The 409,552-nt window shown below is 46.4% G+C and overlaps 3 protein-coding genes across 4 annotated transcripts; 1 reads left to right on the top strand and 2 right to left on the bottom strand.

The window, feature by feature from the left end:
- Window positions 1-64,299: 64,299 nt before the first annotated feature.
- On the top strand, window positions 64,300-270,801 carry STAB2 (stabilin 2). Its single transcript, XM_062203017.1, has 68 exons — window positions 64,300-64,498; window positions 67,615-67,748; window positions 69,691-69,806; window positions 84,280-84,365; window positions 85,154-85,223; window positions 95,757-95,852; window positions 100,964-101,089; window positions 102,033-102,229; window positions 104,415-104,548; window positions 112,903-113,036; window positions 114,631-114,713; window positions 121,972-122,124; window positions 123,504-123,647; window positions 124,191-124,247; window positions 124,399-124,524; window positions 136,814-136,867; window positions 137,169-137,249; window positions 137,984-138,136; window positions 141,349-141,411; window positions 143,583-143,669; window positions 144,710-144,796; window positions 146,283-146,394; window positions 150,101-150,281; window positions 151,434-151,527; window positions 152,679-152,837; window positions 167,669-167,764; window positions 168,884-168,979; window positions 171,373-171,420; window positions 173,524-173,660; window positions 174,453-174,567; window positions 178,320-178,397; window positions 190,361-190,459; window positions 190,548-190,655; window positions 192,313-192,444; window positions 195,011-195,139; window positions 196,312-196,368; window positions 197,368-197,463; window positions 198,757-198,952; window positions 200,357-200,452; window positions 209,116-209,161; window positions 210,101-210,177; window positions 212,024-212,149; window positions 213,594-213,667; window positions 215,491-215,562; window positions 229,849-229,968; window positions 230,884-230,931; window positions 231,939-232,022; window positions 234,231-234,377; window positions 235,115-235,255; window positions 236,672-236,731; window positions 238,165-238,341; window positions 240,727-240,816; window positions 242,712-242,858; window positions 244,131-244,187; window positions 248,209-248,338; window positions 248,839-248,988; window positions 249,912-250,016; window positions 250,892-250,999; window positions 255,396-255,589; window positions 256,678-256,819; window positions 260,749-260,882; window positions 262,708-262,873; window positions 262,988-263,094; window positions 264,740-264,859; window positions 265,609-265,749; window positions 267,889-267,999; window positions 268,642-268,770; window positions 269,954-270,801. The coding sequence occupies exons 1-68, from the start codon at window positions 64,421-64,423 to the stop codon at window positions 270,179-270,181; spliced, it is 7,719 nt and encodes a 2,572-aa protein (XP_062059001.1). The 5' UTR covers window positions 64,300-64,420; the 3' UTR covers window positions 270,182-270,801.
- A 3,895-nt stretch (window positions 270,802-274,696) lies between these two features.
- On the bottom strand, window positions 274,697-335,638 carry NT5DC3 (5'-nucleotidase domain containing 3). 2 transcript variants are annotated; one of them, XR_009866968.1, is made up of 15 exons: window positions 335,437-335,638; window positions 307,169-307,353; window positions 300,062-300,136; window positions 299,351-299,406; window positions 297,366-297,456; window positions 296,179-296,316; window positions 293,071-293,131; window positions 292,576-292,678; window positions 292,329-292,430; window positions 290,388-290,469; window positions 289,318-289,404; window positions 288,162-288,302; window positions 282,937-283,001; window positions 276,888-280,654; window positions 274,697-275,155 (listed from the first exon to the last, which is right to left on the bottom strand). XR_009866968.1 is itself a non-coding variant. In XM_062203016.1 (14 exons), exons 1-14 carry the CDS (start codon window positions 335,636-335,638, stop codon window positions 280,402-280,404), a joined length of 1,641 nt encoding a protein of 546 aa, XP_062059000.1. In that variant the 3' UTR covers window positions 276,158-280,401. The 2 variants fall into 2 exon arrangements, 1 of the variants encoding a protein (XP_062059000.1); XM_062203016.1 differs by lacking the exon at window positions 274,697-275,155 and having other exon boundaries at window positions 276,158-280,654.
- Window positions 335,639-338,165: 2,527 nt separating this feature from the next.
- On the bottom strand, window positions 338,166-409,134 carry LOC133767985 (putative tetratricopeptide repeat protein 41). The gene is made up of 15 exons (XM_062202440.1): window positions 408,351-409,134; window positions 402,972-403,152; window positions 400,073-400,296; window positions 392,586-392,746; window positions 387,386-387,803; window positions 385,280-385,519; window positions 380,145-380,343; window positions 378,641-378,819; window positions 369,085-369,224; window positions 362,289-362,460; window positions 359,127-359,274; window positions 358,415-358,567; window positions 349,527-349,660; window positions 338,934-339,060; window positions 338,166-338,841 (listed from the first exon to the last, which is right to left on the bottom strand). Exons 1-15 carry the CDS (start codon window positions 409,132-409,134, stop codon window positions 338,166-338,168), a joined length of 3,936 nt encoding a protein of 1,311 aa, XP_062058424.1.
- Between the last annotated feature and the right edge of the window lie 418 nt (window positions 409,135-409,552).

Genomic DNA, 409,552 nt, shown 5'->3' with positions numbered 1-409,552 from the left:
GGTAGATATAAAATTGACATATAATAAAGGTTACACAATGTAAAGACATCCTTTACCCTTCAATTGGGGGTATAAAGTATTCCAAGGTAGCCCTTTCCTCACTCAACTCCTTTTCCCTTCTTCCTCCCAGCTCAACTCTCTTGTCCTCTAGAGGCATAGGTGAATGTATTCATTCACTCCCAAGAGCCAGTGACTTGCTAACACCTTTTGAAAAGTTACTACAAGTAGGAGCAGAACCAGGTGGAGACAAACATGTTCTTTGGCCTCCCCCATTGGCTAATACTACAACATCCCTACTAAAAGTAATGATTTGCTCTCCTCAAACTACTGCTCTTTAAATATTTAGATTTTTCACATTCTTATTTACACAAAAGCGTTAAACAGTTTTTTGCTGCTGTTTTCTCCTTGGAGAAGCTAGCAACAGTGTGACAGGAGTTAGGAGGACAACCCTCGTTTCACTCCTCTGCATTGGAAAGTTAAGCACTTGCTTCCAAGGTGCTATACTCAACTCAGTAAAGCATAAGCTCTGAAGCTAATCTAACCCAGTTTCTCAGCAGTTCAAGAATACTTGAGGCTGCTCCCTGGGAGTCTTGGTCCTTTCCTACAAAATTTATTTTCACTCCTATCATTATCAGACACCCCTGAGAAATTCTGGTAAGTTTGATTCTCTCCCTCTCATTGCATTTCTAGTGATATTCTGATTCCTTTTAAGAAATGCAGAGAAAATGGCACCTGTGACCTGTCTTTAAATGAGACTCCAGGTCTTTGAAAGGATTGCCCCTCTTTGGGTAGGAGGTAAAGCTGACCCTTCACAAGGCAGCAGACATCCAATGCTCTGTCTGCCTGGAACTCATCCCTCCTCCTCCTCCTCCTCCTCTTCCTCTTCCAGGAAGTAAGTTGCCAGAATTCCCTTGGAAAAAAAATCAGTGTTTGAGGCTCCAATGAGGGGTGTCCCCAGAGCTGTCAGAGAAGTTGTTTCAGAGAAGGAACAAGGAGAGTCAGGATGTTTGCATGAAACCTAAGGAAAAGGAACTCTCTTTCCATGGAGTTTGCCAACCTGGTTTAGAAAAATTAAGCTGTAGTTTTGTTTGGCCCTGTTTTCCCATCATATGGAAAAAAAATGGAGCCACAGGAACAGAAGAGAACCCAGAAAGAAAGAGACAGGTTCCTATGCATGACTTCATAGCTGATCTAGCTGTGTCTAAAGCCAGATGTGCCCCTGGATTTCAGTTTTTATGAACAAACCCTTCTTTGCTTAAGCCCAGCTGAGTTCGATTCTTTGGCCTTTGCAACTGACAAAGACCCAATTAAAGAAACCGGCCTCTAAGATTAGCCTTCCCTTCAACCAAAAAAAAAAAAACAAAAAGATGTCACCCTCAGATTAGGAAAGGAAATTTGTATGAGGATGAATTATAGTCCCTCCCTGTACATGGAGGACTATAATTTGAGAAGAATATTAAGCTGGGGAATCCAAACCAATTTGAAATAAATGTGTTCACAGAAGGATTTTCTAGTCTTTGACAAATATTTATTGAGTGGACCAGTCCACTTTGTGTAACTATAATGAAATATCTGAAGCTGGGTAAGTTATCTTTAAAAAGAGGTCAGTTTAACTCACAGTTTAGAATGCTGGTGGTCCATTCAACATGGCCCCACAGCTTATGAGAAGTCCCACACCCCCTGGTTGCATCACATAACAGATGGCATCATGGCAGGAGCTCATGCAAAAGAGAGCTCTCAAATGGTAAGATGGGGTGCCAGAATGATCAGGAGGAGTCAGGCTTATTCTTTTGTATCAACATTCTCACTTGAATTAACCAGAGTCCTATAAGACCTTCATCAACTCCCCAATAGCTCCCACTAGGCTTCATTGCTTAACATCTCCATACTGAGGGCCAGGTTCCCAACACATGAATCCTAGGGAGATGCCCTCAGACCATATTTCAACCACAGCATTGAGCAACAAATGCATGCCAGATAAAGTGTGCCTGGTACTAGGACACAGTCATGGGCAAGGGACCATGTGTGCCTCGTGATGCTCCCATTCCAGCAGAAGGAAGTAGAAAATAAGCAAATGTGCCCCCTTGCTGATTGGTGACCTGTGCTGAGTAGAATAAAGTAGGGAGGGGAGAATGGGTTAAGAGGAGAGGCTTCTAGGAAAAGGTGACGTTTAAGCAGAAGGCAGAAGAGAATGGGGGATGGAGTCATGCAGCTGTCAGAGGGACAGGTGTTCCTGGCAGAGGGAGGGGCTGATACAAAGCTCATGGTGGGTGGGCAGGAGCAGCAAGCAGACTAGTGTGATTGGGCCCCATGAGAAAGGAGTGGCAGGAGACAAAGTCAGACTTAGAGGGGAGGCCAGATCTTCCAAGGTTTCCTAGGCTTTTTAAGGGCTTTGACTTTTACACTGAGTGAGGGCACTCCTGGAGGTTTAGTTAAAAGAAAGGATATGATCTGGTTAAGTTTAAACTATTTTATAGAAAATAGTTTAATGGGTATAGGGCGAGAGGCAAGGACAGACACTGAGAGGTGCAGACCCTCAGCAATTCTATATGAGCTTTTTGATGTAAATACTATCAAAATCTCTAAATCTAAATAGTCAGAAATCGACTATATATTTTAAAAGGAAGAAGTGAGCATTGAAAAAACAATTCCCAAATATTCCCAAATATCTGCTGCAGAAAAGGAATTCAAAGCCATAGTACACAATCTATTATGGTAGCCCCTCACAGTTGTAATTCAGTGGTTCTGTATAATGGAGCATTTCACTCCTCCCCCCCACCTGCCACCAGGAGTTAGCAGTGTCTGGAGATCTTCCTGTTTCTCTGGAGTGGTAGAGGATGGGGATACGAGATTAACACTGGCATCCAGCAGGTAAGGGCCAGAGATGCTGATAAATATCCTATAATGCACAAGATAGCCCCCAATAGCAAAGAACTATCCAGCCCCAAATATCAATAGTGTTGAGATTGAAAAACACTACTCTAGACGAATATAAAGATTCATTGTTCCAAGATTTTGTATGAGTGACTTTAACTTGCTATAGATATGAAATCAGAGAAGAACAAATAGAGCTTGATTTTCTTCCTCTTTGGCTACTCATTCAAAAGTTAAAAATTATAGCTGCTATTTTGCATTTAAGGACAAATTATCAAGGGGAAAACATGAATAGTGGCCTATGTTCTCAAAGCAAAGCAAGACATTACTGTGAGGGGGGGAAGGGAAGTGACATAAGAATGTTCCTGAATTTGCAGTAGGAAGACTTTGACAAAAATGTTTTTAATATGAAAATGTCATTTGAGGAAAACAAAAGTACCTGGCACAAATGTTGCTTTGGGGAGGAAAGTGCGTTTTACAATCCAACCAGTTGTATAATTAAGTGATAATGAATGCAGAGCTGTGCTTTGTATTCCATTCCAGCACACTGGACTTGAATCTGAGCTTGAAAAGCTAAATCCCTCCATGCTCTGGCCTCTCATCAGTGAAGTGCAAATCAAGGCCTTTAACTGCAAGAGAAGGGGCAGTTCCACAAAAAGCAAACTACAAATATCATGTTTTCAAACTGCCTACTTCCTAATGGTATGTTGAATTGTATACTCAAGCTGCATCTAATAGAAATATTTCATTGGAACAAGGAAGTTAGCTACCATAGATGATGTTTTGTATGATAATCTATTTTTAAAAGAAAGTGATATTAATTTTCATTTTGTATGGAAAATAAGAATATCTTCTGGATTTTTCAATGGCAATTTCACTTAGAGAAATGCTAAATAGTATCTTCTATTGGTAAGCTAACTAATGTCATGTACAAAATGTGTGAGAGTATGGCTGTGTATTTTTAACTTAAGCCTTGGTTTAACAAAAGTTGGAGAAACTTGTGAAAAATGATTGCAACAAAAACCATAGGAGGGGGCCTACAAAAATCAAACTTACTAACTTAATGAGCTATTTAACATTTGCCATCATAATTAAAGCACATAATATAACCAACTTCTGGATAGCCAAACATTGAAAGAAGCCACCGTTACTTAGTGCTTTTTCACTTGATATTTAAAAACAAGAAAATAGAAAATTAAAATAAACAGAAATTTTTTTGTCTCTACACAAATTAATATTCTTTCAAAAAGACTAAAATAAAAATTTCACAAGCAAAAAACTTAGGAAGAAAACCTGATGGGGAGAGAAATAGACAATATAAAGCATTTCAACTTCAAATATCATATTATTATTCTATATGTCTGAAGGAAACATCTTAAATGTCTGAAGGAAAACAAGGATCTATAATTAGGTGGTAAACAAATGACAAAAGTGGGAAGTTTCATACCAATTGCAGCCTACCAGGTATAACAGAGAGCACAGGTGCTGGCATAGCCTTGACCACACATGCAGGCAGTGGGATAGCAAGGTCTCAGAAGAAAACCAAAAACCTCAGGGCTATTAAGGGAACCATAAGAAAGACTAGAATATGTATCCAACAAGGCTTCCCATACTGGGCTGTCCAATCAAGCCATTCCCCACACTGCGATGACGTGATAACAGAAGGAGGAGTTGGTGACACAGTAAGGCAGACCCAAGGGACCAACTGAATAGAATAAAACACCTGGAGAGAAGTTTTATCTTTTGTAAACATGTTCACATCCAAGCCTGTTGCTATGGTTTCAGCATGGTTTGTCTCCTCTAAAACTCCTGTTGTAGTTAAATCCCATTGTGAGATATTAAGAGAGTGGAAATTTAATCCAACTGTGGTGTTCAGAGGTGGTGCCTTCAGGACATGATTAGAATTAGATAAGGTCTTCAGTGTGGAGCCCCCATGACTGAACACTGGTGGGTTTATAAGGAGGAAGAGAGACACCAGAAGACATACATGTCTCTTGCCTCGTGGTGTCCTGTGCTGCTTCAGGACTCTGCCAGCAAGAATACCATCACCAGAAGCATCCTATATGGGCACTGGTTCAAGTCCCAGCTGCTCCACTTCTGATTCAGCTCTCTGCTATGGCCTGGGAAAGCAGTAGAAGATGGCCCAAGTGCTTGGGCCCCTGCACCTGCGTGGGAGACCCAGAAGAAGCTCTTGGCTCCTGGCTTTGGATCAACACAGCCTCCAGCTGTTGTGGCCATTTGGGGAGTAAACCAACAGATGGATGATCTCTCTCTCTCCCCCTCTGCCTCTCTGTAACTCTGCCCTTCAAATAGATAAATCTCTATAAAAAAAACTGCTCATGGATTTCAAAAAAATCTGCACCAAAAAATTGACCTTTTAATTTCATTTTCCAAGAACTTTTCAAGTGTTCTCCTATCACTTTTATTTAGATCCCTCATTTCAGGAGCCCTTATCTTTAAAAAAAAAAAAAAAACCTTTATATCTTTCTTCCCATCATTAGTATGGGGGGGGGGCTTATTTAAATAACTTGCTCAAGATCACACAGTTTTTAAAATTAACAATCTGGAGTTGAGCTCAAGTCCCTTCTGAGATCCAGACTCTGTGTCTCAGGCTATACTTAATACTGGGTCCCAAAGCATTTAACACCATGTACTAAGTGGTAATTTAATTCACTTCAACAGATATGTTTTTAAGACCTAGAATAGAATCACATTTCAGCAAACACTAAGAAATTGTGTAGGTCTGTTCCCTTATTCACAAAAGTGGGAAAGAATCATTTTTCAAAGAGTTTATGTGATGACATTTTTGAAATGGGAGCTCAAGTTTGGACTTCGACAAATAAATATCACACACACTAAATCTCAAGTCCACACATAAAAGAACGTAAAAACAGGGCCTTACGCTTTAGTGGAGTAACAGGCTGGTGGGCTGTGTGATTTCTGTGGGCCCAAGAAGCCCTCATCCCCTCAACCAGCACCAATCTGCTCACCACACTCACATCTGCTCACTGATGGCTGGAGTTCAAAAGTCAGAATCCAGCTGTGAGAAAGGACGCTACAGAGGTATGGATTTGAAATTATGATTATGGGGTTCAGTGTGGGACATTCGACCGTCTGGTGGTGGCAGGAGGTGGGCACCACGGAGCACTGACTGAAGGCCAAAAGGGGTGAGACAGCAGCTGCAGTCACTCAGGCACTTGTCAGAGCAACGAGCATGGAGGGTGAAGGGTGACTACAGAGGACATAATGACGTGTGAGAAATCTTCATGTGTGGCCTGCATGAGTCCCACAACCTCTGGGCAAAGGTGGTCCCAGGCAGGACTACCCAAGCGAAACCTCACTCTACTGGGTGGAGTATTGATCACTGGTCTGGGAAAGACTTTCTTTTTTGTTTATTTAAAGATTTATTTATTTGAAAGAGTTACAACGAAAGAGAGAGAAAGAGAGAGATCTCCCATCTGCTGGTTCACTCCCCAGATGGCCACAACAAAAAGGAACTGATCCAGTCCAAGGCCAGGAACAAGGAGTTTCCTCCAGGTCTCCTAAGTGGGTGGCAGGGGCCCAGGGTCTTGCGCCATCCTCTGCTGCTTTCCCAGGCACATCAGCAGGGAGCTGAATCAGAAGCAGAGCAGCCGGGTCTTGAACCTGTGCCCATATAGATGCCAGCAGCACCACCGCTGAGCAACAATAACAGCCACTGTGAGAGACTTTCTAACTGTACCCCCTGTTTTCCTAAATGTAGAATAATAAACACTCCTCCCAGAATAATTCTACTTCATAAAATCAAAAATAAAACTAAGAGTGGGCTTTTAACCTTGTGGTTAAGACTCCTTCATCCCACGTCAGAATGCCCAGGTTCAATTCCCAGTTCCACTTCTGATTCCAACTTCCTGCTAATAGGCACAACGGGAGGCAACAGTGGTGGCTTAAGTAATTGGATTCCTGCCACCCACATAGGAGGCCTGGATTGAGTTCATGGCTCCCAGCTTCAGCTTTGGCCCAGCTCTGGCCCAGGTCCAGTCACTGCAGGCATTTGGGAGTCAGCCAGTGGATGGGAACGCCTCCCTCTCCCCGTCCCCCATCCCCTCTCTACCCAGTCTGTGGTTTTCTGTTACAGCAGTAGAAAGCAGATTCAGACACCACTTCATCACTTGACTCAAACTTTTCCTTAACTCCCACTAACACGTAACAAAGCTTTTCCCTCTCACCAAACCCTAAAAGTTTAATATGCCCGAGTTTATCTTTAACAGCAGAGAATTGTGCTCAAAAGCCGTTGATGGAAACACCAGCCCTGGCCCTTGGTTCTCTTCCCCTTGGGCACCTTTTGTGTCCTTCCCGCCATGGGCGGGCCTCACTGTTCTGACTCAGTCCGTGCTGCAGCACCAGCTGTGCCCAGGCTTTATCTAACAACCTCCCGCTTCAGCTGCACCCGCGTCCGTCACGGCTCTCCAGCCAGCATACCAGTCATCTCAATGCAAGTGCAAGCCTGGAACGAAAGGAGAGCTAACACCCCCGGGACCACGCCTGGCCACTGCAAGATGGGAGCTGTGGACCCTCCCTTCCATGATCTTGGAGACAATTTTGAGGTGCAGTCTATGCAGCTATCCAGCAGTCTCCAGCAGGATTTTTTTTTCCATTGCCCTCCGGAGTAACCAGCTAATAATAATGCACCCTTGGACTGGCTTCTGCTCCTTCCATCTTGACACAGCTTCCCCAGACTTGCTGCTGGCAAACGAGTTCTCACCTCGGGCTCCATGAAGGGACAAGATTGCAGGGGCTTTGAAGAGCACGTGGGAAGCCAAACTTCCACTGTCCAGGCTGCTCTGCCAGCCTCAACAGGTCAGCAAGGATCCAAGGGGACATAGTGTCTAGCACACTCTTGTGGCTGGATAGGCGCAAACCTACAGCAGTCTCAGATAGGGGGGAAAAATCCCAGGGGTGTAAGATATCGGGCAGAAGGACCACCCATGTACAGAGAGGCTGTCTCCTACATCTCATGTAGAAGCTAAGATAAACGAGCCCTCTCTTTTAAAGATGCCCACCTCCAGCCAGAGTGCAATGCTCCTGACAGTGGCTCCCTGTGACCTGGAAGCCTGTGGGGTGACAGCAAGGGCCCACAGCCACTGATGTGAGCACCACTGCCACTCCTCCTCCTCCTCCTCCTCCTCTGGTTCACCATTTACATTGTCTCATCATTTACATTGGGCAACCTGTCTGTGTAGGTGCTGCCGCAATTCGTCAAATAGAAGCTCATTCTAAAATGTTACTGATGTTTTTACAGCTTTCGGCTATTAGGTATCTTCGCCATGACTCACACATTTCTTAGCTAGAAGAATGCCTGCAAATTATGCGGACATTACAAAAGGATGCTCATATTCCAAAAGCTTGACAATCCCTTTTTAAGTGATAGTAAAATAAAACAATAATTGCTTAATAGTAGCTTCTATACACGGAATGTCTACATTTTTTACCTTAAATTTCCCACCAGCCCTGTATAAAGGTATCAGGGTGGCGTAGTGTATAAAGCCATAGCCTGTGGCACTGGCATCCTATATGGTTGCTGGTTTGAGTTGTAGCTGCTCCACTTCAGATCCAGCCCACTGCTAACATGCCTGTGAAAGCAACGGAAGATGGCCCAAGTCCTTGGGCCCCTGCACCCACATGGGAGACCTGGAAGAAACTCCTGGCTCCTGGCTCCTGGCTCCTGGCTCCTGGCTCCTGGCTCCTGGCTTCGGATTGGCCCAGCTTTGGCTGCTGCAACCATTTGGGGAATGAACCACCAAATGGAAGACCTCTCTCTCTCTCTCTCTCTCTCTCTCTGTGTGTGTGTGTGTGTGTGTATGTAACTCTGCCTTTCAAATAAATAAATCTTTTTTAAAGACAGGTATTATTAGTCCCATTCTAAAGGTAAAAAAGCAGATTCATAATGCGAAGGGAGTTGACTCAGACCACAGAGATAATAAGGGATGGAGCTGAGGCCAGGGTCGTGGCCTGTGTGACTGTTTTTGGTCACTATCAGTCATTCATTGGCCAGGCATGTTTGGGGACGTGCCATATGCTATATATTAAAGGTGAAGCAGAGTCATTATCCAATCTCTGCTTGTAGAAAAATTTTTCCTCTTCCAATTTAATTCAATATTTCTTTCTGTTCAGCTTGAGCAGGTGGAAGTGGAAACAGAATCTGACCTTCTCCTTTTGTTTGTTTTTGCAGCCCCTAAAATGTGTTCTGCCCATCCTTTCCAAGGATATCTTGCTCTTTTGTTACCTGATTGTTCCCTGGCTGTAAGCTCATCTATAAAGAAAGATGAAAAGGGAGAAAAGGTCAATATTTCGAGCCCCTCCAATTCCTTTTTTTTTTTCAGGGCAGAGAGCTTCATCATGCAGAGAGGAGTCAGAGCAGCAAGGGTAGCATCCCATGGTTTCCAGCCACACTTTCCTTGAGGCAGAGGGGTATGGCAAGAAAGAAATGTGTAATCACATTTCCTTAGTGTGTCCTTTCTGTTCCCAAACCAGGGACACCTGCTACCCAAGCCTCATGCATCCACCTCCACTTGCACCAAGCACAGCGAACCCTGGGCAAGTCTTTCCTCTAAAATGCTACCAAATGTGGATGTTTGGACAGTAGTGAAGATGCTGCTTGAGACACCTACCCATCTCAGCGTGCCCGTGCGAGCCCTGACTCTGCTCCTGATTCCAGCTTCCTGCTGATGTATACCTTGGGGCGCAGCAGGTGATGGCTCAAGTAGTTGGGTCCTGCCACTCACATAGGAGACCAGGATGGAGTTCCTGGCTCCTGGCTTTGGCCTTATGCAGCGTTGGCTGTTGCAGATGTTTGAGGAGTGATCTAGAAGATGGGAAGTCTCTATTGGTCTCTCTTCCTTTTAAATAAATAAATAAAAATTAAAATGCCACTAGTGAACAAACCCAGCAATCGCAGGCAGCTGTTGGCCCTGTCACTTTTCAGAATGACTGTCAGCCCAGTGACACAGCGAGGCTGGACCAATCAACTTTGGTTTATTTGAAATGTGTAGTTCACTAAGTACATTTATCTGTCACAATGCCCTGGGCAATTCCCTGACAGGGCATCCCTTGATGAGCAGCTGAATGAACAGAAGTCATGTTCCCAGGCCCTTCAACATAGTGCAGAGCCTACGTGCCAAGACCGTTACGAGACACCTCCTGGAAATGGTTTCGGGCTCTCCGACAATGCCGTAGTAGCAAGGGCAGCTCAGCCTCACAGCACCTGTGTCTGGCTGTCAGCTGGGTTGTCTTCTCTGGGCTCCAAGGGAAGCTAAGTTACCCAACACCTGTGGCCTAGCAGCTGAATTAATTGATCTATTAAAGAAGTTCTTGAGTCCTAAAGAAGCCAGCCGGCAAATACCCTTGAACACAAAAATCCAGCTCCTCCAGAACTTATCTGAATGATGCAAGGGCTTGACAACAGCCTGTAGTTCTTTATAGATGAGTGAAGATGATGATGGTGAAGTAGATTAAGCTTGGCACTGCTCTGTGCACTTTACATACGTTAGTTCAGTGTGTCTCCAAAGCAACCCCATGAGATAAAATATTATGAGATAAATATTATCAATATTACTATGATAATTAAAATATTATCATGACCACTTTACCAATGAAGAAGCTGAAACTTCCAGTGGTCAACTAGTTTCATCTTCATGCAGCCTTCAGAGACTTCTCTTGGAACTGTGCTGCTTGCAATAAACCAGTCACCCTGGTGCAAAGCATTTAATGTTACACCCTTCAATCCTCAGCAAAGAATAATAGCAAAGCCATAGCAATATTCTTGTAACAACACTGCCAAGATGTCTTTGAGAAGAAATGATGTCCCGGTCCTGAGGCAGAATAAAGTATGACTTGCTTTTCTGAGCATGTTTAAGTTCTCTGATCCTCAAAATCAGAATCAAATTCTTACAATCAAGAACACAGTGGAGAAAGCCATGTGATTGGGGGAAATCTTCTGTTGTCACACGAGTTCTCTGATTTTAACTGATGGAATGCTTTTTTAAAAAATGGAAAACAGTGTAACTCAGGGATTTTGGATAAGTTTCATCACCCAGATGTCATTTCATTACAACCCTGAGAGAACGCTAGGTTCCATCTGCAGTAGTGGGAAAGAAGGGCTTAGAGAGGCGAGGTAATTTATTCAATGCTGTGAATTGTGGCTCCCAAAATTCAGAGTTGAGGCTCTAAGCTGCCAAAATGATTGCATTTAGACTAAGAAAATCATTAAGATTAAATGAGGTCACAGGGGCTCTGACTAAATAGGATATATGTCCTTCTAAGAAGGACATCAAAGAGCTCAATCCTCTCCTCTCTCTCTCTCTCTCTCTCTCTCCACATATACAGAAGAAAGACCATGTGAGGGGGTGGCATTGGTTGCAGTAAGCTGCAGCCTGCAAAGACAGCATCCCATATCAGAGCACCTGTCTGAATCCCAGCTGTTCCACTTCCCATCCAGCTCCCTAAGGTGCTTAGGAAAGCAGCAAAGAATGATCCAAATGCTTGGACTCCTACCATCCAGGTGGGAGAACCCGATGGAAGTCTAGGACCTTGGCTTCTGCCTGTACCATCCCCAGCTGCTGCAGCCATCTGGGGAGTAAACCAGCACTTGGAAGATATCTCCCCCAATAGGCCCCACCTTGCTGTCTTCCCCTTCAAATAAATAAATAAAGCTTTAAAAAGAGAGAAATCATATGAGGGAGAAGACAACAATCTACAAGCTAGGAAAAGAGTCTTTGCAGAAAGCCAACCTGTTGGCATCTCAATATGCATCTTATCACTTCCAGAATATTCCTGTTATTTAACTTGCTAGTCTATCATATCCTGCTAGGAGAGCCTGAACAGATCAGCACATCCAAGGACATACAGCTTTCAAAACCCAAACCCAGGTTTTCTCACTGTGTCAGGCTGTCTTGGTTTTCATTTTTGCTTTTAAAGATTTATTTATTTATTTATTTATTTTGAAAGTCAGAGAGAGGGAGAGCGAGAGAGAGAGTGAGATCTTCCATCTGCTGGTTCACTCTCCAGTGCACAAGGGCCAGTGCTGGGCCAGGCTGAAGCCAGGAGACTGGAACTCCATCTGGGTCAGCCAAGTGTGTGGCAAGGGCCCAAGCACTTGGGCCATCTTAAGCTGCTTTTCCTCGACCTAGCAGGAAGCTGTATCAGAAGTGGAGCAAGGACATGAACCAGTGCCCATATGGGATGCTGGCATTGCAGGCTGTGGCTTTACCTGATCTGTCACGGTGCTGACCCCCAGGCTGCCTGGTTTTTTACATCATTGGTTCCCATTGGACCACAGCCACATTCTGTTTTCCTTCTCAGAGAACCCAGCTCAAGTTCCAGCAGCCCACATAGGCTGGTCCTGTTCTTGTGAGTGACTAGTTGAATTCGGTATATGCTGCCGACTGTGCCTGAGAGGAGAGGCAAGTCCACTGAAGGTCTCTGAGGAATATTTCCTTGCCAAGAGACAGTCAGGAAGGAAGTGTCTCCCGTTTGCTGCAGGAGGTGAGCAGGCTACGCTAAGGATCACAGAATGGCAGGACCTTGCCGACATCACTGAGTTTCTACAAACACCTGTTGCAGTTGTCCTCTTTCGGACATCTTGTGGAGTAGCTAACGACTCCTTCCCTGTTCATGCCACTGCCAGGAGGGTCTTCTGCTCTGTGCTGCCGACGGCATCCAGCCCGAAAGACGCCCGGCCACACGCCAGCCATGCCGATGCCTTCTGAGGGATCATAAAGGCCCCCATGTCTCTCAAGAGGCCACAGCCTGAAATCCATTCATGACTACAAATTCACCCCTGCTCAAGGGAGACTGTGTGGCCCTGTGCCTTCCCAGTGTCAGAATTTGTTTACGCTCATCGGGGATCCAGCTTCTCGTGTTTGCTATTAACTGTCCCTACTTCTACTCACCCAACAAACATCACATCTGTTCTTTAACTTTTGAGTTTATTCAACAAAGGTCTGTCTCCGCTGAGTCCCAGGTGGGACCTTAGGATGAGTAAGACATAGCCTTCGCCTCACTAGTTGCTCAGAATTCTCACAATAGCAACTCAGACTTCTGAAGACAGCTCTCTTGCTTTCTGTCCCCAAACTGTCAGTCCCAAAGGACACAGACTTTTCATACACCTATTCTGCAACACTGGCTTATTACAGACGTACAAATTTCACCAAATGCATGAAGGTGGAAATAAATGAAATTTTTCACAAGTGCCACATACAGGACCACCTCTGTGTTCTGCTTATGGAAGTAGTCAGGAAGAAAAGACACAGGAAAGGGGGGGAAATGGAGAAAGCAAGAGATGAAATAAAACCAGTGCCAAGCACTGTCCTACAGCTTATAATTATTATTTGAGCTATGAACTGGCATTAAAGAGAAAAACTAACTAGTTTTCAGAGGAAAATTAAGTGCATTTATTTCCTTGTACCCAATACTACCACGGATGTTTTAACAGATTTTCTTGCGTTTAATCCTCTAAAAGCTGGAACAGGTATTGTTGGCCCATACATTAGACACAGCGAAAGTGAGGCCCAAAGAACTGTGGAAACCTATTCAAAGTCACACAGCCAGTAAGTAGTAGAGCTGAGAGTCACACTTTCACATCACCAAACCCACATTTCTTTCTACAATTCAAAATTGAGAGTTTGCATTTTAAAAAAATATGCCAATGCAAACCAAATTTCGTACTTTATATTTTGGATAATATTTTTTTTATACCATAGTCTTAAAAAATGCCCAACTTCCAAGTGCTCAAGCACTTCCATGCATCTGATCCATAATCTGGTGAAAATACAGGTTTCAACCTTTGTGTTCACTGGTCTCCCTCTTCTCTCCAACACTGCTAACAGCCACAGCTCTTGATTTCCAATGGAGCCTGTATGATTTCCTTTCATAAACAAGGATCTAACTCAAAGTAGATTTCCTCAGAATGCGACACCTGATATGGTAGGCTTTGTTTATCCATATAGACACGATCAAGGCTCAGCGTTGGAACCTCTCACAGCGCATTGCTTTTGCAGCTAATAACAGTTCATCAGGGCCTCAGCTCATCTCCCATTCTCAGGATACTCATTGCCACAGAAGCAGACCACTCTAAATAATGTCAACTTATAAACAGAAGGTACTGAATTAGCACGACAATCCACAGGTCTGGGCTGGCAGCAGGAGATAGACAGGGTGGGGGATTCGAGAATCTGAGCTCTGCAGACCATTGGGGATTCTCTGGAGTGTATTAGGGGGCACGCGCTCTGCTCTTCAGAACCCTGGCAGCTATGACAAATGCATTTGCACCCATCGTTTCAACCTGCAATTTGCAGACATTGAATTCCTTTTATGATGTGTGGTTACTTCAGTGATGAGACAAATGCAACCCCTCCCTTGGGGATTAAATTCTCATTATTTTTAAGATATATTTTATTTATTTGAAGGGCAAAGAATGGGAGAGAGAGAGAGCGAGAGCGAGAGAGAGAGAGAGAATGCTCTTCCAACTCCTGGTTCACTCCCCAGTTGGCCATAACAGCTAAGGCTGGATCGCATGGAAGCCAAGAGTCAAGAACTCATTGTAGGTGGCAGCTTAACCCCCAGCACCACAACACCAGCACCAAATTCCATCATTTTTAAACTTTTTCTTCCTTCTCTCCTTGTCCCCACTATGTACACATGCACTCAATTTTGTAAAGACAATTTCCAAAATTGTCCTAGACAGTTGGTCTTCTTCCTCCTACTTTATTAGATAGCTTTACTTCTCTGGCACTCACAAAAATCTCCCCAGGCCCCCAGAGAATGCACTTCTTCCAGTCACCCAGCACGTGTGATTAAAATGCCTGGACCTTAGGTTCTCAAAGTCCAAAGAAGTCTCTTGCGTGGGACCAGTTCCGCTGCATCGTTTTTGCAGAGGCTGCTCTGGGAGAAGGGGAGCTGTGCCGGGAATCAGCGGGCTCAGGAAGTGCTTGCAGCCTGCTCCTGGGAGCATCTCCTCCGGAATCCCACCCGTCAGCAGCACATGGAGCCCGCTGGCTTGTGAAGAGCGTCCCTCGGCCCGTTTGGTATTCTGCAGAGGCAGCAGCGTGTGTTGGGGGCCAAGGCGTGCCGGAGACTTTGGGGTCTGCCAGGCTTTCACTCCCTCCAGCTCGCCCCTGCCTCCCGGCAGGAGCTGACCCAGGCTTGGAAAAGGTTAACCAGCACACACAGCCATCATTTGTGGCGAGTGGGAAAGCCCCAGGTGCTGCCCAGCTTCCCTTTCTGAGGCATAAGGGGTGGGTTTCTTCTGTTGTTCAACGGTTGGCACAGGGTAAATGCTCAGCATGCTTCTGCTCCAGGAACTGGAAGAGCCCGTCTCCAGGCAAGTGTGCAGGAGGCAAAAAAAAAGCCATCAGAAACCCTCCTAGGTCTAAAATGGGGGAGGTGAAGGGGTAAAGGAGGTAGGGAAAAAAGTTGGGGCAGAATAACTTTTCAGCGTATGCTGAATACATGCGTTCACCTAGACCTAATCGGTTCAAATGCTCTATTTTCAGACCCCATCTGCTTATCTCAAGGAAAGTTTGGGGAAAGGCCCCAGTCCTATTGTGGGCCCATCATTTTGCAAATCTATTCCCGTCAGAGCTCTCATTATAACAGATGTCAGCAGAGGAATCAGCTGTCAGGGACCCGCCAACCATGACAAGGAGGGCCAGAGGCAACAAGCCGTGCAAACAAAACAGAAGCCCCCACTGCAAACGGAAACAGGAATGTTTGTCACAATATTTTCCCACATCACCCAACAGTTCCAGGGGACGCATTTTGAAAAGAAAGGGTGAAAAAAAATCACTGTAACAATAAAGAGGCAGAATCCATCAAGTTCACCTCCTCCAAGTTGAATGCTCTTGTAACCTAGTCCTGAAATCGTCTCTCTCGGCAGGGAAAACTCATACACGTTTATTCCCCAGCAGAGAGTCTCTCAGTCATGTTAAAAAATGATGTGCTTGCTAACTAGGCTGGGTGACAGTGTAAAGAGTTTAAGGCTTCTATTTTTGTCCCCTTCTTTCTTTGGATAAACCCTGCCACATCTTGGGTTGTGATGGACAAGAATCCTAAAGGTGGCACATTGTAGGAAGGAGAACACAATGCCTGGCCAGCTCTACCCTCTCAGCAGAATGGTCAGATCCGCCGTGAGCACCCCTTATAGCAGCAGGACACAATCAAGAACTGTTGCTCTTGCGAGCAGTTTGTCTACACTGGATTTTCTTTTCTTAAAAAAAAAAAAAAAGAGTTGGGGTTTGGAACTGAGGATGTGGCAATCCCTGGACTTTCTCTTGGCTCATAATGTTAGTGGTTTGAACAGCAAGTAGTTTTCATTAAATGCTAGGTAGAAGAATTTGAACAAGAAAGGTATTAAAAATTGGCATTTGTCGAAACACGGTGGAAATCTGAGAGGCTGACCTAAGTTCCCAGCCAGTGTCAAGGCCCATCAAGGATTTTGTTTCAAGACCAAAGATCCCCACCATCTCTGCAAGTGGGGGCTCTAGTTAGCCACATAGACTGTTAAGAAACCAATCCGTAAAAGAGTGTGCAGATTTTTTTTAAAAACTAAAACTAAGCTTTAAAACCTGTGTTACAAACAGTGTGTAGTTAAAATTTATACATAGCTCAAATTGTGATATCTATTGAGATTTTTTTTTCTGATTTTAACCTTTGTATATCGTAAGTGGACATTACACAACATAAATTTGAAATAACACATGGTATCCATAAACATATGGTTTTATGTGTCAGTTAAAAATTTTAGCTGTATTTTAAAAATTACTACACCAAGTGATCCAGGCAGACCCCAGCATTGTCAGCTACCTGTGAGGCATTAACAACTAGTCCCATAAACACACCTTTAAACAAGCATCCTTTTGTTGTCACATTCTGCCCTGAACTTCAGACACTCACTTAACTCCCATGACAACTCCAAGGAAGGCAGGCAAGTGTGAGTATCCCCATCTCCTAGTTGAGAAAACTGAGGATCTTGTCTGAAGTTTAAAACTGTGTCTTCCAACCCTCATTCTTAGTGCTTTTTCTTACACCTAATATATGGAAAGCTCCATCAATTTTCACATCTATCTGCATGCTAGAAATTTTTGTTGCCACAAAAATAAATGTAAGATAAGAACATTTGCTAAAGATGGGAAAACACGTAAAATGTAAAAAAGTCAGATGACAAAAGTGTGTATATTCAATCCAGATTGGTTTACAAATGAATTTGTGCACATGCCTTGATTAGAAATATGTACAAAAATATTAATTGTGATTGTCACTGAAGGGTGACAATTTTCCCTTTTCTTCACTCTTTAATCTGCATTTAAAGCATCTTATACAAGAAATTTGTAAAGTAGTATTGTACCTAGGGAAAAAAAATGTAGTTGATTGGTAGTGTGTATCACGAATAATGTTCTAAATTAAAGAAAATTTAATAAAAAAGGAAGATAGCGCTATTCCATTTGTTTAGTCCTCAGCTTCTGACACAATTACATAGGCATTTTTTTAACTCTCAGATCTATGCCTTCCATGGTCAAATCCCACATTGTCATCTGCATTGAATGATATGCTTATTAAATTATCATTAGTATGTGTGACATAATACAGAAAGACGAGGGCAAGCGCTGTAACCATTACAGTAATGTTAGGCTTGCCAGCCTTCTCTAGCAACAGGGGTTAGACACAGAGTCGAGTCTTCAAATAGGTCACATCAAACTACTCTTGCCCCAGAGGCAAGGTGAAGTGCGGATCACACAGACAACGGGGGACTGTGTTCTTGCTGGCATGACTGGAACCAACGCCAGTCACGCCCGAGTTCTGCCTCTACTGCAGGCCTTGACAGGACGTGATTGCTTTCAGGCTCACTCGACCAACAGAATGAGGTCCTGAGCACTTTCTGGCTGCATTTCATAACACGACTGATGCAAATGGATATTTAGCTGAGAATGTTAACTTTTCACAACAATGGTGGTTATGTCCTCTAACTCAGTAATTTCTATCCTTACAGAATACTATGGCAATGCCATTGCTGAAAACTATGAATTAGTTTTGGGGACCTTGATCCTTCCCAAATTGTCCCTTCCTATTTCCAGTGAGGAATTCACTCTGACAATATAAAGTTTAATATTTATAGTACCCCCAGAAAGTTTCGTGGCTAATCTGATTTTCCCTTGCTCAATGCCTTCAGCAACTACTCTGATCTCTGTTGTTGTTCTTTTTCCTTGTGCTTTTGGTCCTCGTGGGGTTTAGTTAAGAAACACTGCCTTTCTTGTCCCCATTTTCAAAACAAAAAAACAGTCGTCTGATGACCCTGGGCCAGGCATGCTCTAGGGAAGCAATGCACACGCTGTATTCAGGATATTTCATGTTTGTGAAGCTACCATTTGAAAGTAACATTTCTGATATGATGTTTACAGCATGTATTTTATGTTGAAATACATGAAATTTAGATTTTTAGAAGCTTTTAAAAAGGGTTCCAATATGAGCAATATGACTTTTGCTCATTCACTAGATGCTTGTCAAGCTACAAACCTGCAAATCATGGCAAATTTTAGGCTAATATTCTACTCCATCCATCTTGAAAATGATCATCTTCCAACACTGGCACTTTTATGAATAGGGAATTGCTGTGTGGAGTCGCTGTCTAGGTTGCAACACTAGCCCAGCACTTACTAACAGCATAGTCCAACAAGCCTTAACTTCTCTAAGCCTCAGTTTTCTCACCTGTGAAATGGAGACAGTATAGTACTTGCTTCATAGGGCCTTTGTGCAAATTAAGTAAAATATAGCAAGTGCTTCTTTTTTTTTTTTTTTTTTTTTTTTTTTATTTGACAGGTAGAGTTACAGACAGTGAGAGAGACAGAGAGAAAGGTCTTCCTTCCGTTGTTTCATTCCCCAAATGGCCGCCATGGCCAGAGCTATGCTGATCCGAAGCCAGGAGACAGGAGCTTCTTTCCTGGTCTCCCAAGTGGGTGCAGGCGCCCAAGCACTTGGGCCATCCTCCACTGCCTTCCCAGGCCACAGCAGAGAGCCGGACTGGAAGAGGAGCATCCGGGGCTAGAACCCAGCGCCCATATGGGATGCCGGCGCCGCAGGTGGAGGATTAACCTAGTGCGCCACAGCGCTGGCCCCTCAAGTGCTTCTAAGCATATAGTTTTCAACAAGTATAATTCATTAGTTTGATCAACAAAAATGTATTAAGAGCCTATTATCTCCAAAACACTAACCTTCATGGAACTTACCTTTTAGTAGGTAGAACTGTTGTAAAAGTTCTTTCATGCTATTTGAAATGTTTTTTTTTTTATACCAGAAATACCTGTCAGTCACCAACCTAGAGACAGTTTCAAATAAATTTCACAGACATGATTATAAGACTCTGTACAGCCTGGTTAGATGTCGTGAAAGACGGGAAAAGAAAGAGAATGTTGGAAATTCTCCTCATTGTCCTCTTCCTGCATTTATGCTCCAAAATAACTTGCCAAGCACAGCCCAAAGAATCGGTGACTTTAGGGGGAATTCCTAGCACTGCTTCCCACGGACTTCTCTGTCCTCAGATAGGAAGAGCTGCATGTGGAACATAATCGCAACCTCAGGTCACAAGTAGAATGAGGGAAATTGTTCAAGCATTCATTCTACAAGTATTTGCTGCACCTTTACCAAGCTCTAGTCACCATCCCAGTGAGAGCAATGGGAAGAGACAGCCTTGCATACACAATGTTCTCCACAATTGGAGAAAATGTCAAACAAGTAAGCATTCACAGTCGCCTGAAACAAGTGGTGTGACAATCTTCTACATCCTCCCAAATTTCTGCTTGTCTCCCAAGCAGGAACCCTAACTGCCCTTCTGGCTCAGGCTGTCTTTTTAAGAGGAAAACAGTCTTGGAACACAGAAATATTATTTCTTTTTTTTATTTAGTAAATATAAATTTCCAAAGTACAGTTTATGGATTACAATGGCTCCCCGCCCCCATAATTTCCCTCCCACTCGCACCCCTCCCATCTCCCGCTCCCTCTCCCATTCCATTCACATCAAGATTCATTTTCAATTCTCTTTATATACAGAAGATCGATTTAGTATATATTAAGTAAAGATTTCATCAGTTTGCACCCACACAGAAACACCAAGTGTAAAATACTGTTTCAGTACTAGTTATAGCATTACTTCACATTAGACAACACATTAAGGACAGATCCCACAAGAGAAGTAAGTACACAGTGACTCCTGTTGCTCACTTAACAATTTGACACTCCTGTTCATGGTGTCAGTAATCTCCCTAGGCTCTAGTCATGAGTTGACAGGGCTATGGAAGCCTTTTGAGTTCGCTGACTTTGATCTTATTCCGATAGGGTCATAGTCAAAGTGGAAGTTCTCTCCTCCCTTCAGAGAAAGGTACCTCCTTCTTTGATGGCCCCATTCTTTCCACTGGGATCTCACTCACAGAGATCTTTCATTTAGGTCTTCTTCTTCTTTTTCTTTTTCTTTTTCTTTTTTTTTTTTTTTTTTTGCCAGAGTGTCTTGGCTTTCCATGCCTAAAATACTCTCTTGGGCTCTTCAGCCAGATCCAAATGCCTTAAGGGCTGATTCTGAGGCCAGAGTGCTGTTTAGGACATCTGCCATTCTATGAGTCTGCTGGGTATCCCACTTCCCATGTTGGATCTTTCTCTCCCTTTTTGATTCTATCAGTTAGTATTAGCAGACACTAGTCTTGTTTGTGTGATCCCTTTGACTCTTAGACCTATCAGAGCCATCAATTGTGAACTGAAATTGATCACTTGGACTAGTGAGATGGCATTGGTACATGCAACCTTGATGGGATTGTATTGGAATCCCCTGGCACGACAGAAACATTATTTCTGTGCAGATGAGAGCACAAACTTGCTTACTGATCAGTATGGTAAAGACAACATCTCTTCCTGGGGTAAAGGTCAGGCGTCTTTACTTGCAACCCATTATAGAAGACTCAGGTTCTCTGGGCTCAGGACTCCTCTCTTGCAGTGTGATCTGCATGAGCAAATGTCATCTGTCCCTCACTATATCACCCTTCAGAAACCAATCTCAGTGAGCCAGTGTACAAAAACAAGGATACTCTAACAACTGATATTTCTTTTTTTTTTTAAGATTGATTGATTGATTGATTGATTGGCAAAGTAGCAGGATATAAAATCAATGCACAAAAATCAACAGCCTTTGTATACACAGGCAAGGCCACGGCTGAGGAAGAACTTCTAAGATCAATCCCATTCACAATAGCTACAAAAACAATCAAATACCTTGGAATAAACTTAACCAAGGACGTAAAAGATCTCTACGATGAAAACTACAAAACCTTAAAGAAAGAAATAGAAGAGGATACCAAAAAATGGAGAAATCTTCCATGCTCATGGATTGGAAGAATCAAGATCATCAAAATGTCTATTCTCCCAAAAGCAATTTATACATTCAATGCAATACCCATCAAGATACCGAAGACATTCTTCTCAGATCTGGAAAAAATGATGCTGAAATTCATATGGAGACACAGAAGACCTCGAATAGCCAAAGCAATCTTGTACAAGAAAAACAAAGCCGGAGGCATCACAATACCAGATTTCAGGACATACTACAGGGCAGTTGTTATCAAAACAGCATGGTACTGGTACAGAAACAGATGGATAGACCAATGGAACAGAATAGAAACACCAGAAATCAATGCAAACATCTACAGCCAACTTTTATTTGATCAAAGATCCAAAACTAATCCCTGGAATAAGGACAGCCTATTCAATAAATGGTGCTGGGAAAATTGGATTTCCACGTGCAGAAGCTTGGAGCAAGACCCCTACCTTTCACCTTACACAAAAATTCACTCAACATGGATTAAAGACTTAAATCTATGACCTGAAACCATCAAATTATTAGAGAGCATTGGAGAAACCCTGCAAGATATAGGTATAGGCAAAGACTTCTTGGAAAAGACCCCAGGAGCACAGGCAGTCAAAACCAAAATTAACATTTGGGATTGCATCAAATTGAGAAGTTTCTGTACTTCAAAAGAAATAGTCAGGAAAGTGAAGAGGCAACCGACAGAATGGGAAAAAATATCTGCAAACTATACTACAGATAAAGGGTTGATAACCAGAATCTACAAAGAAATCAAGAAAATCCACAACAACAGAACAAACAACCCACTTAAGAGATGGGCCAAGGACCTCAATAGACATTTTTCGAAAGAGGAAATCCATGGCCGGCGCCGCCGCTCAATAGGCTAATCCTCCGCCTTGCGGCGCCGGCACACCAGGTTCTAGTCCAGGTCGGGGCACCGATCCTGTCCCGGTTGCCCCTCTTCCAGGCCAGCTCTCTGCTGTGGCCAGGGAGTGCAGTGGAGGATGGCCCAAGAGCTTGGGCCCTGCACCCCATGGGAGACCAGGAGAAGCACCTGGCTCCTGCCATCAGATCAGCGCGGTGCGCCGGCCGCAGCACACCTACTGCGGCGGCCATGGGAGGGTGAACCAATGGCAAAAAGGAAGACCTTTCTCTCTGTCTCTCTCTCTCACTGTCCACTCTGCCTGTCAAAAAAAAAAAAAAAAAAAAAGAAAGAAAAGAAAAAAGAAAGAGGAAATCCAAATGGCCAACAGACACATGAAAAAATGTTCAAGATCACTAGCAATCAGAGAAATGCAAATCAAAACCACAATGAGGTTTCACCTCACCCCGGTGAGAATGGCTCACATTCAGAAATCTACCAACAATAGATGCTGGAGAGGATGTGGGGAAAAAGGGACACTAACCCACTGTTGGTAGGAATGCAAACTGGTTAAGTCACTATGGAAGTCAGTCTGGAGATTCCTCAGAAACCTGAACATAACCCTACCATACAACCCAGCCATCCCACTCCTTGGAATTTACCCAAAGGAAATTAATTTGGCTAATAAAAAAGCCATCTGCACATTAATGTTTATTGCAGCTCAATTCACAATAGCTAAGACCTGGAATCAACCCAAATGCCTATCAACAGTAGACTGGATAAAGAAATTATGGGACATGTACTCCATAGAATACTATACAGCAGTAAGGAACAATGAAACCTAGTCATTTGCAACAAGATGGAGCAATCTGGAAAACATCATGCTGAGTGAATTAAGCCAGTCCCAAAGAGACAAATATCATTTGTTTTCCCTGATCGGCGACAACTGAGCACCAAAGGGGAAACCTGTTGAAGTGAAATGGACACTATAAGAAACAATGAACTGATCAGCTCTTGTCCTGACTCTAGATGTACAATGTAATACTTTATCCTTTTTAGTATTTGTTGTTGTTGTTGTTGTTCTAGTACTAGTGGTTGAACTCTGTAATTAACACACAATTATTCTTAGGTGTTTAAATTTTAACTGAAAAGTGATCCCTGTTAAATTTAAGAGTGGAAAAAGAGAGGGAGGAGATGTACAATTTGGGACATGCTAAATCAGACTTGCCCCAAATGATGGAGTTAGAAATATGCCAGGGGATTCCAATATAATCCCATCAAGGTGACATGTACCAATGCCATCTCACTGGTCCAAGTGATCAATTTCAGTTCACAATTGATAGCTCTGATAGGTCTAAGAGTCAAAGGGATCACACAAACAAGACTAGTGTCTGCTAATACTATCTGATAGAATCAAAAAGGGAGAGAAAGATCCAACATGGGAAGTGGGATACCCAGCAGACTCATAGAATGGCAGACGTCCTAAACAACACTCTGGCCTCAGAATCAGCCCTTAAGGCATTTGGATCTGGCTGAAGAGCCCATGAGAGTATTGTAGGCATGGAAAGCCAAGATACCATGGGAAGAAGAAGAAGAAGAAGAAGAAGAAGAAGAAGAAGAAGAAGAAGAAGAAGAAGAAGAAGAAGAAGAAGAGGAGGAGGAGGAAGACCTAAATGAAAGATCTCTGTGAGTGAGATCCCAGTGGAAAGAATGGGGCCATCAAAGAAGGAGGTACCTTTCTCTGAAGGGAGGAGAGAACTTCCACTTTGACTATGACCCTATCGGAATAAGATCAAAGTCAGCGAACTCAAAAGGCTTCCATAGCCCTGTCAACTCATGACTAGAGCCTAGGGAGATTACTGACACCATGAACAGGAGTGTCAAATTGTTAAGTGAGCAACAGAAGTCACTGTGTACTTACATCCCATGTGGGATCTGTCCTTAATGTGTTGTCTAATGTGCAGTGATGCTATAACTAGTACTGAAACAGTATTTTTCCACTTTGTGTTTCTGCGTGGTTACAAACTGATGAGATCTTTACTAATTATATACTGAATCGATCTTCTGTATATAAAGATAATTGGAAATGAAAAAAAAAAAACCTGGGGTTAAATTGGAAATGGCATAGAAAATTAATTAATTTTTTAAAAAAAATATTATGTAGGATCTCTGTCTTTAATGTGCTGTACACTCTTATTTAATGCTATAACTAGTACTCCAACAGTATTTTTTTTCACTTTGTGTTGCTATATGGGGGCAAACTGTTGAAATCGTTACCTAATATATACTAAACTGATCTTCTGTATATAAAGAGAATTGAAAATGAATCATGATGTGATTGGAAGGGGAGTGGGAGCGGGAAATGGGAGGGTTGTGGGTTGGAGGGAAGTTTTGGGAGGGGGAAGCCATTGTAACCCATAAGCTGTACTTTGGAAATTTATATTCATTAAATAAAAATTTAATAAAAAAATTGATTGATTGATTGATTGATTGATTTGAAAGTCAGAGTTACAAGGCAGAGGGAAGAGAGAAAAGAGGATCTTTCATTCATTGGTTCACTCCCCAAATAGCCAAAACAACTGAAGTGGGGCCAGGCCAAAGCCAGGGACATGGAGCTTCTTCCAGGTCTTCCACATGGTTGCAGGGGCCCAAGCACTTGGGCCATCCTCCACTGCTTTCTCAGCCATAGTAGTGGGGAGCTGGATCAGAAGAGGAGCAGCCAGGACTCGAACTGGCGCCCATATGGGATGCTGACATGACAGGCAGAGGCTTAACCTGCTATGCCACAATGCCAGCTCCACAGATGCTATATCTATGCTAAGCTATATATCTATATAGCTATATATCTGTATCTATGATAAGCTTTCCTTTGAGTCTGACCCAGGGGTCTTGTGGCCTCTTCCAGAAAGTAAGAGACTGGGTCAGGCTAATATTTTAGAGTAATCTTCCCAAAGTAGGGATGGAGAAACCAAATCCTGATGGCTTGGTAGAGATTACATATCAAAAAGGAAGGAACTTTCCATCAAATAGTAAGAAAGACATGAGCCATAGTATGGTGGCAAGACTGGGCCTGATAGGCCCATTCATGGAGCTGTGAGTCATTGCAGGAGATCCATGTGAAGAGGGAGAACAAAAGAATGAGGCTGAGAGTATACCTCGTGCATCAGGATAAGGAGACGAGGCAGGAGAGAACCTTCAAGGGATTTTAAGCTGGACATAATATACCAGGTCTATCTGACAGAAAAATAAAAAGTGTTGCTTCTTGGAGATTGGATTAGAGGAAGGCAAAGCTGGAGGTCACAGCAACGGTTCAGGAATGAGATATTGGCGGTCTGAACCTTGAAACTAGCAGTGGGGCTGGAGAGAAGTGAATCCGAGACACAGGAAGGCGTTCTAAGCATCAGTAGGACTGGATGGCTGGACTGGGGTTGGGAAAGGTTATTTAGTTGTCAAGGCTGGAGTCCATGGTGACCCTCGGATTTCTTTTTTTTTTTTTTTCTTTTTTTTTTTTTTTTATTTTTTGGCAGGCAGAGTGGACAGTGAGAGAGAGAGACAGAGAGAAAGGTCTTCCTTTGCCGTTGGTTCACCCTCCAATGGCCGCCGCAGCTGGCGCGCTGATCCGATGGCAGGAGCCAGGTGCTTCTCCTGGTCTCCCATGGGGTGCAGGGCCCAAGTACTTGGGCCATCCTCCACTGCACTCCCAGGCCACAGCAGAGAGCTGGCCTGGAAGAGGGGCAACCGGGACAGAATCCGGTGCCCCAACCAGGACTAAAACCCGGCGTGCCGGCACCACAAGGCGGAGGATTAGCCTAGTGAGCTGCGGCGCTGCCGACCCTCGGATTTCTAATTTGAGTGACAGTAGATGATGGGACCATGCACTGAGAGAATCTCTGAGAGGACACAAAAACAAAGGTGACCTGGGGAGATGAAGTCCCATCTGCACATCTTGAGTTTGAGACGTGTGTGATTCTCCAAGTAGCAATGTCTGAGACACAGAGAGAAGAATGAGTGCCAATCTCAGAAAACACATCTGAGTGGAGATCTAGATTTAGGAACCTTTAACATGTGGGTGCCAATTGAATCAATGGCCGTAAATGAGAACAACCAGGGAAATACATAGAATGAAATAAACATAGCATAGGAGTGAAACCTTAGAGATCAACACTTGAAGATGAACTCAGGTAAGGTGCTCCCAGCCTCCACACGTCCAACACCAGAGAAAAAGCAAGGATGCTGCATGATCATGTCAACAAAACCCGCAGACCTTCACAGCCTGGCCTCTACCACTGCTGTGAGACACGAGGGCCATTCTCATCACGGTCTCCCTCCTTTGCTAATATACTTTCTGCAGGAAGGAACCGGGTGATTGCTCAACCTTTTAATGTCATCCCACTAAGTGGCACCTCATCAGTGAGATCTTCCTTTCTCATCCTTAGAATTCTCGTTGTTCCCATATGTTCTCTTCCGTCTTCCTGATTTTATTGTTTTCTGTAGTGTTCATCCCTGTCTAACACTCCATATGTTTTACTGTTTAATTTGTTGACTGTCTGCCTCTTTCTTCTAGGATGAAAACTACATGAGAACAGAATTTTGTCTTCTTTATTCACTGCTATTTCTCAAGTGTTTAGTATTGTGTCTGGCCCATAGTAGATGCTCTTTTAATATTCATTAAATGAACATGTGAACAAATGGACCTGAATAATATGGTATCTTTTACTGTTAGAAACACACAATTTTTATGTTTTTTATTTATTCTTGTTAGCACGGGCAGCCTCCACCTCCAGCACAGAAAGGAAGATATAGGATACTCTGGAAAATCTCTAAGGGTAGCTTCTTCAGAGGGATTGAGGAGTTGTTCCATTATCTGGAAAAATGATTGAAATAGGGATACTATCAGTTCTCAATGTTTACGAGAAAAAAAAAAACTAGTAATTCATACTGGATCCCTTGGAAGCAAAAGATAATAGTGATTTTGATTTTCATAGGTTGAAAGATACCAGAGCCAATTTTATGAATGTCCCTGGATCTGGCAAACATCAAGTTGATGGCCTGGAGAGTTAAGTCATCTCCAAACAATGAGCTGTGTTTTTTATTAAAAATTTATTTATTTATTTGAAAGGTAAAGTTACAGAGAGGCAGAAGCAGAGAAAGAGAGAGAGAGAGAGAGAGAGAGAGAGAGAGAGAGAGGTCTTCTAGCCACTGGCTCACTTCCCAGATGACCACAATGGTCGGAGCTGTGCTGATCCGAAGCCAGGAGCCAGGAGCTTCTTCCAGGTCTTCCCATGCAGGTACAGGGGCCCAAGGACCTGAGCCATCTTCCACTGCTTTCCCAGGCCATAGCAGAGAGCTGGATCAGAAGAGGAGAAGCCAGGACTTGAACTGGCGCTGGGATGCTGGCACTGCAGGCGGCGGCTTCACTCACTACACCACAGCGCTGGCCCCGAGCTGTGTTTTTTAAACACAGTTGTAATCCCTTGGCCATTCCTGAGGCTCGCCTTTATAGAATCACTGAGAGGCAGCTGTACAGAGGGCTGGACTACGGGAGAGCTACCACTTTGGAAGTCAAAGCCCACGGAAGCATCAGCCTCTTTCCCCTCTCAGCTCTGATGGACTGAGTTCATTCTTCCTGGAAGAATCAAAGCCGATTCATTATAACACCAGTCTCTAACAGGGACTACGTGGGGCTGCAAAAACCAGTGGAAATACTGGATTGAGCACATATCAATCTCCCCCAAATTAAATGTCGTTTGCTCTCAGAATAATTGGATAACATTAAGTTGGCAGCCTCAAAAAAAAAAAAAAAAAGATTAATTAGGTATGAAGGTTCTTAGTTGGAAAAGCTGGATTTGTGGCCACATTCCCACTGTAAGTTCATAGTGGGATTTATACTAGTTTTACACAGAAGCTAAATGAAGAGACAATGTAATAGACAGCAGTCAGCAGAACCAAATGTCCCATAAAAAATATCTTTAGGTTAATGTCATAAACACATCTAACAGACTAAACAGTAAGAGATCACAGGTAACTTTGGCCCAAGTTCACAGGGAGATTGTGAGGACAGAACCAAATGAAAACCAGTTAATGAGCCAGTGCTGTGGTATAGTGGGTGAAGCAATGCCTGAAGCACTGGCATCCTGTATGGTCGCCGGTTCGAGTCCCAGCTGCTCCACTTCCAATCTGGCTCTCTGCTATGGCCTGGGAAAGCAGTAGAAGATGGCCCAAGTCCTTGGGCCCCTGCACCTGCATGGGAGACCCAGAAGAAGCTCCTGGCTCCTGGCTATGGTTTGGCACAGCTCCAGCTGTTGCAGCCATCTGGGGAGTGAACCAGAGGATGGAAGACCTCTCCTTCTCTCTCTGTGTAACTCTGATTTCAAATAAATAAATAAATCTAAAAATAAATTTAAAGAAATAATAAGCATTGAGAATGTGGAGATGGACTGGGCAGGTATTCTTTCTAAAAAGAATTCTAGTGCAGAAGAGAACAGGGAGGATAAAGCCAACAATTAGAGGGGTAAACAGAATCCAGAAATGTTTTCTGAATTTAAAAGGCTTGACCAGTTTAAATTCTGGTGAGAAAGACCCGGTAGAGGTGAAAGGAGTGTTAGCAGGAACTGTTTTTGTTTTGTTTTGTTTTGTTTTAAGATTTATTTATTTATTTGAAAGGTGGAGTTACAGAGAGGCAGAGGCAGAGAGAGGGCTTCTGTCCGCTGGTTCACTTCCCAGGTGGCTCCAACAGCAGAAGCTGTGCTGATCTGAAGTCAGGAGCCAGGAGCTTCTTCTGGGTCTTCCACGCAGATGCAGGGGCCTAAGCACTCGGGCCATCCTCCACTGCTTTCCCAGGCCATAGCAGAGAGCCAGATTGGAAGTGGAGCAACCAGGCCTCAAACCAGTGCCCTTATGGGATGCCAGCACTGCAGGGGACAGCCTTACCCACTACGCCACAGCGCCGGGGCCCAGACACTGTTTATGCTTCTATTTTACTTTGCTTATTGACAAGCAGCATTCATCTCTAGCCCTTCAAGGTTTCCTTTATCACAGGGACTAGGAACTACATCTCCCAGAATCCTTTAGGAGAAATCCATTCAGATTCCATTTGGGCACTGGTAAGATACTGAAAACGAGGAAGACAAGCAGAAGCCATTGCTGACTACAGAACTGCAAAGGGCAGCCAATGGCAGGAGTGAAGTCTGTACAGCCTCCAGGCATCTTCCTGCAAACCACCCACTTCTGTGGTTCAGCAACTGAGATCACTGGTAGCAGCTTCCTGGGGCTGCTGAATATTCTGTTTCCTGAAACACAGTAGTGGCTTTTCTGGGCTTTTTTACTCCCACATCCAGTTCCTCTGTTATGGCTACAGCAGGACTTGTCCTCAACCCTCGTGCAAGATGTTTAAACTCTGATGTCTTGATGTTGGTGGTTGTTGGGTTAAGGGAGGAGATTTGATCTGCCAAGGGAAGCCAGGAGGTGGGGCTGGTGGGAAGTCTTTAGGTAACTGGGGGCATGACCTCAGAGGGTGGGTCTCCCAAGAGGTTGAAAGTTTTGATTATTTGAGTTCAAGATCAGCCTGGGCTTTGATTTTATGTATTTTGGGGGTATGTTGCTGGCAATTCACCTTTAGAGATTTTCGTATCTTTCTCATGAAATGAATCCATTCTCTTTACTAAGAAGTTCCCTTATTTCTTGTACAATTCTTGGCTTTAAATTTCAGAGTCGTTACTATTGTTACAACAGCTTCCACATGGGTATTATTTGCCTATTCTAGCACTCCCTGTCCTTTGATTGTTTAGTCTTTCTGTGTCCTAATGTTTTAAATTTGTCCCTTTTAAACAGCATATGATTATATTTTTTAAAAACCCAATCTGACAGCCTTTATACTTTAGCTGGAACACTTGCCATCTAATTTTCTGCAATGACAAATATATTTGGGGCTCCTTCTAGAAATTATTTTGTGCTTTCTACTTTTCCTTTTTTTTGGGGGGGGGGGCAGGCAGAGTTAGACAGTGAGAGAGAGAAAGAGAGAGAGAGAGAGTTATAGACAGTGAGAGAGAGACAACGGTCTTCCTTCTGTTGGTTCACTCCCCTAATGGCCACCACAGCCGGCGCTGTGCCAATCCGAAGCCAGGAACTGGGTACTTCCTCCTGGTCTCCCATGCTGGTGCAGGGACCCAAGCACTTGGACCATCCTCCACTGCCCTCCCAGGCCACAGCAGAGATCTGGACTGGAAGAGGAGCAGCTGGGACTATTACCCAGTGCCCCAACCTGGACTAGAACCCTGGGGTGCTGGTGCCGAAGGTGGAGGATTAGCCAAGTGAGCCGGCCAATTTTTCCGAATTTTTGTGTTTAACTTTTTTCTCTTTCTTTGCCTTCCTTTGAACTCAATAATTTTCCCTTTACTCCCCTTTACACCACATATTTAAGTAGTTACCGTCTAAAGTTAATCTGTATTTATCTTCTTCACATGCAAGGCAAAGGCTTAAGCCAATACAAGCCAATCATTCACTCCCAATCCCCATGCTATTGCTTTTTTTTTTTTTTTTTTTGACAGGCAGAGTGGACAGTAGAGAGAGAGACAGAGAGACAGGTCTTCCTTTTTGCCGTTGGTTCACCCTCCAATGGCCGCCGCGGTAGGCGCGCTGCAGCCGGCACACCGCGCTGATCCGAAGGCAGGAGCCAGGTGCTTCTCCTGGTCTCCCATGGGGTGCAGAGCCCAAGCACTTGGGCCATCCTCCACTGCACTCCCTGGCCACAGCAGAGAGCTGGCCTGGAAGAGGGGCAACCGGGACAGGATCGGTGCCCCGACCGGGACTAGAACCCGGTGTGCCGGCGCCGCAAGGCGGAGGATTAGCCCATTGAGCCGCGGCGCCGGCTCCATGCTATTGTTGTTCTGTGAATTTAAATCTTCTCTGGCTTATCATCATAAATGTTTTACATAATGGATGCTAATTTTAGATTTATACACATATTTACAACTTTTTTTTTTTTTTTACTAATCGTCTCCTCTTTCATCTGGCTATATCTTTATTCATTTTAGAATTCTTGAAATAAGAATTTATTGGTGGCAAAAGTTCTCAGTTATTGTTCTCCCTAAAAATTTTCCTTATTTTATTAATAATAATTCCTTATTTTACTTGATGATTAGAAACTTTTTGCAGGGTAACTCTAGGTTGGCAGTAATTCCTTTGTATATTCAAGAAGTGCTATCTTCCAGCTTTCATCATTGCTGTTCAGAAGTCAGTCCTATTCTAACGGCTTTTCTTTTTTAGTTAATTAGTCTATTTTTCTCTGGCTGCTTTTAAGATGTTCTTCTCTTTTGGGGTTCTAAATTTTGGCTATGGCATTTCTAGATTTGCATTTATTTTTATATACCTTGATTGAGATGAACTGGATTCCTAAATATGAGGAAAGATGCTTTTCATCTCTGTCATATCTCTTTATTCTTCTAAAATATCAAATATTAAACTACCTCAGCCTGTATGTTGTGCCTCTTAACCTTTCAGATGTTTATCATAACTTTATCTCTTTCTGCTCCATTCAAGATACTTTCTTTGGGGGCTAGCGCTGTGGTTAAGCCTCTGTCTGCAGTGTTGGCATCCCATATGGGAGCCGGTTCGTGTTCCAGCTGCTCTATATCCCATCCAGCTCCCTGCTAATGTGCCTGGGAAAAGTAGCAGAAGATGGCCCAAGTCCTTGGGCCCCTGCACCCACATGGGAGACCTGGAAGAAGCTCCTGGCTTCTGACTTCATCCTGGCCCAGCCTAGGCCATTGCAGCTGTTTAGGGAATAAACAAGTGGATGAAAGACCTCTCTCTGTCTCTCTTTTTGTCTCTCTTTGTCTGTCTCTCCTCCTTTTTCTGTATCTATCCCTTTTAAATAAATAAATAAATCTTTTTTTAAAAAGATGTTTTATTTGGGTCTACCTTTCAATTAAGCAGTTCTCCTTTTCACTACATCTAATCTACTATTAAAATCCATCCACTGAGCATTTTCTTTCTTTACTAAAATCAAGTTTCATGATAGGGTGTTTCCCTTGCTGCTTTCTACTTAGAGAGTTGGCAGTTTTAACTTAGGTTACCCCAGCATACTCAGCCTATGTGAGCCTTTGGGTCCTCAGCTACCTCTGAGATCTCCCTTTATACTTCCAGCTTTGCATGGGAACTAATTTTTCTCCTTTTCCAATCCCTAAGAGGCCATAAAAATAAAAACTCAACCTCCTGGGGGGCTTTAGCAAATGCCCTCAGTGTACCTTCAGTAATCTGTTACCTCTTTAGATTTTCTCCTTCCTACCAGTTATTAATGCATTTTAGAATTTGTTTTTTTATTCTGAACTTGAAGATTTCACTATAAGGGCAAGTCAGTATATTTTTATACTATTCTTCCAGAAATAATAAACAGGTTTGTTTTAAATTTGGAATATGAATAGACACCAACTCCAGCACCCATCCCAGGTTAATTATGAGCAATTAAAGAAGATGTTGGATATACATGAGGCATGAAAACAAGTTGCAAATAAATGTATGCAACACAACCCAATTTTTTCAAAAACAAATACAAAATCCTTTAAATGTATGTTTGTATGTGTATATGAGCTTAGAGAAATACATAATGGACTACAAACACAACTATTTGGTTACTTAAAATGACAAGACAGAGGGTGGGAGAAAATAAAGAGACTTAAAATTATCTAAGCAGGGAAAATATACAATATAATGCTCAATAAAACTTTCTTCTAAGTGTGAAAGCTTTTAATTAGTCTCTGGGTGCCAGTGCCGTGGCTCAACAGGCTAATCCTCTGCCTAGCGGCACCGGCACACCAGGTTCTAGTCCCGGTTGGGGTGCCGGATTCTGTCCTGGTTGCCCCTCTTCCAGGCCAGCTCTCTGCTGTGGCCAGGGAGTGCAGTGGAGGATGGCCCAAGTGCTTGGGCCCTGCACCCCATGGGAGACCAGGAGAAGCACCTGGCTCCTGCCTTCGGAACAGCGCCGAGCGCCGGCCGCAGCGCGCCAGCCGCGGCGGCCATTGGAGGGTGAACCAACGGCAAAAAGGAAGACCTTTCTCTCTGTCTCTCTCACTGTCCACTCTGCCTGTCAAAAAGTAAAAAAAAAAAAAAAAAAAATTAGTCTCTGGGCAAGGACTAAAGGGCAACAAACGAAAAGCAACAATGGTTCAGGTGTTATCTTGGCAGGAATAAAGCGGCTAAGCAGGTTTTTCATAGGTCCTTCAGGTTGCCACTAAGACAGCCCTGAATTACAAGGCCCACAGCACCTTCCTCTCCCTCCAGCCTTGGGACTGAGTCACTTCCTCTGCCTCACTCCACCCTCCCTCCGCATTCCAGACTGTCCACCAAGTCCACCTTGGCCTGCGTGTGACCTGGTCATTCTTTCCTCTGCTTCTGATTTGGCCATGAGCTTTGGTCCTAAAGGTTAGCATTAGGTTAACATGGTTAACATTAGTTAGCATTGGTGAACCTCTCCATGGCTCAGATTCTCCGTGTGAATAGGATCCCTCTAGTGCAGGACACAAGATGACTAATACTTGCGGGGCATCTTTTAAGTTTCAGACACTAAGTGGGTGCTTCCTGTGTGTTATTTTGTCTTCACAATAACATTGTGAATAGTGTTCAGGTGCTGAGAGTAAGTACCACGGAGGAATCTGATTAGTCAAAGAATTAAGGGAAGTCATCCTGAGGAAGTGATGGTGAAGCCAAGCATTAAGACATGGGTAGGAGTTAAATTAGTGACTGCAGATCCAAGGAATCAGGCACTCCACAAGTAATCAATGAATTTTTAAGTGATTAAGTAAATGATAGAGACTTTTTTTTAAAAAGGACAAGATAACAATTTGTACACAAAGAAGAGCCAATGTGGGGTCTCATTGAACTGAGTCATTGTCCAAAGGGTCCTGTCGTTGCTCCCTCTGGAAGGACCAAGGGCATATCTTCCCCGAGGGAATGGCAAGATCAATTCTATTTTGTATTTATCGCTATTTTTATGGTTGCTTTTAGATTTTATGTAATTTTGCTGCTTAGGATACGTAGAAGAAAAAATTTCCTAGGGATCTTGAGGGAAGTATGAGAATGGGAGAAAACAGAATCTCGGTCATTAGATGGTAAGGTGATACAAAAAGATGAGGTGTTTGAAAAGAGGTCATTAAAGGAGAAATGAAAGATTTTGAAGTTTGAAGGCATTACACTTAATAATTTATCATTTAAATTTTCTGTAAAGATAGAGTTCAGGACATGCTATCCAAAATAGAGCACTGTGGCATATCGGATATTTTATGCTAAGGAATTTGAGAAATGGTAGCTGCAGGAATAACTTTCTGACCTCCCCAGAGCAAGCCATAAAACCCTCTCCACACAGGGGAAAGGAGCATCCCTATATCCAAAGACACAGGGACACAGAGCAGGGTCTTGCACAGGCCTTGCTCGGGTCCCTGTGGTTTACTGCACTTAGCCCCTCCCTTCATCTATGATTTGCTTCCAGGACTCTCACACTTTATTAAACCTTCCACAACGTGCTCAGGCTTAACCCCTTCATGTCCATACAAAGGCACCAATGTCATGTTAAATGAATTTCTGTGCTTTTCTCTTTGTAGCCCGTAGGGGTCTTAGCCAAGAACTCATGGAGTAGGAGGACAAGATACTTTTCCTCTTCAACATGTCTAATGCACTAGCAACTAGTCACTTACAGCTATTTAAATTGAAACGAAATGATCTTAGAGAATAACTTCATCAATCTCACTGGCCATGTGTCTCTAGCAACCAGAGTACTGGACAGCTCAGGGGTAGACATTTCCATCACTGTAGAAAGTTCTGTTAGACTGAGCTGGGGACCATACCCCTCAGAAAAGCTACACACATACAGATCCCCATCCAGTCGGCAATGCAGACTGCATTTGTGTACATTTAAATGTCTGTGTGTTCTACCTACTTCAGTGGATATTTTACCAAACCTCTGCATGGAACCAACACCCCTGAGGGAAGAGAAAAACAGATGAAACATGGCTACTGCCTTTCAAAACATTTACCACTTTGAGAGGGAGAAAGATACACAAGCTACACCTTTCCTCGATTACGAGCTCTTCCGAGGCAGGAGTTGTAAAAGCCACCACGTTCCAAATTCTCCAGTGTTAGAATTGAGCTGAACGTTTCTGGAACTCTGGAGACAGTAAGTAAGATTTGCTTTCTGCAACAACATGCTCTCCAACAGAGGATCCAAGACTAGGATTGTGTTTAAAGGTCTTCCGCCCTGCCCCTTTTTGACTATGCAATGAAGTATATTAGTGTGACATCACATGGTACAATATGGCTCAAAGTTATGCAGGACAAAGCTAAATAAGCTTGTCTTGGCATAGTTCTTCATTTGTAAAATGAGTAAACTAGATTGCAAGATAATCCATTACAGTGCAGAAGAGATCTTGTTCAAATGGCTTATATGTATTTTTATCTGAAAATAGGAGGGGACAAAGGAGGATTTACTCATTCCAGTCAATACTGGGCCCTCTCCTGGGGCCTGCAGCTGGGCATCTGTGGTCACATTAGAAATGAGGCATCTCCATGGAACAGCAGAAGCTGTGGAGCCAGGTGTGGGGGTGGCCAGGGCCTTGCCCCAAAGGCATTGTGCTGTAACACAGGTATGGCCTCAGGAGGTGAGTGTGTTGTGTTAATTAGATACACAATTCTTTCAAAATGGACACGTGGCTTAAAAAATATGCCAAAGAAAGCATAGGCTGAAGATAATGCAAAAAACACAACTCTAAGTTTAACAACAAAAAACTGTCAATATTTTGCTCCATGGCCATCTAATAAGACCTGACAGGAAGAGAGCCCATAGATGGTGAGATGATTTAAGGAGTCATTTGAAATATGGAGTGGGTGGCAAGCATTTTCCCTGGCAGTGAAAACACCTCTTAACCATGAACCTTCACTGTAAGTACACATTCTGCCTTAAACTAGTGGCTTTTAATGGAACGAAAACATCACATATGACTTGTTTACTTTAGCTTCACATAATCCTTCAGTATTTCTATTTGGGGAATATTTTGTAATAGTAGATTAAGCGCAGCAGTGCTGATCACTGTATAGACTCAATACATAGATGCCATGGACTCCCACAGAGCTGCACAGTAACTTTGATGGGGATGTCTTGTGTTCCACTGCCATCTTGTGGTGAACACTGCTGGGAACAGGCCTGTGGGTACAATGGGAAGAATTGGTTTGGGCTAGTGAACCCTAAAGATCCAAGACCCCAAGGAACAGAATCTGAGTTCTCATATCACAGCACTTAACTGTCACCCCACCTGGAAACGTCAGTGCTGCGTACCTTTTTCAGGTAACCTTACCTCTTCGGATTTGGTGACTCCTCTGTAACTTGTGGGTGAGTTTCCAATTCTCGCAGAACTTCAAAATCACCCCCAGTTCTAAAACATCTGTGGTATTAATCAAGCGTCACCAATGGTACTTTGCCAGCTTCTAAAGTCTTTATTTTCATGTTTTACTCCATGAAGAGCTACATAGTTTCTCAATTATTTCTTCCTTCTCTGCTTCCATTGCCTTCTGTACACATCTGTCCCTAATAGTGCTTGTTAGGTTGGGAGGTCTTTCTGTAACTTTTTAACTTGGAACAGCTGCCCGCCCATTTGTGAACGTGTTCAGAGGGTCCCATATGCACATTTTAGCCGTCCCCAACGGCAGCATGTTACATAACTGGCACACGATCAAGTGCATTAGTGCCAGCTACGGGACCTACTCAGATTTCACCAGGGTTACATGCACTTACTGTAGGCAGCGGGTGGGTAGGTTATTTTTTGTGCTTTCCATTATTTTAGATTCCCTGGCTCTACCGTACCTGCAGAGCAATGGCTTTCCTTATATGTTGGTGAGAGAATGCACAGAGGAAGAGGGAAGGGAGAGAAGAGGGGAATACTGTAATTGAATAAAAGACATTTTAAAAGTAGTAATAAAACCAAATCAAATTTTCTAAGCATAGTAGATCCACGTTAAAACTCAACTTTTCACTCAGAATTTTAGTCATTTTTAAAATTATTACTGAAGAAATCATTCAATATACCAATCTTCAAGATAATCACACAAATGACATCCCTAGAAATGACAGAATTCCTGTTTTCAAGAGCTTTTCAGATGATCTGATGAGTCTCTCAAAAGCTTGTCCTCCTTTTCTTTGTACAGCCACTAAGCTTTTGTTAAAATTATTGTTAGTTTTTTAAAACTGTGCCTGAAAGTTCATAGTTGGAAATTTATGGTGCTTTGTTTTTATTTATATTTTCTTGACAATTAATGAAATTAGCTTTTTGTGTGTTTTTTAAAACAAATCACGTGGTATTATATTTATAAACTGTGTACTCTTTGCCCCATATTTCTGTTAGGGTGTTAGTCCTTCCTTATTAATGTTGCATTAATTTATATATTATGGATGGCAATCCTTACTATTTTTATTAATAGTTTTTTTCAATGTTTGCCCTTAATTGCATTTGTGGCAACATCTACCATTTTCTTAATATTTATTTTATTCTTAGAAATTCACTCTAGAACTGGTTAGACATTTTTGTTCGTTCTTACCACTTTTTTATATTTGATTTTCCACACCTAAGGTCTTATTTTTATTCTTGTATGAGACAAGTTTGATTCTTCCCCAAGAAATCCCTCTGCTCATGCCTTAATATCTTTCTTGTTTCCACCATTTCTTCTTTCTTCATCATAAATTAAGAACCTATGTCAAAGATTGCTTCTTGATTTCGATTCTAATACCATACATTTCAATTTCACAGTTCTGTATTTTAATGTCAAATGGGCAAGTATTTCTTTATTACTCTTCTTTCTCAGAATTTTCTATAGATATTCACAATTGTGTTCTTTCAGACACAAAGAGAAGAGTGAGGATAAATGTCTTAGCCTGGCTAGGGTGAAGAGTCTCACCATACGGAATTCAACCTACGCAGTACAAGTGAGCCCAACTGCCAACAACTATGCCTGTTTGCCTGGAGGTGTCCTCTGGTCATCAGAGCCTGCTCTGCCTGGGATGCGTGGCACAGGGAGCTGTCGTGTTTGCCCGGGATGGAGACGTATGTGCCCCTAGCACTCCCAGTCCTTGGCTGGGCCTCTCTGACCACTGTGTTCCCCAGTAGGACAGCAAGATGCTCAAAGATGGACACTGCCCCTGCTGTCTGCTGTCACCCCATCTCTATGGGTATTTCCGGGGATCGCCTCCCAGTAACCCACCCAATCCCTGTCTCCAGGTCTGCTTCTCATGGAACCTAAAGTAGGACAGAGTGCAAAAGTCCTAAGCTAGAAGCAGAGCCAAAAGCGTAACATTAAGCCTTGGTCTTCTGTAAGGATGCATTCTGAAATGCCTGCCACTTTCACTTCAATATTAGAAAATTATCTAAAGTCTTGACTTGGCTTTGCTTGACTTCCATCTCTGCCACACTTACTCCAATTATACGCACACTAACTAAGATGCAGAACACATCTCCTCTTCTCAACTTCAAGCCTACCCCTCCGTGAAGAGGTGAGTTCTAACAGCAAAATATGTTTTAGGTCAGTCTTCCACACTCCATCCCTCCTGTATCTCCCAGGGCATCACGTCACTGTCTCCTGTTAGCCTGGTCATCGCTTGCCAGAGCGTCACAGAGGCCAACTGACCAGTCCATCCTTGCTTCCACCCTGGACACTTCCCACCTACTCTCACACAGCAAGTCACTGCTTAAAAATATAAATCAGAGATGTTTTGCATACTGGATGAAACATCCTAATCCCACAAAAAAGGAGCAAGTTCTAGCTCCTGACTCCAGCAAATGCACACCCTGGGAGGCAGCAGGTGTTGGTTCTAGTGTTTGGGTCCCTGCCACCCATGTAGGAAACTTTGATTGAGTTCCTGGTTGTTGTCGGTACCTGGGGGTTGAACCAGGAGATGAGACCTCTCTCTCTCTCTCTGTCTGTCACCACTATATAATATATATATATAAAATATATATAAAACAGTTATGTGCATATATGTGTATATATAAATCAGTTAATTGTTGCTGTCTTCATGAAAACCTAGCTTTCCACCGCACAGAGAATGGAATCCCAACTCGCTTCATTGGCTACAAGAGTCCTCTCTTAAGTCCGTCAATCCTGATGCTTCAGGAATCTTGGTCTCATCTCTTTCCTAAAAGGGACCCAGTTTCTGGACTGGGAGATTGCACTTCCTTCTTCTCACATAACCTGCTTCAGTTCTGTGTCTGTGTGTGTGTGCACGCGTGTGTTGAGGGAGGGGGGTGGATTCTCCCTCATCTGTTAGATCTCTTTCTCAATTGGGTTCCCCCAATTTCCTCATTTAAAATTGTCCTCTCACACACCCCTACTACGTCATTTCCTACCTCTGTATTCTATGTATTCTAAGCTTTAATCATCTCTGGATTTTTTTTTTATTCATTGAAAATATACAATCAGCCCCTCTCGTCTCTATCATGGGCTAGGCTCAGGCACCCTGCCAGGTGTCCAGGTACACAGCAATCAAAAACAGTGCTCCACCTGCATCAGAGGTGGAGGCTGGGGTATTTAGTGAAAGGGATAGATATTAAGCTACTATTAACACCCAATTTTAAAGCTGACACTGTGCAAAGTGTTAGGTACAGAGTACAATAACAGCTCAAACCAGAAAAACTTGGCCTTGTTAGGAAAGGCATCTTAAAGGATGTGAAGAATGCACTGAGGGAGTGCACAGGGAAAGATTAACTCCATAGACCTGAGTGGTTCAAACCCTGTACATGGTGCAGGAAATGCCTATCCCCAGTACTGGTCCTGAAGATGGGCTCTGAGCCCTTGCAATGTTCTCTGAAAAGAGTATTTTTGTATGTCCAAGTCCTTAGGTCACATGGTACCTGTCTGACCACATCATTTATGCTGACAATAGGATGTGTGGTGAATGCCTGTCTTTGCTCAGTGGTGCTGAAGATTGAATAGCTGAGGGTGGTCATACAGGGGCCACATATGAGTGTGTTTCATTCGTCCCCACTTAAAACCATGGGCACTCATTCAGGTGAGGCTCCTGGTTGGCCACACTTTGCCTCTGTCATCCCACATTGTTGCTGGGAGCATGAAGGATGTGTCTGTCCGTGTGACTGCACTGTGAGAACACCTGGAACCTGCTCCTGGTTTCTCCTGGACTTTGCCCCTAGCGCCTTTCCCTTTTCTGATTTTAACCCGTATCCTTTCACTATAATAAACAGTCACCATTAAAATGTCAGCTTTTCTGAGTCCATTAGTTCTAGAAAATCAAGGAGTAGTCTTGGGAGACTCCTGATGCAGAACTAAAGCAAGTTCAAGGCAAAGGAAACAGCAGGCTCAAAAGCCCTACGAGAGCTGGCACTGTGGCATAGAAAGTTAAGCCTCCACCTGCAGTACCAGCATTCTTTACGGGCATTGGTTCGAATCCTGGCTGCTTCATTTCCAATCTAGCTCCTTGCTAATGCACCTGGGATAGCAGTAGAAGGGTACTTGGGCCCCTGCACCCATGTGAGAGGTCCAGATGAAACTTCTGGCTCTTGGCTTTGGCCTGGCCCAGCCCTGGGCATTGCGTCCACTTGGGGAGTGAACCAGCAGGTGGAAGACCTCTCCCCTCCCTCCCAACTCTGTAACTCTGCCTTAAAAATCAATCTTAAAAAAAAAAAAAAAACCTACACCCCTGAGTGAATACAATAGTGAGAGTGACTTAACAGAAGCTATCAAGTAAGAGTAGAAGAGCAAGCAGGCGTGTGATACAGGCATCCATACCCTCTTTTCTTCGATGAATGGAGGCTCTTTAAGGGTGGACACCAGTCATTCCCATTCACTGTGGCATCAGCAGCTTTTACCATGATGCTTGGAGCATTAAGGGTGCTTTTGAAGATAATTTGGTTCCCCAAACCCACGCAGAGAGTTAAACTCAAAATCATGTTGATTTAGGTTAATAGATTAATGTTAGTGGGTTAAGTTTAGACACTTGATCTAATTATAGCATCTAAGAAGTAGGCCTCGAGGAATGACTCTCTAACCTGCAAGCCAACATAAGCCTTCCTCCCCTCTAAGTTATTCCTCTCAGATATTTTAGTTGTGGTCATGAGAAGCTTTATTGAGGTCATGAGAATATTTATTAAATAAATGAATAATAAATGAACAAGTGAATAAATGAATGACTAATCTGGGTTTCATGTTACATCCTTATAAAAAATGAATTATTATTGATTATTGTTACCTATAATAGCCCTCAATGCCAAATATTTGTTTCCTCAGTATTGCTTGGATGGTATTAAGGCAGTCAAAACGTTAGGGAAAAAATACTCTAAAACATTTTAAATCCAAGTTTTCAGATAATATCCTGAATTTATTATAGTAACATATGGAAAAATGTACAATTATCTGCAAGATAAACTTTGAATTTGTGTAAATAATTTCATGCCATAACGTCTCAAACCCTGGAACTTGATTATTGGCTTTCCTGACATTATTGTCTCCATTTTATACAAACAATCTATAAGGTTAACTCCTTTGTCTAAAGTCACAAGCAAATTAGTGGCAGAACAGAGATTCACTTCTGGACTTCTAAAAGCTCTTGGAACAGAGCCATCTCCATCAGCGAAAAGCAACTTGGAGGAGGGGAAAGGACGTAAGAGTTGAAGCCAAGGGCCCTGGGGGCAAATCAAGCTTTGATGTTTACTCTCAGGGTCACAGGGGACACTCCATTGTCCTAGGTGAGTCTCATCTATTAAAGAGGGGTAATAAATTTATCCAAAAGTGCCATTCTTGGTTGGGATAATACACTTCTGGAGATCCCTGGATGATTTCCAGAGCTCCATGAAACTATAAGCACAATTCATGTTTAAGGTCATATGTACGTTTTATACTTTGCAAGGGTGTACAGCTTCATTAGATTTGTAAAGGGGCCTGTGAGCCCCAATGAAGAAACAGCCATTGTCTCTTACAATGGTCGGTCACCAACAGTACAGGGAGTGGTTGAGCACAGGCTCTAGAGGGTGGCTGCCTGGGCTGGAATCTGGCTGTTGGCAACTTACACCTGGAGTCTGTGGCTCCACAGTGTCATCTTTGCAATGGTGGTGAAGGAGAACATGTCTCATGGAGTCGCTGTGGAGGTTCCACAGATAGTGCCTGTAAGACACACAGCATATGGTACCAGTTCAATAAATGGAAGTGCCTGTCATTGTTCCCACAAGCCATCCAAAGGAGAAATCTGGGGGTCACTGTGAGTACCCTTTCCTCCTCACTTACAGCATTAAAATCACATTAAACATGGCTGATTTTCAACTTGAAATATTTCTTGTTTCATTCACTGTGTATTCATCTCAACGTCCATTGTTCTAGGTCAAACGCTACCCTTTCAGCAGATCGCTACTCGAATTCTCCCTCCGCCAGGGCAATGAGTAGGCACTAAATGCTAAGATGACTTGAGACCTTCAGACCTGACCTAAAGCATGGGTCCTCCCACTTGTTCCAGGAGCTCTTAAATGGCTGGAGCGAAGGTGCCTCCCGCCCTTTGTACTTAAACTACAGCAAACCCCAGCTTGATGGATTTTGTACACTGGGCTTCCTTCTAGCCGGAAGAAAGGATTTGTCATGGTCAGTTTGGGCTACTCTAGCAAACTATCATAGACTGGGTGACTTAAACAACAAACTTATTTCTCCCAGTTTTGGATGCTGGAAGTGGGAGATCAGGGTGCCAGGATCGTGGGACTCTGGTGAGAGCCCTCTGCCACCTTACAGATGGCCAGCTTCTCTATGTGCCCCCCCACCACCATCCCCATCCTCTAGCAGAAGGAGAATGAGCTAACTTCCTGGACTCTTTTCATAAAGGCACCAACCTCAATCATCAGGGCACCACCCTCAAAACCTAATCACTTCCCAAAGGCCTCACCCCCAAACCCCATCATCTTGGAATTAGAATTTCAACTGAAGAATTCGAGGGAGGTGGGGACATGCAGCCCATTGTCGGCTCCATTGCTTAAAGCAGTAATTTTAAGAAGCCAGACACACAACCGCATGCACACACTGTTTTGAAAAATGGCATACAAGGTCCTGGGCACCATAGTGAATGGACCTGGTTGCATCTTTGCTTGTCCCACTGGGCCTTGTTCACCCTGCTGTCTTTGTCACTGAGCAGGGTGATCTAGGACAGTACTTTTCAAGTCTTTTGATCTCAGAATCCTTCTCATTGCTAAACACTATTGCACTGGCTTTCTTTCCTATTACTGCTGAAACAAAGGCCCACAAATCTGTGCATTACACAAACTTATCTGGCAGTCCTTGCTCTCTATCCCAGATGGGTCAGCAAGTATTTTCCTTTGACAAACTCCAATAGTATAATAATTATGTAATATTATACTATGAAGGACAATCTCTGAGTCAAGCTTTGTAAAATCAATTTATTATTCTAAATTCTGCTTTTCTTTTCTTTTCTTTTTTTTTTTTTTTTTTGACAGGCAGAGTGGACAGTGAGAGAGAGAGACAGAGAGAAAGTTCTTCCTTTTTGCTATTGGTTCACCTTCCAATTGCCGCCGCGGCCGGCGTGCTGCAGCCGGCGCACCGCGCTGATCCAAAGCCAGGAGCCAGGTGCTTCTCCTGGTCTCCCACAGGGTGCAGTGCCCAAGCACTTAGGCCATCCTCCACTGCACTCCCAGGCCATAGCACAGAGCTGGCCTGGAAGAGGGGCATCTGGGACAGAATCCAGCGCCCCAACCGGGATTAGAACCCGGTGTGCCGGCGCCGCTAGGCAGAGGTTTAGCCTGTTGAGCCATGGCGCCGGCCTAAATTCTGCTTTTCATGAAGTTATAAATACACAGTTTAAATGTTCACCTTTTCTCCAGGGTCACGTGTCATTGAAACACAATTGCTGATGCAAGAGTGTCTGTTCCAAGTCAAGGCTGCCGAATTTCCTCCCTTTCTCACCCTTGCAGTCGGAGTCACCAAAATCTTACACTTCAGAGCTGCTGCTAACGTTATTTGATTCTCTGGCAATGGTTCCCAGGATGAACAGGTCATATGCCTGACGTTGGGTTAGTGAATGGGAGGCGCTGTCTCTTTACACCTTCATAGCAACACTTTGCCAAAGGAACTCTCATTCGCCTCAATCTACCAATGAAAGGTAGAGAAGTCATGTAACCCTCCAGCCCACGCAGTGGGAACTCGGGTTTTGCTAACTCTAGAGAACAGGAATCAGGAGCAGGCATGTCGAAGAGTAGTGAAGACACCACTTGGAACGCTCCCATCTCAGATCAGAGACCCTAGGTATGTGTCTGGTCCCGTGTGCTTCCAGCTTCCTGCTAACGTTCAGCATATGGTGGCTGTAGGCTTGGGTCCCTGCCACCATGGGGGAGACCCTAAATGGCTTCCAGGCTCCTGGCTTCTGCCTGGCCCAGCCCTGGCTGTTACACGCATTTGGGGGAATAAACCAGCAGATGAAAGATCTCTGTCCATCTTCCTCTATCTCTCCTATCTGTCTATTTAACTGCCTTTCAAATGGGAAAGAAAGAGAGAGAGAGAGAAAGGGAGAGAGAGAGAGAGAGAGAGAGAGAGGAAGGAAGGAAGGAAGGAAGGAAGGAAGGAAGGAAGGAAGGAAGGAAGAAAAAGGGAGAGAGAGGAAGGAAGAAAATTATTTTGAATGTACTACATTCTGTGTTTCAATAAAATATAGCACACACAAAATGAAGAAATTTATACTTCTGCTTAACAACCTGACATGAAAATTAAATGCATAAAAAGTTCAACTTTATATAAGGGCAATCTCTTTTGTGTTATGGATGAGGGGGAAACGATAACAACAAAAGATCTGAAACATGGCAAAGAAAAAAAAATCCTTCCTTGCAGTCTTATTTTGCAAAATGCATAAATTCTCCCAACGTTTGATGATTTATCTACAAGCTTTCTCCCCTACAACATTTTCACTTCTATTTAGCTCAGTGTTGGCTGCGGGAAAAGCGCAGCCTTGATTGGCTTCTCAGCTCACTCACTTGAAAACCATGCTGTCCTGGGAGTTGTCACTTCCCACCTGAGCCTCAGCATCCTCATTGGCACAGATGGAATCAGCTTGCCCATGTGGATGACTGTTGTGAAGACAGGAGGTAACGCACACCAGATCCCCAGCATGTACCACACATCTGATCCCTCTTTCCTCCCTTCTCCGTGGGGAAGATTTGCACAAATATTTTAGATATGGGAGGAGTGGATCCGTGAGAACAACTAACATCAAGAACATGACTCAGTAGCTTAAGCTGGGGCCAGCATTGTGGCATAGCTGGTTAAGCCACCTCCTGCAGCACCAGCATCCCAGTTCCAGTAGCTCCACTTCTGATCCAGCTCCCTGATAATGTGCCTAGGAAAGCAGCAGCAGATGGCCCAAGTGCTTGGTCCCCTGTACCCATATGAGAAACCCAAAGAAACTCCTGGCTCCTGGCTTCAGCCTGGCCCAGCCCTAGCCATTACAGCCTTTTAGGGAGTAAACCAGCAATGGGAGATTTTCCTCTCCTCTCTTTTCCTTCCATCTCTCCCTCTCACTCTCTGTGACTCTACCTTTCAAATAAATGAAATAAATATTTTTTTAAAAAAGTAGTTTAAGGGGCCAGCACTGTGGCATAGCAGGTAAGGCCGCCACCTGCATTGCCAACATCCCATATGGGTACTGATTTGAGTCCCGGCTGCTCCTCTTCCAATCCAGCTCTCTGCTGTGGCCTGGGAAAACAGTAGAAGATGGCCCAAGTCCTTGGGCCCCTGCACCTGTGTGGGGGACCTAGAAGAATCCCCTGGCTCTTGACTTTGGATTGGCCCAGCTCTGTCCACTGAGGCCGTTTGGGGAGTGAACCAGCAGATGGAAGACTAATATCTCTCTCTCTCTCTCTCTCTCTCTCTCTCTCTCTCTCTCTCTCTCCCTCTGCCTCTCTGTAGCTCTGCCTTTCTAAATAAATCTTTTTTTTTTTTAAAAAAAGGAGCTTAAGCAAAAAATCCATTTTAGTCTCAGTTAACTAAAAATGCAGGGTTCTATCTCATTAAAGCCTTTACCAGTAAGGTCCATTTGCTCCTCTCAGTCTCCTCACTCTACCTCTCCCCACACTATCCTCTTTCAGCCATGAGTTCTCTTTAGAGTAGCCTTGGGATTCCAAAACCAACCCCAGCAGCTCCAAGCCTGGTAGAATCCTGCCGCCCACAGCACCTACACTCAGAAGGGGAAAGGCAGAGGTAGGGTTAGTGGAAAAAACAACAAAATTCTCAGTCAAATTTAAATTCCATGTCTACAACAAATAGAGTTTTTCTGTTGTAAATATGACCCCAATATTGCATAGGACATACTTCTATGAAAAAATTATTTCACACTTATCCAAAATCCAACTTTAAATGGGTGTCCTGTATTTTTATTTGTTAAATCTCACCACTGTATCCAGAGAAAAATGATATCACTCTTAGCAGAAGGAAGGAGAATGCTTTTTGGACCACACCATGAAAGAATCAGGTCTGTGACAAAGGGAAGCTGGTTTTAGCTCTGTCCTACATCCCCACTTCAACCCTTGGGCCCACAGCCCTCGCCAGTCCACAGATCCTGCTAGATATAGGAAGATATGCCTTTTTTGCCACTCTCATTCTGATTTATGTGGAACAATATCTGAAACAGTATAGAATTCTTCTAAAGTCATTTGCAGGTAGTCAGAAAACTTTAGGGCCAGAAAGGAATTTAGAAGTTATTCCAATCAACCCTATGACTTATAAAAGTGCTAGAACTCAGTTAAGAAGACCAGTCTAAGATGACCCAGTTCTTTGAAACACGATTGGATCTCAAACTCAGATTTTCTAAAACCTAGCCACTGTCATTTCCACTATTCCTCGGATCCTCTTTGTTCCAGCATCCCGAGAAAAGCGTCATTTGGGCTGACTTCAGATTGAGTTGGGAGAGAACTCTCTTCCATTCCATGTCACATTACATGCACGCCCCCACCAGAAAGAGACCCTGTACCCACACAGCAATTGGCTTGCACGGAGGTCACGGATTTCCTCAAAGCAGGCTCATAGCCCATATACAAACCTTCTATGCAAGACCCAGGAGAATTCAGACCCAACACCCATGTTGAAAAGGGACCTCATCCGTGAGAGTACCGCACCTTTCCCACGGCGTCTGCCCTGCTCCAATTCAAAGAAAACTTGCTTTTGTTGACAGCAATTGAGCCAGCTGAGCAACTCTTTTGAGCCACAACACAAAAAGACAGGACAAGAGGCAGCTTTCAAGATAGAAGCTACCGATAGGACCACCCCTTTCCAGGCAGGCAGGGTGGCTGTCAGCTGTGTGGCACAGAGTAGCATTGCAGGCTGGGGCAACAGTGTGTGTGCCCTCTGCCCAGAGCCACCCCAGCTCAGGCTGATAATGTGTCCCGCAGGCGACATTCCTCCGCGGAGCAGCTGCCCGTGCGCTTTAACACGTCCCATTGTACTGTTGATTTACTGGGACCTCTTGGGCACTGTGTTTGTAAATGACCGTCATCATAACGCCAAAGCTCCAGACACACAAGTATCTTGTGGATCATGAAAAGAAAAGGACATTTTTATTTAAAACAAATATAATCCCAGTAAAACCCACACGCGTGTCTGGTGGATTTTATTAACTTTCCTCTAGTCCAAGCAAGTTATGATGGAAAAGAGCCTGAGCTTTGGAGACACAAGTCCTACTTCACACTTGCTAACTGGGACAAGTTATCAAACCATTTTAAGCTCCAATTTTCTCAGTTATAAAAAAAGATATAAAAATTGTACCTTTCTCAAAGGACTATCCGGATGGCTGCATAAGACAGTGAAAAGATGACCATTAGAATGGCATCTGGTACCTTGTAAGAGCTCAACAAAGATCCAGTGTTAGTTGTTTTACTGAAATATATGTGGCACAGCAGCCAGCATTGTGGTTTAGCTGGTAAAGTCGCCACCACTGATGCCAGCATCCCATATGGGCCCCAGTTCATCCAGCTCCCTGCTAATGGCCTGGGGAAAAGCAGAAGAAGATGGCCCAAGTGTTTGGCCCCTGCCTCCCATGTGGGAGACCTGGATGAATCTGCTGGCTCCTGGCTTCAGCCTGGCATAGCACTTGCCATTGAGATCAACAGATGGAAGATATTTCTTTCTCTCTGTCTGTCTGTCTCTCTGTCTCTGTCTCTGTCTCTGTCTCTCTCTCTCTCTCTCTCTCCCCCTCACTCTGTAACTCTGCCTTTCAAATAAATAAAATAAATCTTTAAAATGTTACATGTGTGTGTTTATGTATGTGTGTATACTGGACAACCTTAGCTCCAAACAACTGTAAACCTCTTTAACAGATTTTTATTCATTTCTCTACAAAGCCAGAGAAAAGTGAAAAGTGATTACAGTAGTAATTGGCATATGATAAATGACATATAATTGCCTGCTTTATTATTATTGTTGTTGATAGCATCATCATCTTGTAGTCATTATTATTGATCAAAAACCAAATTGTAACCTTTGGAACTTGAATTCAATTAGCCAGGTTTATCAACTAATGGATTTCTCTAATCAACTAATATTTCTCTAATATCAACTAATGGATTTTCCAAAATTTTAAAAGGGAAAGGAAGATGAAATCTTACAATGGGTAGAGATGGGCTATGGTTAGAATTAAGTTAGAGCAAGGATAGACAAATTAGCACCTGTAGCCTATTTTTGTAAATAAAATTTTATCGAAATAAACCCCACACATTTGTTCGCACATTGCTTATGGCTGCTTTCGCATTACAATGACAAAGATGAGTAATTGTCCAGGAGACTTACAACCTACAAAGCCAAAAATATTTACTTCCTGGCTGTTTACAGAGAAAGTTTCCAACCAAGAGACTAGAGAGAAGGAAATGGGCCAAAAATAGAATCTGGCACATAGTAGGTTGTCAGTAAATACTTATTGAAAAAAAATGAACAAATGAGTAGGCAGGAAGCAGCTGATTTATTGTTGGCCTTGACCTATCAAGTTCTTCATGAAGTCACGACCACTTCATATTGATGTCAGCTCCGTTATTGTCCTGTAGAATTGTTTGAGCCATTGTTGGGAATGAATAGGGTGTAAATATCACTTGTAAATCAGACCCAACGGCACTGCGTTGCTGCCAATCGCGCCAAGTGTTCCATGCTCAGCCCCATTCAAGCAGGAAACAGCGAGAGGAAGCTTGATAATTGCAGAAAACTTTATATTGAGATAATACAGAGACTAGAGAGCAATAGTCCAAGACTATTACATGGTGCGTTTGTCTTAAGTTAGAGCAAAGGAAATGGATGTATGTGATTCCCAATCCCACTTCCCTCCAGAAATAGAATAAGAAAAGTGTACTTCTGCATTCAGAGAGGCCGATCAATGAACACAGTCATTTTGAGAATTAAAATTCAGTAAAAAACTGGGGTTTAGATTTGGTTAAAGTGCGGGTTAGACTGCATTACTGGAACACAATTTGCTAAAACATCTGCTGAAGTCCCTCATCTAAATGTAAATTCCCAATCACACCCTCTCTAATGCGGGCTCTGGGTAGGCCCATGCTCCTCTTTGGTCTCTGAATGCATCAGCAGAACTCAACTTTCCCCAAGCAGACAGCCTTGCGCAAGACCAGATAAACGAGCAACTGGAGCAGGATCTGCAAAGAAGTGATAAGGTACTTGCCTCAGAAGACTCAGTAAGAAGGCTAACATCTGATGATGTCTTGGTGTGAGAGCTGGATTTAGACTTCTGGATCTACAGGTTGCCCTGATCGTTTATCTTTGATTGCCCAGCATCTGCTTTGTTTCCTTCTACAGAAACTGCCCCTGTCCCATTCTCAGTCAAGCGGTTTTTCTTAGGATCCCTGTCCACGATCCAGAATTTGATCCTAACTGGTTTCCATATAGCCCATCCTTCTTTCCACACTGGCAGGTCATTTTATAAAAGAAAGAAGAGAGAAAGGGAGGAAGGAGGGAAGGAAAAATCTGCAGGACTTAGATTTGTTCCTAGCTCCCATGGACGGCTCCCTAATTGGCGACCAACACAGCAATTCAGGGAACCAGGCGCTCTTTGGTTGATTCATCCTACGGGATGCATGGCTGTGGTCCCCAGGTCTCCCCAGGTGCCCCCTCTATTCCAGTCAAGCAGAGAGGAACAGAGGCATCAGAATCATGGCATTCTGCCCACATTTATCAACTTGGGTTGGGAAACGTATTCCAGCTGACAACACAGAAGAAAGAGAACCCTGACTTGGTAGATGGTGAGTCCTACATCTGCCGCGGTTGGGCTGTTAATTCTGTGAGTGCTGATGCTGTCTGAAGACAGGTTTGTTGAGAATTCTGGAGGAAGGATGCTCCCTTGCTCCACCGAGTGGGTGTGGGGAGGAAGAGCGCCTGAAATTCTAGGGGTCATTAGGCAGCCTGAGAATGGAACAGATGATCTGGAGGAAGCAGAGCTGAGACACGGATGCTGAGGGCGCTTTTGAATCATGAATCAAATCATGCCTGAAGCCAGGCTCATCTTTTGGACTTTTCGTTTGTGTAACCCAAGAAATTCTCTTTAGGTTGAAGCCAGTGACTTGGGTTTTCTCTCACTTGCCACTAAATGGATCAAGTTATTTGATGCTGTTTTTTTGGCCATTAGTAAACCCCACCCTCCCTCTGCCAGCTCTGTTGATGGCAAAGCAGCAGCAGCAAAGAGGTCGGAAGTTCAGAAGAACTGGCACTCTTGCCTCTGGGCACACTACATCTTTGTGTCTCCATTTCTTGACAGATAAATGAGAAATAGTAACTTCATCTATACCATGGCTTGCTGAATGTTCTTGAGATAATTCACGCCAGTGCTGGGAAGAGTGGGTGACAACGAACAGGACTGTGAGAGACTTGTCATTAGGATGATGGTGATACACCAGGCCTGCCTTCTTCCTTGGGCCACACTTCAGTCTATGAAGCCATCACTCTTTTCAGCTAACTGAATACCTATATTTATTGGCATGTATTGGGGCAGTGGAGCCAAACCACAAATTCTTTTACTATCCAAAACAGATCGGTTCATTCACCCTGGAAAAACTGAACTCATTGGACCCTAGTGATACCATACATGAGCAACCCTAGACTCACAGCTTCAACGAGCAAAAACCAGAAGCTGCATTTTCTATCATGACTGAACATCCCCTCTCTGAGAAGGTGGCAGGAGGGGAACCAAGAACAACATCCAAAACGCCGCTTTCATTCTGTAACATGTAACCAGCACAAACAGCTCCACAAGCCAGAGATAAATGTTTGTTTTAGTTTCTCAACTCACCTCTCAAGGCTCCATGAACCTTACTGGACATGGAGTCCAGCATCTTCTAAAAGATTCCACTCCACCTAACATCAGGAGAGTCTACATAGCCGAAGAGATAGCACAGTCCGAAAAGGGGTTCCAGATCTGTCTCAGGCTGGGAGAAAAATGGAGTTTGGGCACTGTCATTGTACCTTGCAGCCAGATAGGGGCGCTGTTCTGGACAGGATCTGCTGCTCGCTGCTCCTGCTTGCCACACCTGCTGTTGCTTCCAGCTGTTTTCTGAGGGAAGATGCCCTGAGTGCCAAGTGTTGCCCAGCTTTTCCTGTTGGTTCTTTCGGTTCACAACCTCCCCTGCCTTCCAGAACGTCCTCCAACCCCCAGCCCACCACATTCTCAGTGGTTCCTGAGTGATGCGCCTTTATTTTCTTTTTAAGTTATGTTTATTTATTTATTTTTAAGATTTATTTTATTTATTTGAAAGATTTACAGAGAGAGGTAGAGACGGGGGGGGGGGGGGAGGGTCTTCCACCCACTGGTTCAGTCTCCAGATGATCACAATGACCAGAGCTGCACCTATCCGAAGCCAGGAGCCAGGAGCTTCTTCCGGGTCTCTCGCATGGGTGCAGGGGCTCAAGGACTTGGGCCATCCTCCACTGCTTTCCCACGCCATAGCAGAGAGCTGGATTGGAAGTGGAGCAGCCAGGACTAGAACTGGCACCTGTATGGGATGCTGGTGCCACAGGCAGAGGATTAACCTACTGTTCCACAGCACTAGCCCCATGTTTATTAAGAAGCAAAGAAGTTTATCAGTATTTTGGAAGCACACATTTACTTATATTTTCTTTCTTTTTTAATTTTTTTCCAGTCTCTTTATTATCTCATTTAATTTGAAAGAAACATCATTTTTTTTAAAGATTTTTTTTATTTATTTGAGAGGTAGAGTTACAGATAGTGAGAGGGAGAGACAAAGAGGTCTTCCTTCCATTGGTCCACTCCCCAAATGGCCCCAATGGCCGGAGCTGCACCAATATGAAGCCAGGAGCCAGGAGCTTCTTCTGGGTCTCCCGCGCAGGTGCAGGGACCCAAGGATTTGGGCCATTCTCCACTGCTTTCCCAGGCCTTAGCAGAGAGCTGGGTCAGAAGAGGAGCAGCTGAGACTAGAACCAGCACCCATATGGGATGCCTGCCTACTGTGCCTTGGAGCCGGACCCAGAAACATCATTCTTACGCTTGCTCATTTGTAGGCATCATGTGCCTTTAGATGGGACACTGTGCTGTGTGATTCCAGGAGGCCCCTTTTTGCTGTAGAAAAAGGAAAACAAGCATCTAAAATCAGCTGTCAGTCCTTGATGACTCCCCTTGGCAGGAAGGGAAGGAGGGCAGGACACTGAGGCATTTACCGTTCATCTGCTGCACCCCTCATCTCGCCCACTCGGGGTTTCCAATTTTTCTTTTATGAGAATGTAGACGTTGCATTTTTCCTAAAGTCCCATTGATTGTCCTTTAGCCACAACACTGTGATGTCTGCAGACCACCAGCAGGTGGCTCACGTGCCTTTAAAAGCAAAGCCAGGATGCTGGATCTATTTTTAACTGTGGGTTTGTTTTCTTTCCTTTTTTCCACCTTATCTACTTCCCAAAGAATACAGCAAGCAATTTTTTTCATTATGCTTTTTAATAACTACTATGCATCAAAACTTAGATTATTATTAAGATATACACTGTACTAAAGAAAATGCTGAAATGTGTACATTTCTTAAGAGTAGGATTAAGTCGCCTGCTTTTCCAAAGAGCAGAGGTCGCCGTCCCATACGGCCTTATTCTCTGCCTTATTCTACCACTCTGTCTTCCTCCTTCGTTTTCTCATTCTTTCTACCTTCTTGATCCCTCATTTCTTTTTTATTTATTTATTTTTTTTGACAGGCAGAGTGGACAGTGAGAGAGAGAGACAGAGAGAAAGGTCTTCCTTTGCCGTTGGTTCACCCTCCAATGGCCTCCGCGGCTGGCGCGCTGATCCGAAGGCAGGAGCCAGGTGCTTCTCCTGGTCTCCCATGGGGTGCAGGGCCCAAGCACTTGGGCCATCCTCCACTGCACTCCCTGGCCACAGCAGAAAGCTGGCCTGGAAGAGGGGCAACCGGGACAGAATCCAGCGCCCCGACCGGGACTAGAACCCGGTGTGCCGGTGCCGCAAGGTGGAGGATTATCCTGTTGAGCCATGGCGCCGGCCTTGATCCCTCATTTCTTTCTTCCTCGATTGTTAGCCATCTTAAACTGAAATGTCTTAATCAATGTATTTACTCCATGAAACGTGGTTTTCTCTGTTCTTTAAGAGTCAGTTTTGGTGGAACATTCTTTGACATCAAAGACAAAAATACCAAATTTTAAAAAGTGTTAAGAGCTAAAACTACAAAACTCTTAGGGGAAAAAAAAAAAAAAGAGAAAGTTTTGGGACCCTGGATTTGGCAATGACTTTTTGGATATGAGGTCAAAAGTAAAGACAACATCAACAAAAAGACAAACTGGAATTCATCAAAGAAGAAACTAGAAACACTGCGGCGTCACGGGATGGATAAAGGTCTGCGTCTGTCCACAAGCAGAAAGCGTCCTGGCTGCACTGAGCGCCTCGCCGGCCCGTGGGCTGCAGAGCTGAGCCAGGTGGGCAGGGAGGAGGCAGAGGGGATGCTCAGCGCGACTTTGCCGACTTCACACTTTCGTCTCAAGCAGGACCTGCTGACTGGCTTCCCCCTGGAAAGGACAAACAGAAGTCACAGAAAGGGAAGCTTGCAGTGCGGAAAGAGGTCGGCGGCCAGAGGAAGAGGAGAGGGCCGCAGGGCAGGGAGGCACGTGTTTGCACACTTCCCCTGCGCCGCACAGCCGACTCGGCAAGGGCCAGGATCTGATGAGTGTGCAGGAAGCCCCACTGCCTCCCAGCTCCTAGCAGCGCCCGAGGGCCTTCGTTCATCCTCAGAGCCCACGCAGAGGGGCGGGCAGGGGCGCGGGGCCAACTGTAGGCGCCGGGCAGCCTGTATCCACGGGGCTCCTTGGGCTCCTTGGGCCTTCTGGGCAGGAGCCTTACAGGGAGGGAGGCAGCGCCTCGGCCCTGAAGACGCCAACGTCCCCACCATCACTCACTCTCTCCTGAGCCCTGTTAGCTGATTCCGACCATCACGGCCTTCCTAAAAAATTCAAGCCCTGAGAAACAGAGGATTAAACATTTGCCTCAAGCTTGTAAGATCCGGCGCTTGGAAGATGGAGTTGGGGCAGGTCTGGCTGCCTCCCTCCCCACGGGCATCCCAGATCCCCACGACACAGTGCAGCTTTGACCGGCTGCTTTCAGGTGCGCCTGGAAATTGAGAAGGGCCAAAGTCTTGGGCAACCCAGGGAACATAGCTAGGATAATCAGAAGCTAATTTACAATTAAAGAGAAAGAGTAGATAGTTAACAATAGAACATCACTATATCACTATAACGCCTAAAGTCTCACTGCCGAGAATCCCGGGGCAGCTCACTCAGGTCCCGGCTGGCAGGTCCCGGGCAGAGTGTTCTCTCCACAGGTGACATTCCAGAATCTTGCCCTCTCAAGCTCCCTTCCTATGCCAGTGCTTGGCATAGCAGGTTAAGCCCCTGCCTAGGGCACTGCTGGCATCACATATGGAAGCTGGCTGGATTCCCGGCTGCTCCTCTTCCAAGCCAGCTCCCTGCTTGCGGGCCTGGGAAAGCAGTGGAAGATGGCCCAAGTGTCTGGGCCCCTGTCACTCACGTAGGAGACCCAGATGAAGCTCCTGGCTCCTGGCTTCCCCCTGGCCCAGCCCTAGTTGTTGCAGCCATTTGGAGAGTGAACCAGTGGATGGAAGACTCTCTCTCTCTTTCTCTCTCTCTTTCTCTCTCTCTTTCTCTCTCTCTCCCCCCTTCCCTCTCTCCCTCTCTCTCTCCACCTCTGTCTCTCCCTCTCTATAACTCTTTCAAATAAATCAATAAATCATTACCAAAAAATTATTCTGAACCAAGGTGGCATTCATCCAAAAGTCCTTGTGTGACTAGGTAGAGTGTTTACTCTCCCAAGAACTGGGGGAACACACACACCCCTATCCGTTTCACATCTGGAGTGAAAACAAAGCTTGCTTTTCTCTGCAAGGTGAGCCAGGCCTACAGAAAGAAACAGTACCTGCAGCTCTAGGCAGTTGGATTTACAGCACAAACAAGGGCATGGAAGACCGTTATTTTAATATTAATCCTTCAGCAAGTTCAATTCTTGGCTACTCCGCTTCCAATCCAGCTCCCTGCTAATGCTCCTGGGAAAGCAATAAATGACCCAAGTCCTTGGGACCCTGCATCTACTTGGGAGACCCAGGTGGAGTTCCTGGCTCCTGGCTTCTGCGGCATCCAGCCCCAGCCATTGCAGCCATTGGGGAAGAGAAGCAGCTGATGAAAAATCGATCTCTCTCTCTCCCGCTCTCCCTCTTTCCCGCTCTCCCTCTTTCCCTCTCTCTGTCTCTCCCTCTCCCTATCTCTATCTTTCAAATACATAAATAATCTATTTTTTTTTAAGTTTAGACTATTTTCTTATGAGGGCTACACAGGCATACATGAGGGCGAAGCACATGAAGTTGTGAGTATGCATTCATTTCTCACCTCAAAGCGTGAGGACGTCTATGGTTCCTGACATCCACCTGCCTCTGCAGGACGGTGAGGTCATCTGGGCAAAACAGGGCCGTGGCAATAGATCATAGCTGAAACATCTCCTCATTGCCCTTTCTGCTCGCTAGAATGTTCTATATTGTCTTACATAGAGAAAGAAATTTTGAGGAATTGAAGCAGTTTCAGATCTTTCATCATTGAGTGCAAAGCTGAAAGGAACTTGGAGTGAGAGAAAACGCCTTAGGGTGAGAGGAGTGAAAAGAAGGCTTTGCAATCCTGTAAGCACTGGAGGGGCAGTGAGAACATAACGATAACATAAGAACCTCCTTACGTTATCAAGGTCAAGGTTGGTCAATAGTTTGGGGCAAGACTAGCGCCACAGCTTTTGTGTATGTTAAACCAACTGTCATTTCTGAACCAATATTCACCACTGGTGAAAAGGTGAGAGGAATGTTGTGGGTTAAAATAATTTCATTTGTAAGGAATAGAAAAATCTTTAACACAAGTTATAAGAATTTGTTTTCCCAGATATCAAAATAATAACCTAAAAGAATAAGAGGTTAAAAAAATTTTCCAATAAGTGAGGCTATTTTAAGATAACGCATTTGGGGGGAAGACATTATGCCAGAGCTGAGTGGCACCAAGAGCAGAAAAGACAGACAGATTTTTGCAAGTGGAATGGGGAATTCGAAGAAAAAAGAAGCACACATTTTAATAAATGCTTTTTCTGAAGATGGATTATCTAACCTGCTTACATATAGAACTTGGAAATGCTCACTTCAGTTAGTTATTATTTCTGCCATTTGTTGTGAGTGCCTATCCAATAGTAAGCCCTCTTCCAAGTATCTGAGATATGTCAGTTAACTAAGCAGACAAAAATCCCTTCCCTCAGTGAGCATAGATTCTATCTAGGCAGACAACAGACTATAAACACAATAAACAGATGCACGCATGGTAGCGTAGAAAGTGACAGGAGCCAAGGGGAAAAGAAAAAGACAAGGATATGCAGAAGCAGGAGTCCTGGGGGCAGGGGTCCGGTGTGCATACAGAGCATTCCAGCGGGTGTCATTGAAGGGTAGAATTGACCAAGGGCTTGACAGAAGTGAAGGAGTTGGTCAAATGACTGTGTATGGGAAGATTATTCCCGACCTTGGCAAGTAGGTAAAATAGAAGCATCCCTGGTGGCTGCATCCACCATCGTGTGCTCTGCAGAGCTGCTCCAGTTCCTGGTCTCAGAGCAGGGCTGAGTCCCTAAACAAAGGACAAGAAATCTGAGTGACCCAGTTTGTCTGTGTTGTGCTGTGCTGGGGTTGGCAAGACCAGCAGACTATGTAATAGGCCATGGGCAACTGGGGACCCAACACATTCAGTTCTGGTCCAAGTATGCCTGTGGTTGGGTGAAACTCCCCTGTACTTTTATCTTTGCTATTAGGATTTTTGTAGTCATGTCATGTATTAAATAAGCAGCATTTTAATGACTCGGTTAGATGGAGAACAGGTAATCCATTTATTATTTTAGCCTTCAGATAGAATGGTGACCTGCCATAACAGAGCACATGGCTAGAACAAGGCATCTACTACAAGTTCAGCAACATGCTAACTTATTAACCATGAATCAGTCACTCAATTCATTTAATATCTCCCGAATCAAGATAACGCTCCTCATCCACCCTATTTGCAAAACTGTAACAATGTTTATGTCCTCCAGGCCCAGCATAACACGTGATACCCCAGACATGTTTGTTGGATGAATACATGGGCACATAAAATTGATGGTGTGCTAACAACCAAGAAAAAAGCATCCTGTTGGAAATGACTTATGTCTACACAATCAAAGTAAAAGTGGACATCTGGGACAACTGCTAATATAAAGTTATTAGTTAGTTATATTTATATGTATATATATATGGCCAAATAAAATATCATTTAGATTTTTCACTTGAAGACATTTGTAAACAGAAGTTATTTCAAAATGTGATAGAAAACTGTAGACTACTCAGTTTTGGATCAATTCAGAAAAATATAGGATATTCTCACCCAAATAAGAAAGAGTGGAGGCAAAGAAAAAGAATACAATACTGGTCAGCCAATCAGCAGAGAGCAGGGAGGACAAAGGAAAAGGAAAGGAATGGGGAGATGAGAAGGGGGAGGGGAGGGAAGGGAAGAAAAAAGAAGAAGGTGAATTCCTTTTTTATAATTTCTATATTTGGAATGCAAATAACTGTTGGCTTGTTTCAGTGTTACAGTAAGATGTGAAGGAGAGCAGAAAAAGATTTTCACACTCTGGCCAACATGTGTCAGGTACCAAGAATTCTGCCCAATGAATATACAAAAAGAATGTCCAGCAGAATCTAACACCAAGCTATTTGGGTAAGAAAACTGGATTCCCTGGAAATGCATACTCAGCAAGAATTTCTCAAGGTTGGGCAGAAAAATCCATCTCTCCTCCTGGGGACTCTCTTCCGTACTCCCTGGAATGGTGAGGTGAGGTTTTGAAAGCCTCACCTTGGCCAGCATCTAAATTTTCTTTTTTTTTTTTTTCTTTGACAGGCAGAGTGGATAGTGAGAGAGAGACAGAGAGAAAGGTCTTCCTTTTTGCCGTTGGTTCACCCTCCAATGGCCGCTGCGGCCGGCACATCGTGCTGATCCGAAGCCAGGAGCCAGGTGCTTCTCCTGGTCTCCCATGCGGGCGCAGGGCCCAAGCACTCAGGCCATCCTCCCCTGCCTTCCCGGGCCATAGCAGAGAGCTGGCCTGGAAGAGGGGCAATCGGAATAGAATCCGGCGCCCCAACCGGGACTAGAACCCGGTGTGCCAGCGCCGCAAGGCAGAGGATTAGCCTGTTAAGCCATGGCGCCGGCCTGCATCTAAATTTTCTCATGGACCACATTAGTTGTAGAAGGGTAATGAGTATGAGTGGGAGGTATTTCCAAGTAGTTGCCCAGGATTTCTCCTAGTGAAAGTGTTCAGAGACTTACTATTGTAAAGCGCCACTTTGTTTGGAGAAAATTCTAGGAGCCGTTGGATCTGCTGAAGCTACGTGAAGCCACTGTTGACAGTTTTCTAGTTCCATACCAAGAACGCGTGGCTGCCATGCTGAGAGCTCTTTCTTCTCAGTGCAGCAAAAGCTGCCCGCAGAATGAAAAAATAAATACATTTTAATCAGAAAATTAATCTCAGATTTCCAATTTCTGAACCTTTTTCCCTTGTAAAACAAAAGATACAATTGATCCCCATGTGGACAGCGATGTTTGCTCTACTTCGTAAACATAAACCCTAACCGTGTGGGCCATCTCACAGAGTCCTGGAGGCTCTTGTTCAAGGTTAGTGGACGGCCTCAGCGTCCACCTCTGGTCCCACTCTGTCTGCATGCAAATCCCCACCACCACCACTCTCTAGTTTTGGGACCTCGAACAAGTTACTCTCGGTCTTCTCATCTGTAAAATGGGGATAGAAGGGACTGGGAACTGGAGTTGCAGCTAAGCCACTGCTTCAGACGCTACATCCTGTATCAGAGACCCTGGGTTCACGTGCTGACTCCACTCTCCACTTCAGCTTCCTGCAAATGCAGACTCTGGGAGGCAGCAGGTGATGGCTCAAGTACTTAGAGCCCTGCCATTCATGTAAGAGACCTGAACTAAGTTCCCGGATGCCAGCTTCAGTTTGGCCCAGCTCTGGCTGTTGCAGGCATTTGGGGAGCAAACCAGTGAAAGGAAGACCTCAATATCTCTTTCTCCACCCCCTCTCTAGTTCAAGTAAATAAATAAATGGGAATAATAGTAACACACATTTGGCTTATGGTGAATTGTCAATACATGAAATTTAGTAACAAATTTAAATACATAACTCTGCAATCAATATGCACATTCAATTAAGCTGATTCAAAAGGTTAAATGAATTAAAAATTAAAAGAAGGTCTGACACATAGTGAAAGCTTTGTGTGAATTTGCCGTGATGGGGGTCAGCATCGTGGCATAGCGGATTAAGCCATTGCCTATGACATCAGCTTCCCACTTTGGAGCATTGGTTCAAGTCCTGGCTGCTCTGTTTCTGATCCAACTCAGCCATTTGGAGACTTCTACTGGATGGAAGATTCTCTCTCTCAATCTCTCTCATATAACTCTGCCTCAAAAGTAAATAAAATAAATCTTAAAAAATGCAGGGATGACGATGAAGGTGATAAAGAGGAGGATTCCTCTTTCTTGGATACCACTGAATGCACACTTGAAATGTTTTTTATTACACAAAATGACCAGTGACTAAAAACTCAGTAACCATCAGGCCGTGGAGCAAGCAATCAGTAAGCATTAACCACCCAGACTCCCACAGCTACAGATGTTCAACATCAATGTGCTGGTGCCTTCCCCCAACCCTGCCCTACTTTCCTTTACCAATGTGGGAAAAGTCTCCGATGCCAATCAGGAAATTCCTCTGCTCACCCAAGAGGAAACTAAAACCCCTTGCACTGCTAAGGACAAATGGCAGGGGCACGTAAGGTGAGCGCTGATCCAGGAAGACCCTAGGAAGGAGCAGCGAGAGAGCAGGGGGCAGCTCGGGTCTTAAGGGACTGTAGACGGCACTGTGGGCATAACGGAAGGAGCCAGCTGCCTGTCAGATAGTGTGAGTTAAAAACTCCTGTCTCCAAACCACTTTGAATGATTACAGACATGACAATAATCTGCAAAAGGAAATGTGGACTTCAGGAAAGAAAGTGACATCCCACCCAGTAGAGGAGCCACAAGTCAACAGAACAGAGACAGCCCAGGACAGGGCAAATCCAGACCAGCCTTGGACCCACAGTGCACACAGGGTAGAGATCGTTGTAGCCATTGTCTGTTACATCTGCATGTCTTAACTATATAATCATGGTGGTTTAAGCAGCCACTCTGTGCCAAGTGGCTATTTCTTTGTCAATTGTAGATTATAAGGATTTGAAATAACTTGAATAATATTTGTTCATAGCAATAAAAAAAACCTAATAGAAGTAAAATTTATTAATACAACTATTCAATTTATGAAGAATGCCAAGTGAGTTGTGTTTATTTAAATGAATCTCATTGATAAAATCTCTGTGCAGGTCCTGGATTGCAGAGTCTTGTGGCCACTGGCAGGCTACCTTCCACTTCCTGGACACTGGAAAACAAAGCAGTCCATGTGCCAGGTCGAGGGCCGTCATCCCTGAGGGAAACCAATAGAACACCACGTTTGGAGGTTGCCAATGCAAACTTGCAAAGGAAGAAAGAAGCATCCCTTTGTCGCAGATGTTTGGGAAATACTGCCTTGAGCAAAGTTGAAGTGTTTGTTCCAGTTTGCTATGGTATTTTATTGTAGTTTACTGCAGAATTTTTTGGAACTTTTTTAAAGAAAATATTTATTTAAGAGAGAGAGAGACTCTTCCATCTGCTGGTTCATTCTCCCCAAATGGCCCCAACAACTGGGACTGGGACAGGCCAAAGCCAGGAGCCTGGAACGCCCATCAAGGTCTCCCACAAGGGTGGAAGAGTCCAAGTACTTAAGCCATCATCTGTTGCCTCCCAGGAGCATCAGCAGGGAGCTGCATCGGAAGCGGCACAGCCAGGTCTCAAACCGCTGCTCTGATAAGGGATGCTGGCATCACAGGCAGTAGCTCATCTCGGCACCACAATGCCAGCCCCTTCTCAGGAGTTTTAATCAGTAGATAAGCACAGTCAGTCTCTAAAATAGGGACATTAGAGGAGGGCTTCCCAAACTGTTGATAAAAGAATTCTTTCCCAGTCTTCCCTGCAACATCTCCCAGAACTAATGGTGTTTGTGGAACCCAATATGGCAAGTGCTGCTATGGGTTCACTTTATTATTTCACAGGCAGTCAAGCCCATTCCCATCTCCAGTATTCATCCACATCTCTCAGAGAGAAAAGAATGAGAAAGAGCATCTCATTTTTTTCCTGGTGTACTAGTTAGGTTACTCATCTGGTATCTGAGAGAAATTTAAAACCACAATGGTTTTACACAATAATAATTCATTGTTCTTCCATCACGTTACAACACAAATGGAATAACCCAGGAAGCTTTGGAAATTACTCCATCTATTCCCCACTCCAGAAGTGCTAATTTGGTTGTTCTGGAGCAGGGGCAGGCATTAAGAAGGTGTTTTAAGCCCCCGCCCAGGAATCTAATGCACAGCCAGGTGGAGAGCACCAAGCCCAAGGATTTTAAGGACTTCCTCACTGGGTATCTTCACACTCAGGCCTCTGGGTTCTCCTCCGAGGGGCCTTTTACATTGGGACAGTGTCTTAGGTCAATAGACAGACCTCAGACAGAAAGACCCCTGAACCCGAACAGCGCCTGTCACCCGTGAGCCTCCTGGCGACTTCCGTGTCGTGAGATGCTCCCTCTCGCACCTGTGCTATTGCAAAGCCCAGATCTTATCCTTCCTAGTTCCAAATCCAACACTTTTTTTACCATGAATTTCAACCAGACTGAAACACCACCTCCAATTTTTTATTGATTAAATATTTATTGTTCTTAGCAGTACAAGGTAGTGATAAACAGCACTGGCCTTGGAGCTGCCCAGTTTGAATACTGTATCTGTCACTCACTAGTTTGTGGTCCTGGATAAGTTTTTTTTTCAAAGATTTATTTATTTATTTGAAAGACAGACTTAGAGAGAAGAGAGAGAGAGAGAGAGAGAGAGAGAGAGAGAGAGAGAGAGAGAAAATCTTCCATCCACTGGTTCACTCCCCAAATGGCTGCAACAGCCAGAGCTGAGCCAATCCGAAGTTGGAAGACTGGAGCTTCTTCTGGGTCTCTCATGGGTGCAGAGGCCCAAGCACTTGGGCCATCTTCCGTTGACTTCCCAGGCCATTAGCAGGGAGCTGGATCAGAAGTGGAGCAGCCAGGACTTGAACCAGTGTCCATAAAGGATGCCGATGCCACTAAGGCACAGTGCTGGCCTCTTGGATAAGCCTCTTAACCTCTCTGCCTCAGTTTCCTCATCTGTAAATGAGGAAAACAGTCCTAGTTCACCAAATGTGAGTGTTAAACAGATGAATGCATGGAGAAATCTAGAATAGTGTCTAGTACACAGCTACTGTCCGACAAGTGTTAGCTATCACTGATGATTATCATTTTCCAAGTGCAGTTCTCTGCTCTAGGCTTCCAGGGGTACAGAGAAGATGAAGGCTGTGCCTCTCCCCTCAAGATATCCACAATTAGGCATGGGAGACAAATAGATGTCTTGTGACAAATATGACTGAGTTTTCACAGTATTCTATGCAAGCTTCTGGGGCCAGCACTGTGGCATAGCAAATAAAGCCACCGTCTGCGGTGCCGGCATTCCATATGGGTGCCAGTTCAACTTTGGCTGCTCCACTTCCGATCCAGCTCTCTGCTATGGCCTGGGAAAGCAGTAGAAGATGGGCAAGTGCTTAGGCCCCTGCACCCACGCCGGAGACCAGGAAGAAGCTCCTGGCTCCTGGCTTTGGATCGGCTCAGCTCTGGCCATTGCAGTCATCTGGACAGTGAATCAGCCAATGAAAGCTCGCTCTCTCTCTCTCTCTCTCTCTCTCTCTCTCTCCCCTCTCTCTGCCTCTGCCTTTCTGTAGCTCTGCCTTTCAAATAAATAAATAAATCTGTAAAAGTAAATAAATAAATATATGCAAGCTTCTGGGAGAGCCTTCAGGATCGGTGGAAGGACAAGCCAAGAAGGCTTCCTGGAAGAGTTGGCATTAGGTTTGGTCTTGAAGGGTAAGTAAGATTAGACCTCCAGGCTTTGCCATTTGCTGCTTGAGTGACATGGAAGAGAAGAAACTCCAACAATCCACGATTCAAAGGAGAATTCCTTTACAGTCGAATTTGCCACTATATAGCATAAAAGCACCACCTTCTTCTAAGGCAGGAGCCCAGGCGTTTTCCTTCAGTGCCTGGGACAATGCCTGCTCCAGGCTCTTCCACCAGCGCTGTCCAACAGCAAGCCTGGGCCTCTGCATTCTGACAGAAAGGCCTGTGCTAGGCCATGGTGACAGTGGGCAGTGGGCAGTGGGCAGTGGGCAGGACCCGCAGTGAGGTGCAGGGTGGTGACGAGGCAGTAACTGCCCTTGGGAGTTTCCCAAGGCACAAGAACTCCAGGTCGTGTCTCTGCCTCGGCCCCTTCAGGATATCCTGTCATTCAGCTAGGACATATAGACAGTGTAGAGGGGCCCATGTCACTGAGACCCCAGGATTTGACATTTTTCCTGTCTAGAGAGGCAGGTCTCACATATCCTCTGGCTCAATTCAGGAAGAGGAAAGGAAAGGATTTAAAAGCCAACACGGACATGAGAAGGAATTCACTGGGAGTTCATCAAACTACTATAAAATAGCCAGATTGTTCTCTGACAGGTGCCTGGCACAGAGGAGGAGAAAATATCCCCTCAGCATGCTCCAACACTTCATATTGGTTTTTCTTGGCTTGGTTGTACAAAATTTCTGCTCCCTGGCTGAAACCACAGGGCAGGTAAGATGGGACTTTTGCACTTTTTATTTACTTTTTGTTCATTTTCATGCTGTGTTTGAAAGTTTTTTTTTTTTCTTGCATTGTCATGGGAAAGGGAGCTAAGGAGAGAACCTGTGGGGAACAGATCCTAACGGTGCTGATCTTTCTGAAGGTGTGATAACCAAGTAGGCTGGGTTCCTGCCTGACACCTGCTAACATTCCTCCCCTCACTGTGGGTTTTGTCATCCTGTCTTCTGCCTGTCTTAGTCATCTCAACACTGGAAACGCCTACCATCCCACCTCTCAGACTGTAGGAAATACCAATACCTGTATTGAGATGGGAGGTGGAATTCCAGGGTGGATAAGATCCCTTGGAGAGGCTATCGGAAGGGTCAGAAATATCGACAGGACGGGCCAGAGAATCGTCCCGCCCACCTTCCACAGGGCTGCGGTCAAAGCCCCCAGCACAGTCCTGTCCATGTCTGCAGCCCATATCCCGTACATCACCACAGTGAGCCCTAGAGCAGGCTCATGCATGTTATCACTGCAAAGTGGAGGCAGGTATCGCAAGGACCAATCCAGGGTGATTTATTTAAAGCACTGTTCACAGTAGTGATTTCTGACCTAATAAGGACACTATTTTTTTACCTTCTTATTGCTATAAATAGAACCAATTTCATGTATTTCCTATATACAGTGTTTAAGAGCATAATGATACTTCCAACCCTTCCCTCCCTCCCTCCCTCCCACTCTTCCTGTTCCTTCTTTTCTTATTTTTCTTTTAATTTTTACAATGACATACTTTCAATTTACTTTATAACCACAAGCTCGACCCTCCACTAAATACGGAATTCAGCAAGTAGTAAGTAGAAGAACCACTGTTCCTCCAGAGTACAGGCAAGGCTATAAACAAGAATCAAAGCTCACACTGTCAATTTCACTCATTTTCATTACTTTATTTGGGACTCTGTATATTAGTTATCACAAAATAGTCTGGCCTGCCTCAGGCAAACCTTTATCAACACTAGCTTACACTCCAGTTGGCTGTACTCTGACAGTGCCTTTCATGGAAGCATAGGCGTATGGTATAATGGTTAACATTTCAGCTCCGAAGTGAGGGAAGGGTGCACTTGAACTGTGGCTCTCATTGCCTGTGTAACAAATATTTCTGAGGACCTGTCTCAGTGCTCCACAGACCACAAACTGTTCAACTCTGAACAAGTTACCTAACTCCTCTAATCTTCAGTTTCTCCCTAGACAAGTCTCCATGGATGGTGATGATTCCCGTGTCCATCCCCCGCGTCAGCATTAGATGCTTATGTCCATAAAGAAACAAGACCTTGACGGCTGTTGAAAGCTGAGTTTATTTTCAGAGGGGACTATGACATGCATTGCGTGAGAGTAGAATGAATCATTCCACTTGAAAATGGCAATGTAAAGGTCAAGGAGTTTCTTTAAAATGAGATATTGAATTTAGCCTACTAAGAAATAAAAAAGTGAAGTCATTCTATATCCAAATGGAATACTCTAATGTAAAGAAACACCTACATTTAAAAAAAATGTAAAGGTATCATAACTGTTAAAGGGGGTTCATTCAACCTGCATCTAAGTAATTTTTTATTACTCCAAAAGAACATTATAATACTACCTTGGTTCATGCTGATGGCCACGTGAAAGCTGACAGTAAAAACCGAGATTTCATTTTCCTGTATGCTAATCAGGTGCAAGGAAGGGAAAAAGCTAGTAAGAACCAGAAGATCAGTAACTTATAGTGTGACCTTGGGCAAGTCACTGCACCGTCTACCCCGTCACTGGCCCTCATGCAGTTTACTGCTCCCTAAAGTGAGGTTGATGATAACTGCCCTGTGTATCTCTACAGCAGTGATGATCAAATAAGATAATGATCTTGGAAGTGCACACACTAAATAAATAAATTGTTCTATAAATGTATGTTTTCTTCTCATGCAGATTTGACAAATCTCAAAGAACTTAGAAGTAGTGAGGACATTTCTACTGCACCAGACCCAGTGCTGGACCCATAAGAAGAACTGTAGAAAAAAGAACCACGGGGCATGGGCCTGTGTGCTTGGAGTGTTTAACGGAGAGCACAGAGTAAACAGGCTCCCTTGGGCCAGCCAGAGGAAGAAGAGAAGTTGAGGAAAGAGCAATGAGTGTGGTTGTGCGGGCGAGGTGATGAGAAGCAGGACCTTGAGGGGTTTGGGTTGGAAGGCTGAGGGGAGGAGGGGACGTTCCTAGAGGGGAAGCAGCAGGTAAAGCATGGAGGTGATGGAGAAGAGTTACAGGAACAGGCACCGCCGCCGGTGCCACCTCACAGTGTGCACCTTTCACATCACTGGGAGGGCTCTATAAGCTGGAGTGGTTGTGGATAGCTCCTGTTTCAGGAATTCCTTCAGGATCTTGCGCACTCAACAAGGGCCCAAGTGAGTCTGGATCGTTCATTTTAGTAGTTAATTCCTATATGTCTGTCTGATTACCCCAATTCTTCACTTAACAATAATTATTCACTGGATGTTACTATGCATCTACTGTGACTACTGTTCCAGGGGCTTGGGCTACACCAATGGATGGATTAGGAAAAGATCTCTGCTTCCATAGTGCCTACTTCCTAGTTGGATTGTCATCTAAATCTTGCAGATATCTTTGGAACAGGAATGCTGCAGCATTTAGCACAATTTTGTCCCCAGAACAGAAATTCCTGTGGAATCAATGCTGAAATAATATCCCTGACGCCTGTTAGTCTAAGACCATTTGACATCGAATAGCCTGTTTTATTAATTTCCCATGTGAAAGGGGGTATTTTGCAATGTATTTCAAGTCCCCCATTTGGATAAGTGTATGGAATGACGTCCCCTACCATGCAGGATTCTCAAATACGAAAAAGGGATGGTGAATGTGTGGCAGGAGCCACGCTCTTTCCCTCACCCACAGCTGTAGGGGACATCACTTGTTGTGCACAACACGCTTTCCAGATAAGTTTGCAAGTAGCAAGCCAGTCATACCCATTCAACCTCATTGCCATTCAACTGAGGTGAAGCACGTGGGGAAGACTCTCCAGGCCAGATATTTTGCAAGGCTGGCATCATGGAATTTGATATTCTTTTTCTATGTTTGCACAGGCAAAAAGATGTGATAAGAAATCTCTTCTAACAATTAGGACTGAGTGTCAATCCTGCCGGCTCAATGCTGAAGTCAAGTGCCCAGATGGTTACAGGAAGATTACCAATGACTCTGAAGGGGTTCGAGACTGCAGGTACTTATAAGAAAACACGTGCTCCAGCCTGGGGACTCAAGGAGCTGTGAATCCAAATTGCAACTTCCTATTGCAAAAACTGCAAAGCATGGCCGTGATTTTTCTCTTACCCTAAAACTACATTGAGCTCACACTTAGGTGACGTAGAACATTTGCACTTGAGGCTAAAGCACATGTTTTTATTGATTCACACTGTAATGCAGAGTTTATTAACCACATTGAACATGCATAAACACTCTCTCTCTCTGTTGCACTTATTTGGAAAATCTGGATTCCATCTGGAAAGGGTTCTAGCGGGAACATACCTAAAGCTTTGGGTCTGATAATCATTGTGGTAACTAGCTGTGGACCATGATACTAATTAGAACTCAAATATAAGGGACAAATAAATTATTGTATGGCTGAATTTTTGTCAGTGTTTCATTCTTGAAGACTTTTTATGACTCAAAACTCTTATTACTTAAGATGAATCCTAACAAGTAGTGACAAGTTATTTGTTCATAAGGCCACACAATATACTAAAACCAGAATTGTCATTTTTAATAGAAGTTTTCCAACACTGACTAATACAGTTAGCAAGCATACCAATAGTGGTCAGTGAACTATCAAAATGGGCCTACATTTAGGACTAGTTTCGTTTTCTTTATTCATTCACCCATCGGTGGATATTTAAGTTGATTTATTTTCTTGGTCCCTGTGAATAATGCTGCAATTTCAAGTCCTTTGGCTATATATCCAGGAGTAGGAGTGATGAACCATCCACTAGTGCTATTTTTAATTTTTTTGAAGAAACTACGCTGTTTCCATAGTAAATGCACTAATATTCATTCTCACCAATACTTTGTCCACTTCCCCACCATTTTTTGTTTTTGTTTGTTTTATTGCAGCTATCCTAGAAGGTATGAGGTGATGGAGTTTTAATTTGCCATTCCCAGATGACTAGCAGTGCTGGATAACATTTTCATATGCCTATTGGCCACTTGTATGTCTTCCACAATTAGTTCTCCCGAGATCAGATGAGATCGAATGCATTCAGGGTGGCACGGCCGTAGACCACAATTAGTTCTTGAAGAACTCAGTCCTTCAGCTTTCCCTTTGCCCCCTTTTGAAGGATGTCTTTGCTGGTTTTATCAATCTTTCAGAGAAAATATCAACTCTATCCCCAACTTGACTGCCTATCAAGCATGTGGTTCTGCTGTTAATCAGCATCATTTCAGGGACTGGTTTGGGAGAATAACCTTGAACTCACTGTCACACTGTTCTTAGCAAGAGCCCAGTTGAAGGGAATGAGAGTCATGGCAGTTTGTTCCTGATTCACGAACATCTAAAACTACATTAAGCCATGCCTGCAAAGATCCTTGTGAATAGCAAATACTGTTTGACTCCTATAGAACTGCTATTCCAGAACTGTACCTTAGCCAGTTCTGGAAAACGTTCTAAAGAACTCATCATGGCAGCTCCCAGAAATATATTGTGTTGAATGTTGCTCACTATATTACTCCACTTCTGCCACGGAAATTTCTACACCTACAGTATCTGTAATAAATATGCTAATCCTGAACAATATTTTATTTTATTTTAAATTCACAGATACCGTGCTTCATGAAACTCATGGTCTTTCTCTTCTTGCATTTACTGCTAGGACGCTCAGTGATAAGTCTGAGACACACCACTAGCAAGTGCCAAGATCTAACATCTGTATTTACTAACTTTGCTTCTGATATTACTTTAGATATTTTCCCCCATTTATCATTGTTCCCTGATTTTTTTCATCTATTTCTAAGAATTAAAAATATTTATAATTTAGTTTTATTCCACTTAGAAAGCCAAATGCATTCAATCCATATTTTTAAAATATGAGTAGATATAAAGACTTAAATAAAACTCTAGGGCAATCCTGCCATTCGAAATTAACTGCAGCATCCTCTCTTTACCCTCTAAGGTACACCTTCAAGGTCAGAACATACTCTCTGTCTCTCCCTGGGTGCCGCCATATTTGCCAGAAGGACTATCTCCAGCCTCAGTGCTGTCCAGGCCACTGGGGCCCAGACTGTATGGGTAAGTGGCATAGCACTGGGACTTTAATATTTGCTTCTTGATGCCCCATTCCTCAGAAAACTGAAATGATGGAAGTCCAGTAAAAGGAGAAATATAAGCATATTTTTCTAGAAATTTCTATTTCAGTCTTGAAATAACTTATTTCAATATTGATTTTTCCATATAGTCTGTAAATAATAGAACCCAAATTACACTTGCATGTACAATGTTATGTGTTTTATTTACTATAGAAAATGATTAAATGAATGCTAGCTTCCATTTACTCAACACTGCTGACATTACATACTAGAGAGATATTTGGCCTATGTTAGCTGATATGATTGTTTAAAAAAATCTTCAGGTTAAACAGTTTTATGTCCATTTTGCCTTTGATGAATTGGAGATTTGAGGATTATTCTTGCCAGGTTCCTTTTGGGATGAATGAGGAAAACTATCTCAAGTCCAGGGCTACCAGGCAATAAGCTTGCTCTTTTTCTACTCTGTTCCACTGCCTGGAGCAGACTTTATTGAGAGAGAGAGACAGACAGAGAGACAGAGAGAGAGAAGGAGAGCTCAAAAAGAATCAAAATATTTTTTGATTGGTAGGTCTTTTCAGTGAAGGCCTGGAGTATACTCTGTGTTCTGGAAAGATCAAGGCTTGGGATTTAGAAAAACCACCCCACAGTCAAACAGACCTCTGATAAAGAAAAACAATGACATTATTTGTCTGAGCCCTTTTTTTTTTTTTTTTTAATGATGGATAACCCATCAAACATGACTTCTGTGGGTTCCATGCCATTGCATTGTGCTGTGTGCAGGCGAGTGTAGCAAATCCTCAGCTATAATTAGAAGAGTCTGAAAGGGTTCTTGGAATGTTCTAGCTTTTTCTTCAACTAGGACTGGAGGCCAGGGAAGCAAAACAGGCAATAACTGAGGGCTGGACCTTATTTCTGCTATCCTCTGGTTGGGGAAAAGCAGGCTTCCCTTTATCTGCACCTTCCAAACACACTACATGTCGTGAAGGGCTTCCTTCCTTTGACTCGGGAAAAGATAAATGCTCTAGCTGGCCGTGTATTTCACCTCTCACAGTTGATGGTGATGACAAGCAAGACCTTGACTATCGCTTTACATTTCCGCAAGGATAAGGCCATCTGAGAGCTGCTGACACATGCCCGTCCTCCTCCTCAGTGAGGAAGCACGTTCCCAAGCCCCGGGGTGGCCTTGTTTCCTAGACAAGCATCACCTCTACTTCCTTTCTGATGCATGGGCAAATACATTCATCCTCAACACTCCCAGATCACGTGGAGAACTATTTTAATAGTATCTTACTCAAGTTAGGAACCAGCTCCAGGGTCATCACTGACAATTTGGAAAACACATATAGTGGGAAAAAAATTACTTGGCATCTTAAATTAAGAACAAGACATGAATTCTCACTTAAGGGGGAAAAACATCATCGTGACATAAGGAATGTATCTCTAGCCAGATTTAACCTGCCTCTCCCTAATTAAAATTTTGTACTGCTTTGTCAAATGTGCATATGGAAGTTTTTTCTCATCAGCACAGAAACATATTTTTAACTTTGGAATTTAACCATATTTGAACTGCCAACATTTTGTTTAAGATGAAGTCTCTTTTTTTGTGTGTGTGTAAATTTGAGCATCCCAGTTCTTTGTGGATTTGTGTAACAATCCAAGGTAATGGCAAACCAATGGATGCAAAGGGATTACCTTTAAATTCTCCTATGGTCAACAGAACCTGATTAGTTCAAAGAGAAATGATCTTGACTTTTTCTTAGATCAATGTCATCATATCACCTACTTTTTTTTGTATCATGTTATTTTCCTTTGTAGACTTATTTTTCTTTCCTATTGCATATTCTTTGCCATCTACTGCACAGGTTGCCAATAACAGACTATGTGGGTTTGAAACCTTTTTTTAGGCATTTTTTTTTTCTTTTTTGCCTTGAATGACAAATAATGCTGAGTTCACATGAAAACATATTTCACTTCAGTTTCCCAGACAGACCATTCCAACCAGAGCTATAAACAGAACGTCAGGAGTTGTTTCCCCCCAGCACTGTGCTCCAAGCTTTTAAACAGAGGTGGTGACATGGAATGGGCACCTCCAGAGCTCTTACAAGATAATGTCACGGGAGGTCCTTGGCCTCTTGCAGGCAGGAAGCGGATTATCTTCCTTGCAAGAAGCAGAGCAGCTGATGATTTGCTGACAGTGTAGAATTGTCCCACCTCCCGTGAGGAAAGTCAGAGGCAAGAGACCCCAGAGCAGCAGTGAGCAAAGGGAAATGCGACAATGACCTACCATGGCCTTATCAGTACTTGGGCCTCACAGCACATCAGAAATGTGCCGTTGTAGCAAATTCTATAAACTCCCCTTCAAGCCTGGTTGCTGCCAATGTCCACTTGACCATCGATTTTCTTAATCAGGGCCTGAGGTCAAAGAAAAGAGGAAGTAGAGGGGGGAAATGCACACTTTGGCTTTAAAATTTTTTAAAATTCAACAAGTCATGTCCATTAATCGCTAAAAAACATTCTGTGAGGGTTCTTCCAAAACTTTACAGAAGTGTATATGATGAAAAACTATACATACGCTAACAAATTTTTTCATACCAAGATAAATTTACCCTTTAACTTCTTTTCCACAAAGCTTTTAAAGAATCTTCATATCTAAGTCATAAATTGAGGACTCCTCACACCCCCACACTCCTGCTATCTTTTCCCCAAAGTTCCTTCCAGGATTGGCCGATTCACAAAGAAATCAACCATTTGTTGAGTACATAAAAGAAACATACCTGGAAGGCCAGGTGGGATACTGAGGTTTTAGGAGTTTTGCAGTTTGCCCAAGAGGCAGCAGAGGATAAGTGCAGAGCCTGGGTAGAAACAAGGGGTATCTCCCTGGGGAGCCCCAACTCTAACCCACTGCTACCCCCTGCTTCCCAAAGATCCAGTTGCATTGCAGGGCAAGCTGCTGGGAAGGCAGCCTGCTCCCAACTCCCAACCAGCTCTGCCCTGGAAAACTCCCTTCCTGGAGTCGATCCCTTGACACTGAGCTTCTTCTAGTTCCTGCTGCCACTGAGAAGATCACAGGCCTGGAAATCAGTTTGCCTGGCTTCCAGTCCCAGCTTGGCTCCATGCTGGGTCTGGGACCTACCCTCCCTGTGGGGTTGCCAGGTTTAGCAAAAAACAACATAGGGCAGCCAACTGAATTGGAATTTTGATTAACAAATAAATATTCATACAAATTTGGGACGTATTTATGGTACAAAAATCATTGTTTACCTGAAATTCCAAATTTAACTGATCATCCAGTATTTTAGCTGGTAAACTTATCCTGTGGCACCAGTTTCCTCATCTATAAAATGAAAATACTATGCCTACTTCCCAAAGACTGTGTGCAGAGGATCGAGTGTGTTCATACTTACAAAGGACTTGGCACGTGCCTGGCGTATTTGAACGTGCTAACGATCATTTCTGTCTTTCATGGTTCTCAGACCCCCAGCTGGCCTCCTTCTTTCCGGGATTACTCATTGATTTGATTTGCTGGTCTAAGGTACTGAGCTACTGTACTCGGGCTTAGTGGCTAAGGACTCCAATTACTGAGAGAGATGTGATGCAGTGCCGGTGTCTACCCTTACCAACCAACCATGTGACGTTGGGCAAGGTGCCCCCCTAGCTTCAGTTTTCTTCTCTTTAATCTGGGTGAAGATGATGATTTCGATGGCGATGATGATGATGCTGATGGTGAGGATGCCTTCCTCACACAGCTGCTGTGAGAATGAGACCATGCATATTACGTACTTAGCAAATTCTATCACTGAGCTGATGAGGCTTCTCTTCCTGGTTTGCCGGTGGCCACCTTCTCTCCTTGTCCTCCCATAGAAGGCCATGAGAGAAGAAAAGAGAAAGAAAGAGGGATAAGAGAGACAGAGGGTGAAAGAGGGGATAGAAGGAGAGGGAGCGAGAGAGACAATGCCTCCAGTCTCTCTTCTCATAAGGACATTAATGCTACCCTATGGCATCCTCTAACCCTAATTACCTTCAACAAAAGGTCTTACCTCCAAACACCATCACATTTGGGGTTAGGGCTTCAACACATGACATGATGTGGGGGAAGGGGTAGGCACAAACATCCAGGCCCTAACAACAAGTTCTCACCTTGGTCTTTAGCCCACTGAGTCCCAAGCCTCAGGGAGATAGGGATGGCATAGGATGAAGCACCTCCTATACAGAAAACCTCACTTCCCCTGCAGAATATTTGATGGTGTGGCTCAGGAAAATCCCCAGGAGGGAGTGATTTCCAACCAGCAAATGCCTTGGTCCTGAGCACAAGAAATTCCACCCTTTTTAGTGTATAATTATGCAAATTTTGACAAAGCCAAACAGTTGTGTGGCAACTACCACAATTAAGATGGACAATCGCTATACCATTCCCCCCCCCCAACAAATTCCTTTTGTTGTCAACCTCTCCCAACACCCAACTCTAGAAAACATTGATCTGTCTTCTGTGCCTAAACTCTTGCTTTTATGTCATATGTACTAGTCCATTTGGCATGATTATAACAAAATGCCCAGCTGGGTAACTTATAAAGAAAAGAGGTTCCTTTTAGCTCATGGATCTGTAGGCCCAAGGTTGAAGACCTCAGTCAGATGGTGGTCTTCTTAGTGGCAGAGTCCTGAAGTTGCACAGGACATCACGTGGCAGAGGAGGGGAGTATGTGTGTGTCTTCTGGTCTCTCATCTGCTTCTTACAAAGCCACAGGTGGTTCAATCGTGGGGGTTCCACACTGATCTTATTATCTAATTCTAATCACATCCCAAAGGCCTGGTCTCTAAATGCTATGGTCTTATCTTTTCCATTCTCTTCCCTCCCTCCCTTGACTGGGGAGTAAATGAACCATGGAGGGACACACTCAAACCATGTCTAAGCAGTAATGTAATTGGAGTCATGCAGTATATGACTTTGTGAGTGTGGATTCCTCCACTGACCGTAACACATCTGAGTCACTCATGCCATCACGTGTATCAGTAGGCCATTCATTTCTGATGCCTCGTGCTACCCCACTCTGTACTGGTCAGCAGTTTCTTTATTTCCTAACTGAAAGACATTGGGATTTGCTTCCTGTGTGTTACATGTGGAAATAAATTAAAATAAAGCTGTTAATGACATTCATGGGCAGGGCTTTGTGGGAACACAAGTTTCCATTTCACCTCGCGAAACATCTAAAAGTACTGGATTGTAAGGTGACTGTCTTTAACTCTAGGAGAAACGGCCAGTGTTTTCTGAAATCTACATCATTTTTCATTTCTGCCAACCTTGTATGGAAGTTCCAGTTGTTCAGCACCTCTGCTTATGATTGGTATAATCAGATTTCTTAAAGATAATCCTACTAGGTGTACAAAGTGGCCTTTCATTATAATCCATTTTCATTTGCTTCATGTCCTTATTTGTAATTCATGTAGCTCTTAGGATGCTTGTTTTCTTATTACCAGAGACCCCACCCCCATGCATGGCTTCAATTTCTACAGTTATCCACAGTCAATCTTCAGACAAAAACATTAAATGGAAAATTCCAGAAATAAAAACTGTAAGTTTGAAATTGTGCTCTGTTCTGAGTAGCATGATAAAATTTCACTCCTTCCAGCTCTATCCCACTAAGGCCATCAACATCTCATCATCCAATATGTCCCTGCTGCATACGCCGCCCACCGGTGGCCACTTGGTAGTCATCTTGGTTGTCAGATTGACGGTCTGGGTATCCCAGTGCTTGTGTTCAAGTGGCCCTGTTTTATTTAATAATAAGGATGTAACAAAGAGGGGCTGTAAAGTGCTTCCTTTAAGTGAAATGGTCAAGTTCTCAACTTAATCAGAAAAAAAATCATATGCCAAGATTGCTAAGATCTATGCTAAAACCACATCTTCTATGTGTGAAATTATGAAGAAGGAAAAAATATATATATGCTGGTTTTGCCATCACACCTCAAACTGCAAAAGTTACAGCCACGGTGTACGACAAATGCTTAGTTAAGACAGAAAAGGCATTAAAGGAGAGGGCTGGGTACTCCCCAGGGTTTCTAGTACCCACTGGGGATCTTGGATCACTCTCAGATAAGTGCGATGTATCATATTGAGTTTGGAGAGTTCTTTAAATATTTGAAACACAAGTGCTTTATTAGATATGTAGTTGGCAAATATTTCTCCATGGTTTGTATCTTGTCTTTCCAGTTTTTTAGTAATGTCTGTTGAAAAGAAAAAAATCAGGCTGGCGCCACAGCTCACTAGGCTAATCCTCCACCTGCGGTGCTGGCACCCTGGGTTCTAGTCCCAGTCGGGGCGCCGGATTCTGTCCCGGTTGCCCCTCTTCCAGGCCAGCTCTCTGCTGTGGTCCGGGAAGGTAGTGGAGGATGGCCCAGGTCCTTGGGCCCTGCGCCTGCATGGGAGACCAGGAGAAGCACCTGGCTCCTGGCCTCAGGTCAGCGTAGCGTGCCGACAGCAGCGGCCATCTGAGGGGTGAACCAACAGAAAGGAAGACCTCTCTCTCTCTCTCCCTCCACTGTCTAAATCTGTCTGTCAAAAAAAAAAAAAAGAAAAGAAAAAGAAAGAAAAGAAAAAATTCTTCTTAATTTTAATGAGATCAAAAGTATTAATTTCCCTTTATAGGTATTTCTTCCTGTATCTAAAAAACTTTGACTAACATAACATTACAAAGATTTTATTTTAGTGCCTATAGAAATTATGTCCATCATCCATTTCAAGTTAATTTATAATACTGTTTGCTGTGTGGATAAAAGTTCATTTCTTTTGATATAAATAATAATTCTAACAACATGTCTTCAAAAGACTACCACTCCCTATCAAATTACCTTTGGGCTGTTGTAGAAAAGTCAAAATTTCACAACTATTTTAGTTATTTTAATACATTTGCTTTTCCATATAAGTATAGAATTGATTGTTAATCCCTACCCAAAAAGAAATCTGCTAAGATTTTAATGATTTACATTGAATATGTAGATTAGTTTAGAGAGAATTGACATCTGAAAATATCAAGTCTTCAAGCCCACAATCCCAGTATAGCTGTCCATTTTCTGTCATTTTGCTCATAGATTTTAGCTTAGAAATTTTGCACACTTCTTGTTAGTTTACTTCCTAAGTTTTTATGGCCTTTGGTACTGTTTTTAGTGGCATTTAAAATTTCCAATTAATTGTTCATTGCTAGTTTATAAATATAATGTATTTTTATTTTTTTACCTTACTTAGTAAAATCATATATTAGTTCTATTAACCTTTTGGAGATTCTTTGGAATTTTCTTCATAACAATCATGTTGTCTAAGGATAAATACAATTTTATTTTTATTTTTCAGTCTACATGCATTCTACTTCTTTTTTTCTTACTTTGTTTCACTGACCATAATGTACTATCTATTTTGCATACTGTTAGATTTAAGTTGCTTAAAACTTTAAAAAATTTTCGTGTCCATTTTCATTAGACACGTTGGTCTGTAGTTTTTTTAATAGATGCTGGTCTATAGTTCTTGTCATATATTTGCCTGGTTTAGGAATCAGAGTAATAATGCTCTTCATACAAAATAAATATATGTTCTCTTCAACTTCATAGAAGAGTTTTTGTAAAATTGGTTCACTTTCTTCCTTAAGTGTGAGATACTATTTACTAATGAAATCATTTGGCATGGAGGGTCTAAACTTCAAATTTCCCTCCTTAGATACAAGGATAGTGAGATTATCAATTTCCACTTGAGTGAGCTTTAGTAGTTTCTGACTTTTCACCAATTTGTCCATTTCCTTGATACTTCCAAAACTGTTGGCATAAAGTTGTTTATAATATTCACTTACCATCTCTTTAATGTCTGTAAGATCTATATAATGTTCTTATCTCACGTTCCTGCTATTGGTGATTTGCAACTTCCATTTTTCTATCTTCCTGCCTGAAAATTTATGTTTCATTTCCTAGCATTTGGTTTCATCAATTTACTCTATTGCTTTGCTATTTTCTGTTTCATTGATAACTGCTCTTACCTGTATATTTCCTATCTTCTGCTTATATGGGGTATCATACGGTAGTCTTTTCCTAACTTATTTATCTTAACATGTAAATCTAGGTCATGTTTTGAGAACTTTCTTCCTTCCTGATGTAATTGACACTTGGTACAATAAATTTCCCTCTAAGCAATGCTTTAACTGTATCTCACAACGTTGATGTGTTGTACTTTCGTTTTCATTCAGTTCTATTGATTACCATTAGTATATCTTTTGCTCTGTTTCATCTTTAATATCTTTACATTTTTATGTTTAAAGTTGATATCTCTTTTTTATTTTTTTAACTTTTATTTAACAAATATAAATTTCCAAAGTACAGCTTATGGATTACAGTGGTTTTTCCGCCCCATAACTTCCCTCCCACCTGCAACCCTCCCATCTCCCGCTCCCTATCCCATTCCATTCACATCAAGATTCATTTTCAATTCTCTTTATATACAGAAGATCATTTTAGTATATATTAAGTAAAGATTTCAACAGTTTGCACCCACACAGAAACACAAAGTATAAAATACTGTTTGAGTACTAGTTATAGTATTAATTCAAAATGTACAGTACATTAAAGACAGAGGTCCTACATGAGGACTAAGTGCACAGTGACTCCTGTTGCTGACTTAACAAATTGACACTCTTGTTTATGGCGTTAGTAATCACCCTAGGCTCTTGTCATGAGTTGCCAAGGCTATGGAAGCTGTTTACATTCGCTGACTCCAATCTTAGTTAGACAAGGTCATAGTCAAAGTGGAAGTTCTCTCCTCCCTTCAGAGAAAGGTACCTCCTTCTTTGATGGTCCGTTCTTTCCACTGGGATCTCACTCACAGAGATCTTTCATTTAGTTTTTTTATTTTTTTTTAATTTTTTTTTTTGGCCTGAGTGTCTTGGCTTTCCATGCCTAAAATATAAAGTTGATATCTCATAGGCAGCATATAATTCATTTTTGCCTTTTTATATAATATGAAAGCCAATGCCTTTGAATTAAGGTGCTTAGACCATTTATATTTAATGTGCTGCATTTACACTACCATCTTGCTTTATGTTTTCTGTTTGTCCCATCTGGTCTTTTTCCTTTTTTCCCACTGTATTTGTCTTTTATTGGGTTAGTTATTTTACATGATAGCAATTTTATTTCTTTTTTTGACTTATTAGAGACACATTTTGGTTTCAGTGATTTTTTTTAAAAGAATTTTCTTTCAGATTTATAGAACACATTTAATTATATCTCCTTTCTGTTTTCAAAAATGATTTATTCATTTATTTGAAAGGCAGAGTTATTGAGAGGCAAAGGCAGAGAAAGAGAGAGAGGTTTTCCATCTGCTGATTCACTCCCCAAATGGCCACAACAGCTGGAACTGGCTGGAACTGGGCCAATCTAAAGCCAGAGGCCTGAATCTTCTTCCGGGTCTCCCACATGGGTGCAGGGGCCCAAGCACTTGGGCCATCTTCTGCTTTCTCAGGCACATTAGCAGGGAGCTGGATCAGAAGTGGAGCAGCCAGGACAGGAACTGGTGCCCCTATGAGATGCTGGCAGTGCAGGCGGCAGCTTTACCTGCTATGCCACGTCACCAGTCCACATTGACTTTCAAGTGATGGGTACTACTCTATGCACAAGAAATTTCCAACAGTATACTTCCATTTCTACCATTCCTGCTTGGCATTATTATGGTTTGCATTTTACTCCTATATGAGTGTAGGTCAAATGTTTATGGAAAAATGAAGTATAAAAATCTGTTTTGTGCAAAAAAATTGAAATGCACACATACTTTTCTCATAATAAGCATTTTCCATGAAATTTTTAAAGACTCTTTTATGTGTTAAGAGTCCCACAATATATAATCAATGTTGATTTAAACAACCAGAAATCCTTAAATGATTTAAAGTTTTGGGCACTTATTTCACATTTAACCACAAAAAGACCATGTCCAGTATTCTTCACTCCTTTATATAGATCCAGCTTTAAATCTGATATCATATTCTTTCTTCCTAACCAATTTCCTTTAACATTTCTTATAGTGCAGTTCAGCTAGTGGTGAGTTCTTTCAGCTTTCGTATGATGGGGAAAGTTTTTTATCTTGCCTTTGTTGTTGAAAGACATTCTTAGTGGACATGGAATTTTAGATTGACAACTTTTCTGTTTTGGTATCTGGGAGATATTGTTCCACAGCCTTCTAGTTTGTGCTATTTCTAACACAGGAGCTGCTGTCATGGTCTTTCTTCCTGTCAACATAACGTGTCTCCTCTTGGCTGCTTTTGAGATTTTTTTTTCTTTTTCACCAAGTTTAAGGAATTTCACTATAATATGTAGTTTTATTTTTTAAAAAAGATTAATTTTATTTATTTGAAAGACAGAGCCACAGAGAGAGGTAGAGACAGAGAGAGAGGTCTTCCATTAGCTGGTTCACTCCCCAGACGGCCGCAATGGCCGTAGCTGAGCCGATCCAAAGCCAGGAGCCAGGAACTTCCTCCAGGTCCCCCACGCAGGTGCAGGGGCACAAGGACCCGGGCCATCCTCCACTGCTATCCGAGGCCACAACAGAGAGCTGGATTGGAAGAGGAACAGCTGGCACTAGAACCGGCGCCCATATGAGATGCCGGCGCTGAAGGCCAGGGCATTAACCCACTGCACCACAGCACCAGCCCCAATATGTAGTTTTCTTCATGATATTTTTTTTTTTGACAGGCAGAGTGGACAGTGAGAGAGAGACAGGGAGAAAGGTCTTCCTTTTGCCGTTGGTTCACCCTCCAATGGCCGCCGCGGTAGCGCGCTGCGGCCGGCGCACCGCGCTGTTCCGATGGCAGGAGCCAGGTGCTTCTCCTGGTCTCCCATGGGGTGCAGGGCCCAAGCACTTGGGCCATCCTCCACTGCACTCCCCGGCCACAGCAGAGAGCTGGCCTGGAAGAGGGTTCTTTGTGTTCTTGGAACTATGGATTTACAGTTTTCATCAAATTTGGAAAATTTCAGCCATCATTTTGTCAAACACATTTTCTCCCTTCTCCCCTTTCAGGCTCCCACTGCACATACATTAAGGTTCTTTGTCCCTGATACTCCTGATACTCTGCTTCTTATGTCTGTTTTTTTCCTCTCTGTTTCATTTTGTATTACCTCCATTCCCTGTCTTTAAGTTGAACAATCTTTTCTCAGTACTTAAGCTGCTGTAATTCATTTTTTAATTACAAACATCAACTTTGAGCAATAGTAATGAGACATTTCCAATCTCCATACATCAAGGGATGCAGTGTCTCCTATGAGGGAGATTGGAAAGTCTCTCTCCCTCAGTGTTGGCCACAAACATGAGCACCACAAGACACCCGCTGGGGTCCATCTGCAGGCTCCACCCAACCATTCCCACTTCACTCCAGCAGGGGTCACCAAACTTCGCTGATCGGCATTTCCAGGCAGAAAGTCTAAATACAGGGACTGATTTATTGACATTTTAAGTTCTTCAGCAGAGTGAAAGGTGACAGGATAGACAACCCTCAGACACATGAGCATAGGTCTTTGCTAATTAGGGGTCTCAGTTGGACCTCCACAGAGTGAGAACTCTGGGCACTGTGAGAATCCAGTGAAGAGGAGAGTGAGGTTTATTTGGAGAATTCCCTTTTGTTCTTAAACAATTTCACATGGAAAAAAAAAGAAAGAGGGAGAAATCCATAACGTGGAAACCCTATGGGCATCTCTCATTGCACTGCAGATCATTATTAGGTGAGAAGGTATTTTATTATAATAATCAGAAGTATTATCTTTTTGAGGGAATATTCCATTATTGAGCCTCTACTTTGTTCAGAACCTTTGGTGCATTAGATGTACAACCTCTGCTAGTACTAGGAGTAGGGGAGGAAAGAGGAAAATGGAAAGATAAATTGATTTTGGTGCCAAGAAAAAAAGATCTTGAAACCTATATGTATGAGAAGTCTTCAAAACTTCATGGAAATCCACTTTATGGATTTCAAAGATTTTTGCACCAAAATAAGCATATTTTTTAATTCTCATTTTCTTCGAAATCTTTTAAACTGATACATAAAAATGGTATGTATTTGTGAGTCACCATGTGATTTTTTGCTTATTTTTTTAAGACTTAATTATTTGAAAGTCAGAGAGAAAGAGAGCTCTTCCATCTTCTGGTTTACTCTCCAAATGGCCACACCGGCCATGGCTGGGCCAGACTGAAGCCAGGAGCCTAGAATTCCCTCCACTTCTCCCATGGTGGGTGACAGGGACACAAGCACTTGGGCCATCTTCCACAGACACATTAGCAGGGAGCGGTATCAGAAGCAGAGCATACAGTACGTTATCATTACCTATAGTTCCTCTGCGGAACTTCTTTCTCCTTTCTAACTCAAATTTTGTTAACTATCAATCAACCTTTGTCCATGCCTCCTCCTCCTCCCTGCTCGCCCCAGCCTCTGGCGACCCCCAGTAGGCTCCGGGCGTCTATGAGATCAGCTGTTTCAGATTCCCGGTGATTCAGAACAGCTGGTCCAGGGACTCGCCCTTAGAGGAACACCTGCCTAGACTCTTAAAAAGGACGCCAAGGCACGCACTCCAGAGCGGGGTTAGCGGAGCTCCGCGGCTCCTCTGTAGCCTAGAATACGGTCGTTCTCAGTAGGTGAGTCTGTCCCACAGTCTGCTGCGTGGAATGGGCGCCCAGAGGGTGGCGGCGTCACCTCCGCCCCCAGGCGGGACTGGGGAAAATGTCTTCCGTGGGGGCTGCGCGGAAGGCAGGTGGGAGAGGAAGGGGAGCCGGCAGTGGAACCTGAGCGAGGCAGACGGATTCAGCCTGCAGCCGCGAAGGGACCGCCGACTGCTAAGTCGGAGGGCGCCCGAAGGCAAGGTGGGTGTCTCCCGGGAGCCCCCAGCCCAGCCAGCTCCGGGGAGAGCCACAGGGACTAAGAGCAGGAACCAGGGGGAGAGTTGGCACTTCTCTCTATTCCCAGCACGGCCCAGGGCTGGCCCTGGTTCCCTAAATACCATCTCAGCCCAAGAAGGCCTAATTTAAAAAAATACAGCCGGTGGGGGAAGAACTATTTGCTAATGCACGGTTTATTATTAAAAAAAAAATAAAAAAATAAAAATAAAAAAGTCTCTTAGCACCCGTGGCTCGGCACTGGGGCCTCAAGGGCTTCGACTGGCTTTCCGATGAGCTTCCAGGTCTTACCTGGCCTCGGCTTCATTAAATTCTTTCCCTTCCTCTTCATTCGCCACACCTGCTGCTCTCCCTCAAACTAAGCCCAAAATCTGTAACAAGGCCGGTCCCTAGTGACCCTGGCTGCTGCTCTGTATTGAGACAGGATCTAAATCAGCTGGGCCGTTCAGGCTTGGGTTGTTTTTGGCAAATGTTGGTAGCATCCAGTAGGGGGAGTAGTGAGAGCTTAGCCCTTCCTCTGACCACCCTCATCGCACTTTGTAAACCAGTTCTCTGGCTGTTAGTCTATGGCTCCCTCCGCCCTGAGCTAGCTGGACCATGGGAGCAGGGACTGGTCTGCGTGTTCACCCTCACACACCTGAACTTTACACGGTGCCTGGTTCTACCAGGTGGCAAATAATTTATTCCCCGTTATATGCCACTCCTGAAGAACAAACATCAGAGAGAATATCTATCAGAACCACAGCAACTTTCATCTACCGAGCACATAAAATGAGGGTGCCTCAATGCATTTGTAGGAAATGGAATTAAAAGGTTTATTTCGGTATAAAAATTGAAATCGTGCATATTTTTTTCCTAATGAGCATTTTTCATGAGCATCTCCCACACCTTTGTTCCCATGTTCCAGCCCCACCAAGTTCTGTATCATCCCCAACACAGGCCCTGCCTTTCCACAGCTCTCAGACCTTGTCTTTGCTATTCCCTCTGCCTATCATGCCCCTCCCTTTTTAAGCATGGGCCACTCCTCCTGTGCTTTCAAGACCCCAGCTTAAGTGACTTCTTGGGGGGCATTTCTCAGACTCCCCAAGACAGCATAAATACTCGGGGCTTCCTCCACGGGGCTCCCTTTACTAGCCTATTAGCTAAGAGACCTGGCTTTAGAGTTGAGGGTTTGACTAAATTCTCAGCTTTGCAACTTACAACCTATGACACCCTGAAAAGTTGTGTGACCTTTCTGACCTTCGGTCTGCTTACCTGCCAACCAGCACCAACAGCAGCCACCCCTGGGGGTTGCCATGGGAATGACCTCATTAGTCTATTGCAAAGTATATGACAAATGCTTAAGACAAAGTGAGATGCTTTCTGTTACAGCATCTGTTATGACATCCACCTGTTTATACACCTGCCTCCCCTATGAAACCCTAGGTGGCCCCAATAAGGTCTTCAATTACTTCTTTTTCTTGGCGACTAGCACATAGAAGGTGTTTCGTTCATCCTGCCAGAATTTGTGTGTGCAGTTATGAATGAATGAGTGAATCTGAGTTATTTGATTCCCTAGAGTGCCCAGGAGGAGCGGGGTCCCCCTGCAGCGGCAGGGGCACCTGTGCTGAAGGCATGGAAGGAAACGGAAGCTGCTCCTGCCAAGTAAGTTCAAAAATATTTGCCTTCAACCCCAGCTCTGCTCCCTTTCTCGTCTGCTGAGTTTTCTTAAACACACAGGAAACCAGGTGGAATCATCAAAAGGTCATTGCTAAGGAGAACATGCAATCTGCCACCAGACGGCCTCTTAGAGGCTGGGGACCTTTAGGCAAGAGACAATTAACAACCTGGCCCTAATTAAACCATCTGTAAAATGGGTTTGAAATACTATCTATGCAATAATGTTGAGAAAGTAAAATGAAATTATATCCTGTGAGACAGACTGGAGAAGCCAACCAGGTCTATAGAAGTTGTTGTCATTGCTGCATTAAAAATCACCACCATCAGGTGGTGCTGTCCTCAACATCCTTTGAACCTCTGAGTCTACCTAGTGAGGAATTTTTTGGTTATCTTATGAAAGTGGCTGTTGGCAAGTTTCAAGCCTTAGAGAGTTTAAATGCAAAGAATTCCTCCTGAAGGGGATTGAGCTCCACTCTCTTCAGAAATGCAAAACGGAGTTTTGCTCTCACTCATGGGTGACACTGTGATGTGCCTGTTAGCACCTGCCATCTATCTATACCTTTGGGCTGACAAAGCCGCTTTCTTCTGTACAGCTGTGGATGCTTGGTGGGAAAGGACACCAAAACAGCAGGACCAAAGGAAGAAACAGTCAGGGATTCAATAAAGGCTCAGCTGTATTGGAGAAACAAATACTACCCAGACCATCAGTAGCAAGTTCAAGGGCTTCTTGGGCCACACAGGTCCCTTTGGGTCTAACGTCATGTATCTTGCAGGAAGGCTTTGGCGGAACAGCCTGTGAAACCTGTTCTGATGACAACCTATTTGGACCCAGCTGTTCACAAGGTACATCTGATTTTCATGTTAACACATTCTTAAGGGATGGGAGAGGCTGTTTGTTGCAGGAGTAGAGGGAGGGATTCGTTGGGAAGTTATATGTAATCAAGTCTATGGGGAGAAACAGGTTAACCCCTCTGATACAATGCAGTCAACGAAGAGACCGTGTGTGATTCTCGGACTTGCAAACTGCTATTTGCCAGTAACGCCCTCTGGCATGGGGTAGGCAGGGAGACGATTCTCTCTGAGCTCTGGGACCCAACAGCCATCTGTTCCATGCCTGCACAGTTACTCCCTTTCTGGATCCCTTTCTGGATCCTGGACTCCACGGACACCCAGAATTTTCTAATTCTTCTACAGCTGCCACCACATTCTAATTCTTCCCTTCCTTTTGTGAGTCCAAAAATAAATGTGTGCTGTGGCCAGGGATTGTTGATTCCAAATTAAAGAAACCTCAGAGTGACTTCTCCATTCTCTGATTTTTGGTTGCCTCTGGAAGCAGACCCTGAGACAAGGATTTGAGTACAAGTAGTTTATCTGGAATGTGTTTTCAGTAACTTCTTGATGTCAAGAAGGAGTGTGAGAAAAAGTAAAGGGTGTGTTATCAAGACAGGCACCAGCATGGATGGCTGGGAGCTGGTGAGAACCACATAGCCAGCACTGCGGCTCACTAGGCTAATCCTCCACCTACGGTGCCGGCACTCTGGGTTCTAGTCCCAATTGGGGCACCAGTTCTGTCCTGTTTGCTCTTCTTCCAGTCCAGCTCTCTGCTGTGGCCCAGGAAGGCAGTGGAGGATGGCCCAAGTGCTTGGGCCCTGCACCCGCATGGGAGACCAAGAGGAAGCATCTGGCTCCTGGCTTCAGATCGGCGCAGCGCGCCGGCCGTAGCAGCCATTTGGGGGGTGAACCAATGGAAGGAAGACCTTTCTGTCTCTAACTCTGTCAAAAAAAAAAAACCCAAAAAACAAAAAAACCACATAGCAGGTGCTTGCCACATCCCAGCACAATGCTTGTGTGCAGTCAGTGAATGAATGAAGCTGAGCTGTTTGATTCCCTAGGGTGCCTAGGGTTATCTAGCCCAAAGGGGCAGGCAGAACAATGGCTCCCCAAAGATGCACAGAGCCTCATCTTGAGAGATGGCAAAGGGGAATTCGGATAGAAGTAAGGTTGCTACTCATCAGACCTTACAATAAGAGATCATTCCTGGAGTATTGGGTGGGCTCAGTGTAATCAGAAGGGTCTGCAAATGTGGAGAGAGGAAGGTAGGGGACTTAGTGGCCATGAGAAGAAAGACATAACTGGCCACTGCTGCCTTGGAAGATGGAAGGAGTCACAAGCCAAGCAGTGCAGGAAACCTCCAGAGGCTGAGAAAGGCCCCACGGTGGAGCCTTCAAGCCTGCATAGAGGAACTTGCTTCAGCCAGTGCCTTGATCTTGGTACTGTGACCCTAGGTTTCTGCCTTCCAGAAATATAAGATGACGAAGTTGTCTTGGTTTAAGGCACTGAAGATTTCAGTCCATTCTCCGATGCTATAACTAAACACCTGAGGCTGGGCAATTTGTTTAAAAAAGAAATAAGTTTATTTAGCTCATGGCTTGGAGGTAGAAAGCCCAAGCAGCCTGTGGGAACTCTGGCAAGGGCCCTGTGGCTGCCGCACATCACAAGAGATGACATCATGGCGGGAGTGCATGAGAGGGAGAAATCCTATGACGAGGCGGAGGCCAGCCGAGGGGAGGGCTTCCGTGCTTTCATTACAGCTCCTTTGGCAGGAACTGGTTGGTGTTCCACGAGAACCATGTGAGTCCCTTCCGAGGGGATACTCACAATGACCTAGTGACCGCTCCCTGGGCCCCACCTCTTAAAGATCCCACCACCACTTTTTTTTAAGATTTATTTATTTGAAAGGCAGAGTTACAGAGAGGCAGAGGCAAAGGGGGGAGGGCAGGAGAGGGGGAGGGGAGGAGGGGAGGGGGGAGAAGGGGAGGAGGGGAGGGGGGGGGAGAGAGACAAGTCTTCCATCTGCTGGTTCACTCCCAAGATGGCTACAATGGCCAGAGCTATGCCATTTTGAAGCCAGGAGCCTCCTCTGGGCCTCCAATGTTGGTGCACGGACCCAAGGACCTGGGCCATCTTCTACTGCTTTCCCAGGCCATAGCAGAGAGCTGGATCGGAAGTGGAACAGCTGGGACTTGAACCAGCGCCCATATAGGTTGCCAGCACTGCAGGTGGCAGCTTTACCCACTATGCCACAGCACTGCCCCCCACCCCCACTTCTCAACATCACTGGTGACCAAGCTTCTAACACAGAAACCCTTGGGAGACAAACCCAAGCTGTATCCAAACCACATCACTAAGATTGTGGCAATTTGTTAGAGCAGCACCAGGAAACTGGCAGAACCACCAGGGAACAGGTGCCCATTTCCTGGCACTTCCAGCATCTTGTGAGCACTCAGAGCAGCCGCCTTGGTGTTCTCATCAAACCCTCAGGCAACAAGCTTTAGATGCCAGAAATTGGAGTGCACAGAATCCACAGGGCCTAAAAATGTGATGTGGTAGAGACAGTGGCTGCCAGGGAACGTATATGGTGACTTTGTCCAGTACCACCTTAGTTCTGGCTTTTGTGGAAAAATGAAATGCATTAGACATTGCTTGGATTCAAATAGTTTTCCAAGAAGCCATACATCTGCTCGTCACATCCCTATCATGTTGCCAGTCTAATAAGTTTCATCTTCAATGGCAGAGGCTTTGCCTCACTAAACCATGGCATCCTGGAAGGCAGGTGCAGTTATGTTTAACTCCAGAGCTGCCGAGAAGGTAAGCACTTCTGATACTTCTAGAGGAATGAATACATGAGTGAGTAAATGAGTGATCCAGCAATGTTGTCCTGGCCCAGAAGTACGCTTCCAAGGGGCAGCATGAAGTGGAGATTAGAACTCAGTTTTTCAACTCAAAACAGGTTTCGGCGTCAAGGCTGTTAACTGGGAGAACCTGGGCAGGTTTACTGAGCATGCTCTGTTTGTGTGTTTGTCATCTATACACAGGGAAGTGCTGCCTCCTCTAGCAAGGATGACAATCGGAGTTGTTATTACCTGTTATTCCCCACAGCCTCCTCGTCTTAGGCATTTCTTCCCTCACCATTCTGCAAAACACCATCTCATAAAGGTGTTAGCAAGACCAAATTGCAGGCAGATAGTGGCATTTGGTGTGGCTTTAAGATTAACATGGCATTGAAGGACAGTAGGAAAAATTATAATAGATTGTTTAGAAATAACATGTCTCCTTCCAAATTGGCCCTTCCCTACTACAGTGCTAGAATTAAATTATATATAGTAAAAAATACTGAAATGAGAAGAGAAAGAAGAGAGCTAGCGTTGCTTAGTTCCCAAGAAAGTAGAGGAAGAATTGTTTGGGAAGAAGATGAACTGGGTTGTTTTAACAGACAGGCATCGATGACTGGTGAACACAGGTGTACCTGGAGACTCTGAACATTGCCAAACCATGAAAGTAGCCTCACTTCATGTTTGTGCCATGGAGAAAGGCCAAGTGAAAGGGAGAAAGATAAGATGGTTTAGAACTCTAAGTAAGGAAACTGGAAACCTAAACAGAGCTGGGGGTGGGGGAATATCTCCCCATCCCAGATATTTCTAGAACTTCCTGTAATGTTGGAAATGTTCCGTAGCTGCAGCAGTCAACCTAGCAGCCACTAGCAACATGTGGCCACTGAGCACCCAATGTGTGGCTAGTGCAACTGAGGGACTGAACTTAAAATTTAAAATACTAATTGAATCCAAATAGCTACACCTGGCTTGTGGCTAGCACAGCCCTAACAGAGTGGTTGAAGAGTGCAGGCTGCGAAGTCAGACTGGCCTGAGTTTGAGAAGCACCATAAATGGCCATGTGACCTAGGCCAAGGGATCTAAACTCCTTGGGCTGTAAACTGGAAGGAATAATGCCTGCCTCGTGGGGCTGACAACATAGCAAAGCTTACAGCAGCATGTCACAAGCAATAGAGGGAAGCAAGAACTAAGTGACAACAAAAACAATCCAACAGCAAGCAAAAAGGAATGTATGAAGGAATTAATCGGTGAGGGAGTCAGTAATGGCTGCTTATTTCCCATTGGCAAGAACTAGATCCTGCAAGTGTTTTTAGCCAGGTCTCCACTAGGGGCCAGTGTTGCTTCATCCAATGTGGTATCGGTCCCTAGGATGTGGCAATTCTGCCTGGACCTGAGACAGCTCCATTAGGTGCAGTGTATTTTTAACAATGACTTTACCCTGCCACTGGAGCGTTCTCCTACCAGGCTGTTTATTGGTTTGGAGATGATTTAGAGCTGCACCAGCCAATGCCAAATCCCTACCCTACTCAGTGCCCCAGGCCCCAGCTAACACAGGATACAAAGCCCATTTTCTCCGACATGACTCCCAAATCGGTCCCACAACAGAATACCTAGCATTTTGAGTGCCTACCGCATGCCAGGCAGTCCCCATACTCTGCGGGTATTCTTTACAACTTAAGTGGGAGCACTCATTCTGTGGACAAAAAGGCAGAGGTCACTCAATGAGGCCATGCAGCTGGAACAGCTGCAGAAGCAGGATTTGCCCCCATGTGTCTGATCCCAGCACTTAGGATCTCAAACACTGCACCATCCTGCCTCTGAGTGCCTACTACATATCAGCCCCTAGAAGGCTGATAAGAGAGAGATTAGGTCCCTGAGACTAAAGAGCTAGCAATGTGGGCAACAATTATATTACAAAATTGCAGAAGAGCCAGCAGTTGGCTCCTGCCATGGAATGTGTCTTGGGACCATGTACACTATTACCCCTCTGGCCAAAATGGTCACGACTTTGACCACTTCGGTGTCACGGTCCAAGTTTCCCGTGTCTCTGGAGATTTGCTGAGGCCAGTTCACAAAGTAGCAATGGCCTTTTCAAGGACCATCTGGGAATTCCTCTGCTGCTTTCCCTTCCCAAGGTCACTTCCTTGGCGTTGGCTGGCAGCCCTGCAATGCAGTGTCAGACTCCCAAAAGCAGCTTGTGCCAGGTCAGCCAATCCAGTAGAGAGGCTGCCCTGGAAGGAGGACAGGACACAGGGAGAGGCTGGTGCCAGGGCCTTGCAGCTAGGAGGGCAGTCAGTATCTGAGCTGTGAGCAGGGCCCAAGTGCCCTGCCCACTCCCTCTTATGCCGCTCAGCTTCGTCCACGGGCTGTATGACCACACTTAGGATGTCAAATCTCACCGTTTCTCTTAGGGTCTAGCTTCTCTCCTACACAGTGAGCTCCTTCAATTTAAATATTGTGAATTACACACACACACCTGGTGCCTACTATATTGCCTGCTATTGGTAGGATCTGAATAAGCAGTTTAATGTTCTATTTGTTTGCATCTAATTGAATGGAAAAATGAGAGAAGTCTTCCACCTACTGGTTCACTCCCTGAATGCCCGCAGTGGCCTTGGCTGGACCAGGCCAAATCCAGAGGCCCAGAACTCTAGCCAGATCTTCCACGTGGGTGGCAGGAGCCCACACACTCGAGGTACCATCACTGCCTTCTGGGATGCATTAGCAGGAAGCCGAATCAGAGTAGCCAGGACTCAAACCAGCACTCCAATACGGGATGTTAGCATCCTTAGTGGTGTTTTAACCTGCTGTGCCATAAAACCAACCACTGCATTTTTAATGGAATTGAATCTGCTCTAGTAAAATCCATACACTGTGGCTCCCTCTGGCTTCTCTCCAGAACTTGTCATTTCCCAAAAGTTGCAGCCACAGGTGGATGTTGTGTGATTTGTTCTAATGGAAACAACGGCATTTGGGTTTGGAGGGAGGCTGGCAACTGAAGGAGGCTGGCAAGTGCAAATCCAATTTAATTCTTGACGTATTTATACACAGAAGTTTGTGAGCATCGAATTAGATATTGCACACAGAACACTTGCAAAATGCCTGGTAGATAGTCAATGCCTAGAAAAAGGTGAGTGTAGGGCCAGGTCTAGAGCAGGGTCAGCAAGGAGCATGCCCTAGGTGCAAAATTTAAGAAGGAACCAAAAATCTCACGGAAGCTAAATAATTGTTCAGGCTTCCTTCTGGAGCTAGAAATTCAAAATCAGCAGAGCCATGCTCCTTTCAGAGCTTCTAGAAGAGAAAAGAGGAGAGAAGAGAATCCCTCCTTGCCTCCTCCAGCTCTGGCAGCCTCAGGTGTTCCTTGGCTGTGGCAACATTACCCTAGTCTCTGTCACCATCTTCTCATGGCCTCATTCCCTTCAACCTCTGTGTCTTCTCTTCCTATTGTAGGGACACCGGTCACATTGGAATGAGGGCTCACCCCCACTCCAATACAACCTCATCGTAACTACTTACATCTGCAATAACTCTGTTACCAAGTAGGATCCATCTCAGATCCTAGAGATTAGGACTCTAGCACACGCTCTTGAAGGTCAAGATGAAACCTGGACAGTAATACTTTAGAATTGATGAACAAAACATCTAAGTGTTGAAGGATTCAACTGCACATTTTCCCTCTCCTGCCTCACTCTCATCACCTTAATCCTGGCCCTTGACAAATGCTGGCCTTATTTAAAATTTAGTTGTATAGTTGTAAAAGGTTCCACAAAGGTTATTGAAGGGTAGTATGATGGGGATTCAAAAACTTCATGGAAAGTAGAAATATGTGATGTGTTTATTCTAAAAATAAGTAGTTTGAAAAAATATTACAAGATAAAATGATTTTAAAATAAGTTTAAAAATGCTTTGAATCTTTCAAAATAAAAAAATTGATCTGTGTAGGTTTTTTTCATAATACATGTTTTTCTTGAACTTTATACAAGATTTATGTATTTCAAAGACAGTTAGAGCACAATCTTCCAATGACCAGGGCTAGGCTAGGCCAAAACCAGGAACCTGGAACTCCATCCAGGTCTCCCATGTAAGTGTCAGTGGCCCAAGCACTTGAGCCATCTTCCATGAACCAGCGCCCCTATGGGATGCTGGCATTGCAGGCAGTGGCTTAACCTGCTGTACCACAATGCCAGCCCCTTCCACAAACACTTTGAAGACCCCATATATGGAGCAAGGGAAGGCAATCCAGGGGGATCTAACCTAACAGGGAAGAGAAATAAATGAATTGAGAAAGTGCTAGTGCTGACCTAGTTGCTACCAGCTAGAGCACAATGTTCCCCAGCTGAACATAATCTCAGTATCACCCTCAGACAGACTCGCAATGACTGATGTAATGAGACCGACTAGGCCACTGCATGATGGTGTCTGAACAGAGAAGAGACAACAGTGGGCAGCCACAAAAACCATAATGCAGTCATGTGTCACTTACCGACATGGATCTGTTCTGAGAAATGCCCCGTTATGCAATTTCATTGTTGTGTGAACGTCAGAGTGCACATCACACAAACCCAGGTGATTCAAACCAGTCACTCCGTGGGCCCTCGTGATGCAGTCAAGCAACATGACAGATGTATGTTCTAACCAGTAAAGTAACCAACATACTGTTTTACAGAAGTCATTTTTTAATAAGCAAAAGGTACTCTCTAAAAATTATATCACAAACATGAACCAGTAGTATAGTCATTTGTTAGCATTATCAAGTACTAGGTGCTGTGCACAGTATTGCTATAATTTCATACAGCTTGCAGTGCAGTGGCTGAGCATCCCTGCAAACGTGGAAGCAATGCTTTTTGCTACAACATCTCCAGGTGAAAGGAATGAATGTTTCAGCTCCATTATAATCTAATGGGGTTACCATCCTTGAGCAAAAATCATTATGCAGCACCTGACTGTAGTTGCATTAGAATGTAATAGTAAACAAGGTAGAAAAAAATGCTACCAGAGCCCAGAGGAGCACAGGGTCTGGTTTGGGACCACTAAGATGGCACCACAGAAGTGGGGGCTTTGGTTGGCCTTGAAGGATGAGGAGAGTTTCAGTCAGTGCCCAAGGGAGAGAGCACAACTGATGTAAAAGTAGAGGTGTGAAACGGTAGGAGGCACATCCTGTTACTTCTGCCTGGCATGTCTTTTCTAGGGCAGCCTCACCCCACCTCTTCCTGGCCAATTCCCATTGGTCCACCATGTCCTAGCCTTTATCATACTGCATTGGCTGTTTTCTTCTGCCATTAATCTGTGCGCTCTTTGACTTTGTCCTGTTATCTTTGGACTATTAATCTCTTGCACAGCACCCTGATCGCAGTAGGTGTACAATAAGTGTTGCAAAGGGAGAGAAGTGAGGAGTGAACTGAGTCATCCTCCATACTTAGAATCCAGGGTATATAAAATCGAAGGTGGAAGGTGAAAGTGAAAAATGATAAAGGTCGGAGACACACTGGGGAGGTCCTTGTTTGCCAGACTGAAGCATTCGGATATCATTTACCTGGTAACTGAGAGTCATTATTTGAGGGAAGGCCATCCTGATGTCACTGCTAATCGAAGGAAACAGGTGGGATGGAAAGGGGACAAATTGAAGGGAGCAAGGCCAGCTAAAGTCTACTGCAATAGTCAAAGCAAAACATAATGAGGACCTGAATGAGGAACAGTACCAGGGGATATATGAGCAGAAAATCGAAGTGAGAGATGTAATCAAGAAGGCAAAGGATTATTAGATTTTATTATTAACTAGGCTATTAGATGGTTGAACTACTTTATTCTGGCTTTTCTGGTATTTTTGGTTAAGTTTTTAAGCAGGCTAATCTTCTTAATTATATTGTACCTGAGCTGATATTAAATTGGCTTACAAAGCACTTGAACATGTGTGTGGTAGCAGAAGAATGGTCCCCAAAGATGTCTGTGTCCTAACTGCTAGAACCTGGGAGGATGGAGGTTACCTGGCAAAGGGGAGTTAAGGTTTCTTTTTTTTTTTTTTTTTTTTTTGACAGGCAGAGTGGACAGTGAGAGAGAGGCAGACAGAAAGGTTTTCCTTTTGCCGTTGGTTCACCCTCCAATGGCCGCCGCGGTAGGCACACTGCGGCCGGCGCACCGCGCTGATCCGAAGGCAGGAGCCAGGTGCTTCTCCTGGTCTCCCATGGGGTGCAGGGCCCAAGCTCTTGGGCCATCCTCCACTGCACTCCCGGGCCACAGCAGAAAGCTGGCCTGGAAGAGGGGCAACCGGGACAGGATCGGTGCCCCGACCAGGACTAGAACCTGGTGTGCGGGCGCCGCAAGGCGGAGGATTAGCCTAGTGAGCCGCAGCGCCAGCGGGAGTTAAGGTTTCTGAACAGTAGACTTAGCTTAAGGAAGTTGCTCTGGGTTATCCATGTGGCCCGATGTACTCACCAGGGTGGTTGTAAGTGGAAGAGCAGGGCTGATGAGAGAACCAATGGAGAAGGACTGTGTTTTGAACTTTGAAGACAGATAAAGGTTGGCAGAGACAAAAGAGCTTCTTTCCTGAAGTATCCAGAAAAAACAGCCCTGATTTGAGTTTAACAAGGCCTTAGACCTCTAGAACTATGAGATAAACTCATGCTGTATTAAGCCTCTAGGGTTGTTTTTTTTTTTTTTTTAAGACTTATTTATTTACCCGAGAGGCATAGTTATAGACAGAGGGGAAGACAGAAAGCTCTTCCATCTGCTGATTCACTCCCCAAATGGCCACAATGGCTGGGGCTGGGCCAATCAAAAGCCAGGAGCCAGGAGCAGCTTCTGGGTCTCCCACACCAGTGTAAAGCCCAAGCACTTGGGCCACCTTCTGCTTTCCCAGGCCATCAGCAGGGAGCTGGATCAGAAGTGGAGCAGCCAGACCTTGAACTGGCACCCATATGGGATGCCAGAGCTGCAGGTGGATGCCTAACCTACTATGCCACAGCACCAGTCCCAAGCCTCTAGGTTCGAGGTAACTTGTTACAGCAGCAATGGAAAACTCACGCAACATGCTTCACAGAGGGATTGGAGACAGTGGTAGTGGAGCAACCTGACCGTAAATCTTGGTATGAAGGAGCCACAGCCTGGGTGCTGAGGAGTTGACCCTTTACTTTGAGGACCCTTCATTTGTCATCTCTGAAATGACCTGTCACTAAACTGAAAAGCCATCTATTTTGAGTTAGAAAGCATGACAAACTTATTCAGACCCAATGGGTTTCTTTTTTTATTCTTGCATTGCCCTGTCATTCAGAAAGCAGAATTTGTTTACATAGATGCTTCTGCCAATAGTGATTGAGTTCATGGTAGCTCTTCTCTTTTAAGCATAACAGGTAAATGTAAAAGGAAATTGGTTCTCTTATTGAGATATCCAAAAATGAAACAACTAGTTAGAAAGCGGCGAAAAGAACCCCAATGCCTGTGATACTCCAATGCCAGGTATGCTTCACACACCTTACCTCCTTCAACTCTGCAGAAATCCCAGGAAGTAGGCCTCGCTCTCCAAAAGTTAGACGATAAAAGGAAGATGATTCTGAGTTTCACAATGGAGTCTCTAAGACTTCCAGCCATGATTTCCTCCAAACCGCACTGTGCAGGTTCTCAGTAAGCACACTTTGAAAATGTTGCCCTTCCAGAACCTTTAGAAGCAGTCTATATCAGATAATGAAAATTCCCCATCATCTGTTTGCAGTGTGCAACTGTGTGCATGGCGTGTGCAACAGTGGACTCCACGGTGATGGCACTTGTGAGTGCTGCTCTGCGTACACTGGCCCCAACTGCGACAAGCGTAAGTTCTGCTAATTTCTGTACCGCCACACCAGACCCGAGAGCTACGGTGCACACGTTTCAATTCTGTCGTCATTCGGAGCTCCACAGGGGCACGATGCCTTTGCTCTGCTGAAGAGAAACCAAGAATTAAAGAGAGGGTAGGGGGTGGGCACTTGGTGCAGTGGTTAAGATGCCAAATTGAAATCCCTGCTTCCCATTTTAAAGTGCCTAGGCTTGAGTTCCAGCTCCAGTTCCAATTCCAGATTCCTGCTAATGCACCCCCTGGGAGACGGGGCGGGATGGATCAAGGTGTTGGGTCCCTGCCAACCACATGGGACACAGGGATTGAGTTCCAGGCTCCTGACTTTGGCTTAGCCCAGCTCCAGCTTTGCAGGCATTTTACTCTCTGTGACTCTGCTTTCGAATACTTTAAAAAAAAAAAAAGAGGAGAAGGAAAGGAGAATGGAGGATAGGTGTGATAGAATGGGGAAAGATAAGAACAGAAGAGGTGTAGTGATGTAACTGTGTGACAGTGTGAAGGATAGAATGCAGAGAGACACTGGGTCTAGGGAATACCAGTAGAGGTCATTGAAAGCTGCTCGGCTGCTAAAGGAGAGAAGGCCAATCACGATGCAGTATGATAAAGGCTAGGACATGGTGGACCAATGGGAATTGGTCAGAAAGAGGTGGGGTGAGGCTGGCCTAGGAAGGGCACACTAACACTCAAAGGGAGAGGAAACAGGTTCATCAAGGCTGTGACTCACCAAAGGTTGCAAAACTAATAAATAAAAGAGGGGGTTGAATCATCTGAGTCCATAGGGAAGTACTCAGTATTCTATTACACTGAGTCCAATCAAGAAAGAGAACTCAGAGGATGATTGATACGAGAGACACTTAATATAAAATTTAGGTAGCTATGACGAAAGTGCACAGGGGATGATAGGGCTGATGGAGCGTGACAGATGTTGGAGAAGCTAGACTCAAACCTCAGTGGAGAGGGCATGGTGGTAGCCCACGAGATGACAGAAGTCAGCTGTTTGCCAAGGCCAGCAATGGACAACAGTCCCCAGGCAAGGACAGAGAGACCCTCCAGGGCACTTGTGAACTGAAGTTAGGCACTTCTCAGGTGTACAACTTATAGATGCAATGCCTGTGCAGGGAAGTTGGCAGGAAAGTGACTGATGGATCAGAGCCAAGGATGCTAAGCCACCTGATGACAACAGGGCACTCTGGGTGCCCAGCTGGGGCAGAGCATCCCTGAACAGATTATGCAGAAACAGCAGCTAACACAGAAGCACAACACTGCTCCCTGGATCCAGGAAGAGGAGCCCTGCTTCCTGCCATGTCCCTGTAGCGCCCTCTACTGGCAAAGCTTAACATCTCTCTGCAAAGCCAAAACCCTGACATTTATAGCACAGCCGGTTTGAAGGTGAATTTGGGGCTGGGAAAGCAAAGAAATTTGTCATTCTGCCCATGAATAAAGCCAGATTTAACTTAAACTCTGGGTTTTAGTCTCAATGATAAGAAATGAATCATTCTGCCCCATGACACTAGCCTCAAGTTACCCGTTTGGTTTCAGCCTCCTGTTAAATGGAGAGGTTGGACAAGATTGAAAGTCAACAAGTACAAATTCATTTTGTTGAAAGCCTTTGAAGACTATGACTACTGGTAGTAATACAATGAATAAAACACAACCCCTGCTGTCTTCCTGTGAAGGGCACGGCCTTACCACCACCAATTCCAGTCCAAAGTGAGGGGGGTGGGAAGACTCTTGTGTGGACTTCCCACCTCTTTCTCCATTACATGATGGATGGACTCACTGGCAGAGACATCTCGGTGAGACAGGTGACCCAGCTCAGCAGCCAGCCCAACTGACAACACTGTCAGATTTGCTTCCAACTGGAGAAATATTGTCGCATCAAAAGATAAACAATAGTCTGAAATGAAAATGTTTGCAATTTAGATGACAAGTTTTCATAATATGAAATAAACTAAATTTTTCAAATGGGTCTAGGAGCAGCTAGTTCTCAGAAGAACTAAAAACTAGCTATAAACATGGGAGAGGTGCTAAAACTGGTAGGAATCTCCCAAATATGAATTAAAGCCATAGCGAAGTAGGCTTGGCATTTGTGAGGTTGTCTTTGGTTTTGGCCTTGACTTTTGGCCTGCTGTATTACACAGATTGAAAAGACAAATATATCTACAAGCATAAGAAAAGTGAGAATGGGTGTGTGGATTTCTACAACCTATGGAAGACTTAGTTCTATTGCCTCTTAAGGCACAAATAGAGTATGCTACTGGGAACACAATTCTAAAAATTTATTCTAGAGAAAAGTAGGAGTTAGCAGTAGGTAAGAATATCTGTACAGAGAAATTCACAACAGTATTGTTTGTAAGAAGAAAGCAAGCTGGAACCAAATGTCCATCAGTAGGAAACTGGCTGAATAAACTGTGGTACATCCTGTACTAATTAGGATAATGCTAGATGCAATGAGAAATGAACACAAAAATTCAGTGGCTTAATACCATGGTTCTAAAATTATGTGCCAAGACACATCCACATTACCATATCAAACTCATTGGGCACTACTGGATATTTTTAGAAAGCTTTTATTTAATAAATATAAATTTCATAGGTAAAGCTTTAGGAAAATAATGGTTCTTCTCCCCATACCTGAGCTCCTACCCCCACTCTTGTCCCACCTCCTGCTCCCTCTCCCATCCCATTTTTCATTAAGATTCATTTTTAATTATCTTTAGATACACAAGATCAATTTAGTATACACTAAGTAAAGATTTCAACAGTTTGCACCCACACAGACACACAAAGTATAAAGTACTGTTTGAAGACAAGTTTTACTGTTAATTCTCATAGTACAACTCATTAAGGACAGAGATCCTACATGGGGAGCAAGTGCACAGTGACTCCTGTTGTTGATCTAACAATTGACACTCTTTTTTATGATTTCAGTGATAACCCGAGGCTCTTGCCATGAGCTGCCAAGGCTATGGAAGCCTTTTGAGTCCACGAACTCTATCAGTATTTAGACAGGGCCATAAGCAAAATGAAAGTTCTCTCCTCCCTTCAGAGAAAGGTACCTCCTTCTTCGATGGCCCCTTCTTTCCACTGGGATATCACTCACAGAGATCCTTCATGTAGGTCATTTGTTGCCACAGTGTCTTGGTTTTCCATGCCTGAAATTATCTCATGGGATTTTTAGCCAGATCTGAATGCCTTAAGGGCTGATTCTGAGACCAAAGTGCTGTTTAGGGCATTTGTCATTCTATGGGTCTGCTGTGTGGCCTGCTTCCCATGTTGGATCATTCTCTTCTTTTTAATTCTATCTATTGTTATTAGCAGATGCTTGGTCTTACTAATGTGATCCCTTTGACAATTATTCCTATTATGATCAGTCACACACTTAAAATGATCACTTTAACTAGTAAGATGGCATTGGTACCACCCAGCTCAATGGGATTTGGAGTCGCATCGCAAGTTTTTAGCTTTACCCTTAGGGGTAAGTCTGTGGGAATGTGTGCCGAACTGTACATCTTCTCCCTCTCATATTCCCCCTCTTATTTTTAGCAGGGATCAATTTTCAACTGGGTTTAAACACCTATGAATAATTGTGTTAAGTAAAGAGTTCAACCAATGATATTAAGTAGAAAAAGAAAATAATAAAAAAAAGTCATTCTTCAAAAGTCAGGACAGGAGCTGATCAAGTCATTGCTTCTCATAATGTCAGTTTCACTTCTACATGTTTCCTTTAGGTGCTCAGTTGTCACAGATCAGGAAGAACATGTGATATTTGTCCCTTTTGGGACTGGCTTGTTTCACTAAGTATGATGTTTTCCAGATTAATCCATTTTGTTACAGTGTATTTCGTTTTTTTTTTTTACCACTGTGTAGTATTCCATAGAGTACATATCCCATAATTTCTTTATCCACTCTTCTGTTGATGGGCATTTAGGTTGATTCCATGTCTTAACTATTGTGAATTGAGCTACAATAAACATGGAGGTGCAGATAGTTCTTTTGTTTGCCAATTTAATTTCCCTTGGGTAAATTCTGAGGAGTGGGATGGCTGAGTCGTATCTGGGCAGTTCACTTGAATATGGATACTGACCTAACCTTTCACACAGAACTGTTCATCCCAGTCTGTGAAATTTAAAAATAAGGAGCCCATTGAATGCCTGTATTAGGCTCTCAATAGCCAGGAACTCCCAAAGGTTAAATTCAGGAATCAGTTTTGGGCCAGAGCCACTCAGTTGTACAGCCTCCTTGTGATTTGACTCAATGAAAAGAAATTTTTATAGCTCTTGTGAATGGGTCTGATCTTAGAAGTTCTTTCTCAGCCTTGGCATTGTCTGTATATACAAAGGCTATTGATTTTTTTGTGTTAATTTTTATATCCTGCAATTTTACCAAACTGTCTTATGAGTTCCAATAATCTCTTAGAGTCTCTTGATTCATATATATGTATATATACATATATATACACACATATATATATATATATAACATGTCTGCAAGCAGAAAAAGTGTGACTTCCTCCTTTCCAATTTTATGCCTTTGATTTCTTTTCCTTGCCTAATGGCTCTGGCTAAAACTTTCAGTACTATGTTGAATAGCAATGGTGAAAGTGGGCATCCTTGTCTGGTTCTGGATCTCCGTGGAAATGCTTTCAATTTTTCCCAATTCAATATGATGCTAACTATGGGTTTGTCATGTATTGCCTTGATTGTTTTGAGGAATGTTTCTTCTATACCCAATTTGAAATGATCATTTTTCCATTCAGTTATTATAGCCATCGTGCATATTCCTACTAAATTAGGGTGCTTTTGCTTTTTACTTGTTAAACTTCTTATTCAGTGAAGCATTAAGCTTTTTTACTGTAATGTAAATTTAAAATATGTTAACTCAAAAACTGAAAATGAAAAAGATAGAGGGCAGGAGGGAGGGAGAAAGGGAATATCATTATAGTCTTAGACTTGTACCAATAAACAAATTGAATCTGTTAAAAATTAAAATTCAAAATGAATTTAAAAATTAAAAGGAATACTGCAAGTTGGTATTTTTTAGAACTAGTGTTCTATTAATGCAAGTACTTTGACAATATTCCTGTACAGCGGTTCCTGAATGTGCAGCCTTGCTCTGCCCGGAAAATTCCAGATGCTCACCTTCCAGTGAAGACGAAACAAAACTGGAATGCAAATGCCTTCCCGATTACAAAGGCGATGGCAAAGAGTGCGAGCGTGAGTAGAATGCAGAGCCTGCTGGGTTTGCTCACTGACATGCTGGGGTTATGTAAGAGGGGAATAAAACCTCATCACCTTCCTAATAGTAACACAGTGAACATTTCTGTTTCTGTCTATGTAGTTTAGTAAAATACATGAAAAGTGCCAAGTAAAATGTTCAAGTGTCAGGCCTCTATAACTGGCAATTTCTCCTTCTGTAATTAAAACACATATGTGAGCTTTAAAACACGCTTTTATATCACCTTAATGTCTAAACTACAGCACTTTTTTCCTTTTCATGTTCATGCCCCTTCTGAAGGTCTGTACTGTGCATCAGTTCAGCAAATGAACTCTGAATCCAGACTGTCCGGATTTAAGCCCAGATAAAACTTTTACTAGCTACATGATCTGTAGCCTGCTGTGCCTCAGTTTTCCTATCTATTAAATGGGGATAATAAAGATTTATCTTAAGGGATTGTTATAAGGATTAAATGAGTTAATACATGGCAAATGTTTAGAACAGGAACCCCAATACATAGGAAGGATCTTCAAAAACTTTATAGAAAATCTGTACTATGAAAAAACTGCACAGTTTTCAAAAACGTTTTACCCTGAAATAAATTTATCTTTTGATTCAGTTTTTCCCTGAGCATTGTGAAGAACTTGCATATTATAAATTCTAAAATCACTAGTATTCTTTTTTTGTGCAATTATATATTTAATTACACATATAAAATGACATGATAATACATAACGGTATCTGTAGTGACAATTGCCCTGCCACATGAGAATCTGTTTTTGTGGAGGAGCTAGTCATATGGAATGGCATGAAATATTTATTAAAATTGTTGACTTACCTTGGCAGCTGTGATGAGCTGTGACCCACAGATGCATCAGCTCAGGTTCCCTTCTGCAACTCTGAAGGTGCTAATTGCCTTTTGTCTTGTCATTGCTTCTCAAGCCATCAACCCCTGTTTGCAAAACGTCTGCCACCCTCATGCTCATTGCACGTACTTGGGACCAAACCGGCACAGCTGCACCTGTGAAGAATTCTACCATGGGGATGGCCACGTGTGCCTACCAATAGACCCCTGCCAGACTAACTTCGGAAACTGCCCTACAAAGTCCACGGTGTGCAAATACGATGGGCCTGGACAGGTGAGCTAATAATGCGAGGAGCCGATGTGACTAGAAGGACAAGGCGCAACCTTGTGCCAGCGGCATCATTTGTCTTCTGGACCTTCCAGTCCTCTCTTCCGATGCTCGGGTGGGGATTCCTGCCCCAGACAGACTTCCATGTGCTCAGGGCCTGACCTCAGTGTCCCCCCTACTCCGTCTAGCCTCCAAACTCACATTTCCCAGCTCCTCCATCAAAACCTAACTGATCGGAGTCTTTTATCACAGTCCTATGTGGTGATTGACCAAATACACACATAATTCAAAATTAGCAAATCGACTGTCAACCAGAACTTGGATGAATATATAACTTACTGTCACTCCCAGAGTTCCATTCCCTCTAATTTTTTAAGTTACAAGGGGCTCTTAGAACTAAAAGTATACTGTCCCAAAGAGATGAAAACTGATCAAATGTTAGACAACACTGAAAGATTGTAGGGAGCAGTGAGGATTCTGGGGTAAAACACTGCCCCTTTAATTTTTCTTACTCCCCACTCACTGACACTCAGTAATTCTGCCTTTCAAGTAAATAAATGAATAAATCTTTAAAAAAAATTCCCCTTTAAATAACAGCATGACCTTGAGTGGTGATAAATCACACTGGTCAGGAGATCTTTGTGGAGGAGCCAAACCCGGAGAGCTTTGTCCCTAAGGTTGCACTCATCTATCAAGTATCTAGTGAATGCCTGCTGTGCCCATAATTGCACAGCAAGTCTGCAGTGGAGAAATCTATCCACACAGCAGGCAGTGGGTGCAGGGGGAGAGAAGTCTTGGTGACTGGCCCCAAAACAGCCGTGGACCCCCGCAGTCTCATCAGCACCCAACGGGAACATTCCTGGAACTCCCTGCAGAGAAGCCACCCAGTTGTGCCTCTCTGAGAAGCAAGAGTGCCTCACATGACACTTCTGCCACCAACTTCTAAGGCAAGGTTTGCAGAGAAATGCCAGGGGCTAACTTCCCATGCTCAAAATAAGGGTCTTTATGGGAAATCCATGTTGCACCATGAATTCCAGGACCTTGAGGGGAGATTAAGAATATGCTTTGTCTCTTTAAAAATGGGTCTCAGGGCAGATTTTAAAGTCTTAGAGACCTCTCATCAGTCACACAAAACCCAGCATTGCATTCTTTCAGAGCAGAGTTTCTCAAGCTCGGCATTGTTAACCTTTGGGGGCTATCTAACTTCTAACAGGTGCTGTCCTGTGCATGGCAGGATGTTTTAACAACATGCTCAGTCCCTGTTGGCACCAACCTCCCCACATTGTGACCACCAAAAATGTCTCCAGGGGTAGGCAACAGGCACAGTGGTTAAGATGCTACTAAAGATACCTACACCCTGGTTCTGCTCCTGATTGCAACTTCCCACTAATACACACCCTGGGAAGGCAGCAAATGATGGCTCAGGTTGTTGGGTCCCTCCCACTTACATGGGAGATACAGACTGAGTTCCCAGCTCCTGGCCTGGCCCCAGCTATGATGGGCATCTGGGGAGTGAATCAATACATATATACATACACATGCATGTATATAATCATCAATCAATAGATAGCCCCTTAAATATCTCCAGACATTGCCTAGGTCCCCTGAGTTAACCCATGGTTAATACAATCTAGAGTGATAACACTCCAATCTGAACATCAACCTATGCTTACCTATATACAATCCAAAACCAGAGATTATGGAGGCAGGCACTTAGCCTAGTGGTTAAGGTGCCTATTTCCCATGGTGGAGTTCCTGGGTTCAAGTCCTGGCTCCAGCTTCTGACTCCAGTTTCCCACCAATTACAGACCCTTTGAGGCAGCAGTGATGGCTCAAGTAGTTAGGTTCCTGCCACCCAAATGGCAGACCTGTGTTAAATTCCTGGGTCCTAGCTCTGGCCCAATATTTGGGAAGTTGAAGTGAATGGGAGCTATCTTCCTCTTCCTCTCAAATAAGTTTTTAAAATAAAATTATGTAGCCCTGGAGGTCGGCTATATGTGCTTCATAGTAGGTGAGATGTATGAACATCACTTCTACTTTTTGATATTTTGACAAATCTTTTGCTTAAGCATATATTTAAGACCTATGCTAACCTAGTTTTTAATGACAAAATAGCAACATGCATTAAGAAGAATGCTGGCTGAAGTGACTAACTGGGTTGATGTTTGTTTTCTCTCCCTGCCTACTGAAGTCTCACTGTGAGTGTAAGGAACATTACCATAATTTTGTACCAGGAGTTGGGTGCAGTATCACCAACATCTGTGAATCAAACAACCCATGTCATAAGAATGCAAACTGTATCACCATCGCACCTGGCCAAACTGAGTAAGTCTTTTTAATTCTGCCCCTATGCTCTCCAAATGGTGAAAGTAGTGGCCAGTCATTACAGTAAGTTCCTCAGAGGAAAAGAAGAGTCTGAGTGTTTCAGCCTTGTATCCACCACCACTCCACATACTAGGAGTAAGGAGCACAGTAGGTACTTAATATATCATTATGTAATCCATGAATCGCTTGGCACCTATTTCCTTTACAAAGATCGTTAGAATATTCTAGAACATGGATCTGGCCCGATAGCTTGCTATGAAGTAGTTGGAACGTGGGAGAAGGAGACTGCTGTGACTGGGAAAACAGATGGCTGCTGAGATTCCACAATGTGACCCCTCACGTACCTGCCTATTTCCTTAGTGGTGAACTGTTGCTCACTGGTGGTGCACACTAGCCCGGGGAAAGTGGATAAGCGTGAGTGGTGTTTTCTGGACTCCAGGTTTCAGAAGAAGCTGTTCCCTGCAGGCAAAAGCATTTGTGTGAATACTCCTGAGGCAGAGGCAGCTCATGTGAAAGAAAGGGGATTGTACTGGAAGTTTAAAGACCTGAGGATAAGGCCTGGCACAGGTGCCCATCAGACATGAGACCCTGGGGAAGTGGCACTCTCTCTGGTCTCAGTGTCTCTGTGTGTAGAATAGCACCAGATGTCTATTCCATAAGATAGTGGTGACAATTCTAGGAGAGAACCGTTCTGGAAATTTCTGTACAGGTGTATCATGGTTTTCTTAGTGACTGAGAACTCAAGTCTTTGAACTCCTGGACCAAGGTTTCTCTCTGTGCCACCCTCACTCCTCATTGTCACCAGAGTCTGCCTAGGACTCAGACTGCCATTGTGAGTTCAGACCCATAGTAGACACTGAGCCAAACAAACATAAACCAGTTTCTGCGCTTCCAAAGCCCCCTTCTGCCTTCCTTGAAGTTGCTCCCATGGATGACTGGGTTTTCAGTGGTTAGGTTTGCCCAGAGAGGCAAGTGATGGTCACAGTGTGCTAGCTGGGCAAAAGAGTGACCTGCCCTCACTGCAGCTGGTGTGCAAAGAGGTTGGGTATCAGAACCCCTGGGTTCAAACCCCAGCTGTGCCACTTACCTTGGCCTCTGACGTCATAAAAAGGGGGAATTGTACCTCCCACCAAAGCTGTGGTGAGGATTAAATGAAACTATTCATTGATCCCCAGGCAGAATCTGGCACACAGAACTCACTCCATTCCTGTTGACTGCACACACAAACACAGCATGGCCTGCAGACAGACACACATGCACCCGACACACATACACGTACAGGCACATCTTCTCCCACACGTAGATTCTGGTAGTGTGGATGACCAAACCAGTGCACACATCTTTACCATCCTCTGAAAAAGTCCCAGTGGAAAGATTCTTTCTTTGTTTTGACAAGGAAAAAAAAACAATAACACAATATTGGTATGGTGAACTGCATCCAAACTTGTGTTAAAATATTAATGGGACTAATATTGGATTTTAAGAGTACTTGTACAACCCACACTTTCTTCTTCCTCCCAAAAGATGGACTGTCTTCAGCTGAATAAGAGACCTAAATTAAAAGACTTGCAGCAGGCATTTGGCCTAGCAGTTAAAACACCTTATGTCTGCATCCCATATTGGAATATCCGGGTGCAAGCCCTGGCTCCACTTGCAGATCAACTTCCCAGCTAATGCACAACGTGGGAGGCATCAAGTGGTGGATAAAGTATTTGAGTCCCTGCCACCCACATGGGAGACCCAGACTGAGATCCAGGCTTCTGGTTTCAGCCTGGCACAGCCCTACCTATTGTGGGTATTTGGGGAGCAAGCCAGCAGAAGGAAAACATCTTTTTGTCTCTCTCTCCCTGTCCTGACTCAATTTTTTAATGGCTGATTAATTACACAATAAACCGTGAAGCTATCAGTCCTCAGCTTATTTAGCACATGGAGGATGAAGACCGATTTTGTTTTTGCGTCCTCAATATGGCATCTAGTATATGCCGAATCCCTAAACTCATGCTGTGTCAGTCGCTGGGGGTCACCCCATTGAGAAGAATGAGAAGAATGAGTTCAAATGTGGACTTTCCCATGCACTGCCCAGGTTGACCTCAGACAAGTCTAAACTTCCCTAAGCCGCTGTTCTCACACCTGATGAGCAGGACCAGAACCGAGACTGCCTCCTAATAAGGGGTTGACAAGTTACTGGGTGTCGGCTTGCATTGAGCTCTGCCTCTACTCTGGATATGACTGAGAACACAGATTTGCATGCCTGTTCCACTTGCATCTCTTTCTGTGGACTTAGCAGAAATAGAAGTAAGGGGCCCTCCTAAGGGCCCTTCCAAAAGCCCAAGGGGAAAAAGAATGGGATTAAAAGATATGTTCATGTGGGTGCAAAAGAATTTTGAATTCGTGCATGGTGTTTTTGGTTTGTTTTTTTTTTTTTTTTTTTTTTTTTTTTGACAGGCAGAGTGGACAGTGAGAGAGAGAGAGAGAGAAAGGTCTTCCTTTGCCGTTGGTTCGCCCTCCAATGGCCACTGCGGCCGGCACGCTGCAGCCAGCGCACCGTGCTGATCCAAAGCCAGGAGCCAGGTGCTTCTCCTGGTCTCCCATGGGGTGCAGGGCCCAAGCACTTGGGTCATCCTCCACTGCACTCCCGGGCCATAGCAGAGAGCTGACCTGGAAGAGGGGCAACAGGGACAGAATCCGGCGCCCCGACCGGGACTAGAACCCGGTGTGCTGGCGGAGGATTAGCCTAGTGAGCCGCGGTGCCGGCTCCGTGCATGGTGTTTTCATAGTATGTGTTTCCAGGAGCCTGTTGAACACTCTCTGTTGAAGAGGAGAGCATTATCTCATTCAGCTTCAACTGTAAAGGAGACTCCCTGACAGAGCAGACATTGAAGAAAAGCACAGTTTACATTCCAGCTGCAGAAAAGCACACCACACAGCAGTGAACTTGAGACTCTCAGTGTTAGTGACATTGATATTCAGTGTTTATGTAAGACTTGTACAGGTTAAGATCTTCTGGAAGGAAGTCGTCTTCCCAAGAATCCCGTCCAAGGCAGCATGGTGCAGTGCAAAAGCCGTCCCAGACAAACCTGGGTGGAAATCCAGATGTGCTGTCAGCAGTGTGACCCTTAGATCTGGGCACCAAGGACCCCCCACACCAGTGCTATGTTAGAGGGTCCATTCTGGCCCTGAGCTGGCTAAAGCAGGCAAGGCATTTGTAGGACCAAGGGGACACTTCCCTCCCAGAATCTGAGCCCTGCTTTAAACACCATGCCCAGGTGCTCAGAACCCCATTACTTAGTGCCCACAATGGCTCTAGTCCAGCTTCCAAGGCCTGGGCCATTCTCCCCAGAGCCTGGCCAAGGGCTGGCTGTTTGTAGCAGGTGTGGATAAGCTGACCTTACCTCCACCACCCTCATGAACACACCCTTCCTTGGCTGTGGTTCCAGCGAGTCTGACTGTGTCTTAGTCCATTCAGGCAGCTGTAACAAAGCACCATAACTGGGTGGTTTAGAAATTGCAGACATTCTGAAGGTTGCAAGTCTGCAGTCAGGGCACAAGCATGGTTAGGTTTTGTCAAGAGTGCTCTTCCAGGTAGCAAACTGCTGCCTTGTATCCTCACGTGGTGGACAGAGGGCTCCAGCTCTTTGGGGTGTCTTTCATATTGGCACTAGTCCCATTCATAAGGACTCCTCCTCATATCCCCACCTCCCCTTATCCCCACCACCTCCCCCATGCCATCACTTTGGGGATTAGGCTTTAATATGTATTCATTGTTTTTCAAAGACTTATTTATATATTTGAAAGTCAGAGTTACACAGAGAAGAGAGGCAGAGAGAGAGAGAAAGAGCTTCCATCTGCTGGTTCACTCCCCAACTCACCAATCCAAAACCAGGAGCTTCTTCCAGGTCTCCCACATGGGTGCAGGGGCCCAAGGACTTGAGCCATCTTCTACTGCTTTCCCAAGCCATAGCTGAGAGCTAGATTGGAAGTGAAGCAGCCAGGTCTTGAACCAGTGCCCATATAGTATGCTGGTGCTTCAGGCTTGGTCATTAACCCACTGTGCCTCAACAACAGCTCCAATATGTATTCATTTTGAAGAGACACAAGCATCCAGTCTATTGCACTGTTCTTCAGGGTGCCTGATATTCCCAACTCCGTTCCCACACTGTTCCTTCTACTCAGAACATCCTTTCCCTCCCCGTGCACCTGCCACCTCTGAGCCAGGGTAGCACATGGGTCCTTCAGTGCTCAGTCCAAGTATCTCTAGCTCCAGGATGCCTTCCCTGGCCTCCCAGTCTACTCTGGGCTCTCAGATGGCCCTGAAATGCTTCTGTTCTAGCATATAAGGCTCCGAATTGGAAGAGTGCATCGTACAGTGGTGAGGGGAGCAAGCACTGCCACTTACAGGCTGTGTGGCCATGAGTGAGCTACTTCTCTGTGCCTCAGTTTTCCCCTCTAAAACAGGGCTATTGACAGAACCGACCACCTTGTATTCTTGTATTGAAAAAGACAAAGTAGTGAGGCCCAAAGGGGAATACCTCACCTGGCAGCATTGATAGATGCTAGATACTGTGCTCCTTACTGATGTCACAATAGAAGTCCTTTGGTGTTCTTGTCTTGTTTGTCTTTGTTCCAACATCTCCTGTAACCATTAAGATGGGGGTAAGTTTGGAGGAACGAACGAATCGATGAAGGAATGACATGAACTTGTGAACTATTGAAGAAATAGTCAATGGTACTGAGAGGCATGGGACACCCTAAATCTCATTGAGCATGAAGTGTAATGAATGCCAAACCATAACTTATAAGATGCAAAATAGCTTTCAGGTGTTAGTCTTCCAACAGCAGGAGACATTCACTCCAAACTTTTTTTAAAATTTTGCAAAAAGAGGCAAGGTTACGTGTGTGCCCAGGCCTAATGGAAACCATTGAAGTCAGATTTTAGACCAAGATTTTAAATAAAAGTCTGACTTTGAATCAAGATTTTAATGATTAAAAATATTTGTCTCATACATTCCATGCAGCACTGAGGTCACTAAGTTTCACTTCTCCCTTACACAAAACAGACCACCAGCCTCATAACAACCTGAGGAGCTTTGGTTCCTAAAGCTTACTTGTCCTACTGTCAGCAGTTGTCTTCACAGGAAACACGTCATTGATAGCGGGATTGCTTTTCTGAGTTGGCTACTGCGTCACTTTCCCAGTGCTACAACCTCCTCCTCCCCCTTAAGTCAGCAGGCCTGGTACTTGCAGAGGAAGTTGACACTGAAGTGGGAAACTGATTTGATTATATTCATGCACCAAGCTTTCATGCTTAAGAGCTCTCTTTTTTCCTGAAAATTAGTTTGTTATTCTCAGTCCCTAGAATTCAATTAAAAGTAGGATTTTGTCTCGTACTCCCTTAGCAATTCCTTATACAATGTTTCTGGCATTTTCGGGGGACAGTTCTTTGCTGTGGCCAGGGGCTGGCCTATATGCTACATGCTGTTTGGCAGCATTCTGTCTCTAGTGGCCGGAGACCAGGAGCTCCTCACCCCAGTTGTGACAACGAAAGAGGACTCCAGACATTGCCAGATGTTCTCTGGGGGGGTGGGGCATTATCATCCATGGTTGAGAGGCACAACTTTACAAAGCCTCTGAAAGGCCCCATAAGCAAATAATCCCCCATCCTTTGTCCCAGTGGGAAACTCACCTGCATCCTTCTAGAATTAGCTTCAATGTTGCTTTCCCCTGGAAGCCGCACTCTGTTTCTCCAGGAAAAGCAGTCACTCCTTCCTCCACGCTGTGCAGCCTCCTGTTCTACCTTTCCCTATGGCACTTCCCGTGGAATTCAAGTCCTCTATTCCTGGACTTGTCCAGCTACACCCCCTGCACCTCCACATTACTGTTGTCCTTGTATCTTTCACCCCCATCCTTGAGATCGCCCTTGTCACTGTTCTCATCATGGTCTTCCATGGCCTGTTCACTGTGCTGTTTGTCCTTCATTGTCTTTTCTGTCAACTCTAACAGTACTGCTAAACCAATTTAATAGATGAGGAAACTGTGGCTGGGGAAGTTAAGTGGCCTTATCAGGTTACTGTATTCTTTGTTCTCAGATCTGACCCAGCATGTCAGACTATAGAAGGATCAGATATTTGTTATCATTGTCTTTATAGTCCCCTTACCAAGCAACTTCCTAGAATTAAGTAGGGACTCAGTAAATAAGTCAGCAATGAGGTGCTGTCCTAGGTGTTGGGATATAACAAGGAATAAGGAGGGACCTGTGTTCTGGGAGAGCTTCCTGTCTGCCACAGGAGTCAACATCTCCAGAGGGTCGTGGTGGTGGCATCCACAGATGCTCAACCCAGCCAGAGAGAAGCAGGAGGTCAGATGTCACTGCTTAGAGCAGGTCAAACCTAAGATGCTCTGAGCTAAGGTGAGGATAGGACATTCCTGGCAGGATGAACAGCCTGAGGAGGGCCCCACAGCCTTCATAATAAAGCAGTTCTGAGGCCAGAACTGTGTGGCATGGTGGGTAAAGCTGCTGCCTGCAGCACCAGCATCCCATATAGGCGCCACTTAGAGTCCCAGCTGCACCACTTTTAATCCAGCTCCCTGCTAATGTGCCTGGGAAAACAGAGGAAGATGGTCCAAGTCCTTGGACCCTTGCACCCACATGGGAGACCCAGATAAGACTCCTGCTATTGCAACCACTTGGGGAGTAAACCAGTGGACAGAAGATTCTCTCTCTCTGTCTCTGCCTCTCCGTAACTCTTTCACATAAATAAATACATCTTTAAAAAAAAAAAAAGCAGTTTGGTGTTGCTGCAATTTGCAGTGACAGGAGGAAGAAGACATGGCAAGATCCCTCTGCTCACACTTTGTCCGTACAGGAAAGGAGTCGTGAGTGTTTGAAACACACAGGTGCCAGCTTTCCCTTCCAGCGAGGTCACTCAGGAGGTTGAGTGAAGGACCGGTCTGAGAGCAGAAAGATGAGTGAGGTGCCCATTGCAACAATCCAGGCAGAGGGTGATGGATGTTCCACTCAGACTGTTCAACCAACTTGTTGAAAATCTATTTGCCACAGAACCATATTTAGAAACCTAACCAGGTTAACAAGTGTGTAGTTATTCTTTGGAATGCTCTCCTAACGTGAGTCATAGCTGTGGTATGGTATAACCACAGTAAAATCATGATGTCGTCATAGATCATCATTGGCTCTCCACATCTCTCTCCTCTGGAATGTTCTTCCCCTGCCTCCCGTTTGGTTCCACTCACCTTCAGGATCCCGGTGAATGTCATCTCCCTATGTACTTGGGCATCATCAGCCAGCTGTCAAGTGCTTTGCTAGGTAGCTGTGGTGTGCTGCAGCCAGGGGTGACTGACTCACAAGATGAGAGCGTTGCATTTTCAGGAATTGTATAAGCTAGTTGGGGTCATGTGGGTAGTTTAAAATTGGCCAGAATGCGAGTTTGAGTTATGGAAATTGGCAAGGGCTGCAGATCAGGGCTTTTTTTCCTTCCAGGAGAGCTGGATTAAATTTTACCCACACCACTGCTAGAGCACCTTTAATTTTTTTCTCTTTTAACCAAACATTCACATAAAATTTCCGTGACTTTGCTTTTTAGTTTGTTTATATCGATGGTTTCATTGTTTCCAGTACATATTTGGCTCAATTGTTCCTTACTGTTTGACCAGGAATTAAGTGCCTACTGTGGACCTAGCCCTGTGCTGGATCCTGGGGTTACAGCCATGAACACAGACTCCTTGCCCTCATTCACTCCTCAAACTAGATAGGGAAGCAGTTATAAACCAAATAGCCACACAAATAGAAGACAATTATGGCTGTGATGGTGGCTACAGAAAAGTCACATGTTCCAAAGGAGTGTAGATAAGGGGTGGGGGGTGGGGACCTGATCAAAGGTGAGGGAGGTGGAGCCCCCAAGGAAGGCTGAGGGGCAGACAGTTGTGCAGGGATCCCAGCCTGAAAGGGGAGAGGGCAAGAGTGTCCCAGGAGACCAATAGTCCTGAGCCTTAGCTGTCCTCTGGAGGACTTCAGGGCCTTACTCTGCTGTAGATTCAGCAGTGGGGCCCTAGAATCTACATTTAAAATAGGTGCTCCAAGTAATTCTGATACACATGGTCTCTTGACCATACTTTGGAAAACAATGAGCCTAGAAGCATACAAAGGTATCTAGTGTTTATAACTGTTCATAATTTATTAAATATTCCGTCCTGGAATGTCTAAGTTGGCTACTGCACTAAAAATGCTGACTCATGTCTGGTCTTGTTTTCCCTCTCTGTTAAATGAGAGCATTGGATTTTATGATCTCGACCTTCAGTGGCTCCAAGATCCTGAGAATTTGTTTTCATCCTCTCTGTAGATGCACTTGCCAGAAAGGCTACGTGGGCGATGGCTCAGTGTGTTATGGAAATATCATGGAACGACTCAGAGAATTAAACACCGAACCCAGAGGAAAATGGCAAGGAAAGCTGATCTCTTTCATCTCACTCCTAGGTATGCAGCTCTGGGTACAAATTTCCACATGAAAGTCAACCCTCCTAGAGGCAAAGGCATCTACAAGACACAATCATTCAGAAAAAGATAGGCAAGGCACATCTACTGGGATCAGCCCTTCTAGCGAGAGGCCACGCAGATCAGAGGGAAAGGCCAGGCAGCTGTTTCCAATAAGACAAGCAGGTAGGCATAGCACTAAGGACAAGGTCCTGGGGTCACTATGGATTAACCAGACCTGCAAAAGCAGTAAGATGGGGAGAGCTACTGCTGTAAGGATGGGTTCCATCTCCTTCCCCCTTGAGCTTATGGTTCCTTCTAGGGTGAACTGCAATTAGCCAGTGGAACTGGGAATAGAAAATGACTGTGACCCTGGGGGCAGTTTCCATGTTCCTCAGGGGAGGAGTTGCTTGAATTTGAGGATAGGCTTGGTTGTGTGCAGCCATCCCGGCACCCTCAGTCCTCTAGACACTGATTTTCTGGGGTGATGCATCTTCCTCCAGGCCTCGTGGTAGGGGACAACCTGAAACATTCAGCTATGAGTCATGAAGAATGAAATACGATCACTGAGCACAGCCTTGGCCTAGACTTCCAGTGACATGCAAAGTATCCAGTCAACAAAACATAAAATACAGGGCTTGACCAATCAGAAGTAACCTTCAAATGTCAGCATTTAAATTAGAATTTACCAGGCACCAAAGCAGATTTCACAGAAAGAACACAAGTAATGAAGTACACTGATGAGTCAATGCTGTGTTCCCTGCATAAATGTTAAGGCACATCCTGCAAAAAAGTTCTCCTCTTTCCAAGGCATCCTGCAGAGTCAAGCTGGCATTGCTGGGCTCAGGGCAATGTGCCAGCTCCTTGCACCCTTCCGCTAAGGGCTCTGAGAATTTCAGATGGGAGCAGACAGCAATGATGGATTGCCTTTTTACAGACTGGGCCCTCAAATGTTTCCCTGGACAGAGTCCTATTGACTTCACACTACCCTCCCCCCCCCCCCCCCCCCCGCCATTGCAAAGTGCTGGTACACACTACTTCCTGTGTGAGAATACAGCCTGCCTTGCTGTCCCAAACTGCACCAGGGCTATGCAAATAGCTCTGGATACCTAATTCATAGAACCCAATGCAAAATGAAAATGGGGGCTTCTTTGCTCAAAATTAATTAAGCATTTCAAGATGGCAGTAGCAGAGCATTCTCCCAAGTGTGGAGCTTTCCTGGGCTGGCATGGGTGGAAACAAGGGCTCTATCTGCTCCCTGCAATGGTGTCTGCTCAGCAAGTCAGACTTAAAGACCAGGACCCTGGGGATGTCAGAGGATGATGTCCTATCTGAACTGATCATCCCAGAGTATCCTTGAAATCAAGTGTCTTCATGGAAACTTCTAGAATTATGTGGAATATATTGAGGCGATGGCTTCACAGGACTGTATATTTGTAGAGAGCTTCACAGTTTACAGAGGGTCTGCATGCAGCAATCACAGCCGAGAAGGGCCTGTGGGGACAAGTTGGGGTGTAAGGCTGCTGCCTGATTTTATTCCGCATATTCAGATGACCCACTGGAGTTTTTTTTTTCTTTGTGTATTTTGACTCCTAAGACAAAACTTACGCCTGGCCACTAAGTAACCTGGGACCATTCACTGTGTTGCTGCCCTCAGACAAAGGATTGAAAGGATTCAATGTGAGTACTTAACCCTCCCCGAAGGGTGAATGCAATGAGATTTAATAGGTGATGCCAGCTTTACTAGGGGCGGGCATTTGGCATAGCAGTTAAGATGCCACTTAGGAGATGCACATCCCATATTGGAATGCCTGAGTTTGAGTCTGGTCTCCATTCCTTATTCTTCCTTACTGATAATGAGTACCCGGGGAAGCAGCAGGTGATGGGCTCAAGTTGGGTCCCTGCCATCCACAGGGGAGACTTGGATGAAATTTTCTGGCTCCTGTTTTCAGCCAGGGCCCAGCCCTAGCTATTTCAGAGGAGAGGAAATCGATCAATATCTCTCCTCCTCTCCCTCCCTCCCCCCTTCCCCTTCTCCCTTTTCCTCCTCCTCCTCTTTCTTCCCTTCTCCCTCTCCTCTCCTCTCCACTCCACTCACCATCCTTCCTCACCCCCTCTAATTTTATTTAAGGTGAATAAATTTCATGTATTTCATATATAAGATTTAGGAAAATAATACTTTCCTTCCTACCCTCCCATCCACCCATGCTCCCACCTTTCTTTCTCCTCCTCCTATTCCCATTCTTAGTTTTTAAAAAGCTCAATTTTCAGTTACCTTTATATGCATAAGATTAACCCTACACTAAGAAAAGAGTTCAACAAATAATATGGAGAAAAGAAACCCCACTGTTCCTCAATAGTTAAAACAAGGGCTATTAAAAATCATCACATCTCAAAGTGTCAATTTCAATTCTGTAGATACCATTTTGGTACTCTATTAATTACTATAGATCGGAGAGAACATGTAGTATTTGTCCTTTTGGGACTGACTTATTTCACTAAGTATCATGGTTTCCCATTGCATCCAGTTTGTTGTAAAAGATACGATTTCCTTTTTTTACTGCTATGTAGAGTTCTATAGTGTATATATATCATAATTTCTTTAGCCAGTTGTCAGTTGATGGGCATCTGAGTTGATTCCATATCCTAGCTATTGTGAATTGAGCTACAATAAAAATGGAAGTACGGATCATGCTTTCATATTCTGGTTTTTTATCATTTGGTAAATTCCCAGGAGTGAGATGGCTGGATCATATGGTAGGTCTATATTCACATTTCTGAGGTGTCTACATACTGTCTTCCACAATGGCTGTACTAGTTTACATTCCCACCAACAGTGGTTTAGGGTACCTTTTCCCCCCACATCTTCACCAGCCTTTAATGCTTTTTGATTTCTGTATGAGAGCCATTCTAACTGCAGTGAGGTAAAACCTCATTGTGGTCTATAGTTCTCTGTCTCTGTTGTATCTTTTGGTTGTTTAGGAATTAAGGTGATGCTGGTTTCATAGAAGGATTTTGGGAGGATTTCCTCCCTTTTAATTGTTTTGAATAGCTTGAGAAGAATTAGAATCAGTTCTTTATATGTCTGGTAGAATTCAGCAGGGAAGCCATCTGGTCCTGAGCTTTTCTTCATTAGGAGGGGTCTTTATTACTGATTCAAACTTCGTCTTGGTTATTGCTCTGTTAGGTATTCTATATCTTCATGACTCAATTTTGATAGATTGTACGTTTCCAGGAATCTACCTGCTTCTTTTAGGCTTCCTAATTTGTTGGCATACAGCTATTTGTAGTAATTCCTGATGATTCTTTTTATTTCTGTGGTATCTGTTGTTACATTTCCTTTTTCTTTTTTATTTTATTGATTTAGATCTTCTCCTGCTTTTTTTTTGTTAGTTGGGCCAATGGTATGCCAGTTTTATTTTCTCAGAAAACCAGCTCTTCATTTCACTGAACTTTTGTAGTTTTTTTAATTGTGTTTATTTCTTCTGTAATTTTAATTATTTTTTCCCTCCTCCTAATCTTGAGTTTGGTTTGTTCTTATCTTCCTAGGTACTTGAGATGCATTGAAAGCTCATTTATTTGGTATCTTTCCAATTTCTTGATGTAGGCACCAATCGCTATAAACTTTCCTTCTTAACACTGCTTTTGCTGTATCCCATAAATTTTGATAGATTGTATTGTCATCTTCATTCATTTCCAAAAATGTTTTATTTCTCTTTTGAGTTCTTCTATGACCCCGTGATCATTCAGGAGCGTGTTGTTCAGTCTCCACGTGATTCCTGAGTTGCTGATTCTGAGCTTCATTCCATTGTGGTCAGAGAAGATGCATGGCATGATTTTGTTTTGAATTTGCTGAGATTTGCTTTATTGCCTAGCATATGATCTATACTAGAGAAAGTTCAATGCACTGATAAGAATGTGTATTCTGCAACTGTGGGATGAAAAATTCTGCAGATATCAGATCCATTTGGTTCACAGTGTCGATTAGCTCTGTTGTTTCTTTGTTGATTTTCTATCTAGTTGATCTGTCCATTGTTGAAAGTGGGGTGCTGAAGTTCCCCACTCCTATTGTATTGGAGTCTGTGTCTCCCTTTATATCCATTAACATTTGTTTCAAATAACAGGCACCCTGTATTTGGTACATAGACCTTTATTATAGTCACATCTTCCTGTTGAATTAATCCCTTAATCATTACATGGTACCTTCTTTGTCTCTTTTATCAGTTTCTTTTTTTAAGATTTTTATTTATTTGTTTGAAAGGTGGAGTTAGAGAGAAAGGGGGGAGGGGAGAGAGGGAGAGAGAGAGAGGGAGAGGTGTAGGTTTTTCATCCACTGGCTCACTCCCCAAATGGCCACAACAGCCGGAGCTGAGCCAATATGAAGCCAGGAAATTCTTCCAGCTCTCCCACATGGGTGCAGGGGCCCAAGGACTTGGCCCATCTTTCACTGCTTTCCCAGGCCATAGTAGAGAGCTGGATTAGAATTGGTGCAGCCAGGACTTGAATCGGTGCCCCATGGGGTATTGGCACTGCGGCCGGCAGCTTTACCACCACTATAGCGCTGGCCCCTTAACAGTTTCTTGTCTTAAAATCTGTTAGCATGGGGGCTGGCACCGCGGCTCACTAGGCTAATTCTCCGCCTTGCGGCGCCGGCACACCGGGTTCTAGTCCTGGTCGGGGCACTGATTCTGTCCCGGTTGCCCCTCTTCCAGGCCAGCTCTCTGCTGTGGCCAGGGAGTGCAGTGGAGGATGGCCCAAGTGCTTGGGCCCTGCACCCCATGGGAGACCAGGATAAGCACCTGGCTCCTGCCATCGGATCAGCGAGATGCAGCGGCCATTGGAGGGTGAACCAACGGCAAAGGAAGACCTTTCTCTCTGTCTCTCTCTCTCTCACTGTCCACTCTGCCTGTCAAAAAAGTAAATAAATAAATAATCTGTTAGCATGGAATATCTTTTTCCATCCTTTCATATTCAGTCTGCATCTATCTTTGTTTATGAGTGCATTTCTTGCAGGCAGCAAATAGATGGGTCTTGTTTTTCATTTCAGCCAGTCTGTGTATCTTCTAACCGGAGTGTTTAGGACATTTACATTCAAGATTACTACTGACAAGTAACGACTCAGCCCTGCCATTTTTCCATAAATGTTCCTTTTGTTTGCCTTGGGTTTCTTTTGTACTTTTACTGGGAGATTTACTGTCTTCACATTCTTTCATGATAATGACGCTCTTTCTGTGTTTGTGTAGTACATCCTTAAGCATCTTTTCTAAGTCTGAATGGTGACAAATTCTTTCAACCTCTGTTTGTTATGGAATGTCTTTATTTCACCTTCATTAATAAATGAGAGCTTTGCAGGGTATAGTATTCTGGGTTGACAGTTTTATTTTTTTCATTTAAGACTTGAACTATGTCTCTCCATTCTCTCCCAGCCGTAGAGTATCTGATGAGATGTCAGCTATGAGTCTAATTGGAGATCCTCTGAAAATAATCTGGCATTTCTCTCGTGCACATTTTAGTATCTTTATGTTTTCTGTTGAAAATTTGACTACAATATGTCATGGGGAAAACTTTTCTGGTCATGTCTATTAGGAGTTCTATGTGCTTCCTGTATTCAAACATCATTTCTTCATCCAAATTGGGAAAGTTTCTGTAATTATTTCACTAAATAGACCTTCTAAACCATTCTCTTTTTCCATGCCTTCAGAATCTTCTAAGATATGTTGTTGGATCATTTTATAGTATCCAATAAATCTTCAACCCTGTTTATAACTTTTCTAATTTCTTCTTCTTCTTTTTTTTTTTTTTTTTTTTTTTTTTTTTGATCTTACTGAAAAATTACCAAAGATTTGTCTTCTAGCTTGGATATTCTTTCATTTGCCTCATCAAGATGGTTGTTAAGACTTTCTACCACATTTTTTATTTCACCTATTGAATTCTTCATTTCTAATATTTCATTATGATTTCTCTTTAAAACCTCAATTTTGGCCGGCACCGCGGCTCACTAGGCTAATCCTCCGCCTTGCGGCGCCGGTACATCGGGTTCTAGTCCCGGTCGGGGCACCGATCCTGTCCCGGTTGCCCCTCTTCCAGGCCAGCTCTCTGCTGTGGCCCGGGAGTGCAGTGGAGGATGGCCCAAGTCCTGGGCCCTGCACCCCATGGGAGACCAGGATAAGTACCTGGCTCCTGCCATCAGATCAGCGCGGTGCGCCGGCCGCAGCGCGCCTACCGCGGCAGCCATTGGAGGGTGAACCAATGGCAAAAGGAAGACCTTTCTCTCTGTCTCTCTCTCACTGTCCACTCTGCCTGTCAAAAATTAAAAAAAAAAAAACCTCAATTTTGTAGGAAAATTTTTCATTCACGTCATGTATGGGCTTCTTTAATTCATGGATTTGCTTCTCATTCCTTCTTAGTAATCCTATGATTAATCTTTTCAATTCTGTTTCAGACATTTCATCAGTCTCTTCATCTTTGCATTCTAATATTGAAGTGTTGTGTTCCTTCTTGGGGGGTGGTCATGTTGTCCTTAATTTTGTTTCTTGGAGTTTTGCATTTATTTTTAGGCATTTGTGGAGATACTTATTGGTTTTTTCCTCTGATGGCTTTTATGTTTGAACTAGACCTCTGTAGCTTAGTGGAGGGTCTGCTCTTTCAGTGAATACTCAGAGGTGATTGTTGGATGTGACCAGAGAGCCCTGATCAGTGTTCCAGGGTGGGGCAAGTATCCAGGGTTATACCCAAGTTGGGCATGGTGGATCTCTTGTTAACAGAAGGAAGGGGGTGTATGGTCACCTCTATTGGCATAACCATACCCTCACCTCCTCTCTTCCAAGGTGATCAATGCCCAAGTGTCAGCCCTCAGTGAGTGTGATACTCATAAACGCTTGCATGAACTACACACAGGATCTGTGAAGTCTTCAGTGTGAACACGGATCCTGCTGCAATGAGCCACCCCAGGCAATCAGGGAACTCAGAGCATGTGGATCCTCACACAGTGATTGCCCAGAGACCCAGCTACTCCCTGTGCCTTTTCATGCAGTCACAGAGTTTCCCCAGTCTCAACATTCAGGGCTCCCACAGTCACAGGGTACGGAGAGGAGCCATGCTGCCCCACTACCCTGTCCCAACCCCAGAGAAGCTGGGATGTTCCCAGAGCCAGCTGCCTGTGGATGCTCCACCTAGGTAGTTTGAGCCCTGGAGCTTGTGATATAAGGAGAAGCCTGGGGCACCTCATAGTCATATGTGGGTGCCCAGCCAGCCCCCTGTCCGTCTTCCCAGCCAGACTCAGAGTCAGTGTGGAAAGCAGAGTTTTCCCTGGATCATGTGCATGCACAATATCCACTGGCCACAGCCCTGCTCATTTCACCATCATGCTGGGCACATACAAGAGTCTCTGCACTTGATACTAACGTAGAAGGTCTCCTTTTCCCCACCCGTGGCTGGGTGCTCAGGGCTGCTGGGGTTGCCTCTGCTGACAAGACGGCAACTGTCCCTGCCAGTTGCTGGGTGCACTCTGGGTGCACCGCTGCTACCTGCTTATGCCAAAATGGCACCCGTCCTCTCTTAGCCGGTTGCCAGGTGCCATTGTGGAGGGAGAATGGGAAGAGAGAAACGTGCCCCTTTCCTTTTTCTCTGGTTGAGTAGGCACCCTGCTGCCGTCAGGACTGTGGGCTGGACGCAAAGACGGTGTAGTCTGCCAGGTTCTCCCTCTGGCTATATCACCAGTGGCATGGGCCACTGCAGTCTGATCTGTCCTTGCTCTCCAAAGCTGGCCCTTTCTCTGACTCAGGGCTGCTGGAGTCCTTGGTTGTATCTGGGCTCATTGCTGGGTGTCTGCACCTCCCACACAGACCATGGCATCTCTCCTGCAGAATCTCCACTGCCGTTTTCCCTCCCTCCAACTCTCCCCCTAAGGATGCTTGCTCGCTTGCTCACTTGCGCGCGTGCGCTCGCTCGCTCTCTCTCTCTCTCTCTCTCTCTCGCCTAGACTAGAGCAGATTGCCCTGTTGCTCTTCCACCATGTTGGAATCCTTTCTTTCTCTATTTCTCTTTCTCTTCCTCTTCCTCTCTCTCTCTCTCTCTCTCTCTCTCTCTTTCTTTCTTTCTCTCTTTCTCTCACTCTCCTTCTCTCTCTCCTTCTCTCTCTCTGTTTCTCTGTGTGTCCGCCTCTCGGAGAAACACATTTCTTAAAACTTGGGTTGTAAAAACTTCTGTAGCACTATGTCAAAACCCAGTAAGTTCCAGGTTTGCCACCCCCATCTGTCAGAGATGAGCCAGGCTCTCAGAGTTTAGTCTGCCTACTGTGCACCTGTAGTGATGACCTCATAATTGTCCTGCTGGGGAGGAGAACTGGCAAATATGGCTTGCCTCTGGCCTAGGCACTCTGCATGTGGCCTCTTGTTTAATGTACAGATTGTTTATGCCAAGTTTATATGTTTATTAAGTTCTGCCAAGTTTAATAAAATGTGTTGATGTGTAGTGACTATAGCTGTCACAACGTGTAGACTTTTTACAATGGATTAGAAAAATCTGACTTTAGTATTCAAAGCATTAGCAGTCACTTACTCTACCTGCTCTTTTCACAAAACTTCATATTTCATTCCTCTTCCTGGGCTCAAGGTAGATTCCTTGGTGCAACCCCCTTCTCACTCCTCTTGGTACAATGGCTGTGCTTTCCCCACTGGATTGATTTCAGTGCTTGGGCAGCTTCCCATGGTTTGAGAGTATATTGTGCACCACCTCCAAATCTTCCGATTTCTACTGCCTTTGTGGCCCACCCTGGGGAGGCAGTGCTGTAGGAACGTTATCTGTATCTGAGCAAAGACCCAAAGCCAATATAGGTTGCAATGGCTTAGATGTCTTTGATGCAAAATAAGGCACAACTTGTGTTACAAAACTGATTTCTTCCTATAAGCCAACAGTCAAACTGGCTCTCTTTTCTTAGATAAAAGAGCTCCTGATGGATAAAGAAGCTGCTGAGTACTTTGTGAAGCTCCACATCATTGCTGGGCAGATGAGCACTGAGAGGATGAACACCATGGATACCTTCTACACCTTGACTGGGAAGTCAGGGGAAATCTTCAGTGATAAGGAAAGTGTTTCTCTGATTTGTCACTCCCAGAGCCGAATCGTCCCCTAAGCCAAGCAATAGCCTTCTCTTTGCTTCTGTTTGGGTTTCTAAAAGGCTCCAAAGAACTTCTTTATTTCTTGTTTGCCAAACACTTCCCAACATAGGAAGAAGCAGAGGGAAACACCAGGAAGGGTCAGAGACTAGGGGGTGGACTGCTAACACAAGGGTATTGCCAAGTGTTTGATTGGGGTCTGGTCTGATTCCGTTTTCAAGGCAGCCATCATTCAGCTGCCAGCAGGAAGAGAAAGATTGCTGTAACCTGTTTCCTGGAAGCCTTCACACAAGGCCAGATCAGCATTCCCCTTAGCAAAGGAAATGGATGTTTGTTTTAGATTGCTGGAGGTGATCCATCTTCCCCAACTTCACACTCTGTCTCTCCCAGTGCCACTAGTTCTCTTTGCTTTTTATATAAAGTGCTCTCCTCCCTCTCCTTTTGTGACTTTTGGGAGCTGAAAGCAAATGTTTAATTGCAGAATGTGGACATATGGACTATGACCGATACTGTTGCATTTCCCCAGATAGTGATAGTTAATAGATCATTGAGCTCTTGTTCACTGCAAAGTCCTTCGATGACTATTTGTGTTATATAAGAGGACAAAGAACCCTGTGAAGGAGGTCCTATCATAATTCCTGTTTTTCCTGTGGGGAAAATGTAGAAGTCACACAGTACATGCCACAGCCAGGATTTAAATACAAGTCTACCTAACTCCAAAGGTTGTATCCTTAACCAGTGCTATACTGTGTGTATGAGGATGGATGGATGGGCGGTGAGTGTTTGCAGAGGTGGGTGGATGGATGGATGGATGGACGGGTGGATAGATAAGTGAATGAGAGGATGGTGGATGAATGGAGACAAAGATGGAGAGATAATAGAAACAAATATATGGCCTTCTTTCTCAAAAGGACATACATGTATTTGCTCATTCATTCAACAAATATTTAGTAAGTCTAATTTGCAGAAGATACATGGGAAGAAGAAGGAATTAGCTTCCAATTATTCATTCAACAAGTACATTTTTGTTGTGTGCCCTCTCTGTGCATACAAGTGATGGACTCACAGCAGATTGAAGGGTTTGCAGTCTCCAGGAGGAAGTTTTGTTCTGCCTTTCCCACATTTCGATTTGATATTCATTATGGCTTCACCTGTTATTTCATCCAATCTTAATGAAAAACCTGTGAGGCCAACCAAGCAGAGACCTTGATCCCCTTGTGAGATTAAATTGCTTATCTAAAAATCATATCATCAGTAAGTAACAGAACCCAAGGATTCAGGACTTCTGACTTCTAGCCCAGTGTCCGCTCCTTCCAGGATACCACATGAATTTTATCTTTCTTTGGTTTTTTAGGACAATCACCTAAAGCTTAAACTCCATGAAGCCACAAATAAAGTAAAAATTATAGAAGGAAACATAATTGCTTCCAATGGACTCTTGCACATCCTTGATAGAGCCATGGACAAGATAGCACCCACATTTGAGAGCAACACTGAGGTGAGATATTTCAGGTACAAGTGACTTCAGTGCAAATCCATCTTCATTTATTCCCTGGAGAGTCACATTCACAAAGAACATATTTTCCAGCATCATGTGCTTACCCTAGGATCTCAAGCATAGAGAAGTGGGGATGACTAGTCCATTTCCAATAGAATTCTAAGTATTTCTGCCTAGAGAAAGACATGCAGTACCCAAGTAGGAAAGTTCTGGATTTTGTTTATCTCTTTTATGTCACAGAAGATAACAGCCCAGTGACCAGTCATCATTAAAATGTATTCCTTGTGATTTACGTAGAAGGACAGTCCCTGATTAGATAATATTTATTCCTTCTGACCTACGTGGTGATGACCAAAGGCTACTTCAGAATACGCAGGTCTGGATTGCAGCAAACATTTGAATAATGCATTGCAGTTGGCCTGGTTCTTTGGTATATACCCACACTTATGCATAAACTCCGTCTTCAGCATTTTAATGTTAGGGTTTGTGTTTCTTAAAACAACTTTTTAAACCTGTTTTTAAACAATATTTCTCTCTTTTTAGCTAACCATAATGCAAATGCTACAACCAAGATTCAGCAAATTCAGATCTTTGTTGGAGGTATATACTTTTCAAAAATTTCTGGAAAATATTTGTGTTACATCTTTTGTATAAGTCACAGGGCACTCAATTATAAATATTTTCTGGGGAATGATTTTGGATGTTTTTCAAAAATAGGTCAGAGATGTAAAATTTTCTTTCTCAAATGCAGGAAACCAGCATGGGACGTACCTTAGATGAGGATGGGTTTGGCAAACCGTATACCATTTTTGTCCCAAGTAATGAAGCACTGGAGAACATGAAGGATGGCACTCTGGATTATCTCCGTTCTCCAGAGGTATTGAACCCTAATTTCTTTGAAGACATTGTGTAAGCATCGCTGCCTCAGCCTGTGTCCATATAGGCTTTTTCTAAATTAGGGATAGCAAATAAGTAGCACACATATCACCACAACCATTCCATAACCAAGGCAGACATCACTAATCAATCCCAGTATTCTAGATGTGTCTTAGTCTTCTTAGTAGAGTTCCAAGTAGCTGCTGTCAGTCAGCTAGAGTTGACATGGGATATAAAACCTATTTTGCTATCCTGGGTCTACATAGTTGGTTTGGTTTGTCCTGACTCTATTCCCAAGGCTAAAATCAACATTTTAAGTTCCCTACAACTCTAAAATGACTTAGAGAATGAAACCCAAGCTAGGCCATCCAGGTCCAGGTTTTGCTAAATTTTAAAGGGAATAAGTGATATTTTTAGATGTTCCAGATTTGCCTCTCTATTACTTTGGTCTGTCTCCATAACAACCCTCTCCTTATGTATCATGAGACTTCAGTTCTCACATTTTCTCTCTAAAAAGACTATTGGCTGCTTCACACTAGGGTGTAAATGGCTGAGGCCATTTAAAGTGTTTCCTTTCCCAGGAATAACAGCCATTATCACAGAGCACTTACACTCCTGGCTAATGTTTCCCTGCACCAATCACCCCAGGGCCACATAGCAGACAATCTGAGTCTTCTACCTTACCCCATAGCCTGCTAAAATTATTCAGGTTAGCCAATCCCAAGCCTGCCTACCCTGCCATATCCATTCCTTTTTTCCCACGGAAAGCAAAATTTAGGCCCTATCCCATGCCGCCTTCTCACTCTTCCTGTCTCTTGACCAACCCCAGTGCTTCTCCATGTGGCCCTGAAACGCCCTCTACTCTTGGAAACCGTGGGTAATAAGCTATCTTTTCTTTCTTTCTTTCTTTCTTTTTTTTTTAAAAAGATTGATTTATTTTTATTTGAAAGGCAGTGTTAGAGACAGAGAGGTTTTCGATCTGTTTCACTCCATAAATGGCTGCAATGGCTGGAGCTGAGCCAACCCGAAGCCAGGAGCTTCTTCTGGGTTCCCCATGTGGATGTAGGGGCCCAAGCTCTTGGGCCATCTTTCCATTGCTTTCCCAGGCCATTAGCAGGGAGTTGGATTGTAAGTGGAGTTGCCTAGACTCAAAATGGTGCCCATGTGGGATGCCAGCACCACAGGTGGAGGCTTAACCTACTACACCACAGCTTCAGCCCCATACGCTATCTTTTCAATGACAAAACCAGGGAAGAAAGAAATAGCAGCCTTAACCTGAACAGAATGATTTCCAGTTAGGGAATTGTGTTCATTAGAACATCAGACAGTGAGATTATATGCAGGGTTCTAAGCTTTCCTCCAGGATCCTTGAAATCATACCACTGTCTTGGTAGTGAGGCAAGACTACCTCTGACTTTATTCAGATCTGCATTGATTATTTATGATGGGAGGAGATTCCAAAATCTTGAAAGATAGTGTTCACCAAACTTTAGTGTGGTGTGGGAATCACCGATAGAACTTGTCCAAATGGAAGATTCCAGAGCCTCACCCAATCTCCTGGTTGAGTGGCACTAGCAAGAGTCCAAGAAATAGACTTGCCGCTCAGCTTGTCCCACGCCACACAGTTTTGGGTTCTCTGAACTGTATTGCCTATTTAGTTTAGGAGTTCACATAGAAGAATACTTCTGGTATCTACAAGGATATCTTGCTTTTGGAAAACTTTGAATTAGAAGAAACTTATCAGGGTGATAAGTCAGAAGGTACTTCTTTTTGTGGTTTTGTTAAGTGGATGTTATTTCTTCCTTAATCTCTTTCAGGCTCTTTAACATGCTAGTCTAAAGTCATTTCAGATTAGCCTATTAATTATTCCATTTTCTAGGGAGTTGTATTGCCAGAAAGCAAGAAGAAAGAAAAAGTAGGATGACTAGTTAAATTTGAATTTTAGATCAACAGTGAACATTTTTAAAAGTATAAATTGTGTCCCATATTCAAAGCCTAGTGAGGCCATAACTTTTCCATTGTTCTATATTGTATCTGGAAGCTCCACACCTGCTCTTGCTCCCTTGGGGCCTGTGATTTGGCATGTAATTTGAACATCTCCCTTGGTGATTGTGATACACATGAAACTGTACAATGATAGACCTGTGTCACAGTCCCTCCTTAGATGAGAACAAAGTCATTTATTTCTTGATTGTGACTTGGTGGCCATCTTGCTTAGTGTTAATTTTTCTGCTCTGATTTTATTTATTTATTTATTTTTATTTTTTTTAAACTTTTATTTAATGAATATAAATTTCCAAAGTACAGCTTATGGGTTACAATGGCTTCCCCCTCCCAAAACTTCCCTCCCACCCACAACCCTCCCCTTTCCCGCTCCCTCTCCCCTTCCAATCACATCATGATTCATTTTCAATTCTCTTTATATACAGAAGATCAGTTTAGTATATATTAGGTAACGATTTCAACAGTTTGCCCCCATATAGTAACACAAAGTGAAAAAAAAAATACTGTTGGAGTACTAGTTATAGCATTAAATAAGAGTGTACAGCACATTAAAGACAGAGATCTTACATAATATATTTTTTTAAAAAATTAATTAATTTTCTATGCCATTTCCAATTTAACACCAGGTTTTTCCTTTTTTCATTTCCAATTATCTTTATATACAGAAGATCGATTCAGTATATAATTAGTAAAGATCTCATCAGTTTGTACCCACGCAGAAACACAAAGTGTAAAAATACTGTTTCAGTATTAGACAACACATTAGGGACAGATCCCACATGGGATGTAAGTACACAGTGACTTTTGTTGCTGACTTAACAATTTGACACTCCTGTTCATGGCATCAGTAATCTCCCTAGGCTCTAGTCATGAGTTGCCAGGGCTATGGAAGCCTTTAGAGTTCGCTGACTTTGATCTTATTCCGATAGGGTCATAGTCAAAGTGGAAGTTCTCTCCTCCCTTCAGAGAAAGGTACCTCCTTCTTTGATGGCCCTGTTCTTTCCACTGGGATCTCACTCCCAGAGATCTTTCATTTAGGTCTTCTTCTTTTTTTCTTTTCCATGGTATCTTGGCTTTCCATGCCTACAATACTCTCATGGGCTCTTCAGCCAGATCCGAATGCCTTAAGGGCTGATTCTGAGGCCAGAGTGTTGTTTAGGACATCTGCCATTCTATGAGTCATCATGCTGAGTGAATTAAGCCAGTTCCAAAGAGACAAATATCATTTGTTTTCCCTGATCGGCGACAACTGAGCACCAAAGGGGAAACCTGTTGAAGTGAAATGGACACTATAAGAAACAATGAACTGATCAGCTCTTGTCCTGACTCTAGATGTACAATGTAATACTTTATCCTTTTTAGTATTTGTTGTTGTTTTTGTTGTTGTTGTTCTAGTACTAGTGGTTGAACTCTGTAATTAACACACAATTACTCTTAGGTGTTTAAATTTTAGCTGAAAGGTGATCCCTGTTAAATTTAAGAGTGGAAAAAGAGAGGGAGGAGATGTACAATTTGGGACATGCACAATCAGACTTGCCCCAAATGATGGAGTTAGAAATGTGCCAGGGGATTCCAATACAATCCCCTCAAGGTGGCATGTACCAATGCCATCTCACTAGTCCAAGTGATCAATTTCAGTTCACATTCGATGGCTCTGATAGGTCTAAGAGTCAAAGGGATCACACAAACAAGACAAGTGTCTGCTAATACTAACTGATTGAATCAAAAAGGGAGAGAAAGATCCAACATGGGAAGTGGGATACACAGAAGACTCATAGAAGGTACTTCTTATATGCAAGCAGGTGTTCATTCTTTTTTTTTTTTCATTTTCAATTATCTTTATATACAGAAGATCGATTTAGTATATATTAAGTAAAGATTTCATCAGTTTGCACCCACACAGAATATAAAGTGTAAAATACTGTTTCAGTACTAGTTATAGCATTAATTCACATTGGACAACACATTAAGGACAGAGATCCCACATGAGGAGTAAGTACACAGTGACTCCTGTTGTTGACTTAACAATCTGACACTCTTGTTTATGGCGTCAGTAATCTCCCTAGGCTCTAGTCATGAGTTGCCAAGGCTATGGAAGCCATTTGAGTTCACCGACATTGATCTTATTCAGACAAGGTCATAGTCAAAGTGGAAGTTCTCTCCTCCCTTCAGAGAAAGGTACCTCCTTCTTTGATGGCCCTGTTCTTTCCACTGGGATCTCACTCGCAGAGATCTTTCATTTAAGTCCTCTTTTTTTTTCCAGAGTGTCTTGGCTTTCCATGCCTAAAATACTCTCAGGGGCTCTTCAGCCAGATCCGAATGCCTTAAGGGCTGATTCTGAGGCCAGAGTGCTGTTTAGGACATCTACCATTCTATGAGTCCACTGTATATCCTGCTTCCCATGTTGGATCATTCTCTCCCTTTTTGATTCTATCAGTTAGTATTAGCAGACACTAGTCTTGTTTGTGTGATCCCTTTGACTGTTAGACCTATCAGTGTGATCAATTGTGAACTGAAGTTGATCTCTTGGACTAGTGAGATGGCATTGGTACATGCCACCTTGATGAGATTGTATTGGAACCCCCTGGCACATTTCTAACTCCAATTGAGCATGCCCCAAATTGTACATCTCCTCCCTCTCTTATTCCCACTCTTATATTTAACAGGGATCACTTTTCTGTTAAATTTAAACACCTAAGAATAATTATGTGTTGATTACAGAGTTCAACCAATAGTATTAACTAGAACAAAAAAAATACTAAAAGGGATAAAGTATTAAATTGTATAACAACAGTCAGGACAAGGGCTGATCAATCTATGACCCAACACCATCAAATTATTAGAGAACATTGGAGAAGCCCTGAAAGATATAGGTACCGGCAAAGACTTCTTGGAAAAGACCCCAGAAGCAGGCAGTCAAAACCAAAATTAACATTTGGGATTATATCAAATTGAGAAGTTTCTGTACTGCAAAAGAAACAGGAAAGTGAAGAGGCTACCGACAGAATGGGAAAAAATATTTGCAAACTATGCAACAGATAAAGGGTTGATAACCAGAATCTACAAAGAGATCAAGAAACTCCACAACATAAAAAAAAAAACCCACTTAAGAGATGGGCCAAGGACCTCAATAGACATTTTTCGAAAGAGGAAATCCAAATGGCCAACAGACACATGAAAAAATGTTCAAGATCACTAGCAATCAGAGAAATGCAAATCAAAACCACAATGAGGTTTCACCTCACCCCGGTGAGAATGGCTCACATTCAGAAATCTACCAACAGCAGATATTGGCGAGGATGTGGAGAAAAAGGGACACTAACCCACTGTTGGTGGGAATGCAATCTGGTTAAGCCACTATGGAAGTCAGTCTGGAGATTCCTCAGAAACCTGAATATAACTCTACCATACAACCCAGCCATCCTACTCCTTGGAATTTACCCAAAGGAACTTAATTTGGCTAATAAAAAAGCCATCTGCACATTAATGTTTATTGCAGCTCAATTCACAATAGCTAAGACCTGGAATCAACCCAAATGCCCATCAACAGTAGACTGGATAAAGAAATTATGGGACATGTACTCCATAGAATACTATACAGCAGTCAAAAACAATGAAATCCAGTCATTTAAAACAAAATGGAGGAATCTGAAAAACATCATGCTGAGTGAATTAAGCCAGTCCCAAAGGGATAAATATCATATGTTAGTGACAACTAACAAGCACAAAAAAGGAAACCTGTTGAAGTGAAAGTTGTTCATTCTATGAAAGGATTTACTACAAGTTTCCATTGAAAGCTCAAGAATTCCTAAAATGTTCAAACTTGGATTTTACTTTAAATATGATTTATACTCAAGTTCTCTGAAACATCACTATTGCTGAAAAACCATACTTCTCCTTAGAACTCATACTTCTATTTACTTTACCTAAAAAAAGACATTGCTCCCCTGGTGACTTATTCAAATCCTGAGATGATATGATCTCCTTGGGGGCATGGCATCTATATTGGTGAAAATGATTTAAAAATAATAAAGGCATTCCTGGCAACTCTTCTGGTACACTTGAGGATAAAATGAAAACTTTTAACTGAAATAGGAAAAAATTAGCCACCTTCTGTCTCTGTCATGTGCCTTTGCTTTATTCCTTACTTGTAACTTCTTTCTTTTTTTTTAAACAGGTAGAGTTATAGACAGTGAGAGAGACAGAGAGAAAAGTCTTCCTTCTGTTGGTTCACCCCCCAAATGGCCGCTAAGGCCGGAACTACACCAATCCAAAGCCAGGAGCCAGGTGCTTCTTCCTGGTCTCCCATGCGGGTGCAGGGGCCCAAGGACTTGGGCCATCCTCCACTGCCCTCCTGGGCCACAGCAGAGAGCTGGACTAGAAGAGGAGCAACCAGGTCTAGAACCCAGTGCCCATATGTGATGCTGGCACTACAGGCGGAGGATTAACCAAGTGAGCCATGGCACCGGCCCGGTAACTCCTTTCAATGATGACTGGGGCTAGCTCAACAGTAGATTTTAAATCCCTCTCCCAAGCTCTGCTCTGAGACCAGCATCTGAAATTGGCCTAGGATGGGAATATTTGCACCACAGCCATGGGCCACTGCTGTACTCCTGGACTTCCCCTCACCCTGGGGAACCACTTTAGCAAGTGTGTCTTCTGCCTGAGGCTAAAATTTCCATCCAGAAACCATCTGATCCCTGCAGAGATCCTAGGGCTACTGACCACAAGCCCCAGGTTATGGCTTTATCACCCAACAAGATAGAAATAAAAGCAAAGGGAGCAAGAAACTTGCCTTTGCCAATTGGTAGATACCATGCCAGTAAAATAGGACAAAGAGAGGTACACGTACAGAGTTTAAGGCCATTTTCACAATTTGGTAATAAAGCTCTCTTTTTATGCCTCTGGCACCTTTTCTTAAGCTAAAAGGGCAGGGGGAAGTGAATGTCCCCACAAGGGAAAGAATGCACTGCACCAAAAGCCTCTTCTGCAACAACAGCACCTGCAAGCACATCCTGTTGATCTGCACCAGACTGGGGTGGATTCTAACTGAATGTCAGGGCCATGGCCCCTGACCAGACAAGGCTGCAGAGCGCACACAATGGCAGGAATGATTGATTCCTTGTCCTTGATTCCTTGTCCCTTCTATTGTTTAAAAAAAAAAAAAAGAAGAAGAACCAACACCAATTACTTCCTGAGGCTTTTTAGAAGCCTATTATCTAGTTGATAAATTCCTTGCTATAGAACCAGAGGTATGGAAGAGACCCACACCAAGTCCTCTATGTGGCAGGTGAAACTGAGACCCAGGGGTTAAGTGACTTGCTCCAGGTCACACAGAAACAGAACCAGGATTAGAACTTGGGATCCTGGGCCGGTGCTGTGGCTCACTTGGTTAATCCTCTGCCTGCAGCGCCGGCATTCCAAATGGGTGCCAGGTTCTAGTCTCGGTTACTCCTCTTCCAGTCCAGCTCTCTGCTGTGGCCTGGGAAGGCAGTGGAGGATGACCCAAGTGCTTGCATGCCTGCACCCGCATTGGAGACCAGGAAGAAGTACTTGGCTCCTGGCTTTGGATCGGCGTAGCTCTGGCCATGGCAGCCATTTGGGGGTTGAACCAAAAGAAGGAAGACCTTTCTCTCTGTCTGTCTCTCTCACTGTCTAACTCTATCTGTCAAATAAATTTTTTAAAAAAAGGCCAGCACCGTGGCTCAGTAGGCTAATCCTCCACCTTGCGGCGCCGGCACACCGGATTCTGTCCCGGTTGCCCCTCTTCCAGGCCAGCTCTCTGCTGTGGCCCAGGAGTGCAGTGGAGGATGGCCCAAGTGCACCAGGAGAAGCACCTGGCTCCTGACTTCAGATCAGCGTGGTGTGCCAGCTGCAGCATGTCAGCCGCGGCAGCCATTGGAGAGTGAACCAATGGCAAAGGAAGACCTGTCTGTCTCTCTCTCTCTCTCTCTCTCTCTCTCTCTGTCCACTCTGCCTGTCAAAAACAATAAAAATTAAAATTAAAATTAAAAATTAAAAAAAAAGAACTTGGGCTCCTGATGTCCAACTCAGTGCTCCTCCTAGCACTCCTTCCTCCTACTTTATTTTCCCCAAAGAAACATTTTATTTAAGGAATATAAACTTCATGCATTTCAAAAGTACAACTTTAGGAATATAATGATTCTTCCCACCATACCCACCCTCCCACCCACACTCTCACCCTTCTCTCCTCTTCCTCCCTCTCCCATTCCCAGTCCTATTCTCCACTAAGATCCATTTTCAATTAACTTTATACACAGAAGATCAACTCTATACTGAGTAAAGAATTCAATATTTTATGCACACACACACACAAACTTCCTCAACAATCGAGACATGGGCTGTTCAAAGTCACTGCATCTTGACTCATAGAATGGCAAATGCCCCAAACAGCACTCTGGCCTCAGAACCAACCCTTGGGGCATTCGGATCTGGCTAAAAGCCCTTGAGAGTGTCACAGGCATGGAAAGCCATGACACGGTGGCAAAAACAACCTAAATGAAAGGTCCTGGTGAACAAGACCCCAGCAGAAGGAACAGGCCATCAAGGAGGGAGGCGCCTTTCTCCGAAGGGAAGAAGGAACCTCCACTGTGATACGGCCTTGACTAAACAAGTTCAGAGTTGGTGAACTCAAGGGACTTCCATAGCCTAGACAGCTCATGGCAAGAGCCTCGGGTGATTGCTGACATCATAAATAAGAGTGCCAATTGTTAAATCAACAACGGGAGTCAGTGGGTACATGCTCCCCACGTAGGATCTCTGTCCTTAATTTGCTTTACTATGAAACTTAAAAACAACGCTACTAGTCGAACAATACCCTATACCTTGTGCAGTTGTGTGAGTGCAACCTGTTGAAATCCTTACTTAGTATATACTAAGTTGATCTTCTGTATATGAAGGTAATTGAAAATGAAACTCGATGAAGGGCAGGATGGGAGACGGGAGGGCCGAGGGAGGGAGGTTGGGTTGGGGGAAGCCACAACAATACAAAAGTTGTACTTTGTAAATTCACATTTATTTAAAAAAAGAAACCTCAAAAAAAAAAGTCACTGCATCTTGAAGTTAATTTCACTTTGTTTTTTTAAGAAACTAAATTAGCTTTAAAGAAACACCCAAGTGTGATACATCTTTTGTGAGCACTTATACATAACCATTAATTGAGACATAAGAATATCCTCCATTTAATACATTAAAATGAAATAAATCTTTGAGAAGTTTTACTTGTTTAACTCTCATAATACAACTCTTGGAAGACAGAGGTTCTACATGGGAAGTTAGTGCACAGTGACTCCTTTTGTTAATTCAGCAATATAAACTCTTATGTATGATGTCAGTGATCACCCGAGGCTCTTGAAATTAGCTACCTAGGCTATGGAAGCCTTTTGAATCCACAAACTCATCAGTATTTAGACAAGGCCATAAGCAAATAGAAATTCTCTCCTCCCTTCAGAGAGAAGTACCTCCTCCTTTCATGACCATTTTTTTCTACTGGGGTCTCAACCACTGAGGTCCTTCATGTAGGACATTTTTTGCAACAGTGTCTTGGTTTTCTTTGCCTGAAATGCACTCATGAGCTTTTCAGCCAGACCAGAATGACTTAAAGGCTGGTTCTGAGATCAGAGTGCTACTTAAAGCAATTGTCATTCCATGAATTGGCTGTGTGGACTGTTTCCCATGTTGGAGCATTGACTCCTTTTTAATTCTATTATTGCCAGACAATTGATCCTATTTATATGATCACTTTAACACTTAAGATGGTATTTTTATCACCTAGCTTAAGGGGACTTGGGGTCAAATGGCAAGTTTTTAAACTTTACCTTTAGAAGTAAGTCTGGGCCAGCATCACGGCTCACTAGGCTAACCCTTCACCTGCGGTGCTGGCACTCCAGGTTTTATTCCCAATTGGGGCACCAGTTCTGTCCCGGTTGCTCCTCTTCCAGTACAGCTCTCTGCTGTGGCCTGGGAGGGCAGTGAAGGATAGCCCAAGTGCTTGGGCCCTGCACCTGCATGGGAGACCAGGAGGAAGCACCTGGCTCCTGGCTTCGGATCAGCACAGCATGCCAGCTGTAGTGGCCATTTGGAGGATGAACCAATGGAAGGAAGACCCTTCTCTCTGTCTCTCTCTCTCACTAACTCTGCCTGTCAAAAAAAAGTCTGTAGGAATATTTGCAGAACTATACAGCTTTATAGTTATAAACATCATACACTTCATAATTACAACTTTAGCAACATGATAATTCTTTCCCACCCTCCCACCCATACTCCCATGTATCTTCCTCCTCCCTCTCCTATTCTCACTCTTATATTTTACTAAGATCTATTTTCAATTGACTTTATACACTTGTGATTATGTTATGTAAAGAGTTTAACAACAACAAAAAAAAAACTGTTCCTCAACAATCAAGACAAAGGCTATTCAAGTCATTGCTTTTCAAAGTGTCAATTTCACTTCTACAGATTGCCTTTTAGGTACTCTGTTAGCTATCACAGGTCAGGGAGAACATATGGTATTTGTCATTTTGAAACTGGTTTATTTTACTAAGTATGTTGTTTTCCAGATTCATCAATTTTGTTGCAAATGACCAGATTTCATTATTTTTAGCCACGATGTAGTATTCCATGGTATATGTATCCCATAATTTCTTTATCCAGTCTTCTTTTGACAGGCATTTGGGTTGATTCTATGTCTTAGCTATTGTGAATTGAACTGCAATAAACATAGGGGTGCAGATAACTATTTCATATACTGATTTCATTTTCCTTGGGTAAGTTCCAAGGAGTGGGATAGCTAGGTCATATGGTAGTTCTATATTAGGATTTCTGAGGTATCTCCAAACTGTCTTCCAAGTGGCTTTACCAGTCTACATTACCACCAACAGTGGATTAGGGTACCTTTTTCCCCAAGTCCTCACCAGCATTTATTGTTTGTTGATTTCTCTATGAAAGCCATTCTAACTGGGGTGAAAGGAAACCTCACTGCTTTTCCCTGATGGCTAGTGATCCTGAGCATTTTTCATGTGTCTGTTAGCCATTTGGATTTCCTTTTTTGAAAAATGTCTGTTTAAGTTCTTTGCCCATTTCTTAACTGAGTTGTTTGTTTTGTTGTTCAGTTTCTTGATCTCTATATATTCTGTTTACTAATCCTTTATCAGTTGAATAGTTTGCAAATAATTTCCCCCATTCTGTCAATTGCCTCTTCACTTTCCTGAATGTTTCTTTTGTCGGACAGAAGCTTCTCAATTTGATGTAATCCCATTAGTTGATTTCTGGCTTTGATTGCCTGTGCCTCCGGGGTCTTTTCAAAGAACTCGGTCTTTGCAAATGTCTTTCAGGGTTTCTCCAATGTTCTCTAATAATTTGATGGTGATGGGTCATAGATTTAGGTCTTTAATCCATTTTGAGTGGATTTTTGTGTAAGGTGTAAGGTAAGAGTCTTGGTTCATATTTCTGCATTTGCAGATCTAGTTTTCCCAGCACCATTTGTTGAAGAGAATGTCCTTGCTCCAGGGATTGGTTTTAGATCCTTTGTCAAATAAAAGTTGGTTATAGATGCTTGGATTAATTTCTGGCATTTCTATTCTGTTCCACTGGTCTATGCATCTGTTTTTGTACCAGTACCAGGCTACTTTGATTATAAATGCCCTGTGTGTCTTGAAATCTGGTATTGTGATGCCTCCAGCTTTGTTTCTGTCGTATAAGATTACTTTAGCTATTCAGAGTCTCCTGTCTTTCCATATTAATTTCAGCATCATTTTTTCTAGATCTGAGAAGAATGTATTTGGTATTTTGATTGGTATCACATTTAATCTGTAAATTGCCTTCAGAAGTATGGACATTTTAATGATATTGATTCTTCCAATCCATGAATGTGGAAGATTTTCTGTGTTTTTGTGTGTGTCATCTTCTATTTATTTAATGTTTTGTAATTCTCATCGAGGGCTCATATACTGGACTAACTCTGTGATGTTGGACATGACTTTGAAACTCAGTTTTACCATATATAAAATGGGTTGATAGTGGCCCCAACCTCACAAAGCCTTCAGGACTAGAAAGAATGTGCAAATTAGATTTTTAGAACATCCTCTGCACTCAGGAGAATTTTATAAGTGGGGATAGAATTTTGCACCCTCTGAATTTCCCAAGAAAGATATTATGGGTCATTTGTTTTTCTTGATTAAGTGCCCAAGTTATTTGAAGAGACTCCCACAAGAGGAGATTGCTATGTTTTCTTTACTGACTAAAGAAGGATTTTGGTTTCTTTGCAGGGTTCTCGGAAGCTTCTGGAACTTGTCCGATACCACATTGTCCCATTTACCCAGGTTGGCCCGACTCTTCCTGCTACTATTTCTCCCCTGCTTTCAAGATACATGACCTAGTCTTGCATCCCACTATTTTTATACTAGGACATTTGGAACATTTATTCTTTATCTGTGGCTCTGAGGCAAACAAACCTTCAGCTGTGACTAATAAGTTCAATATCAAAGAAAATTTCAAAGCCACAAAAACCAGTGACATCAGGACTCCCATTATTTGTTTTGAAAAATTTGTAGGGATTTTTTTTCCAGTGAGGACTGTAAGAAAGCCTTGCTCTGAATGCCTCTGTTCTTCTCCTTTTTGCAGCTTAAAGTGGCCGCTCTCATTGCAACCCCTCAAATCAGGAGCATGGCCAACCAGATCATCCAGTTTCACACAGCAGTCAATGTAAGTAGGGAACCTGCAGGCGACATCATCAACCAGGTGCACCGAGGATGACTGTTCATCAGCTTATCCAGCCTTTCCCCCAGTGCACAGGCGTCAAATGCTTGGGGTCCCTTCACTCATTTTCTGCTCCTTTCAGCAGACACCTGCTGAGCAACCACATGTGCAAGAGTCTGCACTCGCTACCAGGGTTCACAGTGAAAAAGACAGACTTTGCTGAGGGGTAAATAAAGAGGGAGCCAAGGATGAGTCCTGGGTTTTTCAGTTGAGCAACCAAAAAGAGAAACTTGCCATTCATGCTGCAGCATAGCAGGTTTAAGGAAAGGTGGAGATAAAAAATGTTTGCTAATGTGTTTAGTTCCTGCTCCCTCTACTAGAACATAAGCAGGAACTCGTCCACTGATGTAACCTTAGCGCCACACCTAAGTCAAGGTCAATAAATGCATTTAGTGGACACAGAGATGTAAAGCAGGTTTCCCAAAGTCTCTTAGAAAACCAATTGTGGAGCTGGAATAGTCGTACCTCTTGCCCAACCCAGCTCCTGTAGGCGATCCTTGCACGATGTCCATCAAGAATTTGTTGAGCAGATTCCATCTTGTCCTGTCAGGCAGCTCTTCTGCCAGCCATTTTCTACCCAGGAAGAAGCTGAGTACCAGTGAGGGCTCTGGGTAAGGTTGCCCTGGGAATCGCTGATGTTTCTGCAAGACAGGATGAAAGATGTCATTGCTTCTTTCCAGGGACAGATTCTGGCAAATGACGTGGCAATCGAAGAAACCGAGGTGGCTACTAAAAACGGGTGGATTTACACACTGACCGGAGTCCTCATTCCTCCCTCCATCACCCCGATTCTCCCCCATCGATGTGATGAGATAAAGAGAGAGATGAAACTGGTAAGAAAGCGAGGAAAATAACAAAGGACCTCAACAGCCCTCTGGAGCAGACAACATCCTAATCTTCAGATTCTGAGAGAGCAGACAAGGAGTGTCTGACTGCAGGATTCCCACCCCTGAAGGAAGAGAAGAGACAGGGGGGCCTGAGGTCCTGGCTCAGAAGTTGAGAACCAAGGTTCCTTGGGGGATTTCCACAGAGACAGGTGCTTCCCAGGTCCACTGGTCTCCTAGGGCCACCATGACAAATGACCAGCATTGTCTGATTCTCTTTAGAGTTCTAGAGGCCAGAAATCTGAAATCAAGGCATCAGTAGATCCTTACTCCTCCCAAAGGTTCTAGGGATGGATGCTTCTCTGCTTCTTCCTGATTCCTGATGATTCCCAACAACACTTGACATCCTTTTGCTTCTAGCCACATCACTCTGATCTCTAGCCAGAGGTCTCCATCTTTATGTGGGCTTCCTTCCAGTGTGTGTCTCTGTGTGGGCTTTTCTCTTTTTCTAAAGATACCAGTCCTTGGATTTAGTGCCTACCCTAGTTCAGTATGACATCATCTTAGTTTATCTAATTGCACCTGCAAAGACCCCATATCCAGATAAGGTCACTTTCCAACAGACATTCTTGGAGAAGCCCTATTCAGCCCTCTAGCACCAGTGCCCCAGAGTCAGAGCAGTTCTTTCTTCCCCTGTTGGATTTAGGATCAGTCTCCCAACCTCTTCCTTCCCCTGCCCCATCACCCAGGGTTACCATGCTTCAGGCACATGGCTTTACTCTAACAGTTATTTAAAACAATTTTTTCATGCATAGAGGTGGCCTAGTAAGTCAGCCTTCTTTCTGCAGATACCAGACTTTCTGTTTTTTCTGGGAGCTGCTGTGCCCTCTCATGTTTGTTCATATTTGCTTAGCAACTTTTTGGCCCAGCCAGTTTTTATTAAAGCACACCACGTTCCAATACTGCTGTCCATGCAGTCTTTCCATTCCTGTGGAAACCATAGCCCCTAAGTTGCAGCAATAACAGCCCTGGTCTTCCACTTGAAGACTCTTCAATAATGCATCAATGTTTATTTTCTATGATATCCTTAAAACTTATGCATTGAATGGGAAAAACTCATGACTCATTCTTAGAACAAAAGCTAGAAATAGTTAGCTAAGCACCTGGCACAGGAGTGTGTCTGAGTCTTTAAATTCTAGAGCTCTTTATTGACATAAGGACTCATGTACTGTAGGCTATTGAAGGTGGTACTCATCCTCTGTGCCGGGCTGGGGGATTTGATCTCATTCTGAGCACCCCTTTATAAGAGAAGCAGAAACAAGGTCACTTTCATTGATATTCCCTGGCAATGATTTGTGTTTGGTTCACACAGCATTGGCAGGTGTATCACTTGCCTTAGACCAAGGTGAGCATCAGAGCAGGCCAAGGGGAGTAGTCTCATCTCCTAGCATAAAGATGAAAATGTTAACAGGGCTTCTATAGAGAAGAGGAAGGAACTAGGAATCGATAATTCAGTGTGTTCCTCAGAGGTCCTCTCTCCAAGCAGATGTCTGTCAAGTTCGTGGAAGGAAGTCTGTGGAGGGACAAGGGCAGCCCCAGCTGCCCGTCTTCTTGCAGGACCATTCTGTTTCAGATCATTCAAATGCTTACTCTCCATCTCCCTAAGGACAGAATCAAGATCTGGGTTTAGAATTTTAGTTGGATAGGGAAAAGAACTTCCCAACAGCTGCCTTGGAATTAAGTCTTCCTGTACTATTTTCCCTAGGTTAAAGCCAATATCTGCTGTGGGTGACTTAGAATAGTTTTGATTGGGTCTATTAAAAGTTCAAATGCAAGTTTTTGGCACAAGGGTTACAATACTGCTTAGGATGTCTGTATCCCATGTCAGAGTGTCTAGGTTCAAGTCCTGGCTCCATTTTGATCCAACTTTCTGGTAATGCATACCCTAGGAGACAGCAGGTGATGGCTCAATAACTTGAGTTCTTGCCACCCATGTGGGAAACCCTAATTGAGGTCTCAGCTCCTGGATTCTCCCTAGCCCAGCCCCATCTGTTGCAGACTTCTGGGGAATAAACCAGCAGATGGAAAATACCTCTGTCTTTCTCTTTCTGTCTTCCTTTCAAACAAATAAAATTTTAAGTCCAAGTGCATTCTCTGAAAAGTATTTAGGACTAGCAAAGAGTAGGAGCAGGTGGCAGCTTCTAGGAGTGTCAGATTTCACCAAGCAGAGCCCATAGCTGCCTGTGGGTATGTGCATTTGGAATTTAGAGGTTTAGTTCTGGTCCTGCAGGAAAAAATTTATCCAAGATAGTTCAGATGAAGAGATTTTAATGAAGAAGCTGATGTGGAGGTGAGGGCGGGACTAAGGAAACAACTCATGCTGAGTTATGCATAGAGATGCAACAGCAGGAAACCATTGCTACGAAGGACCAAAGATCCCCAGAGGCAGGTTTTGGAGTTACCTGAAATCAGTGAGTGAGAAGACAGGAAGAGGTGACATGCATCAAGAGCTGCAGGGGACAGTGCTGGACCAGGGAGGAAATAGGGCCAGGTAATTCTGGACCTCTTCCTTCTCCCACACACCAGCATCCTGATGGTGCCTTGAATTGGTCAAAACCAATCAGAAGCTGGCAAGAAAGCCCAAGAGACCATCCTTCCTGGTCCACCTGCTGAGGCACAGAGCCAGGTAGAAAAAGTCAGAGGATGGAGTTGGGGGAATTTAGAGGTACACACACCACTGGATTCTCTCCAGGATTCAGAACCAAAGGAGGAGAACCCAAGAGCTGGAAAGGCATATACTCAATGTTCAGCTTTATTACTGCTAAGCTCATTGGAGAACATGGCTTCAGTCTGTGGTCAATGCTACTACTTCATGCCTGGTAGAGAAGGTGCCAGCCTGCATGCAGAGAGCTCAGAGGCCAGGCCTGTAGACAGATGGGCTCTGTAGCAAAAGAGGAAGTAGAAAGGACTGCCCTAAGCAGGCTCCTTGCCTTCTCCCACCCACCCACCCCCACACCCACCCCCACCTCTGTCCCCGCCCCCGGCTGCCCCAGGATTGACTTCATCCCTTCTTCCAGGAGAGGAGTCAGTAGGAGGTATGAGAGAGGCCAGGAATGTGACTCTAATGGAGAGAAAGGGAGAAGCCTAAGGCCAAGCATGGGACTGACCACCCAGCTCTCCCTCACGGGTACACTGGCACTGACTGCTGTCTTTCCTTCCAGGGCACCTGTGCAAGCTGTTACCTGATGCACCAGAGCAAATGTCCTGCCAACTCTGTGCCCACTGTGAGTGTAACAGCTTCATGGAACCAGAGGTTGTCCAACCAACCTCTCTCCCTTTCTATTTTCCTTCTTTAAATGGCATTCATTGCAACTTGGGCAATAGAAGATTAGCTCTGAGCCTACTGTTTGGGGAATGGTAGAAAGAGAACCCAGAAGGCTTTGTTTGAATCCTTATTTGTTGGCTAACCATTAACCTCCAAGTTTCATCATCCATAAGTAAGAATAGTAGCAACAGAATTAGCACTGATAAAAACCCAAGCACAAGTCCCAAATCAAGCAGTCACTCAGAAAAGCTTCCTTTCCACTCTTCCCTCATAAGTAAAGTCCAGTGTTTATCTGCTCTCCCCAAAGGTTATTCTGGAGAATATAGGACATACCAGGAAAACGACAGTGGGACCATTAAGAGCTCTCCAGTTTCACTGAAGTCTGCATGTTTGTGTTGAGGATTGATCATATATTAGACATAGTATTTGGTCTGTGGGACAGAGAGATGAATTCAGTATTTTGTCCATCTTGGGAAGCTCAATCTAAAAGGGAAAATAGCCAATAAAACAATAATCTATAATTAATGTGTCAGGTATTCAATTGACAGTAAAAGCTAAGTGTTCCAACACAAAATTGATGACAAAGTTCATCATAAGAAAGAACTTCCCCACCAGAAGTCTCATTAAGCACTAGATCACTACGAAAGGTAACAAGCTCTGTAGTGTAATCCTATTGGGAAGTATTTAACAAAGCAAAACATTAAAATTAAATAGGTGCAGGTGTTCAGATGATGCCTTTGCTTGAAGAAGCCACCCCCTGAGTGCTTCAGGCTGTTGTGAACCAGGGATTGGAGAGGGAAGAGAGGAGGGGATCATGTCAAATGGTCTCATGGTGAATGCTGTGTGTCTAAGTGCTTTATGCAGCAGGTACTTTATCATCACAACTACTGGTTAATTAGGCAACTGAGACAAGGAAACATGAGGCACCTTGCACAAGGCCACACAGCTGACATGTGGCAGAGCTGTGGCTGGATCCCTGTTGACCACTGTGCTAGGTTCTCTGGGTGCAGGGAAATAAAGGGAAATGAGATGCAGGGAGGAACCAGAGTGACCAGATTACCCCTCCCGCAATCGCGTGAGTCACTCCTGGTCCATTATCCCCAGGCCCACGGAGAGGAATGGAATGCTCCTTCCTCAAAAAGTTCATGGACAAACAGAATTAAAATCTAGTTTGTTTTGGTACAATAATATTTTTAAATCTATGCAATTTTTTCATAATATGTATTTTTCTATCAACTTTATGAAAACTCTTTGGATAGTTAAGATTTTAGGATTTTATAGCCTGGGAAGGTCTCATTGCTCCCTTATTGAGAAAGTGGTAAGCTAAACATAAATATTGATCGAAAAGAAAATTTGAGCCAGGACCTAAAATCTTACAGTGCAACTTGATATCAACATTATTGTCCCATTTCACAGAGTAGGCAGCTGGCACCCACATAGACTATGTGTCATGCTTGTGATCCTAAAGTTGGTAGCTAATGGGATGTATTCTCTGGCCCAGATACTGACTAGCAGTGTTCCCAGAAACATTGGTTTTCACCTGTCTGGGCCTCAGTGTGCTTATCTATAAAAAAGCCATGGAAAGTATCCACATGGAGCTGAAGGCTGGTGAGCACATCTGTGCACTGTGTCCAGCCCTGAGCTGAATTCTCAATAAATGGATAGTGATGAGTGGGCCCCAGGTGTTAAAGAATGGAAGGGTGCATTGAAATCTGTCCCTGCTCCTAGGAGAAAGCCTTCAAGTAACTATTATTTCTGGTGGATCTATCCACACAGTAGAGAGAGATTCTTAACTGACTCAAGAGATTCTATATAAGAGGAGCTTAGGGATAGCTACAGATGGAGAAAGGCCAGGATGAACAGTGTTCTGTGCTCCATTGGAGATGTCTGTCATGGCATAGGAGGGCCCTAAAGATACCTGTGTTACATACACACTGGTCTGTACTCTACCTGCAAGGAAACGGGCCTCGGGAGGGCTCTGATGTGGACACAGGTGGGCTGGCACAGCCTTGTGCTCTTTCCTGATGCCAGTGGTAAAATGGGAGTGGACTGGAGAGTGTGTACGGGCTGTGTGATACCCAAAGGACCTGAACTGCAGGCTGTAACGCTGTCTCCTTGGCATTCGTCCAGTCACTCTTCACGCACAAATGCGTCTACAGCAGCAGAAGGAAGAGCCTGAAGAGCGGCTGTGCCCGGTTCTGTAACACCACCATGAAGGTGAGGAGTGCGTGGCTGAGGCCCTAGTCCAGGCCCCGGCACTGGGCAGCTCCAGCGCCACACTCTTGAGCCACAGTCTGCATGGTGGCAGGTGGCCAGGGGAGCGGCTTTAGCCGTGTCTTCCTGCAGGGGAGTTACACAGTGGAGCCTCTGCCTGGTGGCCGGGTCATCCCTTCCTCTGTCATTCCCTCCTATGGCTCCTTGTCCCTCAGCGCAGAGCCTACACTCAACGCCTCCCCACACAGCCCGCCCTCTTCCCGTGATGCTGACCTGTCTCCTACCTCAGAGCACACACTTGCCTCCTGTCCCTCCCCGACTCCCTGATCTGCAGTGGCCTCCCCAGCCTCCCCCAACACGACCCTGCCCCCTGCCACCTTATTACAGTGCCATTTCCCCATCCCTTACCAGTCTCTGAAACGATGTGTATTTGTTTTGAATTTACACATATGTGCTCTGACAGCACGGACCCTCCTCAGTCTGGTCTGTGTAGGGACAGACTGGCCGCCAGAGCAGGTGCGCAGATTTGTGCTGGCCAGAACACTGGGCGCTAACCATGACGTCACCTGCAAAAAGGAAGAGGCAAGCTCATCAGTTCCAATCATGGAAAGTCAAGTCTATTTTCTGAGGCAGGTGCTAAGCACAGTGGACAAGACACCGATTAGGAGACCCAAATCTCACATCAGAGTGCCTGCGTTCTATCCTCACCTCTGCTGCCAATTCCAGCTTCCCACCAATGCACACCCTGGGGGCAGGAGTCATGTTGCAAGCAGCTGAGGCTCTGCCACCCATGTGGGAGACCTGGAATGAGTTCCCAGCTCCTGGCTTCAGCCTGGCCCAGCCCTGGCCATTGCAGGCATTTGGAGAGTAAATCGGTAGATTGTATCTCTCTCTCTCTCTGCCCACCTCCTAACCCAGCCCTGTGTCTCTCTGCCCTTCAAGATAGATAACTAAGTAAAATGTAAGTCTATAGACAGCAGTTCCTTCGAGGAATGGGCGCTCTGCGTGGAATTTTACAGAACAACATGCGTTTTCTTGCTCAGGTGCCAAAGTGCTGCAAAGGCTTCTACGGGCCCGACTGCAGCCAGTGCCCAGGAGGCTTCTCGAATCCATGCTCGGGAAACGGCCAGGTGAGAGGGACAGTCCCGATGCACAATTTCTCATGAGCATTGGAGGTTGCTCTTTCTTAAACCAAATCATCTAGAGGTTGGACCTTCTTAAGCCAAGTCGCCTGGTCATTTTTGAAACTGTTAAACAAGAAGTATGGTGCCCATAACTATTCCCAGAAAGTGAAAGAAAGAAATTAGAGGCTGGGCACTTGGCACAGCAGCTGGGCTGTCGCTTGGGTCACCCGCAACCTGTTTCTGAGTGCCTGGGCTTTTGAGTCCTGGCTCTGCTCCCAGATCCCATTTCCTGCTGATGTGTATCCTGGGAGGGAGCAGGTGAGAGTGGCTCAAGGGCTCGGCTCCCTGGCACCTACAAAGAAGACCCGAAAGGGGGTCCCAGCTCCTGGCTCTGGCCTGGCCCAGCCCTGCCTATTGTGGGCATTGGGAGTGAACCAGCAAATGGGAGATCTCTGTCTGTCTCTTTGCTTTCCAAATAAAGAAATATTGATTGCTTAAAAAAAAAAAAAAAGAAAGAAAGAAATAGACCAGTTACTGAAAACCAAAACCAGAAAATCTCTGCAATAGAAAGAATCTTGGTCTGGGGCCTGGGGCCCGGGAGGCCCAGCGACTGCGCTCTCCTGCTGCCAGGGCAGAGCTTGGGCACCTCCCTCAAGGCTTTCTGAACCTCACTGTCTTGTGTGAGAAGTGAGAGCGGGCCTGCATTCATCTCCAAGGCCCTCTTGTGTGTGTGTGTGTATAGACACACACACACATATATGTATAAACACACACATATTATATATTATATATTATTGTGGAGCATTTATATATGTATATTATAAATGTATATATATACATATATATACATATATGTATATATATAAATGCTCCCCAATAGTTGCTTTAAAAAATCTGCAAAACCAAGTGAAATATAAAGGCCAAACACTTGCAGGTAAACATAGCTGTGATTCTTATAGGGAAATCACAGGTCTGGCATTGAATAAACCCATATCTACAATAGGGCTTTTCAAGAGGAAAGGAAAACTCTACATCCTAGAGTAAGGGGCACCACGTGGATGAGAACAGCCACTAATAATGCCTGTGGCCAAGCTGTGGCCAAGCAGCCGGAGAGGCAGCCATGCCCAACTCTGATGCCCACCGATCCACAGAAATCTGGCCCCGCTGCGGCTGGAGAGGTGGAGGCAGATCTGTTTCCCGCACTGCACTTCAGAGTCGCAGAGTGTGTGAGAAATAGAGACAAAGGTCAGGCACTCACTGTGCAGGTCCCAGTCTCATCACTGCCACCCCAGTGGGTTTCCCTTGAGTGATCTTCCTTCTAGTTCTAAATCCTGGTTCCAGGGGCCCAAGTTCCTCCCTGTCCAGCATCCTGCTTGGTACCGAGATGAGGCCACTTCCCACAAGGGGACTCCAAGGGTGCTTTCAAGTGGGCTTGGGTCTGAGCCCTGGACTCTGTGCTGCCATGTGTCCAACAGCCTGCCTTTGCTCCCAGTGTGCAGATGGCCTCGATGGCAATGGGACATGCATCTGCGAGAACGGCTTCCAAGGCTCCCACTGTCAGTTCTGCTCTGATCCCAGGAAATATGGACCTCGCTGTGACAAAAGTAAGTGGCACCTCCAGAGCATCCTTCCCCCTGATCCTTCTTGCACCGCAGTCAGCCGAGGGCACTGGCCCAGCATCTGTGACGCCGCTGCGCAGGGGACACCATCCTCACTGGCTGCCCTCAGCAGTAGCTGAGGCCAGATGGCTCTGTCCCACCTGCAGAGTTGCTGATTCAGGTGGCCCAGGGTGGGCCTGAGAATTTGCATTTTTGATGAGTTCCCTGAAGGTGCAAATACTGCTGGTCCTGGGACCACACTTGGAAAGCCTCCCTCTGCAGGTGTCTCCACCCACCTAAAATGAGTATGGGTTCTGAATCAAGAATTGGACATGCACCCTATGTTGTAAGTGGTCCTCTCCCATCAGCTCCTGCATTTGTAAGATGTGTGACCTTGGGCAAGTTGCTGTGTTTCTCTAGACTTGAGTTGCTTTGTCTGTAATATAGGAATGGCACAATAGCAACTGCTTTGTAAGGTTAATACAAGTTACAGATGGAAAACACTGGCCTTAGAACAATGCCCCAACACATAGTATGTGCCACAAAAATGCTATCATCACTACTTATTATTGCTGTTGGTCTCATTCTAAGTGCAGTGACATGATACCAAGAAGCTTGTAGACCTGCTCAAAGTTCCACAACAGCAGCATTTTAAAATACCATTATATAACCTTTGACAAGTGCATTATGTTCTCTTATTTATGTATTTATTTGGGAGGCAGAGTTAGAGGGAGAGACACAGAGATCTTCCAGCTACTGGCTCACTCCTGAAATGATCACAACAGCTGGGGCTGGGCCAGGCTGAAGCCAGGAGCCTGGGACTCCATCCAGGTCTCCCACGTGGGTGCAGGGCCCAAGCACTTGGGGCATCCTCTGCTGATTTCCCAGGTGCAGAGAGCTGGATCCGAAATGGAGCAGCCAGGACTCGAACTGGTGCCCGTATGAGATACCAGTGACTTAGGAAGCATCTTAATCTGCTGAGCTACAATGCCAGCCCCTGCTTTATTTTCTTTGGAATGACCTCCTGTATGTGTTTAAACATGTATTTTTAGATATATATTCCTAAGCTAAAATTAAAGCTTAGCAATAGAGTAAAATGCATGCCTTGGAGTTTGCTGGGAAGTTAGATCACCTGGAGATAAATCCCCACTCTGCAACTCCCTGGCTTAGAAAAAGTCACCCGTTTCTCCATCTAGAAGGTGAGAATGACAACTGTCCTCCAGGGTGGGGAGGGGGGTGCTCCTGTCACCCCTGCCACCAGCAGAACCCATGGTATTCAACTCCCTTGTGTAGAAGGGCACAGTGCTCCCGTACAACCTGTACACTCCTCCCTTCTACCTCCAGTCATCTCTAGATCTTTATAATACCTAATACAATGTGAATGCTCAATAAGTAGTTGGTATGCTGTATCATTTATGGAGTAATGACCAAAAATGTCTGTACATGTACAGTATAGATGCAATGTTTTCTTTTTTTGGATGATTTTGATCCATGGTTGATCGAATCCCAGGAGGCAAACCCACATTTATGGGGGGCTGATTGTACCTGCCCCAGAGCTTGTTGACAGGATTGAGTTAGATTATAATCTGGGGTTTGTAGCTGGCAAGTCATCAATAAGAAAGCCACTTCTCACTGTTACTACTGACTTCACACACTTGTCACAATCTCTTACCTTGTTTCATCCTCACAGCAACCTCTCAAGACAGACAGGAAACCAGGGTGCAGCAGGGGCAGGGCTCCTGAATTCTGTTCTTCTGGTTTTTTATGCCAAATGATATTTCTTTTTTTTTCTTTAATTCATGGATTTATTTCTGATTGCTTTTGAATAACCTTATGATTAATTTTTTGAATTCAATTTCTGACGTTTCATCATCAGTCTCTTAATCGTCACATTATAATATTGAAATGTTGTTGCGTTCCTTTGGGGGGCTCATATATCTTCCTTTTTCTTATTTCTTGAATTTCTATATTTATTTTTAGACATTTATAGAATTTTTCCCCCCTCTGATGGCTTCTATCTTTGAGCTATGCCTCTCTGGCTTATTGGAATGTCTACAACTTCATCGAATACCAAGAGATGTGTGGTGGGTGTGGCCAGGGAGCTCTGGTCAGTGCTCCAGGATGGGGTGTGTATCCAGGATAACACCCATGTTGGGAGTAGTGGCTCTCCTGTTTAACTGGATGGAGAGAAATGGTCACCCTATTGGTGTGCGCCAAATGATATTTCTTATGGGGCAGGTGTTTGGCCTGGCATTTAAGACACACACATCCGAGAGCCTGGGTTCAATTCCCAACTCTCTGCTAATAAAGCCTCCAGGAGGCAGCAGGTATGGTTCAGGTACTTGGGTCCCCACCATCCATGTGGAAGACATGGGTTGAATTTTCCTGGCTCCTGGTTCCATCCAGGTCCAAGCCCTAGTTCCAGCCATGTGGACATTTGGGAAATGAACCAGCCAATGGGAGCTCACACTCTCTCAGTATCTCTTGTCTCTACAGCCACCCTCACCCACACCCCCAATAAATAAATTTGGAAAATACAAGATCCCCGAGACAAAAAGAAGACTTTATTCCAGGGCTTGATGATGCTCACATTCTATGCCCAAGCTATGGGTAAGGATGTTGTTGGGCTTCTGGCTCAAATGTCTTTTATCCCAGATCTGTGACTGCCCAAGATCTCACAGGGCTGTCTTGTCTTTGCAAATTCTGCCTTGACCTATTCACGATGTTGTGAAAACCCTTTATGTTCAATCCAGTGGTGGTCTTCCAGCCCTCCACTGGGTCTGCCTTCTCTGTCCTGGGCATTGGCCCCAACCACCCACGCCAGTTCCTCTCCTGTTATCAGTTCCTTCTGGAGCAAACCCAGAGTCCTTCCTTTCTGATCATATTTCAAGCCCCAAACCCTTGCCACACTCCTTTGAGGGTCTCTGTACCATCCTTCCAGTCCCATAGGCCTAAGAGCCTGAGTTCTATCAGCTGGCTGTTCCAGCTACTACACACCCAGAAGCAGGAGCAAGTCCAGAAGCAGTTCTTGATGCTGTTGGGGATGGGGAAATGCCAGTTAATATGATCTATTGTGTTGATACGTAGCCGCTAACAGAAATGGACTTTGAAGGCCCTGGTTCAAGTCCCTGATTGGGAACTTGACAGCAAATTGGGCAGTTAGCTCCACCTCCCTGGGCCTCAGTTTCCTCACCTGGAAAATGGGCGTTAGGAAAGTCTCTACCTCCTGAGACCACTGACTATTAAGGAGGTGGTGGCCTGTGAATGGCTGACCCAGTGCCTTGAATGAAGCCAGGGCCCCGAACACTGGCCATTGGTTATCAGTGTGAAGACAAAGAACAAACATGTGAGCCACACTCCAGGCCCTGCCAGCATGAGGAATAGCTTCTATTTGTTTCAGAATGTCTTCATGGACAGGTAAACTCTCTGCCACAAAGTTCTAGAGCATTGGGTCCCTTGGCCTGTTTCACACATCTTGGCCTCCCTGTGGCCTCCCCTGTGGCCCCCACACATGCTTATGCAGCAGCGCTGAGACCAAGCCCTTCTCTTCCAGGGTGGGACAGGCCCATGGAGAAAAGCTCAAGACCCTAAGCAGCAGCAGCCTGAGCCACACCACGGCTTTGCTGCTACTGGTGTGAAACGAGGGTGACTGGAGGCAGCCCGTGCTGGGCTGCTCCCCCGGCCCTGCATGGCCCTCTTGCTTATCTTTCAGAATGCCTGTGTGCTCACGGAACGTGCGATAACAGGATCGACAGCGATGGGTCCTGCCTCTCGGGCACATGCAGGGATGGCTCCGCCGGGAAGCTCTGTGACAAGCAGCCCTCAGCCTGCGGGCCTTACATGCAGTTCTGTCACATCCACGCCACCTGTGAATACAGCAATGGGACAGCCAGGTAGGTCTGCCAGGGGAAGGCCTGCAGCAGTCCACAGCTCACAAAGAGCCTTAGCAGAGCCAGGCCACTTCCAGACCCCATCACTGACCAGGAGCGGGCGATGTAGCTTCCGTGGAGAGCAGCTCAGCCTGAGCTGGGTTCAGTGAGCAGCACCCCCTGCCTTGACCTTCCCGGCACCATAACTTTGGGCAAGTGACGTAGCCCATGGGGCTACCATGAGGAGGATGACCCCTGCCTAGCAGGGCAGCGATGAAGATCAGAACCCAGCGGGAAAGCACCGGCACCAGCCGTTCCCCGTCCCGGGTATTGCAGCACAGAAGCCATCCTTGTCATCCTCGCACCGCGACAGAAGGCAGACTGCCTGCCAGCTTCCAGCTTTCCAACCTCTGAAAGCACCCTCACTGCCCAAGGTGGGGGATAGCCGCTCCCCTGCTTAAGGTCTCACCCAGGTCGCAGCCACACAGCATCTATCACAGCATGCTGAATACATGTTGGTCCAACAGATAAATGAATGAATGGCCTACATTCTATGGTCAAAGTATCACCAGGGGACATATTGAGAGGAGTATGTAAAATGGTGATAGAAAACCACGTTTCTAAAAACAACTTACGGAATGAAGCATCTGAGGATCTTGTGTTTTGGGGTGGGAATGGATCTGAGGGGATGGAGAAGTCTCCCCTCACTGTCATTTTCAAATATCTCAAGAGTTGTCACCCAGAAGAGAGAGTAGAGCTGCTCGCTCGCTCTCTGCTGAGCCAGTTAATAACCAGCTTTCAGCAGAAAGAATTATAGAGTCAGGCTCTGGTCCAACAAGATGCAGGTGCTCTGCCTGCCACTCCATGGGCACTTGCTCATTGAATCCTCACCACAACCTTATCATGTGGGAGCTGGAAGACACACTTTTCACCTGGGGAAGCCATTGTTAAGGGATTCTGGTAGGGTCACACAACTGCTGAGAGGTGAGCCTGGATCCCCACCCTGATGTCCTGGCTGCAGAAGCACCCCTACCACCTTTGGACACTGGCCTCCCACCACCGGGGCACTTGTCAAGTCCCCTGGCCATGACCTGGCCCATCTCTGGCTGGCTGGTCCTCTTCTAAGGAGGTGGCACTTGTGTTGGTGTGGCTGATTTTGTACACTCTCCTTTGCAGCTGTGTGTGCAAAGCTGGCTACGAAGGGGATGGAATTCTCTGTTCTGAGATGGACCCCTGCGTGGGATTGACCCCAGGAGGCTGCAGCCGTAATGTGAGTGTTGGTCTTTATTTCCAGACTGCCTGGTGTTTTTGAGGAAATCCTGGGGGAAGGCATTCTGAAAGGTAGTGTCTGGTCACTTTCCATAGGGGGTGAAGCGCTTGTGTTAGAATCTTTAATTTTAAAGGCAGCTGCCAGGTGCTTGCCTTGAGCCCCAGCTTCCTAAATCCAGAAAGGCAGGGGACTCTGTGCTCTTAAAAACAGAGTCAGACCTGGGCAATGGAGACCAATGATAATAACTCTCCATTCCAACTTGACAGCTTACAGGAGACGTTAACATACCCGATGCCGTTTGCTCCTCCCACCAACACGATGAAGTAGAAACTGTTAACCCATTTTACTGACTAGGAAACAGAGACATTCACTGACTTGTCCTGAGTCCTGTTGTCGCTAAGAATATCGTCAACCACTGTTTTTCACTTGTATCTTTCAAAGATTCCCAGCACCACCTGAGCCTCTTTCTCTTCATTCCTTCCCTACCGTCCCCCTCTGCCTCCTCTCTTGCCTCTTAGAGCACCTTGTCCACCCCCAGCCAGAACAGCATGACACGAATCAGATCATGTTTCTTTCAGGCTTAAACCCCTTTAGGAACTTTGCCTGGCTCTCAGAGTAAAATCCAGACACAAATGTCCCGTCCCAGCCCACCAGACTCCTCTGGGGCAAGTCCCACCTCAGCCTCATCCCAACGACGTACCTTGTGCCTCTTGCTCGCCTTCCTACCCTGTCCTTCAGCCTCATGGTGTGGTCCTCCTCCCAGGCCTGGAAGTCGATCTGGTGGTGAGGAACTACAGTGTTAACCTTGTAGTGAAGAGACCTGGGTCCCTGCCTCTTCATAGCTATGTGATCTTGAACAACCCCTGCTCTTTCTCTGTAAAATAGATATATAAGAATTATCCTCCCCAAGATTATTGTTCATACTTGCAAAACAGAAGTAGTACCTGGCTTTTTAAATAACAGTGATACGTGTGGAAGTAGTCATTAGCTGGACAGCTCCAACCAATTTTGCTCTTTAAGTGATCAATCTTTTCATTGATCTCCATGCATGTGTATGTTTCCACAACACATTTCTAGAAATCCTGTTGAGTTTGTCAATTATGTGGCTGGACTGAGGTGTCAGGGTTTTGCTTTTTCTTCTTCTCCTGCAGGCGGAATGCATCAAAACCGGCACGGGGACACACGCCTGTGTGTGCCAGCAGGGGTGGACAGGGAATGGAAGAGATTGCTGGGAGATCAACAATTGCCTGCTCCCTGGCGCAGGTGGCTGCCATGACAACGCGACCTGTCTGTATGTAGGCCCCGGACAGGTAGGTGGATGTGTGGAGAGGAAAGAGGAAGCAGGGTTTTCAGTGACTATTCTAGTGCTACTTCTAGTACCAGGCTTTGATTAGAACTTAGCACAGTTTCCTAATCAACTGTGACAGTGAGAATGGGCTAAGTGTCACAACAATCTGTGACAAGTTACTATTACACCACCTTCTATGAGGAGGAAATTGAGGCACTGAGAACCTAATCTGCTCACATCATGGAAAACAAATCACTGTGTGAGATTTGCATCCAACCACTCTCACTCCAGAGCTGTCCCCTAGGTCTATACTCCAGGCCATACTCCATGAGGGTCTTCAAAATGTTCATGGAAAATGCACATTATGAAAGAAAAATTGTTACTGAATTTCAAAAACTTTTGCACCAAAATAAGCATATCTTTTAATCCCATTTTCCACAAATGTTTTGAAGTCCCTTGGATATCTTGCAGTGCACTACAGCTTACAAACCACTTCCACCTCCCTCACTGAATGGAGACCACAGCAGAGAAGGTTGCTGCCTGGGAAGTGATCAGCTCCAGAGGAAGGGATGCCAACAGCACAGGACTGTGCCCATGGGAAAGAGGAGATGACTGATAGGGACCCCACCCCCACCCATCCCACCTGCTCATACCTCTCCCCAGAGGGATAACCAATAGGTGTATCTTAAGAATTTGAAAGATCAGAAGACATGGAAGATGAGAATCAGGATTTGAAATCAACCCCTGTCTCTTGAATCTTATTTCTCATTTTTATGCATTAGGCTGACCTTTTTAAAATAGGTCTAAATTATTGTCTGCTCTTTTGTGGTTCTTGCCGTGATGATGGCTACTGCCCATGGTTAGGTCTCACCTTGCTCACCATGAATCTCTCAGGCTTCCCTCCCAGGCCTTTTGGTTCTTGGACCTCTCATTTCTGTGCACATGGTGATTATCCGAGAGACACAAAGCTTGCATGGAAGTTAATGAGACACTAAAGCCCTCCTGGTACCTCCCTTTCCTTCATGGGGGCTTCACCCAGATGGAGATCAGGCCTCCTCAAGGATGTCAGGGCATGAGGTCTCCAGGCCCTCCCCCTGCAGGTGCAGACACACTGCCATTCCTTCCTCCTCTGCTCCTTCAGCATCAAGGAACTGAGCACCTGCCTCGTGGGGCCCGAGCAGGCTGGCCTTGTGCAGCTGTCAGTAGATGCCTAGGCTGGGGTGGCCAAGAGTGCTGGGGCCTCTCAGGGACTCGTGGTAACCAAAGCAGGGCATCTATTTGGAAACCTATCCCAGGAGATCCCTCGTGATAGGTTCTAGGATAGTGAACGTGATCAGGAGAAAGCATCTAAGAGGATGGGATGGGACTGCTACTAAAAACTTAGGGGAGGCAGAAGCACGTTTGATATATGTTTATATACAGCTGGGAGTTAATTGTTATAATAGACTAGAGGGTGTTGCTTAGGGAGTGACAGCTGGTGATGAGACAGGGCTTGGACAAGGAGTGGTTATCTGTATCAGGGAAAAATCTTCTGGTTACAGCAAAAAATCCAATTCTTGTACACAGTGGGTTGTGGTAAACGGTGCAGCCACAATGGAAAACAATCTGGCAGTTCCCACAAAAAAGTTAAAAATAAAATTATCCTATGATCTGGCACACTGAACGTGTAGATGCTTCAAAAAGTTCATGGAAATGGAATTAAAATACTTTCAATATTTATTTATTTGAAAGGCAGAGTTACACAGGGAGAAAGAGAGATCTTCATCTGCTGATTCACTCCACAAATGGCCAAAATGGCTGCGGGTGAACCAGGCCAAAGCCAGCAGCCAGGAACCTTTTCAGGGTCTCCCATGCAGGTGCAGAGACCCAAGCACTGGACATCTTCTACTACTTTCCCAGGTGCATTTGCAGGAAGCTGGATCAAAATCCGAGCAGCTGGGACTGGAACTAGCACTGATATGGGACACCAGTGTTGCAGTTGGCAGCTTAACCCACTATGCCACAGCACTAGCCCCTGAATTTCAGATTGTTGCATCAAAATAAACTTACCTTTTAATTCCATCTCTTAACAAGCATTTTGAAGTATACTTGAATACCCAAAAGAATGGAAAGCAGGGATTCAAAAGAGACATGTACACATCTAAGTGCAAAGCAGTGTGATTCACAATAATCAAAAGGAAGCAGCCTGAGTACCCATCAACAGCTGCATGGGGAAACAAGATGTGGTCAGTATTAGTCATCCTTAAAAAGGAAGGAAATCCTGACACATGATACAACACCAATGAACTTGAAGATGTTATGCTAAGTGAAAGAAGATGGTCACAGGACAAATGTTGTGTAACTCCTATGAGATCCAAAAGGAGTCAAATTCAAGCAAACAAAGTGGCATGGGGTGGGGAGAGGAAGGAGGAGTTATTGTTTGTCGGGTTTTAAGATGCTCCCCATTTTTTAAAGCTCCAATAACCTGTAGCAGATTCTAGAAATCAGTACCATGGCTTAGGTACAGAATTCACTGATAAGCTCAGGCCTTATCACTCCCTATGCTGGAGTGGAGGGATCTGCCATGTTTTACTATAGAGACTAGGAGAGGGAGTGTGGTGTCCAAGGCCAAATGGAGAGAGAACAGAAATGTATGTATCCATTCAGTCCCTCGTCTGTACATTTCCTAGTGTCTTTTCTGGTTCAGTCATTGGGTTCCATGTGAAGACAGAAGATTACCATGGCCAGGGCCTCAGCCAGCCCTGGAGAAACACGGTCTTGTTCAGGGAGACACACAGACATATGAGGGTGCTTCAAAAAGTTCAGGGGGCCAGACATTTAGCATAGTGGTTATGACACTGCTTGGGATGCCCACGTGCCATACCAGAGTGCTGGGGTTCAAGTCCTGGCTCCTCTCCTGATTCCAGCTTCCTGCCATTGTACACCCTGAGAAGCAGCAGGTGATGGTTCAAGTGAATGAGTCCCTGGCATAAGTGTGGGAGACCTGAATCAAGTTCCTGGATTGTGGCTTCAGCCTGACCCAGCCTCAGGAGTTGCATGTATTTTAGGAATGAACCAGCATATAGAAGATTCTCATTCTCTCTCTCTCTCTCTCTCCCCCCCATATATATATATATGTGTGTGTGTGTGTATATATATATATCTGCTTTTCAAACATCATAATTTTAAAGTCATAGAAAAATGGGACTAAAAGATAAGTTTGTTTTTGTATTAAAAAAATAAAATCCATATATACAAGGGGGTCTTCAAAAAGTTATGGAAAAGACAAATTATGAAAAATCCATGCATGGATTTCAAAAATTTTTTGCAGAAAAAAATAAACTCCTTTATTTCCATTTTTTCATGAACCTTCAAGGTGGTATAACACAAGGTGATCGATGCTGTAAGATACATGTACAGTTAGTCCCATGGTCTCTGTTCCACAGCATCCAGGGACTGGGTTTCTATTTATCCTTGCGATTTCTCTGACAGCAGAGTCTGCTTATGGATCTGAGTAAATTAGCTATCAAACGTGGCCCCAGGAGTTCATGAAAACTCCTGAAAGAGTGTGCTGTAGCCTTATGTCGCCAAGTATTTGGTAAATGGTTGCATTAGCCTTTGACTCATTTTGGCTGCCAGACTGCATTTGAGAAAAGAGAAAGAATGCCTGATGTCCATTAATTCAGTTTTCTGGGGCTGCCATAACAAAGCACCACACCCTGAGTGGCTTTGAATGACCCAAGGGCACTTTCCCAGGGTTCTGGAGGCTGTGGGTCTGATACCAAGCTCAGCAGGACTGGCTCCTTCCAAGGACTATGGGAAGCAATCCGTTCCTGGCCTCTCTCCTAGTTCCCGCTGGTTTCCTGGCAGTCTGTGGGGTCCCTGGCTTGTGAACACCCCACCCTGATCCCTGCCTTCAATTTCATATGGCATTCTGTGCCTACATCTGTTACAAATCCCTCCTTTTCGTAAGGACCTCCTCCATATGGGATTCTGGTCCACTGTGCTCCAGTATAAACTCATCCTAACTTACCACCTAATAACCTCTTCCCAAATAAGGTCACAGTCTGGAGTCCTGTGGGTCACATTTTAACCCAGAAATCTGAGGGTGAGGGGACACAATGCAGCCTAGGCAATGCCTGTCCCCGCTCTGCTCTGTCTTCCTTTCTGTACACAAGTTTGGAAAGCATCTTGATAGAGGAGATGGAGGAAGAGGAACCTCACCTTGTGATGCTGTGCGTGAAACAGAATGGCCCATGTCTGGGATTGCCCTCCATACATTGGCTTGAAAACTAGACATTCCACATTAGGAACAAACCCTAATTATCATGAATGTTGCTTTAAAAAAAGGGGGGGGGGGCAGGCATTTAGCCTAGAGGTGAAGACATTTGTGAGGAGTGCTTTGATTGGATTCCCAGCTCAAACTTCTGACTCCAGTTTTCTGCTAAAGCAGAGCCGGGGAGGCAACAGCTGATGGCTCAGGTACTTGGGTCTCTGCCACCCACATAGAACAGCCAGGTGGAATTCCTGGCTCCTAATTTCTGTCTGGCTCATCCCTGCCGTTGCAGGCATTAGAGAGTGAACCAGTGAATGGGAGTGCTCGTGAATGCTCTCAAATAATTTTAAAAATTAAGAAGACAAACCATGTTTGGACTGAAAAGGACAGGAGGTTGTCAGGATAGAAGACACATGAAAACATACCAAACATCGGGGTAAGGTAAAGGTTTATTGTCAGCCAACAAGGCTGCCTCTCCATGCATAAGAGAAACTGCACCCTACACTAGAAGAATGGATCTTATATAGTTTTAGTAGAAATGAGGGAGCGAGAACAGTAAATTCCACTGGATAGGGTGAGGGTAGCGTGTATGATTGGGCTGTCCAGTCACCTGATTTCTGGTAAGTCAGGCTGGGCTTCTGAAATGGCACCTCACATAAAACAGCACTGGTTTCACTAATATTCCCCTCTTTGTTTTTATAAAGCAAGTGTTGTATGGGAGGGGTGGAGGAACAGTAATCTGTCTTCTAGAGTTACTTCCTGCTGACGTGGAACAACGAGTTACTCTCTGCTGGCATGGGGTGATATCTTAAGCCCATAGTCTCTTAGGTGGGGAGTTGAGTAAATCCCGCTAGCAGCATTTGGTTGATAGCCTGGTTGGTGAAGGTTCTGGTTCATTCCATTATCACCTCCTATAAGCACTTAAACAGGCACAGTAGTGTAAAAGCCAGGGTAAGAATAGCAGCCAATGGTTTTAGGAGTGTCATTAACCAAGTGGTGAGGGAACTCCATAGGGAGGAAGAGAGGAGAGACTCCCTGGACTCTAGGGCAGACTCTTTAATAGATGTGGCAATTTGTTGGAGTCTTTTAACATTTTGTTCTACCTGACCCAATTGATTAACATAATAGTAACATTGGTCTCCCAGAAAAACACAAGTTCCCCCTTTGTCAGTTGTTATAAGGTCTAGAGCTTGTGTATTTTGTAGCCCTACATGAGCTAGTGAGTTGACCCAATTTTGAAGGCCCACGCATCTGCCAAAGTTTCAATGGATCTGGTGACCTCCTGTTGGAGTTGTTGGAGTTGTTCTTGAAACCAGTTAATAGACATAACATTATTGCCTAGAGCAGTTCCGGGGATCACCACCAAAGGGAGGGAGGCTGCAAAGCTGATTTGGAATCAGTCTTGGTTGGACCAAGACTGGGAGAAAGATTGCTCATCTCTTGAGGGTAGAGGGATTAGTCTGTAAAAGAAACTGAGTAGTCATATAAAGCAAGGTGGGGAGAAAGGATCACAGTACAGATGGACTGGGCATAGAACCGTTGATACAAGGGTATAGGGTCTGATTACAGAGGAATGAAGCCCCAGGTGGGCTAGAGAAGGAAGCGATGGAAGTGATGGTTATATTGATAGCACAGATAAGGTCATTGGGTTGTTTTGTCATTTTGGTGGCCCAACACATTGTATATTGTCCTCTAGAATGTAGGGGAAGGTGACCAATGACTTTTTTTTGAGGATTGGGGTACAGGAGTTTGTAGAAGCAGAAATATTAGTGAGTAGGGTAGCTGCAATGGGAGGTTTCTGAAGTGGAGTGCATATAAAGCATTGTTGTTGGTAAAGGGCTGAGGGTAAAGTATAATTGGATAATTGGTAGAGTAGGGTGAGAGATTGGTGAGTTGCAGCCAAGTTAATGGGGATTTGGGTTAATTAGTTGGGACAAGCATTTAAAGGACTCCTTTAAAATATTGACCACCATATCTATGTGGGCTGTCGGAAGCTGGGTGTAAGCCCTAATAATTTTTTTGGCTCCATGGGGATCTTGCATGTTAGAACCTATATATAAGGTGACAGATCCTTCGACTCCATCTTGCCAAACCTGAACATTTAGGGGTAGGTTATAGTGAAAGTTAAAAAAGGTTGGACCTGATATTCTGTTTTTGCCAGTGACATCCAACTTACAGTATTTTCATCTAGGGGTAGGACCTTAGAGAACTGTTTCCCTGGGAGGCCGTACCTGGGGTCAATATAGCAGTATTTATAGGGCCATGATGAGCAACCTTTCCAGTGAGCATCATTACATGATCCTGTGTTGTCCTTAGTGAGGCAGAGATAAAATGGTTCTCTTGCAGATCCACATAAAGAATGTCTAGTCCAACAGCTGTGTGAGCAGATCTGAGCAAAATCAAAGTATAAAATAATAGGGCCTGTACAGCCCTTGATGGGGCAGAAGGTGGAGTTAAGTAATTTAGCAGGAGGGAAAGTGGTGTAAATCTGGAATTGCCATGTGTAATGTGTTCTTGGGGTGAGTGCAAATGTAGGACAGACACAAAAGAGCAGGGGGATGAGATTATTGGGAAATTCAGCGTGATGTACAGAAGAGGGAGTGAGACTATAAGAGAAGGTATGGAAAGGTGTAGATCTCAAAGGGAGTGAGGGTTCCCTGGAGGTGTAAATCTTTAATATCTGAAAGGAGCTGGGAAGGATGGATGGACAAGGATTGTGTTTGGAACTCCTCCCACAGAAGCTGTAGGAAGTGAGGGTAATGGTGTAAGAGGGAATCGGTACTTATCAAGCAATGGAAATGATGGGTTGCCAGGTGGTCACTCTTTCTCAGAGGCAGGTTCATTAAGTGCCAGAGGGCCCAAGTCTTTGGGTACCATTGGTAGTGGAACTTGAGTCACAGTAAACTTGGCTGTGAGTGGCCCTGTGGGAACATTAAGGGGAGAGGGAATATTTAAGGTGGGTGAAGTGGACCCAGTGGGGGATTCCCTGTAACTTTGAGGCTATAGGAGTAGTGAGAATCACCCGGTAAGGCCCAGTCAACTTGGCCTGAAGTTTAGTGGGAGCAGGGGGCGAGGAGGGGTGTGAAGAGGACAGGAAGGCTTCGCCTAACACTGTAATAGGAGGGAAACTGTCTGAGGCAGTTGGACCTGGAGCCAGGAAGTAGGTATCTGTATATTTCCATAACTCTGCCTGGAGATATCAGAGGAGAGGCAAAAGTAAATGGGGTGGTAGGAGTGGAGATTGAGAGTTTATTGTCAGAGGAACCAAAGGATGTCCATACATCAGTTCAAAAGGCAAAATAATGAGAGGTTTTTTTGGAAGGGCCCTCATACAGAGCAGAGTAGTTTAGTCCAGTCCAAGTGAGGCTCAAGGGAGAGCTTGGTCAGAGTACTTTTCGTGTACAATTTACCCTTTTCACTTTGCCTGAGGATTGGGGATGGTAAAGGATGTGGAAATGCCTGGGGGTGTAAGTGCCTTGGGAAGTAGTTGAGTTACCTGTGATGTAAATTCAGGACCATTGTCTGACTGGAGAGAGCTGGGGACTCTAAAGTAGGGAATAATCTCTTGAAGTAGGATTTTGGAAACTGCTAGTGCCCATTTGTTAGTAGCTGGGAAGGCCTCAACCCACCCTGAGAAGGTATCTACCATTTCCAAGAGATATTGAAAGTGCTGTACTCTAGGTACATGGGTAAAGTCAATATACCAGAGGCCAGGTGTCCTCTGGCCTGATGGGAGGGAAAGGGTGGAGGGCAGAGATTAGAGTTTGGGTTTTTGTTTTAACATATAGAACAAGAAGAGGTGAGTTGTTGGCGATATTTGGTATCTTCTGGTGAGAGAGGAAGAGATTGTTAAACAATAATAAAGAAGAAGTATGGGAATGAAACAAATGGTGGAGACAGAATAAGATAGCCTGAGTGGAGGGCTGTTGGGATAGTTGGTCTTGTGGACAGTTTGTCAGAATAGCAGATGAAGCAGAGAACGAGATAGAGGAAAAGGAAGACAGTGCCACCTGAAAGACCGCCTGGTCTGCTCTGTTGTGACCGGCAGTGATGGCAGAGGTATCAGCCTTATAGTGAACAGGTCTGATTTCTGTTGGAAGACAGGCTGCCTCCAGGAGAGAGGTTATACAAGTAGCTTTGGAGATGGTTGTCTACTTAGTGGTAAGAAGGCCCCTTTCTTTCCAAATTGCTGAGTGGGATAGGAGGATGTGAAACACATATTTTGAGTCAGTTTAAACAGTGATAGTTCTATTTTTTGCCAGTATGAAGGCATGAGTTAGACCATAGAGTTCAGCCTGTTGATTAGTAGTATTGAAAGGGAGTGGTTCTGCCTCAACTATACTGGTGGTAGATAACACAAAAGATGGAGCTACCATCTGTGAACCAGACTAGAGTAGGGTTAACGAGGGGACCCTCTTGGATGTTTGAGAAATGAGGTAGTGTGTGTTTGATAGACTCAATGTAGGAGTGAATAGGAGCCATGTCATCCGGAGGGGGAGGGGAAGGGAGAAGAGTAGTAGCTAGGTTAAGGAGAGGACAATGTTTAAAAGTGAGGGTCTTCAATTAGTGCCACCTGCAGGTCCAGAATGCGAGGTGATGGGAGAGACTGGAGGCCCTTGTAAGTCAGGAGTTCTGATAGATAGTGTGAGTAAAGAATGGTAAGTAGTGAACTGAAAGTGAGTTTTTTGACCCTTGTATGAGAACTACTGCTGAAGCTGACACCCATAAACAGAATGCCCAACCCTTGATGGTGGGGTCTAATGTTTTTGAGAGATAGGCTACAGGAGCAAAAGAGGGACCAACTTGATGGCCAAGAACTCCCAAGGCTGTTTCTTGGTTTTCAGTGACATAAATGAGGTAGGGCTATGTGATGACTGGTAAAGTAAGGCAAGGGCCTGTTGATGCTGAATAGCCTGTTGGAGCTTATGGTATTGGGAGGTGACTGGGACTATGAGAGGCTCTTGGAGGGATCCTTTTGTGGCTTCATACAGTGGTCAGGTTAAAAGAGAGAAGTTTGGAATCCATGAGCATAGGAATCCTGCCAGGCCTAGAAAATAAAGAATTTCTTCTTTGGTAGAAGGAGGTGGGAGGTTAGTTATGATACACTTTCTGTCTACAGCGACAGCCTTGTGGGTGGGAGTGGGAAGTACACCAAGATAGATCACCTTAGATAAGCAAAGTTGTGCCTTGGTGAAGATTACCTGGTAACCTCTGGCTTATAGGAAGTTGAGGAGAGTAGCAGTCTGTTGTTAGTGACCTATTTTTGAGGGGTTGCAAAGGACAAAGTCATTGACATCCTGGAGAAGAAAGGAGGAAGATAGGTCCAGGGCACCTAGATCATTGGCCAAGGTCTGACTAAACAGGGTGGGGCTATCCCAGAACCCCTGGGAGAGTACAGTCCAGGTCAGTTGTGTGAAGACTTGGGTATCAGGATCAGTCCATGTGGAAGCAAATATGTTTTTGTGTTAGGATGTAGAGTGATGGTAAAAAAAAAAAGTGTCCTTTAGATCAAGGACAGAGAAGTGAGATGTGGATGCAGAAATAGAGGAAAGGAGAATGTATGGATTGGGAACCACCAGACATATGGGTACTACCATTGCATTAATGGAAGGGTCCACTAGGCTTTTTAACAGACAAATAGGGGTGTTAAATAGGGAGTTAGTCTTGTATAGCAGGCCCTGGTGGAGGAGTTTGGAAATTATAGGGTTTAGATGTCAAAGCCTAGAAAGAGTTAGGGGGTATTGTGCTGGAAGGAAATGTGGAGGCGACTTATAACTCTATCTGGATGGGAGGATGGTGGGCTGCCACCATAGGATAACTGGTGTCCCATAGTCAGGGGTTGACAGTGGACAGGAGTCCTAAGGTAGGCAAGGTGGCAACTTCTTGAGAGAGAAGTAGCAAAAAGGGATGTGAAGGTGGGCTGGAGGATGGGGCCAATGGCCGGAGAGTGAAAACCACCTGAGCACCAAACTGATAGAGCATGTCTCTTCCCAAGAGGGTTACAGCACTGAGGTACAACCAGAAAAGAGTGGGAGAAGTGCGTTATGTTAATATGCAGAGTAGGTTGAGTCTGTAGGGGTCTGTGAGGTTTTCCCTCCACCCTGACTGTGGAGGTTGAGGCAGCAGAGGTGGGTCCTGAATATTGGGTAAAGACCGAGAAGGTTGTCCCTGTATCAGTAAGAAAAGAAATTGGCCTATCTGCTACCCTTACAGTTACCCTGGGCTCCTACAGAGTGATGGCCATAGACAGGCAGCAGGAGTCTAGGCTCCTTCAGTCCTCAGTGGCCAGCTCTAGAAGGTCAGGGAGAGGGAGATAGGTGGAAAGGATGGCCTACTGACTAGCTGGACAAGAGGATAGTCCACCCCTGAGTGACCCTTCTGGCGACATTTAGGGCAAGGACCCGGTGGGTCTCTGAGGTTGGGACACATTCTGGCCCAGTCGCCCATTTGGCCACACTTGAAGCACAAACCCAGAGGATCCCTGTGGTCAGCAGGGTTACTGGTGGCAGCAGGTTGCTGGAAAGCCTTGGCCAGCATTTGGAATTTTGTCTTTGGGCTCTCTCATCCCTCCCAGTGTATACTTTAAAGGCCACCTCCGGGGTTTCTGCCTGCAGAGTTAGTGGGCCCTTTTTGAGCTGCTTTGTCTTGATATCAAGGAAACTTTGAGCAAAGAAATGATTCATGAGAAGGTTACAACCATTGGGAGACTCTGGATCTAGGTTGGTATATTGGAGGAAAGTCTGTGTGAGGCACTGTAAAAAGGCAGAAGGATTTTCTTTTTTATCTTTGATAACTTCTCCCAGTTTATCATTATTTGAAGCCTTTCTTGTGGATTTTTTGAGGCCAGCTAATAAGTAGATAATGAAATGATTTCTGGCTGTTATGCCATCGGGAGAGTTGTAATTCCAATTGGGATCCTGTTCTGGGACCACATCTGCTCCTATGGGATGGGTGGGGTCATTTTTTAAAAGATTTTATTTATTTATTTATTTGAGAGAAAGTTACAGACAGTGAAAGGGAGAGACATAGAGAAAGGTCTTCGGTCTGCTGGTTCACTCCCCAGTTGGCTGCAACGGCCAGAGCTACACCGATCCGAAGCCAGGAGCTTCTTCCGGTCTCCCACTCAAGTGCAGGGGCCCAAGGACTAGGGCCATCTTCTAATGCTTTCCCAGGCCATAGCAGGGAGCTGTATTGGAAGAGGAGCAGCCAGGACTAGAACAGGTGCCCATATGGGATACCAGCGCCACAGGCAGTGGAATAACCTACTGTGCCAGGACACCAGCCACAGGCAGGGTCATTTTGATGGGTCTCAACAGCATGGAGACAGGCCTATTCCCAAACTGGCCTTTGCTCCTGCAGAAGGAGGGTGTTGGAGAGAATCATAAAGACAGCATGAAAAGTTAGGTCCTATGACTGGATTAAATATTGAAACTCCTTGATGTACGACATTGGGATACAGGTGAAGGAGCCCAGGTTTTTTTTGGTTTTTTGTTTGTTTGTTTGTTTGTTTTGATTTGTGAGAGGTCAGCAAGTGAGAAAGGAATGTGGAGCCTGACTGTGCCCTCCGCCCCCACCAACTCTCAGAGGGGTAACATGGGAGCAGGCCTGCTAGCTGCCACACAAGAGTGAGTGATCTGGGGACTGGGAACAGGAAAAGGGGGGGTCAAGGGTATGAGGTGGCTGTAGCTAGGCAGGGACAGGTTGTTGGCTCAGCAGAACCAGGGAGAGTGAAAGTTGCAGAGACAATGGGGTTTGATAAGGCAGAGGGAGTGGGGATCAGTGGGGAGTAGAATGGATGTCATGCCCTGGAATTCCTGAGCAGGAGGGGGAAGTGTTGGTGAGATAGTGAGAGCCGGAGCAGATGGTGCCAGAGTGGGCAGTAAGTCTAGAGATTGATGAGTGGGAGGTGACTGTGTCGGGGTCTGAGCAGGGAGTGGTTGAGCTGGTGCCTGTGGTGGACGGCAGTAAGGGCGGGGCTCACCTGCAGGGTTGAACATAGAACAAAAGGGCTTTGGTTCTGAATATTTAGTGGGAACCTTGGTGGCTAAGAGGACCTGAGCCAGGTAACATGAAGTGCAGAGAGAAGTTTAGGCCAGAGATAAAGTAAAGCCTGTACATAGAGAATCTCCTTCCACTTTCCTGAACACTCACAGAAGTGGTAGAGATCCTGAATAATGTCAGGGTTGAACATGCCATTAAGCAGCCATTTGGACTGGTTGTTGAGGTTATACTTGGGCCCATCTGATCACAAAGAAAGATGAGGATGTTGCGTTTGAGGTCTGGAGACAATTCCGGAGGAACAAGATTATTTAGGAGAATCGGATGGAAGGCGGGTTGAGGAAGCTCCCATCATGACCTGTAGAGGTCAGGCTGGCACATAGCAGGTGTCCCCGAGATCATATCAGTCCAACAAGGAGAGTAAGGGAACAGAGGGTGTGGGTTGTCACCCACACCCACTGGAGCCCAGGGTGTAGAGTCCATAGGAAGGAAACAGGTTGAGTTGTCACACACACCCACTTTTGCCCAGGACACAAAGTATGTAGAGGCACGAGGCCATAGGAGTTGTGGTGCCTGGGACCAGGACTTTGGGGGTGAAGTCACATAGAACCACAACCCATAGAAAGTTGCAATGAGACGACCCTCTGCCCACCCTGTCTTACCTCATAAATTTTGAAGAGCCAGTGTGGATGGAGACCAGAGTGTTTGGTGGTGAAGGAGGAGCTCCAGGGTGGTTTTGTGGTTGGCAGGAATCCAGATTCCCGAAGCAGCTCAGATCTCCAAGGAGAGAGCAAGGTTGATGGGAGAGCCTAGATCCAAGTCACAGCACCAATGAAAGGAAAGGCCACCACAGAACACACCAAACACCAAACACAGAGTAAGGGAGAAGGTTATTGTTGGCCAACAAGGCTGCCTCTCCACGCACAAGAAAAACAGCACTCCACACTAGAAGAATGGATCTTACATAGTCCAGCAGAAATGAGGGAGTGAGAACAGTAAATTCCATTGGATAGAGTGAGGGCAATGTGTATGATTGGGCTGTCCAGTCACCTGATCTCTAGTAAGTCAGGCTGGGCTTCTGAACTGGTGCCCGAGGCTTAAGGTGGCACCTCAGATAAGACGGCACCAGTTTCACCAACAGGTGTTACCCCAGAACAAGGTGAAGATTGCACAGCCTTGTCAGTGCAGTGTTGCTCTGCCATGTACTGCTCTGTAGATGTCTTTGTAAACAGTGCACTCATGCTGGTATAAAAGATACAAAAGAATACCTAGCAGGTGATCCTTGTACCTTTTTAGATTTAAAAAAATTCACAAACAGAAATCCTATTTAATTCTTCCCACAACCTAATGGGTTGTTGTGTGTCACCTCTGGGGTGAGATCAGTTCGTAAATAACCCTCCTCTAATCAAACACACGTGCTTTCCCTCCTCTGTTCCCTTATCCTGACATTCACCCTCAGCATGAATGCCTTTCCCACCTCTCCAGTCCTCACCCATGGTCCAGCCACGCCCCGTGTCCCCTGTCCCTGAAGAACCTGCCCTGAGCAACCATGGTCCTTATCATGTGAGCACCTTGTGTGCCAGTTAATCCATAAAACTTGGGCCAGCTCTTGTTTCCCAGTGTTTGTTAAGCTTAGATCTCTCTTAGTTGCTTGGATCTTTCTTAGTTACTTTTTTATTCTTTGTCTTTCTTGAAATTTATTGCTGGTTCCATAATGGCTCCATAATAGTTCTAAAATAGCTGTCTTTTAATTAATCCATTGAATGAATTACTCCTTTTTAAATTATATTTTCAAAATGCTTAAATTTAAGAAAACAAAAAGTAGGAAAAATTAAAATCACAACAGCCCCACATCACCATTCATTGTTGATATGTATTTTCCTTCTTTTTAATTTGTTTCCTTTACATTGCTGTGATCAGCTGTACTTTTGTTGGTTCCTTGACTGCACTCAACACAGACGTTTCAGTATTTTGTCACAGTGGTGGCAGCAGCCGCTGGTTCCATGATTTAGTTTGTGCCAGCCCAGCCTATGGGGAACAGGGCCTGGAATGCTGCCCACATCCTGCCTGGTGTGGGCCAAAACCTTCCCAGAGGAAGGGGCACTTGTGTTGCATAAAGCTGCCATCTGCCTGCGGGTTGCCCAATGCAGGTGAAGCCTTAGTCAAATTCCCCCGCTCAAAGGCGGTGCCTTTTCCTAGTTGGACAAAGCGCTTTCTAGAATAGCAGTGGATTTGTGCATGGCTCCCACCAAGTGGACACCCCATGGCGTGCTTGGCCTTTGTTTTCTTAGATAGATCAGCTTTTCCAAAGTCATGTGTTTTAGGGTCTAAGTTCTCTTGGAAGCTGTCTCCATGGTCTCTCTTGAAGTAAGGAATTAAAAAAGGAAAGTACAAGGAACTGTCAGATTGGAAAACACCACGTGGAATGTAAAGACTAACAGCTCTGGGTTCTGAATGGTAACAAACAAGACATTAAGGTTATCCTCTAGAAGGGCTGAACAGCTACGGTTTCCATACTCACGCTTCAGGGCCTCATGAGGGCAAGGGGTGCAGGGTGCTTGCTTTCAAAATGCCCTCTAACTCTGCCCTTGGCATTCCAGAATGAGTGTGAGTGCAAGAGAGGGTTTCGAGGAAGTGGCATCGACTGTGAACCAATCGTTTCTTGCTTGGAGCAAGCCAGCGTATGTCATCCACTGGTGAGTTATATCACTTCTTTTTCATGACTTTTTTTTTAACTTTTATTTAATAAATATAAATTTCCAAAGTACAAATTTTGGATTATAGTGGCTTTTCCCCCCATAACCACTCTCCCAGCCACAACCATCCCATCTCCCACTCCCTCTCCCATCCCATTCTTCAAGATTCATTTTCAATTATCTTTATATACAGAAGATCAATTTAGTATATACTAAATAAAGATTTCAACAGTTTGTACCCACACAGAAACACAAAGTATAAAGTACTGTTTGAGTACTAGGTATGCTATTAATTCGCATAGTACAACACATTAAGGATAGAGATCCTGCGTGGGGAGTAAGTGCACAGTGACTCCCGTTGTTGATTTAACAATTGACACTCTGGTTTATGGAGTCAGTAATCACCCGAGGCTCTTGTCATGAGCTGCCAAGGCTATAGAAGCCTCTTGAGTTCTCAAACTCCGATCTTATTCAGACACGGCCATAGTCAAAGTGGAAGTTCTCTCCTCCCTTCAGAGAAAGGTACCTCCTTTTTGGATGGCCCGTTCTTTCCACTGGGATCTCACTCATGCACATCTTTCATGACTTATTTTTAAAAACACTTGTGAAAGAAATAGGTTAGTCCTAGTCTGGGCCTGGTGATGAACAGAATCTCTCCTTCCTCCAAGGGGAGCGCCTAAGCAGAATGTGAGTAGTCCTCCCAACTTTCATCCCAGGGCTCACAGGAACTGACATGATTGCCCGATAAAATACAGAGTTCCCAGTTAAATTTGGATTTCAAATAAGCAGCAATCTTTCAGCACAGGTGAGTCCCAAATATTGCATGGGACAACCTTACATTAAAAAGTCCTCATCATTTATCTGAAACTCAAATTTATCTGTGGAGTCCTGTATTTTTTTAAATTTCTAAATGAGGTGGGAATGAAGAGATTTTCATTGGGATTAAATAAGAGTGCACCGAACAAGCAGGCAGAAGCCCATCTTCGCCGCATTCGGGGTCCAAGCTGCTACATTCATATTCCAGCCCTAAATTTGTGGCTCTCGCCGCAGAGGGAGTCTGTGGCTGCCGAGATGTCACGTTAGGAAAGCAAAGCGCATCTCCTGTCTTGGTTTCACCAGGCGACCTGTCAGCTTGCCGCGCCGGGTTTCTGGAGCTGTGTCTGCCGGGAGGGCTATGAAGGCGACGGCCTCCTGTGCTATGGAAATGCAGCGGTGGTAAGTCCTCAGCGACGGGACAGATGAGGAACGCGAAGCCCAGAGGGAACACCAGCCCCTTAGCTGAGAAGCCTGTAAAGCATCCCTCTGCATGTCATTGGCTCCAGGAGAAGTTATGGGCAGCAAGTAGCTCCTCCCAGGGGCTTGCCGCTCTGCGGGCTAACTCTGATCTGGTACCTTCTGGGTGCCGAGTAGTTCTGAGGTCTCTTTCTTGGCATTCTACTACCTAGCCTCTGCCCAGAGCTCTTGGCTCTCCTGTCTAGTTTGGTGCCTGGGGACCCAATGCACCTGTGCCTGCCTCCATCTTTGGGTACATGTGCATGCATGTGAGTGTGAGTACCTTCTGTTTACCAGGCACACATTTGTGCATGTACATGTCTTTGTGCGAACACATTTGAGTAGCGTGCACATGTGCATGTCTGAGTACCTTCTGTGTACAAGGCCCACCGCTGTGCATGCATGTGTGCCTATAGGAACCATTTTGCATACCACGCAGCAGCGCCCTCATTAGCCTCCCAGCCGCCCTCTGAGGGTGGGGTTATGGTTATGCCTATTTTCCAGGTGTGGAAACTAAGGGGCTAAGCAGACTTGCCTAGGCTCCCTCGGCCTCAGAGTGAGGGACTCAACCCTTAGCTTAACCCCAAGCACTTGAGCTCCAGCATGGACTACTCCACCTGTACTCACATAGCAAGCACCGTAGCTCATCACTCACTGTGTTCAGTTCCCTGCAGTTTGGTTTCTGCCTCTCTTCCTTCTGAAAAGCTCCAGCCCAGCAATCCCTCAGGACCCAGCGCCCATCCAAACGGGCACTTCGCCCCCGGGCTCCTTCCTGGAGCTGCCCTGCACCTCGGACCTCGCCCTCCCACCCACTAGGGGTCTCCTCACCCTTCACCGTTGCTGTTTGTTCTTCTCACCACATTGGGCCAAGGGGCCATCTCCTGACACCAGATCATGGAGCACAGACTCTAGAATGTTCTCCCACTGTCCATGGGCCACATTTTCTGAAACTCTAATTTCACTGGGTCCCTCTCTTCCTGCGACAAACAAGATGAAGTCCACATGCTCAGCCTTGAACCCCAGCTGCCTTCGCACTTCACTCAACAGTGCTCTCCTGGCTTACCTGTCACTGTCCCAGCTCCACACCTGCCCAGGTTCCTCAGTCCCCGAGGCCCAGCCTCTTACCTCAGTTCACATCCAGCACAGGCCTCCACCCCCCTAAACTGCCCCTGCAGGGGGTGCGCAGACATCTCAGCTCTTGTACTTACTCACTTACCCAGAAGTGTTCTTCTTAGCATGTGTGTACTAACTTATTCAACAACCTCAAGTATTTTCTAAAGGAATTGGGACAGTTCTGATGTGCATCATCTTTATATAAGTTGTGTGTACTTGCTATTGCCATTTATTGAAGCATTTAATATAGTTTTAAGATAATCTTGCATGCATGAATGTACTTCATTTTCATATCTAAATAGATTAGGCTCTTGGGCTCTCAGTGAGGTTATGCTGCTTACCTAAGATCACACAGGAAGTAGACAGCAGACTCAGGAATGGAACCCAGTCTTGTTTGACTCCAAGTACAGGGCTTTCTTTTTTTATTATTTTAACCCTGTCACACCTTCACGTGTCACTGGGCCACTGGCAATGTTGTTATCTTTTCAAGCCTTCATTTCCCCGAAATAACTGCAAGCTATATAAGAGCAGAAGGCGTTCATATCTTACATCCTCCCTTCACACTACCCCAAGCCAATGGTGGCAGTTCAATATATATGTTAATAAGTTCTACAGAAAAAAAAAATTCAACAGCAAGTCAATTAGAAATAAGTGTGGCTTAAACTGAGGCTTTCCTACAGCATGACAGCCTCGATTTCAAGCCCTTTAAAACATTAACACCTCTATTTCTCTCACCTATGAACTGGAGCTTTTATTTTCCCCATTTTATAGATGGGAAAACTGAGGCCCATTAAGTAAGTTGGTGAAGGAACAAGGAAATGGTGGAATGAAAACCCAGCAGGCTGAGTCCATGCTCCAAGCTGCTACTCAGCATTGGCTCTGAAAGGGACTGTAGGTTGGGCTTGGTGACCCTACAGAGAGGCTGTGTGGCCAAGCTCTTGTAACCAGAACTCTGGTTCTGGGTCTTTGCTTCAGTCGAAGTTTCTGGAGTTCTTTGAGTACAGACGATACTCAAGCCCCCTGTGAGTAAGAGAATAGGAAGCTCCAGCGACACAGAACTCCAGTTTGCTGGGCCCCCGCTTCCCTGGGACATCAGCGAGGCTGGCAGGAAAGCACGCCCAGCCCCAGGGTGGTGACGTGGGGTGTCACAAAGCCCCTGCAGCTCCGCATCTCACTGTTCATTCTTCTCGCTCTACCCACCCGCCCTTGCCGATATGAATAAGGAACTGTCGTTTCTCTCGGAGGCAGCAGTGTTTAACCAATGGATTCATGTGAGTACCTTTGCTGGGACTTAGGATTGGGGATGCACACTATTTTTGGAAACTTGGGCTGTGTATAATAGTGAAACTCCAGCTGGGAAGGGGGGAGAGCCACCGTCCCGAGCGGCTGCTCTCAACCCTGAACACTCGTTGCAATCACAGAGAACACGTTTTATCAAATATCAGGTGTAGGTTCCCACTCCCAGAGACTCTGATTGGATTAGTCAGACATTTGCCTGGACATTAGTGTGTTTTAAAAGCTTCCCAGATGATTAGAATGCACCAGGGCTAAGAGCTCTCCTATCCGTTCAGATTCACATGGATGGCTTCATTCATCACGGACATCTTTCTTAAAAGGTTAACACAACTCACGTTGTGAATCACAAAGTTGAATCTGGATGTACTACTGCCATCTGGGAGATTGCGTGTGTGCTTAGCTTTCAGCCCGGTGCGTCCAGAGGCACTTACCCTTCACCCAAGAAGTACTGTGTTCAAGAATCCAAACCCCACCCCACCCAGCTGTCTGAATCTCTGTCGTCTTTGAAGGATCCAGGATGCCTGGCCCAGGCAACCATCATGACAAATAGTTTCTCCCTGTGAATAACTACAGGCCAAAGTAAGTCAGGCCTGGTCAGCACCCACTTGAGAATAGCTCCCGTCTCAGAGCCCCCATACAAGATGAGGGACCTTGAGCACCTGATTTCCACCCAAACTAATTGCACTTGACCTCACCCTACAAACAGAAGCTTGCCCTGTGATGTGGTGGACCCAGCTGTTACAGCTCACCAGAGCTGGTTATGCACACACACACCCCCCACTTCACTATTGGTGCTGTCATGTGGGTAGGAATAGGAGTATTTACACCGGAGGAATCGGCAAATACTACAAGTCGTGGCTTTTTTTCTTCTGAAAATCTGATCCTTAAACAGAAGCATGCTTCATCTTCTACCCAGAGCTGGTTCTTTAAAAAAAAAAAAAAAAAGATTGATTTATTTATTTGGAAGAGTTACGCAGAAAGAGAGAGAGCGTGCTCTTCCATCCCTTGGTCCACTCCCCAGTTGGCCGCAATGGCCAGAGCTGCACCGATCCAAAGCCAATAGCTTCTTCTGGGCCTCTCACGCTGGTGCAGGGGCCCTAGGACTTGGGCCATCTTCTGCTTTCCCAGGCCAAAGCTGAGAACTGGATTGGAAGTGGAGCAGCCAAGAACCAGCTCATGCTAGGGGACAAACGGGGCTTGTGTGCTTGGCAGAGATCATGGTCTCCCTATGGATGTAATTCCATGGCTACAAGGAAGACGTCAGAGGTTTATTTTCCCAAATCCACCTGCCCACTGAATGAAGCCTCATATTCCTTTGTGAGACACATTTCCTTTTATTTAAATGCCTGAGGCTTGTCAAAATGCAAATTTTCCTGATCAGGTCACATTTTGAGTCATTCTAAGTCCTTTGTACTTTGGCCTAAATGAAAAATAATCTTGATAGGAGTGTTTGTGTGTGTGTGTGTCCTCCCACATAGGATGCTGGCACTGCAGGCGGCGGCTTTACCTGCCACGCCACAGCACCGGCCCCAACCAGAGCTGGTTCTATAAACAAACATGAAAATTATGTAGAGTTTAATTTCTGGCCTCCAGGTCTTGCCCATGCTGTAGCTGTTCCTGCAGTCTCACCATCACCCTTACTCCGAAGACATCCAGGAATTCTCAAGTTTCTTTGCACATCTTTCTCTCTCTCTCTCTCTCTCTCTCTCTCTCTCTCTCTCTCTCTCTCTCTCACACACACACACACACACACACACACACTCCTATCAAGATTATTTATTTGATTCTTTATTTAGGCTAAAGTATAAAGGACTTAGAATGACTCAAAATGTGACCTGATCATGAAAATTTGCATTTTGACAAGCCTCAGGCATTTAAATAAAAGGAAATGTGTCTCACAAGGGAATATGAGGCTTCATTCAGTGGGCAGGTGGATTTGGGAAAATAAACCTCTGACGTCTTCCATGTAGCCATGGAATTACATCCCCAGGGAGACCATCATCCCTGCCAAGCACACAGCCCCGTTTGTCCCCTAGCATGAGTCAGACCTCTTTGTCTTCCTTCCATGTGTGATCCAGAATGCCTCTCTACAACCCATGCTGTCAGCCACGTGGAACCTCACCGTCCTTGTGCCATCCCAACAAGCTATCGAGGACATGGACCAAGATGAGAAGAGCTTTTGGTTGTCACAGAGCAATATTCCAGCCTTAATAAAGTAGGTATTATATATTCTATTGTTTGTGATATCTGGCTGACATCAGTGTGACCCTTCTGTAGAAGTTCAGGGTGGGGAAGCCACAGGGTCCTCCAGTCCATGGAGCTGCGCGTGTCCTGGTACTGCCCCTCCCCACCTCCTTCCCCCAGGACAGTAATCATCAGCAGTTACTGGCAGCCAGTTGTGAGCCAAGCACTGTTCCATCTGCTCTACATATAGCTTGTTTAAAGATTTCTTTATTTGAAAGAGTTACAAAGAGAGAGGGAGATACACACACACAGAGAGAGAGAGAGAGAGAGAGAGAGAGAGAGAGAGGTCTTCCACGTGTTAGTTCACTCCCCAGATGACTGCAGCAGCCAGGACTGTGTCAGGCCAAGCCAGGAGCTTCATCCCAGTCTCCCACATGGGTAGCAGGGGCCCAAGCACTTGGGCCATCTTCCACTGCTTATGCCAGGGCATTAGCAGGGAGCTGGATTGGAAGTGGAGCAGCTGGGACTCGAACCAGCGCCCAAATGGGATGCTAGCATCACAGGTGGCAGCTTTACCTACCATGCCATAATGCCAGCCCCTACATATAGCTTATTTACTCCTCTCCAGAGCCCTAGAGAACAGTATTTTAATTATTCCCACCTTACAGATGTAGAAACTGAGGCACAGGGCAGTTAATTAGCTAACTCAAGCCAAAGCTAACAACTGCAGGAGGAACTGGAGGTTTGAATATGGCTGTCTCACTCCAGAGCCTCTTCTCAATGCATGATGTTTAATTATAGCCCTTGTGGTCTGTTGTTTCAGGTACCATACGCTCCTCGGCACGTACGGAGTGGCAGACCTGCAGACCGTGTCGGCTTCTGATGCGCTCGCAACGTCTCTGCAGGGCCACTTCCTGCACCTGGAGAAGGTGGATGGGGTAAGAGAGCTCACAGTTTGCACCCAGTTGAAACGATGAGATCTTTGTTCACAAACATTTTTTTAAATGTTTGCATTATGATTGTTTCCAAACATGAACAAAACTAGAAAAAACCCTCCGTATGAGTGTCACCCAGCTGCAACAGTGATCAGTATGCCCAGAATCACACACACATCAGTCTATAGCACTGATCTTCTTCCTGCTGGTAGATCACAGGCTCCTTCCACTGGAAGCAGGCTTGTCTAAAAGGGCTGAAGGGTGTACAAGTTCACAACTCTTATTTTGATTTACAGTTAACTAAGAAGTTATTACTAATAACCTATTAATTGAGTCATTATAAATATATAATTTTCTATGAACTAAAGGTCAGTCAAATCTCTCTGGACACCTGCTATGAACCAGACATGAGTGTAGGTGCTAGAGATAGAGCAGTGCCCAAGGAAGAGCCCAGCCCTGGAGGTGCTCCCATCCTCTGGCACTTTCTACAATGCAGCAAGACTCAGATTCAGAGTTCCATGTGGAAGTCTGGCTGCCTGGCTGCCTATGGCAGGGTTTGTTTCAGCTAGGTAGGTAGGAAGATAGATAATTTGAAAATGCAGAGTTAGAGGGAGAAAAAAGGAGAAATCTTCCATCTGTTGGTTCATGCCCCAAATGTCTGCAACATCTGGGGCTGGGTAAAGCCAAATCCAGCAGCCTGGAACTTCATACAGGTCTTCCATGTGGGTGGCAGGGGCCCAACCACTTAGGCCTTCTTCCACTGCCTTCCCAGGCACATTAGCAGGCAACTGGATCTAAAATGGAGCAGCCAGTACTTGAGCCAGCACTCTGATGTACAATGCCAGTTTTGCAGGTTGCACCACAATGCTATTCCCATGTGGCAAGATTTTAAAGCTCTTTGGGGCCAGTGCTGTGGCACAGCAAGTAAAGCCAAGACCTGTGGTATCCCATATGGTGCTGGTTCAAGTCCCAGCTGCTCCACTTCCAATCCAGCTCCCTGCTAATGGCCTAGGAAAGCAATGGAAGATGGCCCAAGAGCTTGAGCCCCTGTTACCCACATGGGAGACCCAAAAGAGGCTCCTGGCTCCTGGCTTTGGATCAGCCCAGCTTGAGCCATTGCAGCCATTTGGGGAGTGATCCAGCAAATGGAAGATATTATCTGTCTGCCTCTCTCTCTCTCTCTCTCTCTCTCTCTCTCTGTCTCTCTCTCTCTCTCCCTCTCCCCCTCCCCCTCCCTCCCTTCCTCCCTCCCTTTCAAATGAATAAATAACTCTTTAAAAAATAAATACATGAAACTCTTTCTCTAAGTTTTACAAAATGGTATTGAAGAGTGCCCTGGGAAGTGACAACTGCTCTATCTGTGGACCATGGGCCACAGTCAAAAATGTTTGAGAATTATATTTCTGTTCCCTCTTAGTGGAAAACATTGTGGCTGTTAATCCCTAACTGTATGTGGTTCCTCAGATGATTTCTTTTATAAAGTAGGGAACAGTTATATAGGCTGCCATGGATTTTTTATATCACATTATGATAATTCTAGTGGCACTAGTATTATTTTCTACCAAGTTTTTTAAATCAAAATTGTATATAAAATGTGTAACATGATTTTCATATGTGTGTGTTCCTCATGAAATTATTAATATAGTAATGCTAATCAATTGATGTTTTAAACCATTGATTATCTTGGTAAGCATTAACTGAACGCTCCTATGACAGGTGTATCCTAGGTACTGTAGATCCAAAGATAAATTAATCAAGATCCACACTCCAGAGAAACTCACCAGAAAAGATGCCTTTTTTTATTTGACAGGTAGAGTTATAGACAGAGAGACAGAGAAAAAGGTCTTCTTTCCATTGGTTCACCCCCAAAATGGCCACTACAACAGGCGCTACACCGATCCGAAGCCAGGAACCAGGTGCTTCTTCCTGATCTCCCATGTGGGTGCAGGGCCCAAGCACTTGGGCCATCCTCCACTGCCTTCCAAGGCCACAGCAGAGAGCTGGACTGGAAGAGGAGCAACCAGGACTAGAACCTGGTGCCCATATGGGATTTAAATTTTTCATTTGAAAAGCTAGGAGAGACAGCTCTCCTAGCCACTAGTTCAGTATCCAAATGCCCATGCAGTAGCCAGACCTGGCTCCGCCAAAGCCAGGTACCAGGAATGCAAATGGGATCTCCCACATGGGTGACAAGGACCCAAGTACTTTAACCATCATCCACTGCCTCCCAGGGAGCACATAAACAGGAAGCTGGAATTGGGAGCAGAGCCAGGACATGAACCCAGACACTCTGATCTGGGATGCGGGCATCCCAAATGGCATCTTAAACACTGCACCAAACACCTGCCCTGAAAGACACAGCTTTTTTTAATCTCATTCTTCCATCTGGTGTAAATGTCTCCCATTAATCAAAAGTGATGTTCAAGGTGGCCAGGAGTGCTTCCTTTCAGGCCTCTGCAGAATTGACTTGGGAACTGCTTAGGGTGACACAATTCAGCTTCTTCACTAAGGGTTCCAAGCAGGAATTCAAACAAAAGGTCATGATGGGGAGGAGAGGAACCAGAGAGAGTAGAGCCCCTTTGTTGTCAATGTTGTTTGGTGGCTGGGGTGGGTATCAGGGTTCACTCAGCCCCATTCCCCACCGAGTTCTTTAAGATTTATTTGTTTGAAAGAGTTACAGAGAAAGGTAGAGACAGAGACAGAGAGAGAGACAGAGAGAGAGACAGAGAGAGAGAGACCGAGATCTTCCATCTGCTGGTTTACTCCCCAGATATCCACAATGGCCAGAACTGAGCTGATCTGAAGTCTGAAGCCAGGAGCTTCTTCCGGGTCTCCCACGTGGGTGCAGGGGCCCAAGGATTTGGGCCATCTTCTGTTTTCCCAGGCCATAGCAGAGAGCTGGATTGGAAGAGGAGCAGCCTGGACCAGAACTGGTGGCCATATGGGATGCTGACACTTCAGGCCAGGGCTTTAACCCACTGTGCCACAGTGCCAGCCCCAGCGATTGAGTTCTGACTAGGAAAGTCAGTTACCATCAGCACTGGTTTGCTGGAACCATCATCACGAAAGACCAGAGACTGGGTGACTTAACCAACAGGAGTGTGTTCTCTGACAGTTTGGGAAGCTTGAAGTCCAAGAGCAAGATGGTAGTGAGGTTGGCTGTTTCTGAGGTCCATACAGGAAGGAGCTGCTCCATGCCTTCCACCTTGGCTTGTAGCTGATCTTCAAGGTTACATAATGTTCTCTCACCATTGCTGTCTCTGAAAATTTCCCCTGTACCACCACTCATCCTGGATTGGCTCACCCAAGGATTTCATTTTAGTTTGATCACCTTTGTGATGATGCTATTTCCAAATATGTCACAGAACAAGGTCCTGGGGTTAGGACTTCAACATACGAATGGTGGGGACATGGGGACACATTTTGGCCCACAACACTGACTCTTGGTGTTTTCCATACTGCGAGGTCACTTTATTGAGCCTCAACCAGCACATTCTTGATAAAATAGAATAGTGTGGTGTGGAATTGGAGATCAGAGGGCCTCCCACATAGTAGGGGAAAGTACTCTCATCGTGTGTGTGTGTGTGTGTTAGAGATCAAGAGATTAAGAGATCGAGATCTAATGGGTCAAAATTTAAAGATATTTCTCATGGTGGGCTATGGCCCCAAAGTATGAAAGCTATTGCTTCTCAAAATGAACGAATCTGTGTGTGTACTCCAGAGTCTCATCTTCCTGTCGTGGTTTGCATTTACAGAATGTCACAATTGAAGGAGCGTCCATTGTGGATGGTGACAACGTAGCCACCAATGGCGTGATACACATCATCAACAAGGTACAAAATTCCACCCTGGTAGCATCTCTTCTTGGTTATTTGTCCTCCTGTAAGGAAAAAAAAAGATAACATAGCCTTAAGAGAAAAGCTTTGTGTGTCATTACGTTTATTTTTAAACCATTTAGAGGCTCTATCATTTCTATCAAACTCAATACCCACTTACCTATGTGTATTCTAATGTGAGACTACCATTCTCCATCATATCCTATTTGGCTCTCTGCATTACTGCACCCTAAAAGCATGAGGTAACAAAGGACCTACAGGAAAAAAATGGAAGTGGTAGAAAAAGTATTACGAGAGTTTTTCAAAGGTAAGAAAGAGGGGGAATAGAAGAAGAAGAATAAGAAGAGGGACTGCAAGCTCTCCTGTAATTCCCAGTTACTGTATTAGAATCTTTAGTTAAAAATGAAAGTTAGAATTTAGTGAACTCTGGAAACTTTTGGAGGTCAAAGATTGGAAAAAGCAATTAACTAACTGCATTTTAACTAAACATGTTTTCACGTGGCACTGATATGTTCACCTTTTATTTATTTATTTATTGACAGGCAGAGTGGATAGTGAGAGAGACAGAGAGAAAGGTCTTCCTTTTTGCCATTGGTCCACCCTCCAACGGCCGCTGTGGCTGGCGCATCGTGCTGATCCGAAGCCAGGAGCCAGGTGCTTCTCCTGGTCTCCCATGCGGGTGCAGGGCCCAAGGACTTGGGCCATCCTCCACTGTCTTCCCGGGCCATAGCAGAGAGCCGGCCTGGAAGAGGGGCAACCGAGATAGAATCCGGCGCCCCAACCAGGACTAGAACCTGGTGTGCCGGCGCCGCAAGGCAGAGGATTAGCCTATTAAGCCATGGCGCCAGCCCAACACCTTTTTATTTTAAGCTTTGAAAAAGTCAGCTGTTTAGAAAGAAGAGGCTATTTGTAAGACTCCTGTATGCCTTGTTTTGCAAAGATTTTGCAATTCTGCTGTAGTACCACATCTTTAAGTGAATGACTCTTCATGTGTAAGCAACCATGCCAGATTTATGACATCAGATAATGCAAAGTAACATTATTTATCAAGCGTGCATTTCCAACCCTGGCTTTTCAAAACAAAAATAAATAAATAAACAAAAACATAAAATTACCTTTTCTGCTCCGTTTTTTATGAATACACTCTGCTTAGTAGGAAGACACCCCAACCCATCTCTCACATTGAGCATTAGCTTTTGATGTATATAAGCAACCAAAGTTCATGAATTTCAGATGTGCAGTTTTAAGAGCATGATAACACTTCCCACCCCCCCTCTCACTCCTTCCCTCTCTTGCTCCCACCCCTTCTTCCTCCTTCCTTTTCTTTTTTTCTTTTAATTTTTACAATGGCATATTTTCAGTTTATTTTATAATTGCAAGTTTAACCCACTATTCAGTAATGAATCCAACAAGTGGTAATTAGAAAAACCTCTGTTCCTCAGGAGTATAGACAAGGACTATAAACAATAATAAAATCTCAAATGGTAGTTTTGCTCATATATTACTTTTTATACTCTGTATCTTAGTTACCACAAATCAGAGGAAATATATATTTAATCTTTTTGGAACTGGATTATCTCATTAAGCATAATAGTCTTCAGTTGCATCCATTTTGTTGCAAAAGACAAAATTTTATGGCTGAGTAGTATTCCATAATGTATATATGCCATAATTTCTTTACCCGGCCATCAATTGATGGACAGCTGGATTGATTACATATATTAACTAATTATGAGTTGAGCTGCAGTAACCATTGTTGTACAAATAACTCTTTCCCTATGCTGATTTCACTTCTTTTGGGTAAATTACCAGGAATGGAATGGCTGGATCATATGGTACATCTATTTTCAGATTTTTGAGGAATCTCCATACTCTCTTCCATAATGGCTGTACCAATTTACATTCCTACCAACAGTGGATTAGGATACCTTTTTCCCATATCCTCACCAGCATTTGTTGTTTGTTGATTTCTGTATGACAGCCATTCTAACTGAGTTGAGGTAAAACCTCATTGTGATTTGCATTTCCCTGATGGCTAGTGATCCTGAGCATCCTTTTCATGTGTCTGTTGTCCATTTTATCCTTTGAAAAATGCCTGTTCATGTCCTTTGTCCATTTCTTAACTGTATTGTTTGTTTCATTGTTGAATTTTTGAGCTCCTTATATATTCTGGATATAAATCTTTTATCAGATTTATAATTAGCAAATATTTTCTCTCATTGTGTTGGTTGCCTCTTTTATGAGGGTTTTCTTTGCTGTACAGTACCTTCTTGGCTTGATATAATCCCATTTGTCTATTTTTGCTTTTATTGCCTGTGCTGCTGGGTTCTTATCCAAGAAGTCTTTGCCTGTGCCAATGCCTTGCAATGTTTCCCGAATGTTTTCTGGTCTTAGGTTTAGATCCCTGACCCATTACACTGAACGTTATTATCATGAGGATCTATTCTAGTCCTACCTTCCTTAACCCATGCAGTCCACATCACTGAGGATCACAGATTCAGGAGGGCAAATTCTAGAGATGAGCTTTTTTTTTTTTTCCAAAAGATGAGACAGTTGGAGTACCTGATTTTAAGCCCCTGCTCTACTCAAATTCCAGCCTCCTGCTAATGCACACTGGGGAAAGCAGCAGATGATTTCTCACAAACATGCAACCCATGTGAGACCCAGGTTGAATTTCTGGCTTCTGGCTTTGGCTTGGCCCATTCCTGGCTGTTGCAGGCATTTAGAGAGTGAACCAGTAGATGGGAGATTTCAATGTCTGTTTGTCTGTCTCTGTATGTCTCTGTCTCTGTCACTCTCTGTCTTCCAAATAAATAAACTTTTCTAAATTTTATTTAAGTTATATAAGTTTCATGTATTTCATACATACAGATTTAGAGACATAGTGATACTTCCCATCCTACCCTTCCTCCTGCCCACATTCCAACCCTCTTTCTCCTCCCTCTCACACCCCAACTCTCATTTTTTTTAGATTTATTTATTTATTTGAAAGGCAGAGTTACAAAGAGGCAGAGGGAGAGAGAGAGAGGTCCTCCATCCACTGGTTCACTCCCCAAATGGCTGCTGCAGCTTGAGCCAGGCTGATCAGAAGCCAGGAACCAAGAACTTCCTCTGGGTATCCCACATAGGTATGGGGGCCCAAGGACTTAGGCCATCCTCCACTGCTTTCCCAGGCTGTAGCAGAGACCTGGATCAGAAGTTGAGCAGCCAGGATTCAAAATGGCACCCATATAGGATGCCAACACCACAAGCAGCAGCATCACCCACTATACCACAGTGCCAGACCTCCCACTGTTAACTTTTACAAAGATCTATTTTCAGCTTATTTAATGATTGTATAATTGGTTAACCTTACACTAAGTAAGAGTTCAACAAATAATAGGAAGAAAAAAACACTTCCTCAATGGAAGAAACAGGGCTGTAAGCAATCATCAAATCTCAAAATGTCCATTTCACTCCAATACATTACATTTTAGGTACTCTATTAGTGTCCTTGGATCAGGGAAAGCACATGATATCTGTCTTTTTGGGACTGGCTTATTTCACTAAGTATAATAGTTTCTGGTTGTGTCTATTTTGTTGCAAAAGAAAGGGTTTTTTTTACAGTTTAGTAATACTCTGTAGTGTATATATGCCATAATTTCTGTATCCAGTCAATAGTTGGTAGACATTTGGTTTGATTCCATATCTTAGCTGTTGTGACTTGTGCTGCAATGAACATGAGTGTACAAATAACTCTGCCATATGCTGATTTCTTTTGGTTTGGGTGAATTCTCAGGAGTGGGATGGCTGGATCATATGGTAGGCCTATATTCATATTTCTGATGTATCTCCATACCATCTTCCATAGTGGCTTTACCAGTTTACATTCCCACCAACAGTGGATTAGGGTAACTTTTTCCCTACATCCTCACCAGCATTTTTGTTTGTTGATTTCTGTATGAAATCCATTCTAATTGGATTGAGATGAAACCTCATTGTGGTTTTGATTTGCATTTCTCTGATGGCTAGTGATCCTGAGCATTTTCTCAAATGTCTATTGGCCATTGGAATTTCCTCTTTTGAAAAATGTCTGTTCAAGTCCTTTGCCCATTTCTTAAGTATATTGTTTATTTTGTTGTTCAGTTTTTTTGAGCTCTTTATTGATTCTGGATGTTAACCCTTTTATAGTTGCATAGTTTGAAAATATTTCCTCCTATTCTGTCAGTTCCCTCTTCACATTGCTGAGTATTCTGCAGTGCAGAAGCTTCTCAGCTTGATGTCATACTATTTGTCAATTTTGGCTTTGAGTTCCTGTGCTTCTGGGTTCCTTTTCAAGAAGTCATTGCCTAGGCTAATGTCTTGCAGGGTTTCCCCAATGTTCTCAAGTAACTTGATGGTATTAGGTTGTAGATTTAGGTCTTTGATACATATTCAGTGTATTTTTGTGTAAGGTGTAAGGGAGAGATCTTGTTTCATACTTCACACGGAGATCTAATTTCCCCAGCATCATTTTGAAGAGACTGTCCCTGCTCCAGGGACTGATTTTAGCTCCTTGATCAAAGATAAGTTGGTTGTAGATACTTGGATTGATTTCTGGCATTTCTATTTTGTTCCGTTTTTCTACAAGTTAGCTTTTGTGCCAGTACCAGGTGGTGGTTTTGATTATAACTGCCCTGTAGTTTGTCTTGAAACCAGGTATTGTGATGCCTTCAGCATTGTTTCGTTGTATAAGATTGATTTAGCTAGTCAAGGTCTCTTGTCTTTCCATTTGAATTTTAGAATCAATTTTTCTCAATCTTCAAAGAATGTCATTGGTATCTTGATTGGGATCACCTTGAATCTGTAAATTGCTTTTGATATTATGGACATTTTGATGATTCTTACAATCCGTGAACATGGAAGATTTTTTTCCATTTTTTAAAGTCTTCTATTTCTTTAGTGTTTTATAATTTTCATCGTTGAGTTCTTTGCTAACCTTGGTTAAATTTATTCCAAGGTATTTAATTATTTTTGGAGCTATTGTGAATGGGACTGATCTTAAAACTTCTTTCTCAGCCATGGTACTGTCTATGTATGCAAAGGCTATTGAGTTTTCTGTGTTGATTTTATATCTTGCCACTTCACCAAACAATTTTATGAGTTCCAATAGTCTCTTAGCAGAGTCTTTTCAATACCCTATATATAGAACCATGTCATCTACCCATAGGGATACTTTGACTTCCTCCTTTCCAATTTGTATCCCTCTGATTTATTTTTCTTGCCTAATGGCTATGGCTAAAACTTCTAGGCCTATATTAAATAGCAGTGGTGAAAGTGAGCATTCTTGCCTGGTTCCAGATCTTAGGGGGAATGCATCCAGCTTTTCTCCATTCGATAGGATGCTGGCCTTGGATTTGTTATAAATTGCCTTGACTGTGATGAGGAATGTTCCTTCTATATTCAATTTGCTTAAGATTTTCATCATGAAAGGATGTTGTATTTTATCAAATGCTTTCTCTGAATCTATTGAGATAACAATATGGTTTTTGTTCTTCAGTTTGTTAATGTGATATATGCATTTATTGATTCGTGAGTGTTGGATCATCCCCACATACCAGGGATAAATCCCACTTGGTCTGAGTGAATAATCTTTCTGATGTGTTGTTGGATTAGCTAATATTTTGTTGAGGATTTTTGTATCTGTGTTTTTCTATGTTGAAGGAATATTGATCTAAATTTCTTTTTATCTATTTTATCTTTTTCTGGTTTAGGAACTAAGGTCATGCAGGCTTCATAAAAGGATTTTGGAAGGATTCTTTCCCTTTCAATTATTTTGAATAGCTTGAGAAGAATTGAAGTTAGTTCTTCTTTAAACGTCTAGTAGAATTCAGCAATGAAGCTATACAATCCTGAGCTTTTCTTTGTTGGGAGGGTCTTTATTACTGATTCATTTTCCATCTTGGTTATTTGTCTAAGTTTTCTATGGCTTAATGACTCAATTTTGTTAGCTTGTATGTGTCCAGGAATCTGTCCATTTGGTCTGCAATTCCAAATATTTTGGCATATAGCTCTTCATAGTAATTTCTAATGATTCTTTTTATTTCTGTGGTGTCTGTTACATTTCTTTTTTTTATCTCTGATTTTATTCACTTAGGTCTTCTCCATTTTTTTGGTTAGTTGGACAAATGGTTTATCAATTTTGTTTATTTTTTTAAAACTCCATCTCTTCACTGATCTTTTATATAGTTTTTTAATTTCAATTTTGTTTATTCTCTAATTTTACTTATTTCTTTCCTCCTACTAATTTAGAATTTGGTTTGTTTTTATTTTTCTAGTTCCTTGCAATGCATTGATGGCTCATTCTTTTGATATCTTTCCAATTTTTCATGTAGGCACCAATTGCTATACAAGTCCCTCTTAACACTGCTTTTGCTGTATCCCATAAGTTTTGATATGAGGTAGTGTCTTCATTCATTTCCAGAAATTTTTTTTATTTCTTCTATGACCCACTGTTCATTCAGCAGCCTGTTGTTCAGTCTCCATGTGTTTGCATATAATCTATACATTCTTGAATTGTTGATTTCCAGCTTCATTCCACGATGGTCAGAGAAGATGCATGGTATGATTTCAATTTTTTTGAATTTGCTGAGATTTGCTTTATGGCTTAGCATATGGTCTATCCCAGAGAAAGTTCCATGCACTAATAAGAATGTGTATTCTGCAAATGTGGGTGAAAGTTCTATAGATACGTTAGGTCAATTTGATCCATGGTGTCAATTAGCTCTGTTGTCTCTTTGTTGACTTTCTGTCTGGTTGATTTGCCCATTGATGAAAGTGGGGTATTGAAGTCCCCTATTACAATTATATTGGGGTCTATGTCTCCCTTTAGGTCCATTAACATTTCTTTTAAATATCCAAGTGCCCTGTAATTGGGTGTGTATATGTTTATTATAATCACATCTTCCTGTTAAATTGATCCCTTAATCATTAAACAGTGCCCTTCTCTGTCTCTCTTAACAGCTTTTGTGTTAAAGTCTATTTTCTCTAATATTAGGATGGCAAAAGCTGCCCTTTTTTGCTTTCCATTAGCATGGAATAGCTCTTTCCAACCTTTCACTTTCAGTCTGCATGTATATTTGTTGGTGAGATGTGTTTCGACAGTGAATAGATGGGCCTTGTTTTTTAATCCATTCAGCCAGTCTGTGTCTTTTAACTGGAAAGTTAAAGCCATTTATATTCAAGGTGACTATTGATAAGTAATGAATTGGCCCTGCCATTTTTCCATAAATATTCCTATTGTTTACTTCAGATTTCTTTTGTACTTTTACTAGGGGATTTTCTGCTTTCACATCCTTTCATAATGATGGCTATCTCTCTGTTTCTGTGTGTAGCACATCCTTAAGCATCTTTTATAAGCCTGGATGAACAGTGACAAATTATTTCAATTTCTGTTTGTTGTACAAGGTCTCTTTCATTTTCATTCATAAATAACAGCTTTGCAGGGTACAGTATTCCTGGTTGACAGTTATTTTCTCTTAAGATTTGGACTATGTCTCACAATTATCTCCTATCTTGTAGGATTTCTGATGAGAAGTCAGATGTGGGTCTAATTAGAGATCCTCTGAAAGTAATCTGGTGGCATTTCTCTCATGCATATTTTAGAATCTATGTTTTACTGTGATGAGTTTGACTACAATGTGTGGTAGTGAAGATCTTTTCTGGTCATGTCTGTTAGGAGTTCTATATGCCTCATGTCCTTGGACGTCCCTTTCTTCTTCCAAATTTGGGAAGGTTTCCATAATTATTTCACTGAATAGGCCTTTAGTCCATTTCCTCTTTCCATACCTTTAGGAATACCTAAATTCATATGTTGGATCATTTGGGGTAGTATTCCATAAATCTCCAACACTGATTTTAAGTTTTCTAATTTCTTCCTGTTTTTTTTTTTTTGTCTGACTGAAAGATTTCCAAAGATGTTTCTTCTAGCTCAGATATTCTTTCTTCTGCCCCACCAATTCTCTAGTTAAGTCTTTGCAATGCATTTTTTCATTTTATCTATTAAATTCTTCATTCCTAATATTTCATTTGATTTCTCTTTAAAAATATCAATTTCATGGGAAAAATTTTTATATGTCATGTATGATTTTGTTTAGTTTGTGGATTTGCTTCTGATTGCTTTTGAGTAAACCTATGATTAATTTTTTGAATTCCATTTCTGACATTTCATCAATCTCTTCATCTTCACTTTTTAATATTGGAATGTTGTGGTGTTTCTTTGGCAGAGGTTGGGGAGTCTATGGTGTCATCCTTATTCCTGTTTCTTTCATGAATTTCTACATTTATTTTTAGGCATTTGTAGAGTTAATTGTTTTTTTTTTCCTCTGATGGCTTTTGTCTTTGAGCTTTGCCTCTGTGGCTTACAGGAATGTCTGTACTTTCAGTGAATACCAAGAGCTGTATGGTAGGGAGTTCTTGTCAGTGCTCTAGGGTGGGATGAATATCCAGAGTTACACCCAAGTTAGGCATGATAGATCTCCTCTTCTTAACAAAAGGGAAGAATGGTCACTTCTTTTGATGTTTTCACCCCTTCACCTTCTCTCTTCAAAGCTGAGGAATGCCTGTGTGTTAGCCCCAGTGTGTTTAACACTTATCCAGGCCACTACATGAACTCACAAATGATCTGTGCAGTCCTCACTATAAGCATGGTCCCTGCCTCAATGACCTGCAATCAAGAAGCTCCAAGCATGTGGAGCCACACCCAGTAATTGTCCAGAGTCACAACTACACTCTACACCCTCTCGTGTAACCAATGAGTCCCCACAGTCTCAACACACAAGGCTCCCAACAGCCTATGGGTGTAGAGGTTTCACTCTGCCCTGGCACTCTGCCCTGGCAGAGAGGCAGGTGTTGCCCAGCCAGCTCCACCTAGGCATCTTGATCCTGGGAGGCTTTGGGCACTTTATAGTCCAATGTGGGTGTACAGCCACCTCCCGGTCAGGCTCAAAATCAGTGAGGACTGCAGATTTTTTTCCTCCACTAGAATCTCTGCATCACACATGCACATAAGAGCCACTAGCTGAACATTGTTCTCTTCCCACCACTGCTGCCATTACTGCCGAGAAGATGGTATCTGTCTCAGCCAATTGCTGTGTGCAAACAGAGGCCTCCACAGCTCCCGCCCAAACCCAAAATGGTGCCAGCCGTTTCTCAGCCAGGCAGTGGGTGTTGTTATAGGGAAGTTGGGTTAAGATAAACGTGTCCCCTCTACATCCACTGGGTCTGCGGGCAACTGCTAGCAACCACTAGTCCATACTCAGGTCATGCTCTCCCTCTGGCTATATCACCATGGTTTGCTGCAGTCCTGTCTCACCTCCATCTCCAAGCTCCCACCCTCTCTGACTCTCAGCTGCTGCAGTCATGTGCTGTGTGTCTGTCCATATTTGTGCTATACATTTGCACCCTTCACATAGGTCCATGGCATTTTTCTTCCTCTTCTAGGATTTCCAGTGCAATTTTCTCTCCAATTTTCCCCTGAGAGCACACACTCTATACATTAGAGGGTTTTTTTTACTATTTATCCCTAGCCTAGTGCAGTATTTTGTTCCCCAATCCACCATCTTAGAATCTCCATAATTTTTTTTTAAAAAGAGGCCATTCTAGAGTCACAGAGAATCTGGAAATGCACATTTAGCTAGATGTATGAATTTGGGCAAGTCACATAACTTCTCTGTGTCTCATTTTTCTTCTCCTGTGAGGATTAAACACTTCCTGTCTCAAGGCCTGCTCCCTAGAAGACTCTCAACAAATGGTTTTATTCCCTGCTTGTTCTGCAACCCCCTGGGGTTTCTTTGTGTGGAGCTCATGTGGCATAACTATGCCCTCTATGATGATAGTTGCTATGGTGTCAGTCCTCAATCCCTCTGAGACTTAGGCGGGTATCCCAGAAGCACGGGGCTGCACCTCTCTGTGTTCCTCAACAGCATGAACACCTTTCCCTGAATACAAAAGTAAGTGGGGTTTTTGAGGATCTGCCAGGAGCAGTCACTGTGCCAAACATTAGGTGCTGAATTTCCTCATCTGATGTTTACAACGCCCCTGAGAGAAGAGGTGCTAGACTGTCCTCACTTCTCGAGTGAGATGGCAGAGGTTCCTTGTGGTTAACTAACTGGGCTGAGGCAGTTTTGTGAACACATGAGAGTCATGGGCAGGGGTTGACTGATTCAAGTTCTCTGCTTAACCTCTGGGTTGCACTGGCTCCCTAAGGAGCTCCCTCTGTGTCTGCCCATTGACTTCATGGTCACCTCCATCAGGACCATCAAGTACAGTTGTTCAGGTTGCACCCTACTTAAAAGTGCCTGCCCAAGTGTAGGGTGGAGCTCAATTCCAGTCCACTTTACTCTGTGCTGTGTACCCCTGTTCAGAGATGCAAACTTCTAGAGTAAGGTGACTCCTTTTATTAAATTTGCAGTGGACTTCATCATTGCACATTACTATGTGACATGCTCATAAAATCATCAGATTCTGTTAACGTGCTTCTCGAATCTGTGAAATCCCTTCAAACACCTCTTCCCCCTACAGACCCAAAAACTCAGGAATGTACCAGTCTTTCTCTAAAAATGGGGTCTATAAAGAGTCAGAGAGAAAACTGTAGCTTTACAGGATAAATGGTATTCAACTCTGCCACTGTGATGCAAACACAACCTTAGACTCTATGAAGCAAATTTCTCTGTGTGTCAATAAAACTTTACTTTCAAATACGACCAGCAGTCCAGATGGGGCTGCCAATGTAACATGCCAGAAGCCCCCTGAGGACAGGAGCCAGGCCTCACTCATGGTTGTGTACCTACTGCCTGGCCCATCACAGGCACTCAGTAAATGTTGGTTGGCGTTTGATTGAATTAGAGAAACATTCCACGGGCAGGTGCTGTGGCATAGCAGGTTAAGCCTCCACCTGCAGCACCAGCATTCCATATGGTCACTAGTTTGTGTCCTGGATGCTCCTGTTCTGATTCATCTCTCTGCTTGTGGCCTGCAAAAGCAGCAGAGGATGGCCAAAGTGCTTGGGCCCTTGCACCCACATGGGAGACCTGGAGGAAGCTCCTGGCTCCTGGTTCCTGGCTCCGGATCAACTCAGCTCTGGCCAATGTGGCCATTTGGGGAGTGGAAGACCTCTCTCCTCTCTCTGTAACTCTGCCTCTTGAGTAAATACATAAATATTTGAAAAAAAAAAAGGAGGAAAAAGAAAAAACTAAAACATTCCAGTTTTGTATCCTTCAGTTGGAGAAGGTTCTAGTCAGAATGAGAAGATAGAAACATTTATTTTGTCCAGAAGGTGAGCCATCACTCAAATGCCCATAGACACCATGCACATGACAAAGATGACTGAGGGGAACCAGGTGGAAGGCGAGTGTGGACTATGATGAAAATGACTGCAGCTACCCTCTGCAGCTCTGAGTTGTCTGCAGGAATGCAGACTGATGTTTTTAAAGGAAGCCAGAAATCCACATCTTATGGTAAAATGCCCTGTTTGTTTTGACATTGCATGAGCCAAACAGAGCTTTTTCACAAGCCAGATTCAGGTTCTTGGGTTGCAGTAGATTGCAGACTTCTAGGACAAGAAATGAAGAGCCTGCAGAGAAAACAGAGTGGATTTTACTGCAGCTTGCTGCATTTCAGTTTGATTTTCAGGCCTTCACTGAAAGATGAAAAACTGGATTAGGTGACTTGGGGGAGCTATGAGATCTCTGGGGCATTGTGGAATTTTCTCCAACAAGGGGAGGTTTAAGGACAATACATAAAACTGAACAACCAACACCTCCAAGTCTCTTCCTCCCTTTCACTTTGCGTCCTAGAATACTTTCAATCTGAGTAATCTTCAACATGTTTTTAATATCAATTCCTTGTACTGTCTAAAGAAAGTAATAGGATTTTCATGTGTATCGGGAAGCAGCAAATCCTAGTGACATGTGCTAACAGAATTTGGGGGCTTCCTTTCCCAGGTGCTGGTCCCCCAAAGAGGTCTCACCGGCTCCTTACCAAACCTGCTCACCCGGCTGGAGCAGATGCCCGACTACTCCATCTTCCGGGGATACGTCATTGCAAGTACCACACTCCCTGCATGCCAGCCTGGCTGGGGTTGCCTGGGGATGGGAACCGCTCACACGCTCTGGTCTCTTTCCACCACAGCAATATAATCTGGTGAATGCAATCGAGGCTGCCGATGCTTACACGGTGTTCGCCCCCAACAATGACGCCATCGAGAGTTACATCAGGGAGAAGAAAGTCACAACTCTAGTAGGTATAGGGAACAAGCGCCAGGGAGGTTATTCAGTGCACAGTCAGACGCTCAACATTTTAAGTGCATCAGTTTTATGCCTTTTCAGTCTTTCATCAAAGCCCCTCGTCCATATCCACTTTCTTAACATAACCTCGTGCAGAAATTCCACCCCCACACAAAACCCCCGTGCCCAAGCTGCTCTGTTTAGTGCGTCCAAGCCCCTACACACAAGCGTGCAGGCATCCTAGGAACCAGGAAGGATCCTCATAGCTGCTGCTCCCAGTCCCTGACATCTTCCTGGTCTGAAGAGCTGTGACGTCAGCAGCATGGATCTGCAGGGACGGACTGTTTGTGCAGGCAGACAGCCAAAGAAGAGGGCCTGGCCCGTGAACCAGTCATGGTCCTTCAGGAGACACAAAGCACACCAGTTACTGAAGCGGAGAGAACTCAGTAGTGCAAACTGTTTATTGGGTATAAAGGGAGAAACGGGTGGGAGAGATCACAGAGGTAGAAGTGGCAGGAGAGCATGCAAGACCTGGAGGTTGGAAGTATTAAAACAGGAACCTTAAAGGAACCTCAGGCTATGGCACAGGGAATGTTCAGCAGGGGCTGGTGTCTTTGATCTTGGAAGAAGGGGCCAGTGAGCCCAAAACTCAGACATGCAGGAGGTAGCATTGCCCGGCTGGTGCCTCAGAGGTGGGGAGGGCATGATGAGTCCTAGGAAACTGCCCTCCCGTTCAGCTGCCACTGCCAAGGAAGAGAAGTGGGATCCACAGGAGCTGGAAGCAAGAGGGAAGGAGTAAGCCCAAGCCTCACACGTGCCCTCCAGTGCTTGCCATCAGCAGAACCAGAGCCCTAGGGGAAAGAAGGGATGTGTATCACAGCCTCAGCCCCAGCAGAGAGCATGGGAGGGAGGGCTTGCAGTGGGAGACAACTCATAACCTTCTCTCCTCCCTCACGTCGTGCTTCAATTCCTCTCAATCAGTGTTGGTTTCACCAGGGGCAGGAAGTGTTGGTGGTTGGGAAGAGGTATTAAAAGGGTAGGAACCACTCTAAAACCCATAGCTCACCTCCAGCTTCTGCTGGTTGTGCTGGAGGGGGGTCTGTCCGCCCTACCAGGCAGCCATCTTGGATCAGATATGAGGTGCCATTTTGCTCAGATGTGGCCACACATCTGCACCCCAGGAAACACCTCCCGCTCTCCTGTCCCTTGCTCACTGTGAGCAGCTCAGCTGCCCACGGCCAGGAGACTGCTCAGGACTCAGACCCCAGTCCTACATGCCACCCAGCTTGGGACATGAGCCACAGAGGAGGGTCTCTGAGACATCCCATTGGGCTTCCACTCATCATCCCAGAAGAGGCTGGGGTGCAGGGACTCTCAACTTCAGAGCAGTTCCACCCAAAACTGTCTCCTTTGCAACCCACCCCAACATTCATACCCTCTATCTGGGCTTTAGAGTCACTGAACAAGTGCTTGGCCATCCTACATGGAAAGTTTGCAAGTTCTCAAGGTAATATATTCCACAACTCACTTTGGTGTTTAATACCCACTGAACTTCTACTCCAACATGTTGTTGCTTCTCATGGTGATGTCCCCAGTTCTGGCACTGTAGAGCAGACCCATAATGGACTGGCTGATCTCTTGGTTCACTTCCAATTCTCTGTGTGGCTCAGGAGGAGGACATAGTGCGGTATCACGTGGTCCTGGATGAGAAACTCCTGAAGAATGACCTGCACCATGGCATGCACCGGGAGACCATGCTAGGTTTCTCCTACCTCCTTGGCTTCTTTCTCCGCAACGACCAGGTGTGATCCTTTTAGTTAAAACCCAGTAACCAGTGTCTCAGCTCCTGTCAATCCTCATCCGTTCCATATTGAGATAATCCCACCAGTGAGTCCCAAACCCTACCTACACAGAACAGTTGTCTGTGTTTCACCATAAAGTAATGACTGAACCACATTGTCCTGCTCATCACCCACCCTGTCTCCAGCCTTCAGATAATCAACGTGAGTATACTTAAAAGGGTCTTTTTATTGCTTCTTGGTGTTTTGGCTAAGATCAAGTGTGGGAGGAGGCTCTGTGGAATAGCGGGTAAAGCCATTGCCTACAGTGCCTGCATCCCACATGGGTGCCGGTTCAAGTCCCGGTTGTTCCACCCTTTTAAGTATACTCATTTTCTGATTTTTCCACAATAACAGTGACATTTTTGATAGCTTTCATTTTTATTTTGGTTTTTATCTATCATCTTTTATTTCATCATATGAAGATCAATATTCCAAAGAAGTTAGAGGATCTATTTCAGTGCTATAATGTTTCTTTTCTATTTACGCAGAAATTCTTTGATCCAGAGCAAAAGTTTTTCATACAGTAGAGGCTTTAGTTGTATTAATACTCATTTACTTTCTCTTAGGAGAATGGAAGTACGGAAAAATTCTTTTTAAGTAAATTGATGTGTTTAAATCAAAATTTTAATGTAAGCCCACAATTCTCAGTATATATCCAATCATGGGAAACATTCAGACTTTTTCATGCCAAATTAAACAGCATTACAACATCAACTATTCTATTTTGGCCTTTAAAAAATAGCATCTTGAGGCTGGCGCTGCGGCTCACTAAGCTAATCCTCCACCTTGCGGCGCCGGCACACCGGGTTCTAGTCCCGGTCGGGGCACCGATCCTGTCCCGGTTGCCCCTCTTCCAGGCCAGCTCTCTGCTGTGGCCCGAGAGTGCAGTGGAGGATGGCGCAAGTACTTGGGCCCTGCACCCCATGGGAGACCAGGAGAAGCACCTGGCTCCTGCCATTGGATCAGCGCGGTACGCCGGCCGCAGCGCGCCTACCGCGGCGGCCATTGGAGGGTGAACCAACGGCAAAAGGAAGATCTTTGTCTCTGTCTCACTGTCCACTCTGCCTGTCAAAAAAAAAAAAAAATAGCATCTTGGAATTCTGGAAATTTTTGTCACACTATTTGAGACTAAGGAAGGTTTCCTGTTAGTTTTCCAAATATACACAGACCTGAGAGCACCTCCATGAAGCCCAGCCTTGGACTTATCCCAACATCCAAATGGAAATTGGTTGATTGCAAGGAACTCATAAGAGACACTAACATTCAGTGGAAATACAAATTTAAGTATTTAGTTGCATCTTTTTAAATTGGAGATGTTAATTTACGAATTATTGTGTGAATTTTAAACCCTTGTTGAATACTAACTTGGTATAATACAGGATATAATACAGGATTGTTCTCCTTTCTCAACCTCAGCCCTGCTTTACCTCCACAAACACGTACCACACATCACCCCAATTTTTCAAAAAACCTTTGGTCTCCAATTACATTCATTATATTCTTTAATGAATTAAGAGTTTCATTTATCCTTTCCCAAGAAAATATCAAAACAGAACAAATTACAGCTCAAAGCTGAATGTGACTTGGCAGCTTTAGATACTGACTTAGTTCTCGGAATTGAATGCTTATGGACACACTAAGCAAAGATCCATCCAAACACACCATCTCTCACAATCCATAGCTAGTTACTCTTATTCTTGTTAGTTGTCAGGTAGCCTTTTCAGGGGTTGCTTATAAATTAACCATGAGGTAGAGACGAGCTCAAGGACGAGTTGCTTTTTCCATGTCCTGGTTGTGGAGGGCTTCCATCCCTCCGGGACCACCAGGCTACAGTGCAACTGAGCATGTCTATAGAGCCGTGTTGTCAATGGGCCCTAAAACAAAGATCATGAGATAGCATTTTTCTTTTTATAAATATATATTTTTAAGATTTATTTATTTATTTGAGAGGTAGAGTTACAGAGAGAGGGAGAGACAGAGAAATTTTCCATTCTCTGTTTCATTCCCCAAATGGCCACAATGGCCCAAGCTGGGCCCATCCGAAACCAAGAGCCAGGAGCTCCTTCCAAATCTCCCACATGGGTGCAGGAGCCCAAGGACTTGGGCCATCTTCTACTGCTTTCCCAGGCCATAGCAGAGAGCTGGATTGAAAGTAAAGCAGCCGGGACTCAAACCAGCACCCATGTAAGATGCCGGCACTGCAGTATTTTTCAAACACACAAGAACTGATTAATTTGAGAGATGAAGAGAGACCCCAGAAATGTTCCTGATCAACTTCTTTGTTTTACAAAGGAAAAAATATGAAAGAGAGGGAAAGCAATTCTCCAGAGGTCACATAGATGGTGCCAAATGCAGGTCTATTACTTGGACTCCCTCTTCCTAGGCTGAGTTCTTTCCATGCTGCCTTCCAGATAGGTATGGGAAGATCTCCTAGGCTGTTGTCATGTCGGTCGCCTCCGGGCTCACCTTCCCCATCTCCCTTAAAACCACTGCAATTAAAGGTCACGTTTAACCATCTTGTTCACAGCTCTATGTAAATGAGGCTCCAATCAACTATACCAACGTAGCCACTGACAAGGGCGTGATCCATGGCTTGGGGAAAGTTCTGGAAATTCAGAAGAATAGGTGTGATAATAATGACACAAGCATTGTACGAGTAAGTTATATCCGAGGTTGATGATGCAACCAGTGGGCGTTGGCTTATGTTTTTTATAATTTTGAAACATAAGACTTCTCTTTTACCGTATCTTAGTTTAATCCAAAAACCAGTGAGTGAGCATTTGCTGTGCCATGGAGCATGCCAGGCTGATTGTATAAAGACACAACCCCTGCCCTCAAAGAGCTCATGGTCTATGCATTTGATTGTACCTTGCATACCTGAGAGAGCTGTGTTGGAAGAATTCTGAAGCCATGCCTTGTCTAACACAGGTACAGGGAGAGGACTATGGTTCACCCGTGGCAGGGACTAGCCAAACCTCATTACTAGAAGTAAAACTGTGAACATGGACAATTACAGTGTAGCATGGGATGCAATAATGGAAAAATTTCACTCTGGTCCATTGGACAGTGTAGGATCTTTTAGTAATAGTAATAACTGTAGCCATTTCTTGGGCACTACATGCAAGGGGCCACACTAAAAATTTTACTTGTACTAACTCAGGTAATCCTCACTACGCCCTACAAAGTAGCTCCCATTACTATTCCCATGTTACATGTTAAGTAATGCACATAGGTATACATATTAGCAAGTGACAGAGAAGAGGTTCAAATCTAGGCAATCTGGCCCCAGAAATGGAACCCTGAACAGCCTACTACACGGTCCAGTGGGCACCAAGTTAAGAATGGCCTCATTGCTCACCTCCTAGTTTAGGTTCAGTTTGCACTTAGGTGTTTATGTCATTCTTAGTGTTTGCTGGCTGTTTTATAGCAGTTTTGTTATCTCCACTGAGCATCTCTGTGCACCCTTCAGGCAGACCAAGTGCTCCCAAGGCTGGGCACTGTGTGTAGCCCACCATTCATCTCTGAGTTGGCTCCAAGTCACTAAACACCGAGTTTCCAATACGTAAGGATTGTTGATAAAGGAATTAGGATGTAAATGAATAAGACCTCCACTCTATTAGGGGTTACTTGATGCAGAAGGGTGCTGTGGGGAAAAGTAAAGCTCAAACACATATGGCCTGAAGGAGTTGGTCCTTATCTCCAATGGCCCTAAGAGGCTGAGCAGGTGACTGCTCCACATTCTGAAACCACCTGCCCTAGAATATATTTGCATTCTTTACTAATATTAGTAACCTTAAGATGTTCTCTTTGCATCTGCATTTTACCAAGGGCAAGTGTGGAAAGTGTCCGCAGCAGCCGATCTGCCCATTTGGGACTAAACCTCTGGTAAGTATTTTGTCCACTCTGACAGAAGAGTTTCCAAATCTGAGGGAGCCCAGACTAAAAAAAATAAGCGTCTCCAGCATAGCTCATTTTCACTGCCTCGTTACTTCACTGGGTGAAGTTACTCATTACTTCATTTCATTTTACCTGTGACATGGATGCATCTTTGTAAAGTCTTACATCCATTTGTACTAAGATAAAATTTGATCAGTAAATAGAAACAGACTTTTGTCAATGAGAACGCATGCAGGAAAGAACTTCTCACTTTTACGTCTTCCACATCCCAGTTACCCGTTCAGAACAGCAGCAAGAAATCTTATCACAGAACACAGACTCTACCCAAAACCAATCCAGCCTGGATGTATTGGCCCTGCCTGATTTCCTTGCATAGTTCAGGTTACAACGATCTTCCCCAGGGAAACAGGTGGCAGACATGCAGGAGGTAGACATACCTTTGGATTAATTCAAATCCATATTTCTTGTTATTTATTCTAAATAACTATTACAAAAATACTCTTCCATAGTAGGATGATAATTTATGATGACAACAAATGCTGATTCTCTCACTTGATTTTTACTTTCACTTTTATATATTATGGGTCTTTGTAAACAACCTTAATTATTTCTCAGACCAAGGAAGACTATAAGTGAAATAAATAGTAATCAAGGTATAGTCAACTCATGTACATGGCTAGGATGCAATTTTATCTGCTTTAGTCTATGATTCTTCTGAATTTGAGTTACCTTCCAGAGAGAAATTTTTACAGGATGTTACTGTAAAGTGTAATTATTTGGATTTTGCCACCTGGCATTCTGGCAGCCAACATTGTGCTTTTGTGCTTTCTTGTGAGGCAGCATGAAGAAGCCACTAGACTCCTTTTCCAGAACGTTCTAGTAAGATATCTAGGTAGATAGCAATGGATCACCTAACCACTTACTTTTAGAGATTCGGAAACTTTTTTTCCTACCTACAAAGCTGACAAAATCATTGCTCTGTCACAGGGTGGCGAGACGAGGAGATGTATCTACACCATATATTTCATGGGAAAGCGTTCCCCATTCATTGGATGCCAGCCAAAGTGTGTGAAAACTGTCATTGTGAGTATGGGATTCAGTCATTCTTCCGATTCCTTCAGCGATGCTGAGGAAGTTAGTCAGTTGTTAGACTCTTCAAAATGCCTTTGCATGAAACCTTCCCACCACCCCTTCGACTTCCCCCTCGTTGTCATTCAAAGGAGCAGGGGTAGCAATACAACTCAGCACTGCCCTGTGAGACAGAAAGTGGGTAAGAGCTATAACATTCAATTGCATGATGAAGAAATCGAGGAACTGAGAGGTGGGTGTTAAACTCTTCAGATGCCAGCGACTCATATTGGAGTACCTAGGTTCCGTTTCTGGCTCCAGCTCCTAATTCCAGCTTCCTGCTAATGCAGACCCTAGGGAGCATCAGGTGACAGCCCAAATAGTTGGATCCCTGCCATTGGATTGAGCTCTCTCCTCTTGGCTTCAGGTCCATCCCTGGCCATCACGGGCATTTGGGGAATGAACCAGCTCATGGGTGATACATTCATTCATATTCATTCATTCATATTCTCTCATTCTCTCATTCATTCATTCTCTCTCTCTCTCTCCCCACCCTCCCACCCCGTATAATCATTAAGAAATTGAAGTCAGAGAGGCTAAGAGGACTGACCTCCTGTTGTGACAAGACAGTTCTGTGACCCCGCTTATCAACACAAGGGACAGAGGAAGTGGGCACCCTGAGGGAAGGAGGGTGCACCTCATCACTTAGGAGAAGCACCACAGAGCTAAGAAGCTCTGGGCGTGGCACTGGTGGTTTTAGGACAGTGCTGTAACTGCCTGCCTGCTTCCTCCCAGAGGACTCGATAGAACTTCTGCCTGTCTGGCACAGGTGGGCTGGTGCGGCACTGAAGCCGGAGGTTTTGTGCTTACGTGCATCCCAGAGCAAAGGCAGGCTAAAAACCAAGCAGACATCATCCAGGGACTGGCTTATAAACTGCCACGGGCCCCACTGTAGAGCAGTGGATGAAATAAGCTTCAGTGTGAAAGGGCCTCGTCTCCCATGCTCAATGTCGCTTGCTTTGCTCTGTAGTTTGCTCTGGACACCCCGCTGCCTGTCTCATTTTTCTTCAACTGCTTCCCTTACTTGTCTTTTTCCTCCCCCTGCCTCCTTGATGGAGATGTCAGTCCTGCTCCTAGTAGCCCTGGAAACTGCTTAGCCTTTCCGAGTCCTCAGAGCTGTCTGCCCCCCATCTCTGGCAACCCCTGGGGCCAGAGGCACAGGCAGGCACCAAGTGCCACAGCAGGATTTCTATGCTGAGGCTGGACAAAACAGGAACTGAAGTACATGACCTTGACCTTCTGTTTCAGACCAGGGCATGCTGCGCTGGCTTCTTTGGGCCCCAGTGCCAGCCCTGCCCAGGGAAAGGTCAGGATGTCTGTTTCGGTAACGGGATCTGCCTGGATGGCGTGAACGGCACGGGCACCTGTGAGTGCGGGGAGGGCTTCAGTGGGACGGCCTGTGAGAGCTGCGTCGAGGGCAAATATGGCATCCACTGTGATCAAGGTAGGCACCGTGCCACCGCCCCACCCCACCAGCCTCCCAGCTGCCAAAACTGAGCAGGAATGCACAGAGACACTGTGATCTGGCCTCTCTGCCGAGGCAGAAGGCAATCCTGCCTGCTGCTGTCCTTGTGGACTATAGGATGTCTGTGTTATTTGCGTAGGGCAGGGTTCCCAAACATTATCAGTCACTAACCTGTACCTGCCAACCCACCCTCAATGTGTTCACTGACATCCCAACCCAGCCAAGTTTCCATACTCACATTACTGTGCGCTGATCATAATGGTTAAACTTTGCATTGCCGATGTTACTCAATAGTTTGAAAAATAGATTTGTCCGTGTGATCTCCTGTAATCCACACAGGAACCTTCAATACTTGGGTATCACTATGTTCATTCTATGGATGATGACATTGAGGCAGAGAGGCTGAATGACTTCCCCCAAGGGCACAGCTGGTGACAAGTAGAACTGCGACTTGAATGAGCATCTTGCTGGACCTCAATGCCTTGCTCTTAATTCATGGCAAATTTAAGAGCACCCTATTGATTTGTCATCAGCAAGCCGCATACTTTCACTTCTGCAGAGACAGTGATCTGTATAAGCCACATCATCAGCAACTAACACCCTTGCATGACCTCCTCATGTGCAGCGACACCTGGAAGGAGGAATTTCCTAACCCATGATGAGAAAACAAAGCTTTGTTCTACCTGGTACTAAAACCAAAAGCTTGACCAGGCTAGCACCCTTTTCTCATTGGCTGCTCGAAGCCAGACAAATTTAATATGCTATTGAATCCCTGCAGTTGGGCCATATGTTGTTGGAATCACAAGGTCCTTTTTCCTGTGTGTTTGGAAGAATTGTGTGCTTACAATAGTGCAGGAGTTTCTTAACCCGAGATCCATAGAGGATCCCCATAGGATGCAGAAAATTTCCAAAAATGAATGCTTTGGAGGAAAGCTGGAGTCATCCATTGCTTTCATCCTGTTGTTAGCGCAACTCAGGGCCATCCTACAAAACAAAAGAATCAGCATTTCCATGTAACTGAAGATGTCAGTGCCACACCAGGCTTGTAGAAACCCAGTCTCATATGGGCTTCCCTTGAAACCCACTCTTAAACAGCAAACATGGGTTTATCCCAAGAAGCCCACATAACTCTCACAGAACCTTGGCTTAGGACACCCTGCAGCTGCTTGGATCACACCCTCAGTGCTACACAGACCCAAAGCTGTGGTCTGAATCCTGTTGTTGAGGCATGATCTCGCTTACCCTGCCAACCTGCTAGACTCTGCCTTCTGCACCCCTACCCTCCCTGAAAGAATGAGACGTAATCAAGCAAACCCCAGAAATGATAGATGAGATGTTGACACAGGTCAAAGTCTGATGACTTGTGGGGATCTTTCCACTCAGCATGTTCTTGTGTCCACGGAAGATGCAACCAAGGACTCTCGGGTGATGGCTCCTGTGAATGTGATGTTGGCTGGCGAGGAGTGAAATGTGACAGTGGTAAGAGTCAACCTTTCACATTTATGATCTGTTCTTAGCCTCGCTTCTCAGCAGCTACCTATTATTTCTAAAATAGAAATAACACCTTTATTACTTTACCAAGCAATAAATGAAAGCCCTTCTTGCCGCAAGAAGTCTGTAGAATAAAGAAAATCAGAAAAGAGGAAATAAAAATTTTCATGCTCCCAAGGCAGGAAAAAACTATTACTGATGTATTCTGTTAGCCTTCCAGCCCTTTTCTAAGAATGCACACATGTAGGTTGATCATTGTAGACTCTAGTATTTTGTACTCACTTCACAATATATAGTGTATAGCTTCCTTTGTGGACGAAAAGATAAATATATTTTAAACTTTATGTTATTTTTAAATATACAATAAAGGGAACACATTTCATGTGTTTAACATATACAATTTTAAGAGCATAATTTAATTTAAAAGAGACCATACTTATACTTTCTACCCTACCTTCTTTCCCTCCCCCACTCGCACCCTCTCTCCTCCTTCCTTCCTTTTTTTAAAATTTTGTTTATGGCATACAAATTTCATGTATTTCATATATGCAAATTTAGGAACACAGTGATACTTCCCATCCTACCCTGCCTCCCACCCATGCTCTAACATCTCTTCCTCCTCCTTCTCCTATTCCCACTCTGAATTTTTACAAAGATCTATTTTAAGTTTACTTTATACTTACAAGATTAACCCTACACTAAGGAAAAGTTCAACAAAATAGTATGAAAGGGAAAAAAAAACACTGTTCCTCAACAGTACAGATAAGGACTGTAAGTGGTCATTGAATCTCAAAATATTCATTCCACTCCAATACATTATATTTTAGGTACTCTAGTAGTTACCACAGATCGAGGAAAACATATGATATCTTTTTGGGACTGGCTTATTTCATTAAGTATATGGTTTCCAGTTGCATCCATTTTGTTGTGAAAGACAGGATTTCATTCTTTTTACTGCTGAGAGGTATTCCATAGTGTACATATATCATAATTTCTTTATACAGGCATCAGTTGATGGACATCTGGGTTGATTCCATATCTTAGCCATTGGGAATTGAGCTGCAATGAACATGGGGGTACAGATAACTTTTTCATATGCTGATTTCATTTTGTTTGAGTAAATTCCTAGCAGTGAGATGGCTGGGTCATATGGTAGATCTATTTTTAGACTTCTGAGGTATCTCCATAGTGTCTTCCACAATGGCTGCACCAGTTTACAGTCCCACCAACCATGTATTAAGGTACCTTTTTCCCCACATCCTCAACAGAATTTATTGTTTGTTGATTTCTGTATGAGAGCCATTCTACCTGGGGTGAGGTGAAACCTCATTGTGGTTTTGATTTGCATTACCCTGAAGGCTAGTGATCCTGAGCATTTTTTCATGTGTCTGTTGGCCATTTGAATTTCCTCTCTTGAAAAATGCCTGCCTTTGACAATTTCTTAACTGGATTGTTTGGTTGTTAAGTTTCTTGAGCTCTTTATAGACTGGGTATTAATCTTTTATCAGTTTCACAGTTTGCAAATATAGTCTCCCATTCTATCAGTTGCCTCTTCACTTTCCTGAGTGTTTCTTTTGCAGTACAGAAGCCTCTCAGCTTGATGTAATCCTATTTGTAAAGATTTTCTTTGATTACTATGCCTCTGGGGACTTTTCCAAAAAGTCTTTACCTATGCCAATGTCTTACAGAGTTTCCCAATGTCATCTAGTACTTTGATGGTATCAAGTTGTAGATTTAGGTCTTTGATCCATTTTGAGTGCATTGCAGGGTAGGGCTCTTGTTTCATACTTTTGTACGTGGAAATTCAGTTTTCCCAGCAACATTTTGAAGAAACTGTCCTTGCTCCAGGGACTGATTTTATTTCCTTTGTCACAGATAAAATGGTTTTAGATGAGTGGATTGCTTTCTAGGTTTTTCTTTTTGTTGTTGTCATTTTTTTTAAAGATTTATTTTATTTATTTGAAAGAGTTACAGAGAGTGGTAAAGCCAGAGAGAGAGAGGTCTTCCATTCCACTGGTTCACTCCCAAAATTACTGCAACAGCCAGAGCTGAGCTGATCCAAAGCCAGGAACCATGAGCTTCTTCCGGGTCTCCCACCTGGGTGCAGAGGCCCAAGGAGTTGGGCCATCTTCTACTGCTTTCCCAGACCATAGCAAAAAGCTGAATTGGAAGAGGAGTAGCTGGGACTCAACCCATCACCCATATGGGATGCTGGTGCTGCAGGTGGGGGCTTTAACCTGCTGCACCGCTGTGCCAGACCACTGACCCTCCCCCCCCCCACTGGGGCTTTTCTTTGTTGGGAGGGTCTTTATACTGATTCATTCTCCATCTTGGTTATTGGTCTGTTTAGGCCTTCTGTGTCTTCATGGGTCAATTTTGGTAGGTTGTTTTGTGTTCAAGAATCTATCCATTCCTTCTATGTTTTCTGATTTGTTGGCATATAACTCTTTATAGTAATTCCTGATGATTCCTTTTATTTCTATGGTATCTGTTGTTACATTTCCCTTTTTATCTCTGGTTCTGTTGATTTGGGTCTTCTTCTCTTTTTATTTAGTTGGGCCATGATATGTCAATTTTGCTTTTTTTTTTTTCTCGAAAAAACAGCTCTTCATTTCACTGATCTTTTGTATTTTTCTGTTTCAATTTTGTTTACCCTCCGATTTTAATTGTTTATTTCCCCCTACTAATTTTGAGCTTGGTTCTTGTTTTTCTAGGTCTTTGAGATGCATTGAATGCTCATTTATTTGATGCCTTTCCAATTTTTTGATGTAGGCACTAATTGCTATAAACTTTCCTTTTATCATTGCTTTTGCTGTATCCCATAAGTTCTGATATGTTGTATTGTCATCTTCATTCATTTCCAGAGATTTTTTTATTTCTTCTGTGACTCTCTGTTCATTCAGGAGCATGTTGTTCAGTCACCATGTGTTTGCATATGTTCTCAAGATTCTTGAGTTATTAATTTCAGCTTAATTCCATTGTGGTCAGAAAGGATACATAGTAAGATTTCAAATTGGTGTGACTTGTTTTATGGCCTAACATATGCTCTATCCCAGACAAAGTTCCATGCACTGATGAAAAAAAATGCGTATTGTGCAACAGTGGGATGAAAGGTTCTGTAGATATCAGATTTTTGTTTCTTGGTTGATTTTTTTCTAGTTGATCTGCCCACTGCTGAAAGTGGGGTGTGAGATCCCCCATTACTATTGTTTTAGAGTCTATGTCTCCCTTTTTTTAAATAGCCAGGCACCCTGGCATGAGGTGCATATACGTTTATTATAGTCACATCTTCCTGTTGAATTGATCCCTTAATCCTTACATAGTGCCTTCTTTGTCTATTTTGACAGTTTTTGTGTTAAAGTATATTTTGTCTGATATTCGGATGGCTACACCAGCTCTTTTCTGGTTTCTGTTTGTGTGGAATATCTTGTTCCATCCTTTCACTTTCAGTCTGAATGTATCTTTCTTAGTGAGCTGTGTTCCTTGTAGACAGCAAACAGATGGGTCTTGTTTTTTAATCTATTCAGTCAGTCTGTATGTTTTAACTAGAGACTTGAGGCCATTTACATTCAGGGTTACTATTGATAAGTAACAACTTGGCCCTTCCATTTTTCCATAAATATTCCTATCATTCACTTTGGATTTCTTCTGTGCTTTCACTGGGGCATTTCTGTCTTCACATTATTTCATAATGGTGACTATGTTTCTGTGTGTAGCATATACTTAAGCATCTTTTGTAAGGCTGGGTGGGTGGTGACAAATTATTTCAATTTATAGTTGTTATGAAAGGTCTTTATTTCACCTTTATTCATAAATGAGAGCTTTGCAGGATACAGTATTCTGGATTGACTTTTTTTTTTCCTCTTGAAAATCGGACTATGTCTCTCTATTCTCTCCTATCCTCTAGGGCTACAGATGAGAAATCAGCTGAGAGTCTAACTGGAGATCCTCTGAGAGTAATCGGGAGTTTCTCTCCTGCACATTTTAGAATAGTTTCTTTTTGTTTTGCTGTTGAAAGCTTGACTACAAATGTCCTGTTGAAGATCTTTGCTGGTCATGTCTATAAAGAGTTCTATGTGCCCGTGCCCTGGGAGGTCCTTTCTTTCTCCAAGTTAGGGAAGTTTTCTGTAATTATTACATTAAATAGTTCTTCTAATCCATTCTCTCTTTTCGCATCTTCAGGAATTCCTAAGACCTGCATGTGGGGTCATTTGATAGTTTCCTATAAATCTCTAACACTGTTTTTAAGTTTTCTAATTTCTTTTTTTTTTTTGTCAGATTGAATAATTTCCAAAGGTTTATCATCTAGATCAGATATTCTTTCTTCACCATATTCAGACTTCACCAAGTCTGTTGTTCAGGCTTTCCACCGTACTTTTTATTTGACATATTGAATTCTTTGTTTTCAATATTTTATTTTGATTTCTCTTAAACCGTAATTTCATGGGAGAATTTTTCATCCATGTCATATATAGATTTCTTTTTTAAAAAAGACTTATTTTTGGCTGGCACCGTGGCTTAACAGGCTAATCCTCTGCCTTGCGGCACCGGCACACCAAGTTTTAATCCCAGTTGGGGCGCCGGATTCTATCCCAGTTGCCCCTCTTCCAGGCCAGCTCTCTGCTATGGCCCAGGAGTGCAGTGGAGGATGGCCCAAGTCCTTGGGCCCTGCACCTGCATGGGAGACCAGGAGAAGCACCTGGCTCCTGGCTTCGGATCAGCGAGATGCGCCGGCCGCAGCGGCCATTGGAGAATGAACCAACGGCAACAAGGAAGACCTTTCTCTCTGTCTCTCTCTCTCTCACTATCCACTCTGCCTGTCAAAAAAAAAAAAATACTTATTTTATTTATTTGAAAGAGTTACAGGCAGAGGTAGAGCCAGAGAGAGGGGGGGGTCTTCCATCTACTGGTTCACTCCCCAGATGACCAAAATGGCCAGAGCTGAGCCGATCCAAAGCTAGGAGGCGGGAGCTTCTTTTGGGTCTCCCATGAAGGTGCAGGGGCCCAAAGACTTAGGCCTTCTTCTACTGCTTTCCCAGGCCATAGCAGAGAGCTGATTCAGAAGTAGAGCAGCCAGGACTTGAACCGGTACCTATAATGGATGCCAGCACTGCAAGCTGGGGCTTTAATCCACTGCGCCACAGCACTGGCCCCATGGATTTCTATAATTTCTAATTTTGTTCCTCATTGCTTCTGAGTAACCCTAAGATTAATCTTTTGAATTCTGTTTCAGGCATTTTATCAATCTTTTCATCTTCACATTCTAATATTGAAGGGTTGTTGTGTGCCTTTTGGGGAGGGGTCATGTTGTCTTCCTTATTCTTGTTCCTTGAATTTCTTTATTTTCAGATATTTGTGAGAATACGTGTTTTTTTTTTCTTCTGATGACTTTTGTCTTTAAACTATGCCTCTGTGGCTTAGTGGGGTATCTGCAGTGAATACCCAGAGGTGTATGCTGCATGTGGCCAGGGAGCTCTGGTCAGTGTTCCAAGGTGGGGCGAGTATCCAGGTGTCACCCAAGTTGGGCATGGTGGATCTCCTCTTGTTAGCAGAAAAGAGAGTGTGGTCTCTGTTGGTGTAATCACACCCTCGGTTTTTCTCTTCCAAGGTGATAAATGCCCAGGTGTTAGCCCACAGTGGGTGCAATACTCATCTGTGCTGCCACACTGCCCAAAGCATCTATCTGTGCAGTCCACAGTGAGCGTGGATCCCATTGTAATGAGCCATCCCCAGGAATCAGGGATCTCTGAGCTTGTGGGACCATTCACACTGATTGCCCAGAGACCCAGCTACACGCAGAGCCTCTCATGCAGTCACAGAGCTCCCACAGTCACTGAACGCAGAGGATGTACTCCCCCGTTGTTTACAAGAAATCAGACGCTCGACTGGAGGGAGTACGCCTGGAATCAGGTCTCAGACTCCTCTACAGGGGCAGGGGCTGGAGGGGAGATCACAGCTGCCCACCAGCCCAGGGAGGGCTCCTGGGATGTGGGGCTGTCAGAGGGGTGGTCTTTGCCCAACGGTCCAGGTAATGCAAAGATCAAGGACTAAAGAGTTAACACTTGGCTGAAAAGCTAAAGCCAGACATCTGAATGTTCTCATCCTAGGGGCACTCCAGAGTATATGGGTCCAGAGCTCCTGGGAGAGGACAGCAGAGAGCAACAGGGGCACAGAGACAGGAAGACATCCTGAGTGAATCCCTAGAACAGTGCAATAGGTTACCCCTTGCTGACATAATATGCTTAGAAGACCATGGTCTATAGGGGACCAATCACATTTAAAGGGAAGGGAAGAGACTGGGAGCTGTGGCAAGTTTTCAGGAAATAAAGTCTGAGCTCAGAGCAACATGACTGTGGCAGAGAAAATAGAGACATTTGATGGTCAAATGGGGTGGTGACTAATAGGATGCAGAAGAAAAAAGAGGGAGGGCCCAAGGCTGATCCTTAGATTATGACTCAGGCAACTGCCTGATTGGTGGGCCAATCCCAGAAGAGGGCAGCTGGGGGGAGGCTGGGTGTGAGGTGCCAGTGAACATCTGGGTAGAGAGGCCCAGGAGGCCTCAGCTCATTCATTCATTCATCGGAAGCTTGCCTGACTCATGTCATGTGCCTTGTGATATGGAGCGCTGACGAGTACAGTATGGTCCCTGCTCTCAGCAGTTTCAGTCCAGGACAGGTGTTGGCAGGCCCCAGATTGCTGCTGTAGAATATACTGTTGAATCTCAGCAGTGAGGTCAAGAAGGAGACACAAGAACAGGAGACACAAAATAGGTGAACAGACAGAAGTGTGCAAGCCTCACACCCTGAAGGAGGAATAAAAGGGCCAAGGACAAACCACCAGACCCACTCCTCTTCCTGCTTTCCTGCTGTAAAGAAAGACCCTCCACACCTGCACTTGGTCACCCAATCTAGGAGCCGCCTACTCTGTCTCCATGCCTCTTCCTCCCTCACTAACACACCTAAATCATTCTACATCTCCACGACTCTCAAATCCATCCCTTCCCCTTCAGCTCTACCTCTTTGCCTCCAGTCCTGCCTCCCTCTATTCATACCCGACCCCTTGCTGCAGTAGAGAACTTCCCAAAGTATAGATCAGATCCTGTTTCCCACCCCTTCCCCAGGATATGACAGCTTGCCATGGTTCTTCTCTGCCTACAGGAGAAATTTAATCTGCAGAACAGGGTGCGGTTCAGGGGCCATTCACCCAGTTTTCCGACCTCATCTTCAGCCCCGGTGTCCAGTACATATTCTGCACAAAGAGCTTCCAGTCTCATAAGGGAAATAAATGTTCAGTATAGACAGAAAAAAATAGTGACACAGGAGTACAAAGCACAGGACCTCTAGACTTCAGTAAGGAGGACCACTCCTTCCTTTATCTTCATGCCAACTCCCCACTTCCAAGCCCATGGCAGACATCACTAATCAATCATTGCACTCCCTCCCTCCACAGTCATTACCCGTAAATTGAAATTGACTCAAAAATGTAAGGCAGTTTCAGAGAAGAGGACCTAATGGATTATTGGGCTTTCAACAGGGAGAGAGTAGAGAGAAAAGAATTTCCAGGCTCAAAAACCAGCACAATGCACAAAATTCCATTGTACCCACCCAGTCCGTTTGAGCCTGTAAGAGTTCCCACAGACACACTACGTCACTTTTGCTGCAGGTCCTTGTGTTTGAACTTTCTGTGTGCCTTGGCCAGGGATAGTAGGGTTTCTCTTCCTGCATCCTCCTCGAAGATGAACCCCACCCCACAACTCTTTCTTTCTGGATCTCGCCCTGTCGGGAAATACCTGTTAGCTGGACATCTAATATCAAGAGCCTGGTGCTACAGGAAAATTAGAAATTTGTTCAAAAAAATTGTTTCCGACCCCGAGCCATTTCTCAACAACAAAAAACATTTTAAATGTTATAATTGTGTGTATGCCTGTTTATATCGCTCCATTATAAAAATGAAAAACTGGAAAGAATAACATTGGATTTGTAAGTAAAAGTGTCTCTCTCACACTGTCTAACTCTGCCTGTCAAAAAGAAAAGAAAAAAAGTAAATAAAAGTAAAGACTCAAAACCCAGGGAAGGCACACACAAACACCAAATCATAAGGGCCCACAGTCACATTCAAAGGAGGGTGCCTCCATCAGGGTATCTGACCTTTTTTTTTAATTTATTTTTTATTTGAGAGACAGGGAGAGACAGATCTTCCATCCACTGGTTCATTCCCCAATTGGCCACAACAACTGGGACTGGGCCAGGCCAAAGCCAGGAGCTTTCTCTGGGTTTCCCACATGGGTACAGGGGCCCAAGAGCTTGGGCCATCCTCTGCTGTCTTCCCAGGTGCATTAACAGGGAGCTGGATAGGAAGAGGAGCAGCCAGGACTTGAACCAGTGTCCATATAGGATGCTGTCATTGCAGTCAGCAGCTTAACCCATTATCCCATCAACACCAGCCCCATATTTAACCTTCAAGTTCAGCTTGAGCTTCCTAGCAACCAAGTTAAAAAGGATACACATGATCATATAGTTTAACGTAGTCCACATGATGCATACCAGCTGCTTCCAAGGAAGTAAATCGGTCCCTAGCACAAGCACTAAAAGGAAGCTCCTGAGTGAGGCGTAGTAGGAGAGACTGATGTGACAACTGGTTCTCTTTTTCAGCCATCACAAAAGACAGCTGCAACGGGATGTGCCACACCAGCGCCAAGTAGGTACCTCTGGGCCTTCTCTAGGGGGAGTGCTAAGGGGGTCCTTTCCCAATCATTTCCCTTCCAGGCCCTATTCTTAAGGGAGTAGTTGCCTGACAGTATTTCTGAGGCTTTGCGATAAAGTTAAGTATGCAACTAAAAATACCTCTGAAGAGGCCTCCATCAACTCGAAAGATCCAGCCTTGTCAACAAGCTGCCTCCTGCCTCAGCTGGCACATTGACAAAAATGCCGGTTGTTATCCTCAATCCAAGCCACTGAGACTTTTTCACAGAGGCCAAGGCATCCCAGGGGTCTCAGCTCACTAAGATGTGCTCTCGACCATCTCCAAGCCTTACGTGGCTTCATACTCCCAATTTCCAGAGTTGCTTAATGCATTAATGATGAGCCCAGTAGCTGAGGTTAGACCTGCTTCAAAGTCAGCTTCTGTCACTTTCACTGATGCGTGGCCTTGAGTCAATTGAAGAAAGAAAGGGAGAGGGAAGAAGTGAGGATGCGAATATCATCCTTAGAATAGTTTCTAGGAACTATAATAATTTCTATGAACTATATGGAATTTAATTTTTTTAAAATGTAGAAAAAAATCCTGCTAAGCCTCAGTTTCACCATCTGTACATGGGGATAATACTATGACCGACTTGCTCAGGCTGCTTAGCAGTGTGCTAATGGCAGGAAGTCGTGCTGCAGGTTCCAGCACACTGGCAGCTCTGGAGAGATCGGCAGCTCCCCTCCTGGTTCCTGAGCTGATGCTCCGGTCGTACGCCTTGTAGTGACACCTGCAGGCTTAGTCGTCTGTCGTGGGGTCGGGACAGGAGTGGACTCTGCTCCCAAGCTAAGGCAGGACCCCCGGGCCCCCGGTGGGAGCAAGGGTCTGAGATGTCGGGGACAAAGGGGGACTGAATGTTTGTCTGCCAACACCGTTTGCCCTTCCTCCTTGCAGCTGCCTTCTCAACCCAGATGGCACCACCTCGTGTAAATGTGCGGCAGGATTCCAAGGGAATGGGACAGTTTGTACAGGCAAGTGGGTGAGGGATTGGCTGGGGGCCCACAAGGCTCTCCTAGGCTGTGGAGGGGCCTGTGCCCCTCCTATCAAAAGGGCCGGAGCAGCTGGTACCAGCGTTGATGGTGAATTACCATGTACTGGGCCAGCTGGTTGTACCTGGGGCCAGGAAACTGCCTGCTCACGGGTGGGACCTGTCGGTTTTGGAATGGGCTGGACAAATAATTGCAGCTGTTGTCAAGGTACACTTACACTGCACTCTGAGCAGGCTCATGGCCTTGACCACAGTGGGGATCACCTGGGCAGCTCTAAAAGCCGCTGACTTGCTTAGCTTAGGGCCTGGCTGACACATCAGGGCTCTGGGGTAGCACAAAGAGAGCTTGAGCCTGCCCTTGTGCATCCTCTGCTACCCACCTTGGTCCTGGATGAGTCTTTTAACTGTGGTGAGACCCATTAGCTCATCTATAGTGACCTTAAAAATGAGCTCTCCAGGCATAATGGCACAGTAATGCAGCTATTTCACACAGCCTTACCGTGAGACTCCTCCCTCTGGAATGAAAGTTATCATCATTTGCATTACCTTGAGAATTTGGCTTGACTGCTCTTTGTGTGATTTTCTAAAATGTTATTGAGTTTTCTGTTTATTTGAGAAGCAGAGAGGGTCTGCAGAGACACAGGGAGAAGTCATCTAGGGGTTCAATCCCCGAATGCCCACAATGGCTGGGGCTGAAGCTGGCGGTCAGGGACACAGTCTAGATCTCCCGCTTGGGTGACAGAAAACCCTACAGCTCCAGCTGTCACCAGCCGCCTCCCACAGTTATCTGGAATGCTGGAATCTGGCTCTGGAGCCAGGAATTGGATCCAGGCATTCTGATGAGGGACCTGGGCTTCTCAACCAGCGTCTTAACCCCTGGGCCCATGTACTGATGCTGCATTTTGTTTTTTTTAATCTACAAGTTAGGGGTAATGAGAGAATCTCTCTCCTTGAATTATTGGATAACTGGGATTCACATAAGGGCACTTCACCAAGTTCATGGAAAGTGCAAGTCAAACACATGCTTATTTAGATGCAGGAGAGTTTTGAAATACTGTCCCTTTTCCATGAACTCTTTTTTTATTTGACAGGTAGAGTTATAGACAGAGAGAAAGGTCTTCCTTCTGTTGGTTCACCCCCCAAATGGCTGCTACAGCTGGCGCTGTGCCAATCCAAAGCCAGGAGCCAGGTCCTTCTTCCTGGCCTCCCATGCGGGTGCAGGGCCAAAGCACTTGGTCCATCCTCCACTGCACTCCTGGGCCAGAGCAGAGGGCTGGACTGGAAGAGGAGCAACCGGGACTAGAACCCGGCATCCATATGGGATGTGGTGCCGCAGGTGGAGGATTAACCAAGTGAGCCACACCGCCGGCCCTTTCCATGAACTTTTTGAAGACCCCTCATGAGGGCTTAGAACAGCCCTGGCACACAGTACTCAATACGTGTGAGCAAATGTTCTCACAGCAGCTAACCCACATCTGGAAATTCCCAGCATCGTGTTTCTCTCGAGCCCTGGGTCCTGGCAGGCTTCACACCAGTGTGCTCTCCAGACTCCAGGGATCCTCCCGGGATGCCCGGTGCCCTAACCCCAATGCCCAGATGGTCCCTGCAGTAGAGTGTGTCCAGTGTCAAGGAGTGTAACACCCACAAAGGGCAGACCACCACAAGGCTCGTCCTGCCCTCTGTGCTTGGGAGTTAGCTGTGACTGTTTAACCCAGCACCTGCCAGAGTCCTCTGCAGTCTCTTCACATCTCAGTGGTCCACACACAACGACATCACTGCAACTCTCCCCCACCCCATCCCCTGCTCCGTGTCGTCTCTCCCTTCTACAGCCATTGACGCCTGTGAGATCAGCAATGGGGGCTGCTCTGCCAAGGCCTACTGTAAAAGGACCACCCCAGGAAGCCGGGTGTGCGTGTGCAAGGCAGGCTACACGGGCGACGGCATCGTGTGCCTCGGTAGGTGGCTGTGCCCTCTCCGCCCTGTGGAAATGGTGTCAAGGTCAGAGCCTGTGAGATGCCACTGCTGTGCGGGCTCCTGTCGCTGGAATCTGACTGCTGGGGTCATGATGCAGCGTTCCCAGGCACAAAAGGAGGCTTTGGAAAGGTGCCCCAAGGGTAGGCCGGGCCTTCAGACAGCTCATGGGGGAAAGATGAAATTAAAGGTGTTTAAAAAAAAAAAAATCGGAATCCCTGCATAGCGTGGGTTTTCCATGAATATTCAGACGACCTGTCATCTGTGAAGGCACGTGGTATGCAAAACTCACTTTGGAAGGCGAATTGCGGTTGAATATTGCAATCCGTTTCCGTGTCTCTTGTTCCCTTTCATCCGGGCCAGTTTTCAGGCTGGCTCTGTCCCTTTGACAATGATGTTTAGGAAAGAATATAGCCCACTGGTCCAACTTTTTCTTTTTTTTAAATGATTTATTTATTTGAAAGGCAGAGTTAGAGAGATTTTCTATCTGCTGGTTCACTCCCCAAAATGGCTGCAATGGCCAGGGCTGGACCAGGTTGAAGCCAGGAGCTTCATTCGGGTCTCCCACATGGGTACGGGGCCCCAGGGACTTGGGCCATCTTCCGCTGCTTTCCCAGGCACATCAGCAGGGAGCTGGATAGGAAGTAGAGCAGCCAGGAATAGAACTGGCGCCCTTGTGAGATGCCAGTATCACCGGTGGTGGCTTTACCAGTTACACCTCAAAGCCTGCCCCCACACCCCCTGTTTTTTCCTCCAGTGTCTTGTCCGTTCCTGGGGGGTTGTCTGGCGTTTTTTTCATGAGAAGTTTCAGCTGTGCACTCCTAGCCTGAGAGTCACACGAGTGATGTCACATCCTTCTCGGGATGTCGCACCGAGGCCTGGATTTCTGTTCCCTCACCCCCATTTTGGGTGTAAATTGTGACCTCTCAGTCAAGGCGCCTGTGTCCTTGCTTTTTTTCTGCTGGGCTGCTCATGAGCAAGGATCAGGGAGACCCTGCAATAGCTTGTCCTCCTGCAAGCGCCCCCTAGCTTTGGCATCTGCTGTGACTTCTCTGAGCCCCTCCGGTGCTGTGGTGATTGCGGGCGGTGACTTCTTCATTCCTGCATCTCCTTGTCCATAGCACTGTGGGACGGGACGGCAAGATTCTATGATCCCCTGTCCTTGGCTGTGCACACCCCTGTGCACCCCACAGAGAGTCAGCTTCAAGCCCAAGACTGTGCCTCTGCGGAAATTAGCCCATCCCCCACATGCCGATGTTGAGAACTCGCATCTGAGGCCTCGGCTGCTGGGCTCCGTCTGCGGCTGGGTTGTGAACCCTGCTCCCCTGGGTCAGCTGGCCCTGCTCGCCAGTCTCCCGGGACGCTGACGCTGCTGCTGGCAGACAAGGCTTGGTTCTCACGCTAGCTACCTGCTGTTTGTTTTTAAAGAAATCAACCCGTGCTTGGAGAACCATGGTGGCTGTGACAGGAACGCAGAATGCACACAGACGGGACCCAACCAGGTGAGCGGTGGCTCTTAGACACGCTAAGGGCTGGGTGTGGACACAGGCCCGTGGGGAGAGGCTGATAATGGAGCTCTGAGGAGCTGTGGCCACACATAGACACTGCAGGGCACATGAGCGAGAACAAGAGGTCACTGCTTTTCTTAAAAAAAAAAAAAAAAAGAAAGAAAGAAAGAAAATTATTTATTTGAAAGGCAGAGTGAGGAAGAGACAGAGTGGTCTGGTTCACTCCCTAAATGGCCACAATGGTCAGGCCTGGGCCAGACCAAAACCAGGCTCCAGGAGCTTCTGGATTCCCCACATGGGTGCAGGGGCCCAAGCACTTGGGTCATCCTCTACTGCTTTCCCAGATGCACTAGCAGAGAGCTGGATTGGAAGTGGGGCATCTGGGACTTGAACTGGTGCCCATATGGGATGCTGGCACTGCAGGCGGCGGCTTACCCTGCTACACTACAATGCTGGTCCCTTTCATACATGTGGGAGAGCTGGAAGAAGTAGCTCCTGGCTTCAGCCTGGCCTAGCATTGGGCCTTACAGTCATCTGGGGAGCAAACCAGCGGATGAAAAGACCTCTCTCTTTCCCTCTCTCTGCAACACTTTCAAATAAATTAATTTAAAAAAAAAGAGGCCATTCTTAAGGTGAAATCCGGGGCTAGGAGAGAAAAGGTGCTGGGAGAGGGGCTTGCCTAGGGAAGGGAGAAGAAACAAACACCACGTGATCTCAGAAGCTCCTGGAATTTCTCCCCAGAATACTCCCCTTCCAGATACCCAGGAGCCCACAGGTTTTGCTTTGCCTGAGGTTCTGAGAGGCAGGTGCCACAGAGAGGACGCCGTGTTAGGCCATCAGTCACATGCTCCCAAGCACAGGAGTCTTACAGACCCTTGCTGTCTGGGGAGGTGGAGGAGCTGTGAGGTCTCTGGAGCCAGAGAGTGGGGCTCACAGGTGCACAGAGAGGCGGGGCAGCTCTGCCTCCCCTGGCTCTGACACAGTGCGTACAACAAAAGGCCAGGTAGGGACTCACGTACATCCAACACTGGAGACCAGAATCCAATCTCCAGAGAAGCTTCTCTCGACTTTGCTGAGCTGTTCAGAGGCCTCAGTCCCAGGTCCCTCAATGTACAGGTCAAGCAAGTACCTGAAGCACCTAACAATTAGAAAACAATAGTAGAGCATTTGTCTTGAAGAATTGTGAGTGCACGCATACGCATATGGTCATAGGGAAACCACATAGTCCACATTGGGCTTTCTTACACCTATTTGGGGGTTCAGTTAGAGTGTGTCAAACTACCTATGGGATGGGAATTAAACACAAGAGGGTTTTGGTATTTGGAGCCTCCAAGCATACTCCTACTGCCCTAGACGGCAGCAAGACCATAACCAACGAGGGACAGTTTGGGGCAGCTTGCTAAAGGTTGGGGCTGAAGTCAGGGCCTGTTGAGAAGGAAGATGAAGAGCAGCAACAAGAACTCACGCATGGGGCCCCATCTGGCCCAACCGACAAGTTCAAGTTCTCATATGCAGACATCCCACCAGGGCCTCTGCTGCTACCCAGCAGGCTCTCGCCACCCCCTGGGAGGCTACACTGGGAGCAGGCCCCCCTTCCTCAGAAAGCACAGCCAGTAAGAATGGTAAACAGGATAGATCCACAGGCCACCCCAGAGCTCGAGGCGACAATTGCTGCTCCAGCAAAGAGATGCCCACCACACACGCCGACTGTTCTGACATCACCATGACCATGCTAGATCCCGAGTCTGCCATCCAGCGCGTGCGGCCAGTACAGAGCCTCTCTGTGTAATGACCTGTTTGCCTCTGCTCCTGGACAGGCCGTCTGTAACTGCTTGCCCACGTACACGGGAGACGGGAAGGTCTGCACGCTCATCAATGCCTGCCTGATAGTGAGTAGACCCAAGTCACGCCCTCCTAGCTTCCGACTGGGGTGCCCCTGAGCACCTCCTGGGGATGCCCTCTTGATGTGATCTCTCGGTACTTCTGGGCCACAAGCTCATCTCTCTTCCCAAGGGTGGGAAGAAAAGAGAAGCAAGCGTCCCCTAGCCTGCAAGATCCCCAGGGTGTTCAGGGATTCCCCTGAGTGCAAGTGTCCTAAGCCAGCTGGGTGAGAGTCAGCTAACTCTCTCTCTTTCTCTGGGAGTCAGCTAACTTTAATATCCAGCCTGGCGCCTTGTTCCCTAACCGTGATGGTTCCGTATGGAGTACCGATGGCAATTGCCTGTGGATGTTTGATTGTTTTATTGTTCATTTCATTTACTCTCAGCATACCTAGTGCAGAGGAAGAGATCAATTCAAAGCTAGCCTTGCAGAATATAAAAGGTTACCTCTAGAAGAGACAAATCTATGCAGAGAGTAAGATGTGTGGGGCTGGGGCGAGGGGGAGGGGCAGCAGGAGCACAGAGAGCCTTAGGGGAGGGAAGTCCCTCTGCATGGCACCGTGACAGGGGCCCCAGGCCACACTGTCATAGCTTCTGGCAGACACTCGTCCAGACCCCAGCACAATGAGTCCCAATGAAAACCTTGGACTGTAACATCCACATTGGCCCAGCGGCTCTAACCAAGGAGCCACACTACAGTGAGATGCAAATAACAGGGCAAACCAGAGCCCCCGACAGAGGATCCTCTGTGCTTTCCACTCAGTTTTTCTATAAAAACCTAAAACTGCTCTAGAAACCGAGTCTATTAATTTAAAAAACACACATACATGAACCAGCATTCACAGAGGAGTCAGCGCCCACTCCCCCATCTTCTTTGCAAGGTGTGTGTGTAGTTGCTGCTATTCTAGGTATTTTCCCAGCTTGAGCTATTTTCTATGATATAAAAGGTTGTTCCCAAAATAGCATTCATTAAAAAAAGAGAGTCATTATTGAGCTCACATATGTTTTTTTCCTGTCGGGGAAAAGCTGGGAGACACTTGAGGACCCAGCAGCGTGAATTGCATGAGCTCTACAGAGACACATCAAACACGTTTTCTCAGCTCAGCCACAGCACACTGAACCAAGTCTATCCACTTACTTATCCCCATATTGCCAGTTGTTAGAAAAGAACACAGAACAGAGAGGAGGCAGGAATACAAATCTACAGCCAGGCCGAATTTATTCAGAGAAGGAATCTGCAGAGGTCCACCAACTGCCAGCATGCTCACAGACCAAGCAGGTGGCAGGGGCCGCGACCCCAGCAGGCTGGGCCCTTTTATATCTTAGCTGGGCTGGGGGTAAGGAGGTGGGCTTCAGGCGGTGGTGAATTTCTTCATTCTGGCCTGCTGGCTTCTGAACCTGGGGAAGAATGTGGAGGGCGGGGTGAAGACAATAGGGTGTGAGATTCAAGGGCAAGGGATGAATTCCAACATTATCTCTCTTTTGGGCAACTGAAGCTTATGTCTTTGTTCCATCAATCCTGACTCTAAGTATAGATAAGGAGGTGCCTATTTATTCCTGGCTACTTCCTGCTGATACGGGGTGTAGATGTGGGGTGAGGATCCAAGCATGGATCATTTGTTCCTGCACGAACCTTTGGAATAAGTTAATTATACATGGCAGAAATAGGAGCACTATGATTATGAGGACAAAAGGAGCTATTAGAGACATTGCACACGGTGGAAAAGATGGCCAAAATGAGGCAGAGTTACCTTGTGCATACATCTCATTAGCACGTCTTTTTATGTGTTCGATCCCATCTCTTACCACACCTGATTTATTGGTGTAAAAGCAACATTCTTCACTCAAAAATAGGTAAAGTCCTCCTCTCCCGGCTGTGAGGAGGTCTAGTGCCTGGCAGTTCTGAAGAAGTTTTGCTGCCAATGATCCTGAACGTGAGACAGTTGCTGTGCCAGGCCATTTGTGTTTTCTTTGAGACTGAGAGATAAATCTTCAATTGTATTTGTCTTGTCTACTGAAATGGCCAGTCTGGTCATTCCTGTTCTGATCCCTATCAAGATACCCAGCGAGATGATAGAGGGGGTGAATCTGAAATCCCTCTTTTCACAGTGGGTTGTAGGAACAGAAAATTGAGACTGATCTAGGGTATAGGACAAAGGAGGCAATAGGAAGGCGGGTGTACAGGTCCCTGTCCAGTTGGTGGGAGGCAGATGTATGCCTGGTTGCCACAGAGAAAGAGTGCCCCTGTTTCTGGTCCTATGCATACAATCATATGGTCAGCACATGTTTTTGTGCAGCAGGGGAATATGATGAGTAAATGCCATTGCAGCCACTTCCATTGGGTGTAAGGAGCAGTGGTGGCCAGGAGGGGGTGGGCCTGGGAGAGTGACAGCTAGACCACAGGTATAGTGGGGCAATGAACATACCTTGTACAAAGGGGCTTGATCAATTAGCGAGGCCGTAGCAAAATGCCTTGGACAGGTATTGCAGCTGGGTCCTCCGGTCTTATTTCCCTCTATGATACCGGTGTTCCTTCCCTAAGCCGTGCTGGTTTCTTCCTGGGAATTCCAGAAGAGATATATGTCCTGGGGTTCTGCTCGGAGGGTTCTGGTCCTTGTAACATAAATGAGTCCATGGACCATTTCCCGGAGCTGGGTGTAGGTGGGGAAGGCTTGCCAGCCCCCTGGGGAGGAGTGTGTGCAAATCCAACATGAAGAGACATTGGGATTATCCTCAAAAAACAGGCTGGAGGAAATGTTGATGAAGGTATGTAAGAATTTCGGTAGGAACTGTGGGTGAGAGGTATATGCGGGCTTGGAGCCAGGATAGGGGACCAGGTTAGAAGCAGGAGATGGCAGAAAGGCATCCTATCCAGAAGCGATAAAGGGTGTGAAGAAAAGTTGTTTACCACAGGTCCAGTCAGCGGGCGGCGATTGCTGTCAAGCCTATGGCCAAAGTTAGGGCTAGCATTACAGGTGCAGACAATAAGAGGGTGACACACTAGGAAATATAAGCAGAGGGTAAAGAGGACATCTGTGTAGGCGTGAAGTCACAGAGATGTCCCTGGAGCCAGCAATCTGAGACGAGGTCGGGAGGGTAGATGAAGACCAGTAGCTGTCCTCTAGAACAATGTGGAGAGGGAACTATCAAAGACATGCGGGAGCTGCGTCAGCCTGAGAGGCGGGTCCTGTGGAGGTGGACTTACATTAGAGATGTAATGTCCACTCCCTCTGGGAGTGATCCACAGGCCTGGTGGGGAACGGGGGTGGCCTGATGTTAGAGTTGGGGTTAGCAGTTTGACAGGTGCTACATGTCTGAGATACATAATGCAGTTTCTCATATGGTGAGAGTTAAGTGTAAGTGTGATCTCAGGAAGTGAAGAGAGTTTGAGTTTGATAGAGAGAATGGAGGTTTTTTAGAAAGGTAGCTTGGAGAGAAGAAGGGAGTATTAGTTTTTCATCTAGAAACCACCATGAGTCCTTCCTAGATGCCCCTTATTGTTGGAACTGAGAGATTTCCAAGTCTGAATATACAGGAGCTAAGTTGAAGAGAAAAGATGGGACCATTTCCCCACAAGGTGCTGCTTTAGCCGTCAGATCAGCCTGATTGTTAGCTTCAGGTAGGCCCTGTTTATCTTTCTGGTGGCCTTTGCAGTGAATTATAGCAGCTTTTGTTGGCAGCTGGGCAACATCAAGAAGAGCTTTAATCAGCTTGCCATTTATTACAGGGGTCCCTTGGGCTGTCAGAAAGCCCCTTTCTTGCCATATCTGGGCATTGGAATGGATGATGTTATAGGCATATCGGGAATCTGTGAATATATTGACTGTCTCCTTTGGCTAAGGTGAAGGTGCAGATCAAGGCTAACAGTTCAGCCTGTTGGGAGGTAGTACCTGGAGGTAGGGGCCTAGCCTCTGTGACCCTAGTGGGGAAGAAGAGGAGATATCATCACAGTACCCCTCAGTTATTGTGTATCCAGTGGGAAAAGGGGGAGCTTTAGAAGCATTTCCATCAATGAACCAATCCAGGGCTTTTGGAATAGGAGTATTTGTGAGGTGATGTCTGTAACATAGTCAAGAAAAAACCAAGGAAGTCAGGACAGGAATGGGGTTCGAGGGGATCAGAGAGAGTGGCAGGGAGGAGAGTAGCTGTGTTGACAGAAGAACAGCAGTAAAGGTAATGGTGAGCTGGAGCAGGGTAGAGTGAAGAACTTCCACATGAGATGGAAATACAGGTTGAAGAGCCCGGTGGCTGAGGACGCCTTGGAACCTGCCGAGGACCAGATTTGTAAGGGCTGATAAAGGGTCAGCCTCTGGGCCTCAGGTGTGAGAAGCACTGCTGTGGCCAGGACACTTGGGCGTGGAGCCAGCCTTGACAAACCACATCTAATTGTTGCAGAAATAGGCCACAGGTATAACAGAGTCTCTAGCCTTTGGGGCCAGGAAACCGAGTGCTTGCCCTTAGAGCTATGGATATACAGGAGGAAAGGTTTAAGTGGGTTAGGAAGGCTTAGGGCGGGTGCTTGTAGAAGAGCCATTTTTAGAGTTTGGAATGGGGTCTCTAGAGAGGAAGTCTCTTGCAAGGTCTCATCTAGGTCTCCCTTGGTAGCTGCATACAGAGGTTTAGCAATAAGAGAAAAGTTTGAAATCCAGATGCAAAAGTATCCCTTGAGTCCCAAGAGAGGAGGTCACACTGAGTACATGGGAAAGGAAGAGAGCGTATTGCCTGTTTTCAGGCTGGAGGAATTGCACGAGTGTCTGGTGTCATGAGAAGTCCCATGAAAGTGACAGAGGTGGAAATTAGTTGAGCCTTCTTTTGAGACACCCTACAACCTTTTTCAACTAGAAGGTTTAAAAAGCTAGTGGTATGTTAGAGACAGGTCTCTCAGGAGGGGCTACAGAGTAGAAGATCATCAACATATTGAAGGGTGCTGGGTGAAAGGTTAATAGAGACCAGATCTGCCCGGAGGGCCTGTGCAAAAAGGTGCCCACTGTCCTGGAAACCTTCGGGTAACACTGTGCAGGTGAGCTGTTGGTAAGAGTACTGGGCTCAGACCAGGTAAACACAAAGAGTGGTTAGGAAGAGCTGTCAAGAGGAATTGTGAAGAAGGCATCCTTTATGTCTAGGATGGAAAAGGAAGAAGTTATAGGGGGTATTTGGGAGAGGAGCGTGTAGGGGTTTGGCACCACTGGGTATATGGGATGGACAGTGGTATTAATATGCCAGAGGTCCTGTACTAATTGTTAAGAGCCATCTGGTTTTTTGACAGGAAGTATAGGTGTTATGGAGGGAGTGAGTGGGGATGAGTATGTTGCTCAGAGGAGGCAGTCCGCAATAGGTTTTAGACCTTTATGGCCTCCTGGGCTTAAAGGATATTGGGGAATAGCAAGTTTTTATAGGGACTTTTGGGGAGATGGTGGCTATTACTAGGTGGGACACATCCCACACTACAGGGTTAACCAAGGGAGGGGAGGGAGTCTGGGGTGGAGGAGTGGGGAGAGGAAGGTCCATCATGTGAAGTATAAAGGTTTGTCTTTATCCCGGGTGGGAATGGAGATGGGTGCCCCCAAGGGTGGAGAAGGTCCCTGCCTAAGAGGGGGGTGGGGCAGTTGGAAAGGAGGAGAAAGGAATGCAAGAGAGTAGCATCTCCAAAGGAGCAATATAAGGGAAGGGTCTTATTAGGCGTTTAGATAAGACCTTTCATGTCAACAGCAGAGACCGAGGAAGGAAGGAGTGGACCACGATATTCATTTAAAACAGGTAAACTAGCCCCAGTGTCCACCAAGAAAGAAACTCACTTGCCAGACGTTGTCCCTATTACCCTTGGGTCCCTGGACACATCTGCGATGGGGGCTGTGGAACCTGAGCCTCCTCATTCTGTTAAGTTTAACAGAGATGAGATGTCCTGTGCCAGAGGGGTTTGAGCAGGGTGCTGTTCCAGAAAGGGGTCTCCCTCCCTGGGGGCAGTCCATCCTCCAGTGACCCCATTGTCCACACTTGGGACATGAGGCAGGGGGAGGCTTCGGGTTAGGGCAGCTCCTGGCCCAATGTCCGGGACTGCCACACTTAATACAGGCTCCAGGAGGGTTAGAGCCTTGAGCTGAGGTGGACTTTGAGTTGGAGCAGCCTTGGCCCAGTGCCCAGTATTGCCGCATTGATAGCAGAGCCCCGAGGGGCGGGACTTGGCTTGCAGCTGGAGTCTTGGTGGATTACAGAGACAAGCATCTAAAGCTTTAGTGTTCTAGCTATTTCCTCCTGAGTCCCTAATTCCTCATCTCTACTGTTAACAACATGAAAAGCCACATCTATGGGGTCCCTCTGCGGGGGTTGTGGAACATCTTGGAATTTTTGGTTTGTGACAGATATCGAGCTGACTGGGACATAAAGTGGGAATTTAAATACAGCCGTCCCTCTGGGAGTTGGGATTGGTGTTAGTATACTTTGTCACTGCCTCTGTAAGGCGGGACATAAACACAGCAGCGTTCCTGGGTGACCTCCCAGATCCTCCTACAATTAACCTGTTTCTGGTTGTTCTTATCCATAGCCACCAGCAGGCATGAGATCATGTGGTCTCAGGCCTGTGGCCCCAAGTCCCCGGGTTGGTAATTCCAATCCGGGTTAGGTTGGCTCTGGGGATGGCTCTAGCGGCCTCTGGGTGCCTGTCTGGGGCCTGGCAGTTCATCTCATTTGCATGCTGTTCGGCAAATTCACCTGGAGTAGGGCAGAGACTAAACACAGGTCGAACTAAAAACAGGAAACATTCCCAAGTTAAACTATAGGACTGGTCAGGCAGAGAACTCCCTGGCGATATTTGGAGGGATTCTCTGAGAATGAGCCTAGATATTCCTCAATCTAAGGTCTGATAGAGAGAAGGACACATAGATCCTACCCCAACCTTCCTCCCCAGCCGCCTCCCTCAAGGGGAGGAGGGATTTGGGTTGCCTAGTTGGAGAGCATGCGTGAGGAAGAGAGAGGGTGGGGGGGGTGGGGGAGGAGGAGGAGGAGGCGGGCTGGGATCCTGTGAGGAATTAAGTGGGTCTGTCCCAGAGGAGAGGCTGAGGCCTCAAAATTCCCTGGGATGCAGGGGATCATCTGCAGGGTCAGGGTCAGGGTCACAGAGGGGATGAGAGGAGGGAGGGCGCGGCAGCGGGGTGGAAGGCTTACAATGAGTTTTTTCTTCCTTGGGGGGAACTGAGCAAAGAGACTTTGGAGAAGAAGAGGGTGGAGGGGCGGCAACTGCCCCTGCTGCTGGTGGTGGGGTGGGAGAGGAGGAGGGGCTGGAGAGAGAGGGGTAAGCAAAGGGTGGTGTTCCTGAGATGGAGGGAGAGGGGGGAGGGCTGGGGAGCTAGAAAGTTTAGGGGGAGGTGCCATGCCTTCTTCCTCCTTGGAAGGAACTTGGAGCGAGGAACATTGATCCCAATGTAAGAGACCTCTGACCGTATCCCATTTCTCTGTCCAGCTATTAAGGTCGCAGAGAATTTGGAGATCAAAAGGGCTGAATTATGGCCATTTTGAGCCATTGTCTAATTCATATTGAGGCCAAATTTTAATACAAAGGCTAATTCATCGCTTCTGCTTTATCTCTGTCTATAGGCCCAGCTTGCACAAGCTTTTTAAGAGGCAGGTCAGAGTGGAGTCAGGTGAAATGGGAGAATTTTAGAACCCATGGGTTAGGCAAGATTTGGCCTGAGGGAAGGGGGGGGGTCTTTCACAGGGTGTCCCTGGGAAAGAATTACCCCAACCTAAACCTAAGTTCTGAGTCCTCTGAGACAGCGAGAATCCTCACGCTTAGACCAGCAGCCCAGTTCTAAGCTGTGGTGGATGAGTGTTTTCCCATACAAGGGAAACCGACCGAACACCCAGGTCCTGCAAGGGGGGATGAACCAGTCCCGAGTGTTGCCTCAGCGCACTGGAGGCAAGAGGCAAGAGGCATCTCTTACCAGTCTGACCGGTGTGTCCCAGGCCCATCCGGGTCACTCCAAGGAGGACAGCCAGGAGAATCCTGGAAGTTGCACCCTCCCACCCCCAGGAGAAGCCAAGTCAGAAATGAAAGTAGAAAAGGAGGCCAGCACCGCTGCTCAACAGGCTAATCCTCTGCCTTGCGGCGCCGGCACACCAGGTTCTAGTCCCGGTCGGGGCGCCGGATTCTGTCCCGGTTGCCCCTCTTCCAGGCCAGCTCTCTGCTGTGACCCAGGAGGGCAGTGGAGGATGGCCCAAGTACTTGGGCCCTGCACCCCATGGGAGACCAGGAGAAGCACCTGGCTCCTGGCTTCGGATCAGCGAGATGCGCTGGCCACAGCGGCCATTGGAGGGTGAACCAATGGCAAAAAGGAAGACCTTTCTCTCTGTCTCTCTCTCTCTCTCACTGTCCACTCTGCCTGTCAAAAATAAAAAAAGAAAAAAAGAAAAGGAGAAAGACTCGAGGATACCCTGCGAGGCTGTTGGGATCTGGTCTTCGCCTAGGGAGTTGGAGTCACCAGAGAGTCGCCCTGGCCAGAGGCTCTCAGCCACCCACCAGGTTATCCCCGGTTCCACACACCCACAGTCTCTCCCTCGAAAGGGAAATGAAGACTGAGCGTGCCACAGAGAGGAGAGAGTGCAGAAGAAGGCGGAAGGGAGCCACGGCTCTTATCTAAAAGCTGGATCCTTTGCTCCCTGCTTCACACGGGCCCCAAGACGTTAGGAAAAGAACGCAGAACAGAGAGGAGGCAGGAGTACGAGTCTACAATCACGCCAAATTTACTCAGAGAATGAATCTCAGAGGTCCACCAACTGCCAGCATGCTCACAGACCAAGTACATGGCAGGGGCCGCGACCCCAGCAGGCTGGGCCCTTTTATATCTTAGCTGGGCTGGGGCTGGGGCAGCAGGTGGAGGTGAATTTCTTTCAAATTTGGCCTGCTGGCTTCGGAACCTGGGGAAGAACACAGGGGGTAGGGTGAAGACAATAGGGTGTGAGATTTGAGAGCAAGGGATAAACTCCAATATTACTTTTTTAAACTTTTATTTAGTAAATATAAATTTCCAAAGTACAGCTTATGGATTACAATAGCTTCCCCCCCCCATAACTTCCCTCCCACCCGCAACCCTCCCAACTCCTGCTCCCTCTCCCATTCCATTCACATCAAGATTCATTTTCAATTCTCTTTATATACAGAAGATCATTTTAGTATATATTAAGTAAAGATTTCAACAGTTTGCACCCACACAGAAACACAAAGTGTAAAATACTGTTTGAGTACTAGTTATACCGTTAATTTACATTGAACAACACATTAAGGACAGAAATCCTACATGAGGAGTAAGTGCACAGTGACTCCAGTTGTTGACTTAACAATTTGACACTCTTGTTTATGGCGTCAGTAATCTCCCTAGGCTCTTGTCATGAGTTGCCAAGGCTATGGAAGCCTTTTGAGTTCGCTGACTTCAATCTTATTTAGACAAGGTTATAGTCAAAGTGGAAGTTCTCTCCTCCCTTCAGAGAAAGGTACCTCCTTCTTTGATGGCCCGTTCTTTCCACTGGGATCTCACTCGCAGAGATCTTTCATTTAGGTTTTTTGTTTTGTTTTGTTTTTTGCCAGAGTGTCTTGGCTTTCCATGTCTACAATACTCTCATGGGCTCTTCAGCCAGATCTGAATGCCTTAAGGGCTGATTCTGAGGCCAGAGTGCTGTTTAGGACATCTGCCATTCTAGGAGTCTGCTGTGTATCCCGCTTCCCATGTTGGATCGTTCTCTCCCTTTTTTATTCTGTCAATATTAGCAGATACTAGTCTTGTTTGTGTGATCCCTTTGACTCTTAGACCTATCAGTGTGATCAATTGTGAACTGACATCACTTGGACTAGTGAGATGGCATTGGTACATGCCACCTTGATGGGATTGATTTGGAATCCCCTGGCACATTTCTAACTCTACCATTCTCTTTTGGGCGATGAGTGAGAGTAGCTGAGGCTTATGTTCCATCATCATTTGTTATCAAAGAAAATCTCATCCTTTTCCCCCAAGCACGTCTCTCTCAATGCTGAGAGGTTTAAGACTCACTTCCTCCATGAAGCCTTCCTAGATAAACCACACAACAGCCTTCCACGCCTTGTTCTTTATGAGCAGGAATCCAAAGTGGATTCAAATCAAATCCAAAGTTGACAATACAGTGCAATATTCCAAAACTAGTGCTGTCTTAAGAGAGAGGCCTGGTAGCTGGTCTTAGGAAGATGTCTCTTCTCTTGCCATACAACTGCTCTCCCAACCCCACTGCCACATTCTGCATGTCAACTCTACCTTAAAGTAGATCAAGTTCTAGGCCTCCTGAATTGAGTACAGGAATGCAGCACCTCATCCCCCTCCGTGACCACACACACATCATTAATTCTCCCAATTCTCGTTCTCACTGAGGAGGCACAGGGGTGGGAGATGGAGGCTGCCCCAACATGCCAAGGCCTGCCTATGACAGGAGGGTGGTTTTTGTTCCGTGCAAACCCAAGCAGTAGGATTGGGAGTCAGGGACTGAGGTTAGGAGAAAAATTGATTTCTAGGCCAGCGCCATGGCTCACTAAGCTAATCCTCCGCCTGCGGCTCCAGCACCCAGGGTTCTAGTCCCGGTTGGGGCGCCAGATTCCATCCCAGTTGCTCCTCTTCCAGTCCAGCTCTCTGCTGTTGCCCAAGAAGGCAGTCAAGGATTGCCCAAGTGCTTGGGCCCTGCACCCACATGGGAGACCTGGCAGAAGCTCCTGGCTTTGGATCGGTGCAGCATGCTGGCCGTAGCGGCCCTCGGGGGGGGGGGGGGGGAGGTGAACCAGCAGAAGGAAGACCTTTCTGTCTGTCTCTCTCTCTCACTGTCTAACTCTGCCTGTCAAAAAGAAAATGATTTCTCCCAACATGTGATAAACATCAGAACTGTTTGGAGAGAGAGAAGGAGAGGGAGAGAGGACGGAGTAAGCTCTGTATCACTTAGGGTATTTACAGCAAAAGTAACTGGAAGGTCATCAAACCAGACAGCCGACCAGGTTCTCCAGCCCTGGTCCTCCATGGTGAGGGCATCAGGCTGTTTTGCTTCTTAGTGCCTCAGTTTCCATGGATGGCCGCAGATGTGCCAGGGCCCCAGTCGGTGCTAACCGCGTGGCCACACTCTCTCCCTCAGTGGTGCTGTCTGGGAGGCGCGCTGCTGAGACTGCTCCCCCGTGGGCTGCCCTGGGACACCTCCTCTGATTTTCTTACACCTTGACTGTGAGCTCACCGGCTGCTGATCAGCAAGCCTCAAAGTGGGCAAGCAGCCTGCTGCTCAGAGCCCACCTGTCCCCGGCCTTGACCTCCGAATGGACACGGTGCTCTGTCAGCCCGCTGCGGTGTCACGTCACATCCGGTGCCCTTTGGTTAGCTTGGCTATCCTGCACCCACGTGACACCACATCAGGAGTTGAGCTCTGGGCTGGGGGTTCCCAGGCAGCCCCACTAAGCAGTCCCACGCGGGAAGAACTCTTAGCACCTCCCTGCTTCTGATGAGGCACCTCCCTAGCCAAGGGCCACTTCCCTGGGGTTGCTATAGCAACTTGCCACAAACTGGGCTCAAAGAGCAGGAAATTATGTCCCCACGGTTCTGGAGGGCAGAAATCCACCCCCGAGGTGTCAGCAAAGGTACCCCCTCGAAGGCTCCAGGGGAGAAGACTCCTTCCCTGCCTCTGCCCACTGCCCTGGTGCCTCCAGGATTTCCTGGCTGTGGCCTCATCACCCCCATCTCTACCTCCACCTTCACGTGGCCCTCACTTCTGGAACTTGATAAAGGCACCTGAGGGGTTAAGCCCCTCCCCGTTAATCCGGGATGATCTCATCTCAATAGTCCCCATTGCCTCTCCAAAGAGTCCGATTGCGTATCTCCAGCTCTGGCCTTGCGAACAGTAAAGACAGCCTGTTGTTAAAGCCCTCCTCCCCAAGCCAGGTCCTTGTTGTCTGCTTGTGCTAGTATGGCTAGCTCCTCCGGAGAGAGATCCACATGAAACCAGTGCATAAGGACAGTAAGAGTGACAGTGTGGAGAGTCGAGGAAGCTGGGAGTTTGGAGCTGTTAGAATTACAACTAGCTTTACTTTGACAGCAGTTCTTCCATTGTCCTTTTCTGTCTTTAAAAAAAAAAAAATGGGGCCGGCACCATGGCTCAATAGGCTAATCCTCCGCCTTGCAGCGCCGGCACACCAGGTTCTAGTCCCGATCGGGGCACCGGATTCTGTCCTGGTTGCCCCTCTTCCAGTCCAGCTCTCTGCTGTGGCCCGGGAGTGCAGTGGAGGATGGCCCAAGTCCTTGGGCCCTGCACCTGCAAGGGAGACCAGGAGAAGCACCTGGCTCCTGGCTTCGGATCAGCATGATGCGCCAGCCACAGCGGCCATTGGAGGGTGAACCAACAGCAAAAAGGAAGACCTTTCTCTCTGTCTCTCTCTCTCCCACTGTCCACTCTGCCTATCCAAAAAAAAAAAAAAAAGGCCACCTTGTGTTGGCCAAAAGATTCTTGGTACAGCTGATGTGGGCAATCCCAGCAGCCCCTGTGCTGCCTCTCAGCACATTCCCTTAGGTATTAACTTTCGGTCTTGAGGCTGGAGAGCCGCAGGCCAGGAGGGGCCATGCAGGGAAGACCAACAGGGGAACTCTGTTCCTACAGAGTAGTGTCCACACAGCTCCAACTCACTGTTGCTCTGAGCCATGCCAGCCTGGTGTTAACAGAGATGGAAATTTTTAGGAATTTTAATGTTTTTCCAACTTTTAAATGATAATTAATTCCAAAAAACCATTTGAAACACTGAGCTAAACAAGCAAAATAATCATAGAGCTCAATCTTGCTTGGCTCAAGAATCACCAATACTCAAGTGTCACCAACAAGGGCCTAGAAATGGAACCTTCATGGATTAGTTCTCTGTCATAAGCTATCCTAGCCCCTTCTGCACTGCCATAACAGAATCCCTGGACTGGATGACTTTAAATGAGCATAAATGTGTTTCTCAGCCTTCTGGAGGCTGAAAGTGTGAGACTGAGGGACTGGTACCCTGTGCAGGCTTGTCCTCCTACGGGGAGCCCACTCCCTCCACTATAGCATTGTTCCACTCATGAGGGCAGAGACCCCATGGCCTGATGACCTCTTAATGCCCCCCTCTTGCTACTGTCCCAATGGCAATTAAATGTCCACACGAGGGGGCATTCAAACCTTAGCACAAATCTTCACAGCTGTGCTTGCCTCAAGTCCATCAGCCTGGCACTTGAGACCCCTAGGAGGGTGGTCCCGGGCTCCTACCATCCTCTCCCTGCTTCCATGAAGGCTCCGCTGCAGCCCCTGGGCTTCCGCTGTTGACTAAGATTAATGGTGATTTGGGCCAAGAGAGGATTCTTCTAGGTGGTCTTAGAGCATGCTGTGTGTTGGCACCATTGAAGTCCAGGGCATTGCCTGGAAGAAAAGCATCCCCCAGGGGATAAGAGCCCCCAGAAGTCGGCTTTCTTGGACAGGGCACTGTGTGGTATCAGCTTAAGGCCGGGTTCTGGGGTGATAGGTCCCTCCTGGGCCAACGGGTTGTGCTCAGCAAACTCTTGGAAAGGGGCTGGAGGAACAGGAGACCACACAGCCAGCCTGGAAGACGGGCCCCTCCTCCTCTGATCAGCAGAGCCGGTTTTGTAAGTGAACTCTACTTTCTTCCTCACTTAAAAGCTCTGCTTAGATTGTAAAGCTCTTCTTGGGGTCCTTGGATGTTGGCTTCGTGCTTCACTTCGCCTCGTTTATGTTTTACTTCTCTGAGGGCAGGGACGCGAACACGATTTTACATGAGAGTACTTCAGAAAGTTCCAGAAAATGCATAAGATGGAAGAACAACTATGCATGAACCTCAGGATGGTTTTGCAGCCAAACTACCCTATCTTTTAGTTCTATTTGTCCATGAATTGCTGACGTCTCCCTCATATGGGCTACCTCCTATCTGATGACTGCTACCTCTCCCTTGATTGAGTCAGAGGTTAGCCTGATGCTGATAATGGTCACACAAAATTAGTGCCTTTCTAGTTAACCCCCGGGTGAGGAGAAATTTCCCACCTGGCAGGCTTATCTCTGATGGCTGGAGAGCTACTCAAAGGACTTGCCCTCCTAATACCCACAGCTGGGTAGAATAAGGTGTCCCTTGCAACCATAGAGAGTTGGAAAGCAACCTCAAGAAAACAGAAAATAATGCATACTGCTCAAAGTAGGACAAAAAAATCCATTTCAACACAGACTTACTTGGCAAGCATGGACAGAGCTGGCAAACTAATTGCTCTGATCCCCTGGCAATTTTACCAGAAAAATGGCGGCTGTAGTGAATTTGCAATCTGCAATCACACTGGAAAAGAAGAAAGGACTTGCACCTGTAAGTCGAACTATACCGGGGATGGATTCACCTGCCGTGGCAATATCTATCAGGTAAGACGCATTTCCACAGAGCGAACTCTGCCTCCCCAGCCAGGCTGAGGCTCCAGGTCACTAAGGGGTGTCCAAGGGCTCTTGAAACGTGCAGCTCTATCAAAATGTAAAAGGCAACTTCCACGTACATTAGCAATGAAAAAAAACAATTTTTGTCTGCCCATGGGAATTCATTTGACCTGTGATGGAGTGATAAAGACTGATAGAAAGTTCTGGAGTCAAACATCTGGGTTGGAATTCAGTTCTATTAAGCAGTAACATTGTGACTTTTGAGAGCCTATTATATTACCCCTCTGTGCCTCAGTTTCCAAATCTCTAAAAATAACAGCACCAAGGCCATGAGTAAGAATTAAATGTGATTATGTGTGCAAAGGATGCAGAGTCCACAATAACCCAAAGGCATGGATTGCTGTGTGAGTGAGTGAGGGTTTGCTGTGTGCCTGCCTGCGTCCACTTGGACACCTGGACTGGACATGGAGAACGGGGCAGTAGTGCTCTCAGGTTTCTACCTATTATCAAGTCAACATTCACTTGCTTGGTTTAAAGCAATCTTAGAGTGAGTGAAATCTGCCATAAACCTACAACTGACATTTTTTCAATACTTAAACAAGTTTTCTTAATAATATTCTGTTATTTTAAAGGCTCTTAAAACTTTTTGCTTTTGGAAATGCTTGAAGCTTTCTTTGGTAAATTAAATGGAGATTCCAGAAAAATGTTGTAACTCACAAATGTGTGCACGTGGTCATCTTGCATGTTGGCTGTAAGCCTATTGGGGGGGGGGGGGGGCAGGGTGAAAAAGACTTGAGGGAAATGCCAGATACCTGCAAGGTAGGAAAAGCATCCTGTGATAACTCAGCATCCTTCGTGTAGACAATTTACAGGCATTAAGCAGAGCAACCTTGTCTGTCTTTACAGGAGCTTCCCAAGGACCCAAAAACTTCGCAGTATTTCTTCCAGCTGCAGGTGAGAGCAGCTACAGATAGCTCCAGCGTAAGAGCAGGCTTTCAAGCCAGAGCCAGGGTGAACCTGGAGCCTCCAGGCCCAGGCACTGGAGCGTGGAACAGGCTCTGCTGTTGGTTTTCTGTGAACTTCGTCTCTCAGCGCTGATCTCAGGCAGGCGCAGGGAAGAGTGGAGTGAATGCTACACTGATCTGTCTTGTACATGTCAGAGGGTATAGCTGGGTGACTATGGTTCACAGCAACCTAGTGTATATTTTATAAACGAGTAGAAGCCAGGAGCCCCAAGGCTGCCATCATAAAGGAAAGGCAAATGTCGATGGCCTTGAGCTTACACACTGCAGTGAATTGTCACACTGGCACCCGTGAGTCAGTCTGGCTACTATTCACTTAAAAAATTTAAAAATATACATGCTATATGGAAAAACTCCCAGCAAACCAGTGAGACTAAAAGCATTACTGGTGGTAACTGGCCAGCACTTAAAGCAAAGAAATATGGAATTCGATGTTTCTGCACATCAGACATCTGAATCCAGATATGCTGAAGAATAAAATATCTAGAAGGATCGTGGGAAATTAGAGGAAAATATAGATAACCTAGTGACTATATAATCTTAGAATTGCAAAAATTTAATAATGTAAATTATCTCATTTTTTGCATTAATACAATTATCCCCAATCATGTAAAATATTGGTAGATAGAAAAGGCCCTGGAAAATAACAGGAGTTGCTCCAAGGTGCTAGGGTATGGGGTTAGTCTCATTTTCTTCTTTAGGCTCTATGGATATTTTCAAAACCTTGAATGCAGTAAGCAGATGTTATTAATTAGAAAACAAAACAACACGATTTTGGCGGCAAACAGCCTAGGTTCAATTTGCATCCAAGACAAAAACACAACACTTCCCCTCTACTATGCGGTCATCAGCTCCCGCTGGTGTTTGAGCCCTGCCTGTGCTCACTGCAAGACTGTGTGTGTGGTAACCAGGGGCCACGGCCCACCTTCCTTCCTACAGGAGCACTCTGTGCGGGACCTGGCTGGCCCCGGCCCCTTCACTGTCTTTGCTCCTCTATCTGCAGCCTTTGATGAGGATCTGCGGGTAAGCACCATGCCGTGGGCAGAGGGAGGGCATCTGGGGTGAGAACACGGTTCCGGGACCTTAAGCTGGAACCTACACTTCGCATGCTTCTGGGTATTTATGACCAGGTGCCCTGAGCAGCAGCAGTAGGGGCTTTCTGCCAGTAGAGGGAGCACGGTCAGGGGATGCGATCGGGTGGATTCAGGCCAAAGACCTCCTAAAGAGCATTCGTGGACAGGGCAGGAGGCTGGCAAAGATGAACAATTCTCAAGTGATCCGAACCTCTTAGAGAGCGGAGAGGCTGTGTTAAGGGAATTTAAATAAGTCCTTCCTTTGCTTGCAGGACTTATCAGAACCTTTACTGTGCTAATATTCACTGGGGCTCTTCAGGCAGTGTTACCCATGAGTAATGAGGATAGCTAGCATTTATGCAGTGCCTGTTCTGAGTGCCTGGCCTGGATTAACAGTCCTGCGTGCTCTTATTGTTTCCGTTTTACTGTTGAGGATATTGAAGAAGTAACTTTCCCAAGGTCACATGACTAGCAGATAGTGGAGCAACAAGGACTTTTTTTAACCACTGTGTGCACTGCCTCTGTATATATTTTGGACACTAGAAAAGCAGAGGCATAAAAATCATTGTCAAGAATTTGAAGGGGGCCGGCGCCGTGGCTTAACAGGCTAATCCTCCACCTTGCGGCGCTGGCACACCGGGTTCTAGTCCCGGTTGGGGCACCGGATTCTATCCCGGTTGCCCCTCTTCCAGGCCAGCTCTCTGCTATGGCCCGGGAGGGCAGTGGAGGATGGCCCAAGTCCTTGGGCCCTGCACCCGCATGGGTGACCAGGAGAAGCACCTGGCTCCTGGCTTCGGATCAGCAAGATGCGCTGGCCGCAGCGGCCATTGGAGAGTGAACAAACGGCAAAGGAAGACCTTCCTCTCTGTCTCTCTCTCTCACTATCCACTCTGCCTGTCAAAAAAAATAAAAATAAAAAATAAAAAAATTTGAAGGGGCCTAGCATTGTGGCGCAGTAAATGTAGCCACCGTCTGCAATTCCGGCATCCCATATGAGCACCAGTTCAAATCCCAGTAGCTCCACTTCTGATCCAAATCCCTGCTAATGCTGGGAAAGCAACAGAGGATGGCCCAAGTGCTTGGGCCCCAGCTATCCACATGGGAGACCCAGATGGAGTTCCAGGCTCCTGGCTTTGGCCTTGCCCAGCCATCTGAGGAGTGAACCAGCAGATGAAAGATATTCGTTCTCATTCTCATTCTCTCTCTCCCTCTCACCCCCTGTCTCCCCCTCTCTCCCCCATTCCCTCTCTCCCTGTCTCCCTCTTTTCCCTCCCCTACTCCCTCCTGCCCTTTCTTCCTTTCTCTGCAACCCTGCCTTTCAAATAAATAAATCTTCTATTGAAAAGAATTTCACATTTGATAACTTTGCTTTGAAGCATCAAGGAAGTAACCAAACAATAAGAATTTTGTGGGCTTTTTATTATGTCTACTTTATAGTTTTATTTTTTTTAATTTTTTTGAAGAGAGAAGAAGGAGATAGAGAAGTAGAACGCTCCCAGTCTGTTGGTTCACACGCCAAATGCCCAGGACAGCCAGGACTGGGCCAGACCAAAGTCAGCAGCCAGGACCTCCGTCCAGGTCTCCCATGTGGGTAGCAGGGACCCAGCTACCAGACTCATCACTGCTGCCTCCCAGAGTGGGCACTGGCAGGAAGCTGGAGTTGGGGCGGAGCTGGGACTCAATCAGGCACTCCCGCATGGGAGGCAGGTGTCCCAGACAGTGCCCTAACTGCTACGCCAAATGCCAACCCCAGGGTTGTGTGTATTCTGAATTCCGAGTGGAGCTCTGTGGGATGTCTCCCAGTGCTAAAGGTTTAAATCTGGCCCTGGTACCGCCGAGAGAGGGGTGGACTAGGTATGGCTTCCCAGCAGCTGTCACAAGAAAATGCTTCTTCAGAGGAGCGTCTCACAGGGCTCCAGGTCTGCAACCAGTGCTATGAAGCGGGGGAACCCCTCCACCCCGGAGTCTACGAAGAGGCAGGGGAGGCACCAGGGCCACTGCCTGGCACAGCCTCCAGCCTGTAACCCTGACCACAAGCCAACTCCGAGTTGCCAGAGTCTGGAAGGCGAGAGGATGGTGCAGGATGGTACAGAGAGCCGAAGAGAAGGCTCTAGCCAAAGGCGCCACTCTGGCTGTAACCTCTCCTCTGCTTTCACAGCTGAAAGCCTGGGACCAACAGCGCCTAATGCCCCAGGTTCTTCGTTACCATGTGGTCGCCTGCCACGAGCTGCTTCTGGAAAACCTGAAACTGACCCCAAATGTCACTTCCCTCCAAGGAGAGCCGATTGTCATCTCCGTGTCTCAGGTAAGGGACGCCACCTCGGGAAGTACCCTCTCCTCCTCCTTGGGCTAACTACCAGCACTAATAATAAAAACTCACATCTATGAAATTATTTTATAGGCAGAAATTCCTGAATACTGTTTGATGTGTATCATTTAACCCTCAAAGTAGCCCCATGATTACAGAGTAGTATTTTCATCCCCAATTTTCAAATAAGGAAACTTTGCTCAGCAAGGTTAAGTAACTTGCCCGAGGTCACGCAGCAAGTAAATATTCAAACTAGAAGTCAAAACAGAGGCAGGGCAGCTCCAGGCAGTCAATAGGACTGTTTCTGGTAGCCTTGGTCAGAAGCTGGAGAGAGATGAGAGCTCCCGACTAAAGCCACCTGACCTCTGTGGCCTGCCCCCCTCACATCAGAGGAACAAATGGTGACTCTAGAATTCATTGCAATGGGAAAAAGAGCTGGGGGCAGGGATGTAGAGAGAAGCCAGTTTTGAGCTGCTTGTCTATTTCATTTCTGAGAATCAGTGAAATGACTATTTTAGTGGATGTTGTGTTATTTGTTATTAACTTCTCTGCATGAAAATTACATTCCTGTCGCAATTTTCTTTTTACCATCACAATAAAAACACACTCCGGGAAGGCGAACCTTCAGATTTCCCACTGATGACTTAATGTGTGGGTGAAGCTTCCTGCGAAAAGCAACGCTGTGCCTGCTGTTCGCTGTGCTCACGTCACTCTAATTTTCTGGTTGATTTCAGGATGCCGTGTATATAAATAATAAGGCTAAGGTCATAGCCAGCAATATCATCACCACTAATGGGATCATCCATATCATAGACAAACTACTGTCTCCCCAGAACCTGCTCTTCACTCCGAGAGACGCCTTTGGACGGATCCTGGTAGGTAAACCGGCTGACCTGCTCTCCGCATGGAGGCACCTGAGATGCAGCATTTCGGTTCTGAATGTGAGGCGGCGTCCCGAGACATTTTGATTTTGCTGCTTCCGGCTCAGGGATCTTTAAAAGCCTCATAGACATTATTCTCAGAAGGAAGTGAGTAAAGGCGGAGGGAGTCAGGTAGAAAGACACAGCGTTCCAATCTGCTGCTTTACTCCCCAAAGGCTGCGGTGGAAGGGACTGGGCTAGCGCTCAGCCAGGAGCAAGCAGTGCAGTCCAGGTCTCCCGTGTGCATGGCAGGGAGCAAACTACTTGAGTTGTTACCTGCTGCTTCCAGCATCTGCGTTGGCAGGAAGCAGGAGTCGAGATCTGGAGGCAAGAGTCAAACCTGGGTCCTCCGATATCGGGGTGTGGGCATCTTAACCTCCAGCTTTATTTTAAATCAGTAAATAGATTAATAGGTTTTTCTTGATCCTGGCTTCAGACTGGCCCACCTCTGGCCATTGTGGCCATTTGAAGAGTGAACTAGCAGATGGAAGAGATCCATCTCTCTCTCTCTCTCTTTCTCTCTCTCTCTTTTTCTCTCTACCTTTCAAATAAATAATTTTTTGAGCATCTATAAAGAAAGGTAGTCTTGCAAATATTTGGAAGATGGAGAAAATAGATAGATATGATTGACAGCTAGAGATGATTGACAGCCAGAGATGATTGCTAGAGAGAGAGACAGATGATAGATGACAAAGAGATGGAATTATAAATGGTAGGCAAATAGATAAATGCCAGGTGAGAGAAAAAGAGTTCTCACACTAAACCTGGAGTAATACTCCTTCTCAATGGACAGAAAAGGCCATTTTGAGATTTATTTTTATTTATTAGCATTGGCCAATGTTCTACATTGCAGACCTCAGAATCTACCATATCTAGCTAACACAAAAAGGAGTTTCTTAAGATACTAGGTGCATCATTGAGTCTCTCGGAAGGCCAGAGCCTAATCCCAGGTGCTACACAGTTGCTAACCAAGCAGCCCAGGGATGCCTGCAAAGGGAGGCACCCGTCCCCACCCTGGGACTGCTCTGTCACTGCCACCGGCCTCACCCCCTGGGCCCCTGGAGAACAGGACGGCAGATGCTTCTACCATTGTGCTTGCCGGAGGTCCTGAAGTTCCTGAAGCTTCCCCTACCACATCTTACTGTTTCTGTCCACCAGCAAGTCTTGCACAAATGCTTCTGCTTGGATATATCACCTATAGGGCTCTAGCTGCAAGGGATTCTGGGAAAATGTAGTGCTCAGCCTTGCAGCATGGGGAAAGCAGAGAAGCATGGGCAGAACAGAGTTGGAGGGGGTGTTGGGAGCTGCTCTGTAGTATCTGCATTTGTTTTACCCGGGGAGCTTTTGTTCAAATGCTTTGTTTTCACGCAGCAAAATCTTACGACAGTGGCGATAAACCATGGCTACGTCAAATTCAGCAACTTACTGCAGGTAAACACCCAGGGGAAAGTTGGCTTGGGAATAACGTGCCTAAGGAGGTTCTGTTTTTTTTTTTTTTTTTTTCCTGTCTCGTCTCGTCTCATCTCATCTCCTTGGAGCCCGCTGACTGGCTGCTGCCTTGCTGGCTCGCTGATTGGTTACCTGATCGTTTTTCGCTCACTCAGCGAATTGTCGTGGGTTCTGGGTGAGGAAGTCCCCATTTCCTGGAGAACAGAGTCGTTCTCTGCCACTGCATTCCGCGACGTCGCGCGGCCTTTGAGCTCTCTAGCATACACGGGCTGGTTTGGAAATTGAGGCAGGTGAGGCTGAGGTTGAGTTGGGCGATCCCTGGACATGGTGCTTCACACCTGGGAGTATCGCCCGTGTTCCAGAGCTGGGGCCGCGGAGCTGGAGAGCCTGTGAGCGGGTAGAAACTGGCCTGGAAACCACATCTTTTGGACTCCGGAGACTGTCCCCAGGGAGTGAGGACACTTCTTGGTCAAACCCAAAGGCTGCAGAGGAGACTCGGGAGGGCGGGGCTGGGGTCCTCCTGGGGATGCCCTGCCCCCTCCCCTGAGCAGCCCCTGAGGCTTCGAAGAGCCCTGCCAGGCCCTGGGGCACAGTCTCCACATCTCTGCAGAAGTCCCTGAAATGCCCTGGGTCACTGGGGAACTTTCTAGAAATGGGAGTTTCAAGGCAGTCACAGTGAGAATCTTCAAAGATGTTACCGTCAATAACCTCTGCTCACCCACCACCCCCAAAGCTTCATATTCATCCCACACCCGGGCGCCAGACTGGTCGATCAGAGGCTTGGGGAGCGAGTTGGCAAACCTCTCTGGGGCTCCTTGCAGGAGTTATAGACCCTCTCTCGTCAGATTGTGGAAAAACTTAAAAAGCATACACGTGTCCTCCCGGCCATAGAGGGCTCTCAGGAGTCCTCCCCACCCATCTTGCCAGGCCTTGGTCTGGGGCTGCGTGACCTAGATGTGTATCAACACACAGTGGCAGCTCAGTATTGTAGAGGTTTTCCTCATTTTAAAATGAAATAGGAGAAAAATGCTAAGTTGGTCTTCCAGAATTTAAAATATGTGGGCAGAAGTAGTACACACACTCACACACACACAAACATGCACACACATGCATACAAACACAAACATATATGCACACAGAGACACATGCATCCACACACTTACGCACACCCACATGCCCACACACACACACACACGCACACATAACCAGAGAGTTTATTTTCCTGTTACAAAGCCCCAGACCTGACCTCTCCCTTTGCTTTCTAAGGCTGCAGGGTGCTGGGCCCCTGCCTCTGTCACCCTTGAACCGTCTGGAGTCCTGATAGGCCGTGGGCAGGGCCAGGAGGGCACTCCACGAGGGACGCTGTGCCTGTGGGGTGGGGCACCCACGGGGGCTGACTCCTCCCTGTGTTCCAGGCCTCGGGCTTGCTGAGCGTCATCACGGACCCCATCCACACCCCGGTCACTGTCTTCTGGCCCACGGACCACGCCCTCCAAGCCCTGCCCCCCGAGCAACAGGATTTCCTGTTCAAACAAGACAACAAGGACAAGCTGCAGGAGTACCTGAAGTTCCACGTGATCCGAGATTCCAAGGTAGCCACGGAGAGCCCGCCCTGGGGTTTCACTTTTCTGGATTTCACTCACCTAAGGTCAACGGTGGTCCTCAAAGGTTGAAGGGGAAATGACAGAAATAAACTAATCATATGCTTTCAGCTGCACACCATTCTGAGGAGCGATGACAATCTCACACCCCGGACGTGAGCCGTTGCTTTGCCCAGCATACCCCAGCTGCATGTACTCCTGACACGTTAGTCATATGTGCATACAACATACATATTTACCCCAACTGCATGCATCCCCACACGTTAGTCATGCATACATCCATACAATATACATACATATATACCCCAGCTGCATGTACTCCCCACACGTCATACATACATACAACATACATACATATTTACCCCAGCTGCATGTGCTCTCCACACATTAGTCATTCATACATGCATACATACAGATACATATATGCCCCCGCTGCATGTATTTCCCACACATTAGTCATATGTACATGCATACAACATATACATATATGCCCCAGCTGCTTGCACTCCCCACCCACTAGTCCCTTGGTGGCCTCCTTGGTGATGAGAGCGACTGATGTGGCATCTCCGCACTTGGGTTCAAGTGACCCTTATGCTACTTAACGATGGCCCCAAAGCACAAAAGCAGTGATGCCGGGAATTTTGTTATAGTGTATTATTAGCATTTTATTTTCTTAGCATTTTATTAATTTTCATTTTATCAGCACTACTTTATTAGCAGTTATTGTTGAGCTCTTGCTATAATCAATAAATGGAATTTTGTCCTAAGTACGTATACGTAGGAAAAAAAAAACATGATCTCTGTAGCATTCACTGGAGAGCAGGTTTCAGGCATCCACTGGGGGTCTTGGACCATAGCTCTCATGGATAAGGAAGACAGCTGTGTTTTGTTTAAACACAAAATAGTGCGGGAATGACCCAGAAAGTAATGAACCCAAGATCCAGGCAGTGCAGCCCAGAGCGTCCCAGGTGTTCTTGTCCCCATGAGATGGGGCATCAGCAGCCCCTCCCCGCTGTGACGCCCTCTGACGGGCGGTGGCAGTTGAACCCCCCAGTGCACCACGCTAGGCTGTGTTTCTTGGACCTGCCTTATTTAATCCAACCAGTACCCGAGAGCACAGGCTAGCCCTTCCGGTTACCTGGTGCACACTTTAGATGCTTGCTAACAGCAGCTCCCAGCTTTTTTCTGGATGGACTCTTTTTCTCCTGGTTCCAAAATGTTGACACAAATGATGCTCGCTCCTGATGCTCTGCAGGAGCGTGGCAGCCATGCCCTGTCCCTAGCCTGGGCTCATGCTTGCCTCCAGTTGTGAGTCTATGCCGTCCAAGAATCCCAGAAGCCCTCACTTGGGGCTATCCAGTTCCCAGGGCTGCTGTAACAAACCACCACAGCCTGGGGGCTTGACACAGCACAGCTTGTCCTCTCGCGGTTCTGCACATGGAACATGCCAGCTTCCTGCCTCTGGAGGGCCCAAGGGAGCACCTGTCCCATGCTTCTCTCGCAGCTTCTGGTGGTTGCTGGCAATCTCTTCCATTCCTTGGCTTGTAACCACGCTGTTCTGGTCCCCGCTGCTGTCGTCACGTGGCTGTCTTCTCCCTCTGTGTGTCTGTGTCGCCATGTGGCATTCTCTTCTTTCTCCAAGGACACCCTTCCTCTCGGATCAAGGGCCCATCCTAGGGGCCAGCACTGTGGCATTGCAGGTTAAGCTGCTGCCTGAGGCACTGGCATCCCACATGGGCACCAGTTCGAGTCCTGGATGCTCCACTTCTGATCCAGCTCCCTGCTAATGCACCTGGGCAAGCAGCAGAGGATAGCCCAAGTATTGGGGCCTCTGCACCCACATGGGAGACCTGGAAGAAGCTCCTGGCATTGGCCTGTCCTAGCCCTAGCCTTTGTGACCATTTGAGAAGTGAGCCAACAGGTGAAGGCTCTCTCTCGTTCTCTCGCTCTCTCACTCTGTAACTCTTTCAAGTAAATAAGTCTTTAAAAAGCCCATCCTCATCTAACCTTGTTACATTTGCAACGATCATATTTCCAAATCCGGTCATATTCTGAGGCCCAGGAGTGCAGGTCTCCCACACAATTTGGGGGAGCACAACTCAACCCATCCTTCCATTGACTTCAGAGTTTCCCAGGGATCCCCAGCACAGCTAGGGGAGAGAAGGGCGGGGAGACCAGCCCTGACAGAAGGACCCTCCCACCCCATCAAGGGCCCGTGCCCTCACTTCCTTTTCATTGCATCTTCTGTCACTTCAAAGCGGAAGTTACGACAACTCCCAGGAAGCCCTGCGTGGGAATTTGGTTTGTTGGCCAAGCACCTCCACAGCCTTGTGCAGCCTCATGTGGGGCTCTCATACTTCACCATCACCCCCACAGGTCCTGGCTGTGGATCTCCCCCGGACTGCATCCTGGAAGACCCTGCAAGGCTCGGAGCTGAGTGTGAAGTGCGGAGCTGGCAGTGACATTGTGAGTGTCCCCCACCACTGCCCCATCTCCCTGGACCCCAAGCCTGCTTCCTCTCGCCGCTTTTGGAGGTGTTTTTCCTGAGGATACGGAAGTGGACATGAAAACCCTGATAAACCCTGGGCAGTTCCTGCTCTCAGCCAGTGGAAGGAAGCCCCCTTACCTTTGTGGAGAGCAGCATGGGCTGGATTGTGTTTGCCTTTGGAGCTTTTATTTTGCAGTGTGAGATACTTCCGGGAAGCAGGAGAGCCCATTGCCCTTCCTTCTCAGATCAGCTGAGAGAGAAGGTTTGCACTGTTCACCTTGCCTGGCTGGGACCTGAACAATTCTACCTTCCTGTGATTTCATGCAATGAATGGGTCTGATGGCATTATTTCCACCATATAAACTGGAAAGCCCAAAATGACAATGTCTTCAATCTATGAGGGTTTATGCTCTCTCATAAAACAGAGGTGGAGGCAGCCAATCCTGAGCTAGTTTGGTCACTCAGTGGGGGCTCTCCCTCTGTCTTTCTGCCCTGCAGCACGTGGTTGTGGCTGCAACCTCACCTCAGGGTCCAACATGGCCCCTGGAGCTCCAGCCACCATGTCCACTTCCTAAGCAGAAGGAGGCGCCAGAGGGATACATCTCCCAGTTGAGATAATTCACTTCAAGGAGCTTTCCAATAAGTCCCACACACATTCTGCTTCCATCGTGTGACCAGAATCCCTTTGGGGTTTGATGTGGCAGGTGTTGGATCAGTAACCAAGTTTGAGGAGTCCTAGCTTGTTTTCATCCCAGCTTCTGGAAAGTTACCCCAACGCAGCCACACTCTTGAGGCCCCTCTGTGCTACCTCCAAAGAACAAGGCTCTCCCGAGAAGGACAGCAGGAGTGGGCGTGGTTTGTTCTGTGTGCAAAGGCGGCCTTCCAAGCACCTCGCAGTGTAGCATTTAGTTTGATCTGTAACAACCCCATGCTTCAGGAATCCTGAACTCTGTTACCAGTGCAGGGGCAGGGGAGCAACTGAACCTCAGAGAAACTGAGTCACACTGTGCCGAAGTGAACATACAAGGCTTTGCCCATGATTTTCTATTGTTCGTTCCACAGAATCACACTATTTCCCTCCCATCAATGAATGTTAGGATGTACCAGTTTTCTCTTCAAAGAACTTCCTAAAAGCATTTTACATCTTGAGGGAAGAATCTTCATCAACTTACTAACTGGGTGATCTTAGTAAAGGAAACCCCAGGATTGTTGTAAGCATAAAACAAAATGTATCCAAACCTTAGATAATGCTTGGTACATGTGAGATGTAAGTTATTATTACTGTTATAAAGTTCAAGTCCATCATTTGTCTATCCTGGAAAAAATGTTGAATCAGAAACCTCAGTAGGCTAATCAAAAAAACTGGCTAACTGCACACAAGTGGTCCCATCAGCAAGTGTACCCGGAACTACAGCAGAGTCATCACAGCTGCACCCCGTCACCCCACTGCACAGATTGCTACTTTGGGAGAGGCAGCGTCACAGAGGGCGAGGAGTCAAGGTGCCCAGGCTACTGCCTCGGCGCGAGTGCCTGCACATCTCACTGGCCATGTGATGCTGGGCATGTTTCTAACCCCTCCCTGCCTCAGCTTCTTAACTGAGTGCAATTGGGTACTCATCATAGAGGCTACATCCTAGGATTGGGAAGATGGAACGAATTTGCTTAGGTAAAGCACTCAGAACAGTACCTGGCATATAATAGGTGCAGTTTTACTGAGATTGATAGATGATTGACTAACTGACTTTCTTTCTGTGTTTTGTTTTAGTTCTTTCTGAGTCTTGTGTCTGCTGGCCACTTTCTATATGGCCTAGGAAAATGGAAAGTCTAAGGAAGACTATTAACTATTCTCTCTCTCTCTCTCTCTCTCTCTCAGGGCGCGCTCTTTCTGAACGGTCAAATGTGCAGAATTGTGCAGCGGGAGCTCTTGTTCAATCTGGGCGTGGCCTATGGCATCGACTGTCTGCTGATGGATCCCACCCTGGGGGGCCGCTGTGATACTTTCACTACGTTCAATGTCTCGGTGGGTCCTAACAGGGGCACTGCAGTGGAAGAGCCTTGGGCTAGGAATGGCCCTGGGACCCAGCATAGGCTCTGCTGTGAACCCACTGAGGGCTGGTCCTTAGAAGAGACCAGGACAGAGAGATCTGAGGACCACCAGGTGGCGTCCTTCAAACCAACAATCCTCAAGTGTCTACGTCTCCCTCCGCAGGCCTTGAATAGTTTCGTCTTCCCATCTGTCCATTCATCCCTTCACTTCTTTCCCATTGAGAACCCACTTCTTAGATACCAATGTGTGACAGTTTTTCTGCCATTCATTTTCATATCCATCCATTTACACATTCAATCAACAAACATCTTTTGAGCTTCTGATTAAACCAAATGGAATTGCCATACTTGACAGTTTGGAGACTATAACAATGGCGATTTCATATGTTCAACCTTTTATTTATGTCCCAGCCCCAAATACCTCCATTCTTTACCCATTTGTTCATCTCACTACATTGATTGAACTTCTGCCCTGGGCTCTGCACTGTGCCAAACATTTTCTCGTTCATCTCATTCATTTTCTCATTTACTGAGCCCCACCTCTGAGCCAACCAATTTGTTCCATGCTTGTGTTACTCTCTCAATTATCCAATGATAGGAGAAATTATCATCAACTCTGTTGTGTAGCTTTGGAAGTGAGTCTCAGAGAGATGAAGAGACTTTACATGACAAAATGTATCACCAGTTGATGTCAGTACCTGGCATTTCATAGGCATTCAATAAATATCCCAAAGTTTTAGGGGACCAATCAGCCAAAGGAAGAGATGAATGGATTTCTTAATTCCATAAGTGTATTCACACAGATTTGTGGAGTTAATCATTGTCCTTCACTAATCCCTTGAAGATCAAATACAAGCAAAAAATTATTATTCCTGCTTTATACATCTTAGAACTAGGGATCAAAGAGTACAAGTGATTGATCAGAAGCATCACAGTTAACTTAAAACGGAACAGATCCTCACATTCCCATTTCTCAGTGCTTGTAACATCGCCTAAATCACATGGCCCTGGTCCAGCTCTATGAAACAGGAGACTTTTCAAAGAACTAAACCAAAGAGCAGAGGCCCAAGACCTTTAGAATTCTCCATGGCGAAGTTGCACTGTGTATGCTTTTCACCTTTGATCACGAAGCTCTTAAACAAGATTAATTGAATTCATAATACATCCAGGTATCGGTATTAACCCAGGACACTTCCTTGTGTTTGCCAAGATTCTTGATTTTAAGTGCTTCTTCTCTGTATACTAGGGAGAGTGTGGGAGCTGTATCAATACCCCCAGATGTCCAACATGGAGCAAACCAAAGGTAATTATAAATGCAACAGTAACATTTGGAAAGACAAGGATATTTCATTGCCAGACTTCAACTGTCAGATGTGTGTGAGTATGTGTATATTGGGAGGGGAGTTGTCTGCCGGTGTGTTGTATAAATATGACTTTCTTTTAACAACCAAGCCAGTGGAGTGAGAGATGCACATTCTTGGCCCAGGCAGCCATCAACCTACTACATCTTCCAGAAACTGTATATAAAAGTAAACCTCAGAGACTCCAATGATAAATATAATTATATTGGGCCCTTTGTATGTCCATTATCCCTGTTCATCATTTACCCCTTACCTTCACTTCACATAGGAGAAAAGAGCCTCAGTGTGTAAGCAGTCTGCCCACGGCCACACAGCTAGTAGGGGCAAAAAGCTAAGATTAAAGTCGGCTCAGACACTCATGTAGGGTAATGGACAACCCAATGAAAACTGGAAGCCACAGGCATGGACCCAAATTCCAGTAACTTCCAGCAAGTCACATAATCTATCAGTTTTGCCTCTATAAAATGGAGCTAACAGGGACTAGTATTGTGGCATAGCAGGTTAAGCAACTGCCTGCAAGGCCAGCATCCTTTAATGGGTGCCAGATGGTATCCTGGCTGCTCTACTTCCAATCCAGCTCCCTGCAAATGCACCTGGGAAAGCAGCAGAGGAGGGTCCAAGGACTCCTGAACCCATGTGGAAGATCCAAAAGAAGCTCCTGGCTTCCAGCTTTGGACTAACCCAGCCCCAGCTATTGTGATCATTTGGGGATTAAACAGGCAGATAGGAGATATCTCTGTGTGTGTGTTTATCTCCTTTTCTCTCTCTACGTAACTCTGCCTTTCAAATAAATACATATTTTGTAATTTTATTTTTATAATTTTTATTTATATAAGGTGAACAAATTTCATGTATTTCATGCATACAGATTTAGGAACACAGTGATACTTCCCATCCTACTCTCCCTCCTGCCCATGCTCCCACCCTTTCTCCTCCTTCCTCTCTTATTCCTTCTATTTATTTTTATAGTGATCTACTTTCAGTTTACTTTACATTCATAAGATTAACCCTACACTAAGTAAAGACTTGAACAAATAGTAAGACGGAAAAAACACCATTCCTCAACAGTAGAGACAAGGGCTGTAACAATAATCAAAACTGACCATGTCAATTTCACTCATATATATTACATTTTTTTGTGCTCTCTTACCACAGATCAAGGAAAACTAGCTATTTTCACAAAATATAATGATTTCTAGTTGCATCCATTTTGTTGTGAAAGACAGAAAATTTCATTCTTTTTTATGGCCAGTATTCCTTAGTGTATATATACCACATTTTCTTTATCCACTTATTGGTTGATGGGCTTCTGGGTTGATTCTATATCTTAGCCATTGGGAATTGAGATGCAATAAACATGGGGGTACAGATAACTCTTTCATATGCTGATTGCATTTGGTTTGAGTAAATTCCTAGCAGTGAGATGGTTGGGTCATATGGTAGATCTATTTTCAGATTTCTGAAGAATCCCCATATGGTTTTCCACAATGGCTGTACTAGTTTACATTCCCACCAACACTGAATTAGGATACCTTTTTCCCTACATCCTCACCAGCATATATTGTTTGTTGGTTTCTGTATGAGATCCATTCTAACTGGGTTGAGGTGAAACCTCACTGTAGTTTCGATTTGCGTTTCTCTAGTGGCTAGTGATCCTGAGCATTTTTTCAAGTGTCTGTGGACCATTTGAATTTCCTCTTTTGAAAAATGTTTGCTCAAGTCCTCTGCCCATTTCTTAAATGGATTGTTTTGTTCTTGTTGAGTTTCTTGATCACTATAGATTCTGGATATTAATCCTTTATCAGTTGCAGAGTTTACAAATATTTTCTCCCATTCTGTCAGTTGCCTCTTCACTTTGCTGAGTGCCTCCTTTGCAGTGCAGAAGCTTCTTAGCTTGATGTAATTCCATTTGTCTACTTTTTGCTTTGATGGCTTGTGCTTCTGAAGGGGTCTTTTCTAAGAAATCTTTCCCTAGACCAATGTCTTACAGAATTTCCCCAAAGTTCTCCTCTAGTAATTTGATGGTATCAGGTGGTAGATTTAGGTCCTAAATCCATTTTGTGTGGATTTTTGTATAAGGTATACGGTATGGGTCTGGTACATACTTCTACACACAGAGATCCAATTTTCCCAGCACCATTTGTTGAAGAGACTGACTTTCTCCAGGGATTGATTTTATCTTCTTCGTCAAAGATCAGCTGGTTGTAGATGTGTGGATTGATTTCTGGGTTTTGTATTCTGTTCCATTGGTCTACATGTCTATTTCTGTTCCAGTACCATGCTGTTTTTATAACTGGCCTGTAATATATATTTTTTTAAAGATTTATTTATTTACTTGAAAGAGTTACACAGTGAGAAAAGGAGAGGCAGAGAGAGACAGACAGACAGACAGAAGTCTTCCATCCGCTGGTTCACTCCCTAGTTGGCTGCAAAGGCCGGAGCTGTGCTGATCAGGAGCCAGGAGCTTCCTCCAGGTATCCCATGTAGGTGCAGGGGCCCAAGGACCTGGGCCATATTGCACTGCTTTCCCAGGCCATAGCAGAGAGCTGGATTAGAAATTGAGCAGCCGGGACATGAACCAGTGCCTATACGGGATGCCAGCACTGCAGGTGGCAGCTTTACTGGTTATGTCACAGCACTGGCCCCTATAGTATGTCTTGAAATCTGATATTGTGATGCCTCCAGCTTTGTTTTTGTTGTCTGAAATTGCTTCAGCTATTCATGGTCTCTTGTGTTTCCACATGAATTCAGAATCCTTTTTTCTAGATCTGAGAAGAATGTCATTGGTATTTGGATTGGGAATAAATAAACCTTTAAAATGCACATATAGGGGCCGGTGCTATAGCGTAGCAGGTAAAGCCACTGTCTGTGGCACTGGCGTCTGATATGGGTGCCAGTTCAAGACCTGGCTGCTCCACTTGCAATCCAGCTCTCTGCTATGGCCTGGGAAAGCAGTGCAAGATGACCCAAGTCCTTGGGCCCTGTACCTGTGTTGGAGACCCAGAGGAAGCTCCTGTTTTCTCTCTCTCTCTCTCTTTCTCTCTCTGCCCCTCTCTCTCTCTCTCTCTCTCTCTGCCTCTCTGTAACTCTGCCTTTCAAATAAATAAATCTTTAATATAAAATGGAGTTAACAACAGTTCTCTGTGCAGTTACTAGGAAAAGAAAACTATAAAGTATGCTACATTTAAGTGAGGGGCTGGTGCATAGGAAATGCTCATTAAATACTGTTTTCTGAATTACTTAGTACAAAGTCAAGCTCTTTCTACTCTACTAGTAAAAGCCCTAACAAAAACATTTCTACAAAACAAACAGTAACTTGCACTCTCCTTGCTAAGGACTGGTGGGGGGGTGGGGGGCTCTCCCCAATCCCTCCCCAGGCCTCCAGACCATTTGTAAACAGTTCTGATTCAGAAAGTCCTTGCCTGTAAGACTGGGAAAAAAATCTTCCATGGACTTCAGCTTGGCCCTGTCTCTTCTCCCAGATACCTCAACTCCCCTAAGAAATAATTGCCTTTTAAATTTTTATTTATTTATGTGAAAGGCAGAATCAATGACAGATACTCAGAGACAGAGATATCTCTAATCTGCTGTATCACTTCCCAAATGCCTGCAACAGCCAGGGCTGGGCCAAGCTGAAACCAGGAGCCAGGAACCCAGTTCAACATCGGTGACAGGTGCCCAAGTTCTACAGCCATCACTTCCCTCCCATGGTGCACATTAGCAGGAAGCTGGAACTGGACACAAAGCCAGGACTTTGAACCCAAACACTCTGATATAGGACACAGATACTAAGCCAAATGCCCACTCTGGAAAGAATTGCCATAAAAAAAGCATTAAGGCCCATGGAAAGTCCCATTTTTTCACTTGAGCAGGACCAGGGTCTCTACCAGAGGTTGGGCTAGAGTCCCAGAGTCCAAGTCCACGTGACATAGGGTGACGGCCTCATCAGCTCTCTTCCCTCAGGGTGTGAAGCAGAAGTGTGCCTACCAGCTGCCCCTGCTGAAGAGGAAGGTGGATGGCTGTCAGCACCAGTGCACCCTGGTGATCCCAGTCCTCAAGTGCTGCAAAGGCTACTTCCTCCCGGACTGTCAAGGTGAGGGTATGCTCGCTGCACAGACCTGAAAGCTCTCAAGTCATAAGGCAATGGAGGAATGATGCCTAAGGACCAGTCATAAAAATCAGTGCCATCCCTTCGATTTGTTCATTGGCTTGTATTTCCAAAATTGCCTCAGTTATATGTAGCCTCTCGTTTGATCCTCACAATAACGGCATGGTGTAGAACAAGCACACCACCATCATCACTACCATTGTCGTTTTGGGCTTTGAAAACTAAAACTCAGAGCAAATTCACTCCTTAGCCCAGAAACACTCTAATCCAGGTCTCCTGACCCCCAAATGCAGTGCACAGTTCAGTCTGTCCCCCTGCCCAGGCAGACTACTATCAGATACTTTGAAACCCATCTCCCTTAGAGCAAGGCCATGATCCATCCGAGTTAGTGGATGTAGAATCCACAGCATGCTAACAAAGGTGACAAAGGCACTGAGCTGCTCTGGGTCTGGTAGGCTGAGTCACTGCTGTATCCTCTCTTCCAGCCTGCCCTGGAGGACCAGATACCCCCTGTAACCACCGGGGCGTCTGCCTGGATTCCTACTCAGCCACAGGACAGTGTAAATGCAACACCGGATTCAACGGGACAGCGTGTGAGCTCTGCTGGCCCGGGAGATTTGGGCCCGACTGTCAGGGTACGTGCGGTACCACCTCCCAGAGCTGGGGCCTGTCTTGTTGGCTGTGTGCTGTCTGTCTTCATCCATACCACCTGCCTGACCTGGAAGCATCCTCCTTCCCTTCCTTCCTGACCCCACCTGCCATCTGCCTGCCCTGCGTGTTTTTTGCCTCCTTGGCTGTATTCCCGGTTTCCACCCATGAAAAGAGCCTCACATGCCCTGTGGTGCCCACGGCAAGCTGCAGCCACACAACAGTCATTCATTCAGCCATGGACCCTGCATGGATTTGTTGCGTCCTTATGAGTATTAACAGCTAACATCTAGTGAGCACCTCCTTTGTGCCAAGTATCTACATTTTCCCATGTATTCCTCCCGATAGCCCTTTGGAGTAGGCACTGTTAGGATCACCAGTGAGCAGATGAAGAAAGCAAAGAGGTGACATGATCTGCTCAAAACACAGCAAGAGTTCTAAGGTCCAGGGATATGTTGGTTTGTGGAGGTAGAGGCTAAGGAACAAAATCCCAGTTATCAAAGAGCTCACAGAATCAGAAGTAGTGACAAAGGATATGAAGACAAAGAAGTAGGTAGAGGGGTCAAGATTAAGAGTAGGCCCTGTTCTAGAAGACCCAGCACACAAGGAATATTTGAGTAGATGCCTAACAGAGGTGAAGGGCCAGGCATGGCAAAACCACAGGTGGGCCAATCACACTTGGAGCCTAGCTGGAATATTCTGTGACTCCTCTGTCCAGCACAGTAGTCACCAGCCACATGTGGCTGTTAAACACAGAAAATGGGTGATCACGGGGCTGAGTTTTTAATTTTAACATTTACTCATCCACACCTGCCTACTGGCTGCTGTACTGGACCAAAGGAATGGCTTTCCTGATTGCATCCCGATGTCCAGTCACTGATGACCGCCCTCTCTCTGATCTGCTTTATAGCCTGCAGCTGCTCAGAACATGGACAGTGCGATGATGGGATCACCGGCTCCGGGCAGTGCCTCTGTGAAGCAGGGTGGACAGGCCGCTTCTGTGACACCCAGACAGGTCTGTCAGGGGAGGGCCCAACTGCTGGCAACACCCAGCCACCATGGACCAGGCTGAGAGCATCCAAGTGAGGTTGCAGGGGTGCCTGCCAGTAAGGGAAAGTATACACACTTTGTAAGGGGAGGATGGCTGTGAAGGTTAAGGTCATGGTTGTGAAGTGCCCAGTGTGCAGGTGCTCAAGAACAGTCAGCACTATCATCATTGTCATAACCTTGACCCACATCATGCAAGAACCATAGCTGAGGCCCTACGTTCTAGAAGATTTGAAATGCGACAGTTGACTCATCCAGTGTGGGTCACTGTCATTCCACCCTCCCTGAGGTCAGAGGACAGCACTAGGCTCCTCCTCAGTGACCTGAGGTTCCAAGAATACCAACAGAGGTTTAGCACCAGTGCCTCCTCCCCCACACAACACTGGCTTCAGGCTGCCCATGCACGCTGCAGCCCCACTCAGTCACCAGGCTCCAGACTTCTCCCAGGCTCCGTGGTACCCTGCAAAGGCTGTGGAACTTCCCCTCCAATTTAACCAGCTCTACCTGGAACCCCATGTCCCTGGGGCCACGGAGCTTATCTACCAAGTTCATCCCTGCTGGCAAGTTCTGAGGTATAAAGTTTCAGCTGGTTGCCGCTAAAGTTAGCATGATAATCTGAGTCACAGAGAGGTCTCACTATAAAGGAGTAATTCTAGAGTCTCAGAATCTGCAGGCTGAGGCGGACCCTAGCAACTCACCCCATCCTCTGGCAATGGGGAGTACTTAGAAAACACAGCAGCAGGTCACAGCAACAGTCTTGGCAAAACTCCTCAGGTGGACCCCAGTGTTGCTCACCATGGGTACAAGAGGATTGGTGACACCCCCCCTTTTTGTTTTCTGCAGTTTTGCCCCCAGCATGCACGCCTCCTTGTTCCGCTCATGCCACCTGTAGGGAGAACAACACGTGTGAGTGTAACTTGAATTACGAAGGTGATGGGGTGACATGTACAGGTGAGTCCCTTCCCACGTATGTGACATGGCATGTGGCACAGGAGAGGAGCAGGATGTGGTCAGTGTCTGGGCTTCCCCCCACCATGTCCTGCCTGGGCCACTTCCACAGTGCCAAACCCTCAATGACCAGTGTCCTCAAGGAGTCGGCTCAGGATCGGCCTGCCCACCTCCCAGCTCATGGCTTCAAAATGATTTTGCAACCAGGGTTGCACTTTGTAGTGCTTTTCTAACTCTGCAAGTAACCTGATGTGTTTTTATTTTATTTTTGATTGATTGATTTGAAAGGCAGAGGAAGAAGAAGATTTTTCCAGCTACTGGCTCATTCCCCAAATGGCTGCAACAGCCAGATCTACGTCAGGCTAAACCAGGGACCAGGAACTCCACCCTGGTCTCCTTTAAAGTGACAGAGGCTGAAGTACTTGGGCCATCTTTTTTTTTTTTTTTTTTTTTTTTTTTTTTTTTTTAGATTTAAAAAAATGTATTAGAGTCAAAGACCTCCAGCCAGAGTGGCATGGAAGGGGGCTTCCAAGAAAGGAAAAAACCCAAAAGGCCCCATGGCACTGGGGTATTTAACTACAATTTTGGAGGAAAAAACCTTGACAGTCAGATTGGCACTCAGTTACCAGGCAGGGACAAAACCCATCAAAAGACCTGATTTACAGTTCTTTATCCCATCTGGCTTGTTCGTGATAAACCAAAAATACCATCTGGAAGGTGGGATAGGTAACTTGTTTTTACAATAACCTGTGATCACTACTCCCTTGCTATTGTCATGGTAAATTTGGAGATTCTGAAGAAAGGAGGGCAGCCTATTTGTTCTTGCTAAAGATAACTTTTTTTTTGGGGGGGGAGCAAATATTCTACATCCAAAATTCCATTGGGACCACCCTGACTACCTATTAACCCATCTGATTCCTCACATTCCTCCCTTAACAAGAATGTACCCTAACATCTGCTAGGGGGGACTAGACAATGATCACTCTGGATGCTTCATGCTGAAAAGGGGCGTCTTTGGGAAGGGGCTTCTCCAGGGGGATACAGTGCCAGCTTGAAGAAACTGTTTCTATTGGATGTTTCATGTGCATGGCTATCTAGAATTTTACTTTTTCAAGTCTGGAGAAAACAAATCTAACAAGCAGTTTAAATTCACAGGATCTAAAACCAAGGACAGAGTCATTATTAAATCACCAGCCTTCTCATTGAGAGGCAAATAGAAACTGACAGAAAGGGCTTGAGAATACTCAGGTGGGATTTAAAGCCTTGCCAGTCATGAGTTCTCAGACCTATCGACCTCTTCACATGGGGTACATCCTAAGGGAGGTACCCTGTTGACTTCTATTACCTAGCTGGCCTGAGAGGAGAGCTGGCTCAAAGAGAAGGTAGGTGGCATCTCTAAAAGGAAAACATTTTTAGGTAATTTACAGTTCTGCCTGCAATGTTGCTGTCCCTACTTGGCCACCCCCTTGACAGCAGTGGTTACTTTGGGAGCTGGGGCGAGTAAAGGGCTTTTCAGCTTAGAGCTAACAGGGTCTGTGGCTCTGACCTGGTTCCCTTCAGCTCCAGGGCAGGTGCATTTCCAGTGACCCAACTCTTGGCTGGCTGAGCTGCCAGGGCTCTTCATAAGCTGACTTCTGCTGAAGTCCTGGCTTTCCATATTGAAAACCAATGCAGTGGTTGGGTCTCCTTGATGGCAGATCACTGTGTCAGGCAGCATTAATTGGCCTGCCACCTATCTCTACATTGCTTCTGCCTCCTAGCTTACTCTTCCTCCTGGTTTAAAGTTAACACAGACCAGAGGAAACCTTTAAGAGACTGCAAGTCAAGGGGGTGCTCTGTCCCTAATCTTTTGTGGCCTACACTAGAAACCTGTAGTCACAGGCATGTTCTGTTACTGGTTTGTTTCTTTTGAGGTAGACAGTGCCCATGAGGAAAGCTATGTCAAAATGATGACCACCTATTTACAAGATTTTAATTCATTAGTAAAACTCTCTCCCTTTGTTCAGTTTAAAAAGGGAGCTTTTGCCTGTTTATTGTGTTGGGCCATCATATGCTGTCTTCCCAGCTGTGTTAGCAGGCAGCTTTATCAGAAGCAGAGCAGCCGGGACTCCGACTGGCACGCCAGTTTGGGATGCCATTGTCACACACAGTGACATAGCCCACTGCGCCATAACGCCAGCCCTGCACACAGTATCTTTTTTAATTTTTTTTTTATTTTTTGACAGGCAGAGTGGACAGTGAGAGAGAGAGACAGAGAGAAAGGTCTTCCTTTGCCGTTGGTTCACCCTCCAATGGCCGCCGTGGCTGGCACACCGCGCTGATCTGATGGCAGGAGCCAGGTGTTTCTCCTGGTCTCCCATGGGGTGCAGGGCCCAAGGACTTGGGCCATCCTCCACTGCACTCCCTGGCCACAGCAGAGAGCTGGCCTGGAAGAGGGGCAACCGGGACAGAATCCGGCACCCCGACCGGGACTAGAACCCGGTGTGCCAGCGCCGCAAGGCGGAGGATTAGCCTAGTGAGCCGCGGCGCCGGAACACACAGTATCTTTAAAAAGTTCAACTTACATGCTCTCACAGCCCAGTGAGAACCACTGTGAGCCTAGCAACGTCTGTCTAGAGTAGTGAGGACATAGGTTCAGCTGTGCAGAAAGCCAAATGATGGGTACAGACACAGGCAAGTGTTTCTTTCTGCCTCCTGTAAGTTTGAGGGAGGCACCCAGGACTTACCCAGAATTTCACCTGAAAGGTCTCTCGGGGCCTAGACTCCTATCTCTCTGCTCTGCCACTGCTCGCCTGTCTGGTCTGAAATGGCCACCACCATAAGCACATCCCAGGCAGCAGAGTGCAGGAGAGAGAAAAAGGAGACAAACCTCCTTCCCTCTAAGACCAGAGCATAAAGTTGCTAAAAAACAGGTCTGCTGCCATTCCATTGGCTAGAACCTCCTCATCTGTCAGGCCTAACTGCAAGGGATCCTGGGAAATGTAGTCTTTCATTGGGCAGCCATGAATCCAACCAAAAATCTATGACTGTAGGAAAAAGAGAGACTAAGTATTACGGGAAAGTTAGCACTCTTGGCCACACATAACTTCAAGATTTTTTGTGAATATATAAGGACATACATTTCTGCAGACACTGGATCATGCTATGTGTGCTATAATTTTGGAACCTGCTACAAGGCACTGCTGTGGGTCAGTGCACCACCAGGGCAGCAAAGACCAGGTCCTCTTTCTCCCCTGCCGAATTCAGGATGGAGCTTTTTGTCCCCACATCTAGTCTCTCAGAGTCTCAGGTGGCAGCCTCAAGTCTAGGCAGAACTGCAGGCTGGAGAAATCCGAGAGATTCCTAGTTACTCCTGAGGCTAGAGTGAATCTGTTAGTGAAATTTGAAGGATTGTGAAAACAAGGAAGGCAGCATTGCACAGTGGGGAACGCCTGGGCTCTGGAGCTAAACCACCTGCCATCAACTCCCAGCCCTGCCATGTTTAAGCTACGTTGCCTTTGTCAGATCAGATGAGCTCTCAGAGCCTCAGTTTGTTCATCTATAGAATGGGGGTTAACAATGTGTATTTCACAAAGTGTTTGATATCATGCTAACCCTACACACACACACACACACATGTATACACATAATCCTAATACTAAAAATCCAAATTAATTCTAAAACTGTTACCAAGGTGGAGCCAAAAGGTATGTAAACAGATGTCATCAGGCCTGGCCTGTGAGGCTGTCCCAGGACATCAATATTGCAAAGGCCAGCACAGAGCCTGCAGGCCATGCAGAGAGAAGGCACTAGCACATAGGAGCTCATGTATTGCCCCAACGCCTCTGGGGCTGCAGTGACCCACACCCCAGCATGAAGCCCCAGGTACACAGATGGAGCAAACCGAGCCCTGTGTTACTCTGGTTTTCATTACTTCGATGAAATACCTGGGGCAGGCTACTTTTTTTTTTAAATAATAAAAGCCCCTATTTTGTCTATGAACAAACTGAAGTTCAGTCTACCTCACTGATAAAGGCAAAGCAGCTAAAGAAGAGAGGTTTATTTTGGCCACAGAACTGGAGTTGCAAAGCCGAGGGGCCTCACCTGGCAGTGGTCTTCCTGCTGGCGGAGTCGGAGAGGCAGCCCAGGGTGTCGTGAGGCAGGGGCCTGCATGTCTCTGTCTGGTCTGTGCCTCTCCCTCTGCTTCCAAAGCCACCAGAATCCAGGCATGGGGGCTCCACTCTGCAGAGCTTAGCTAAGCTGAATCACTTCCCAAAGGCCTCCGCTGTAAAGCCCGGCGTGGCTGCAGTTGGCGCCCTCTTAGGACCTCCCAAGGGGCATTTCCTGTCAATGCATGAGGCCTGGGGAGGGGAGAGGGGGCTTCCAGCCACATCCAGACCATCTCCCGCTGCTCTTGCAGTGGTGGACTTCTGCAAACAGAACAACGGGGGCTGTGCCAAGGTTGCCAGGTGCTCCCAGAAGGGCACCAGAGTCTCCTGCAGCTGCCAGAAAGGCTACCAGGGCGACGGCCGCAGCTGCACAGCCATCGACCCCTGTGCAGATGGCCTCAACGGGGGCTGTCACGAGCACGCCACCTGCAAGATGACTGGCCCGGTGAGTCGCGCCTCCCCAGGGACCTGGGGAGCGGCCCTTGTGCTTTGCCCAGCCTGGCTCCTCCACCTGCAGGGCTCTGCTCGCCCATGGATCTCTCTCTAAGCTTGCATCCCACCTTAGACTAAGTCTCATCAGAGGCCAGGGGGCTTCTGGCTGGTATCCTAGGAATAAAAAGGACATCCGTGGAAAAACTGGTGAGGCCCACGCCAAGCCAGCTGCTCACTTACTAGGCCTATCCCAACACTAATTTCCTAGTTTTGACAAATGCACTTGGTTCAGTGAGATGGGGGAAGGGCATAGGGGAGTTCTCTCTGCTGTCTTTGCCGAGATCCATAAATCTAAAATTGCTCACAATGAAAAGTTTATTAAAATGAAAAGGGAGGTAAGAAGTATCATGAAAAGCACAGACTCGGGCACTCCTCCAAGTCTTGGTGGAATGGAGTCCATGCCCGGTTCACCTGTTGGGAAGAGACGACAGGAGAGAATGTCCACTAGTGTTACAAGGGTAGTCTTAGGGTCCCATAGGGTCCTAGTTCCTGGGCTCATACACCACAAGACCTGGGGCTGGCTACTTATTCTGAGTCTCAGTTTTCTCGTCTGCAAAGCGGGCCAAATGAGAACGCACACATCACAGGGCTGTTGTAGAGATGAAATGAGATCGTTGCTCCTCTGAGCACCTGCTACGACTATGGCAGGTGCCAAGGATACCGCAGCGAATGGATAGAATGGGTCCCTGCCTTCCCAGAGCTGACGCACAAGTAGAGGGAGGGCCAGGACTCCGTCCAGGAGCCTCACAGCACGGAGGGGGCCCGCACACACTGGAAGGAACTGGGGCGCTCCTTTATGGAGGGCAGTAAGAGAAGTGACGCTGGAACCAAGGTGTGAAGGCTGACAAGCTTCCATCATGAACCTGTGCAAAAGCAAAGCACGGCAGGAACTTCCCCTCCACTGGACAGGAGAGACACCTTCTCTCGGGTCCTTCTGAACCCCTGCTGGGCTACATGGTGGTCCCCACAGCACTGGTGGGGGGGGGGGGTCCCAGGGTCCTAGAGAGAAGGCGCTTTCACCTCGTCCTGCTCTTCCCACAGGGCAAGCACAAGTGTGAGTGCAAAAGTCACTATGTGGGAGACGGGGTGAACTGTGAGCCGGAGAAGCTGCCCCTGGACCGCTGCCTGCAGGACAACGGACAGTGCCACGCGGATGCCAGCTGTACCGACCTCCACTTCCAGGGTGAGTGACTGGCCAGCAGCACCACCTCATTCAGGCCTGGGGAAGGGACCTGTACAAGAGGAAAAGGAAACACAGCACAGCATAAGACAGGGACCAAAGTGACCCCTAGGTTGCCCAGACCCAGGGGAGGTAGCAGAGGGGCGGAGCCAACTCAGAATTGGACCTTGAGCTGCTGCAGCCAGGAAGGGAGCACAAAGGGTGTCTACCAAGGCTTTTCCCCACACTTGCTCATCCTGAGATGCTTAGTAACCCATGTGACTGCTGATGGAAATGAAATCGAGGGTATTAATTAAGATACTTAATTAAAAATCACATTAGGGTATTCAATAACCAAGAAGTGCCTGTCACATGCAGAAGCAATTTCTTAACAGTTGTTTGGAGAGTAGCACATTGACCGGCACATACCCCATTTATTTCCAAGGACGATTCAAATGGCTTATAATAAGCACTCAGCTATACTAAAACCAAGCACCATAATACCCAGAGAGCAGAAAACCACACAGAAGCTCAGAGTGTGGGCAACAGGGCTTTTTTTTTTTTTAAAAAAAATCTATTTATTTGAAAGACATATAAAAAGAGAGGGAGAGGGGAGGGAGGTATGGGGGGAGGGAGGGAGAGAGAGCGCTCGAGCTAGCATGCGCAAGAGACAGATAAGAAGAGATTGATCTTCCATCTGCTGTTTGATGCCCCAAATGGCCACAAAGGCCAAGGCTGAGCCAGGCCAAAGCCAGGAGCTTCATGTGAGTCTCCCACATGGTGGTAAAGGCCCAAACACTTGAATCATCTTCCACTGCTTTTCCCAGGCCAAACTGGGAAAATTGCTTTTTCCAGACACAAACTGGTGCCCATATGGGATGCTGGCATCACAGGTTTACCCATTACACCACAATGCCAGCCCCGGCGTGTTTTTCCCAAGGTTTATTTATCTGAAAGGCAGAGTGACATAGAGAGGGAAAAATAGATCTTCCATCTACTGGTTCATGCCCCAAATGCCTGCAATAGTCAGGTCTGGACCAGGCTAAAGGTGGGAGCCAAGAATTCCGTGTGGGTCTCCCATGTGGGTGGCAGAGGATCAAGTATCTGCTCCCTGCTTGGGCAGGGAGCAGCTGGTCTCCAACAAGTACTCCAATATGGGATGCTGGCATCGCAGGCAGCAGCTTAACTCACTGTGCCGTAATACCTGCCCCCATAGGACACCTGGGAGCCCAAGAAAGGAAAGCCCTGAAGGATCCTCAGATGTCACTGAGCCGAGGCCACGAGGGACTCCAGTGGTCTAGGACGCAATATGGGCACTGCACATTATGGCCAATCAGTATTTATGGGGATGTCTCTGACTGCACTTGGGTTTGTTTACAGCTGTGATCACTCTAGCGAGGCAGTTTTGACATAGCAACAACCACTGACTTAACACCCATAACATCTGCAGTCCCGAGACACCCCACATCCCATCTGGGATGAGACGGGATGTAGCAGCAGGGAGGAACTGCATTCAAAGGGTCCTTTCAAAGAGACTCTTAATGCAATAAAGGAGCTTTTCAAATGAGTAAGATAAGGAAAATAATGCAGTAAGGAGACAAGAATCTGTCATACTAATATTGCAGCTTCTATGAGAAAGCAAGAAAAGTTGCAAAGAACGGAAAGCAAGGACTTGCACAGGTGTCTGCACAAGCACATTCTCAGCAGCGCCTGAAGAGCAGAAATAGGCAGGCCTGGGGCATAGCAGGTTCAACTGCCCGCTTGGGACACCCACATCTCACATTGGAGTGCTCATTCAAGTCCTGGCCACTCCATTTACAACCCAGCTTCCGGCTAATGCACCCAGGAGACAGCGGATGGTGGCCCAAGTACTTGGGTTCCTGCCACTCACAAGGGAGAATGAAGTTCTTGGCTCCTGGCTTTGACCTGTCTCAGCCGCGACTGCTGCAGGCTTTTGAGAAGTGAACCAATGGGTGGAAGATCACTCTCTCCATCGTCCCTTCTCTCTGTCACTCTGCATTTCAAATACATTAAATCTTTAAAGACCAAAAATTTAGAAACAACCCAAGTGTCTATCAACAGATGAATGGATAACTAAAATGTATCTCCATACATCAGGATATTATTCAGCCTTGAAAAGGTATGAAATTCTGATATAAGAGTACTTCAGAAGTTCAAGGAAATGTAATTAAAAGGTACATTTATTTTGGCACAAAAGTTTTTGAAACCCATGCATAATTTTTTCATACCATGCATTTTCCATGGTTTTTTGAAGATACTCCCTCATATGTGTGAATTTCCAAATTTTTTGTGCCAAAATAAACTTATATTTTAAAACCAGTAACTACAAACTTTTTGAAGTATGCTCATACATACCCCATGGATGAGCCTTGAATACATTTTGTTAAGTAAACTAAGCAACCAATCTGGCAATGTGTGCGGCAGAAAGCTTTAAAATAACTTATATCAAGATGCAGTAGCTCCACTTCTAAGGACCATCCTATGGAAATAATCTGAAAATTCAATGTGGGTAAACATACCCATCCCAGCATTACTTAACATCACAAGAAATTAGAAATATCATATATATCTAACAGTAAAGGATGATCAGATAGACTGCACATCCATTCAAATGAACTACCACGAATTTTGTTGCTGGAGCCAACACTGGTATAACAGGTTAAGCTGCACCAGTCCTGGTTGCTCCACTTCTGATCCAGCTCCTTGCTGATGTGCCTGGGAAACCAGTGGCCCAAGTGCTTGGGCCTTGGCACCCACATGGGAAACCTGGAGGAAGCTCCTGGCTTCAATAAAGCCCAGCTCTAGCCATTGTGGCCATCTGGGGAATGAACCAGCAGATGGAACATTGATCTCTCTCTCTCTCTCTCTCTCTCTCTCTCTCTCTCTCTCTCTCTTTCTCTCTAACTCTGCCTTTCAAAAAATAAATCTTAAAAAAAAGATAACCTATCAGCAGGATATTACCACATTTATAACACAGATGACGGATATACAAACAAGAAAAAGACTAGAAGAATATGTATGGTTATAGAAGATTTCTGGGGTTTTTCTTTGTATGTGTACTGACTGTATTACCCTGATGTCTACAATGAGTGTATGTCAGTTTTATAATTAAAAAGAAACATTTTAATAGGCTAATATCTTTGAAAGGCAGAGTGGCAGAAAAAAACAGGAGATCTTCCATCTGCTGGTTTGCTCCTCAGATGCCTGCAACAGTCTGGGTTAGGCCAGGCTGAAGCCAGGAGCCCAGAACTCGATCTCGATCTCCCATGTGGGTGGGAGGAACCCAGCCACCAGGGCCATCAACTGCTGGTTCCCAGGTGCATCAGCAGGAGGCAAGGTCCAAAGTCTGCAGGAGCCAGGACTCGATCCAGGCACTCATAAGGGATACAGGCATCTCAAGCAGCAGCTTAACCCACTGTGCTACAATACCTGCCTCTTTTGTTAAGATTTGTTTGGGGCCAGTGCTGTGGCAAAGCTGCTGCTTACAATGCTGGCATGCTATATGGGCACCGGTTTGAGACCCACTGCTCCACTTCCAATCCGGCTCTCTGCTATGGCCTGCGAAAGCAGTGGAAGATGGCCCAAGTCCTTGGGCCCTGCACCCATGTGGGAGACCTGGGAAGAAGTTCCGGGCTCCTGGCTTTGGATCGGTGCAGCTCTGGCCATTGTGGCTATTTGGGGAGTAGACCAGTGGATGGAAGATCACTAGCGCGCTTGCTCACTCGCTCTCTCTCTGTAACTCTCTGCCTTTCAAATAAGTAAATAATTTTTTAAAAGTTGACAGAGAAATATATACTTTCAATGCTGCAACATGAAGGGGAAGTGGCTTCCCAAGACACCCTGGGGCAGAGCCCACCCCTCCCCTGCTCCCTCTGCTGGAAGCTCTGCCAACCTGCAGGGTGAGTGGATGATTGCTCCCCCTCCCCTTGCAGATACCACTGTTGGGGTGTTCCACCTCCGCTCCCCACTGGGCCAGTACAAGCTGACCTTTGACAAAGCCAGAGAGGCCTGTGCCAATGAGGCTGCAACCATGGCCACCTACAACCAGCTCTCCTACGCCCAGAAGGTGAGTCCCCTCTTGTGGACATGGCATGGGCAGAGGCTACAGGGAGGAGGCTCAGCCTCTTCTGAAGATGGGACCCTTTGGTTGTTGCCTTCCTGGAAGGCAGGACACTCTGGGAGCAATAATTCATCACGTCCACTTATGGTGTGCCTACTTGCGCCAGGCACTGCACAGGGTAACTTGTTAGCATTAATTCCATTTCTGGAAGTGTGTGTCACTATTCCCATTTTACAGACAGGGAAACTGAGGCTCAGAGAGGTTCAAGGGCCTGATGTCATACAGCCATGAGCTGGCAGATCTAGCATTCAAATGAACTGCTGACTCCAAAAGTCTACTCTGAAGCGTGACACTCAGCTGTCAAGACAAAGGCAGAGATTGGACGTGAACACTTCACAGCTGGAAATCAGAAGGAGGTCAGGAACCACAAGCCTGGGTCGGATCTACTGGAGCCCCCAAAGCAGCTGGGTTTCTCTGGACTGGCTGCAGCTCTGAGGCTGGAATATATAGTGGGGCCGTACTGTGGTACAGCAGGTTAAGCTGCTGCTGCTTGGGACACACACATCTACTGCCCTGCTGCTGTTCCAGCTCCATGAATGCACTGGGAGGCAGCAGGTGATGGCCCAGGTGCCGGGCTCCTTCCACCCACATCGCAGCCCTAGATGGGAGCTCCTGGCTGTTGCAGGCTTTTGGGAGTGTACCAGAAGATGGAAGGGGTGTGTGTATGTCCCTCCCTTTCTCCCATTTTCCTTTTCATTCTTTCACATAAATCTTTTTAAAATGGGGTAGGGGAGACTACAGAATGATTGCCCAAGCTGTCACTCCTATCAGCGAGGAAATGGGGTTCCCTGGTCAGGGCTGCTCTTGTTCTCCAAAACCAAAAGCCCTGCCCATCTGGGAAAGCTGGTGCTTTCTCACTGGGAGCAGAGGTAGCTGCTGCATGGTATGATTTTAGGCCCCTCCAACCTCCATCACTACCAACTCTGTCTGCCTTTCTTCACACCTGATATTTCTTTACCAAGAAACAAAACCTTGGATGCCAGGACCCAGCATTTAGGGGGGTCTAAATCTCTACTCTCCTGCTTGCTTCTTGGGTGGCCTTGATTGAGCTGTTGGAACTTCTGTCCTACCTACTGTGTTTGTGTTAGGAATAAAAGTAAATGGCACAGTAGAAACCCAGATTCTAACCTTATTAGATCTGGAGCAGACAGCCTGGGTTGGGATCTGCTGCTTGCCAGTTCTATGCCTTGGAGCAAGTTACTCAGCTTCTCTGTGCCTCGATTCTCTGAATTATGAGGGTGGAAGGTTCCTCTCTCATCCTACCACATGTGAGGGGTAAAGGCGTTGACACATCAAAAGCTCTTGCAAGAGAAACTCGCCCAAAATAATCTCTGAATAGCTGTTATGGTGGTGTGCTGCTACAATATGATGGTCATGATGATAACTTTGATGATGATAATGGCAAAGATGATGATGGGAATTAGAATTCTATCACCAATGAGAGTTCTATCGATGCATAAACAGAATTTGCACATGAGGTGAGTGGCTGATAACCAATTCTTTCATAGAGAACAGAACTGAGTAGGAAGGACTTGGGCACCCTCAAAAAAACAGAAGGCACCACTTTCATTCATGCAGGTATTGATTGGTGGCTCAATCAACAAAATTTTAATAAGCACCTGTAACATGCCAGGCACAGGGGTAAAAATAGGCAAAAATGAACCTGACTCCATGCAGTTTTTAGTTGGATGGAGGAAATTGACATTAGCCAAGTGATCCCACGTGGAGTATGAAACTAGCTGACCGGTGCCCATCATCTGTGTCCCTGCAGGCCAAGTACCACCTCTGTTCAGCAGGCTGGCTGGAGAGTGGACGGGTTGCCTACCCCACAGCCTACGCTTCCCAGAACTGTGGCTCTGGGGTCGTTGGAATAGTGGACTACGGACCCAGACCCAACAAGAGTGAAATGTGGGATGTCTTCTGCTATCGGATGAAAGGTAACTGCCCCAGCTGCACTGCGGGGCCCAGGCCAGCCAATCACCGAGGATAAGCAGGGAAGCCCATGCCCCTGCCTCACTGGGGGTGGGGCCCTGTGCGTCTCTCCCCTGCAGACGTGAACTGCACCTGCAAGGAGGGCTACGTGGGCGACGGCTTCTCATGCAGTGGGAACCTGCTCCAGGTCCTGATGTCCTTCCCTTCGCTCACCAACTTCCTGAAGGTATGCACCAGGTACCAGTCTGTTGGGTTTCACCTCGGGCAGGCAGAGGCTGCTGCAAAGCAGGCAAGCCCTAGGAAGAAGCCAAAGGCTCATAGCTGGAGCTGAGCGCATGGGCACCGGACCTCCTGCATGAATCTGAAGCTTGGATTTGCCAATCTCTTGTTGCACAATGTTAAGCGTTACTTTCCTCTCTGGGACTCAGTTTTCTTACCTGTAAAGTGGAGATGGTCATAGCACTAGCCTCACAGGGCCGTTGGGGTCACACTGGGAAACACTCGGACCAGTGGCCAGCACGTGGAAAGCCAGTACTGACGTCAGCTGGTGGTGCTGTCTCTGCGGCCAGAGCAGTCAGGGAGTGGGATCTGCAGGGCACAGGGCATGAGCCTGCCTGGAAATCACATCCATATTCTGCAAGCTATGTCCAAGGAAGAGAAAGCCCCAGTGGGAGGATTTGATGCTGGTTGCTCAAAGACCTGAGCTAGTAATAGTAATACCAACAGACACAGCTAAGTCTTCTGCACACTGACAGTACGCTGGGAGCTGCCCCCAGGCCCCCGCAAGGATGGATATGACTCCCAGGAACATAAGCCCCACGAGGGAAGGCGTCTCCCTGCCTTGCCCACCACTGTATCCCCACCACCTTCTGCTAGGATTCCCACTTTTTCGGTAAAAAGAAAATGAGGCTGGGCAAGAGCAAGGCCACAGCCCAACACCCCAGAGCTGAATTCAAACCCAGACTCCCCGTCATCCTTCATGGTGGCTAAGCCACTGTCCCCAGCAGAACCGACAATCGGTGACCTTGGCGGGGAGGGGCATGCAGGGTCAGGACAGAAGTCAGACCAAGGGCCCCAGAATGGTGAGCCTCTGTCCCGAGACCAAAGGTGTGCACCTGCCTGGTCCAAAATCAGGTCACCGCACACACACTGAAGATAAACAGGCATCCAACACTTCGTGGGAGCACACTCGCGGCAGAGTTAGAACACAGCCCTCTTTAGCCAATGTCTCAGCCTCCCTGCCAGGAGACGCCCCGTTGAAAACACTGAACTAGGCAGAGCGATTTCTTCACATTTAGTGAGTATTCAGTGAACACTTAAGATGTGTCCGTGGCAAAACAGAAGAACAAAGGGGTGAGTGGTCTGGAGGGCTGGAAGGGGATAAACGCCGTGAGGTCAGGCAGAGGGGGGCACAGCACAGGGTCCCACAGCGCACGGTGACGGGGGAGGCTGCAGTGGAGAGATGACAGTGACCAGAGGAGACGGAGAGCGCTCCAGGCAGGAGGAGGAGCCGAGCACACAGGCCAGGCTGAGAGCAGCAAGGAAGCCGGTGTGGCTGGAGCCGGGCAGCAGCCAAACGCCTTGGGCCTCACAAGCCGCTTTGCTCCTCCTCTGGGTGACGTGGGGCCTTGCTTGGAGAAGATGAGATGTGAGATTCGACTTGTGTGTCACAGGACTGCTCGGGCCACCACGATGAGCATGGGCGGTGACAGGGCTGTATCTCAGGACCATGGGGTTTAGCCAGCATAAGCGCTGCTGGCTGACGTCAGAGTTCCCAGCTGCTGCTGCCCTGTACCCTCCCCAGTTCCCTCCCCCTGCCCCAGGCCTCGCAGCCCAGGACTGCCCCCCTGACAGCCTCCTCCCTTTCCCAGGACGTGCTGGTCTATTCCAACAGCTCCGCCAGAGGCCGGGCGTTTCTCAAGCACCTGACGGACCTGTCACTCCGCGGCACCCTCTTTGTGCCCCAGAACAGTGGGCTGGGGGAAAACGAGGTGAGTCGGGGTTCCCGCGTCTGCACTTCAGGCCCCACCAGGATGGTGCTGTATCAGAAGCCACCCCCACCAAGTTCAGCACCAACAGAGTTTTGGAGCTCACACACCTGCTGATCACACGTGCTGAAACCAGCAGGCAGGGGTTCTGGGCTGGCTGGCTGTGGCTGGAACTTGACAGGTGCTCAGTCAGTACTTGTTGAAAAAAATAAATCCTCATGCAACCTTATGAGGTCACTTCCGCTATTAGGCTTTTTTTTTTTTTTTTTCCTTAAGATTAAAAAAAAATACTTAGCAAGGTCAAGGCCACAGCCTAACACCCTAGAGGTATGCTCTTGCAGCAATGGCAGGGGGAGTGGTGAGCACAAGCCCAGTCCTGCAGTGCTTTTTGAACCTGGGTTTGGCTGAGAAGCTGACATGCCATTGGCCGACAGGTCACATACCTGAGTGGGAGGCTCTCGGGGTCAAGGGCAAGGACACTGGGTGGGGAAGAACTGAGGCTCTTGACGCCATCCATCTGTACTGGCAGAGAGGGGAACCAGCAGAATTTAATCAGCACATCCACCGAGGGCTGGCCCCAGGCCCTGCTCAGCCACCCAAGGGTTAGGAGGAATGATACGCCCACCTGCTCCTCCCAGGACTTTACATAACAGAAGAGTTTCCACCCCACATGCTAGCCAGGGGAGCCTCTGATGTTCCCAGCTACTGTCTGGCCTTGAACCACCACCCTTCATTCTCTCCTTTCTTCTTAGACCTTATCTGGGCGGGACATCGAGCACCACCTCACCAACGTCAGCGTCGTCCTTTACAATGACCTGGTCAATGGCACAGTCCTGCGGACGAGGCTGGGGAGCCAGCTGCTCATCACCTCCAGCAGGGACCAGCTCCACCTGGTATGCAAAGCCTTCTGGGCTTACTGGGAGAACGGGAGATAATACATGCAAAGTGCCCAGCATACAGTAGGTGCGCAATAGATGGCAACTATTATCACATAAAAGTAAACTCTAACCCTACAGCTAGAGGATGGTAATGACTACACACCTCGTGTACCATAGCAACAGGCAGTGCCTATCCCTTGGAAATCAGGCTGGCTTTAAAAGCTGGTGATGGGTCGGCGCCACGGCTCAATAGGCTATTCCTCCACCTGCAGCGCTGGCACACCAGGTTCTAGTCCCGGTTGCTCCTCTTCCTGTCCAGCTCTCTGCTGTGGCCCAGGAGTGCAGTGGAGGATGGCCCAAGTCCTTAGGCCCTGCACCTGCATGGGAGACCAGAAGCACCTGGCTCCTGGCTTTGGATCAGCGCAGTACGCTGGCTGCAGCGGCCATTGGTGGGTGAACCAATGGAAAAGGAAGACCTTTCTCTCTCTGTCCACTCTGCCTGTCCAAAAAAAGAAAAAAACTGGTGATGAGGAATGCAAACAAAGTCATATGAAAGCTTCTTGACTCTCTACCTCTGCTTCTGTCACATGGCCTGTCTATCCCAGGCATTATGGTGAACTCTGAAGCTAAAAGGCCCTGGCGTGAATCCCAGTTCTGCTGCCTGAAAGAACTCAGACAAGTGATCCAACCTCTCTGAGTCTCACTTTCCTTCTCTGGTAAATGGAGATGATGATGGTGTTGTAAGGAAAACTTCCTTTTCTAAGATTTATTTATTATTTATTTGAAAGGTAGAGTTACAGAGAGCAAGCGAGGGAGAGATAGAGATCTTCCACCCATTGATGTATTCCCCAAATGGCTACAGCAGCTGGGGCAGAGCCAGGAGCTTCTTCCAGGTCTCCCATGCGGGGACAGGGACCTAAAGACTGGAGCCATCTTCTGCTGCTTTCCCAGGCCATAGTAGAGAGCTGGGTCAGAAGTGGAGCAGCCAGGACTCGAACCAGCACCTCTAGGGATGCCGGCATTGCAGGCAGCAGCTTAACCCACTGTGCCACAGCAGCAGCCACAGACTTCTCCCTTCTTACAGTCCATGGCCGAGTCTGAGAATTAAACTGGTATAAGACAGATTAACAACAGAAGAGCACACAAAGCTTACTTGATATTTTACATGCACAAGGGACTCATAAGAAAAAAGACCTACAGCAGCAGATACAACCAGGAACGTAGGCTTTCCAAAAAGCAGTGCAGTAAAATTGTGAAGAAGTAATAAAGGACTTGGGCAAAGTAAATTGTGGGGCAGTGAGTAGGAAATTAATGGGAGGATTACTTCAGTGGTCGCTCTGTTGAGATCCACTTGGGTGTTGACTGGCAGTCTCTTCTCTTGCGACACAAGGGTGCCTTTGTGATAGGCAGCATTACAAAGCTGCCCTCAGGGAGAGGGGAGCTCACAGAATACTTCCTGTGTCAGCCACTTCTCAAGTGCCTGCAACCTAAGAACAAACTTCACTGATGATAATAGTGAGGGTGGTAGGAGTGGTGGTGACATTGACAGTGGTTGCCGTGGTGATCATGTTAATGACAGTGATGGTGTGATGATGCTGACGATCACACTGAAGATGTCTAAATCGTGGGCTGTGTAGAGATAATGGTTCAAGGCTTGTGGCATGCAGAGAACAATGCAGGACATGTAGCAAATGCTAAATGTGCATTTTTCAATATTTACCCTGATAAGTGACTATGATGGAACAGCAGTTCGGCTTTTAGGTGTACCCGAACCACTGAGAGATCTGTTAAAGTGCAGATTAGGATTGAGCAGCTGTGGTATGGGGCCTCCATCCTGGCCACCACACAGAGGTCAGATCCCTGTAAAACCCCTTTTCTAACCATGTGATGTGACGTCTGGAGCAGTGGCCGCAGGCCCAGAGGCATGAGGGCTGCCACTCACTACCTGGGTGATCCACTTTCCTTCTGAATGCCTACCTGTCAGACGAGTGGGCTGCACAGATGTCCCCTGAGAAGCCCTGAGCCCAGGGCAAGGGCTGTGTCCTGTGCTGCTCACAGTGGATGGGTCTCAGGGAAGCTGAACAACGCCCTCCACGTAAGGGGAGAAAGGGCCACATGGCCCAGGCCTCTCTGATCCGCTGCCCATTTCCCTAGGAGGAGACCAGGTTTGTTGATGGGAGAGCCATCGTGCAGTGGGACATCTTTGCCTCCAATGGGATAATTCACGTGATCTCCAAGCCTTTAAAAGCACCCCCTCCCCCAAAGGTGAGTGTCCGGGATTCCGGGGAGGGGGCTAGAAGAGCTGCCCACACCCACAGCTGCCTTCAAGGAAGCCAGCCCCACTTCATCCCATCCGCACTCCTGTGCAGTAGCACAAGAGTGTTAATTTTCTCACCTGCAATGCCTCCCTCCCTGGGTTTTTGGGAGGATTTCAAGTTATTAAGTGTACACATATAGTCTGTGCTCCGCAGAAGTTGACTGGTGAGTATACCAAGTTTTCCCCTAAAACATGAGGGAGGAATAAGCAACTGGAAGGTTCCATAGCCTGCTGTGTGAAGCACAGAAGCTCCAGAGCCAGATGGGGTTCAAAGCCCACTTCTGCCACTAACGGGCTGTGAGCTATCTGGCAGGTGCTTAACCTCTCTGGGGCTCAGTCCTACCCTCTGCAATTCAGAGTAACATCTGTCCCTAAGTCTTTGGGGTGAACGGACTATTTCACGGGAGGGGCTCAGAACGAACCTGGCAGCAGTAGGGACTGGAGACATGCTAACTACTTGTCATTATCTTTAACTCAACTGCCTCCAAGATGCCCGGGGCCAGCGAGAACAGGGTGAGCCCAGCAGGTGTGCCTCTCTCACCAGGGAATCACCGGCTTTACGAACAGGCCCTTCCCTTTTCTGTGTGCAGACTCCAACCCACGCTGGCCTGGGCACTGGGATATTCTTTGCTGTCATCCTGGTCATCGGCGCTGTTGCTTTGGGTGCCTATTCTTACTTCCGGCTGAACCATAGACCAATTGGCTTCCAGCATTTTGAGGTAAGAAAGAACAGGAACATGACGCTGGGGTCCTCCCCCTAATCCAGGCTATGTCAGCCATCTGGCTGCTCTAGAGACCTCGCCCAGGAGCAAGGGCTGCCCCATTGTTTCCTGTGTGCAGTTTCTTAGAACAGCATCAGCTCCAGGAAAGGTGTGGGTGAGGGGCTTGCACCAGCAGACTCTGGGCTGGCATGCCAGAGCTTTGGCTTAGAAGTAAATTTACCAGGCCCCACAAGTCACATGCACTAGCCAAGCACCCAGCATAATCTTGGGCTTCGGGACTGGCTCTGAGGGTTGGGGTGCAGGGTAGGGGAGCCGCGCATCCCCCAGGTCCCACGCTGCAGCCAGTCACGCTCATTTCCTGCTCCTGGAACAGTGGAGGCGCCTCCAGGTGAGCAGCAGGCTCTGGGACGGGCTAGAGGGACCCGGGAACTGGGGCCAGCACCCCGCCCTGGCCCAGCCTCCCCTGAACACACCTGAGAAAGGCTGTTTAGAGTCGCATACTCACAAGCTCCAGGCACAAAGCCCCACAGCATCTGTCAGAGTCTTTTCCGTTGCCGTAACTGAGCCCCATGGACTGTGTAACTTACAGCGACGGACAGCAGAGGTTTGTGAAGGCTGGGAGGCCCGAGATCAAGAGGCTGTGTCCGGGGAGGCTCTTCTTGCTGCCGGGGGCTCTTTGCAGAGGCCCAAGGTGGCAGGGGGGTAGGGGGGCTTCCTGTAGCTAAAGAGGGCTCTCCTCCTCTTAGAGAGCCACAGTCCCACCTGGATGGCCTCAGTTTGTCTTTATGACCCAAGGTCCCACCTGCATAGTCAGGTGAAGCCTCAACATGGGGCGGGAGTGCCCAGCTGAGTTCTGATGGAGACAGCCAGCCACATCATTTTCAGCAAACATGTCTGCTTCTAGTTCAAGGACAGGCCACACCACACCAGGGTGCTGGGATAGTGGTTACCCTTCATGCGGTGGGGTGGGGGTGGAGGGAGTACTCTGCCCTGATACGGGTGGTGGTCACAGCCGGGTAGACATGGCCCTGAGCTGGCCTCTAAGACTGGTGAATTTCATTACATATCAATCACTTCTCAACCGCACAAGCTCCCACGGCAGAGAGGGTGGCTGGCCGCAGCTGCCACCCTAGGCAAGACGCTGCTGGCTCGCATCCCTCACACTTGTCTTTCTCAACAGTCAGAAGTGGACATCGGCGTTGGGGCTCTGGGCAAGCAGCAGCCTGAGAATATCTCGAACCCCATGTATGAGAACACAGCCTCTGTGCCCCCAGAACCTGCCTACGACCCCTTTGCGGTAAGTGAGCATTCTTTTTTTCCTCTGGGAAGGGGTTTGCCTGGGGCGCAGGGGGAAGATCTTTCAGCAAATATCAATGCAAAGCTTGGCCCCCCAAAAGCCGCCTTCTAGGACATGGCCCAGACAGCAAGTCTGAAGGCCAGTTTTGCAAACTGAAACCCTGTGGCTGTTCAGTTCCTGGGTTCTAGTGGGCAGACGCCACTGCAGGTAGGGGAGCACCAGAGGTCGCCACCCCAATCCTGTGACCCGGTGAAATGTCACAAGGAAGAGGAGCCTTGGGCGAAATTGTGCTGCTGCCAACGGTTCCAGGGTAGCAGGTGAACTACAAGACGCAAGGCCTGGAAAGGATCCTTTTTTCCCATTAGCTGGTGATCCTTTGAACTTACATTGATGGGGTTGTCCAAGGCTTTTCAGCTTCTCATTCTGGGAGCTATGTTGTCATTGAGGAGGGCTTTCATAGGCAGGGTTACTCCGCTCTGGGTCCCAGACATGCCTGTTGATTCCTGGAGGTAGCGATCCCCAAGCTAAGCTGGAGACACCCCTTGGCAGGGGCTCCTTCGCACTGGTGACAGAAGAAGTTACACGCTGCCTGGAGTGTGTTACCAGTTCTGGGCGGAGAAGCTAGGGCTGAAGCTTGGCCGATCCTTTTATGCTCACGTGACAAACAGGAAATCTGCCGGCCCATGTGCTGACTGTCCCTGTCTACCCTGCACCTGCCCCCGTTTTAGGGGGCTGGGACCTGGCAAGGCCGAGCATCCAATCTGCCCCACGCCTCCCGTGAGGTGCACAGCTCTGTGACATGCCCAGGGCCATCAGTGGCACCGACGAGGCCTTCTATCACACGTGGGTGCACTATGAAGGTCTGAGGCCTCAGACCAGTGGCCAAAAGCAGTCTTCAACCTGCGTGAGTCCCAGGACGACGCGAGTCCTCACGGCGCATGCCCCGGCCCTCTCTCTTCCAGGACTCAGACGAGCAGCCGCTCGAGAGCAGCGACCCCTTGGGTCTCTGATGTGAGCAGAGACCATCACCCACGGTCACTGAGAGCCTCGGCAAGAAGGCTGTCAGCCATGAACTCCTGACACCACGGCCTCTGGGCTGGGGAGGTCCTTCGGCATTCTGAAGCATGAAGCACTCAGCACCAGTACCTCCTCCCTGTGGTTAATCTGCGCTCGGGGGACGTCTTGTTTCCATAGGTGAGGGACCACGGCACTGAGTCCACCCAAGGGGCTTCTCCGAGCCACCTCTGTCCCCATCAGATGCCCCTCATGACAGTAACTGGGACCCCACTTATCTGTGAGATTGTGAGCTCCTGAAGGCAGCACCGGGCCCCCTGTGTTTGTATCCCAGCACCTGATATGGAAAATGCGCTCCAGAAATGCTTATGGAACAGAAATAAAATCAGTGAGACCAATCTGGTGTCTGGGAAAGCAGAAACTCCATTCACAAGAGGGGGCAAATTTGGAAGGCAAAAATGCCCTTATTGGGACTAATTAGGGTCTTCCCAATGAGCTAGCATCTGCCTTCCCCAATCTACTTTCATGTGCTCCTCTGTGTCTACTCTAGGAAGACAGTACTTCCTACCCACTAGGATGGCTAAGGGAAAGAGAAGAGTGTAGGGAAGGTGTGTAACTCTGAATTTCAAATAAATCTTTTTTTTAAAAAAAGGAACAGCCCAAATGTCCATCATCAGAAATTTTCAATCCACATACCCCTATGGATGACCCTTGAGAATACGGTGCTAGATTTCTTCTTGAAACTATTTGGGGGGGGGGGGGGGGGATTCAGAAATGGCCAAAACGAGAAAAGTCCAAAAACCACTTATGAACCCACACTTTTGCCGATGAGGAGGGGAGGCCCAGAGAAACTCGGCAGCCACGGGAGACACTGCTAGAGGCGATGATGCTTGGAGAGCTGAGGTCCCCCAGCTCCGGGCTCATGTGGCTCCCACCTACGGCTTTTGTCTCTAGATTTCACAATGGTGTGAGATTTGGGGTCATTTCTCCCCATCCCCAGTGGAAGATCTCTCACAGTCTCACCACATTTTGATCCATTTTCAACAATCTGAACTGGTGAAGGCTAGGGGCTCCCTCAGTGCACATCACTTTACCAAAACTCAGAACACACAGCTTCATGTGAAGCTGCAGCTCCCCAGCACCTAACTCCCTACCCCTGGAGGGCAATGGTCCCAGCTGGAAACAGCTTGCTCCAGTTAAAGTGTGCAAAATGAAATCGGAGTCCCTGGACGGGAGCCACTGTGGGAAAGCGGAGCCTGGCCACCTTCCTGAGCTGGGACCCTGGTGGGGAGCAGCAGGCTGGCTGGGGCCTCCTGAGAGAATGAGGAAGACCTCTCGGGGGCTTCAGCATTCGGCTACGTCTTTATGCAAGGAAAACGACATCCAGGGCAACCAAGCCACGGGCTGCAAAAGCACACTCAGCAGAACCCTCAGGCCAATTCACCGGCCGATCCATTTTCCTGTTGCTGTCCCAAGCACCTGTTATTTATGTCCATTTATCAGTAAGTCCTATTGCTGGCAGAGATCATGGCCCTGGGGGCAGAGGAGGGGGTGTGTGTGTGCCTTAAGAAATCAGTTAAACCATGGGCTCCACACTTAGAAGGCAAGAGGAAAACGCCAACCTCAAAAGGTTGTCAAGGCTCAAGTACCAGCTGCACTCAGAACGGGCGGCGCTGGGTGAGGGCAAAGAGGCCGGCACAGAATGAGCCTGGACAACAGGTGTGCCCGGGGGATGGACACGCTTACCTGGAGGGAGGCTTCAGACTCAGTTCCCCTCGGCCTCAGTGACACCAGCCGAGGCCCAGTGCCCGCCCAGGGTCCGGTCCTGCTACAGCCGTGCTTAGGGGCAGGATTTGGCCTTCTTGTTTCCAAGCCTCACAGCCAAGTGACGTACTCCCACAGCGTTGAGCCTGCTGATGTTCAGTGAGCCCCCCTTCCTGAGCCTGGACCACCCTGAACCCCGGGGCTGACATCAGAGAGAACTCGGCTCCCACCTTCTGTTTCATCTGCCACAGCCACTTCCCAGGACAGCGCTGGGCTCGGGGAACATGTGTGCAGCGATGGCATCTGAAGACAGGGACCCAGCAGCACCAGCGCCGCACCCACAGGCTAGGGGAGCACAGGCAGCCACCGCTGGTGGTCACACCCGCTGGGGGCGCTAACACCAAAGGTGTAACATGCAGCGAAGGAGAAAGGCAGTGGACGGCCAGTCAAAACCTCTTCTGCTAAGAGTAGGGGAAAAAATAACCTCATGCAACAACTTGCCAAGACATCTGCAATGTTTTTAACTGCAAACGTGTGAGCTTGTTAACAGCCATCACTACCTTAGAAGCGATGTTCACCTCCACACCCTGTGCCTGGTAGAGCATAAAGCAATGGGTGTGGCAGGGGGGTGTGTGAGGGCAGCCCCCAACCTGCAGGGGACCAGGAGCCCTTCCGCAGTGCTGGGTGGCAGGAGGCACCGCCCACAGAGAACGTGGCCCACCCTCACACGAACCTTCCAGCACCGGCATCAGACTCCGAACAGAAAGACAAAGTAGCTCTGACACGTAATGCATGACTCAACTGGCAAATGCTCAGATACGATGCCTCTAAAAGACATCATGAGGATCACCATGATGGCTTCCGACGAGGATGGATTCCAGAAAACAGTACTGTTTCAAAAAGGACATTTTGAAATAAGAGTTAAATACTTACTTTGGATGTCTGCACTGTGACATAATGGACTAAGCCTCTGCCTGCGGTGCCAGTACCCACATCGGCGCCAATTCGGGTCCTGGCTGCTCCTCTTCCAATCCAGCTCTCTGCTATGGCCTGAGAAAGCAGTGGAGGATGGCCCAAGTATTTGGGCCCCTGCACTCATGTGGGAGACCTGGAAGAAGCTCCTGGCTTCAGATCGGCACAGCTCCGGCCGTTGCAGCCATCTGGGGAGTGAACCAGCAGATGGAAGGCCTCTCTCTCTGTAACTCTACCTCTCAAATAAATAAATCTTTTTTTTAAAAAAATACTCGCTTTGATCTGAAAAATAAACTTCTTACATCCCAATCTTCAGACCCCGGGATGGGATGAGGCAGCGCGGCCCGTGGGTGATTAAGTCAGGAGGTGAGGCCTCGCGCGTGGGATTAGGACCCTTCTAAAAGGGGCCCCAGGAGCTCCCTCTCCTCTCCCCCCAGTGTGGACACAGCTGGAAGGGCCCATCGGTTAATGAGGAAAATGGAGTCACCAGATGCTCACTCTGCCGGAGCCTGCATCCTGGACTCGCCAGCCTCAGGAGCGGTGGAAAATAAAGCCCTGCCGTTCACAGTCCACTGTGCCACAGCACATGCGTGCATCACCTGTGTACAGACGTGCACCTCCATGAAAATGCCAGCCGCAAACGCAGACCCGGGCGCGTTGGACCTGCGATTCGAATGCTACAAGTGGTGCTGCCGTCAGCGACGTGGTTTCCAATGTCCTTAAGAAACCCTGAAGGATCCTTTATAAAATGGGGATAAATCAAAGCTAAACTCCTCCTTGGGTTTACAAGTGGCTGCATTCCTGGAAAAGTCAGCATGGTAAATCATATCCAAAAAAAAAAATCCTGTGTGGTTACATGTAAAACAGAGTTAGGTTCTGGGCTGAAAAATGGTAACAGATGTACCAGGAATGTCAACAGGCTCTTTAAGGAGGCAGAGGCAAAGGCAGAGGCGGGCCCTTCCCTGCACAGGGCTCCCCGTGACACGAAGGCAGTTCCACGGGCCTGGCACCAGTTGCCACAGGTGCCCCCCCATCTGAGCCCTTCCACCCACATATCCCCAAATTGTCCCTAGAGGGCAGTGCTGGCCCGGGAGGAGAATCCCTGCTGGGGACAGAATGAGAGGCGGGCTTGTGCAGAAGTCAGACTCTCCTGTCGTCCTCACTCTAGGCAACTTCATTCATAGCACAGGGACTTTGGCTGAGCCCACGCCAAAGTTCTGGAAGCCCCAGCACGTTGGGCCAGCTCCGTCACAGGTCCCAGGAGGAGGAGCAGCATGCCGCTTCCTGGTGGATGACGTACCGCAATGAGAACAAAGCCACGTTTCCACAGGATCGCTGAGGAAAAGAGGACAAGGGACAGACTTGCTAGGGGGTCCACCATCGCAGGTGCAAGGTGGCAGGCGATCGAGGAGGGAGGGAAGACAGAACGAGGTGTCCCCAGGAGGGATGAATGATGCTACGGTATCAGCCCAAGGGGAGGTCAAAGATCTTAAGATGTTAACACCCACACAACAGTTTAAAATTTTTAAAATAAAGCCTTCAGAATATAAGGGGCCAGTGCTGTGGTGCGGAGGGTTAAGGCACTGCCTGCAATGCCGGCTTCCTGTATGAGCACCGTTTCAAATCCTGGCTGCTCCACTTCAGATCCAGCTTCCTGCTAATGGAACTGAGAAAGCACTGGAAGATGGCCCAAGTGCCTGGGCCCTGCCACCTCCATGGGAGCCCTGAATGGAGGTCCTGGCTCCTAGCTTTGTCCCGGCCCAGCCAGGACATTAGGGGAGTGAACTAGCAGACGGAAGATCTCTGTCTCTCCATGTGAATTCTGCCTTTCAAATAAATAAATCTTCAAAAAAATATATACATGTATTTATAAATCCAGTATGAATTGAGTTCATAGTACTCCTAAATTCTATGTTTCCTTTCCTTAAAGCCTTTCAGCTTTCCTGTTCCTCTGATTACAAACAGGGCCCCAGTATCTCCTTGGTCTCCCAGAGGGAGCTCCCTGGGACAGACAGGGGTCACCACCTGCCCACTGGTGGCTGTGCTCCCCACCGGGGGTTTCCATCCATAAGCTCTGAAGGCAGGTGGACCCATGTGCTTGTTGGGGGTGGGGGGTAGGGTGCAGGTGGTAAGAAAAAAATGTAACCTTTCACCCTTTCTCTCAGGGATACCTGGTGGGTCCGTCAGAGCTTTGCTTTGTAATCCAAGGCTTCCTCCATTCCTTGTAGGAGAAATAACCTCAAGCGCTGGAGGAAAAGGCACATTTGGAAAAGTACACTGTGATTTCACCAGCACTGCACTGACTGAGCGCACAGATCAGAGGCCTAATAAAGCGACCACGCAGTGCAAACTTTTATTGGCATTAAGTTCAGTATCACTTAACACACAAAAACAAACATTCAGAATAAATAGCAAATTCACATTCAGAATAAATAGTTCATCTACCTAGCTTGCATGTGTCGTACTTGATGCCATACAGGCACAGTCCATCACCCCACAGGACAATCAGGCAAGTCTCCCAAGTCAGAGCCCATGCCTGCCCTGCTAGGGAGGTGTCGCAGGCCAGGTTCCCCGGGAGCAGCCTGTGAGACAGAGCAGCTGTGCTCGAAGGCTTGCCCAGGAGCGCTGCTCGGATCACCTCCCGGCAAGGGGAGGGAAAGCAAGGAAGCAGGACCGAGAGGCAGAGGCACTGGGCTGCAAGTGGACCCCACAGGGAGCGCTGGAGCCCCGAGAGCTCTCCAGGCTTGTCCTGAGCAGGGTGGGGGGCCAGGCCTTTGATGCCCCCCAAGGAGCAGTCAGGGCTCTTCTGCAGGGGAAGCTCCCAAAGAGGCCACTGGCTGTGAGTGGCCAGCCAGCAGCCCTCCCAGGAGCTCCCCAAACCAGCATGATCACAGGACACAACTGCAGATGGCGGGAGGTATAATCCACTGGTGCAAACGGGAGCTCGGCGGCTCAAGCACACACAACAAAGAGAGGAGGACACGAGCCGGCGACACCGGATGCCACCGCTGGCCACACCGGGAAAACACGCCCAGAAAGTGGCTCTAAGGGAACATGGCGCACTTACCTAATGCACTTCTTCCTACTACCTGCATCCCAGCTACGAGGTCACTCTCCTGCATGCTGTCACCGAGGCAATCTTGACAGTGCCACCAGCACAGCTCAGCAGGGCAGGGGCTGGTGAAGTGCAGCCCAAGATCAAGTGCAGCCCGTGGGCTGTCACCATCAATCACGCTGGGATGGAGCACAGCCATGCCACTCCTAGAGCAGCAGCAACAGCCAACGGCCCATGTGGCTTCCTAAGTGGCCCCTTAGAGGGAGAACCGCATTGCAGGAACTTTGCTCCTTTCCCTAACCCACTGGTGATGTCAAAGCTCAGCTGAACTTTGACCTAAGCTCCCAAATGCAAAGGCAAAAAAAAAAGGTACAAAATGAAATCAATAGCAAGAGGACAAAACACACGTTCTCTAGCAGCTGACTACAGCAGTCACAGGACCCCACATCTGTGCGGCTTCAGTCCGGGAGCCTGCTGGACAGGGGCCCCAAGTGGGTCTTTGTCCGCCAATGAGTGTTCGGCAGAGTGGAGTTCAGTTCTAATATTTAGCACCCTCACCACTGCTTAACAGGCCTTTTAAGAGGAGGGGAGAGGAAAGGCCATTTAGTTCACCCAAAGCTAAATCAGGTAGGAGGCAAGATGGCTTTTTGTTTCTCCTTTGCAATAATTAAGAGGGCCAGGGGCCGGCGCTGTGGCACAGTGGGCTAAGCCTTTGTCTGAGTGGCAGGTTTGAGTCCCAGCAGCTCCTCTTCTGATCCAGCTCTCTACTATGGCCTGGGAAGGCAGTGTAAGATGGCCCAAGTACATGAGCCCCTGCACCCACGTGGGAGACACAGAAGAAGCTCCTGGCTCCTCGCTTTGGATCAGCCCAGTTCTGACAATTGCAGCTATCTGGGGAATGAACCAGAGGGTGGAAGAACTCTGGCTGTAACTCTGCCTCTAAAACAAATATGCAAAATCTTTAAATAAAACAATTAAGAGGGCCAATGAATACAAGGCAACTAACAATTTAGTCTGAGAGATCTGCACAAATCAGTAGCACATGTTACATGCCACATGGAACTAATAAAGATAGAAATTTGAGAGAGGGAGAGAGAGATGTTAGGAGGAAAAGTAGGAGCTCTAAGCCTAAACACTTAAAATATTTTAAAAATCAGGTTTCATCATAAAAGGAACTCTGGAGAAAATTAGTTCTGCAACTCCCTTCCAAAGGGAGTCAGACACTGGCGGCTGCTCGTGGCTGGTGTGTACCGCCTGCAAAGTCTCAATTCGTGTTCATGCAATTCTTATAAAATCAGTCTAAACAACGTTAGAAACACTAAAGTTTTAAAAGTTCAAACTAATTGCATTGTTTGCTTTTACAAACTGGTTTTTTTAAATGGTAGAAAACAGACTCACGCTGTTATCCCAACACTCTTCCATCCATGTGCACACCGACAAACCACCCGGAAAGAACCAAGTGGCCAGTGTGGTGGCACACGTCCCAGCTGAGAGCCCTGACAGCAGCAAACGAAAATGTCTTCAACTGCACACAGACCACAACAAGCAACGACATGGGGGTGCCACTGCCCTCACCGGGCAGACGGCTGTGCTGGGCCCTGCACTGTCACCCCATGGGGTGGGGGGGGGTGGGGGGGAGACGCCAGGCCCCTGCTACCTGGCAGCTCTCAGGTTCTGCCAAGCTGAGTGGCCCAGAGACTGAAGCGCTCCTAAAGGGGAGTACACTGGAAAAGCCATTATTCACACCCGGAAAAGTCTTCTTCCTCAAGGCCGAGATCACCAAACCAGAAAGCAGGTTTTCAAGCCAGTTCCACTTCATTCTTGAGTAAACAGAACACCGGGCAACCGTCACGTGGCAGACGCCACAGGAACACCTGATCAGATGCAAACTCGGAGCTATTTTCTAAACAATACCTACATACTACCCACTTCTCCAAAGCAGAGACGACACACCAAGAGCACCTTAGGGCCATGACACTGCGCGGTGATGGGTGTCACCCCACGTGTGAAATGCCAGCCCCTGACACACTCCGATGGCTGGAACACCCAGCAGCAAACAAGCCACACACAAAGCGCCTCCTCTGTCCCAAAAACCGAATGGGCGGCTGCACCGTACTGCTTCATAGGAACACAAGAAAAGCAGGAACCTAACTGGGCCTAAAGGGTCGCCTACATCCTTACAGGGAAATACACAAGATGCCACGTGGGGAGCTCAGTTAACCAGGGGCGCCGCAGCAATGCCGCTGTGCTGCTCTGACTCTCCAGTCTTGGCGCGCAGCCTGGGGACCGCCACGCTGGCCTGTGGTCCACGCGCTTGTTACAACACAAAGGCTCCACAAGCAAACACTCTCCGCAAGCCTCCTTCGGTCCCTGCCACTCTCCAAAGCACGTACATTACAGCAAAAGCTTGAAATGGGCTCTAGCAGCTCTAGACGAGGCTCCTCTGGACACAAGTGCGAACCAGCAGATGCGATTACAACCCTGTCCACAGCACCGTGACAACAGCACACACTCCCACAGCTCGCTGAGACCCAGGAACTAGGTGGAAGGATACTGACACAATAAAGGACTCTTCCCTTAAAACACACACACACACACACACAGATGCCACGTGCATGAGCAATAAGGACCGCTCAGTCCGCCACAGCAGGTCTAGCCACTGGCTTCAACGTCCTGCACCTTCTCCCGCCAAGGGAAACCCAGCCCAGCTCCCAGAGCCTCACACACTTGGCAGGAGCAAGGCAGAAAGTGGCAGCTTCGCAGACTGTGGGTGACCGGCATGCGGCTGGGCTGTGCGGGTGAGACCCGCCCCGGGGGGCCTCTCATGGGGGTGCAGGCTCTTGTCACCCGCTCACTCCTTGCAGCCTTGTTTCACAGAGAACTGTTCCCCGACTGCGAGACGAGAGTGATCTGCCACGGCTCTCAGCTGCTCCCCCCCCCCCCCCCAACGTCCAGCACCACTGTCCGGTCCCTGCACAGGAGGCGCCGGCTGAGGACAAGGAGTGCCAGTTCTTTCTCACGTTAAGTCCTTCCAGAGACACTGAGTTCTCTCTGACCCCACACACCAGGGCAGCAACACCTTAGGGCCAGTGGGTGTGGGAACTGGCTGCCGTCCGTGGCGCAGGGCGGCGGGCATGGCTCCTTGGCTGTCTGCGCACAGCGCTGTCTCTGGGCCCCGCCGCACCGCCTGCAAACACGCAGGAGGGTTCCAGGAGGGTCATGACCAATGTCCGCACTCCCCCTGCTGTGTTCACGGGTGCACGGGGTGCCCGATGGCCATTCCCACACCCCCACACCCCCACACCCCGTCAACGAAGGAGGCGGGGCCAGAGTCTCCACCCCAGGAGTGCAGGAAGGCGGGACCTGCGAGACCAGGAGAGGGTAGTCCGGAAGGTACGAAGTCAAGGTCAAAAGCCATACTCCTCTTTCCAGGAAGCAACGCTCAGACTCAGGCAAGACCAGTCCAGCCACGCCCGCCCAGCCTGGGCCCACGCTGCTTCCAGCTCTTCCCAGGGCGGGCGCGTGGTTACTTGGCCTGGGCCTCGTGCAGGAGCGGGGCCCTGCAGGCGGCTGGCAGGTCGGACCAGGCGGGCAGCTCGTGCTGCAGCGGAGTCCGCCGCGGGTAGAACGTGTGGCTGACGTCGTAGTTCAAGAGGCAGCTCAGGGACGCCATGTAGATGTCGGCAAACCGCGACAGGCGCCGCAGGAAGTAGGTGGGGTTCTGGTCGGTGCGGAACAGGCTTCCAAACTGCGCGTTGAAGAAATTCTTGGTCATTTCTCTGAAGCGGCAAAGCGGGGGGAGGGAGGGAGAAGGCGAGAATGATTGTTTGTTTTTAAACTGCCGAAATCAAAATCTCTTTTAAAAAATTTAGAAAAAGATTCATTTGAGAGAGCTGCAAGGCCAGCAGCTGACCGTGGGTCCATCTGCAGGATGACTCCGGCCACGGCTCCCCCGAGCCGGCGCAGGGACACTGCTACAGGCCTGGTTTGGACCTCCAAAGTGCTTGGATGCCTATGGACTGAAGGAACTTGTTATGCTCTTAAGATTTATGTATGTATTTGAAAGTCAGAGTTACACAGAGAGGGGGAGGTCTTCCATCCGCTGCTCCACTCCCCAGATGGCCACAACAGCCAGGGTTGGGCCAGGCCAGAGCCAGGAGCCCGGAGCCAGGAGCTCCATCTGGGTCTCCCATGTGAGTGGCAGGGGCCCAAGCACTTGAGCCAACTTCCTCTGCTTTCCTAGGTGCATTAGCAGGAAGCTGGATCAGAAGCAGAGCATGGGGACTAGAATGGGAGCCCACACGGGATGCCGGTGCAGTGTGGCAGCACAGGCCCCTAAGGAACCTCCCACAGTGGTGCACCGCTCCAGCACTCATGGCACGGCCACGGGCATCACAGCCCGGGTCACCCCACTTTGCCCAGATTCACCCCAGCCGAGGCTCTAAGCCCCTCAGTCATACATGGGTGCACATGTCTGTAAATCAACATCACTACCATACACGTACAAGACACGTAAACCTCTGATGGCTGGGATGCCTACACACAGAATATTCCAGCAAAATGGATAAATACCATGACTGTTGACAAATTAGTGGCTAACACAGAGAAACTCATTGACACAAGTGACAAAAGCCACCAGCGGGCACTCATTGCCTAGTGTCCCTCAGCCACAGTAGACACTACAACACCCAAACAGCAGGAAATTTAAAGAACCCAATTACGTCCTTGTGAGTAGAATGATGTAAATGGTTTTCAAACTTGTGCTGAAAAACCCCACCAAGATGTGAACATGTTAGAAATTTTCCTCGTTCTGGTTTGACTGGGACCTAACACTCCAGTCTGCTAATGTGCTTTGTTTTGTTGGGATTTATTCATTACGGGGCCAACACTGTGGTGCAGTGGTCAAAGCCACCACTTGCAACACAAGCATCCCATGTCTGAGTGCTGGCTTGAGTCTTGGCTGCTCTGCTTCTGATCCAGCTTCCTGCAAATGTGCCTGGGAGGCTGCAGACAACAGCCCAGGTGCTTGGGTCCATGCCATCCGGGGTACAGCCTGGCCCAGAACTGGCTGTTGCAGCCATCTGGGCAGTGAACTAGAGGATGGAAGATATTCATTCATGGTCTATCTCTCACTTGGCCTTTCAAACAAATAAAAATCTTTAAATAAGATTTATTCGTTCATTTGAGGAGCAGAGCTTTGCCACCCAGTGTTCACTCCCCCACGGCCAGCACCACTGCTCCCTAGGGTCTGCACTGGCAGGAAACTGGAACTTGGATCCAGGCACCATAATACAGGATGCAAGCATCCAACAGCAGATGAACCACTAGGCCAAACAGCCACCCCGCCACAACATTTTCATTCCAATGAAAGTCAAGAGTAAGGGGAGTAAGCCCAGAGGCCAACACCCTGAGGGAAGAGGAACTGAAGGCCACACAGCCTGGGCCTCTGCAGAACCTGAGGAATGGACCCTCTGACCCCCACCCACCCACAGCCCTCAGCGGCTGGAGCCCAGGCCGCAGCGGCTGGTTCCAGACCTCAGGGACGCTGTGCCCGGGGGAGGTGGAAGGTCACCTGGCCAGCAGCAGTGTCTGAGCGTCGGCACCAGCATAGGGAGACCCGACTGTCACAGGGCCCGCCTCTGGCCACACAGCCATGGGGCGGAGCCCAGGGTAGGCCTGCTTCTTCCTGCCTGGGGGCACACTCCTCAAAGAGCCTGGCTAAGAAGGAGCCCAGGGCTTCGCTGAGCCCGCCCACCTCCTACGCAGTCCGCTAGCGTCACCGACAACCCCGCACAGGGGCTGCGCTCCCGGAAAGTAAGGGGCAGAGGAGGGTACGAGGGTGAACCCCCGGCCCCCACGACCTGCGAACGGCAAGGGCAGAGCATCAAGGAAGTGCCCTGTGTCACTCACGGCACAGAGCTGATCCTGGAAGGCGCGGGGTCTCATTCACACTGGCAGCCAAAAAGGGTGTTTCCAGATCCTTCTCCGGGTGGTGAGCGACTCGCGTGGGCTGAGCACGCTCAGAACAGGGCGGGGCGCCGCTCCCCAGGGCTGCTCTTACCTCATCTCTTTCCGCTCCTTCTTCCACTCCTGCAGAACCAGCCGCGACTCCTCGTCCCTGTGCACCTGGGAGACACACGCCAGTCAGCGCCCCGCGCAGTCCCGGGGACGTGTTCTTGATAACTACAAAGGACTTGGACGCCTGAAGTCTACAGGCAGGCGCTACACTTCCAGACTTCCTGCCTTCTTCACCAAGAAACGGTTCTAAACGTCAACATTAGCAATGTGATTTAACAAATTTAAGTGGAATACTATGACGCTATTAGACTCTTAGTAAATGCTTTGTATAAAAATAACACATACATATCACCATAAAATATATGTGCATTCCACACAGGCGCTCTGTGTACCACATATGTAAACATGCACTTCACACATACTACTGCTACACACGTGTGTATGTAAGTCCAACAGCAGTCCAGTGGAACAGTACAGCCACTAACTGCAAGCCCAGGGCAACAAGTACACACATCTGGAAATTAACATGGACATTTTGTTTCTTAGTTTATGCAAGGGTAGTAGGGTTATAAATGATTTTAACTTTTCTTTACTATTATCCTCTAAAGTGTTTAAAAGAAAAAAATAAATACGCTTTGTGAAACACAAGAAGGTAGCAAACCTAAATGAGAAGGAAAAGCAGAATTTTCTGGTGGGTCAATCGTGAGCAAAGGCAAAGAGAAAATAGCAACTACCCCCAACTTAACAAACGGGGTCTCACAGGTCTCTCTCCAGGGTCCCCGTGGCTAAACAGAAACCTGGAAGCCAGCACTACAGGCTCATGACCGCAGGAGCAGGTGGGGCTCCCCAAAGTTCATGACCGCAGGAGTAACCTTCGAGCCCAGATAAAACACCAGGAGCAAACCATCTGCGTTCACCTGGCACCGGCGCCCTTGCGACAACCACATCCTCCCAGACACGGTCCACAGCATGACTCGGCCCCCACCAAGGACCTCTGCCTCGCGCACAAAAACCCTGTCCCAACCGAGCTCGTAATCTGGATTTCTTGCCTAATGCCACTGGCTGCACGGCCAGGAAACAGCTCCGCTGAACGACCCCCTAGCTGCAAACAGCAGCGCCAGCCCACTGATCAGCACCGCTGGGAATCCAGACGGAGGGGCTGGCAGCATCTGTCTCATCAGCTTTCGCACTTTCCATCAGTAAATTACTACAGAACGGAGCCTCTACAAAGTGTATGATCAGAAAAGATCATCTCAATACAGAGTCACAAAGAAACACTGCAGACACACACACGTGTGTGTGTGTGTGTAAGTCTGTGTGTTTATTCACTGGGCATCTACTGTGTGCCAAGTGTCACTGCCCAAGACGCTGAAGACACAACAGAGGACAGGATGGAGGCCCCTGTGGGAGACAGGTCACAGTTAAACAACGGGATACCACACAGAAGTGTCAGTCTTGGGGGGAGAGGGGGTCCTCACTCCCCCCATTCTACCCACACATCCTTTTTATTATTTATTTATCTATTTGAGAGAGAGAGAGGGCCGCCAAGGAGGGTGCGTCATCTCCAGCCTCCCCCAGCCACAAGGCGGCTGACGGACAGGCATGGGAGGAAGGCTCCGGAATCCAGGGCCAGGGAAGCAGTCTCAGAGCGGGGAGCCCCTGAGCTCCGTGGGCTGGACCCAGCACTGGGTCGTGGATCTCTTCTGCTTGTCCTCCCAGGAGCCTTTCTCCATCATTTCTCATCTCCCACACAGACCACCCCCTCGCTGGGATCCCTCCCTTAGGCACTTACACGGACTCCAGTCTCTCCGTGCCAAAAGACCTGCCTCTCCCTGAACCCCCCTTTCTGCAGCTTTGCTCCCCTACAAGGCCCTGGCAAACCAACTTCAGAACGCTTCACAGGTGGAGTGTGTTAGGTACGAGAAAGCGCACACTCGGTCCGGCTACTCAGCGTCAGGAAAAACGAGCCGGCAGCCTCCAAGGGCAGAGACAGACGGGCACATAGCCACACTGGGCACCACCACCTGGGAAGCTGAAACCCAAGCTCCAGAACTTTTCCTGAGGATCACGCTGGGGTCACATGGGCGCTTGGGAAGTTCTGGATTTCAGAGCATTTCAAAGCTTGGATTTTCGGATTAGGGACACTCAACCGATGAAGTCCGTGCCGATATCCCAAAAGCCAACAAACTGTGCAATGTGAAACCCTTGTGGTGTGGAGCATTTCAGATAGGGGCGCTCACCCTACCCAGCACAGGCCTCCCCACCCTGGCCCAGCCCTCAAGCCCCCATCAGGTAGGCTGAACCCTGCCACAGGCCCCTGCCTATGAGCTGAAGAATGGGCTTTGGGGTTTAAATGGTTGGAAAAGAAAATCAAAAAGGAAGAATTTCACGGCATGGGACAACTCCATGAAACTTACATTTCAGCACCTAAAATAAGCGGAGTCCAGACTCTGAGCGTGACTGCCTCTGGGCGACAGGTGCAGGGTGGAGTGGCTGCAGCAGAGTCTGCGGCCCACACGACCTACAGCATTGCCCACGTGGCCCTCCGCAGAAAGCCCTGACCCCGGCCCTGTCTGGCACCGGGGAGCAGTCTCCTGATGGCAGCAGCACGCCGAGAACACAGCCCTTCTGGAAGCACTTCGAGACCACCTAACAACGTCATTCTTGTCTTCTGCAGACCATCTTTAAAACCAAAAACTACAGACTTCAGTTGAATCTGTCAGACTTGGCCCCCAACAGCGCTCTACTGGCTCTGAAAAAAAAATCGAAGCCAATCCCGGAGAACTACACTTTCCCTTTATTTTTTATTTTTTGACAGGCAGAGTGGACAGTGAGAGAGAGAGACAGAGAGAAAGGTCTTCCTTTGCCGTTGGTTCACCCTCCAATGGCTGCCATGGCTGGTGCGCTGCGGCCGGTGCACCGCGCTGATCCAAAGGCAGGAGCCAGGTGCTTCTCCTGGTCTCTCATGCGGGTGCAGGGCCCAAGCACTTGGGCCATCCTCCACTGCAATCCTGGGCCACAGCAGAGAGCTGGCCTGGAAGAGGGGCAACGGGGACAGAATCTGGCGCCCCTCCCGGGACAAGAACCCGGGATGCCGGCGCCGCAAGGTGGAGGATTAGCCTATTGAGCCACGGTGCCGGCCCTACACTTTCCCTTTAGAAAATAGTTCACACCCTACGCTACGTGTTCCACATTTAATCTCTAAGAGGAGTTCCAGATAACTTTTCTGGTTAGCATGGAGAATGAGGAGCCAGAGCAAGGGAAGAGAAGACAGACAGGAATGACTCTCATTTTGTATTTTCTTTTTTTTTTTTTTTTTTTTTTATTATCAAGCACACCCTTCTACTTGAGTACTTCACAAAGTTCATGGAAAAATGCAATTAAAGTTCATTTTGGTGCAAAAAAGAAATTTTGAAATCCATGCACGGTTTTTCCAGCAAACAATCACCATGGACTTTCTGAGGACCCCACGGCCATCGCAGCCAAGAACGCCGTCCAGTGGGAGAGCCCGAGGAGAGACGGCTCCAAGGCTGAGACCGCAATGCCAGCGGCCGGGATCTTACTCCCAGCATCCGTCCGTGTGAACAAGTTCTCTCCCCTGTGCCTCAGGCTCGTCACCTGTGAAACGGTGCTAAGGCCAGGCCCCGCTCGACAGCGTCGTGGGGACTAAGTGGACATGAAGCCCCGGTCGTGGAGAACGGGGGACGTTCTCGCCCCACCGCCAGCCAGCCCGATGCCACGCTCGCTGGCACGGCGACTCCAGGAAGTCACTCGGCCCTTGACCTTGGCTTTCCCACCTGTAAATGGAGGTGCAGTAGAGGCATTCACCCCATTTCTGCCCGCTTTCTCCTGTTCTGTAAGCCCACATACAAGTCAGAGAGAGGAAAACAACCAGAGCCATTCAAAGCTAAACTGTAGTGACAGCACCTGCCCCCAGGTGGATTCATGGATCCAACCAGCCACCAGGGTCATGGTCAAGTCTCTGGCTCCAGCCAAGACCTATACACCAGGGAAGCACCTCCGTGTGCTGCTCGGCAGCCTGGGTCTGAGGGTTCCGAGGCCAGGGTCACGTCTTGCTCTGTCGTTGTATGACCCTAGGACCGCCACCTTGCCTCTCCAAACCCCAGGTGCCTTCTTCTGAAATGGAAACAGCGTGGCCACCTGCAGCAGGCAGCCGCGTGGTGAAATGAGAGGTGTGTGCAGAGCGCGCACGCGGCACCACGTCCAGAGTGACTGTCAGCCCGGAATGACAGATGCACACACTCCAGCCACATTAACTCTGAATTCACGCCTTGTATTTTTAGAAAACCATCTCACAGGCCAGCATAGTGAGGGAAACAAAACAAGCCCTCATCAGCAAAGAGCCAAGGGCCCGCGTGGCCTGGGGACGTGCAGGGCGCCACGCTCTGGAACCTGGACCTTGGTTGTGAGCTCAGCGCCCAGCCACCTCCACACGGGCTGCCAGCTGGGGCAGCCAGGCAGTTCCCGGCCCGTTTCCAAAGCCACTGGCAGCCTGTGGGCAGGAGGCCGGGGCCAGGTGTGTTAGCCAAGAGACAGGGCACCCGCGCCCTTACTCTGAGAGTCGACACCCGTGCTGAGTGCAGCAGCCCAGGTGTGAAAGCTACACGCCTCCAGGGTCTGGGGGCAGAAAGGGGGCCCAGCTGCACCAGACGAGCAGCATGTATAGACTAGAAGGGTCTATGCAAAGGACACGCCTCTCCCAAACTGACCACACAACCCACACAGAGACAAAACTGCCGCTAAACCCTGTAAGCTGGCGACTGGCGGGTCTTCAAAGTCACACGGAGCCTGGAGCCATGGACCTTGACTCTTGCTGTGAAACTTGCTGACAAGCCGCGGGCCCAGGTTCCGGAGGTCTCGCCATTTCACAGATGGGGAAACTGAGGTCCAGACAGAGAAGCCCCTGAGAGCAGAGCTTCGCAAATCCCACTACACCACGAGACACCTCCCACCATCACCCTGGTGCTGCGACAAGGATGCCAGAGCGTCACAGACATGGGGGCGGAGACACCTGCGTCCACACAGGTCCCAGCCACCGAGGCTCTCCGAACGCCTTCGGTGGGCATCTTCAGAAGTTCCTTTATAGAAAGTGGCAAAACCGCCCTCGGGCCCAAGAGCCCTGCTTCTCTACTACAGAGGACACGAAAACCCCAGGCTCGGCAGGGACAGCCAGCCCGAAGGTAGCTGAAATGACCTTGGCCAGCAGACCTACGGCAGGCCAAGAGAGAGACCGGAAACGCAGCAAACCTGCATCTGCTCCAGTAGGCCGGTCAGGGTCTGCAGCCAGGTCATGGTCTGCACGTACTGCTCGGTGTTCATGATCTTGAGCTCGGATCTCAACTCTGGGATGATGGCGCCGGTCCGCCAGCCGTGCTTCAGGGTCAGATCCTGATCGCAGAGATCAGAGAGTCAACGTTAGTCTCCCCCAGACACAGGAGGCACTCGGTTAACTACTTTTCCCTTGCCATGGTTATTTAGTGACCAGCCTGAGCACCATGGACTACATTTCATTAAAACCCCATGGGAGACCGGGGGAGGCGCCTGGCTCCTGCCTTCGGATCGGCGCGGTGCACCAGCCGCAGCGCACTGGCTGCGGCGGCCATTGGAGGGTGAACCAGCAGCAGGGGAAGACCTTTCTCTCTCTCTCTCTCTCTCTCACTATCCACTCTGCCTGTCAAAAAAAAAAAAAAAAAAAAAAAAACATTTTGCCCCAGGCCTTGTCGCCCCAAGAAAGTTTCCATTCAGGGAAATAATCGCCCCGAATCGCAATCCCTGCAGACACACAGTGTTTGCAATCAGGAACCGTGGCCTGCGGAGAAAACGATGAGGTCCGGTCTAGAGTGGCTGAATTTCAGCCATGAAGCTGGGCAAATGCACCCTGCCAGTGTTTGTGCAATTTTTTTTTTTTTGGGGGGGTGAAGCAGTTTTCTGCATGGTCAAATTTGGGAAACAGGTTCTAGAGATTTCTCTGCAGCAGGGCTTGGTGCCTGGCCCAGCACCAGCTGGTATGGACATGTGGGGAGCAAGCCAGCAGATGGAATCTCTCTCTCTGTAACCCAGCCTTTCAAATAAAATAAAATAGATCTTTTTAGAAAAGGAAACCGCTGGCTGGGAAGTGAAGCCGTGGCCAATGTGTACAAGCTTCTTGTTGCATTTTTCCTTATCAATATTTAAATGGGAAGATTTCTCTGAAAAACTCTTTGAGAAAATTCTAATTTCCATCATTCCCCCAAAAATGTTTTATAACTCTGATTCACCTTGCCCCCTAAAAAGTGACACATAAAAATATACAGCTTACTCCCAGTGTCAGTGAAAGCTTAAACACGAACTTAAACAAGAGAATTCCGTAGTCAGTGGGACTCACACAGCTATCGCCCCCCAGAGAGCGGACAAAGCTCCTCACCGCCAAATCACTGTATATATGATCTCCAAAATACAACACTCTGGATCCTCTCCAGCCAGTAAGCTTCAGGAATTCATACAAATTGCCCTGCAAGAAGAGAAAAACATCAGTATTCAATCACACGGCAGCCAGAGCCCTCGCTGTGCTTTTAAAATATGCTTTTAAAAACTTCTAAAAAATTTTCTAATATTTACTTTAAATATCACAATTTAAAGAGAGAAGCACCTTCCCGGGGAGTCTTCCAGACCTTTGTTCAATGTCAGATGTACTTTTCAGAGAGGATGCGCATTGCACACAGCTCTTTGTCACTATCCCTGTACACTGAACACTCAGCGAGCACCCTCCACGTCAGTAATGTTAATCTGCTACATGACGACAGTGCCCGAGAGGGTCCACAGCACATCTCGTCACCTCCCTAACACTGGACATTCGTGCTGCTACCCACATTGTAAGGGACTTCCTGACAAACACTGTTTTAGCACCGTTTTGTTGACTACACCTTAACAATTTTCTTGAGCTACCCTCCTGGAAGTGGAACGGCTATATCGAAACCAAGTTTTCAATAGAAAATCCAGCCAAATCCAGACTTTTATAGAGCCACCAAGGATATATCAGAATCAAGCAAAGAATAACTTTAGTCACACAGAAACGGTAAATCACTCATGCAGTCAACATCTGAGAGCCTTTAGGCGTCAATATACAGGGAAATTGTACATAAAACATAGCTCATCAGGAAATAATGACTAATTAAGGCAATGGTTACGGCCAGGATTAAACGTTCCTTAAAGAGTGATCTCCAAGGTTTACTACTGGCAGCTGAAGTGTTATATAACATGAAAGTAGTATTTCAAATTTTGTTTAAAAAAATTCAGTTCGGAGTTCATTTAGAAACGAGCATGCTGGAAGTATAACGACTTAAGGCTCGATCTGAGCACCCAGATAGTAGGAGCCGCCCCAAAAGCAGCACACAGCACAGGGCCCGGGACTCGGCGGCCTCCGCGCGTCCACCGTTCCTGCCATTCCCGCCCACGGAGCAAAGCCACAGAAAGGGCACGCTGGGCATGACCCACCTGCTTGTAGATCTGGCCCTTCTGCAGCTTGTGGATCTTGTCCCACAGTAAGACGCCTTTCTCGTTCACCTTCCGGAAAGGTCTAACAGCAGAAACGGAGACGTTACGACGTGTGATGGTGGCAGTGGCTGTGCTGTGCTGCACTCCCGGGCACACTCCCACAGACCCCACACCCCAGCTCCTGGGCCTGCATCAGTGCAGCAAAAGCTGTCCCGACCCCAGGATCCCAAAGGCATTTAGTGACAAGAGAACCCAGGGTCAAACACACTTGGAAAACACCATGAGTCACGTACGTGCCTCTGACAGCTACGCACATGGCACAAAGCCCTGCTGTAGAGAAATCTCTAGAACCCATTTCCCAAATTTCACCATGCAGAAAACTTTCCTTCACCCAAAAAAAAAAAAAAAAAAAATTTTGCACAAACACTGGCAGGGTGCATTTGCCCATTTCATAGCTGAAATTCAGCCGCTCTAGACAAAGAAGTCAGAGAAGCAACAGTGAGAAACTATCGCTGACAATGGATTTGTTGGTCTTTCTTTTTTTTTTTAAAGATTAACATGTATCTGGATTGTCTTTCTGAATATAAACTCACTGTAGCAAATCTGGAAAAAATAGAAAAATACAACGAAGCAAAGGAAAGTGACCCATAATTCTAGGATCTAAGCAAGAACCCTTACGATTCCTGGGTATGTCTTCCAGTCCTGATTTAAAAGCTGCTGGCTTTCGATTTTATCTGAACATAAGTGAGGAGCCCTTTGTATGCACCGGTTAGTCTTTTATCTCCAAGTGATGACACACCCTTAAACTAATTGTCTTTAACCTAGTCAAACACTCGGCTGGCTGCGTTTTCTCCCAAATACCTCCGCTTTAACTGCGAAGAGTGTCAGAAATTAACTACCCATCCTGGCAGCTCCTGCTGGTTTCTGACCTCTCCCGAATCCTAGAGGGTCATCTCAGCCCTGAATCCAGCCACCCAGATCAGAGGCAGAGCAAGCAGAGGGAAGGAGGGGAGAGCTGGCAGCGCCCCCACTCCCGCACACACAGAGGGTGACAGAGGACAGGAGGACCTCGATGCCAGGCCCTTCCCCGACAACCCCTATGTGCTAAGAATACCCAGCACTGTGTTTCCCTGACAGTGCGGCAGCCGGCGCTCCCAGCCGCCCATGGGGACGCTCCAGCCGGCGCTCCCCACGCCGTATTTCTCAGCTGCTGCTCATGGTGCTTGGGCACCACGCGATGCTGCCGTCAATCACCGGACAGACAGGCACAGGCTGCCTGCACCCCAGCTGCACAGTACACAGAAGTGGGGAAAGTGTCCCAAACAGGCCACTACGCAAACCCCAGGCCCTGCGAGAAGGCCAGTGGCAGGTCTCCGCACCGTGGACAGCGGGGGTGGGGCCGGCGCTCGGGGCACACAGACACAGCAGCATCCCTAACCTCCAGCCACTCAATACTGACAGCACGCCCCCCCCCCCCCCCGCGGCCCCACTTCCTAGGGCCTCTAGGGCAGACGTGATAGAGACTTACTCCCCTTTGACAAAACTCATGCTGCAGAGAAGCTGTGCCAATCCAGTAGCGATTTTAAATGCACCAATGAGGATCTCTAAAGAGTCAGGCGTGTGTAACTGCTGTTGGTTTCGTGGGCTTCACGCCGGCTCCGTGTCTAAGGGTCTAATTCACTACGTGACTTCAGTTTGGATTTCTCACAGCTGCCAATCAGTTCCTGAAGGCCTGAAGCAGGGGCTGGAGCAGCCCAAGCTCAGCTGAGAAGCCTCCACCCGCCCGGGATGTGCTCAGCCCACTCCCCTAGCAACTCCCTTGCAGAAGGGGTCAGAATCCAAAGCCGTCAGCTCAGACGCTTATGACCACACAAGTGAGCCTGCAGGTGTGCACACAGCCGCGGAGGCGGGGGACCTGGTCCCCCCGAGAGGGACACTCACCTCCGCTTATCATTGAAGAAGTTGGGCTTCTCGGCCTGCACTATGACCACATCAAACAGGTCCCTCCAGTCCTTCCCCACGATGTACCGCATGCCCTTGTCCCTGGAACGACAAGTCAGCCGCGTCAGCCTAACGCTGCCTTCTCAGTGAGGAAGCACGCACGGGCGTTAACTCCTTCCCTCCAACCGCTGAAACAAGCGGAGACTAAGCCAGACCGAAGCTAGCAAGGGGACACAGGGGCACTTACACGAAGCTGCTGGGGCTGTTGGTGATGAGGAACATCTTCTTGCCGTGGTCAGCCAGCTTGGCCAGCACCGCGCGGGTCTGCTCGGCATAGCAGATGTACTTTTCTAAGAGCGAGAGAACACAAAGCCAGACTCAGCATGGAACCAGTCAGCCTGCTAGGACTCGCCATACAGGGAGCTTCCCGCATGACCCCGCCAATGGTGCGGGACGAAAGGGGCAGAGAACACTAGGGGTGGGCCAGGGCGGGGCAGGGCGGGGCAGGGCATGGGAACCCAGGGCACCAGTGACCAAGAGTCTGCCTCCTCTAAGTGGAAAAGTCCAAGTGGTTGCAGCTGCCAGCTCCTCTGCTTGTGAGGCAGAATGATGGCAGGTTCTGGGACAAAGGAGGAGAGGCAGAGGATGCCAGCAGAGGCGCAGGCAGCCCCCAGCAGGCCCTGGCGTGTGATGTCAAAGGCCCCCAGGGAGGCCCAACAGGTGGTCACCGCAGAGCACCTACCGATATCCGCTTCGATGGCCCTGTACATGATCCCTTTGGTGTGCACGTCCCGGATGGAGTCCTGCCCGAAGACACATTGCTCATCAGCGAGAGGGGAACTGGGTTGGCTGCAGTAACGGTCCAGTGAAACGGCACTGCTGGGAACTCCTGTGTCTACAAGTCTGGCAAACCAAGCACTAAACAAAGCCTGAATTCTGGACCATTCATCAGAGGTGGCCTTGGGGAAAAGCTCAGGTTTCCATGGTGACCGTGGCAGTTTGCAACGCAATTTTCCAAAGGGTCGCCTGGGAGAGGTACCTTGTGAGAATAATTCTGAGAAAGGCTTCACATAATCAACAGTCACTTCTAGGCAGGACCAGAAAGAAATGGCTCCAGCTCATGGGGACAGAGGGAGTTCCTGCTCTCGTCACCTTTACACCCTTCCCCGTCCCCAGACCCCAAGTGCAGCTCCTCTAACCTAGAATGAGGCAGATCTCAGGACCCTCCTGCTCTCTTGGGTGCCAACAGGGTGAGGAACCATCAGTGCGGCTGTCATTCTGATCCAGGGGGCGTCAGTTTCTCAGCATCAGTGCAGTATTATTTCAACTACATTTCCATTTTCAGTTTCGTTCTGTGCACCAGCTCTTGCACTGTGCCCACAGGCAGGTGCAGAAGCAGGAGGGGAGGGGGCTAACCCTTTGTAGGCCAGGGGTGTGGCAGCCTGGTGTGGCACAGGGGTCAATGCAGAGCTCCCAAGGGGGCAGCGCTCCCGGAGCATATGGGAACTTTCCACAGCCAGGAGCAGGAGACTGAGCTGTAGGCAACAGGGCATGGAAGCCCTAGGTACAGGTGGCAGATTTCTGCCAAGCGTGAGCACTTCTGGATTATAATCTGACCTTAATTATCTCTCAGCACAGCCTGCTGGAATTTCACACCAGCAGAAGGAAGTGGCTAAATGCAAGCTGCACTGCCTAGCATAAAATCTAGGCTCTGCCACTTATAAGCTCTGTGACCTTGGGCAAATTACTCCACCACTCCTGTGCCTCGATTTCCTTACCTGCAAAGTGGGATGACAATAATTTTATCTACCTCAAAGAACTATTGTTTAGATTTGAAAAGTCAATATGCAGAATGTACTCAGAAGAACAGTGCCCTGGACAAGGTAAACTCTACATAAGTGTCTGCTATTGGTGCTAGCAATACTTCTGGTAAAAACTGAACTTTCAGATAAACAACTTTCCTCAAGAACACAAAAGGTTGCAATAAAATGTACAATGAAGGGGCTGGCATTGGGGCACAGTAGATTAAGCCTCCGCCTGCAGAGCCAGCATCCCATATGGACACCAGTTTTAGTCCCAATTGCTCCACTTCCAATCCAGCTCCCTGCTAATGTGCCTAGGAAAGCAGCAGAAGATGGCCTAAGTTCTTGAGGTCCTGCACCCACATGGGAGACCCAGAAGAAGCTCCTGGCTTCAGATTGGCCCAGCTCCAGCCATCATAGCCAACTGGGGAGTGAACCAGCAAATGGAAGACCTCTCTCTCTCTAACTCTGCTTCTCAAATAAATAAATAAATCTTTTAAAAAAAGAAGTACAATGAGGTTCTTGTGTGCACCAAAAGGAGAACAGAAACTAAGTATTAAGATTTAGTTGAATTTATATTAGACTGATGCTGAGAAACTATAATTCACCCTTTATCACTCTTTATCTTCCTAAAACCCTCGATCCAAGGCAGTCCAGATTTAAAATTATCCCATATGTACACTTTTTATATTCAGTTAAAATAAGAATTTTTTAAATTTAAATTAGTTATAACTATATAATAAAGCTATGGTAGCAAATAAATATCCATCTTTAAAAAGTATTTTAAATATGTATTGCATATGAGCAACTATGTAAGTATTATATATTATAAATATATACAAGTACACATCTAACAAATAAACTTTTTTTTTGACAGGCAGAGTGGACAGTGAGAGAGAGAGACAGAGAGAAAGGTCTTCCTTCCGTTGGTTCACCCCCCCATTGCCACTGCAGCCGGCGCACCACGCTGATCCGAAGCCCGGAGCCAGGTGCTTCTCCTGGTCTCCTATGCGGGTGCAGGGCCCAAGGACTTGGGCCATCCTCCACTGCACTCCCAGGCCACAGCAGAGAGCTGGACAGGTAGAGGAGCGACCAGGACAGAATCCAGCGTCCCGACCGGAACTAGAACCCAGGGTGCCGGCGCCACAGGCAGAGGATTAGCCTATTGAGCCACGGCACCGGCCAATAAACTTACTTTTAAGTACTGAAAAAGTTTATATAGCTTAAAGGACAGAATATATGAACACCATATCGGAGGTGCTGTTTTGAGTCCCAGCTCTGCTCCTGATTCCAGCGCTAACACACACCCTGGGTGGTCAGCAAGTGATGGCTCCAATTGGTTGGGTCCCTGTCACCAACATGGAAGACCTGGTTTCCAGGCTCCAGGCTTTGGTTCTTGACCTGGGACCTTGGCAGGCCTATGGAGAATGAACCAGCCAATGGGAGCTTTTGCTATGCCTATCTCCCACTCCCTCCCACTCAAATAGAAATTTTAAAACAAACACAGGTGAATGAGAATAAATTAAAACATGTGTAAAAATATATGCATATAAATAACGTATACACAGGCATGTAAGTGTTTACATTTGTAAACATGCCTCTCCAACTGAATTCTTTCATGGCTTTTGTAGGGGACCCTGTGGGCAACAGGAAAAGGCACCTGTGACCCACTCGCTCCTCATCCTTCCGTAAAGATTTACAATTACTATCTGTCAATTTAAAAAGAAATTAAGAAAAAACACAACAGGCTCCCCTTGGGCAACTTCAGTGGCACAGGCCCCCGCCCAGGGCGTGAATACCCCCTGCAGGAAAAGCAGAGCCCCCACCCCACCCCCACCATGGGTGGGCTCCACTCTGCCCTCACGCCACCCATCAGAAGCATTAGACGAGCAGGTGACGGGGGAGCACCAGCTTGTCTTAACAAACAGCGGGAGGACTGCTAAGCCTCCTGCAGTGACTGCTTTCCTAGGCTGTCCAGGGTCACACCGCAGCTGAGAAGTCCCAACCCCGGGCCCAGAGGGCAGGCTCCAGCAGGCTCTGGCTCTGACCTTGACGTCTTTGTACAGGTGGACGGGCTCGTAGTCGATGTTGTTCTTCAGGAAGTGCTCGTTCACACACGACAGGAGCGTCATCTCGGGCAGGGAGAAGATGTCCATGAACTGCTTCATGGTGTTCCCGTGCGAGCTCTGCAGGTGGGGGCGGTGGGGAGGGTGGGGGGCAGTGAGGACAGGGCACCCGGCTGGCACGGCTGCGGGTGACCGGGAAGCAGGGAGCAGTCTCACCGGCCAAGGGAGGCTCTGGTTGCCAACGGCTAGCTGGACTGCTCTCCAGGAAACAAACTCTTAATAACAACGAAGTGTGTTCCTCATCACTCATGGCAGAGCTACTGTCTCAGCCCAGGTCTAACTAGGACAGCCACGGAAATGCCTGACCCTCCCCCCGCCCTGAGTCTGCCCACCCTTCCCCGCCGCACTCCTCCTGAGCCAGGAGGAAGCCAGCACAGACTGCTGCCCGCACAACAGCAGAAAAAGCCACCGCGCTCCCCCGACTGGGAGCCCCTCGCAGTCCAATTTGAGCTTGAGAGCCTTTCTGGGAATGCATGAGATTCATGCCCCCGTGGGCGCTGGTCACAGCACCCCTTCCATCTCACTTGACAATGGGAGTCAGATAATTCATCTAGGGGCCGGCGTCCTGGGGCAGTGGGCTGCGCTGCCCCTTGGGACACCCACATCCCACTTGAGACTGGGGTTTGAGTCCCAACAACCCCACTTCTGACCCAACTCCCTGCTAATGGCCTGAGAAAAGCAGCAGCATATGACCTAAGTGCTTGGACCCCTGCCATCCATGTGGGAGACCAGGATGGGGTTCTAGCCTCCTGGCCGTGGCCTAGCCCAGCCCTGGTTATTGCAACCATCTGGGAAGTGAGCCAACAGATAGAAGCGCCTGATTCTCTTGCTCTCTCACCTTCTCTGTTATTCTCAAATTAATGAACAAATAACTTAAAAAGCACTGAAGAAAGGAAAATCATGAAGAGCCCGGGGGTGGGGGCGGGGAACTCTAACATACTGCTTTCTCTCAAATCTCGGGTCCCCCCCCACCCCGTCTCAGTCTCCAGCTCCCATGTCAGCTCCACAGGAGCAGCAGGTGAGTCTAGGGGTTCAAGCTCTGAAGCCTACAAGACTGTGTTTCAAGAAGGAAAAAGGCAGGCTGTTTTATAGAAAATGCACCTCGTTACCTTCCCATAGAAGTCACTCATCTGCTCCAAGGGCACGTGCGACCCCTCGTACATTTCAATGACTTCTTCATCAGGGACCACACTGAGGCCTCTGGAAAAACCAGACGATGCCATTAAAGAGCTCGGCCTAGGACAGCAAGGGTGTTCAGACCTCTGTGCCCTGCAGGGCAGGGGTGCCAGACACCTGTCACCAGGAGGGAAATGGGCCACACCTATTGCTACCGACAATGGATGAGATGCTGTGATCACTCATGCACCTGCTGTTCTCCCGGTAACACAAGCAGGAGTGGAACTAACAGCTAATGGCATGTGGTGCCTGCTACATGCCAGATATGAGGCACACCCACTCCCTGAAGCCTCAACAACCCTGCAATGAGGCACTACCACCTGCTGGGGCAACCGAGGCTCAGAATGGTCACGGACCTTGCCCAAGGCCACCAAAGTACAAAGCAGGCTTCGTGGTGCGAGGGCCCAGGCTCTTATGCCACCAAGGTACAAGGTCCCACATGACTTGCTCTGGGCTGCGGCCTTATTAATTTGAATGTTTTTCATATATGAGGGCAGAGAAAGGCTGCTTGTGTCTCTAGCAAACTCACCCTCCTGCCCTCTGCTACTGTTCCCTAAGAAGATGGGGGTGGGGAGGGAGAGGCGCACAGGGGGCTCCGAGGACTACACTCCAGACACAAGGCAGGAAGTGCGCTGACACCACCTTAGGACACTGAAGGGCAGCAACATGCACGTTTGGCTGCCTTTGGAATTCGCACATGAAGCCAGTACTTCTGCACACAGGCTTAGCAGGTAAAGCCACTGCCTGCAGTGCCAGCATCCCATATGGATGCTTGTTCAAGCCCCAGCTGCTCTACTTCCTGTCCAGCTCTCTGCTGTGGCCTGGGGAAGCAGTGAAATCTTTAAAAAAAAAAAAAAAAAAAAAAAGGCAGGGAAACCCACAGGTTCCCATCTGCTGAATCTCTCAGGAGGCTGCACCCACACATGAAGGGCCCAGCGCAGTGCGACCTCAGACAGCTCTGCCCCAGCCTGTGCTGAAATCACAACAGAACTGACTTTGCCCAGTCCTGCATGTGGCTGTGAGATACAGAGGTGAGAGCTGGCGCCGCGGCTCACCAGGCTAATCCTCCGCCTGCAGCGCCGGCACCCCGGGTTCTAGTCCCGGTAGGGGCGCCGGATTCTGTCCCAGTTGCTCCTCTTTCAGGCCAGCTCTCTGCTGTGGCCCGGGAAGGCAGTGAAGGATGGCCCAAGTCCTTGGGCCCTGCACCCGCATGGGAGCCCAGGAAGAAGCACCTGGCTCCTGGCTCGCTGGCCGCAACACACCAGCTGTAGCGGCCACTTGGGGGGTGAACCAACGGAAAAAGACCTTTCTGTCTCTCTAACTCTGCCTGTCCCAAAAAAAAAAAAAAAAAAAAAAAAAAGAGAGAGATACAGAGGTGAGGAGCACAGAGCTGAGCCAGTCGGCCCAGGGTCCAAATCCCAGGTCCTTTCATCACAAGCATAACGGCCTCAGCAAGTCATTCACCCCCTTGGGGTCTCAGGGTCTCCATCCTTACAGCAGAGCCCACCACCCCCTCGTGCCGCCACTGGGACGGAATAAGCTGCTGCAGACACAGAAGCGGGTATGCAGTGAGCACCGGGCGGGTTTCATGGTGCACCTGTGATGGGAAGGACCTCAGTGGCCCCCAGCCTGGCTGGAGGTGGCATCCCACAGCCCACGGGAAACGCCCACCTGGCGTAGGAACCAGAGGCTGTAGCAGGTCTATGGCACTGTGCTTTCAGCCAATCACCCTCTCGCCTATGAGCACGTGGGGACATTGCTGCCTCATCTTCCCAACAAGCCAGCCCTGGAGCCTGCCTGCCCTTGCTCCTTTGTGTGGCTCCCGCACAGAGGCGGGCCTCAGCGAATGCTGAACACGTGAAGGAACGAATGAACCATCACACACAGCAGCCCTCCCAGTCTCTCCTGGCCAGCTTACCTATAGACAGTCCCCAGCTGAATGTAATGAAAAGCATCGATCTTCATCAGGATCGCCTTTAAGACATAAACAGGCAGGTGTCAACGACAGCCAGCAGCCTGCACTGGTCAATGAGCCATCCCCGGGGCGCCCCGCATGTCCTTCCCGACCCAGGAAGCCCCCTGTAGGTTACTAAGGAGCACAGCCAAACACCAAAACTGCCGCCTGGAGACCAATGGTATCCCCCTGACAGCAGGATGCCGCCAGCCTTGCCCAGGCACGGAGTCTCTTTCGAAAAGATGGCTTGGGGCCAGCGCTGTGGTGTAGCAGGTGAAGCCACCACCTGCAGTGCCGGCATCCCATATAGGCGCTGGTGAGTCCCGGCTGCTCCACTTCTGATCCAGCTCTCTGCTATGGCCTGGGAAAGCACTGGAAGATGGCCCAAGCCTTGGGTCCCTGCACCTGCATAGGAAGACCGGGAGAAAGCTCCTGGCTTCAGATTGGCGCAGTTCCGGCCGTTGTGGCCAACTGGGGAGTGAAACCAACAGATGGAAGACCTCTCTCTCTCTGCATAACTCTGACTTTCAAATGAATAAATACATCTTTTAAAAAAAAAAAAAAAGGAAAAGAAAAGATGGCTAGATACTGAAATAATCTGGATCTGCAGCCTCAGGGAATGTAACTGAAAACCAATTTGTCTGTTGAGCGAGGGGCACGCAGCGCGGCACCTACCCGCTGGACGTCGTAGTGCAGCCCGCGGATGGCGAAGTCGGGGTCGTACTCGTACTTCCGGATCTCCGCGGGGTACTGGGAAGGAAGACGGCTGGGTCAGCTGACCGGAAACCACATGCAGCCCAGCACTCAGATCGGCGGGTCCCTCAGCCTCCTGCCCAGTGCGTCCTGGCCACGGGGGCCCCCAGCCTGCCAGGCACAGGCCCGGCTCACTTCCTTCCTTCTCCACCGCCCCCTCCCCCACATCCCTGGACATCCAGATTCCTATGACCCCACAACACATCTGACCTCCGACCCACTGCCTCCTCTCGTTTCTCAGGCTGCCCGAGGAGGAGCTGCGATGTCCCCTTGATGGCCACAACCACGACTTCCCCAGACACGCAGCCAGCCAGGCGGCTCACCTGGGACACCTCCGCAGGGCAGCAGCCCCACATTTCCTGAGGACCCCTGCAGGCGGCTTCCCTGGCCTTTGCCCACAGTCTGAGCTGCAGAAGCCCCCCGCAGTCAGCCATCAGGGAGGCCCCTTCTCAGCAGGGTCCCCTCATTGCTACTGCAATGCTCTCTTCAAGGTGCACAGCTCTGGAGGCAGCCCCTGGCATCTCCCAGCTATGACACCATGCTGAACGCCATGCAGCTGCCCCACTGACAGCACCAGGTCTGCGCTGCCCCACACTCGGCTCTGCCACACCCATTGTACAGAGGGGACATGAGAGGCACTGCATGAAGCACCCAGCTGGGAAACGGTAGGGGGGGCAGCCAGGCTGGGGTCCCTGTCCCGGCCATACTGCATCAGCCCAGAGCACAGCCACAGGACACAGCATCCACTCTGGAGCCTCCGGAGGCTGCAGCTCCAGGATCTGACGGCAGCCAGATGGCAATGCTTCCGTGGAAACCTGGACAGCTATGAGGAGGCCCAGGAAACCTTTCCCCAAGGCTGTGCTGCTAACTGTTCACAGCCAAGGTCACATTCACGTGGGATCACTTCCCGGTAGCTGCAGGCTCAGCTGCACACAGCAAGTTTTCAAGTCAAGCCACACACAGCACTGACTCAGATGTCACGTTTACCTAACAGCTGCCACACACCCCAAGAAATCTCCAAACCACCATCTCCACACACGGGCATTTCCAAGAATTCTGAACATCGAGTATGGTTCGGAGGCTCAACGCAGCCGACTCAGAACCCAGTGTCTAACAGTTCTGCTTCCTGAAGTGAGGCCAAGCGATGTCAGCGTCTCTGAAGCCTCCTTTTAATTTGGGAGCAAAGGGGCAGCATTGGTGCAGTGGGTTGGCGCTCTGCTTGGGAAGCCTGCATCCCAAACTGGAGATCAAGTCCCTGGCTACTCTGCTTCCCATCCAGCTCCTGCTAATGTGCACCCTGGGAGGCAACAGGTGACGGCTCAAGTATATGGGTCCGTGCCAACCCTGTGGGAGACCCAGATTGAACTGCCAGCTCCTGGCCTCAGCCTGACCCAGTCCTGGCTATTACAGACATCTGGGGAGAGGACTAGCAGATGGAAGATTGCTTCATCTTTCTCTGCCTTTCAAATAAATTACTAAGTATTAGGGAAGACAATTCCTGCAAAATGCATTGAGTTCAGTGCCACTTTTCAAGACTAAATGTACTAAGTGTACGCATGGAAACAGAAAGACATCTGCTTTTGAGTTGCTTCGTCATAGAACAGTAAATCTGCACTTTAGCATCTTTGCAAAAAGCACATGCAGAAGAATGCAGCTCCTTCATAATTACCTCTTTTTAAAAACTAAAAGACAGTTTTATAATAATGGAAACTTTTTAAAACTGGATAATTGTATCTATATTTGAATGTCTTCTGATGCAATATATTCTTGAGAGCTTTTAGTGAGAAAGGGAAAAACAAAACACTCAACACCTGACATTCTTTTCTCTGGCCTGGTTTAAGTGCACATTTGAGGAAGCAGGATGAGAAGTGTCTGGTTTCCTGGGCTGCATGTCACTGTTAACAGCCATTCCCAGAGACGGGTACGGGTGTGTGTGTACATGCACGTGTGCGTGTGTGTGTCGGAAAGGGGCCCACTGTGAGGATTTTTTTGGTTTTTTTAATTTGAGAGACAGAGAGCTCCCATCTGCTGTTCACACAGTATCTTCAGGCTGGGGACAGGGGCTGGGAGCCAAAACCCTGGGGCAGGTGTCCCTTGCGGATGGCAGCAACCAAATCACTTGAACAATCACCTGCAACCTCCTGGGGTCTGCATCAGCAGGAAACAGGAAACAAACAGGAGTGGAGCCAGGTGTCCAACCCAGGTACTCCAGCATGGGACACAGAACTCTTAGCCACAAGGATGTTTTTGAGTTGGGTGGTTAAGTGAGGAAATGACAACCTTAGGGCAGGTGTGGAACACAGAAATCACCCCAGTCCAGCCATTTCATTTCACAGATGAGGGAAGAGACCTGGGAGAGGATTCATCTCGATCCCAGAGCAAAGCAGCCGAGGCTGGGAGAGTGGATCCAAAGCCCAAGCCTCCCAGTTCCGAGCACTTGCTGGGTGCCATGCACCGTCTGGCCTCTCCACAGGTATTTCTGGACTCAATCCTTCCCACTCCATGGAGGGTGAGACTCTTGTTATTCTTACTTGGTAGCTGTGAAAGCCAGGGCTTGGAGAGACAGAGGACCTGGCTCTGGCACCCAGCTGGCACATGGTGGGCCCTGGACTTGACACCTGCAGCCGTGTGCTTTAAGATGTTGTTGTCCTGTTGAGGCTATCCCAGCTCCTTTTGTTAGTCCTCAAGGTCATTTCCGTTAGGTTTGGGGCCACGGGAAGAACAGCCTTTCTCGCTCTCAAGTGGCTGCCCAAGAATACCATAGCCAGTGCAAGTGGCAAGGGGGAACCTAAGCATGTGTGGGCCGTGTACTGCTGGGGAGCCCAGATAAGCCTCGTTCAGAGACAGCCGGCAGACTTGTCTGCAGGATACGCTCTTGTCCATGCACTGCCTCCTGCCTGAAATAGCGCTAACCGGGACAACCTACAGCAAACTTTGAGCTCCTCCAAGGTGGCAGGGGCTGCTTTTGCATGGAGGCGGTGAGCACCAGTACGGTGGCTCCAAGTTGGTTCAGAATTGATGATGTGGTGATTAACAACGGACTTGAACACAGCACAGACCTGGGTTCAAATACTGGTCCGGCCAACCACTGTCTAGAACTGTGTGGCCCTGGGCATATTCTTCACTCTGATCTTCAGATGAGTCAGCAGTTAAACAGGCATGAGATGCCCTTGCCTCCTTCATGTGGTGCAATGAGGGATAAAAAAAAATGTTCTAGGAAATGATGCAGTGTGTGGTGCTTAGCAAGTGCTCAACCAAGGCATCTCTGTCCGCGACATCCAAAATCCATCTTTCCTGCCCGGCCCCTTATTTGTCAGGTGGTGAGTATTTTCTTTTTCCCTTCCTCATGAAAAGCTCTCAGCAATATTATGCATCAGAAGGCATTCAAATATAGATACAATTATTATCCAGTTTTTAAAAGTTTCCTTTATCATAAAACTTTCTTCTTTCAGTTTCTAAAAAGAGGTAATTATAAAGGAGCTGCAACTTTCTACATTTGCTTTTCACAAAGATGCTAAAATGCAAATTTACTGCTCTATGATGAAGCAACTCAAAAGCAGATGTCTTCCATTTCCACGCATACACAAGGTACATTTAGTCTTGGCAGGAAAAATGGAAGAACTGTTTTGTTGAATCAGAGCAAGGCAAAAATCTGCATAAGCATAATTTATTCTATTCATATGCCTGATATAATTAGTATAACTTATTTTTATCAAAGCAAAAAACAGATTCGTGATGACAATAAAATGTCAATGATCTTCAATCTAGAGGCTTTTATAATCATAATGACTGTACCTTTTATTTACCCATCTAGTTCATCTTTTCCCAAAAAATATTCATAAATTTTTTAGGATCATAAATTTTTTATTTTCATGAATGTTTTAGTTTCATCCAAACAAAAAAGCCCTATAATAGAAAGGTATTACTAACCACAAGGGGCAGAGAGGCAAGCACTTGTCCCTTGGGGACAGATCCCAGTTCAAATCCTAGTTCGCCTCTTCCTGACCTGCAGCTTAACTCTCTGAGCCTCATTTCTCAACTGTAAAAGCAAAGCAACATGTGTGAGTGGAGCTGTCTGCAGATCAGAGATACAAATAACAGCAACACCCAAGTACTGAATGTCTTCCATGCGCCAGGTACTTTACAAATATTAACTCATTTAATTATCACAATAACACAGGAAAACGCTATTATACCCATTTTTCAGAGCAGAAAATTGAGGCCCTGAGAAATAGGGTGAGCTATTAAGATTACCCAGAAAAGAGGCAGGGAAAGTAGGGTTTGAACCATAGCACTCGGGCTCCAGAACCTGTGCTTCTGGCACTGAGCAGGCAGTGAACAGTGCTGTTGGGATAACGATCTACACCTGTAAGAGATACCAAGGTCACGGACAACTCTGCAGCTGACCCAGGGAATGCCAGGGCAGTGTGGCACCCTTCGGCCCCACTGCCCCGCGGGTAAACAGGTGGTGAAGGGTGGCAAACAGGAAGTACTGGACCTCATTCTTAAGCTGCTTCCCATCTCACAGCCAAGGGAGAGGGCAACAGCTTAGAGTCCCTTGAACAGAGAGAGGTGGCCGCATGGCTTTCCATTTGGTGAAGTGGCCATCACTGAAGAACACTGGCTTAATGGAGAAGGGGAGGTTATAGTTTTGGCAAATACCTGTTCTGCACAGTGGGTAAGGAAACATGAGCTGCTTAAATCTACTGATAACCAAAAGCTGAGGATCAAAAAAACATGGATTAAATGATCAGGACCCAGCACTGCAGCTGCATTAATCAAAGCATAAGACCCAGAACCAGGGAGGTGATGGTATCCCCCTCGGCCATGCAGGTTCGGGGCTTCACATCTGAGAGTGACAAATCACAGCACATACAATGGGAGGTGACCAGATGATGAAGAAGAGGGACTGGCGTTGCTAAGTCACCACTTGTGACATCAGTATCAAAGCACCAGTTCAAGTCCCAGTTCTGATCCAGCTCCCTGCTAATGCGATTGGGAAAGCAACAGAAAACGCCCCAAGTGCTTGAGCCCCTTCTATCCACGTGGGAGACCTGGATGGGATTTCCAGTTCTTGGCTTCAGCCTGGCCAAACTCTGATGTAGCAGCCGTTTGGGAAGTGACCCAATGGATGGAAAATGTCTGTCTGTCTGTCTGTCTCTCTCTCTCTCATAATTTACTTGCCTGCACAACTGACTCCCACCAGGCTGTTGGTTCCCTGTGGGCAACACTTGGACACTATTCATGTTATCCTCCTTGCTTCCAAGGCAGGGCTTGGCACAGAGAAGCCACTTAACAAAGGCTTAAGGAACGTAGGAAGGGAGGAAGGAAGAGATCGATGGTGAAAGTGAAATCAAATTCCCAAACAGTGCCTTGAATGCAGGCACTAGGAAGCATCAGGCCCCAGCCTAACCATCCTCCCTTAGCTCAGGGACGCCTGAGGTCATTCACTTCTCCAATACATGAGACCTTGGGGGCCAGTATTGACTCCAGGGGTCGAGGGCTCAGTTCAGTGAACTCCAGGTCCGGGCAAAGGTAACTACCAACTGCAGGTGGTTCCCAGGCTGACGAAAGCCCACCTGGCCGTGAGACCACCCAGGCGACACTGTGCAGGGGACTCACACAGAGCATCTCATTAGCACTTCCAGAATGGACTGCTGGCTCCCTGCTCACCCACGCCATGAGGCACACCCTGCCTTGTTCCTTACCTCAACTTCTTCTGCAGACAACCTGGTTAGGCTGGGTCTAATCTCACTACCATGATGAAACAGAGAAGGAACACACAGCCTTGGTGCCTGGCTCTACACCAGCGGCTACGGCTCTTTCGTGATTTCGCCAGACCAGCGCCCCCCTCTTGTAACCTCCTTGAAAACCCCAGAGCAGCCGCATGCAGGGGGGCAGTAGTCTCGAGACTCAGAGGTCTGCTACTGTCTCATCTGTCAACAGATGAAACTCTCTCTCCTTTACCCTCAAACCTTGCCTCATTATCTGGAGTGACACCAGAGACAGGAACCAAGCTTTCGGCAACAAAAGCTGGACCAAGGCAGCATTGTTCAACCCATGGGAGAAATTCCCCCAAAGTCAGAGCTGAGTCCTGGAAGAATGAGCGTCCGCCCAAGAGGGAGACGCAAACCTCACTTCTCAGGATGCTGGGCGAGGGGTGGGGGAGGGGCACCTCTGAGGATGCTGCACCCATCCTGACTTCCGAAACATGGGGTACCACAGTTAAAACAAAGCTTGGGACACCCACTTCTCATGCTTGACTGCGTGCGCTTGAGCCCTGGCTCCTCTCCTGTTTCCAGCTTCCTACTGCTGTGCACCCTGGGAGGCAGTGGATGCTAGCTCAAGGGGCCGGTTCCTGCCTCTCATGTGTAAGAGCTGAATTGGGTTCCGGTCTCCCGTTTTCAGCCTGGCCCAGCCCCAGCTGCTCAGTAGCATTTGGGAAGTAAAATAGAAGGAAGGAAACCACCCTCCCCCTCCCTCCCTCCTTCTCTTTTTCTCACTGTCTGCATTGCAAATAATTTTAATTTTAATCTGCATTCCCAACAAACTAGAGAAAGAATGCCTAGCATTGACTGTTCTTTCTGTCCTCATGAGAAGCTCTCAACCCCATGGTGCATCAGACACAGTCAAGTCTTCTTTACATATGGAAGCGACTAATGCCAGTGCCCAGGGTGACGCCTCGCCTATCACGCCTATCACGTGGGGAATTCCCTCTAACCAAGGCTGCCGCTGCCTCGAGCTCTAGCAGAAACTACGCTGCTGCTCTACGATAAACATCAACAGATGAATCTACTGATGCATGCCTGGGGATAGTCTTCTGGAAAATAGTTTTTTTTAAACAACAGTTTTTATTAAAAAAAAAAAAAAAGTCATTTGGAACGGAACAAAATCTACTCATTCATCCAGCAGCAGGTCACCAAATGACTTCCAGGTGCCCAGCACGGGGCACGTTGGCTCAAGCTTTTCTTCACAAGTCCCAGGGGCAGAAGGCGAGGGAGGAAGACACACAGGTCCCTGTGACCTTACCCGGTGTTCATTGATGAGGAGGTCCCGGGCAGCATTAAATATCAGCGTGTGGAGGTGTTTCGAGTAAAACACCAAGGTGTAATCATAATCAAAGCCGTAGATTTCGATATCCGACAGGCTCATCTCATTGTTGGAGAAAATGGCGTCTGGATTCAACAAGTTGCTCATAATTGAGGGAACCAGTTCTAGAAGGAAAGAAAAAAGCACGTTACCCCGCACAAGAAGTGATAGTAGGACTCCTACACAGAGCGAGGAAACCGGAGCACCAGAGGGATTTGTCGCACCGTGTAATCATCACACCGCGCTGAAGAAACCAGGCACCAAGGGCCGCGTGTGGCCCGATTCCATGGACAGGAAGAGACAAACCCACTGGGACAGAAAGCAGAGGAGTGGCTGCCCAGGGATGGAGCCCTGGGAGGGGCTGGGAGTGACCACAGAGGCTACAGAATTTCTGGAACTGACTAGGCAATGGTGATGACTGTGCATCTCTCATGAATATTCTAAAAATCTCTGAGTGGATGATGGCACGGTATGTAAATTACACCTCAATAAACTGTTTCTGAAAAATATTTACTGTTGGGGCCGACGCTGTGGCTCACTTGGTTAATCCTCCACCTGTGGCACTGGAATCCCATATGGGCACCAAGTTCTAGTCCCGGTTGCTCCTCTTCCAGTCCAGCTCTCTGCTGTGGCCCGGGAGGGCAGTGGAGGATGGCCCAAGTGCTTGGGCCCCTGCACCCGCATGAGAGACCAGGAGAAGCACCTGGCTCCTGGCTTCGGATCGGTGCAGCACCGGCTGTAGCGGCCATTTCAGGGGTGAACCAACGGAAGGAAGATCTTTCTCTCTGTCTCTCTCTCTCTCACTGTCTGACTCTATCTGTCAAAATAAAAAAAGAAATATATTTACTGCTACATTCACTTTAAAACTACAGGCAAGTTACAGCTTTTGCAAGACAGTAAGTTGTAAAAATCACACATCATCTCACCACCAGAAAACACTGCCCACATCTGACGCATTTGCTGCTGGTGCTGTTTTAGCTGGACCATTTTACATGACTGACCCCGGACCGCACACACAGGTTGCATTATGCTCTCTAAAGTTAATGTGCAACCATGATCCTATTTCCATATCGTGACAGATGTTCTTAAAGTATTAGGTAAGGGCCAGCGCTGTGGCAGAGTGGGTAAAGCCACCACCTGCAGTGCCATGTGGACACCAGTTCAAGTCCCAGCTGCTCCTCTTCAGATCCAGCTCTCCGCTATGGCCTGGGAGAGCAGCAGAGGATGGCCCAGGTCCTTGGGCCCCTGCACCCATGTTGAGGACCCAGAGGAGGCTCCTGGCTCCTGGCTCCGGCTGCTGTGGTCAACTGGGGAGTGAACCAGCAGATGGAAAAGTTCGCTCTCTCTCCTCTCTATGTGTAAGCTGACTTTAAAGTAAATAAATTTTTTTTTTTTTTAAGTATTAGGTAAAATTTTGGTGCACGAATTACCAAACTGTGACTGTGGTGCACACGCAGGTCTGTTTCCTGTTTGACACAAGGGCACTGCGGTGAGCACATCTTTGTGTTCATCTGAGTCTGCCTTCCCATCATTTCCTTCAGCCGGTTTATCGGAGGTACAGTTCCTCCCACACTGCTGGGCCCAGTGCTAGTTTGAGTTTCCTTGTTGAGCAGCTGTAGCTATGTGCAGCAACAGCTGCTTCATGCCTTATTCCTTCTGGGAGGACTTCCAAAAATTCTTTCCACCTTACTGCTTCCTGGAGCCCACAGGACCCTTTTAAAATTCCGAGATACCACAGGGAATGCCAGGATCTTATCTGCCACTGTGTTGAAACACTTGGCTATCTGGTTACTCCAGGAACTAGTTCATTGTTAAACATCAAGTAATGCCATCTATGATTTAAAAAAAGAAACTAAGAGCAGGAGAATGGCAGCTCACTCAGGAAGGGGCAATGGTGAGTCAGGCCGTCACTGTGACATCACCCTTCTCCTCTGGCTGCTGCCCAAAGAATGCCACCATTCTCAGGAAAGTGCACAGAGTCTGAAAATACCATCTCTGCAGTCAAGTTCTTTTTCTTAGAAATTTATTTATTTGAAAGAGTGGCAGAGGGAAGAAGAGACAGTGCTGGCTCGCTCCCCAAATGGTCACCAACAACCAGGCCTGGGCCAGGCCGAAGCCAGGAACTCCATCTGGCTCTCCCATGCAGGTGCAGGGGCCCAAGCACCCGGGCCACCTTCTGCTGCCTTCCCAGCTGCATTAGCAGGGAGCTGGATCAGAAGCAGTGCAGCAGGGACTCGAAGTGGCAAACTGGTGGGAAATGCCAGTGTCGCAGGCTTTCCCAGAACACAGATGAGGACGACTGTTCATTTCCCACCAATGGTGACATTTAGGAGGAAGGCGGAACAGGGCATTTCAGGGGAACACGCTACTCTCGTCCCCTCGGTCATTTAACAGAAGAGCCTCATCAGGCCTCATTGTGCGGCGAGAACACAGACCGCCCTGCTCTGCCACAACCGCCTGCCTTCAGCTTTGAGGATGCTGGTGCTCTAAAACGAGCTTGAAACGGCTCCTAGGGAGGCCAGAGCTGAAGGCGGGAGACTGTGCGACAAGTACGAAACGACGCATGTACACACAAAGCAAACTGTCTTACGACTGACAACCATGTGTCCCGGTACAACAGCCAACAGGTATTAAAGCACGTACCATGTGCTACACGCTACAAAGAACACTTTGCACGGCTTCTCTTCATCCTTCCAACAACCCTGCGAAGCACGTACTGCGTCAGCCTCATCTTACATCTGCAGACACTCGAGGCGCGGAGAGATTACAGAGTGCTGAAGGGATGTACTACTGCCAAATCCCACTGCCGGGAGTGGGACCTGACAAGTTTGGCTTCAGAATCCATGTTCTTTTTTTTTTTTTTTTTTTTTTTTTTTTTTTTTTTTTTTTTTTTTTTTGACAGGCAGAGTGGATAGTGAGAGAGAGAGAGAAAGGTCTTCCTTTTTTTTTTTTTTTGCCGTTGGTTCACCCTCCAATGGCCGCTGCGGCCAGCGCACCGCGCTGATCCGAAGCCAGGAGCCAGGTGCTTCTCCTGGTCTCCCATGGGGTGCAGGGCCCAAGCACTTGGGCCATCCTCCACTGCCTTCCTGGGCCATAGCAGAGAGCTGGCCTGGAAGAGGGGCAACCGGGATAGAATCCGGCACCCCGACCGGGACTAGAACCCGGTGTGCCGGCGCCGCAAGGTGGAGGATTAGCCTGTTAAGCCACGGCGCCAGCCAGAATCCATGTTCTTAACTCCCTTCCCAGGGATTATGGGAATCTGCCAGTATCTGTCTGGGGTGTGATTTTGTTGAAATAAAACGAAGTGTCTCAAACCATCATTTCTAAGCTTCCCCTTCCACATACTTCTCCAAGACCATGAACAGTGTACAGGAACCATTTCTGCCCTAAGGCATTACTGTGGCACAGTGACAGCTCCAACCAGACAGCCAAGGCCCTAGCAGGTGGCACCCCATGCCCCTCGAGGTATCCTGAGTTTTTCAGAAAGCTCCATGACCACTTCAGGATGTGGGGCCTTGAGAAACCTAACAGGAGCCATGGAATCCTTACACCAGGAAAATGCTCATATGGAGTTGGCAGAAAATTCCAGTGGGGTTGTCCCCGATGCCTGCTCATGGCCCCCAGCCAAGTTTCCAAGGCACACACAATAAAAATGCAGCCCTTAGATCCCACACAGGCCTTCCACGCCCATCAAGGTAAACACATGGATGAATGAGCGGATGTCACATTGCCCACTGGCCATGATCAAGTCTACTAAAAACCATGTAGCCACGATCCACCCACACTTCCATTTCTTCATTAGCTTCTTTTGTCAAAGCCAAGGGGACAATAACCTCGGCTTTTTACTAACTTGCAAATAAGATAGATTCGAGGAAGGTAAACAGAAACTTGAAGGCAGAGCGTTCACCAGAATTGGCTCCAAGGAAGGTGGGGAAGCCGGCAGCACCAAGCGCTCAGGTATCCAACACCTCAGACTGCAGGGCCTGACGTAATCCATGGGCCGCTGCAGGGCTATTTTCTGAACATGAGCACAGCGCTGCCCATAGATGCAAGTGGGCAGTACTGCTTAGAGGGATCCAAGGCTCCACTTTCACCCATGACCTTACCAGGGGAAGTCCTAGCGGCCTGTTTAAGTACCGTTTGCAAGAAGGTCCCTCTCCCTTTCACAATCAGGGCAGACTTAACCAGAGGCCCTCCAGAAGAAGCCACCATGATGGAAAATCACAGCTGGGTAGTACCCGCCCACGGCTGCAGGGATGCCCCACCGGAGCGCGTTCCTCATCTGAGCACCATCCCCAGGGACTGGGGTGCTCGCCACCTCTGGCACCCTCAAAATCAGCACGAGGACAGCCTCGGGTGCTTCAAAAGGATCTCAGCACCCTGGGCACCCGCTGCAAAGAGGCACTGCGAACAGCTCCCAGGCAAAAGAAGACACGGCCAAGCACTCTCCGAGAGGGAAACCATCTGCACTCCAGACTCTCAGAGTAAAGCAAAGGCCCCGCAAAGCATCGGCCAGGGTAGGCACACGCTCAGAACCAGGATGCCTTTTGTGGATCATGGACAGGGACAGAAAAACTGTGCACTCAGCACGAAGAAACAGACATGTGGCTCCGTTCTGACCAGAGCTCCAGCCAGAACACAGGGTCCAGTGCAGCTGCTTGGAGTTGGAGGCTGTGCAGCGACCAACAGTCCATGTGCAAACCAGGAGCCCCCAGCACCCTTAGCAGCTTCTACTTTTATTTGCTTTGCTTTGCTAGGCAGACAGAAATCTCCTTTCCATTGGTTCACTCCCCAAAGGCCCACCACTGCTAGGACTGGGCCAAGCTAAAGTCAGGAGCCCATAATTCAGCCTGGGTCTCCCACAGGGTTGGCGAGGCCCAACTACCTAAGTGATCTCAGGGGCTGGCACTGTGGCACAGAGGGTAAAGCTGCCACCTGCAATGCCAGCATCCCATAAGGACACGGGTTTGAGTCCCAGCTGCTCCTCTTCCAATTCAGCTCTCTGCTATGACCTAAGGGAGCAGTAGAAGGTGGCCCAAGTTCTTGGGCCCCTGCACCCTCATAAGAGACCCAGAAGAAGCTCCTGTCTCCTGGCTTCAGATCAGCTCAGCTCCAGCCATTGTGGCCATTTGGGGAGTGAATCAGCAGATTCAAGGAAAATTACAAAACATTAAAGAAACAAGACATCATAGACACACACAAAAATGGAAAAATCTGCCATGTTCATGGATTGGAAGAATTAATATCATCAAAATTCCATTCTACCCAAAGCAATTTATAGATTCAATGCAATCTCAATCAAAATAGCAAAGATGTTTTTTCTCAGATCTGGAAAAAAACTCGAATTCATATGGAATCACAAGAGACCCCAAATAGCTAAAGCAATGCTAAGCCATAAAAATAAAGTTGGCAGCATCACAATATCAGATTTCAAGACATATTACGGGGCAGTTATAACAAGAACAGCCTGATACGGGCACAAGAACAGATATCTGGATCAATGGAACAGATTAGACCCCAGAAATTAATCCACATATCTACAATCAACTAATCTTTGACAAAAGAGTTAAAACCACTCCCTGGAAAAAGGACAGTCTCTTCAACAAATAGCATTGGGAAAACTGGATCTCTGCATACAGAAGTATGAAACAAGACCACAGGTTACACCTTCTAGCAAAATCAACTCACAACGGATCAGAATCTAAATCTAGGAATTACTAGGGGAAACACTGCAAGACATTGTCCTAGGCAAAGATTTCCTGGTAGGACCCTAGAAGCACAGCCAACAAAAGCATAGACAAACGGAATTACATCAAGCTAAGAAGCTTCTGCGCAGCAATGGAGAGTCAACAAAGTGAAGAGGCAACCGACAGAACAGAAGAAAATATTTGCAAATTTTACATCTGATAAGGGATTAATACCCAGGATATAAGAAGTGAAGTAAGCCAGGCCCAAAAAGACAAATATCACATTTTCCCTGATTTGTCATAACTAATATACAGAGTACCAAAAAAAAATGTAATGCACATGAACAAAACTGACATTTTGGGATTTGACTGTTGTGTATAGCTCTTATCTGTACTCCTGAGGAACAATGGTCTTTCTACTTACTGCTTGTTGATTTATTTATTTAGTGGAGTGTTAAGCTTGTGATTATAAACTAAATTGAAAACATATCATTGTCAAAATTAGAAGAAAATAAAGGAAGGAGGAGACAGCATAGGATGGGAAGTATCATTAGCTCTTAAAACTATATACATTGGCCGGCGCCGTGGCTCAATAGGCTAATCCTCCGCCTTGCGGCGCCGGCACACCGGGTTCTAGTCCTGGTCAGGGCACCGGATTCTGTCCCGGTTGCCCCTCTTCCAGGCCAGCTCTCTGCTGTGGCCCGGGAGTGCAGTGGAGGATGGCCCAAGTGCTTGGGCCCTGCACCCCATGGGAGACCAGGAGAAGCACTTGGCTCCTGCCTTTGGATCAGCACGGTGCACCGGCTGCAGCGGCCATTGGAGGGTGAACCAACGGCAAAGGAAGACCTTTCTCTCTGTCTCTCTCTCTCATTGTCCAGTCTGCCTGTCAAAAAAAAAAAAAAAAAAACTGTATACATGAAATTTATTCCCCTTATATAAAAAAAATTAAGACTATCATGAAAAAATGCCATTCCATAAATTTTATATTCACCACTAACAGAGAATAGGAATGAAGTTAGAACTTAGATACAGAGGTCTGATAAGTTCCACTTATTTTATACAAGATTTATTTATTTTATTTGATCTTCCATCCTCTGGTTCACTCCCTAGATGGCTGCAATGGCCAGGGCTGGAATAGGCCAAAGCCAGAAGCTTCTTCCAGGTCTTCCACAAGAGTGGCCAGGCGCAAGCACTTGGACCATCTTCCTCTGCTTCTCCCAGATCATTAGCAGGGAGCTGGATCAGAAGTGGAGCAGCCAGAACACAAATTGGTGCCCACAAAGGATGGTAGTGTTGTGGGCAGCAGCTTTACCTGCTATGCCACAGCGCAAGGCCTGTATCCCACATTTTCAACTGTGCAAGGATCTGAACTTGGGAAGCACAATTACCATTGACTCCCCTTTCATGTCCAGATTTGCTACGGAACTCTCCCTTAACAAAGGCACCAAGCCTGCCAGGGCTGGACCACTGTAGAAAGAGGAGAGGAGGGGTATCCTTAATATAATTAAAAAAAAAAAAAAAAGAATAATTCAGCAGCTGGAAGAGATTTCAAAATTCTCTTATTATAGTACAATTCCCAGTAACTAAGCCAGAGAATCAACTTAAGCAGCCCTTGCTGGATGAGTGGATAAAAAGAAAACGTATATTTACACCATGTAATACAACTCAGCCATCCAAAAAGAATGAAATCCTATCATTTGTGCCAACGCAGATGAGCCTGGAGAACATTACGTTAACCGACTTAAGTTCACAGGCACTGAAATACATACACTGAATGATCTCACTGGTTCGTGAAATCTACAACAGCTGATCTCATGAAGTAGCCAGAGAATAGTGGTTCCCACAGGCTGGGGAAGGTGGAGGAGAGGGAGGACAGAGAGAGGTGGACGTGGTACAAAGAGCGAGCAGTAACAAGTTCTGGGGTTCCACTGCACGGCAGGGTGGCTACAGTCCACAGGAATGCATCATGTAGTTCAAAATAGTGAGAAGGGAGGGATTTGAATGTTCCGTACAAAGAAATGAGAAGGGTTTGAGTTGATGGATATGCTAACTGCTCAGATTTTATCATGACAAATTGTGGACATGAGCTGAAATGTCTCACTTATGCCCCATTAATACGAACAATTACATGTCAGTTACATTTTTTAAACTTTAATTTCCATACAAGAGAGGAATGGCTAATACACATAAATGTTCAACCATTCTAATTACCAAAAAAAAAGCAAGCTAAAGCAATCACTCGCGGTAACAGCAGCTCTCTCTGAAAGCAGGAATGACGCACGGTTCGCCCGTCTCTAGTTCGCATGCACGTGTTTCTGTGACAAGCATGAGTTAACTGGCTATGAAACAAAAGCATGATGTTGTTGTGCAGCTGACGGGCTGCGGCGTGGTTTTGCAGGTGTCCGGGTGCCTGTGAGCGTGTGACTCGGGGGTTGCTGCTAACCACGGGACCCAGGGCTGGCGCAGCTACCTGAGCAGTCTCACCCCTCACTGGGTAAGGCGATGAGTCATCGGTAGCGGCAGCCTCCTTCAAGGCAGCTTGGCCACAGGCACCAAGAGTCTTTAAAAAAATACCCGTCCCCTTTGACCTGGTCATCGGCCTTCCAGGAATCCGTGCTGCGGAAACGCTCGGGGAAGTGCATGTGCACTGATACAGGATCATTCTGTTACCAGGTTAATGAGGCAGAAAGTGAGGGAACACCTGTTCCAGCTGGAGCCTCAGTCACCTCGGATCTGCACTCGGGACCAGGTTGCGTTCACAGGAACACAACCCAGTCGAGAAGCGGGAATACGCCTGAAATCCAGAAGGCTCAACTTTTTGATACAGCAAACCACAATCCCAGAAACACTAAGACAATGTTTTTCTTTAAAGTAATGGTTTAACTTTTAAATAACATTATTTAAGTTATTTAGCTATAATTTTTTATGCTTCACATTTCAAGCTGGTTTCCCGGGGGAGCAGGGGGAAGAAGCATATGAGTTAAGCATAGGTGACCCAAAAATCCAAAATGCTCCCAAATCCACAACTTTGTGAGCACTGATCTGGCGCCAATGTGATCCTCCAAATGCTGTGGATTTGAGAGCATTTCGGATTTCAGGTTTTCAGACTAGGGATGCTCAACTGGCAACGTCTAAACAAATATTCCAAATTCCAACCACCTCCAAAACCTGACACATTTGAGGTAAGGGACACTCAACCTGCATACAAACAAGAGAGACTGAAGAAGAAACCGAAGTGGGGAAAGTGGAGCAACAGCCTTGTTCTCCTGGAGAAAGCTGGAAGTGACAGGAAACAGGAGGACAGCTTCCATTTTCCCCAGGGCTCAGGAGACCCACAGCTCGGCCAGCTGACCAGTAGGCAGGTGCACTGACAAGCACCGGGGACACAGACCTCACAGAACATGAGGTGCTGCTGCTGCGCCCACAGCACAGAAGCGAAAACTGGGGATGGGGCAAGATAAGCAGGGTCAAGAGCACGCGGCTATGTGATGCGTTTCTCTGTGTGACGCGTTCTTCTGCTCCTACATCAACACAAGTTACCGCAGCTTCAAGCCAGCTGCTCATCCCTAATTTGACCACATCTCAATGCTTACATTTCATAATATTCATATTCATGAAGACTTGCAAATATGAATTATTTCATGTTTATTTCACATGGCTCCAAATTCTATCACATTATAAGAGTAAGTTAAAAATTTCATGGAAAATGGAATGAAAGATCATTTTTGGTGCAAAAAAGGTTGGAAATTCACACAGCTTTTTCATAAAACACATTTCCTATGAACTTCTGAAGACCCCCTCATGTACTAAAAAAAGCTTTCAAAACTATGCATACAGAGTAAAAACGAAGAACGCAGGGCCGGCGCCATGGCTCATTTGGTTAATCCTCCACCCGCGGCACCGGTATCCCAAATGGGTACCGGGTTCTAGTCCCAGTTGGTCCTCTTCCAGTCCAGCTCTCTGCTGTGGCCAGGGAGTGCAGATGGAGGATGGCCCAAGTGCTTGGGTCTGCACCCACATGGGAGACCAGGAGGAAGCACCTGGCTACTGGCTTCAGATCGGTGCAGTGCCGGCCGTGGCAGCCACTTGGGGAGTGAACCAATGGAAGGAAGACCTCTGTCTCTCTCTCTCATGTCTATAACTCTACCTGTCAAACAAAAAAAAAGAAAAGAAGAAGAAAAGCACAGACATCTCGTTTCTAAGCTGAAGCAGCCTTCACTCTCCCCCACTGTCTCCACTGCAGGTGAACCTGAGGCCCCAAGCCTTGAAACCTCACTGCCTGCAACTGCTGAGAACAGCGCCGTCACCCTCCCGCGGCCCACCTTCTGTGGAGCCACGCACGGCACAGGCGGGACAGCCACTCTGCCACCAACAGCTGCCTGAAGACATGAACTTGTTCTGATACCTTCCGGAACAATCTGACCACAACGCAGACTTCACACGTGTTTACAATGTGTATGTTATGTTTGCTGCCAACAAGTATAGCTGATGTAGCATGTCTACTTAATATCCTTCCTGCAAATAATCACACAGTAAGAAGAGAAGTAGAAAGTGTGACCTCCGCCTGAGGCTGAGATGCCAATGGCTCATCCTGGTGCAGACCTAACAGATCTAAATACAACTCCTTTTAGCCACAAACTATTTTCTCCCATAGCTCTAGGATCCCCAGGACCATTCCTTATAAATCACTCTTCAGGTCAAGGTGTACGATGTGAGATCGGCGTTGTGGTGCAGCAGGTGAAGTCACCCACCTGTGGTGCCTGCATCCCAAACAAGCACTGGTTTGAGCTCTAGCAGTGGAGGATGGCCCAAGTCCTTGGGCCCCTGCACCCACTTGGGAGACTTGGGAGAAGCTCCAGCTTCGGCCTGGCCCAGCCCTGGCCATTGTAGCCATCTGGAGAGTGAACAAGCGGGTGGAAGTGCTCTTGCTCTCTCCCCCTCTCTTTGTAACTCTGCCTGTCAAATAAATAAAATAAATCTTCAAAACAAAACAAAAAACACCAGCATAAAGATTCTGGCATTAAGATTTGAAAATCTGTTTAAAAAAAAAAAGGCATAAAATGTTACAGTCCCAGTTTCTTGAGCAGAGTGGTGGTGGGATGATGGGAGTTAATGATAATTTATTGTATATTTCAAAAGAGCTAGGGCTGTGAATGTTCTCTCCACCAAGAAATGGCAAACGTCTGAGGTGACAGTTGTGCTAACTGCACTAACTTGATCACTACATGTTGTATGTGGATATTGACACAGCACACTTTACCCCATAAACACATGCAATTACTGTATGTCAACTAGAAATACAGTGTTCTGGGGCCATCAAAGAAGGAGGTACCTTTCTCAGAAGGGGGGAGAGAACTTCCACTTTGACTATGACCCTATCGGAATAAGATCAAAGTCAGCGAACCCTAAAGTCTTCCATAGCCCTGGCAACTCATGACTAGAGCCTAGGGAGATTACTGACGCCATGAACAGGAGTGTCAAATTGTTAAGTCAGCAACAGAAGTCACTGTGTACTTACATCCCATGTGGTATCTGTCCTTAATGTGTTGTCTAATGTGCAGTGATGCTATAACTAGTACTGAAACAGTATTTTTACACTTTGTGTTTCTGCGTGGGTACAAACTGATGAGATCTTTACTAATTATATACTGAATCGATCTTCTGTATATAAAGATAATTGGAAATGAAAAAAAAAAACCTGGGTTAAATTGGAAATGGCATAGAAAATTAATTTTTTTTAAAAAATATTATGTAGGATCTCTGTCTTTAATGTGCTGTACACTCTTATTTAATGCTATACCTAGTACTCCAACAGTATTTTTTTTCACTTTGTGTTGCTATATGGGTGCAAACTGGTGAAATCGTTACCTAATATATACTAAACTGATCTTCTGTATATAAAGAGAATTGAAAATGAATCTTGATGTGAAAGGAAGGGGAGAGGGAGCGGGAAAGGGGAGGGTTGTGGGTGGGAGGGAAGTTATTGGGGGGGGGGGGGAAGCCATTGTAACCCATAAGCTGTACTTTGGAAATTTATATTCATTAAATAAAAGTTTAATTTAAAAAAAAAGAAAGAAAGAAATACAGTGTTCTTCCTCTACTAGTGCAGGAAGAGATTCTAGAACAAAACAAGTGCCCAGAAAGAGACAATCTGCACTGTCACCTGCCTAGCACGCCTCCAACCCTTAGTGAGAGCTGACGTAACTCTGACTCAGCACAGATTCCAGGGTCTGCTGGGGCCTTACCCTCCAGCTGCAGCAGCTGCAGGGGTAGTGGTCCTGGTGGGCCGCTCCTCGTGCTCCCTACAGGGGAGCACCTCTCTCCAGCCAGGCTAAACCACAATCCTCCCTGGATGTCTTTGTTTTTTTTGTTTTTTGTTTTTTTGTTTTTTTGGACAGGCAGAGTGGATAGTGAGAGACAGAGAGACAGAGAGAAAGGTCTTCCTTTGCCGTTGGTTCACCCTCCAACGGCCACTGCGGCCGGCGCATCTCACTGATCCGAAGCCAGGAGCCAGGTGCTTCTCCTGGTCTCCCATGCGGGTGCAGAGCCCAAGGACTTGGGCCATCCTCCACTGCCTTACCGGGCCACAGCAGAGAGCTGGCCTGGAAGAGGGGCAACCGGGATAGAATCCGGCGCCCCAACCGGGACTAGAACCCGGTGTACCGGCGCCGCAAGGCAGAGGATTAGCCTGCTAAGCCACGGCGCCGGCCTGGTTTTATTTTATAGTTTTATGGAAGTACAAATGGTGTACAATACATTGCCCACAGAGCCTACAGTCTCACGAGATCTGACACAAACACACAACAGATTAAGGGTGGTGAGCCTGCAGAACATCCCCAGATACCACCTCACATCCTCTCAACCCCAGCCCACCTGTCTTCCACCCCTGCCATCCCCAGGCCACGAATGATCTTAGGGTCACATTGGTGTGCACTTTTTTTTTTTTTTTTTCAGAAGATTTATTTAATCTATTTGAAAGTTAGAATAATGGAGAGAGGGATGGAGGGAGGGAGTGAAAGAGAGAGAGATCTTCTATCTGCTGGTTCACTCCCCAAATGGCCACAACTGCCAGGGATGGGCCAAGAAGAAGCCAGGAGCTTTCTCCTGGCCTCCCACATGGGTGACAGGGGCTCAAGCAATTGCGCCATCTTCCACTGCTTTCCCAGGCCATTAGCAGGGAGTTGGATTGGAAGTGCAGCAGCCAGGACTCAAACCAGCTCCCCTATATGGGATGCCAGTGTTGCAGGCAGCAGCTTTACCTGCTACGCCACAATGCCAGCCCCTGATATGCACTTCCTAGAACTTCATATACATGGGACCATACATCATGTAATATTTTTGTAAACTGGCTTCCCCACTTGCTAGACTCACCTAGCACACCTCCTCCATGCCAGCCGCCATCCAGGGCTGCAGTAAGCAACAACCCAGGCTGTGGGGAAGAGAACAGCTTCACGATGACAGGAGAGGGGAAGCAGCAGTTCACAAGCTGTTTTCACTGCATCCATCAATCTAAAGAAGCAGCTGTCATTTTTCCATTAGTTTACCTACTCTGTACCAGCTCCAGGGAAAAGCAATCCATGGCAAACAGCATGACTCATGTGAATTAGCAACGGGCTTGCCATGTGTACCACTCCCACCCAAAGTTAAATTCACACCTCCAATTACCCTGAAAGTAATATCTGTAATTCTGACAATGCCATGGAAACACAGCACGCTTCCCAAAATTACAAAAATAAACTACTCACAACCACACTTGAAATAATAAAACCGAAAGCAGTAATGGTTTAAAGACAAGCTAATCTAAAGATAAGTCATTTAATAAGAAACTGAACTGCTCAAAAGAAAAGGACATTTATCTTCAAGGAAAAAAACTCAGAAAAAGAAAACTGAGCCTTATCAAAAGATCAACTTCTGGGGTCGGCGTTGTGAGCCATCTGGGGCATAAACCAGTGAATGCAAGATCTCTCTCTCCCCCTCTCCAACTCTGCCTTTCAAAGTAAATAAATGAATATCTTTTTAAAATGATTTTTTTTTTTTTGACAGGCAGAGTGGACAGTGAGAGAGAGAGAAAGGTCTTCCTTTTGCCATTGGTTCACCCTCCAATGGCCGCCGCGGTTGGCGCGCTGCGGCCGGCGCACCGCGCTGATCCGATGGCAGGAGCCAGGTGCTTCTCCTGGTCTCCCATGCGGGTGCAGGGCCCAAGCACTTGGGCCATCCTCCACTGCACTCCCTGGCCACAGCAGAGAGCTGGCCTGGAAGAGGGGCAACCGGGACAGAATCCGGCGCCCCGACCGGGACTAGAACCCGGTGTGCCGGCGCCGCAAGGCGGAGGATTAGCCTAGTGAGCCGCGGCGCCGGCCTTAAAATGATTTTTTAAAAAAGACCAAATTCTAGACCCACTATTGGAATTTTTCACGGCAGCACAGTGCTGGCCCAGCCCAGACACTGCAGGCATTTGAAAGGTAAGCCAGCAATGGGAGTGCCTGCTCACTCGCTGCTTCTCTTGTTAAATACACAGCCCCTCAGGAGAGCAATTCTGATATTCTGGCATTAATTGTGGCTCTCAAGTAGATTTTTCTGCACAGCGGAGGAACAAGCACCAGTGCCTCACATATGCCAGGCACCGCAGTAAATCTCCCGTCCGGCCAGTTAGCTCAGTGGGTTAGAGTCAGTGCCAGTCTCTCCATTAACATTGCCAGAACCCCAAGAGGTAAATGACCCGATCTGCACTCTGCAGATGAGGAAAACCAGGCTGAGAAGGTGAGTCAGAGGCCCGGAGTCTCTGAGCTGCCAACCCACACGGGGTGAGGTGAGCGCCTGGCACAGCGCACAGCACACAGGAGCTGCTTCAGAAGTGCTGGGTCCTTTCCTTATCCCACCCATCCACTCAGCTTCCCTTTTTCCTAGGTCGATCAGCATAATCCAGGAGCCACCTCCACTTTCAAGGATCTCTGAGTTCACAACTCTTCTCCTGGTTAACACTAAGACCTTAGCGGCAGGCAGAATGACAGCTCTCCAAAGTCAGCCATGTCCTAACCCCTAGAACCTGTGACTTCATTACCCAACGTGGCAAGGGAGGAGAGGGGGCTACAGGTGGACAAGGCTACGGTTAGCTGGAGAGGGGGCATCCCGGATTACCCAGGTGGGCCCACGGGATCACACGGGTCCCTGGGGCTGGGAAAGGCAGGCAGAAGGGTCGGTGTCAGGGTGACATGATGTGAGGCAGCACAGCAGGCCACTGCTGGTTTTGACAAAGGAAGGAGCCGCAAAGCCCATGGGAAACCATGGGAAACCTCGAGAAGACAGGAAGAACAAGCTGTCTCCAGCAGCACCTACAAGGAACGCAGTCTGGCCAACATCTCCACGCTGGCCCAGTGAGACCCAATTTGGATGTTGCCCTCTAGAAGTACGCAACTATCAATCTGTGCTGTCAGTCCACTGATGGCAGTGACAAGGTTTTAATAGAGATCTTTTGCCTTTTTGCCTCCTGTTCTCTTGCCAGGGTGCAGTGGAGCCTTCCAGGGGCTCACATGAGGTCTGAGGCCGCACAGACTGAATGCAGAATCAGCTCTGAGATTCCAGCTGTCTTCGTTAATCCAGACATCACAGAAATCTGCAACAATGTGAAACCAGGACATCCTTCTAAACTTATCTTGGAAAATAGTCACGTTGCATAAATGTAGGCCATTTACATCAACAGATAATGGATTTGTTATTTTAATGAATCAATAAATACATAACTTAAAAATCTTTTGGTTTTAATCTCTAATAGTTCTGATACATATAATCTATATAAACAAAAACTCTGGACTATGCAATAATTTTAAGTATATAAAAGAGTTCTGGGGCAGGCACGGTTGTGCAGTGGGTTAAGCTGCCACTTGGGAAGCCTACATTCTATACCAGAGTGCCTGGGAGAGAGTCCAGCCTGTTTCTGACCAAGTTTTCTGCTAACATTCACCCTGGAAGGCAGATGACAAGTGCAAATACTTGGGCCCCTGCCACCCACAGAGAAGACCCAGATCCAGATGATGGAGTTCCTGGATCCTGGATTGTGCAAGTTGTTCCCAGGCATTTGGGGCATGAACCAGAAGATATCTCTCTCTTTCCTCCCCCAAATAAAAACAAATTAAAAAAAAAAAGGATTTATACATTTATTTGAAAGAATTACAGAGAGGGAGGGAGAGACAGAGAGAGAGTGAGATCTTCCATCTGCTGATTCACTCCCCAAATGGCTGCAATGGTTGGGGCTGGGCCAGGCCAAAGCCAGGAGTTTCTTCTGGGTCTTCCACATGGGTGCAGGGGCCCAAACACTTGGGCCACCCTCCACTGCTTTCCCAGGCACATTATAGGGAGCTGGATCAGAAGTGGCGCAGCCAGGACTTGAACCAGTGCTGAAATGGAATGCTGGCACTGCAGGCAGTGGTTTTAGCCCACTGTGGCACAGCACTGGTCCCAAAAGCAAACTTTTAAAACATGGGGTTCTGACAGCAAAAAGATGGAAAGCTATTACCTTAACCATGCCTGTCTCATCCACTATTAAAAATCATTTGTTAAGGGGCAGTTTTCTGGCCTAGTAACTCGTGTCCCCCATCAGAGCACCTGGGTTCAATACCCACACTCGGCTCCTGACTCTAGCTTCCTGCTAACGCAGACCCTGAGAGGCAGTGAGGGTGGCTCAAGTGATCAGGTTCCTGCCACCCATGTGGGAGACCTGGACTGGGTTCCTGGCTCCAGCCCCACTCCGCCTGGCCCAGCCCCAGACACTGCAGGCATCTGAAGGGTGAGTCAGCAATGGGAGTGCCTGCTCACTCTCACTCTGCTCCTCTTGTTAAATACACATCTACTCAGATCAGTTTTGATGTTCTGGCGTTAGTCATGGTTCTCAAGTAGATTTTTCTGCTCAAAAGAGAAAAGAAATATTCCAGTCGACTTGGAGAGTTCCATCTCCACGTACAATTCAGTTTCCCAAGTGTCTCGGTTTGTTAGAAAATCACTTGGATGAAACAGTTCCTCAGAGCCCTAGGGAATGTAACGAAATGAGTCAGGAAAGGACCAGCCCACTAACGTCAAAAGCCCAGGCCCACCAGTCAGCTAGCCTGTCTGCCTCCACACTACCTTACCTAAAACCATGCAGCAATGGACTTAAAAATCACACATTCCTTCATTTCCCTGTAAACACCAGCTACTGGTGACAGGCACAGACAAAGGCCCACAGGGGATGGGTTCTCCTCAACCAGCTAAACTCCCTGTTAACGTTCGGGAAATCATGGGCTGGCATTGTGGCACAGCTGATAAAAGCTGCAGCCGCCAGCACTAGTCCATCTCATAAAGAAGCAGGTTCATGTCCGACTGCTCCACTTCTGAACCAGCTCCCGGTTAATGGCCTGGGAAAGCAGTGCAGGGCGGCCCAAGTCCAAGGGCACCTGCCACCCATGTAGGAGACCAGATGAAGCTCCTGGCTCCTTGGATTCAGCCCTGGCTGTTGAACTAGCAATGGAAGACTGTCTCCTTGTCACTTTTTTTTTAAATAAAGAAATAAATTTTTTTTAAATGGGTGAAATTATAAAGAGGTTTACAAAAAGCTTTTTGCCCTATTCTCCTTTCTCCAAAACCCATCCATGTCAGTACAGATGGCACCCAGTGAGGATGGAGCTGACCACGAGCTCCATGTGAGGCTGCCAGCACTGAGCCCCAAGGCGTCCTGACAGAAGTCCAGGGAAACCTGGAGAGGCGCACAGTGGACCGTGAGACACACAGGGTGTCCTGGGCTAAGGACCACATGGTTCGCTTCCCAGGGAAGACTGACAGACCTGACAGAGGGCAAAGATGAGCTGCCTGAAAACGAAGTCCAAGGGGGTTGCCGTGACGTGGCAGCCGTCCTCACACGTGCTCAGCTGTCACAGCCAAGGGACATGAGCATCACTGACTCAGCCGAGCACGAGAAGGCTGGCAGCCTTGCGATCACACAAACTCAGGCCGATGGCAGATGGCCACTCAGGAGGCTCTGGGAAGGGATCCTTTACCCAGTGGAGGCCCCTCCACCTGCCGGGTGTACGGCTCTCTGCTCTGAGACAGGTCTCTACGACCTGGAAGCGTGGCACATGTCTGCCTTCAGTCCAGCCTTTCCCGGGGTCACAGGATTGCCAAAACACGCCTAAACCAAAGGGGATGTTTTATAGCAAGGTATAAAGATGGTACCGGGCACCCCCCTCCCACCATGCAGCCAGGAGGCGAGCCCAGGGTCTCCACCTGCACTCCCCCACCTGGGCACCACAGTGCTGATGCTGGCACCCTTTACTCAACGCATTTATTTAGAGCTGCAACCCCCTGCATGGGTGCCTGGACTATAACCCTTAGTGTTCCTATGGGTCTTTATAACTGGTACACACCTGCAACTAGCTTTTTTTTTTTTTTTTTTTTTTTTTTTTTGGTTGACAAGACAGGGAAAGCCATCTTCATTGGTAGCACACAGTCAGGAGTCAGCTCATGCTGTGTGTAAAGGGCCAGTCAGTAAATATTTTGGGCTTTGTGGTCTAGGTTGTAGCTGCTCAACTATGACAGTAAAGAGCAAATGAGGAGAAAGAAAGAAAGAAAGAAAGAAAGAAAGAAAGAAAGAAAGAAAGAAAGAAAGAAAGAAAGAAAGAAAGAAAGAAAGAAAGAAAGAAAGAAAGAAAGAAAGAAAGAAAGAAAGAAAGAAAGAAAGAAAGAAAGAAAGAAAGAAAGAAAGAAAGAAAGAAAGAAAGAAAGAAAGAAAGAAAGAGAGAAAGAAAGAGAGAAAGAAAGAGAGAAAGAAAGAAAGAGAAAGAGAGAAAGAGAGAGAGAGAAAGAAAGAGAGAAAGAGAGAGAGAGAAAGAAAGAGAGAAAGAGAGAGAGAGAAAGAAAGAGAGAAAGAGAGAGAGAGAAAAGAAAAGAAAAGAAGAAGCAAAGAGAAGAGAAGAAAACAACCGGGGTGGCCGTGTTCCAACTTCACACACAGGGGCAGGTATCAGGGCTTGCAGTTAAGATACCTGTCTGCACTCCTTGGCTTCAGCTTCCCACCAATGCAGACCCTGGGGAGCAGCAGTGATAACTCAAGTACCTGGGCTCCTGCCACACACACAGGAAACCTGAATTGAGTTTCTGACTCTGGGCTTGAGCCCAGAGCCCAGACTCAGCCTTTGTGTGCAAACGGGGGAGTGAGCCAGTGAATGGGGGAGTGTGCCCACTTGCTCTTTCTCTGCCTCCCAAATAAATTTAAAAAGCAAACATCAAGCTAGAATCAGTCCCATGAACTGTAGTTTGCAACCCTTCCTATGGTTAATAGTATTTCCTTTTAATGTTGTATCAATATTTGTCTGCTATTAATAACTTGCTGGCTTTCTCTGGTCAGCACCTAAGATCACTCCCCACTTCCATTAAGTTCAACCCTCTCCCTCCCTTGTTTTGGGGAGCATCTCTCATCAACAGCAGCTGACTGTGTCTCCTTTGTATCTGATGTATCGCCTAGTCTGAATTTATGACAATTACTGATATATTTGGAATTATTTCTATCATATTTAATGCTACTTCTTTTTTGTTTCTTTCATCTTCATTCTTGCCTGTTTCTGAATTGTATTTCCAAACAATTTATTGTCAACATTCATTTACTCACTCGACTATGTTACTTTTTTCTCCATTTTCTCTTCCTTTTTTATTTTTTTATTTTTATTTATTTGATAGACAGAGTTACAGAGAGAGGTAGAGAGACATAGAGGCCTTCCATCCAGTGGTTCACTCCCCAAATAGCCACAACAGCTAGAGCTGAGCCAATCCAAAGCCAGGAGCCAGGAGATTCCTCTGGGTCTCCCATGTGAGTGCAGGGCCCCAAGGACTTGGGCCATCCTCCACTGCTTTCCCAAGCACATTAGCAGGGAGCTGGATTGGAAGAGTAGCAGCTGGGACTCGAACTAGCACCCATATGGGATGCTAGCGCTGCAGGCCTGGGCTTTAACCTGCTACAGCACAGCACCAGTCCCTTCTCTTCCTTCTTACAACTCTCTTTGGAGTTCATTCTTTTATTCCATGATACATATACATTTTATAAGTTCCTTTAATGAGTTCTTTTTGTGGCAAGCACTTGGTTTTTATCTAAATAGCTTTAATCTCAATTTTTTTATTTTAATTATCTTATTTGAAAGACAGAGTTAGAGAGAGAGAGAGAGAGAGAGAGAGAGAGAGAGAGAGGAGAGAGGAGAGAGACAAAGAGAAAGAGATCTTCCATCTGCTGGTTCACTCTTCCAAATGACAACAACCAGGGCTGGGTCAGACCAAAGCCAGGAACTTCATCCAGGTCTCCCACATGGGTGCAGGGGCCCTGCACTTGAATCATCTCCCACGGCCTCCCCAGGCACATTAACAGGGAGCTGGGTTGGAAATGGAGCAGCTGGGATTTGAACAGATGCTCATAAGGGATGCCAGCATTGCAGGTGGCAACTTTACCTGCTGCACCAGAGCAACAGCTCCTATTCTAATTCTTTTTTAAGATCTTATTTATTTGAGAGGTAGAGTTACAGACAGAGGGAGAGACAGAAGGAGAGGTCTTCTTTCCATCGGTTCACTCCCCAAATGGCTGGGAGGATCTGAAGCCAGGAGCCCAGAGCTTCTTCCGGGTCTCCCACATGGGTGCAGGGGCCCAAGCACTTGGCCCATCCTCCAGTGCTTTCCCAGGCCATAGCAGAGAGCTGGATTGGAAGAGGAGCAGCCGGGACTAGAACCAGCACCCATATGGGATACTGGCACCACAGGCAGAGACTTGGCCCACTACGCCACAGCACCAGCCACTCTAATTCTTGACTGATGTCTTGGCTGGGTATTCAAGTCTGTGCTGACAGTTTTCTCTCAGCACTTGGAGGTGATTCTACCAACTGCAGGTTTCATTCTCCCGTTCCTCTGTCATCATAGTAACATTGACATGGGTTTACTGTACCCTGGTCATTAAGAACTCTACATCTATTAAGTCACTTAAACCTAACAACCCTATGAGGTGTTATTATGATCATTCCCATTTCACATATGGGAAAACTGAGGCACCCGCAGTCATCTGTCCCAGGTCACGTAGCTTACAAATGACAAAGTCAGGATCTGAACCCAGATATGAGTGCTCCATAGTCTGTACCCTTAATACTATGCCTTTGGACCTATCTTTCTGGTTGATTTTAGGTTCTTGTCTTTGTCTTTAGTATCCATGACATCTTATTAACCCTACTTGGGATTTGTTCTGCTTCCTAAAACCTGAGCATCCTCCTCCACAGCTCTGGAAGAGCCCCAGCAACCATTCTTTGAACGCTGCCTCTCCTCCATTTCCCCACCTCTCCTACGGGAATGCCAGTCAGACACATGTAAGGCCTCTCACTCCATCACTTATTCAACTGCTTCATGATACCCACCTACGATGACGTTCCATTCTGGGCAGTTTTCTCAGATCTACCTTCCAGTTCATTAATTTTTTTCTTCACTTTCGCCTATTAAAATAATTCACTGATTTTTTTAAGAATTAAGTTTAATTTCTAGAATTCCTATGATTATTATTATTAAAATCTGCCTGATCACTTCATGACCCTTGCCCACACTTGCATCTTTTATATCTCCAGAAGTTTTAATGTTATTGGATGCCAGTAAAAACTGTTTTCACCTATAGTCCAGTATCTGAAGCCCTGCCCATACTAATTGAGTCCACTGGCTCTCACTTTGGGTGGCTTTTTTCTGTATTTTTTAAAGTCTGCATTGAGAGTTCATATCTGATTGGTCTAATCTAAGAGTCCTGGATTCAAGGTCTGTTCTTCCAGGAAAAGCTTGCATTTACTTCTAACAGGAATTCTAGACCACAATCGCTTGCTTTGAGGGACTTTCTCGGTGTGGGATCACCAGACCATGGGAGCACAATCAATTCAAACCCAACCCCACTTGAGACCTCTAGCCAGTGACCACAAGGTCACGAGAGGCTTCCACAGACTTCCCGCTACCCCGTACACACAGAAAAAACATCGAGAGCAAAGGCAGAGAGAGGTAAGTGTCCACTGTGCCTCTCATGGAAGGAAGCACTGAGGCCACTGGACTTTCAAGGGAGTCTCGGACCAAGCACCATGTGTGGCCGAGGCAGGGCCCAGCCTTGCAGCAGGCACAGTCCAGCACCACTCAAAGTCTCCCGGGACAGGGCCCCCTCGGACTGCTAACTTGGCTGCAGCTCCGTCCTCATGATCAGTCCTTGGGATGTCTCTCCAGTTTCTCAGAGTTCAGTTATGCATTCAAAAGAAGGGCTCCTGTATTTTTTTCCACACAAGGATGCAGAACAAAAGGTTTTCAGACATCCTCACCTGCTTGATCACTGGGAGCCAAAGTCCAAAAGAACTTTCTAAGGAGGGAGGATCTCTGCTTAAGTCTTTGAGAGTTCAATAAAGGACTGGTTTCTAGCTTGCAAAAACACAGCTTCCTGTGCCCTGCGTCCAACCTCAGGAACCAGAATCTCCAGGGATGGACCTGGAAATTCAATTTTTTAATTTGTTATTCACTTTCATTTGAAAAGCAGAGAGACAGAGACACAGGGTCCTTCCATTTTCTGGTTCACTCCTCACATGCCCCCCAGATAGCAGGCCAGGCTGAAGCCAAGAACTCAATCCAGGTCTCCAATGTGGTGTCCAGGACCCGATTACTTGAGCCGTCCCCCACTGCCTCCAAGAGTGTGCACTAGCAGGAAGCTGGAATTGGGAGCAGAGCCAGGCACTCCACTATGGGAAGCAGGCATCAGAGGTGGCAGCTTGACCACTGTACCACCCCAATGACCGCCCTCAGGAATTTCTGATTTGAACAAGCTCCCCAGGAGATCTGATGTGTCACCAAGTTTGAGGTTTTTTTTTTGTTTTTTTTTTTTTTGTCTTGTTTTGTTTTTTAATTTTACTTGCTGGGGCTGACACTGTGGTGTAGTGGATGAAGCCACTGTGTGTAGTGTCGCATCCCATATGGGCTCCAGTTCAAGTCCTGGTTGCTCCACTTCTGATCCAGCTTTCTGCTGTGGCCTAGGAAAGCAGTGGAAGATGGCCCAAGTCCTTGGGTCCCCACACCACCGTGGGAGACCTGGAAGAAGCTCCTGGCTTCAGACTGGCTCAGCATCTGCCATTGAGGCCATTTGGGGAGTGAACCAGTGGATGGAAGATTTTTTTTCTTCCTCTCTCTCTCTCTGCCTCTGCCCCTCTGTAACTCTGCCTTTCAAATAAAATCAATATTTTTTAAAAAATTATTTGCTTTCAAAAGCTGGTAAAACAATTCTCATGTATCTTGTACATTTTCTCTCCTTTCACATCCTCTTTATGGTACCCAGAATTTTAACTATGCAGGATCTGTGCCCCCGTTGAAAGAGGAAAATTAAAACTTGGGATTTCAACTGGTGGGTCATCCAGCTGCCACCATGCCAGTTAGAGGAAACCTTCACAGTCAGTGGGGAAAGTCAGGTCAAAACCACATCCTGGTTCCAGGCGGGTGCCTGGATCCTGGCTGCAAATGTTAACCTGGAGACGGTCCCCGCGAGGGCCCTGCCTCCCCAAGCTATGCACCACGGCTCAGTCCTCGCTTGCCTACGGGGCACCACAGGGGCCCAATGAGCACCGGGTCACCAGAGTGAGAGCCCCCATGAAGCTCCTGAGAGCCTGAGGGAGACGCTGAGGATCTGTGCACATGCACAAGTGTTAGCTGTCACAGTGTAAATGGGTCTGTTTCCTAAACACAACACACACCCTGACACCATTATTCTGGGTCCCTGACACACAGAGAAAGCCTATTCTGGTTGTACAAATAAGCAGCAGTGTTCCAGATCTCCCCCAGGGCTGGCACAGACCGCACTACTTGAGCCACCACTGCTGCCTGCCAGGGTGCACACGAGCAGGAAGCTGGACTCGAAGCAGAGCCGGGACTCAAACCCAGGCGCTCCGACATGGGATGCAGGCATCCAAGCACCATCTGTCCGTGCTGTGCCACACGCCTGCCCCTGTCTTTTACTTTCCTTTAAACATGTCTCTCAGAAGATTCTGGCACAATGAGAAATGGTGGTCTGATTTTTAAATTAACTCAAGAGTCTCTTTAACCCCTTGCAGCTCCTTGAGGAACTAAAGCTGATTATTACTTTATTGCATTTTATACATAATGACTCCTGCCCCTGTGTCTTGGGCTTTTTTATGACTGCTAAGCTTACATCACCATGTCCCACAGTCCTCACTACCCATATAACTTCTGATGGATTATTAAAGGCTTCCAAGCTAGATCTCAGACTAAATCCTTCAGCACCCTGTAAAAGCTTCTGCCACTGCACACGAACCCTCACACTTCTTCACACAACTTAATTTACGCTGCAGCCCCAGCTGCAGCTGGAAGTTCTCAGAGACCAGGCTCTGAGATTACTTCTGAAGGAAAACAACCCACTACACCGCCCAAAAATAACCGAGCAATGCCTCCTGGAGGAGGAGGAGTGCTCACATCCCACACCTGAAGAGCACATACGGAATGGCCAGTGATCGAGTTCAGAGACGACACACAACAGACCATGCAGATACACAAGTATGCTTCAAACTCACGAGAAGATGAAGTTTAACTTAAAAATTAAAACATAAGCCCGTTTTGGTACAATTTTTTTAAATGTCCACATAGTTTTTCATAATATCAAATGCTTTGCATGATAATAGCATGATGGCTTTTGAGAACACATCATTTTAGGACAGGGTTTCTTGAGCTTGGTCCTAGGACTGACACTCTGGGCAGGGTCATTTCATGTTGAGGGACATTTACAATGTTTACAAGAACCCTGGCCAGCAGCACCCCTCTCCTGGTTGTGACAGCAGAACCATCTCCACATCTCCATACATGGCCAAATATCCCCCGGGGACAAACCCGCTGCCTCCAACTCCAGTCGAAAATCACCATTCTAGGAGAAAACTGCAGCATCTAACACGTTTGCCAGAGGCCACAACACTGCTTCTTTTCCTAAAAACACAAAGAACCTTTGCTTTGGGCTGAGTTTGAGACAGGATGCATACACATGATATTTTCAAAAGGGTCAAGCAAAAAAAAAGGACAAGAAGAAGAAACTCCAATGAAGGGATGATATATGAAGCCCAGAGCCAGTGCTCCTCAAAACTGCGACTGTTAGAGTCTGCGGGAGCAGAAGGAGACCAGACAGCAGCCTGGAACCCAAAGAGGACACTGGGTCAAAACTAAGGAACTCTGAGTATGGGTAAACTATGGGTAATGTATCAGTATTGGTTCATTAGCTATGATAATTGTACCACAGTTGGGGCTGGCACTGTGGCACAGTAGGTTAAAGCCCTGAACTGAAGCGCCGGCATCCCATATGGGCGCTGGTTCTAGTCCCAGCTGCTCTTCTTCCAATCCAGCTCTCTGCTATAGCTTGGGAAAGCAGAAGATGGTTCAAGTCTTTGGGCCCCTGCACCCACGTGGGAGACCCGAAGAAGCTCCTGGCTCCTGGCTTCGGATCAGTGCAGCTCCAGCCAATGCAGCCATCTGGGGAGTGAACCAGCAGATGGAAGACCTCTCTCTATGTCTCTACCTCTCTATATAACTTTGTATTTCAAATAAATAAAATAAATCTTTAAAAAGAAACTGTACCACAGTCCTGTGAGAGACAGTGGGGAAGGGCAGGCATTTGGTGCAGTGGTTAAGATGCCGCTTGGGATACCAACATCCCAAATGCCAGTGCCTGTGTTCAAGTCCCGGCTCCACTGCTGATTCCAGCTTCCTGCTAATGCAGATCCTAGGAGGTAGCAAGTGATGGCTCAAGTATTTGGTTCTCTGTGACTCATGGGATGGGAGATGACGGTTGAGTTCCTGGCTCCCAGCTTTGGCAGGATGCAGCCCCAGCTATTCTGGCCATTTTGGAAGTGAGCCAGTGGATGGAACATCTCTCTCTTTCTGATAAACAAATAAATGCTTGTTTAAAGCAATAAGAAAAATATGTATAGGGTTTATTAAAAATAGGCAGTTTTTCTATAAATAAAAACTGAGAGACATGGGTAGGGGCTGAACGGTATGGATTAAGTTACCAATTATGATGCCTGCATCCCACATCTGAGCCCTGGTTCAAGTCCTAGCTGCTTTGCTTCCAATCTAACTTCCTGCTAATGTACCTGGGAAGGTAGCAGACTTCATAGGGTCATAGTCCCTGGGCCCCTGTCACCCATGTGGGAGACCTGACAAGTCTGAACCCTGGCTACTCCATTTCTGATCCAGCTTCCAGCCAATGTACCTGGGAAGACAGTGGAAGATGGCCCATGTGCTTTGGTCCCTGCTACCCATGTGGGAGACCCAGACAGAGTTCCTAGTTCTTGGCTTCATGCCTGGCCCAGCCCTGGCTGTTGTGACCATTTGGGGAGTGAACCGGCAGAGGATGAAGATTCATTCTCTCTCTCCCTCTCCCTCTCCCCCTCCCTCCTTCCCTCCCCCCCTCCCTCCTCTCTCTCTCTCTGATACTCTGCCTTTCAAAGACAGAAGTGGTAAATCTTTAAAAAATATATATTTTCTAACTAAAGGCAAATAAAGAAGGATGGGAAAGGAAAGAAACAACAAAGAATAAAACATCTCTTCCCTGAGGACAGCGCGGTGTTCACACAGAACTTATTCCATGAATAAATGTTTACAGCAGCTTCATCTGACATAGCAAAAGACTAGGAGCAACCCACATGTCCCCTGATGAGTGACGCCAGGGTAAGGCCCCCACTGTGGTTAAACAGGTGCATACAAACTCCGTTTTAATAAGAAAAGCACTAATGATACAATCATGCAACAATGTGGCTAAAACTCGAAGCAACTGTGCCCAGTGGAAAAAAGTCAATCCCAAATGATACTATGATACATAGTATCATGCCTGCATCTAGACTTTGAAATGACAGAATTTTAGAAGTGGACAGCAGGTAACGCTTCAGGGACAGGGGAAAGGGGGAGCATGGGGAAGGCGGTGGGTATGGTTACAAAGACAAGATGAGGGATCCTTCTGATGAGCTGTTTTACACCTTAACAAGGTGGCTACACAAACCTGGATGGGATAAAGCTGTGTGAAACTCCTCCTCCCACAACACAGAGAGAGAGAGAGGGAGGGAGGGAGGGAGGAGTATCAGTAAAACCAGGGGCCTCTAACAGAATTACACCAATGCACACTGGCTGTGACACTATACAATTGTTTTGCAAAATGTTACCACTGGGGAAAGCTGAGCAAAGGGTCAGCCAGATCTCCCTTTATTAATTCCTACTGTTGCATGTACATAAACAATTCTCTCCGCTAAAATTTCAACTGAAAACCACCTTGCTGACCAAAAAGCTGGGCTAGACCAATCTTGTCTATTTCTTTCATCTCTAAGACCTGCAATTCCTAACGTCTCCAAAGCCAGGCTTCTCTCCACACAACAGCTTTAAATCCCAAAGCAAAATTAAATTCTTGGCATAGCGAAACTCTGAAAATAAACCATTGTCTTATAGAATTCTGCACCGGTAGCCACTCTGAATCTCTTCTGAAAATTATTCCGAGTGGGTTTTATTTCATTAAACTGACCTCTGGCCAAAAGAGGGAAAATGTGACCCTACTACATGTCATATCATCAAATATGTTCTCCTCATCTTACTGCCACCTCCACAAGCCGCCCCCCCCCCGAAAAAAAGAGGGCCAATATTAAAATGACGATTCTGCATTCTGCAATCTTTCAAGAACGCAGCAGCGATTACTATCCGCCCCTGGCAACATAGATTCCCAAAAGGTCAGCGGCTACTGGGGGCATCAGAGCAGGAAACCAGAGGTGCGCTGAGACACTAGGTCAAGGTGTGACCTTGGCCGGGCCCCTTCAACTCGCGTCTCAGTTTTGCCATCCACTGAATGGGAATGCAGCACCACCCTTGGAGGCTACGGAAGAATTCACCGGGAAATCTCGGCGCCCCGCACTACGATTTCAAGTTCCTCTTTCTGCCGCGCCCGCTTCCCTGAGCAACACCTGAGCCAGACCCACTTCACGTTCACCTGGCCAGAAAGCACTGGCTCTGCGCTCGGGAGGCGAGGCGAGGCCAGGCCCCCCAGGCCAGCCCAGGCCGGCCCAGTCCGGCCCAATCCACCCCCAAAAATTAACACGTGCGCCTCCACTTGCCGCCAGGCGCCCAGCCCAGCAGGCCCCTGCAGGGGCACGGGGCGCCCGCTGCCCCCTCCCCCGGCCGTCCTGTTATCACCCTTGGTTTTATAAAACACCTGGCAGTGTGGGGGCGACCGTCTTCGGAGCCTGCCTGTGCACCCCCGGGGAAGCCCAACGCGCTTTCCGATGCAAATTTCTGGCTGAAGACCCCTGGAACGCATGCAGCCGCTTCCCCCCGAGAGGAGAAACGCAAGAGTTGGGAAGTTTCAGGAGTCGCCCGGCCAAGGAGGGGCCGCCCGGGGCCGGGCTCGGGGCCCAGAGGTCGGGAGCGGGCCGGGGGCGCGGCCGGCCGCGCCGGGGAGATGTCGAGGAGAGGCGCGGCCGCACTCACCCTCCGTGCTCCGCTTCGCCTCCCGGTAGCGCTCCCACAGGTAGCTCTTCATGTCCGAGGCGGCCCCGGGGGCAGTGCACAGGGGCCGGGTGGTGCCCGCACGCGGCCGCCCGCGCGCCGCAGCCCCGCAGCCACCCCGCAAGGCCGCTGCTGCCGCCCTCGCCCCAGCCCCGCGGGCCGCCGCCGCCGCCGCCGTGGCCATGCCTTCCGCTGCAGCGCTGCGAGTGGCGCCGCGGGGCCAGCGCGCCCGCAGCTCAGCCCCGCCGGCGGGCGGCTCCCTGCGTCGGAGCACGTGGCAGGGAGGCCCCGCCCTCCGGCCGCTGCGGGGCGGGACCTGGGCAGAGCGCGGGTGTGAGCGGACCGTGAGGGGGCGGGGCCGGGGCGGGATGGGCGGGGTCTGGGGCGGGGCCTGGGCAGAGAGACGGTGAGACTGAACCGTGATGGGGCGGGGCCTCGGGGCGGGGTCACGGCGGGGGCGGGGTCTGGGGCGCGGCCTGGGCTTGGGTCGGGAAGGTGGGGCCCGGGGCCCGAACTGCAGCGGTTGGCTCCTGCCCCTGGGAGGGCCCGGGCGCGCAGGCCGCGCGAATGGGATGACCGCGACACGCGAGCCTGGCGCCTGCGGAGCCCCGCGGTACCTTCCTTCCGCCTTGTGTGGCCGTCTGTCTTCCAACTCTGGCTGCAGGGCCGTGTCCTTCCCCTCCTAGCTCTGGCTGCCGAAGGTGACCTCTCTGCGTTAACAGCCTTTGCGGGCTAGACTGGGACGTCCCCAGAGCCGGGATCCATCCAGGCCCGCTACCCGATCCTCCTCCCACGTGAAGGGGGTGGCCGGACCCTGGCCCCCATGCGTGCGATGATGCCAAGCTCTTAAGGCCCGGATACATTTGATGGGCACCGTCTCTGCACGGCCTGGAGGGCCACAGTCCCCCGCAGATCAGCGCCTAGGGAGGGAGGTCCACCCTCGGGACACGCTCACCCGCTAAGGCTGCACGTGTTCTCTGTCCCACGGTTCCACAAAGGTCACAGAAACAGCAGTGTCCCCAGCAGGAGGTATTTCTGCGTGGGCTGTCAGACTTGGCAGCCTCCCCGACCAGCCCGGCTGAGTGCCCCCTCCCCCGACCTCAGGAACTTAAAGCAGGGTGCTGGGCGGCCGGGGGGGGGGGGGCCATCCTGCCCCGTGGACCCAGCCGGCCCGTGCAAGGCGCCCCAGGCACTGATTCGTGTATGCCCACGTCGCAGGCTGCAGGAGTCACAGCAGCCTCGGGGCAGCCGGTGACAGCCCCTGACCACCGTTTGCGGGAGCTCGCCACATGCTAAGTCTTGCTGTACTCATTTCTCCCATTTAACAGGTAAGCAGATTGAGGCGAAAGGAGGTTAAATACACTTTCCTGAACGACAAAGCTGAGCCCATGCTCGCGTTTGGCTTCCTAACATGATCTGTAGGGTTTAGTTGGGTGACAGGGGAGTTGGTAGCCCATAAGCAAGCCTCAACAGGCAATGGTTAATGTTTTAGAAATCAACAATAAAATGGGAAACAATAAAAATGTGAAAAACAGATATGATATCAAATCCATGAGCTCTGGCACTTTAAACGTTATGGTTTTACTTTATTTCAATTTATATCTTATTTGTTTCATACAATGGTCTGGTGACAGCAATGTGTAGATTTTGTTTTTGCTGAAAATTAACTCAAATTCAAATTAAATGACATGCAAATCACATCGTTAAAACAAACTTTTTTCTTTTTTTTTTTTTTTTTTTTGACAGGCAGGGTGGATAGTGAGAGAGAGAGAGAGAAAGGTCTTCCTTTTGCTGTTGGTTCACCCTCCAATGGCCACTGCGGCCGGCACATCTCGCTGATCCGAAGCCAGGAGCCAGGTGCTTCTCCTGGTCTCCCATGCAGGTGCAGGGCCCAAGCACTTGGGCCATCCTCCACTGCCTTCCCTGGCCATAGCAGAGAGCTGGCCTGGAAGAGGGGCAACCGGGATAGAATCCGGCGCCCCAACCGGGACTAGAACCCGGTGTGCCGGTGCCGCAAGGCGGAGGATTAGCCTGTTAAGCCACGGCGCCAGCCAATACATTAAACTTTTTTTAAGATATAGATACTACCAGATCAACATTGTTCTACCTACCTCAGAAATGTGAATCACTGGGTCAGCATTGTGGCCCAGCTGGTTAAGCAGCCTGCAACAACAGCATCCCATATGGCCCATGGTTCAAGTCCCAGCTGCTCCACTTCCCATCCAGCTCCCTGCTAATGACCTGGGAAAGCAGCAGAAGATGGCCCAAGTGCTTGGGTTCCTGCCACCCATACAGGAGACCTGATGAAGCTCCTGCTCTTGGCTTCAGCCCGGCCCAGCACTGGCTATTGTGGTCATCTGGGGAGTGAACGAGTGGATGGAAGACCTCTCTCTCTCTCTCTCTCTCTTTCTCCCAATTTCACCTTTCCAGTAAATAAATAAAGCTTTTTTTTAAATGTGACTCACTTAAAAATTGTTCTTTTAGCTAAAATAAGTTACAGTATTTGTATTTTTCAAAGATTTTTTTGAAAGGCAGAGTTTACAGAGAGAGACTGAGTTACCATATTTTAAGGGGCTAAAAACAATGAACTCCTCAAATCTAGAGTATGATCACTTCTAAATATTTTGGGAGAAAATATCCAATCAAATAATTCCAAATAAAGACAGATGGAAAAAAAAAACCTATAGGCTCAAAAGAGTTCACAATAATTTTTATTCCTTTTTAATACCACTTGAGGTCTTCAACGATCTTGTTTCCATTTGAGATCTTTGTAGCAAAAAACACTTCTGAGGGTTGAAACTATAATTTGGGCTATGGAAAAGCCACTTTTCTGATATGAGCTCACATCCAGGTTCCCAGGGGTTATCTGTGCTAGGAGGCCCCAGCAGGGGGTGCTGGTAGATGGTGGTGAGTTGGCAGTCCCTGCTCTCCCTTTTGGCTGACAAACTCCTTGGACTCGAAAGCTCTACTAAACCACTCATTTTCCCTGAAGATAGAATCGTGGAGGGACGCTTGTCCTTCTGCCCTGAGGCTTTCTTCCCAGGGCCATTCCAAGTGTCCACAGGACTTTGTGTCCTTCGCTGGATCTTTTCATTAGCAGAAAGGCAAATCAGGGGTCTCGAGATCTGTTTCCCCTTTCTAGAAGCACAGTTGGATTTACCTGAAACTGCGGGAGGTGCCGAGGCCCAGCTGCTGGCCTTCTGTAACTTCCGAGCGTTCGCGCACAAGGCAGAGCTCACGGAGTCAGAACTCTGCGCGCTGCAGTAGTCTAACTTAAGCAAGTGCTCCCACAGTGAGGAGTCACTCCAGGGACCCTCCAGACTCCAGTGGCTCACACCCTGAGGCCAACACCTCCTGCCCTTGGCCAGCTGAATTTCCTGCAGAAGGCTGCAAAAGACAAAACATTGTCCAGCGGTCATGTGTCTCACACGAGTAGCCAGAAACGCCTTTCTTTTTGAGGCATGAATTAGACTCACCACTGGATTCCATGGACTGATGGATGAGAAGACCCCAGGCTGGTTGCCCTTAAATTAAATGATCCGTGCAAATAACCTGCTACCTCCATCATGACGTGATAAGAAGAGTCAAACATCAGTAACTGACCTGCTGGGTATTTGAAAATAAGAATATTAGAATCTGTAACCATTACTCCTAGAGTCACATGTCTGAGAGAAGATATGGTGGTCAATTGGCCTAGCTGATAAGACACCCATGTGCCACATGGAAGTGCTTGGGTTCAATTCCCAACTCCTGCTCCTGAATTCAGATTTCTACTAAAGTATGTCCTGGGAGGCAGCAATGATGGCCCAGGTGATGGAGTTCCTGCCTAACCCACATGGGAAACCTTGATTGAGTTTTCAGCTCCCAGCTTCAGCCCTGAGCCAATGCAGACATGTGAAGAGAGAACCAGAAAATGGGATCTCTCTCTCTGCTCACTCTCCCTCTTTTTCTCCCCCTTTCACACATACATATAAATTTAAAAAGAGAAAGATAAAAACATTTTCAAAATATAGCATTGAACATTACCTATCTGCTAAAAATACTGAACCTGAATCTAATCCCAAAGAAACAATTGAAGGATAAAAGAACAAACTGAATGACACTTGGGGCACAATGTGGCTTAAACATTTCAGAAAATATCAACATCGTGAAAGACAAGGCTACCAAAATATTTCACACTAAAAGAGACAGCAACCAAATGCAATGCAAGATCCTCAATATGATTCTGTATCAAAAAGGAAATAGCTATAAAGAACATTACTCAGATACTTAGGGAATGTTTATGTCTGGGACTTGCTTGTACTGAGAAGATACAAGCTGAAGTGTGTAGAGATGCATAAAAGTATCATGTTTGCAGCTCACCATCAAATGGTTCAGAAAAAACACATACCTATGTGTGTGTGTGTAAAGGGAACAGAGAATGTAGATGTGGCAAAATGTAAACAGTTGGTGAGTGTGAGTAGTTACATAGCTCTTAACTACACTATTCTTGAAATTTCTCTGTAGGTTTAAAATTTTGCAAAATAAAAAGTTAAGAAAAAAATGTTGCCAGGTGCCATTGTCAATGCTATAATTCTCTACAAAGTGCTAGTTTAAAAAATTTTACAACCTAATTTGCAAATGATTCTCACTTATCCATTTAACCCATTGACAAGACTTTTTAAGGAGCTGAATTTATACAACTGATTATAAACTTAGTATAAGGATTGTGCATGTCAGGGTGTTGATCTGGAAATGTGAGGAGAATGCTAGAGTTGTAAGCCTTAAAACACTGAGTGGTGACACAGCCTCTGTTCCAGATTGCCTGCAGCTTTTTCTGGAAATCTGATAAATTTCTGAAATCAACGGCTGAGTTTCAGCTGTTGTCTCCTCTTAGCCATCAATCAGTGGAATTTTTCTTCTCTGGGAATTAGTTTCATGCCTCCCTCTCATGTCCTCAGTTGCCCCAATCTAACTCAGCAGAATACACTTCTGAATTACCCTATTGATGATGATCACCAAGTTGCCTTGGCCTTAACCGACCTGAAATGAAAAAGTGCAGACCCCCACCTTTGGGAACAAGAACTGTTCTCTCTTAACCAGGACTTTGAGTACCAACAAAATCGAAGGTTCCCTGTGACCTCTGTGTTACTAGGCACACGGATAGCCTCTCAATCTGATAGTTAGACCTCCTTTCTTGGCCTCTGAGATTCTGTGGACTCTCAGCCTACCTCTAACCTCTCCTCGTCTTTCTGCAGCACCCCCCCTCCCACTGTCCTTAAATCCTGGCAAAACTCCAGGTTCCATCTCCTGACATTTTCTTATTTTCTTCTTGGCTCTTTTAATCGTTCTACTGGATTCAGCCACCAAATGCATGCTAAAGACTCCCAAATGGTCTATTCAGGTTATGTATCAGAATTCCACCGCCTACTGAATGTCTCCACTCAGATAGGAAATGCAAACTCAGCATGCCCAAAATTAGCTCATCAAGGCTCCCATCGATCCCCAAACCCCCAGTGCACTCCCTGCGTTGGAATGGCAACAGCGTCACACACCCAGTTGTTCTGGCCTACAGTATAGCTGTAAGCTGAGAAATGCCTTCTACTGTTCCCCTCCTTTCACCTCCAAAATCCAATTGAGGAGTGAGCCCTGTTCAATCCACCTACTAAATCTCAAATCCAACCCTTTAATCTTCATTTCTAGCATCTCATTTCAGGTTACAAGGAAACCCTCAAATCTCCCCTCAACCAATCACACCCTCTGCTTGGCCACAAGACTATTGTGTCTAAGACACAAATTGATGCTGCTGTGTGGCACAGCAGATTAAGCTGCCACTTAGAATGCCAGTACGACATACCTGACTGCCAGTTCAAGTCCCAGCCACTCCACTTCTACACAGTTCCCTGCTAATGCACCTGGGAAGGCAGCAGAAGATGGCTCATGTAACTGGGTCCCTACACCCACATGGACGACCCAGATAGAATTCCAGTCTCCCGGAATTTGGCCTGGCTGAGCCCCAACCATTGTGGCCACCTGGGAAGTAAACAAGCAGATAGAACATCTCTCTCTCTCTCTCTTTATCTCTGTCATAATGTCTTTCAAATAAATAAATAAATAATATTTTTAAAAAATAAATAATAGGACATAGTGGTAGGCATTGTGGCATGGCGGGTAAAGCTGCCACTTTCAATGCCAGCATCCCATATGGGTGCCAGTTTGTGTCCTGGCTGCTCTACTTCCAATCCAGCTCCCTACTAATGGCCTGGGAGAGGTGGCAGAGAATGGCCCCAAGTGCTTGGGCCACTGCAACTCTCATGGGAGACCTGGAGGAAACTCCTGGCTTCTGACTCTGTCATCTGGAGATCAAACCAGTAAATGGAAGATCTGTCTTTTCCCCTCTCTTTGTAACTCTTTCAAATAAATAAATCTTTAACAAAAATAAGACACAAATCTATACATGCTGCTCAATGCTGAAAATCTTCCAGCAACATCTCTGCCAACCCCTTTAGCCCAGTAAACAAGATTTCCCATGCCCCAAACTCTGCTGGTTCCTCCAACATCATTCCCCAGCCCTTTCACTCCTGAGTTTCACACCACCCTGTTCCCCTCTGCTTGCCTTTGTTCATGCTGATCCTTCTTACCTACAACACTTTCCCTGACCCTCTTTCCTAGGCACAGGCCAGGACTCACAGCCCAAGTCACTTTCTCTACAAAGTCTCCCTTCTTGTTTCCCTGTGACCCCTGGAACATGGCACAGTCATATCACACTGACTCGTGGTATCTGTGTGTGCCTGTCTCCCCAACAAGGCCACAAAATCCTAGAGTCCACAGACGGTGGGAAAGACTTGGAGTTGGGGGTCAGAGAACTAGAATCTAAGGCTGAAATCAACTACTTACTAGCTCTGAGGTTGCCTTGGGAATGTCACTTGGTCTTTATGAAGCTCAATGATCATTTTATCTGATTCACAGGATTCTCTGATCAGAAGTGCTGGGTAGGAGCTGGCATGGGGGTATAATGGATTAGGCCACTGCCTGTGATGCCGATTTCACCAGCATCCCACTTAGGTGCTGGTTCAAGTCCTGGCTGTTTCACTTCCATCCAACTCCCTGCTAGTGCACCTAGGAAAGCAACAGAAAATGGCCCAAGTGCTTAGGTCCCTGGCTTTGGCCTGGTCCTGTCCCAGCCACTGTGGTCCTCTGGGGAGTAAACCAGCAAATGGAAGATTTCTCTTTTTCTGTGTACCTCTGACTTTCAAATAAAAAAGTGTCATATGAGATGCCTGCTATTTCCTAAGCATTAAGATTAGTTCACTGGACAAGTGTTTGGCACAGTAGGTACAATGCTGCTTGGGATACCCACGTCCCATACCAGGGAGCCTAGGTTGGAGTCCCAGGTGCACTCCCAATTCCAGCTTTCTGTCATGAAAACCCTGGGAGGCAACAAGTGGTAGCTCAAGAAGCTGGGTACCTCCACCAATGTGGGAGAGCCTGATTTAGGCTCCTGGCTTCAGTGTGGCCCAGCACTGGCTGTTGGATGCATGTGAGGTTGAACCAGCAGATGGGAGATCTCTCTCGATCTCTCTCTCTCTCTCTCTCTGTGTGTGTGTGTGTGTGTGTGTTCTGTTTCTCTCTCCTCCGTCACTGTCTTTTCCTCTTTTCTGTCTCTTTCTCCTATTTCTATCTCTTAAATTTTAAAACCCTGTCCTTACATTATTTTAGAAAAAAAGCTCAGTGATCTCTTAAAGTCCCTTCCAGGGTCAAAAGTTTTCTAGGCTCATGATAGCTACCATTTTCTTGCAACCAATACTGTTTATAAATTTGTAACTCATTGAAAATGATTAAACCTGGGACCAGTATTGTGGCCATAATGGGTTACACAGCTGCCTGTAGTAGCAGCATCCATATGGGTGCCAGTTCAAGTTCCAGCTGCTCCACTTCCAATCCAGATCCCTGCTACCATTCCTGGGGAAAGCAGTGGAAGCTGGCCCAAGTCCTTGGGCCCCTGCACCCATGTGGGAGATCTGGATGAACCCTCTGTCTCCTGGCTCCTGGCTCCTGGCTCCGGCCTGGCCCAGCCTAGCTCAGCCCTGGCCAAGGCCATTTGGAGTCAACCAGTGAATGAAAGACCTCTCTCTCTCTCTCTCTCTCTCTCTCTGCCTTTCAAATAAATAAATCTTTTTTTTTTAAATGACTAAACCTAACAATGAGTAAAACAGAAGCTGTGTGAACACACACACACATCTTGCTGCTTAACCAGGGCCCTCCATTTTTTCTGTAGAGCACTCTGATGCTCAGGACACACAAATGCCTGCAGCTAGCAGCCTCCTCTCTACTCTGCAGCCATCTTTCTGTTCCCAGTGACTGGGTTCTGGCATGACTCAAAGTCAATTTTGTTTACTAGTCTAATCAGATAACTTAATCAATTAATACACATTAATGAGAATGAGTGTGAAATGAAAGGGAATTGCTTGCTGTGGACACCAGGCTAAACCCCTGGGGAAGACTCACAGCCTTGAGCTGCCGAAAGGAATTAATTCTTTTAACTTTTGAGTAAGCAAGACGGTGCTACAGGACCAGGAAGAGAAATGAGGCAGCAGTCTGGAAGGATCCAGCGCACAGACTGCGTCACAGTTGTTATCACCCTACAGAAACCCAAACCAGAACTGTGGGCAACGCATCCAGAGAAAGATGACATCCAATTCCAGTCAGAGGGTCCACTGTAACAAAGAAAGAAACCTTGGTTCCACATCTAAAGACGTGGAGAAAGAACACACACTTGTGTTAAAGTTAAAACTCAAGCCTAAGGTCGGTCTGTATCTCCTGCCTGACTTTTGGATTACTGGGCCAGTTGTTACAAAGAACAGGGTTCTAGCTGAGCATTTTTAAATTAAACACAGAGAAGGCACTGACTCACTCTGCTCAGTCACCCACCAGAGCCTTTGTCGAATTTCTTCCTTCTAAATTTGACTGAGATGTTGGCATTTATTTTCTAAAAGAAATCCGGGGAGAGGGAAGTAACACAATGTTCATCTACCATCCTTCATCCAAAATAAACAGCTGAGAACAGAGCACTCCACCTGCCAGGCTGGAACACAGAAAGGCCCAATTCTCTTTTCTCCCCACTCGAATGGTTTCTCAATAAATGAATTCACAGTGCTTATCAAAGAGGCAGATCTGTAGGACTGCTTGGAGTCAGAGGCAGCTTAGAACATAAATCTCAAAAACCCTCATTTCAGAATCAGGAGTCCTACTAACATCTCCAGGCTTAATAGTTTTATTAGGTTTAGGTGTGTATTTGAAATTGGATCAAAGTTGAGAGGAGATGAGTTATTAGGAAAGAAAAAAGACATTTATGAATAAATGCCTCATGAAAGGCGGGGGCAAGGAAGGAGGGGGAAGTGGGAGAGAAGGAGGAACAGAAATGATATTTAAGACTTACTGAAAACAACATGTGTGCACAGTTGCACACATGCTGACACACACACTCCTAGAAATCAGATATTTTACGCTGGGGCCGGTACTGTGGCATAGTGGGCTAAGCCTCCACCTGTGGTTCCAGCATCACTACAGGCACTGGTTAACATCCCGGCTGCAACCACTTCTGATCCAGCTCTCTGCTAATGGCCTGGGAAAGCAGTGGAAGATGGCCCAAGTCCTCGGGTCCCCGCACCCACATAGGAGGCCCCGAAGACGCTCCTGGCTCCTGGCTTCGAAACGGCCCAGCTCTGGCCATTGCTGCCATTTGGGGAGTGAACCAGCAGATGGAAGACCTCTCTCTCTGTCTTTCCCTCTGTCTATAACTCTGCCTCTCAAATAAATAAATAAATCTTTAAAAAAAAAGATTTGTTACCCTCTCACAAACACAGTATTTTAATATATGCTTACTATAATCTCATGCATGAAAATGTTGTATTTATAACTTAAGTCTTAATTATCAAAACTGGCTGGAAGCCTCTATTTTCATACTCCTGGAAGACTGTGCTGTAGTCTACATGTGCATCACAGGTAGTAATAACAGACTAAGGAAGGTACCGAAATATTCAAGTGAGCAATTATTTTTGTTAACTTACAATCCAAAATGAAATCTGAAAAGCCAACTAAAAATGATTCTTTTCAGCAGGGTAGAGTACACTTTGGGTTATTTCTTTCAATACTATTAGCCTGGAGCACAGCCTTGCTTCTGTCCAGAGAACACAAAGCAAACTGTGTCAATACCCAGACAGAACCTGTTTAGCCACTTCCTCAGCCTCCCTGCACAAGCAGAGCACTTACATACTGCTAGCACTGTTTCTGATGCAGCAACAATACAAAGAATAAATGATGTGGCCCTGCTCCTCAGAGCTCAGGGTGTTTGAGAGCTCAAAATATGCAGAGGCGGCAAAAAGAAAATGAGTGTTAAGAGAGATCCTTTGTTAAAAAAAAATAAGAGGATCCTTTGTGACTCTGGATTCATAGTATTATTTCCAACTATTAGATTAGAAATCCCTTGTCAAGACTGTGCTAGAGATAACTCTAGATTCCTGACACTTACCTGCTGTGCAAAAACCCTGCACTGGCTTTGGGCTGCCGTTATGTAAACATCTCAAATCCTTGTCCTGCTCTGGGTGCCCTGTGCCTGGCCCCAACACCTCTCTCACACACCAGCCACATGGGCCTTCTTTTTTGTTTTTGTTTTTGTTTTTCTTTTCTTTTAAGAAACATATGGTGAGAACTCCCATCCACTGGATCACTCCCCCTGCCCTCAGTGGCAAGAACTGGGCCAGCCAGGCCAAAGGCTGGAGCCCAGGAAACAATGCCGGTCTCCCACGTGAGTGGCAGGAACCTAATTACTTTGTGCCATCACTACTGCTCTCAGGGTGTGCACTGGCAGGAGGCTAAGATCAGGAACCAGAGCTGGGAATCTAATTCAGGCACTTTGATATGGGATGCTGGCATCCAAATGGTAGCTTAACCCACTAAACTACAACATAAGCCCCAAAAACTTGTTTAAGAAGTTGCAAAAACACTGTGGTTGTGATGGACCCCAAGTTTGGGATTCCAATGCGCTCGGGTGGTCGCCCAAAGACCCAAACTCCAGACTGGTAGATGCAAAAGCAAGAGGATTTTTATTAGGCGTTTGCGCAGACAGGCTCCCTGTCACCAGAGGCGAGGAGAAGCCCCGAGCAGCAGGTACAAGCCTCTTTTAAAGGCAAAAACCACAGGATTAACATATTTCGCGGGGTTTGGCTTGATTGGCTAGTTTAAAGGTTACCATGGGTACTCATTGGGTCCTTTTAGATGGGGAGTGGCTGCCCCCAGCGGGGGTAAGAGGGCTATTTTCTCGAAATACCCGAGGAATGTTCTGCCCGTTAATCTCGGTGGAACATCTGGGAAGGGCGTCTGTGAAACCTGCCTGAAAGCAGACCCTGTTTCTTGTTCTCAGGCCCAGTTTCTTGTTTTTAGTTTGGCAACATTTACCCCCAAGCGTTAGCAAGCAAAGCTGATGTGTACAGAAGCAAGAGATCTGCAATTAGCTCTTAGCCACACTCGCCATAAAGCACACCAAGCACCAGAGTAAGGGTCCCTCGGGTTTTTCAGTTGATACCACTACAGACACTTTCTTACCTGAAAGTAAGTGAATATATCAGACTTCCACTAGAGACCGTCCACCCCTGTTATATACCAGTGCTGCATGAAGCAACTAGATCAGACAGACCAGCTCCTTGCCACACATTTCTTGCACACTTGCACTTGCACTTTGTAAGCAAAATGTTTCACTCACTCAACCCAGAAACCTTTACTGAAACGTGTGCACACAAGCACACACGCTCACACACACTCCGAAATCTGCACACTAGAAATATTCTTCCCCGGCTGATATCAGGTATCTTAAGCTGTTTTCCTCCTCAGCAGGTGGGCAGGCTGAAAACAATCATGTTTTACGGTAAAACAGATGTACAAGCACACATGCTGGGAAAAATGTTTGGTTTCCATCAGGGTTTCTCAATCTCAGTGCTACTGATATTTCGGCTTGGATAATTTTGCGCTGGGGTTGGGGAGGAGAGGTGTTGCTGTCCTGGGCATTGTATGATGTTTAACGGCCATCAGGCAGGCTCCGCCCACTCAGTGACAGCTGCACTCTCCCCTTTACCCCCATAACACTCAGTCATTAAAAATCAAAAATTTCTCCAGTCTTTTGTTAGGAAGCAGAACCACCAGCAGTTGAAAGCCACTTCTTTAGGCTGAAGTACAGATTGTGCCCTGGGACACTGAGCCATCAGGACCCCTGAAGTGCTCCACAATTTTCCGGTTGTGGCATTTAGAAAATGGGATTTCTCAAATGGATAAACAAAACGAGACGCTTGCCCAAGGGCTCCATCCCTGCCCAAGGGCAGGACGGGTCTCTGTTTGGCAAACCAGGCACCCACTCTTATTCAAGACACAAAGGTTGAGAAGCGCTGCCCCATGGGACTCACATCTTGACTTCCCCATCCTGCCTAACCCCCTCCAGCTCTATGTGGCCTGTCTTTCTGGCCTGCTATCCCAGCTTCCCAGTCAACTCTCCATTCTCAACTTCTAGGTTTGGCAGCAACACTCCTGGCCAATGACAGAACCTACTAGAATGGTGACTACATATAGAACAGGTTCATGGGCCGGCGCCGCGGCTCAGTAGGCTAATCCTCCACCTTGCGGCGCCGGCACACCAGGTTCTAGTCCCGGTCGGGGCACCGATCCTGTCCCGGTTGCCCCTCTTCCAGTCCAGCTCTCTGCTGTGGCCAGGGAGTGCAGTGGAGGATGGCCCAAGTCCTTGGGCCCTGCACCCCATGGGAGACCAGGAGAAGCACCTGGCTCCTGCCATCGGATCAGCACGGTGCGCCGGCCGCAGCGCGCCTACCGCGGCAGCCATTGGAGGGTGAACCAACGGCAAAAAGGAAGACCTTTCTCTCTGTCTCCCTCTACTGTCCACTCTGCCTGTCAAAAAAAAAAAGAACAGGCTCATGGACCAGGGGCCAAATAAGTACTGAGGCAGTAAAGGATACGGTCTGGGTACTCTGGTCCACAGCGACAGCAACGTGTGGAGAGGAGACCTCTGAGGATCCTCCACAGCGACCCTAGGAGACTGCCCTTAAAGGGAAATAAAAGTCCACAGACTGAGCCAGTGCCAGAAGAAACTCAGGATTCACCGTAACCTGCGGCGAATTATATCAAAGTTTTGATAAAAAAAGAATAGGAACAACACCCATGAATGGGAGAAAACAAAAGCAATAAGCAGCAAGAAGGATGAATGGGCACTACCCTGTTCCCCCAGTGAGAGTGAAGCCTTCAATTTTTATTAATTTCTACTTTTAGCCTCTAGGGTTATTTATTCATTTGAGAGGCAGAGTGAGACAGCAAGAGCAGAGAGAGCTCCTATCCACTAGCTCACTCCCCAAATGCCTGCTACGGCCAAGGCCAATCTTGAAAGCTGAGAATCCATCCAACTCTCCTGCATGGACAGCTGGAACCCAACTACTCGAGCCAACATCTACTGCCTCCCAGGACGTTCATTAGCAATAAACCATAGAGAGGTGTAAGAGAGGGAAAATCAAACCCAGGTACACGGATGGGGGACACAGGCACCTTAACTACTAGGCTAAACACCCATCCCTAAGTTATGTTTACATTTAATTGAAAAGTGCTTTCAATCCTTTGGGTTAGGTCTAAGGCACTGAATCCTACATTTTATAGCTCAAATCAAGGATACCCCGTGAGAAGCCATCTTGTTATTTCTGACTGCGTATTACTTTAGTATCTTAGGAATAACATGAAGGTTATTCATCTACAAACAAAGTCTTAAGACAGAATTTGAAGAAAGGAGGAAAATCATACAGGTGAGAGACAGGTATGATTGAACACGGAGCTTAGCTTACAAATGAATGAGAAAGGGGAGGGAAAGATATTTAAAAGATCTCTTTCCTACTAAGGGAAGGTAAGTAGGCAACAACAACAAAAAAATTGAAATTATGTGCAACAGAAGCTACTTGTTTCAAAAACAAAGACTTTCAAATAAGCAAGGTACACACAAGAAAACAAATGGAAAAGTCACCTTCTTAGAAACAGATCAGAGCAGTTACCTAATTTACACAAGGTGTCACTGAGGCTGATGTTCAGCTGCCTCCGGACAAGTGAGGAGTTGACCAGAGTGCTTGCATTTTCCTTGATTTTTATCACTTGTTTATAGTATTCAATTACTTGCTTCCTTTGGGATCTGGAAAAGAAGAATTTAATTAAAGTTTTGCAAGAAAGATATCTGCCATTCATTTAACAACCATTCACTAGCAGTAGGCACTAGGACTCAGGATCAAAGACAAGTAAGCCTAACCATAGCCCTAATAATTTCCTAAGGTGGGAGGAGAGATTGGAGAGAGAAGCAGGAGTCCATGCACGAAGGACATTGGCTGCAAACCTAAGGGGTCTGGACCTGGGTTTTGAAGAGTTTCTATTAAGAGAATAATAAAATCTGATCTGTACATTAGAAAACCCACTTTGGCAGAACTGCAGAACAAGCAGGTGAGGTACAGCAGGAGACCAGTTAGTCCTCAGGAAGACTGATGAGGGTCCCACCTATTACAGAGGCCACAGATGCAAAGGGAGATTGCTCAGTCTAGCATCGCACTGGATGTGGAGGTGCTGATGAGGGAGACTGCTGAGGACACTGACACCTGCCATGCAGTGGTGTGGTTGAGAGTTCAAGCACACTGGGTTCGAGTCCCAGTTGGGGCACCAGATTCTGTCCTGGGTGCTCCTCTTTCAGTCCAGCTCTCTGCTATGGCCCGGGAGTGCAGTGGAGGATGGCCCAAGTGCTTGGGCCCTGCACCAACATGGGAGACCAGGAGGAAGCACCTGGCTCCTGGCTTCGGATTGGCACAGCGCGCCAGCTGTGGCAGCCATTTAGGGGGTGAACCAATGGAAGGAAGACCTTTCTCTCTGTCTCTCTCTCACTGTCTAATGCTGCCTGTCAAAAAAAATTCTTTAAAAAAAAGGACATTATATTTTGATAAAATGGTCCATTCAGCAAGAAGACATAACAATCATAAATATATATGCACCCACTGTAAGACCACCCAGTTATATATAGCAAATACTATTATATCTAAAGGGGGAAATAAACTCCAACACAATAGTAGTGGGTGACTTTAACACCCCACTCTCATCAATGGACAGGTCATCCAGACAGAAAATCAATAAATAAACATTGGAGTTGAAACATACTATCAAACAAATGGACCTAACAGAAATTTACAGGATATTTCATTCAAGATAGAGAATATACATTCTTCTCATCAGCACATGGAACATTTTCTACATCACATATTAGGCCACAAATCAAGTGTCAGAAAATTTTTAAAGATTGAAATCATACCATGTATCTTCTCAGACCATAGAGAAATAGAACCAGAAATCAACAATTAGACTAGAACACTCATAAATATTTAAAAATTAATAACATGCTACTATATGATCAATGGGTTATTGAGGAAATCAAAAACTTTCTTCAAATTAATGAAAATGAAAACACAACATATCAAAACCTGTTGGATACAGTAAAAGAAGTATTAACAGGGAAGTTTGTAGCATTAACTGCTTACATTAAGAAAGAGAAATGTCTCAAATTAAAGATCTAATGATGTCGATCTACAAGCAACTCTTTAACAAAGAAGCTAAAAACAATTCCTGGAGAAAGGACAGTCTATTTACAAATGGTGCTAGGAAAATTGTAATTCTGCATGGAGAAGTGTAAAACAAGACTCTTACCTTACACCTTATACAAAAATCAACTCAAAATAGATCAATGATCTAAATCTATGACCTGGTACTATCAAATTATTAGAGGAGAACAATGGGAAACTCTGTAAGACATTGGACTAGGCAAAGACTTCTTGGAAAAGACCCCAGAAGCACAGGCAATCAAATTCAAAACAGAGGAATGGGATTCCATCAAGCTGAGAAGCTTTTGCACTGCAAAAAAGAAACAATTAGCAAAGTGAAGATACAACCAACAGAATAGGAGAAAATATTTGCAAGCTATACAACAGATATTGCATTAATATCCAGAATCTGATAAAGATCTCAAGAAACTCAACAACAGCAAAACAGTCAGTTAAGAAATGGGCAGAATCAGATGACCACACCTCCCTGTGCTTGGTGCTGCTACAAAAAAGCCACATACCCCAAGTCAGGCCAATCAGAATCTTCCCCCAGACTGTTCTCTGCAGGGCCAGTGTGAATGATGCATTGTCCCTTGCAAGAATATGAGTCTAAAGTTGCCACTAGACACATTTTCTACCTGCTCAAAAATTGATAAATTGGAAAGAATGAAGATAGATTTTTTTTTAAAGTAGCAAAAGACATTAAGAAAAAGAATCCTGTAGTGTTGGGATCTTGTCAAGATGGGAAAAGACTGAAAATTGAAGGTCCCTATATTTATGTCTAAATATTTATATTATTAATCAAGATAATAAAATGATAAACAAAAGAAAAGAAGTGGGCAAAAGATGTAAATAGGCTTTTTCTTTTTTAAAGATTTATTTATTTATTTGAAAGGCAGAGTTAGAGTAAGAAGGAGAGCAGAGAGAATCTTCCACCTGCTGGTTCACTCCCCAAATGGACACAACAGCTGGAGCAAGGCCAATTTGAAGCCAGGAGCCAGGAGCTTCTTTCAGCTCTCCCACATGGGTGCAGGGGCCCACGCACTTGGGCTATCTTTCACTGCTTTCCCAGGTACATTAGCATTAGCAGGGAGCAGGGAGCACAGGTGGGGCAGAGCTGGAGCAGAGGGACTTGACTCAGCAGCTATACTGGGAATGGGCACTGCAGACAGTAGCCTAACCCACTATGTCACAGTGCCAGCCCCAAACAGGCATTTTTCAAAAGAGGAAATTCAAATGGCCAGCAGACATATGAAAAAATGCTCAGGATCACTAGCTGTTGGGGAAATGCAAATCAAAACCACAATGAGGATTCACCTCTCCCCAGGTAGAATGGCTTTCATATAGAAATCAACAAACAATAAATGCAGACAAGGATGTGAGGAAAAAGGTACCCTAATCCACTGTTGGTGGGATTGTAAACAAATACAGCCAGAGTATGGAAATACCTCAGAAAGCTGAAAATAGGTATACCATATGACCCAGCAATCCCACTCCTGGGAATTTACCTAAATGAAATAAAATCAGCATATGAAAGAGTTATCTGAACCCCCAGGTTTATTGCAGCTCAATTCTCAATAACTAAGACATGGAATCAAACCAGATGTCCATTAATTGATGGTTGGATAAAGAAATTGTGAGATATAGATAGATAGATAGATAGATAGATATAATTGAATACTACTCAGCCATAAAAAATAATGAAATCCTGTCTTTTGCAACACAATGGATAGAACTAGAAATCATTATACTTAGTGAAATAAGCCAGTCCCAAAAAGACAAATACCATATGCTTTCCATGTTCTGTGACAGCTAATATAGGAGCAAAATTGACATTTTGAGATTTGATAATTGTTTATAGCGCTTGTCTCAACTGTTGAGGAACAGTGTTTTTTCTTTTACTACTTGTTCAACTCTTTACTTATTATAGGGTTAATCTTATAAGTACACAGTAAACTGAAAGTAGATCATTGTAAAAATTAACAGAGAGTAAGAGGGGAAGGAAGAGGAAGGGTAAGAATGTGGGCAGGAGGGAGGGTGGGAAATATCACTATGTAACTAAATCTGCATATATGACATACATGAAATTTGTTTACCATAAAATGCAAATTTGTTTACCTTAAAAAATCTAATTATGCATCTTGAAGACTTACAAAAACAAGAAAAACCAAACCCAAAATCAGCAGGAAATAAGAAATAATAAGGATCATAGCAGAAATAAATGAAACTTAAAAAAAAATACAAAAGAGCAACAGAAAAAAAAATTGGTATTTTTGAGAAGATAAACAAAATAGATAAACCACTAGCCAGACAAACAAGAAAAAGGAGAAAAACCTCAAATAAATAAAATTAGGGATGAAAAAGGAGACATTACAACTGACACTGCTAAAATACAAAAGATCACAGGAAACTACTATGAAGAACTATATGCTAATAAATTGGAAAGCCTCAAAGAAATGGATAAATTCCTGGATTCATATAACCTATCAAGATTAAATAAAAAAGATATAGACAACCTAAAAAGATCCATAACCAAGCCATGAGATTGAAGCAGTAATCAAAAGTCTTCCATCAACAAAAAGTCTGGGACTGATGGCTTTACTACTGAATTCTACAAAACATTCAAAGAAGTAACCCCAATACTCTTCAGACTATTCCAAAATATTGAACAGGCTGGAACTTCACAAAATTTTTTATGAGGCCAGCATTACTTTGATATTAAAACCAAACAAAAACATGATATGGAAAAAAAAAAACCCTACAGACTTATATCCTTCATAACATAAATGCTAGATTCTCAACAAAATACTAGCAAATCAAATCTAAAACCACATCACATGAGTGGGATTTATCCTAGAAATCCAAGAGTGGTTCAACATTCACAAATCAATAAACATCATAAATCACATCAATAGCATGAAGAACAAAATCCATAAAGTCATTGCCATAGACACAGAGAAAGCATTTTATAAGATTCAACACCCCTTCATGATAAAAAACCCTTCACAAATTATGTCTAGAAGGAACACTCCTCAAAATTATAAAGGCTATATATCACAAACCAACTGTCAATATCATATTGAAGGAAGAAAAACTGAAAGCATTTTCCCTCAGATCTGGAACAAGACAAGGAAGTCCACTTTTGTCAGTCTTATTTAATACAGTACTGGAAGTTTTAGTAAGAAGGATTAGGGAGGAGAAATAAATAAAGGGTATCAAAATTGGAAAAGAAGAAGTCAAATTATCTGTATTTGAAGATAACATGATGTTGTGCAAGGAAAAATCTAAACACTCCACCAAAAAGCTGTTAGAATTGATAAAGCAATTCAGTCAAGTTGCAGGTTACAAAATAAACATACCAAAAACAGTAGGTTTTTTTGCATGCTAATGATGAACTCACATAAAGAAATGGAGAAAGAAATTCCATTTACAATAGCCACAAAAAAAAAAAATCAAATGTTTAGGAATAGGGGCTGGGGCTGTGAAACAGCAGATTAAAGCCCTGGCCTGTAGCGCCGGCATGCCACATGGATGCTGGTTTGAGTCCTGGCTGCTCCATTTCTGATCCAGCTCCCTGCTGATGTGCCTGGGAAAGCCACAGAACATGGCCCAAATGTTTGGGCTCCTGCAGACACGTAAGAAACCCATATGAAGCTCCTGGCTCCTGGCTCTGGCCTGGCCCAGCCCCAGTTATTGCAGCCATTTTGGGATTGAACAAGTGGATAGAAGACATTCTCTTTCTCTTTCTTTCTCTCTCTCTTTCCCTCTCCCTCTTCTTCTCCTTCCCCACAATCTCTCTGTAACTCTGCCTTTCAAATAAATATTTTATTCGAAAGGTAGAGTTATAGAGAGTGAGAGAGAGAGAGACAGAGAGAAAGGTCTTCCTTCCATTGGTTCACCCCCCAAATGGCTGCCATGGCTGGAGCTGAGCCAGTCCAAAGCCAGGAGCCAGGTGCTTCCTCCCAGTCCCCCATGCAAATGCAGGAGCCCAAGCACCTGGGCCATCCTCCACTGCCTTCCTGGGCCACAGCAGAGAGCCGGACTGGAAGAGGAGCAACCAGGGCCAGAACCAGCACCCATATGGGATGCCGGTGCCACAGGTGGAAGATTAACCAAGTGAGCCATATTTAGGAATATTTTCTACAATGAAAAATTTCTAACATTGATGAAAGAAATAATCAAAAACACAAAAAATGGAAAAATATTCATTGCTCATGGATCAGAAGAATCAATATTAATAGGTTCAGTAACACTGCAGGCAGAACTGTAAATTTCCTTTTTGACATGCCACCTATCTTCTACTCAGGCCAGCTCCCCTTCCAGGCCAGCTAGGTAATGGAAGTCAACAGGGTACATTCCCTAAGGAGGGTCACACCTCCCTTATGATGTCTCTTCAAGTACCCCATGTGAAGAGATAGATAGGTCTGGGCATCATACCTGCCTTAAATTAGCCCACCTGGTTATTATCAAGCCCCTCCTGTCAGTTTCTATTTGGTTCTCAATGGGAAAACTTCTCCTGGTTTAGACAGCACCTTTCTAAGGTCCTCTAACAATGACTCTGTCCTGTGTTTTAGACCCTGTGTTTTTATTCTCTCCAGACTTGAAACATGAGATTGTAGAAGGCCATGCACATGAAATCTTGGATGGAAGCAATTTCTACAAGCTGGCACTGTGTCTACCCTGAAAGGCCATCTCCTTGGAACCCTGTCTTGACTGCCATTCTCAATGATGCCCCTTTTCAGCATGAAGTAACCAGAGTGGTCATTACCTAGTTCCCCTAACAGAAGTTAGTGTCCATTCTTCTAGGGGAGGGAGTGTGAGGAGTCAGACAGGTTAATAGGCAATCACATTGGTCCCAGTGGAGTTTAGGGTGCAAAATGCTTACTTTCCCCAAAGGCTACCTTTAGCAAGATTAAAAGTGCCTGCCCCATTCCTTAGGAACTTCCATTCTTATCATGAGAATAACAAGAGAGTGGTGACTCCATCCTTCTGAGCTCCCAGTTCACTGGAAAACAAATTGGGTAGCCCACCCTTCTGATGGCTGTTTTGTTTTATCATGAGTAAGCCAAACAGGGTAACAAGTCATGTATTTTGATGGGTTTTGTCCCTGCCTTGAAATTGAATGTCAAGCTGGTAAGTTTTTTCTTCTCCAAAATTGTGCTTAAAAACCCCTTTAACCAGCCCCTTCAGGTTTGAAGCCCCCTCCATGCTACTCCGGTTAGAGGTCTCTAACAAATCTTACTTTTAAATACTTTAACAATAAAATAAAATAAAATGTCTATGCTACCTAAAGCAATATTCAATGCAATCCCTATCAAAATTCCAATAACATTCTTCACAAATTAGAGAAAGCAATCCTAAAATTCATATGGAATCACAAAAGGCCAAAGTAATCCTCAACAAGAAAAATCAAGCTGGAGGCATCACAATACCTGACTTCAAAGCATACTGCAAAGCTACAGTAATGAAAACAGCATGGTACTGGCACAAAAAACCAATACACAGATCAATGGAGCAGAATGGAGAGCCCAGAAATTAATCCACATACATACAGCCAACTGACATTTGAGAAAAGTGCTCAGAACATACAGTAGAGTAAAGATAGTCTATTCAACAAATGGTTCTGGCAAAACTGGATGTATATATGTAGAAGAATGAAATTAGATGCATACCTCTCACCATATACAAAAATCAACTCAAGATGGACCAAAGACCTAAATTTAAGACCTGAGACTATGAAGTAGCTGGGAGAAAATGTAGGGGAAACACTCTAAGACACTGGTGTAGGGGACGACTTCTTGGACAAGATCTCCCAAGCATAGGCAACAAAAGCAAAATTAAATAAATGGGCTATGTCAAACTCAGAATTTTTTGCACAGCAAAGGAAATGACCAATAGAGTGAAGAGGGATACAGCAGAATGGCCAAAAATATTTGCAAACTATCTATCTGACAAAGGATTAATATTCCGAACATATCAGCAACTTTAAAAACTCAACAACAATTAAAAAAAAAAAACCAATCCAGTTGAGAAATGGGCAAAGGACTTTAATAGTTCTCAAAAGAAGAAAGAGAAATGACCAACAAATATATGAAAAGAATACTCATCATCACTAGCCATCAGAGAAATGCATATCAAAACCACAATGAAACATCTCCTCACCACTCTCAGAATGGCTAAAATCCAAAACACAGAGAGTAACAAATGCTGGTGAGGATGTGGACAAAGGGGAACACTTATACACTGCTGGTGGGAATGTAAATTAGTGTAGCCACTGTGGAAAACAGTGTGGAGATTTCTTAAAAAGCTAACAATAGACTTGCCATATGATCCAGCAGTCCCACTACTGGGTATAAACCCAAAAGACTTGAACACAGTATATCAGAGACACCTGCACCACCATGTTTATAGCAGCACTGTTCACAATAGCCCAAATTGGACTCAACCAATGTGTCCATCATAGGATGAATGGATAAAGAAAATGTGGCATATATACACAATGGAATATTATTCAGCTATAAGAAAGAATTAAATTCTACCATTTGCAACAAAATGGACAGTACAAGAGGAATCATGTTGAATGAAATAAAGGGAGCTAAAGTTTAAAAAAACAAACAAAAAGGAACAAACAAGAAAGACACGTCTGTGTCTGTCAGTATTGCTGCAAATATAGTTGTGTAAAACTTTGTTATATACTTTTGTGAAACCAATGGTTAGGAACATTATACTACCGTAGTTTTAATGATGTTATTACTCTAAAATTTACTGTACATGGGTAAAATGGTTATTTTTTGTTTATAACCATTGTCCATATTCCAGGTAAACAGGGTCTTTTTGCTTTTAACTTATTAGACTTAGTGAAGTAGTAAGCCTTTCTACTGTCACAAAAATAACAAAAAAAAGAAAGGGAGAAGGAGAGAGGGTGGATGGGAGAGAGTGGAGAGAGGGAGCAAGGGGATATCACTATGTTCTTAGAAGTGCATCTACAAAACACATTGAATCTGTTAAAACTAATTAAAAATTAAAAGAAAGAAAACAATGATAGCATCACACTTCTTTGCCCTTTCCCTACTGCCAAATCTCTTTGCTTCTCATGGGCCTAAGACTTCCTTTGAATACATTACGCTCAGTTCCCTGACAAACAGAGCGGGACTTGACTCTCAGGCAAGTCAAACTCTCAAGCTTCTGAGCAAGGCTGGAGCCAAAGAAGTGAGACGCCCCTAATGGGTAACCTCAGGCCTCCTGCCACTGCGGGTTCTTTTTTTGGGTGAGGGGGGATAACACATTTCTTGACACGTCTCATAAAAACTTACTTTTCACTATCACTTTGTGAAAAAAACAGTAAATCTGCTAAAAACTCCATAATTTCTGCAACTCGCATGTTTTTCTCACCAAACAAACTTCTTCTGATATTTAAGCACTCTTGAAGTTTCACTCTTGCAAGAGAAGTATTTCCGGCAACCAAACTAGAAATAAAACACGTGTGTTACTTGCTGGCATGACACATGCTGGCTACATTCACTGTGCTACCAAAAATAATTCTCTTAAATAGCCTTTATTTTGTGCGGTAACCTGTACTGGAGAAATAAAAAGAATAGTTGATAATAGCAGAAATGCCAGAACTCTGAAGTGATTTATAAGAACATAGTATATACATGTTTGTAAAGAAACTATGGCACTATTTCCAGCCTCAGGACACTGGCCTCTGGGCTACATGGTTCTTCGTTGTAGGGGACTCCCTGGACATTGTATAAAGCTTAGCAAAATCCTGGCATCTAACGACCAGCTGTCAATAGTCATCCCCCCAGTTATGACTATCAACAATGTCTCCAGACACTGCCACAAGTCCCCTAGGTGAAGGGGCAGGGCCTCAAATTGCCCCTGGTTGAGAACCACTAAGCTAAAGGATGGAAACGCTAAAGGTCACCCAGATGGGAAATGGATTAGCAGGTGTGGGTTAAGCATACTGATCATAAGAGGAAGCTCTAGTACGGAAAACATAACAATTTTAGAAACCAGGTTTACATGAGAACACCTTCCGTGTATTTCATAGTAGCTTGATCACAGGGATTGTTACTCAGGAATTTGGAAACTTCCGTAGCATATTCCAAAACATGATTTTCCTTTAAGTACTCCTCAGACGCTGTCTTGGCCAGGTTATTCAGCACTTTGACTGCAGGGAATAAATTTTGGCAAAGAATGTGATGCTTGGAGGATTTTTTTTTTCCCCACAAAAGAGTTAAGATATCAATAGGCATAGCATTTCACATAATTTCATCACTGCCAACAGCCAGGTTTTTCTCTTAATAAAATCAACTCTTGAGCTACACTGAGTGGAGGTTGGTTTTCATACCATGCTTTTGTGAATGCAGAGCAGTTGGAGGGTCCAGGAGCCAAATTCATACTTAAAACCAAATTCTGAGTCTGTGTTGCCAACAAGTAAGTCAGAAATAGAGTGGGCATATAGATACAGTGAAGCCATTCATCGCCTTGGTAAAGGAGTCCTACAGAAGATGGCCAGCACAGTTCTACAATAAGATATAGCAAAACTATACAATCTTACGACAAGCAGCACACAAATACACAGCCCACAAACCCAGTTACTACAAAATGAGCTGTACCTGGACCCACCCAGCCTTGGGAATGCAACCTCTGCAAAGGTTTGGCAATGCTGCTCCTTTATTTGCTTGTTGTTGTTTTTTAATTTATTTGAAAGGAAATGAGAGAGAGAGAGAGAGAGAGAGAGAGAGAGAGAGAGATCCTATCTGCTGGCTCACTTCCCACATGTCCATAACAGCTGGTGCTGGGCCAGGCCACAGCCAGGAGCCTGGAACTCCATCCAGGTCTCCCATGTAGGTGGCAGAGACACACACCTGCTGCCTCCCGGGGTGCATTACAGGAAGCTGGATCGAAAGCAGAGTAGCCCAGACTCAAACCAGGAACTCTGATACGGGATGTGGTCCTTATAAGCAAAAGAAAACTGGGACAATGGATATGAGTATGCTCACACACAAACAGCCAGGGAAGGCCACAGAGGACACAGAAGGAAGGCACCGCCCAGAAGCCATGGAGAGATCTCAGGAGAAACCAACCCTGCTGACCCCTTGACCCCGCACTTCCAGTCCCAGAACCGTAGGAAACAAATTTCTATTGCTAAGCCCTCTCGTGTGTTTTACATTGGTTTGTGAGCTCTAGCAGACCAGTGCAGTGATGTTCTGAGAAGGTGTTACCAGAGCATTGCCAGCAGCCCAGAAAAGCAGGCTTAACTCCCTGTGCTACGCAATTCAGACGTAGTTATAAAGGATTCCCATTCCATCATCAAGCAGCACTCTTGCCATCATCCTCTGTGCCTAATTCCCTGCCCAGTGAGCACCACACTCTTCCCTGCCTCCCATCTGCGGTCCTGTGCTTGCACTTGGACATCAGAGCAGGACAGCCACATAACTGGTCTCCCTACATCCCACCATGAATCCATTCTAGACAGAGCAGCAAAAGTGATCTCAAGATAGAATTTAGATGATGTCATTCCTACCCTGACTCCCTGCAATGGCTTCCGCTCCCACTTGGAATAAAAATCCCAGTGCGTGCCCAAGGCACAAGACCCAAACTCTGCATAGTCTGGGCCCAGCCGCCTCCAGCTATTTGCTCACAGAGGCTTCCTTCCATTCTTGGGACAGACCCAGCACTGCTTCATGTCAGGGTTCTACACATGCTGTTCCCAGGACTGTCTCCAGCATGCCTCCTGCAGTCCACAAACAGATCCACACACACACATGCATGTATACTCTAGCTCGACCTATCTCTCATGTGCACCTGAAATCATTTCATAGTTTGGCTCACTTGTATTTTGTGTGTCACCTCCTTAGAAAGCAGAGTTGGTGTTTCTGTCTTGATCGCTGTTCTAGACTCAGTGCAGCTCCTGGGGCATAGCAGGTGCTCAAGAAATATTTCTTACATGTGTGACCTCTGGTCCAGCCGAAATCTTCCCTCACCTTCTGTATCTGCTTACCCTGGCCCCAAATCCCTATCACACTGGAACTATGGTGTGATTCCATCAATGCTTCCACTCAAGACAATGATGCCTGCTAGCATCCCATTTAGCCAGGATATCCCCACCACAGCCTATTGATTTGACCTCCTTGTGTAGATCACGCTGGGTCCGCCTGTCCCCTTGGAATTCTACACTGTGGACTGCCCAGCTGCCCTGGAGGACCAGGCCCTGCTTCCATATAAAGTGTCCCTGGTTCCACCCTGGTTTCTCCTTGCATTGGGGCAATTTGAAGTTAGGCTCCACATACTGAGAATCAAAGCTTCGTAAATGTCTAGAAGATATTCTGCATGAGGCCTAGCACGGGCTCCATAGCACCACATATACTAAGTGCCAGAGTCAAAAGTACTTCATTTAATCTCTCTGACCTTCAGGCTCCCCATGTGTAAAAGTGGAGTTACAATGCAGACCACATGAGGTATAGTTAAGGACATAAGGAATTATAAGAGTTCAACAAATAATCATTATTATCATGAAAAGGAATTGACAGATGAGAACCTCAGAGTGAACAGCTTGCCCAAGGTAACCTTTGATCCTCTAGCAGGACTAGCAGACTGCAAAAACAGCTGCACCTTCATACCTTCCACACAAGCCTGCACCTACCTCCACCATGCATTGCGACTCTGTACCTCCTGCCATCAGAGGCGAATGAAGCCTGCTGACTGTCAACTGCTGCAGAAGCAGGCGTGGAGCAGTTCTGAGCCCAGGCCCAGGCTTCTGCTCACCCTCCTGGAAGCCTATGACTTGTCAAACGCACAGGCCCAGGCCACACTCCCGGAGGATGAAGAACACATGGCCCAGCCACCCCCATCACTTCAGCTAGACAATCCCCAGATACCTAAGTGAGGTCCTTAACTCAGCCAGCCCCACTGACTCTGCCAGTAGATTTGGCTGCTGGCACAAGCCAGACCCAAATCTGCAGGGCTGACCCTGGAGTCACACCCTCACAGCCCCCCACCTTCTCAGGAGCTGCTGTCAGAACAAGGAGCACTTCATGTTCAATCCTCACACACCCACCAGGCCCCTGCCCAGACACAGCAAACAAGCAATGCACAGGTGTCTATTTCCATCTTCTTGTGGGAGGAGTCCGACTCTGAAACACAAGAGGTTATTGCTCCCTCTGCATGGTTCTGCCATACCTTTCTGCTTCATCAAGTCCTGGCTGTCTCTTAAGTCACTGAGTGAAAAACACAGCAGGTTTGACCATGCTTTCTGGAAATACTGGCAGCTCTCCTGAGTCATGCCGATTTCAAGATACAGTTCTCCGGCAGCGTTCTGTACTTTGACAAGCATCTCTTTCGTGGACCGGCTCTGTACAAAGTAGAAAGGGAATTGCTGCTGAGGGAACACAGACCTGGAAAGGGTGCCGCCGCCAGACGCCCCTCCAAGAAAGGCTCATTTCGTAATGAACTTGGAAAAGATGGTATGCGTTACATCGTTTCTCAGGGAACTGTAAATGTTTATAAAATAACAGTTGTGGTAAAATATTCATTGGGAGACGTTGCAAACTAAAAACACAATTTGGAAATTGTTTTCACAAGTTAATAACAAAAATTTTCGAAGAATAACAAGACCACATCTTATGCATGGTAATGATTCTAAGAGGAGCCTTATGCAGAATTCGAAAGAACAGCTGGAAATGCTACTGTGACCAGTAGCAAATGCAAATGTGACCAGAGTGCTGCTACCTTTATGTATGACACACTATTGCATAGCTATGAATTTAAGGGACCGGGCTGTGGTGTAGAAGGTTGGGCCTCTGCCTGCAGCACCAGCATCCCCATATGTGCACCTGTTCAAGTCCCAGTTGTTCCACTTCTGATCCAGCTCCCTGATAATGGCCTGGGAAAGCAGTGGAAGATGGCCCAAATGCTTGAGTCCCTGTACACTGTGGGAGATCTGGATGAAAGTCCTAGCTCCTGGCTCCTGGCTTCAGATTGGCCCAGCTCCAGCTGTTGCAACCATTTGGAGAGTGGACCAGTGGATGGAAGACCTGTGTGTGTATGTGTGTGTGTGCGTGTCTGTAGCTCTACCTCTCAAATTAGTAAATCTTTAAAAATAATAAATATGAATTTAAATTCACCTACTGGTTGACTGTATTTCTTTAAGGAATCCTTAAACTTTGTTAACTGTAATCATTCTATCAAAATCTTTTCAGGGGCCAGCACCTCAGCTCACTAGTCCTGGTTGGGGCACGGGTTCTGTTCCAGTTGCTCCTCTTCCAGTCCAGCCCTCTGCTGTGGCCCAGGAGAGCAGTGGAGGATGGCCCAAGGACTTGGGCCCTGCACCCACATGGGAGACCAGGAGGAAGCACCTGGCTGCTGGCTTTGGATCAGCACAGCACACTGGCCATGGCGGCCATTTAGGGGGTGAACCAACAGAAGGAAGGTCTTTCTCTCTGTCTGTCTGTCTGTCTGTCTCTCTCTCTCTCTCTAACTCTGCCTGTCCAAAAAAAAAAAAAAACAGCTTTTCAGGGGCTGGTGCTGTGGTGTAGTGGGAAAAGTCATCACTTGAAAAGGCGACATCTGGCCAGAGCCGCGGCTCAATAGGCTAATCCTCCACCTTGCGGCACCAGCACACTGGGTTCTAGTCCCGGTCGGGGTGCCAGATTCTGTCCCGGTTGCCATTTTTCCAGGCTAGCTCTCTGCTGTGGCCCGGGAGTGCAGTGGAGGATGGCCCAAGGACTTGGGCCCTGCACCCCATGGGAGACCAGGAGAAGCACCTGGCTCCTGGCTTCGGATCAGTGCAATGCACCAGCCGCACCACGCTGGCTGCAGCAGCCATTGGAGGGTAAACCAACAGTAAAGGAAGACCTTTCTCTCTCTCTCCTCTCTCTCTCTCTCTCTCTCTCTCTCTCACTGTCCACTCTGCCTGTCAAAAATAAATAAAAAATAAAAATAAAGATAAATTGCCCACTCTCAGCATAATTGTAGATCTTTTCCCTGCTGCTCCTAGGCCCAATCCTCCACTTCAAAGTTGGCCTCCATTCTGCTTTCATTGAGCTCAAATGTACCCTGAAAGATTGCTCTCAAATATTGGTTAGGATCAGCATTGGCTGCAAGTAACAGAAACCTCAAATCAATAGTGGCTTCATTTCTCCCATGGGAAAGTCAGGAAGCTGAGCGGCGCAGGGCTGCAGACATTCCACAATGCAGAGACCCAGGCCCCTTTGGTCTCATTGCTTGAACTTCACTCTCAAGGATACCTCTTGGCTTAAAATGGCTGTTCCCTCTCCAGCCATCATATTCACAATTTAGCCAGCAGTAAGGAAGAAAGATATTATGGTCTGAATGAGGCCCCCAAAGTTTGTATTTCAAAACTCTAACCCCCAATGTGATACTGCTAGGAAGTGGAGCCTTTGGGAGGTGATAAGGTCATGAACATGAAGCCCTCATGAGTGGAATCAGTGCCCTTACACCAGAGCGCCCTGAGAGTTCTCTAGTGAGCCCTTCCTCCACACGAGGACACAGCAAGAGGATGGAGTCTGCGAGCCAGGTAACAGACCCTCAACGGACACCAAATCTGCTGGTGCCTTGATCTTGGCCTCCCCAGCCGTCAGCACTGTGAGAAATCAATGTCCGATGGTTAGGGCACCAAGCCTATGGGGGTTTTGTGATAGCAGACAGGGCTAAGACAAGGGGAGGAGGGTGTACCCTTCAGTTCACAGAAACTTCCAGTCACTCCCATTTATAACACATCAGCCAAAACTTGGGCATAAATTCATATCTACGGAAATGTGGGAAATGCCCCCTTCTTTCCATACAGCCATCTGCTAGGCTAAAATTCTGAGGAGGGGCACGTAACTTACAACAAAAAAAGGGGATCAGAGACAGAGAAATGACCAACTATCTCTGCTACATCTAATTCATCCTCTTTTACATTTCAAATGATCAGTGTTTCCACTAATCTCCATCATGCCAACGCCAGAGGAAGGGGTGCCCAACCCCCTTCCCAAGGACTCACTCCTGGCCCTGAGCTGTATATCTGGCCCTCCTGCGTCCTCAGAGTCTCTGCAGGAATGTCCAGCCTGCCCCTGTCCTAGAGTCCATTCCAGCTCCATACAAACACACATATCCTGGGAAAAATTTGACCCCCACCCAATGCTCTCCTGGCTTTTCTTCTTTCTCCTTTTTACTGTCAAACTTCTCAAATCTGTCTCAGTGCATGCATCTTCTCCCTTTCCTGATCACACACCCACCTCTGAAAGCCCTGTACTCCGGCTTCTCCCACACACCCTTGCCCCACTCACTCACTTAGGGCCTTCTCCAGGCCTCCCTGTCCAGACCCCTGGGGCAGCACTGGGTGCTGTTGGCCACTCGCTCCTTGATTTGGGGGAAACTTCAGCCTGCTTCTCTTCCAACCTTTCCCTCCCTCATGAGCTCTTCTTGTTTCCTGCCGCTGTTTCAGCATTCCCAGGTGTGCAGATGCCTTCCTGGTCTCCCTCTCAATCCCCAGTCTTAGATTTCCCTCAGTTGGCTGAACACTCCACTTGAATATTTTTCTTGAGCTGCGAACTCAAAATTTCTAAAACCCACCATCTTCCATCCCAAATCCACCTTACTCTTTGGCTTTCCCCATTCTGTCAACCAGGCTCAGATTCTTGGGGTCTCATTGATTCCTCCCCATTTCACAGCCATGCTTCCCATCAGTCTGAGAAAGAGGCAGAGCACCCCCCCCCCAGGGAGTCTGACAGATGTCCAACCCAGCACCAGTCCACAGTGGCCTTTCCACCTCTTGGTTCCTCTGTCCACATTGCCAGTAACACCAGTCAGCGTGTCAAATGTGGCCCCATATTGTCAGCTTCCGTTCCCCTCCTCCTATTCCAGATGACTCACTCCTTGAGGACAGAGACCCTCTGTGGCACTGAGTAATACGTGTGGACATTCGCAGCGACTGCAAATCACAAAACCAACTTCACACTGGCTCTCGGGTCTATGTAGCCACCACCTCTGGAGCGCTGATGAAACTAAGATCTTGCCAAGCGTGACCTCACTGCATATTCACAGCCACCCTAGGAAGCAGAGCTCATTACTCCTCTATTACATGGGAAAACCAAGGTTAGAATTGGCTAAATAAATGGCTCGGGTTTATGTGACTAATCAGCAGGAGAGCAAGGGAGTTCAACTCAGACCTGCCTATCTCCAAAACACTGTTCTGCACATTTTCTCAGCAGGAGAGCCTGTGTTCAGTGCAGAAACAAATGTGCACTTGGGTTTTCGGGCTGTCTGGTGTACCTACTGCGAAACACTGCAGGGAAGAAATGAGACCTTTTGAACAGACAGACCATCTACATCAGAATTTCTCAAAACCAGTGCCACTGGTGTCTGGGGCACGAGAGCCCTGTGCTGTTAGGTGCTGTGCTGTGCACCTCGTGCTGTGCATTAGAGGATGGCTAGCAGCATCCGTGGCCTCTGCCCACCATATGCCAAGAGCAAGTCTCACCCCAAGTTGTGACAACCAAAAATGTCTCTAGCATTGCCAAGTATTCCCTAAGGAATGAAATTTGTGAACCACTGCATTCAATTTTAAAACTAGCTAGTCTCAAGAAATCATAAAAATGGTATATGACAGAGTGTATACATCACAAATAACAAGATTTTCCCACTTGAAAATGTTAGGCACATATTTCAAAGGAGTTGTTATTGCCCAAAATAGCTAGATAATTTCAGAGCCTAGAAAATTCTTTTAATAGTCTCCGTGGTGGCTAGGCCCAAAGAACTGTTGCAAAAATATTTTGAGAACTGACTCACAAGACTGATGCCTCCAGAAAGAGACTGCAGAAGCTGGGAGTTCTTGCTGGACGTCTCAGTGCTGGTGTGCCTCCTCCCGTCAGCCCCACCCCTTCAAGACACAGCTCAGTCTGTGCTTCTCCACCGACAGTGAGCCCTGTGCCACGGCAAGCTCCGTGAGGGTTGGGACTGGCCACCTCGCTGCCTGCTACCAAACCTCCACACTCCGCTCAGCCTAGGAAAACCTTCAATGAATGCTCCCTGAGGGAATGACTGAGTGACTGGCTAGAATCAGACAGTTGATGAGGACCTAATAAAATAACTGTGTTTTCCAGACCGACATTAGACAGAGGAAATGTGGACCTCATGGGGGAAGTGATCGTGGCAGGGAAGGATTCCACAGTCATAAGAGGAAACCACTCTACTCCCTAGAAAATGAACAAATGCTCAAAAGAGCTTAAATTAAATGCACTATTTCTAACCTAGGCCTCAGCATTTTATAATCCAAGGACGGCAATAACAAAATTGCTTCTAGTACTTAAGATCTCACTGTATGCCAGATACCACCTAAGGGTTTTTTTTTGTTTTGTTTTGTTTTGTTTTGTTTTTTGCATTTTCTTATTTGACCCTGGCAATGGCCCATGAGATAGACATTAGAATCCTTAAAAATGAGAACTCAGTAGGGCAAAAGAGGTTAAAATTCATGCAAAGGTCACAGAAGCAGTAAGTGACAGAGCTGGGGTTTAAATCTGGGTCAGTCTGAAAACATCCCAGGTCCCAGTCACTACTCTGTACCACCTCCTAAGGACGTAAAGGAATTCAATTTGCTGACCAAGTGGATTTGTTGATTCATTTATCAAGCATCCACAGATTAGAATATCTCATGGAAGATGTAAAAATTGGTAAATAAGCACTGTCTCTGTTGTAAAGGGAGTTGCAATATTGAGTATCATGAATCTCTTTACATAGAAGCCCTTCTATAAACATGCGTTGATGAGGGCAGGGGTAACTTCTTAGGAAATTGTGAAGGTCAGAGCCAGTGCTGTGGCACAGTGGGTTAAGCCACTGCCTGCAACACCAGAATTCCATATTGGTATGCTAATTCCAGTCCGGTTTTTCCACTTCCAGTCCAGCTCCCTGCTAATGCACCTGGGAAGGCAGGGAAAGATGGCCTAAGTGCTTGGACCCCTGCCACCCATATGGGACACCTGGATAGAGTTTCAGGCTCATAACTTCAGCCTGACCTAGTCCTGGCATTGCGGCCACTTGGGGAGTGAGTCAGCAGATGGACTATCTTTCTCACTGCTTTTCACTCTCACTCTGTCACTCTGCCTTTCAAATAAACAAAATAAATTTTTAGAGGAAAAGAAGAAAATATAAGGACTTTGTTTCAAAATAAAAACAACTTTGTCTTTGGTTATACTTCCTCTAATCCAAAAACTACCAAAATGAGTGAAAATTAAAACAGTTTGTGTTATCTTAAAGCAATCTTTTAGTTATATTTTGTGAGTGAAGCTTTCATTGAATTCAACCAAAACAAAAGTTCATATCTGAGGGAAAGCAAATCAACATAGGGATAAGATAATAAACCAGTCTTCCCCAACATCTTTATGAGAGTTGCGACAAAGGCTTTGGCCAGTCTTTTATTAGTTCATTTCAATCTACCACTGTACTTTCCTTTTTGCTTTATGAACATTTTTTCTCCCAGTTACACTTGTGTGTATTCATTAATTCTGTAATGATTTCTATTTATTGCTTTTTGTCAATTAATATAGTTTGGGGCATAGGTTAAAAACACAGCTTCCAGGGCCAGCAATGTGGCACACTGGGTTAAGTCAGCTGTTGAGATACCAGCACCCCATACAATCACTGTTTTGAGTTGTGTTTCTCCACTTCCAACACAACCTTGGCCACTGAGGGCATCTGGGGAGTGAACCAGCAGATGGGAGCTCTCTGTCTTTCTCTCTATCTATCTATCTATTGATTGATCTATCTATCTATATATCTACCTATCTATCTAATCTATCACTATTTCTCAAATACATAAATATTTTTAAAAAAAAAACATAGCTTCCTCATTGGTGAGAAATCAATCTGTTTGTCTCTTTGTGCACCAAGTTACAAAGGAAAAAAGGCAAATGATACCTGACAACATCTGACACAAAAGGAGTAAGGTCCAGAGAATCAGAACTTCATCTTACTTTACCTGCAGTAACACATTCTCAACATCCACGAACAATTCTTTGGCTTCACTGGTCTTTCCCATAATCTTCAAAAGACTCCCAATAAAGAACAACAAGCGACATCTGTCCACGACAGTAAGCCCAGAAAGCCTGGACTCCAGTGCTGAGTGGAAAGAATAGTAAATGATTCTAGAGAATATTTAGAAAGGAGCAAAAAGTCACAACTACTCTTGATACAGGAGTCAAATATGTTCTCTGTAGTTCAGTTTTGTCTTCAGATATTAGCATTTTGCTTTTATTAAGGTTTATATATACTATCAAGAATTTTAAATTATTACATGAAAAATAACTATAATTCTTTAATCTTAATACATAAATTTGGAAAACCATAGGGTCAAAAAATTTATGTAGCTCAACTCATGTTTTGCTATAATTTATATTACAGGGTGATTTTCAGGCAGGAAGAAAAAGAGATTCTTACTTCTTATACAATTCTGCCCTCTGTTGCAACTATCTTGAATTGCCAGTTTCAACAGAAAGAAAACATTAAAAGAACAAAATTAAGAGTACGTGTAGGGGCCAGCACACTGGTGTAGCGGGTAAAGCTGCCACCTGCGGTGCCAGCTTCCTATATGGGTGCCAGTTCTAGTTCCAGCTGCTCTTCTTTCAATCCAGCTCTCTGATGTGGCCTGAGAAAGGAGCAGAAGATGGCCCAAGTCCTTAGGCCCCTGCACCTACATGGGAGACCCAGAAGAAGCTCCAGGCTCCTGGCTTCAGATCAACATAGCTCTGACCATTGCGGCTAGTTGGGGAGTAAACCAGCAGATGGAAGACCTCTCTCTCTCTCTCTCCCCTCCTTCTCTCTTTGTGTAACTTTGACTTTCAAATAAATAAATATTTTTAAAAAGAGTATATGTGTATGTATGTACTTATAATTTATACACAAATGAAAATACAGAATTTTTGAACTTAAAGATATAATTAAATCCATACTGGTACAAAGTCATCATTTTCAAAATTTCTCTTCTTATATGTCCCAGAATCTAAATTTCTACATTCACTCATTTGTTACTTTTCAAATTATTGTTTCTAATGTGTTGGGGAAAAACATATTCATTGTTCCTTACCCACTCCTTTTCCAACCTTGCATACTCTAATTTCCTATTGCTCACTTTTCTGTAAGTCACATTCATGTATACAGCAAATACTGAGCATCCACTGTGTGTCAGGCAGCATTCTAGGCTCTGAGCAAGCAGACAAGCCTGAAGGCCTCAGCACAGCAGGGTGCTGTGAGCTTCAGCAAAAATGGAAATAGAGTCAGGGGAGAGAGAATGTCAAAGCCAGAGACAAGACATTTGTCCAAAGGCCAAATGAGCCTATGGTGGGAATGAGAACCCAGGGGGAGAACTATGAGGCAGAGGAACCTCAGAACTGGAAGCCGCTATTCAAAGCAGGGAAATGAGAGGGATCTGGATGAACAGAGAAGGGACAAGTTTCTGCTCAGGACAGGGTTCACAAGGATCACTGGTTCAGTTTCTTGCCAAGGACTCAGATTGCAGTGGGTGATGTCCACCACCACATTTACTATCACTCAATTCAACCATCTCCCATGCTCCAAGTAACCTTCATTCATGAACCCTAAATCCCACCCTCTTTGCAGAAAGAGATAGAACAGATGAGGAAGTAACTTTTCATGTCATAAAACTGATATGAGTACATTATAAAAAATATGCAAAATTAGAAGAGTTTGAAAAGAACAGAGGAAAGTCTACATAAATTGGAAGAACACAGTGGACCTACTGGAGGGTGAAGATGCACACAACTTAGGACCCCACCAACCAAGAGCCTCCATGCCAGCGCTGGAGAGCACAGTGAAACCAGACTGCAGCAGCCTAAGCCGCTGGTGAAAAAGCTGCAGGAAGAGCCTGGAGGAGATCTGGCTTAGAGCCCCATGGGGGATAGTGTACCCACCAAATTAGAGGAAAAAAAACAAGGGAGGGCACATTTTCTCTCTCCCCTGATCATCCTGCAAAGGTACCCTGTAACAAGCTACAGAGGGCAGGCGCCATTTTGGACAAATGTAATAGCTGCACCAGATTATGTCCACGCCCAGCAATGAGCCAAACTGAGACTGCTGAGTCTGGTGGGGAGACCAGACTGTTGGCTGGGTGCTTGTGACTGTGCGAGGCTTGTGTGCCAGGACTATGAAAACACTGAGGCTGCATGGGTGCTGGTTCTAGTCCCGGCTGCTCCTCTTCCAATTCAGCTCTCTGCTGCGGCCTGGGAAAGCAGTAGAAAATGGCCCAAGTGTTTGGGCCCCTACACCCACATGGAAGACCGGGAAGAAGCACCTGGCTCCTGGCTTAAGATCAGCACAGCTCCGACCATTGTGGCCAATTGGGAAGTGAACCAGCGGATGGTCTATATTCCCACTAAACTAGGGTCTTTTTGCTTTTTACTTGTTAAACTTATTTGGTGAAATATTAAGGCTTTTCACTTTAATGTAAATTTAAAATATCTCAAAAACTAAAAAAAGAGAAAGATATAAGGAAGAAGGGTGGGAGGAAAGGGGACTATCACTATGCTCTTAGATTTGTATTTATAAGTCATATTGAATCTGTTAAAAATTAATTAAAATTAATTTTTTAAAAAATCATTGCCAATTTGGTGCCTGAAAAATAGCACCCCACTTTTGTTTCAATTTGCATTTCTTTGATTTCCAGTGAAAGAGAATGTTGTAATATAACTATTAACAATTTATAGTTTTTCATCAACTCTTAACATGCTATGAATTTCAAGATGCATCTCTATTTCCGTAAGTTTTGAGAAAGCATGCAGGTTAGAACCAGTGAAATCTGTTATTTCTTTAGTGAACTCATTCCTCCAACAGCCATTTACTGAGCACCTTGAGTATCTACCATGGACCCAGAGCTGTCCTGGACACAACAGATTAAGGATAAGCCCAATGAGACCCAGTCTCTCTGTTGTGCTGTCAGAATAACAAGGGAAACAGATCCACATACAATCATATAAGTGAATATAAAATTAAAGTTATGAAAATAGCCATGAAAGAGGTAGTGGTAAAATGGAGGAAGGTTCCTCCTTGGAAGTGACCACTGAATTAAGAGTTAAAGAAAGAATAGAAACCTTTGAGGCAAAATGAGGAGAGGGAATGTTGGGAGTGCTGGGCAGAGGGGATAACTGTGTGAAGGCCCCAGAGCAGGAGAGAGTATGGAGCTTAGAAAACTGAAAGGAGGAGACCATACATGAGAGACAGCAAAGGTGATTTGGTCAAGATAGGGATGGAGGCATAGAGAGGGATGCACCCCACACCCAACAAGAGAGGAAGGTCCCTAGTCTCAAGGAACTGATATTTCCAGTGGCTGAGAGGGTCTGGGGCAGGGGAGGGGGAGAAAATCAGAAGATTTAGAAAATTACAATAAGAAGGAAGTCAAGACCATGATAGACAGTAATAAAAGCTATGCAGAGAATTACGACACATTAGCATACAGAGAACAACTAGTTTTACATTATGCTATGGAGGCTACTCTGAGAAAGCGACACTTCAACTGCCAACCAGAAAGAACCAGTTTTACAGGTTGAGGATCCTTTATCCAAAAGGCTTGGGACTAGAAGTGTTTCTGATTCAAGAGTTTTTGAAATTTTATTTATTTGTTCACACAGATTTTTCCAGTTGAGCACCCCTAATCTGCAAATAAAAAATCTAAAACCTTTGAGAATCACATTGGTGCTCATATGTTTCATACTTTACAATAGTCTTGATTTCAGATTTTGAAAGTACAGATGCTCAACCTGTACAAATATGAATAGAAAGAGCATTCCTGTTAGGGTGAACTTGCAGTGCCAAGGTCCAAGGGTTGAATTCACTTGAAGAGAGTAACCCATAAGCTGTACTTTGGAAATTTATATTCATTAAATAAAAGTTTAATTAAAAAAAAAAGAAAACCGGCCAGCGTGGCTGCCACCTAGAGGAAGAGGAGGAATCTTGTGAGACGGTGCTGCCCAGGAGAGCAGAAGCCAGATTCTATTAGATAACGCAGGCTAAGCCAAGGAGTTGATCCTTTATTATAAGTGCAACTGCAGGCCGTTGGAAAGGTCCTGCTCTAAACAATGACACGGTCTGGTTTAAATCTTTAAAAAATTCATTCCAGCTACTGTGTACTACAATGGGCTGTGGCTGTAGAGAAATAAAAACTAAAGTAGGAAGACAAGGAAGAAAGCTATTAAAATAGGCCAGGGGAAAGTTAATAACGGTGGCTTGCGCTCACTAGAGTGACACTAGAGAAAAACTGTGGATAGAATAGCTCCTCTTAGCATTCTTATTCAACATCATGCTGTGGGCCAAGCTAATGAATTAAGACACAGGGGAAAATGCATACATACTGAGAAGGAAGGAATAAAACTGTCTTTGTTCACAAATGATATGACGTCTATGTAGAGAATTCTGAAGAATCTTGAAAAAAAATTCCTGGAACCAACAAGCAATTATAGTAGAGTTGAAGGATACAAGGTTGGTAGACAAAACTCAATTTTTTTTTTTTTTGACAGGCAGAGTGGACAGTGAGAGAGAGAGACAGAGAGAAAGGTCTTCCTTTGCCGTTGGTTCACCCTCCAATGGCCGCCGCGGCCGGCGCACCGCGCTGATCCAATGGCAGGAGCCAGGTGCTTATCCTGGTCTCCCATGGGGTGCAGGGCCCAACACTTGGGCCATCCTCCACTGCCTTCCCGGGCCACAGCAGAGAGCTGGCCTGGAAGAGGGGCAACCGGGACAGAATCCGGTGCCCTGACCGGGACTAGAACCCGGTGTGCCGGCGCCCAAGGCGGAGGATTAGCCTACTGAGCTGCGGCGCCGGCTAAAACTCAATTATTTTCAATGCACCAAGCAACAGGCAGTTGTAATTAGAACTTTAAAACATAATGCCAATTATAACAGTATTAAAAATTAAATGCATTGGTATAAATTCAACAAAATATATAAAGGACCTACATGCAGAAAACCCACAAAATTCTGATGAAAGGTATCAAAGAAGATATAAATAAATGAATAGATATTCCCTGCTGATAGACTGGAACACTAAATATCATTAAGCTACAATATCTTCCCAACCTGATCTATAGATTCAATGCAATTCCAATCAAAATCCCAGCCATATATCATGTAGATTTTGACAAACTGATTTTAACACCCATACAGAAAGGAACAACAACAACAACAAAGAAAAAGAATAGCTATAAAGGCTGACCATCCCTAACCTGAAAATATTAAATCCAAACTTTCAGATTTCATATTTTCACTATGGGGGTGTTCAACTAGTAAAGTCTATTAGAATATTGCAAGATATAAAAATTCTAAAATCTGAAACACTGGGCTGGCACTATGGCTCACTTGGTTAATCCTCCGCCTGCAGTGCCAGCATCCTATATGGGCACCAGGTTCTGGTCCCAGATGCTCCTCTTCCAGTCCAGCTCTCTGCTGTGGCCCGGGAGGGCAGTGGAGGATGGCCCAAGTGCTTGGGCCCCTGCACCCACATGGGAGATCAGGAGGAAGCACCTGGCTCCTGGCTTCAGATCGGTGCAGCACCCGTCCATGGCAGCCATTTGGGGAGTGAACCAGCGAATGGAAGACCTCTCTCTCTCTCTCTCTCTCTCTCTCTCTCACCGTCTATAACTATACCTGCCAAATAAATGTTTTAAAAAAATCTGAAACACTTTTAGTCCCAAGCATTTCAGATAAGGGACATTCTATCTGCATTAGTTTTCTAGCTTCCTGCTAGAGTAAATCTCTACAAACTCAATCCAGGTCTCCAACAGGTGTGGCAGGGACCAAACTACTTGGGCCATCACCTGCTGCCTTCCTGCACACATCAGTAGGAAACTGGATCAGAAGCAGAGTGACCAGGACAACAATCGGGCACTCCACTATGGCATATACAGTCACCCAAACAGTGACCCTAACCACTGCTCCAAACTCCAGTCCCCCATGATGATCTTTTTATTTATTTATTTATTTATTTGGACAGGCAGAGTGGATAGTGAGAGAGAGAGACAGAGAGAAAGGTCTTTCTTTTTGCCTTTGGTTCACCCTCCAATGGCCGCTGCGGCCAGCTCATTGCGCTGATCGGAAGCCAGGACCCAGGCGCTTTTCCTGGTCTCCCATGCGGGTGCAGGGCCCAAGCACTTGGGCCATCCTCCACTGCACTCCCGGGCCATAGCAGAGAGCTGGCCTGGAAGAGGGGCAACCGGGATAGAATCCGGCGCCCTAACCGGGACTAGAACCCAGTGTGCCGGCGCTGCAAGGCGGAGGATTAGCCTGTTAAGCCACGGTGCCGGCCCCCACGATGATCTTTTAAAACTAAACCTGTCACCATCTTATTCAAATCCCTGATGGCATCCCACTGTCCTTAGGATAAGGACTCAATTTTTAGCGTAACTCCAACTACATGGGCTCCTGCCTTACTCTGTAGCCTCAGAAGTACCCACCCTGCACTTGCTTGGTTCGCCAGATTTTTGACTCTCCCTCTCAACTCTGAGTTTTCAATTATGCTGCTCTCTGCTAGGATTTCTTTCTCCTCCTCCCTTTCTCAGCTTCAAGACAAGGTTACACCTCCCTGCTCTAATCTCCATGCCACGACTTTGTATCACTCCTCTCAGGCTCAATGCTTTTATAGCTCTTGACCATAAGCTCCATGAAGGGAGGAACCATGTTTCTCTTATCCATTGCTGTATCTCTGACATCTAGTGCTGTGCTTGGCACAATGCGAGCACTCAGTAAATACCGCTGAAATCATCTGGACTCACAGCACTTGCCCAGGCCTCTTTATTAGCGAGGAGAGCAAGGATGAACTCGCAGGTAACTCCCAGGATTACAGACTATAAAACAGGATTTCTCGCCGGCGCCATGGCTTAACAGGCTAATCCTCCGCCTTGCGGCGCTGGCACACTGGGTTCTAGTCCCAGTTGGGGCGCCGGATTCTATCCCGGTTGCCCCTCTTCCAGGCCTGCTCTCTGCTGTGGCGTGGAGGATGGCCCAAGTGCTTGGGCACTGCACCTGCATGGGAGACCAGGAGAAGCTCCTGGCTCCTGGCTTCGGATTAGCGAGATGCGCCGGCCGCAGTAGCCATTGGAGGGTGAACCAACGGCAAAAGGAAGACATTTCTCTCTAACTCTCTCTCTCTCACTATCCACTCTGCCTGTCAAAAATAAAATAAAATAAAACAGGATTTCTCTAAAAATTCTCTGCAGAAAAATTATCCCCTCTAAAAAATGTTTTTTGGAGAATGGTCCAGTTAATGATCTTCTCTTCAGTAGTGCCGCAGTAGGGAAGATTGACTCAGGCCATGTGCAACTACATAATCATGACAGAAACAAATGTTCAGGAAGACCCAAGAGATAGCCAGTCCCCTGAAACACCTCCTGTGTCTATTATCTGGGATCCTGCAATGATTACATTTACTCTAATCTAGGGCATCCAGTGCTTGGCCCTCTGACTCCTTCCAGTAACCCCAGAAGGGAGGAAAGTGACCCACGCAGTGCCAGAGGGACTTCAGGGAGACAGCCAAATGGCTGATGCCGACTCTGCTAGCTGGGCTGCGAGGCAGGCAGGAACCTGGAGAGCTACAACGAGCAGGGTGCCTTGATGTTTACACTAGCAGAACTGGAGAGCGGAAGCGAGAGGCTTGGTGGGAGTGAAGTCTATAGAACTTGGTCGTGGTTGAACACGAGGGCCCTCCTGGAGGTTCCCGGGGACTGACAGTAACACGGGGACAGAGGGCAGCGTCTCTGGCGTCTCTATAGACAACGTTGAGCTTCTAGAGCCACTGGAATAGCACAGACGGTGTCTCCCACCGAATTCACAGGCGCACATTCTGAACTGGGTCCTTCACATCCAAAAGAGCCCAACACGTGAAAGGTGGGGTGATTTCCACCCAGTTCCAACTGCCAGCGCCACTGCTCCAGCCCCACAATGACCAAGCCATGCTCAGCAACTGAAGCCTTGCCCAGAATGGCTATCACACAGCCCCTTGGAGATCTCCTCTCCCTCCAGTTTACTTTCAGCTTCTTTTCTCACCTGCTCTGCTCCACCTCCTGACACATGGACATACTTTCAGATGGACCCCAGCTCTCTTCTGCACATGCCACATCCCAGTGGGCCTTCTGCATAAAGAATTAGTGGGGAAGACAAATTCCAGAATTACAGAACTCATGCTGGCCATCAGAATGAAGGTGAACAGTAGATGCTCAAGGACCTACAGGGGCAGATAAAGCCTAAATCCATTCCTAACTGTGTGGGAGACATTGGGCAACTTATCTCACCTCTCTTGAGGCTCAGTTTCTTTAATTGATTTCAATCAAGATATGACTAGTATTAAAGCAGTTATATAAGAATTCAATACAAGGAGACATATAACGCATTTAACATAGAGCCTGGCATATAACAAATGCTCCAGATCTATTATTAGGATCATGAGACGCATAAACCTCATGAGGACAATGATTCCACTTGCCTTGTTCACTACTGTGTCAGTTAAGTCCTTAAGTCCACGGCCCAGGGAAGGTGCTCAGCTCGTGTTTGTTAAAAGAATGAATGAAGGTTCTGACTCTGGTTATTAAGCTAGGACATACAGAATAAAAGAGGTGGGGGGGAGGGGCAATAGAGCCTACTTACGGAGAGCAAAGGCAAGGAATATTAACCAGAGTGCTCTCCAAACACAAGCCAAGAACGTCAAGGAACATCTGTCCCACTGTGGATTATGCCACCCTTGACAGTACTGTTTCCAGTCCTGAGTGATGGAGTTGCTGCTACCATCAGTAGTCAGAGGGAGCATAGAATAAATGCAAGGGAGGGTGGTGAAGGAGATGCAGAAGTAATTTAGGTTTTGGGTTCGGCACTGTGGCACAGTAGATTAAAGCCTTGGCCTGCAGCACTGGCATCCAATATGGGGCACCAGTTCAAGCGAGTCCCATGTGGGTGCCAGGGAGCTCCTGGCTCCTAGCTTTGAATTGGCTCAGCTCCAGCCACTGCAGCCATTTGGGGAGTGAACCAGCAGAAGACCTCTCTCTCTCTGTCTCTATCTCTCTCTATAACTCTATCAAATAAACAAAATAAACCTTTTAAAATAATAATAACAACTTAGGTTTTGCACTTATTTAATCTGACATGTCAACTGGCCACTCAGGAATGCTGTTGATTAAGCAATGATGCTACTAGTAGCTCTTACGCCATGGGCATGAACCCTGGAGCTCAAGGATGGACATACAGATAAAGAAGGAAGCTATTAGGTATGTGGTTAAAGCCCCAAGAAATAGAGTGCAAAGAAAACTAAGGACAAATCCCCAGAAAACAGCCACAGTAAGTAAATACACAGACGCCACTTCAAAGCACACACTTTTTTCCCAATTTTTTTTTTCTTCAGGAATTATTGCCTTAAATTGTGATGAGGAGAAATTAGAGAGGACTGTTAGATTGATCAGAATTATGTGAAGAAACAAGGGAATAGCTATTTTGGCCACTCCATAAGTCGGCAACGTGGGCTACTGAGACAACGGTACTCACCGTACCTGAGAACGTGTATCTCTTCCTCGCTTTGTGGCACTCATCTGCTTTGATCCTGGCCACTGAGAGCAAATAGGCCCCAGAAATATCACATCCAGCCTCTGATAACTTCTTCCAGTAGTGAACGAGGTGCAGCCTTGTCCAGAAGCTCGGGCTTTGGATTTTTGACAGGAAGTCTGCAATACTGGTGACACAAGGAGGTATAAATCACAGTAGGACCTCGTGCTTTGAGAGAAGCTGTTCCTCTATTTACCACATTTCATCGGCCTCTTCAGAGACTTTTTAGGCCACCAGATAAACATGAGACTTGCACTCTTCAGCAGTCAGACAATTCACATCTGTCCAGGGTACCCCTTCCTCCAGGCAAGCACCCTGGGTCTACCAGCAGAGCTCTTCTCTGCTTGGATAGTTCATTACACCATTGCTCTAGTGAAACATTTACCACATGTACAGTAATTCTTTGGTTCTAGATCTTGTCTCACCAGATGAAAGCATCTAAGGGCTTGGATTGTATCTTACTCATTTCTGCACCCTCAAGACCTAGCACAGTGTGGGAGAGAGGGCAGGTTAATGACAAGACATTTGCTGAGCTAATGCATAAAACAAAAAGAATGAAGAGGCATGAGAGGCATGGGACGTGGGGGAAGGAAGAAGGAGAGAAGAAAACATACAGGGAAGAAGAGAAGGAAAGGGAAGGGAAGGGAGGGGAAGGGAGGGGAGGGAAGGGAAAGAGAGGGGAGGGGAGGGGAGGGGAAGGGAGCAAAGGGAAGGGAAGGGAAGGGAAGGGAAGGGAAGGGAAGGGAAGGGAAGGGGAGGAAAGGAAAGGGAGGAAAGGGAGACAGCAGCGGGGAGGGGAGGGGAGGGAAGACAGGAGATTCTAGCAGAGGAACATGGTCAATCCTTCATCCTTTTTTCAGCCCTTATTTTGCCCTTCTCTCCCCAGAATTCCACTTAACTTTGAGAGGCATCCACATGGAACCAAAAAGGAGAAAGAACACTTTGTAGAGGAAATATGTCAAATAGAGCAGCCCTGGGGACCCATCAACCCCAGAAGCTGGTGCCAGGTGATGGTCACAGCTGAACAAATGGACTGGCAGTTGAAAGCATGAACGTGTCTTGCTCAAGGGCACCCCTTGTATCTCAACAGTACTGGTCAAAGGAAGAAGCTAAATATGTACAAATGCAATTATATAAAAATGGTGAGGAGTAGCTTTTGGTGCAGTGTTTGATGAACTACTTGGGATACTCACATCTCACGTCAGAGTGCCTGGGTTTTGATTCCACCTTCCTGCTAGCAGGCACCCTCGGAGGTGTGGGTGATGACTTTAAAGTGGGTCCCTGCCACCCATGTGGAAGACCTGGCTTGAGTTCCAGGCTCCCGGCCTTGGCCTGGTCAAATCCTGGATACTGTGGGCATTTGGAGAAGGAGCCAGTGAGTGGAAAGTGTCTGTCTGTCTCCGTGTCTCTGCCTTTCAAGTAGATTTTTTTTTTTTACACGGGGAGACTTACCTAGGGCTCGAGAGGAAGCTACACAAGCCCGACCAGCACCCACTCATCTTCATATGCCAAGGCAGTTCTTGATACACTCTCCAGAAGGCGGACTGCCGCTGGAAGTATCTGACCAGGATGTGGTGGAAATAAGTTTTCCTGTGATTTGTGGGTTTCCGAAATGAATATGGACTGCTTTCTCTGACAGGAGTGATTACACCTATTTAAAAACCAATTGTAGCGTAATGCAGCTGACTTTCTAGTAAATGAAAGCACTATGGCAAAAATACGACAACTCTGTGGCCATAATTAGAGAAGTAAAAGTCAAGACAGCTGGGGGGAGAAGTGTATCTTCTGATTCATTATTCTGAATTTGCCAAATAATCATTTATAATCATGATCACTGACCTAGAACTTGAGAAGCTTGTGATCACACTGGTTTTTTCATTGAGTCCTCCACCTCCTCAAGGAAATACGTGTAACTTACTTTTCTATTTTAAACCTACACCATGGTTACAGCTCAGATATGTACTTCCAAACATCTGAGCCTCTGCACTTTGGAGAAGTTAATCCATTGCCTGGATTTCACACAGGCCAGGGTGCCACTGAACAAAATAAGTGGCAAATTCACTGTTGGAGCCAGGATTTCTGTATCTTGATTTCCAAAGATAAATGACTCCAATAAATAACACTGCCCAGAAATCAGCCTCTCAAGAACAGATGGTTTTGCTTCATTCAATCATGGTGAATGGTGAGTGTTCTGCAATCCTACTTGGATGTCTCCAGCACATATCAGAGTGCCTGGGTTTGAGTCCTGGCTCCACTTCTAATCCAGCTTCCTAACAATGCACAGCCTGAGAGAAAGAGGGTGATAGCTCAAATGCTTGGGTCCCTGCCATCTACATGGGAGGCCCTAATAGAGTTCCTGGCTCCAGGTTTCATCCTGGCCAACCCCAGCTGTTGTGGACATTTGGGAATGAACCAGGGATGGCAGATCTCTCTCTGCCTATATCTCTCTGCCTTTCAAATAAATAGTTCCCGGAGACATCTGTCCTTGGAAACTAAAATAGAAGTATTTTTTTTAATTTTCTGTTTGGCAACTACAGCTGGATGACACACCAAGTCCAGCTGTTCATAAGAACTATAGGGAAAGGGGAGCCCATTATGTATATGACCATTGTGCGTTTCCATTGAAATGACTTCCAGCTCACCCACTCATATGGAGAGACACCATGCTATCTGGTCTAAAGTGCACAGGTACGCCCAAGGTGGCAAAGGCAGGGCTTAAGAGGCCCACAGAAAAAAAAAATAAATAAAATTCCCCTCCTTCACCAAGTGGGCAAAGGCATGTCTGTGGGCACTAAGTTAGGGAGGCAGGGTGGGTGATGAGAGAAACAAAGAACCGGGGCAAAAATAATCCTGAATCCAAGTTCCGGTGCAATAAGCACAATGCTTAAAGTGTACAAAACATTTTCAGAGACAACACTGTGTTTAATCTTATCTTCTTACAGCATGAGGAGGATCTGAGTACGATTCCCCTTCTGACAAGCAAGGCTGCTTAAATCAGACAGGTTAGGTGAGCTGCTCCAGGCAGCACAGGACCAGTAGCTCAGGGAGCATTTGACTTCATTCCAGTGTTCCTCCAGCTACAAGTGGGATGTGAGGAGAGGTTTGACCTCTGCATCATCTTTGCATACAAAGTACGGCACAGTTCTCATTGACTTAATGCCTGACCTTTAAGTAGTGCTGTTGTCATCACTCACGGTAGGCCAGAGTATCCTATACTGATAGTCAACTCCCAAATCTCAGTGACTCAAAAGAACAAAGGTTTATCATGTACATCACAGGATCAGAGACCAAAAATTCCAATCCATGTCTCCTCACTCACTCCAGGACTGATGGAGCAGCCACCATCTTGAATGTTGCCAATGGTAACTCAGTCACAAGGCCTGTGATGACAAAGGAGCCAGGAAGTGTTCCTCATAGTGGGGTAGAGGCTGGGAACATTGGTGATGAGCTCAACCAGCCACTACAAATGCTTGTCATAAGTACTAGAAGCTGTGTCTTACATGAACTAGCATTTTTCATACCCTCAAGGTAAGTACTAGTATTGTCCCTATTTTACAGTGAGAAACCTGAGTCAGAGATTTAAGCTAGGTCACACGGGATCTTTCAGATTCCAAAGCCATGGCTCTTAACATGAAATCCCTTCTAGTAGACATCATAGTGATTTCCAGTAGAAGGGAGGGTAGACTCTCTTTGACATATAGCATGTAGATGTGACAGTGATGTGAGAAGCCAGTGGAAAAAGGCTGCTCCTGACCTATGACCACAGAGCCCTATAGAAATGGCTCCTCTTTGGTGCTCAATCCTCTGGGTTTGGTTCTCCAAGCAGACACTAGGCTATTTCCAGTATGGACTCTCAAATCAGCAGAGATAGAGGCTGCTAGAAATAGCAGGCCTCCAAAACTAATAGCAGTGCATTCATTCAGCAAACACGTATTGAACGTAACTAAGTGGGTCCCAGAGAATTCAAATGTGCTCAACAGTGTCTGATAAAACAAAACGACTTTGGGCCCACGGAATTCTAGACAGCCAGGTGATTTGCATGGACCATTTGGGGAAGATAGTATGTAGGGGGCCACATGGAAGATAGATGAAGAAATTGAAAAGGAAATTAATGGTGGATAGCATTCCTTGAGTATGACTATGGGCCAGGCGGTTCTAAGTGCTTTGTGTGTGTTAACTCATTGAATCCTCATAAGAAACAACCCTGTGTGAGGTCAGTTCACTTATTTCATAAATGCAGGATCTGGGACATAGAGTGGTAAAATGTAGCCAAGGTCATCAACTAGCAGGTGGAAAGGCAGGGGCTCAACCCCATCTGGCATCAGGATCCCACTTGTAACCATTACGCTATGCTGGCTCCTTCCATGCAACAGAAGCAGAAACAAACAGGTTTCTCTGACTGGATTTGGGACAGTTTTATGGGGTGCAGGTTACAAAAAGAAATGGCAGAGGCTTTTCCCAGGAAAGGCTCCCTGGGAACCTGAGAGGGTGGGGCTTGGGGAAGAGGAGCATGCAGTGGGGTCTGGATCTCCAGGACACACCTTTGCCCACATCTGATGGAGTCCGCATCAACCTGGCACTTCAAGGGCTGACTGCTTTGGGACAAAATAAGAGGGCAGGGCCCTTGGCAGGATGTCTGGTTTGTGCACAGTGGCCACCAGCAGGGTAGTGGCGAGGCACCCGCCTTGTAAGCAGAAACCAGACGAGACTCTTTAATGATCACTGCCAACAAGCAGATGGGTGAGACATGGGGCACTCATGGGGGAACCCCAGGAATATCTGGAGCAGATCAGGGCTTCCTGGGTGGGTAGGAGGAACAGGTGGAAAATAGACTGTTATGACCTGGCCTTGTCTGATGATGTCCTGGTTGCACGTGAAATAAGTGAAATAATGTATAGGAAGTTAGAAAGTGCCTAGCACAGTAACAGCACTAAAAAAAAAAAAAAAAAACAACCGGTTATCAAGACCCATATCAAGAGATACAATAATGGCCCTGGCACTAGGACAGCATCTCTCAGCTTTTCAGCTCCCCTTTACAACTGCCCTAATCCTTTTCCACCCTCACTAAGGTGCACGTGTACACACACACACACACACGCACACAAAGTATATAAGAACAAACAAACAATCTTCAGTTTTGGTGACAAAAGGGAAGGAAGGCTGCTCCATCACAGTCCAAGAATCAAAGAATGTCTCTAGATTAGCTCATTAGGCACAAAATAGGTTACAAATCAAATTCTATGCTATTCAGAGTACTAATTTCAAAGGCAAGAAGCAGATGCATGTGGCTAAAAAAGACTAACTTGCCTCAAAATGATTGACATGCTGTTTGACAAAAAGAGTCAAAAGATAGTCCTTGACCAGAAATGTCACAGTGGTCTCAAGGAGTGTGGCCTGGCTGTTGATACCATGCGCGCGGTTGCTTCTGGGGGTGAATTGGCCATTAAGCTCCTGATGCCTCTGGCAAGGACTGGTGCTCACAGCCTGATCCTGCAGCATGCCTTTCTCTCTGACTACAGGGAATAGTGTCAGCAGGGTTTATTTTTGGGCTCACCATGCAGTGAAGGGGGACAATGCATTCCCAGAATTTTAATAGCCACACTGTTCCCTTCTAGCCCCCGCACCTACAAGAGTGTATTGTTCTTGGGGAGAAGCAAAAATGGAGCACATTGCAAACCATCCTACAGCAAGTGAGAAGAGATGACATTAAATCTAAGAGTAACTTCATTCTTAAGCCTGCTCTCTCCTCTACTTCACACAACTTAGAGATGGTAGGAACGACTACAATATAGATGGGAAATAGCAAAAAGGATTTACATTTTTAAAATGAAAGCTTAAAAGATCACAGTAAATATAAAAGGAAATGTGCATGGAGCTTGGAATCTTCCCAGAGGACTCAAGATTTTTCAAAGCCTGAGAGCTGCAGTTCTCTGTGTAACTGTCATAGAGTTTTCTGTTTCTAGAAAGGTTAAGAATCTGATTTCAGAATCAGGGCAGACACTGATAATTCCTAGTCAATATACTTTTCCCTCTCCTTTGTTGGTGACAGAAGCCCACAGTGGTTTAGGATGGCAGCGCACTCAGTTGAAACCACTATTCTTCAGGTCCCCTTGTGTTTAGCTGTGATCACATAAGAAGCTCTGGGCCAAAGAGACAGAAGTGGAAATGATGATGAGAAATTTCAAGAAGAGCTCCTCTAAAAGAAGCAGCAAGCTCTTCTTCCTCTCGTCTCCTTTCCTGTTGCCTGGAATTTGATGGCTGGAGCTCTCTAGCAACCATGAGCATGAAGTGACCCTGAGAAGGTGAATCGGGGACATAGAAGGAGTTGGGTCACAAGTGATTTTGGGGAGTAAATAAAGTATCCCAGAACTGCCTGTGTTGGAGAATAGACCCTGGAGCATCAGCCACTGAAGTCACATCTCAGTTATTCATAAGCAAGTCCAATTCCTAACTTACACTCTTACAGATATGTTCCTACACGGACTCAATCGTACTTCAGAAATCCCAGCTACAGGCTCTCCCTGTGTGCAGCTGCTCTGCCCCCTTAGCCATACCCCTTGGGTCCTGTTCCCAGACCCAGGCCTTACCAAGAAGCGTGTGCTCCACAGCGTCTCGCAGGGACTGGTGCCAGAAGTAGAGGAGGCCGTTCGGCTTCTCCTGGACCCACTGCTTGGTGGCGTTGCGGAAGGCAGCCCAGTGCAGCGTGGTCACTTTGTAACGATTGCTATAGCCCAGCATGTCCAGAATCTGGAGGAGCTCATCTTCAGTCAACCCACAGTGTGAGACGCACAACAAGCACAGGGTGTCAGTCACCCAGCCGTCCAGCCCTAGGCAGACAACGTGGGGGGGGGGGGGACAGTAAGAGTGAGTGTGTGCCCGGCGGCAGCCTTTCCGATTTTAGTGTATGTGCTGCCAAGGCGAGCATGTCAGGCAGCATGCTAACATTTGAGATGATTAATCTACTTATTCGTTTCCGTAGGCCGCAAGGCAAATACTAAAACTGCCCCGTCTTACAAACAAGGAAAATGGAGGCCACACAGAAGTCCATGCCGAAAGGGAATTTGAACCCAGAGCCAATACTGTTACAACTATACCATCTACAGTGACACAACTACCACATGTAGAGCTAATGTTACAAATGCAAATTGCCAATTCCTGCACTGAGCATTTCTGCTGAGCAGTCCTTACTTCGGGTTTCCAAACCCCAGATTTGTATGTGTGGGTAGGGGCAGCTGTTCTACTGGATTGCCCTCCTGCCACGCTCTCACAGATACCCCTGAAACAGCGCTATTACTCCCCTGACTTAGATGTTCCCTCCAAAGCCAGATTTGCCTGTCCCAACTCTAAAGGGACCCTTCAGAGCACTGAGAGAAACGCCCACACAGTCTGCCAGTCTGAAGTCATCTCCTGCGCTGGGCTGGGGAGCAGTTCTGAAGCACCTGCAGTGTGTAGGCAAGGGCAGGGCTGGTCAGCCTCAGCAGAAGCAGATTCCCTGAGGTTGCCCTCAGCTCAGCTGAGCTCCCTGGGCCCGGGTCACTCGGGGTCTCTGGGTACTGCTGAGGGATAGAACAGTCCTTGGGGGAGGAGACCTGGGCTTTCCTACCCAGTGCTGGAGATGGGGGGTAGCACAGCCATGGGCCACTCTCACCGGGACCACGAGAGGACAAAGTTTGACTCTCAAAAGCCCAATTACTGAATATCATGAAACAAATCCCAGACCAATTTGTGGAACAAATTGTTTACCACAAACAACAGACTCAGCTAGAGGACGCTCTCAAGGGAACCTGTATTCCTGCTGAGGAAGAGGAGAGGCCTTGCAGAGCTGAGGCAGGCACGGAAGCGGCAAAGCAGAGGGCGCACTGCGGTAGAGGCCAGTGGAGCAACGGGGCTTTCTCCGCTAGGAGGGACTGCGTCAGCAGGGGGCAGCAAAGATCGCTCAACCCGAGAACTGCCGGGCACCCAGGTATCCTAGGGGAAGCCAAACATGGAGACCCAAGTCTAGAGACCTGCTGAGCCCATGGTCTCCTCAGCAGAAGATCACGGTGGTAAATAACAACCAAAGACATCCAGCGCCAAGGTCATCGGATCCGAGCTCAACGCAACAGAGACATGGGAAGGCGAGAAACGCTCACTTGACTGAAACAACCCCGGCTTTACTGAAAACAAAATCCGCTGGTGGCATTAACTTGGATTCACTGGATTAGGTTTCTGTCATTGTAGGACCGTGGGCTCAAAAGTGAGGTTAAATTGAAGTATACAGATGATGAAGATCCATTTCTTAGGCCCCTGAAAAATGTGACTGGAACTTGCGCCAGACAAGTACAGTTCTCCTTAGAGCCCACACAGAGATCTCTAGAGATCTCTAGTCAGATTTAGCAAAGAAAAATACAGGACATCCAGTGAAATGTGAATTCCAGATAAGCAACTAATTAGGGTTTGATATGAATGTGCCTCATGTAGTATATGGGATATACTTACACTGAATATTATTTTTAATTTGTCAGCAATTCAAATAATTTTAGCATCAGTATATCCCAGATATTATCATTCTACAAGGTTACTTGCTAATTATCTGAAATTCAAATTTACCTGGGCATCCTCTATTTCTCTGACAACTGCATCTCTAGACCCTCCCCTGCTATAGCGAAGCCGGACAGTTTCCTCACCAAGCTTCCACACCGCCCAAGGCCTACCTTCTTGTGAAGCCTCCTTACAAGTCCAACTGTAGTCTTCAGTCCAGCGTTTCAGGATCAGTCCCCAGAGTTCCTGAACAGAGGTCGCCTCCAAGTACTCACTCATACACTGGAACTCATTGCGGTAGATTCTACATTCTTTCAATTCATTGGCAAGGATCAGGAGTTTTAAAGGATTGCTGTTTGCCTTATTCTTCAAGGCATGTCTGCTCTGTTGGAAGGGGTCTTGGTTGAGAATGGAGAGGTGCTGTCCAAAGACCTTGAGCTTCATTTCGTTATCTTCCGTGCTAATGAGTTCCACAGTCCTCACATCTGGGCGGGCATACAGTGACTTGTAGGGCAGGCTGGAGGAGACAGTGCTCATGATAAATTTGCAACGAGGAGAAAGCGAGCGTGGCAGCCAGGAGAAATCTCTTGCCTGATGGAGACAACCAGAGAACATTGGCACTTTAAAGTCCTTCACGATTCCTTTGTCAATGGCTCTCAAATTTAAAGTAGGTGGAATACTGGGAAGAAGTCTAGGGTATGGGTTGGGATTACTTATTCATAGTAAAACTCTTTTTATTTTTTAAAGTTTTTTTTTTAAAAAGATTTACTTATTTATTTGAAAGTCAGACTTGCACAGAGAGAGAATGAGAGGCAGAGAGAGAGAGAGAGGTCTTCCATCCAATGGTTCACTCGCCAATTGGCCACAAGGGCCAGAGCTACGCCCATCCAAAGCCAGGAGCCTGGAGCTTCTTCCGGGTCTCCCACACGGGTGCAGGGGCCCAAGGACTTAGGCCATCTTCCACTGCTTTCCCAGGCCATAGCAGAGAGCTGTATTGGAAGTGGAGCAGCCAGGACTTGAACTGGCATCCATATGGGATGCCAGCACTGCAGGCGGCAGCTTTACCCACTATGCCACAGTGCTGGCCCTGGTAAAACTCTTAATGAAACCATATTTGACTGACCTACCTATCAGTTATGAATCTGATCATGCAAATGTGGACTCTTTTTAAAAAGAGGTTCATAAAATCACAGACTTTTATAGAATGACCTATAATAATAATCAGAGAAAATGTAAGAGAGAACAGATTGAGGCCAGTGCCGTGGCTTAACAGGCTAATCCTCCACCTTGCGGTGCCGGCACACCGGGTTCTAGTCCCGGTTGGGGCGCCGGATTCTATCCTGGTTGCCCCTCTTCCAGGCCAGCTCTCTGCTATGGCCCGGGAATGCAGTGGAGGATGGCCCAAGTCCTTGGGCCCTGCGCCCGCGTGGGAGACTGGGAGAAGCACCTGGCTCCTGGCTTCGGATCAGCAAGATGCGCTGGCCGCGGTGGCCATTGGAGGGTGAACCAACGGCAAAAAGGAAGACCTTTCTCTCTGTCTCTCTCTCACTATCCACTCTGCCTGTCAAAAAAAAAGAGAGAGAGAACAGATTGAATCATTTGGTTGAAAAAGATGACATTATCTTATGCTGAAGAATTGTCACTTTGTACAGCCATAATTAAATGTCTCATCTAATTCATTCTGCTAATAAGCAGCAAAGCTGGGATTCAAACCCACGGTCTGGTTCCTGACTTCAATGGCTTTACTTTGGAACAAAATAAACATCTAGTAAGAGCTTTTCTCAGGGTCAGTGCTGTGGTGTAGTAGGCTAAGCCTCCACCTGTGGCACCGGCATCCCATGTGGGCACTGGTTCAACTCCCAGCTGCTCCACTTCTGATCCAGTTGCCTGTTAAAGGCCTGGGGAAGCAGTGGACAATGGCCCAAGTACTTGGGTTCCTGCACCCACTTGGGAGACTCAGAAGAAGCTCCTGGCTCCTGGCTTTGGGTTAGCAAAGCTCCAACCATTGTGTACATTTGAGGAGTGAACCAGTGGATGGAAGACCTCTCTCTGTCTCTCCCTCTCTCTTTCTGTACCTCTGCCTTTCAAATAAATAACTTTAAAAAAAAAAAAGACCTTTTCTCAAGTTTTTTTAACAGTCATCCCCCTCCTCTGTACCTCTTTGTCTAGTAGCAGGAACTATGACATTTTGTCTGCTTCCACTGAGCCAGGCATTGTGTTGAGCATATCTTCAGGAATTGCCTGTATTACCTATGTATTTTATGGCCTGTATCTTAGAATATTTTGCCATCTCTGGGGTCTTTCAAACCAACAGAGAAACTACCATTCTGAAAGCTAGCTAACTCTTGGGCTTGGTAGACAGCTTGCCTGAAACATGCCCCAATCCAGCTTTTTAAATATATTTTAAAATTTATTTATATTTGAGAGGCAGAGAGACAGAAACAAAGAGACAGGGAAAAGCTCCCATCCACTGGTCCACTCCCTAATTGCCAGCAACAGCTGGGGCTTGGCCAGGCCAAAACCAGGAGCCTGGAACAGTCTGAGTCTCTGTCGTGAGTGGCAGGGACCCAAGTACTTGAGCCACCACCTGCCGATTCCTAGGGTGCACATTAGCAGGAAGCTGGAATGGTGACCGGAGTCAGGTCTTGAACCCATGCACCACTCTGATAAGATGTGGGCATCCCATGGGCATCCCAAGCACTATACCAAATGGTCAACTCCCAATCCAGCTTCTTTTGTAACTCTCACATACCAACTCAGTATTTTTTCTTCCCTAGATCAACCCAGAGCCAGGTATCAAACAGCTCGTGGCAGCCCCTGGGCCCTAAAGCCACCAGTTTAAACTGAACAGTCCTAAAGTGTTTAATCTGCCCCTCTAGCCTTTCCCACAGAAACACAATCTCCATCGACTCTGGCCCAATTTCCCCTTCTGCCTTACGACCACTCTGATATTTCCTCTGGGGCCCTTCGTGTCCCCTTCTCTCTGGAAAAATAAGTGATAAATTCTTCTTCCAGTGCCATCGCCTATGTTGTCACTCAGTCATCTCTCTATAAATTAAATTTCGAGGGTAATTTTAATACAGTAGCTCACTGAATCCCTACAGCAAGCGTCTGGAAAGGCAGAAGAGGCAACTGAAGCGTCAAGGGGCTGAATATCCTATCTAGTTCATTCTGCTAGTAAGTGGGTGGGCTAGGATTCCAGCTTGGGGTCTGGCTCCAGAGGCAGGCCCCTGACCATTGCATTTCATTGCTGCTCAGTTCTCCCTCCTGCAGAGTTGTGCCCAGTACCTTCTTCTAGGAAGCTGCCTGGAAGGCCAAATTCTTTCATTAGTGTCTCTCTTGGTGCTACAGGCCAATCCATAGCAGCAGCGGTAGCAAATGCAATTTTATACTTATCCAAGTTCTTGCTTTCATGAAAGTCTGTCATTCCTCACTAAAATGAAGGTTCTGTTGCTTTGTGGGGACCATGGATGTCTTTGCTTATGGTGCTTTGCCCATAGTAAGCAGTCAATAATTACTTACTGAATGTACAATGGATATCATGCGTTAAATTAAAAAGCAGGGAGTTGGCATTTAGCATAGGGGTTAACATGCCTATATTCCATATTTGGCATTCCTGGGTTTGATTCCAGGTTCTAGCTCCTGACCTCAGTTTCCTGCCAATGCAGACTCTGGCAGGCAGTGGTGATGGCTCAGGTAAAGTTTCTGCTATCCATGTGGGAGATCTGGATTTTGTTCCCAGATCCTGGCATTTGTTTTTGGTTCCTGCCATTGCAGGCATTTGGGGCATGAACCAGCTGATAGGTCACTCTGTCTGCTTCCCTTTCTCTGTCTCTCCAGTTAAAAGGAAAAAAAAAGGTTACAAAACAATATGGTGGGACAGGCACTGTGGCACAGCCTGCAAAACCAGCATCCCACGTGAACTGCGGTTCAAGTCCCAGCTGCTCCACTTTCAATCCAGCTTGCTGATAATATGCCTGGAAAAGGGCCTGGGCTCCTACAACACATGTAGGGGACCCAGACACAAATATGCATAGTATATATAAGTAGCTATAGGAGTATATGACACCCACAAAATGATTTAACAGAGATGAGTTCTATTTTCCTCCTTTAACCTTATTCTCTATAAGAACCATTTATTACTTACAGAATTTTAAAGAAACTACTTCCAAAAGCATTGACTGGTACTAAGAAGCAGTAGAGGTTTAATGCATCCAATATTATTTCAAACAGGAGAAAAGAGACTTAGAATATGCAAAGTCAGGGGGCCAGTGTTGTGGCATAATAGGCTAAGCCTCCTCCACCTGTGGCACAGGCACCCCATACAGGTGCCAGTTCATGTCCCAGCTGCTCCTCTTTCAATTCAGCTCCCTGCTTATGTCCTGGGAAAGCAGTGGAAGATGGCCCAAGTGCTTGGGCCCCTACACCCATGTGGGCGACCTGAAATAAGCTCCTGGCTCCTAGCTCCTGGCTTAAGATCAGCCCAGCTCCAGCTGTTGTGGCCACCTGGGGAGGAGTGAACCAGTGGATGGAAGACTTTTCTCTCTGTCTCTCCCTCTCCCTGTAACTACCTCTCAAAGAAGTAAATAAAATCTTTGGGGGCAGCGCTGTGGCATAGCAGGTAAAGCCGCTGCCTGCAGTGCCAGCATCCCATATGGGCACCGGTTCAAGTCCCAGACGCTCTACTTCTGAGCTAGCTCTCTACTATGGCTTCGGATCAGCCCAGCTCCAGCCGTTGAGGCCAGCTGGAGAGTGAACCAGCAGATGGAAGACCTCCCTCTTCCTCTCCTTCTCCCCTCTCCCCTCTCCCCTCTCACTTCCCTCTCTCCTTCTGTAGAACTCTGACTTTCAAATAAATAAATCTTTTTTAAAAATCTTAAAAAATGTTTATGTAAAATCAGTGATGAGACAGAACAAACTATAAAACATAAAGAACATAGAAGTCCAATAAATGACTGATCAAAGCATAAAATAGGGGGCACATCTGTTGCAAGGGTGAAGACCACAGTTTTTGGAACCAGACTGCTCATGTGTAAATTCTGAGTCCACTACTTAATTATCTTAGGACCTTAGACAAGCACCTTTGTCCTCTGTCCCCTCTGTAAATATGAAATATGATCAGTCTCTTCCTCATATATTATTGTGCATATTAAAATGTGTTAATATTTTTTAAAATTCCTACAACGGTACCCAGTCCATTGGAAACACTGTAATAATTACTTGTGCAATAGGATAGAAAGCAGTAACTAAAAGTAACATTGGTTACACTCAGAAACATTGCTACAATGACAATGAGTTATGCATATCTTCAATAATGGGGTCTCCTTTCTATAAAATAGCAATTAAATAAGGATTCTTTTAAAAACATGTTACCTTCTGACCTGAAATCCCATAAATGCCAATCAATTCTTCGATTCCATCTAGTACAAGTATACATGGCTTTAAACTGATGGAAGCAATGAATATTTCTACAAGAAGTGAAAAGACCAAGATATTTGATTCTTCGTTAACAACATCCATTTCAAGCTGAGTACCTACAGCATAGAAATTTGCTCAAGTTAGGTGAAATTGTTTCCATCATTGCTAAAACATGTTAATAGGCTGGGGAGCAAAGGAGGTTGGGAAAAATGACCACTAGCCTCAGCTATACCACTGACACATATATGACACATATATGTGCACCATGTAATTAGCATCCTCAAAAGCTTCAATCCCAAAAGGGTATCATTACCCAAAATGGTAATGATATTTACTACCAGATATTGCCAATGCATTCTTGGGATTTTATATGGAAAATATCTGTGAATGATCCAAAGCATTACTCTCATTCTCCAAAAAGCAAAAATAGACCCCGTTGGAAAGAAATGAAACATTAGGCTCAGGGGTCATGGCGTGTTTAGGGATCATGGCCACCACCCTTGGTTCTTCCAGCAAGGCATATATGCAGCATCTGCTACTCACTTCCTGGTGTATTTGGTCCTAGCCCATCTAAAGCCTAGCAAAACCGGAGCCGGCGCTATGGTACAGCAGGTTAAGCCATGGCCTGCAATGCTGGCATGCTGCATGAGCACCGTTTAGAATCCTGGCTGCTCCACTTCTGACCCAGCTCCCTGCTAATGTGCCTGGGAAAGCAGCAAAAGATGGCCCAAATACATGGGCTCCTGCACCCATGTGGGAGACCTGGAGGAAGCTCCTGGCTCCTGGCTTCTGTCTGGCCCAGCCCTGGCTGTTGCAGCCATTTGGGGAATGAACCAGTGGATGGAAGATTTTCTCTTTCTCTTTTTCCCTCTTTCTCCTTCCCCATGCCCTGTAACTCTTGCTTTCAAAAAAATTAAATAAATCTTTAAAAAAAAGTCTAGCAATAGCAACCCTAAATCCACCCCCATCCTCCCCATACACACAAAATTCTGGGCATTACAAGGGAAAACTATGCTATGAACCAGGAAACAGCCAAGGAAGTTGACAGGACTGACTTTTAGACTATGATCAAGTGACTTAGTAGCAGAAAACTGTGACCCACTAAATATTCTGAAGGCGTTTTACAACATACAACTTCTGTCTTGCTTTTGTTTTTCTGAAGCAATATTTTCCATAAAAATGTCGACATGTCAGGGTCCAGAAAATCAAGTCCCAGCTTTAATTAAGTATTTGAGATGCATTAAGAGTATATTAGAATTATTGAGAGCAATTGTTTTGAACAAATATTTATTGATTGCCTACTATGTGAAGGTTCTGTGCTAGATGCTGAGAGGAGACAAAATGGTCTGAAATATAAGTCAAGGACTTCAGGGAGGCGGGAATGAGTTCTGTTCACACATAGCCACACTTCAAGGCAGCATGTGAGTGTGAAACCTCTTGGAGTGATGCAGACATCACAAGGAAGAAAGTTCCTTACAGAAGACATCTGAGATGAGCCTTGAGAAATACACCATTACAGATGAGGAGAAGAGTGTATCATCAAGAAATCTTGGAAGGAAGGAAGGAAAGAGGGGAGGGGAGGGCAGGGGAGGGGGAGGGGGAAGGGAGAGGGAGGGGGAGGGAAAGGGAGGGGAGGGGAGGGAAGGGAAGACAAAAAAATTAATCTTGATACTGCTGCTTCTGAGTTTTTAAAAAAATATTTAAAACCATGGACACTGTTGAGACTTCAAGACTTGAAACACGGAATTCTAGAGCTGGAGGGGTTCTTGGAAATCATCTAGTCTAGACCAAATCCCTCACTCTGTAGATAAGGAAACAGAGGCCTACAAACTGAGGCCTTGAACCCACAGGTCCTCAGGAGCTGTCACGATACTTCTCACAGTTTGTTTCAAGCTGTACGTGGTTGCCCTTTCTCGGCCTATGTGGTTCACTACCACTTGGGGGAGCCCACAGAGACTGGATTCACAAAGCTGGCACAGAGGTTAAGAGACAAACCAGATATGAATGAACCTCAGAAGATACATGCTGGCTGGCTGATCGTAAAGCATCACACCACTACTGACAGTCCCAGAATGAATTCTAGGCAATAAATAGACAAACATCTTGGGGATGATGTTCACTGATTTCTATCTTTTAAAAATTGTACATAGTTATTTATTTTAGTGATTTACATTTTACTTGAAAGGCAGAGAGACACAGAAAGAGAGAGAGAGAGAACTTCCAATTAGGAGTGAGGCTGTAGATGGAAGACATCTCTCACTCATTCACTCTTTCAAATAAATAAATCTTAATGAAACACACACAAACTGGCACTGCAATATAGATGCAGGTGTCCCAACCACTGTACCACACACTCACCCCTGGATTTATATCTTTGTATACAAAGGAAAGCACTTGTGTGTGTTCAATGCTTTAAAATCACATTTTGAGTTACTATAATTAATTTTTTTCTCAAAATGATATTGGAGATAAAGTCAGCATGACTAGCAGTGGAAAATTATCCTAAACATGCCCCTCTATTCTGGCTGCAGCAACCTGTCTCTACTAAACAACCATGGCCTAAGGGTTATTTAAGTGGTCACATCTTAAGTGTTTTAACATGCACTTAATGACCTAGCTACTGACTAACCCTGTTACTTTTAGAAATGTTGCATCTCATCGTTCAACACTGATTGAGAACCTTCTGTTCTGTGCCAGGAACTGGGTCTGACAATGGTTCATAAACTAGACATGACCAGGGGGTTCACAGGACTCACATGACGACAGGATCATTGCTAAGTCATCTGGAGCACTCAGGAGCACAGCTTCACAGTTTCTGGAGGGAGACATAATGGGACCAGGACTATACTGGCCTCCTGCTCATTCAAAGCTGGGGGAGTGAGAGAGAGACCCCATCAGCCCCTCTTACAGAGGGGTGACCTTTGGGCAGGGCCTTAAAGGGGGAGAAGGATTTCACTGACCTGAGCAAAGGGACAGGTGTTTCAAGAGAAGGGGACTGGGGCCTGCACAGTGGCGCAGTGGGTTAATGCCCTGGCCTGAAGCGCAGGCATCCCATATGGGCGCCGGTTCTAGTCCTGACTGCTCCTCTTCCAGTCCAGCTCTCTGCTATGGCCTGGGAAAGCAGTAGAAGATGGCCCAAGTCCTTGGACCCCTGCACCCGCATGGGAGACCTGAAGAAGCTCCTGGCTCCTGGCTTCGGATCAGCGCAGCTCCGGCCATTGCGGCCATCTGGGGAGTGAACCAGCGGATGGAAGACCTATCTCTCTCTCTCTCTCTCTCTCTCTCTCTCTCTCTGCCTCTCCTCTCTCTGTGTAACTCTGACTTTCAAATAAATTAATAAATAGATCTTAAAAAGAAAAAAAAAAAGAGAAGGGGACTGAAGGGACACAGATAGGGATGTCTGGAAGACACTGGCTTGCTCCAAGGTTACCATACAGTGTAGCAAAAGGCAAAGAGATGAAGCTGAGAAGTCACATGACGCATGTACAAACTCCACCAAGGATTTCTGCCCATCACCAACTCGCACAGACTCTCCTGACACCTGATGCTGGGAGCAGAGCCTGAGGGAAACCAGTCAGGAGTGAAACTTTGCTCTGTTGGCCCAAAGATGCAAGATAAGGCAGGCATGAGGAAGAGGCACCTTGTTTGACTCCCTGATGTTGGTCCTGCGATTCTTAGCCTCACCCAGGCTTCTCATCTGCGGGATGATGGCACAGATGGGTCTTTGGGTGTAGTAAAGGAGATGCTGATAAGCCCTTTAGCACAGCGGTGCCTGGTACTGAGCAAGTCGCCACGAGAACGCGTTGTTATCCAGGGCTGCCAGCAGGTTCCATGCGGTACCATGCAGGAAACATGTCAATAAGAAAGCTGGCGACTCTGACCTTCTACAAGGCCTGCCACAGCTGCCCACAAGGTGTGGGGGCTGGAAGAGCTGGCCACAGGCAATTCTTGTTCCTAAGATCCCATTATCCTGTGCCAAGCAAGGGTGGAGGATAGAGGAGCAGAAATGTGAGCCTCATCCAAGAGTTGTGGGGTCTGGGACAGGAAGGGCCCCCTGTTCACAGCCCACAACGGAGCTGCAGCCAGAGACAGCTGAGACAGCTGCCAGCAAAGGCTCTCTGCAAAGCAGCTGACTGTGCTCCAGGCCCCTGGCTCTCAGGCTCGCTGCGTTCTGGGCAGCAGCTCCGCTCCTCTGCCCACACCCACCTGACCCTGGTGAAACCCAGCCCTAGAGTACAGGCAGCAGCTGTGGATGCCCCAGGCTCACAAATCTTCCTTCCCTTCATCTTCCTAACAAGAGTGGTTTCTCCAAGCAGCCCGCCACTCCTGCTTCCTTCTCCAGTTCTGCCAGGAATAATAGCACAGCAACAATAATAAACAGTAACAACAATGACAGCAATTGTGTGATATTGTTTAATGTTTTTTTACATGACTATATTTTAAGACTCAACCTCACAACGGAGGTGCTGTTACCCCATCTTCATTTTACAGATGAAAAATTGGAGCCCACCCTGCCACCCACGTGGGAGACCTGGATGGAGTTCCAGGCTCCTGACTTTGGCCTGGCCCAGCCCAGCCCCAACTGTTGCAGCCATCTGGGGAGCGAACCAGCAGATGGAAGATCTATTTCTGTCTCTCCATCTCTCTGTGTCTCTCTACCTTTAAAATAAATAAATAAATCTTTTAAAAAAATAATGCTACAAGATTAAAAAAGGGGGAAGAGGGCCAAAGAGCTTAAGTAAACTGCCTAAGATCACACCGTTAGTGACAGAGCCAGAGTTATAGTCCAAGTTCAGAAACACAACCCTTCTCCTTGGCCCCCACATTAACAAGGAGGGATACTCTTCCTAGAAGGGATCAAGTACTCACAGTCTGTTCCCAAATTCATGCTACTATCGTCAGCCTAAAGATCTGTGTGTGGAGACCTGCGCTGTGGCATAGCAGGTAAAGTCGCTGTCTGCAAAACTAGTTTGAGTCCCGGCTGCTCCACTTCCAATCCAGCTCCCTGCTAATGCGCCTGGGAAAGCAGCAGAAGATGCCCCAAGTGCTTGGGCCCCTGCACCCACATTGGATACCCAGAGGAAAGCTCCTGGCTCCTGGCTTTAGACCGGCCCAACTCCAGCTGTTGCGGCCATTTGAGGAGTGAACCAACAAATGATCTCTCTCTCTCTCTCTCTCTCTCTCTCTCTGTAACTCTGCCTCTCAAATAAATAAATCTTTTTTTTTTAAAAATCTGTGTATCTGGCGTGGACATTCGCCCTGGCAGTTAATAGCCTGGTTGAAACACCCATCTCCCCTATCAGAATGCCTACGTTTGAGTGCTGGCTCTGCTTCTGATTCCAGCTTCCTGCTAACACGCACCCTGGGAGGCAGCAGGTGACGGCTCAGGTAGTTGGGTCCCTGCCACCTGCATGGCAAAACCAGATTGAGTTTCCAGCTTCCAGCTTCAGGCTGTCAACTTCAGCCCTGGCCCAGCCCTGGCTGTTGAAGACATTTAGGGAATGAACCAGCCAATGGGAGGTTGTTCTCTGTCTCGCTGCCTCTCAAATAAATTAATAATAACAATAATAATTTTTAAAAAGATATATTTGAAAGATAGCTGTTTTATTAGGAACTTTCTGTACTCAAAAACACTCATTTAAAATAACAACTCACTTTGGGAATAAAATCATAATTGGACTTGTGCAACTGAGTTTGCCACAATGAATACCTTTGGGATGTGCCAGAATAGGATTAGTTGCAATACACCTGCTTCCACAGATTTTGATATTATCCAGTTTCTATGCCCTCAGCAATGTCACCATAGGAAACCTGTGCACACACAATCACCCCAATTTATTCACAGGTAGATACCACCTACACACAAACTCCAATACCCTTCCCTTCATTCAGAGATCTTACAGATCCCCCCACACACTCACCCAAGGACACCCACATATTCATTCCAGACCCAGAGGCACATATGGCCGTGTGCCCCTGTATGAGAACAGACGAACTCCCCAGAGCCAGCAAGATCTGACACACATGGCAAACAACAGCAGGAGCTGATGGTTATCAGCGCTCACTGTACGCCAAGCATGAGCTAAGTGCCTCCATCTTCCGTACTTTATCTTAGTCAATCCACTCGACTACCTGTAAGGCACATTTCTGATTATCCAGATTTTACAAATAGGAAGATTGAGCTACAGAGAGTTAAAATCATTGGCCCAAGGTCACACAGTGAGTAGGTCGTGTGGCATGCTGTCTGAATGCAAGGGTCAGCTGCTCCTGGAACAAAATTAGGCACAATGTGGATCCCCCACACACTTGTCACTCACTGGAACTCCTTGCATCTTAAACGTCTCACAGCCAAAGCTAAAACCTTGATTTCCCTTAAACCTGCTGCCCCTCCCCAGCCCCGCTGAAGCTGTCCCATCTCAGTCAACAGTCCTCAACACCCATCTTGTTTGCAAAAACCAAAAGCTGGGAGTTGTCTTGATTCCTCCCCGTCCTTCAGCCTCTACATTCAATTCCTCAGCAGATTCTCAACCCACCCAGAGCCTCTCTGCTGCTCTTCTCCACGCCACCGCATGGACTGCTGCCTTAGCCTCCATGCTTTCTCCTCCCCTCCACTTTCCACACATCAGACTAATATTCATCTTTTTTAAAGATTTATTTACTATTTGAAAGGCAGAGTTGCAAAGGCAGTGGCAGAGAAAGAGGTCTTCCAACTTCTGGTTCACTCCCCAAATGGCCACAACAGGCAGGGCTGGGCCAGGACCAAGCCAGGAGCTGGGAGCTGCTTCTACTCTCCCTTGTGGGTGCAGGGGCCCAAAGACTTGGGCCATCTTCTTCTGCTTCCTAGGCCATAGCAGAGAGCTGTATTGGAAATGGAACAGCCAGGACTTGAACCAGTGCCCATTTGGGATGCTGGCACCACAGGCAATGGCTTAAACTGCTACATCACAGTGCAAGCCTTATATTGATCTTTTTAAAATATCAGCCAAATCATGCCATTCCACTACCCAAAACTCTCCACTGTTTTCCCAGTACTCTTAAATCCACACCTACCATCCTGGCCGTGATCTAAAATAGCCTCACCTTTACTTCTGGCTTCATCTGGTCAGTCCCCTCTGCAGTGCACCCTGTATGTTACCCTGGCCACAGTTGCCTTTCTAATTCATTCTACTGTTTCCAGCTTAGGAGCTGTACTCATATTACTTAGCTTCTCCCTTTGCCTGGAGCGTTCTGACGGCACAGTTTGTTCATAATACATTTTTTCATGAGCTTGTGGAATATCCCACTTATGCCCAAATTTCAAAATTTTTCTACAAGAAAATAAACAGCTTTTAATCCAACGTCCTATGAATTGTTTGAAGCACTTTGTAGCCGCATCGGCAGAGAGAAACTCATTTCTAGCTCACCACTGTGCTCTGAACGATGTAAGCGTATGACGCAGTTACCGTAGCTCTTGTGCTGCAGCTCTGTGATGAAGTAGTGGATCACGGTCATGACGTCACTGCTTTCACAGGTGCTTCCCACAAAATGTGGGATCAGCAACAGGCTTGGATGTTTCTTTTTGAAATAATCCACCCAGTTGGCAATCAGAGTGGATTTCCCGCAACCACGTTCTCCAGACAAGAGCAAAATAGACTTGTACGTTGGAAGATAATTCAGCCTGAAAAATAAAGCAGTAGAATGTAATCAAGAATATTTACCCAAAAGGGGGCAGGGGAGGAGGGAGAATGGGAAAGACAGAGGCAGAGGAGGCCATTTTCCCATATACGTTATGCCTCTAGAGATAGGAAGTTCCGGTTTCAACTTTGGCTTCAATTGTTTTCAAAGAAGCCATCCACCCTCTGGGCTTTCATTTTGTCATCTGTGAAATAAACAGAGACAGACAGTAGCCTGAGAGCCCCATCCAGCTACACGGATCCTGGGGTTGTCCAACATGAACGTAGGGTTACATCAAGGGTGCAAGGCATGGGGAGGGAAACCCTCCCAGGCAGGTCCACTGCCCTTTTATCTGAGTTGCCCATTCCTTCCTCAGGCAACCATCACCATCACCACACTGGCCCCTGGTGCAACATCACTTTGGAAGAGAATAAAAAATTAAAACAATTACATGTCAAGAATCCCCACCAATCCTGATGGCCTCAAAATTAGAAATTCAACAAAATTCCCATAATTGTTAGACTTGCTGAGAAGTAGCCTGCTCCTCAGCCAGGATGTGCTGGCTGGCAGTACTGCATAAATACGGTTTTTTCTACTGTCAAGGGGGCAATGTAACCTGTATTGCTGCTATATTTTTATGTTTTGGTGAAAAGTGTCTGGATACACAGGGGGCTCTCAGGACCATGAACATCAATACAAACAGACTCTAGCTTTGTGCCCTACAGTTGTGACTCAATATATACATGTCTAGTGATTTTTCATTGACGTAAGTATAACAGGGAGGAGTTCTCAGACTTATCTTATTCACTGCTGGATATTTAGGGACTAGCACAGCACCTGACCCTAAATTGTTGAGTGAATGAAATAAGTCTGACATTCAGATTTACCAAAGCAATAACATGAGCCTGAAAATTCATTAAAATAGAAGCCCTACAACAGGGTCACTAAATAAGCATTATTTCAGAAAAATTTCATCTCCATTAATATGAATTTAAAATCAAATTTTCTGTCTTTATTTCACCGGCAAATTAGAATGGCCGGATTTGGTTTTGTACTCTTCTTCCATCTTTGCCCTCTTTCAGTCTATCCTCAGCTAAGCAGCCAGAGTGAGTCTATCAAAATACGTCATGCAAGGGAAGGTGCTCGGTGCAGTGACCAAGTCACCACTGGGGACACCCACACGCCACATCAGAGTGCCTGGTTCAAGTCTCAGCTCCTCCACTTCCAATCCAGCTTGCTGATAATGCACACAGGAAGACTCAAACACAGACAGATCTGTCTGCCTTCCTTTAGAATAAAATGAAAACTGATTGATTAAAAATTAAGAAGAGAAATGTCATCTAGGTAGGGGATCACTCTGCTGAAAACTGGTAAAAGCCCATGTCCCTAGAGTGACCATGTGAGGCCAGACAAGGCTGTCCATTCCCTTCCCCCTCTCTCCCCAGATTCACTGCCCTCCTTGCTCTCTCGGGCTCCCGGGCCTCTGCCTGTGACTGCCTCTGTGTGCAGTGCTCCTCCAGTGTATATCTGCAGAGCTTGCTCCTCATCTGTTTCCAGCCGTTGCCCAAACGCCACCTTCTGAGGGAGGGCTTCCCTCACCCTGCCAGATGGTCTATTCCTTTTCAGTGTTTCATTCTGCTCCACAGCACTTGAAGTCCTCTAGCACACTACACAGCTGACCTATCTCCATGTGTTACCTGTGTCCGTAGCACGAGCTCCACGGAGGCCACAGTGGCTGGCACCATTGCCCCAGGCTCAGCACTCTCTATTGCAGTCCCCTCGTGCACATGGCTACCAACATTCTTGTGGCTCTAGGAACCCACAGACCCTTACCCACAAATACAAATAATGATGCAGGCCATGTCACTTTAAAGGGCACTGGATGAATATCTGAACATAATTAACAATGATCTGACAATGTACGTGGAGACTCCTTGTAAACTACACAACACCATGAAGATGCAACGTTTCTATTTTTTTTTAAAGATTTATTTATTTATTTGAGAGGTAGAGTTACAGACAGTGAGAGGGCGAGACAGAGAGAAAGGTCTTCCTTCCATTGGTTCACTCTCCAAATGGCTGCAATGGCCAGAACTGCATCGATCCAAAGCCAGGAGCTTCTTCCTGGTCTCCCATGCAGGTGCAGGGGCCCAAGGACTTGGGCCATCTTCTACTGCTTTCCCAGGCCACAGCAGAGAGCTGGATTGGAAGTGGAGCAACCAAGACTAGAACTGGCTCCCATGTGGGATGCCTGCACCACAGGCAGAGGATAAACCTACTGAGCCACGGCGCCGGCCCCCATTTCTATTTCTTAACCTAATTTCTTCTCATTAAAGTCATTCCGACATTCTCAGAAATGATGTAGCCCAACTTTGATGCAAGGGAGAAAAAAGAAGCCCCCCCCCGCCGCCGCCACCGCCACCGAAACCCCTCCTCAGGAGTTTATTTATCTCCTTGAGGACACTGGAAGAAAGTATGTGAAATACCAGAAAACCTTCCAATGCAGAATGATATCTAATCAGGAAATTTCAACCCAGGGGTAGTTTTAGGGGCTCTCTTTTATAGGAAGGAAGGGGCAGAGAATAGAGGAAGTGAGGGAAAACATTGCAAATTGGGGGATGTGATTTACCAAAGTCAGGCTGTTTTGCTTGAGTCCATGAAAAGGTTTGAGGTTGCTTAATATCTTACCTGAAAACCGGGTCTAAACTGGAACCTGCTGCTGAATTTTTTAAATCAAGGTCCATATCCTTCAAGGCAAATTTTTCCAAGATTTCAAAGGTCTTCTTTGGCTCCTTGGAATTCGCAACCGTTGTCTTACACTTCTCAATGAATTCTTCATGATAGAAGCGCTCAAAGCTGTGCTTGTAGTCTTTATAGTCAAAAAAAGATACATTTTAGCATCTTAGATTTGTAGTTTCACATTTTCCATTGTACGTGGTTATTATAAATGCCCGGGAAGGCATCTGCCTCTCTGTATTTATATAACCTTCTTACTATGTTGGGGCCACATATCACAGCCATCTGTATGTTCATGAAAGAAAACTGTAAGCAAACAATTTAACCTCCTTCATGCTACTTGTACATAGATTCCTGCTTGGGATTCCAAGTTATTTCATGACCTCAGAATGACAAAGGCAAAAATATTAGACCTGCTACATATATTTTGTCATCTTTTCAAATTGCTAGCTAAGTATGAAGTTATCTAGTTCAACCTTGTGGGGTATGTGTGTGAGTGTATGCATGGCTGAGGTTGGGGGAGTAGAGTATAATTTTAATAAGATGCCCTAATACTATGACACCCATCAGCATGGTTACAGTTCTGCCATTAGGCAAGTCCCTTCAACTCTGGTAAAATAAGAGGGAAGGCTAGACAATTGGATGATCTCTGAGGTTCTTTCTGGTTTCAATGTACTGCAATTCCAATCTTGTTACCTAATTAAATTCAGGGTATTCTAGGCTGCCAAAATGCCCTCTTGTTTCTGGAGATAACTACATCTCCTTGGTTTGTTTGGAGGGGAATAGGGGAAAATGAGGTAGAGACTGGTATCAATATAAACAGACAAAACACACACACACACACACACATCAGATGGGTTAGCCTGATAAGTTCCCAGGGCACAGGGTAGACCTTGTACTTCTGTAGGTAACTAGGCTGCGCCATGGTTCACGTTTGGACAACAATAGACCTGGAGGAACTGTGGCATGGCCAACATCAGCTTCAAGCTTCAAGATCTTAGATAAAATTTGGGATGAACTTGTAGGATGACAGGTCCCCTGAGCTAAACCTGAACCTTATCCACTAATCTCAGATATATCCAAGGACTTCCTAAGTATTTCTAAGGCTTAAAAGCATAAACTGGTAGCTCTACATTGCCTTACAATAACTACCAGCTGCCCAAATGGCCTACCACTACCCTCATTATGGACTACAAGATTCTGAAGGTATCAGGGGATCAAAGGGTATGTAAAATCCAAAAGAAAAGCAATTTAGTAGTTTCTTCTAAAGAGTTTTTATAATCCATCCATTTTGTACCTTATAGTTCAGATTTTTAGTTCACATATATACACTAAAGAATAAAGTCTAAAATAAGCTAACCTTTCAATAATATTCAAAATCAAATGCTAGGGAGAACATTATGGAGAACCAAGTTGATCCAAAACAAAATACACAAAAAGACTTGATTCTTGAACATCCTAATGAATATTAATCAACTGGTACAATTCAGAATGTGATTTGTTAACAAATATTGGCCACACTTCAGACTCTAACCAAGCACATGTGTTATCTCAGGGCCCATTTGTTACTTTTCATTCCCTTTAGCTATTACTCTGTGCCCAAGGTGTGCCAGGCATTGTTTTGGAGTATTTTACATTATTACTATGTTCAAGGTGATTAATGTCAATCTATTTTAAAGGAGAAACTAAGGATTCCCAATATTAAATAATTTTCTGAGGCCTGGAAAAATCTAGGATCTCAGGACATGTCTGTCAGATTCTAAAACCCCAAGGCTGTAATAAATATTTGGGATGTTTACTTGACCCTTCCACAGTTTCAGCAATAGAGCCTTAGATTATCGTCTAGGGTCCACCCACCGCAGTGCTCAGTGAATGCTGTTCCAGCAAGTCTGATCCCACCTCTGGCTGCACGGCCAGCATGTGACTCAGGATTAGCCAATCAGAGCATCACCCTCTCTCAGCACCAGTGACTGAGTCAGATTCAAGCACATGGCCCAAGCAAGCTAATCAGAGACAGACAGGCTCAGTCCTAGGGCTTTGGGCCATTTCTGCTCAACTTGAACCTGGAACTGCTACTGTCAACCTCCTTCCACGAGTGAGGAGCCAAGGAGTTGATCCAGCACCAGGGCAGCAAAGACAAGCTGAGAAATAATGAAAAACCAGAGCCTTGTATCATCGTGTGAGCCACTGGATGAAGCCTGAGCTGAACCAGACCTGGTCCTGGGCTTTGCAGCTGTATAAGTTACAACTTCCCTTGTTCTTGAAGCCCATTTGAGTTGTGACTGATAACAATATATTTTCCCAGGGTCCAGGACGATTTGGTTTTTAGGGAGAATTTTCTTTGAACAGCAAAAGTGGGTTTTCACCACCACCCCAACTCTTTGTTCCAAAGACTCAAAGGTGGGTCTACACTCTCTGGTTCACCACCAACCCATCTGCTCCTTGAAAATATTGGACCATGTACCACTTGCCACTATTTTGTATCTTCACATTAAATAGGCTCTTACATTAACAATCCACAACCTTGTTTGGCCCATTAAACCTTCTAAGCATCTGACCAAAGATAGAGGTCACCTTCCCGCCCTCATCCCCTACAACATACATGTGCATATAAACATTTTAATTTTTTTTTTAATTTGACAGGTAGAGTTATAGACAGTGAGAAAGAGAGAGACAGAGAGAAAGGTCTTCTTTCCATTGGTTCACTCCCCAAATGGCTGCTATGGCTGGCGCTGCACCCATCCAAAGCCAGGAGCCAGGTGCTTCTTCCTGGTCTCCCATGCGGGTGCAGGGCCCAAGCACTCGGGCCATCCTCCACTGCCCTCCTGTGCCACATCACAGAGCTGGACTGGAAGAGGAGCAACTGGGACTAGAACCCGGCACCCATTCTAATTTCTTTTTTAAAAAGATTGATTTATTTATTCGAAAGGCAGAGTTACAGAGAGAGAGAGGAGCGACTGAGAGAAAGATCTTCCATCCTCTGGTTCACTTCCCAAATGGCCGTAATGAACAGAGCTGCGCCAAGCCAAAGCCAAGAACCAGAAGCGTCTTTCAGGTCTCCCACATGGGTGCAGGGGCCCAAGCATTTGCGCCATCCTCTGCTGTTTTGCCAGGTGCATTAGCAGGGAGTTGGATTGGAAGTGGAGTAACCAGGACTCAAACCAGCAGCCATACAGGACATTGGCACTGCAGACTGTGGCTTATCTCACTGTACCACAACACCAGCCCAAACATTCTAATTTCATGCCATCTGAGAGGCACCATAGGTCCCCACTGAGGTCTGTCTAGGTGAAGAATCTCTAGCACACTTTGATAGTGCTGTTCCCTTTCCTTCTTCTTCTTCTTATTATTATTATTGACAGGCAGAGTTAAACAGTGAGAGAGACAGAGAGAGAGAAAGGGCTTCTTTTCTGTTGGTTCATCCCCCAAATGGCCACTATGCCGATCCGAAGCCAGGAGCTGTGCCGATCCCAAGCCAGGAGCCGGGTGCTTCCTCCTGGTCTCCCATGCGAGTGCAGGGCCCAAGGACCTGTGCCATCCTCCACTGCACTCTCGGGCCACAGCAGAGAGCTGGATTGGAAGAGGAGCAACCAGGACAGAATCTGGCACCCCAACCGGGACTAGAACCCAGGGTGCCAGCACCGCAGGTGGAGGATTAGCCAAGTGAGCTGCGGCGCCAACCAATGTCCTTCCCTTTTCAATCAGGTACATGTCCACAAGGCATCATTTCAAATAAACTTTTCAGCAGCAATATGCTGCCAGGTAGTGCTTTTCAAACTTTAATATGCATGCACCTGGTCACCTTGTTAAAATGCAATTTTTAATTCAGTAGACTAGGAATGGGACTCAAAGCCTGCATTTTGAGCAAGCTCACAGGTGATGCTAAGGTTGCCAGCCCATGGGTTACACTGTGAGTAGTAAAGGTTAGGGAAAACAGCCATGGATTTAAGTCGTGGGGACCTGGGTTCAAATCCTGGATTGGTCCCTCACTAGTTATATGACACTGGTAAGTCTGTTGGCCGGCGCCGTGGCTCAACAGGTTAATCCTCCGCCTAGCGGCGCCGGCACACCGGGTTCTAGTCCTGGTCGGGGCACCGGATTCTGCCCCGGCTGCCCCTCTTCCAGGCCAGCTCTCTGCTATGGCCCGGGAGTACAGTGGAGGATGGCCCAAGTGCTTGGGCGCTGCACCCCATGGGAGACCAGGAGAAGCACCTGGCTCCTGCCTTCGGAACAGCACAGAGCGCCGGCCGCAGCGCACTGGCCGCGGCGGCCATTGGAGGGTGAACCAAAGGCAAAAGGAAGACCTTTCTCTCTGTCTCTCTCTCTCATTGTCCACTCTGCCTGTCAAAAAGTAAAAAAAAAAAAAAAGTCATTTAACTGCTACTATAGTAGATTTCATTTGTCCCTCTGCAAAATCAGAGTTGCAGTATGTATCTTGTAGGGCTCAGCCTTGAAGATCAAAGGTGACAACATATACAAAGTACCAAACAATTAGTAAAGTTAGTTCTCTCCCCTTCAGCTCAGGGTTTTTCAACCTTGGTATTATTGACATTTGGGCTGGATAATGCTATACTCTGGGAGGCTGGACTGTACACTCTAGGATGTTCAGTGGTATCACTGGCCTCTACCCACTCGACACCAGTAGCTCACCCTAGTTGTGACAACCAAAGCTGCCGTGAGACTTGGCAAATGTCCCTGTGGCAGAGGGGACACAATTCGTCCTAGCTGAGAATCGCTGTCCTAGACCTACATGTTAACCATCAGATACTATTTTGGCTCTTCTCCAAACTCCTTAACTTCCTAAATAATCTTCCATGACCCATCATTTGCTCCTATTTTCAGTTTCAAAAATCTTTAATGGAAAAACACAGGTTACAGGAACACGGGAATAATTTAAATGCTTAAGGAGTATTTTCAATCACTTAAAAACTCCTTTCACAATGAAGACATACTCATAAAAAATATTAACCTTGGGGTCAGTGTTGTGTTGCAGTGGGTTAAGCTGCCACTTGCCACGCCCATGTGTCATTTAGGAGTGCTGGTTCAAATCCCAGCTGCTCTGCTTCCAATCAAGCTTCCTGCTAATGTGCCTGGGAAAGCAGCAGAAGGTGGCCCAAGTGCTTGGGCCTCGTCATCTATATGGGAGACCAGGATGGAGTTCCTGCCTCCTGGCTTTGACCTGGCCCAGCCCTGGCTGTTGCGGCCAACTGAGAAGCGAATCAACAGAAGGAAGATATCTCTGTCATTCTACCTTTCAAATAAATAAATAAATCATTTTTGAAAATTAACCTTCCGCTGCCGCTAGACTTAGCTGTCTCTATGTTTGCTAACCTATATTATCCATCAGTAAAGTGGCTGGGCACAGTTTTTCTATCACAAGTGACCAGTCCTTGAGAACCAGCTCCCCCAGCTCCTGGAGACCGGCATAGAATCTGACCGGGAGCCCTTTGCTCATAATCGCGGCCTTCAGCTTTCCAATCTTCAGTTTCTCCTCCCCGGGGATCAGAGAGTCCGAGGACGGCTGCTGCACCTTCTTGTTCCCCTCGGCTGAGGCCGTGGGCAGGGTGTCTTGAGTCCTAAAGTAAAAATACTGGAATGGGGATGGATTCAGAAATGCGGCTTGGATGATCTCAAACTCCATCAAGCTGCAGTCGTGGCACTCCAGGACCCAGGGATAGCCGTTTTGGGCCGCAACGTAGAGATTTTGTTCTTTGTTGGATAACCGTGACAAGTCGACATCTTTGGAGAACAGGAAAGCCGAGTGGTTAGAGAGGAAGTCTCCGTAGGTGTGGCCCAGCAGGCAGATGAAAAAGGGCAAGCAGCTGCTCACCGAGTCGAGGCAGAGCTTCAGCTGTTGGGCGTGGAGACAGGCGTGCTGTCTGCGCAGGCTGGCGGGTAAGGACCTGTGGGCCTTCAGCGCTGACCATCTCAGATCCACTGCTTTGAAATATGTGCCCCGGGAACTGCAAAGTTCATGAAGCTGAGGGAAGATGTTGTTAGCCAAAAAGTCTCTCTCTTCCTGAAAATCATTCAAAGTCGAGCAGATGTATGGCCGGATGGGTTTCGGGGGCTTTGAGATGAATTGGGGATGGCTGGGTGCATTCTCGCTTGCCATCTGGCTCATTTCACTTTGCTCAGGGAAGACATTGTGGTCGGAATGTAACAGTTTTCATCAGGGGGCAGCCACTGACCTCCACAGTTTTGAAGCCCTTTGCCTGGCTGTGTTGGCTATGAGCAGATGGACATCTTTCCCCAGAACTGTTTCCTGTTGACATTTGAGGGTGAGAGATGTCAGCCAATGAACAGACCAGTTTAAAAATAATGTAGCTTTAAGTCAAGACTGAAAAAGAAAATAGGCATTGTTTAAGGATAACAGGCAGTCCTTGTCGCCCCTGCTCTAAGCCTTTGCGAACCACTGAGAACCACAGGAGAGTAGGCCCTCCCCTCTCCCAGCCCCGCTGCCCACTCCACCTCCCCATGGCTCCTTCAGCCAACCACCACATCTGCACCCTAAGAATTTGGAAATTATGCAA

Source organism: Lepus europaeus, chromosome 10 (assembly GCF_033115175.1).
Source record: "Lepus europaeus isolate LE1 chromosome 10, mLepTim1.pri, whole genome shotgun sequence".
In the NCBI taxonomy this organism is placed as follows: domain Eukaryota; kingdom Metazoa; phylum Chordata; class Mammalia; order Lagomorpha; family Leporidae; genus Lepus; species Lepus europaeus.
The sequence above is the reverse complement of the archived record's forward strand: the minus strand, read 5'-3'. Positions and strand labels throughout refer to the sequence as shown.

Bases quoted from the DNA above. Each gene is read 5' to 3' on its own strand.
- NT5DC3 (XM_062203016.1), bottom strand. From the start codon at position 335,638: ATGGCCACGGCGGCGGCGGCGGCGGCCCGCGGGGCTGGGGCGAGGGCG. The intron at 299,407-300,061 runs GTAGGTGCCGCG...TATGTCTTAAAG, and splicing joins TGCACTACGACGTCCAGCGG to GCGATCCTGATGAAGATCGA. The intron at 289,405-290,387 runs GTGGGTCATGCC...CTCTTCTTGCAG, and splicing joins AGGGCCAGATCTACAAGCAG to GGCAATTTGTATGAATTCCT.
- LOC133767985 (XM_062202440.1), bottom strand. From the start codon at position 409,134: ATGGCAAGCGAGAATGCACCCAGCCATCCCCAATTCATCTCAAAGCCC. The intron at 400,297-402,971 runs GTAAGATATTAA...TTCTACTGCTTT, and splicing joins AGTTTAGACCCGGTTTTCAG to ATTTTTCAGGCTGAATTATC. The intron at 369,225-378,640 runs GTACGGTGAGTA...CTTTCCACTCAG, and splicing joins GAAGAGATACACGTTCTCAG to CACTGGAGTCCAGGCTTTCT.
- STAB2 (XM_062203017.1), top strand. From the start codon at position 64,421: ATGCTCCAACACTTCATATTGGTTTTTCTTGGCTTGGTTGTACAAAAT. The intron at 236,732-238,164 runs GTAAACACCCAG...CCTGTGTTCCAG, and splicing joins AATTCAGCAACTTACTGCAG to GCCTCGGGCTTGCTGAGCGT. The intron at 251,000-255,395 runs GTGAGTCCCTTC...CTGCTCTTGCAG, and splicing joins TGATGGGGTGACATGTACAG to TGGTGGACTTCTGCAAACAG.